The sequence below is a fragment of the Diabrotica virgifera genome, chromosome 4 (assembly GCF_917563875.1).
Source record: "Diabrotica virgifera virgifera chromosome 4, PGI_DIABVI_V3a".
NCBI lineage: Eukaryota > Metazoa > Arthropoda > Insecta > Coleoptera > Chrysomelidae > Diabrotica > Diabrotica virgifera.
The window spans coordinates 39,758,259-40,327,866 of NC_065446.1; the positions used below are offsets into that span (position 1 = coordinate 39,758,259).

At 33.1% G+C, this 569,608-nt stretch overlaps 2 protein-coding genes and 2 long non-coding RNA genes across 5 annotated transcripts; 2 read left to right on the top strand and 2 right to left on the bottom strand.

Annotated features, from left to right (window-relative positions):
- Window positions 1-114,020: 114,020 nt before the first annotated feature.
- Window positions 114,021-123,978, bottom strand: LOC126883009 (uncharacterized). The gene is made up of 2 exons (XR_007697453.1): window positions 123,884-123,978; window positions 114,021-114,237 (listed from the first exon to the last, which is right to left on the bottom strand). It is a non-coding gene; the product is annotated as an uncharacterized LOC126883009 (long non-coding RNA).
- A 5,837-nt stretch (window positions 123,979-129,815) lies between these two features.
- On the bottom strand, window positions 129,816-464,608 carry LOC114335808 (alpha-mannosidase 2). Of its 2 annotated transcripts, none has more exons than XM_050648165.1 (13): window positions 464,443-464,608; window positions 391,177-391,330; window positions 382,519-382,780; window positions 258,968-259,060; window positions 223,713-224,019; window positions 195,602-195,918; window positions 182,164-182,445; window positions 175,775-176,051; window positions 168,833-169,140; window positions 159,121-159,471; window positions 148,495-148,963; window positions 147,307-147,619; window positions 129,816-142,842 (listed from the first exon to the last, which is right to left on the bottom strand). In XM_050648165.1, exons 2-13 carry the CDS (start codon window positions 391,215-391,217, stop codon window positions 142,368-142,370), a joined length of 3,495 nt encoding a protein of 1,164 aa, XP_050504122.1. In that variant the 5' UTR covers window positions 391,218-391,330; window positions 464,443-464,608; the 3' UTR covers window positions 129,816-142,367. The 2 variants fall into 2 exon arrangements, with proteins under 2 accessions (XP_050504122.1, XP_050504123.1); XM_050648166.1 differs by having other exon boundaries at window positions 464,251-464,602.
- On the top strand, window positions 451,264-456,625 carry LOC126883010 (uncharacterized). The gene is made up of 2 exons (XR_007697454.1): window positions 451,264-451,379; window positions 456,067-456,625. It is a non-coding gene; the product is annotated as an uncharacterized LOC126883010 (long non-coding RNA).
- Window positions 464,609-514,904: 50,296 nt separating the features above from the next.
- On the top strand, window positions 514,905-539,973 carry LOC114325517 (uncharacterized). The gene is made up of 5 exons (XM_028273592.2): window positions 514,905-515,030; window positions 521,520-521,714; window positions 526,864-527,046; window positions 534,402-534,605; window positions 538,664-539,973. The coding sequence occupies exons 1-5, from the start codon at window positions 515,015-515,017 to the stop codon at window positions 538,765-538,767; spliced, it is 702 nt and encodes a 233-aa protein (XP_028129393.2). The 5' UTR covers window positions 514,905-515,014; the 3' UTR covers window positions 538,768-539,973.
- Window positions 539,974-569,608: the final 29,635 nt, after the last annotated feature.

Below are 569,608 nucleotides of genomic sequence, written 5' to 3' on the forward strand. Positions count from 1 at the left end.
AAACTCTTATGCAAAAATCAGACTGGTATTATCACCAACTGGGCATTTTAATAAGTTTAACACGAAGAACATGTCAAATGGCAGGAATTATATTTTTGATAAATAGCAATATGATTTTTGCATGAGAGTTTAATGAAACAGTAACAAATCAATTGGAAGTTCTGTTCGAAAAAATACATGGAGCGTTTTCGTAATCTGACGTTCCAAATTTTTAAACTGTTCTACAATTAAAACTTCTCCTATTCTTCTCCTGAAAAAACTTCTCCTGAAAACTTAGTGAAAACAGAGAAAATTTAGTGAATTGCAAATATTTAATTCAAAAGAAACTTTTTATTTATTCTAAGGGACTGTCGGCCCTCGGCAATAACGTTTTCTTTCATTCTGCGTTTAATTTTTTTAAAAATACTTATTAGTTTTCTCAGTATTCGAAAAAAATGAACACATTTAAAACACAGGAAAATTTTGAGAGGCGACATTTTGCGTCTTTCCCCTTAAATTTTTTTGCAACATGAATGAAGCACCCTGTGTATTAAATTAAAAATATACATTCAAGTAAATAAACAATAATATTTTGTTATATCAAAGTTTTCAAACAAATTTTATATAGGGTGTCTGCATAACTAGCAACCATATGGTTTCATATTAATTTTATTAATTATTAATTTTAATTATTATTAATACATTATTAATTTTACGGGAAAAGGGAAAAGGTAATACCCAAGTTAAATACATAATCATAATTCATAGAGTATGTGTTTACTTAAGGGTAATTATCATTAGAGTAAAAGATTCACTTTATAGGAGTAAAACTGCTAAGTTGCGTTATGGGTACTAATTTATGTTTCTAGTCGTCAAGGAGTGTGATTTGATGTTTGATTTTCATATGGCAAGCGTAATTCAATCTATCTACATACTTCAAAGAAAAAAATTAGGAAGGGACAATAAAATGTAATATATTTTAGACGGAGTACGTTCAACATTTCAGGACGGGAATAATAATCATTTTTTCAGTAATAACACAATATTTGATTTTTGAGATTTCTCTAGCTGTTCATGAAATAAATAAAATTGTATATAAAAAATGATTATCTCATTTAAAATAAATATTTCTTATTTACCAATCCTTCGGTTTGGCGCCCATTGGGGTTACGCACGCGTGCGCCGCACGCGTTGCACGCCCGGTTACGGGGCCCTGATATTATTCCAAGTACGCAATAATGAACCACCCGCATCCCTCAAAACGGTATTACTCTCAATACAGTACCGAAATTTCCAAAGGAAAGTTTCAAACGGGCCATACCGCTCCTGAATTTTGCACATGTATATAATATTTTTCGTAGCGCCATCTTATACATAATGGCTACATTAACAGAGCTTAGATTCTTACAGATTCCTATACTGTATTCGTATTATATGTCGAATATTTACGTTTCACATGCCAGTTTCTATTAATTTCAGAAATTTATTTTAAAAGTACACCACGCAAAAAGTACTTTATTAATTCACATTTTTTTAACGTTATATCCTTCCATTACTTCTACTGTAGTGCTAAACGGAATTTTATCATGAAATTCATTTAAATACTTAAGTAATTTAGATATAAACGCTCTTATATTTATTGAGAAAAAAGCAAAACTTTCACATTTTTTTATAAACAATACACAACAGGTAGGATAACAAAAATATGGCTGGAACTAGCGACATATATTGTTAGTAGGTTAAGCATTTTTCGGTATACATATATGCTCTAGATTATGAGTGGTGTACTTTATAAAGGTGATGGGATCGGCTATACTTATAACATTACCAATGGCCGGCCTTAAGGACAGGAAAACAAACACATGGATAAGACAGAAAACCAAAGTCACCGATGTGGTTTAAAAATCACTAAAATTGAAATGGGAATACGCTGGACATGTAGCTAGGAGCGATCTTAACAAATGGCACAGAACAATTCTAACCTGGAGATCATACGAACAAAAAAAGACCCAGAGGCAGACCTCCTATGAGATGGACAGATGATCTGAAACGAACTACCGGGAAGAATTGGCTACAAGTAGCGTACAACAAAACACAATGGAAAGGAAGACTTGAAGAGGCTTATGTTCAGATGTGGACGTGAATGGCTAGACGAAGAAGAAGAAGAATACCAAGAATTTGCGTCGCAAATTTTTACCAATGAGGACGCGGTGCTGTACCAGCGAAAATTTATTTATCGATCGTTGTGCGTACCTGCTCACATTCTGTGACATCCTGTCACCTGTCACGTGTCACCTTGCCAAGGGCAGTGTTTTATATGTATCTCTTTCCTCTACTTAAAGTGGTGGTTTAGTTTATAAATTCGTATACATTGTTTAAATCTCTTTTGGGGTGAGTCTTCCATAATTAGTTATTAATATCCAGAGTCATTCTTATTCGTTTTGAGATAACCTCCATTGTTTTTATACATATCCTCTAAGCTACGTTTCTTTTCAACCTTATTGTATATGTATGTAGAATATTTTATTTAATTTGTTAAAAAGAGCTATAAGCGTGCAGACACTGCCGCAATGAAAATATGAGGAATTGAAAAACAAGAATATAAATATTATAACTAAAAGCACTGATGGGTCAACCCCTCTTTTAAATAAAATATTTAATTTATAAGAATATGATCAACTACTATACTTAAAGGTTTGAAAATTTTAATCAGCTGTTTCTATACAGACACCAGCTACTTTATTTTCTATTGTAATTTTTTACGTTGACTTTCACTCTATAATTGTATTCAAAAATTCAATTTAAAATTCCACTCACGATTGCGATACACTATCAACCTTACTAAGTTATACTTTAAAGCTTCCACGTTAACGCAATCTACTAATTAAAACCCTCAACCAACGTAATTACTTCAAATAAGGTGTTATACATGATTAAAAGAATGTGAAATTTTTTTTATTCATTTTTTTCGAATCCCGAGAAAACTAACAAATATTTTTGAAAAATTCAAACGCAGAATAAAAGATTACATTATACCGCGGGCCGAAAGTCCCTTAGAATAAACAAAAAGTGTCTTTTGAATGAGATATTTGAAATTAAAAATCACACTAAATTTTCTCTTTTTTTTTCACCCCCGTAACTTATTAAAATAAACATTATAGAAGTTTTCAGGGACTTTCTGCCCTCGGTAATAATGTAATGTTTTATTATGCGTTTAAATGTTTCAAAAATACTCATTAGTTTCTCAGGATTCGAAAAAAATGAATGCATCTAAAAATAATTGGAGCCGAAATTTTTCGCCCACCCCCTTAACACGTACACGAATTTATAACACAATTATTATAATACCTCGGGAGAAACGATATTTACTCTTTATTAGCACAGAGCAAAATTCCAATGTGACATTATTCTCGTGATTTCAGTTATCATTTTTGTAAGTAGCTAAAAAAATAAATGTATATTATATTCACAGCGCCAACTCTATTATTGCAATTATGTAACAACGATGACGGTAATGTTAAAAAACAAATAGTAAAGATAAAATAAATTCAGTCTTGGTGTAGGTTACAAAGCACCAATTACATAATAAGAATGACGTTTACTCCAACTATATTATGTGTAATATGAATGAAATCATCAGACCAGTACAATTGGGCCTCTCTCCTTATTTATACGACACATCAAACGATAAATCAGAAATACCCACCATGATGCGACTTGACTTATTCAAATGTTTTGGCTCAGGTACGGACCAAAACCAAAATAAAATTTACAAAAAATGTTATAATATTTATTATATGTTTTATTTATTTACTTAACAATAACAGTTTATTATTCCCAATTACTCTGGAATTAATACAGTAGGTATTTCAGTTTTAATATCGATTGTATGTCCTAAGTTCTAAATTAAATTAAACTGTAATGTGAGTTCATCGTGATATACAGTACAATTTTTGATCCAGTCCTAGAAATAGAGAGGGGCTTTGGATTGAAAATTTTGAAATTTTTTTTTGTTATTGTAATTGAAAGTACATACATAACTTCAAACTCTGCCTGCATGATATTGGTTGTATTGAGCAAATCAGTGTCATTTTGCCGGTCCCAAGCCCGGATGACAAGGGAGAGGTTAGACCCCTGCCTGAAGGAACACATATTTTTGGCTCACAGAACCGACACTGCCTCGGAACCAGGACGGATTAAATTTATGACAAACAACGCAATGACAAAGGATAAACGAAAATTGAAAAAACGATTAAATATAACTAGACTAGCATGCTGGAACATAACATCTTGCCGTCATGCCGTCTATCAGAGACCAAAAAGAAAGGCCAGGGAACAACCCGCTAGGCCCAATACATCTTAATATATTATGTATAGCGGCAAACCTAAACACGACAGAGCACACTCAGGCGTAGGCATCCTACTACATGAGAAATACATAAACAGTATTGAACAAATAGAATACGTTAGTGACAGAATTCTACACGTATCACTAAAGCTTCATCATACCACTAACCTGAACCTAATAAGCACCTACGCTCCGGACATCTCTAAACCCATCGAAGAAACAGAAATGTTTTACAATACACTACACTGACTACACGAAACTATCAGAAAGATTAATGGCAACCAAAAAGTAGTGATTTTCGGCGACCTCAATGCCAGAATACGTAATGATATCCTGCCAGGCGTAAAACAAAAATTCAACGAAGACACCATCAACGAGAACGGAGAATTCCTGATTGATTTTTGTGCCAGAAACGAGATGAGGATTAACAACACGTACTTCCCACATAAAGAACAACACAAATACACGTTTTGCAACACCAGAGGCCAAAAATCAATCATAGACTACATAATTACTAACAGAGCTTTCGCCCCATCACAGATACTAGATGTTAGAGCCCTAACCTCAGCTAACACTGGAACAGATCATAACTTGGTTTTATGTAAAATACAGAGAGAACGACCAATTAAAATCAAAAAACCCCCCACATACATCTAGAGATACAATATAGAATCAATGACCTCAGAGAGCACAAAAAGATTGTATGAAAGCAGGCTGACAAGCAAATTGGAAAACATTAACATGCACAACTGTGAAGTAGAAGAACGCTGGAATGAAATCAAAAACTGCATCCAGCAAGCTGCGGAAGAGTCTATTGGCAAAAGAAAAACAAACACCAGCGCAATAAGAAACAACAAACCATGGTTTTGTCAAGAAGTCAAAGAACTCACAGAACAAAAGAGAAAATGTGTTACAAAAGCACTGGAACGCAGGAACAACGCGCCATCTATATAGAAACAAGAAACAGAATAAATTCGCGAATAAGAGCAATAAAAAGAGAGCATTGGATCAAGTTCACAAGTGACATGGATCACGACATCTACGGCGCACAGAGGAAAGTTTGGAAAATGCTAAAAAACAGAAAAATCAGTATGTAGCTGAATTTGTACAGATAAAGGGGGTACCAACTGAGACATGGGAAAAATATTTCAGAACTCTACAAAGGTGAAGACGCCAATGACGAAGACGATTACAAAACAGAAGACAGGTATATTCCTAAAGAAACTGAAGTAGAATCGAGAATGAAGATCTTAAAGAATAGACGATCGTCAGGTACTGATGGAATACCGAACGAACTGCTGAAATACGGCGGTGAGAAACTCACTAATTGTCTCACAACATTGTTTAACAAAATCTTAGACAGAGAAGAGAAAGGTATCACAAGATTGGCACACCAGTATCACAATACCGATTTTTAAGAAAGGATAAAGATCATGTCCGGACAACTACAGAGGAATAATTCTCTTAAATACGACAATGAAGTTATTCACAGGCATACTCAAGGATAAATTGGAATCATAGAGAAAGGACAGCAAGGATTCAGACAAGACAGGTCGACGACTGACGTAAGATTTGTTATGAAACAAGTGAAAGAGAAGTCGATAGAATATAATAAATCTGCATATATTTGCTTCGTAGAGCTAACGAAAGCATTTGACAGAGTCAGACTTAGCGATATAATAAAGAAAATTAAGCAAAAAAGGATACCGGCAAACATTGTTGAAGTCATGACAAATGAGCAATAACAACACGACAAAAATTAAAACAAATGACACCACTACGGCCAACATACCAACACCAGGAGGAATCAGCCAGGCAGACAGCCTCAGTCCATTTCTATTCAATATGCTAATGGATGAAATAATAGAAGATGTGGAATCGCTTCAACTAGGATACATACTCGGCCATAGTAGAATCCGTATAGTGTGCTATGTGGATGGTGCAGGCCTGATTGCAGAGGACGAGGATGACCTACAAAGACAACTTTATCGATTCTATCAAGCATGTCGACGACTCAACATGAACATATCCACGCAGAAAACAAAATGCATTACCATTGCGAAAGACCCAATTAGATGCAAGTTCGTGATAGAGGGGATACCCATAGAACAGCTAAACAAGTTCAAATATCTAAGTGTAGAGTTGTTAGCATGACCCAGCCAGAGACCTAAGAGGACAAATTAACAAGGCCGCTGTCTTGTTTGGATGTTTGAGAGATGTGGTCTGGAATAACCCATATAAGAGAATGGATAGCAAAGTTAGAATTTATAAAACTTGCATCAGACCTGTCATGACCTAGGCATTGAATCAAGAGAAAACACCAATAAAACTAAAAGCATGCTACGAACATCCGAAATGAAGACACTAAGAGCAATAGCAGGGCAGACAAGAAGAGATAGAATACGAACCAACATCATCAGGGAACAATGTGGCGTGCAAGATGTAGTCAGATGGGGCAGGCAAAGACGAAGAGAATGGTTCAGTCGTGTAAAAAGAACGGAGGAGCACAGACTACCAAGAATTGTGCTAGAAGGAAAACCAGCAGACAAGCGTCCACCGGGGAGACTACCAAAAAGATGGAGAGATAGCTGACAGTCTACCTCTAAAGAAATACTTCAACGTCGGAATTAACAGATCGACAGATCTAAAACAAGTATAAAAAGAAGAAGACATAACTTCAAGAATACTCTCTGAAAATTTCAGATTTATTGGAGCAAAATTACCGGCAATATAGCATGTTGAATATCCCTACCTTCGACTCACTTTACACTAGCTTTGCGCCAGCGCTCTTGAGCGTAACTTTTTTGCAAAGTATGCACTCCGTGATTTACATACATATTCCGGTGTGCATCACTGTACGATATAACAAACAAAAAAGAGATTAAAAATAAAAGTTGTCAAACCTTTAAACGCATTTTTGTCAAAATTGCTTTTTTCAAAGGCGGTGGACATTGTAACCCAAAAACTACTTGACCGATTCACTTGAAATTTTGCATAGATTTTCTTTAGACATTTCGTGAGGTAATGCTGTCGAGATATTTTTTGTTTAAGAATAATAAATGTTTCATTTTTACTCTTTTTACGAAAAATTTCGTTATTTTGACGAGCGATACCAAAAACTCAAAAATCGATCAAACTAAACTCGACAGCGTTACCGATAAACTCATTAGCTAATTCAATTTTTTGTTTCACATGATCCAACGACGAGTTCTGATGTCCACTGTAAAATTCATTTTTTTGGAGGTGTCTGTAAAAATTTGCCACCTTTGGCTAATTTTTTTCAATATTTTGCCTTGATTTTTTTTAATATTCTTAGAATTGTATTGAATACATATGCTTATTTAATCTAAAAATAAAATAATTCTACCATAGTTTCAAAAAAAAATTCACAAAAATGTGTTTGAAATGTTAATTTCGAACTATACCCCCCCCCCCAAATCAGTTCTTGTTTTATTTTCATGTTTCCTTTGGGCACATTCAAAATTTGCAATGAAAATATTATGCTTTCTATCTGCGTATAAATGTTTATACATTGACAAACTTCTTTCACATCAACAGAAGTTATTGGTACATTTTTAAACTTTTTTATGTTGAAAAGCAGGTTAACTCGATAAACTTTTGTAACTTTGTCAAAAATAGAAAATCCGAGCTTTTGTTAACATATCGCAATTTATTTTCTACAGATATGCCTAAGTTTCTTTTCACCATACGAAAACATGATTAATCAACTCGACTGATTCACAAAGAATAAAATTTTGTTTTTTAAGTTTTTTTATGTCCTCGACAAGAAACTTAAAATTTAAGCTTATGTTTGCCGGATTTTGAGATAAATTACGTGATTGGACAAGACGTTTACATTCCTCCAGAGCTGCTGAAGTTAAATTTGTTACACATTATTGACATATTTATCAAAGCATTAACATGTGGAAATTTTCAACTTACTTCTTCCGCTGTAAGATTAAGCCCATTAGCTAGACATGTTGCATGTTCTGTTCTGCCTTTACCATATAGCTTCAATTGTCGATTAACCGCAGAAAAAACTGTTCTGAAGCTATTTTCTTGTGGCATTTTTGCAATTAACTAGTTTTGATGGGAAATAAGCCACAATTTTACTAAAAAAATGATTTTATTAACGTTTCGAAGCCCAAATCGGGTGTCGTTGTCAAAATATTAATATTTTTTGTATTTTGACAACGACACCCGCATTTTTATAATTAAATATTTTGATTGGGGAATGAGCCACAATTAAATTGAAAAACTAATTTTATTAACGTTTCGATGCTCGGTCGGATGTCGTTGTCAAAATATTACTGAAACGTTAATAAAATTAGTTTTTCAATTTAATTGTGGCTTATTTCCCAATCAAAATAGTTAATTATAAAATACTTAATTTTTGAGTTTTTTTCCGATTTCCGAAAAACAGTCTAAAAACGTGTTTTTTTTGTTGTTGAAAAATAAACATTTTCACTCGCAAGTAACTCAAAAAGTATTAATTCAGTTACAAAACTCTATAGAACAAAAGTTGCTTAGAAATAGTCAGTTTATCTATTTCCGGACTTATTTTAAACCTATATTTTTTCACCGCGGAGAAGGGGTAACATCACCCCCAAGCAATAGCAACCAACGGCACAAGTCCAAAAGTGGAGGGTAAGTAGAACCTAAATCCAAATTTTTAGGCAATTCGGTGGTGACTCTGAAAGTTGCACGGTATCACCGTATTTCACGCAGAGACATGTCAAGGGTACACCCGGCATACTCACCAAAAAAGCGTAACGCGGAAACAGCATGGAAACAGTCGATCGGTGGTCTATCTATATCTTTTAACTAGTGATGAGCAAAACAAGAACAAGACCAAGACCAGGCTAGTCTTGGTCTTGTTCTTGCAAGCTTGGTCTTGGTCTTGCAGCTAAAAGGCAGTCTTGGTCGTGGTCTTGCACTAGCCGGTCTTGTTCTTGGTCTTGGTCTTGCTTTTTTGGTAGTAATAATTTGAACCAAACAATTTCGAATAAAATGTACATTGAAATAAATAAAGATGTGAAGAATGAAACTATATTTTTTGCTTTAAAATTTTAACAGAATGTAGAATGTAGTTTCAAACGGATACCAATTTTAACATTATACATTCACCTAATGACCTAATTATTTTTCTCTATATAAAGAGATTAGAGTATATTTTTATAATGGTAATGTTTATCAGTAGTAAAAACCTGCATTTACAACCCTTGTTGCAATTGCCGGCCTTTGGTTGTGTCACGTTGTGTTTTGCATGCTGTCGATACCTGCCGCCTGCCTTCAGACCACGTCTTGAGTCTGGATTATTGTTTATTGCCCCTGTATTTTAATAAAATGTTAAAGAAAAAGCGCTTCTTAAAGGTGCCACAAATGATCGGGTACCTTCAATTCACGGATTTTACGAAAAGGGATAAACGGTTTATAGTTGTTAACAGATAATGATCTGCTCCTTTCACTCGAACACTGTAGTATTTATCCTACGAGGGTCAAATTTAAGAACATAAATTAAATTTTTTTAAGAGAACACAAAAATCAAATATTATTTACTCTATTTATTCATTATTTAATATAATTAACTTTTTGAAGTTATACTTCTTTACCGGCGAGAGAGGGTAAATTTTTATATGGGAAAACCTAGCGACCGGGCGCATGCGCATTATAACTTTGTTCTGATTGGATGTTCAAATGACATGTCAAAAATTATTCAATATGGTGGCTGTGGCACAGCTGTAGTTAGATTATTTATGGTTGTTGCGTTTTAAAATTTGTGTGAAAAGAAACAACAAACAAAAGTTAGTTAATAGTTATACTGCCTTTTTAAATAGTTTTCATATACCTATATTTTTGGACTTTTGGACTATTTTGGACAAGGAAAACTCATTCTAATTTGGTAAGTACCTAGTTTTTATTATAATCATATTGTAATTATACATTTGGATTAGGTTGAAATACATACATTTATTTTCTCAAGAATGCGGATTTTAGAGAGACATCCCAAATTAGGTTCGATTTTTATTTTTAAATTATGATTTTTTGGCGTAGATTTATTTATCTAGTAGGTATGTAATGCTTTGATTTACATACTTAATTTGATTACCAACAAAAGTTCTACCAATCTTCATCTAATATATTGTTTTCTTACTGTTTTGTTATATTTTTATATTTTCTTCCACAAAATTTAAACTACATAATTTTCAAAACAATTGTCAAACAGTAAAACGTTCAGTTACCGTATTTTTCCACATGATAAATAATGTGCTATTGGACGAGTGAGTACGCTTCGATTACGAGTCAAAGCGGCACGAAATTCAAGGGTTCAATTCCCGATGCAAGTTTTATTTTTTTATTCATATTATGATTGTAAGCATATTTGTTATATAATTTTTTTTCAGCAAATGCGTATTTAAAATTTTTGCCAACAATTATTATCGTCAAGAAATCATTTTTTCTTTGTGGCATTTTTCAATGTGTTTGTGTGCGTTTTATTCTTTTATTTTTTTAAATTTTTGGTATAGTCTTAAAAATCACATAATATGTAGTAGAAGTATAACTTCTTACGTGCGTACAAAGTACACACACATTCTTGTTTTATAAACTAACTAAAACATACTTTTTAGTAAATACGTACATATTTACCATGCCTATTTATAGACCTAATAATATAACATAATAACTAAACCTAATGGGGAGTTATAAACGCTTAATTCTGTAATTTGTTATCTTGCAGTTCTTTAACATTGCTCTCGTAACACGAGTTATTCTCACTTTTTATTTTCACACATTTTTGGATTGAATACCCATTATTTAAAAACTTGAAAATATTCGGATGTGGGTAGTAAAAACTAGAATTTAAAACACACTGAAATGATGCGCATGCATTTCAAGTGCGGCACATACTATTTGTACTACTGGCCCTTTCTGGGGAAAACCTAGTTTCTTCCAAATAGTTTTCAACTATGAAATCAGTAAAATTCTTTACACGTTTGTCATCCGGGATTTTCACAAATAATTCAACTTCCAACTTTCGTTGATTGTAAAAAATTAATCCAAAAAATAATTTTAAAAATTTCCCAGTATCGGAAGTTTTGTCATTATATTCAGAAACTGAACCTAAGCTTTGGATTTTGCGATACCAAGCTTGGCACATTACAATCGACAACCAGTTATTTTTTATTCAGGCCACAATGCTTTCACAGCATCGTGAATCCCTTTTCAAAATCTATTATGATATTTTTTGTATTCATTTTAAATTTAACGACCTACATTTTTCCTCGATTATGCGAAAAGAATTGAAATAAGTGTCAGTATTTTTATTAGACAAAAAAGCGAAAACTACTGGTACATAAAAACCGTTTTTAATTGCTTTTTTTTAATGGATTACCATATCTATAATTACATTTTTTTGTCTTACAAGTAATTTCAATTGTCCTTGAACTGTCGCTGTTTGAAAACTTGCCTTCTGGACACTTTGAAGGTTGAGAAAATGCAAACCGTTTGACTTAATCAAAACGACTTAAAAATATAACCAAAATATTATGTATTTTAAAAATTCGATATTGTTTAATGTTTCTTATAATGTCAGTATATATTATTGAACTAAAAAAATAAAGTTAAATAATAAAAACCAATTTTTCTCAAAAAAGTGCAAGAGTCTTGCAGGTTGGTCTTGGTCTTGCAAGGTTCGGTCTTGGTCTTGTTCTTGCAAGCTTGGTCTTGGTCTTGCAACCAAAAGGCGGTCTTGGTCTTGCTGCAAGACCAAGACCAAGACCGCAAGACCAAGACCAGTCTCGCTCATCACTACTTTTAACCAAGAGACCCCGCGCATGTGACCGACAAAGATGGCTAGACCACTGAATCCTATGTCGGCGTTAGGGTTTGTTTACTACGGAGACCAAAGGATGGTATCGCTTAGTATCCTACTCTTAATTTTGGTGAACGCGCGCATTTAAAATAATGCATCTGGCGATCGATAATATGGTACGAGCAGAACGAGGGATACCAGGGAGCGAGGGTCGGCACCTCGTCATGAGCACAACTTTAGACCTCGATGCATTGAGTGGCATATGACTAGCCTAATCTACCGTGTATAATATTATGTTTGATTTCACATCCATTTACTGGGCTATTCGCTCCGTGAGTTACCATGGTGGGGATACCCGAAACGATGCCAGCATCCGTAGCGGCGAAATATGACAATTTTAGAAAGAATTCAAAAGAAGAATTTTGAAGAATTTACTAAGAATTCTTGAAAATAATTCTTAGTGAAATGCTTACGTTTGGAAGGGTGAAGACTAAATTGTTTTTAATATACAGTCTTGATTGATATACAGGCACCGTTCAAGTATTACGTAACGCAGGTGGGGGGGGGGGGGTCAAAAATTGCGTTACGCAATAGTTAAACGCCCATTAGAGTGCGTTACGTAGGGGGGAGGGGGGTCAAAAATCTTAAATCGCGTTACGTAAAACTCTATATAACTCTAATCAAGCCCGTCCTCACTTACGCGTCAGAAACGTGGACGATAACAAAAAGTAATGAAGAACAGGTTAGGCTCTTTTGAACGTAAAATCCTACGACATATCTATAAAGGCGCGGATGAAAACGGATTAAGGCGTAGACGCTACAATTTTGAACTTTACCGCCTTTATAGTGAGCCTAATATTGGTAGATCTATCAAAATAAACAGGCTGCGGTGGCTAGACCACTTAGAAAGAATGAATGAGGCGGAGTCGTCGAAATACATTTATAGCCAGAGACCGGATGGAGTGAGGAGAAGAGGTAGGCCCGGAGCACGATTTAAGAACCAGATGGAAGACGACTTGCGAGTGTTAGGGTAAGAACAGAACAATTGGGTCGCGGTGGAGGTGGAGGTCGCGGTGGAGGTGGAGGTCGCGGTCGATATCCATGTAAAACAAACACATTCTAGTGAATGGAAGAAAACAGAGCAGGTAAGTCGAGGTGGAGGTTTAGCGCGATGCCATCCAGGAGGTTTACATCGATGCTTTTAAAACTAAAATGAGTTTGTTTTACATGGATGTCTACTGCGCGGCCTACAAGGATGCTTCCCTGTGATTGGTCCGTTCGAAGAAAAGTTATCATTACCTGCGATATCTGAGCTGATACTTTTTATATAATCCCTTTTTTGTATTCAGTTTATTTTTGAATTTCTAAAATAATTAAATTCAGTTAATTTTTGAAATATGAAGGAGGATCTGATTATTTACAGCTGACATTTCATCACTATCATCACTTGACTGACACAATAGTCCAGAGATATAAAATTTTTCTCGTGACACATCCCCCTCCAGGCCGAGACCAAATTTTTTGAGTAGTATGGACATCTATATTATTAACCTTTATATTTCCTGCAGCCGATTTTGATGATATACATAGTTATGAACAAATGAAGATCAAAAAACGGTAAATTTTCGCTTTTTCGTCTATTACCAAAAAGTTAGGCACTTTAAACAAATTTGAGAGTAAGAAACTGATAAATCGTATAAAAAACTTCAATATGGCGTTCGTTGAATATGTCCATCCTTATTGGTTGCTTAGAAAATTGCAAAATAAATCATAAATTTTGAGTTTTTATAAATATTCACAACTTATGTAAAAATTAACTTAGAACCTTTTTATTACACGGAATGCTGAGACTTCTTGTACTTAAATTATATTTTAAATTTCAAAGCAATTGGTCAAATAGTTTAAAAGTTATTTAATTTGTTTATCCCAAATTCATTTTTTTGCAACACTATAAGTCAGAAAATTATGAGGTTAGAATAATACTTCGGACAGTTTATGAAAGAAGAACATTTATACTATTACCTTAATTAAAAATAAATGACAAAAAATTATTTTAAACAGTGTAAAATTCACAAACCATACATACTTATAGACGTTTCACGACCACGTTAATCTTTCGGATCGAATTAACGCCATCTCTTGATTGGAATGGGAACTAAATTGACAAATTTTAGTTACGTGAGAATTTAAAATTATAAATTTTGCGGGATTTTTGATGAAATTTCGCAGGAAATTAAAACAACAGAAAGACAATTCAATGTTTTATTCCATATTTTACTGAAAACTTCAAATATTCCAATTTGTTTTCAAAATGCTAAACACTACTATGTGTCACGTGAAAGCACTGATGTGTATGGAGTTGAATGAAAATTTTTGAAAGAATCTTCTACATAGGATGATTGTTTAGATAAATATTACCTTATAATCTTTTACAAACTTCCAAAAATATATAGGTTCGAAATGTTGATGACACACTTGTCTATTGGAATAAACTGTTTCAGGATCTATTATAGTTTTTTTTTAATGTGGAGAAACACAACACGGGATGATCAATGTAAACTAAAAATTCTACTCATAAAAATGGAGAGGAGGTTAATACACTTATTAAAATTGTGATTAAATCTAATTAAAAACGTAACACCACTATAATAAAATAATTAAGCCACAAACTGTAAAATAAATAGTAAATAACAAATTAATTTAATTGTCAACTGTCAGTTGTTAAATATGACAAGAGAATTGACTGACAGCGACATCTCTGGATTGAAATGGTAACTAATTTGCTGTCTTGACCTTGACAATTTACGTGAAACGTCTATGAGTATGTATGGTTTGTGGTAAAATTATTTTGCAAAAACATGTCGATTTTTTGCTTACTTATAAACAATTAGAATAACTTTTTAACCGTTACCCGTATAAAAATAATTTTTTCATATTTAGAAAGACTGAATTTTTATACACATTTAGAAAGAAAAACAACACTCCTAGGACAATTAGGGGCAAAGTTAGCCCCCCCCCATTTTTTTAATTCACATGTTTTTGCAAAATAATTTTGCAATATTTATAATTATTTTTTGTCATTTTTTTTTAATTAAAGTAATACTATAAATTTTCTTCTTTCATAAACTATCTAAAGTATTACTGTAACTTCATCATTTTCCTTACAGTGTTGCAAAAAAAAATTAATTTGGGATAAACAAATTAAATAACTTTTAAACTATTTGACCAATTGCTTTGAAATTTAGGGTATGATTTAAGCACCATAAGTCTCAGCATTCCTTGTAATAAGAAGGTTCTAAGTTAATTTTTACATAAGTTATGAATATTTATAAAAACTCAAAATTTATGATTTATTTTGCAATTTTCTAAGCAACCAATAAGGATAGACATATTCAGCGAACGTCATATTGAAGTTTTTTATACGGTTTATAAGTTTCTTGCTCTCAAATTTGTGTACAATGCCTAATTTTTTAGTAATAGACGAAAAAAGCGAAAATTTACCGTTTTTTGATCTTCATTTGTTTATAACTATGTATATCATCAAAATCGGCTGCAGGAAACATATAGGCTATTATTATAGATGTCCATACTACTCATAAAATTTGGTTTCGGCCTGGAGGGGGTTTGTGTCACCAACAGGATATTTTTTTTCCTTATTTCTCTTAACTATAACATCGCAAAAGCACAGTCTTTTTGTCATTCAAATTTCATTAAACTACATCACTTGATAGTGGTTCTAGCTCGACTGACAGCGCAGGTGACCTCCTTGCTATGTGCTGTCGACATCGACGGCGACTTAACTAGTAGCATCCGCCGTGACCTACACCTCCACCTCGACCTACTTGTTCTGTTCTTACCCTTAGGAGTGCGAAATTGGAAAACCAAGGCGGGGGATAGGAAGGAATGAAAGCTGATTGTGGAACTGGCGAAGACCCACCATGGGTTGTTGTAGTGTAGAGCCAATAATGATGATGATGATCATCAGGTAATGAAAATAACTTTAACGTTTTAATTTCATTAAACAAATCATTGGAGTATATGTCTATCCTTATTACCCTGATCTGTCAGTCGTTCTTCAAGAACAAAACAATCATCATGCAACCTCTTCTGTCCACTGCTGGACATAGGTCTCTCCCACCCTTCGCCACTCTTCACGGTTCTGTACCTCTTGTTGCCATTTATTGGATACTTGGTTAATGTCGTCCATCCAGCGTGTTGCTGGTCGTCCTCTGCTGCGTTTGTCTTCTCTTGGGCGCCAGTTAATTAGTTTTCAGGTCCATCTTGAGTCTTTCAGTCGCGCTATGTGACCTGCCCAATTCCATTTCAGCTTGGCTACGTAAAAGATCTTCTTCTTCTTTAAGTACCGTGCCCAAATTTTTAGGCGTGGGTAGCTTCCATAACAATTTGCCGATATCGTTCTCGATCTTGTGCGGCATGTAACAATTGATCTGCTGATAAGCCAGTCTATTGACGAAGGTTTCGGAGCCATGAATATTTCTTTCGACCAATTCCTCTTTTTCCGTCGATCTTTCCATTGAGTATTAACTGCAGCATCCTGTATCTGCTACCTCTCATTATATGCCCCAGATATTCAAGTTTTCTCTTTTTTATCATCTTCATTAAGTCACCTTCGCCTTGACCTACTCTGTTTAAGACTTCTCTGTTTGAAATGCGTTGAACCCAAGATATTCTGAGCATTCTACGATACGACCACATCTCAAAGGCTTCTAATTTGTTCATCATGTTAACCTTCATGATCCAGGTTTCACATCCATATAGTAATACAGGATACACATAACATTTTAGGAACTTGATTCTTAGTTGTAAGTTCAGCTGAGAGTTGCTCAGAATAGATCTAAGTTTCATAAATGCTCCTCTTGCAATTTCTATACGAGTTTTAATTTCTTCATCCGGATTTAGTGTCTCGTTTATCCAACATCCTAGGTATTTAAAATGGTTAACTTTTGTTATTGATTCATCATTGACAATTAGTTGCATAGGGCCGACGTCTTGTTTACTAACCACAAGTAACTTTGTCTTTGTTGCATTTATGTTAAGTCCGTTATTGGAGCATTCCCTAGTGACTCGATCTATAAGGAATTGAAGATCTTCGATATTTTCAGCCATGATCGCGGTGTCGTCTGCATATCTGATGTTGTTAATAGTTTCTCCCCCGATTCGAACTCCACATTGTCCTTCCAAGGCTTCATTAAAAATTATTTCTGAGTATACGTTAAACAAAGTTGGGGATAACACACAACCCTGTCTGACACCTCTTTGAATGCAAATTTTGTCTGTTTCTTTGCCGTCTACCAGAATAGAAGCTTCTTGATACCAATATAGATGTTGTAAAAGTCTCTGATCTTTATCGTCTATTCCAATCATTTCTAGATATTCAAACAACCTATGATGTTGAACTCTATCAAACGCCTTCTCAAAATCTATAAAGCAGACGTAAATTGGTTTCTGTACTTCCCATGATCGTTGAAGTAATGTTAACATTGAGAACAAAGCTTCCCTTGTTCCCAATCCTTCTCTGAAACCAAATTGTTTGTTTCCCATTGTCTCTTCACATTTCTGCTTGATTCTATTAAGAATTATCTTAAGAAGTAGCTTGAGAGAGTGGCTCATGAGACTAATTAGTTCAAAGTCTTTACATGATGATGTATTAGGCTTTTTTGGGAGTGGAATCAATGAAGACTCTAACCATATCTGTGGCATCATGCCAGTCTCGTATATATGGTTATAAATGTTTGTTAGTTGTGAGACATTGTCGTCATCCAGAAGTTTGAGCCAGTCTGATGGTATTTGGTCAGGGCCTGGAGATTTCCCATTTTTGCTCTGTTTGATGGCTTTCTCTACTTCCGCTTTTAAAATACTAGGACCAGTATTCGCATACTTTGTGGTGTTAAGTGGTGGCCTCCTATCCAGGAAGAGCTCTTTTATATAGTTAGTCCATTCTTCCTTTTTTTCAAAAGGAAACGTAAAAGATCACTGTCACTTAATTTAAATATGTTTCGTGTGATTTATACCTAATCCCATTTAATTTCTCAACTTTTGTTTTAAAATTAATTTTTGTTTTTTGTTGCAATTTTTTTCAATTTTTGACCCTGGGTTTTGGCGCCCGTGTGCACTGCACACTTTGCACATAACATGGTAGCGGGGACACTGCTACGTAATACCGGTGTAGAAACATCGCGTTTTATTGTCAACGTTCGTTTCAATTAAATAATAAAAATTTGAAAGAAGCCGTCCGTCCCTGTCTCTAGGCTTAGGCTGGACATTACAGACAGGCGTTGGCCAATAACTGAATAACTGGGGCAATATCAGAACGCATCGTGTATACCAGTGATATAGGCCATACCACTGGTGTATACACAGTAACATAGAATAGCGGCAATGGCAGTCCTAAGCTACTGCGTCACGTGGAAGAGTGAAAGTCAAGTGCGCTTTTCGGTTTGTCTCTATTACGCCTTCGCAGAATTAATCCGCCTCTCTTGCGCTTACTCTCAACTCCTGCATATTATTTACTCTCTCCTGTACGAGGGGAAAACCAAATTCACTTTCGTTCATTTCATTTATCTTGTTTGTACCAGGAATTTGTACATCTGCACAATATCGATCAGGTAGTGTTTGTAGCAGCAGCGCAACATGTCTACTTCTACGCGGTAGTTGTTGCATGTCATTTTTTTTTTCAAAAATATTTTTGGAATAGACCACACATCGTGAAATAAATTCTTAAGTAAAAGTCGTTTGCAAAACGTCATCTTTAAAAACAAACTATATTACTATGTAGAATGGCTATTCTAATGGTTTCATTTTAACACTAATTGCTATTTGAAGATAAAATTCTTCAGTGCCCTATTAGAGCTCGATTTACATGTCCTTTTAGTCCAGAAAGCCACTGCGCATCCGCTAGGAAAAATATTCTAATTCGGATTTTTTGCACAATCTTACTCAAAAAGGAACTCCTTTTAACAAATTTCCATGTTGCCAGGACCAAAAGGTGGTCAAAATTTTTTTTTTGTTTTTTTCCTAAAATTATTTTTATTGCATGGAAAAAAGTTTTTTAGGTTTTTTGGATCATTCCAAACAGAAAAGGTCTTTAGTGACTTTTTCTAAAAATGATAGTTTTTGACATATAAGCGATTAAAAATTGAAAAATTGCGAAATCGGCCATTTTTAACCCTCAAAGACTATGTGAAAAACTGAAAATTTGAATGTTGCCAAGGTAGGTAGATATTCTTTAAACATCGATTGATGAAATCCCGAAGAGTTTTTTGCAATACAATATTCAAAACTCCTTTGTTTTTTAATTGCGAATCAAGCGTGCGCGACACTATTTTCCACCGACAGTATGGTGCAAATGAAAGGAATAAATTCGTTATTTCGAAAATCGGCGACTTAAGGAAAAATCCCGAAACAGGTCGATTTTTATTTTTAAGTTATGATATTGTGGCATATATGGTATACTAGTGATGTCATCCGTCTGGGCGTGATGACGTAATCGATGATTTTTTTAAATGAGAATAGGGGTCGTGTGGTAGCTCATTTGAAATGTTCTTCAATTCTCTATTCAGTAACATAATTCTCTATTACATAATTATTTATACAGGGTGTCCTTCTACTTTTTTTTGGCAAATAATTTAATTTAATAAAAAATTTTTGGACACCCTGTATAAATAATTATGTAAATGTTTATATTACTGAATAGAGAATTGAAGAACCTTTCAAATGAGCTAGCACACGACCCCTATTCTCATTTAAAAAAAATCATCGATTACGTCATCACGTCCAGATGGATGACGTCACTAGTATACCATATATGCCACAATATCATAACTTAAAAATAAAAATCGACCTGTTTCGGGATTTTTCCTTAAAGTCGCCGGTTTACGAAATAACGAATTTATTCCTTTCATTTGCACCATACTGTCGGTGGAAAATAGTATCGCGCATGCTTGATTAGCAATTAAAAAACAAAGGAGTTTTGAATATCCTATTGCAAAAACTCTTCGGGATTTCATCAATCGATGTTTAAAGAATATCTACCTGCCCTGGCTACATTTAAATTTTCAGTTTTTCACATAGTTTTTGAGGGTTAAAATGGCCGATTTCGCAATTTTTCAATTTTTAATCGCTTATATGTCAAAAACTATCATTTTTAGAGAAAAGTCACTAAAGACCTTTTCTGTTTGGAATGATCCAAAAAACCTAAAAAAACTTTTTTCCATGAAAAAAAAATAATTTTAGGAAAAAAACAAAAAAAAAACGTTTAAAAAATGTTTGACCCACTTTTGGTCCTGGAAACATGCAAATTTGTTATTGTGTGAATTACAATAAATACTCATTCACTAAACTAAATTAGTTAGGAAAGAATTTTACTGCCCGTCTTTCTCAATGCATGATCTTAAGGTCGTCAATTTCAATATTTCTTATAATTGTATTGTAAAAGTATTATTAAACATTTATTTTAATAAAATTGCAATAGATAATATGCCCCGTCAAGCACATGACAAAATATATTTTTGACGGACATGTGCTAGCAAGATTGAAGCACTGCGGAAAAAAACAGGACTGAGATCAGACCATAACAGGCTTCTTTACTAGACAGGCGCTAGTCAGGGGACGACTATATTATACAATGGTACCTTTTGGTGGAAACTAAAGCTGCAAAGTCTATAGAAGAGAACTTGAAACAATCAACCATATCTTGCATGTCCTTCAAAACCTGCATAACCTTCGAAATACGCGCAAACAAAACGAATCCTAAAAATGTTGACTACTTTAATTTCATACTCTTACTAGTACAACGATTAAATTTTCATCTTGATTCGTCAATTTAATGCAGAAGCTGCATTTAACAATGTGTTGAGGATCCTGATTTCTTGTGCACTCATTGAAACGCCTGGCCAACTTTCTGATGAGGTGGTCGACCCTGTTGGGTATCTCATTCTGGGCTACTGCAATTTCGTAGAAAGAGCCGCTAACGTACACACGTGGAGGGTATTACAAATTCAAGAACCTGCGACCTATCATGTCCCAGACATGTACATGTACAACTGGAGACTAAGGTAAGTATAATGCGTAAGGATCTGTTGGTTCTCCTAGAAACTTCACTTACCGATAGACCGACTTCACGCAACCCAACAATGCGACCCCTCTCAAAGTGACAGCTGGAACATCCAATGAATTCTACGCAAACCAGACATTTTGAGCAGTAAAAAAAGGCTTCTCAATCAGCTACACGAAATTTAAAATTTAACTGACACCATAAATTCAAGAAAACTGAATGCTTCTTTACTTTTTTATCACCAAACCATTAACGCAGCCACCACAAAAACTTAACAGATAAACCTGAAAATTTTATCATTTTTTGTTCCTGGCAAGGAAAGTCGATATGTATGTATGCGAAAAATTTATGAATTCTAATAGACATACATAGATGTTTACCTTTTTTGTCACTTTGTATAGTTACACACCGTCCTAAGATTTGATAAAATAAAACATTCTTAGGGAAAATATTTTCCAATAAAACTTTTAAAAAAGAACCAACGAATCTAGATATTATTGGAAATCCCATGACAAATACAACAAGACACGTACTAGAGGGAGTTACGTGACAATTGCCTAATAACGTGTCTAACCCAGTGGCACGCACAATGAGCTCGTGACGTTGATATTTTCCATGAAAATGTACAAAAAAAATCAGAAACAACTGTAAAATGTAATTCTCATTACATTGTCGTTTAATCCCATATAAAATAATATTTAAACTATAACAATTAATTAATTAATTATTAAATTCGTACAGTGTATTAATTTTTAAATTTTCACTTTGCAATGATTGCACTAAGTGCTAAATAACTACTAAAACAATAACAATTATTGTAAATAAAATTTAACATATAATCGAATTGAACATTATCGTATATACCATTTTATTTATGGTAAAATTCATTTATTTATTTTATCCTAGTGTCTAGTATCTATCTCGCTACCAAATTGGAAATAATATAATTGATGAGTTTAATCTTCCAATCCGTAAACGACAGAGTGAGGCAGATATTATAATGTATGTACAGTTTGTCAAAACTAGGAATAACTTCCTTATAACTTTAGGAAAATCCAACATATGGCAGGATCACTTGATGAGCAGCAAAATTTATCCGATTATCGTATAGTAAGATATTTGATCACGTGTTTAATTCTGTCCAATCAGATTAAAATTATACTGCGAATTATCTACTGTAGAAATTTTTATTTCTCTGTTCTGGCCTTGGTTTGGAACTAGAACTAGAACCTTTAGCCACGTAATTGTATAACTTATCACTAAGTCAGGTGTAATGTGTAGTGTGTGTGTGTTGAGTAAGTGTCTTGTTACTTTGCAAAGTCGACATCATTGTCCTTGCAAAGAGACGCTAATTGTATCCGAACGTCTGCGGTCCCTCCGGAGAAAATTACCGATAGAATTTTTTTAAGTAGATTGTTTCTGTTTAATGGCAACCAGTTTCCTAGTTTTGACAACTGTCACATTTAAAAAAATATCCATAATATACGTATTAAAAAATAATCTTACGTATATCACACGACAGTAAGAATAAATAAGAAAATAATGCTTAATTTTTACTCAAATTTGTTGTCATTGGGCAATAGCCACTCGAGCCCTGTGGGCTCTTGTGTCTATTGCCAGACAACAAATTTTTGAAAAACGGTCGCATTATTTTCAATTTATTCTCACTGTCTTGTGATATTATACCCGATTATTTTTTAATGATTTTAACTTCGTATAGTAAGATATTTGATCACGTGTTTAATTCTGTCCAATCAGATTAAAATTATACTGAGAATTATCTACTGTAAAAAATTACCGATAGAAATTTTTTAAGTAGATTGTTTCTGTTTAATGGCAACCAGTTTCCTAGTTTTGACAACTGTCACATTTAAGAAAATATCCATAATATACGTATTAAAAAAAATAATCTTACGAATATCACACAAGAGTAAGAATAAATAAAAAAATAATGCTTCATTTTTACTCAAATTTGTTGTCATTGGGTCTATTGCCAGACAACAAATTTTCGAAAAACTGTTGCATTATTTTCAATTTATTCTCACTCTCTTGTGATATTATACCCGATTATTTCATTTATAGGAGATTCTGACCAATAGAAAGCTACAGAAATCTAAATTAAATCGATTATTTTTTTAATGATTTTAACTTCCAATCGTATAGTAAGATATTTGATCACGTGTTTAATTCTTTCCAATCAGATTAAAATTATACTGAGAATTATCTACTGTAGAAAATTACCGATAGAATTTTTTTAAGTAGATTGTTTCTGTTTAATGGCAACCAGTTTCCTAGTTTTGACAACTGTCACATTTAAGAAAATATCCATAATATACGTATTAAAAAATAATCTTACGAATATCACACGACAGTACGAATAAATAAGAAAATAATGCTTCATTTTTACTCAAATTTGTTGTCATTGGGCCATAGCCACTCGAGCCCTGCGGGCTCTCGTGTCTATTGCCAAACAAAAATTTTTCGAAAAACTGTCGCATTATTTTCAATTTATTCTCACTCTCTTTTGATATTATACCCGATAATTTTTGATAATTTCCCGTCGTCAAGTATATTACGTCAGATGCCCTTCGTTGCTACGAAAAAATACATTCAGTGACATTAATGACAATTAATGTTTTAAAAATTATAAAAGTGATGACTTTCAACCGTCAAATTAATATTTATAACAATTGTTTGTTTAATTGTACTAATTTGTACTTACATAAATAAATTACAATAAAATTTTGGTTTTGAACAGTTTTATTCATGAAATAATCACAACAAATTGCACTCGATCTCTAAAATTAATATAGAATTTTACAGCTCTTGTGCAATTACTACTGATAATTTTTGATAATATTCCGTCGTCAAGTATATTACGTCAGTTGCCCTTCGTTGCTACGAAAAAATACATCCAGTAACATTAATGACAATTAATGTTTTAAAAGTTATAAAAGTGATGACTTTCAACCGTCAAATATTTATAACAACTGTGTGTTTAAGTGTACTAATTTGTACGTACATAAATAAATTACAATAAAATTTTGGTTTTGAACAGTTTTATTCATGAAATAATCACAACAAATTGCACTCGATCTCTAAAATTGTTATCGAATTTTTTCCCTCGTGACACTTTGACATAATTTCACTCCCCTTCGGGTCGTGAAATTAAAACTGTCAAAGTGTCACTCGGGAAAAATTCGATAATTTTAGAGCTCTTGTGCAATTACTACTGATAATTGCATAGTAAAAATCGAAAATTGCACTGTCATGTTTTTAATTGTTGAATTTGACAACCACATACTAACAACAGCTTTGTTTATTTAATAATATGTCAGTTTGGCATTTCATATATTTACAAACATTTTTCTATAAAAATGTCTCGTTTTGGCACTGAATCTGTAGACTCAATTTAAGAATTAAATTATTATTTCTTCATTTGATAGTTTTACTTTCTTCGAGTAATTTTCTTCCTAAATTACACTCGTGCATCCAAATAATCAGATATTTTAGCTTTCAAGTGTATTTGGCTCTCTCCTCCTTCGGAGTCGGGCTCTTTCGCCAAAATATGAAAATGAACTCTAGTAGGTTTTAGGCAATACGCTGTCAAGCAAAATTATCGATAATTTTGATGCACTTGTGTAATTACCCCCGAAAATTATCTTAGTAGGAGAAGTAAACTAGACCTGTAGTATGTTTAAAAATCATGTAGTCGAGTACCGTACCGGCGTTAATCGATCTCTTTCTTTCCGAATACTTTCTTTATCTACTCTCTGGGTTAAGGGACAAAATTTCGAAAATCATTCCTAGTCTTGAAGAGTAATACTGCAGATTGCTTTACTTCAGTTGTGAACCTACTTTGGTCCTTCCAAAACTCACTAAACCACTTGCCCTTCTATCCTTTCCTATTATTGGACCTAGAAAATATCTTCTTCGTGAGTATGTAAGATCCCTTGTGGTACATCGCCGTAAGTATAGATAGGTTATGGTTAGACAGGAAGCAGTTTCAAAAAAATCAGAAAACTAAACTTATTAAGATTTATTATGAAAACGATTTCTGGAGTGAAAATCTAAACGCCCAATCTTTTTAGATAAAAATGTAATTGTCATTACAAACAAATGGTTTATTAGTTTACTGGTTAGCAACAACTCTGGTTAACTCCAAATAAACACAATAAAATAAAATTAAAGTAAAATATTCTATTTTCCGCTTCGGCTCGAAGGAAGTCCCCGTGGCAGTTATCTGCAAAGAAAAATAAAATTGTATTTACTGACTTCAAAATACGGTGATAATGTTAGTACATCCACACACACACACACACACACATATCGACAAACCACCAAGATAAAGATGGGAGTACCTAATCGTTTAATTCACGATTACGGTCGCCGTGAGCGATTCATCAATTCTGAATTGGTCCACGGCTGACTTTGAACCAGTGAGTCTAAGAGTCCGGTTGGCTCCAACTCAGTTCGTTGAAGCCCGGTTGGCCACCAGGAAATTTCTGGTTGCCTGGTTTGAGTTCTTACCAGATCATTTCTCCAGCTTTAACTTACTTTCCTCGATCTCTATTTTATATACTCATGGACAAAAATATTGCATATTTTATCTACAATCGTTATTTGTTTATTTTTTATCTTTGAAATGTTAAGTATTTTTATTTATTTATTTATCTATTTATTTATTTTATTTATTTAGTTTAATTGATTAGAGATAAATAAATGGTTAAACATAGTCTTTATAACTGAACATGCAATAATGTAACAAATTAACAAACATTGCATAGTATGGAAAGTGTGCTTTGGCGACTTGACAATTCTTGTTTTGTTTAATTGTCAGATAGAATATGTCAGTTGTAGAGTTTTATTTTTCGATTCTGCAGTTTTCTTGCTGATATGCCAATTTAAGTGAGGTAGTGTGTGCTAGAATTGTTACTTTAAAGCGCGTGATACACACGCAATCTTTAAGTACGCGGGTTTAAAGATCGCGGACTTACTCGGCTCGCCGTGGGTGATACACGGCAGACTTATAGTACGCGGTTTTAAAGATCGCGGTCGCCGTCGGTAGCAAAAAATTTAGAAACTGTCCTCGTGGTTAAATTTTTTATTTTCTGTGTACCTAATTTTGCTGAAATCTTATGTTTTTTAGTAGAGTTTGATTATTTTTTGATCAGGTTTTGTTAAATAGAAGAATAATTTGATTTTTTATAAGTGTGGTAAGCTGTCAAAATCATGATGTGAAGTATAGCACTTGTTTTTGATCTAGTTTAATATAATACAAGGTAGGCATAAACAAACAAAATATCATAGATAAGATGGTAATATTTTCATCTGGAGGATAAAACAGCCTATAAATAATTAAGTTTACTCAAAAACAAATAATCAAAATAATTTAGTATAGCTTAAAATAGTGTTTTACGGTTTTCTCAAAACATATAAAATGTAACTTGTCTCCTTTCAAAAATAAACGATTGAATTATTTCTAGGCAATTTGCTTAATTAGTGAAAATCAGTGTAACTTTAAACGCAATAACATGATAGCTCGAGGCTTGTGGCTCGTGGCAGTGATACACGTACGGGTTACGAGTAAGATTTCAAACTTGTTGGATCGACGGCGTACTTACTCCGCGGACTTTAAGTACGCGTACTTACGGTGATACACGCGCGAAAAAGGTCGCGAGCCTTAAGTTCGCGTACTTACTCGCGTGTGTATCACCCCTTTAAGAAATGAGGCTTACAGACAAGAAAATATTGCGTGGATAGCGAATATCCATCAGTCGACTGTTTCTCATATAGTAAAACGATACAATGAGACTGGGGAATACAAAATGCGACCTGGTCAAGGAATAAAAAGATGTACAACGCCAAGAGATGAATAATACTTAAGACTTAAATCTTTGTGAAATCGTACACTTACAGTTCTTATCTCCAAAATGAGTTACTGATCACAAGACAAGTTAATGTAAGTGCCAAAACTGTGACTCGAAGACTTAAAGATGTTGATTTGAATCCAAAACGGCCTGCCAGAGTTCCACTTCTACCACGTCATAAAACTCAAAGGTTGCACTTTGCAAGAGCCCACGTTAACTGGAACGAACATCAATGGAGAAGAGTTCTTTTCACAGATGAAACGAGGAAACAATTATGGAAGCCAGATGGACGTGAACGAGTATACAGAAGGTCTGGGGAACGTTTCGCAGAATGTAATCTTGTACAACATGTTAGTGGTGGCGGTTCCATAATGCTATGAGGTGGCATTAGTTGGGAGAGTCGTACGGAGCTTATTGAGGTGAATATTCGAATTATTGCTGACTGGTACATAGGGAACATCCTTGAAGAGCATGCTTTTCCTTATGCCGGCTTCATTGGAAATGATAACTTTGTGCTAATGCATGATAATGCCCGTGCACCTACAGCAGGAACAGTCATACAATATCTTGAGGATGTTGAGAGTTGAGGCTCTAGACTGGCCACCAATGAGCCCTGATGCAAATCCCATAGAACATATATGGGACGTCCTAAAAAGACGTATGCAGAATTAAGAATTGCTGCACAGGAAGAATGGAATCGACTTACGCAAGAAACCATCCAAGATGTTCTGCGGAGCATGCCTAGAAGGATGCATGCAATCATTAGAGCTAGAGGAGGAAATACTAGGTACTAAATTGTTACAATGTTGCCGTAAAAAATGTTCTATTGTCGTTATTGTTTCTTTTTCTAATTAAATGTTATAAGCAAAATCAGACTATTTCATTAATTTCTCTACAAATTAGTTGTGAGTCTGCAATATGCGAGTTACTTGACAATAAATATACGTAGGATAGTTCAGCTCAACTTATTTAGCAATAAAAAGTACAACATTTTTTAAAAGGAAAAAGATTTGATCAGCACCAAGAGCTTTTCCCACCCATTGCAACTGAAGTGAAAATATTAGGTGACTAGCGTCATCTGGCAATTAAAAGATGAAGTTTTCGATCCTAATAGCATTATTAATAATATTTAAAAAATATTAAAATACATATTACTAAAAGATTTTTAAATTGAAAACTTATTGGTCCATTTCCTTGGTAACACCTCCAAGGCTTCTAAAATTTGCAAGCCAAATGGACACTGAAGCGAAGAAGACAAGAGGGAATTCAAAAAACTTACAATTCACGACCCCGTCTGTTCAGCTGGTAAATTCCAAAAGAAAATGGACCTAGTTACTCGAAGGAGTAAAGACCAATATAAAAAAATTTTTTATTGGAATGCGAAGGCAGAACAATCTTACTTTTCAATTAGAATACGGAGCGCAGTCCAGTCCTCTGAATCGCCATTTTCGGCTCTTATTGGGGCCTCATCGGAGAGAACGTAGGCTTGTTCTCCATACTCCAATTGATCAGTACCGAGAGCTTTTCCCACCCATTGCAACTGAAGTGAAAATATTAGGTGACTAGCGTCATCTGGAAATTAAAAGATGAAGGTATTATTAATAATGCTATTAGGATCGAAAACTTCATCTTTTAATTGCCAGATGACGCTAGTCACCTAATATTTTCACTTCAGTTGCAATGGGTGCTGATCAATTGGAGTATGGAGAACAACGTTCTCTCCGATGAGGCTCCAATAAGAGCCGAAAATCGCGATTCAGAGGACTGGACTGCGTTCCGTATTCTAATTGAAAAGTAAGATTGTTTTACCTTCGCATTGCAACTGAATTAAAAATAAAATTTTTATTTTATTTTTATATTGGTCTTTACTCCTTCGAGTAACTAGATCCATTTTCTGTTGGAATTTACCAGCTGAACAGACGGGGTCGTGAATTGTAAGTTTTTTGAATTCCCTCTTGTCTTCTTCGCTTCAGTATCCATTTGGCTTGCAAATTTTAGAAGCCTTGGAGGTGTTACCAAGGAAATGGACCAATAAGTTTTCAATTTAAAAATCTTTTAGTAATATGTATTTTAATATTTTTTAAATATTATTAATAATGCTATTAGGATCGAAAACTTCATCTTTTGAAAAAGATATACTTCAAAAATAAAATATGCAATATTTTTGTCTGTGAGTGATAATTTCGACGGATCACCTCCTAGCATTCGTCGGTAGTGGTGGGAACTCTAGTGGGACGGCGTGTGTCCGATACGCTTTCGGTGTCCGCTGACGAGCCGAATGTGAGAGCTAGAGGCTCTACCGTTACACAGGTATCCTTGGCAATCAGGACAAAAATGCTGGTGATGAGTTTACTTATCTGAAGTGATCAGTTTCCGGATCTCCAAAGGATGCCAGTGACCAGTTTGCTATATCTCGAAGGGTGTAGTCCATGTGGTGAGACCGCTTCCGATCCGATTTTTTTGCAGGTGCGACGCGCTCTATTTCAAATATCTATTATCCTCCTCAGAAAAATATTTTTTCTAGATTCTCTGGGACATTCTAAATAAAACAAGTTTCTTGACATTTTTCTCAAAAGTTAATAGTTTTAAAGTTATAAGCGATTTAAAATCCGAAAATGAGTTTTTTTGGCATTTTTCGGATTTTAAATCGCTTATATAGTCTGTTCGCTAAACTCAGACGCAACTTTCTAGATATTTTAGTCGGTAATTTTTCCAATTTTAGTAAAATTGGCAAAAAATAATTACTAAATAGTTAATAATCACTAAATAGTTAGTAATTTTGCAAATTTTTGCAAAATTGGCAAAAAACAAAAAAATGATCGACTAAAATATCTAGCCAGTTGCGTCTGAGTTTAGCGAACCGACTATAACTTTAAAACTATTAACTTTTGAGAAGAATGTCAACAAACCTATTTTATTTAGAATATCCCAAAGAATCTAGAAAAAATATTTTTCGGAGGAAAATAGGAGATTTTTGAAGGAGAACGCGCGCACCGGCAAAAAAATCGGATAAACACGCATATTTAACAATTAAAAAACAACGGTATAAATTAAGGCTAGGCGCGATCACTCTTCAGAATCTTGAAGCTGAATGTTTAATCTTCAATTTAAGTATCTGGCAGCCTCAAAAATACTAATTTAAATATGAGTTTTTAAGCCTCGAAAATGCGTATTTTCGCATTTTTCTGATTTTAAATCGCCCATAACTCGAAAACTATCAATTATTGAGAAAAATTACAAGATACCTTTCTTGTTTAAAATAGCCCAAAAAACCTAAAAATATATGTTCCAGAGCAAAAAAATTTGATCTTTTGTATTTGTTTAAAAAACTGTTTAAACAATTTCTGACCAAAAATTCCGCCCGGCACCCTTTAGATTTGTTTAAAGGGGACATTTTTGAATAGGAATCCACAAAGAAACCGAATCAGAAATTTTTTCAGACGGGAGCGGTCTCACCACATGGGCTAAATAATATTATAGGGGGCTATTACCGCATTTATACCCAGTCCTCTTGAACAGGGAATTGGGCAGGGAAGTGGGAAGTGGGCAGCGTGAATGTGTAAATAGCTCACTCGCGCTGCTGCTCGTCATGCTACTGCCATTGCACCTACATACCCAATGATTTTAATGCGTGGACAACTTCTTTGACAAACTCTGGTATTTGTTAAGATAAACTGCTTAAAAAATCTACAACTCGATCCTTTTTCATAGTACCGCTTTATTAGCGGTCAGTAAAAATTGTGCCGATCAACCATTAAAGCTTGTAATTTTTATTTGATTTATCACGAAATTTCCACGTCATTTCTTGCCTACAAAGTGCCAACGTTACGAATCGAAAATTGTTTAAATACGCTATTGTGCAATCTTCATGGTTCACGTATAATGGCGTGATTGAAAAAAGTGCAAGTAATCCTTTTAAATTGTACCGAACATGGTGAGCATAATGTTTCTTGCGACTTTCCGTTGTTAAAAATTAGCGGTGTATGTATTTAAAATTCTATGAAGTTAGAATGGTACAGTCATTTTTGCGATCTGATATCGATTGTCGATTTCACCTTTTAAAATTTGTAATACACCGGATGTATTCAAACCATCATTCCCCAAAGTATGTAATCTAACACCTGATATTGATACAGACCGTTTAAATTTTAATTAGATATAAGCGACTGAAGGAAGCAGTAAAATCGGCAACATTGCTGTATATCTACTATAATTAATTAATTGTACCTATTTCAATTTGTTAAAGATGTTCAAAATCTATCCACTGATTCCGATAGTAACAATATGTTAATCACTTTATCGATTTTTCTCTTTTCTCGATTAGTAGTTTTCATTGCATAGTATATAAATTATTGTAATCACTAAATACATAGTTAGTGAAAAAATAATAATATTAATTAAATTAATGAATAACTTAAGCAATTATGCAAGTCAGTGGCGGCTCGTGGCTTTAGGGACAGGGTCGGCAAGGTTTTGTCTCCTCAGATAGGTATGCCATCTAATTAAAAGGCTTCAATTTCATAGGAAATTTTTGGTTTTTGTTTTTTTTTTTATTTTTTTTTGTTTTTTCCTATAAATTTAGAACCTAAACCTGTTTATAAATTAAGTCTATTTAGTCTATGTTGTTTCGAAGTAGCAAAATGGGTTAAAACGTCATTGTAAAATTTATTATTGCTTTGGGGAGATTTTAAAAGTTTTTTTTCTATTGACATTTGAAATTTGAGACAAGTTTGACATTCTCTCTGGTTTCATGGTGTTTCGACAATACGTTTTGACTCTTTTGAGACAACAGAGATCCCGTTCATTTGAGGCAGAATTTGCCCACATTTGAGCACAATAATTTATTAATTTCGGGAACAGTTTGTTGTACCTAATGAATTGCAGTATATAAAATTATACATATTTTGTAACTTATTCCACCTTCCGAAAATATTTGGTACAGAATATAAACCTGTTAATCCATTTTCTTATTTTATGTGATTAAAGAATGATGGATAATTTTTAATGAACTTGTCTAATAGATATTTTGAAAATTATTTGGCGTAACTTTTAAATTTTGAATCGTCAAAGAGGCAATGACTTATAATAGTGAGTAAATAATAGTTTTGCCTGGTGCCATAGTTTTAACTTTTGCCTGGAGACCATACAATTCACCGGACATTATAAATTTGCCTTACCAATTTATTTTTATATCAAAAAATTTTAATATGTCATTTAAAACACCAAAAATATATTCTGTCTTATGGCTTCTACTCACGTCTGAAAACCTAAAAACCTCTTATAAATATTAGACGTAACGCGTATCGAAGAACAATTATTGATACTTGTGAATGACATGTTACCTCTATCAGTAGTTTCGTCTACTTCTACTATACCGAAAAGCATCAAAATGTAACTACTAATTGATTCTTTCATTCTGTGCTGTTTTAGGTACGCCGCTAAATGTCTTCGAGTCAGAAAGTAAATTAGAAAATTTGTTAAACAATTTTATTTGTTCTCAAAAAAATTACAATATCAATCATTAAACGACGTAAAACTACCTACTTACCTATTTCATAATTTTATCCCGGACGCGATAGCAAGGTACGTGGCTGTACGTGCCTTGCTACCGTTTGCAGATCACCGCTCGGCAGATTGGTTTCTGTTCTGCCGTACTTGCCATTCAAATAGTACGGGAAATGTATAATTGGTTGCCTATCGGCTAATATTCCATAGCTTCTCATTACAAGCAAATCTTCAATCTGGGGACGGCTTGCCGAGCCGGGTTTTTTATAATAAGAATTCACACAATCGCAATCGGGTGCATGGCTATAGGATCATTTTTGAAAAGTCTCTTACGCACAGCGCACAGGGATCACTTAACTTATGGGATCGATCGAATTCTTTTAAAAACAATGAATAAAATTTAGTCTGTATTATCTCACACGATATTTTTTTATTTCACAGAAACGAATATCATCAAATCTGAATAAATTAAATATTTAAAAAAAAAATCTATGTGTCCATAAATGTGTGGGTCGGCACTGCCGACCCTGACCAGCCGCCACTGACAAGTAAAGCTTGTCCAAGCATATTCAAAAATTAAACGAAATAACCATCTCTATTTTGATGATGGAAAATGTTTGCCGATGCTGTTGCCGTCGGCAACTACTACAACTTTTACGTCTATCGCGCAGTGTTGTCAGTTAAAGCGTGCATATCTAATTAAAATCTAAACAGTATGTATCAGTTAATCAAGTTTTCAATTAAGTATTTTCTATGGGAAATAAGCCACAATTTTACTAAAAAATGAATTTATTAACGTTTCATTATTTTTCATTATTTCATAATTCAGTATTTTGTATTTTGACAACGAAACCCGATTTGGGCTTCGAAACGTTAATAAATTCATTTTTTAGTAAAACTGTGGCTTATTTCCCATAGAAAATACTTAATTAAAAAAATGTCACAAGGAAATAGCTTCAGAACAACATCAAGTTTTCAATCTGTCTTCATTTAATTTGTTGGTAACCAAGACCAAGTTGGTCTGTGTCCATTGAACTGGCAAGAACCACAAGTTCTTATCGAGCAGTGAATCATGTTGCCCTTTGAGCACTAAATTTATCTTATAACATCAACTTACGAGTCGCTACTAACATCAGATTTTCAACATGTAAATCATATTTCTCGATGTCACCTATTTTATAAGTTTGCTAGTTTCATCTACTAAGCAGAACGTACTGAAGATAATCTGATCTAGATCGAAAACGTTTTGCGAATCCTTTTGGATGACCTTTTAATAGTTTTTCAATAAACTTTTTATACCATTGTACAAACGAAGTTTTTACTTCTGTATGATTTTTTAATTATGGTATACAGCCAGCTACTGGGATTTTCTCATTGATTTTATTAAAATTTAGCTTGTTCTTATGATTTTTAGAAGTTCAGTGGTATTTTCGTCTCTGAAAACTAGACTAAAATATCTAGAATGTGTATTTAAAAGTGGAAATGCAAATACTGCCACAAATAATATGGTAACTTTAAATTGTGAAAAGTAAAAAATTTGGGTATTTAGGAGCGGAATTATAGACCTATTTTGTATTGTGAATAATGTGTTTTGCGACATAAAAATTCAAATTGAGCGTAGAGGTCTATAAGACCGCAGTAGAACCAGGTATGATATTTGACAGTTAAAAAGAAAGAAGAGTGAATGACTAGTGGAAAAATAAAAACTTAGATTTTGATGAGTGGAGTGACAAAAAAGGATAATGTTGAAAAAGCATTTATTAATGAAATTCTAGGGTGACTCCACTTATCCCAAAATGAGACAGCCCAAGAGAGGAATTTATAAAGCTACGAAATTAATGATGCTCGCACCTCAAAGGAAATGATGAATACTACTATTAACGTTTCAGATTATTCCAAACTAGACAATATTCAGAAGAAGAAATTCATAAAAATTCTCTGGAACCGAAAACTCGCGGCATTATTCCAATCCATTTTTAGGGCATAATAAAATGGTAACCAGAGACAGAAGTATAAATGAAATTCGTCTTAAACAAAGAAATTATGTAAGCATCAATCAGGTGATTAAACAGATCGTTCCAACATGTGGGTAATTTGTCCAGTTGTCACTCGACCTTAAAATTCTTCCATTTCAAATTCAAAGCGACGAATAAAAGATTATGTACAACGAAAACCATGAAAAAGATAGCGTTGCCATATATCAAACTTATAAACTACTGAAACTCTACATAAGATGATAGTTCATGTTTTGTAAATATTCTATAATTTTTTAAATAATTTTGATTTTCTAATTTTTTTAGTTTATATCCTCTATTAGCAGAAATAATTAGTGCGTCCCTGCAATTTACTTTGTTATAGTTCAAACTAAACCCTCCTTTAAGTGCGTCATAGTTTACCGATTAATTCTTTCTAACGTTAGAAGTGACAGAAAAAATTATGTGTTCGTTGACGGGTGGTTGCAGATCAAAGCGACTTCTACTTATGGATGTATAATTGGTTAACGTTTAGAATACGCTAAAGAGATCCATGATGCGAATAAAGATAATTTGACGCAAAAATGTTGACGGGTAAAATGACAATTATCATTCTAGGTTAGTATTTTCCTAGACATAGTATAGGGAAAATTTCATTTTATTTTTAATTTATTTATTTTTTACTCAAATATTTTAAATATTAATATTCCCGCAAATTTTTATATAAATATTTATAAAATAAAAATGTATACCATTTTTATTCAGTTGCAATGCGAAGCCAAAACTGTCTTAATTTTTACTTAGATCAGAGAGCGCAACCAGCACTCTTATCGACGATTTCACCACTTTTTAGTGGTTCTTCAGAGAATGGATAGGTTTTTATATAGGCATTTATATAAACATAAATATAATTATTCATAACGAACATAACAATGTTTTATTTTATAATCTTTACCACTACTCGATTAATTGGATGGTATTACCTCTAAAGTTCGAAGAAAAATAAGTTACCTACCGACTATGAGAATTTGCCGACAATGTAAGGACACCATTGTTTCTTAACCTTCCGTGACTAACATTGGGTCTGTGAGACCGACCAGTTAGTGAGTTTTTACCAACTTTATTATGAGCGTAACTCGCTTATTTTTAATGCTAAAAACTTTTATAAACAATTAAAATAAAGCTTTTTATAAACACATGGATTTTTCCCCAAAGGTGCTTAATTTTTCGGTGATTTCACCTTGAAATATTCGATTTGGAATTAGACGAATAAGAACGAATTTTTCATGAGCTACAACTTTGTTTTTACTCGATTGATAGACTTTACTGATACACCATTTTTTTGGTTTTTTCTAAGCTACACTTTTGCTAAGGATATTTTTTTCGATCAAATATTTACTTTTTGAGTTATTTGCGAAAAACCGTCTGATAACGTAGTTTTTTTGTCGAAAAATAAACATTTTCAATCGCAAATAACTCGAAAAGTATTGAGTTACGTAAAAAACTCTATAGAACAAAAGTTGCTTAAAATCAGTCAATTTATCCATTTCCGGTCTTATCTAGAACGTATGTTTTTTCACCCCCGAGAAGGGGTAACTGTCACCCCCAAGTGAAAGCAACCAACGGCACAATTTCAACTTTGAAGTGGAGAGTAAGTAGAACCTAAATCCAAATTTTCATGCAATTCGGAATTGCCCCTGAAAATTAAACGAAATCGCCGTATTTCCTGTTCATTTACTGGGCTATAATAAACATATTAAATAGCCATTGATATTAATTATAGTTCTTATTTATACTCCAAATAATTTTTTACAAAGTGTTCTAATTATTTAAATAAATTAAGGCTCAAATTTAATTTTGCAAGTCTTAAATTAAAGCTTTTCCTTTCAACTTTGCAGAAAAAAAAACACAAAAACCTTCATAAAAACATGAACTACAGCAGCAGTTAAAAAAGTAAATTCTGTGCAAAAATCACATATTTTTCATTATTTAAACAATGATCCCATTATATAAATCGTATACTTTCTTGATCACAGATCACATCGAGTACAATAAACCAGCATATCTATGTTTTATAGACCTGACAAAGGCCTTCGATCGCATCCAAGTCGAAGACGTCTATACCTACTTTATAGAAGAAACATTCCAATCAATATTATACAAACCATCGAAAACATCTACTTCCATACAGGCAAAGATAACTGGAAAACTAACACAGTTTATATCAGTACAAAGCATAGTCAGACAAGGTGACTCGTTAAGCCCACCGTTCTTTAATATAATAATGGACAAAATAATAGAAGCAGCACGTAATCGCTTAGACAGAAGACGATCTCCAAAGATTAACACACATCTTCAATACAACAGCCAAGAAATACAATATAATATCAGCAGAAAAAACCAAATGTATGACAACATCTAAATACCCAGGTACGACGTAAAATCAAAATTGATGGCAAAATAATAAAGCAGGAAGCAAAGTTTAGATTTAGATGTTGAAGAAGAAGTACGACAGCAAAGCTTAAAAGCAAGTAAAGCAGTGGGATCTCTTAATTATACAATCTGGAAGAACAAACACCTAAGACAAGACACAAAAGCAAGAATCTATAAAGCAGCAGTTAGACCTATATTGACATCGGTGGCGCCCAAAATCCCGACAGCCAAAACACCGAAACGCCAGAATCCCGACATACCAGAATCCCGACAGACCAAAATTGCAAAATCCCGACATGCAACAATCCTCGCATAAGTAAAAATTTCGACCACTACATTTTGAATATTTATTGTTTCCTTTTCAAATGGAATACCAAATCATATTATAGATTATAGAGTATTGAAATTGAAAAATTATTACTTACTAATAATAGCCCAATAAATGACCGTTTTGGAGTGTAATTTCCAGGGGCAACTCCGAATTGCATGAAAATTTGGATTTAGGTTCCACTTACTCTCCACTTCAAAGTTGAATTTGTGCCGTTGGTTGCTTTTACTTGGGGGGTGACATTTACCCCTTCTCGGGGGGTGAAAAACGCGTGTTTAAAATAAGGGCGGAAATGGATAAATTGACTTATTTTAAGCACTTTTTGTTCTATAAAGTTTTTTACGTAAGTCAATACTTTTCGAGTTATTCGCGATTTAAAATGTTGATTTTTCGACAAAAAAACTACGTTTTCAAAACGTTTTTCCCAAATAACACAAAAAGTAAATATTTTATCGAAAAAAAAATATTTTTAGCTAAAGTGTAGCCTATAAAAAATCGAAAAAAGGGTGTACCAGTAAAGTCTACAAATTGAGTAGAAGCAAAGTTATAGCTCATGAGAAATACGTTCTTATTCATCTAATTCCAAATCGAATAATTCAACGCGAAATCACGGAAAAGCCTTATTAACATTTTTAAAGTATCAAGAAAAATCTTAATATTTGTTTTTTACAAAAGTTTACAGCATCAAAAGTAAACGAGTCACACTGAAAAAAAAAGTTGGCCCCTTTTTTTTGGTAAAAAAAAAAATCGTGAAAACCTCCCTCTATTTAGCGCCCTAAATGAAATTAATCGTTTGGCTTTACCATCTATTTTAACTGTATGTGTATTGTTTATATGATCTGTAAGTTTGATTGGTTTGAAGTGCTTATTTTTGAAAACATTTGATTTTATAGTAAAAAAAAAATTTTCTAAAAATTTCATGTTTTCAAAATAACTTAAAAAGTATTAGTGATAAGAAAAATCTTAAAGAATAAAAAAATGAAGGTTTTGCTATTATAAATATGCTAGTTTTATTTTGTTTCTCCGTAAAACAAAAATTGGTTAAGATATGGCTGTTCAAAATTTGCATACACTCGTGATTAGTGACCCATTCAAGCTTTCTCAATTATAACCCTTTCAAAAATAAACACTTTAAACCGGTGAGACTGACAGATCATAAAAAAAATAGATAGGTAAGTAAATTGTTTGTAAAGCGGTAGCGATTAATTTCATTTGGGGAGCTAAACACGGCGAGATTTTCATGATTTTTTACAAAAAAAAGAGGGCCAACTTTATTTTGAGCATAACTCGCTTATTTTTAATGCTAAAACTTTTGTTAATAATTAAAATAAAGATTTTTATAAATACTTTAAAAAAGTTTAAATGGGTTTTTCCCGAAAAGTGCTTAATTTTTCGGTGATTTCACCTTGAAATATTCGATTTGAAATTAGACGAATAAGAACGTATTTTTCATGAGCTACAACTTTGTTTTTATTTGATTGATAGACTTTACTGATACACCATTTTTTGGGTTTTTTATAAGCTACACTTTTACTAAGGATATTTTTTTCGATAAAATATTTACTTTTTGAGTTATTTGCGAAGAACCGTCTGAAAACGTAGTTATTTTGTCGAAAAATCAACATTTTCAATGGCAAATAACTCGAAAAGTATTGACTTACGTAAAAAACTCTATAAAACAAAAGGTGCTTAAAATCAGTCAATTTATCCATTGCCGGTCTTATCTTGAACGTACGTTTTTTCACCCCCGAGGAGGGGTGAGTGTCACCCCCCAAGTAAAAGCAACCAACGGCACAATTTCAACTTTGAAGTGGAGGGTAAGTAGAACCTAAATCCAAATTTTCATGCAATTCGGAGTTGCCCCTGAAAATTACACGGTATCGCCGAATTTCCCGTTCATTTACTGGGCTATAAGTACGGCTACTAATTATTATGTATTTTAAAAGAAAAAATTGTTTAAACACTTCATTTTTATTATTCATTTTATATTTATAATATAAAAGCTATACTTACTGGAACAGAATGTTGTAAGTGACATGATAATATCTATTATATGAAAGTAAACTTGAATTCAGGATTTGATTATAATATTATTGGACTATATATTGTCAAAAAAAAAATAATTTTCCGCAAATCGCCAGGAAATTTTGACATTCCTGTCAAAATTTCTTGAAGAAAAAGTCAGGACTTCCTTACTGTAAGGAAATGTCATTTCCTTACTGTAAGGAAATGATATTTCCGTACAGTTGTTAGTGTTCTACATAAATGATAGAAAACACATTGCTTATAAGGAATTAATTTATATTTTGAAAACATCAAGTCATTGCTGAATACATTTTTAAGATCAATTTGTTATATTTACAGTAATTTGACAGTTAGTACAATTATTGAACATTGGAGGAACACTCTTAGAACTATGAGAAACATTTTGGACAACATGCAGGGTGGAAGGGTCATTTTGTTGAATATTTTGTACTGTGAAAATTTTATTTGCCACCTCAACCTTATTGTTAAGCGATTCTTCGATATATCCTTCAGCAACGTTTGATGACTTCCATCCGCCATGCCTCTTTAAACTAGTTATGTCGGCACCAGAGTCAACCAATATTGTTGCAGAAGACCGACGAAAGCAGTGACCAGTATATTCTGTCTGATTTACCAAGGTCAAATAAGTAGCAACTATTTTGGGCATTTTTCTAAATTGATGAATTCCTACCACTTGTCTACAACCCTTTCGGCTTTGATATTTAAAGAAAAATCGGTCACTGTTCATATTTTCTGGTCTTAACGAAACATACTTTCGATAAACATTCAAGTAGATCTGATTAATTACAAATGATCTTGGTTTGTTGGTTTTCGAATCAGGTATGCTGATTAAAAGCTTAGATTCTAAGTCTTCTATATCGTGTACAGTCATTCGGACTAACTCATCCATTCTACAGGCCCCAGAAATACCAAATATTACAGCCACCTAAAAAATAAATAAAGCTATAATCTAAATAGAAATTAAAACCTTGTAAATTACCTTAATCATTAAATTTTCTTTATCTGGAGCTTCCTGGATAAATTTTTCAATTTCTTCCTTCGTTAAAATCTTAGATTTCTTTGCCCTATAACCTTGAGCTTGCCGTTTCAATAAAGAACGAAGTTTTGAGTATGTAGATATATCTACATTGTGTTTAAGTGCAAGGGTTGACTTCAGCATTGAATAATTGGCCCATAATGTTGAAGATTTCATCTTTAAACAAAGGTCTAGGAAGTATGCCATTACAACATTTTCTGAGAAAGAACTCGTATTTTTACTCATGCGATAATCCATAAAACGTCTGTATGCATTTTCGTACTTTTCTCTTGATTTCTTTGGCAATAATTCTAATGAAGCAGTATTCACTGCCTCAACCAGCTCTGGAGGAGTCCCAGGAATGGAAATTTCGTCATCACTTATCATTTTACTTTCGAGAACACCAGCAATTAAATTTATAAGCGTCAAGTTTGACAATTCAACCTCAATACGTTTCCATAGTAACCCAAGTAATTTTATTAGGAATTTCAAAGCACCATTTATTTGGGAATAAAATTATCGCGTTTTTTTTAAATCAATCAATATCTGTCGAATTTTAAACGATTTGCGGAAAAATAGTATGTTTACCTCGTAGGAAAAGCCACATTCCTGGACTCTGTGTTGCTAAGTCTCGGCTTGCGCCTCGACTTAGCAATCTTCACAGTCGTCCAGGAATGTTAAGCTTTTCCTACCTGCTAAACAATGTACTATTAATTCATATACCCATGTTATAAATTTTATTTAGAAAATTAGTTCATATTAAATGGTAAATACTTTTGTTTAGTAACAAAAAATACAAAAAAATGGCCATAAACAAAAAACAAGAAATAAATGTAATCATATGGTAAAAAGAAACTTATTAAACCTGTCGGGATTCTGGCCTGTCGGGATTTTGGCCGTCGGGATTGTGGCTGTCGGGATTTTGGCTGTCGGGATTTTGGGGTAGACCCATTGACATACACGGCGGAGACAAGACGATAGAGACGACTACTAGAAGAGATGAAAATACTTCGACGAATATCAGGGAAAAGTCTGTTGGATAGGGAGAGAAGCGAAAACATAAGAAGATCATGCAATGTAGAAGACATAAATGGTTGGGTGACAAAACGGAAACGGAATAAGTCATCAAATGGACGAAGAAGTATTGGCAGAGCAAGAAAAAGATGGTGCGATAATTTAAACAATTTAGGAGGCTAATATTGAAGAAGAAACAGGCTTTAAAGCCTACATACAAGAAGGAAGAAGAAGAAGAAGATGTAATTTCTTGAAAATATCTTTTGTTTTCGCCTAAACTTTGATATAAAATTTGTTCCAAGCTGTATCGAATTACATTTTTATTTTACTCTATTTGATGAGGCTAACTGGTTTATTGTTCTCATTGAAATAAGTAAAAAAAGAAACACATAATTATGATTTAAACAAAATCCGTCCTCAAAAACAAAAAAATCGTAACATGTGCTACTCAATTATTTCTCGATGTTCGTTACGAGCATGCCGGAAATTGTCGAAGATTAACATAATTATTTTCATAAAGCAACCATTAAAGCCTATCGCTTCATCTAGATTCACACCCGTGACGTCATTTAGCCTGTTGCAAAAATGGGTAATTATTGGTGGAAATTGTTGTAACTACTATCTATTTACCAGCACTTTTTCTACTGTTTTAGGTTTAACCAATAACGATAATAATGCTAATTTGCCACGGTACAGCTTTCACATTTGCATATTTAGTATCTGAAGGATTTCCGAACAAGAGTGATCCTGTATGCCGTAACGAGATAAGATAGGAACAGTATGACGATGACACATCCATTGTACAATTTTAAGATAACAAATTCAATTACATTGTCATAAAATGTGTAATAACAATTCATTCGAGTTTTAATTATACAGGGTGTTTTGCCTAGGCCAAATTAGTTTATCCTGAAGTGTATGTTTTTATATCAGGATAAACTAGTTTACAACTATGCACAACTATACACAATTCATCATCCCATCCTACACAACACAAATTAGCAGCCTACCATAGCATGATACATAGACTGACAGAAATTCCTATGACAAAAAATAACTTCGAGACAGAACTAAATATCATTAGACAAATAGCAGTAAACAATGGCTATAACGAACAAACAGTTAACAACATTTTAAACCAAAAACTCCATAAGAAAGCCTTGAAATTAGTGTATCCACCACCACAGAAAGAACCCAGTACCTTCTGCTCTCTCACATATACTGGCAAAATAACAACAAAAATAGCCAGATACATAAAAAAGAAAGGAATAACACCAGCTTTCAGAACTAACAACAACTTAAACATATTAAAAACAATAAAAGCCGAAAGAAAAAGCAACTACAGAGTGGTGTGTACAAACTAACTTGTGGTGACTGTCCGAAAACTTACATAGGTCAAACTGGCAGAACTTTTGACAAACGGATAGCACAACACAAAAGGGCTTTCAACAATAGAAAAACAGACACTTCTACATACGCACTTCACCTTCTAGATCATAATCATTCTTTCAATGAAGAGTTTCAAATTCTACATATTCAAAATAAAGGCCTTAAGCTATCACTTTTAGAATCAATGGAAATTAATAAATTGAAAAATACAGATATAATTCTGAATGACCAACTCGAGACAAACAGCTCCCCACTCCTCAACCTCTTCAGTTAAAGACTTAAAAAGGCAAACCCATTGTAAAATATATCACTTGAGAAAGGCACTTTGCCGAAACAGCTGTAGTAATAACATAGTTGTAATAAATTTTGTGGAAGTATAGAAAACAAACGTTTTTCAGTGTTTTTATTGTGAGATAAAATGAACTTCCATCAAGTAACGGTCGAATCCATCAATTATTTAAACTAGTTTAGCCTAGTCGAAAGTAATTGATTACAGATTGGTTGCTGATTTAAACGTAAGTTTAGAAGACACTATCAAGAGTTGTAAGACTTTTAAGTATTTATAGGGGAGTGCAATTAGAACGAAAAGATACAATGTTTCGGAAAAAATCAAACAAGGTTATAAAAACTATATTTTAGGTTATATTTTTCTAAAACTTTTTTTGTTAGTTTATAAATATGTTAAAGTAAAAAGTTCTACTCACAAATTTCGCCGCTAATTGTTTATTAATTGTTTAAACAATAACAATTGTTTTGTATAAATAATGTTAAGAATATGGGTGAATTCAACATTTTATTTTGATAAAAAATGTTTTTATTTTAGTTTTGATTATGCTGAACCCGAATCTGACATTACAATTTGCAAATTCAAAATGGCGGATTTTTTCCTAAAAATCCTTAAAAAGTAGTTGTAAAATCCGATTTTTTTTATAAAACGTGTTTGTTTACATATATGTGGATATTTTTAAGAGGTTGCTGAACCTAAATCAAATTTTGATAATTTAAATTATAAAATGGCAGATCCAAAATGGCGGATAACTTAAAAAATAGTTGTAAAATCATAATTTCTTTACAAAATGTATTTATTTCTACATATATTTATTTTTGAGAGCTTTGATAAACCTAACTTAAATGTTAACATTATAAACTATAAAATGGCGGATGCAAAATGCGGATTTTCTAAAAAGAACATAAAAAAGAACATTTTTCTAAAACATTTATTGTCTTTATTTTTAACAGGTTGTTGAATCTGAATTAAAGATTAAAAATTTAAATTTCAAAATGGCGGATCCAAAATGGCGGATATTTAAATGAAAAACAAGTATAATCCAATCAAACAAATATGGAATTTCATTCTTAAAAAAGATAAACAAATAATTTTCACAATAATATTAAAAATTAAAATGTATTAGAAAGAATGTTAAAAAAAAACAAATTTTCGATTGGAAGGATATAATTACATATTGGAACATAGTTTTTAATTCCAAACATTTTTTCTTTATAACAATTTTCGATATTGTGAAATATAAAGGTACTTTACTCTTGAGTGAAATTCATATTTTTGACATACCTCGTACAAAATTAACAAAATTTGATATTTGATGGTTGTATCTTATGTTATATACGATGTAGAGTATTTTATAAAGAATAACTTTTTTTCGTAAAACTGATATTAAAAGAGTTATCAATAGGTTCCAAGTTACGCAGACATACTGTATGAGCTAAAAAAAATTTTTTTTGTTGAACATTTATTATTGTTGAAGCTTATTATTAAATGTATTTTAGGTAAGTTTTACAGAAAAAAGTTTTGATCACTCTGTATATACATTTTTTCAGCTGGTAATTTTCGGTTTTTGCATTACATTTTTGTTATCTTTCTTAGTTTTCTCAAAAAGAAATTATTTATTTCATTTTTAAACTAAAATAATTCAGTGTTTTTTAAAGATTACATCCCAAGCTTTAAAAAAATAGCAAACAAATTGTATTAGATTTATTCAAATTTGAGTAATACCGTTTAAAGTGGTGGGAATTCTGTAAAACTACGAAGTTTTCAAAAATTACATTTTTTGAGACGTCGTATTATTTGAATTAAATTTTTGAGATTTTTTTTGAATGAAACATCGTTTAGTAAGATGATTGAAAGGTAAGTTGTGCAAATTTGAGAGTTTTATAAGTAAGATTGTATTAGTTACACATGTTTAAATCATTTTTAAACAAAATTCATGTAAGGCTCACTTTCCGCCCACACCGTACTTATGTCCATACATTTTATTTATTTTTGTTACAACCATAAGATAGCTTATTTCATCTTATTTCATGTCCAATTTGTAAAATTTCTTTTGATCCATTAGTTAAAGAATTACATTAAAAAAACTCAACCGTACACTTTTTACAACGCTAGTTTACAGTGCGCCAATGTGTGTGAGAAGGGTGACTTTAGCGTTATAAATAAAAAATTACAAAAGCTAGAGATTTAATTTTAGAAAAATCTTTATATAAGGTTTTTTTTTGTAAAGTTTTTTGAATTTTTCAATGGTCAAGTCAGTTTTTTTCTAAAAATTATATTTTCGGAGTTATTTAAAAAAACATCTAACTTCGCTGTTCATTTGTTTAATAAAAAATGAAGCACCCACTTCTCGAGTAGAACTTTTTGATATGTTGTTTATTAAACATTTCTTAATGAAATTACAAAAAGTTTTATCTTGTTTGATTTTTTCCGAAGTGATAATCTAAATGCACTCCCCTATTAGGGTAAATGATAAACCGAGATGGCACTTGTATGAAAGATATAGAAATGAAAATACTACGGGGAAAACAAGCCACGAAAGCACTCCATGGAGTGATATGGAAGAACACTCTAACTAAAGAAAACAAAAAAGGATTTTTCAGGGCATAGTACTGAATATTACTCTACAAGAGCGGAAGAATGGCCAGTGACAACAATAATATGAAATAAAATATTGAATTGGAGTTGAATTGGAGTTTATGAGAAGGTGTCTACAAATCACCAGGTAGGATAGAATAAGAACAGAGGAAATATGAAACAGAATAGAAGTAGAATGCTCAATTACAAAAAAGTTGTGGTAGTAAAAGTAGATCTCGGAAATGGTACGGGCATGTACAACGAATGCCGGAGCACAGGTGGCCGAAAAGATTACTGGACTGGGATCCGCGGGGAGGAAGACCGAGAGGAAGACCTGCTGTGAGATGGAAAACTCACATATGAAATGCTATGATAGATAGAGACCTCAGGTCTCTATCTATGGCGACTGGGAGAATACTGCTATGGAAGACGAAAACTTGGCTCCTTATATTGGTAACAATTTTTTGCTAAAGCACGATAATGCAAGACCTCAATCAAGTTCACGAACTGTAACCGAATATTTACAACAGGTAAATCTTCGCACTTTGAATTGGCCATCGAATAGTCCAGATCTTAACCGGATCGAACATTTGGGGGACATAATTGGCAGAAGATTACGACAGCGTTTGGCACCTCCTATAACCTTACAAGAGGTAGAAACAGGAGCTCTCAAGATTTGGAATAATATTGATCAAGACCAAATAGCATACCTTATTTGTAATATAAAAGTACATATTATCTCATTTATTATCGAACATAAGCGAATGAATCAAAAAACAAAATGTTAAGAAAGCCTGAGGCTACAATTGAGTTTTAATTTAAATATTTTTTATATGTTGAAATATTCCACAGGGTGTTCCGAACTTTAAGAAAAAACACAGTACACCCGGAGATTGTTACACCCGGTATAAAATGACACTTACCTGTATAGCAACAATATTTTTTTTAAATAAGGCTAAATGCCCTGATCGGCCCCTGGGCGAGAAGAGTGTCATCCTTGTGTTAAATCCTTGTACTCTCTTTTAAAAAATTTGTATCCGGCTCTGTGGGTTTTACATTAAGGTGATACAGTAGCGATCAACAGGTAGCCAAAACGCGTTCCAAGATTGCGGCTGTAATTTTGAATATTTTTTCGAGATATTTGGCACACATATTCGTAATATAATAAAGAATGGCGGTACAGAGCCCAATTTGAAAAATATATTAATATGTGGAAATTACTCTGTAATTAAACACAATATTAAAAAAACGAGCCTGTACCGCCATTAAGAAGAACAAAAAAATACACTTTCTTCAAATAAACTTTTTTATCCGATGCCTAGATTTTGTGTCATTTTGGAACTACTAATGAATAAAAAATTTTAGTAGTTCCAAAATAACACAAAATCTAGGCATCGGAAAAAAAAATTATTTGAGGAAAGTGTATTTTTTTGTTCTTCTTAATGGCGGTACAGGCTCCCTTTTGCAATATTTTATTTAGTGATAGAGTAATTTCCACATACTAACATATTTCTAAAATTGGGCTCTGTACCGCCATTCTTTATTATATTACGAATACGTGTACCAAATATCTCGAAAAAATATTCAAAATTACAGCCGCAATCTTGGAACGCGTTTCCCTACCCGTTGATCGCTACTGTTTCCTCTTAAGGCCAAAAAAAAAGGCTAAGTATAACATACTAAAAAAAATCGCTCAAATCGGACAACTGGTTTAGGAAATTCGAGACATCTAACGTGTACAATTCAGCGACTGAGTCGATTTTTTTGCTCTCCAGTGTATTTGATACTTTTTATTCATCTCCTAAATAAGTCCCAATTAAATCACATTTTCGGAATCACATTTCTGAAATCAAGTTCCGGTCTATAGGATGGATTGATTATATCGGATACGAAATTCGTTTTCGATTACACGTGTAGAAACACATCACCCATCGAGATCTGGAAAAGTTTCTCGTGTCGATAGCTATTCTTCGGTAAAATAATGGTGGAAAACCTTGTCAGAATCAACGGGGATTATTTTCACTTAGTGCGGCCGATATGTGTAACAATTGGGGATTTAATGATACAAGCATATAATTTGGACTAGTGATGTAACGAATGTCATTTTTTGAACATTCGCGAATACGAATGCGAACATCTGCTACCGACATTCGCGAATGCGGATGCGAATACGAATATTCAGTTTTTGAAGTTATACTTCTTTACCGGCGATATGAGGGTGAATTTTTATATGTTAAAACCTATGATCCCGGCGCATGCGCATTATAACTTTGTTCTGATTGGATGTTCAAATGACATGTCAAAAATTATTCAATATGGCGGCTGTGGTACAGCTGTAGTTTGATTATTTATGGTTGTTGCGTTTTAAAATTTGTGTGAAAAGAAACAGCAAACAAAAGTTAGTTAATAGTTATACTGCCTTTTTAAATAGTTTTCATATACCTACATTTTTGGACAAGGAAAACTCATTCTAATTTGGTAAGTAATTTTTATTATAATCATATTGTAATTATACATTTGGATTAGGTTGAAATAGAGTAGAGCGCCGATTATCCGAACTAATTGGGGGACATAGGTGTTCGGAAAACCGATTTGTTCGGATAATCGAACTCCAATATATTGATACATATTTATAGTCATACATATTTATCCACAAGTGAATAAAAGCCATATTTATATACCTACATATTTATTTATATCTTGATAATGACAACTAGCAACTAAACAAAAAAGTGCAGTCTTTGCAACAACATAATTATTTTTGGATACAATATTGAAGAAAATTGAAGATATTTTAAGCGTCAATTACTAACGCTTGCTCGGTATTCGAATGCGGGACGCGGGAGTCGATAGTTCGAATAAGCGGTCGTTCGGTTGATCGACGTTCGGATAATCGACGCCCTACTGTACATTTATTTTCTCAAGAATGGGAATTTTAGAGAGAAATCCCAAATTAGGTCCGATTTTTATTTTTAAATTATGATTTTTTGGCGTAGATTTATTTATCTAGTAGGTATGTAATGCTTTGATTTATATACTTAATTTGATTACCAACAAAAGTTCTACCAATCTTCATCTAATATATTGTTTTCTTACTGTTTTGTTATATTTTAATATTTTCTTCCACAAAATTTAAACTACATAATTTAATTATATTCAAAACAACTGTCAAACAGTAAAACGTTCAGTTACCCTATTTTTCCACATGACAAATAATGTGGAATTGGACGAGTGAGTCTAAGCTTCGATTACGAATCAAAGCGCCCCGAAAGTCACGGGTTCGATTCCCGATGCAAGTTTTTATTTTTTTATGCATTTTATGATTGTAAGTATATTTGTTATATAATTTTTTTTTCAGAAAATGCGTATTTAAAATTTTTGCCAACAATTATTATCGTTCAGAAATCATTTTTTCTTTGTGGCATTTTTCAATGTGTTTGTGTGCGTTTTATTCTTTTATTTTTTTAAATTTTTGGTATTGCCTTAAAAATCACATACTATGTAGTAGAAGTATAACTTCTTACGTGCGTACAAAGTACACACACATTCTTTTTTATTATTCATTTTACGAAAAATAGTTGTTCTACATAAAAGGTTCTGCAATACCTAGAATCTATGATTCAACCATCAGATAGTAAATTTTATGGGTAATATACAGGGTATGTCAAAAAATATAAATTTCACTCAAGAGAAAAGTAGCTTTATTTTTACAATATTGAACATTGTTATTATGAAAAGTTAATTGGAATTAGAACTATATTCTAGTATGCAATTACATCCTTCTATTTGAAAAAGAAATTATTATTTTCTGTTATTTCAATTATGGTAACTTTTGTTATTAATTTTACGAAAGAAAAGTTATTCTTTATAGAATGTTCTGCATGATCTAAAATATAACCATCTTATATCAAATTTTATCAATTTTGTATGAAGTATATAAAAAAATGTTTTTATGACCACAAAGAAGTATAACTTCTTACGTGCGTACACAAGTACACACACTCTTTTTTTTAAATTTGTTTCTATTTTGCAATGTTTTCTAATTTTATAACAAGAAGTTAATAGATATTTAGTGCAAATCAATCCGAATCTGACGCTTTATTTTATTACTTCTTCTTTCTCATAATTCTTTGTGCCCTTCAGTGCGTCGGATATAGAGTTCCGCTCCGCTTCTTATCCATTTCTTCCACGCACTTCTATTGGTAGTCAGTTTGTTCATATCTCTTAGTCATGTCTCTCTTTTCACCTATATTATGGATTTGGTCTATCCATGTCTTCCCTTTTTTTGTTACCAATTTTGGCTTAATGTACTTTCTTTGTTAGCCTCTTTTGCTCCATTTGCAAAAGTTTTGTTCCAAACCAGTTCAATTGTTAGTTTTCGATCTTCCATATGTCATTATCGGATTAACTATGTTATCTATTTCTGATTTCCCAAAATTTGTATTATTTAATGAGTAATACACGTTAGTAGCCTTCTTCATTTTATAACTCTTATTGACATGTCCGTTTTTCCATCATCTGTCATTATATTTTCCAAATACATACCTATATGTAAACTTAAAAGCTAATACCAAATATGAAAAAAAGTGAAGGCTGATAATGTGATTATTGAGGTTAACACATTCACGGACACGACTGCATATGAAGTCACTTACTCCATAAGAAGACGTGTCTACATGTGAAGCGTGTCCGTGAATGTGTTAAGTTACCTTTTCTTGATAAAAAAAGACGAGAAGTGATTAGATTTTGATTTTATTAACCAAATATTAACTTCAAATTATTTTTTTTCTGTTATTCATATTCGCAAAATATTCGCACAAACTTCGCGAATGCGAATGCGGATGCGAATATGCAAAAATATGCGAATATTCGCGAATGCGGATACGAATATTCGTTACATCACTAATTTGGACTACATATACTACACATATAAAGGTTCAAAATTAGATATGAGACCATCTCAGATTTTGCCTTTTACAAAAATGGCGGGCATTCAAAATGGCGGCTATACATATGTGTCTAATAGCCATAAATATATTAGGTACATACATTCCATGTCAAATCACTCAGGCAAAAAATTTTGGATCTCCGATTTGTCTGTAAATTGGTATATAGCTTCTGCGGGACGTAAAAATAAGATATTTAAGGTCAAACAATCTTCTTCTTTTTTTCTCAAAATGTTATTTTATGCGATTTTACAGTGATTTGGTGTTTATTTAAACAAATTTGCATTTTCTGTCGTAAAGTATCAATGAAAAACATAATATTTTAATAGAAAGGACTCAAAAATGTCATTATATGGCATTATAACAAGTTATTTTGAATCAAAACAAGTTTTTGATCAAATTTTATAGTGTAAAAAACGTTAAATATCGTTTTTTACATTTTCCTCCATTCCCAAAATACATCATCATCGATTTGGCTGAAAATTTGCCCACATATAGCCAAAAGATAGGACTTTAAGTTGTTAGAAGGATTTGAATTATATTACAATACCAAAAAAGTTACATGTAGTAATATCAGACTCAAAAGTATATATTAGTCCAGTCGGGATAGCATTTGACCTTGAATGCCGAGCTGCCCAAAATTTTATTTTTCTGATCTTTAGGGGAGTCAATAGTAGCCTAAATTTAAAATCACGAATGAATTCCTCCGTTACGTTAGCCGCCATCTTGATTTTAAAGGAGAACCTGTTTTGCTCATTATCTCCGCCATTTTGAACTTTTCGACAAAAATGGTAGGAACTGAAATTGTTCCAAATAAATCGTATTTACAATTATTACAATTTCTTTTTAACAATTTTTGTCGTGAGGTCGATATTTTCGAGTTAATTGTACTTACAGTAGACGCCTATATTTTTGACTATAATATTGCATGTAACTTTTTTGGTATTGTAATATAATTCAAATCCTTCTCACCACTTAAAGTCCTATGTTTTGTCTATCTGTGGGCAAATTTTCAGCCAAATCGATTATGATGTATTTTGGGAATGGAAAAAAATGTAAAAAACGGTATTTTAACATTTTCTACGCCATAAAATTTGATTAAAAGCTTGTTTTGAATCAAAGTAACTTGGCATAACGCCATATAATGACATTTTTGAGTCCTTTCTATTAAAATATTATGTTTTTCATTGGTACTTTACGACAGAAAATGCAAATGTGTTTAAATAAACACCAAATCACTGTAAAATCGCACAAAATAACATTTTGAGAAAAAAGAAGAAGATTTCTTGACCTTAAATATCTTAGTTTTACGTCCCGCAGAAGCTATATACCAATTTTCAGACAAATCGGAGGTCCAAAAATTTTTTTTGCTCCAAAATTGAGTGATTTGAAATGGAATGACCCATTAACAATAGATCAAGCTAGTTATAGGCCGCTCAATGCATCGAGGTGTAACGCCAATATCAAGTAGAGTGGTCTAGCTATCTTTGTCTGTCGTACGAGTGTGAGCGTATCTACCAAGAGGTGGGAGTAATGGAACGACACAGACACAGCGGCCATCATATGCTAGAGAGAGAAAGCTAAGCGCCGGTAGAGAGAGATAGATAGACCACCGACCCGAACTGCTCCGCATTACGCTATTTTTCGTACCTTGCCTAATCTATGTATTACTATATCTATGCTAATAGCACGATAACTTTCGAACTAAAAGTCCGATTTCAACCAAATTTGGTATATAGGTTCCTTTTTGATTTATAAGATCGAGTTCGTGAACCGGAAGAATTAGTTTACCGAAAGGGACCGTTCAAGTATTACGTAACGCAGGTTGGGGACGGAGTGAGTCAAAAATCTTCAAAAATCGCGTTACGTAATACTTGAACGCTCCCAAAGTTCTATTTTTCCTAGTTTTTTATGTAAATATATGTTTTTCTAATTTTTTTTACCCTGTATATATTTTTTCAAAAAGATAAAAGGCCATTGAAAAGAGCGTAAAAAATTTTCATTGGGAAATATTTTAAACTTTTTAAATGCGTCAATTACCATTTCTTTCTACCAATTATTACTATTTCTTATGGACACAATTTAACATTATGTATTTGTTTCTTATAGGCGAAACTTAACATGGCTTCTTAGGGGCATATTTTCTGTAAAATTATGCACTTTAAAGTAAGTCTAAAAAGATCAACGTCACCATGAAGCTGAAAAGCAAACGCAGATGACTTTTGCTAAAGATATCACGTCACTAACTAGTGTAATGCAATATCAAGGATACCCATTCAGCGAAAATGGCACTGATCTACTGGTACCTGCTTGACAGCAGCCGAGTAAATTTCACCTACCAAAAATAGCAAACCTTCTGTTAAAATATCAATCATGACGGTGCTGCAATTGTCAACATGCTGCGATTATGGTTAACAAAAACCTTTGAGGATTATGCTGATAGTGTATTCGTACTTTATATCAAATATCTGCTTCAAATGTAAGAAGAATAGATTGATGTCCCATGGGATGTAGATGTAGACATGCCTGACAGCTTGGTCCAATTCCCAAAAACTGGGAGGAGTTTCTCAGAGTTGACGATAATAAGACAGTATTGTTCACCTATTTGGCCGATATATCCATAGATAACCAGGTAACTACCATAATCAGTAGTGACGTTCTAACCATAAATCGTCAAGATGTTTTGAGACTACTAGCTTGCACACAGGAAAAAGCCAACACTAGAATCATACTGCATTTAAGTAATGCTGTGAAGCAAAAACATACCAACGCATACACATACGCACTTTAGACTCAGATGTTTTAGTTATTGCCATTTTATGAGCACAACGTCTAAACATTGAGGAACTGTGGGTTGCTTTTGGAGGGGCAAAATACTACCGAATCTTCGCTGCATATGACTTAACACGATCTTTGGGTCGTGGTCTCCGTACTGTCTTGCCATTGTTTCACGCTATAACTGAGTATGACACCATATCATATTTGAAGGTATAGGAAAAAAGACTGCATGGGATACCTGGAATGCATATCCAGACATTACTAGAACGTTTTGTGCATTGGCAGACAGACTTTAATCAGCAAACAGATCTGCTGAAACCATTGAAGAGGTTTGTAGTATTGTTATATGAGCGTACTAGCAATCACGAGTTGATTAATGATATACCAAAACACCTGTTTAGTCTGGAATGTAGAGAAATCGGCAATCTTCCTCCGACACAAGATGCTCTCATTCAGCACATGAGAGCAAATTACCAGGCTAGTTACTGCTGAGCCCAAATTAATGATGGTCGAAGCCTAAGTGCTCCCGTCACCAAAGGACTGAAGCTGGAAGAAAAAAGTTGAAGGTGGATGGGAAATATGTTGAACATTACCAGAGGCTTCTTTCTCAAGTATGCAGATAACTAATTCGGTGTGGCTGCACACGACAGTGTCTGTTCAATAAGGCTGTCTTGCAGTGTACCGCACTTTGAGCTTGTGGCGATATTTTTTTCCAATACTATAATATTACTTTGAATTTTATCTTCATATATTCTATCTTTCAGTCCACTTTGTTATAAGTTAGTTATGATTACATTACTTCTTTTAATAACCCTGTCGCAAAAACCTGTGGCTTGACCCTTGACACTAAAACATGAAAATCCTACTTTGAGCAGTTTACGTCTGGGGAAGTTGCCCCAACGACCCCTCCTAGTAATTATTATGGAACCTCCCATCGACCCATAATGATTTATAATTTCGAATACAAAATTTTCTCAACTTAGACTTACTTTCAAATGTGTAGTTTTACAGAACAATATGCTCATAAGAATGCATGTAGTATAAAAAGTTACAATAATACAAGTTATATAAATATTTCCTACCAAATATTTTTACGCTCTTTTCAATGACGGTATTACCTTTTTGAAAAATGTATATGTACAGGGTTATTCACTATATTTTGACCCCCCTGTAAACTGCTTTATTTGCAGAATTAGAAAAAAAATGTTGAATACAAAAGTTATTCGAGTTTTAAATTATGATTTTTTGACATATATATCGTACTAGTGACGTCATCCATTTGGGCGTGATCGACTATTTCTTTAAATGGAAATAGGGGTAGAGCGCTAGCTCATTTGAAAGGTTATTCAATTCCCTATTCAGTAATATAAACATTAACATAATTAATTATACAAAGTGTCCAAAAAAATTTTTTTGAATTATATTAATTGACACAAAAAGAAGAATGTATATAATTTATTTAATTTAAAATACATTTTACTGCTGTTAGAAAACAGAAATAAAAGTTGATAGCACAAATAAACATTGATTTTTGCTTAAACTCAGTGTTCATTGTGTTCAATCTGCCAAGAGGCAGATGGGTGGCAGCTTGAACATTGAATTTAAGTGAAAAGTAATGTTTATTTGTTCAATAAACATTTATTTCTGTTTTCTGACAGTAGTAGAATGTATTTTAAATTAAATAAATTACATACATTCTTCTTTTTGTGGCAATTAATTTAATTAAAAAATTTTTTTTGGACACCCTGTATAATTAATTATGTTAATGTTTATATTACTGAATAGGGAATTGAATAACCTTTCAAATGAGCTAGCACTCGACCCCTATTCCCATTTAAAAAAACAGTCGATCACGTCATCACGCCCAAATGGATGAAGTCACTAGCACGATATATATGTCAAAAAATCATAATTTAAAAATCGAATAACTTTTGTATTTTACATTTTTTCTAATTTTGTAAATAAAGCAGTTTACAGTGGGGTCAAAATATAGTGAATAACCCTGTACAGGGTGACAAAATTGAGAAAAAAACCATATTTTTACATAAAAAAAACATCTGGTAAACCAATTCTTCCAGTTCACGACATCGATCTTACAAATCACAAAAAGAACCTATGTAATGTCGAAGCGAAGATCGGTGGGATATGTGCATTTTATCAATGAAATTCGATATTTTTAAGATATTCCAGAAGCCGCTACAGATAAAATGTTTTAACAACATATTAGTCATTCAGAATTACTCGACGGATATTAGTACAGTTAAAATAATTAAGACGATAACCGGACAATAATGATTTAATGAGTGAAATTTAGTTTTTTTTTTACTTTAATGACAACAAAAAGCAAGCCCATTAGCAGAACCCAATTAAAAATTATTTTGCACATCATACTTGAAACATTATTTGGTTGAAAAATCTCATTTTTGTTAAAAAAAAATAAATTAATTTGTTTGGACTACATTACAGTTGTGCTTATCTTAAAAAGGATATGATACTATCAACTTTCACACAGTGTTGCCAAACTGAATTTTGTTATTTTGGGTGTAAATTTTTTCCACGGATCTCCGAGGGTACAATACCAAATTTGGTTGCAATCGTACTTTTTGTTCGAAACATATCGTGCTTTTAAACACATATGTGTAGTCGCCATTTTGAATGCCCGCCATTTTTGTAAAAGGCAAAATCGGAGATGGCCTTATATCTAAATTTGAACCTTTATATTTGTAGTATACGTGGACCAAATTATATGCTTGTGTCATTAAATGCGCAATTCTTATTGCCGGATTTATACTCAGCTATTCCCACTGCTGCTGCCGCTGACGGAAATATTGCCCGAAATACGATATCGATGCGAGTGAGGTGTTTACATCAGTTCCTCGCCGTTCCTCGCCAATGCCTTCACAACTCATTACCGAATGACTCACAAGAAAGAATGTGATGACAGCATCGTCTTGCTCTCTTACAAACTTGACGCTTTGCCGGCGGCAAGTGAGAGAGAGAGAGTAGTTGAATGTGAATACCCACTCGTCCTCGCGCTGCCTCCCTTTGACTTCCGCCACAGAAAACCGACTCTTGGGGTATGTAGGTGCAATAGCAATAGCATGACGAGCAGCAGCGCGAGTGAGCTATTTACACATTCACGCTGCCCACTACCCTGTCCAATTCCCTGCCGAACAGGGCTGAGTATAAATCCGGTATATAATATTTGCACGAATCTGCCGCACTAACAGTATTTTGACGTTATCGAATTACTCGCTAGGTGGGACAACCCACCGAGTTCAGCACTTTTCGCTCCTTGTTCTAGTTAAGAACTAAAGTAGGTTATATTAAGTGTTAATGGAATGGGTTATTCTAAACGAAATTTCGTGAGTAGTGAGTACAGCAGTCAACTAATGTGGAATTTAGCTTTTAATGAGAACTGTAGATTTGATTGAGATCCAGCGCCATTTCGAATTATTTGATGTGATACGCAGGTATACGTTGCAGAAATATAATAATTTTGTTTTATACCATACTCCATACTCTGTATTAGAGTACAAAAATGATAAAGTTTCAGATGGGTAATCTGAGATGCATTGTTGGAATATTTTCCTAAGCGTCGCCCGTTTGGTATTTTAGTATAGTCGAAACGCAAATCTGTGGGAATGCGCATTTTATCAATGACATTCGATATGTTTAAGACATTCCAGAAGCCGCTAAAGATAAGATGTTTTAACAACCCATTAATCATTCTGAATTAGTCGCCGGATATTAGTAAAGTTAAAATAATTAGACGATAACTGGACGATAATGATTATGCAACAGAAATTTAACGTGTTTTCTACTTTAATGACAAAAAATGCAAGTTCATTAGCGGAAACGAATTGAAAATTATTTTGCACATAATATTTGAAACATTATTTGGTTAAAACATCTCATTTTTGTTGGCAAAAGAATATATTAATTTGTATGGACTATATTACAGTTCTGTTTATCTTAGAAGGGATATGTTAATATCAACATTCACATAATGTTACCAAACTGAATTTTGTTATATTCGGTGTAAATTTTCCAGCCCATTCCCGTGTCCACTATATCTGTCTTGTGTACACTCCCCTTCGGGTCGTGAAATTAAAACTGTCAAAGTGTCAGTCGGGATACAAATCAATAATTTTAGAGCTCTCGTGTAATTACTACTAATAATTTTTTTCAATAATTTCCCGTCGTCAAGTATTACGTCAGGTGCCCTTCTAGACGGAGAGGCAGCGCTGAAAAATCTCTTTGAATTTACTACAGCTAAATTTTTCACAGTTGATTACTGTGATTGTGTAGAGAAACATACTGCGGTCGGTCAAGCGAAACGTAGAACAGGGGTTACTGAGAGGATACCAAAGTTGCTTTACTACGAAGGCAATTAAATCCATTTACTAAGGCTGAAAATCAGTACGCACATTCTAAATTGAATATAAATAAAAGTTATTATAGTCGGTCAGCTATATGACGGGACAGAGCCGGTCGGTCGGCCCCAATGAATGTACAGGGTTATTCACTATATTTTGTCCCCCTTGTAACTGCTTTATTTACAGATTTGGAAAAAAAAATGTAAAATACCCAAGTTATTCGATTTTTTAATTATGATTTCTTGACATATATATCGTACTAGTGACATCATCCATCTGGGCGTAATGACGTAATCGACTATTTTTTTAAATGAGAATAGGGGTCGTGTGCTAGCTCATTTGAAAGGTTATTCAATTCTCTATACAGTACTATAAACATTAAGTTCATTATTTATAGGGTGTCCAAAAAAAGTTTTTAAATTATTAATTAAACAATTTAATTAAAAAAAATTTTTGGACACCCTGTATAATTAATCATGTTAATGTTTATATTACTGAATAGGGAATGAATAACCTTTTAAATGAGCTAGCACTCGACCCCTATTCACATTTAAAAAAAATAGTCGATGTCCCTGTAAGTTGTATCCATATGGAAAACTTTTTTATTATTAATTTTACGAAAAAAACTTATTCTTTATAAAAATTTCTGCATGGTCCAAAAACCAAGATTCAACCATCAGATATTAAATTTTATGAATGTTATACGAGGTATGTCAAAAAGTTTGAATTTCACTCAAGAGTAAAGTAGCTTTATTTTTCACAATATTGAAAATTGCTATTATAAAAAGTTGTTTGGAATTAAAAACTATATTCTAATATGCAATTACATCCTTCTAATTAAAAAAATTTTTTGAAAAATTATGGATAACCAACATTATTTTCAGTAATTTCAATTCTGATTATTAATTTTACGAAAAAAAGTGATTCTTAATAAAAAGTTCTGGATGGTCTAAAACCTAAAATACAACCATCTTATATCAAATTTTATCAATTTTATACGAGGTATGTCAAAAGAGATAAATTTAGATCAAAAGTAAGTACCTTTATAGTTCAGAATATTTTAATTAGAAGGATGTAATTACATACTGAAACATAGTTTTTAATTCTAAATAACTTTTCATAATAAAAATTTTCCATATTGTGAAAAATAAACGTATTTTACTCTTGAGCGAAATTCATATTGTTTGACATACCTCGTATAAAATTGATAAAATTTGACATAAGATGGTTGTATTTTAGGTTTTAGACCATCCAGAACTTCTTATTAAGAATCACTTTTTCGTAAAATTAATAATAAAAGAGTTATCTGAATTGAAATAACTAAAAATAATGTTATCCATAATTTTTCAAAAAAAAAATTTTCAATTAAAAACATGTAATTGCATACTAGAATATAGTTTTTAATTCCAAACAACTTTTCATCGCAGCAATTTTCAATATTGTGAAAAATAAATCTACTTTACTCTTGAGTGAAATTCAAACTTTTTGACATACCTCGTATAATATTCAAAAAATGTGATATTTGATTGTTATATCTTGTTTTGGACCATGCAGAGCTTTTTATGAAGAATAACTTTTTCTGGTAAAATTAATAATAAACAAGCTGAAAATGCGAGCATTATCATAACGAAAACTTTGTTTATATACCTATTTAAATTTATAATATAGAAAATTGCTATTACGAAAAACTGTTTAGAATTAAAAATTTTGTTTTAATGTGCAAGTACATAATTCTAATTTAAATGTTGTGAACTATAAAGATACTTTACTCGAAATTCATATTTTTTTACATACCTCGTATAAAATTAATAAAATTTGATTCATGATCATAAATCTTAGACCAAGAAGAGATTTTTATGAAGAATAACTTTTCTTCGTCAAATTAAGAATACAAGAGTTATAAATGAAAATGATGTTGGTATCCATAATTTGAGAAAATTCGTCAAATATTTTTTTCCATTAGAAGGATGTAATTTCATATATCAGAACATACTTTTTTTATTCCAAACCACATTTTAAATAACAATTTTCCAATATTGTAAAATAAATAATACATACATGATAAAGATACTTTTTACTGATGAACTTTACTTGGATCTACAGACCTAGCGAGTCTCGTAAATTCCACGGCTTTGCGCCACGCTTCACGCAACCGTATTTGCGTACTTGTGTTTTGAGTTGTGTGCGCTGGTCGCTGGTCGAGTGGAGTTTAGATAATTTACCAAATTTAAATATAATCGTTTCTACTGATTCATTATTAATATAGTATAATATGTATTATTGCTTTCAAAATATACTCAAATTGTATTTTTATACATTTATTACACATATTATTTTATATAATAATTAAATTCACTATAAAATGTCATTTATATTTTATTAATAGCTAAATAATTTAAAATATAGTTTGACATTCACGAAGTGTCAAACTCAAATGTAAATAATAACATTTGCTTTGCTTAACAAATTCAGATTAAAAAAGTAGCCTACTTCCTAATCAAAGATTTCAGCTGACGCTTAGTGCCTGGTAGGAGATAACCGGATTGTGACGTCACATTTTAGAGTTTGGGGTCAATTATCTCGAAGACGGTTAGAGATATCGAAATGACGTTTTCAGATTTGGATTCAGAAGACAAAACTACATAAGAATCCATCGATACATCTGCTCTAAGTATTGCAGGAGCGGCAACGCAATAACACACAGACTTTTGCAAATTTATAAACGAAAAGTTTTCGTTGAAAAGTTTTCCATATGAATACAACTTACAGGGACATAATGTATATGTCAAAAAATCATAATTAAAAATCGAATAACTCTTGTATTTTACATTTTTTTCTAATTCTGTAAATAAAGCAGTTTACAATGGGGTAAAAATATAGTGAATAACCCTGTACATTCACTGGGGCCGACCGACCGGCTCTGTCCCGTCATACAGCTGACCGACTATAATAACTTTTATTTATATTTAATTTAGAATGTGTGTACTGATTTTCAGCCTTAGTAAATGGATTTAATTACCTTCGTAGGAAAGCAACTGTGATACCCTCTCAGTAGCCCCTGTTCTACGTTTCGCTTGACCGACCGCAGTATGTTTCTCTACACAATCACAGTAATCAACTGTGAAAAATTTAGCTTTAATAAATTCAAAGAGATTTTTCAGCGCTGCCTCTTGGACTATTCGTTGCTACGCAAAAATACATTTAGTGACATTAATGACGATTAACGTTTTACAACTAAATAGTCACAGAGAACACCAAGAAACAGGTTTAGCAAATATTCAGGCGAAGATATCAATAAAATGTTAGTTAAAATGATATAAAAAGACAGTTTTATTCATGAAATAATCTTACCGAATTACTCTCGAGCTCTTAAAAATTATCGATTTGTTTTGCACTCGTGACACTTTGACATAATTTCACTCCACTTCGGGTCGTGAAATTAAAACTGTCAAAGTGTCATTCGAGATACAAATCGATAATTTCAAAGCTCTCGTGTAATTACTACTGATAATTTCTCACCTTTAGACGTATCGGAGGAGTTTGACAACTGCCACTCTGACAGGAGAATTTTATAAAATAATTCTCCTGCGACAGTTTGACTCCGATACGTCTAAAGGTGGGAAAATATCAATAAAATGTAAATTTATAGGTTTCTATTGATAATGTCCCACCTCTACTTGTTTCATCTCTTTTTATTTTATATCGAACGTATTGTTTCCGTCTTTTACGTGATTTTGCCAATTATTAGCGCACTCATCACTGTATAAAGCTTTATCGTTATGTATAAAAATATTTGACAGTCATTATAAATTGGGCCTTGTTATGCAAAAAGCAACCAACCCACATTTTGAGGAAAACAAGATAATGTCACATATCGATTTAAAAATGTGTATTCTACATTGTGTAAAAAGCAATCAAGTCATTCTAAATATTAAACCATGAAAAATACTACTCCAAATTATTTCTGTTTAATAATAGTTCACTTAAGATTTCGCATAAGGCAACCAACCCACTTGGATTGTTTGTGTGACTGAACATATTATTACATTGCACTGTCGAAAAGTACCAGACAAGTGGGTTGATATTGTTATGCCGATTACGGTTCCTGGAATGTTGCATCTTTTTGTTTTTACGTGTAGGTACTGACCAATATTAGTTAGTGCTTAAATATTAAAATATTTGTTGTGTTATATCTATTATATTATGAAGAAATCTTTGAATTTTTAATGCGAAAAATATGTTTAAATCAAGAACTGTTAAAATAATTAAAGCGGCTCGCGAAATTGCAGAAAATGGTAAGTTTTAGGATTAAGGCTATGTTTATCTTACTTTTTAAATATTATGGTTTGTTGTTTTGAATGATTATCGCATATTTTTTATTTGTAATGATATTATGTTTAATAGTAGAAATTCTACTGTATGGCATTACTGAGTTGACTGAAATTATTCGGTTTTATTCATGGATTTTGTGGGTTGGTTGGATTTTGCAGATTGCATTTTATTAGATATATTTCCAACAGCAAAAAGAAGCCAACCCTCAATATGGCTATTTTTTTGTAAAAATTTATTAGGATAATTTTGATACTACTATGATAAAATTGCTCTAAAATTAAACTATTGATTAGTGAAGTTATCGTTTAAAAAAATACGACGGAAAATTAAATATTTAGAAAACAATAAAAAGTTAATTTTCTCTTAATTTACAAATTGAGGGTTGGTTGCTTTTTGTTTAACATGGCCCAATTGTAAGGTTATGCGGTTCGGTGTATCTCAGTTAAGATATTCATTGCGCCCGTTGTTTCCTCGGCACGTTTTTGGACGTAACGTTTACTCGGGTCATTACTTCTCAGCTTAAGCTCATTAAGAGACGAGAGAGGGGAGTCCAGAAAGGTAATACTGGAAGAGACTATCTACGCCGATGCCTATTTGTTAGATTCTCGCGACATTTAACATGAACTTAATTTAATATAAGCGCAATTCCACAATTAGCGACGTGGAAAAACATCATGACGCGATTTACTATTCTTTTACGTATTAAAGCTTATTGCACTTTTAATAAATTATCCTCTCATGTTATTTATATGCATTAACCATGAAAAGTTAATTAACGGAGGACAATAAGTAACAATAAATAAACAACATGTCTATAGATACAGAAGGGACCAAAATTATCTCTTAAAATAGATGGTCCTAAATATGCCTATTCTGCATTGTAGAAATTTGATGCTTGCAATGTTGAGATTTACAAATTTTCCTGATACAAGGGCGGGTCAATAAGTCAGTTACTTTTTGAATTTCCCTCCTCTTAATTGATATACCAACACTTCTGTCAAATTTGATGTTTGAACAAGCTGCGTCATTATTGCAAGCCGCGTCATTATTACATAAGCAGCCGGTAAAATGCATTTTTTAACGTATACCGATATTGAACTTTGAGATTCCATTTTCTCCAACCTAGTTTTTGATTGGAATTTTAATAATAACGATAGTTTTTATTATTATAATATGTCATGAGCCTTTCAAAGATATGAAAATTTGTGTGGAGAAAGAGGACCGAAATAAAAAGGTGATGGTTCAAAAATTACCATCCTATTGTTTATATCTTCGCCGTGCATGCCGATCAACTTTGACCGGTTGTATCTCAGGAACCACTCATCGCAATTAAACGATTTTTTCTTTTAAAAGAAGCGTCCTGCCGCGTTCTTTCCAATCTATAATTTAATTTAATAGTTACTGAGATATTCTATTAGTTTATAAGCCAAATTTGTTTTATATAATTTTAACATATTCCTGAGGCCGCTTAGATATATACAGTGCATTGATAAAGTGTGGAAACGGTCTATTACCTCATGACTTAATTAATTTCAGAGTTAAAGCTCTGACAGGTCGATTTGGGCGTGATGACGTCATCGATGATTTTTTAAAATAGGAATAGGGGTCGTGTGGTAGATCATTTGAAAGGTGATTCAATTCTCTATTCAGTAATATACAAACATTACCATCATTATTTATACAGGGTGGCCAAAAAATTATTTTTGAATTAAAATAATTGACGCAAAAAGAAGAATGTATGTAATTTATTTAACTCAAAATACATTTTACTGATGCCACATAATATAAAAAAATGTTTATTTCATAAATAAACATTGCTCTTCGCTTAAATTAAATGTCATACAGCCACACACGTTGGAACATTTAATTTAAGCGAAAAGCAATGTTTATTTGTCAAAATAAACATTTTTTCTCTTTTCTGATAGCAGTAAAATGTATTTCTACATTGTAATTTCTACTATTGTAAATTACATATATATTCTTTTTTTGCGGCAATTAATTTAATTCAAAAATTATTTTTTTCGCCAACCGGTATAAATAATGATGTTAATGTTTATATTACTGAATAGAGAATTGAATCACCTTTCAAATGAGCTACCACACGACCCCTATTCCCATTTAAAAAAATCATCGATGACGTCATCATGTCCAAATCGATGACGTCACTATTATGGGATATACGTCAAAAAATCATAATTTAAAAATAAAAATCAACCTGTCAGAGCTTTAAATCTGAAAATAATTAAGTCATGAGATAATAGACCGTTTCTACACTTTATGAATGCACTGTATGTATAATAGTCCAATTTCAATTCTGTAAAGTACATTAAATAGGTGTAGTACCTTTTTATACAAAAATCATATTTTTGCGGTTATGCCCTTAAACTGACTTTTGGGAAATTTAGGCCCCTAACTAATTCCGTAAAAACATTTTTATCAGCCAAATTTCTATCTAATTACCTTTAGGTAAAAAATTGAGTAAATCTGATGATATAAAACCTCTTATAATATAGTATACAGTGCTAGTCAAAAGTCCGTACCCTCCCTCGTATCTTTTGAACGGTTATACCTATAATAGTGAAATTTGGAGATAGGAAATAAACGGACGTAAGCTTCTTAACTAGTCATGACAGGTGACGTAATAGCAGTGTTGCCAATCGGCGGATAATTATCCGATTTGCGTACCTTTTTGAGAGTTGTCGTATCTTTTTCGTACCTTTAAATAAATCGGATATTTGCGGATATTTTTCAGTGTATGTACCATCGACTAAAACTTTCTCATCCATATATTCCCAACACCAACAACACATTAATTTTGTTTGGTTCCACCCAAATTTTTATAAATAGCCTATACTGGATGAATGTTAGTGAGATCCCATACTTTTCATCTTTTGACAAAAGGGTTATGTACCGATTCTTTTGTTTAGAATTTCAATGCACAAGTGCATCCACTTAAGCCATACTAATCCAATTCAAATTTCAAAAACCGTCTGCCGTCCGATGTTATTTATGAGTTTTTAGTTTTTAGTCTTTAAACTTATGAAAGCTAATTCACGCACGATTTAGCTTTATTTTCATTTTATGTAGTGCAGTGCTTAAGTAAACGTCTCGTCTGTTGAAATAAGTTTTGGTTTGTGAAAATACTTTTTTATAATGGATAAATGGATAATAAAAAACGTTAAGGTGGGTAAGGTACTATGCAGAAAAGAACTTTCCGGCACAGAAACGTCACTTTTCTGCACACTACTATCAGTTATTCATATTCTGTGAGAAAATATTGTTTGTTTACATAAAATTGTGCAAAAAAATGCATTTGGAATAGTGGTTGTAGAAAAATCTACTTATTTGAAACTAGTAATATCTAGATATCTACTAATTAACTCAAAAATCCTTCAAATTTTTTGCCTATAAAAATTATTTAGTCGGGCATTAACGTTGAACGCACCACGGGTATTATGGATAATAACTTTGATACCTTAATAACTTCAAGGCTGTCAAATACATTTCTATTGTTTTAGTTGTAATAAATCTTTAATTGTTAAAAGAGCGTAGGCGCAAAATTTCGGACCCATAATCTTTAAACGTATTCATTTTTTTCGAATCCTGAGAAAACTAATAAATATTTTTAAAAAATTTTAACGCTGAATGAAAGATTACATTATTACCGAGGGCTGAAAGTCCCTTAGAATAAACAAAATGTTTCTTTTAAATGAGATATTTGAAATTAAAAATCACACTCAATATTCTCTTTTCCTTTTACCCCTGTAATATATTAGAATAAAAATTATAGAAGTCTTCAGGGACTTTCGGCCCTCGGTAATAATTTTTCATTCTCCGTTTAAATATTTAAATAACACTTATTAGCTTTCTCAGGACTCGAAAAAAATAATGCATTTTAAAAGCATTGACCAGAAATTTTGCGCCTATGCTATTAATGTAGCTGTAGTTTATTTTGTATTGATTTATTTATTATGTATTTTTCCAGTATCTAGTTTTAGGTAGTTATTACGTTTTAATAAAATAATATTTAAAAGTGTTTTTTTACTTAAATAATTATAATAAATTTTTATAACGATCCAAATAATGAAATAATTAGATTTATTTATTTATTTAGAATTTAACACTTACGATAATACAAAATACGAATAATATAATAATAGTAAGTAAATAGTATTTACATACATGAATTAGGTAATAATCAGCTAGGATACGAGATTTTCATCTATAAACGAAAATTTTTAAACTGAAATAGAGAATCCAGTAGATTAAAGGGCCGGTTGTTCGAACGCTAATCAGAAAAGGAATCAACTGATCATTATCAAATATTTATTTACTGTCAATGTCAACTTTGATTGGGTTGGTGAAAACATAATTGATTACAATTATGAGATTAATTGATTAATTAATAAATTATGTTAATACTTGTTACGTTAATTGATAATTAATAATTAATTAATCGATCAATTATGTTAATTATCATAATGATAATTGATTACAATCAACTGATTGGCGTACGAACAACGGATTTTGTTATTTGATGGTTGTTAAGGGGACTAAAAGAATAACATTGGCAACACTGATTTTAATAACAGAATAATTTTTGACCTAGCGTACCTTTTCGTGACAAATCGGATATTTTTCAAGCGATCATCGGATAATCTAGAGAAATGCGATTGGCAACACTGCGTAATAGTGACAGATGACTTTACAGCGCCACTGTGACAGATAATTTTAAATGGGACCTTATGGCAAGTGACACCTCGTTTGAAAGGTATTGAAAATACCTATTCAGTCATACTAATATTGTTTAAGTTTAAGCTAATTTTGACGAATTAATGAAATAAATATAAAATTGTTGTTTCATTTAATTAATTCAAAATTCCGCCTATGATTACTTGTCAAAAAGGTTGACGTTGACGTAAAAACTACTAGAGAATCGAAAAACGTCAACTTTTTTGACAAAAAAACCATAGGCGTACATTTGAATTTTTATTAATTAAATGCGAAGCTACAATATTATATTTATTTAATTTATTCACCAAAATCAAAATCAACTAAAACACAAAAAAATTAGTATGGCTGAGTAGGTATATTGAATACCTTTCAAACGAGGTATCACTTGCCATAAGGTCCCATTTAAAATTATCGGTCACAGTGGCTCTGTAACGTCATCTGTCACTATTACGTCACCTGTCATAACTAGTTAAGAAGCTTACGTCAGTTAATTTCCTCCATCCAAATTTCACTATTATAGGTAAAACCGTTCAAAAGATAAGAGGGGGGTACGGACTTTTGACTAGCACTGTATAATCAATAGTATGTAATCTATAGTTTTCTGATTTTTAGATTACAATTAATACTACAATCCTAAATGAAAAAGAACTATTCTGCGTTAGAAATCATATTGAGGGTCAAGCACGTAGCCAGGAAATGTGCTTGAGGGGGGTCCAATCACAACTCAAATTTTTCGTTCGATTGGGCGGTAAGGTATTGAAAAAATATTCAGAATAAATTTTAGATCCATATGCAAAATTTGAAAAAAAAAAACTATTTTAATCCTAGAATACTAATACTCTTAAAATATACAACGCCGCATTATTTTCTGCGAAATTTCAGAGCAACGGAAAATCCCAAGAACTGGGGTTTCAGAGTAACGTTGTATGTTTCAGAGTAACAAGTACTAGAGTAACGTTGGTGTATACACGTCAGTGTAGAAGTGTGTAAATTATGTAGGTAACCTGTCGTAAATATTATGACGCTTTAGTGTTAACGATAGTAACATAAGCCGTCTATGTACCTTCGATACCGGAGGATTACTTCTTACAAATTTTTATGTGAAGGAATTGACAAAATCGATCCATGGTAGCAACCGTAACATTACCATGGATACTTAGTGTAACCAACTCCAATTTAGTCGAATTCGGGACAAGACTGAAAAAACTACCTAAAATCCGGGACTTTTCAATGGAAATCGGGCCATTTTTTTTTAATATAAAACTTTAATATCATCATTTTATTGATTATTTAAAATTTTTATGATGACAAAAAATTTTTTGATGAAATGGGTTGTAATTATAATGACATTTTTGTTTTTTGACTTTTTTTGTTTTTGACGTTTGGACTTTCAAGCCGGAAATCGTTCTCAAAAACGAAAAATTAGAAAATCAACCAATGTTGGATTTCCATGTAAATTGAACCTTGGGTTAAAATATAGTTATCATTATTTGATATTCATGTTTTTAAATCGTCTTTTCAGAAAACGATAATTAAAATACAGAATCCGGAAAAAGTCCAGAGTTACCTAGAGTTTTCGTAGAACTATAATATAACGATATAAAATGCATGCGTTTTGGATGTGGTATTATTAGTATAACAGTCTAGAAATTGTCGACTTTTTTTCGTCCCACCAATTCAATTTGATGTGAATTCTTAGAAGAATGATGTATTAAAAATTTCGATATGGAATTTTACCAAAACGTTGAAAATTCGGATGGCCCGGAAGCCTTGTCCGGGACACGCCAGGACACGACTTCGTAATTCGGGTCATGTCCCGGATTTTTCGGGCTAGTTGGTCACACTATGGATACTGTGTGTTTTTTAAGGGATAATGAACATACGTACTATCAATCATATGTGATATATTTCCATAATTCGCGCAAAACAAATAGGGAGCCAGTTTTCCACTCTCAGTTTATGTTTGATTTGGACAAAAGCCTTGCATGAGTCATAGATGCGCAAAAGATTAAACATATTAAATTTACGGCGCAATATTCGACAGGACATAAACGAAATTTTAAATATACAATCAGTTTCTCAACCGAATAATCCTATCGGAAAAAACGGTGCTACTTATGCCCTAGCCCTCTAAGAAGAATGACATCAAACTTTTGTGTACAGTGTAAACGAGCAATCTGCGGAGAAATATTTCTAAATTTAAAATATATTAACCATGTAAAACTTACATTTTTAAAATTTTCAAATTACTTTTACTAAGTGCAAAATAAAATGTACGGAATCGGAATGTAGAACAGAATCTATATTTTGTTTTGTTAGTAGTCACTAACATCATCAGGGACGCTAAAATGATATTAGAGCTAATGGTGAAATTAGGTATTAAAAACAACTTACTACGGTAAGATATATCATCTACATATGACGACAATCTCACCCTAGTAAGTTGTTTTTAATACCTAACTTCACCATTGTATCTTTAATATCATTTTAGCGTCCCTGGCGATGTTAGTGACTACTAACGAAATATAATTTATTCCATATATAATTTATTCCATAGAAAAGAGTAGATACACCTGGTCTTCTATAAAAAGTAAAAGGTAAAAGAATTTGAAATGCTGATAGAATACTTTCGTTTTTGGTAAATCTGATGTTTAAATTGCATATAAATTGATCCGTACACTGAATAAAAATAGAAAAATAATCCTAGTAAACAATAATAATTTCGTTCACTTTTCCAAAAAAATAATAATGACTTGGGGATAAACTTGCTGCCTTGGTACCAAAGCCGAGACAGTTTTGGGAGGAGTCCGGACCCCATGAACCCCTCCCTTGGCTACGTACCTGTTGAGGGTTGATATTTGAAGGTTAATAATTCTAACAAATAACATACTTTTTTAACACTCGAAGTCTTTTCAAAACCAATATTTTTCTGAACGAAAAAAAAAACTAGGACGAGGTGTATTCAGTCGAATGCCTGTGTTAATGTTTTTCCGATATAAATTTATTACACACGTGGCAAAAAAGACCCACATTATAATGTAATACCATATGATCACTTGTCACGGGATATATTGTAATATGAATAAACCATAATCAATAATATTTCCGGTATTTATTTTAGTCAAATAAGAATTAATATACGTATGTATTACGAAAACAAAAAATTATACTCACTGTTAAAATACGACCCAGTCCCATTTCAGTTGGCCTACCTTTGGAATTTTGCAGTTTATGATGATTACCATGAACAAGTCATAATATACATGCTTTTTTAAGTTCACATTATTATGGCATTTTTTATTAATATTTATCAAAAACATTACCAATACGGGTTTTTTATTTATTTCCAACAATAAGAAAAAATTCGCTAAATCATGACTTTTTATTCACTCACTTCTTTACTTACTTTTTTTTTAATTTAAAGTTCATTAGACTAAAGAAAAATTACACTAAAGTCGCGATTTTTAATATTCTGTATTACCATCTCTATTTTGAATTACACTTCTCATTCGACTTGGCACTGAATTGATCAAATTCTGAATGTTGTCTTGACGATCATTTTTCCATGAGCGCCAACCAAAGCTGCTCACGGTTTATCGGAGTTGGTCCCAAACATGCTCAATCGGATTCAAATCCGGGTTTTGAGCCGGCCAATTCATTTTTGACACACCGACAGTTTCCAGGTATTGCGTTACCATTCTGGCTATGTGTGGCCGCGCGTTGTCTTGCATGAAAATAAAGTTTTCGCCCACAAACCCAGCAAAAGGCATTACATGCTCGTCTACAATTTCGTTAATGTATCGGTGAGCATTCAACGCTCCTCTATCAATAAACACGAGATCCGTACGGTCTTCGAATGAAATTCCTGTCCAAAACAACACCGAACCTCCTCCAAGACCAACACGTGCTCGTCGAACACAAGCAGCATATTCTTCCCCACGTCTTCTGTATGTTTTGATTTTGATGCGACCATCTGAGCCATAAAGAACCATCCTGGACTCATCACTAAACAAAACTTTTTTCCAGTCTTCCGTGGTCCAATGCTCGTGGTCTCTAGCTAACTGAAGTCGGCGTTCTCGATGTGATGTTGTTAACAAAGGTCCTGTTGCTGGGCAACGGGCCCTTAGACCAAATTCCCTCAACCTTCTTCTCACGGTAGAAGTGCTTAATGTCCATCCGTAAGCATTTTGAAAACGGTTTTGGATTGCTCTAGCACTCTAACCGTAAAGGACCGATTTTGCAAAGAAGTCAAAAAATTAATACATATACTGAGTGACATTAGAAGTGTTACACGCAGAAGGAATAATTTCTTGAACTTATTTTTTTGGCAACAGAATGACTATATTTAAAGTATGCTATGATAACAATATCAATGTTTTATCTTTTATACTTTTTGTAAAAATAAAGCTTTACCTTTAAATCTTATAATAAAATCACTTGTAATCACTTGTATTACTACTTATATTAGATACTGTAATTTATTGTGGCGTATATTGTCCACCACCGGAAACAACAAATAATAAACTGTAAATTACGAGCTTCCCAGAACGCTAATTATAACGAAACTATAACCAGTTGTAAAGCACATTCCAGTGATAGGTTAGATAGATAAACAAAGTCAAAATAGTTATTTTCCTAACTAGTGCGGAAAGTGATACTTTCACGCACGAGACTGCCGTTGACCCGAACGACGCGATAGCGGAGTTCGGGCAAGCAGTCGAGTGCAGGGAAGACACTTTCCGCATGAGTTAGGAACAATATTTTTTCTAGGGCCGTACGTTTAGAAAAAAGCCACAAAAAATAGACTTATATCAATTTTTATTTAGAACTGAAAATACACAAATTAATTCTTTGACAAGGTTGTCAAAACCCAAGTTTCAATATAATGGGTTACCACGACAACGATATTGGTCTCCATGACGACGATTCAAAACCATTGTAATTTTCTACTGATCTGACTTTTAAATATTATGTCAAAATAATTTTATTTCACCGAATTATCGCGCTAATTTCATTAAAACATGAACACAATACGGTAAATTTGAAATAAATTAGTAAATAATATCTAAATATTAGTTTATTGCATGTATTATAATATATTATAATGCCATATTACAAGGTATTTTACTTTCCCGCACGCCGTGCGGGAAAATTTACTTTCACGCACGCCGTGCGCGAAAGTGCAACTTTCGGAAACGAAATGCGTGCGTGAAAGTGGCTCTTTTAGCACGGCTGTAGAAAAATTAAATTTTTAAACATATTTGCAGTAGAATTCTTATATCTGGCGTACAACGCAAACTTATATATAATCTTATACGCCAACGCGTGTAGTTAAACGTTAAAGTAAAACCAATTTTTTAAGGTTAAGCTAAAATAGTTATAGGTAACATTTTTCCAAGAAAGTTTATACTGCGCGTTAGTATAATTCAGCAAATACATACAACATACAACCAAAGAAGCGATATTATTTTTGCTCGATTTCTGTTGGTTTTCAGAGGGGGTTACGGCCATTCTATAAAATAAAACCCATTATTTTAGAGCTTTAATATAATCTTTTGCAAGTACTTATTTTTACGCTCCAAAATCCCCATATTACCACGACAGAAGAACTAATTTCATTCTTTACCATCACCTCCTCATGATATATTCAAATTTCTGTTTTGTATTCTGCATATATGCTCATTCTGTGGCCATTGCAAAGCCCGTATACGAAACGTGACCCCGCATTGTGTGCCACACATAAGGATCTGCATGAAATGAAGCAAAAAAACTTGAACTAAATAAGATCAAAATTGCGTTGTACAAAAATCGATTTAAACAAATAATTTTTATTGTTACTCTACTCACGTGCAATGAAAAATATATTGAGCGAGTAATTATTTTCCAAAAATGAGAAGCCACCGGATATAAGACCACAAATTATTTATTCTTAGTGCAAGACAGTCTTCGCGAGTTTACTATACAGGGTGCTTCATTAAGAATGTCCAATCTCTGAGTTATAGATTCTAGACCTCAAAATATTAAGATATCCCTATAGTTTAATACTATACTATACAGGGTGTTTCATTGGGAAACGGAAATACTTTAATTGTGAATAGAGATCACCGAGGCGGTTGTAGGTATACTACTTTTTGCCCTACCGACTTTTATAACCGAGTTACAGGGTGTTTTATCGATTTTGCCAATTTTTTTCCTAAGCCATAACTTTAGAACCACCCTGTATATTTTTTTGATATTTGGTACACATGTGTTTTATCTAAAACCCAAACGACCGACATACAAATCACAATAAAAATCCAGGTCCGGATTAACAAAAAATTATAAAGTAATTGTGACCTTAAATCAACACCCAGTATATTGAAATTCTGAAAATCTGTTTGCATATTTGAAAAGAGCACAAAAAACTAAGTCTAATCGTTCGCTTCAATTTTTCGGCCAGACAATCTTAAGACTTTAATTTTGAAATCATATTGAATTTTTTAAGAACTCTGACATTAAAAAGCAGGTGTTATTAACTTTTAATTATAAATTGTTAGATAGATAAAAGCTATTAAATAAATACTCATTTTAAAATTAATCAGTACTTATTTACCACATTGGAATGACCCAATTATTAATCACAAAAAAAATTCAGGTACGGATTAACAAAAAACATAAAGTAATTGTGATCTTGAAACAACACTCTGTATATTGAAATTTTCAAAATTTGTTTGCACATTTGAAAAGACCACAAAAATCCGAGTTGATCGGTTTGCTTTAATTCTTTGTAAAGGAAATTTAATGACTTTAATTTTGAAATAATTGATATATTATATTGATACTTTTATGAACACTGAAATTAAAAAGCAGATTTTTACAACTTTTAACAATAAATTATTAAAGTTATTAAATAAATACCCATTTTAAAACTAATCAATAGTTATTTACGGCATTCGAACGACCCACTTACAAATCACAACAAAAATCCAGGTCCGGATTAACAAAACAATAACCTTGTAAAGTAATTGTAACCTTGAAACAACACCCCCTATATTGAAATTTTCAAAATCCGTTTGCACATAGGTACGAAAAGAGCACAAAAAACTAAGTTTAATCATTCGCTTTAATTTTTTGGCCAGACAATGTAGTCTAAGAGCTGGGAGCGGATTTTGTGCGTGGTAAGTAATATGGAAAAACTATAGGGGGATATGTTGAATTAGTTGTGTGCATGACTTTCACCAACAGCCGGAAACCAGAGTTGGGGCCGAGGGTAGTTATAAGTCAATAGTATATAGTCAAAGTCGCGGATTTTATTATTTTTTTATGACGCTCATGATCGAGATAGTGCACCAAAATTTGGGAATAAGTAGATCATGACGTACCTAAGTAAAATCTCTAGGGGCTCAACGCTGCGTGGCCGACAAAGGGGTGGTGGTAGGGGTGAATATAAAAAATATAAGGGGTTTTTCTCGACGTTCGTGATTGAGATAGTGCAAAAAAATTTGGGTATAAGTAGACCATGACATAAATAATTGAAATCCCCAGAGCCGGAAACCAGAGTGGGGAAGGAAGGTAGTTATAAGGGGTCAAAGTTCCGTTTTTTATTATTTTTTTGTGACGCTCATGATCGAGATAGCGCGCCAAAATTTGGGAATAAGTAGGTCATGACATAAGTAAGTAATATTCCCAGAGGCGGAAACCAGAATGGCGGACGAGGGTAGTTATAAGGGGTAAAAGTCGCGGTTTTTATTATTTTTTTTGTGGCGCTCATGATGGAGATCCCAAATTTTGGTGCACTATCACAATCTAGCACGTCGCAAAAAACCCCTTATATTTTTTATATTCACACCTACCCCCACCGCTTTATCGGCCACGCAGTGTTCCACCCCTGGAGATTGTATTTAGTTACCTCATGACCTACTTATTCCCAAATTTTGGTGCACTATCTCGATCATGAGCGTCACAAAAAAAAATAATAAAAACGGCGACTCTGACCCCTTATAACTAACCTCACCCCCAACTCTGGTTTCCGGCTCTGGGGATTTTACTTAGTAATGTCATGATCTACTTATTCCCAAATTTTGGTCCACTATCTCAATCACGAACGTCGCAAAAAACCCTTTATATTTTTTATATTCACCCCTACTCCCACCTCTTTGTCGGCCACGCAGCGTTCCGCCCCTAGAGATTTTACTTAGTTACGTCATGACCTACTTATTCCCAAATTTTGGTGCACTATCTCGATCATGAGCGTCATAAAAAAATTACAAAATCCACGACTTTGACCCCTTATAACTACCCTCTGCCCCAACTCTGGTTTCCGGTAGTTGGTGAAAGTCATGTACACAACTAATTCAACATATCCCCGTATAGTTTTTCCATATTACTTATCACGCACAAAATCCGCTTCTATCTCTCCGACTAATGTAATGAATTTAATTTTGAAATTATGTCGAAATTTTTAACAACTCTGGGAACTCATAGTAAAACTTTCGATATAATTTCAAAAGTAATGTCATTAAATTGTCTGCACAAAAAATTAAAGCTTGACATTAAACTTAGTTTTTCGTGCTCTCTTCAGGTGTGCAAACGTATTTTAAAAATTTCAATATACAGGGTGTTTTTCAAGGTCACAATTACTTTGTATTTTGTTGTTATACGGACCTGGATTTTTCTTGTGATTAGTAATTGAGTCCTTCTAACGCAGTAAATAATAACTGATTATTTTTAAAATTAGTATTTATTCATTAACTTGAATGATTTATTATTAACAGTACTTTAAAACTATCTGACATATCCTTGTCATTATTGGCAGAAGGTGTAGGTACTGTACACCCTACTAAATTATGATACACAGACGTTTCTGGCTACTACCAGAGTCGTATGACAGCGCACAGTGGATGGTTGACCCTTCTCAAATTCTACGCCACTGGCGTAAAATTCTCGTCTTTTGTTAACAATAAAAGAAAAAATTGTGCTTTTCCTAATGGCCTTAAATATCTTAACAAATCTTGTAGCTCAAGCAAAGATATTGCAAATGACCCCGCAGAAACCTTATGGGAAATGGCTCACTGTCAAATGCTCTGAAACTTTGGGTTCTGGTAGTCGTTGATGTGTAGAACAAAAGACTCAATGGGCGCGTAGCTCCAGAAATCATGGTTTTAAGATATAAGCCTCTGAAGTTATAGGTACAGTGAGGAGGTTTGAGTTGGAATAAATTAGGTAATTTCCTCGAGAATGGGCGACTCTGGAGATAAATTACAAATCAGGTCGATTTTTATTTTTAAATTATAATTTTTTGGCATATATATCATACTAGTGACGTCATCCATCTGGGCGTGATGACGCAATCGATGATTTTTTTAAATAAGAATAGGGGACGTGAGCTCATTTGAAAGGTTATTAAATTCTCTATTCAATAATATAAACATTAACAATATTATTTATACAGGGTGCCCAAAAAAATTTTTTGAATTAAATTAATTAAGACAAAAAGAAGAATGTATATAATTTATTTAATTCGAAATACATTTTACTGTTATCCGAAACCAGGAAAAAATGTTTATTTGATAAATAAATATTGTTTTCCGCTTAACGACGTTCTACACCTTCGTTGCGGGGTATGCCTCTCAGAGGAAAGGGGGGGAAACTTATATGCAAGCGAAAGTTGGTAACAATGCATTTATAGCTGAATACTCAAATCATATGTTTCAGTATTGAATACTTTATAAAAATAAATTATAATAAATTACGGAATTAATTATAATAAATAAATTAAAAATAAATGGTACGGTAAACAATCCTCATTTTTTAATATGTTATTCCTTACAAAAAAACCTTTAATTTAAGCACAAATAATTAAAAATCGTAAATTTGGGTCAAAAGTTAACTTATTATAATTAACTTTTTAAGAATTCCCATAAGAGCCCATGTTAAAACTTAACTTTGACCCTTAATAGTAATTAAACGGCACGGTAAATTTTTTTTTTAAATCAAGTCTTAGTTTTTTGAAGTAAACTATAACATACTAAAATTTCATGCAAATCCTTAATTCTTTGCCGAAGGTGTAGAACGTCGTTAAATTGAATATTAAAGCTGCCACCCACCTGCCTCTTAACAGTTTGAACATTTAATTTAAGCGAAAGGGGTCGTGTGATAGCTCATTTGAAAGGTTATTAAATTCTCTATTCAATAATATAAACATTAACAATATTATTTATACAGGGTGCCCAAAAAATTTTATTGAATTAAATTAATTGAGACAAAAGGAAGAATGTATATAATTTATTTAATTCGAAATACATTTTACTGTTGTCCGAAACCAGGAAAAATGTTTATTTAATAAATAAATATTGTTTTTCGCTTAAATTGAATATTAAAGCTAACAACTGAAAATTATATTAGAAAACTAACTCTTGTCAAAGCAGCAATAAAAAATTCAAAATATATCCCTTTTTGCAAATGAAGTTTTTATATTAAATTGATTAATTCAAGAATATGGTCAATCACCATTGATTAGCCCTAAGTTTATACATAATTAGTTTGGTATATACATATATATAGTACATACCAAACTAATTATGTATAAACTTCGGGCTAATCAATGGTGATTGACCATATTCTTGAATTAATCAATTTAATATAAAAACTTCATTTGCAAAAAGGGATATATTTTGAATTTTTTATTGCTGCTTTGACAAGAGTTAGTTTTCTAATAATATTTTCAGTTGTTAGCATCAACCATAGCAACATCCATCATTAAATCAAAGCTTACATTAAAAAGTGTAACAAAATAAATTTTATAAAATGTCTAAACATACCGGCCCCCTTGAAAGGACGCAGTTCTTTCGAAAACGTACAGAACTAACAAATTAACATACAAAACACAAATAAAATTAACAGTCTATTGGCAAAACACATACACGATTGAGTGCTCTTTTTGTTTCATTACCACGCACTCTAACAGTCACAACTCTAGTAACTCCATCTGGACATATTTAATATTCAATTTTGGCTCGAAGGACCAAAATAATTATGTATAAACTTCGGGCTAATCAATGGTGATTGACCATATTCTTGAATTAATCAATTTAATATAAAAACTTCATTTGCAAAAAGGGATATATTTTGAGTTTTTTATTGCTGCTTTGACAAGAGTTAGTTTTCTAATATTATTTTCAGTTGTTAGCATCAACCATAGCAACATCCATCATTAAATCAAAGCTTACATTAAAAAGTGTAACAAAATAAATTTTATAAAATGTCTAAACAGTCACCTACCTGCCTCTTAGCAGTTCAAACATTTAATTTAAGCGAAAGGGGTCGTGTGATAGCTCATTTGAAAGGTTATTTAATTCTCGATTCACTAATATAAACATTAACATAATTATTTATACAGCGTGCCCAAATTCTTTTTGAATTAAATTAATTGAGACAAAAAGTAGAATGTATATAATTTATTTAATTCGAAGTACATTTTACTGCTGTCAGAAAACAGAAAAAATATTAATTTTAAAAATAAACATAGCTTTTCGCTTAAATTAAATGTTCAAACTGCTAAGAGGCAGGTGGGTGGCAGCCACATTGTATTTAAGCGAAAAACAATATTTATTTATCAAATAAACATTTTTTCCTGTTTTCAGACAACAGTAAAATGTATTTCAAATTAAATAAATTATATACATTCTTCTTTTTGTCTCAATTAATTTAATTCAAAAAAATTTTTTGCACCCTGTATAAATAATTATGTTAATGTTTATATTATTGAATATATAATTGAATAACAATTCAAATGAGCTATCACATGACCCTTATTCTTATTTAAAAAAATCATCGATTGTTCCATCACGCCCATATGGATGACGTCACTAGTATACAGGGTGAGGCAAATAAAGGACCTATTAGAAATATCTCGACAACTAAAGGCAACAGAATAATGAAAATTTGAATTAAGGGGTTTTGAAGAGTCATCTATTTAATGAAAATATTTTCATCTATTTGCTACTTCCGGTTATAGCGGAAGTTGCTTATAACTTCGTTTTTTCTAATGGGACACCCTGTATATTTTTAGATTTTTGAATTCTCTTCGATGTCTTCTTTCTTAAAATATGAGGTTTTGTAATGTTATACAGGGTATTTTAAAAGATAATTACGTTTTTTTTATTAATTTCGTAGCAAGCTTCACACCCTGTAGAATTGTAAAGTTTGACATCTAAAACTCTACTTACGTTCAAATGATTTTTAATATAGTATACTATTGTTAAGAATCATTAGTATAGCTAAATTTTTAATTTGAGTATACAGGGTTGGTCGAAACTCGGAATGAGTATTTTCTGAGTTTTCTTAAATGGAACACCCTGTATTTTAGTATGGTAATGAAATGATATTTTATGGTACTTTTTTATTTCTTAAGCATTCCCTATCCTAACTGCTTTAATTTGTGCGTAATTGTTAATCGCACCAACAATCTTAACTACGTAGGTATTTTGATTGCTAAACCATTATTGGTAATTTTAAGGATCAGTCTGGATTAATATGTATTTATTTCTGAAAAATTATTTGTGACTGAATTTTTTCACGGCCAACCTAATAAAATTTTACGTATTTTTTGTTACAATTAATGTTTAGCTTGAATCACCAATAACTCACAAATTAAAGCAATTAGGTATAGGGAATACTTAAACAATAAAAAAGTACCATAAAATATCATTTCACTACAATACTAAAATACAGGGTGTTCCATTTAAGAAAACTCAGAAAATATTAATTCCGAGTTTCGACCAACCCTTTATACTAAAATTTCAAAATTAGCTATACTAATGATTATTAACAATAGTAGACTATATTAAAAATCACCTGAACGTAAGCAGAGTTTTTATGTCAAACTACTACAATCCTACAGGGTGTGAATATTGTTACGAAATTAATAAAAAAACGTAAATATCTTTTAAAATACCCTGTATAATATTACAAAACCTCATATTTTAAGAAATAAGATATTGAGGAGAATCCAAATATGTAAAAATATACAGGGCGTCCCATTTAAAAAACGAAGTTATAAGCAACTTCCGGTATAACCGGAAGTTGAAAAGAGATGGAAATATTTTCATTAAATAGTTCATACCTCAAAACCCCTTTATTCCAATTTTCATGATTCTGTTGCCTTTAGTTCTTGAGATATTTTTATAAGGCCAGTTATCTGCCTCACCCTATATATATGCCAAAAAATTATAATTTAAGAATAAAAATCGACCTGGTTTGTAATTTATCTCCAGAGTCGCCCATTCTCGAGAAAATGAATTTATTCCAACTCAAACGTCCTCATTGTATCTACAACTTCAGAGGCTTATATCTTAAAACCATGATTTTTTGGACCTATGCGCCCATTGAGTCTCTTGTTCTACACATCAAGGACTACCAGAACCCAAAGTTTCAGAGCATTTGACAGAGAGCCATTTCCCATAAGGTTTCTGCGGGGTCCTTTATGTGTTTGCTGATTATTTTTCCACAGTTTATTCTCAGAGCAATCTCAATTTGCCCGATCATGAACTAAGTATCTTCTTCCAATATTCATATCACTAAACATAAAATTTGAATATCAGAAATATACACCCAGTTCTCTTCTCTTGATATTAATAAGGGTCCAGGCATTGACGCCATTGACGGTATACATCCTTTGTTCTTAAAGAAATGCAGTTTTAACCTTTCCAGGCCATTGTATCACATTTAATTGTTCCCTTCAAACTGGTGTTTTTCCAGATTACTGGAAAGAAAGTTTTCTTAAGCCTATATTTAAAGATGGGGATAAATCTATTGTTAATAATTATCGCCCTATTAGCGCCCTTGGTGTGATACCCAAAGTGTTTGAGAGTCTGGTTTGTGACTTTTTAATTCCATTACCCAAGCCGCAACTTATCAATCAACAATTTCCACAGATCTACTGTGGGGAACTCATGTAGAGTTTTTGTTCGACTCCCTGAAGAAAGGGTATCAAGTTGATATAATTTACACAGATTTCTCCAAGGCGTTCGACGAGGTGTCTCATGGTATGTTGGTCTATAAGCTCAGACTGATTGATGTTGATGAACCAATGGTTTCTTGGTTTAGCAGCTACTTGTCTAATCGTAGACAGGCAGTAAAAATTGGTAATTTTCTTTCCAAAACAATTCTTGTTCCTTCAGGAGTTCCTCAAGGCTCACATCTTGGGCCTCTTCTGTTTAACATTTTTATAAACGATATTCACAAATGTTTTTCCTCTTCCCTTTATTTTTTGCTGTTTGCTGATGACTTAAAGTTGAGCTGTCTGATTAAATCTCCCAATGACTGTGATAAACTTCAACATGAGCTAATCAACTTGTTGGATTGGTGTACAAGAAATGGGATGAGTCTCAATTAAATTTGAATACAAGATGGCCAACATTGCCTTGATAATGTACCTTTCATCAAGGATCTAGGTGTCACTTTGGATGCAACTCTAGAGCTTTCCAATCACTTAAATAATGTAGTCAACAATGCATTTCAGATGATTGGCTTTCTCAAAAGAAGCACACAGGACTTTACTGAGATTACTGCCTTAAAAACTCTTTATTGCTCTCTTGTCTGTCCCATCCTGAGTATGCATCCTGTATATGGTACATAAATTTCTAAAACAGATAGTTGATTTCTTATTATATGCCACCCATTTCTAACCGTCATCAGAAGAGAGATCTTATTACTTTTTACAATATTCTGCATGGTAGAGCTGTTGCTTCTTCTTTGCTCAATAAAATTAATATACATGTTTCATCCAGATCTACAGCTAGTTTTCATTACCCTATACATCGCACTAAATATGGATTTAACTACTTCATATCAAGAACTGCCAGACTAGCCAATCAATATGATAACATAGATTTCTTTGCAACCTTCGAATCATTCCTGCATCAGGTTTTGTGTACTCTTGGCTTGAGTAATTACTAGCTTACTTCATTAAGCAATTCAACATCTCAGTGATTTTATAGTCAGATAACCTTTTGTATTGTAACCATAGATATGGATACTGTTATGAATTTATAGTTTAAGAGTAAACAGTAGCGATCAACAGGTAGCAACAAAATATAACTTCGGGAGATAGTATCATAAACTTTGGCAACAGTGGTAATCTTTGACATTATCTAAGATTAATATTTTGACAATATCATAGTCGCGCCAAATGGATGTAATAGAAAACGATTGTATTATTAATAAATAGATATTTATAAAAATAAACCAAAATGGGTGAAAATTTTATGTTAAGATAGGTATTTAGAAAGATATTTGCATGAAATATCTAATAATAAAACAATAATAAATAATCATTTTTTGTTGTGAAGCGAAACAAATTTCGATTTTCGCATAATTTTGGCACGGTTTTTAATGGACTTGTTCTTGGAAGGTTTCACTTTATTTTTCGTTTGATTTACTTTTTCCATTTTGTTAAACTATTGATAATATTTTTAGAATAAAAAAATCCTCCTGAAACTTTATATATACTCGCATTAGAATTCAAAATATTTTTACGTAAAATATACTTACCTACCTACATATAACTAAAACTCACAATTAACAACAATCTATTCTTTCAAAGAGACCAACAACTTATACAACAACAAATATATAATAAATTAACTATCAATGAACACTACTTTCCTATGAAACAACAAAAACGAATTCTTAAATTAACACACTACTGCACTGAACAGATATGGATAAAGATGACATAACAGATTAGAGAAACATAAAATCCTTTAGATTAGAGAAAATCTGACGCAGGTTTGTCAAAATGGCAGTGATAATTTCTCTATGTTGCCTAATTAGTTATTTAGTTATAATATGTTTGATTTCTTGTTAGAAATAAAAAATTTTAGTAGTTCCAAGATTACACAAAATCTAGGCATAGGATAAAAAATTTTATTTGAAGAAAGTTTATTTTTTTTTTTCTTCTTAATGGCGGTACAGGCTCCTTTTTTCAATATTTTATTTAGTCATAGAGTAATTTCTACGTACTAACATATTTCTGAAATTGGGCTCTGTACCGCCATTCTTTATTATATTACGAATATGTGTGCCAAATATCTCGACAAAATATTCAAAATTAGAGCCACAAACTTGGAATGCGTTTGTTGCTACCTGTTGATCGCTACTGTAGCCTCTTAACATTAATAGTAACTGGGCTTGTCCATTGATAAATAAAACAAAAAATAAAAATAAACACAAACATTTCCACCTCTCACTATGAATACCTGAAATAAACTTACTATCGCAGATTTCTTTCATTGAAAAAAACAGAACAATCATGAGTAATGGGAGACTATATTCTTAATTTTCATTAAAAACTTTCTATTTGTAAATACTAATCTATAAACGACTATAATTTCAATAATAAACATTTGTTTTAATTGATGCAGTTTTATTATGTTAATAAACTGCATGTGATTTTTTTTGTTTAAATATCGACTATGAAAACATATGTGATTGACCCGAATTGACCGTGTCATAATTTCCACTGCCACTGCCAATCACTCAAAATACAAATGTAGCAGAAAATAATTACTAAATTTACTAGACAGTTGGGACTGGGGTTAGTGAACAGAGTATAACAGGATTTTCTTTAACAATTTTTTCCACTTAGTGGTTAAACATTAACTAAGTACTTTCTTTATTAAAATGTATATTTATACTAATAAATCTAAAATATAAACAGTAAGTAAAGCCCCAATCAAAAAACATGTTATGAATAAATGTATAATCTTTGTAGAAAACATTTAGATGCATAAATATTTTTATCAAGGGTATAATGTTACAAATATCACAATTATTGTACTTTAATTAGCTAAGCTGTTGTAAAATTATAATATATAAAAAAAGACTAAGTATAATAATATCTAAAATTCATACAAATAATTAGTTTTGAAAACTAATGTTTTAATTTAATTAAATTTCCAATACATTGAAAATTGGTAATTTAATCATAAAATGTTTTTGCTAATATTTAGATGACTGATTATTAAAGTTATTGAACATTTCAAAACATTTATGTCCCTTGCAATATTGTTGACGATTGGTTCAATTTGATATGGATTTTGGCCTCTGGCTGAAAACAAAGATTAAATATAAAATAAAAATAACTAAATGCTAAACTATAAAAATGGAATAGAAAGTGTACAATTAAACAAAATTGGAAAAAAAATTTCAGAGTGGATTGATCCAATAGAAATTATTATTAGCCATACTGCCATACATTGCATTTCTTGCTTATTTCTTGTGCATCTAGAATTGGACACCCACCTCCTTATGACTATTTGGCTAGCCTAGAACTAAAGTGGTCTAAGTAACAAAACCACTTTTTCGAGAAAATTAAAAAAATACATTTTAATGTATAACGCGGTTGGTACAGGAACTAAAACCAAAATTGTTGTACAAAAGTTTAATTACGGTTACCAAAAATCTTACAAACATAAAAAAAATTCTTACTGATAACTGAACTTCATTTTGTTAATTTTTTTTATTTAAAATGTAACATAGACCATTTTAGAATTATTAAAAATAATTTAATTAAACTAATTCATCCAAATCTTCACCTCGAAATGGTGGTAGTATGTCTTCATTATCCTCCCTATCACCTCTGCGATTGTAATGGGGTAAAGAAAGATAAAATGGATGATGCACAGGAGGTACAAATTGTAGCATTTTTTTTATATCTTTCATTTTATTAAAAGTTAAGGGTCTAATATCTGCGGCAACCTCCGGGGAAAAGTTCTTTAATACTTGTGCAAATTCTTGAAAAGAATTCATTTTATTTAGATCTATAGCATTATAAGAATCCGAGTAATCATCATTGAAAAACATTACCGATGTATCTTTGGAGAACTTGATTCTGCGTATTTGAGAAATCATTACGCCAGAACCCCGCAGAGCATGAGGTGACTTAAAATTCTTCAACTTATCGAATGACACAAACTTATCCACCAGGTTTTTTACACGAAATGGGTGGCGCTTTCGACAATTTGAAATTAATTCCATCCATGCTTCAGGAGTGTACATTGGGTTAAATTCTGTGCCCTACTAATAAATGAAAAATCGCCATCGTTGGGTAAATATGTGTGACCGGTAACCAGATAATTTACATAGATATCTTGAATGTTCGGTAAAACGTTAACCATGTACATCAGAAAATGTAACAAATTCCTGTTCCGATTTTGTCCCCCATAAGTCACTAAAGAAAACAAGTTTTGTAGCATGAGGAGGAATGTCGTTTTTAAAATAGTGATATAAACAACTTATCACTTCTTGAGAACCTCTAGCCCCTTTGGTCTCATACGACATGTCCAGAAAAACGTTTTCTTCGCCACTTTCATAAGTATGAATTTCTAAGTTTAACATGTGCATCTGCCTTAAGTAATACACCTCACCGGTATTTATGTGAGATAAGGGAAGTGTTATTTCCAAATCAAATGTAATTAATACACCTGTACTGTCCGGCTTCACACACTCGTTTTTGTAATCTTTCAGAAGTTTCCTAGCCTTTTGAGACAGAGCAATATGCTGGTCCCTTTTTATTTTTACTTCTTCTGATTTTTCTTTATTACTTTCAGCATTTAAACTTATTTGAAATGCATCGCAAAATTTGCAAGTATCTTTTTTAGGTATATAGAAATGAATATTAAATTCGGTTCTAAAGATTTTTTCATAGACACTTTTTTTAAGAACTGGTTTTCCTTCAGTAATTAATTTACATTTAAACAGTTCGTACATTTTGGAAATATTTAAAGAGGGTGCTAAATATTGACGCTTTGAGGTCCTTCCTCCATATAGTGGCTCTTAAATTTAGGAAAACTATTAATATGATCACAAATCCACTTCAATTTCTCCTCGTTTATTTTATTTCCAGGAACTTTTCTTCATCTTTGATCGGGGAGGGGATATCACTATTTTCGGCTTTTTTTACTCTTAGTGCATAATCTAATCGATGATTACTTATTTATAATACTTTAAAAAAAATTTACACACGTTCTGAACATTTAGTTGAAATGTCCGTGAATATTGTTTACGACTCACAGATTCTGGGTGTATTTTTTTTCGGGGACGTTTAGGTGCTTTAGAGTTCTAACTGTACCACACAACAAGCTAGTTTGAGCGTTCCAATCCTATAATTTGTAAAATATGTCATGTACTTCTCTCTGGACATTCTCTGGCACTCTATTACTGCATTTTAGACGACAATTACATTCAATGTAAAAAAACGTTTTAGCGGCCATAACTTTCCCTTTTATACTAGTGTATTCCTCTCCTGAAGCTCTACATCTCTTTCTGACGTATTTCCCCTATAAAGCCTCTTGTTTCATTTTCTTTCTTCCCTTTCTTACTTCAGTTTCGTTGATTAATGTGCTTCATAGACCACTTTAGAATTTAGAATTTTTACTTTGGTACAAATCAATTGGTCTATGATGCATAGTGTTACATAGACCCCTTACGAATTTTAACAAATTTCAATTTCCCCAAAAGTAAAAGTGGTACATTGTTATTTTACGGACTCTGACTGAGATTTAGACATAGACCACTTTAGTACTGATAGATTACTAGCTTTTAAAGTCAAATATAACAAAATCTCAATTTTCATACATTTGCGACATAGACCACTTTAGTTCCAGGCTAGCCATTTATTTCTATCCAATGCTTCCCTTATCCATGTTATTACTGAAGTATTTTTTGGGTTATAGCGTTTTATAGTATTGTATTCCATTATGTTTTATGGTAAGAACACCCACTTTAGTTTTACGCCTTGTTCTGGAATGTCTCTTATTTTTGATTTGTTTCTTATCCAATCGTTCTTTATTCTTGTAAATATATATAGCATCCTTCATTGTTCCATTACATGTTACCTGGCTGAGGTTCAATTATGGCTAGGGATGGTATATGTTTAGGAGCACAGAGCACAATCAAAGTAAGTGGTGACTGATGGTTAAACATTAACAGCAGATAGGTCCCTCAGAGATATTCTCCAAGACCATGTGATATATTTTGATCCATATATTGGAGATAATTTCATTCTAATGCAGAATAACGCACATCCCCACGTCAGCCATTGTCTAAGAAACATTTTATTAAAGCGGGTATAACAACAATGAATTGGCCAGCTGGTTTTCCTCAGACCTTAACCTGATAAAGCAATAGAGCTTGTGTGGGACATGTGAGGCAGAAGAATTAGGCCATGAATTCCTGTTATTCAAAACAAAGAGGAAGTAAAATTGTTCTAAATAGTCTAAATAAGGGATGAAGGGCTGAATCAACAACTGATCGATAGCCTTATAACAGGTAAGTATGTGACTGTAGTTGTAAGGGATCATTAGGGAAGCACATGCTATCAAAACAAAAAAAAATGCATTTAAGTTCAAAATGCACAATAAAGTTATTCTGTCATCAAAATATTGGAGGGGGACATGAAAGGAGCCTCCACGTAGATTGTGATCACTTGTGAATACAATCGGGCGTCCCCTGGAAACGAGTAATGTCGGCTAATCCTTTCAACACCGGTGCACCAACAACACAGATGCAATCAAAATCAAAACGGTCTTTATCAAGGCCATTTTTGATGACGACCTCAATTAATATTGAAGGACTATCAGCAGATAAAGAAGACCTATTGTCTAATATGTGCAGAGAACATGGTGTCGATGTTCTACTGGTTCAAGAAACCCATAGAGGTACTGCAAGCCGCAGACCAAGGATTCGGGGTATGAAGCTCATACTGGAGAGACCACACGACCAATATGGTAGCGCAGTCTTCGTCAGACCAGATATCGACGTAGCATCCACATCTCTAACAGATCAAAATGACATCGAGATCCTCACAGTGGAGATAAACTCCTGTACAGTAACGTCAATGTACAAACCACCAAACGCTGACTTTGCTTTTGAGGAACCGAATAACTTTCAATCACAGCAAATCAAATTCGTACTGGGTGACTTCAACTGTCACAGTGTCGCGTGGGGTTACAACGAAACAGATTCCAATGGCGAAGAACTAGAAAAATGCAGCCTGCGTCGTTCAACAGCGGAAGATGGCGCAGAGGTTACAACCCAGACAATATATTTGTCAGCGACAGAATTGGAGACCAGGTGACAAAAATCGTTGGAAGCGCTCTCCCAAAGACACAGCACAGACCAATAATTTGTCTTTCCAACGCGGCAATCAGATACGAAATTGTTCCTTTCAAGAGAAGGTTCAACTTTACTAAAGCAAAATGGGAAAAATTCTCTGAAACATTGGATCAAGAAGTTTCCCAGCTAGAACCTTGCCCTGATTCATACGATAAATTTGTAGAAATCGTAAAGCAAGTATCACGGAAATTTATCCCTAGAGGTTGTCGAACTGAGTACATAGCGGGGCTCAATGAAGAATCTAAACCCCTACTTAAAAGATACGAACAGCTATATGAAGAAGACCCTTTCTCGGAAGCGACAATACAGGCTGGGGAGGAAATGTTACATGCGATATCCGCCAACAGAACGGAAAGGTGGTGCAAGCTGGTCACGAGTCTGGACATGAAACAAAACAGCAGACGTGCCTGGAAGCTGATTCGGAATCTTGGCAACGATCCCGCTGCTCCGGCAGTCAACATGACAGAAGTCACACCCGATCAGATAGCCCATCATCTTCTAATGAACGGTAAGACGACATCAAGAAAGAACAAGGTGAGAGCTCAACGGAATATCGACGAAGAAAGAGATGTTCTAGGTACCTCTTTTTGTCTAGAGGAGATGAGAGGCGCGATCCATCAAATGAAAGATAATAAAGCGGCTGGCCTGGACGACATACGAACAGAGCAAATAAAGAACTTTGGACTAAAAACCGTAGAGTGGCTCGTAAAAATGATGAATTGCTGCATCCGTACATTACAAATCCCCAAAATCTGGAGAAAAGCTAGAGTGGTAGCCCTCTTAAAACCAGGGAAGGATCCGGCGGATACAAAGAGTTTTAGACCTGTATCTCTCTTGTGCCACCTTTTCAAGGCCTTTGAAAGAATGATACTGAACCGGATCGCAGAATATGTGGAGACTAAAATTATTCCAGAACAAGCAGGATTCAGACCCGGAAAGTGCTGCTGCAGTCAAATTCTTAATCTCACCCAACATATTGAAGATGGTTTTGAACGGAAGGAAATAACAGGAGTAGCGTTCATAGACCTAACTGCCGCCTATGATACAGTTAACCATCAACGGCTACTCGCAAAACTCTACGAAACTACAAAGGACTTCCGACTAACAAGGTTAGTGAAATGTCTCCTCCAGAATAGACGCTTCTACGTAACGCTCCAGTCCAAGAACAGTCGGTGGAGGGACCAAAAAAATGGGCTACCACAGGGAAGTGTCCTCGCGCCGTTTCTATACAACATATACACCAACGACCAACCCATACACCAACAAACAAGGCAATTTATTTACGCTGATGATACAGCGGTGGCAGCTCAGGGAAGAACCTTCAATGAAGTCGAAGTGAAGCTGACAGATGCCCTGGGAGACTTAGCTCTATACTATGATAAAAACCATCTGAAACCCAATCCCACAAAAACCCAGGTATGTGCTTTCCACCTGAGAAACAAGCATGCCCGAAGGTCGCTGGAGGTGGAATGGCGTGGTCAGATGCTGGAACACAACAAGACGCCAAAATACCTTGGCGTCCGTCTGGATAGAACTCTGTCTTACCGATACCACTGTCAAGATGTTAAGAAGAAAGTAAGTGCCAGAAATAATATCATCCGCAAGCTAACTAATACAAAATGGGGAGCACAACCACACACTCTCCGCACTTCTGCCTTGGCATTATGTTTTTCGGCCGCGGAGTTTGGAGCACCAGTATGGGCAAACTCTGCTCACGCAAAGAACGTCGACGTGGCTCTAAATGAAACGGTCCGTATAATATCGGGTTGCCTGAAACCGACACCTATCGAAGAGGTATACCCCATTGCTGGAATTGCTCCACCACCAATCAGGAGAAAGGTCACGTCAGAGGTAGAACGGAAAAAGCAGGAGACGGACCGAAGACACCCCTTATATGACCACCAAACTCAGCCAAGCAGACTAAGATCTCGGAAAAGCTTCCTGAAAACATCAAGATCCATCCCCGAAGCGCCAGAGACGCGCCGAATACACCTATGGCAAGCGTCAACTACTGCGACACATTTTCCTCCCTCGGAAGAAATGGCTGCTGGACACAATTTACCGTATCCGACTTGGAAAGCGCTAAACAGACTAAGAACCGGCGTTTCACGTTGTGCTAGTAACCTGAAAAAATGGGGATACCAGGAGGACGATACCTGCGACTGTGGCGCGGTTCAGACCAGCCGGCATCTACTATCATGCACAGAGATGAGAGAGACCTGCACAGAACAAGACTTAATTATAGCAAATGACAGGGCCATCTATGTGGCCAACCATTGGAAATACAGAATTTAAAGTTGTTGGTGTTCCGGACACGGAAAGTAAGTAAGTATCAAAATATTGATCACAAAATGTATATTGACAAACATGTATAATAAATCTGATATACTAAGGAAGTATACTGGAGTCTAGTGATAAGATTTTACACTTTGGCTGCTACATGGTGGCCAATGGAGTTGATGATAATGCATGCCATATAACATAAATTTGTTTTCTATTTTTTGTGGATTATTTTTACTGTATTATAGAGTTTTTTGCACTATGTTTGTGTTTATTGTATGTACTGTAATATACCTCGTTTTTAAACTAGGAGTAATTCAAATTTACTGTGCTGTAATGCTTGTTTGTAATTGGTCCAACCACAGGAAAGTTTACTCCACTAAATTATGAAATTTTGACACTAATGACATTTAAAATTGATAGGTTAATTAAGTTATATCAGCAATTTTTTCGTTATTCCTTTAATTTCTAGATTCTTAGTCTGCATTTATATAAAAAACAGTTATTTTTAGAACTCTTTAGCGAAGTATTACACCTTGTTTCTTAAATAGGAGAAGTAATTCAAATTTACTGCGCTGTAACGCTTGCTTGTAATTGGTCCACCCACAGACAAGTTTTCTTCCCCAAATTATAAAAATTTTGACACTATTGACATTTATGAAATTTTGACATTATTGGCATTTAAAGTTCATAGGTTAATTAAGTTATATCGGAGATTTTTTGTGTTTTCTGTTATATTCCTTTAATTTTTAAATTTTTACTCTGCATTTATATAAAAAACAGTTGTTTTTAGAACTCTTTAGCGACGTATTAGTATAATATAATATTTATGGATTACCGTCAAAGACCAACATGATCAACCAAATAAGAAGATGAATCTGGATATTTTTCTAGTGACATTATTGGGTGTGAATCTGTCTTTTGAGTTTACTCTTCCTATTTAAAAAATGAACCATAGTATACATATATAATATGGATTACCGTCGAAGACCGACATAATCAACCAAAAAAGAAGATGACTGGTGATTTTTCAGTGACATTATTCAGTGTGAATCTCTCTTTTGAGTTTACTCTTCCTAGTTTAAAAACGTTGTATAGTATTTTAAGAAAATAGTAGTTACAACAGACATTTAGTGCTCAGTTACCAATCATAGTTTAAAATGGATAATACTACATACTACAATGTGTAATATTTGCAACAAAACTTTCAATTTGTGATATAATAGGGAACTTGCATAAAATTTTAAATTCGAAAAAAATGGTATAAATCACAACGGAATATAATTTAGAACCTGTATCAAAGATAAAAAAGTTTTGTTTGTCTTTCGTTTGGCCCCAGACGACTAAAAATTTAACTTATATCAGCTACTCCAAAACGCGTCGTGACATCAAGAGGTTATACGTTTACATTCTACACCAATTGCATATATAATTTTAAATTAGACATTATAAACGTCAGTAGAAAATACAGTTATGTGACGTTAAAAGTGTTTTTGATCGTTTGAACTATTCATAGAAAATTTGTACTTTTACAAAATGGTTTTATTTTCAATAGTAAACCCTCTTTCCTTTCCTTCAAAAACTGTATCAAACTCCAATCTCAACAAACTGGTATATATTATTACAACGACATATGATAAATGTCATTAGAATATAAACTAAAGAATTGGCCTCCACCTATATAGGTGGAGGCCAATAAACTAAAGAAGAAGAAGTATATACGTAAATATAACCATAAACGGAACCACATAGTTAAACTCTGTGACGTCACGGGTCATTTGAACTATTTTAAGATACAGAAGACTTTAAATTTGTACTTCTAAGTTATTATGAGTTTTTGAAGCGTGAAATTTTGGAAATCTCATTTTTATACAAAACTGAACATTATGTAATAAAAAAAAGTGTGCAAGTTCCCTATTTGTACGCCCATATAAAAAAATTTCATCCAGGTAAGATTGATCTCTGTTATATATCGCACCCTCAGTGCAAGACTGCAGTAAGTCAAAATAAGTAAGTTTCGAGATAAAGACGATTTTGTTTATGTTCGTGCTAATATCGGTGAAATAAGACACAACTTTTAAGAAAAATTAACATTTGATTATGATTTTGCCTGCTTCTTAGCCTATATTACATTAACCAAAAATAGAAATTTAAATAAAATAATATTAATGCAAAAAAAATTAGGAATTTCAAAGTTACAACACTTTCGCACGGAAAAAATTGTTAATCGCTACACATTTAGTATTAGAATTTCAAAGTTACAACAGTTTTGCACGGAGAAAATTGTAAAAAGTGTAGACACATTTACTTTTACAGTAAAACCTGTGTTACCGGCCACCTGCCAACATCGGCCACCTGTACTAACGGCCAGTTTAAAAATTCCCCAAACCAATTATGTATATCTATACTACAAAAACTGGCAATACCGGCCCATAGTTCTTTCATTTTTAGTGTCCGTTGCTGACAGGTTTTACCGTAGTTGTTGTCCTCTTCTCGTACATCATCTTGTGCCAAAATATTTTTATAAAAACTATGGTGGGCTTCTGGTATCATACCCGAATGGCTAAGTATACCAAATCTTTCTTTTTGGCCATTTGAATTTTTGGCTGTTCTTTGGCAAGTTTTCTGATAATAGATATTTTTGACCTCTCAGTATTGTCAATATGTACACAAGTTTTAAGATAACTGTTTTTCCTTTCATGAGAAAAAATACTTTTTGGTCGTAAATAATTAGTCTTAATTTATGTGGTTTTAATCCAATCTAACAAATAAATGGTCAAACGACATCGCACACATCTTATGGAAAATAAATATAATATCACACAAAGGACATAAAATTTACATGAATAGATTGGTCTCGAAAATCTTTGTTTATTGTCTCAGCCGTTAATGGACTATGTAGCTGTATATTAAAATTAAACACCACAGATATAGATATTAAAATATAAAATATTTTACTTTTTTCATTGCTTGTTATCGAATCTGTTGCAATGTTCCGTGCAAAACTGTTGTAACTCTGTTACATTAGAGTTACAACAGTTTTGCACGGAACTTATGTTTAAAAACGCAAAATAGTTAAACTGTTGTTGTTGTAATATTTAGCAAATTAAGCATTTGAAAGTTACTAAAGTTTTACAGGGGATAGATATGCATGTTTACAATCGAATTTACTTCATTTTCATAAAATTTTGAGTTCTCTTGCACTGAGGGTGCGATATGTACTAATATGTATTAACTCCTTCATATACACACTCGATTCTGACACAAGCACGCCTGACTGGTAATTTTGTACACACTCGATTGGGACACAGACGACCATTAAATTTTAACTCTTAAATTTTTTAAGCACTTGTGAAGCGGGTTTTTGTGTAGAAACGTGTAAGTACCTAAATGGTGATACTTACATTAAAATCACAATACAGATGCACTAGAAATAAACAAACCAACACCCAAGACACATCAATTGAATGTTAAGAGGAGCACTCTCGAATCATGATTTACATTGTATAAACTTTGTAAATCATGATTTGGGAGAGCTCCTTGTAACATTCAAGGTGTCTTGGTTTGTTTATTTCTAGTGCATCTTTATTGTGATTGTAGTATAAACAACTTTTTTTATTTTCCAGTCAGTGTTTGTAAAATGATATTTCTGTGCTCTGTGCATAAAGAGAGTTTAGTCCTAAAACACTGTTTTGAGATAAACGCGTTTAAATTTTGCAACGTCCCGTGGCGCACTTAATAGCTCATTAGTGTACAGTGTGTTAAGTCCCAAAATTGTAATACTTAGCACACTGACTCTTCCTGTTTCTTAAATATTCATGCGTCTAAGTTCAGGACTTAACACGCTTTACACATATTGTTTTTCATTAATATCTCAGTTTAGAAATGGAATTGGACTTGACAAATTATACACACATGTAGATATCAAATTCTAACATACAGATAGTGTATTTTCTAATTTCGACCATTTTTGGACTTAACTCGCTTTACGTACAGAGCACAGATTTATTTATCTAATAACTAGCAGTCAGAACCATTGACAATTGATAGGAATTGAATTTTGTTTTTATACAAAGTGTTGTGCATTTGATGCAGTTTGAAGTGAATAATGTTTTTTCTTTATTTAACTTATAGAATATTATTTCTTTATAGAATAATAACTTTAACATAACAATGCTTACCACTGTAATTTTAAATAGATTTTTTCAATTTAAATAATGAAATTTAAACGCAACATTTTCACTTTAAGGTACTAGTACACTTTAGAACAGAGGTTCTCAATCTGTGGTACATGTACCACTGGTGGTATATATCATTATTGGCAGTGGTACACAAACACAGAAAAAATTAAAATAGTAGTACTCAGTAAGTATTGATAATACAATTTAAAAATATAGGTGGTACCAAAAATAATAAAAATAACTGTAGGTGGTACATCACTCAAAAAGGTTGAGAACCGCTGCTTTAGAAGACCTAAAATAAGCATTTTTTCAAGATTTTTTTTCTCAGAACCTTTATCAAAAATGAACATAAAACTTTTTATATAGTAATATCCAACTCTTAGAGAATACAAAAAATATATCTTTTTTCATTTATGCACCTACACTAATATGTAGAGGGCGCCAAAGCTGAGGCCTCGAAAAAAAAAATAGTTCCGGTGGCGGGCAGTTAATCTCAGGATTGGTATCCTGAAACAAAAAAAATCGTACGGCATTTGAAAAAGGAAGGTTTCTTACGTGACAATTTACCACTTAGACAAGGCGAAAACGGCGGGTTCGAAGGGAAAAATATTCCCATGAGCTTTTTTTGCATAATCACATTAGTGAGACATCCCAGAATAAGGTTCAAGAAGTCGCCCAAGTGAAAAGTGGGCCAATTTTTTTTTAACAATTTTTTTTAATCAAATTGCAAAAATCAATATTTTTGGCCCGAACAATTTTTTATTTAATTTTTTGGACCATTCTGGACAAAAAAGGTCTCTTATAATTTTTCTCTAAAGTTGATCGTTTTCGACTTATAATCAATTTAAAATTGAAAAAAACGAAAAATGGCGATTTTCAAGGCTTAATTACTCGGTTAAAAGTTATTACTATGAAAGTCAGAAAGTGACTAAATCAAAGTTTAAAGCCTCCCCTACAAGATCCTGAAGAAATTTTTGTCATTATTTCATTACTAAGCTGTTATTTTTAAGTAATAATAATAAGCGCCATGCACGTGTGCGGGGCTGTAAATGCTGAGTGCGAGAGAGAAGCTATTCCAGCAGTCCAATTGCGCATCTTACTCGCACTCACATTTACAGCAGGGTCAATACGATACAACCACTCATTGTTATTAATTAAAAATAACAGCTTAGTAGTAAATTAATGACACAGATTTCTTCAGGATCATGTAACGGAGACTTTAAACTTTGATTTAGTCACTTTCTGACTTTCAAAATAATAATTTTTGACCGAGTTATTAAGCCTTAAAAATGGTTATTTTCGCGTTTTTCAAATTTTAACTTGCTTATAACTCGAAAAAGATCAACTTTACAGAAAAATTATAAGAGACCTTTTTTGTCCAGAATGGTCAAAAAAACTAAAAAAAAAATTAGTCCGGGCCAAAATATTGGCCCACTTTTCTCGTGGGCGACTTCTTGAACCTTATTCTGGGATGTTTCACGAATGTGATTATGCAAAAATATCTCATGGGAATATTTTTCCCAACGAACCCGCCGTTTCCGCCTTGTCTAACTGTTAGTGAAAAATTAGGAAAAAAAAAAGATTTTACGGAAATTTGAAAAATTTTTGTGAGAAAATCGCCCGTTTTTTTTTCAGTTTTTCATGGTTAAAAAATATTTATTTTTTATTTTTTGGTCAAATTGTGGTAGTGTCACGTAAGAAGCCTTCCTTTTTCAAATGCAGTACGATTTTTTTGTTTCAGATGTCCGCCATCATTTTTCGAGGCCTCGACTTTTGCGCCCTCTACAATATTAGTGTACGTGCATAAATGAAAAAAGATATATTTTTTGTACTCTCTAAGAGTTAGATATTAATATGAAAAAAGTTTTATTTTGATTTTTAATAAAAGTTCTGAGAAAAACATTCTTGAAAAAAATTATTATTTTTGGTCTTCTAAAGTGTACTAGTACCTTAAAAAAATTCGATCATTTTTTGAGCAAAACTTCAAAATTAATGTGTACATTAAGGGGTTAATAATACATGTATTACTTAAAATGATATTGATAGATAAATTGTATGTAAATTTGAAGAGTTCGCAACTCTTATAACTTTGACCTCTATACCTTTACAGTTAAACCTCGATATAACGGACTAATTGGGGGACAGGATGTCTGTTAAAGCCGAAAGTCCGTTATATAAAAAAAGGTTTAAAATCAATCAAATTTTTTTTGAAAATATGTACTGTATTTCGATACAGTGTACAAATCTGTAAGTTAAAAAAAGAATCTAGTTTTGTTTGCTACTTTTTTACTTTTCTACTTCATCTAAAAACTTTCTGCAAAATACTCGTTTGGTTGCCAAAATTATTCACTGATCCATGAGTTGAAAAAGCTAAGTATTTTTAGTAAGCTGAAACATACAATTAGAGTTGCCATCTTCTGAATGTCGAATATTTTCAGGGGGATAAGCAGTTTCTTCTCTTGAAATTTTTTCACTGCAGGTACAAATTTCTTTAAAAACCAATTTTTGAAAATATCTGTGGTGAACCATGACTTTTATTTATTTATTTATACTGCACATTTACAGCAATGATGCCAATTATAAATGGACAGTTGGTCAATACAAGGTAATAAGAACATACAATAATTTATACAATACAATAAAATAAATACATGTTAAAACAATAAATAAGGGTATCACAGTTTATGTAGCATAGTACTCTTTTTCATATTATATAGGTCAAGGTCTTCACTCATGATAAAATGGTTCACTGCCATTAAGCAGTTTGCCATGGGGGAGTTTGCATATTCTGGAGTTATTTTAAATAAAGTGTGTCTACATCTAAGTCTTTGGTCTGGTACATTAAAATTTATAAATGAAAGAATCGTAGGAGAATCTATGATTTGATAAAATATATTAAATATGAAAATGATTTGGGCATTTCTACATCTTTCGCTTAATAACACAGTGTCAAAAAGCATTATCTGCAAGTTATAGGAAACCTTAAAAGGATAAATCCCAAATTTCCTCAGATATAAAGACCTCAAAAAAAGAGGGACTCCATATGGTACAACAATATTCGAGTTTTGACCTCACATATGCATTAAAAAGCTTAATTGTAGTGTCACAATAAAATTCTTTACTGGATCTTAGGATAAAGCCTAACTGTCTATAGCAATCATTAGTTAGTTTGAGAATGTGCTCATTAAAGGAGAAGTTGCTAGTGAATAACACCCCTAGATCTCTGATTTTTGTTAACCTTTCAAGTTTTACTTCGTTAATAAAATAATCTGTTCCTATGATTTCTCGTTTCTAGAAAAAGTCAATAGTTTACATTTTGACTCATTTAAGATCAAATCATTATTTTTACAGAATGTGGATATACCTCGAATATCTTGTAAATTAATACAGTCATGTTCGTATTTTTAGGGAAGGATATAATTTTAAATCGTCTGCAAATAGAAGAAACTTGGCAAATTTTATATAATCGGTGATGTCATTTATGAACATAACAAAAAGTAAAGGCCCAAGGATGGAACCTTGCGGTACACCTGACCTGGTTATAAAACTGTCTGAGTAGCAGTTCCCAAATTTGACTACATTAGTACGGTTGGTAAGGTAAGATTCAAAAAATTTTATAAGCTTGTCAGAAAGTGCATAAGACTTATTAGAGCTATAATATGAAAGGGGCAGATGATGTATAATAATATAAATATATCTTTGACAACTCTTGGTTTACGAGATTTGTCAACAATTATAGCAGTCAATCCAAGCGATTTATCGACTTTAGCATAAAGCAGTGCCAAGATCCTGTCATTGCTGATTTTTCTTCCAGAATTCGATTTTTCATATTTTTTGCATTCAAAATTTTTTTATATTTGATCGGATCTTTTGTCCGTTATATTCAAAATCTGTTAAATAGAGGTCCGTTGTATCGAGGTTTTACTGTACGCAATAATTACAATAAACAAGTGTTGATGGATTGAACCTCGATGCAATTGTATGATGGGATGGTAGCTTACCTCACCTATGCAACATAGACGAAATTGATCATGTTGAGTTCTGATGTGGTTTAGTGTGCACCAGGTCTTACATAGTAAGTCAATTATTGTATAATTGCACATATTATTAATTATTCCATTTTCTAGGCTGACGTCTACTACTCTGCCATCTATTTAATTTAAATTTTCCAGGTATTCCACTATTATAACTGGCATCTACATAAATATCATGTTTATAAATGGTTTTTTACTGTTTTGGTACTGTTTTTACTGATTTATGTTACTATTGCTGTTTTTACTGATAATAATAATACTATATGTGTTACTGGTAGAAGTATGTTCTTTATGTTATGTTTAGTTAAAGCTGCAGATTTAGCGCATTTGTCAACTTCTTCATTTCCTAATATTCCAGAGTGTCCTCTTACCCAACAAATAATAATTCAACTGCCTGACGAAGTAATATCATGATGTAAACACTTAATTTCTACCTCAACGTGGTTTACTTTTTTTGTGGCTTGTATAGAAGTGAGTTTGCTTGATTACAATCAGTGAAAATAATAATATAATTGCCCATACCAACAGAGGCAATATATTTTAACACAAGTAATAAAACTGATAGTTCAACAGAATATATCGAAGCTTCATTAGGTAATTGGCATGATGGTAATTGTAATAAGAATTCCAGTGATATATTGAACAAGCAGTTTTATTTTGAATTTTGGAGCAGTCTGTAGTGACATATAGGCCAACTATATTTAATTATTTAGTTAATAATACTGCCTGGTATGTTTGAATGCATGTAATAGGTTTGTATTACCTTGGAAAAAAAGAGTCCCAGGAGGTTGGGTATTGTTATAAAAATCATAAAGTGTGAAAATCTTATAAAATCTTTGGGGATGTTTTCTAGAAATATTGAAAAAGAAGATCTTCAGAATTAAAACAAGTGTTGCAGGCAACAACAATGTGCTTTATGTGGATGAATGCTACATTACATAACAGTAATACAGTTGATATTGAAAGAAATGGTAAGTACAGTGAAAACTCGATATAACAGACTAATTGGGGGGACAGGGTGTCTGTTAAAGCCGAAAGTCCGTTATATAAAAATGGGTTTAAAATAAATCAGACTATTTAGAAATGTGTCCTCATTATGCTATAATATTAAGAGGACGTTTTTAATTTTTTTACATTTGGTTGGATTTTTTGTCTTTTATATCAGAAGTCTGTTAAATAGAGGTTTGTTATATCGAAGTTTTACTGTACTACTAGGACTGAAGATATTTCAGTCTCTTCAGTTAGTATTCACACTGTGTAAGTATAATAATGGTATGTCAATATTATACATTATGCCAGTAGTTTCCAACCTTTTTGTACCTGCGCCCCCCTTAAAAAACAAAAAAATTGTTGCGCCCCCTTAATTTTTCCAACAATCTAATTTCATAAATACTCAACCGACATTATAATTTATTTAATGGGCTACAAAATAGTATACAATATTATGTAAAAATATACGAAAAAAAAACAATAAAATTTACTTTTTAATAGTATTTACCCCATTTTTAAATTCATTTTCAGACATTTTGTTACAATTTCCTAATGGTAACAAACAATTGTAACCGCTGCGTGCCCCCCTTGCAACAGTCTCGCGCCCCCCTAGGGGGGCGCGCCCCACAGGTTGGAAACCGCTGCATTATGCTCACTTAAATAATTATTGATCTAGTGCAGCGTTTCCCAACCGGTGGGTCGCGACCAACTAGTGGGTCACGGGCAGATTTCAGATGGGTCGCGGCGTGGCTCTTACAGTAGCTGAGTGACGTACAGAGTACAGAATAGCGTATCATCATGGGCGAGGGATGGGTCGCGAATATGAAAAACATCAAAAGGTGGGTCGCCAGACATAAAAGGTTGGGAACCACTGATCTAGTGAGTTGTTAATTGAAAAGTTCAACTGAGTGGTCCAAGAATTATCTAAATCCAACTATAAATGAACAAAATACTTCAATAATAAGCTGCTGGTATTTGAAAGGAAGGTTCTCGGATATTTGGTCCTCAAAGAGATAAAGTGACAGGAGAGTGGAGAAGGCGCCATGATGCTGAATTGATGACTGTATGACAGAGTGTTAATGACAGTATTTTTTGAGAGACCAAATGGTAGAAGATAAGTAGGCCATCCCAGAAAAGATGGAGAAAGACTTCATCCCAGAAAGACAACAATGCAAAATGGAAGCGCAAGATCGTAGAAGATGGAGGACTATAGTGGATTCGGTGAAGACTCACCCCGAGTTGTAAAGCCAGTCATGAAGAAGCAGATACTTCACAAATAATGATTTGGTGACTTCTTTAAATACAAAATCATTATACCTAAACTCACAATTCAAAATAAGTTTGTCTCAATCATAGACATTTAATATCTAGACAGTGTGCTGCTATCAAGAAATGGGTGATGAATGCGACAGAGATAAATGAGTCTATTAGGTGGGACCTCTCTTTCTAATTGACGGGATTTATCCAATGATGTTGGCTTTCTTGATTACATCACTTTTCCACTGTCCCTGATTTGATGAACTCCTCCGATTAGGAAGAGACTTTCCACTTAATAGGCTCATTTATCTCTGTCGCAATCGTCACCCATTTTTAGATAGCAACACACTGTCTAGATATTTTATATCTATGGTCTCAATTGTTTTTAATACTTTGACGGACAGTGCGTCAAATGTATAAGCAAGTGTTGTGACAGTATATGAATTCCGCAAGGCAGAATAGGGAAATTGCTGAATTTCTAAACAATAAGTTTTTAATATACAGTAATACCCCACACTTAAGTGATAGGTGGGACCAAGCGATAATCACGTAAGTCAAATTCGCATAAGTCGGGGTGTAATTTCGCATATGTATGTATGCTTCTTTTCATGAGCATTTTTCAGTGCGTCACAAATGATAGAAAAAAAGATATACATTTTAGTGACATGACATTTTAGTTAAATCTGACAGTTGTCACATTTTATTTGCAATTTGGCATAAAATCAAATCAATTGTGTTTATTGCATTTATAAAATGGTATTTTCTGTGATTTGTATAGTCTTATAAATTGTTCAGATTATATTCGTAGATATATTATATAATTCGCAAATTATTTTATTTTCGATTATGGCGCCATCTATTGACAACTAGAATAAATGTTATAAATGTCCCGGACGAAATGTAATCACTGACATGGGTTTTTTTCTGTCACATACAATTTAATGCGTTAGAAAGAAATCGAAAAACTGTGAGCACTGAAAGATCCTCATGAGAAAAAGCATATATATAAATTATTTTTAATTGGGACCGGAAGCTAAGAAAAATAGCATATTATACAAATATTAAATTTTCAATTTAATTTATTTTGATGTATACTACATTCGCTCTCGCGAGATTTTTTTTGAGACATTCGGAATAGGAAACGTACAACACAAAAATTCCTACCTCACACTATTAACTGCTAAAATCAACTTAATCTTTCATTAAAAAAAGAATTATTAGAAATAGTGGGAGTGTCTACTAATCTCATAAAATTTTGTGAAGTTTATTTCTACAAAATATTTTTATTTTGTACAATAAATAATTTTCTCATTTGCTATCAATACATTATAATGGTTTAAATAAATAAATATTGATTGGCGTAAGGTTTATGTTATTTTTATGTCTGTTTACTATTAATAATATTGGATATGAGCAGGTGCGTTGGTTTTGTAGTAATTTCCAGTCACTTCTGACAACTGAATTTTTCAAAAAAGAAATTACTAACGTCAGTGTCAAAAAAAATCTCGCGAGAGCGAATGTAGTATAGAAGGCTGCATAAAATCTAACAAAGAGACAACTCAAAGATTTGTTATCTCCCGCAAAATTTCTTCATAGCAGGCTACTAATTTTTTTATCCCTTGTTTGGTAGAAGAAATGCGATCTTTGTTAGAGTTTATATTTTCTAAAATCTGTAAGCCCTTTTCAATTAAACTGGGACCTTCAGTCAAGTTTCCAACCATTATTTGATTTTCAGTTTAAACTGGATCCAAACAATCAAGCTCTTCAATGTCTTATTCTTCCTCATGCATTTCTATGAGGTCATCAATAGTTAGCTCCTGATTGTGGGAATTTTTCAATGTCATCACTATCAAGGAGTTCTTCAATGGCATCACTATCAACAACTTCTTTAATCGCATTACTAATTTCATAAAAATAACAAACACTCACTTGCACACAAAACTGTAGATAAGAAATACCTAAGATGTACAAAATAAATTCTACTGATGTGCTGATTTCGTGCGAAAAGTCCAAATATATACACTGGATGAGCAGTAATATGTGGGCAGTAATTCTATTTCATCGATAAACGAGCGATTGTGTGGCACTCAAATGACTAATTGACAAGATTTGAAAATCACGTAACTCTGGGTTCACGTAAGTCGAGGTATTACTGTATTTTGTATGTGGACATGAACATGTAGACGATGACCATGGATATCTTGTCGCATTACATAACGCATCTGTAGATGTAATGTGACAAAAAATCTACTGACTTTTTGCTACTACTCGTTATTTTAAAAATGTCGTCTATAGACTTTGTGTCACATTATCAATGGAAATTAGATGTCTATAGACCTTCTCTCCATCAACATGTTGAGTAAGAACATACTTACAGAGGAAATAAACTAGATTGAAATTGATTGAATTTTAAGTGTAAGTAGAAGGGAGATTACCATATTCAAGATCGGTTTTACATTTATATGTATTAAATAATAATTATGTAGTGTATTATTGCAGGTTCATTGCAATTTTTAAATACTTTTTGAATTTACTTGTACTTATTATTTTATTATATCAAATGAAGCCACATATGCACAGCATGACATTTAAAAATTAGTAATTCTAATATAAATACGACAAATTTAGAAATTTGTATAAAATATCTACCTATACATTGTTGATGTCTGCATAAACCTAACCTATATGTAAAAAACGGAGAAGCAGAAATTGTAGGAATCCTTTAAAATACATGTAAACATTTTACATACAAACAATACCCAAGTGGGAAAGTACAATTATCTTACCTGTATAAAAGAAATGCATAATGGGTCGTGTCCAAAATTCCAAAAAGATTTGTGAAGAAGCCAAACACAAACTCAAGGTCTCGTGATATCAAAACATGATTATTGTCATTATAATCACGGCCGAGATATAACACTAAACATCAGTATCTTAACGAAATCGAACACCACACTTAAGATAATGTTTTCATTACATTTTAGGTAAAAACATATAAATATACTATTTTTTAAACACACGTTCAATGAAGGTTGTTTTCAACATGGCCGCCAGAAAAGTCGGCTATTTCAGAAGAATTTGTTGACCCTGGTAATACGAACGTTTCTATTGGTTGCTAGAGCCAAGCTCGATCACTGATTGGTCCAATTCAAGGTTATGGGCAAAACATGGACATGAAAGTGACGTACACCTGTCACTGTAACACCAATTTTTAGAAGAAATGTTCCTATTTACCCCTATTATTTAGTGTAAAACGAAGGATATGTAATTCCTTATTTTCCTTGAATATCTTATGCTATTTTAACGTTAGGAAAATACATATTTTTAAATGTTATTGGAATAATCTACACCAACACTGAATTTTAGCGCCATCTTCTCACCAACAACCAAAACAGTTGTAGACACGAGGCGGTTTATTTAAAATTTAAAATATGATGAACAGGAGAATGTGAATGTTTGTGAAGTAATTTAATAGTTTTACTTACCTTTCATCCTGACAAACGTCGTCCCCAGTCGAAAAATATAAACAAGTAGTATCAAAATAATCCATTATCAGGAATTCATCTCGTCTCCCCCATTACCATGTAAATGAAGATACAAATTGATTAAATTCCCGATTTAAAATACTTGTCATCGATTAATCTAACAACTACCCGAATGTTTACACCTTAGTACGTTTATTTAAAAAGAAACATGACTAAATCTCAACATTTTCTATAAACCAATTGCACAATGAAATTTGTGTTGGAGTAGAATGTAGCCGACATGGAAAGCTCTGATTTTCATGCGCTTAGGTGCTTGACAACAAAGTTGCTAGGCAACCAGACAATCACCAACGCCACCGTGTTATTGGAATTTACCTCACCTTTATTTCACCCTCTGTTTCTACACCATTGATGAGGATGAAAGTGAAATCTTGATTACCTCTTTTGCTTCTAATTATTTGAGGAATACTTAATAATATTTGATAAAATTGAGACCAAAAATTACTTTAGGTAATTTTCTCTTTAAATATTTCGTGGAAAGTAAGAGGGATTTATTGATTTATATCATGTTTAAATTGGAGTAAACATTCTAATACTCCTTGATTTATGAGACAAAATATGAATACAGTTAATTACAAACAAAATATTAACCACTGATGTTATTATAGTTGGTTCGCTAAACTCAGACACAATTGGCTAGTGATTTTATTTAGTAGGTAATTTTTGAAGTTATACTACTTTAGGGGCGTTGGGAGTAAATGTATATGTGTGCGAATTCATCAAAAGTCTTAGCCCTGGGCGCAACTCAAAAGTTATACGTGCTCTGATTGGGTAATTACAATGACCTGTCAACAATTGTTCAATATGTCGGTTATTTTATTAACGTCAATGGTTATGGGTAAACAAATGTTGTGTATAAAAGTTTTTATTGTTGTGAAGACACAGACAAAAGCAAGTTTATAATTGTAGTGACTTTTTAAATAGTTTTTAAAGGCAACAGGTACGTAATTGTAAATGTTTCAGTATTGTAATAAAACATTACATACCTGTTTGGAAAATGTACCTAGCTAGTAGGTACCTAATGCTATGATTTACATAATTTGATTACCAACAAAATTTCTACCAATCTTCATCTAATATATTGTTTTTTTAGTCTGTTTTGTTGTATTTTAATATTTTAATTCCACAAAAATCAAACTAATTTGATTAAAATAAGAGAATAAACAACTGTCAAAAAAAGTTTAAAAACATTCACGTGGGTGCATTTTTCCACATTATTCATATGTCTCCCCATATAGCACACAACGTCCGATGTACGTCCATAAAACGTACATTTAAAGTCCAAACGTCCATGGACCAAAACTGGACGTACTATATACGTACATTACGGGACGTCCATTGGACGTTTGATTTCAACGTACATTGGACATCCATTTGTGGTCCATGGATATTTTACACAAAACGCGACTATTATATTAAGTCCCAATACAAACTAAATGAGAATCTTCTTGACAACGTTGTCGCTCTTCGCGCTATCGGTCGTGAAAGGTAGTATTAGGCAGGTACTTTTAGGGGATTATTGCTGTTAATTGTTGTGGAATACTGAAGGATGGTTTATTTATGATAATTCACAGAATGGCAAACGCGCTTGTAATATACAACAACGGTACTGACTCTAAAAATAGTTTGGAACAGAAACAGAACAGAGATTAAACCTCTTTTAATGTGCATGCTTCCTAGGGCGTCATTATCTGAATCTCGTCTTTATGAAAATACATCCTGTGATATATTTGTGTTTTCTGTTTATCGTGCAAGTGCAGTCGTGCATTAATGAAGTTCCTAGTTCCTATAATAAAGTATATATTATAATGAAGTTATAGTAAAGAGAAATAAAAAAGGTCTTTTGTGTAATATTTTAAGTATAAGTTTAGTATTATAAGGAACTATTTCCTATAAAGGCTTTTTGCTATGTATTCACAAAATTATGGATACTAGATTGCTTTCTGAAAAGTGCCCTACAAATGTCCATAAGACGTACATTGAATGTACATAAGGTGTACACTGAAAGCTCCAATACAACGTACAATGTACGTTTGTAGCGGACGTTCTATGGACGTCCAATTTTGTGAACTCTGGACATTCGTTGGACGTCCATCGGATGTCCATTGTACCTTAGCGGGACGTCCATTGGACGTTCCAATGTACACAGATGTACGTCCATTGGATGTCCATAAAACGTACTTGTGCTATCTGGGTCGGTAGCTAAATTCTCCGTGCGGGGATTTCACAACCTGAGAAACGCAGGTTCAATCCCCGATCCAAGTTTTTATTTTTTTATTTTTTTTATACATTTTATGATTATAAATATATTTATTATATTTTTTTTTTCAGAAAATACGTATAGGTACATATAGTCAAAATTTCTGCCAAAAATTATTGTTCAGAAATAATTTCTTTGTTTCATTTTTTAATGTGTTTGCGTGTGTTTTATTCTTTTATTTTTTTAATTTTTGGTATTGTTTTAATAAAAATTTTTGGAACGTAGTAAGTATTAAAATTAGTTTAATATTTAAATAAAATATAAATAAACTGTTTAAAGTATATTGATTTCGTTGAAATCATATAATACAAGTATAACTTCTTACGTGCGTACAAAAGGCGCGTTCCAAGTGACATGAAAACCGTCCTTCGTACTGCGCTCGTCATGCGCATTATAAAAAAATGCGTTCCAAGCGAACATGAACGATGATTCGTATCGTACATTGTGTTGTTCCAAGCGATCCATGTACCGTTTCGAAATCGGTAGCTGAACGGTCCTTTTGATACATGCCTTCAAGCAGAAACTATTTGTACTGACTTGCGCAGTTTTGACAATGACCCAAATCACTGGAACGGAGTAGCGATATTAGTTGATAAAACCACCCAGAAATTTGTAACTGGCTTCTTACCCATCTCGGATAGAGTTATGATCTTCTTCTTTAAGTTCCATCTTCTATCGAAGGTTGGAAATCATCATGGCAATGCGGACCCTGTTGACTGCCGCTCTAAATATCTCTGCACTACTGCATTCGAACCATTCCCGTAAGTTCTTAAGCCAGGATGTTCTTCGTCTTCCCACATTTCGCTTTCCTCGGATTTATGGTTATGATGGTAACACGGTTATGAGATTTATGGTTATGAGAGTTATGATGGTAACACTCAAAACAGCCCAGTCTAGAGTCAATATAATTCAAGTATATGCTCCCACAGCAGATAAATCGGATGAAGAGCTCGAACAGTTTTATAACGAATTACAACAAGCTTTAGAAGTAACCAAGTATAGAGACGTTACAATAGTAATGGGAGATCTAAATGCAAAAATCGGTAGAGGAAGTCAAGGTGATTTTATTGGAAACTCTGGACTGGGCACTCGTAACGAGAGAGGAGAAAGATTGGCTCAATTCTGCCAAGAGACCGATTTTATTGTCACGAATACTTATTATGATCTGCCGACCAGGAGACTCTATACATGGAAATCACCAGCAGACAACCAACATAACGTCATCAGAAACCAAATTGACTACCTTCTTATCTGCAAACGATACCGAAATTCCATAAAATCAGTAAAATCATACCCTGGAGCTGATGTGAGATCAGATCACAACCCAGTTGTAGGAAGGTTTAGAATTAATCTAAAGAAGCCTGTGGTTAAAGCTAAAGTAGAGACGATACAAGTATCTCGTTTGAGAGATCCATCAACAAAAGAGCAAGTCACACTAAAAATTAAAGAAGAGCTCACCAAAATAGAAATTATTCCTACTGAAGATGCGAACAGGAAATGGCACATGTTAAAAGATGCTCTTATCCGCACATGTGAGACAACACTTACACCTAAACTAATTAAGAATAAAAATGAATGGATGACCGAGGAGATTCTAGATCTCATGGAAGCAAGGCGATCTTATAAAACCAAAGACAAAAACATGTATAATATTATACACACAGAAATAAGGAGACAGATCAGAGAGGCAAAGGAAAGATGGTATAGTGACAGATGCGCAGAGATTGAACAGTTGGTAGAGAAACATGATAACTTAAACCTTCATAAGAAAATTAGAGAAATAACAGGCACTAATATTAAGAAAAAATCAAACATACTGCTGGATAAAAACGGAAAAATAATTATAGACGTCGGTGAAAGGCTTAAAAGATGGCAGGAATATATTCAAGAGCTATTTAAAGACGAACGGACTGAAATAGTACTAGAGCAGGAAAAGTTCGACAACGGCCCAGACATAACAGAAGATGAGGTACTAGAGGCGATAAAGCGAACAAAGAACAACAAGGCAACAGGTCCTGACCAAATACCTGTAGACATAATACGGTTAATAGAGGACCAGCAAATTGGAATATTGCTCGACTTATTTAATACAATATACAGTACAGGAATCATTCCCAGAGATTGGCTGCTGTCAACGTTCATAACACTGCCAAAAAAACCAAATGCAAAAGAATGCAAAGACCACCGGATAATAAGTTTAATGAGTCATGCACTCAAAATATTTTTAAAAATTATACACCGGAGAATACATAACAAACTTGAGCAGGACATAAGCGACACGCAATTTGGATTTAGAAATGCAATGGGAACGAGGGAAGCCCTGTTCGCTGTAAATGTACTTGTGCAAAGGTGCATGGATGTTAATCAGCCAGTATATATGTGTTTCTTGGATTACAACAAAGCCTTCGATAAGGTCAGACATAACCGCCTTATCGAATTACTTGAAAAGAAAAACTTAGATATGAGGGACATCAGGATCATTAGTGCTATCTATTATAATCAGATCGCTGTGGTAAAAGAGAACAACGCCTTTTCAAATGAAATACGAATTGAGAGGGGCGTCAGACAGGGCTGTGTCCTGTCTCCTACTTTGTTCAATTTGTATTCAGAGGAAATAATCCAGGAAGCACTAGAAGACCTAACCACGGGAATAAAAGTAAATGGTCGACCAATCAATAATATACGGTTTGCCGACGACACTATTTTATTAGCCGAATGTCTTGAGGATTTACGACAAATGGTTGACAGAGTGGTAGAAGTCAGCCAAGAAAACGGACTGTCCCTAAACACAAAAAAGACACAATTTATGGTAATCACAAAAGTTCAACAGCGCCAAGAAAGCATAACAATACATGGAGAACAAATTAAAAAGGTTGAAAAATATAAATATTTGCGTACAATAATTAATGAAACTAATGAGTACACAGAAGAGATTAAAGCAAGAATAGGACAGGCAAGAAATGCTTTCAACAAACTAAAAAAAGTACTCTGTAGCAGGGACATTACAATTTCTTTAAAGATAAGACTTCTGAGATGCTACGTGTTCTCCGTATTATTCTATGGGTTGGAGGCTTGGACATTAAAGAAGGATGTTTCGGACAGATTAGAAGCCTTCGAGTTATGGGCCTACAGAAGAATATTAAGAATAAGTTGGGTGGATAGAGTCACGAATATCGAGGTGTTGAGAAGAATGGGAAAAGATAAAGAGGTTTTAAATACAATTAAAGTCAGAAAACTGCAATATCTGGGACATGTTATGAGGGGCGAGCGTTATAACTTGTTACAATTGATAATGCAAGGAAGAATACAGGGTAGAAGGAGTCGCGAAAGAAGACGCATCTCCTGGTTAAACAATTTGAGAGCTTGGTTTAATTGCACTTCTGCTGATCTCTTTAGAGCAGCGGTATCGAAAGTGCGAATTGCCGTGATGGTTGCCAACCTTCTTAGAGGAGATGGCACATGAAGAAGAATAAGCGCAGTTTTAGGATTGTTTTCATTTTTACTGGTCAATGATTCAATAATAGAATAATCCACAATATTAGTACCTGTGAATCTTGATTTTCGTTTAAATAATTATTAATTCTTTTTTTTTCAAATTAATCTTAAAAATATGGATAATTTAATATATTTTTTTTTTCATAGAAGACAGCGATTTTATGTCAGATATCGATTCTGAGGAAGATTTTGAAGTCGAAGTGATGTTTAATGAACATGTTAAAAATGATAATTTCTAACCATCTAGCAAACTATTAGTGGTACTGTGGTACTCGTACTGAAAATGGTTCAGGCGCAACTCGAACTTGAAATGGAACACAAATACGTTCCAAGAGGGAATACACACACATTATTTTTTAGTTTTTTCCAATTTTGCCAAAATTTTCAAAATTACTAAATATTTAGTAATTATTAACTATTTAGTAATTATTTTTTTGCCAATTTTACCAAATTGGCAAAATTACTTACTAAAATCACTAGCCAGTTGTGTCTGAGTTTAGCGAACCGACTATAAATATCTTTTTGACATAATGAAGGATGAAGGTAAAATATGAGGCCCCTAAGCTGTAGGACGATGTAAGAAAGCACATATAGGCTTGGAAAATAATGAACATGTAGACCAATTAGCAAAGGAAAGTATTTTTTGTCTGGTAGAGAAACTTCGTATAAAATCACGGCTTGCGACTTTCTGGCTTCCTTAAAATTAAGATTATACCAAAGGTGGGATAAGGATATTGTTAGCCCAAATAGATACACTTCTCTTCAAACAGATATTCCTAAAACTCCTTGGTATAAGTTTTTTAATGTAGGTACCTAGAAAATATGTTACCACGATCATTAGACTGAGATTTGGACATGCTTGTTATCCCAAACATTTATTTAAACTTAAGGCTTTAGAGAATGATCGATGGGAATTTTGTTCAGAAGAAGGAAACCTAGATCATATATTTTTCAGTGGCCCTAGAAATACTATAATTTCATCCAGATTAATAAATAACTTACATAAACACAATATATTAGCCCCTTGGAACCTTCAGTACTTATTATCACTAAGTTTGGGAGCAGTGTATGAATCCTTAGTTATGTTTTTAAAAGATAGTAAAATAACCATGTAAATAATTATGCATTAATTAATATCGTAACTATATTTCTAACCCAATTGTTAAATTCCTTTCTTACCGCGGCCTAGTGTTGTATGTCTTAAAAAATGCCTTGATGGGTCCCTAGGCGAGAAGAGAGTGACCCTGTTTACCTGTTTATCAGAGTTGGGTCGGATACTGAAAAAAAGTATCCGGATACTTTTTAAAAAAGTACGAATACTTTCATTTAAAAATGTATCCGGATATTTTTTTCGGATACTTCTTAGGATAATTTGAAGGATACTTTTTTTAAGAAGGACATAAATTATTAGTATTAGAACTATGTGATGTGCACGTATTTTTAATGTAATATATAATAATAATAATACAGTAGAGCGTCGATTACCGGAACTAATTGGTACAGGGGTAGTTCGGATTATCAAATTGTTCGGATTATCGAACATATGTTCAAAATACATACCAAGCTCATAAACATAGTACATATTTATGTAAATACGTTTTAGTAACAAGGAATAAAACACCTGCATAATAAACAAATATATTGTATTTATTTCTGCATAAACAAAACAAAGATCCGCGGTCATATTTTGCCCATATTGTCATATTAAACCCAAAAATTCGGTCCGCGATCATATTTTTTAATTATATAATTTTTTCTTGCGTTCGGATTACCAAGGTTCGGATTATCGACGCTCTACTGTACCGGGTGTCCCAATAAGAATGGCTCTCGGCCATATCTTAGGAACCGTTTATACTACAGCTTTGAGAAAAAAAATTTATAACAAAAGTTGCCCCGAGAAAATCCTGGAAATTATTTTCGTAATTGTAAGTCCACCGCTAGAGGGCGTAATTGAATATCAAAAATTAAAAAATCAAAATTTTACAAAATTTGCCTAATGAATGGGCACTGGAAATCCAATCATCGTATTCTTCATATAATTCTGTGCATATTTTATTTCACAAGTTTAAGTCTACCTGTGCAAATAAGAGGTGTGGGTGAGTGGGAACCTTGTTATGAAAAAATCGCTGTAAGTCCGGTTCTGCTTAATCGATTTTTATAAACTTGGTCTTGTTGAAAACAGCTCTTTTTCGTCAATGTAATAGTTATAATTTGGAAACAGCCTTTTACGTAATATGCCGGCTAGAAGGCGCTATTTATTGTTTTTTAGAAATCTAGTTTCCTTTGGAAAATATTAAATACAAGTATGTATGTTTTTTCCTGTATTACAAAATTAGACTAAATTAGCAACAGAATTCCGAAAACCACATGTCGATACCTTTTTTCTATCTCGAGATATCTTAAGAAACGTGTAAATTTTAAAAATAACTGTTGCTGTCATATAAGTGGAAATATATAGAAGCACGTAGTGTGCTATGAAAAAAAAACAAAGGAACATTGTCCAGATGTCACCGTATATAATGAATTAAAACAACAATAAGACAAATAACACTATAAAATATAACAAAAAAAGAGTGTGTGTACTTTGTACGCGAGTAAGAAGTTATACTTCTACTATTATGATTTTAACGAAATAAATATATTTTAAACAGTTTAATTTTATTTTTGTTTAAATATTACACTAATTTTAATACTTAAAATAATACCAAAAAATAGCGTTAATATGTAAATTTTTATGAATTGTTGCCTCCGCTCATTTGCTTTTCTCTCGATGAATCGTAGAAAATATAAAAACGTCAGATTTTCTACACAAATTTTTAATTTTTATTTCATTATATTTTAATATCAATTATCCTATTCCCAACTAAGATAAATACATAACTGTTATTGTCACCGGTAAACTAAGTTAAGGAAGTCAAAGTGGAAACAAGTAGTGTGCTATGGAAAAAATAGAACTATTAGAAGTATTAACTTCAAAAAGTCATCATGTGTCAAATTATGTGTCAAATTAGTAAAACATAAAAATTTGTTCATTGATGGTTTGTTGCGGTTTGTTTCTATTAAAATTTATATAAAATTTATACAGAGTGAAATTCAAGATGATTCTTACAAACTAAGAAGCATTTTACATGATAGCCACATTCTTTGAATGCATAAGAAATGCAACTGTTGCGGCTAGAATATATGCAATGAAATATCCCCAAAGACGTCACCCCAGTAGTAGAGTTTTTCATATTTTGTTTTGATTTATTATATACGGTGACATCTGGAAAATGTTTCTTTGTTTTTTTCCAAAGCACACTACTTGCTTCTATATATTTCCACTTATATACAGCAACAGTTATGTTTAAAATTTACACGTTTCTTAAGGTATCTCGAGATAGAAAAAAGGTATAGACATGCAGTTTTCGATATTTTGTTGCTAGTTTGGTCTAATTTTGTAATACGGGAACAAAAATACATACTTGTATGTAATATTTTCCAAAGAAAACTAGATTTCTAAAAAGAAAATGAATAGCGCCTCCTAACCGGCATATTACGTAATAGGCTGTTTCCAAATTATAACTATTACATTGACGAAAAAGAGCTGTTTTCAACAAGACCAAGTTTGCAAAAATCGATTAAGCAGAACCGGACTTGCAGCGATTTTTTCATAACAATGTTCCCACTCACCCCCACCTCTTATTTGCACAGGTAGACTTAAACTTGTGAAATAAAATATGCGCAGAATTTTATGAAGAATACGATAATCGGATTTCCAGTGTCCTTTCATTAGGCAAATTTTGTAAAATTTCGATTTTTTAATTCTTGATTTTTAATTACGCCCTCTAGCGGTGGACTTACAATTATGAAAATAATTTCCAGGCTTTTCTCGAGGCAAATTTTGTTATAAATTTTTTTTCCCAAAGCTGTACTATAAACGGTTCCTGAGATATGGCCGAGCGCCATTCTTATTGGGACACCCGGTACATTAAATGATGGAGAAAGAAATCAGAAAGTAGGTACTCAAAAAATCGTTTATTGCTTATGAATAATAAAACTAGAACATAAACTTATAAGGAAACATTAAATTAAAATAAAAACGTACTAATACAGAAAGTATTCCAATTGCTGACGAAGTCAGAAGTGAAGTGCCTTTGAATTTGCCTTTGTAAGTACCAATACCTCAAAGTGTTCATCGCTTAAAGCTTTTCTTTTAGGCGTATCAATCTTTTAGGTACACTAAAATAAAATTATAAATATTAAGATGTACTTTATTATAATCCGAAAAATAATTTCTTCTAATTATACAGGGTACAAAAAGGGGTTCTTGAAAAGAGAGATATAGAAAATATAAAAAATAAATGTAAGTAATTAACTAAACAACGTACTTATGAAGATTTATAACTGATTAGGTAAAAACAAAGCTCCATTAGCTATATAATAATATATTATAACGGTGACGAGTACAAAAAATGGGATTTAACATATTAGGCGCATAAAAGTATCCGGATGCCGGATACTTTAAAATTTGGTACGGATACGGATACCGGATACAAAATTTAAAAAGTATCCGGATACAGCTTTCGGATACATAAAAAGTATCCGGATATTGTATCCGGATACAGAATTATCCTGATACTACCCAGCTCTGCTGTTTATTGTTTTGTATATTTATTTTAATATAAACTCAGACAACTGTTTCTACCATGTTGAGTCTGGCTGAATAACTAAAACTCTATGCAAAAAAAAACTTTAGATTTCCTTGTCGACTAATTCATGACTCTGTTTTGCTTTATATTTACATCTTAAAAGGCATCAATCAAAGGACAATAATCCGAATTTTAGTTTTCCGCCTCTTTTAACTTGTCATTCGTAGATGGTGCTAGTTGCATCTTTGGTAATTATTTTATTAATTACCCGGAAAAGATGATTTGATTCCAGTTCAGTGTTTCCACAGAGGTGCTCTGATGAGATTTATTTAAAAACGAAATAGGTAAATACGTATAAGCACATAGTGGAGGCCCTGTGCTGTGCTCTTATAATCAAATCTGAATCATCTTTACTTTTAAAAATTATTTTATTGAGACTTCTTTCACTTGAAATGGTTAGATGATTAGTTCCAATCCTTGAATATCAGTTTTATTTTAGTTATTTTACTACACGTACGATTTGTGTTATTATAACTTAATTAGCGAAAAAAATCAGATATAACAGAAACAATTACGCACTATTTTAATCGGGCTTTTCATCGATTGTCATTTGTTTCGAGCTTCTGTCAAATGTTGTATAATCTGCGTAACAGATTATACGACATAATATGACAGGAGCTCGAAACAAATGACTGTGAATGAAAAGCCCTATAGGGCTTGTTTGTTTCGAGCTTCTGTCAGATGTCATATAATCCGTGAAGATTAATATTATACACAGATTATACAATATATGACAGAAGTTCGAAACAAATGACAATCAATGAAATGCCCTACAATAAACTATTGACCTTTTTGCTGTCTTCTTAAAGTGCCCTCTCCTCAATAGGGCTTTTCATTCACTTATTCACTACAGCTTCATATGACATATGACAGAAGCTCGAAACAAATGACAATCGATGAAAAGCCCTATGGAGGTTGACTACTAGAATTGCAAACTCCTGTCTTCAGCTGTTATTAATGTTTGTTTTTAAACCAAGAGGAGTGATTCAAATTTACCGCGCTGTAATGCTTGTTTGTAATTGGTCCAACCGCAGGCAAGTTTACTCCACTGTTATAAAATTTTGACACTAATGACATTTATCAAATTTTGACACTTTTGACATTTCATAGGTTAATTCAGTTATATCAGCGATTTTTTGTGTTTTCTGTATTATTTCTTTAATTTTTAGATTTTTAGTCTGATTTGATATAAAAAACTGTTGTTTTTAGAACTCTTCAACGATGTATTAATATAATATAATATTTATGGATTACCGTTAAGGGCCGACATGATCAACCAAAAAGGAAGTATTTGGTTATTTTTCTAGTGACTTTCTTGGGTGTGAATCTGTCTTTTTAGTTTACTCCTGGTTAAAAAATAAACCATAGCTGTTCAAAATTTAGCCCTGTTCACAGGGCCACCGAGAGAGATGAGCGGGCCCCGGTAAAAAGTGAAGAGCGGGCCCCCGGCAAAAAGTGAAGAGCGAAAAAATTGTTTAATTTTTATAGAAATACATAAAATTATCAATAATAAATAATAATAAACATTTCAAATATAACTTTTATTAAATTTTGAGTAGGTATATTTTTATAATAGTGAAAATATTTGGAATACATAAAAGTACTGGCTTTTCGATTTTTTTGATTGACAAAGATGTCTATAATTTTCTAAAAATCGCATGATTTTACCAAATCATTCTCAATGCACAAAGTTGCTAGGCCAGTTAACCGATCCTGTTTCATTGTAGATCTCATAGTATTTTTTATGCGAGAAAGAAAACTAAAAGATCTTTTCCCTTTTGCGACTACCACCGGTAATGTGCAAAATATTCTTGACGCTATAACGACGGGACGCCGACGTTAGGAAATAATAATTCCAATTTAGGATGTTTAATTTTCTTAAGTAAATCTAGTGGAGAAAGTTGAGATTCACAAATATTCTCCTTATAGGTATATCGCTCTATCGTCTTTTTTATAAAACTCGCGCAATATATAAATTTTTTTCTTAGTATTCTTAATATTAATCTTAATCTCAATCTTAATATTATCTTCATCTCAGAATGTCCATAAAATGTTAAATAGCGAATGAATTTCAATTGCCGCATTAAATCTTCTGTTTTTGAAGTTATACTTCTTTACCGGCGATATGAGGGTGAATTTTTATATGTTAAAACCTATGATCCCGCCGCATGCGCATTATAACTTTGTTCTGATTGGATGTTCAAATGATATGTCAAAAATTATTCAATATGGCGGCTGTGGCACAGCTGTAGTTTGATTATTTATGGTTGTTGCGTTTTAAAATTTGTGTGAAAAGAAACAACAAACAAAAGTTAGTTAATAGTTATACTGCCTTTTTAAATAGTTTTCATATACCTATATTTTTGGACTATTTTGGACAAGGAAAACTCATTCTAATTTGGTAAGTAGTTTTTATTATAATCATATTGTAATTATACATTTGGATTAGGTTGAAATACAGTAGAGCGTCGATTATCCGAACTAATTGGGGGACATAGGTGTTCGGAAAACCGATTTGTTCGGATAATCGAACTACAATATATTGATACATATTTATAGTCATACATATTTATCCACAAGTGAATAAAAGCCATATTTATATACCTACATATTTATTTATATCTTGATAATGACAACTAGCAACTAAACAAAAAAGTGCAGTCTTTGCAACAACATAATTATTTTTGGATACAATATTGAAGAAAATTGAAGATATTTTAAGCGTCAATTACTAACGCTTGCTCGGTATTCGAGTGCGGGACGCGGGAGTCGATAGTTCGAATAAGCGGTCGTTCGGTTGATCGACGTTCGGATAATCGACGCTCTACTGTACATTTATTTTCTCAAGAATGGGGATTTTAGAGAGAAATCCCAAATTAGGTCCGATTTTTATTTTTAAATTATGATTTTTTGGCGTAGATTTATTTATCTAGTAGGAATGTAATGCTTTGATTTACATACTTAATTTGATTACCAACCAAAGTTCTACCAATCTTCATCTAATATATTGTTTTCTTACTGTTTTGTTATATTTTAATATTTTCTTCCACAAAATTTAAACTGCATAATTTAATTATATTCAAAACAACTGTCAAACAGTAAAACGTTCAGTTACCCTATTTTTCCACATGACAAATAATGTGGAATTGGACGAGTGAGTCTAGGCTTCGATTACGAATCAAAGCGCCCCGAAATTCACGGGTTCGATTTCCGATGCAAGTTTTTATTTTTTTATTTTTTTACGCATTTTATGATTGTAAGTATATTCGTTATATAATTTTTTTTTTTTCAGAAAATGCGTATTTAAAATTTTTACCAACAATTATTATCGTTCAGAAATCATTTTTTCTTTGTGGCATTTTTCAATGTGTTTGTGTGCGTTTTATTCTTTTATTTTTTTAAATTTTTGGTATTGTCTTAAAAATCACATAATAATGTAGTAGAAGTATAACTTCTTACGTGCGTACAGAGTACACACACATTCTTTTTTTTTGAAAAATGGCTTTGGCAGAGCCAATTAGCCAGACTTGTGTCTGATTGATTGCAAATTCATAGTCATAAATTTCTTATAACATAAGTACATTCTACAATTTTATTTTTATAGATACATTGGTACATTGTGTAGCTTTTTTTTATTTTGTTTTTTTTTTAATAATCTTCTGGTTAAGTTGCTTATTATACAATCTATGACAATATTAAATATTTCACAGCGAAATATTGCGTCCGGCTCAAAATTATCAGTCACCTCAATACTAAGCCCTATATTTCAAAATAGAGGTAAAGGTCGTATTATGTATATCTGAGTATTAACTAAACGCATTATGCACATAAAGTGAGGAGCCAAAAAAAAAACGGGAAAAATTACGTCTTTGTTCTGGTCTACGCCGGGTCCCTTACATCGCCGGGCCCCGGTAAAATGTACCGGCTGTACCCCCGTCTCGGCGGGCCTGCCTGTTCATAGGGCTTTTCATTCACAGTCATTTGTTTCGAGCTTCTGTCATATCGATGGCTTAGTGTGAAAACCTCGTATCTCATTAAATTACAATTTTACAGGAGGGGCAAAAAACCGATTTTCTGCATAATATAACCTAAAAACAAAAATTACGTTACGTATTTTTAATTCGAGCACATTGAGACAAATATCTGATATTCGCACAGAGCTAAAAGTGTTAAATGTTGCTATTAAATTGGAAATACAAATATTAACTATGAAAAACACGTAAATATCCTTGCAGAATATAGAGCCTTTGCCCAAGTAACTATGATAACCTCGTATATCTTGATATACGTGTTTTTCATCTCAAATGAGGTTGTGTTTATTATTATTTACGAGGTTTTCATTTTTCATAGCTTATTGCACACCTCCAAATACTAGGTCGATACAATACAAATCTTTTGATTTAAGGTTCATAAAAGATTCCTATATGCCTTACTACCTTTTGTTGTTCCCAAAAAACATTTCTGCAAGTCGAATCTCTCAAACAAACACTCCAAATTAAGTACCAAATTCTTGGTTATAAACGTGGTATTCACACTAAATCAAGAGGGCAATTGATATACGTGGTTTCTTTTTTCGGCTGTAGAAAATAGTCTAAGTCTAGTGTATTTGGAATTTTTCTAACAGTTGTAAATCGTGAGATACAAGGTTTTCAAACTAAAACCACCAAAATGTAATTTTCGAAAAAAAAATGAGATACGAGGTTTTCACACTAAGCCATCGATATGTCGTATAATCCGTGTATATTAATAGTATACACAGATTATACAACATATATGACAGAAGCTCGAAACAAATGACAATCGATGAAAAGCCCCATTGTCGGATGTTTCTTAGTCACGATAGTCTGTACCTTTCTAGTCCTTTTTTTCTCTTGATCTTTCCTTTTACTATCAGTATGTGGCCTAGGTATGATATTTTCCTAACTTTTACTGTTTTGAAAAGTTCTCGTTCCTTGCCTATAGACTAAGAGCCGCTATAGGTGAAATTTCTTAATCATTTTAGGCACGATGGGACCCTATAACTTAAATAGTAGAACCTAAAAGAAAAGGTTTGAACACTGTGCCGTCACTTTTCAGTGGCACATGCGTCGACAGTGGCGCATCAAACTTTCCACTTATGAACGGGATACATAAATTAAAAAATACCTTCCCTCACTACCAGAATTCAATTTTTTTCATTTATTTAAGTTCTATGTGATTGAGACATAAGATTCATCGTAATTTTAACCCACCACCCCCTTCCCCCTGCTCCGACCTTCAAAAACTTTATTTTTCGATTTTATTTTTTTTGGTGGGATGCAATCAATTTTAAAATTTCAAAAAATTCACACGCATAGTTAAGGCTTTCATAAAACACGTCTATTTTTTATAGACCTGTAGGTTGAGTGTACATAACCTCAAAAAATTTTTAAAATGTTTATTTTGGAAAAAAGTATATAACTATTTTTTGGGGATAGCTGCAGATCTAATTTTTTTTAATCTTGTGTAATTTATCGAACAATATATTTCTAATTTTTTCAGATTTTTCTGTAACGCTGGTCACCTTCAAAAATCCAAAAAACTGTTTTTTAAGGGGGTTTTGGTGGGTTTGAACGTGTTTATCCCATTTTTAAATATTGTAAAGGACTTAGTTACTTCAAGTTACATATAACCTATAAAATAGAAATTCATTTGATATATTATGAAGTCTATAAAATAGAGAAAATCCCCCAAAACCCCCCAAAAAGCAGTTTTTCGGATTCTTGAAGGTGGCGAGCCTTACGGAAAAATCTGAAAAAAATTAGAAATATAGTGTTTGATAAAACACACCAGATTAAGAAAAAATTAAATCTGCAACTATTCCCCAAAAAAGTTATACGCTTTTTTCAAAAAAAATTTTTTTTTTAATTTTTTGAGGTTATGTACACTCTACCTACGGGTGTATAAAAATAGACCTGTTTTATTAAAGCCTCAGCTATGCGTGTAAATTTTTTGAAATCTTAAAATTGATTGCATCCCAGCAAAAAAAATAAAAATGAAAAATGAAGTTTTTGATGGCGGGGGCAGGGGGAAGGGGGTGGTGGGTTAAAATTACACTGAATCTTATGTGTTAATTACATAGAACTTAAAAAAATAAAAAAAATTGAATTCTGTTAGTAAGGGAGGGTAACTTTTAATTTATTTATCCCGTCCATAAGTAGAAAGTTTGAAGCGCCACTGTCGACGCATGTGCCACTGAAAAGTGACGGCACAGTGCAGTGGCGTAGCGTAGTGGGGCGGCAGGGGCGGCCCGCCCCGGGCGGCACTTTTTAGAGGGCGGCAAAATTTAACAATAAATAATAAAAATATTTTGTAAATATTGCAACCATTTTATATTTTTATCGCAAACCATTTTTTTTGCATCGAACAAAGTTTTTTAGGTTTTTGGATCATTTCAAACAGAAAAGGTCTTTAGTGACTTTTCTCTAAAGTTGATAGTTTTTGACATATAAGCGATTGAAAATTAAAAAATTGCAAAATCAGCCATTTTTAACCCTCAAAAACTATGTGAAACACCAAAAATTGGAATGATACCAAGGTAAGTAGATATTCTAAGAATATCTATTGATGAAATCCCGAAGAGCTTTTTGCAATACAATATCGAAAACCCCTTTGTTTTTTAATTGCTAAGCAAGCGAGAGCGACAGTATTTTCAACCGTTGCATGTGTATATGTAATCGGAGAACATTTTAAGTTTAAAAAATTGTTTAAAATTTTTTTTGACACATTTTTGACCCTGGCAACATGCAAATTTGTTAATAGGGAACCTTTTTAAGCAAGATGGTGAAAAAAAATTGAATCAGCATATTTTTCCGCACATATTATGTATATTTACGCATATTACATACAATGTTGTATACATGCAACGGTTGAAAATAGTGTCGCTCCCGCTTGATTAGCAATTAAAAAAAACAAAGGGGTTTTCGATATTGTATTATGGCCTATTTTGCAATTTTTAAATTTTCATTCGCTTATATCTCGAAAACGATCACATTTACAGAAAAGTCGCTTGAGATATTTGCTATTTACAATGATCCAAAAAACCTAAAAAAAAATTGTCCGATGCAAAAAAATAGTTTTAGGAAAAAACAAAAAACAAACGTTTAAAAATTTTTTTGACTTTTTGATTCTGGCAACATACAAATTTGTTAAGAGGGGATATTTTCAAGCAAGATGGTGAAAAAAAATTGAATCGAATTATTTTTCCGCACATATATTTACGCATGTTACATATACATGCAACGGTTGCCAATCAAGTGCCCGCTTGATTGGCAATTAAAAAACAAAGGGGTTTTCGATATTGTATTGCAAAAAGCTCTTCGGTATTTCATCAATAGATGTTCAAAGAATATCTTCTTACCTTGGTAACATCGATATTTTCCGTTTTTCACATAGTTTCTAAGGGTTAAAATGGCCGATTTCGCAATTTTTAAATTTTTAATCTCTTATATGTCAAAAACTATCAACTTTAGAGAAAAGTTACTAAAGACCTTTTCTGTTTGAAATGATCCAAAAAACCTAGAAAAAACTTTGTTAGATGCAAAAAAAGTTTAGGAAAAAACAAAAAAAAAACGTTTAAAAAAATTTTTAACCATTTTTGGACCTGGCAACATGCAAAGTCCTTTTTGAGCAAGATTGTGCAAACAATCCGAATCGGAATATTTTTCCTAGCGGATGCGCAGTGGCTTTCTGGACCAAATAGAAAAAACTTTTTCTGCTTTTAATTTGACAGTTTTTGGACAATTATATTTTAAAATAAAGGGGCAATCCAAATCAATCGTTTATAGGTTGGCGCAACTGGACATTAGATAAACTTCTTTATTTAAAATCTAACCTGTATAATGCAAAATAATGATGACTGTTCTCGCCGAAAAGTTCTATACCTATAATTAATGTATGTAATGTGTAGTATACAGTATACATTAAATTAAAATATGTACCTAAATAAGAAGGCAGCAAAATTGTCTTCCGCCCCGGGTGGCAGACACTCACGCTACGCCACTGGCACAGTGCTCAAACCTTTTCATTTAGGTTCTACTATTTAAGTTATAGGGTCCCATCGTGCCTAAAATGATTAAGAAATTTCACCTATAGCGGCTCTTAGTCTACTATTCTATGCAGCACTTCTTCTTGTGAGATATGCGATGTCCATGAAATCATGAGGATTCTCCGGTGGATTCACATTTCAAAGGCCTCCAAATTATTTACGGTTGATATTTTAGTGATCCACGTTTCAACTGCATACAGATCAGACATCAACGAAATATTAGCATTAAACAAATTGCAGAATCATCTCAATGAACTAGAAGACTGGCTTAGATGCTGGAAAATAAACGTCAACACAATCAAATATTGTCAAGTAAATTTCACAAATCGAAGAATTAGATGTCCACAACTACACCTAAATAATTCACCTATACCAATAAAAACAGAAGTAAAGTACCTGGGCCTTCATCTAGAATCTAGGCGAAAAACTTACTTGGAAATCACATATTGTAGCCAAACGACGACACCTCGACCTAAAAGTTAAAAATATGAGCTAGCTAATCAACAGAAGATAGTAACTTTCATTAGAAACAAACTGACCATGTATAAAACAATACTCATACCAGTGTGAACATACGGAATCGAGCTGTGGGGCTGTAGCAAACCATATAACACCAAAATACTACAGATATTCCAGTCAAAGACTATTCGTATGTTAGCTAAAGCCCCATGGTACTTGTCAAACCAAACCCTTCACGCAGACCTCAACATTCCATTTATCAATGATGTGATCGCTGACCACTGTAGAAAATACATGAATCGCAGCACAAACCATCCAAACTAGCTCATAGATGAATTATTCAACCTTCCACTGATTGACAGACGCCTAAAAAGACTTTGGCCAGAAGACCTAGCTGCTAGGTGAATTCCAGAGAGTCATCCGTGGACGACACCTGCCACAAGTCAAAAACTTATATCATATTTACTTATGTACTATGTAGTACTACTTTATTGAAGTAGATTGTAAATTAGCATAATGAATGAATAAATAAAAAACTGCATACAGGAGAGATACTTGAACTTGTTGACCTATCCTAAAATGTTCCCGTCTATTGACTCACTCTCTATATAGTTTTATTAATGTTTATTTTCATAACGAATTGCTCACATACCGAATTGGTCCTCTCGATGAATCGTTATTTTGATAACCATTACTGGTTTCCTGTCAAATTCTTCTTCTTCTTCTCTTCATTTGAATGGCCTTAGCTGCCAGGGCTATCCGGCCAGATGTCAAATTCTTCATTTAATAAACTGTCAAAAAACTTTTTCCAATTTTTTTTTTTTTTCGTGAACTATGGTCTGTTTTTAAACCAAGAGAAGTAATTCAAATTTACCGCGCTGTAATGCTTGTTTGTAATTGGTTCAACCTCAGGCAAGTTTACTCCACTCTTATGAAATTTTGACACTAGTGACATTTATACAATTTTGACACTTTTGGCATTTCATAGGTTAATTAAGTTATATTGGTGATTTTTTGTGTTTTCTGTATTATTTCTTTAATTTTTAGATTTTTAGTCTGCCTTTATATAAAAAACAGTTGTTTTTAGAACTCTTTTGCGACCTATTAATATAATATAATATTTATGGATTACCGTCGAAGGCTGACATGATCAACCAAAAAAGAAGATGTATTTGGTGACTTTTCTAGTGACTTTCTTGGGAGTGAAGCTGTCTTTTTAGTTTACTCCTCTTGGTTTAAAAACAAACCATAGTGTATTTTATTATACATATTTAATGTTGGTATGGTTTTTTCTTCTCTTTTATTTTTTCTTGTACTTCGTCTGACCACCACAGGTAATTAATATTGTAAAACTTTTTTCCTGTGAGCTTTTCAAGTATTTCAATAAAAGTACCTATCTCTATATATTTTAAAGTCTCTAAAGAACATTTTCAGTCTCTCATTGATTATGTGTGTGTAGCATTATTTTGCCGGCATGTGAGATAAGAGATGTATAATATTGTTGATTTATGGAAACTGTCTTATTTATGTATTGTCGTTAATGGGTCGACCATGTTTCCCCAACTGTCATCAATACGACTATAACTTCACGCGTAACTTCAATACAAGAATTATAAAAAAAAGAATGTGTGTGTACTTTGTACGCACATAAGAAGTTATTCTTCTATTATATAATTTCAACGAAGTAAATATACTAAGTAAAACTAAGTAAAAAACAACTAAGTAAAAATAACAGGTTATTTGTATTTTATTTAAATATTAAACTAACTTTCTTATCTACCACTTTCAAAAAAATTTTATTAAAACAACCAAAAATTAAAAAAAATATGAATCGTCCAGGATTGGAACCCGCGACATTCTGATCTCTGATCCAACGCTCCCAACTAAGCCAGGGGGCTTCTTGTAAATGACACGTAAGTTTTGGATATAATTACACAACACGGTGACATAAAAATGTTATACCTACATAATATTTTATTATTTTACTACAGAGGAAGACAAATCCAAAAATTATAATAAATAATACATTTACTAAAAACACTAATATAAATTCTTTTAATGACTTATTTGCGCTGATACAGATACATACATACCTATCTTGAAAGATTAGCAATGAACTACATATTGTCTGTGTGCGCATGCGCGCAGATTTATGAAATTTTACTCTCAATCGCGCCTAAAGAAGAATAACTTCAAAAATATGCATTGAAATCCAGATCCCGTAATTTTTTAAGCGTTATAAAGTGTGTACAAAGACATACATATTTCTTTTTTTGTAATTACAGCTTCAATTTACTGTACACTTCTCGTAGACTGTGCCGCTAAGGTAGAGTCGTGTTGGGGAAATCTGGCGTGCCCGTCGTTAATGTAGATTTTTTCCACTCGTCAGGCCATTGCTTGGAATGCCATATTTTGTTACAGAGCAAGCAAAACAATTTTATTCCGGTCTCTTCTGTGGCTTTGATCATTTCTGCTGTTTTCTTAACTGGATGTATTTTTACCACAAAAGCAAGATTACGTAGGTCAAAATTTCTGACGTAAAAGCACTGTCAAACATTAGAATGTGACTTTTCATCATGGCCACGTTAATTTCATTACTTATTGTCAGATATTTTTCTTTGTTTTTGTTTACTATAAAAATAATATCTATAATTCTTTATTCTAATTAATGATGTCAATCGGATTTCATCAATTGCCGAAATATATTAATCATATTCCAAAATATTTGTTAATGTTAACGAAAATATATTCCATAACATCAACTCTAGAATTGAAATTTGTGTAGCACAGCTAAAATACGACACCAACACGGAACTGCCCGATCTTGTATAAACGTCCACATGGTATTTTAATAAGAAAAACGTAATCGCGATTACATTGAGAATTTTAGAATTATATTAATTAAATAACCAAAAACATTTAAAAAAAATACCAAGTTTCTTGTAAAAACATTTATTATTATCAATAATATAAATTTTCTAAAACAATTATTTAAGTTCAATATTCCAAAAAATAATAATTTTTGTTAAATATTTTAGACATTCGTACACTATCATAGCCACCTTTACTTAACAAGCCATGAAGTTGAAATTTGGCAACATCTATTGGTAGACCGATTAATTCTGACAGTTCTCATTTGTTTTTAAATAATTTTCACTGTATTTACAGAGAAACTGAAATATTTTACAATATTTCGTGCTCCAAATTATAAAGAACATTTAAAAGTATGTTATTAAGATGATTTTAGTTCAATATAATATATTTTTATATAAACTTGCGTGCATATAGAAATCCGTCCACTTAAAAATGTTGTCATTTTTAATGTCTTATATTTCCTAAATCTGTTGGCAGATTTAAGTGATTTTTTAATATGTTATAGCCTAATTCTTTTACAATACCGCTGTAATAAGTAATAATATTGTTGCTAACCAGTTAAATTTTTATGGTGTACCGGGCATTTATAAAATACTGAAATTAAAACCCAACTATAGACTCCGGTTTTCTTAACATTCTGTTTTTTTGATTAATTCGCTTATGTTTAACAACTACAGTCGGAAAAATGAAAGAATACCCATGAACGAACATATAAAACACGCTGTATTTTCCTGTCACCGTGTCACAAAGAAAATTGCCCAGCGCAAGTACATGTAATAATAATTATTACATGTACTTGCGCTGGCCAATTTTTTGTATGACACGGTGACAGGAAAATACAGCGTGTTTTATTGTTCGTTCATGGGTATTCTTTCATTTTTCCTACTGTAGATTTGTTCTTTATTAATTCAGGGTGTTTCTAAATAAGTGCGACAAACTTTAAGTGGAAAGGAACAAAATGTAAAATTTTGACGCTTGTATTTTAAATGTAATCATTTTTTTGGAATCCTGAGAAAACTAATAAGTATTTTTGAAAAATTTAAACGCAGAATGAAAGATTACTTTATTGCCGAGGGCAGAAAGTCCCTTAGAATGAATAAAATGTTTTTTTAATGACATATTTGGAACTAAAAATCACATTAAATTTTCTTAATTTTTCACCCCTGTAACTTATTAAAATAAACATAGAAGTTTTCAGAGACTTTCGGCCCTCGGTCCTAACGTAATCTTTCATTCTGCGTTTAAATTTTTCAAAAATACTTATTAGTTTTCTTAGGATTCGAAAAAAATGAATCCCGTTTATATTCTTGTTATTGCTTTTTTTTGTATAATAAACGTTACTTACAAGGAATTACTTTTAATAGTATTTTGTACAAACTTTTAATTAATAATATTTTCTTATTCGACTCAAAAAATACTATAAATTTTACCAGAATTTGTACTTTAAAATCGTAGTTTCGAAAGCGGTAGTCCGAAAGTCGGACTACGGACGTCATCATGCAATTGCGACGTTGCCTTTTTCTCTTCATGGCTTGTAAAGTAAAGGTGGCTATGACACTATCACAGCATAGAAAACGCTTCGCTAGCTACAACCTAGACATGTTTTGGACCGCCTCCAGTGGGCTCAAGAACACAAACAGCTCCCCCAACAGTTTTGGAATTTTGTGCTTTTTTCAGACGAGACCATAATCTGTTTAAATAGTGATATCCGGCGAATTCGTGTGTGGCGAGAGTCAACAAGAGCTGCACAACTAGCCACACACGAATTCGCCGGTTATCACTATTTAAACAGATTCTGGTCTCGTCTGAAAAAAACGCAAAATTCCAAAATTGTTGGGGGAGCTATATGTGTTCTTGAGCCCACTGGACGCGGTCCAAAACATGTCTAGGTTGTAGCTGAGGAACCCTTATTGGTCGACGACTCCTCAAACCTGAGTCTAAAATTCTTCTTCTTATTGTAGACAACGATACTCTGACTCCTGTAGCATGCCTGAATTCTCTTTGGAGGGCTGGTATAGACATAGAAGAATTTCTACGGATGCAAATTCTGATATATCTATTCTGTCGATCATTGGCAACTCGGGGTCTACCAGACCGAGCTTTATTCCGTATCGAGTTTGTCTCCACGAATCTATTCCATATCCGTGAGACATCACTCTGAGAAACACCCACTCTTTCCTCCACGAACCGCTGTGAAAGGCCTTCTTCAACTAAATCGATAATTCTTATACGGTTTAACTCAGAAATTAAAGTACGATTCATTTTTAATCACGTTTTCAAAAATTTCACCAGAATAAATTTTTCAAATGTTTACACCTTGGCAAAACCAGGTCAATTAAATGGGTAATCAAATAAAATAAAAAACCAAAAAAGGTATATTTTTTATAAAAAAGGCCCATTAAATATGTGATAAAGATACGGATTTATAAAAGCGTAAATATCGTGAATACGAGGGGTGATGCATAACTTTTGAAACTATGTGTAGTATTGTTTATCAGTCTTGCATCTTCGTTTTATTTCTTTGTTGAGGTTTCTTAAACTAACCTTTTCCTTTTCCCACTTTGACAAAGATTTCTTCTATTCTGAATTATTTTAAGAATTGCATCTGCGATCCAGTGTTTCTGTTTCACAGGATTATTTAGTTTTGGGCGATTAATCGGTGTTGTCACACAGTATTTAACCCGACATTGGTCGCTAATATGAGATTTTCTCTCACGATTTCAGAATATTACACACAACTTTTTCCTGGTAAATTACACATGGTGTAGTTACTTCTAGTCTCCTAATTATTCTTCCTCTACAATCGAATAGACTCGTCTACTCAAACGGTGGTTAAGTTGACTAAGTATGGCCCAATTGTTAAGTCAGTGCGCTTCACGTGAGATATTCTCTCATCGCACGATCACCGTGTATAATATTATTTAGCATTATTTTATAGCATTACCGGAGAGAGTAGAAGAAGATAGAAGGCAAAAAAACATCACATCCTATGAACGACGACCTAAAGGAAACTGCGGACTAATCCACCGCGTGAAATGGATTAAAAGAGATCATAGTATTTGAGAGACCTATAATCTAATAAGAGTGAACGGTCCATATATGTATTTTATAGCATTATTTTATATTGTATTATTTTATTTTGTATTTGCAATATGAATTGTGGAAAAATAATTTTAGAACTTGCACTGTTTCAGGACAATAAAATAAAGGTACTACCTAGTACAAATTTAAAATTTATATTGAAATATTAAAATTAATATTATTTCTACATTTTTAGATTAAAATGTACAGGCGTATCAACAATCACATTGTGTAAAGCTAATAAAATAACTAAGTTTAAAATCTATTTTTAAAATTTTATTTCGTAAAAAAAAGGGAAAAATTGGATATGTGAGACAAAAGCTCACGCGCGACCACTCACGTAAAAGCCAACCTGGCGACTAATGCCGGGTTAATAGTCTCTCATATTTTTTGTGATGTACTCTTACGAATAGGGGACATACTTTTTTCGACTTCTTGGAGAAGCTCGTTAATTCTTTCTTAGTCTTATCCTCTTTGTCTCTCTCCATTTGTTGGGTGCTTTAAGTTTGAGCTTTACTGTAGCTATGAGGAGAATAATGATCTGATCAACATAAATTAATTCAGATTGGATACACAATTTAAATAATTAAAAACTGTGTGATTGGTTAATTCCAATAAAAGATTAGAAAAATCAATAAAACTTTATTTGTAAAAATAAAAATAAATTTCACAAAAATCTACACCCAATAGTTTTTAAATTCACAATATAGAGACCAGTTTATCAGTCATAGATCTCTAATGGTACAAATATAACTATTTATTTTTAAATATTTTCTGCTAAAATTAAACATCACAATAAATGTTTCCAATAACATCTTTCAATTTTTTTTCTGTTACAACAAACAAGTCTCTAGATAGATTATACAATTATCAAACATATTTTTCAAATCACTTTGCTAGATAATAACACATATTACTAATTCTTAGCAGGAGGGAAATGTTCATTGCACATATTATAATAACTGACAATTTTACTAAAAACCCTTGTTTTGAAATATTTGTTTATATACAGATAAATCACTAGACTGATTCAAGCTTAGTAAAGACTGCATTAAAAACCTTTCTTGTTAATCTCTTATGGCTTTTTCAAGTGTAGGGTTTTGTATTTTTACTTAGTGTGTCAAAGGCTAAAGATTTATTCGCTCTGAAGGCAAAACAGAATCATAAAAGTTATCAAAAGTGTGTATAAAAATGTGAGGCCATGCCCAAGATCATGACACTTTGGAATGGAAGAAGGAATCAAACAAAAAGATAGTCTGGATCCATTAGTTTTCAATATTTTAATGGGCAGAATAGTCAAAAACAAGGAAACAAACCAGCCAAACTCAGCTGGAAGGGAGGGAAGCCTGTTCTGATACTTAGGTAATTCCTTTTTATTTTCTACAGTACTTCAGAACTGTTACCACATGTCCGTCCAATATATATCTTGTCATGTGATCGGATATATTTTTCCAGTTATGTTGTCTTTGGATTTAGGCTTTTTTGTTATTGCACGATGCTTTTTGGCATTCACACGGCCGGTTTTAGACCGAAGTATTTTCCTTACCTACCGAAGTAGACCTTCTGGCAAGTGCATCACCTCTTTCGTTACCAGATTTTCCACGATGGTCTGGAACTGATATTTCCGTTCCACCTAAAATTCCTAAATCCACCTTAGGGATTATGAGAGGCCCATAGATGCTTGACTATTTGTGCATATATTGTTGCGCTTCAGTTCTAAAGCATTCATGTTCATTTCTTTTGCACACTGAAAGATTGCAAAAATCTTTGCCTGAAATACAGAGATTTATTATCTTAATGGAAGATGTGAAAGGTACCTTAGTACTACGGAAATTGTTTGTCAGCTACCAATTAAAGTTCAAAACTAATAATAGTTAATCTACAATAAACATATTTGGAGCATTCAACTACGGGGTTCAGCGTCGCTCTAGACTGAGGTTTGAGTCTAAAACATTAAAAATGGTACCCAATACACCGTGGTTATGGTTTGTATTATTGCACGTGACTTACAGCTGCCATTTGTTAAGAAAGAAATTAAAAACTTTAGTGTTTTATATAAAGAAGTTTAATAACCATTCAAAAAGACTTTTGTCTAATTTTAGATTAGACTTTTAATATTCACATCTAGACAAGGCAAAACGGCGGGTTCGTTGGAAAAAATATTTCCATGAGATTTTTTTGCATAATCACATTCGCGAGACATCCCAGAATAAGGTTCAAGAAGTCGCCCACGTGAAAAGTAGTCCAAATTTTTTTTAACAATTTTTTTTATGCAAAATGAAAAAATCAATATTTTTGGCGCGGACAGTTTTTATTTGATTTTTTGGACCATTCTGGACAAAAAAGGTTTCTTATAATTTTTCTCTAAAGTTGATCGTTTTCGAGTTATAAGCAATTTAAAATTAAAAAAAAAAAACGAAAAATGTCGATTTTCAAGGCTTAATAACTCGGTTAAAAGCCCCCCTACAAGATCCTGAAAAAATTTTTGTCATTATTTTATTACTAAGCTGTTATTTTTAAGTAATAATAATGAGCGCCATGCACGTATTAGGCGGCTGTCAATGTTGACTGCGAGAGAGATGCCATTCCGGCAGTCCAATTGTGCATCTTACTCGCACTCACATTTACAGCCGCGTCAACACGATATTACCGCTCATTGTTAATAATTAACAATAACAGTTTAGTAATAAATTAATGACACACATTTCTTCAGGATCATGTAGGGGGGCTTTAAACTTTGATTTAGTCAGTTTCTGACTTTCACAATAATAATTTTTAACTTAAGTTATTAAGTCTTAAAAATGGCCATATTCGCGTTTTTCAAATTTTAAATTGTTTATAACTCGAAAAAGATCAACTTTAGAGAATAATTACAACATACCTTTTTTGTCCAGAATGGTCCAAAAATCTAAAAAAAATTTGTCCGGACAGAAAATATTGACTATTACAATTTGATTAAAAAAAATTGTTAAAAAAATTTGGACCACTTTTCGCGTGGGCGACTTCTTGAACCTTATTCTGGGGTGTTTCACGAATGTGATTATGCAAAAAATTCTCATGAGAATATTTTTTCCAACGAACCCGTCGTTTTCGCCTTATCTAATTTAAACGTTTACTTATTTTCTCATGTGACATTATTCGTTTTGAATTAGGATATATTCATTCATAGCTAGTAGTTTAAATACGTTATGTGGTCTAGCTCTAGACAAACTTTTCTGAGATCGAAAGTGCCTCGACAAATTGTAAAATTAAAATATGGGTTTTTAGTAAAATTTTCACATGGAATATAAAAGTAATAAAAGTCACCAATATAAAATCGAGCACATACAAACAACTTCATTAATTTACATCTAATAAACTAGTACATAAAACGCAAAGAACACAACAATGCAGATCTTTCAGAATTATGGAAGGTTTAAGGTTTACACAGCAAGTATTGATTGGGATCTATTTAGATTAATGTAATACACTGCGCGTCCGAGAAAACGGGCCACCAACAAAATGGGTTATTTTTGATGTCTCAAATTTTCTCGATGAATGAATTTTCATACTGTTGTTGGTTCATATTACCCGTATGCACGCCAATGGTGAATATAAAATTCTTAATTGTACGTCAAAAAATGCGCAATAACTACCTCTTAAAACCTACCAAATTTCATTTGCATATTTCAACCGTTCTTAGAGCAATAAATAAATCGTCAGTTGATAAGAAAAAATTCAAAATCCTGTATCTCGGAAAAGAAGCATTTGCGGACATACGTTTATAAATCAAACGGTCATTATTTTTTCATGCAGTATTACCCCTTAAAGTTTGTCGCACTTATTTAGAAACACCCTGTATTGATGAAGACTATGGCTAGTTGTTAAAGTACCTAACTTTTTTATTATCCAACATAAGCGAATGAATCAAAAAACAGAATGTTAAGAAAACTTGAGGCTATAGTTGGGTTTTAATTGCAGTATTTTATAAATGCAAGAATATTCCACAGGCCTTGGTGAACTTTAAGAAAAAAAACACAGTTTGATTAGTACACCTAGTATATAATGGTTATTTCATTCATAGAGACACCAATAGACCAAGAATAAAAATTATTACAACGGTAATTGTTTTCGATAATTTCCCGTCGTCAAGTATTACGTCAGATGCCCTTGCTACGCAAAAATGAACATTCACTGACAATAATGACAATTAATGTTTTAGAACTTGTCAAATAGAACACCATGAACAGGTTTAGCAAATACTCAGGCGAAGATATCAATAAAATATTAACGAAAATTATTTCAAAAACTGTTTTATTCATAAAATAATCTTACCGAATTACATTCGAGCTCTTAAAAATTATCGATTTGTTTTGCCCTCGTGACACTTTGACATAATACTGTCAAATAAAACTGTCAAAGTGTCACTCGGGATACAAATCGATAATTTTAGAGCTCTCGTGTAAGCAATTTACCTGTCTAGCAACAATATTATTACAGCGATATTGTTAGAGAATAAGGCTGTAACATATTTAAAAAAATCACTTAAATCGGACAAGAGGTTTAGGAAATTCGAGACATCAAAAATGACCCATTTTGTGAGTGGCCCGTTTTGTCTGTCACGCAGTGTAAAATCATAACTCTTCGAATATATACCAGTATTCAAAGAGAATTTCTAAAATTATTTTATTATAAAAAATATCCAAAGTACCAATTTTTAAAAGCTTTATAATATAAAAAACTAGCGCTGATATTTTTATTCTACATTGTTTAAATTTCACCGATTAGGTGCTATTTGATTACTATAAAGACATTATGTAGAAAATTTTGCTAAATATAGGTAGATATGATCTTAAGGGCGTAGGCGCAAAATTTCGCGACTTTTTTTTCGAATCCTGAAAAAACTAATAAGTATTTTTGAAAAATTTAAACATAGAAGATTATTATCGAGGGCCGAAAGTCCCTTAGAATAACCAAACAGTTTCATTTGGATGAGATATTTGAAATTAAAAATAACACTAAATTTTCTCTTTTTTTTTCACCCCTGTAACTTATTAAAATAAACATTATAGAAGTTTTCAGGGACTTTTGGCCCTCGGTAATAATGCAATCTTTCATTCTGCGTTTAAATTTTTCGAAAATACATATTAGTTTTCTCAGGATTCGAAAAAAATGAAAATTTTGCGTCTACGCCCTTAATAGTACTCATATTTTACAGTTAACGGTGAAATTTAAGATAAAGGACTTCTAAATGTGTGAAATTGAAAAAGGCCTCTAAAGGTAAGTACCACTAAACTGTAGATCCATTTTCTTTTACTTTAATTCTAAAAAATAAAGTAAAGGTTGTGTCAACATTATTTTACACTTATAATCATACAGCATACTTTTTAGTCATTATAGCAATATTGATTTTGCTAAGTAACAGTTTGTTACGTATATAAACTTGTTAATACAAATTTAAATTTATTATTATTTATCGTTTCAATTTTTAATTATACATACCGAGAAGAATGTAGGTAGTACATAATACACTGTTTAGTTTTAAATTAGAAATAAGGCCTATAAATGGTAGCACTGCCTCCCCGCTGCCAACCCAATTTTCTTAATTCACTGCCGATTCATTCGGTCATTCGTCATTCTACAGTGGCAATGTAACTCCTTCTCATAACCAATGTTGACGATTTTAGCTATTCCTTGAGTCGTTTATACCTAATCTAAAACTAAACGTATTGCATTTTCAATATTTTGATTCCCTACATTCGCTTATATCCACAAAATACGGCAACAGTGTGTGAAAATGATAACGTTAAATTGGATGGCATGCAAGAGATTTACGAGAAAATACCAATACCTCTTTTTTGTCCTATTTTTTTTATTTATAGAGTGATACCAACATTATGGCGGCTTTCCACTAAACGAACAAAACAAAGACAAAACACAAACTCGTGTCGAATAACACAAAACACAAAACTGCAACTTTTCACAAATTTTCTTTGAAGACTGGCGTGTTTTGCAACAGTGGGAGTTTTGTTTTTCGAGTCTCACTCACCCAATTGAAGTTGGCAATTGGATAACACAGGGGGATTCCCAGAGTTTTTTATTGTTCAACCTGATTATGGATGAAATAATAAAAAAAGTAAAAACTAATAAAGGTTGCCAAATAGGAGAAAAACAATTTAAAATAACCTGCTATGCTCCTTCTAAGAGGCATCTTTCAGTGCGTCACAGTTTTTCGATTTCTTTCTAACGCATTAAGTTGTAAGTGACAGAAAAAAGGTACGTCGGTGATTAAAGTAATTTCTATAACATTTATTCTAGTTGTTGATAGATGGCGCTATAATCCAACAAACACTGATTTATGTATTATCTATACAACTATAATCTGTACAATTTATAAGACTATACAAATCAAAGAACGTTCCTTTTTATAAATGAAATAAACACAATTCATTTGTTTTAATACCAAATTACGATTACGATTCTGACAACTGTCAGATTTAACTAAAATGTCATGCTATGATTCTTTAAATTCTTAAAATCATATATTACATCATTAATGACACACATCATTAATAGGTAAATAATGGGTAAATACCTAAATCTCTTTATCCGATTATAGCGCCATCTATCAACAACTGGAATAAATATTATAAATTTGTATGTATCACGGACCTACCTTTTTTTTTGTTGGCGCACTGAAAGATGCCTCTGAGAAGGAGTATATGCAGACGATACAATACTAATCTCTCAAAGTGAAGATGATACAACGTATGCTGCACCAATTTAATATAACCGCCATGAAATTTAACATATTAATTTCCACAAAAAGATAAAAAACATGGTTAAAACAGCAAATTCAATAAGATGTAAATTAAAGCTGAAGGATCAGATAATAGAATAATTGATAGAGTTGAAATATCTAAAGGCATCACACTTTTAGGCATCACACTATCTACATACGGAAAGCTCGAAACAGAAGTGGAAGATCAAGTGAATAGAGCAAACAGAGCCGCAGGTTGCCTTCATCAGACCTATATTGACATCCGCGGCAGAAACATGACCTGACACAGAGAGGACAAAAATATTGCTCGAAACAGGGGAGATGAAACCCTTTGAAAAATCATAAAACCCTATTTTTAAATGTTTAAAAAATGTAAAACATAGTAAACACTATTTTTAACATGGTAAACCTACAAGTTTACAACTAAAGATCTGTGGTATAAAGCAAGCTGTGTTACACATTAATAAGAAAATTAAAAACAACAAAATGTGATACAATAGCAGCTAACAAAAATGTATTATTAAAATTTGATAAAAATATCTATCATCTATAAAAAAGGAAGTCAAACAATAAGAGTTGCACGTAATTTTCCCCTTGTCATATTCTAAATTTGAAAAAATATACATATTATAGGGAACAACCACGTTTTATTGACATGTCATGTCTATTACAGCGAGTATTTCATTGGCTAGAATTAGTGATGAGTTTATATGACGTCATTGTTACATTTGGTGATTTATATGACGTCTGCCATAATATTGGAGGCTATATACAATGTCAAATTATTGTTTTCAAATAATAATCTGGGAAGATGAAATACAGATATATTATTGTTTTAATATACTGCAATTAAAATATCCAACAATTTGAATCAAAATCAAAACGAGAAACTAAAGTAACAGAATTTAGTGTGTAGACTAAACTTTATATCTAAAACAGAAATCTTACATAACCTTCTATAGGACAACATCAGCTTGACATTTTTAGTACAGATAGTTATCTTTGTTTCACACTCTTAAAGACAATGAGAAACAGCATAGCCGGTAGCTGCTGTGGTAAATAAATATATGTTTTTTATTTGGCAACAGCGCTTTCCTGCTAAACTTAACAGTAGCGAAAAAACTAATATATGATGAAAATGTTGTTGAATTTGTTTGCCGTCAGGTTTGTACCATTGGGTTATGACATCATTAAATTTATGACGTGCACGCCTAATTGTTTGACTTGGACTTTATTTATCTATCTATCAAAGGTTATGCTATCTATTTTTATACATAGGTTTCCCCTCTTCTTTTTCACCGCTCTTCTTGTCAATAAAACTAAGAAATTAAAACATGACCCGTTAATCTATGAGATCAACGATATAATAATATAATTGGATAAAATTAATGCAGTATAATGGCTATACGCCTACAAGAACAAGGAAGTCAACTGTCAATTTGGAAAACAATAACCGCCAAACAACTTGGTTATAATAACCAGCACCTTATTTTAAAATAATCTTTTTTGAAAACGATTTGCTGAGTGGAAATCGAAACGTCAAATAAAAATATTAAAATGTAATTTTCATTACAGTAAATTGTGCTTGTGCTTGGCCTAATCCCATATAAACATGATATTTAATGTTTATAAAGTTCAAATAATGGGACAAATAATGAGGACAGAGACATGAAGGTGCAGAATCTAGTAACTCAGAGCAGAAGAGGGGCTACTGCTGGAGAAGGTCTATGTCTTATAATAGACGCATATCCATTTGATAAGGCAAAAAATAATAAGGAATTATTAAAATGTTTTGCATTCTGTTAGCTGTTTACCTTAAGGTACGTATCCATACGTGGGTGTTCCGTGCTCGGTGTAGCAGCTCCACATAGTGGATATGTTGGTGCTCGCCGCTCATCCTCTTCGATTCAACCGGTTTGCGGTTTATATGTAGGGGAGAGCATGCCGTATCCATTTGAGCAGCTACACCGAGCACGGAGCACACACGCGTATGGATACGTACCTTTAGGTAGCTAAATTTAGAAGGGAGAAATCATTGAATAATTTTCTTTTCCGTCGACCGGCCATTTATGATCAATTTTAACACCCTCAAAATCATTGATTAATGACCCCTATTAATGAATGATTTTCTATTAATGAATAATTTCATTATAGGCAACACAACATACATTGCTTGCATAAATTAATTAAACGCTCTGTGATTGGCAGTGACCTGTGGTGTAGGCAACCAAACATATACTTATTTATATTCCCACTAAAAAATTTAAAATCAAGTAGCCGCTGTTAGTACTATCTGTCATTGTATGTCATTATTTACTTTATTGTTTAAAATTCTTTGTATTTGAAAAATCAAAAGATGGATATATCTTTATTTCTGAAAAGTACGGTCGACGGAAAAGTTTTGTAACGAACTCGTGAATTAAAATGGCGATTAACAATCTCGAACATTAACGCGCTCGCCCCGCTCACGCGTTAAAATATCTCAATTATTAATGGCCCTTATTAATACACTTGTTGGTTAAATAACTATTTTGGAATAACCGCTATTAAAAAGTTTTTTTTCTATAATTGTTAATGTGGCAAGATTGACTGATTTATAAATTGCAGCACTAATTATTATATTGACTAATAATTAAACTATTAATAATAAATAAAAAAAATTACAAAACCTACACATCTGATTCAACAAAGTCCCTAGGTATTTACAATTATCTACAAAATATTTTGATATTTTTTGTTTTATTACCCCATTGTTTAAAATATTATCCACTTTAGTACATTAATAGCAGGAGAAATAGTTTCCGAAACTGTTATATTAAAACTAAAAATTGACAAAACACGTGAACATAGCCCGAGTTTTTCTCAACAATCAATATAGAGGAGTAGTCAACATATTTGGTAGAAGCCATTTTGTAAAGTATCGATAAATTATGAAAATTTCTCTAGTGGCAAAAATGTTTCAATATTTATTAGTCATTATTACACTTTGATCTAATAGACCAGTCATCAGCGGTACAAAACTGTAAAACTGTGGAATTTTGAGAATCAACACCGATTTTAATGAAAATTTGGGTTTAAGCTCTGTTGACACTTTTCTTCAAAATCTACCCTATGCCGAACTGCGCTTTTGCTATGGGGTTGAAAACAACCCCATCCAGGGGATGAAAATTTTTTAATCAAAATAACTATGGAAATCGATAGAGTAACCAATTCTGAGTAAATCTTGTTCTATAAAATTTTTTTGAAAAATTTACACATTCCAAGTTATTTGCGATTGAAACTATGCATTTTTCATTGAAAAAAACTCACGTTTTATAACCGTTTTTCATGAATAACTTAAAAAAAATTAATTTTATAGAAAAAATTATTGAGAAGAAAATTGTGGCTAATAAAAAACAAAGAGATTCGCGTCGAAAGACCTAGGTAAACCCAATAACGACTGAGTTATTGCTCTTTAAAGGATGGTTATTTTCGAAGGACCTCGAAATGGAGAACCTTCAATCTCAAATAACTCGAATGTGGTGCAATTTTTTGGGAAAACTTAAGAGACATCTTTTAAAGTTCATTAAAAAATCTTTCAAATAAGCTCTGACAAAAGTTTTTTGCATAAGAACTTAAGAACTGACCGACTTTGACGAAAATAAAGTCGCTTTCTGCTTTTTCTTTTTGAAATGTAAAAATTACCCTAGTCGTTACAATATTAATAGAAATGAATAGCTTCCCATTTGAAATTAACTTTATTTAGGTATAATTGATACGCTCCATGTGATTCGACCGGTTTGGAATGCTTAGTTTAGAAAACATAGTTGATTAAATCGAAAATGACATTATTGTAAAAAAGAGTGCATTTTTCTTAAATAAACCTAAAAGTATTCGTGATACAAAACCAAAAAATAATCAAAGGTTTCAGTAAAAAAAATTCTACAATTAATATTTGAAACATTTTTTCATATTATGAATAGTTTTAGATTTATTTAAGAAAAATGCACTTTTTTTTTAATTTTAAAAACGTCATTTTCGATTTAATCAACTATTTTTTCTAAACTAAGCATTCCAAACCGGTCAAATCAAATTTTAAATTCGAAAAAAATGCTATAAATCACAACAGAACACAATTTAAAACATGTATCAAAGATAAAAAAGTTGTTTTTGTGTTCCGATTGACCCCCGAAGTCGAAAGAAAATTCAAATTATAGCAGCCAGCCAAAAACGCGCCATCACTGGTGGTGACGTCAGATCATTATAACTTGTAATTTATTACGTTTGATATTCGTTAACTTGTTGTAAAATAATTATTTTATGGTGTATCTCAGTTTTATAAATCTTTAGATAGTTGCTGTGAACCATGCATTTTAAAATATTTGAGTGTTTTTAAGACAACTTTTTTAAAATGACCAAAGAGGGTTTTTCTAAAGGGCAGTATAATAACTTACCCATTATGATCATAAAAAATATTTATTATTATGATTAGTTTATTTTAATTTTATAGTAAAAATAGTTCCAGAAACATATTAAGTGTATTTACTTTTTTTTCTCCCAGTACACACACACATACACACAATTCCATACTATCTCTTCAAAAGCTGTATTAAATTCCAATTTAAACAAACTGGTATATATTTTTATATTGTCATAATAGCCAGGGAGGTAGTGTCAAATTTGACCGGAGCATTTTAGCATGGCTGTTTTCTTTTTATTTAGTTAGGTGTTCCAAAGCTTATTAACAAATGATATGTCACCTGGCCCAAAACCGGAGATTTTAGTCAAGAAAAGGTAAAATATGAAACTTGATGGAAATACGCCACACTTATGTCAAATATTTATCACCTTGGCTTACATCTATTAATGGCCTAGAATACTTAGCTCCTAGCTTTCACCCAGGTGACCCGGGTTCAATTCCTGGCGTTGGAAATTTTTTTTTTTTTTTAAATTTTGACATTTTGATTTGAAGATTAATTATTTTTATAATACCACGTTTTTATTATTTATACGAGACAATAATATAAAAAACTCTGTCTTTTACAGAATCTTAAACTATGCATTTGATCATATTATGATTGACTTTAATAAGCAAATTTTTTGTACATGACCCCTGAAGGTTCCTGAGTTGGTGCGACCAATCTAAGTGAAAAGGGGGGTTGGCACCTCCCCCGACATTGTTTTTTAATTTTTTTTGGACAAATTGTTTTTTCTTAATTTTATGATGATGTAGAACCGAAAGATACAACCCTAAATTTTCACTTTTCTATCACAAACTCCCATTTTTTAATAGCAATCTAAATATTTAAATCTAAATACCTAAAAATTACCAGAAAGCCAAAAAATACTAAAAATATTGAGTATACTTTTTTTTATAAACAATATTGTTTTTGTGCTGTCTGCGTAAATAATGATTACTTAGGTTGGTCGTATTGGTCGTTATTTCTTACTCAGAAACCTTACCGGATTCATGTACATCTTTGTTTGAGGTCATCATATGATCAAATGCATAGTTTACGATTCTATAAGGGACATACAGACAAACATTCATTTTTATATATTATAGAGAAGAGGGAAATATTTAGATTGCTATTAAAGAATGCGGGTTGGTGATAGAAAAGTGAAAAATTAGGGTTGTATGTATCTTTTGCTTCTACATCATATAAAATTAAGAAAAAACAGTTTGTCCAAAACAATAAAAAAGAATGTCGGGGTGGCAACCCCCCTTTTCACTAAGATAAGTCGTACTAGCTCAGGAAGCTTCAGGGGTTCATGTAGAGTAACTTTTATACTGTGTCATATAAATAATAAAACGTAGTATTATCAACAAAAAAAATATTTTTCAAATCAAAATGTCAATTTTAAAAACCAAAAAAGATTTCGAACGCCAGGAATTGAACCCGGATTATACACGTAAGTAACGGAAATAAATATTTGACATATAAGTTGTAGCGTTTTTCCATCAAGTTTCATATTTTACCTTTTCTTGCCTAAAATCCCCGGTTTTGGGCCAGCTGACACATAATTTGTTAATAAGCTTTGGAACACCTAACTAAATAAAAAGAAAACAACCATGCTAAAATGCTCCGGTCAAACTTGACACTACCTCCCAGGCTATAATGAAAATTGTCATTATAAATATTATGATATGACGTCACAGATCGTTTGAAATAAATTAAATACACAGAAGATTTTAAATTTGTATTTTTAACTTATTATGAGGTTTTGAGGCGTGAAATTTTGGAAATCTTATTTTGAAAATCATATTGTTCAGTTTTAAACTGAACAATATTGTGTAATAAAACAAAAATGTGCAAGTTCTCTATTGTATTTAACTTTGCCTATTGTATTTTTGTTTATGTCTTTATTTCCTTGTGGATAATATTTTAAACTGACAATTTATATTTAAAAACAAATGCCCAAAAACACCGAAAAAATGAAATTAGCCAAAAGTAACATTAAGCGTCTTTAAAGACAAAGGTTCCAAATAAATTTCACCGAAACTGTGTAAACTGGAAATTGTGTCTAAACCTGTTAACGTCTTCAATTCCATTTCTTTCACACTAGCAAATTCAAAATTTAAGTCTTTCGCAAACTTATCTACATCACAAGTATAATTGCCTCCTACTGCGCAATCGTGGCCTTGCCTGTGTAGGACCATTAAAGCGCTGGAGGAAGGAAACTGGGAGTAAACGGGATCTGGTTGGGTGCGGAGAGTTAATAAGTGCGTATCACAGGGGAATGGTTTGTTTATTAACTTCAGGGAATGGTTCATTGTTGATTGATGACCAGAGTCCACGATGAATATGCTGGCTGGATAGATGAGGGAATTTGAAAGATGGTTGCTGTAGAGAGATGGTCGTGAAAATACGTCTTGTTTTGCGGTATTAGGTGGTTCTGTTGGTAAGTTGAAGGATCTGTAAAATATACGAAATTAATGTTGTCCTGAAGCTATTTTCTTGTGGCATTTTTGTAATTAACTGTTTTTAATGGGAAATAAGCCACAATTTTATTTAAAAAATGATTTTATTAAAATAAAAAATGATTTTATTTACAATAAAATCATTTTTTTTAAGTAAAATTGTGGCTTATTTCCCATTAAAAATAGTTTATTTTCAAATTAGTTAATAAATAAGCTCAGATTATGTTGGATCGGCTTGATGTCAAAATTAGTAAAAAAAAAGAATGTGTGTGTACGCACGTAAGAAGTTATACTTCTATTATAATATAATCCAACTTCATATTATGATTTCAAAGAAAACAATATAACTATCTATGTACTTTAAAAAGTTTTTTTGTATTGTATTTAAATATTAAACTAATTTTAGAAAGACGAAAAATAATACCAAAAATTAAAAAAAAAAGAGGATATGACTTTGTCCGGATTCGAACAGGGGACCTCTCGATTCCTAGGCGAATGCTCTACCGATCAGCTACCACCGCTTTTGTATTCAGTCGATCATTTCTCGGACATATTTACAATCACGGTGACAGATACATTGATTGAAAATAAACATTTTTCAATAATACTTATTAGGAGGAAGACAAATTCACAGACATAAAAATTATAATAAATATATTTACTAAAAACACTAATAATATATTCTTTTCACGCTATTTCCTTATTTGCGCTACATAACTTAAAAGAAGTAGCGACTAATACCTACCATACTGTCGGTGTGCGCATGCGCCAGTGAATGTAAAAATTCACCCTCGTGCCTAAAGAAGTATAACTTCAAAAGTGTTTTATCAAGAAAATAAATGTCACTCTTGACAGTCTTTGATTTTTCACAAATCTTACAATATCACAATCTTCATTAAATTCATTAACCTCGTCGTTTCTCTTGATTCTCCATGTGCCGTCTTCCTCTTGCACATATATTGGCCATATACTGGGCCATATATTTTTTTTCATTATTTTTCTCTGGAATGTCCTGAGTTCGGCTTCATCTTTTTTCGTCATTACCCAGGTTTCACAACCATATGTTACTACGGGTCTAGTCAATGTTCTTTAGATAGTCATTTTGGTTCTTTTGTCTAATAATTTCGATGTCATCAATCTTTTATTAGCATAGTATGTACGATTCCCACTGGAAATACGTGCATTAATTTCGCTACTTACGGAATTTTTCTGATTGATTTCTGTGCCCAGATATGTGAAGGCATCCACACGTTCAATAGTATAGTTGTCTATTGTGATATTATTTTCATTGTCGGGTGTTCTTTTGACAGTCATGTACTTCGTTTTTGCTTCGTTCATTTTAAGCCCCCTTTTTTGTGCTTTAGGATTAATTTCTTTGAACGCTTCGATTAGTCGTGGATTGTTCGTGCTAATGATAGCTAAATCTCTGCATATGCAGTAATATGCATTGTTTTGGTGATTAGGTATATAGCCGGTTACATTAGTTTTTCTGACGACTGCCTCAAGAACTAGGTTGAATAGCATGGTTGATAGAGCGTTTCCCTGTCTCGCTCCCATAGTCCAAGAGGCAGCGCTGAAAAATCTCTTTGAATTTACTAAAGCTAGATTTTTCACAGTTGATTACTGTGATTGTGTAGAGAAACATACTGCGGTCGGTTAAGCGAAACGTAGAACAGGGGTTACTGAGAGGGTATCAAAGTTGCTTTCCTACGAAGGTAATTAAATCCATTTACTAAGGCTGAAAATCAGTACACACATTCTAAATTAAATATAAATAAAAGTTATTATAGTCGGTCAGCTGTATGACGGGACAGAGCCGGTCGGTCGGCCCCAGTGAATGTACAGGGTTATTCACTATATTTTGACCCCCTTGTAAACTTCTTTATTTACAGAATTAGAAAAAAATGTAAAATACAAAAGTTATTCCATTTTTAAATTATGATTTTTTAACATATATATCGTACTAATGACGTCATCCATTTGGGCGTGATGATGTAATCGACTATTTTTTTAAATGGGAATAGGGGTTGAGTGCTAGCTCATTTGAAAAGTTATTCAATTCCCTATTCAGTAATATAAACATTAACATGATTAATTATACAGGGTGTCCAATTTTTTTTTTAATTTTTTGACATTTTTTGACACTCTGTATAAATAATGATCTTAATGTTTATAGTACTGTATAGAGAATTGAATAAACTTTCAAATGAGCTAGCACACAACCCCTATTCTCATTTTAAAAAATAGTCGATTACGTCATCACGCCCAAATGGATGACGTCACTAGTACGATATATATATCAAAAAATCATAATTTAAAAATCGAATAACTTTTGTATTTTACATATTTCTCTAATTCTGTAAATAAAGCAGTTTACAAGGGGGTCAAAATATAGTGAATAACCCTGTACATTCATTGGGGCCGGCCGACCGGCTCTGTCCCGTCATACAGCTGACCGACTTTTATACTAACTTTTATTTATATGTATTCAATTTAGAATGTCTGTACTGATTTTCAGCCTTAGTAAATGGAAATAATTACCTTCGTAGGAAAGCAACTTTGATACCCTCTCAGTAACACCTGTTCTACGTTTCGCTTGACCGACTGCAGTATGTTTCTCTACATACTCACAGTAATCAACTGTGAAAAATCTAGCCTTAGTAAATTCAAAGAGATTTTTCAGCGCTGCCTCTCCGTCTACCATGTTGATGTCAAATAGGGTCAGTTCTCCATCTACTGTGACTGCTACTTTTGAACCCTGCAACGTTATTTTTATGAGGCTGATATATTTCTTAGGTATACCTAGATTACGAAGGTCTTCTAGCATTTTGTCTGTTTTCACACTATCAAAAGCTTGTTTAAAGTCTATATACATATTATAATTTACAAATATTTACAAATATTTTTATTAGGTTGAAAAACTTAGTCTTTTATTTAGCAGATGCCGCTACGCACCTACTACCTTCTCGTCAGTTGCAATGGAGGGATTAATGTGTCGAAAATTTTTACCTGGGCCAGAGAAAGCAACCTATGTAGTCTCTGATGAACCTCTAACAAGAGGTGAAATCGTCGATAAGAGTGCTGGCTGCACTCTCTGATCTAAGTAAAAATTAAGACAGTTTTGGCTTCGCATTGCAACTGAATAAAAATGGTATACATTTTTATTTTTATATTAGTATTACTCCTATAGAGTAACTAGGTCCATTTTCCGTTGGACCTTTACCACGCTGCAGACGGGGGTTGTGAATTGCACAGTGTAGAATTCCTTCCCTTTTGTCTTCACTGCAGCATCCATTTGGCTTGCATATTGTAGAAGCCTTGGAGGTGTCACCAGGAAAATGGGCCAATAAGTTTTTCAATTAAAAATCTTTTAAAAATATTTAATTTACAAATATTTTTATTAGGTTGAAAAACTTAGTCTTTTATTTAGCAGATGCCGCTACGCACCTACTACCTTCTCGTCAGTTGTAATGGGGGGATTAATGTGTCGAAAATTTTTACCTGGGCCAGAGAAAGCAGCCTATGCAGTCTCTGATGAACCTCTAAGAAGAGGTGAAATCGTCGATAAGAGTACTGATTGCACTCTCTGATCTAAGTAAAAATTAAGACAGTCTTGGCTTCGCATTGCAACTGAATAAAAATGGTATACATTTTTATTTTTATATTAGTATTACTCCTACAGAGTAACTAGGTCCATTTTCCGTTGGAACTTTACCATGCTGCAGACGGGGGTTGTGAATTGCATAGTGTAGAATTCCTTCCCTTTTGTCTTCACTGCAGCATCCATTTGGCTTGCATATTGTAGAAGCCTTGGAGGGGTCACCAGGAAAATGGGCCAATAAGTTTTTCAATTAAAAATCTTTTAAAAATATTTAATTTACAAATATTTTTATTAGGTTGAAAAACTTATGTCTTTTATTTAGCAGATGCCGCTACGCACCTACTACCTTCTCGTCAGTTGCAATGGGGGAATTAATGTGTCGAAAATTTTTACCTGGGCCAGAGAAAGCAGCCTATGCAGTCTCTGATGAACCTCTAACAAGAGGTGAAATCATCGATAAGAGTGCTGGCTGTACTCTCTGATCTAAGTAAAAATTAAGACAGTTTTGGCTTCGCATTGCAACTGAATAAAAATGGTATACATTATTATTTTTACATATTATATAGTTCTATGTCGTATTCATAAGCTTTTTCTTGTATCGTTCTTAATATGAATATATTCTGTAGTGGCTCTATTTGGTCTGAATCAATTTTGATAATCACCAATTATATTTTCGGAGTATTCTAACAACCTATTGTAGATTTTACCAGGAAGAATTTTGGATATTACTTTTAGCAATGTAATTGGCCTATAATTCTGGCATTCTCTCTCTTATCTCCTTTTTTATATATTGGCTGTATAAGGCCAATATTGAACAAACCACTAAATAATAATTCTTACTTTTTTTCCAAGACTTACCTAACAACATCTTCCTTTGTATAAGGATCGTCTCCATTATCAAACCTTTTAGGCTGCGGCTTACTATCAGGCTTGACTTGTGATATGTCTTCTACTAATAACCAGTATTTACTAACCGTTTTTCGGTTATCGACTAACCCTTCGCCCATTCCCCTGGAATCATCATATAAAGTTCTTCTGTCAAGCATAACCTCTAGAAAGCCTGGTTGCCAGCTGGAACTGCCCTGAGCATGGTTGACTAAAAGGCTGAGGCGGATGTTGTTGTCTTGAATATAAGCTGTGGTGGTAGTAGGATAGTAGTTGCCTTCTAAACCTAAAGTATTAAAAAATAATATGTTTGTTATTGTGGCAGAAAGAACGAGCATAACTTAAAACAGCATATGCAAATCTTTTGCTGATCGTTGTCCAGTTTAATTCAGATAAATTTTCTATAGCATTTTCATATTTAAAAAAATTATAATAATAATAATAATAGGGCTAAAATAATGCCATTCAGGAGCAGGTTATTCCAACTAGAAATCACCTGAAGTACATTGTCAAAGATCCTCAGGTCCAAAACGACAAATGCCGATATGGATGTCAAGCCCGAAAATCCATCCAACATCTTACCGGGGGCTGCCAGGCGTTTGTCGGAACTGATTATAAAGAACGCCACGACTCAGTAGGAAATATTCTTCACCAAGAACTAGCTAGCAAACTTGGACTTCTTCAGACCGACCACCTCCCTTATTATCAATACGTCCCCGATAGAAAACGACAACTACAAGCTAAATTGGGATCACACTGTGCTCACAGACCAAACAGTGGGACACAATAGACCGGATCTTGAAATACAAATATAAGGACACACTAGAAAATGGAAAATACCCAGACAATACCTATTATTCTTTCTACTACTTCGTCATTCCGAAGAACTTCATAAGAAAACGTCAAAAAGCTGGGTCTAAATGAACATCTTTAAAAGACTATGCAGAAATCTGTGCTACTCTTGACGTCCAGATGCGTGCAAACATTTTTGAGAGATACTACAGCATACCAAGTCACCTAGGGCTCGATAAAACAGAAAGAATCCCACCAGAGCTCAATCCTCTTGATACCCTAGGTATCTGGGATGAATGGGTTTTTCCTCCTAGAGGGAGTGTGAGCCGTATGGATCTGGAAAGCTAAAATAAAGATAAATATACTAACCTATTCTTTCAATCTTCACTCGTCTTTGCATATTAAAACCATTAAGATCCGAGTAATATTCAGGAGGTTCACCATTCTGAACATCAGACATAATCCTCATAAACAATTCTGTTTCTCTATTTTTGGGCGGGTTCTCAAAATCAACGGCATTCTCTATATAAATCCCATTAGATAATGTCGAATTTTCCGCCAAATAGACAGTTACAGTGTGCATCAAGAATGGTCCATAGATCACTGTAATTTCCGTAGAGAGAGGTCCACTCGTTATAATAATACTCTTTTGATCTTTATATTGGGATAGGACGTCCTTCTCGTAGTCTCTTTCGTTGGGATCAGGCATGAACAGGTACGCTCCTGAGTGGAATTGAGCACTACGGTAAGCGGCAAATTGAATTCCACACTGCATTATTTTGGGGTTATGTTTTCTAGTTATAGTCTTCATAAACCCTGTATTTCCATTAAATAATACCTAAAACAAATCAGAGACATATTAAATAGTCGCACGTAATTAGTTAAAGTAATAATTGGGTTGTATTAGGGTATAAGTAATTTGTGCGTTCGAACGACCACAGCGGCTGGACAACTGAGTAAGCGATAGCTGTCAGACGACACTGCTGGAAGTCAGCCGCTGAGAGATTTATTAAGCTTTCCCTATTAGCGCTGGATTAAAACCACTAAGCTGCTTTGCGCTGACAGTCAGCCGCTGTGGTCGTCCGAACCCATCCGATGTTACATCCTAAAATCAAAATATATCTTTGATTTTATACGAATCAAAGCTTTTAATTATGTACATTTTGGTAAATACATAGATACTCATATTACGGCAACTTAGTAGAGAAGTCTATCTTCAACAAACCCTTTTTCCTGTAGTTTATGGATCTCACAAAAGCGGACAGAGTCCAACTAAAAGACAATCCAAATTATAAAGAAGAAAAACGTTAACAAAAAACACCTAGCTAATAATCAGGGAAATTAGCAGTAGCAATAAACGAAGAATAAAAACGAAACATGGACTGAGAAGAACTAAACATGGCAGGAATCAAGCAGGGCTTGATTACATCACGTGAGACATAAAGTAGTGCTCACATTGGTCTGATGTTTAGCGCGTTGTTCGATTTAAATCTACATCCATGAATGAACCTATAACGTTACAAACGTCACACCTTTGCTATTTTATTTTTAAATAAATATTTTACTTTATTTTCTTTAATATTTCATTAATCATTATCTTCTGTATTCGTTTTAACTTGTTTCCCGTTAAAAACTTGTTTGGCGCCCGTTCTAAAGGCAACTCTCTTTTCATCTAACATCTAAGTCACAATACTGAACGTACTTCATATATCCTTACTCTGTAGATATCTGATTTAATACGGAACATGAACATGCCTGCCACCTCCTACGTTGCACTGTCACGACAGTGACACTTCGTCTCTCAATTCTCAAAATGGTGGTGGAAAATTAATTTCGGTATAAAAGCCAAAGAAGCTTCAAAAATAGCTATTTATTTCAAAACTTTGATATTCTCTTGGGGTGAGTTTTTATTCTAGGCCTGTACTAATTTGTTTTAGTCATTTTTTCCTATACCTAACCTTCCATGCCGAAAAACACATGTTTCATATTTCATTTCATCTATTAATATGCTTTTAGTAATTAGATAGTTTACTATTATTAATTCCATTTAATTTATTCTTGTCATCTGCTACTCTTTCGATTATTTCTTAAAAGAATGGCAGATTTGGCACACTTTGGTTTCCCTACTTCTTGATGTTTGATATGTGTCTTATATTCTAGTTTTTGGAAAGGAATCAAATCTTTCTCCCTTCGGGAGTCTCCAGAATAAAGCCTATCGCCAACGATGTACCACTAAAGGCTGACACAATGAAGACCATGTCATCTAGACTGCAACGACTACCATCTCCAGCTGCAGAGGCCTAGGGCCACAACATCTGCCCAGGCCTACAACAAGTCGACAGCTGTACCATTCGACGTTAAGAAGTTACCAGCGAACCAGATACCAAAAGCCATACGTATAATCCAAGAATTGTTAGTTTTTGGCAAGAATTTGAATATATTTGTTAATGCATTTGATAAGTCACATTTTTATTATATCTTTATTGAACAATAAACATGATTAGTTAAAGTATTTGTTTTGTTTGCTTCCATTCTAAATTTTCATAGTTCATACTCTAAGATTAGGACAAGACGAACACACACCCTGAGAGACTGAGTTAAGCTAGGGTGAACGATAGCTATCTTGGATGATTGAAATATTATTTTCGAATGGTATTTCAATTAGCTGGGGTAGTTCATCGATCTCAGGGCCGAACTGGCTCATAAAAAAGGCGCCAACCCAAATCCTAAAAAAGGCGCCAACCTAATCTCTCTAAACAAAGGCGCCAGACCCCCCTCACATTCTTTACATCACACTTTTTTCAAATCCTAACGCATGTAAAGTAATTAAATATTACTTGTGATTTTTTTAAGTTTATTTTAATTTAAATCCATAAAGTAATTTACTATTTTTATTGGAAATAGTATAATTATATTAAGATGCCATAAAAATATAGCTTCAGTTTCCCAGTATCCCTTTTACTCCGTTTCATTTTTTGGTGCTCTCTGGAGACTTAAAAACAAATTTTTGAAAATGTTGAGTAATTTTTTAACCGCTTCTACAGAGGAATCTACTGGTTCAAAAACATTTAACAAAAATCATGATTGGTGTTCAATATAAGCACTTTTTGAATTTTTTCAAATTTTTAGAGCGCTCTAACACTCCATATAATAGAAGAGTAAATCTAGATAAAATATCCGCAACCACACGGTGTCAGGCGATCCGTGCCTGAGTGGTGAATGACCTAGATCAGACGGCCGCAAACGAAGCCCTCGGAGAACTGACGAAACCCTTTGAAATTCAAGCCTTAGCGTGGGTAAGGGCGCACTATCTCTCCGGACAGCATAATTCGCCCGTACTCATGGGAACTATATGGATAAGTATTTAATCACGCAGGAAAAAATAAAATAAAACGAAGGGACAATGGAGCGAGTCGCTGGTGGTGAAGCAAGCTGGAACAAGCTCTGTATGAGATGATAATATGGTATTCATCAGTAGTGAAGGGAACAAAGGGAAAGTACTTAGCGAAGAAGAAAAGAGGAAGGAGACTTCGGAAAAAGGGGATCTGTTGGAAGAAACAAAACGGATCTTCCAGCGGAGGCAACCTTGCAAAGGAGCTCCTCACTTGGGGAGAAAAGATCTAGAGAGAAGAAGTAGAGCTCCGACATAACGGCTATGGTAAGAGCAATGAATAAACTTACCAGAGTTACAAATAATTTAGTGAAACTAATGTCCGACCATAAAAACACGAAAGTCGAAATCAAGAATGAGGTAAGAAGCCTTAAAAGAGTCACCAAATACATCTTCTTCTTTTTGTATAGACATGACTGTCTGTTTTTTCAATGTGCCGCTAGTAAGTTGTCGTTCCATCGTTTTCTTGGTCTTCCCTCTAATCGTCTTCCTATTGGCGAACCGTCTGTCGCTGTCCTTAAACTAACGAAGACCACTGTCCACCGAAGACATGGAGGGCACTTTCAGAGAAGTCGCCCTCAGCAGCATTGAGAACCGAAATAGAATAGTGGAGAAAAGCGGTGAGGAAGGAACGACTAAGAGGCGGCAAGCGTATACACACAAATGGACTTTCCCAGACACACAAAGAGTTCTTTCCCGAATAACTTAGTAAAAGAAAAATATAAATGATCGCAACGGTGCTGAACTCAAGGTAAAGAGGCTTTGAAAAAATTCACATTATAAATTCGAATGGGAAGATCACTTTACTTTACGGTCGTCAAACCGAGAAGAGGAAATAAACCTCCAGGCGACTTTGTAATAGTCTTGGAACCTGGACTTCTAGGTGAGGGGGTCTAGGAAAGGTCCCACGACCTGATCAGGAAAAACCGAAACTGGTAGTATATGCAGTAGGTACAAACAGACCAAGAGAGATACCTCCAATTTAATTATATGATCACAATTACAAGGTAGAGTCAGGAAAAAGAGAACCGGGGAAATCGTCAGACTATTTTCATGATCCCTATAGGGAAAGGGGTGACGGAAATGGAAGGCGACAAGAGACTACTGGCAATTATTTCTAAATTATTGAGGGATGATATGGAGACACTGGCGACCAGAGAGGCGTCCCTAAGAGCATAAGAGGGGCTACAAAGGTAGGAACCTCAGGAAGCTCCCCGAAGTCACCTTTATGGGTATGGACCTCCACCTCGCGCTGGAGGAGTATGAACGTGGTGACCCAGAAGATGATAGTGAAGGGAGGTGGAAACTCCTACGCCGAGTTGCTAAAGCTAAATAAAGGCAGTGCAGACATGAGGAAAAGTCAAATTGGCGTCAAAAGCGCTAAGAAGATTAGGTACAGGGACATAAACCTCGAAGTGGGACGGAAAGAACAGGCCGAGCACCTGAAGAAGATAAGCGTGGCCTGCATGGAGGAAAACGTATTAGAAAACGTCCGGGGCTATCAGGACCAGTTGGACATATTTAATATAGACAGTGATGTCAAAAAGGAAGAAATCCTGAGACAGATTCGGAGGTATAACGGCAGTAAAAAATCTAACACATCAAACTCGTCTCTATAAGGGAAAATATAGAAAGCAACACAAACGTCACAGTCAGACTGACGCGCATCGCAGCCAAGAAAGCACTGGAAAAAGAACATATTATTAAAAGAACATAAAGAACATATAACTCATGCAAAATACGAAAGAGAGACTGCATGTCTAGCGATGCTTCAGATGCCTACAGTTCGGTCATGGTAAAACCGACTGCAAGGGAGAAAACAGAGCGGACTCCTGTTACAGATGTGGCAAGGGAGGCCATCAGGCATGAGAGTCCAGTAGTGAGGCGACTTTTTGCCTCACTTCAGTGCCCGGAGTACCTATAGATGGGATGTAAATGATTAATGGGATGTTAAAATATCGGCAAGCTCTTATTTTTAAAGGAGGCATATCGAATTTCTTAAACATTTATACTAAACATTAAAATGGTTATTTTTTGTGCATTCTGACAAAGTTGCGTTTCTACTACGCCCACGGGCTTCATTATGTAGGATTCTAGGGCGCTACAATCCTATCTGTATAATGTAGTTATGGAGCGCAGAAGACTGCACTCATATATTTTAGGCCAATTGTGAGAGGTAACAATCTTTTATTATAATAGAAAGAGCGGATATTATCCCTACGAAAGGCGCCTGAATCGTAAAATTGGTCTTCAAGGGCGCCGCGCGTCGCATCTAAGCTATTTGATTAGGTATCTAATACCTGATATAAGTTGACAAGTTGTATTTTGTTGTACCCAATGGCTTCATTATTTAGGATTCTGGGGCGCAACAATCTAATACCTTATACATGTTGACAAGTTGTATTTTGTTGTACCCAATGGCTTCATTTTTTAGGGTTGTAGGGCGCAACAATCCTATATGTATAATGTAGTTATGGAACGCAGAAAACTAAACCTGTCTATTATAGGCCAATTGTGGCATGTAACACCGTTTGTATCAAGTATCAGATAAGTATATGGCTTAGATGCGACGCGCAGCTCCCTCGAAGATCATTTTTATAATAGAAACAGCGGAAATTGATACCTACGAAAGGCGCCCAAATCGTAAAAATTATCTTCGAGGGCGCCGCGAGTCGAATCTAAGCTATGTATTATAATAGAGATACAGCGGAAATTTATACCTACGAAAGGCGCCCTAATCGTAAAAATTATTTTAGAGGGCGCCGTGCGTCGTATCTAAGCTATTTACCTATTATACTAGAAACAGCGGATATTGATTCTTACAAAAGGCGCCAGAATCTAAAAATGATCTTCGAGGGCGCCGCGCGTCGTATCTAGGCTATTTATTATAATATAAACAGCGAATATTGATACCTACTAAAGGCGCCCGAATCGTAAAAATTGTCTTCGACTGCGCGGCGCGTCGTATCTGTGCTATTTGATTATCTGATACCTGGTACAAGTTATACTTTGTTGTACCCATTGGCTTCATTATGTAAGTTTCTCTAACAGTTTCTGTTTCTTCATTAAGGCTATGGGTACATAATTCGCAAATATTTTACGTGTATCCCTACTTTTTCTGTCTTTACACGGCAAATTACGTGTAGTAAAATTCACACTGGTGTGGATATGTAAACATTACTAGAATGTCATTCTACTTGAAAATGTCATAATTAATTTAAAGAGATGGCTTTTGAATGTTCTTGGATAACTGTTATTTTTATAATTGCAAATTATTAATTCAGTTAATAAATGTGATAATTTTTTCACTAACTATGTTTTCAGTGATTGTAATAATTTATTTGTACAACAAAAACTAATAATCAATCGAGAAAAGAGGAAAAGTGTTAAAGTGATTTTTTAATAATATATTGTTATTTTGGAACGCTTACAATTTTGAACATCTCTAACAACAAAATACTTGGATCACAGGATATATCTGATGTATTCTCTGCTTGGATCTTCCACAAATAATACACAATAAATAACTTTTTATTAAGTTCACGTCTTAAATCAATTATTTATCAAATACACTATATATCAATAATATTTAATCAATTTCTCAAAATATTCCCGATGCAATGTCAAATATTTAAAATTGTCACTGATTGTCAGTGTCTGACTGACAACATATGCTGACAATATTATATTCGGTTGAGTGCGTTGTAAGACAAAGACAGATTTGGAAAATATTACCACGGCATTGTGTTCATTTTTTTCAAATCCTGAAAAAACCAATAAATATTTTTGAAAAATTTAAACGCAGAATGAAAGACTAAATTATTACCGAGGGCCGAAAGTCCCTTAGAATAAATAAAAAGTTTATTTTGAATGAGATATTTGAAATTAAATATCACACTAAATTTTCTCTTAGTTTTTTCACCCCTGTAACTTATTAAAATAAACATTATAGAAGTTCTCAGGGACTTTCGGCCCTCGCTAATAACGTAATCTTTCATTCTGCGTTTAAATTTTTCAAAAATACTTATTAGTTTTCTCAGGATTTGAAAAAAATGAATCCCCATTTGAATAGCATTGCAGCCGAAAATACGTACCGATCCTCTTAAGTAAAAACAGTTTTTAGGGGAATGGTAGCCGCCTTATCTTTATGTAAAGGTTAAAAAAAAATTTCAGCGTTTAATTTTTTTAATGGATAGATACTAACGAAGGCAAAAGGCGCACCGGCCCGCGGGCCGGTGGGCCGGCGGCCCAGTCCGGGCCTGATCGATCTCCTTTTGTTTCAAACCTACTCCGAAAAAAGAAGAAGAAATAACTGTTCTTGCTTTCATTTGCGCATGTAAAGAATGATTCGGGGAGTTCCAAAATAATAACTCAATATAAGATAAAGAGCGGTTTAGGAGGTATTACCGAATGACAAAAACTTAATTTCGCATTTTCTACGTGATTACAATATTTCCGATTTATACGTTCATGAAACAAAAAATTTATCTAAACATACTCGATGAGTATTTCTTAGCGTCATGTCAGCATGTTCTCAGTTTTTTCAACCATGATGTTCTTCATGGTTGTTCTTCAATGGCGTTATAACTCTTCGTGAGTCTTTGCCGCGTTTACTATTATTGTCTTCCATGTTTGTCGGTCCTATGCCACTATTTTCCATTGTCTCACTCCCATTTTCTCTAGATCTTCTCTGACTGCATCTTTCCACCTTTTTCTAGACAGTCTTACAGTCCCATCTGGACTTTCCCAAAACACATTGTTTATAAGGCGATTGTCATTAGTGCGCATCACATGCCTTACCCATCTGAGTCTATTGGCCTTTATAATATATCTGACTAGATTTGTCTTTCCGGAGAGAGACTTTAACTCGTTATTGTATCTGCTCTATTATGTTCTTCTTCCTGGACCACGTTTTCCAAAAATATTTTTCCCTGCTTGATGGCTTGTAGGAGGGAATATGTGGATTCATCTCGCATAATGTTTCAGAAGTATTGTAACTTTCGAGATTTGATGGTGGTCAAAACCTCTTGGTTCTTCTTAATTCTCCTGAGGACCTCCTCATTTACGACTCGTTAGTCCACGGGATTTTGAGTATTCTCTGATATAGCCACATCTCAAATGCTTCCATATCTTCGTTGAAGGTCCACGATTCAAAACGGGAGAGACTGTGGTTCTTGAAGAAGGCCCCCATCCTGTTGAAGGTGGATCTAGCTTTTCCGATGTGCAATGTTATCTCTTGCTTTTTGGTCCAATCTTCATTTATTATGGTGGCGAAGTAGTTGTAGTGCGTCATTCTTTCGAGAGGAGTTTGGTTGACGTAGATTTGATCTTCTGTTATCTTTTTCTTGATAATAATCATAAGCTTTGTCTTCTTTACGTTTATATTGAGTTCACATTCTCGACTGTAATACGTGTTTTTGTTCATAAGACCCTATAGGTTTTCTAGGTTGTCCGTAAATACTATGGTGTCATCTGCATATCTGATGTTATTTAGCCGGTACCCATTTAGTAGAATTCCTTTTTTCAGTTTCGTACAAAGCTTCGATAAATATTCTTTCACAGTAGAGATTGAAGATTAGAAGAGACAATATTCAACCTTGGATGATTTTCACATATTCGGTGTGTTCAACTCAAAGTCTGAGATTTGCAATCTGATTCCAGTAATACGCCAGTCAATGGGAGCAAGAATAGGATATTACCTCCGAATTCTATCCTACTGCATGGATTTTAATGAAACTTTGGGAACAGCCTCTACTTATCTCCTAATTCAAAGTCTACCCTATGTCGATGTGCGCTTTTATCTTGGGGGTGGTTCCCACCCCTTCTCGGGGGTGGAATATTTTTTGGTTAAACTAACGACGGAATTGGCTAGAGAAGCTAATTCTAAGCAAAAACTGTTCTATAATTTTTTTTTGAAAACTCAATACTTTTTGAGATATTCGTGGTTGAAAATTGGCCATTTTCATTGAAACATAATATTTTAAAAAAAAAACCTTTTCGAACGGTTTTTTGCGAATACCTTAAAAACTATGCATCTAACTAAAAAAACTATATTAAACATTTTTGTAGGTTATAAAAAAACAAAGAGACACTTGCCTTCATAAATCTTCTAGTTATAATAAAAAAAGAGATATTGTAGGTGAAAATAGTTTGTTTTTTGGTACATTCTCAAATTAGTGTATTCAACTTGAAATAACAGAGAAACGGTCGATTTTAGGTATATAATGTTACTAATACCTTTTGTAGTGCTTGAAAAGGCCTTTAAAATGAGCTATATTAAAGTTCCATTATATTAAAACTAAGCGAGATATGCTGCAAACAATATTGGTAACTAATGTATTTTAAGAAAAAATGAGAAGTAATTTTAACCCCATCCACCAAAATGTAAATGCATCGTTTTACTTCTACAATACCTTTTATTATAGTGTTATTTCTATGTTCAAAAAGTTGGACGGGTTGTTTAAAATGAATGGTTTTTGGAAAAAAAACATCAAATTATAGAGCGTATTTTTAAATTTTCTTAAAAATCTTCCTTTTTCTCCATGTAACTTGAAAATGATAAGAGATACAGTAATGAAAACTAAAAAGGAAGTTTTAATCTGAAAAAGCCCTACATTTTTGTATGGTATCTTTTTTTCGTATCTCTTATCTTTTTCGAGTTACATGGAGTTAAAGGAAGATTTTTAAGAAAATTTAAAAATCCGCTCTATAATCTTTTTTTTTCAAAAACCATTCATTTTAATCCAGTCCAACTTTTTGGACATAGAAATAACACTATGATAAAAAGTATTGTAGAACGAAAACGATGTATTTAAATTCTGATGGATGAGGGGTTAAATACACTTTCTCATTTCTTCTTAAGATACATTAGTCACCAACTTTTTTGCAGAATATCTCGCTTAGTTTGAATGTGATCGACATTTAGTATTTCTCGTTTTAAAGGTCTTTTCAAGCACTACAAAAGTGATTAGTATCATTATACACCTAAAATCGACAGTTTCTCTGTTTTTTCAAGTTGAATACACCGATTTGAACATGCAGCAAAAAACAAACTCTTCTTACCTACCATATCCCTCTTTGTATTTTAACTAGAAGATTTATGAAGGAACGAATCTCTTTGTTTTTTTATAACCTACAGAAATATTTTATATAGTTTTTTTGTTAGATGCACAGTTTTTAAGGTATTCGCAAAAATCCGTCCGAAAAGGTGTCATTTTGCAATGAAAATGGCCAATCTTCAACCACGAACAACTCAAAAAGTATTGAGTTTTCGAAAAAAAAAAAATTATAAAACAGTTCTTGCTTAGAATTCGGTTCTCTAGCCTCTTCCATGGCTATTTTAACCAAAAAATTATTCACCCCCGAGAAGGGGTGGGAAAACCCCTATGACAATAGCACACATTGGCATAGGGTAGACTTTGTTTCTTAAGCTATTCCCTAGTTACTGTGAAAATATCAAGTAAATCGATGTAGTAGGATGGAATTCGGAGCCAAATACTCTCATTGACTGCCCTATAAAGGTTTCTAATTATTTTCAGATATTAGTTGAACAAGCTTGCATAAATTCTTATTTAACTATCTCTTTACTAAATAACGATACTTACCTTAAACTTATTATTTTCTAACTGAATATCTCCAGGAGGAATATCCTTAATATTAAATTGTGATTTTAAGGTCTCCGCCTTCACCTCGTTTTCAGTACTAATAATTGTAGTTGACTTTTGACAATTCTTACAATAAATGGTAGTGAGTTTTTCTTTGACAGATGCTTCATACACAATATTAAACGACGTAACAGACAGTTCTGGTAGTTTGGCTATGAATACTAATTCGAATTCATCCGCAGCTATGTACATCTTCGAAAAATCGGTAAGGTCCCACACGGGGTTAATTTGGTAAGCAACATTGAGGCCATCACTGTCAACCACTTTTACGGTGCTGGTATTGACTCTGAGCTAAAAAGGGGCGAAAATATTAACTTTTACAAAATATATCAATCGAAATAAGCTATATAAAACAGCATTACATAGAAAATGTGTGCTTATTTCTCATACAATATGGTGCAAATATATAGAATTTATTTTTAAATTAGCAGTTTTTGGCATATATATCATACTAGTGACGTCATCCATCTGGATATGATAACATAATCGATGATTTTTTTTAAATGGGAACAGGAGTCGTGTGCTATCTCATTTGAAAGGTTATTCAATTCTCTATTCAGTAATATAAATATTAACATAATTATTTATACAGGGTGTCCAAAATATTTATTTTAATTAAATAAATTGACACAAAAAAGAAGCATGAATGCAATTTATTTAATTCAAAATACATTTTACTGCTGTCAGAAAACAAAAAAAAATGTTTATTTGATAAGTAAACATTACTTTTCGCTTAAATTCAATGTCGAGCTGCCACTTACCTGCCTCTAGGCAGTTTGAAGATTTAATTAAAGAAAAAAGCAATGTTTTCTTGCCAAACAAACATTTTTTTCTCTTTCCTAACAGCAATAAAATGTACCTTGTGAAATTTTTTTGGACACCCTGTATTTTATGTTTATATTAATAGATAATTGAATAGATAATTGAATTACCTTTCCAAATGAGTTACAAACGACCACTATTCTTATTTAAAAAAATGTTATGACGCCCACATGGATGACGTAACTAGTATAACATCCATTCCAAAAAATCATAATTTAAAAATAAAAATCGACCTGTTTCGGGATAAGTCCCTGTCTTATGAAATAACGAATTTATTCCAAACATTTGCACCATACTGTATATTTAATTCTTCTGCTCTCACACAACTTATAATTTGAATTTACGATGGCCAATACGATTTTGAGGACTCTTCATGTTCTGCAGGATAGTTTTTGGGTCGAATTTGGGCGACCAAAATGTTCAGCATCATTACGACTGTGATTAAAGTGCCTTTCTTAGACTTGCCTTAGACACTGTGTTTCTGACGGGGGTAAATCCGAATAACATTGTAACGATAATTAGCCCAACGCGGACAAAGATAAGAAGATCATGCCCCACATGTGGAAACAATTTTGTGAAACAGCCAAAAAGTGTTGTTCTGAAGCTATTTTCTTGTGGCATGTTTATAATTACTCGTTTTTATGGGAAATAAGCCACAATTTTACTAAAAAATGATTTTAATAACGTTTCGACGTCCAAATCGGATGCCGTTGTCAAAAAAAATTAAATAATCGTTATAATAAAATTAGTTTAATAAAATCATTTTTGAAGTTATACTTCTTTACGATCGTGGGTGAAATTTTATACTTGCCTGGCGCATGCGCAGACAGACAGTATGTAGTTCGTTGCTAATCTTTCAAATTATGTATGTATCAGCGCAAATAAGTCATTAAAAGAATATATTAGTGTTTTTAGTAAATGTATTATTTATTATAATTTTTGTGTCTTTAGATTTGTCTTCCTCGGGAATAAAATATTTTATAATAATAGTAAGTATATTTACTTTAAATTTTAAAGTATTTTTATACCTCACTTGGTTATTAAATTTGCAGTATGTATGAGAAATCTTGTAAGCTGTCAAAGCAAAGGGGGTTTAGCTCGGTGGTAGCGCGTTCTACCGGAGATCGAGAGGTCCCTGGTTCAATTCCGTGTGTTATCTAACTTTTTTTTTATTTTTAGTATTGTTTTAGTAAAAATTTTTGGAAAGTAGTAAGTAAAAATTAGTTTAATCTTTAAATACAAATAACCTGTTGAAAGTATATTTATTTCGTTGAAATCATATAATAGAAGTATAACTTCTTACGTGCGTACAAAGTACACACACATTCTTTTTTTTATTAAAATTGTGGCTTATTTCCCATCAAAACTAGTTAAACCAAAAAGTGATTTTAGGTGGTAATAAGCTGGTCGTAATACAAGAAGTTAACATAACGAAGAAGTTGTAAATGCCTTGAAATTTAACACAAATGAAAAATGAAAAATCTCCTGGAGACGACGGAATAACAAGAGATGATTACAGCTGGAGGTCAAACTACTTTTGAGGCAGTTAAAATCTTAATGAACAAGTGCTTCTCTGGGGATGCACCAACCTCTTAGCAAAATGCGCCGGTAGTTTTACTAAACAAGAAAGGAGACAAATACAAACTCGAAAATTACAGACCAATAAGCCTGTTATCACATCCATACAAACTGCTTACCAAAATAATTACCAACAGACTATCAAATACATTCGATAGTTACCAGGCTGTTGAACAAGCGGTATTCCGCAAAGGTTATAGTACCATAGAACACCTATACAGACAATAAGGACACTTATCGAAAAGTGTAACGAATAGAATGAACCTCTTCATTTGGCATTTGTGGATTATAATAAGGCATTCGATTCCATAGAAGTCTGGACCTCGATTTTTGACTCTTCGCTTCGTTATCGATCATTCGCTATTTGTACACTAAACAGATACGAAGCGAATACGTTCGATAACGAAGCGAAGGGTCAAAAATCGAGGTCCTGGGCCGTATTAGACGGAATGAATAACGCAAGGATTGATTCTAGGTATAGAATACTCCCAAAATACTTATACGGCAATGCAAATATGCAAATAAATGTAGCAGAAGGCCTAAAAACAATCAAAATGAGAACGGAAAGAGGTGTTAGACAGGGAGACACCATATCTCCTAAATTATTTACTTTTGCATTGGAAGATGTGTTGAAGAAGTTCCATTGGGAACAACGCGGAATTCAAATTGATGGCAGATTTTTAAGTCATATAAGATTTGCCGATGACATACTATACGCTGTGAGCTCGTACGTAGAGGGGATATTTACAAATTCGCGAACGCCAGTAGTGACAAGTTTGTAAACGTTTACCGGAAATTTGACATAAATGTCAAAGTGATTAATTTAAAATTAAAATTAAAAACATTAATTATAAACAATATTAGTTGGTCAAAGCTGTGGTATATATTTTTACCTTAAATATACTTACGTTTTAAATACTGAATTTAAGTTTTTTTAATGTTCCGTAATATCTAATTATAAATAATCTATTATAATCTTAGCGCCATCTACACGATTATTGTCAAAGTATCCGAAGTAAGAAATTGATATTTTATCAATAGAACGTCAAAATGATTAGAAAAATCTTTAAAAAATCGATTACAATTTAATTACTTTTTTGCGTTGTAAATATTAAGCGATAACAATTAAATAATAAATTTAAAAATGACCGGTAAAAGTTGAATTAGTAACCGCTAGGAGCGACACCAGCCAAGCTCAGAGCGTATAAGCAACAATACAAAGGAACGAATCTACATGCTAAAGGAGTTTAAACGAGAATCTGAGAAAATCGGTTTAAAAATGAATTTAAATAAAACAAAAGTGATGACAAATCAAAATAGCACAATCGACTTAGATGGAAGTAAGATCAAGAGTGTCGAAAAGTATAATTATATACCTAGGTCACACGATCAAACCAGGCAAACACGTAGACCAGGGCGCATCTGTAAAAATATTAATACATTTGGACGTTGAGAGGTGACTCAAATTTTTTTGCAGAAATTGCTTGAAAATAAATCAAATAATAATATTTGAGTTATCCTCCCTCTCAAAAAGGTCCGTAACATTGTTTAAATAATCAAAATGTCAAAAAATTAAGGAAAATTTGATTTTTTTCTTCGTTTTTTGATTATAACTTTAAAAGTATTCATTTCCGAGAAAAGTTGTACTGACATAAAAGTTGCGTATATAAATTTCCTACAATATAGAATTGGTTAAAAATTTAAAAAATAGTCACCCTTGTTACAAAATAGCAATGATTGCGAAAAAACCATACAAAAACAAGTATTCGCATTTTACGTTTTTAAACCATTTATGCCAGCGGTTCTCAATCTGTGGTACATGTACCACTGGTGGTACATATCGTTATTTGAGGTGGTACATAAAACGCAAAAACAGCTAAAATCAGCACCACTATTATAGTTAATTAGATCACCTAGCTAGATAGGGATTTTAGTTAGGTGGTACAATAAAAATAATAAAAGTATTTGGTGGTACATGGCCCAAAATGATTGAGAACCGCTGATTTATGCTACACTTAGGACCTTTATATTTCACCCAGAAAAACTTTATGATACAGTAAAATAATACGGTAAATTTCATTAAGATCGGTTCAATAGATTTTGCAAAATAAATTTCGCAATCCAGCTTTTGCAAAAAAAAATCATTTTTTCAAAATATTACAGGACTGAAAATAAAGCAGATAGCAAGTTGAGTTTCTTTTTTGCTTATAGAAATGTACTGTACCTTTCATTTGCAATTTTGCAGAATTAAAATCGATTAACACCACGGCGTCAGGAATTTTTTTAAATAAACATTAATTATTGGTGCTACGCGCAGGACAGCGGATAGTTTGCTCTGATTGGTCATTCCAATGACCTTTGATAATTATTGATACATTTTAATTTTTATTACATTTCGATGTAAATAAATAAATTTGTTTATTGCAAAATAAAAACACATACTCTATCCTTTGAAATAACACTTTTATTAGCAAAAACTTTCTTTGTTCATATATTTTAACTTAGAGAATAAAAGTTTATTATTTTTAAATATATGCAATTGTTTAAACAATATTTCACAAACAATAATAAAATTAGTTTGATTTTTGTGGAATTAAAATATTAAAATACAACAAAATATAGAGTAAGAAAATAATATATTAAGATAAAGATTGGAAGAAATTTTGGTGGAAATCAACTTGTGTGAATCGAACACCGCTGTCCTACGCGTAGCACCAAAAATTAATGTTTACTTAAAAAATTTCCTGACGCCGTCGTAATTAATCGATTTTAATTTTGAAAATTGCAAATGAAAGGTACAGTACACTTTTATAAGCAAAAAAAATTCAACTTGCTATCTGCTTTATTTTCGGTCCTGTAACATTTTGAAAAAATGAATTTTTTTTGCGAAAGCTGGATTGCGAAATTTATTTTGCAAAATCTATTGAACCGACCTTAATGAAATTTACAGTATTGTTTTACTGTATCATAAAGTTTTTCTGGGTGAAATATGAAGGTCCTAAGTGTAGCATAAATGGTTGAAAAACGTAAAATTCCAATACTTGATTTTGTATGTTTTTTTCGCAATTATTGCTATTTTGCAACTAGGGTGACTATTTTTTAAATTTTTAACCAATTCTATATTGTAGGAAATTTAATTACCCAACTTTTATGTTAGTACAACTTTTCTCGGAAATGAATACTTTTAAAGTTATAAAAAAACGAAGAAAAAAATCGAATTTTTCCTTCATTTTTTGACATTTTGATTATTTAAACAATGTTCCGGACCTTTTTGAGAGGGAGGATAACTCAAATATTATTTGATTTATTTTCAAGCAATTTCTGCAAAAAAATTTGAGTCACCTCTCAACGTCCATCTCAAAACAGATGCGCCCTGGACTAACGATCAAACTGGGCAAACAGGATCAAACGGCAGAGATAACTAGAAGAATCTGAATGACTTGGGCAGAAGTAGGAAGACTCAGTGATGTGTTGAAAAACAAAAAGATATCAATAAATCTAAGGAAAAGGGTACTCAACAGTTGTATTCTACCAGTTATGACTTATGGAATTGAAGACCGTGACATTTACAGAGCTGTCAGCCAATAGATTAAGAACAACAAAGAGGGCCATCGAACGAGCTATGTTGGGAGTATGGTAATTGGGGTTGTTACCCCCTATGATGGGGTTGATTAAGTTGAACACTATTTACCAAACATGTATTTATTTGCCAACACTAAATTCGCCAGTAACGAGTTGGTGAACAAAGTCTACATTCGAACTACATGGATGTCTAAATAATGAATGATGAATAAAGAATGATCTCTGCTTTACTTTCTCCGTATCTATAAATAAACTCATTGTTGTTTTGTTATGATTGCCGACACCGAATCGACCATGAAATACTCATAATATCAAAATAGCTGACTAGGGCGTTCTCGAAACGAGTGCCCTACATTGTGAAATCAATGTCACCTATTTATTTTACTATAAACAATAATGTTTGTGTAAGACCTTTAAAAATTAAATCGATATAGATTAATCTTATTTCTTTTGATGCGAATATAAATCCTGTACAGGAGTATCTCTGAGAGAACATATACGAAACGAGGACGTGTGAAGCAGGACGAAGGTGGAAGATGTAATTGGAAGAATTGCGCAAATGAAATGGAACTGGGTAGGACACGTGGCACCGGTGGCACGGCAAAACAGCGACAGGTGGACGAGAAATATTGTACATTGGAGACCAGGCGAACACAGTCGTAGTAGAGGAAAACCACAAAAACGATGGCTAGCTGGCACCTAATAGCACAAGACAGAAGAGTGGAGAACTCATGGGGAGGCGTTTGTCCAGGAGTAGATGCAAACAGGCTGAAGAAGAAGAAAAAAATACCAGAATAATACGAAAACCTCGCTGCACTATTGTGAGTAAATAGTATTGCAGTAAGTAGTGAAGGGTTTAGTGTCTGGAGACTCGGGAGAGCGATACCCCCTAAGCTAAGAGGAAGACAGAGATGATGTCGAAAGCTCGGCCCAGTGACAATGGACGTGGTTCAATATGAAAACCTGGTGACTTTCAATTAATTTTTGTAATAATATTAATCTTAGCTTTCGGTTTAAATTATACACATAGCCCAGTCGGGATAGCATTTGACCTTGCATTACGAGCTGCCCCAAATTTTATTTTTCAAATCTTTAGGGGAGGTTAATAGTAGTATAAATTTAAAATTTCGACTGAATGTACCGTTGCGTTAGTCGCCATCTTGATTTTAAACGAGAACCGTTTTTGCTCAATATCTCCGCCATTTTCATTGCGACAAAAAGTGTAGAAACTGAATAATTTTTGTCGTGCGCTCGATATTTTCCGAGTTATGGGGGAAAATAGTGACAGTTAAAGCATAATTATTGATTTATTGAATTATCTCGTTTACTACTAGCTTTACAACAAATTTGAACCTATACAAAAATGAAGAGAATTAAATTTCTCTTTCACTTTTTTGATAAAATCAATATTTAAGGTAGTACGTATGCGGTAAAGGCGCGAGCGTAAGACCCGATTGATTTTATAGCAATTGTTTTTGTTCAATATCTCCGCCATTTTCAACTTTTCGACAAAAAGTGTAAGGACTGAAATTGTTGCAATTACGATTTACTACAATTTTTCGAGAGGACCAGTGGCGGGTCTACGAGGGGGGAGGTGGGTGGAAAAATTCCCCACAACAGGGTCCAAAATGGTTGAAATATTAAAATATGTTAGCTGACATGAAACTTAATTACAGACAGACAAATTCAACCAATAAAACCCGATAGTTAATAAAATTAAATGAACTTAATGCATATAAGTTATTATTTATGTCTTTTATGTACATACTTAGTTTGGTTGGTGTTTCATTGGAAGTTTCAAAAATTGTATAAAATATAATTCTCTTTATTTCTGTTTATGTATAATGTATAATTATGTCGTAAAGTTAATAATAAATGAATTGAAAAAGACTGTAAGACTTGTACACACTTCTAAGTAGGTAAAAAAAAAAATAAATGAGACAATTCAATAATTATGCTTCCCCTCCTCTTCCACTATTTTCCCCCTTAACTCGGAGAATATTGATCGCATAAAAATTGTGGAAAAAATCGTAGGAAATTGCGTTTCCAACAATTTTAGTTCCTACCGTTTTTGTCGAAAAGTTGAAAATGGCGGAGATATTAAGCAACAACGGTTCTCCTTTAAAATCAATATGGCGGCTAATGCAACCGCGCAATTCAGTCGAGATTTTTAATTTACACTACTATTGATCTCCCCTAAAGGATAGAATTATAAAATTTGGGGCAGCTCGGAAACAAGATTCAATTCAGTAATTATGTTCCCCCCACCACTTTTTACTATTTTCCCACTTAACTCGGAAAATATCAACCGCATGAAAAAACTGGTAAAGAGAAATTGTAGGAAATCATATTTGGAACAATTTTCGTTGAAAATGGCGTAGATATTGAACAAAAACAATTCCTGCAAAATCAATCAGGTCTTACGCTCGCGCCATTATCGCATACGTACTACCTTAAATATTAACTTTACCAAAAAAATAAAAGAGATTAAAATTGTGTAGAATTTAATTCTCTCTATTTTTGTATAGGAACATTTTTGTCGTAAAACTAATAATAAGTGGGATAATTCAATAATTATGCTCTAACTGTCACTATTTTCCGCCATAACTTGGAAAAAATTGTAACAATAGAAATGATAGAAAATCACATTTTCAACAATTTTGGTTGTTATACTTTTTGTCGAAAAGTTGAAAATGACGGAGATATTCAGCAAAAACGGTTCTCATTTAAAATCAAGATGGCGGCTAACGCAACAGCGGAATTCAGTCGAGATTTTAAATTTACACTACTATTGACCCTCCTAAAGATTAGAAAAATAAAATTTGGGGCAGCTCCTAATGCAAGGTTAGGCCTGTTATTGGTCTAACTCGTCTGGACTAACATACAAAGAAAGAATGTGAACAACACAATACAAGTAAAAGTGGACAAGAACAAGTGGACAAAAGTGGAAAGAATTGAAGCCGGCAATGGGATAAGACAGGGGGATTCCTTGAGTCCTTTATTGTTCAACCTGATCATGTACGAAATAATAAAAAAAGTAAGAACTAAAAAAGGATACCAAATGGGAGAAAAACAATTTAAAATAACCTGCTATGCAGACGATGCAATACTAATAATCTCTCAAAGTGAAGATGATTTACAACGTATGCTGCGCCAATTCAACATAATTGCCAGAAAATTTAACATGTTAATTTCCTCACAAAAGGCAAAATGCATGCAAGGTGTATAACATTAATGACTGGGTAAGAAACAGAAGATGGAAGAATAGAATGGAATGACCACGTACGCCGAATGACAGCAAATAGGATAGTCAGGACAGCGAGAGACGGTTCCCCAATAGGAAGACGATCAGTGGGAAGACCAAAAAACGATGGAACGACAACTTACTAGAGGCACATTGAAAAAACAGACAGTCATGTCTATACAAAAAGAAGAAGAAGAAGAAAAAAAGAATGTTGAAGCTTAAACCTGGCTAGAGGTGGATGCACTCGTGTTGTACACGGACGGATGCAAGATTGATGAAAGGGCTTAAGTGGAAGTAACGATACAAAGAGCTTTTACGACCATACTACGATCTAGTATTTATGGAATATCGTCTATTATTTTTTACATACACACTTTAAATACGCACTTTTAAGTATGATCTCGAAAATATATTGAGTTTAACTACCTGTATAACTTGTTCTTGGGGTGAACTTAAAGAATTATAGACAATAATTCTTCTCGACTGATTGACACCTACAGTTCCTATTTGCAATGGTGTTTTTCGAGGAAGCTTTTCAAAGGATTCTCGTTCAATATCACTTAAAACCAGATTTTGGTCAGGCTTAATAGGAATGTCTGGAAATAATAGGCTTTGAAGGGCGTTTTGTTGGATGTTAACAGTATCTCTAATCCCTTCAAACAACTTTAATCCATAATCTCTCATTACAAATGATTTACTGGTACCCGTGATGGCATCATGATGTTGAAACAGTCCTGAAAAATGAAAAAAGTATGATTTAGGTTATATACACTGGGGTGCAAAATTAACCGGAAACCTTCAAAATGAGTCATTTTTGATGTCTCGAATTTCCTAAACATGTTGTCCGATGTAAGTGATTTTTTAGTATGTTATAGCCTTATTCTTTAACAATATCGCTGTAATAATAAAGTTGCTAAACAGGTAAATTTACCTGTTTAACTGTCGGGTCAATACTTTTCGAGTTATTTGCGATTGAAAATGTTTATTTTTCGACAAAAAAACTACGTTTTCAGACGGTTTTTCGCAAATAACTCAAAAAGTAAATATTTTATTGAAAAAAATATTTTTAGCAAAAATGTAGCTTAGAAAGAAACGAAAAGAGCTGTGTATTCGTAAAGTCTATAGATCCAGAAAAAGTAAAGTAGCTCATGAAAAATACGTTTTTATTCGTCTAATTCCAAATAGAATATTTCATCGTGAAATAACTAAAAAATGAAGCACTTTTCGGGAAAAACCCTTTTATACTTTTTTAAAGTGTTAAAAAAAAGCTTTATTTTAATTGTTAATAAAAGTTTCTAGCACTAAAAATAAGCGAGCTACGCTCAAAATAAAATTGGCCCCCTTTTTTTAGTAAAAACAAGCTGAAAATGCGAGCATTATCATAACGAAAACTTTGTTTATTTACGTATTTTAATTCATAATATGGAAAATTGCTATTATGAAAAGTAGTTTAGAATTAATAATTATGTTTTAATGTGCAATTATATCATTCTAAGTTAAATGTTACGAACTATAAAGGTAGTTTACTTTTGATCGAAATTCATATTTTTTATAGACCTCGTATAAAATTAATAAAATTTTACATATGATGGTTGCATCATAAATCTTAGAACATGAAGAGGTTTTTATGAAGAATAACTTTTCTTCGTCAAATTAAAAATAAAAGAGTTATAAATGAAAATGTTGTTGGTATCCATAATTTGAGAAAAATCTTCAAATATTTTTTTCCATTAGAAGGATGTAATTGCACATATCAGACCATAATTTTTTATACCAAACAATATTATTTCATATACTGTCGGTTCGCTAAACTCAAACACAACTGGTTAGTGATTTTAGTAAATAATTTTGCCAATTTAGCAAAAAAGATAATTACTAATTAGTTAATAATTACTAAATAATTAGTAATTTTGTCAATTTTGGCAAAATTCGCAAAAACAAAAAAAATACCTACTAAAATTACTAGCCAGTTGTGTCGAGTTTAGCGAGCCGACTATATTTTAATTTCATAGCAAATGGAACAATCCATTTATCATAAAGGGGAGGCCGTATACCCGTATAAACCTTTTTTTCTACAACCGTGTTAAAAATGCAATTTTTAGCACTCCATGCGTGCGTTAAAAATGCTACTTTAAGGCACTAGTGCTTTAAAATATTTTTAAGGCACTGCAGTTCGTATTGACCGTATAGACAATTTTGATGTAATGTCAAAAAATATAAAAATGGAATGTCAGTCAAGAAGTTCATAAAAGTTTTTGTAGATATTGTCCTGTAATTACGTTTGTAGAAAAAATATTGTATGATATGCGTGTTAAAAATTACATTTTTAAGGCACTCATGTGAATTGCAGAATTCGCTATCGCTCATTCTGCAAACTTTCACATGCGTGCCTTAAACGTGTACTTTTAACACTTATATCATAAATAACTATTAAAGCTGTTAATAAATAATTATTGCTTTTAAAATATACTCAAATTGTATTTTTGAACATCTTATTTATTTTATATAATAATTAAATTCACTATCAAATGTCATTGATGTTTTATTAATACTTAATTTAAAATTTAGTTTGACATTCACGAAGTGTCAAACTCAAATGTAAATAACCTATGCTTTGCTTAACAAATTGAGATTAAAAAACTAGCCTACTTAATAGCAACGATTTCAGCTGGACGTGTAGTGTGTCGGCAGAAAATAAAACCATTGTGACGTCCACATTTTAGACTTTGAAGTCGATTATCTCGAAGACGGTTAGAAATATCGAAATGCCGTTTTCAGATTTGGATTCAGAAGGAAAAACTACATAAGAATCCATCGATAAATCTGATCTGAGTATTGCAGGAGCGGCAACGCAATAACACACACACTTTTGCGAATTTATAAACGAAATGTTTTCGTTGAAAATCATGAAAATCTCCCCGTGTTTAGCTCCCCAAATGAAATTAATCGTTACCGCTTTACAAACAATTTACTTTACTTATCTATTTTTTATAAGATCTGCCAGTTTCACAGGTTTAAAGTGCTTATTTTTGAAAAGGTTATAGTTGAAAGGGCTTGAAGGAGTCACTAAACACCAGTGTATGCAAACTTTGAACAGCTATATATACCAATGTTAGCCAGCTATATACCAATGTTTGTCTTACAGAAAAACAAAATGAAACTATCATATTTATATCTAACAGCAAAATCTACATTTTTTACTCTTTGAGATTTTTCGTATCACTAATACCTTTTAAGTTATTTTGAAAAAAGGAAATTTTTAGAAAATTTATTTTACTATAAAACCAATTTTTTTTTCAAAAATAAGCACTTTATACCTGTCAGACTTACAGACCATATAAACAATATACATACATTTAATAAATGGTAAAACGGTAACGATTAATTTTATTTCGAGTGTTAAATAGAGGGAGATTTTCACGATTTTTTTTACCAAAAAAAAGGAGCCAACTTTTTTTCAGCGTAACTCGTTTCATTTTTGATGCTAGAAACTTTTGTAAGAAATAAAAATAAAGCTTTTCTTAAAAGCTTTAAAAAATGTTAATAAGTTTTTCCCGAAAATTGCTTAATTTTTCGGTGATTTCACGTTGAAATATTCAATTTGGAATTAGAAGAATAAGAACGTATTTGTCATGAGCTACTTCTTTGCCTTTACTTGGTTTATAGACTTTACTGATACACCATATTTTTAGTTTTTTTATAAGCTGCACTTTTACTAAGAATATTTTTTCGATAAAATATTTATGTACTTTTGAGTTATTTGCGAAAAACCGTCTGAAAACGTAGTTTTTTTGTCGAAAAATAAACATTTTCAATCGCAAATAACTCAAAACGAATTGACTTACATAAAAAAATATATAGAACAAAAGTTGCTATCTGTAGTTTGCTTGCTAACAAAAGTTATAATCAGTCAATTTATCCATTTCCGGGCTTATTTTAAACACGCGTTTTTTCACCCTCGAGAAGGTGTGACTGTCACCCCCCAAGTAAAAGCAACCAACGGCATAAATTCAGATGGAGGGTAAGTAAAACCTAAATCCAAATTTTGATGCAATTCGGAGTTGCCCCTGAAAATTGCACTCCAAAACGGTCATTTATTGGGCTATAGAAGGTTACAACGATCTTTATATAGGACTGATTAAAGAAGACAAATTATAAATATTGATACCTTCTTATACGGATCTTTCGAAAAAATACAAATGATCTGTGTTAAAAAACTGTACTATCAATAATTTTTCAACATAGAATAATATTTTAACGTTCTGTTTGGCTATCTGACTTAATTTATTATTTCCATGTGTCCGTTCCATATGAGTTGTGGGGTTATAATTCTATCGGTGATCTTTTGTGATATTCATATCTGTAGTTAAATGTCTTCGTTTGTTCAATGTTCTTTTTATTTGTAAGTAAGATTCTTGCAAATGAATAAAAATATATTGAGCAGTATTCTAAAGTCGCTTAAAAGCGAATTGGTTATAAAATTTTGATATACGTCCATAAAGTAACGCATAAATTCATTATTTCATAAACCAGCGACATTAAGGAAAAATCCCGAAACAGGTCGATTTTTATTTTTAAATTCCGATTTTTTGGCATATATATCATGCCAGTGACGTCATCCATCTGGGCGTGATGACGTAATCGATGATTTTTTTTAAATGAGAATAGGGGTCATGTGATAGCTCATTTGAAAGGGTATTCAATTCTCTATTCACTAATATAAACATTAACATAATTATTTATACAAGGTGTTCAAAAAAACATTTTTTTAATTAAAATAATTGAGAGAAAAAGAAGAATGTATGTAATTTACTTAATTCAAAATACGTTTTACGGTTGTCAGAAAACAGGAAAAAAATGTTTATTTGACAAATAAATATTGTTTTTCGCTTAAATTCAATGTTAAAGCTGCCACCCACCTGTCTCTTGGCAGTTTGAACATTTCTTTTAAGCGAAAATCAATGTTTATTTGTCAAATAATTTTTTTTCTGTTTTCTGACAGTAGTAAAATGTATTTTGAATTAAATAAATTACATATATTCTTCTTTTTGTCTCACTTATTTTAATTAAAAAATGAACACCCTGTATAAATAATTATGTTAATGTTTATATTATTGGCTAGAGAATTGAATACCCTTTCAAATGAGCTATCACATAACCCCTATCCTCATTTAAAAAAATCATCGATTACGTCATCACGCCCAGATGGATGACGTCACTAGTATAATATATGTGCCAAAAAATCGTAATTTAAAAACAAAAATCGACCTGTTTCGGGATTTTTCCTTAAAGGCGCCGGTTTACGAAATAACGAATTTATGCGTTACTTTATGGACGCACTGTATATACATATATATATATATATATATATATATATATATATATATATATATATGTATATTGTTTACTGGACCTAATTGTTTAGTTATTGTATTTTTTTGGGTTGACACACTTTGTCACGGTAGGTACTTTTCATTGAGAATTCATATGATTTGTATTTTTATTTAATAAATGTATAATCAATGTATTTATCGTAATTAAATATTAGTTCATTGCTGAAGGTTATCAGTAACTGGGTCAAAATAAAGTTTTATAAAATGATTAAAAATGTAGACGCTTCATTAATATTTAATAGAGTTTGTCTATAATCATTTTTAATTATATTTCCCTGATACTGAAATAATTTAATATTATTATTACTATATTAAATTTAATATTTCTCATGAATGTTTTAGAAAGTATTTTTCTTTCTTTAAAAGTAAACTCTCTTAAAAGTAATACTTATTTGTAGTTTTATCATGTGTATTACCTAGTGACAAAGGCAATGCAGATTACTTACTTGGAGCCAATTCTTAGATGATAGTAAATACTATCAGCCACTTCTACTCAATCCCACTTCAACATACACCAACAAAATAAATAAATACCGAACTGAAAAAAATCATTGACGAGAAACTAGCCAAATCTATCCATAGTTACTATGGCAATGCTCCCAACTTCTACTCTTTTCCCATAATTCATAAGCTCCAACTGAGTATGCGACCCATATTATCCCCAATAAATGCTCTTAACACGAATGTTGCCTAATTCCTAAAACACATTCTATCGCAAGCATACAATTATTAGAATGACATCGATATTATAGACTCTTTCAAGTTCAGTGATTTCATCAAAAATGAGACTGTGTGTAAGTTTTGACGTGGCATCCTTGTTTTCAAATCTTCCACTTTCCAGCGTGGTCACCTCCCTCCGGAACCATTGGAATACACAACGGCGTAACCAGGATCCTAAGGCGGGGGGGGGGGGGCGGGGTTACAACTTCAAACTGGCTTGATTTGTCAGCAACACATAATGGTGTTAAGCGTATAGAGCTCAAAGTACATTCAAATGGAGAGGGGGTTATAACCCCCAAACCCCCTCCCTGGTTACGCCTATAGGAATACAATCCAACCTCACAGTCCAGTATCGTCGGAAACTTTCTCTCCCGTACTTTCCACAAATTACTAAAAAGCTTACTTAACTCTTGAAAAACCTACCCGTTAAAATAGCCCTAAAAACACCAACACTGTAGGACAGTTGTTTTTGAAGTCCAAAACTCCATTGAGCCCTTTAGAACATATGTACTAATATTACCTATCACATACGCAGAGTGCAAGTCCTGCTGCATTGACCACACCAGCCGCAATCTTCAAGGTAGTTCAAGTTCTCACAAAAGCCATATTAGGATTTTCAAACCCTCTTGTACCCTTACACAACACGCCATTTCAACTCAATATCAAATCGCCTTGACAAACGTCAAAATAGTAGCCAAACATCAAAATTATCATAAGAGATCTCTCCCTGAAATGTGCCATATTAACATCCATCAGCCCTAAACAAAAGAACTGACATCGATAATTTCTCTCATCATACACAATAAATTAGAATAAATAATACCCTATATTCCGAGTTAAACAAATAGTTTAATAGTAGTCCACCATACAAAACCTCCCTTAGAACAAATCGTCAATCCCTTTTGACAATCGCAGAGTTGAATTACGTTCACCTAGTAAAGAAAAAATATCCACTGACAAGTCGCAGTGTCTTTTCGTTCTACTTTGTGTTACAATCAACCTAACGAAATGAAGCCATCGGTGAAATTTGAGTCACCGGACATTTAAATTAATGAACATTACTGCTAGGTTTTTAGATGTTTGCTTTTGTTAAATTATTTCCTCTAAATGTTAAGTAATACTTAATTTTAGAACATAAAACGTACAAATTCTTTTGTAAGTATGAATCATACCATTGTTTGTTTTGCCAAACAAAAATAGAAATTTAATTTGATATCATTTAAAAATTTAATTTATTAAGCTTAAAATCTCTTACCTAAGTATCGTCGTGCCCTAATCAATTTCTCAAAGTCTCTCTCTAGAACTTTCAAATATGACGCCAACTTATTTTGTTTTGCCTTATTAAGAGCAATGGTGTAAAGAATCTCGGCACCTCGAAGGGAACTTTCTAATTCTCTATCTAATAATTTCATAAAGGGCCTGGTTGTAAAATATCCAGACCAATAAGCGGGTCGGCCTTCAGTGAAGATGTCTGAATATACGAAAAAATCTCCTTTTAATGTGGGAAACTGGCTATATCGCTTAACAATTTCCTGAAAAAAAAACACGATTTAAGTTAAATAATATTGTATACACCCTGAATGTATTTAAATATATACAATAGTACAGTCAATGAGGGTGTTTGGCTCCGAATTCCATCCTACTGCATTAATTTATTTCGTATTTTTATAGTAAGAAGGGAATTGGGACCGTGCAAGTTCGGCAAAGCGACACCTATTTCTACGCTCTGCAACTTTATTCGCACTTTTAATTATATTGGCCAATTATATTAGTCCCGGTTACTGGATAATTGTCAAGGCCATAGTCCAAAAAAATAATAAGAAGAAAAAATAAGATTCAGGTTATGTTATTAAAACGTAAACAAATGTATGTAGTAAATAAAATTAGTTATTAAAATGCAGTACTGCAAGCAAAATACAATTAATTAAATTTACCTTTATATAATAATTGTATATCATATCAATATTGTGGAGCAACATATAATTTTTCTTCTTCAATGACAGTAGATATGAAATGTACGTCAATTTGACAATTTCAATTGACAATATGAATTATTTAAGAAAGTTACAATAGGTATATCTCCGCTATTCGCGCACGATTGTTTCTCAATTCCCTTCCAAGTACATACTTGCACACCGCGAATAGCTCAAGAAACAAAGTCTACCCTATGCCGCTTTTATATCGGGGGATTCCCAACTCTTCTCGGGGGGTGAAACATTTTTTGGTCAAAATAACCACTGAAGTGGCTAGAGTTCCCAATTCTAAGCAAAAACTGTTCTATAATTTTTTTTTAAACTCAATAGTTTTCGAGATATTCGTGGTTAAAAATTTACCATTTTCATTGAAAAAGGACAACTTTTTTGACGGTTTTTTGCAAATGCTTTAAAAAGTATGCATCTAAACGAAAAAAACTATATAACATTTTTTTCTAGCTTTTGAAAAAATAAAGAGATTCGATTCTTCGTAAATCTTCTATGTTATAATACTAAAAGAGATATGGTGGGTGAAAAAGATGTTTTTTGGTACATGCTCAAATCGGTGTAACTTGAAATAACAGAGAAATGACGATTTTAGGGGTATAATGCTGTGAATACCTTTTGTAGTATGTACTTGAAAAGACATTTAAAATGAGCATTGTTAAATGTCGATTACATTCAAACTAAGCGAGGTATGGTGCAAACAAATTGATGACTAATGTATTTTAAGAAAAAATGTGAAGTATCTTTAACCCCTCATCCACCAGAATTTAAATGCATCGTTTTCCTTCTACAATACCTTTTACTATAGTGTTATTTCTATGTTGAAAGAGTTGGACTGGTTTAAAATGCATGGTTTTTGAAAAAATAAGATGAAATTATAGAGCGCATATTTAAATTTTCTTAAAAATCTGTCCTATTCTCCATGTAACTCGAAAATAATAAGAGATACGAAAAACATGATACAGTACAAAAATTAAGTGTTTTTTTATCAAAAATTTTGTTTTATTGTTTGATAGTTAATATTACTTCCGCTTAATTTCCTATCCTTCTACGTTTGACATTCTTTGAATCCACAATATTCGTAGAATTCTTCTGTAATACCAAAATTCAAATATGAAATATTGTTCGTAGGATTCTTCTGTAATACCAAAATTCAAAATTCAAATATGAAATATTGTTATTGCCTTATTGTTATGTTATAAGTAGGTTTCGAATGATGTAATTCAATTTAAACGAAATTATTGTAGGTTGATTCGATTACGATTCGCAGACAACATAGTTCTTATAACAGACAACTTAGAAGAGATTAGAACTATGCTTACTGAGTTAGATGCTGCCTGTAAAAAAGTTGGTTTAAACATAAATTTTGGAAAGACACAATACATGACAAACCTGGTACCAAGCGAAAATCCAAAAGTCGACGTCAACGAAATAGCATTGGTCCATAAATATAAATACTGAGGGCATTAAATCCAAATTGCCAGGGACAATCAAACTGCCGAATTACAGGGAATGATCACCTTAGAATTGGTCGCATATGGAGCTCTATCAGACATCTTCAAGTCGGCAACTTGCCGAATTATTTGAAAAAAAAAAAGAAGACGTTCGAAAAATGTGTGCTTCCAGTCATGACTTACGGCGCCGAAACATTATCGTTAACCCAGGCCACAGCAACGAAACTTAGAGTGCCCCAAAGAAGAATGGAACGGTCACTACTTGGACTGACTCTCAGAGATAGGGTCAGAAACAAATAAATCTGAAGAAGGACAGGCGTCACAGATGTCATAGAGCGAGTAGAATGGCTGAAGTGGGATTGGGCGGGCCATGTAGCCAGAATGAAGGACGGGAGGTGGACCCAAAAAATTACAGTGTGGAGACCAAGAGAAGACAGAAGAAGTAGAGGTAGACCACCTACACGATGGAGAGACGACGTCAAAAGGATTGCTGGGAATTGGTTACAGGAAGACCAAGATTTAGGGGAGAAATTAGGGGAGGCCTATGTTCAACTTTTGGATGCAGAAGGCTAGATGATGATGATTGTAGGTTGAACTAAAATGACCTGTGATAATCCATTTATTTATTGATCTAATTCTTTGTCTTAGATAAATATTGTTACTCCTACCAATTTATTGGTTGCATCAGACGCATTTTATGTCTTTAGCATTTACTAGTTTATTTCGTTATTTCTATTATTATTTCTTGCTCTACAGATATTTGATATTATGTGATCATCTACAATTTTATGGTTTGTTTTCATTACTACTTTGTTTTTATTTACAAGTTCTGTAAACTACTTTTGTCAATTTCTTATTATTTCCTTGGTTTATTTAGTAACATCTCTTCATCATTTTTCACATACATATACCTATGCAATATCACTTATATCTCATAGAAAACTCTATTTTTTTGGAATGTTCTTTTATCGCTTTGAGTTGCTTCTCAATGTATGTTCTTTTTTTGTTTCTACATGTTTATAACTGTTTATAATTTGAAGAAGTGAGTTGACGAAAGTCAACTGTCACAGATTTACCAGAATATCAAATTATTAGAGATATTCGGCGTATAATACATGATCCCCACAGAAGAAAAAATTGTCGTGATATTATTAGAATTACCAAAAAAAATTGAAAAAGATTTTTACATTAAAACATTAGAAACGTCGGCGTTGGCATGTAGAATTCTTCGAAAGATACATTTCCGTTGAAGGAGAGCATAGAATAACAGAAAATTGTTGATTGAGAAGACAGAAATACATAAAATTTGCAAAACAGGCTCATTCTTACATTCTTTACCTCGTACTCAGTGGAAATACTTCATCGAAAACTTTCTCTGTGAGAGTCCACGAAAGATAGGAAAGATATAACATCGTAGTAACCTGATTTTTATGGGTATTAATAAATCATGACATTTGAATAACTTAGCCATTTTTTAAAATGCAGATCTTACTTTCTCTATCCTACATTTGATTTCTAGATAATGATCCCAATTTTCATTGACGTTCGTACCATGGTAGGTGTATGTTTTTACTCTTTATATTTGTTAACCGGTCACACTGGTTCGATCAAATTGCTGTTCCTTCTTAGAGATCATCCATACATTTTCATTTCTTAGTATTTAGTGAAAGTCCATACCTCTGACTTGCTTCTGTGATCTATTCATTAACTCCTGGAGGACTTCAGAACTGTCAGCGAATACCACCGTGTCGTCTGCGTATCTTAAGTTATTGATACATTCTCCGTTAATTCGAATTTCGGCTTCAACATAATCTCAAATGAGATTAGGTCTATTTATTAGCATGTAATTATTTCTTACTGTAGCATATTTTAGTATTTTATTTGGAAATACGCTTTAAAATTCCCTATATAAAAATTAATTCTATTAATTGGATCAATACCCAAAACTAAATAATTCTGTTGTACAATAAAAAATGTTTGAAAAGCACTTTTATTAATATGTTTAATGTATCTAGTAAATAATGCACGCCACTGTCAGTTGCCAGACCAATCACCTACCGTAAGATGGGGCTACTTTAATCCCCGGGGGCTACTTTAATTATAACTTCCCGCCTAAAATATATTTCATTTCAATCGAAACTGATCGAATATTTCGCTGTAATTTTTATACGTGGCAACAGTGGAATGTTATTGTTAACCGTATGAGTCGTATTTCACGTGTTCTCTGGCAAATATACAACATGTAAGTATTATTGTAAGAAACAATAATTTGTGCATATTTACTGGTGTGTACTTCTATGGTAAGCTATAGGCATGCTATTTAGGAACAAAATCATTTCGTTATGTTAATATAGGTACTTTCATGATGTAGGTTTAACCTCAAATTTTAACGTACTGTATTTTACCATGTTTTTATTTTTAATATTGTGTCGCGGGGTAACTTTGATCGGAGAGGTGGGGCTTCTTTAATCAGTGATCAAAGTAACCCCAGCGTATAAAATAGTCTAGTAGTGTACATTTTCTTTTTCAGAAATATGGTGCGTACGTACACAAAACGTCTTGGCAGTAGGCCTTACAAAAATTACGATGAAGAAACGGTAGAACGAGCACTTAATGACATCGTTACTGGAAGTCTTACCTTAAGAGGAGCTTCAGCAACGTATAAAATTCCGTTTGGAACACTTCGTAACAAATTCAAAGGGGCACATATTAAAAATCCAGGAGCTCAGCCGGTTTTCAGTCATGTTGAAGAAAAAGCTATTTTAGCAGCAGTGGCTAAGTGTGCAGATTGGGATTTTCCGCAAACTTTACTCGATATAAGAATGATGGCCAAATGTTATTTGGAACGTCAAGGAAGGGTGGTCAATAGGTTTGTCAATAACATGCCGGGAAAAGATTGGGCCCTTAGTCTATTAATACGACACAAAAATTAATTTGGCCAACGTTTATCCACAAACATTAAACAAGTACGAAGTAAAATTTCCAGAGAAACGATTGAGGCTTATTTTGCAAACTTATCAGATACTTTAAAAGATGTACCACCTGAAAACATATTTAATTATGATGAGTCCAATGTATCTGACGACCCAGGAAAAAAATGGGGAGTATACAAACGAGGGGTAAAATACCCCGAAAAAATATGTAATCATTCCAAGACGGCAACTAGTATAATGATTTGTGGTTCTGCTAGTGGAATACTGTTACCTCCTTACATTATCTATAAAAGTACCAATCTTTACGACACGTGGAAAGAAAATGGTCCTGTTGGAGCACCTTGTTGCGATTGACCATGTTGTTCGAGAGGCAGTAGATACAATAGAACACTTAGCGGTTGGATAGATACAGTCACTTTTCGCGACTGGTTTATGACCTCCTTTCTACCGCATGCCAAAAGATTACAAGGCAGAAAAGTACTCTTAGGAGATAACCTTTCTTCACACCTAGATAAGGATGTAATAAAAACATGCAATGAGAACAACATCAGTTTCGTTTGCTTAGTGCCAAATTCGACTCATCTGTGCCAACCCCTAGATGCCCGATTTTTTAGACCCATGAAGAGCGCATGGCGTGCTACACTAACAACTTGGAAACTACAAAATTTACGTCTAACTACTGTGCCTAAAGATCGTTTTCTTATCCTTTTAAGACAGTGTTTAGATCAGATGGATAATTCAAAGTTTCAACCATCCAAACACAGGTCAAGTGAGCCACGTCCAGGCGATAAAGAAGAATCTGCCGTACGGCGAAATTATCAGCAAATATAACAACACTTTTTCTAATAATTTGTTTTTTAATTTTAGGGGTTACAATACAAATATCAGGTAAATTGTATGTGTGATCAAAGTAACCCCACTTGAAGTGTAACTTTGATCAGGCATTTATCTTTTTTTTTTCTATTAAAATATTTTATTTTTTGAGAATATTTTTATATAGTGTAATAGCTAAGTAAAAACCGATTTAAATATATTTTTTTCAAAAACCAAATCATAACTTTATGATTGCTAGGTGCGATGAAAGATTCATTTTGATCAAAGTAACCCCATCTTACGGTACTTTAAATGTGGTTCTTATACAATTGATAGATGCGCCAAAATTATGTCGTCCAAAGTAGCGATACCTATACCTACCAAATTATATTTATATAAAATTAATGACGCACTGAAAAAAGGCTTTGGAATAAACTGTATATTATAGTATGTAAAAATATCTACCTCAAAATACATAGCTGGTGTTCCGAAACTGATATCAGTTTTATAAGTATTTTTATTGGCATTGATATAATCGATCAGTTTCATGTAATTCGTGTATTGCTGATCCCATTCTTCTTTGACATTGTATCTAAAGTCGTCTCCCAAAGGCATCAAAACCGTGTTATGAGGAAACAATGATCCTGTTCGGGCGTATTGCTCTAATAACAATTCCGCTTTTTCCTTAACGTTTTTATCTGTAATTGCTTGAGCTTTTAAGGAGTACTCTGTATATTCGCCCTGCACCTGAAAATAAATAAAACGAATTAGAACATAAGGAAAACTGAAAACTGTTAACTTAAAAAAAATGACAAATTTAATAAACTATTTTGTTTACAAAAAACTATTTTATCGAGTTTACTAATATTTATAGTTTGTTAATTAGTTGATTTAAATGAAACTCATATGACGCACATCCCGTTCTAAACCGTAACAACTCAAAATATTACAATATTACGGGAAATCTAAAACAAAACATTTGCTTTTACTATTTCCTAATACATAATATATTTTTTATTTTAGTTAGTATACAGAGTGGGCAAAAGAAAACAGTCCACCTCGATATTTGGCAGTATTTATTAGATTTTAAGGAAATTACGAAACAGGTCGATTTTTGATCTAAGGGGGATAGTGATGTTGATTATAGGTACTTTCGAGTATTCGTTACAAATCGTTACTTTTGTATAAAGTAATCATTTACAGTATTCGTTACTTTGAATACTATGATTACTTTTGTTACTTTTGTATTTGTGTACCGGTAATCATATCGAGAATTGTATCTCTAGGTACTGTAGGTAGGTATTTTGTATAGGTATTCCGATATAACAACGACATTCACCAATCTGTTTAAGGGATAAAAATGATTTGATTACTATGATTACTTTTGTATTTGAGTACCGGTAATCATATCGAGAATCGTATTTCCCAGTGGGTAGGTATTTTGTATACTTATGTATAGATATAGATCTAGATAAAAATATAGGGTTCTCGCATTCGATCTTTTTTAATGACATACATTACATATTTTACGTATACCATTATACCTCCCTCTATCTTCTCCTCACCCTCACACCCTTAAAACGCTTCATACCGATAACGATATTCGATAACACTCGTAAAATACCAGTCCCGTCCGTTACTCGCTGGGATACGATTGGTAGAAAGTAATCAAGTGTACTGGTTGTAGATACAATAGTCATTACTTGCTCTGATACGATTGGTACGAAGAAACGAAGTAATCAGAGTAATCAAAGTAGATACAATAGTCGTTACTCGCTCTGATACGATTGGTATGAAGTAACGAAGTAATCAGAGATACAATAGTCGTTAAGTCGTTACTCGCTCTGATACGATTGGTAAGTAACGAAGTAATCAGGTAATCAAAGTAACGATTTGCCTCTCTGTATAGTAATCGTTACTTTCGGTATTCGTAAGTAACGAGTACTTTGTAACGAATAGATACTTTTTCAACATCTCTAAAGGGGGACACATTTTTACGGTACATACATTTGTCATTTGTCAACCTCCTCCCTTCCACTTCCCCCACTTCGTGCTTTTAAATAGGGAATAGGGGTCGGGTGCTAGCTCATTTAAAAGGATATTCAATTGTCTATTCAGTAATATAAACATTAACATAATTATTTATACAGGGTGTCCAAGAAAAAAATATTTTAATTAAATTAGTTGACACAAAAAGAAGAATGTATGTAATTTATTTAATTCAAAATACATTATATTGCTGTCACAAAACAGAAAAAAATGTTTTTAACCCATTAACGCCCAGTGATACCAAATGGTATCACAATAGTGCCTTTCAAAAATGGCGTCTAGCGGTTACATCTAGGAAGGGATAAACGTTATTACCGGCGGGAGTGCGGCAGGTGGATCATCTAGTTAGTTGTAGTCAAGCCATTGCGACGAACAGTTTATACGTCTAACGCTTGTGGTCACGTGTTTTATTGGTTCGCATTCGTAAACTGTGGTAAAAATGGACATATGCTTCGAGTAAGTAAGAATATACATTTTTAGGGATCATATTTTCTATATTCACTTTAGTATTCGCTTAGTAAAAGTGTAAATATGTATTAATTGTATAAATCAGATATCTGAATAGATTTGGGGATATACAGGTCTATCAGATTGATGTTTGATACCATATGGTATCACTGGGCGTTTCCACTGCAATGTTTTTTCATTCCTTTCAGGAAAGGCTTTTCGCTATCTCAAGCTCTGGATATGGTTTGGGGAGACAGTAATTTATCAGAACAGGTAGATGAGATTTCTATTGAGCCTCCCGAGCCTAGTGTGGATACGGACTAAGATTCTGCAGACGAAGATGAGGGAGGCATGACACACAATCTTACAGGACGTCAACTACGCGCACCAGCAGAAGTAAAACTCATAAATAATACTCGGATCGTAAGTGAGCCGGATCCTGTAGACGCCGATACTTTCCCAGATACATCAAGTCATGGTCAACCAAGCAAAGCTCAGCCTCCAACAGATTATCAGGATGAATGGATCAACAATCATCTTGGCTGCAAAAAAATGACTATTCATGGATTGAAGGGGATCTGGAACCTGCATCTTGTAAATTCCCTGATCCAGAGTACAATCAGTTTCAAGGAATGTCGTGTGTAGACATGTTTGAATTGTTCGTTGATGCAGACATCATAGAATACATAACAAAGGAAACTCAGAAATATGCTCTCTTCTGTAATCAACCTGAGCCCAATATTACTGCATCCGAGATAAAATGTTTTCTAGGAATATTGATACTACGTGGTTATAATATGTTGCCATCTAAAAGAATGTACTGGGACGTGAAAGATGATGCGAAAAATGTACTCGTTTCTAATGCTATGCGACGAAACCGTTTTTTACAAATACAACGATTTATTCACGTTGCCGACAACACACAAATCGATGCATCAGATAAAGTATGGAAACTACGCCCGCTTATGGATAAAATGCAAAACAAGTTTTCAAAGCATTTTGTACCATCACAGCATCTCGATTTTGACGAATCAATGATCAGATATTAGGTCGTCATGGATGCAAGCAATTCATCCGTGGTAAGCCAATAAGATTCGGATACAAAATGTGGTGTCTGAATTCTTCTGATGGATATTTGATTGACTTTGATCTGTATCAAGGAAAAAATCCACGAGGAAATGAGAAATACGAAATCCTTTTTGGGAAATGTGCCTCGCCTCTGGTGTCTATGCTAGGAGAAATGAGTAATCAGCTTCCATATATAGTACGTGTCGATAACTTATTTACAGGAATGAACCTATTCAGTTACCTTAGATATACTGGTGTTGGTGCAATAGGAACCATACGTGAAAATCGAGTTCCAAAATCTTGTCCGTTGAGTGACAAAAAAAAATTTTCTAAGATGAAACGAGGTACCTTTGAACATGTCTTGGAAAGAAACACAGGCATACTTCTCGTGCGTTGGCTAGACAACTCAGTTGTTACGATAGCTTCTACAAGTGCGGGGGTATATCCAGTTGCACCAGTAAAAAGATACTCTCAGGTCGAAAAGAAACATATTATGGTAGATCGTCCAAATTGTGTGTCTGAATACAATCGTAATATGGGGGGAACTAATCTCATGGATGAGAATATTTCAAACTATAGAATAAATATACGAAGCAAGAAATGGTATTGGTCTATTTTTACTTGGATTATAGATACAGCAGTAAATAATGCCTGGTTTTTGTATAGAAAAATAAATCCTAAAACTTCGAACTTAGAGTTTAGGAGAGAAATAGTCCAAGTATATTTGTCAAAATATGGAGTAGCCCCAAAGAGTCCAGGTCCAGCCAGATCTTCCTATCCTAGATTGATGTTGCCTGAATTACGTTTTGATGGTTTGCATCACTATGTTGCTCCTAATTGTATGTCAAATTTAACAATAAAATACATCATTTAATAATTGATTTCACTTATTTCTATGCGTATTCTCACCCTATCTATTTATTATGAATTTGCATCTTATTAATAAATTAATGTAGTCCAACCGCCCAGTGATACCATATGGTAGCACTCATTATCTCCCACCTTATCAGATATATCTGGTAAAACTAACCTGATGTGATCTGATTATACATAAAATAATACTAAAACAGCTAAACTTCTGGAAAAAAACGGAAAAAAAAAATTCTGGGCGGTAATGGGTTAATAAATAAACATTGTTTTTGGCTTAATTTCAATGTTCAAGCTGCCACCCATCTGCCTCTTGGAAGGTTGAATATTGAATTCAAGCGAAAAACAATATTTATTTGTCAAATAAACATTTTTCTCTGTTTTCTGGCAGTAGTAGAATGTATTTTGAGTCAAATAAATTGCATACATTCTTCTTTTTGTGTCAATTAATTTAATTCAAAATAATTTTTCTTGGACACCCTGTATAAATAATTATGTCAATGTTAATATTACTGAATAGAGAATTGAATAACCTTTTAAATGAGCTAGCACACGGCCCCTATTCCCTATTTAAAAATAAGGGGTGGGGGAAGTGGACGGGAGGGGGTTGACAAATGACAAATGTATGTACCGTAAAAATGTGTCCCCCTTAGATCAAAAATCGACCTGTTTCTTCATTTCCTTAAAATCTAATAAGTACTGGCAAATATCGAGGTGGACTGTTTTCTTTGGCCCACTCTGTATATTTAATTCTTGTATCATTATTTTACCTGTTTCAACTGGGCTAGAGTAATAACATAAAATAACATGAATAACATGCCATGAACATAACATGAATAACACGAAAAACGATATTTTGATTCGAAATAATACAGTTTTCCTCCAAAAATTTGATTTACGACGCTTTTTTGCCGAACGAAACGTTAAAACACATTGGTGTTACATGGTCGGTTTTTAAATTATAATCTTTTTTAATACGTTTTTTTACCGGAACCTAGTGCACCTTCTTGTGATGATACTAGGTATGTTTCTTCAAATCATACTGTTTTTATCGGACCATGAGCTTTAATTTTTAATTGTGACATATTACAATTTTTGAGGAAAAGGATTTTGAGGTTGCGCTATTACATTCTTTGAGGAAAAGATGATGCATAATGCATTTTGTTGGTGAGATAAACACAAAAATAATTTTTTTTGAGTTAATACCCTTTTGAACGGGATATGTGCGATGTAGATGTGCGATGGAATGCTTTGGTTATTATCAGAGCTCCAGCACAGTAAATAATTCATGAAGACTAGATGCGCTGATATGTCTCAATGATCAGTAGAATAGTAAAATTGATGAGAATATAAAAAAGCCACACAAAACCCAAAACTAAAGAGCTACACTACTCTATTCCAACATTGTGGACTATACAAAATGACTTTTGAAATGTGAGTTAAATTCAAAGTATTGAGTGAGTCTTTGAAGTGCACTACAGAGAAGAACTGTTAAGGTCCCCATAGACGTACCGATATACTTGAATATTATAAATGCCCAAATTTATTGCACTTCTAATAGAACATTAAAATTTGTGTTCTGTAATATTTGCGCAAGTATGTTAAATGTTAAATGCTAAATAAAAATTCTAATATTAGAAAGAACAATGGAGCGATAACTAACAAAAGAAGAACTAAAGCAAATAAACAAAAAGAGAAAAAGAAAAAAATGGGAGAATATTAGAAGAGCCGGGATAGGTAAAAGCTAATCATTTTAGGCACCGTAAGAGTTTATAATCTCATTAGTAGTGTAGCATTACAAATTTCCGCTACAATGTTTTGTTAATTGCATTCATTAATTTTATATCCTATCCCAAGAAAAATATCTATTTTTCTAATTTATTGTGCGAGTTTATTATATCATTAAAATTTCCTAAGCCGCTCCTGTTGGAAATATTTCAAAATATTTCGCAACATTGAAAAACGTTAGGAAATTTCCTGTTTATTTGTGTAAACATTCGTTATTCTAGAATGAATCCTTGAAAAGTTCTGGTATATTTCCCTTTCTTTTGAGCGCGAAGCATTTTTGTTATTATTTGCCTGAATTTTGAAAGATCGTTGATTTGTCTCGGACGATTGGCCAACATCTTCGGCCGAAAAATGCTTCGGTTTGACGCGCGAAAGAGGTGATGAAGAATAGTTAGTTCTAAAAGCATGTTTGAAATGTAAACATCGTTTCCCGTAGAGCTCACAGACTCGCAGAGAACCGCACTTACCGGCTTAAAATTGGCTTTTTTCGTTATGGTAAACGAAGTGAAGGACTTGCAATTTGTCCTGTGAATATTATGGAATACTGGTAGAAAATTTCACTCCATTACGTTGGATATATTTATGTGAAAATCGAGTATACAGTATTGTGACGTAGTTAGGCCGGTAAAGAAGTGCGCGATTCTGTCCATTGTGTAGCTGTTATGGTCATGTTATGGTCATGTTCCTGTATTCAATTCCTGATTCACCGATGAGATTTCTGATTTGGTCTCAACTATAGTCCTGTTTCCTGTTTCGTTATGAATTGAATGCCTCCGCCTTCGTCTTAGATGGATGGAAAATTTTGGTTAAGTGCGAAGTGTGACAATTTAAAAAGGTATGAAATAATATTTGTTTTTGATAAAATTCCAAGTGGATATTAATTTGGTAAAGGTTTTAAATATTTCAATACTTTGTTTTCTTTCAATATGGAAAGTTTTATGTAAATTAGATAGAATGGCAGTGACATTTGACAGCCATAAGTCAAATCTTGTTTTGAATACACTGTCCGATAAAATAGAAATTTAAGATATTATACAGGGTGTTTCATTGGGAAACGGAAATACTTTAATGGCGAATACAGGTCACCGAGCCGGTTCTAGATATACTACATTTTTTGCCCTTCCGACTTTTATAACCTAGTTACAGGGTGTTTTATCGATTTTGCCCATTTCTTTCCTAGGCCATAAGTTTAAAACCACCCTGTATATTTTTTTGATATTTGGTACATATATGTCTTATTCAAAACCCAAACGAACGACATACTAACCATACGAAAAATGCAGGTCCGGATTAACAAACAATTATAAAGTAATTGTGACCTTAAAACAACACCCTGTATATTCAAATTTTGAAAATCTGTTTGCATATTTGAAAAGAGCACAAAAAATTAAGTTTAATGGTTCGATTCAATTTTTCGGCCAGACAATTTTATGACTTTAATTTTGAAATTATATTGAATTGTTTAAGAACTCTGACATTAAAAAGCAGAACTTTTAGTTATAAATTATTAAAGTTAATGAATAAATAATTATTTTAAAAATAATCAATATTTATTTACCACATTGGAACAACCCAATTACTAATGACAAGAAAAATCCAGGTCCGGATTAACAAAAAAATATAAAGTAATTGTGACCTTGAAACAACACCCTGTATATTGAAATTTTGAAAATTTGTTTGCGTATTTTAAAAGAGCATCAAAAACTGCGTTAAAAGATGCATGTAAAATTTTTGCGCAGATAATTTAATTACGGCAATTTTGAAATCATATTGATTAATTCTGTGAAGGTCACAAGAAGCTGCCAGAAAAATGAAGAACAATCCCAATGTAATTAGAAAATCGATTCGAAATATTTTAAAATGAGCAACTAAATGCATCGAACAAAATGGCGGACATTTTGAGCAACTATTATAGTTCAAAAATTTTTAATTTATGTTAAATTGTTGAATTGTTTAAACGAATTTTTTTTATTAGATATAGCTGTTTTTTAATTCTTTACTAAATCATTAAAATATCGCAATTCTCGCAATTCTAATTTTTAATGATGTGCATACATCTACAAATCCAGACAACCCATGAAGCCAGCGTAGTAAATAAGTATTAAGTATGTATTTTTAAAATAAGTATTGATTCATTAACATTAAATTATTAAAAGTTAATAATACATACCTGGTTTTTAATCTCAGAGTTCTTTAAAATTTCAATATAATTTTAAAATTGATGTAATTAAATTAACCTTTAATCACAGTTTTTTATGCTCTTTTAAAATGCGCAGACAAATTTTCAAAATTTCAATATACATGGTGTTGGTTCAAGGTCACCATTACTTTATATTTTTTTGTTAATCCGGAGCTGGATTTTTCGTGTCATTAGTATTTTATTTAGCGTATGGCTTAAGTATATCACAGAATATATTTAGATTTATGCATTATACAATGCATCACAAACAGATGTCCAATTTTTTTATATATTCGATTGACCCTTCGGTTGCCATTACAAAGTCTATAGGGTCGCCTGTGTATGCTCTGCGTGGGCAGTCCTGAACAATGTGACTGATCGTCTGTCTTGCAGCGCCGCAGTCACAAGAAGGCGAGGGGAGTTTACCCCATCTGTGGAGGGAGTCGGCGCATCTTCCACAGTTTGTTCGAATTCGATTAAGGGCTGCCCAAATCTTACGGGGACGTTCAAATTCGCCAGGTTTCCCGATGATGTCCGGTAGACTATGGTAATGCGGATCTGTCCTACTTTCCCAATCTTCTCTCCATCGGGTATTTAAGTCAAAGTTGGATTGCTGCAGCGCTTGAGCAGATTGTAGAGGGGGTAACCTGGATCGGAGACGGTTTCCAAGAATATCGGGGATGTCGTTGTGGACTAGAAGCTGGCGACTGTCCATTATTTTGTTATATTCTTTAACCAATGCATGTTCGCGGCGTAGGTTGGGTGGTGCTATATTACTAAGGGTAGGTAGCCACATTGTAGGGGTGGGCTTAATTGTGCCTGTTATCATACGCATAGTACGGTTTAGTTGGGTGTCGACCAGGTGGGTATGCCTGCTATTTAGCCACACTGGAGCACAGTATTCTGCCACCGGATATACCAGGCCAAGAGCAGAGGATCTTAATGTTGATGCTGTGGACCCCCATGTAGTGCCGCAGAGTTTCTGTATTATATTGTTGCGTGTTTTCAATTTTGCTGCTGTTTTCGTCAGGTGTTCTCTGAATGTGAGCGTTCTGTCTAGAGTAACCCCAAGGTATTTCGGGTATTTATTGTGTTTTAACAGCTTGTTATTAAAATACACTCGCAATTCTCTGTTTGCCAAATTGTTGTTTAGATGAAAAGCTGATACTTCAGTTTTTGTAGTACTTGGCTGTAGTCTCCATTTCTTAAGGTATTCGCTGAGGATGGATAAGTCATTCGTGAGAGTGATTTCTGTAGTTTCTAAAGATTGGTGGCTTGTTGCAAGGGTTCAGTCGTCAGCATATCCAAACTTCCGAGATTCGGTTTCAGGCATGTCAGCAATATAGAGGCTGAAAAGTAAAGGGGCAAGGACAGAACCCTGTGGAAGACCATTGTTAAGTTTCATCTGTCTACTCGTCTCCTTTCCCATTATAACCTGGAAGGCTCTGTTGGTCAGCATGTTGTCAATGAGGTTAATTATCTTTCTGCAGGGGATAATGCGGGCCAGTTTATATATTAATCCCTGTCTCCAAACAGTATCATATGCTGCTGTTAGATCTATAAGTACTGTTGCTGTCTTTTGTTTCTTTTGAAAACTAGCTTCTATAAAAGTTGTTAATGACAGCACTTGGTCCGTACAGCTTCGATGAGGGCGGAAGCCAGCTTGTTCAATGGGGACATTTTCTAGTATCCTGTGACTAATTCTGTTGAGGAGAAGCTTTTCTAATAGTTTATATACCATGCTGAGTAGAGCTATGGGGCGGTAGTTTTCTGGCTTATCGTTTGATTTGCCCGGTTTCGGAATTGCAATTATCTTTGTTCGCTTAAGTGAGAAAGGAATGTTACCTGACTGAAGTATATCATTAAAGAACATTGCAAGCCACTGTTTCGTGTATGCACCACTGTGTATCAAGAACTCTGGATGGATACCATCAAAGCCAGGTGCTTTACCTGATTTTATTTCTTTCAGCGCATGTGTGATTTCAGAAATAAGTATTCTTGCTGAATATTCGGAGTTCGTTCTGTTCATTTGTTTTAATGCCCTTAAGTCTCTTTTCACGTTGGTAGTATGTGTTCGATCTCGTGGAGCTCTGGATAGAGATACTATATGGGACGCAACCTTGTTAGGAGACATTTTAGACTCTCTGGATTCCAGCTGGTTAGCTCCTCCAATTTTCCGCAACAAGGACCATGCCTGCCGGCTTGAGTTTTTGAAGTCAAGGTTTTCGACAGTCTTTATCCACAAACCTCTCATAATGTTTGCTGGTTGGAGGGACCCAGCTCAAGGTCCGGTCTAGTTGTTCAGAGAACTTCTTCCAGTTTGCTTTTCTAAGATTCCACCTGGGTCGAGGATATGATCTAATTATTGGAATTGATATTCCGATGGTGATAAGCACCGGACGATGTTGAGTATGTGGGAAGTCTGCAAGGACACTTCTCGCAGTTGTTAGTGGTCTGTCATTGGTATCTTTTGAGACAAAACATAGGTCTGGGTTATATTCTTTTCTCCATGCAGCTGATTTAAATGTTCCTCTGTCTTTGGCATCAAAAACTAGGTATGTGTTTTGCTCTTCGGACCATTCTACTAGTGCCTCCCCATTTTCATCATTCGTGGTGTACTTCCACATTTCGTGGTGGCTGTTGAAGTCGCCGATGTATATAGTAGGATGTGGATGAGTCTTTAGCACTTCTGGGTTCCATGTAGTGGCTGGAGGTTTGTATATGTTAACTACGGTAATATCTCCAATCTTGGTGACTACTTCATGTATATTATTTTCATTGGAAGCAGAAAGTAGGAAACCATTTTCTATATTGCAGCGAATGTAGGTTGCGACGCCGTAATGTTTATCATAGGTGGCTCCCAGTAAATCGTAGCCAGGTATCTTTCCCCTTAAATCAAGCTGGACTTTGTCTTCAGTATGGGTCTCTTGTATGGCAACCAGGTCAATGTCGTTATCGTGTAGGATTTTTTGCAACACTTGGCATTTTGCCTGGCTTATGCCCTCGATGTTAAGGTGACAGACTCGGATACACGGTCCGAGATCTCTAGTCAGTTGGTTCTGAGAAGAACCTTTATTTGTTCCCATCGTATGTTTACGTATAGATAAGATTTCTGTTTGTGATCTGTGATGTTGGCAGGATATTGTTTTTGTTTTTCGTTCGTCTGCCGCCAAATTTTTGCTAGTTCATTTAGCGTTACCCAGGGTGCACCACATGGAGGCGAACTAGCATTACACCCCAGTGTCATTAGTAATTGGGTCGTTCCAATGTGGTAAATAAGTATTGATTATTTTTAAAATGAGTATTTATTCATTAACTTTAACTAAAAGTTAATAATATCTGCTTTTTAATGTCAGAGTTCTTAAAAAATTCAATATAATTTCAAAATTAAAGTCATAAAATTGTCTGGCCGAAAAATTGAAGCGAACCATTAAACTTACTTTTTTGTGCGCTTTTCAAATATGCAAACAGATTTTCAAAATTTGAATATACAGGGTGTTGTTTTAAGGTCACAATTACTTTATAATTTTTTGTTAATCCGGACCTGGATTTTTCTTATGGTTAGTATGCCGGTCGTTTGGGTTTTGAATGAAACATATGTGTACCAAATCTCAAAAAAATATACAGGGTGGTTCGAAAGTTATGGGTCCAGAAAGAAATGGGCAAAATCGATAAAACACCCTGTAACTCGGTTATAAAAGTCGACAGGGCAAAAAATGTAGTATATCTAGAACCGACTCGGTGCCCTCTATTCACCGTTAAAGTATTTCCGTTTCCCAATGAATAAAAATCATGTGAAAGAATCAACTTTGTGTATTTTTGGAAGTAAGAAAATATTGTAAATTCTTTATTGTTTATGGTAAAGTCATGTAAAAGTTATCGTTGTTTTTTATCATTCATTTCCTGTCGAAGTTTTAAAAATGTACCTATTTTATTTTTTGTAACCTTTTTTTTGGAAAATTATTAATCAGATGTTTAATACAAGTGAAATAAGTTTTAGAGTAACACAAAAAAGGAATATGGCATAGAAGCCAAAAAAAGATGGTAAAAAGTAGCCTAGTTTGACCCAACAGAGGAATCTCAGATGAATGTCCCCCATTTGGTATTCGTAAGTACTGTAATGAACCAGAGTAAGTACCCAATATATGTATCGGAGGATTTTTCAAACGGCGTCCAAATTTCTTTAAATAGTAGGAAAGTCTTCCAGTCTGAGTAAGTATCCTTTGTTTATATGGTAGTTAGTCTTCTTTTAAACCCTCTCACCCCCCTAACGATTCCACGACCTGCCACCGCACAACCCATGAGCTGCCGTTCGCAAAGAAGCTTTATGTGTCTGTTCCTTCTACTAGCCCCATTTCAACCCCCAGTATTTTTATAGTTAGTTCTAACCCTGTTCCCATCTGAGCAGACATGTTAAAACGCTTCAGTAGAACCTAAAAGAAAACCTATGAACACTATGCCGTCACTTTTTAGTGACACATGCGTCGACAGTGGCGCATCAAACTTTCCATTTATGGACGGAATAAATAAATTAAAGGGGTGCCCCCCGTTAAGATGGGCAAAATGCCCTCACTATCATAATTCATTTTTTTTACATTCTATGTAATTCAAAAATAAGACTCATCACAATTTTAACCCACCACCACCTCCCTTCCCCCTCCGCCGTCCACCATGAAAAACGTCATTTTTCGTTTTTATTTTTTAGGTATGATCCAATCAATAAAATTTCACAAAATTCACAAAACTAGTTGAGGCTTTTACAAAACATGTTTATTTTTTATATACCCATAGGTTGAGTGTACTAACTGAATGACTGAATAACCTAAAAAAAAATTTGGAAAAAAACGTTAAACTTATTTTGGAGATGGCTACAGGTCTATTTTTTTATTTTGTGTATTTTGTCAAACACTATATTTCTGATTTTTTTCAAATTTTTCCGTAAGGTTAGCCACCTCCAAAAATCCGAAAAACTGTTTTAGGGCGTTTTTGGGGGTATGGACGTGTTTTTCCCATTTCTGAATATTCTAAAGGACTCAGTTACCTCAATTCCTATATAATCTATAAAAATCTGATCTATTTGGAAGTCTATAAAAAAGAAAAATCCCCAAAAAGCGCTTAAAAAACAGTTTTTTGGAATTTTGAAAATGGCGAACCTTAATGAAGAATCTTAAAAAAATTAGAAATATAGCGTCTGACAAAGTACACAAAATAAAAAATATTAGACCTGCGGCCATCTCAAAAAAAAAGTTTTCCGTTTTCATCAAAAAAAATTTTGTTTTTGATGTTATGTACACTTAAAGTACGGGTCTATAAATATAGACATATTTTGTAAATGTCTCACTTGTGTAAATGCGTGTAAATTTTTTGAAATTTAAAATTGATTGCATCCCACCTAAAAAAAAAATAAAATAAAATAAAAAAAAAAACGAAAAACGACGTTTTTTATGTTTGACTTATTTACTTAATTAAAAAACGAAAGGAATTATTTGAACTATATGTATTTACCTTTCTAAAATCAAAATTCAGGCAAATATAAGGATGCGGTCCGCAGCTATGTTTAATAGAATAAATATCGAAAGGTTGGTTATGCGTCAGAATGGATCCATAAGGATCGGCAGGGGTCCAGTTAGGTATCCATCGGAAGTCGCCATACTGTTTCATTGCTAGCCATTGTTTCCAAGCGTAGTGGATTCGTTGAATAACAGTACCCTTTAGACCAGAAGCTGCCAGAAGGTATGGAACAGTGCTGCCATGACCAAAGGGATCTACTGACCAACCTGATTGAGGTTTTATGCCCAAATTGTTAAGTACCCATTGATGACCTGAAACAAAAAGAGAGTTCATTTAAAAATGTCTATCCGCAAACAGTTAAAAAGTTCAAATGAATATTTCAAAAGAGTTTTGGTTTTTAAATAATTTCATTATATCTACAGACGCTAATATCTACCGACTTTGGTTGTGGAACAAATTCAATAGCAACACTTAAGTTACCTTTCTTGTACCGTGCGCCCGAACTTGTGTGGGTAGTTGCGTGTATAAAAATAACTGTCACAAATGGTCTACTGAAGGCACCAGGTGGCACCTTTTTCTCCATTAGTCCCTATACCTACGCTGGGAGCTCTGTAAGTTACGGATTTATTTCTCTCATACTGCTAGGACCAAAATAGACTAAATCAGTAAAAATTAAAAACAGAGAGACTAAAAACTAACAATACTACTTTCAAAAACCCGTGTTGAGCTGCCCCCCCCCCCCCCACTTGCAAAAATTAAAAAACAAATAGCCCTGATTTATGAGCTATTTATGAGCTCTCATATTCCGCAAACTAAAATTTTTGAGCTCGTTCCACTGAGCAGGAATTTGATACTTTAGTGGGGGGGCTGAGTCAGCCCCCCCCACTACTTAAAAATAAGAATATTGAATCGGTTTTTGCGGCAGAATTACGAGCTATTTATGAGCTCTTGAAATTATATAGTTTCGATTTTTGAGCTCATTCCCTTCACCCCCAAACAACCCTTTAATTGATTTAACTTAAGAGAAAAATGCTGAGAAAACTTAAAACATATGGTATTGCGGATATAATTCCTATAGCTTATATACTCTAAGAATAAACTATTAAATCACGTGCATTTCGATTATTGAGCTACAACCCCTTCGCAAGAAAACCACCCTATCTTCCCGGCTTAAGAGAAAGTTGTACTTAAAATGCATTAAACTAATTATTTGGCGACTACATATCATTGAATAATTTATAAGCATCCAAATTACGCGCATTTATATCAGTAAATTGCAATTTATTTTGTATAGTGCAGTCACTGAAGGTAAAAATCAACGATTACCTTCAATTTCGGTAAACCTTCATCGATTTTCACGAAAATTGATCAGTGGTTAGAGGATACGTCAAGAAACAAAGGTGACATGGTGCCACCTTGCGCCTTTACCCTGAGGGTGGATACCGCCCCTTCTCGGGGGTGAAAATTATTTTATTAAAAATAACTGCACAAATCAATAAAAGAACAAATTAAAAGCAAAATTTATTATATAAAGTTAATAAAATAAGTCAATACTTTTTAAGTTATTAAAGATCAAAGATTTTAATTATTAGTGAAAAAAATGCATGTTATGAAGCGGTTTTTCGTAAATCACTGAAAAACTGTAAGTTTTTACAAAAAAGTTAATAGTAGTTTAATTCGTATAGCTTATATTCTAAGAATAAACTCTTAAATCACGCGCCTTTCGATTATAGAGCTACAACCCCTTCGCAAGAAAACCATCCCTTATTCCCGACTTAAGAGAGTTGTACTTAAAATAATTTAAATAAATTATTTGGCGACTAGATATCGTTTAATAATTTATGAGCTCGCAAAATATACGCATCTCAATTATTGAATTGCCATTTTCTTTCTATAGTGCAGTCACTGAAGGTAAAAATCAACTATGACCTTCGATTTCGGTAAATCTCCATTCATTTTCACGAAAATTGGTGAGCGGATTTTGATGCTATCAACTTTTTCTGGAGCTCATTTTTGATAGGTATTTCTAAGTACTTTGACAAGTATTTAGTACCTAAGTGTTATAAAATGCATCTCTTTCCCGTTATTTAAGCTTGAATCCTTAGATTTTAATAGTCGCAGAAACAATATACATTTAATTACCAATAACTTACTTTAAATTAACATTAAAGGGTTTTTCAAGTAAGCAATTTATTATATTTTTTATTAGCTTGAATTTTAGTGATGAACACTTTTTTGTAAAAACTTACAGTTCTTGAGTTATTTATGAAAAATCGCTTTAAAGGCCTGGCTGAAAGACTTCGATCGATGGCCTTTTGGTACATTGTATCAATAAAGTATGTCTCTCTCTCTCTCGCTTTAAAGCATGCATTTTCTTTCACAAAAATTAAAATATTTGATCTTTAATAATTCAAAAAGTATTGATTTATTTTAATCACATTATATAACAAATTTTGCTTACAATTTGTCCCTCTCTCGATTTGTGGGGTTATTTTTAATAAAGTAATTTTCACCCCCGAGAAGGGGTGACACATACCCCAGGTTAAAACCCCAAGTTGTTATTGTTAATTCGTGAAAATGAATGGAGATTTACCGAAATCGAAGGTCATAGTTGATTTTTACCTTCAGTGACTACACTATAGAAAGAAAATGGCAATTCAATAATTGAGATGCTTATATTTTGAAAGCTCATAAATTATTAAACGATATGTAGTCGCCAAATAATTAATTTAAATTATTTTAAGTACAACTCTCTTAAGCCGGGAATATGGGATGGTTTTCTTACGAAGGGGTTGTAGCTCTATAATCGAAAGGCGCGTGATTTAAGAGTTTATTCTTAGAATATAAGCTATACGAATCATAGGCGTAACCAGGGGGGTTTTGGGGGTTGTAACCCCCCCATTGGGATGTGATTTGAGCTCTATACGCTTAACACCATAGCCCTCAAAGACCTTCCAGTAGTTGTAACCCCCCCTTCAGGTAGTTGTAACCCCCCCTTAGGATCATCCTGGTTACGCCTATGATACGAATTAAACTACTATTAACTTTTTTGTAAAAACTTACAGTTTTTCAGTGATTTACGAAAAACCGCTTCATAACATGCATTTTTTTCACGAATAATTAAAATCTTTGATCTTTAATAACTTAAAAAGTATTGACTTATTTTATTAACTTTATATAATAAATTTTGCTTTTAATTTGTTCTTTTATTGATTTGTGCAGTTATTTTTAATAAAATAATTTTCACCCCCGAGAAGGGGCGGTATCCACCCTCAGGGTAAAGGCGCAAGGTGGTACCATGTCACCTTTGTTTCTTGACGTATCCTCTAACCACTGATCAATTTTCGTGAAAATCGATGAAGGTTCACCGAAATTGAAGGTAATCGTTGATTTTTACCTTCAGTGACTGCACTATACAAAATAAATTGCAATTTACTGATCTAAATGCGCGTAATTTGGAAGCTTATAAATTATTCAACGATATGTAGTCGCCAAATAATTAGTTTAATGCATTTTAAGTACAACTTTCTCTTAAGCCGGGAAGATAGGGTGGTTTTCTTGCGAAGGGGTTGTAGCTCAATAATCGAAATGCACGTGATTTAATAGTTTATTCTTAGAGTATATAAGCTATAGGAATTATATCCGCAATACGATATATTTTAAGTTTTTTCAGCATTTTTCTCTTAAGTTAAATCAATTAAAGGGTTGTTTGGGGGTGAAGGGGATGAGCTCAAAAATCGAAACTATATAATTTCAAGAGCTCATAAATAGCTCGTAATTCTGCCGCAAAAACCGATTCAATATTCCTATTTTTAAGTAGTGGGGGGGGGGCTGACTCAGCCCCCCCCCCCCCCACTAAAGTATCAAATTCCTGCTCAGTGGAACTAGCTCAAAAATTTTAGTTTGCGGAATATGAGAGCTCATAAATAGCTCATAAATCAGGGCTATTTGTTTTTTGATTTTTGCAAGTGGGGGGCAGCTCAACACGGGTCTTTCAAAAATCTAGTCTAGCATACCAAGAAAGAGTCAAACCTTGATTACACGTAACGAGTATTGTAGCGAGATAGTGTTCTCGGCTGAGTGCCTGTTTGGTATAAACATACTAACGAGTACTTGTCCGAGAACTCGACCCAGTCATATGGCGAGACAGTCACTCGGATCTTGTTCTATTTACTAGGCCGAGTCTTCGACCTCCCACCCTTCAATGGTATATATTATACCCGCCAATCCACTCGGTATGTGAAAACACTGCAAACAACACTCACTCGCCGTGTAACTGTGCACATTACCACTTCATCAGAGGAGACGACTTGTGTTAATCAATGTGATTTGTGATTCTCAAAAATAGCTAACAAATGGAACTCAGATAGGACAATAAAGTTTAGTTCAGTTGTACCTATAAGTCACACCCGTGCTTATGAAATTTCAAATCTTTGGAGTATAAAAATAAACAAAAACGTGATGCAGCATATGTATCGATTGTAGAAGAAATAAATATTGTTGGTTTTAAAACTCAAGAAGTCAAATAAGATAAAAAATTTAAATTCGACATATAGACAAGAAATAAAAAATCAATGAATCGAAGAAATCGGGAGCAGCGAGATTTGGTCTTCTTAAAATCCATTGTCTATAGTCTATAGTCCAAAGACGCTTATCTCCTTCTCATAATTTATCCGTCAATTCTTGTATTCGCTGTGAGCCGATGAGTAGAGGGGATTTCACAGTTTTCGCCAGCGCTGTTAGTGGCAGTTTTGTGCATTGAATTTAAACAATTTTATCAGAAAAGTACAAGTTTCAAACCGTGAGAGAGCGCTACCGACGAAACTCACAGCCAAAAAAAAAAACAGAGGTAACCTCTAAATTTCACGTAAACTTCTTCTTTTTCTCAATGACCTCTTGCGTAAGCAGTCATCCAGTCGCACGAATTTATATACCTATTAAATATTAAAGTTATAATGAACAAAATGAAAAAACATAATTAATTTTACTATTAATTCTGTGTATTCGTTCAGTAATCAGGTTACAATAATATTTCAGTTCATAATTTGTGTTTTTTTAGATAAATATCTATTTTTCTCGATTTGTATATTTCATATACACCAATTTTATCAGAAAAGTACAAGTTTCAAACCGCGAGAGAGTGCTACCGTCGAAACTTTTTGTCGAAAAGCCGTTTGATATATTTTTAATGTTAGCTTTATGATCCATAAGTACACTACTCCTTGTTTTTGTTAATCAAAACTGAACTGACTCGCCTCCAAATTAAAAAATTGCCAAATACGTATAAACCCGTTACCAGACACCTCGTAACGCGACAATTCGTAACCGGACAGTTGGTAACGGACAATTCGTAACAGCGACAGTTCGTAACGGCGACAGTTCGTAACTATAGAAATTCGTAACGTACAATTCGTAACGTCCAAATTGAATTATTCTGTTTATTTTTGTTAACGTGGAAACTAACTGTTATTACAGTTATAATTGATATTATGTTTATCAATCGAATCAGTACGGGGATAAACATGTTTAACACATTTTATATTTCGTGTTTCAGTGTATATTAAAAGTCTTTAAACACAAACAAATATTTAAATACATACAAACTTTTAACAATATTCTTAAAAGTTTATTCCTCTTATTGTTCCTTAAATTTGCATATGCCTAGACAAAGGTATAATGAAGTACCTCGTAATTCCTGAAATTGGTAATAGCTTAGGGGCATTCAATCAACGGTTATAGTTGATGTATAAGTGTGGCTTGTAATACCTTAATACTTGGTTTAAATACTTTTATTATATTCTGAAACACGAAATATGAAATGCCTTAAAAATGTTTATCCTGATACTGATTCGTTAAACTGATAAACATAATTCCATTTATAACTGTAATAAAAGTTAGTTTCCACGTTAACAACAATGAACAAAATAATTCAATTTGGACGTTACGAATTGTCCGTTACGAATTTGTATAGTTACGAACTGTCGCCGTTACCAAGTGTCGCCGTTACGAACTGTCGCTGTTACGAATTGTCCGTTACCAACTGTCCGGTTACGAACTGTCGCGTTACGAGATGTCATGGAACCGTATAAATCATCTCTCGCCCTCACCACTGTCTCGGCCTAGTAACAGTTTGCTGTCTCGCCACTGTACTCGTTACGTGTAATCAAGCCATCACGGCTTGTGATACCTGTTGGGTATACCTGTTGTGTATTATGCATGATACACATAGGAGTCAAAGTGTTTTAAAAATAAATTTTTTTTATATCTATAATAGATATTTATGTACCACATCTAAATTTGGGTATACGCAATGAACGCGTGACAAAATTTAATTTTAGAAGAACACGTTATCGAATTTCAAATATGGTTAGAATAAATTTACAGTTCACTCCTCTCTAAAAGCCAATAGCTACGAAATCACCGGAAATGGAGAATTAAAATCCGTATATGCAAAACGCACAACATAGAGACTAATTATTAATTACCTTTTAAATTCGCGAACAAACGATCTCAATCAATGGTAATTAAACCATTACCTTGATTAAATGCAGCTCGCTGTGTATTATTTTTAATTCAAATGACCGGAACTTCAAATACGAAAGAAGAATCAACATAAAGCAATAAATGTAATTTCCATTTGATATTTTAATCTTATACATATTATATACAGTGATGAGCGCGCTAATAACCGACAGAATAACGCAAAAGATAGAAAACATATTAAGTTGTGAGATAAAAAGAAATGAAACTAGTGGAGGTGGGAAATTTAGCGATAAAAACCTATAAATTTATATTATATTTATTGTTTTCCACCTTTAGACGTATCGGACGAGTTTGGCAACTGCCACTGTGACAGTGACAGTTTTAGTCGACATACTCCTCTGAAATTTATAGGTCTTTTTCGCTAAATTTCCCACCTCCACTAGTTTCATTTCTTTTTATCTCACAATACGTTTTCCATCTTTTGCATTATTTTGCCGGTTATTAGAGCGATCATCACTGTATACGCAAATAATGTACAGAATATTTTTAAAATATTTTCTCGTCTGAAGTTGACTTTTTATCTTACTTTTAGGTGCATATAGGCGATGTCAGTTAATAATGTATCTTTTAGTATATTTCGTATTACATATATCCAGTTATTACATACTTTCGAAAAACTATCTTCTTTGGGAATTATTTTCTAGAGTATTTATACACAGAATGTTTTATTATTTTTTCGAATACTGAGAAAACTAATAAATATTTTTGAAAAATTTACACGCTGAATGGAAGATTACATTATGACTGAGGGCCGAAAGTCCCTGAAAACCTCTATAAACTTATTTTTTCTACAACCGTGCTAAAAATGCAATTTTTAGCACTCCATACGAGCGTTAAAAATGCTACTTTAAGGCACTAGTGCTTTAAAAAAAATTTAAGGCACTGCTGTTCGTATTGACCGTATAGGCAATTTTGATGTAATGTCAAAAAAAATATAAAAATGGAATGTCAGTCAAGTTCAAGTAAAAGTTTTTGTAGATATTGTCCTGTAATTACGAAATATTGTATGATATGCGTGTTAAAAAGTACATTTTTAAGGCACTCATGTGAATTGCAGAACTCGCTATCGCTCAATCTGTAAACTTTCACATGCGTGCCTTAAACGTGTACTTTTAACACTTATATCATAAATAACTATTAATAAGCTACATGAAAATTGGGTATGATTTTTAATTTCAAATACCTTAGTCAAAGGAAACTTTTTATTTATTCTAAGGGACTTTCGGCCCTCGGTAATTATGTAATCTTTCATTATGCATTTAAATTTTTCAAAAATATTTATTAGTTTTTTCAGGATTCGAAAAAAAAATAATGCATTTAAAAAGCATTGGCTAGAAATTTTGAGCCTACGCTCTTAATAAGTGCAAATATTTTAACTGCATAATTTTCATGTTAGAATAGGACCACTGAATCGAAATTGTTTTGACAAAATGTTGCTCCATCAAGATATGGTAAATAGATGGCTTATTTAAAAATAAGTATAAATTAAAAATTCAAAAAAACCACATCCGCACACCGCTAAATTTTTATCAGTACTACCAAACTTTACAGTTAAAATTTTTAGTGGTTAGCAAATTTAGAAAAAAATGAAATAAAAAACTAAAACCTAAACTGAAATTGTTGAACTTCTAAACATTTATTGTTTTTGCCAAGATAAGCGTGATTACAAAATGTTATTGAAATAAAATAATTTGTAATGGGTAGTCGGATTTTTCCTGAATGGAATGAAATAATTATATAACACTCCTCATGCATAAGAATGAAGATCAAACAGACCTAGAAAACTATAGGTCAATCAGTCTTCACAACCACCTGTATAAATTATTTGCTCGAATAATCACTACCATTTGGTAGGTTTTAAGAGATAGTTATTGCGGATTTTTTTACATAAAGTTAAGAATTTTATATTCACCATTAGCGTGCATAGGGAGCGTTCAAGTATTACGTAACGCGATTTTTGAAGATTTTTGACCCCCTCTCCTTCCCTACGTAACGCACTGTAGTGGGCGTTTAACTATTACGTAACGCAATTTTTGAAGATTTTTGACCCCCCCCCCCACCCCAACCTGCGTTACGTAATACTTGAACGGTCCCATACGGGTAATATACGGGCATAAAAAATTCGCAATAACTACGTCTTAAAGCCCACCAAATTTCATTTGCATATCTCAACTGGTTGTAGAGCAATAAATAAATCGTCAGTTTGTAAGAAAAAATCAATATCCCGTATCTCGGAAAGGAAACATTTGCAAACATACGTTTATAAAGCAAACTGTCATTATTTTTTCAAGCAGAATTTTTTCAACCCTTAAAGTTTGTCGCACTTATTTAGAAACACAGTGTATTGATGAAGCACATGTCTAGTTGTTAAAGTACCTAACTTTTTTGTTATCCAACATAAACGAATGAATAAAAAAACAGAATGTTAAGAAAACATATAGTTTGGCTATAGTTGGGTTTTAATTTCAGTATTTTATAAATGCTAGAATATTCCACAGGGTGATGCAGTGGAAACAACAGTTTTATTGGTAGTTGGTACACCCCGTATACAATGACAATTTACCTATCTAGCAACAATATTATTACAGCGGTATTGATAAAGAATCAGGCTATAACATATTATAAAAATCAATGAAATCGGCCAACGGGTTTAGAAAATACGAGACATCAAAAATGACCAAAAGTGGTAGGATTTCTATGCACGTAAATTTAGTAAAATAAACACCATACGTGGGCAGGGCACCTTACAGCGGGGTCACGGAAGAAGTTATCCATTTCTATTGGCGTTCGCTACTGGTGAAATTATACAATTTTAATACAGTTTTTAAGTACAGTGGAACCTCGATAACTCGGATTAATCGGGACCGCGGCCGATCCGGGTTATCGAAAATCCGGGTTAGCCGGAGAATATAGTAAAAATTAATAAATAACCTCCATTACAATTACAAAAACATGAAACACATATGCACAGTACACATCTAAATTACGTATAGTTGTATAGAGTGTAGAGTTTTGTTCATTTCTTGGTAAAAAACTCAGTCATACTGTAGAGATGTACCGACACCATAATATGGTAGGTCTGGATCCTGCGTACAAAAAAAAATTGATAAATAGCAAGCTGAAAATTTGTTATTAGCTTAAGGGTGTCTAGTCGGACAAACATTAATATATGGGAACACTGGAACAGGGGAAGTTTTAACTGTGGAACAGGTTAAAAATTTGGAACGGTCAGACCACGAAAACGGCACATGTATTTTTTCCGACAGAACAGACTTAAACTCTCCGAACAGAGATTAAACTCTCATGCAAAAATCAGACTGCTATTTATCACCAAATTGGCGTTTTAATGAGTGGAACATGTAGAATATGTCAAATGACAGGAATTATGACAGGTGATAAATAGCAGTCTGATTTTTGCATGAGAGTTTAATCTCTGTTCGGAGAGTTTATGTCTGTTCTGTCGGACAAAACAAATGTGCCATTTTCGTGTTCTGACCGTTCCAAATTTTTGACCTGTTCCACAATTAAAACTGCCCCTGTTCCAGTGTTCTCATATATCAAAGTTTATCCGACTAGACACCCTTAAGCTATTAATAAATTTTTAGCTTGCTATTAATCAACTTTTTTTTCATACGCGGGATCCAGACCTATGGTAGCATAATATCATATTATGATGCTGCAATAAATTTATTTTAAAGATTCGTCTTTATCAATCCTAAATAATGTTTCTAGTTTCTTTTCCATTGTCACTGCAACATTTTTACGTTTTGTTACCATTACGTAGACAAAGCAAACACAATCTGAAGCACGATTACATTACAGAACGGAAGTGATTAATAGGCTGTACTACACACAATACAAGAATTTTTAAATAGTCACGTCTTTTTTAAACAATGCTAAGACAGTTTGACATAAATAAAGAAAAAGGAATACAGACAGGTGTCTGTTCTTTCCGATAAGCTGAGACGGTCGCTCTGGCTGCCGCCGTGTGCATGAATCATTTTTACTATTGTACTTATGTGTTCAAATTACACAAATACACATTATCTCTGAAATATTATTTGGCCTACATACATTTTTATTTGATAAAATTGTTAAATTGTTTATTTGTTAAATTTTTGTCTGATGAAAATCGGTCCGGGTTAGCCGGACTTCCGGGTTATCGGGGGCCGACTTATCGGGGTTCCACTGTATGTATGTATTTAATAAATACTCTCTATTCGCAATGATAGTCATTATTTTTCGATTTCACAATTATTTTTTTCCAATGCGTATTTATCGGGTTCGAGTTTTTGTTATAGGATAGCTATAGGATATCCATTATGTTAGTGAAACTTTGTAATTACTTTTTTAAGGTTTATTAATAACTTAAACAGTTATCTGAAGTTAATACTTTCGCTGGCACTTATATTATGGTCAGTTACTTTAGTGTGGAGCCAATACGAAATTTGAAAACTGTATATAACTTGTATCTCAATTTAATAGAAAAATTAAATTTAGACTAATTTTGTCTTGGAGTAGGGGATAAAATTTAACGCCGAAAAGCTGTGATAATTCTTATATACCAACTGACGCCCAAATGCATCAGAAACCTTGCTGAACTGAACTGAACCTACAAAACTTTCCTAAAAATACCTAAAATAAAAACATAAAAAAACCTAAAATAAAAAAATCTTTATATTTTAACACAAAACAATAGTATATTGTATAATAAGTGGGAAAAAAGACATATTTCTCACGAGCGCAGAAGTTTGTTGAATCAAGCGAGGGAGAAATATGTCATTTTCTCATGTGTTGTACACTGTACTTTTTATATGGATGCGGTTTTCTCAAGAGTTCAAACTTCAAAATTAAATAATTTAGTTGCTTTTACCTATATTATATGCATAAATTGAAATAAAATACATATACATGTAGTTATTTAATATTCTTAAAATTTATATACGTATCTTATTTATTTAAAATTCTAATTAACGGTTATTTTTGAACAGTTTTGAAAGGTAATTCCTGGTAAGTTTTACTGTAACACATTTTGTTTGACAACATTAATTGTGTTTGTATTGTACATGTTACCATGGAAACGGCTATCATATGTACGGAAAAGGCCGAGAACCCGTGAGAAAAATTATTTCTCACTGCAATGGCCCACTTTTCTCACTGCGTGAGAGATGTTTCGTTTTAAATGTATGTAAGTAGTGAGGGAATTGGCACATTATATAGCATCCATAGAAAAATATCCTTACAACATAAATTTAAGTTTTTACTTATAATATGTTATGCAACAGTCTAAACAAAATCCTGGAGTGTTAGGAAATACTTTACAATATACAGTGACGAGCGCGCTAATAACCGGCAAAATAACGCAAAAGATGAAAACAATATTAAGTTGTGATATAAAAAGAAATGAAATTAGCCGAGGTGGGAAACTTAGCGGTAAAAACGTAGAAATTTAGATTCTATTTATTGTTTGCCATCTTTAGACGGATCAGAGGAGTATGTCAACTAAAACTGTCACCGTCACAGTGGCAGTTGACATACACCAGTGGGTGTTTCAATAAAAAAAGTCAACAACGTTTCATTTTCAAAAATCCGCCATTTTTTATTTAAAGGCGATATATAAAATTCAATCTATTTAAACAAAACTATTACTAAAATAAAACATTTCAGCGAAAACCACTTATTTCTATCTTGAGTCGTTTAGAAGTTATAGGCAGTTAAAATAAGGGGAAAATATAAGTGGACACCCGGTATAGTCCAGGCTGTATGATCGCCTCGTTTAGGTAAATTATTCCGATTCGTTTTTTTTTGCACAAAGTTACTCAAAAAGAGATCCTTATAACAAATCCACAGGGTGACAGCAGGTACCGCGGTTGGAAAATTGTTTAAACAATTTAAACAAATTCAAAAATTAAATTTTCTCATTTCGGACAATTTTTTTTTAAATTCTTTTGGTCAATCTCAGCAAAAAAGGTATCTTGTTATTTTTTTCTAAAATTGATTGTTGTCGAGTTATATGCGATTTAAAATTTGAAAAACCGGAAAATCGTCATTTTTAAGGCTTAATAACTCGGTTAAAAATTATTATGAAAGGTCAGAAAGTGACCAAATCAACGTTTAAAGCCCCCCTACAAGATCCTGAAGAAATTTTTGTCATTATATTATTACTAAGCTGTTATTTTTAATAATTAACAATGAGTGCTAAGCGCGTATTTAGGCGGCCGTCATTGTAAGTGCGAGTGAAATTCACCATTGGATGGCTGGAATGGTGCATCTCTTTCGCACTCACCATTGACGGCCGCCTTATACGCGCTTAGCGCTCATTGTTAATAATTAAAAATAACAGTTTATAAAATAATGACAAAAATTTCTTCAGGATCTGTAGGGGGCTTTAAACTTTGATTTGGTCACATCTGACTTTCATAATAATTTTTAATCCTTAAAAAGAATTATTATTAAGCCTTAAAAATGGCAATTTTCGCGTTTTTAAAATTTTAAATCGCCTACAACTTGACAACAATCAATTTTAGAGAAAAATCACAAGAGACCTTTTTTCCTCATAATGACCTGAATCTGAACGAAATTAAAAAAAGTTTCCGAAGTAAAAAAAATTGATTTTTTGAATTTATTTAAAAGAATCGTTTAAACAATTTTCCGACCGCGTTACCTCCTGGCGCCCTGTGGATATGTTATAAGGACCTCTTTTTCGAGAACGTCGGAATGGAGGCCGAGTGAAATAATAAAAATTTAACAGCAAAAGATAAGAACTGAAGACGGGATTCAACGCAACGTGAAATAGCGAACTTTCTATCGAAATTTGTTATTTATGATCATTAAGCTAATACCAAATCTTAATTTATTGCCTCTTTACCCTATTTTTATTGTCTTCAGGAGCGCGGACCATTTTCCGATGAATTGTCGGTAAAATGACACAGTTCAAAGAGATTTAACATAATAATAGTCTCCCGTTTTATACCGCTAACGCAGCTTTGGGATTATAGCCCTGTTATATTTAGGGCCTACGGTATACATGGAAGGTAACAGGGCCAGTGCTAAGCATCAACCTCCTATCATTACCCCTGGTTTTACCCAAGGTACTCATTTTATTTAGGCTGAGTCGACCTAGGGCCTAAAGACATTTTTAAAAACATCTAGCTGTTCTCGCCGGCGCTATGATTTGAACCCCGGCCTATCTACATGGAGGTCAGATATCCTGCCGCCTGAGCTACTCCGGCCACAGAGATTTAACATACAGGTGCTAAAACGTCCCCCTTTCGACAGAACTAGGGAGCTGATACGATCTGTGCCTGGTAATTTTACTATGTAGTGGTGTAACCACATTGTGTCAAGCGTTTTATCATTGTATGAATTACCCAACTGAATAAAAATTCTACCGCCTACTTTGGTGGTGTATTCTCCGTACTCTGAATCCGACCGATTTTATCAAAAAAGTAAATATTTATTAGGTTTAAAACAGACGAACCACTTTGCAGCGCTACTCTGTGGATCCACAAATAGTTCAGAGAAATTAGGAAAAAAAATATTCTGTTTGTGACACAACCCCCTCCAGGTCGAAACCAAATTTTTTGAGTAGTATGGACATCTAAAATAATAACCTATATGTTTCCTGCAACCGATTTTGATGATATACATAATTATAAACAAATGAAGATCAAAAAACGGTAAATTTTCGCTTTTTTCGTCTATTACCAAAAAGTTAAGCATTTTAAACAAATTTGAGAGTAAGAAACTCATAAATCATATAAAAAAACTTCAATATGGCGTTCGCTGAATATGTCTATCCTTATTGGTTGCTTAGAAAATTGCAAATTGAAAATGAAAATGAAAAAGGTCCAATGAAAAATGAAAAAGGTCCTATGTAGCAAAGATTTAACATTAGCTCTTAAAGTACGCCTAACAAAATGTTACGTATATAGTGTACTATACTATGGACTGGAATCATGGACGTTAAATGTAGAGACAATGAGACGACTTAACGCCTTTGAAATGTGGACGTATAGAAGAATTATGAGGGTTTCCTGGGTAGATAGAGTTACGAACAATGAAGTACTGAGAAGAATAGGTAAAGAGAGGGAAGTTGAACTTACAATTAAAGAAAGAAAACTACAGTACCTCGGACATGTGATGCGGGGCGAGAAGTATGGCATCCTGCGACTCATAATGCAGGGAAAGATAGATGGCAGAAGAAGCATCGGCAGAAGACGAATTTCATGGCTGAAGAACCTGAGAGAATGGTTTGGATGCAGCTCAAAACAACTATTTAGAGCTACTGCCTCAAAAATTAAAATAGCTATGATGATTGCCAACCTCCGTAGCGGAGATGGCACCTGAAGAAGAAGAAAATTGCAAAATAAATCATAAATTTTGAGTTTTTATAAATATTCATAACATGTAAAAATTAACTTAGAACCTTCTTATTACACGGAACACTGAGACTTCTGGTGCTTAAACCATACCCTAAATTTCAAAGCAATTGGTCAAATAGTTAAAAGTTATTTAATTTGTTTATCCCAAATTATTTTTTTTGCCACACTATAAGTCAGAAAATGATGAAGTTACAGTAATACTTTGGATAGTTTATGAAAGAAGATTTACACTATTAATTTAATTAAAAAAAAATGACAAAAAATAATTATAAATATTGCAAAATTATTTTGCAAGAACATGTGAATAAAACGGGGGGGGGGGTTGCTAACTTCGTCCCTAAATTGTCCTAGGACAATAATTGTTTTTCTTTCTAAATGTGTATAAAAATTATTCAGTCTTTCTAAATATGAAAAAATAATTTTTCTACGAGCGTGCAAAAATGTCTACTTTCGCGCACGCATTTTAGTTTAGAAAGTTTTACTTTTCCGCACGCGTGTTACTTTTCCGCACGCGGTTTACTTTTCCGCACGCGGTTTTTACTTTTCCGCACGCGTATCCACCGTCATGGAAACCAAGATCGTCGTCATGCTAACTAATTATATTGAAAGTTTGGTTTTGACAACATTGTCAAAGAATTAAGTCAACTTTTTAACAATCTTATTATCAAATACAAAATATGTAATTTTAATTATATTTATTTATTATTTACAATGTTTATATTGAACGTACAACTGAATCCTACGCTTTTTTCTTCAAATATGCTGTTAACTTAAAATAATCGCCTATATTGACATTTTTTTCAATTTTTAATACTGACTTGAGCATGGAATAGCGGGACCACAAAGTATTTGGTTTGCAGATTTTGGATAGACTAATAAAATAAGCCAAAAACACTTCTTTTAAGCTATTTACACTTTTTTCTTTACACCAACTCATAAAAATATTGTATTCTTTCTTGTACCTGTTTGCTGATTCTTCCGGTAACAAATTAAGATAATTGACGAGGATAGATGGAGGTAGTTCTTCGTCACTTGATGCCATCTAAATCACTGAATTATTTTTTAATTCGTAAGTAAAGATAAATTTTAAAGTGTGTGACGTGCTTCTTGACAATAATTGCTTTGTTTGACATCGTTGCTATGCCTTTAAAATATTAAAACCTGTACATAACAGGTATTTAGGCACCGCATTGAATTTAATTCGGTGTTATTAGATCGTCGTCATGCTAACCAATTATATAGAAAGTTTGGTTTTGACAACCTTGTCAAAGATTTAATTTGTGTATGTATTTTTATATTAATTCAATTAATTGATTAAGATTTGGTCATTTTTAAATGCTCGTAGAAAAAATATTGTTCCTAACTCTTGCAGAAAGTCTCTTTTCCGCACTCGACTGCTTGTCGAACTCCGCTTCGCTTCGTTCGGCAAACTGCAATCGCGTGCGGAAAAGTATGACTTTCTGCACTTGTTAGGAAAATAACTATTTTCTACGGTTAACGGTTAAAAAGTTATTCTAATTGTTTATAAGTAAGCAAAAAATCGACATGTTTTTGCAAAATAATTTTACACTGTTTAAAATTAATTTTTGTCATTTTTTTTTAAATTAAGTTAATAGTATGAATGTTCTTCTTTCATACACTGTCCGAAGTATTACTGAAACCTCATAATTTTCTGATTACAATGTTGCAAAAAAATTAATTTGGAATAAACAAATTAAACAACTTTTAAACTATTTGACCAACTGCTTTAAAATTTAAAACATAATTTAAGCACAAGAAATCTCAGCATTCCGTGTAATAAGAAGGTTCTAACTTAACGTTTACATAAGTTATGAACATTTATAAAATCTCAAAATTTATGACTTATTTTGCAATTTTCTAAGCTACAAATAAGGATAGACATATTCAGCGAACGCCATATTGAAGTTTTTGATATGATGTATGAGTTTATTATTCTCAAATTTGTTTAAAATGCTTCACTTTTTAGTATCTAGGTAATAGACGAAAAAAGCGAAAATCTACCGTTTTTTGATCTTCATTTGTTTATAACTATGTATATCATCAAAATCGGCTGCAGGAAACATATAGGTTATTAATATAGATGTCCATACTACTAAAAAATTTGGTTTCGGCCTGGAGGGGGATGTGTCACGAGAAAAATTTTATTTTTCTGGACTAAAAGTGAAACAGGCGATTTTCTAGCACCAATGATTTGCTAGCGCTACAGAGTGGTTCGTCTGTTTAAACCTTAATTTTACAGTACTTTGGAGTGCCAACTGTGTTCTCTTTCCTTTGCACTATTACAGTAGACTCCCTCTATAACGAGAACTGAACTGGCAGACTAATTACCTCGTTATAAGCCGATCTCGTTATATCAGTCAACAATGATATTGTGCATACATGTAGGTATTCTTTAAAGACAATCGTAATAAAAGTCCGTTTGATGTTTAACAGTTTTAATTAATAAAATAGATAGCTAAATTATTGATACTATTAAATTGACGAAATATAGAAGTGATCGTGTAATTGCGACTAAAACTTTACGAGTTCTCACAAAAGAAAGTGTCTTTGAAACATTCGCGTTTATCTACTTAATATATGTCAATATTACGTCCTTACGATTATCCCAAATACAACCTCTTAAGTTCGGGAATCGACTAGATGTATTCGTTCTCGTTCCCTACGCGAAAACAAACCCTCTTAGGCTAATCTCTTTTTTCCTGTGAAAGAACCCAATTAAAATTGGTTCAAAGTATGTACCGACCCGCCGCCGTCTTTTTCCAATAAACTAAAATTATAAAGTTAAAAGTAGTCCGCTACCGTCGCCGTAATCCCCTATTCGTTCTGCACATCTGGGCCAACGTCCATATGTGTGAGACCCTTATCCCGTTCTCGTACTAATAATTAAGAAAAATGATATACAGAGGAATTTAAAATATAAGGTAAACTATTTACAATCCTACATACATATGAATATGTAGTTTTCTAAGACATTATCTTCCTATAGTGAAGCCATTCTGAGCCATATAAGATGCTAAATATTGTTTGAATGACGCTTTTGAAAAAGAGTCGGTGGATTTCCAGGAACAAAATTGACAGGCGGTGGAGTTTATTTTATCACCGGCCTCGATTAGCACACAGATTTTAGACATTTCTGTATACAGGCAGCTGGGGTATTTATTTATAGTATAGCCATCACCGCGCCAAAAAAAAACAGGTAAAAAACATGTTCTTCGATCTTATTTTCCCTCGTTATAACCAAATATGCCTCGTTATAGAGGGTTTTACTTCAATAGGAATTTCATGGGACATCTAATGTACCGCGTTACAAGCGAAACCTCTTAATACCCGTGTTCGTTATAGAGAGAGTATACTGTATATTATACTTTCTATCTCTCTGTGGCGACGTTTAAATTGGTAAACCGCTTAACACCTTCTTCAACGCGTCGTTGCTTGGTGCGAACCTTTATACGTTCTGCCGGAGTGTATTTTTTTAATAAAGAATGAAGGACTTATAAAACTTGAGACTAAAACTTGAAAAAACCAGACTCAAAAATGTATAAATTGAACCTTTAGCAGGTGCCTACAATGCAAGACAAGAAGTAAGTATGCGTAGAACTCACTGAAAAAATAATCTATTTATTTCCACAGTTTGTGGATGCCAGAAAGCCTTCAAGTAAAAGGTTGATTCAAGTAAACAAAACGCCTTTTGGCGACAGGCGGCATTGAAGGTGTTAATGCAGTGTTTCCCAACCTTTTTTGCGCCATGCCCCACCTTTGCTTTTCTAAAACTGTCATGCCCTTCTACGTAACAATAATTTTTAATATAAAAAATTTAATCTAACAATAAAACACTGAAAACGTTTGTTTTATATACTTCCACAAAATTTATTATAACTATGTGACTACAGCTGTTTCGGCAGAGTGCCTTTCTCAAGTGATTTAGTTTACTATGGGTTTATCTTTTTAAAGTCTTTAACTGAACAGGTTGAGGAGTAAGGAGCTGTTTGTCTCGAGTTGGTTATTCAGAATTATATCTGTATTTTTTAATTTAATAATTTCCAGCTTAAGGCCTTTATATTGAATATGCAGAATTTGAAACTCTTCATTAAAAGAATGATTATGATCTAGAACAGCGGTTCTCAACCTTTTTTACTCAGCGACGCACTAACGTACTCCTTACAGATTCGCGACACCCTTATATGTACAAATTTTTGCTAGTGGTAGGTATAAGTACAGATGAATATATTAAGAGCAAACAGTAGCGATCAACAGGTAGCAACAAACGCGTTCCAAGATTGCGGCTCTAATTTTTAATATTTTGTCGATATATTTGGCACACATATTCGTAATATAATAAAGAATGGCGGTACAGAGCCCAATTTCAGAAATAGGTTAGTATGTGGAAATTACTCTATAACTAAAAAATATTGAAAAAAGGAGCCTGTACCGCTATTAAGAAAGACAAAAAAATACACTTTCTTCAAATAAACTTTTTTATCCCGTGCCTAGATTTTGTGTCACATTGGAAGTACTAAAAATCGATTTTTTCTGTAACAAGAAATTGAACGTCACTGACTTGGCAACATTTTGCGCCTATGTGTATAAAAATTATTGTTTTTGATAGTATAAACGTCACTGTCAGTGTCGAATTACCGACGCACTGTTGCCTCACTTTTGAAAGTTCGCAGAACTTTCGCAATCTTGGACCGCGTTTGTTGCTACCTGTTGATCGCTACTGTATGCTCTTAAGCATATTATTTTTTATTTCGTAAGAACATAACAAGCAAAAAACAAAACAGAAAGAACACATAAAATTAGTGTGAAATTTAACTCTGATGACTTTTGTAAAGTATATCTATCCGAGGACGAATTGTAGACAGTCACACTCTCAGCTCGCTGTCCACATCAAGTAGTCGAGACCGGTAGCTAGATTTTATATTTTTCGTAGCAGAAAATGCAGATTCGCATAAGTACGAGGCCGAAAACGGCAGTAAAGGGATACTGCTTTCTTTGCTAATTCTGAGTATTCATTCGTAACTGAAATCCAAAAAAATCCTACTACTAAATCCTACTAGAGCTACTTCTCTAAATAAAAAAAAATGGTTGAATGCATGATTGGTATATTATAACAAGTAAAAAATATAAATAAAAATATCGTATTCGTAAATCTCGCGACACACCTGATAGGTTCTTCCGGCACACCAGTGTGTCGCGACACGGTGGTTGAGAATCGCTGATCTAGAAGGTGAAGTGCGTATGTAGAAGTGTCTGTTTTTCTATTGTTGAAAGCCATTTGGGGTTCTGCTATCCGTTCGTCAAAGGTTCTGCCAGTTTGACCGATGTAAGTTTCCGGACAGTCACCACAAGTTAGTTTGTAGACACCACTACACAGAAAACAACTACAGAGTGGTGTCTACAAACTAACTTGTGGTGACTGTCCGACAACTTACATCGGTCAAACTGGCAGAACCTTTGACAAACAGATAGCAGGAAAGTAATATGTTGTAACGGTTCACGTTACGAAATTAGCTCTTTAATTATTTTTATAATTATTTTCTCATGTTCTCTTAATTATAAACTGGTATCACTGATGGAACGTACTACAGGGTGTCCCAGACTAATTTAGCCACGCTATATCTCTTAAACGAATAGAGATTTTCGAATGGGACAAAAAGTGATATATTCTACTTCTAATACATTTTAATATGGCGTACAAAAAAATCATCCCCTAAATATTCATCCCTTAGTTACAACCCCTAACTTTATTTTTTTAATAGCACCATGTATATTTTTTTATAGTTTTGGATGTGGTCTTTTATCGTCTATTCAACACATTTTTTGGAAATAAAATCGGTTCGTAAATAACCAAGAAACTATCAGTTTATTTTTGTTAATTGTGTGTCCCAGACTAACTTATCCAGCCTATATTTCTTAAACGAATAGAGATTTTCGAATGGGACAAAAACTGATCTATTCCATTTGTACACTTTCATATGGCGTAGAAAAAATTCATCCCCTAAATATTCATCCCTAACTTACAGGGTGCTATTAAAAAAAATAAAGTTAGGGGTTTGTAACTAAGGGATGAATATTTAAGGGATAATTTTTTTTCTAAGCCATATTAAAGTGTATTACAAATGTAATAGATCAGTTTTTGTCCCATTCGAAAATCTCTATACGTTTAAGAAATATAGCCTAGATAAATTAGTCTGGGACACATAATTAACAAAACTAAACTGATATTTTCTTGGTTATTTACGAACCGATTTTATTTTCAAAAAATGTGTTGAATAGACGATAGAAGCCAACATCCAAAACTATAAAAAAATATACAGGGTGCTATTAAAAAAATTAAAGTTAGGGGTTCTAACTAAGGGATGAATATTTAGGGAATGCTTTTTTTGTACGCCATATTAAAGTGTATTACAAGTAGAATATACCACTTTTTGTCCCATTCGAAAATCTCTATTCGTTTAAGAGATATAGCGTGGCTAAATTAGTCATATACGCCACCTAGTGAGAAATATTCTTTCGGGGTTCTGAAAATTTGACAAGGCGGTCGTGCTTGACTTGACTGTGAAAGTGCGCTGGAAGTAGGTCGACGAATTTTTGGTTCCATAATGGCGGAAGGTTTCATTTTTTAAGTAATTTATTTTGAAATACATTTTAATTGTAAGTGTAAATGGTGTCCCATGGGTTTGCTAAATCCATCCAGCGTGTTCGTGAGGAAAACAATAACCAATAAAGGAGATTCCGCCATTTGGGAGAAATATTAAAACCTACCATGTAGATCCTTCAACCACCTGGAAGGCGTCGATTCCAGCCACGGCCACAGTCAAGTCACCATTGGGTTTAGTCACTTGGGAGCAAGTTTATGGGAGGTTCCAGCTCCTGATTTCCTGTACACCTGGACCTACAGGAGGTACAGTTTTGCACCACCATGGTGCTCATTTTCCGGTATGCGGCAGCAACCTTTTCAGAAGTCAGTTGGGTTTGTTTGGGAACAATTAGTGTGGTGATATGAGTAACTATTGTGGTTTATATTGCAGACATTTGGTTGATATATTATGTTAATAATTATTTTTTTCAGATTTAGTTTGCATTTATTTGTTTTTTTAGATACATAAAAGAAGTACGTTCCCAAACTCATGTATAAACCTGCGGTATCGTATGTTGAACTCGACATATTTGCCAAAAAGGTATTAGGTTTTTATATTTTATTGGTAATTTAGTCGATTTCATGTCATTTTGTAAATTTAGGTTGTATTATTTGCTTGTTTCCCAAGTATTTCGTCGTTACTTTATTTCATTGCATTTGCTCGGTTAATTTAAGTCGTTGTATATTTATTTAACTTCATTTCTTTAGCGTTCATTCATCAACTTTGATTAATTCATTGTAGTATTTTCTCGTAGTCAGGCTTATGCCTATTTATTTATATTATTTTCATCTTTGTCGGTTTCAATTTAGTGGTACATACGTAGCAAGCGTACTATAACCATTTGGTAGAAATCTCATGTGAGTTGTACCCTATGTATAAGTAAGAGGTATATCTTTTTGTACATACATATAACAGGGCTGTTGTTATATGATTCATGTTTAACGATAACTTTTGTCATGTTAGAGTCACATTATATGCATTGTTTAACTCAGAGATTGTCAAAAATCTAGTAGTTATTTTTTAATAAATGTTTATTTATTTTGCATATCATTTCTTATTATTCCTTATATTTACATTTACTTACATATTTAATATATTTAATATTTAACAGCTGTGTAAGATACCTGGGAGAGTGATCGAAGATCATTTTCTTGGCGCCCATGATTTGTTAGTGTTATTTAATTTGTTCTTCTTTAGCAATTATTCTCTTTTATTAATTTTCAGAACATTATTCTTATCTTAGTATATTTCTAGTCATTATTATCTACTTTGAGCTACTGTTCTTCGACAGGCATGCAAACGAGCCGTATCCATCCTCGAGTGTCAAGTTGTTCTCTTGCATCTCTTGCTAGCCAACTCTATTCAGTTTGCCTCTGTCTCTTCATACTTCTACTTCTATTCCTTTTAATTCCCCTTTCCTCAACTTCATCTCATCTTATCATTATTTCCCCCTACATAATACTACTGCACAAATAGTATTTCATTACTTCAGCTTTTTCTTAATATTTTTTATTACTTCGGCTTCTCAACGTAGAAGCCACCTCAGGCCACGTAGAAGCCACCTCTTCGGCTTCTCAACGTAGAAGCCTTCTCAGCCACGTAGAAGCCACCTCTCTCTACATTTTGTCTTAATAGCTTACATCTAGTTCCTTTTTCCTTACTTCTGTTGGAGTTTATCGTTCTCTTTACTTTCACTCCAACAGAAGTTTTTTCTTTTTGTTACAATGTCCAGCTGCGGTCATTGAATAGTTTACACCCTTACATCTAATTAGTTGATTTTTTGAAGTTTTACATCGTTTAAATCCACATTTTACGTCAAAGTTACGTTAAATGTCTTCACAGTTTATGAATTCACAATTTATCAATTGACATGCATTGACCAGAGGTGTAACCAGGATGATCCTAGGGGGGGCGGGTTACAACTACTAGATGGTCTCTGGGGGAATAGTAATGGTTTAATCGTAATAGAGCTCAAAGTACAACCAAATGGAGGGTTACAACCCCAAACCCTCCCCCCCGGTTACGCCTATTGACTTTCCATAAGCACATTTGACTCACGTTCAAATATGCAGCAACTTGCCTTAGTGACCAACTTTCTTCGAGTATGACAATTGCTCTTGTCACGTCATGCCTGGTCGCGTCATTCAAATGCATTTTATTAAACTTTTTTTAAACTTTAAAATTTTTTTTTCTTTACCTTGGCTAAGTTCAAAAAATCTGGTTCAATTTATATATTTTTAAAATAATATATAAAATTAATTAATTAAATTAATATATCAAATAGAGAAATTAAATTAATATATCAAATATTGCACACTGCGTAAAATTATACACCAAAGTGGTGTTATTAATCTACCCAATCGCATAGACAAATTAATGATCTCTCAGATCTCTGTAATGTTAACCAACGACCTTGAATAAAATTGATACTTACTACAATAGGATTACGTTAATACCCATATACCTGTATTATTCAATTAAGTAATAAGTAATTAGTACTCACGGTAGACAGTTGAACAGTGTCTACGAGGTCGATTTGATGTAAGACGATCTCTGAAGTTTACCCCAAAAAGACAATCGATAATATTCTAAATGTTGAATTCGGCTGTAGAAATTAGATTAATTCATTCAATTCAAAATGAATCTATATGAATTTTGACTCAACCACGTTGATCTTCGGCTTTTTGGGTGAAATTTATGAATAACCCTAGTTTTTACTAGCGCATAGCGTTTGAAAAATTATTAAAAACGAATAAATAAAAAATATATGACGCACATTACCAGAGAACGGCAGTTCTCGCCAGTGGCGCACACCTACACTCCCTATACGCGACATTACCAGAGAACCGCAGTTCTCGCCAGTGGCGCACACCTACACCCCCTATACGCAACACTTATATACACGAAATTTTCGATTTTCTAAATCTGACTGAATTGAAAATTGGGCCAACTCCAATCTTAAAGTTCAGCAAAAGACTCACCCATTCATATGTCAACCATCCGTTTTGGTCAAAGGGTGTGGATTTTACGGCCCTTCCTATTTAGGGCCTGTTTTTCGTTCTCGCCCCCAAAACTCCCAAAAACTTCGAAAATTTAACTCCGACCTTTGCGGCTTCTAATAGAAGCGATCATTACCTTTCCAACGCATGTCTAATTTTGAAAATCGGTTATACCGTTCAAAAGTTGCCGAGCTCAGAAATATGAGTCAATTTTTATTTAAAAAAGGGAAAATGTTTGTGGATATGTACATATGTATGTATGTATGTGTGTGGAAAAGTTAAACCGATCTGCATTTTTTTTTCTGTGTTTGAAGAGGGGGTGAGGGTCGATTCAGAACCGGTGTAGTTTGTGAGTTTTGACTACCCATAAGCCAGCTATAGGACTTGGTAGGTACGAAACGGCATATTTTTTGGCGGTGTATATCTTCGGTTCAAGAAGAGATAGGAGAACAGTAAATACACCAAATCAATAGCGTTCAGTTAAGCTTTCAAATGGTGTCTAAGCTGTCAGGATCAGACATACACACGGCTCAGTATAGCCGAAAAACTGAAAAACTAAACTTTGAAAATTTTGGTTTTTCGACAATTACTCAAAATTTCAACCTACGCATTACGCCAATAACTGAGCGTTTGTAGAAGGACTCTAGACAAATCTAACGGTGTATACCTTATATCCAGGAAAATTCGAATTTTTAAGTTATAGGCTTCATAAGTATGATCAAATCTATTTCTTATGGGAAAAACGGGTTTTCAAGCTCAATAATTCCTGTAATAGCTTCAGTTATCATACTTGACCTTAGATGCATGAGATACTACTTGTCAATACGTTTCAAACTCATGTTTAGTGAACAAAATCGGTTAAGCCGTTTAGAAGTTATTAAGCTACAAAAGTATAATCCAATTAACGATTATTCCCTAAATGGTTTATGTAGTTGTAATGGTTACGACGCTAATTTGATCTGGCAACGGGCAATCCGAGTTCATTTACCGGCCATCCCAATATTTTTTTCAATCTATTTCTAATAGAAAAAAATATAGTGTACATTCGATGGACACTAGATCATTTGGGAGATAATGCGACAAAGGCGACCATTTATAAAGCTTAACGTGCCATCGAGAAACATTGCATTCAACTTTATACATTTAATTTATAAATAACTTTGAAAAACTCCTGATACAAGAACAAAAAACCGCTAAACGCCGTAAAAATGAGTGCGCATACAATATATTTCAGCTACAAAAGATCTGATATGAATATTACGTGGCGCGAAAATGTATTTTCATTTTGATGCAAAACAAAATTTTAGTTTTATTTTAAAATATTTTTTTCATAATATTTGCTAAATTTGAAGTAAACGCGCCACAAAAGAGTTTCAAAATTCAAACTGTATCAAAGTTACTCTTTTGTGGCGCGTTTTACTTCAAACTGGCAAATATTATGAAAAAATATTTTAAAATAAAACTAGAATTTTGTTTTGCATCAAAATGAAAATACATTTTCGCGCCACGTAATATTCATATCAGATCTTTTGTAGCTGAAATATTGTATGCGCCACTCATTTTTACGGCGTTTAGCGGTTTTTTATTCTTGTTTATACATACTGGGACAGTCCGGAAAAATACTTAGCCTACAAAAGAAAAAAGAATGTGGGTGTACTTTGTACGCACGTAAGAAGTTATACTTCTATTATAATATAATTTCAACGAAATAAATATACCTACTTAACAGTTACAATACAAAAAATTAACAATAATTACCAAAATGAACCAAAACTTAACAATGCCAAATATTAAAAAAAAAAAAAAAGAAAAAAGTATGAATCGTCCGGGATTTGAACCCGCAATCTCACGATTTTTTGATCTCTGGTCCAATGCTCTACCAACAAGGCCATCAAGCCGCATGCTACTTACCTTTCAGATATACACAATTAAAGATCACGGTGACAAGTGAAATATAAAAATCGATGTTTTATTATTTTACGCCCAAGGAAGACAAATCCAAAGACAAAAAATTATAATAAAAAACCTTTTAAAACCACCTTTTTCAAATTGCGCAAGTTGTATTATTAATATTAATGTTAATAAATGAAATATAAATATTTTGACGTTTCACAATTTGACAATTCACTTTTAACTGCAGTGCCTTAAAAATTTTAAAGCACTAGTGCCTTAAAGTAGCATTTTTAACGCTCCATTGGAGTTCTAAAAATTGCATTTTTAACACGTTTGTAGAAAAATATATTTTAAAACACTAATATATTCTTTCCACACCTTTTCTGGACTGATACATACATAAATTAAAACATTTTGAAGTATAACTTCAAAAATATAATATGAAAACTATTTAAAAAGGCAGTATAACTATTAAGTAACCTTTGTTTGTTTCTCTTTCCACAAATTTTAAAACGCAACAACCATACATAACCAAACCGTCAACCGTCCAAACCACAGCTGCGCTACAGCTACCATATTGGATAATTTTTGACATGTTTTGACATTTGAACATCCAATCAGAACAAAGTTATAATGCGCATGTGCCCGGATCGTAGGTTTTAACATATAAAAATTCACCCTCATATCGCGCGTAAAGAAGTATAACTTCAAAAATTAAAATTTTGGAAAGTCGCGATTTACTTCGTTATGCCGCGTCCACACTGGTAAAAATTTGCGTCGAACCAGCTGTTCGTCGCAAATATTTACGTGCTCGAAGTAAATTGTGCTAGTGTGGACGTGTTCGTCGCATAAATCGGACGCAAGAATTTTCGACGCACACAACGCACATGCTTCATCGGTTATCGTTTTCGAACGAAGATCAAATGATTTGAGCACCGTGTCCTAACTGGTAAAAATTTGCGACGAACAATTAGTTCAATACGCACGAAAAATTTACCAATGCCGATGCGCCATAACATAGTGTCCTTTGTGTCGATGCACTTGACCTAGGAATGCCTTAACTTATTTAACCCGCCTAAAAAATACGCTGTCTTGAGGTCTGCAAAGTAGGCTTCTGTGGCAGCGATGACCTTTTTCAAGTTTTTCAAGTTTGGAAACCAAAAGCAGTCGCATGAGGACAAATCTGGAAAATACGCTGGATTGGGCAGCAGTTTGTAGACCGCAATTCGACCAATTTACATGCATGCATGCGTGCATGTTACCATGGAAACGACGATCATGTGTATGAAAAAAACAGTGGCCGACTTTTCTTACAGCAATGGCCGACTTTCAAACTGCGTGAGAAATGTTTCGTTTTGAATGTATGTAAGTAGTGAGAGAAGTGGCCCATTGTATAGCGTCCATAGAAAAAAGTTGTTCTTTAATAAATTTGTTCTGAATTTGCTATAAGAAAAAAAAATATCCTTACAGTAAGGAAATAACATTCCCGTACAATTATTTTTCGTTTCCAGGCAACGGCTAAATATAAGGAAATATCGAACGTTTCTTTCAAAAATGTTGTCAAAAATGTCTAAATTTCTGACCGATTTTCGGAAAAAATATTTTTTTAAATATGTTTACTCACCTTCGATTAGCTGGTCAACCATAGCATACACATGTGAATTGGCTTCGTCCGTCATAACCCATCCACCTGTAGTAATTTCTAATCTTCCGGAATGAACAAAATCTTTTAAAGCCCTTTGTTTACTGGGATGAGCCTCTTCCCACCAAGCGTTCAAAAACGAAATTTCAGACCACATAAAAGTAAGATTTTTGTATTGTTGCAATTTAGCTACCATATTGTTCATTATTTGTCTTGAAGACGAATGGAAGTAGTTCTCGAAGGTCTTCAACCAACCTGGGTCATTGTGCGAATGGGGTACTATTATAACCTGAAAAAGAAAAAAGTTGTGTTAAACAAGTGTGTAGTTTACGTACATTTAAGGTGACACAATTAATTAAATAAAATATTAATCAAAAGGAAATGAGAAAAAAATACTTGAGGTTGAATTTTTTATTTATTTAGCGTATTATTTAGCATATCAGACTTTTACAGTACGATACATACCTAATACCTACATACACTTATATTGTAATATATTATGTAAACATTAAAATAAGAGTGATAGTCCAATCAACAGCCTTTTTCTCGTGGAATTTTGAGAACCAAGGTCGATTTCCTTGAAAATTTGGATTTAGGTAGTAATTATAACCTTTGTCAAAATCTACCCTATGCCGAATTGCGCTTTTGCTCTGGGGCTGAAAACAACCCCATCTAGGGGATGAAAACTTTTTAATGAAAGTAACTACGGAAATCGACAGAGTGACCAATTCTGAGTAAATTTTATTCTATAAATTTTTTTTTGCAAGATTGACACTTTCCACATTATTAACGATTGAAACTATGCATTTTTCATTGAAAAGACTCACGTTTTATATCCGTTTTTCATGAATAACTTAAAAAAATTTAATTTTATAGAAAAAATCATTAAGAATAAAATTGTGGCCAATAAAAAAACAAAGAGATTCGCGTCAGAAAGACCTATGTAAACCCAATAACGACTGTGCTATTGCTCTTTAAAGGATGGTTATTTTCGAAGAACCTCGAAATGGAGAACCTTCAATCACAAATAACTCGAATGTGGTGCAATTTTTTGGGAAAACTTTATATACATATTTTAAAGATCATTAAAAAATATTTCAGATAAACTCTGACAAAAGTTTTTTTTATAAGAACTGACTCATTTATGACGAAAAATAAAGTCGCTCTCTGCTATTTTCTTTTTGAAATGTAAAAATTAAACCCTCTTCGTTACAATCTTAATAGAAATGAATAGCTTCCTACTTGAAATTAACTTTATTGTGGTATAATTGATACGATCCATGTGATTTGACCGGTTTGGAATGCTTAGTTTAGAAAAAATAGTTGATTAAATCGAAAATGGCATTTTTAAAATTTTTAAAACAAGTGCATTTTTCTTGAATAAATCTAAAAGTATTCATAATATGAAAAAATGTTTTAAATATTAATTGTAGATTTTCTTTTACTAAAAATTTTGATTTTTTTTGTTTTTGTATCATGAATACTTGTAGGTTTATTTAAGAAAAATGCACTTTTTATTTAATTATAATAATGTCATTTTCGATTTAATCAACTATTTTTTCTAAACCAAGCATTCCAAACCGGTCGAATCACATGGATCGTATCAATTAGATCTAAATAAAGTTAATTTCAAGTGGAAAGCTATTCATTTCTATTAAGAGTGTATTGACGAGGGTTTAATTGTTACATTTCAAAAAGAAAAAAGCAGAGAGCGACTTTATTTTCGTCATAAGTCAGTCAGTTCTTATGCAAAAGAACTTTTGCCAGGGCTTATTTGAAAGATTTTTTTAATGATCTTGAAAATATGTATCTTAAGTTTTCCTAAAAAATTGCACCAAATTCGAATTATTTGAGATTTAAGGTTCTACATTTCGAGGTTCTTCGAAAATAACCATCCTTTAAAGAGCAATAAGTCAGTCGTTATTGGGTTTACATAGGTCTCTCCGACGGGAATCTCTTTGTTTTTTTATTAGCCATAATTTGGGTTTTAATAATTTTTTCTATAAAATTAAATTTTTTAAAGTTATTTATGAAAAACGGTTATAAAACGTGAGTTTTTTCAATGAAAAATGCATAGTTTCAATCGCTAATAACTTCGAAAGTGTTAATTTTGCAAAAAAAATTTATAAAACAAAATTTACTCAGAATTGGTCACTCTATCGATTTCCATACTTTGATTAAAAAAATTTCATCCCCTAGATGGGGTTGTTTACACCCCCAGTGTAAATGCGCAGTTCGGCATAGGGTAGATTTTTAAGAAGGGGGTCAACAAAGCTTAAACCCAAATTTTCATTAAAATCGGTGTTGAGTGTTGATTCTCAAAATTCCACGGTTTTACAGTTTTTTACCGCTGTGCTGATGAGTGGTCTATGAATGAAACTAGAGCAGGGCATTTAGCACAAAATAAATCGATTTTTAAATACAGCACCTAGAGACTTGCAACTTTTTGCTTTGTGTTGTTTGCTAAGGCAGGTCATCTGGAGTTTCGAGGGTTTTCGGCAATAAATTGATGCAAACAGATTACTAGGGGGGTTTATGGGGTTGCTAAGCAAGAATACGCCATCAGATCCAACCCGGATTCGACCCTGGTGCCCAAAACCCCTTTAAACTCCAGAAAATAACATGCCTTACCAGTGACCTTGGGCACCAAGTGGTCCGGTATCAGTTCTGATGACGTATTTGTATTCAGCGACCTCCAAAACCGCCTAATAATATATTTACATGCATTTACTGCCGAAAATCTTCGAAACTTCAGAAGATGACGTTCCTTAACAGTGACCGTGGGCACCAGGTGCTCCGGGAGTCGGTTCTAATGGCGTATTTGTATTCAGCAACCCCAAAAACTCCCGTGCAGTCTGTTTGCGTCAATTTAGTGCCAAAATCACTCGAAACTTCAGAAGATGACGTGACCCTAGAAACCAGGTGCTCCGGGTGTCGTTCTGATGGCATATATTAGTTTTCAGCAACCCCAAAAACCCCCCCATAAATCTGTTTGCAAGAATTTAATGTCCTAATACTCTCAAAATTCCAGAAGATTACGTGCCTTGGTTCTGATGACGTATTCGTGTTCAGCGACTCCAAGAACCTCCAAGTAATCTGTTTGCATCAATTTAGTGCCTATAATCCTCGAACCTCCAGATGACGTGCCTTAGCAGTGACTCTGGGCACCAAATGTACCGGATGTCGGTTCTGATGGCGTAGCTGTCTTCAGCGACCCCAAAAACCCCCCGAGTAACAAAATCTGGCCCTTAATATGCTTATTTTTACATGTTTATGCACTTTTGGATGCATTTTATGCACTTTAAAATGCAATTATGCATTTCCAACCATTTTTCTATAGTAGACTTTTTTCCTGACATCCTCCTGAACACAATTTAAAAAGTTGCAATCCTCTTTTTATGATCTAAACTAAAAATATTAATATCTAATTTCCATAGCCATTCAATTGCTTCTGGGTAACGTTCCACAAAGTCCTGGAGGTTTCCAGGGTAGGCACGATTTGGGCAGTCTGAAACACAATGGATTATGGTCTGTCTAGCTAGATTCTAGATGATCCGCAATCGCACTGTGGACTTTCCGTACGGCCTTATTTTAACAGCGAATCAGCACATTTACCATGTCCGGTACGTACACGATTAAACCTCGCCCTGGTGGACCGGGGTATATTTGATCCCATGAAAGCTTGAGTTGGAGTAGATATCTGAATATACTCTGATTCTATTGTTGGCATCCATCTTGTTGACCATTGCCAATGTGTATCATAAGAATCACCAATTTTTCGGGCAGATTTGATTGGAGGAGTTCTGGATCTCAGTTGCTGATGCTCTTTTGTGATGTGTGGTATATCTTGATGGGTTGGCAATTGTACATTGGCTACAAATTTCTGGTACTCTCTCACTAATGCTGCTGTGTGGCGTAGATCTGGCGGAGCAATATTACTCAAAGTAGGTAGCCATCTCATTAGGGATCATGTTATTGTTCCAGTAATTATGCTCATGGTTTTATTAAGTTGGACATCGATTTTGTTTGTATGCGCACTATTTAGCCATAGGTACTGGTGCACAATATTCTGCCACTGAAAAAACCAAAGCACACCAAAGTTTCAGAGTTCCAGCACGTTTTGTTATTATATTGTTTCTTGTTCTCCGTTTACCGGCTGCGTTTGTAAGATGACTTTTAAAGGTTAGTGCTCTATCAAGTATGACGCCTAGATATTTGAGCGTCCTTTTCACAGACTGGGATAAATTGCTAAACCCTTGATTAAAATAGGATATACAATTTATTTCAATAAGTTTTATTCCCACTACGAGATGTTACTTAGTGACAGTGGAAAAAATAAATAATAAATTCCTCAGACATTATTATTTTAAAATGAATTTGATGTTTATAGCCCTATATTCTTAAATTGATATTTATAGTTTGAAACAATAATTATTCTAAAGTAGATGCGACAAATCTGCAAAATAATAAAAACTTCTTACATAGTCAAAACGTATCAGTATTATCATTAATAGAAAAAATTTGAAAAATTTTTAGTATAAAGTACACGTTATTGCTTTTAGATATTACAAATATTTTGCGACTACAGATTCCAGTACTCGTTTCCACTTGATAACTAACTTGTCTTAAAGGCTAGTTTCTCAGAAACAGCACACGCAGGAATCCTAAAAATACAGGTTATCTTGCAGTCTTTATAAGCACCGAACGTATAAAATATCATGTTTTATGTATAAATTCCACTTTTATTTTTAAAAACATTAATAATTTGTATTTATTACGAATTAAAGAGCTGCGAATCAAATTAATATTATTTATAAAGGTTCTGAAACTGCTTGTCGAATCTCTAGTTAAATATTCTGTTTATAGGGGATTAAGCCACAATTATTGATTGTAATGATTATTTCATTCATAGGAGATTCTGACCAATAGAAAACTACAGACATGCAAATTAAGGTGATAATTTTTGATAATCTCCCGTCGTTAAGCATATTACGTCAGATGCCCTTCGTTGCTACGAAAAAATACATTCAGTGACATTAATGACAAATGTTTTAAAAATTATAAAAGTGATGACTTTCAACCGTCAAATACATATTTATAACAACTGTGTGTTTAATTTCACTAATTGGTACTTACATATATAAATTACAATAAAATTTTGGTTTTGAAAAGGTTTATTCATGAAATAATCGCAACAAATTGCACTCGAACTCTAAAATTAATATAGAATTTTTGCCCTCGTGACACTTTGACATAATTAAAACTGCCAAAGTGACACTCGGGAAAAATTCAATAATTTTAGAGCTCTTGTGCAATTACTACTGATAATTACATTTTTACTACTGTTTGACATTTCGATTTTAACTTAGGGAAACGTTTACAAAAATTTTTATTTTAGAAATGGTGCGAAAATTAAAACCCACAAATTTAAATGTAAGCGCAAAATCTTGGTCCAATGCTATTTAAATGCATTCATTTTTTTCGAATCCTGAGAAAACTAATAAATATTTTTTGGAAAAATTTAAACGCAGAATGAAAGATTATATTATTATCGAGGGCCTTAGAATAAACAAAAAGTTTCGTTTGAATAAAATATTTGAAATTAAAAATCACACTAAATTTTCTCTTTTTTCCCCTGTAACTTGCAAAATTTCGAAGAAATGTGTTTTAAATGAAATAATTTTTTTCGAATCCTGGAAAAACCAATAAGTTTTTTGAAAAATTTAAACGTAGAATGAAAGATTACATTATTATCGAGGGCCCTCTTATAGAATAACCAAAAAGTTTCATTTGGATGAGATATTTGAAATTAAAAATCACACTAAATGTTGTCTTTTTTTCACTCCTGTAACTTATTAAAATAAACATAGAACTTTTCAGGGACTTTCGGCCTCGGCAATCTTTCATTCTGCGTTTAAATTTATCAAAAATAATAATTAGTTTTCTCAGGATTCTAAAAAAATGAATGTATTTAAATAGCATTGGAACAAGATTTTGCGCCTACCCCCTTAAGCAGATTATACTTTTCAAAAAAGAGGTTGACTTATTTGGCCTCGATCTTAGGCAATAGCCATGCTTTTAGTTGAATCAAGTTAAAAATGCGAGCATTATCATAACGAAAACTTTGTTTATTTACCTATTTAAATTCATAATATGGAAAATTGCTGTTATGGAAAACTGTTAAGAATTAAAAACTATGTTTTAATGTGCAATTATATCCTTCTAATTGAAATGTTGTGAACTATAAAGGCACTTTACTCTTGAGCAAAATTCACATGTTTTGACATACCTCGAATAAAACTGATAAAATTTGATATATCTTAGGAACAACTTTTCTTCGTAAAATTAACAATAAAAGAGTTATAAATGAAAAATATGTTGGGTATCCGTAATTTGAGAAAAACTACCTTTGATTCGCTTTGCAGCAGGTTCGCGCCAGCGCGCTTGATCATGCTGAGAAACGTTTAACAGCTGATCTCATTCTCTTTTGTAAATTACTCCGCGATTCAAAAATATATTCCAGTGTGCATCATTTTACGATTTGACAGACAAAAACAAATTTAACATAAAAGCTTTAAACTTTAAACGCGTTTTTTTTTCAAAGACGGTGAACATTGTAACTCAAAAACTACTTGACCGATCCAATTGAAATTTTGTATATATTTTCTTTAGACATTTTTTGAAGTAACGCTGTTGAGATATTTTTTGTTTCATGCTTATTTTTTGTTTAACAATAATGAATATGTTGATTTTGACACTTTTTTGCAAAAAATTTCGTTGTAATGACTTCGAGTGATACCAAAAAGTCAAAAATCATTAAAACTAAAAAACTCGACAAACTCATAAGCTAATAAAATATTTTTGAATTTTTTGTTTAACATGATCCAATGATAAGTTCTAATGTCCACTGCAAAATCTATTTTTTTCACAAAAATATGGTTGAAATGTTAAAGGTGGGGCCCTATGAACATATTTTAAGAGACAACCCATGCAAGTAATATTTGTCTATTTATGAAATTTAATAAAAAAAAATGTTTCATCCGGAAAGCAGATTGGCGAAGGTCGACCTAAATTCGGATCCCGTGGTAATGGATCTGTGATATGAATTATAATTGAGGGGGTCAGGCGTAAAAGGGTTAAATGCAGTTTTGATAGTTCTGAGATAATCAGCTTCAAAGTTATTGGAGTTTTATAAATTCTAGGAGTCATTAAACTAAAATATGTTAAGTGTACAATGTTCTATAAAATGATAAAAATATACGGGTATATTATTACTCTTACGATATCCTTCCTTTTTTTCAATGATTATTTTTTTCACCTGTCAAATTCTGACGTTTTTGCTTTTTCAGCCAATCACCACGCGTCGTTCTAGCCAATCATTGAGTGTAATACTGATAAAACAGCCTCTTCCTTGATAAAACAGTCTCTTCCCTGATAAAACTTAAGGTACCCTAAATTTCACATAATACGTACATACCTGTGTTTACTAACTTAATTTATGAACAGCCCTGGTACATAGATATTTTAAAAACACTAACCACGATATACTCAAATTTTCTACAGTTTTTATTTTCAAAATATTTTCTAAACTTTTCATAAACGTCAAACAGAACCGATGTAAACCGTACACAGAACACAGAACTAATTCTTCTATTTTGTTGCCGATTTCAACAAACCAGTGTTATCACATAAAAGGATTCGAATATTTACAACGTAATATTTTGGAACAATAGTTACTTTTAAAATACACATTATATTAGTAAAATTAGTAAAATAGTTCTAAAATTACATTCTCCTATTTTATTATTACAAAAACACGGGTGAATAATAATTAAATAAAATGCATTCACCTGGGGGTTAGCCAAAACCAATTACACCACTGCACTGTGGTGAACTCACCCAGCATAGCTGGGTAAGACCACGAAGCAAGTAGGCCGCGCAATTTTGACCGATTTAAATTTTCGCGATTTAACATCGTCATAATTTAATTTAAACAAATGAACGTTAGCGTTAGATTTGGTGACAATAATAATGAACAAATTAAAGATTTGTTAAAAAATAATACGCCTCAAAATACAATTAAGACAAAAAGGTCTGTTTGGACACAATTTGAGCAATTTTGCACAGTAAGGAACTATCAGTTGAATGATAATACAAGTATTCAAGAAATTGCAAAAGTTCTTGAAAATATTTCACAGATGCCCGTATTTACTAATAATACATATTGGTTCACAAAATAATCTTTTCAAATACCACTCGTCCTCTAAATTTTGCTTGATAAATTTTTTCGTTTTCATACTTAAACTTCTTTATTTAGGGTAAAATCACTCAAACAAACCGAAATAGATAAAATCACTCGTCCTTCGCACTCGTGATTTTATCATTCGGTTTGTTTTCGTAATTTTACCAAATAAAGAAGTTTTCGTGAAAACAAAAAAATTTATCGATAAAATTTAGAGGACTCGTGGTATTACCTTTGATTAAAAAAATGTACTTGAATCGGTACATGCATGGTGTTGATAAATGTTACTGGTAAAACGGTTCAAGTGCAGATGTTAACTATTACTAATCATTTTTATCCCAGCTGTTATCCACAGTGTAACTACAACTGGCACGTTGCATAATACTTATAGTCTTCAAAATTCGGCACAAATCTAATGTTTATGAACTTGAAATTAATCCTGTATTAACAGGTGTTTTTGCAGTAATAGTTTTGTGGTAAAACGGTTCAAGGGCACCTAAACCCGTTTGCTACCAGTGCAAACTACAATTGTTTTCATTAAATTAAAAGTAATGGCGATAGATGGCGACTGTATCTATGATTGATGCTTGAATCATTTTACCGCCAAGTTATATTACCATTTAAGTATGCGAATCTGTACTTCGAGCATATTTTTCGAAAAGTGCACTTAAACTCTATTACTTCTAACCCCCTTAAGGACACAGGCGCAAAATGTCGCCTGTCAAAATTTTCAATGTGTTTTAAATGTATTCATTTTTTTTTAATCCTGAAAAAACTAATAACTATTTTTGAAAGATTTAAACGCAGAATGAAAGATTACGTTATTATCGAAGGCCGAAAGTCCCTGAATACTTCTATTCTATAATGTTTATTTTAATAAGTTACAGGGGTGAAAAAAAAAGAGAAAATTTAGTGTGACTTTTAATTTCAAATATCTCATTCAAAATAAACTTTTTGGTTATTCTAAGGGACTTTCGGCCCTCGGTAACAATGCAATCTTTCATTCTGCGTTTAAATTTTTCAAAAATACTCATTAGTTTTCTAGGGATTCGAAAAAAAATTAATACATTTAAAAAACATTGAATATTTTGACAGGCGACATTTTGGGCCTATGCCATTTAGTTGGTTTGCTAATATAATAAAAACCTTGTTTTATTTGGTGCTGGTTTTCATATACGTTCTGTGCAGATCTGTATTTTATCTAAATTACGGAAACAGTTACATCGGTTTGTGCAATGTAAATTGTTTTAAATGAATTGACAGCTGCATTTCAAATTTGTGCATAGCTATTGATCTAATGGATATCTAATCATAGAGTTCCATTAAGCTGTGTTAATTTTCTGATTGAAATCTCTGATAAACCATCAAATGCTAATCCAGTTTGGTTCACATTAATTATAGCTGTTAACAATAAAATTGAAGTCAAAGAACAAGGAATTCAATGTATTTTATGTATAACTCAAATAATTGATGTTTAATTAAATTAAACAAACAGTTGCAGACAAAGCAATATGTTGATTTTGTGAAAAAGAGGACAATTCTCTACATCTGCTCTTAAATTAAATAATGTATATTGGATTTGCCAGATTTTGGGACTTGAGGCAACATAAGCGCGTCATCAATATTTTTGTTTTTCGAAAGTTCTGCGAACTTTCAACAGTGCGTCGGCAGTACGACAGTGACATTATACTATCAAATAAAAATTACACGTTTATAAAAAAGAAACTTTTTACAATTAAACGTTTTCATTATTTATAGGACCCAATATAAAATTATAATCTATTTTGTTGTTTCAATTTTTATGTCATAATAGTTATTTATGAAACAGTTCGTGAAGTATGCTTTTTGCGAACGCACGCGATTTTTAGAGCACGAGCGACAACGGAGCGAGTGCTATACATCGCGTAAGTTCGCAAAAAGTACTTCACGCACAGTTTCATACAAAATTTTATCTACGATAAACAAATAAAAAAACTGTAACTCTTCGTCATTGGAATTCATTTCTATTCTACAATTTTTAGAACTTTGACATTTAAAAATCCTAACTACTTTCATTCAAACCACAAAACTGTCAAAAATGTTGTTGTAAGTCATTGCTCATATTCTCATCACCATGACAACGCGAAAGTTAGGGATATTTGATTATATGAAAGTGTGCCAAAAAACCCATTGAAAGTGTGGCTTCTACGCACTGCTATCTATAGGGCTTTTCATCGATTGTCATTTGTTTCAAGCTTCTGTCATGTGTCACATATTATTAATATATCTACGTCATACGTCTATGGTTTGTATCATTGATATATACCAATAACGTATGACGTAGATATATTAATATTATGTGACACATTACAGAAGCTCGAAACAAATGACTGTGAATGAAAAGCCCTGTAATGACAGTTTTCACATACTAAAAACTTATATTCTTTTTCTCATGATCATCTTTCAGTGCGTCACAGTTTTTCGATTTCTTTCTAACGCATTAAATTGTATGTGACAGAAAGAAAGGCACGTCCGTGATTACAGTTACAGACATTTACAAAATTTAGTCTAGTTATTTTAGTTGTCGATAGATGGCGCCATAATAAAAAAATATTTTTTTTGAAGTTATACTTCTTTACCGGCGATATGAGGGTGAATTTTTATATGTTAAAACCTATGATCCCGGCGCATGCGCATTATAACTTTGTTCTGATTGGATGTTCAAATGACATGTCAAAAATTATTCAATATGGCGGCTGTGGCACAGCTGTACGTAGTTTGATTATTTATGGTTGTTGCGTTTTGAAATTTGTGGGGAAAGAAACAAAGTTAGTTAATAGTTATACTGCCTTTTTAAATAGTTTTCATAATATACCTATATTTTTGGACTTTTGGACTATTTTGGACAAGGAAAACTCATTCTAATTTGGTAAGTAGTTTTTATTATAATCATATTGTAATTATACATTTGGATTAGGTTGGAATACATACATTTATTTTCTCAAGAATGGGGATTTTTAGTTTTAAATTATGATTTTTTGGCGTAGATTTATTTATCTAGTAGGTATGTAATGCTTTGATTTACATACTTAATTTGATTACCAACAAAAGTTCTACCAATCCTCATGTAATGTATTGTTTTCTTACTGTTTTGTTATATTTTAATATTTTCTTCCACAAAATTTAAACTACATAATTTAATTATATTCAAAACAACTGTCAAACAGTAAAACGTTCAGTTACCCTATTTTTCCACATGACAAATAATGTGGAATTGGACGAGTGAGTCTAGGCTTCGCTTACGAATCAAAGCGCCCCGAAATTCACGGGTTCGATTCCCGATGCAAGTTTTTATTTTTTATGCATTTTATGATTGTAAGTATATTTGTTATATAATTTTTTTTTCAGAAAATGCGTATTTAAAATTTTTGCCAACAATTATTATCGTTCAGAAATAATTTTTTCTTTGTGGCATTTTTCAATGTGTTTGTGTGCGTTTTATTCTTTTATTTTTAAAAATTTTTGGTATTGTCTTAAAAATCACATAATATGTAGTAGAAGTATAACTTCTTACGTGCGTACAAAGCACACACATTCTTTTTTTAATTAGATTATAATATTACAAATATAATCTGTATAATTTATAAGACTATACAAATCAAAGAAAATACCATTTTATAAATGCAAGAAACACATTTGATTTGTTTTTATTCCAAATTGAAAATAAAATGTGACAACTGTCAGATTTAACTAAAATGCCATGTTAGAATAAATGTCATAAATGTGTATTATCACGGACTTACCCTTTTTCCTATCATTTGTTACGCACTGAAAAATGCTCATGAAAAGGAGGACAATACATAATATGACATAGAGTAGATAAAATAATTTTGTAATCGACTTTTTTAGAGGCATAATTTCTCTAGCGGATTTAAACTCATTTAAATCAAAGAAAATATTTAAAATTGTATATACAGTGATGAGCGCGCTAATAACCGGAAAAATAGCGCAAAAGATGGAAAACGTATTAAATTATGAGATAAAAAGAAATAAAACTAGTAGATATGTTAACTTTACCGATAGGAGCATATAAACTGACATTATATTGATTGTTTCCCACCTTTAGACGTATCAGACGAGTATTTCAACTAAAATTGTCACTGTGACAGTGGCATTTCTCAAACTCGTCCGATACGTCTAAAGGTGGGAAACAATCAATATAATGTCAATTTATAAGTTACTATCGCTAAATTTAACACCTCTAGTAGGTTCATCTCTTTTTATTTCACAACTTAATATGTTTTCCATCTTTTGCGTTATTTTGCCTGTTATTAGTGTGCTCATCACTGTATAATTTTTATACTTATACAGTGATGAGCGCGCTAATAACCGGCAAAATAGCACAAAAGATGGAAAACGTAATAAGTTGTGAGATAAAAAGATATGAAACTAGTCGAGCTGGGAAATTTAGCGATATTAACTTATACATTTAGATTATATTGATTATGTCCCACCTTCAGACGTATCAGACGAGTTTGGAAACTACCACTGTCACAGTGACAGTTTTAGTTGACATACTCCTCTGATATGTGTAAGGTGGGAAACAATCAATATAATGTAAATTTTAAGGTTAATTTCGCTAAATTTCCCAGCTCGACTAGTTTCTTTCTTTTTATCTCACAACTTAATACGTTTTCCATCTTTTGCGCGATTTTGCCGGTTATTAGGGCGTTCATCACTGTATAATAATTAACTTATAAAATATGGATTTTAATTATATTAACTTTTAGTCATTTATTAAAAAAATTAAAAAAGATACGTAAGAGACGGGTTTAGAACTCAGGACCTCTTAATCTCCAGCCTACCACTCTGCCACTGAGCCACCACGTATCGATTCGTTAACGTACTTTAAGATGGTATTTAAATGTCATTGCATTACTTAGTTACATTTTTAAAATAATTTGAAATTAAAAAAATCGATTTATCCATATTATAGCAATTAAATATTGCATTGTTAGCTAGTTCTGAGCAATTCTGAAAATTTCAGGTGCCTAGGAAACATAGAACTATTTTTAAAATAGATTACAAAATATGTGGAGATAGTGACAAAGACCAAACCAAATATTGTATTTTTATAATTTTGTATTTTTTTATAACATACCGTTCTTTCAGGCAATAATAGATACTATAATTTAAAGTCATAGTAGCATGGAAAAAGCATTTGATTCAATCGAAAGGAACACTATATGGGGGAGCCCGAAAAAGAAACAAGTAAGCGAAGACCTGATAGAAGCAACTAAAAGTATATACAGGGTGGAAACCACTTATGGAATAAAATTATTTCTGTTTTTAAGACTCGTCGATTTTTATATACAGGGTGTTTGGTAAAGAATGGGCCATAGCTTAACCCTATATTGCTAAGGTTAAAATAGGTTGATTTAAGCTAACTTACCTTAGTACAAAAGTTGATAATAACTGAAATACAGGGTGTCAAAGTTAAACTTTTATTTTATTTATTTTTGAATATTTCCTAACAGGCATCGGATAACAACACGAAATTTGGTAAGTGGTGCTGGTACTGTACACCCTACTAAATTATGTTAAACAAATGTTTCTGGCTACTACCAGAGGCGTACGACGGAGGAACGTGAATGTTTGACCCTTCCCAAATTCTATGCCACTGGCGGAATTTCTATTTTAGTGCAATTTTTTGATTCTCCAATACTTTCTATGTAAATAATATACTCTTCTTTTCGTAACGATAAAGCCATTAGTTTTCGAGATATTTGAAGCTAAAAACGAAGGAGCTATAACACATTAATCAAAATAAGTGTGTATATTATTTGAAGAGTATATTATTTGCATAGAAAGTATTGGAGAATCTAAAAATTTGCTAAAATAGCAGTTTCATCGGTGCCGTAGAATTTGGGAAGGGTCAACCATTCACTTTCCCCTGTCGTACGCCTCTGGTATTAACCAGAAACGACTATTTAACATAATTTAGTAGGGTGTACAGTACCTACACTTTCTGTCAAGTATTAAAAGGATATGTCAAATAGTTTTATTGTACCGGGCACACATAGTCCTTAAAGTTTTATATAAAGAATAAATTATTTAAAAAAAGAATACTTTAAAAAAATTTGACATATCCGTGTCATACTTGGCAGAAAGTGTAAGCACTATACACGTACACCCTACTAAATTATGTTAAGTAATCGTTTCTGGCTACTACCAGAGGCGTACGACAGGGGAAAGTGAATGATTTACCCTTCCCGAATTCTACGCCACTGATTAAACTGCTATTTTAGCATAATTTTTAGATTCTCCAATAGTTTCTATGCAAATAATATACTCTTCATTCGTAACGATAAAGTCCTTAATTTTCGAGATATTTGAAGTTAAAAATGAAAAGGCACAATTATTTTGATTAATGTATTATGCTCCTTCGTTTATAGCTTCGAATATCTCGAAAACTAATGGCTTTATCGTTACGAATGAAAAGTATGTTATTTACATAGAAAGTATTGGAGAATAAAAAAAATTGCACCAAAATAGCAATTCCGCCAGTGGCGTAGAATTTGGGAAGCTTTAACCATTCACGTTCCCCCGTCGTACGCCTCTGGTAGTAGCCAGAAACGTTTGTTTAACATAATTTAGTAGGGTGTACAGTACCAGCACCACTTACCCGTGTTGTTGTCTCATGCCTATCAGGAAATATTCAAAAATAAATAAAATAAAAATTTAACTTTGACACCCTGTATTTCGGTTATTATCAACTTTTGTACTAAGGTAAGTTAGCTTAAATCGACCTATTTTAACCTCAGGAATCTAACGTCAAGCTATGGCCCATTCTTTACCAAACACCCTGTATAAATGTCCACTTTTTAAACATAATTTAAATCTACAGGGTGATTAACGCAACCCTGACAGAGTCCATAAGCCTTATTTTTAAAGCAACGTCCTGTATATTTTTATATTTTTAAAAGCTGATTAACAATCCGATCTCAACGATCTATAACATGTAGGGTTTAATAATATGAATATTACAGGGTAAAATTTTTAAATTATACAGTGGAAACCACCTATGGGATATTGTCTGGTTAATGATAAATGAGAAATTTAAAGAGATAGACCAATTGGTGTATTACCACTTTAAATACACCAATTGGTCTATCTCTTTAAATTTATCATTTATCTGTAACCGGCCAATACAGATAAATGAAAAAATTAAAGAGATAGACCAATTGGTGTATTTAAAGTGGTAATACACCAATTGGTCTATCTCTTTAAATTTCTCATTTATCTGTAACCGGGCAATACAATAATTATCTGTGTCCTTATTTTAGAAAATTATAAAAATCAACTTAATTTAAATGTGGGCTTTTTAAATCTAAATTTAAATGTACAGGATGATTCACGCAAGTCTAGCATGGTCCATCACCTTTATTTTTAATGGAACACTTTGTATATGTTTTATGTCCTTAAAACCTCCTTAACAACCCGATCCTAACAAACTAGATTATCTAGGTTTTATTATGAATATTACAGGGTGAAATTTTGAATAACTTTCGTCAAGAAATTAAATACAAAACTAGAAATTAGAAAATTTATGTCAGTAATTAGCTAATATAAAAAATAGCATTATTTAAAATGTGATAAATTATTAATTTCAAAATTATATTATGTATATAAAATATATAGGTTTTCATTAAAAATAAAGATGATGACAAATGCTAGACTTGCGTGAACCACCCTGTACAATTAAATTTATGTTTAAAAAGCGCACATTTAAATTTAAAAGTTGACGTGTCCCAGCGTTTTTTTTATAATTTTCTAAAATAATTTTATTCCATAAGTGGTTTCTACACTGTATAATTTCAAAAGTTCGCCTTGTAATATTCAAAATATACTCTGCCTTACGTGATATACATAGTTCGTTGAGATGGGTCTACCCCAAAATCCCGACAGCCAAAATCACGACAGCCACAATCCCGACGGCCAAAATCCCGACACGCCAGAATCCCGACAGGCCAAAATCCCGACAGGCCAGAATCCCGACAGGTTTGATAAGTTTCTTTTTAACATATAATTACATTTATTTCTTGTTTTTTGTTTATGGCCATCTGTTTTTAATTTTTTGTTACTAAACAAAAGTATTTTGTATTAAAAGTATTAAACAAAAGTCGGAATTTTTACTTATGCGAGGATTGTTGCATGTCGGGATTTTGGCCTGTCGGGATTCTGGCGTGTCGGGATTCTGGCGTGTCGGTGTTTTGGCAGTCGGGATTTTGGCTGTCGGGATTTTGGCTGTCGGGATTTTGGCTGTCGGGATTTTGGCTGTCCGGATTTTGGGCGGCACCGGTTGAGATCAGGTTGTTAAACAGCTTTTAAAAATATAAAAATATACAGGGTGCGCCATCAAAAATAAAGATGATGGACTCTGCTAGGCTTACGTGAGTAACACTGTACATTTAAATTGATAGGTCTGGATCCCGCGTATGAAAAAAAAGTTGATTAATAGCAAGCTGAAAATTTTTTAATAGCTTAACGATGCCTAGTCGGACAAACTTTGATGTATGGGAACACTGGAACAGGGGAAGTTTTAATTGTGGAACAGGTTAAAAATTTGGAACGTCAGACTACGAAAACGTCCCATGTATTTTGTCGGACAGAACTTCCAATTAATTTGTTTTTCATTAAACTGCCCTGCAAAAATCAGACTGCTATTTATAACCAACTGGGCATTTTAATGAGTGGAACACGTAGAACATGTCAAATGACAGGAATTATGACATGTGACAAATAGCAGTCTGATTTTTGCATGAGAGTTTACTGAAGTCTGAAAGGGTAACAAATCAATTGGAAGTTCTGCCCGACAAAATACATGGGAGGTTTTCGTGGTCTGACGTTCCAAATTTTTAAATTGTTCCACAATTAAAACTTCCCCTATTCCAGTGTTCCTATACATCAAAGTTTGTCGGACTAGACACCTGTTGGAAATTCCATAAAATTGATTTGGTTGTGTAAATAGTTCGAAATCATGTCCCTTTTTTCCCTTGTCGACGCCAGTGTTGTTCCTGGCGATCATGTTATCGAAATTCACTGTCGCGAAGAAAGGGACTTTCAACCACTTGAAATCCAAAAACTCTACCCCTACGAGATAAAGATGAGATGCATCGAGAACTCGAATGTGTAAAGACGTGCATTCGTTCGTTTGTTTTGTCGATCCTTGTGTCTCCAGCCAGATGGGGTAAGCTTAACCTGAATTTAATTACCTTTATTATCCTTTATTGTATTTTGAATTTTTTAGCAACAACCTAATTTAAATTAGTGTATTTTGCGCCTATTGAGAAAGTCCACTTTTCTTTCCATATTAGAGCTATCAGAAGGGATAAAAAGATTATAAGCAGGTGTTGTAATTATAGATTGATCGCTTGTTTGGATTTTATTAATTGTTTCGTTCAATACCTGCTAGTAACCATACAACACCCTTAAGCTATTAACAAATTTTCAGCTTGCTATTAATCAACTTTTTTTTCATACGCGGGATTCAGACCTATTAGCTTAAAGTGCATAATATTTATATTTAAAATGTGACGGGTGACGGATCTCAGCGTTCTTTATAACTTTTTAAAACACGGCCAGAAATAATTTTATCCCATAAGTGGTTTCCATCCTATGTATTAACTATTAATACGAATTGCGACTCATTTCCTGCAATTTTATAAAATATAAACTGTTATTAATACTTAAATTACTTTCCGTCAAAGTTAGTAATGACAGGAAATCATATCGCCTTCAAATTTTCGAAATAAAAGATTTGAGAAAAAATTGTGGAGAAAGAATTACTAAAATCATAAAATCACGACTAAAAAGAGATAGCGAATATCGTTTTAAATCTGTGAAATCAATACCGTGCCTGTAATGATCGGTAATTTCTAAAACAAACAAAAAACAACAAATTCGTTCTTCGTTTTAACTTTTTATGGCCTTAATTCTGTAATGATGTCACTTTTTTAAGCGGTGCCTAATGGTTGCGACACAATTACAGATGAATCACGGAAAAAGTAGAGCAATAACTGTACTTTAATTAATCTAAAAGAAGACAATACAAAAAAGTCAAATATATCGTAAAATCCAATTAAATAATAGGCCTTTAAAGAAAATAAACTGCTCCTCATAAGTTAGGGATATAGAAAATTATGCTCATTTTCATAATAGTTGATTTTTTCGTGAACAGATTAACGGATTCCGCTAATTTTGTGCAAAGCAGTTGTGCAAAGGTTTACTCAAACTTCTTTTTTGTGCTTATACCGGGTGAAAGAAAAGAAATGTTTTTCTTATGTTAAGTTTGTGATACCCTGTAGGGAGGACGAGGTAGAAATGTAAAACCCATTTCTTTCAAACATAAGCACTTTCAACCGGTGAAACTTACAGATCATACAAACAATACATGAGTAAAGTAAATTTGGGATGCTAATTAGGGGGTGATTTTTAGTTTTGTTGCTAGAAACTTTTATAAAAAAAACAGGTTTTGACGAGTTATCCCCGAAAAGTGCTTCATTTTTTGGTAATTTCACGTTGAAATACTCTATTTGGAATTTGACGAATAAGAACATACTTTTCATGACCTACAACTCTACAGACTTCATACACATACCATTTTTTTCGTTTTTTTCAAGCCGATTTTCTATTATTGAAAGCCTTTTTGTGTTCTGCTATGGTAAAACTTTCATCGGTCAAACTGGCAGAATCTTTAGCAAACGTATAGCAGAACACCAAAGGGCTTTCAATAATAGAAAAACAGATTCTACGTATGCACTTCACCTTCTTAATAGATCATAATCATTCTTTTAATGAACAGTATCAAATTCTTCATATTCAAAAGCCTTAAGCTATCTTAATTAGAATTTATGGAAATTAATAATTTAAAAAATACAGATATAATTCTGAATGACCACCTTGAGATAAACACCTCCCCACTCCTCAACCTATTCAGTTAGAAACTTAGTGCAGACACAGGGCCGGTGACAGCAGGCCTGCAAGGGATGCACAGCAGGCGGCTGCTGTGCTTTTTAGCAAAAGCAAAATGAGCTTTTTATTCTGCTGGTGATATACAAAATACTTCATCATCATCATCAGTGGCGTTACAGCTCTTTATGAGCCAAAGTCTTCTTCAGAACAATCCTCCTTTCGCCCCCTGTCTCTGGCAACTCTTCTCCATGCTCTAATCCCAATAGATTTTAAATCAGTTTCTATGTTGTCTTGGTACCTAAGTCTCGGTCTTCCTCTTGCTCGTTGTCCTATCGGCCATCTTCGGTTAAAAACTTTTCTGACTATGGCATCTTCCTCTCGCCTGATTACATGACCAGTCCATCTAAGGCGTGCTACCTTAATGAATTGTACAACGTCAGGTTCTCCAAAATTTCTACTTACTTACTTAAGCCGTCCTCTTGTACCTTACGGTGTCGAGGTAAGTGGAGAAATGAGACGTCTCCATGCCTTTCGGTCGGTAGCTAGTCTTTCTGCTTCTCTCCACCCAATATTTCTTTTTCCGCAAGCCTTTCCAATATTTGCATTCCACGTTCTTGCTGGCCTGCCTCTTCTTCGTTTGTTGTCAGATGCCGCTTTCCATACCCTCTTTACAGTTCTACCTTCACTCATTCTCGCCATATGTCCGAACCACGATAACTGTTTCGTTTCAAGTCTGTCTAAGGTCCTTCCAACACCGCACCTTTCACGTATGTCTTCATTTCTTATACGATCACGTCTGGTCACCCCGGATACCGCACGTAAATATCGCATTTCGCATGCTTGGATTTTACTACGGATGTTGTCGTTCACTGTCCACGTTTCACTACCGTAGAGTAGCACCGGCTCGTACACGGTTTGAAATACTTTCATTTTTGTTTTCAGGCTTACTTCTTTCTTCCTAATAAAACTTTTATTTAGTGCATAGTATAATTTTGTTGCACTCATTACCCTGCTGTTTATTTCTGGTTCTATATTTCCTTGCCCATTCATTGTTGATCCTAGATACTTGAAGTCCTCAACTTGTGTAATGGTCTCATTATTCAACTTAACATTTATATTTTCTTGTGTTTTCGATATTACTAAAGCTTCTGTTTTTTCAATATTTATTCTCATCCCAAATTTCTTAAAGGCCTCATTCCAAACATTCACATTCACCTGCAAGTCCTTTTCTGATTTTGCCACAATAACCAGGTCATCGGCATATATCAACTCTGACACGCAAACTTGTTGAAGTTTATACACCCCAACCCTAGTTCTTTTTACCTTACCCCTGCATTCTTTTGCAATTTCGTCCATTAGAGTGATAAATAACAAAGGACTCAGAACACCACCTTGTCTTACACCTGTCCTTGTGTAGAATTCAAGAGATGAGCAATTGTTCGTTCTTACATTATTACGTGTACATTTATATATACTCTTTATTGCTTGGATTAACTTCGGTTTCACATTTCTACGGTTTAATATTTCCCAGATCTTGTTACGTGGCGCCCGATCAAATGCTTTTTCCAAGTCCACAAAACAGAGATACAACTTACTGTTATGCTCTAGGGCTTTTTCTGATAACTGTCTCACCGTGAATATGAGATCGGTTGTACCTCGCCCTGGCCTAAAGCCGCATTGGCTGTCATCCAGTGTGGCCTCGATCTTTTCTCGCAGCTTTTTCTCTAGTATTATTTCGTAGATTTTACTAGCAACTACCAACAATGATATTCCTCTATAGTTAGAACACTTATGTTTATCGCCTGAAAAACAGATTCTACGTATGCACTTCACCTTCTTAATAGATCATAATCATTCTTTTAATGAACAGTATCAAATTCTTCATATTCAAAAGCCTTAAGCTATCTTAATTAGAATTTATGGAAATTAATAATTTAAAAAATACAGATATAATTCTGAATGACCACCTTGAGATAAACACCTCCCCACTCCTCAACCTATTCAGTTAGAAACTTAGTGCAGACACAGGGCCGGTGACAGCAGGCCTGTAAGGGATGCACAGCAGGCGGCTGCTGTGCTTTTTAGCAAAAGCAAAATGAGCTTTTTATTCTGCTGGTGATATACAAAATACTTCATCATCATCATCAGTGGCGTTACAGCTCTTTATGAGCCAAAGCCTTCTTCAGAACAATCCTCCTTTCGCCCCCTGTCTCTGGCAACTCTTCTCCATGCTCTAATCCCAATAGATTTTAAATCAGTTTCTATGTTGTCTTGGTACCTAAGTCTCGGTCTTCCTCTTGCTCGTTGTCCTATCGGCCATCTTCGGTTAAAAACTTTTCTGACTATGGCATCTTCCTCTCGCCTGATTACATGACCAGTCCATCTAAGGCGTGCTACCTTAATGAATTGTACAACGTCAGGTTCTCCAAAATTTCTATACAACTCAAATTTGTAACGCCTGCGCCACAAACCTTGTTCTTTTATGCCACCGTATATTCGTCTTAGGATTTTTCGCTCAAAACGTTTGAGCAGTTCTTGGTCATTCTGAGTAAGTGACCAAGTTTCTGAGCCATATGTTAGCACTGGTCTTATTAGTGTTTTGTAGACAGTCAATTTAATTTTTCTAGGTATTTTTGAGGCCATCAGTCTTCTTAAGCCATAGTAGCACTTATTTGCGAGCACTATTCTTCTTTTATTTTCTTCACTGACATTGTTATCTCTATTTACCAGCGAGCCTAAGTATATGAAGGTGTCGACACCTTCCAGTTCTAGGTCGTCAATTATTATTCTTGTAGGTGTCGGGATGCTTGACCTAGTGCACCATATATTTAGTCTTTTGAACATTTATATTTAGCCCCATTCTCTGTGCAGATGCTCTTAACGACCGAAATGCTTCAGTCAGAAATTCTTTAGATCTACCTTTTTTTTTCATTTTATTAAGTGCAAATTTACAATCTACTCCAATTACAACACAGAGTATTTAGCAAATAGTAGCAAAGTCTTGAATCCTGGCATGCTTTGGGCACCGTCCATCGATGGTTCTCCAATACACCTAATCAGTTAGGTCCTCTGGCCATGTCCTTTTCAGTCTTCTTCCCACAAGTGGCGGCTGGTAGAGTTGTTGAATAGTTTGACTTTCATGGGCGAAATTTCTTTCTTGGGCTTTGGTTGCCTGTAGTCTAATAACATCTTCGATGAATGGTATCCCAAGGTCATTATGGATAGTTATATTGGAGACGTACCATGGTGCATTCGCTATCATGCGCAGCGTCTTTGATTGAAAAGTTTGCAGTATTTTAGTGTTGCTCGGTTTGCTGCAGCCCCATAACTCTATACCATAACTCCATATCGGCTTTAGTATAATTTTGTATAATAATACTTTGTTTTCTAATGATAACTGGGATCTTTTACCTAGCAGCCAATACATTTGTCTGACTTTTAAATTTAGTTGAGCTTTCTTGGTTTTGATATGGTTCTTCCATGTCAGCTTTCGGTCCAAATGGAGTCCCAGGTACTTGACATCTGATTTTAAGGGGATAGGAATGTTGTTAATATGAACCTGTGGACAGTCGATCCTTCTTGTTGTGAACGTAATTTGTGAAGACTTTTCATCGTTTACTTTAATCTTCCATTTTGTTAACCATGTTTGAAGTGAACTTAAATAGTTTTGCAGTTTGTTAGAAGCACTATCTGGGTTAACGTCTGATGTAAGGATTCCTGTATCGTCGGCAAATGTGGCCATAGTAATGTCATCATTAATTCCGTCTACCGAAACAGCTGTAGTCACATAGTTGTAAATAATAAATTTTGTGGAAGTATAGAAAACAAAAGTTTTTCAGTGTTTTATTGTTAGAACAATAGTCTAATTTGTAGTTTATTGTTTTATTTCTGTTAAAATAATACAAGCACATGATTTGTGTAAGATCCGTTGAAACAATCAAAACAAAATTACTAATTTCTTGCATATTATAATATTAAAATATCATTACGTGGTGAAATAACAGACAATGCAACTATCTGCAGAATTTTAATTGTACGACTACATTATTCACGTGTCTAGCCTTCAGGCAGGGCATTAGAAGCAAATATCAGTCTGAGATTAGGATTATGTTTTCAGTGAATCTCAGGTTTGTTATATGTATAGCATTTAGCCATTGATATTTATACCAGGTGTTTCCAACTTATTTAATACTCTGGGCTAATTAGCAAAATTCATGGAAAAGTTATTTACCAGCAATTTTATTGCTGGAATCGAATTATAAGATCCTCCATATTAATAATATAGGTATGCAAAGTCCGCAGATAGTGTGCCACTTTTTTTATAAACAAAATGGCGCCGACAAATCGTATTTTTTTCAATTATTGCTCTATAACTCCGAAGATTTTAACTTTACAACAAAAACACCCAAATAAAAATTCACCGCAATTAAATTCTGCATAGAGATATGTTTTTCACGATTTGCTCCGACGAAAATTTTCCTCGGAAAATGCGGGTTTTCCTAACAAAAACTCTAATTTTCAAATAAAGTTTTAGGTAAGTAATTATTAATTAATAATTAAATAACTTAGTGAGATCAAAGCTTTCTTGGTATAGATTGTAATTCCAGAAGCCGAGCCGGTGAAAATTAAACGAATATTTTAGCAACAATTCAATTGTTAATTAACAATTTATGATCGCAATAAAAACCAAAATAATCATGATACGTTGATCAAACTTATAAAGATTATAAAGATGAGATGCTTATTTAATATTTTATCGACAAAATATAAATTTTTCTTTTTTTTTGCATAATCTTTAAATTTTGAAAAAAAAAATAGTTATAATGCTCTGGTCTAATTAGTAAAGTACAAAGAAAGGTTATTTACCAGCAATTTTATTGCTGGAATCGAATTATAAGATAATATTTATTATTAATATAGGTATGCAAAGTCCGCAGATAGTGTGCTACTTTTTTTATAAACAAAATGGCGCCGACAAATCGTATTTTTTTCAATTATTGCTCTATAACTCCGAAGATTTTAACTTTACACCAAAAACACTCAAATAAAAATTCACCCCAATTTAATTCTGCATAGAGGCATGTTTTTCCCGATTTGCTCCGACGAAAATTTTCCTCGAAAAATGTGGGTTTCCCAACAAAATCTCGAATTTTCAAATAATTTTTTTGGGCCAGTAATTATTTATTAATAATTATATAGCTTAGTGAAATAAAAGCTTTCTTGGTATAGATTATAAATTCAGAAGCCGGTGAAAATGAAACGAATATTTTAGCAACAATTCAATTGTTAATTAACAATTTACAGTCGCAATAACAACCAAAATAATCATGAGACATTGATCAAACTTAGAAAGATTATAAAGGTGTGATGCCTATTTAATATTTTGTCGACAAAATATAAATTTTTCATTTTTTGCATAATCTTTAAATGTTTAAAAAAAATTGTTATAAACAAATTAACATTTCTCAGAAATTGTTTATTATATTCTAATTTTAAAAAATACTTAAAATGCGTATTTCATAGGTCTTGAAAATGAATGCTTTAAAAAAATTTTCCAACCATTTGCAAAAAAGTTATGAAACAGCAAAGTAAATATACGAAAACTCAGTTGTTTATAATTTGTTTTAATTGTTTCAAATCTTAAAAGTGAGTCTATGGTACAATCTAATTGCTCACAAAGAATGTCAAAAATTAGAGCAATGGTTATATTTTAATCAAAGATTAAAAATACGCTTATTAAATACGCTAAATTAAAATTTAGCGCAAAAGTAGGCCTGATACAGAGTCGGAGCTAAAATGTTCACTCGAAGCGACTGACACGCAGCATACATTATTTATTAAAAGTGTACGTCGCGCGGCCGCCGCGCCGGTAGTCACTCCGAGTGAAAATTTTAGCTACAGTACTGTATTATTCTACTTTCGCGCGTGTAAATTACAAAAAAATATATTTATAATATTTAATTAAAATATAACTATTAAACTTATAATCGATATTTTTTTGTAAATAATTAGCTTGTACTTTAAACTCACTTCTACGCTTTGAAAGAATTAAAAAAAATTATAAACACCGTAGTAATCGTATGTTTACTTTGCTGTTTCATAACTTTTTTTTGTTATGGTTGCAAAAAAACCGTATGGTTTGCAACCATAAGCAAAAAAGTTTTAAAGCATTCATTTTCAAGATATTTGAAATGCGCATTTTAGCTATTTTTTAAAATTATAATATAATAAAAACTTTCTGAGAAACGTTAATTTGTTTATAACTATTTTTTTAAAACATTTAAAGATTATGCAAAAAAATTAAAAATTTATATTTTGTCGAGAAAATGTTAAATAGGCATCTCATCTTTATAAGATTTCAAAGTTTGATCAGTGTATCATAATTATTTTGGTTATTATTGCGACCGTAAATTTTTAATTAACAATTGAATTGTTGCTAAAATATTCGTTCAATGTTCACCAGCTTCTGGAACTATAATCTAAACCAAGAAGGCTTTTAAGTCATCAAATTATTAAATTATTGGTAGATAATTACTTATAACTAACTTTTTTTGAAAATTAAAAATTTTGTTGGGAAAACCCGCATTTTCCAAAGAAAATTTTCGTCGGAACAGATCGGGAAAAACACGTCTCTATGCACAATTTAATCACGGTGAATTTTTGTTTGGGTGTTTTTGTTGTAAAGTTAAAATCTTCGGAGTTATAGAGCAATAATTGAAAAAAAAAACACGATTTTCGTGCGCCATTTTGTTTATAAAAAAAGTAGCACACTATCTGAGGACTTTGCATACCTATATTATTAATATATAGGATCTTATAATTCGATTCCAGTAATAAAATTGCTGGTAAATAACTTTTCCCAAAAATGGCCTATTCTCCGATAATCAGCCCAGACTATAATTGATGGATTCGACAGTACTTGATGGAAGATTTTATCTAACAATAAAACACTGAAAACTTTTGTTTTCAATACTTCCACAAAATTTATTAAAACTATGTCACTACAGCTGTTTCGGCAGAGTGCCTTTCTCAAGTGATTTACTTTACTATGTTGTGTCTGCATATTAAAGTCTTTAACTGAATAGGTTGAGGAGTGGGAAGTTGTTTGTCTCAAGTTGGTCATTCAGAATTATATCTGTATTTTTTAATTTATTAATTTCCATAGATTCTAATAAAGGTAGCTTAAGGCCTTTATTTTTAAATGAAGAATTTGAAACTGTTCATTAAAACAATGATTATGATTTATGATCTAGAAGGTGAAGTGCGTATGTAGAATCGGTTGTTCTATTGTAGAAAGCTCATTTGTGTTCTGCTATCCGTTTGCCACAGGTTCGGTCAGTTTGGCCGATGTAAGTTTTTGGACAATCACCACATGTCAGTTTGTAAACACCACTCTGTAATTGCTTTCTCTTTCGGCATGTATCACCATATTAAGCACCACATCACATATCACATATCACATATTAAGCACCAGCTTTCAGAACTAGCAATAACTTAAGTAAATATCTGTTCCTAGCTGCTCGGCGAGAAAAAATCGTACTCGCCTTTGTCAATGACGTAGATGCAGGAGCACAACCAACATTAGAAGTTAAGGATATTTTCTCGAGCTTTGAAGAAGCTGCATTAGATATCGGTCTAAAAATAAATGACGACGAATAAGGCAAAATATTACTGTAAACTATCATAATTTCGAAGTGGTTAAATAATTTAAATATCTAGGAGCAACAATCACCAATGATAAAAGAATAGAACGAGAATAATGGCGGGAAACAGATCTTCCTTTGCAATGAAACATCTAATGAAGTCAAAACTTGTTTCACGAGGTGCAACAATCCAGATATATAAGACCAGTAATCGCGTGACACGAAACATGGACGCTAACAAAAAGAGAAGTAAATAAATTGCTGGTGTGGGAACGTAAAATCCTTGAGTAATATATGGCCCTTGTAGAGACAGCGCGTGACAAACGAATGGGGGCGCAGACACAATAACGAGTTAGAATCTCTCCTCGAAAAGGAAAATCTAGTCAGATATATAAAGCCCAATAGACTAAGATGGACAGGGCATGTGATACGGAATGACGACAATTCCCTTACAACCAATGTGTTTTGGGAAAGACCAGATGGAGAAGGTCTGTAGGACGACTTAGAAAAAGGTGGAAAGACGCAGTAAGAGAAGATCAGGAGGAAATGGGAGTGACACAATGGGGAATAGTGGCACAGGACCGACAAACATGGAAGGCAATAGTACACGCGGCAAAGGCTCACGAAGAGATAACGCCATTGATGATGATGATGAGACTAAGTCTTTGAATTCGCCTTCTTTGTGTGTTGTGTACATTTTATTAAATAATTTTTCTGTCCATTTTATTGTTAATCAAACATTATTCTAAACATTACAAACGTATCTGTTGATATGTTTATTTATGAATCATGCCCAAAATGTTAATATACAATCGAAACTGAATTACGGATTTGAAATGAATTATCGGGAGATTCGATGGTGATGTATTGAAATCGATGAAAATATCATATTTGAAGGATTTGTGTGACATATGCCGTGTCGGCGTGTCGAGCGTTTATGAATTCGTAATCCATCGCGCACAGATTGTATCTCCTACATTATTTTTTAAGTACGGCTATTATTCGCTTTTTATGGTTATTGATGTTTCGTGTTTTACGAATGGATTCATCATACGGACATTTTTGTAATACTGTGGATTATTCAAAAACTAAAGAGTAGATTTGAGTGTTGAATGAAGCCTACCTAGTTGGTTGTGATTGGTTGAAGCATCATCAGTTTTATAAAAGAGAAATACATAATATACTTAAATTCAGGAAATGGAAACTCAATCTTCCCGGTAATTTTGATGTCTACAGTAACCATTTCATAAGGGAGCTATGAGGCTTACACCTTATTTTTTTGCTAATTTATTACATCATCATCATCACGTAGCGCTACAATCCTGGGTGGGTCCTGGCTGAATGTTCGGTCTTCCATCAACCTAGAGTCAAATGGGATGTTCATTTTTCGGAGATCTGCTTGGATGATATCTCTCCATCGCATTCTGGGACGTCCGAGTGGTCTTTTGCCTGTAGGGGAATCTCCTCCCATACCAGTCTTACAAGTCTCGCGTTGTGAAGTCTGTGCACGTGGCCTGCCCATCTTAGTCGCTGTGATTTAATTTCTTGGACAATATCGGTGTCATTATTCTTCTTTAAGTACCGTGCCCAAATTTTTAGGCGTGGGTAGCTTCCATAACAATTTGCCGATATCGTTCTCGATCTTGTGCGGCATGTAACAATTGATCTGCTGATAAGCCAGTCCATTGACGAAGGTTTCGGAGCCATGAATATTTCTTTCGACCAATTCCTCTTTTTCCGTCGATCTTTCCATTGAGTATTAACTGCAGCATCCTGTATCTGCTACCTCTCATTATATGCCCCAGATATTCTTTTTATCATCTTCATTAAGTCACCTTCGCCTTGAACTACTCTGTTTAAGACTTCTCTGTTAGAAATGCGTTGAACCCAAGATATTCTGAGCATTCTACGATATGACCACATCTCAAAGGCTTCTAATTTGTTCATCATGTTAACCTTCATGATCCAGGTTTCACATCCATATAGTAATACAGGATACACATAACATTTTAGGAACTTGATTCTTAGTTGTAAGTTCAGCTGAGAGTTGCTCAGAATAGATCTAAGTTTCATAAATGCTCCTCTTGCAATTTCTATACGAGTTTTAATTTCTTCAGCCGGATTTAGTGTCTCGTTTATCCAACATCCTAGGTATTTAAAATGGTTAACTTTTGTTATTGATTCATCACTGACAATTAGTTGCATAGGGCCGACGTCTTGTTTACTAACCACAAGTAACTTTGTCTTTGTTGCATTTATGTTAAGTCCGTTATTGGAGCATTCTCTAGTGACTCGATCTATAAGGAATTGAAGATCTTCGATGTTTTCAGCCATGATCGCGGTGTCGTCTGCATATCTGATGTTGTTAATAGTTTCACCCCCGATTCGAACTCCACATTGTCCTTCCAAGGCTTCATTAAAAATTATTTCTGAGTATACGTTAAACAAAGTTGGGGATAACACACAACCCTGTCTGACACCTCTTTGAATGCAAATTTTGTCTGTTTCTTTGCCGTCTACCAGAATGGAAGCTTCTTGATTCCAATATAGATGTTGTAAAAGTCTCAGATCTTTATCATCTATTCCAATCATTTCTAGATATTGAAACAACCTATCATGTTGAACTCTATCAAACGCCTTCTCAAAATCTATAAAGCAGACGTAAATTGGTTTCTGTACTTCCCATGATCGTTAAAGTAATGTTAACATTGAGAACAAAGCTTCCCTTGTTCCCAATCCTTCTCTGAAACCGCATTGTTTGTTTCCCATTGTCTCTTCACATTTCTGCTTGATTCTATTAAGAATTATCTTAAGAAGTAGCTTGAGAGAGTGGCTCATGAGACTAATTATCATTGTAGAGCTCTTTTAATTCGAAGTTGGTTCTGATCCTATACTGGTTTGTGTTAATGTTGTGGTGAGGTCCGAAAATGTTTCTAAGTATTTTTCGTTCAAAACGTCTGAGCTTTTCTTCGTTTGATTTGGTCATGGTCCACGTTTCGCAACCATATGTTAGTACAAGTCTGACGATGGATTTATATATTTTGATCTTGGAACTTCTTGTAAGATTTTTTGATTTTATAAGCTTATCCAGTGCGAATAGACAGCGATTTGCTGATTGGATTCTGTCTTTTATTTCTTTAGTAACATCGTTGTCAGCTGTGATTACGGCCCCAGATACTTAAAACGTTGTACACTTTCGAAATTGAAGGTGTTGACCGTCACATTTTGTCCTATCCTGTCTCTTCGTGTCGTTCTATTTATACACATATATTTCGTCTTCTCTTCATTAATCCTCAGCCCTACTTCGCTTGTTGCTCCTTCCACCTTGTTGAAAATGGCTTTTGTGGATAGGATGGAGTCTCCAACGAGATCAATGTCATCTGCATATGCTAGTAATAACTTGGGACCTTAAACCGATAGCAGTTCTGTTTTTATTTCGGCCGACCTCATGGCTTTCTCTAATACAAGGTTAAAAAGTAGTGGAGATAACGCATCACCCTGTTTGAGTCCACTGTTTATTTCGAAGCTGTCAGACAGTTTATTATTTACACGTACTTTTGATATTCCACCCTCCATACAGACTTTAGTCATCCGAATGAGTTTCTTTGGTATTGAGAACTCTGCCATGGCATTCCATACTTGGCTTCTTTCTACGCTGTCATATGCTTGTCGAAAGTCTATGAAGAGATTGTGTATGGGTCTGTTATACTCCCTTCCCTTTTCTAGAAGCTGTCTCAGCGTGAATAGTTGATCTATTGTGGATCTATTTGCCCTAAAACCGGCTTGATATTCTCCTAGGAAATTTTCAGCATAAGGGGTTAGTCTACTAAGAATGATGTTTGAGAGGATTTTATACGCCGTGTTTAAGAGTGAAATTCCTCTGTAATTCGCGCATTTTGTTTTGTCCCCTTTTTTGTGGATGGGCACTATGATGTTTTCCTTCCATCTTGCTGGTATCCTTTCTTCTAACCATATCTGTGTTATTAATTGGTGGATTTGGCGATGTAGTGTTTCTCCACCATATTTCAGAAATTCTGCTGGTATCTCGTCCGTACCCGGCGCTTTTTGATTTTTCAGCTTATTTAAGGCCTTTCGGGTTTCTTCAAAACAGGGATTTTTGACGGGCATGTCTGCTGTTATATACAGGGTGCGCCAAACCTCTGGTCTTCTTTAATTACGGCTAAACTATGAGATATACAAAAAATGTTTATAACAAAACTAATGTGTATCAAAGAGGTCTGTAATTTAAAATTATTTTCAATTATACAGGGTGAGTCCGAATGACGGTATGAACCAAAGTTTTATTTTTTTAAATGGAACACCCTGTATATTAAATCATTTTTGAATATATTATTTAAAAATATGAAAAATTTGTATAAAGTCTTATAGGCCTAAAGTTAATAATTTTCGAAATATTTACATTTTTATTGAGAAAAATGGTAATATTTATAGTTTATAGGGTTGTGGATTATGTTTCCAAGGAAATAAAAATTTAGGTGATAGGTCAAAGTTTTTAAAATATAGTGTTATTTTTAAATAATTTAATATTTTTTACTTTTAGCCATAAAATATACAGTGTGATCACTATTTGCAAATACAAAATTTTCTCATTTTTTTTTAAATGGGACACGTTGTATATTAGTTTTGCGTTTGGTAGTAAATATTACAACCTTTCTTTTGGTATAAGGTTGTATGTACCTAGCATGTTTCGTTTTGTAGATATTTTAAAAAAACTATAGATTTTACGTTTTTGCGGATTTTTTATTTAAAAAATTTTTTGCAAAAAAAATAATTATAATCTGGTTTTAGAAACATACACTAAAATATAAAATATGAAAATAAAAACGTAAATAAAGATTAAAATAAATCGTATGCTAGTACAATTCAATTGAATTTAATAACTTTAAATTATTTTACAAAAAATATTTTACCATATTAATGAATACATAAATTAGTTACTAAATTAAATAAACAACCAAATTTTAAATCAATCGTAGTAATTCTTCTACCGCAGCAACTTTCCTATACCAAATTAATTGTTAGTTATATTGTATTTACGAGTAAAATCAGTTAATAACTTTTTAATTTACCTACATCTTGAGAACGTATAAAGTATGCTTTGAAACAAATGAACGTTATGGAAGTATATTAAGAAGTAAATAGTATCTATTATCTATGTACCTACTCGTGTCACAAAATCTGGTAATAATTTCTAATGGTTTCGCCCAAAACAAATGTCATATCCAAAAATGTTTCGGTTAAAAAATTTAAATTTAAAATAAAAAAAATTGTTACAAAAATTTCAACTACAAAAGTATTCCCAGTTTTTGTGACACCAGTAAATACTATTTATATTAATAAATAATTTGGATGATACATTTAACATTCATTTGTTTCAAAGCATACTTTATAATAATTTTTATATTCTCAAGATGTATGTAAGTAAATTTAAAAGGTAAATTAAAAGTTTAACTGAATACAATTTAACTAACAATTAATTTGGTACAGGAAAGTTGCTGTAGTAGAAAAATTACTACGGTTGATTTAAAATTTGGTTGTTTATTTAATTTAGTAACTAATTTATGCATTCATTAATATGGTAAAATATTTTTTGTAAAATAATTTAAAGTTATTAAATTCAATTGAATTGTACTAGCATACGATTTATTTTAATATTTAATTACGTTTTTATCCTCATATTTTATATTTTAGTGTATGTTTCTAAAACCAGATTATAATAATTTTTTTTGCAAAAAAATTTTTAAATAAAAAATCCGCAAACACGTAAAATCTATAGTTTTTTTTTAAATATCTACAAAACGAAACATGCTAGGTACATACAACCTTATACCAAAAGAAAGGTTGTAATATTTACTACAAAACGCAAAAGTAATATACAGGGTGTCGCATTTAAAAAAAATGAGAAAATTTTGTATTTGCAAATAGTGATCACACTGTATATTTTATGGCTAAAAGTAAAAAATATTAAATTATTTAAAAATAACACTGTATTTTAAAAACTTTGACCTATCACCCAAATTTTTATTTCCTTGGAAACATAATCCACAACCCTATAAATATTACCATTTTTCTCAATAAAAATGTAAATATTTCGAAAATTATTAACTTTAGACCTATAAGACCTTATACAAATTTTTCATATTTTTAAATAATATATTTAAAAATGATTTAATATACAGGGTGTTCTATTTAAAAAAATAAAACTTTGGTTCATACCGTCGTTCTGACTCACCCTGTATAATTGAAAATAATTTTAAATTATAGACCTCTTTGATACACATTAGTTTTGTTATAAACATTTTTTTGTATATCTCATAGTTTAGCCGTAATCAAAGAAGACAAGAGGTTTGGCGCACCCTGTAGATTCCTTCTTTGTGTTGTTCTTCCTGTATGATGTTTAGAAGGTCCCTGAAATACCCTTTCCATTCTTCTGTTAGTTCTTTATCGTCGATTATCATATGGCCTTGATTGTCTCTCAGTGTATGGATATAATTGGTTCTATGTCCTCTTTTCTCAATTTATTAGGCAAATTAAAAATTTATTGCTTCAACCCCGTCACAGAAACAGGTGGTTACTGCAGCTTAATATTAAGCTACAGTACCTCATATTTCAAGAGCGAAAATATAAAGAGGGTCGCTTCCGGCGGCATATTTTATTGCCAATTAATTGCTGAAAGATGGGGTATACAAAGAACTTACAAACTCACCCCTTGAAACCCCTACCGTTATCGTTCCCCGGATTTCACAAAAAGTGAAAATAACCAGTTTAAACACCTAAACCAAGTGGGTATTTTTTTGCTAATTAATTGCTGCAGTTCTACGCCTAAAATGTATTTTTTACTTCATCCCCTCACGAGCAACAATGGCTATTGTTTTTTGTTACTGGGTAGTGTAGCTTAAGTAATAAACCGCAGTACCCATTGTTGCTCGTTAGGGGATGAAGCAAAAAATACCCACTTGGTTTTAGGTCTTTAAACTGGTTATTTTCACTTTTTGTGAGTCTGAAATTGCTTGTATACTAGTATACTCCATCTTTCAGCAATTAATTAGCAATAAAATATATATGCGGCCGGAAGTGACCCCCTATTTACTTTTGTTCCTGAAATAAAAGTGTTGGGTACTGTAGCTTAAGTAATAAACTGCAGTAGCCATTGTTGCTCGTTAGGGGATAAAGCAAAAAATTCATTTTTGGCGTAGACCAGTAGCAATTAATTAGAAAAAAAATACCCACTTGGCTTTAGGTCTGGTTATTTTCACTTTTTGTGAAATCCGGGGGATGAAAATAAAAATAACGGTAGGGGTTCTACTGATAATATCTGCGAATTGCAAGAAATACAAGGTGGGCAGTTAATTTTGCCGGTGAGTGTAGTTTGGTCATCACGAAGGAATTTTATTTTATTTAGCTTATTATGAAGGGTATAAATGCATGTATGACTAATAAAAAGGATGCTATCGACCTAATGAACTATAAATATAATAAAAACAATATAATTTTCAGATACCTTTAAAAGCACTTATTTTAAAAGCATAGTTGGAAATGACGTAAAAATGTAATAGCTAAAAATGTTTTTAAAATTTAACCAGACAGTATAAAATCGAAAAAGCAAATTTAATATTATATTTACATTTAAAAAGTACATATGTTAGAATAGAATAGAATAGAAATATGCTTTATAGACCTGGATCCCGCGTACCAAAAAAATGTATTAATAGCAAGGTGAAAATTTGTTAATAGCTTAACGGTGCCTAGTCGGACAAACTTTGATATATGGGAACACTGGAACAAGGGAAGTTTTAATTGTCCTAATTTCTCAAACCGGAAGTCCTAGGTCAAATTTCTCACCTTTAGTACCATTCTTGGATTATAATCTTTCATTCGACACCTCATTTGTCAATCTACCTGGTATAGTGACGGAGGAGCTATATTCGCGGACGGACGGACAGACAGTCATGAAACCGGAAGTATATATTTGTTCTCGTTTTGCGAAGCCGCGTCGAATAATATATCACTTGTACTATTCCGGTGACTTTAAAACAGTACTTCCGGTTGCATGTCTAAAACCGGAGTCAAATTGGTCAAATTTCTCACAGTTAGTACCATCTTTGGATTATAAGCTTTCATTCGACACCTCATTTGTCATTCTACCTGGTATAATGACGGAGGAGCACAGACAGGCAGACAGACAGAAGGACGGACAGACGTGGATAATTTAACGTTTTCACATTTTTTCAAAATTAGGTGAAAACAAAAGTACGCGAAATTTTGAGAAAATTTAATTTTGTTTTGTAAGTAGCTTTTATGATAATTCAAAATGACAAAGATATTTCATTTATCTTTTACTTTATTTTATTAAATAATAAAAATCACAAATAACTTACTTTAAGATGTGGTCTTTCTGGATCCATCTTTTGTCGTTCATATCTATCTTCGAAAGTTTTGTCCCAATACTCTTTACTCTTCATCCAATATGGCTGAAACAAATGGTAACAGTTAATAAACTAAAAACTTATTAGGACGAGGTATAAAATATATTTTCTAAATATTTAAAAAGTTTAAAATGACATGAAAAACATTTTAATGAAAAAATATGATTTTACATCATAATCATGCATATATTTTTGAACTTGTAATTAACATAAGTACTGGTATAAGACCTCATATGGTATGGTTACGCCACTGATTGTTACCCGATAAATCAAACTAAACTAAGCGAAAGGCCACACGGGCGATAATTTACGCCGCCGTAGTAAGAGCAGTAAAGCCATTGGTTGACTAACTCCTCCACCAATTGTAGATGAAATAGAAGTTTGTTAACCTACGAGGAGATGCCTCGTCAGGTTTACTGCTCTTACGGCGCCGTAAATTATCGCACGTGTGGCCTTAGCCTTAGGCTAACCGATACTTTACGGCGCCGTAAGAGCAGTAAAATTAAGCGCGAAAATGGGTCCACAGTGAGAGTAGTGGATGGCCAGACGAACTGCAAAAAATATCGCGCAGCAACATAGCAACATACGATATGACCCATTTATCGCGCTTCATGTTACTGCTCTTACGGCGCCGTAAATTATCGCTTGTCTGGCCTTAGGCTAAGGCTCCACGGGCGACAAATTTACGCTAGCAGTAGCCGTAAAACTAACTTAAGGTTCCGCGGAACGGAATAGGAATAGCCGAACTGTACCGACTACAGGACTTGTGCGTAGTCGGTTCAGTTCGGCTATTCCTATTCCGTTCCGCGAAACCTTAAGTTCGTTTTACGGCTACTGCTAGCGTAAATTTGCCGCACGTGGAGCCTTAGCCTAAATAATATGAACTATACCGTATTTCAAACACGCTATTCAGTGTACAAGGATAGCCCCATGCAAAATAAATGAGAATTTTCTGACAACGTTGTCACTCTTCATGACAGAGGCCTTGAAAGGTAGTATTAGGCAAGTACTTTTAGAGAATTATCGCTGTTAACTGCTGTGGAATACTAAAGAAGGATTTATTTATAATTCACAGAATGGCAAACCCGCTTGCAATATACAACCACACCAGTGGCGTAGCGTGAGTGTCGGCTGCCCGGGGCGGAAGATAATTTTGCCGCCCTCTTATTTAGGTATTTTAATTTAATGTATACTATACATTACGTATATTAATTATAGAGAACTTTTCGGCGAGAACAGTCTGCATTATTTTGCATTATACAGGTTAGATTTTAAATAAAAAAGTTTATCAAAGTTTTACAATCACGTTTATTAATACAAAAATTCTTTTACTTTAACCAATTAGATACATTGATATAACTTAGGTACCTATCACTTAAGATTAGGTAAGTACACCTTGACGATCGACAAGATTAAATAAAATCAATTTTTAATTAGAACTAGAACGATAGTATAATGATGTATTTTTATTTTTATTGAAAAGTAATATGAGTATTTGTTAGAATTAGAAACAGAACTTCCGTCTTCAATTAAAAATGTATACGTCTTCTTTTTTTAAGAGCAGTCTTTTGTTACACCGTCAATGTCTATCGCATCACACACCTCTTGCTCAATAGACAAAATAGCCAAATTAGTTAGTCTTAGAGTACTCATTGTCGATCTTAAATAATTTTTAATCAATTTCAATTTTGAAATACTTCTCTCGCAGGTGGCATTGCTTATAGCAACTGTGAAAAATATTCGGAACGTTATTAAAATATTTAGCAGAGTATATTTCAGCTTGGATTTAACAATAAATTTAAATAATTCAAGTGAGTCCGCATTAATCAATTTATTTTCTTTATCTGTAGCAGCAACGAAAGTCCGCAGTCGAAGTCTTTCCAGCTTGAAATCCTGCTCGTCAATTTCGTCAGATGCGTAGTCTAAATTACATTTAGTGTTGTCTGGATCTAATAATAGAGCCGGCGTTAGATAAGCAAACTTATCTGTTAAATTCTGTAGCTGTTGAAAAATCTCACGAATTTCTACAATAACTACCTAACGAAGAAAACAGCTTTCGTCCCAACTCATTTTCACAAGACAAGTTAGCAGCTCTAGTTCCGTCATCAAAAATATGTTTTCTTGTTATGCGCCTCCGAGGTTTTATGGAAATTCCAAGTTTTTCACACATAGTTTTTACATAACCTACAGCGCCATTTGCCCATTCCTTTCTTTTCTCTGTCAATATCATCTGCAAAGCATTTACTGTCTCAGCGCACAATCTTATGTCAAGTCCCCTTGTTTGTAAATATGTATGTGGATCATTCACTTCATGTAGCACCTGTTGCCACAGGCCCAAAGAACAAAGAAAGGAAAATGACTGCATCGAAACTAGTAAAGCACCTGCATCTGTCCTAGTCTTAAAGATTTCACCTGCCTGTCAGTTTTTCCAAAGTGACGAGAATGTCTTTGTAATGATGCCATGTCACATTTACGGCATCGCCTCTTGCACTACACCGCGTGTCTTGAACCCTTTTTAACCTTTTGCCTGTAGCTGCTATCAGAACTTCCCAACGATGTGTCGAGAGAAAAAAAAAAGAATAGCAACGTTCTAAAGAGCCAAAAAAAGTTACTCAATCCACCTCAATTGAGGCAGAGAGTAAATAAACTAGGTTTAACGAATGATTTGAGCAAGGTACGAATTCAGCTTCAGGGTTTATTTCTTGAATTCTTTGCTAAACTCCTGAATACTTTTCAGCCATAATAGCAGCATTATCATATGCTTGGCCTCTACAGTTACAGTTGCTTATATTTAGGCCTCTACAGTTGCTTATCAGCTTGAATCTTGTCCAAAATCATCTTTGAAATTCCTCTCAAGTCGCATTGCATTCAGCTGATCTGGCTGTACCTGACTGCAGGGTTGAACAATTTTTTCTTGCAATTCGTATTCAAACAATTAAGTGTTTTCTTTGTTGCACACACTGAATAACGTATAGGGTAGTAAAATAATTGCGGATGTATGTAACATAAGTCATTCTCGCTAATTGTTAGTCATAAACGATGAATTCCCACATGTCAGTATCGACGTTGTTGCCAGTCGCTACAAATTATCATTAAAAGAAAAGTAATTCCCCGAATTCAACACAAAATAAGTAACGAACAATTCCGTTTTTCTTTCAATCGGTCCGAATTTGTAGTTGCGATAAAAATATAAAATTGTTCCAATATTTACAAAATATTCTTATTATTTATTGTTAAATTTTGCCGCCCCCTAAAAAGTGCCGCCCGGGGCGGGCCGCACCTGCCGCCCCCACTACGCTACGCCACTGAACCACACTGATTCTGTTTGAAACGGAGAATCATCATCATTCTCTTTGTCTTACCCCTATGCGGGGTCGGCTTCCCTAATTGCATTTCTCCACACAATTCTATCTTGGGTCATATCAATGTTAATCCCCTTTACCAACATGTCCTGCCTTATCGTCTCCCATCAGGTCTTCCTCTCCTACTCCTTCTAGGAATCTGCACTTCAGTTATTCTTCGTATTGGGTGATTAACGTCTCGATGTTGAACATGACCAAACCATCTTAACCTATGCTCTCTCATTTTGGCATCAATTGGTGCCACACCTAGATTTCCCCTAATAAACTCATTTTTAATTTTATCCTTCTTTGTCACTCCACTCATCCATCTAAGCATTCTCATTTCCGCCACATGCATTCGTTGTTCCTCTTTCTTTTTCACTGTCCAACATTCAGTTCCGTACATCATAGCCGGTTTTATGGCTGTTTTATAGAATTTTCCCTTCAGCTTCATTGGAATTTTTCTGTCACACAACACACCACTCGCTTCTTTCCACTTCATCCATCCAGCCCTAATTTTACTGCATGCATCTCCATCTATTTCTCCATTACTCTGTAATACCGATCCTAGGTACTTAAAACTATTGCTTTTCACAATCATTTCACCATCTAAAGATACCATTTTATTTGAAGTAACTCCATCTTTAAATGAACATTCCAAATACTCTGTTTTTGTCCTATTAAGTTTTAAACCTTTTTCCTCCAGAGCTTGTCTCCACAGTTCCAGTTTTTGTTCTAAGTCTCTTTCACTATTTCCTATTAACACTACATCATCAACACTACATTAGGCACCATGGAATGCTACCCTGCAGTTTCGCTGTTATCTGGTCCAAAACTAATGAGAATAAATAAGGACTAAGCACCGAACCTTGGTGCAATCCTACTTTGATCTGAAATTTATCAGTCTCTCCCACACCTGTCCTAACACTAGTCGTTACTCCCTCATACATATCTCTCACAATCTTTACATATTCGCCAGGGACTCTATCATATGCTTTCTCAAGATCAATGAATACCATATGAGCGTTGGTCTCTTTATTCCTGTATTTTTCCATCAGTTGCCTTACAATGAAAATTGCATCTGTTGTTGATCTGTCCTGCATAAAGCCAAATTGATTATCGGATATTTCGGTTTCTTCATGTATCCTTCTATCAATTACTCTTTCCCATGTTCTCATGGTGTGGCTAAGTTTATAGCCCTGCAGTTTGTACATTGTTGTATGTCTCCCTTGTTTTTGTAGAACTGCTAGACTGCTTCTCCATTCATCTGGCATTTGTACAAATATCGTCCAAACTGGAGAATAGTCATCAATAAAATTTATGGACTGGACACAGAGCAAGGGGTGCCTCTATAGTATGCGTTCTACCGTCGTGTTTACGCAAATGTTTATTACTTCTGAGTAAATATTTTTTCTACAAGAGTTTTCTTGCATTTCATTATTTTGCATAAATCTTTCAGGAATTTTCAGATTGCGATCGGTACATCGCACATTATATTTATATGTACAGGTAGACCGCATCCTCGGGGTAGACCTCATACTATAATAGTAGCACCACATATTCGATGTTGAGGACATTTAAAAGTAGTATTGATATTTCTAAATAATGTAGGCCTAATACGTTCTAAAATCTAAAAAGTCACACTAAATATACGTTTTACTTTAGAAGAAAGTAAAAGTTGCCATATTCTTGGAATCCATTTAAAAACAATTACGTTTTGCTTAACAATAAGCATTTATATAAACGAAACGGTTTAAGGCTTGTTCCAACTCGACACAAAACCGTTCTTGAACCGCCACGCTCATGCGCAATAACGAACAATTACGCGCAGTAACACATTTTTCGTTACTGCGCGGTTCACGAACCGTTCAAGAACGGTTTTGTGTCGAGTTGGAACAAGCCTTTAGTTTTGTCACGTTTAAATACAAAGCACAGTGGAGTAAATTTTGTACTGTTATGTGTTGTAGGAAAGGCGGTTACTAGTATTACCCACCGCACCTTTTACCTACTTACTCTTTGACTCAGAAAAACGATTTGCTCACGAAGCACGCACGAAGCTTATTAAAAAAAGATGGCATAAAAGTATAATGTACACTTCCTAATTTATGTGTAACAATGTTCCTTATAATTTTATGTACCTAATAAATATACAGAGTGGGCCAAAGAAAAGAGTCCACCTCGATATTTGGCAGCATTTATTAGATTTTAAGGAAATGACGAAACAGGTCGATTTTTGATCTAAGGGGGACACATTTTTACGGTACATACATCTGTCATTTGTCAACCCCTCCCTTCCACTTCCCCCACCCCTTATTTTTAAATAGGGGATATGGGTTGTGTGCTAGCTCATTTGAAAGGTTATTCAATTCTCTATTAAGTAATATAAACAATAGCATAATTATTTATACAGGGTGTCGAAGAAAAAAATTTTTAATTAAATTAATTGACACAAAAAGAAGAATGTATGTAATTTATTTAATTCAAAATACATTCTACTGCTGTCACAAAACAGAAAAAATGTTTTTTGATAAATAAACATTGCTTTTTGCTTAATTTCAATGTTCAAGCTGCCACCCATCTGCCTCTTGGTAGGTTGAGAGAGAGAGAGAGAGAGAAAAAATTTATTGTTACTAAAAATGAGTATACATTTATAAAACAGAACGTGGTACAGTACAAACAAAGTACAAGATACATTAAAATACTAACTATAAAATTTCCATAATAAAAAAAATAATAAAAAAGCCATCAATTAGCGCAACTGTCCTCAAAAAATTCCTCGATACTATAATAACATTTAGATAATAAAAACTTCTTGATTGCTCTTCGGAATACAAAAATATTGCTTGAGGATCTTATATTGAGTGGTAGGTGATTAAACACTTTCTTTCCAGTGTAAATAAATGATTTTTTAATTAATGTAGAGGAGGGAATTGGAAGTGGAATAACGTAAGTTAGAGGAGTGTTATAAAGGGAATCTGTCCGAATATCCTCTTTATGTTTTTTAAAAATTAAGCACGCTAATTCAACGATATATATGCAGGGAAGCGTCAAGATACCATGTTTCCGGAACAGAGGCCTGCATGATGTAGCAAACTTGACCTTGCATAAATATCTAAGTGCTCTCTTTTGTAGCATAAAGATTCTACTAAAATGATGAAGAGAACAGCTACCCCAAAAGGCAATACCGTATCTCAAATTAGATTCAATCAGGGCCACATAAACACTTTTTGCAATCTTAAAATCCAAATGGTGTGCAACTGATTTGACACCAAAGCAACCCGATCATACCTTTTTGCTTAAATATACAGTGTGTTGCTCAAACTTAAGTTTATTGTCAATATAGAGACCTAAAAATTTGTTAACAGTGTCAGAACAAATGCCTTCATTACCCAGAGTAATGTTGTTTAGATCATTCTTAAAAGAAATTAATTTGGTTTTTGAAAAATTAAATGTCAAATGATTAGCTTTGCACCACTCTAAGATTTTTAGCATATCACTACTAATAATCTTGTTCAGTACCTTAGAGTCCTTGTTTTGCCATAAAATTGTGGTATCATCTGCAAATATAGTAAACTGGCCATTAATATCGAGGTTAATTATGTCATTAAAATATATCAAGAAAAAGATAGGACCCAAGACAGAGCCTTGAGGTACGCCACAATTAATAAAGATATTACTAGAATAGCGCTCATTGATTGATACAGACTGGCATCTGTCTTCCAAATATGAACTGAACCACTTTAGAGTAGTGCCTCTAAAACCATATCTTTCCAGTTTATTAAGAAGTATTTTGTGATTTCCACAGTCAAAGGCTTTAGATAGATCACAGAAAACTGCAGCAGCAACTATTCGTTATTTAAGTCTAAGTATAGTTTTTCCATGAATTCGAAGATGGCATCATATGTACTTTTTAATGACTGCAAACCGAATTGGCAGGAAGAAAGTAAATCGTGTTTTTGTAAGAAAGTCATCATTCATTCGGATTTTGACCAATTTTTCAACAACCTTTGAAAGCGATGGTAACAAAGAGATAGGACGATAATTAGCAGGTAAATCGTGGTCACCACCTTTATATAAAGGAATAACCTTAGCACATTTTAAACAATCGCTAAAGTGACCTGTTGAAAAAGATGTGTTAATTGCCTCCGCTAAAATTTTCAGAACATTATCAGGAATATGGGATAAAACTTTAGATGGGATACCAGCCTGCAGCCATAGGAGTTTTAATGCTTTGTATAATATTTCTGATTTCAGCCGAATTAGTGGGAAGAAAATAAAAAGAATTTGAAATGTTTACTCCATTTAAAAAATGCATTGGATTAGAAGAAGAATTAATTTTTTCAGCGAGTTCTGGACCTACTGAGCAGTAATATTCATTCAGTTCACTAGGGTCTAAGACTACATCAGTAGTTTGGGGAACTTTATTATTGGGGAAGATTATTAACTATACGCCAAGATTCCTTTTGTTTATTTTTGGCATTTTCCATTCTAGATTTAAAAGATATACATTTTGCTAATTTATTAACCTTCCTATATATGGACCTATATTTATAAAAATATATCAAAAATTCATCATTGCATTTATTTTTTTAATGTACTTTAACGATCTTAAGTTTTTGCAGGAAATTCTAATTCCTTTAGTAACCCAAGTTTTCTTATTTTTCTTTTTAAGAATTCTTTTTTGAAATGTTGAATATTGAATTTAAGCAACAAACAATGTTTATTTATCAAATAAACAATCAGTATGTATTTTGAGTTGAATAAATTACATACATTTTTCTTTTTGTGTAAATTAATTTAATAAAAATAATTTTTCTTGGACAGCCTGTATAAATAATTATGTCAAGGTTAATATTTCTGAATAGAGAATTGAATAATCTTTCAAATGAGCTAGCACACGACCCCTATTCCCTATTTAAAAATAAGGGGTGGGGATGTGGAAAGGAGGGGGTTGACAAATGACAGACACCGTTAAGCTATTAACAAAAATTTTCACTTGCTGTTAATAAACTTTTTTAAAGTTATACTTCTTTAGGCGCGATTGGGAGTGAATTTTTATTATAATGCGTGCATGCACACACAGAGTATGGCTTTAGTTGCTAAATCTTTCATCATCATCATCATCACTCTCTTTGCCTTATCCCTATGCGGGGTCGGCTTCCCTAATTGCATTTCTCCACACAATTCTATCTTGGGCCATATCAATGTTAATCCCCTTTACCAACATGTCCTGCCTTATCGTCTCCCCCCAGGTCTTCTTTGGTCTTCCTCTCCTACTCCTTCCAGGAATCTGCACTTCAGTTATTCTTCGTATTGGGTGATTAACGTCTCGACGTTGAACATGACCAACCCATCTTAACCTATGCTCTCTCATTTTGGCATTAATTGGTGCCACACCTAGACTTCCCCTAATATACTCATTTCTAATTTTATCCTTCTTTGTCACTCCACTCATCCATCTAAGCATTCTCATTTCCGCCACATGCATTCGTTGTTCCTCTTTCTTTTTCACTGCCCAACATTCAGTTCCGTACATCATAGCCGGTCTTATGGCTGTTTTATAGAATTTTCCCTTCAGCTTCATTGGAATTTTTCTGTCACACAACACACCACTCGCTTCTTTCCACTTCATCCATCCAGCGCTAATTCTACTGCATGCATCTCCGTCTATTTCTCCATTACTCTGTAATACCGATCCCAGGTACTTAAAACTATTGCTTTTTACAATCAGTTCACCATCCAAAGATACCATTCTATTTGTAGTAACTCCATCTTTAATGAACACTCCAAATACTCTGTTTTTGTCCTACTAAGTTTTAAACCTTGTTCCTCCAGAGCTTGCCTCCACTGTTACAGTTTTTGTTCTAAGTCTCTTTCACTATTTCCTACTAACACGACATCATCAGCATATATTAAGCACCATGGAATGTTACCCTGTAGTTTCGCTGTTATCTGGTCCAAAACTAATGAGGATAAATACGGACTAAGCACCGAGCCTTGGTGCAATCCTACTTTCACATGCAATTTATCAGTCTCTCCCACACCTGTCCTAAAACTAGTCGTTACTCCCTCATACATATCCCTCACAATCTTTACATATTCACCAGGGACTCCTTTCTTATTGAGTGTCCACCACAGAATCTCTCGAGGAACTCTATCATATGCTTTCACAATATCAATGAATACCATATGAGCGTTTGTTTCTTTACTCCTGTATTTTCCATCAACTGCCATATAATGAAAATTGCATCTGTTGAGGGTTGATCTACCCTTCATAAAGCCAAATTGATTCTCGGATATTTCGGTCTCTTCACGTATCCGTCTATCAAAGACTCTTTCCCATATTTTCATGGTGTGGCAAAGCAGTTTTATAGCCCTGTAGTTTGTACATTGTATATCTCCCTTGTTTTTGTAAACATGTACTAGTATACTGCTTCTCCATTCGTCTGGCATTTGTCCAACTTCCATAATTCTATTAAATAGACCTGCTAGCCACCTTGTTCCTGTCTCTCCCAATGCTCCCCATACTTCCCCAGGAATATCATCTGGTCCTACCGCTTTTCCTTTCTTTATTTTTTGAAGCGCTTGAGCCACTTCCTCGTTGGTTATTTTGGTGACCATTGCTGCTACTGTCTCCGTTGACTCTACAGGCTGTCTGTCAAATTCTTCATTTAATAAGCTGTCAAAGTACTTTCTCCATCTCTTTTTGGCATCCCTTTTGTGAACTAGTATTTTATTATTTTCATCTCGGATACATCTAATCTGACTAAAATCTTTTGCTTTCTTTGCTCTCTGTTTGGCTATTTTATATATCTTCGTTTCGCCTTCCCTGGTATCAAGTTGATCGTATAGGTTTGAATACGCTTCTGCTTTGGCTTTTGCTACTGCTACTTTCGCTTCCTTTTTCGCCACCATATAGTTTTGAAGATCTGTGTCGGATCTGGTTTCTTGCCACTTTTTGTATAATTTTCCCTTCTCTTTTATTTTTTCTTGTACTTCGTTTGACCACCACCAAGTCTCTTTATCCTCAAAATTTTTTCCTAACGTTTTCCCAAGTATTTCAATAGCAATCTCTCTAATACTACTAGCCATTTTTCTCCAAATTGTATTAGGGCTTCCTTTCATGTTCCAACATATTGCTAAATCTTTAAAGTTATGTATGTATTATGTATATATCAGTGCAAAAAATAGGTGTGAAAAAAATATATTAGTATTTTTAGAATATATAATTATTATAATTTTTGTGTCTTTGGATTTGTCTTCTTCGGGAGTAAGATAAGTATTAAAAACATTTTTATATTTTTATTATACTTCACTTCGTCTGTTTGTTTGAGCATTGGTAGAGCATTCGGCTACAGATCAAGAGATCTTGGGTTCAAATCCGGACCATTCCTATTCTTTTTTTTTTTGGAAAGTGGTAAGCATTAAAATCAGTTTAATATTTAAATAAAATAAAAATAAACTGTTTAAAATATATTTATTTCGTTGAGGAGTATAACTTCTTACGTGCGTACAAAGTACACACACATTCTTTTTTTGGTACGCGGGATCCAGGCCTATTTACTAACGAGCTTTCCTTAATAATTCAGTTTCTTTAATCGTAAGTTTCCCTGATTCGGGCTTAATCTTAATTAGGTTGTTTTCAACAAAACTTGTCTAAAGTACAATGACGACAAACTTTTAAATTACAAAGAAACTATTCCAGCAATTCAATTTTGCTCGAACGTCATAAAAATATTTTTCTTTTGAAGTAGGATTATTTGAATAGCAAACCTTCTTTAGAATAACTAAAAGATTCTTTAAAACAGATAAAAATTTAAATAGAACTTAAAATTTAGAGTTGATACTTTGTACACAGGAAAATTTTTGTTTATTTTTTTTTAATACAACAAAGAGCTTCTTTCCAGGGATAAGGCATTAGTTGGCTGTTTCGGTATCAAATTTCCTTCCTGCTTCTCAAGAGACATCCTAATCGTTTTCTTCCTTGTAGTTTGTAATTTATAAACACACCGGCCATTGGCATGGTACGGTTGATTTCGTAATCAGATGTAATGTGTAGTGTGTGTGTTGAGTAAATGTCTTGTGACTTAGTAAAATCACAAGACTTTACATCTTCGGTCCCTCAGTTGAGAACCGATCTCACCAGGATATAAATTATTTTTGTTTATTAATTTTTAGAATTTGTTTTGGTACTTAGATACTGTTAATGTTTGAATAAATATATATGTTGTTAAACTTTTTTCTTTTTCTTCTTTTCTCTTTCTTCTTTTCTTTTTCTTATAGTGCGGCGAGTCGCGGTGTCTTAAAAATCGAGTGAACGGGCATAATTAACAATTAAAAAACTTCTTCTTCTTCCTGCTTCCTTAATAGGCTCCCCTGTTCCATCTTCGGATGCTTCCTCATCAGATATCCATCTTGTCACTGCATCTCTTCCTTGGCCTTCCTATACCCCTTCGGCCATTTGGTGATCTATCTCGTGCTATCTTTAACGGCCTTCCTTCTCCCATTCTGCTTATATGGCTATACCATTCTTTTTTTTTTCTTTTCAGTAAACAACGTTTTCAGTTAAAGTTGACGAACCAATTAAAACACAACGGTATAAATTGAATTAAACCTCTTCAGAATCTTGAGACTGAATGTTTAAACTTCAATTTAGGCACTTGGCAACTTCAAAAATAATAATTTACATAATGTGAATCAAGCCTCAAAAATGCGTATTTTGGCATTTTTCATATTTTAAATCGCTTATAATGGGTGTTTTTTTAGAGGTATAGAAATATACGTTGGCAACACTTTTTTAACTGGCGGTCATTTTGACAGCTGTCAAGTGATTTATATTTAGTTTGGTTTGACATTTCAATATGAATAAACTGACGCCTGAACAACGCTTCCAAATTGTGCAAATTTATTTTGAAAATCATGGTTCTGTTCGAAATACATATCGCGCACTACTTCCATTTTATGGTCTACATAATCGCCCATCAGAGCAATTAATTTGATTAACTGTGGAACGTTTTCGCACTACGTTTTACTCTAAATGATAATACGCATCTACAGAGACGTCTAAGGCACATCAAAGAAACATGAAACGTAAAACATGAAACATAAAACGTGAAACACCTTTCATGAAAATAAAACAATGCTAAACAAATAGAAGTCCGTATACCAATGAAACGAGTGTGATTCATGCGTGTGAAACATTTTTATCTTCCGAAGGCGCACATCAAAGAAACATGAAACGTGAAACACGTTTTATGGAAATAAAACACTGCTAAACAAATAGACGTCCACATATCTATGATGAAACGAGTGTGATTCATGCCCATGAAACATTTTTATCTTCTTGAAACGTATTTCATGAAATAGGACATGTTCTATTTTTCGATATCAGTTTCATGATTTTGAATAATTAATTACGTGCGTAAAATAAATGCCGACCAAGAATTTAATAATGCATTGGTTTCTGTGGTGGAGCAGAACGAAGAGTTGTACAATTATTATAACCTGGAGTGGTACTCGAATAGATAATAACAAGAAAATATCGTTTTTTAAACCAGGACCCACAATAAGACAATGTAAATGTTCGAATACTCATTCTATAAAATTATTGAAATTTAGCAAGATGATTATTTAATTCGTTTGCAACCAAATATCATGTACTATAAAAAAAATACAGGATCCTTTGTATTATTTTCCTCGTGGATTTTTATTATGTACTATGGTTATGATTTTTGGACAGTACCTAATAATAGCTATTTGTATAACAAGGGAGGAAAAGGTAATTTACTCCCATGTTATAGGTACATATGATTTTTCCACCTTCCTCAAATATCAAGTAATTTTTTCATTTTTAAAGAATTTATTTATGTAACTAACTGACAAAATTTATTAGAGCACTAAAACTAAGAAGTAGGTACAGTATAACTGTCAACTGTCAAATATAAGTCAAATTATTAATGTAAACATTGTCAAATCAAAATAACGGACGGGTTCGAGTTCGCTTCCAATGGTAAGAATTTTACCTGAACTAAAAAAGGTAGAGTCCGAATTGGCTCCCATAGACAAAATTTATTTTACCTAAACATGTCGAAAATATCACCCAGCGTTGTCACTTCTTTCAAATTTTCTCTTTTTGTTAGAAACAGGTACCTTCCTAGAAATATCTATGGGAAAGGAGGAAGACCTAACCCTTCGGTCCTAACTTAACTTTCGGGTATTAGAGTGTAGAGCGCAAACCGGCCGATTTCAGGTAAGAGCGCAAAACGGTCGAGCGCATACCGGCCGACACCGATAATTTGTGTTAAAATTGCCACATATGCCAATGTTGAACTAAAACAAACTCTAAAAGTATTTGTCTAAAAGTATAATTTTCCTATAAAAAGTCTATATCACTATGTAAATTTCCTAAGCAGTATAAATATTACACGATTTGGCAACTATGTCTAATGTTTCCGCGATTATATGAGAGCCTACCCGCATTCATGCGGGAGCCAATTCGTACCCTTCTAAAATATACCTGAACGAAGCGGAGCGAACTCGACTTCACCCAAAATAACAATTTATTGTTTTTGCCATTCTGCAAAATACAGGGTGCTCTATAAATAAACGTTAAAATGTATAGATATTTACGTAATAGATAAGAGAATATTGTATAGGGCGGCAATAAGTTATTTCATCAATGACATACCTTGACGTCACTTTTCCTTTGCTCCCTACAATCAGGTCAGGAAAAGTATACTTTCGGTAGAGGTAGATGGAAAAAGAGTTTCCACAACAGCAACAAGCTCGTTGTCATCGCTTTCTATTATTTACTATACAAATTTTATTTTTGTTTCTTTGATTAGGATATTAGTGTAGGCAACAGAGGTTAAACTTCGCAAGCTCGACACAAGTCCTGTTTTACTTTTTTTTCTGGTATATCAAGGAGTGCTTATTATGAGACTAACATTTTCTTAAAAGATTTGCCCCGGAACACCCATTTTCATTCCTTTAAAGGGGGTAGGGAAAATCCTACTCCATTAGTAGGGTTTTTTATAAATATATATTATGGTTATTGCAACATCCCTGCGGAAAGTACCCTTATCCCTGAAAATAAGTTTGGCGAGCATGTTTTTACGATTTGTTCATTACCTATATATTTTTTTGAAACAACGCTTAAAACAGAATTAAAGACCACTATTTGCTCTACAAATAAGGTCCTATGCACTTTTTTCGTATAAACAACCGTTACGGCACAGTGGCGCCGCAAACCTCAGAAATGCTTTGGCGGGCTCCTGATTTTTTTTCGTCACCTATTCATTTTATTAATAACATACTTATGACAAATAAAAGAACACGCTGTCTGCTACATATTATGACCTATACATATTTTACTTTCTTTGCACCCTAAAGCCACAGTGGTGGCCCAGAGTCAATTTTTGCATATTTTCTTTATTCATTTCCTTTTTTATTTTGGTGGTTTCGGGGAAAATATGGGGGTAAATTATACAAATTTGTAAATAACACTTGTACATGGGTAATCGCTGAAAGTTTTTTTACGCTAGCGTAAGCGGTTCAGATGGTATATAAAAAGGGACTTTTTAAAATTTAACACTCTGTAATTAAAAAATGGACAATGCCCTTAAATAAAATCTATACCAAAAAATCAGACATTTATTTGTGATTAATTGCCGCTGGGTTGTTTCTTGATTCCCATTACGGTTAGGGAAAAATAATTTTTTTAAAACATCTTTTTTAAAATCTAGTCAACTTTGGGGCGCCACCTCCGCTAAATGGTGTGTGATAGGATACATATATGCTGTCGCGGAATAAATTGTAGGAAATATGGCTTACAAATTTTATTTTTGTTTCATCGATTAGCATATCACATGAAACGGTTACTTTTTTTACAATTTATTTGTTTCATGTTTCACGTTTCATGGAAATAAAACACTGCTAAACAAATTGACGTCCGGCCATTTATGAAACTCTCCGAAAATAAAAATGTTTTATGAGCATGAATCACACTCGTTTCATTGGTAGGCGGACTTCAAGATTTGTTAACCTGTGTTTTATTTTCATGAAACGTGTTTTACGTTTCATGTTTTACGTTTCATGCTTCTTTGGTGTGCGGCTTGCCTTACAGTGCGTATAGAAGAAGTTGTTGCTACAGTCTATACGCCATCGTGCACAGCAGTGGGATATGGAACATTTTTCGGAAATATTTTGGCTTCCATGATTACAAAATTCAACCCGTGCAAGAATTGAAGCCACACGATCACCTAGCAAGGCGTAGATTCGGTGAATGGGCCCAAAACGAGATTGCAGTTGATCCCGATTTTCAAAAGAGATTTTTTTAGCGACGAAGCTCACTTTTGGTTGAATGGCTACGTCAATAAACAAAATTGCCAAATTTGGAGTGACGACAATCCTCAGGTGTATGTTGAGACACCACTACGTCCAGAAAAATTGACTGTTTGGTGTGCTTTATGGGCCGGTGGGATCATTGTTCCGTACTTCTTCAAAAACGATGCTGGCCAGAAAATTACAGTTAATGGTGACCGATATAGAGCCATGATTACTGACTTTTTTATTCCTCAATTGAACAACTATGATGTACAGGAGCTGTGGTTTCAACAAGACGGCGCAACATGTCACACAGCTCGTGCCACAATTGATTTACTGAAGGAAACGTTTGGTAACCGCATAATTTCACGTTTCGGACCCGTGAATTGGCCTCCAAGATCGTGCGATCTAACACCGCTAGACTATTTTCTGTGGGGATATGTGAATTCACTAGTCTATGGCGATAAGCCTGAAACGATTAACCAATTGGACGACAACATTCGCCGCGTTATTGCCGATATACCGATATACGGCCACAATGTTGGAAAAAGTCGTCGAAAATTGGACTTCTAGATTAGACTACGTCAGAGCCAGCCGTGGCAGTCACATGCCAGAAATCATATTTAAAATATAATTTCAAAAGATTATCTTTTAAATAATAGTTATTTATGAAACAGTTCGTGAAGTAATTGATGGATTTCGACCGTTACTTCCATCAAAAGTTCATTTTATCTAACAATAAAACACTGAAAACGTTTGTTTTCTATACTTCCACAAAATTTATTATAACTATGTGACTACAGCTGTTTCGGCAGAGTGCCTAACTGAATAACCAGAGATATATTAAGAACAATAAGAGCCGAAAGAGAAAGCAATTACAGAGTGGTGTTTACAAACTGACATGTGACTGTCCAAAAACTTACATCGGTCAAACTGGCAGAACCTTTGACAAACGGATAGCAGAACACAAAAGGGCTTTCAACAATAGAAAAACAGACACTTCTACATACGCACTTCACCTTCTAGATCTAGATCATAATCATTCTTTTAATGAAGAGTTTCAAATTCTGCATATTCAAAATAAAGGCCTTAAGCTATCTTTATTAGAATCTACGGAAATTAATAAATAAATTAAAGTTTCGAGACAAACAGCTCCACACTCCTCAACCTCTTCAGTTAAAGACTTTAAAAAGGCAAACCCATAGTAAACTACTTGAGAAAGGCACTCTGCCGAAGCAGCTGTAGTCACATAGTTATAATAAATTTTGTGGAAGTATAGAAAACAAACGTTTTCAGTTTTTTATTGTTAGAGTACGTGGAGTATGCTTTTTGCGAACGCACGCGATGTTTAGAGAACAAGCGACAGCGGAGCGAGTGCTATACATCGCGTAAGTTCGCAAAAAGTACTTCACGCACAGTCTCATACAATATTTTATCTACGATAAACAAATAAAAAAAACTGTAACTCTTCGTCACTGGAATTCATTTCTATTCTACAATTTTTAGAACTTTGACATTTAAAAATTCTAACTTCTTTCAAACCACAAAACTGTCAAAACTTTTGTTGTAATTTATTACTCAAATGTCATCACCATGACAACGCAAGTTAAGGATATTTGATTATAACGACAGAGATAGCTATACACGGCATGTCTATTCTTAATTCAGATATACTTTCCAGTTTACCTCACATTTGCAGTGTACGTCAACTTAACAAGAAAAGTTAGGTTATGTAGAGATGTTGGTGGTGGACATAAATATGCAGCATATTGTTTTATTTTATTTATTATTGTTTTGTTAATTCTTTTTATTTTTGATTTGTTTTTATTTTATTGTTTTGTTAAAGGTTTTGACTGAATTTTTATGTTTTATAATGTTAATCAAAATTAATTGATAAACCAATGATATAAATTCAGATTAAAACAAGACATAGGTAAGTAATTTTTTGCACGGCTAGCTTTGATCTCAATAATTGTGGATCGCTCGTTATGAAAGTGTGCGAAAAAGTAAACCCCATTTAAAATACATTGTTACTTGACGCACACTTTAAATCCTTCACGCACTGGTATCTATAATGACAGTTCTCACAAACTAAAAACTTATACATAATAATATGACATAGAGTAGATAAAAGTGTTTTCCGATATTTATTTAAAAAAATTTGAGGATTTGTTCTTCAGATTTGTTTAAAGGGAACATTTTTAAACAGGAACCCGCAAAGAAACCGAATCAGACAATTTTCCTATGGGAGCGGCCTCACCGCCTGGACTATTCGTAGTTTTCTCATAAAGATTTGCAAGGATTAGACAAACGAGGTCATAGTTTAAGGAAGCCCCATAGCCACCTAGCACCGACTATCCTCGCTCCACCGACGACGACGACATCGATACAATGGAAAATTGCTTTTGTTCAAAGAACCGTGGCAAACAGATATGTCTAATTTGTATGCTGTTCGATATCGGAAAATTTGTTGCTCTAGGATGTACAGTTGCAAATCTTATACTGAAATGGTTTTATTAAAAAACTGCTAGTAGTCCATTCACTCACGGTAAAATATTGCAAAACCTCCAAATTTTAAACAACTTGCATTGACATGAAAGGGCCTAACCGGGTAAGATGATGAAAAATGCCCCCAACTCGATTCGAATTCCATATAGGTCACCGTTTAGCACCTATAGAGAAACTCACTTTCTGAAATTTTTAGCCCCCTAGGTGGTCACGTGACCCACCTAGAGCCTAATTAGGCTTTTTATGGTTTTATTTTTTAACTCAGCAGCATCAAGAGCTAGCGAAAAGCTTTAAATAAAAAAGTTGTAAGTTTCAAAAAGTTCTGTCCGAATTTTTTTTTAATTTTTGGCGGGAAATTTAAATTTTAGGACGATTTTATAATTTTAAATGAGTATAAAAAATAACTAGGACATTCGTTTTCACGAAAAAAATTTATAACGTGTATTTTTGCATAATGTTTCACCCTGAATTTTTTCAGATTTTTAAAATTGGTGAAACGTACTTTTAAAAATTAAAAACCGAATTTTTGCGCATTTGTTTTTTTTTCGCTTTTTGATACAATTTTATACATGGTGTTTAAAAAAAGGTAACACCGTCACTAGGATAGATAAAAAACTGAAAAACAATTGGGGTTTGCTTAATAAAATTTTTTTGTAATGCCATCCATTTTCAAGATACAGGGCTTTGAAGAAAACAAAATTTTACACATTTTTTACGATTTTGCTGAAACTACTGGCAACATCGTAATGGCATTACAAAAAATTTTTATTAAACAAACCCATTTTTTTTCAGTCTTTTATCTATCCTAGTGACGGTGTTACCTTTTTTTAAACACCATGTATAAAATCGTATCAAAAAGCGAAAAAAAAAACAAAAAAATGCGGTGTTTTATTTTTAAATGTACGTTTCACCAATTTTAAAAATCTGAAAAAATTCAGGGTGATACATTATGCAAAAATACACGTTATAAATTTTTAGTGTCTTAGTTATTTTTTTATACTCATTTAAAATTTTAAAATCGTCCTAAAATTTAAATTTCTCGCCAAAAATTAAAAAAAAACATTTTTTTTCGGACAGAACTTTTTGAAATCTACAACTTTTTATTTAAAGTTTTTCGCTAGCTCTCGATGCGGCTGAGATAAAAAATAAAAACATAAAAAGCCTAATTAGGCTCTAGGTGGGTCACGTGACCACCTAGGGGGCTAAAAATTTCAGAAAGTGAGTTTCTCTATATGTGCTAAACGGTGACCTATATAGAATTCGAATCGAGTTGGGGCATTTTTCATTATCTGACCCGGCTAGGCCCTTTGGCATACACATAGCTAACATGTCAAATAAAAAAAGTGATATTGTGCTGATGTGCGCTTTTGTCCTGGGGCTGAGTTTCACCGCTTCTCGGGGTTGAAAAAATATATGTGCAAAATAAGTCCGGAATTGGATGAACTGACTAATTCTAAGCAACTTTTGTTGTATAGAATTTTTTCAGTAAGTCAATTTTTTCGAGTTATTTGCGATGTTCATTTTTCAAATCATTAAACGCATCAAGTATAAGTTAAAAACCACATTTTTAAACGGTTTTTCGCAAATAACTCAAAAATTAAGTATTTTAAAAAAAAATGTTCTAAGCAAAAATATAACTTCTAAAAAAGTGAAAAAAATGGTGTACATGCATGAAGTCTGTTGACCCAGTAGAAGCAGAGTTGTAGCTAATAAAAAGTAGGCTCTTATTCATCAAATTCCAAATCGAATATTTCAACGTGAAATAACCAAAAAATGAAATAGCTTTTCTGTGCTAAAAAATGGTGAAAATCGCCCCCTAATTATTATCATTCCAAATGAAATTATAGAATATATTATAGAATATGCCAATATTATAGAATATTTCGACGTGAAATATCCCAAAAATTAAGCACTTTTTGGGGAAAGCCCATTATAACATTTTTAAAGTGTTTTAAAAAAGCTTTGTTTCTGTTTTTATAAAAAGTTTCTAGGATTAAATTTAAGCAAGTTACGCTCAAAATAAAGTTGGTCCCTTTTGTTTTGGCAAAAAAAAATCGGGAAGACCACCCCCTAATTAGCAACTTAAATGAAATTAATCGTTACCGCTCCACAAATTATTTTACTTATGTTGTGTTTATATGATCTGTAAGTTTCATCGATTCAAAGTGCTTATTTTTGAAAAAAATTGGTTTTAAAGTAAAATTTTTAAATATTTTAAATATTTTTCAAAATATCATAAAAATTGTTAGGAATACCAAAAATCTCGGAAAACAAAAAATTTTCTGCTTTTCTGAGTATCATGTATTTTTTTGTTTTTCTGTTAGACAAAAACTGATTAAGATTTGGTGTTTCTAAAGGACATCGCACACATCTTATGGAAAATATAATGTCACTCAAATTCAATAAAATTTATGCGAATAGATTCGTTTTAAATTAACGGTCAAATCTTATCATTGCGCCAACTCTTAATTATGATTAATTACGGCGCAAATTGCAATTAAAGTTTATCGAAATCACATTTTTTGAGTCAGTAAAAGTGTCAGTTACCATCATTATTGCTCTGGGTGCTATTCAAAAGAGCTTAAACCCCCCGCTGGGCCTAAGCGAATTAGTGAAACTAATCCTCTGATTTATGGAGTACCGACAATTTGGGTGTTTTAAAATATTTTTTCTCTCTCTAACTTATGTACGTATCCATTTGATTTTAGATTTATTTATATCAATTTCTGCTCTTATTATTGAAAATATAGAGTTGGCGCAATGATAAGATTTGACCGTTGATTTAAAACGAATCTATTCGTATAAATTTTATTGAATTTGAGTGACATTATATTTTCCATAAGATGTGTGCGATGTCCTTTGCATACATTCGTGATCAGTGACTCGTTCAACCCCTTTTAACTACATCCCTTTAAAAAATACGGACTTTGAACCGCGGAAACTTACAGATCATATAAACAATACATACGCGAGTCAAGAAACTTGTGAAGTCGTAACGATTAAGTTCATTTGAGATACTAATTAGGGGGTGATTTTCCCGATTTTCTTACCAAAAAAAAAGGGAATAACTTTATTTTTAGCGTAACTTGTTTACTCTTGATGCTAGAAATTTTTTTTATAAAACAAAAATGAAGCTTTTTTAAACACTCTAAATAAGTTGTAATGAGTTTTCCCCGAAATGTGCTTCATTTTTGGTTATTTCACGTTAAAGTATTTCACTTGGAATTTGACGAATATGAACCTATTTTTCATTAGCTATAACTCTCTCTGCTTTTACTAGGTATAGAGACGTGATATATACACCATTTTTTAAATTTTTTACAGGCTATATTTTTGCTAAAAATGTGTTTTCGACAAAATACTTACTATTTGAGTTATTTGCGAAAAACCGTCTAAAAGCGTTATTTTGTTGAAAAAATGAACATATTTACTGGCAAATAACTCGAAAAGTATTGACTTAGTGAAAAAACTCTATAGAACAAAATTTACTTAAAATTAGTCAGTTTATTCATTTCCGGACTTACTTTGGACGAATATTTTTTCACCCCCAAGAGGGGGTGAAAACCACCCCCAGGGCAAAAGCACACACCGGCACATATCACTTTTTTTGTTTGACTTATTAGCTATGTGTATGCCAAATTTCATGTCAATCCAAGCAATTCGTTAAAATTTAGAGGTTTTGCAATATTTTACCGTTAAAGGACGTATAAGCGAATGATTCTAAAAACAGAATGTTAATGTGAACAAGGCGAAAACGGCGGGTTCGTTGGGAAAAATATTCCATGAGATTTTTTTGCATAATTACATTCGTGAGACATCCCAGAATCAGAATAAGGTTCAAGAAGTCGCCCACGTGAAAAGTGGGCCAAATTTTTTTAACAATTCTTTTTTAATCAAATTGCAAAAATCAATATTTTTGGCCCGGACATTTTTTTTTAGGTTTTTTGGACCATTCTGGATAAAAAAAGTTTCTTATAATTTTTCTCTATTGATCGTTTTCGAGTTATAAGCAATTTAAAATTGAAAAAAACGAAAAATGGCGATTTTCAAGGCTTAATAACTCGGTTAAAAGTTATTATTATGAAAGTCAGAAAGTGACCAAATCAAAGTTGAATGCCCCCCTACAAGATCCTGAAGAAATTTTTGTCATTATTTTATTACTAAGCTGTTATTTTTACTTAATAATAATGAGCGCCATGCACGTGGTAGGCGGCCGTAAATGTGAGTGCAAGTAAGATGCTCAATTGGACTGCCGGAGTGGCATCTCTCTCGCACTCAGCATTTACGGCCGGCTACCACGTACTTAAAAATAACAGCTTAGTAATAAAATAATGACAAAAATTCCTTCAGGATCTTGTAGGGGGCATTAAACTTTGATTTAGTCACTTTCTGACTTTCATAATAATAACTTTTAACCGAGTTATTAAGCCTTTAAAATCGGCATTTTTCGTTTTTTTTTCAATTTGAAATTGCTTATAACTCGAAAACGATCAACTTTAGAGAAAAATTATAAGAGACATTTTTAATCCAGAATGGTCCAAAAAACCTACAAAAAAATTGTCCGGGCCAAAACTATTGATTTTTGTAATTTGATTAAAAAAAATTGTTAAAAAAATTTGGCCCACTTTTCACGTGGGCGACTTCTTGAACCTTATTCTGGGATGTCTCACGAATGTAATAATGCAAAAAAATCTCATTAGAATATTTTTCCCAACCAAACCACGTTTTCGCATTGTCTAATGAGGCTATAGTTGGGTTTTAAAAACAGTACTTTATAAATGCTAGAATAGTCCACAGAGTGATGCGAACTTTAAAAAAAAAACACAGTTTGATTCGTACACCCGGTATACAATGACAGTTTACCTGTCTAACAACAATATTATTACAGCAATATTGTTAATGAATAAATAAGGCTATAACATGGTAAAAAAATCACTTAAATCGGACAAAAAATTTAGGAAATTCGAGCATCAAAAATGACCAAATTTTTAAGCGGATCGATTTTTTTTGCGCTCGAGTGTATTTTGAACGTATGTTTTTTACCTCCGAGAAGGGGTGATATTCACCCCCAGGGAAAAGCACACATAAGTATACACAATATCACTTTTTTTATTTGACATGCTAGCTATCTATATGCCAAATTCCATGTCAATTCAAGCGGTTCTTTAAAATACGGAGCAAAACCGTGAGTAAATGGACTTCTATACTATAATTCTAAAAAAACACGTTATGTCGAACATTTATGTTGTGTGTAAAAATTTACGTACATATATATTGGTGGGCCGATTCTTGACTGTTGTTATTGTTTGAGGTAGTTTTTGCCAATTATTGAGGTTTAGGATTATAGGTAGAAGGATTTTTAATGACAAAGCTTCTTTTTCTAACAGGATTTTATAATATAAATTTTTTCTCGGATTTTCGGAATGATATTGTGGGCTGGATAATTAAATTACTCCGTCCGTTAGATTAAATATGTTTATGCCCTCTTAAGGTCGCGTCATATTATAATGCACGTCGCGTTTTCGGCACGTAGCGTTTGCAGACCGGCAATCGGACTGCCCATTCACATTATCATACATAGAACGTTTACGTTGGTTTCAGTTTGGTGCGGTGCAGATGTGTTTATTGTCACAACACATGTTTACATGACAGATTGCCTCGAAAACTACTTTTTAAATTAGACCGAGCAGTATCGTCGCCCCGGCTAGCGAAATTATTCCGATTCGATATTTTTAAACATACTTACTCAAAAAGAAGTCCTTATAACATATCCACAGGGTGCCGGGCGGTACCGTGGTCGAAAAATTGTTTAAACATTTTTTTAAACAAATTCACAAAAATAATTTTTTCATTTCGAGCAATATTTTTTTAGATGCAACTGGGTCATTCTGGGCAAAAAAGGTCTCTTGTCATTTTTCTCTAAAATTGATTGTTGTCGAGTTACATGCGATTAAAAATTTGAAAAATGCGAAAAAGCCATTTTCAAGGCTTAATAACTCGATTAAAAGTATTATTATGAATTTCAATAAGTGACCAAATCAAGTTTCAAACCCCTTCTTCAAGGTCCCAAAGAGATTTTTGTCATTATTTTACTACAAAGCTGTTATTTTTAGTTATTAACAATTAGCGCTATAGTCCAACTGTATCGTCGCCCCCGTTAGCGAAACTATTTCGATTAGATTTTTTTGCACAAACTTACTCAAAAAGAGTCCTTATAACAAACACATCCACAGGGTGCCGGGAGGTGCCCTTGTCAAAAAATTGTTTTAACAATTCTTATTAAACAAATTCACAAAAATAATTTTTTCATTACGAACGATTTTTTTTAGATAATTTGGGTTATTCTTAGCAAAAAACGTATCTTGCAAAAATGCGGAAATTGCCATATAACTCGACAACAATCAATTTTAGAGAAAAATCACAAGAGACCTTTTTTGCCCAGAATAACTAAAATTATTATTAATTTGGGTTTAATTAAATTATTAATAAAAAATTATTTTTTTGAATTTGTTTAACAAAAATTGTTTAAACAATTTTTAGACCACGGCACCGCCCGGAACCTTGTTGATGTGTTATAAGGACCTCTTTTTGAGTAAGTTTGTGCAAAAAAATCTAATTTCGCTAACGAGGGCGACGATACAGTTGGACTATAGCGGTAATTGTTAATAGTTAAAAATAACAGCTTTGTAATAAAATAATGACAAAAATCTCTTCAGGACCTTGAAGAAGTTGTTTGAAACTTGATTTGGTCACTTATTGAAATTCATAATAATAATTTTTAATCGAGTTATTAAGCCTTGAAAATAGCCATTTTCGCAATTTTAGAGAAAAATGACAAGAAACCTTTTTTGCTCAGAATTACCCAAATTATCTAAAAAAAATATTGCTCGAATGAAAAAATATTTTTGTGAATTTGTTTAAAAAAGATTGTTTAAACAATTTTTCGACCACGGCACCGTCTGGCACCCTGTGGATATGTTATAAGAACCTTGAGTAAATTTGTGCAAAAAATCGAATAGGAATAATTTCGCTACCGAGGGCGACGATACTGACCGGTCTAAATACTCTGTATCAAATTCAAAGAAATACCTAAATAAACAACGAGGGGAAAACGACCCGTAGCTGTCAACATCCGAAAAATATTGTTTTCGAATGAACCGAACGCAGACGTAACGTGTCTTATACGCTACGTTACGTGTCTTATACGCACAATATGAATGGTTCAATTTAAAAACCATTAAATTATATTTTTCGCAAACGAAACGCTACGTGCCGAAAACGCGACGTGCATTATAATATGAGGCGACCTTTATTCTTTATTTTTGCCTTTTTTATGACGTGGCAACGTGGTAGTTTTATACCAATATATTCACATATCATCATACGAAAAGGCAGAGTCGCCTACCGGCAGTCGGCAAAGCACATTCGCACAAGAAAAGGTTCGTAAGGGCATACGCGTCAAAACACCACGGCTTGGGCGAAACAATCCCATCTTATCGTGCAAATCTAGTCAAAGTGTCGTGTCGTGTTTTATCAAAACTTTGGACAGTTCAAGTATAACGGACTTATCTTATATTTTACTGTTTAATGTTAGTGCCTTAAAGATAATAAAGTCAATATTCTTCACACGTTGTTATCACTTAACCAGCATCTTTACGAGTTATTTATCGCGTTAACTCAGTCAAATTCATACGGTTTCGATCCGTTTCCAAACTACAACACTTCCTTTGTGTGATATCATTTAGTACTGGTGTTAATTTTTTTTATTTAATTTAACGTGCATGTGACATCTACATATGGCCATTAGCACTAGTTACAGTTTACATGTATACATAAATAATTTTTACATATATAATAAAAATTACAAATATAGTTAAAACAAACATTTAACATTTATATTTTTTAACGGTTGATTTTTCTCGAGAAATTTGATCGCCTTGTTAATTTGGTCTGTGCTGTTTAGCACTCTTTAAAAGGGGTGATACACACGCGAGTAAGTACGCGAACTTATGGCTCGCGGACTTACTCGGCTCGCCGTCGGTGATACACGGCAGACTTAAAGTACGCGGTTTTAAAGATCGCGGTCGCCGTCGGTAGCAAAAAATTTAGAAACTGTCCTCGTGGTTAAATTTTTTATTTTCTGTGTACCTAATTTTGCTGAAATCTTATGTTTTTTATTAGAGTTTGATTATTTTTTTGATCAGGTTTTGTTAAATAGAAGAATAATTTGATTTTTTATAAGTGTGGTAAGCTGTCAAAATCATGATGTGAAGTATAGCACTTGTTTTTGATCTATTTTAATTTAATACAAGGTAGGCATAAACAAACAAAATATCATTGATAAGATGGTAATATTTTTATCAGGAAGATAAAACAGCCTATAAATAATTAGGTTTACTCAAAAACAAATAATCAAAATAATTTAATGTTGTTCTGAAGCTATTTCCTTGTGGCATTTTTATAATTACGTATTTTTTATGGGAAATAAGCCACAATTTTACTAAAAAATGAATTTATTAAGGTTTCGAAGCCCAAATCGGGTTTCGTTGTCAAAATACAAAATACTATTAGAATAAAACAAACATGTTGTTGCTAAGTAAAAAAATTCTTCTAATAATTTATTTAATCTGACTCATTTATATTGGCAATTCAGACGTATATTATACATTTTAAAGTAGAAGACTTTAAAATAATATCGCCAATATTTATGAGTTGCGTTCCTGGGACGACTTTACTAAAAGATAGTTCATTCGATTACATGAAATCAATCCCAACTCAAGAATATCCGTCGCAAAAAAATCATAGCATGTGATCTGTCTTTAAAAAGACAACCAAATGCAACGATGACAGTAAAATTCTCGCGTTAGAGATTCCATAGTAAATCACGAGGGAAAACCAGGAAAAAACCTCGTGATACTATCCCGACATCGTAAGTATTTGGTCTTACATTTAATCTACCTTCAAAAAACTAATACCAAATTCTGACTTTAATATGTTTAAATTATAAATAATATTAATATTCCATAGATATACAATAAGTAATACTAAAATATAAAATTTGTACTAACTCGATATGTTATTGACTTACTAATCGTGGTATTTTCTTTCTATTGACTTCCTCTTTCAGTATGGGTAACCACATCCTACTGCATTCTACCGAGGAATTTGCGACACAATTGGTTTCATTTAGCATAATTAGAGCCGCTTCTTTGATTTTTCTCTTTTTACTATCTGATTCCTTCAGGACTATACTTGAATCTCTCCACTGAACTCTATGTTCATTATCCCATGCGTGTTGACATATCTGAGATCTATCAAATTCTCTGTTTTTAATATAAGACTGATGTTCACTTATTCTAACGTTTAATGGTCTTGATGTTTCACCTAAATAAAATTGTTCGCATTCACAAGGTATTCTATAAATGCAATTCTTTGTTCTTTCTTGTTCATTGTTAGGTTTAGTTTTAGATAGAATAGATCTCAATGTGTTTGTTGTTTTGAATGTTGTTGAAATGTTGAATTTATTTCCTATCGTTTTAAGTTTCTCGGATAGTCCTTTTATATATGGTATTGTTATTTTCCTCGTATTATTTCTTGTGAATGTTGTAGGATCCCGTTCTAAGTTGTTCTGTTCCATTCGATCTAATCTTGTCAATTCCTTATTTATAAACGATAAAGGATAATCATTTTTTAATAAAACAGATGTTAACAATTGTTTTTCTTCTAAAAATTAATTTTCGTTAGAACAAGTAATTTTGGCTCTATCATATAAAGATTTAATGATTCCCTTTTTAACGTTGATGTTGTGATTTGATTTGTAATTGAGATATCTGTTGGTGTGTGTTGGTTTTCTATACACTTCCCATAAAAAATACAAAATAATTTAGTATAGCTTAAAATAGTGTTTTACAGTTTTCTCAAAACTTATAAAATGTAACTTGTCTCTTTCAACAATAAACGATTGAATTATTTCTAGGCAATTTGCTTAATTAGTGAAAATATAAGTGTAACTTTAAACGCAATAACATGATGGCTCGAGGCTCGTGGCAGTGATACACGTACGGGTTACGAGTAAGATTTCAAACTTGTTGGATCGACTGCGTACTTACTCGGCGGACTTAAAGTACGCGTACTTGCTGTGATAAAGGGGTGATACACACAGTGGCGTAGCTATGATGGGTGACACCCGGGGCGGTAATCGATGGTGTCACCCCAAATCCTAAAAATAAAGATTGTGAAAATCAACGAAAATCCGATAAACGTATGTTTTGAATGAAAAAAAAATAAAAGTTGCAGTTAATGAAATTGCTCCGAAGTTATTTAGTCTTGTTTGCGGTATTGTTGCTCGCAAGTAATTCTTGATTAATTTTAGCTTATATACTCAAACTTCTCTCACATGAAGCAACCGATACACAAATGGTCATAAACAATTTTAAAGCAACCGTTAAGTATAGGAGGGATTCCATGAAATTCCATTCCACAATGGATTTTAAAAAGTCTACAGCTAACCATTTAGAGTCTGTAGTATTGGGCGCTTGTAAATGTCTTCTAAACCTTGGTATTTCTAGTAGGAGGTCTGCTTCTGATACTTCTTCATGAAAAAAGTCACAAAATGTTGAAACAGTTAATTTCAACTGTTCACTGTTCGTGAAAAGCAAAGTGTGTGTCTGCACAACCTCGAACAATGAAGCCACACCTAGAATGGACTTTGATCTGGTTTCGAGTTCAACATTGGATAGGTCAAAACATTCCAACAAATCCTTTTGAAGTTCGTCTTGAAGTGTGAGTCCTGCGTCGGTAGCTAACTCACCATCCATTCGTTTTTGACGTCGAATTCGATTTTCGGTGGGAATGTATTCGTCTTCATATCTTTTCGTTGCTTCATCTATAATATGACCACGATTTTCTTCAATATAAAGACGAAGTGCTCCTATTTTGGTCGCTGATTGATCAACGGTTATGCCTTTACTTTGCAATCCAATCTGACAAAAATTGATTTCTCTTAGTACATCATTCCAAAAGAAAAGATAACAAAGAAATGTGAAATTACACACAGCGGGCATAAGGTTATGTGTAACACCTCTGGTGTCTAAATTTTCTTGTTGATGATATAATTTCTCAATTGCAGCAACAAACTTATCAAAATGTTCTGCTAATACTTTAACTGCAGCATAGTGAGCACTCCAACGAGTTGTGGATAGTCGCTTAACAGCTGCTTTGCTGTGTTTAGTAAGCAGTTCCCAGCAGCCAGTGGAAGCAGAAGAAAAATTAAAAATTGCCTCTAGAGTTCTGAAAAATGTACCACAAGATGTATTTTGTGCAAAAGAGTGCTGGCCACATAAATTAATTAAATGATCAATACATCCAACGAAAATAGTCCTTTTGTTTTTTGCTTTAATAATAGCTTGTACTCCTCCATGTATGCTGCTCGTAACAGCTGCATTATCGTATCCCTGTGAACGGTACTTCATAATATTATCTATATCATCAATTTTAAGCTTCTTGACAATTTCGTTACTTAGATCAACAGCTTTTTTGCTTTTAACGTAAAAAATCCAAGACATGCCTCTTTGACCTCGACTTTTCTCGGTTTAGTGTGTTCACAAATAATATCGAATTGTATTTTGATTGTAAAGTGAGTAAAAATACTAATTAACGATTCATTCTTTTGTGATCGGGTCTCTCGGGTGTCACCCCCGAACGGGTGACACTCGGGGCGGACCGCCCCCTCCGCCCCACCCTAGCTACGCCACTGGATACACACGCGAGTAAGTACGCGTACTTGCGGTGATACACGCGCGAAAAAGGTCGCGAGCCATAAGTTCGCGTACTTACTCGCGTGTGTATCACCCCTTTAATACCGAGCTGTTGGCGAATTTTGACATAAAAATGATATATTCGAAAAGTATATGTCTCGATTCAGAGAGTCGTATTAAATTGTTGATATTTTGGTTGTGGAGATAATGTCTTCATTGTTGTGGAGATAATATCCATGGAGATAATATCCATGGTTGTGGAGATAATATCCATGTGTTAGACGGGTATGTCCTATACTCAATCTCCGTATGAGTACCATATTTTTTATGTCATAACAATCATGTCCAGCAGGGCAGATCAACAACAGATGCAATTTTCATTGTAAGGCAACTAATGAAAAAATACAGGAATAAAGAGACCAACGCTCATATGGTATTCATTGATCTTTAGAAAGCATATGATAGAGTTCCTCGAGATATTCTGTGGTGGGCACTCAATAAGAAAGGAGTCCCTGGCGAATAAGTAAAGATTGTGAGAGATAATATGTATGAGGGAGTAACGACTAGTGTTAGGACAGGTGTGGGAGAGACTGTTAAATTTCAGGTGAAAGTAAGATTGCACCAAGGCTCGGTGCTTAGTCCTTATTTATTCTCATTAGTTTCTGGACCAGATAACAGCGAAACTACAGGGTAGCATTCCGCGGTGCCTAATGTATACTGATAATGTACTGTTAGTAGGAAATAGTGAAAGAGGCTTAGAACAACAACTGGAACAGTGGAGACAAGCTCTGGAGGAAAAAGGTTTAAAACTTAGTAGGACAAAAACAGAGTATTTGGAATATTCATTTAAAGATGGAGTTACTACAAATAAAATGGTATCTTCAGATGGTGAAATGATTTTTTAAGTACCTAGGATCGGTATTACAGAGCAATGGAGAAATAGATGGAGATGCATGCAGTAGAATTAGGGCTGGATGGATGAAGTGGAAAGAAGCGAGTGGTGTGTTGTGTGACAGAAAAATTCCAATGAAGCTGAAGGGAAAATTCTATAAAACAGCCGTAAGACCGGCTATGATGCACGGAACTGAATGTTGGACAGTGAAAAAGAAAGAGGAACAACGAATGCATGTGGCGGAAATGAGAATGCTTAGATGGATGAATGAAGTGACAAAGAAGGATAAAATTAGAAATGAGTAGGTATATTAGGGGAAGTCTAGGTGTGGCACCAATTGATACCAAAATGAGAGAGCATAGGTTAAGATGGTTTGAATAGGTATATTAGGGGAAGTCTAGGTGTGGCACCAATTGATGCCAAAATGAGAGAGCATAGGTTAAGATGGTTTGGTCATGTTCAACGTCGAGACGTTAATCACCCAATACGAAGAATAGCTGAAGTGCAGATTCCTGGAAGCAGTAGGAGAGGAAGACCAAAGAAGACCTGGCGGGAGACGATAAGGCAGGGCACGTTGGTAAAGGGGATTAACATTGATATGATCCAAGATAGAATTATGTGGAGAAATGTAATTGGGGAAGCCGACTCCGCATAGGGATAAGGCGAGAATGATAATGAACAATCATGTCCAGCGATTTTATCACACTCTTTATTTTGTATTCTATGTATCATTAGTATCGCATTTTGCGATACTGGATGCAGACAGACCAAATGACAGAGAAATGAAAAAAGAAATCAAGTACACTATCACTATACGATCAACTTTAATCAGGAACTAATGTCACAAATGTTGACAAGACTTTTTTCTGAAATTCCAATGCTATCCAGCATCACAACTCAGAACAACGAAAAATTGCTTTAAACTATAAAGTAGAAGTACAGTAATAGAGGATCCGATATAAGGTCGATCTGCACCGATCTGTTTAATGGATAAAAATTATTTGATATGCAATTTACTGTGTTAACAATTTATAAAAAACAAGGGGTGTCCGATCTAATTTTGTTCCGACTATAATTAATTAATAATTAAAAACGGACTTTTTTATAAATTAAAAAATAAAATGAACTGAAAAGTCTCAGATAGAGTATTAGTGTGACCAACTCCAATTCAGTTGAATCCGGGACAAGGCTGAAAAAATACCTGAAATCCGGGACTTTTCAATGAAAATCGGGCCATTTTTTTTCAGAAGACGATAATTAAAATACAGAAACGAAAAAAAGTCCACCGTTTTAGTTTTCGTAGAACTATAATGCCACGATATAAAATGCATGCGTTTTGAATGTGGTAATGTGGTATTAGTATTACACTCTAGAAATTGTCCACTTTTTTTCGTCCCACCAATTCAATTTGATGTTAATTCTTAGAAGAATAACGTATTCAAAATTTCAAAAAAGAATTTTACCAAAACGTTAAAAATTCGGATGGCCCCGGAAGCCTTGTCCGGGACGCCGAGACACGACTCAGTAATTCGGGCCATGTCCCGGATTTTTCGGGCTAGTTGGTCACACTAAGTATCCACCATTATAATAAAAATTAAAATGGTAAATGGTTATTTAAATCTGAAACTTTTCTTGTTGGAAATTCTTTCTGGTACATCCTTAATCACATAATCACCTAGACATGAGATTTCATGTACACCGTTTGGGCACCTAAAAAAACGGACCTGCGCTTGAAGGAGTGCCACGACGGCAATTTTGAATAAATTTTTTAACAAATACTGAATATGTATATAGTAAAGATAACGGTTTAATTTAATTTAATGTACGAGTCATATTTTGTTAGAAAAAAAATTCGGAAAATCGGCCTGTTTTTTCCCTTGTCATAGTAGACTTCCCCTTCCCCCTTATAGCCCAGTAAATGAACGGGAAATTCGGCGATACCGTGTAATTTTCAGGGGCAACTCCGAATTGCATGAAAATTTGGATTTAGGTTCTACTTATCCTCCACTTCAAAGTTGAAATTGTGCCGTTGGTTGCTTTTACTTGGGGGTGACAGTCACCCCTTCTCGGGGGTGAAAAAACATACGTTCAAGATAAGACTGCAAATGGATAAATTGACTGATTTTAAGCAACTTTTGTTCTATAGAGTTTTTACGTAAGTTAATACTTTTCGAGTTATTTGCCATTGAAAATGTTGATTTTTCGACAAAAAAACTAAGTTTTCAGATGGTTTTTCGCAAATAACTCAAAAAATAAATATTTTATCGAAAAAAATTTCCTTAGTAAAAGTGTAGCATATAAAAACCCAAAAAAATGGTGCATCAGTAAAGTCTCATCAAAAGTTGTAGCTCATGAAAAATACGTTCTTATTCGTCTAATTCCAAATCGAATATTTCAAGGTGAAATCACAGAAAAATTAAGCACTTTTCGGGAAAAACCCATTTAAACTTTTTTAAGTGTTTATAAAAAACTTTGTTTTAATTGTTAACAAAAGTTTTAGCATTAAAAATAAGCAAGTTACGCTCAAAATAAAGTTGGCCCTCTTTTTTTTTGTAAAAAATCATGAAAATCTCACCGTGTTTAGCTCCCCAAATGAAATTAATCGCTAACGCTTTACAAACAATTTACTTCCCTATCTATTTTTTATATGATCTGTCAGTCTCACCGGTTTAAAGTGTTTATATTTGAAAGGGTTATAATTGAGAAAGCTGGAATGAGTCAGTAATCACGAGTCACGAGTGTATGCAAATTTTGAACAGCCATATCTTAACCAATTTTTGTCTTACGGAGAAACAAAATGAAACTAGCATATTGATAATAGCAAAACCTACATTTTTTTACTCTTTAAGATTTTTCTTATCACTAATACTTTTTAAGTTATTTTGAAAAAATGAAATTTTTCAAAAATTTTTAGAAATTTTTTTTTACTATAAAACCAAATGTTTCAAAAATAAGCACTTCAAACCAATCAAACTTACAGTTCATATAAACAATACACATACAATTAAAATAGATGGTAAAGCCAAACGATTAATTTCATTTAGGGTGCTAAATAGAGGGAGGTTTTCACGATTTTTTTTACCAAAAAAAGGGGCCAACTTTTTTTTTCAGTGTAACTCGTTTATTTTTGATGCTGTAAACTTTTGTAAAAAACAAATGATAAGCTTTTTTCGATACTTTAAAAATGTTAATAAGGTTTTCTCGAAAAACGCTTCTTTCTTCGATGATTTCGCGTTGAATTATTCGATTTGGAATTAGACGAATAAGAACGTATTTTTCATGAGCTACAACTTTGCTTCTACTCAATTTGTAGACTTAACTGGTACACCATTTTTTTCATTTTTTGATAGGCTACACTTTTGCTAAAAATATTTTTTCTACGAGCGTGCAAAAATGTCTACTTTCGCGCACGCATTTTAGTTTAGAAAGTTTCACTTTTTCGCACGCGTGTTACTTTTCCGCACGCGTGTTACTTTTCCGCACGCGGTTTTTACTTTTCCGCACGCGTGTTAATTTAGATATGTTAATATTGCCTTAAAGTAATTATAATACATGCAATAAACTAATATTTAGATATTATTTACTAATTTATTCAAACATACCTATCTTATTGTGTTCCTGTTTTAATGAAATTAACGCGACAATTCGATGAAATAAAATTATTTTGACATTATATTCGAAAGTCAAATCGGTAGACAATAACAGTCGTTTTGAATCATCGTCATGGAAACCAAGATCGTCGTCATGCTAACTAATTATATTGAAAGTTTGGTTTTGACAACCTTGTCAAAGAATTAATTTGTGTATGTATTCTCATATTAATTAAATTAATTGATTAGATTTGGTAATTTTTTAAAAACTCTTAGAAAAAATATTGTTCCTAACTCTTGCAGAAAGTCTGTTTTCCGCACTCGACTGCTTGCCGAACTCCCGCTTCGCGTCGTTCGGCAAACTGCAGTCGCGTGCGGAAAAGAATGACTTTCTGCACTTGTTAGGAAAATAACTATTTTTCGATAAAATATTTACTTTTTCAGTTATTTGGGAAAAACGGCCTGAAAACGTCTTTTTTGTCGAAAAATCAACATTTTAAATCGCGAATAACTCGAAAAGTATTTACTTACGTAAAAAACTTTATAGAACAAAAGGTGCTTAAAATAAGTCAATTTATCCATTTCCGGCCTTATTTTAAACACGCGTTTTTCACCCTCCGAGAAGGGGTAAATGTCACCCCCCAAGTAAAAGCAACCAACGGCACAAATTCAACTTTGAAGTGGAGGGTAAGTAGAACCTAAATCCAAATTTTCATGCAATTTGGAGTTGCCCCTGGAAATTACACTCCAAAACGGTCATTTATTGGGCTATTAAATATACTGAGATTTTTTAAGCCATACTCTCAAATGAACTGAAAATCGCATTCGCCGCCATACACACGACAGCTCGAGCAGTCGCGACCGCTTCAAGCTGTCAACAGCACGATGAAATTCCATCGTGGTGTCGTCAGCTTGAGACCGACAACTTAGGCTCGATGTTCACTTGCGTGTTTGGGCGGTTTATCGGCGTCAATACACGCCAGAAATACACAGCTCTGTATCTACGTTGAAATCCATCGCGCGATCAACGTGTTACTGATTGCCAGTGGCGGCTCGTGATTTTTACAATAGGGGAGGCTATACCTAACTGTAAAATATTTAGACAAATTTGCACTAGCAAAAAAATCCGCCAAAAAAATCTAATTTAAGGCCCCATTTTTTAAGGCCATAATTCTACCGCTACTGCTAGCGTCAATTTTGCGCCAGTCGAGCCGTAGCCTTACAGGGCTTTGTCACTCTCAAGCTTTCTGCGTCATTCTGAAATAGCAGGATTAAATCAGAAATATTTTATACACCAACCGGTCTACACAGCAATAACAGATGTAACTACCTTATGTGTTTGATTTATTACTCTGCATAATTTTTTACATCATATTTTACCACTATAAACTAAGAAAACATTTCTCTTCTTCTTCTTCTTCTGGATAGTACCATTTTTGCAGAATAATTTATAATTGTATAATCTAAATTATAATATTAGCAAAAATAATTATGTTCATGTGTTGGTTAATAATATTTGTTGGTGTCTATACCAGCTGCCAGCTGTGCTTACTTCATGAGTCTAAACACATTTCCCTCAGGCAATCATATCTAATAATAGTCGTTTGATTCCCGAGCAGTGCTGTACTGTACTTGCGGTACAATTTAAATACAATTATAATTTAATGAAGGGCATAAAAGCCCGGCAAAACAGATACGGTCTAAATTAAAGATCAAACGTTGTAGCTCATACGAAATTAACTAGCTATGTAGGTTAGGTTGAGTATATGTACGCTGTGGAATAATAATTAAGTATATAGAAACATGTTTAGAAATCCATACCTTTTATTTAGTTTCTCAAAATAAACAGGGCACATTGTTGCTCTTTTTAATCACTCTAGTTGCATTTCAATATGCAGGACAATATTGACAGACAAGAAAATCCATTTGATTGATAACAAGTAATCGATTATTTATTTGAGTGAACTTAAAATTTATTTCAGAATTTTTTATTCAGAAATATTTATTCAGAATAGCAGCAAGCAAAGTTAGGATAGCCATGCTGGTCGCCAACATCCGGAACGGATAGGCACCTTAAGAAGAAGAAGAAAATTTATTTACTTTAATTATTAAAACTATTGTCCAAATGTACGTTATTATTAATCAAATTTATGTGAAAAAGTGAAATTCTGTAGTATTTTGTAATTGTATTCATGAAAAATAAATCAAAAGTTTACTGATTTAGTAATAATTATTCAATATTGATAACTTCGATTAAAAATCGAAAGAGGCCATCATGCAAAACTCATCCGTCATCACTGTCATACGAAATTTTTATTTTATGTTTGTACAATAAAAAGATTAAACAAAATATGACTATTTGTTAATGTTTTTTGTGGTTAGCGATAACATTTTGTATACAACACGTCAGTAAAGACTCTTTATCGAACTCTGTTACTCGCCTCGCTCGCTCTACTCGTACCTAATATCAGACTCTTTCGATAAAGAGTAACTTTACTGACTTGGTACATAAGTAATTATTTGAGCGGCCGTGGGTAACGGCATAAACGCTGGCCTCATACGCCAGTAGACGTGGATTCGATCCCTGCAAAAGACAAACCATTTTCATTTCCAATAATGACACGAGCCGTCTCACCGTGCCTCGGAGAGTACGTTAAGCCGTCGGTCCCCCTGGGCTAGTGTACATCGACACTAGTTACTTGAAACAGGGTTAAAGATGTAATTGGCGCTGGAACTATCCGAAAGGATCTCCCCGGCAAAAATGCCATACGATATTATTATTATTTAGTAATTATTGGTCAAATACACATTTTTTTCTGTTTTCTGACAGTGGTAAAATGTATTTTGAAATAAATAAATTACAAAAATAAAATAAAAATTCCATTTTTATTCAGTTGCAATGCGAAGGCAAAACAATCTTATTTTTCAATTAGAATACGGAGCGCAGTCCAGCCCTCTGAATCGACGATTTTCGACTCTTTTTGGAGTCTCATCGGAGAGAACGTAGGCCTGCTACTCCATACTCCAATTGACCAACACCATAAATTACATAAATTCTTCTTTTTGTCTCAATTAATTTAATTCAAAAATTGGATACACTGGACATCCAAAAAAGTTTTTTTGAACACCTTGTTGAAATAATTATCTTAATGTTTATATTACTGAATAGAGAATTGAATAACCTTTCAAATAAGCTACCACACGGCCTCTACTCTCATTTATAAAAATCATCGATTTCGTCATTACGCCCAGATGGATGACGTCACTAGTATGATATATCTTCTTCTTTTTGTATAGACATGACTCTGCCTGTTTTTTCAATGTGCCTCTAGTAAGTTGTCGTTCCATCGTTTTCGTGGTCTTCCCACTGATCGTCTTCCTATTGGGGAATCGTCTCTCGCTGTCCTGACTACCCGATTTATTATCATTCGGCTTATGTGGTCATTCCATTCTATTCTTCTGTTTCTTACTCCGAAGGGTTTTTATCTCCGCTGTTTCGAGCAATATTTTTGTCCTCTCTGTGTCGGATCCTGTGTTTCTGCCGCGTATGTCATTATTGGTCTGATGACTCTTTTGTAAATTCTGCCTTTCATTTCTTTTCTGATATTTTTATTTCTCCATATTGTGTCATTCAGGCATTGCGGCTCTGTTTGCTCTATTCACTTGATCTTCCACTTCTGTTTCGAGCCTTCCGTAGCTAGATAGTGTGATGCCTAGATATTTAAACTCCATCACTTGTTCTATTATCTGACCTTCCAGCTCCAATTTACATCTTATTGGATCTGCTGTTATAACCATGCATTTTGTCTTTTGTGAGGAAATTAACATGTTAAATTTTCTGGCGATTATGTTGAACTGGTGCAACATACGTTGTAAATCACTGTATATAGAATCTAGTGTAAATATAGACTTCTAACGTAGAATTTTGCAATATTATGTGAGCTGTACTGTACACTTCGTGCAGATCCGACCCTGTCATGCAATTCTGTATGTTAAGATTTCTTTTTTTCGGGCATGCATATTTCCAAGATTCATGAGGTTTTGCACTAACTCTAACTTTTTCATCATCGCTTCAGTTAAAGTGGATTTGCTGTATTATACCGTTTAACAGGATACTAATAATCTTAGCATGTGTATATTTAGGTCTATAATTATTAAAGTTCTTATTAATAACTTAGTGGTAATAATTTAAAGTAATGACTTAATTATTAGTTTTATTATGAATTCCATTACGAAGTCATTATTCTAGTTCTAGTTTATCGTTGGCAATGAGTTGAGCATTGATTTCTTGGTAAAGATAGGAACATTAGTTTTATAAATATTTTATAAATATTGAAACTTTAATGTAAGCATTATGTATAAAAATATACACTTTTTAAACAAGGTATTTAAAAGAATAGAAAAATCGAACAGTATGAATACAGCGGGTAGTTGAAGGGATTAGTTTGAATAATTGCAAACAAGTTAGTCAAAACAGCGAGGTGGGTAGTCCTAATGAGAATTTTATAATAGCACTTAAGCGGTAACTTTAAAAATGTTCATCTAAAGGCAAGCGTCCACAGACCCGCATCGTACGCATCGTACGCAACGGATTTTAGGTTGCCTTGTACAGAAACTTATGTAATCGCGTCCACTGATCCGCATCGTACGGATCGCATTATCGGCACTCATTGTAAGTTGTAAGGCAAACTAAAATCCGTTGCGTACGATGCGGGTCTGTGGACGCTTGGCTTAAAGGAGCGTTTTCCTACAAATTCGCCGGTCGCTGGTAGCAGCGAATTGGTAGCCGCTACCAATTGATTCAGGTATCGTTAATGCGTTTTAAATAGAACTATTCTCCTAGCTACTGCTGAGTCGTCAGTCGCTGCACAGTGGTGAATTTTGCCGAAAACCTGGCCAAAATGCAAAAATTTAAGTTTATATATTCCGAGAAATTTTATATGAATCTTACTCTGTAGGTTTCGGAGGATCATAAACGGCCGTTGAGGGTAGAACAATACAAGCATATCACATATTTATATTAGTGTAAAGTTGGGATTGAACGAAAGCGGACCGAATAAAATTAAAGTGTGTTATACAATAGTCGGAGAGATAGAAGCGGATTTTGTGCGTGATAAGTAATATGGAAAAACTATACGGGGATATGTTGAATTAGTTGTGTACATGACTTTCACCAACGGCCGGAAACCAGAGTTGGGGCCGAGGGTAGTTATAAGGGGTCAAAGTCGCGGATTTTATTATTTTTTTTTATGACGCTCATGATCGAGATAGTGCACCAAAATTTGGAAATAAGTAGGTCATGACGTAACTAAGTAAAACCTCTGGGGGCGGAACGCTGCGTGGCCGACAAAGGGGTGGGGGTAGGGGTGAATATAAAAAATATAAAGGGTTTTTTGCGACGTTCGTGATTGAGATAGTGGACCAAAATTTGGGAATAAGCAGATCATGACATTACTAAGTAAAATCCCCAGAGCCGGAAACCAGAGTTGGGGATGAGGGTAGTTATAAGGGGTCAAAATCGCCGTTTTTATTATTTTTTTTTGTGGCGCTCATGATCGAGAGAGTGCACCAAAATTTGGGAATAAGTAGGTCATGACGTAACTAAGTAAAATCTCCAGGGGTGGCACGCTGCGTGGCCGACAAAGGGGTGGGGCAGGGGTGAATAGAAAAAATATAAGGGGTTTTTTTGCGACGTTTTTGATTGAGGGATTACACCAAAATTTGGGAATAAGTAGACCATGACATAACTAAGTAAAATGCTCAGAGCCGGAAACCAGAGCTGGGCATGATGGTAGTTATAAGGGGTCAAAATCGCCGTTTTTATTATTTTATTTGTGACGCTCATGATCGAGATAGTGCACCAAAATTTGGGAATAAGTAGGTCATGAGGTAAATAAGTACAATCTCCAGGGGTGGAACGCTGCGTGGCCGATAAAGGGGTGGGGGTAGGTGTGAATATAAAAAATATAAGGGGTTTTTTGCAACGTGCTAGATTGAGATAGTGCACCAAAATTTGGAAATAAGTAGACCATGACTTAGCTAAGTAAAAGCCCCAGAGCCGGAAAACAGAGTTGGGGATGAGGGTAGTTTTAAGGGGTCAAAGTCGCAGTGTGTATTATTTTTTTGTGACCCGGCACAACATTTGTCCCCCACGCAGTGTTCCGCCCCTGGAGATTTTACTTAATAATGTCATGATCTACTTATTCCCAAATTTTGGTGCAATATCTCGATCACGAACGGCAAAAAAAACCCCATATATTTTTATACTCAGCCCTGCCTACCACCCCTTTGTACCCCAAGCAGCGTTCCGCCCCTGAAGATTTTACTTAGTTACGTCATAACCTACTTACTCCCAAATTTTGGTGCACTATCTCCATCATGAGCGCCACAAAAAAAATAATAAAAACCGCGACTTTTACCCCTTATAACTACCCTCGTCCGCCACTCTGGTTTCCGTCTCTAGGGATATTACTTAGTTATGTCATGGTCTACTAATTCCCAAATTTTGGTGCACTATCTCAATTACGAACGTCGCAAAAAACCCCTTACATTTTTTTATATTCACCCCTGCCCCACCCCTTTGTCGGCCACGCAGCGTTCCACTCCTGGAGATTTTACTTAGTTACGGCATGACCTACTTATTCCCAAATTTTGGCGCGCTATCTCGATCATGAGCGTCACAAAAAAAAAATAATAAAAAACAGAACTTTGACCCCTTATAACTACCTGCCTTCCCGACTCTGGTTTCCGGCTCTGGGGATTTTAATTATTTATGTCATGGTCTACTTATACCCAAATTTTGGTGCACGACGTCTCAACCACGAACGTCGCAAAAAACCCCTTATATTTTTTATGTTCACCCCTACCCCCACCCCTTTGTCGGACACGCAGCGTTGAGACCCTAGAGATTTTACTTAGGTACGTCATGACCTACTTATTCCCATAATTTGGTGCACTATCTCGATCATGAGCGTCATAAAAAAAATAATAAAATCCGCGACTTTGACCCCTTATAACTACCCTCGGCCCCAACTCTGGTTTCCGGCCGTTGGTGAAAATCACCTACACAACTAATTCAACATATCCCCGTATAGTTTTTCCATATTACTTATCACGCACAAAATCCGCTCCCAGCTCTTAGACTACAATTGAGGCATTGAGGTATTGTTAGGTTTTCGTTTAAAACTATAGACGTGTATTATTTTGTTATTTTATAGTGGATGCTATTTCTTGAGGTAAGTGGAGTATTTCAATATACTTTTTAGATTCTTTTTCGTAAATAAAGTGTAAACTTTATTTACAACATATTTACAAAATGATGTCAAGGATCTTCAATCGTTTTCTGTTTACCAAGTTTTAAAATGGGAAAACTAAAAAAGTCAGCTTTGGTCAGCAAAGATTTTTTACTTAATAAATTATTCAATATGTATATAAATATTCCTTAAGAAATCATCTGCAACAAGTTGCAAACTTAGCGGAATTCTTCATTTTAAAAAACTGTAACATGCTGGAGAATTTCTACATTAAGGGACTTTAATGTTATGGTCAGTTAATAAAGTAAGAACAAAATATGAAGCAGTTGATCCAGAAAATTTAGTTTTTTTACACAAGAACCGCAGTTTTTGTTATTTTTTTTGCTTTCTTCTTCTTTTTTTTAATCTTTAAGTAATTTTACCTTTATGTATAGGTCTATCTTTTTGCTTTCTTATTTTTATATTATTTAATAATTTTGGTCGTGTGGGTCCAAAAATTTTGCCTTTTTTTAAAAATAAAATGTATAAACGATACTTTATATTAAGAAGCCAAAAATAGGTAGGTCAACTCTTAATACATCTTAATTGTTTTGAAAATGGATTCGATTAATTATAATTATTACCTACCAATGTGTGGCTTCTTAACACAAAGTTTCGTTTGTGCATTTCATTTTTAAAAAATTAAAATTTTTGGCTCACACGACCAAAATTATTAAAAAATATAAAAGTAACGAAGCAAAAACAGGATTATACATAAGAGTAAAAGGACTTGAAGATTAAGAAGAAGAAAAAGAAAGCAAAAAAAACAACAAAAAACGGCGGCTCTTGTGTAAAAAACTGTAAATTTGCTGGATCAGATGCTTCATATTTTGTTCTTACTTTTGACCATATAACATTAAAGTCTTTTCATGTACAAATTCTCCAGCATGTTATATTTCTTTAAAATGAAAAATTCGGCGCTAAGGATGCATTTGGCTGCAGATGATTTTTTGAGGATATACATTTTGAACTATTTATTAAACAAAATATCTTTGCTGAGCAAAGTAGACTTTTTTACTTTTCCCTTTTTAAAACTTGGAAAACTTAAAACGATTGAAACCTTGCCAATTTTCAAACATGTTGTAAATAAAGTCTATTTTACGATGAAAAAAGTCTAAAAAGTATATTAAAATACTCCACTTACCTCCAGACATAGCATCCACTATAAACTTACAAAATAATACCCGTCTATAGTTCTAAATGAAAACCAAACAATGCCCCAATATTATTGTATAACATACTTAATTTTTATTTGGTCCGCTGTCGTTCAATCACAACTTTACACTAATATATAAATGTATGATCTCATAGGCGCCCATGTCCATGGGCATGGCCACGGCCCCTCTAGCTTTTCTGTTGCTTTAAACTATAATATATTGTCGTCCAAAGTATACAAAATGTAATGTGCAACATCTTCACGTCTGGCCCCTCCCCTAAAAATTTTTTAGATGGGCACCCATGCATGATCTGCTTGTATTGTTCTACCCTTAACGACCGTTTATGATCATGCCCCGGAATCTCATATGGAAAAATTGGAGAATTTCCCCCACCACTTCCACACCGCTCAGCTAAAGAAAGAGAAACGACAGCCTTTCTCGCTCACGAAGACTTTAACCAATCATTTATGTTAAAACACCATAACACCATACCTGAATGTCACAAATAAAATAATCAAACGAGGCTTAACTCGACGATGTCAAAAGTAATGACAGTTAGTAGTGCAAATACAAATGATTTTCTATTAGTTTACAGTTTTTATTGTATTATCTGTAACGATTTATTCTTAGTAATTTCAATTTCAGTTGGTTCCTTATCCTTCGTTTATAAAGTGTAGTGTGTAGTTTTGTTTTAGTTGCGAAAGAACTTTGGTATTGTGTTAAAAAAAATAAACATGGTTTATTATTGTTGTGTACAAATCATAGAAAAGTTAGAAAATGCATAGGTAAATAGTAATTAGTTTATAACTGTTTTATCTGAAACAACAAATAAATACACGTACCTATATTTAGAAAAAAATTGTCTAACTTTTTTATATCCCTTTTCCTTACTAAATTTGACAGCAAAAATAACATATTTTGCAACTTGAGAATTCCGAATAATTTATGAGTATTACTTAGATATTATTTAAATAAAATACTTTAACAAGCTTAGTAAGTTTTGGTATTTTATTTTAATAATATAGGTGAGATTATTTCTTGTAAAATAACAAGATATTTTAATTAGTAACGAAATTGCCCGCAAGAGGCGCTAAACGGATAAAATTAATGCTTGTCCATTTGAATTTCCCGCCAAATGGTGATTAGTTAACACATCGCTCGCAAATGGCGTAAGGAACCAAATTTTTACAGTGAGTTGCCTATCTATCTGGTAATACTATATATTATTTATCTGGTAATACTATATATTATTTATCTATGGTTTATGATTCTCAAAAGCCTACAGAGCAAGGTTCAAATAAAATTTCTCAGGGTATACCTATAAACTTAGATTTTTACATTTTGGCCAGCTTTTCGGCGAAATTCACCACTGTGCGCCGGTCGCCAGTAGTAGGTCTCGTTAGGAAGCAGACTAGTGTCCCCAGTCGCCACAAATAATAGTGTTTTTGTTTGTTGCATATTTCTTTCAAGACTATGGAAATAGGTTTAACAGATAAATATTTGTCTTTATTGTTTATATTTGGTGTATGTACATGCATACATATTTTTTATAATTGGTAGGTACTACATTAGTTGAAAAAGTCGCCGGTCGCCAGTCGTAGGTCTCGTTCGGAAGCAGACTAGCGTCCACAGTCGCTACTAATAGTAGATAGTGTTTGTATTTTTTGCATATTTATTTAACGACTATAGAAATATATTTAAAAATAAATACAGTGCTAGAATCAAAGTAATATTTTACGCCAGAAATAGTTGGGAATTTGTAAAAGTTTAATATAATTAAAATATTAATAACCCGACTTTGTTATCAAGTTTAAACGAAATAAAATAAATTTTGTTATTGTGGCTAACCGTTTTTTTCTTTTTTTTTTTACTATAGTCAGCAAAATGTTGAACACACAGTTAGGGTTCAGTTGTTTTTAATAATGGAGTATTTTTATTAGTCAGTTATAAACTATGCTCGAAGACGTTTAGATATTGTCCGAATGCAACAGATTGTGAGGTGGGTCAACGAAAAGTGAAGTGGCTCAACGTTTGGGGTTTTTACAAAGTATTGTAAATAGAGCTTGGAATCGTTATAATAATATCACAAATGGTGTAGGCTCATAACGTTCATGGTGGAGGGCGACAACGGAGTATCAGGCCTGTTGATGACCTATATATGCGAATTATTGCTAGATGGAACCCAACATATTATATTGCTCGCATCAACAGAACATTGCGTAACGCCACTAAAAGAATAATTTCAAACCAAACCGTTAGAAGAAGGTTGCATATGAGTGGCTTAAGAGCAAGAATACGTTCATATCATCCAGTAATAATCAGGGAACATCGCGGATTGAGAAGACTATGGGCTGAAGAACACAGCAACTGGACAATCAACGAATGGAGAATCTATTTATTTACAGATGATTATAGATTTGGTATAAACAATTCCGATGTTCGTATTTTGGTTTGGAGGAAACGAGGAGAGAGGTATAATGAACATTATAGGGTGCCTACAACTACTTTTCGGGGAGGCTCTATTTGCGTTTGGGGTGATATTTGCTTTGATGGCCGCACCGACTTAGTGAATCTGACAAATTCTACGATGGTGGCTCAAAAATATAGAGATATGGCTGTAGAACCAACTATTGTACCAGTTGCGGGTGTAATCGGAGGAAGTTTTGTCCTTATTGACCAGTGTCCTGTGTCCAGTATCACGGTATTGACAGAATGAAGTGGCCAGTCCTGTCACTAGATATGAACTGCATAGAACTTGTCTGGTGTGCTATAAATACAACTAGATGTGTTAGATAATAATAAGTTGTAATACGTTAGATGTGAATACGCTTCAACAGTTAAGTGAAGTGAAGCACATATGGACCACTTAAGATCAAAATTTTTTGAATGCATTAATTGAGAGTATGTAATGAAGCAAGAAGTCTAATCTATTCACGAGGAAGTCCAATAAAATATCAGAATTTTTATTAAGTTTTGTAGGCCAATTATCTCGTTATTTTTGATTTTGTAGAACACAATTTTAAGTTCCCTTAATTTAATAAATTGATTTTTTTTAACATATTATTTTGCTTTTGATTATTTATATTTCAAAATACAGGGTTACGCAATTGAACTGTTACCTATTCAAATGACCATAATTTTTGGTGTGAAATTATTTTTTATTGATTCAAATGACAAAAATGTGTGAAAATAATCAAAATTTCAGAATCCACTCATTTTAGCTCGATGTGGCCACCTTTTGCCTTGACTATGGCCTTCAAACGATCAAAAAACAAGTTGCATGCTGCACGAATGTGATCGAATGTGATCTTCCGGTATTTTAGCCCATTCACGTATAATTGCTTTCTTCAGCGCATCCATACTCTCATATTTTTTAGTCCTCACCTTGCTCTCCAAAATGGACCAGATGGAATAGTCCATCGGATTTGCGTCTGGCGAATTCGAAAGCCATTGTGTGGATGAACTGAAGTGTGGAACATGGTTTTTTAACCGTTCTTGGTTCACACTAGCTTTATGAGACGGTGCCGAGTCTTGTTGGAACGTCCATGGTCTACAACCGAAATGTTTGCGTGCCCACGGCTCTAAATCAGCTTCTAAAACATTTTCCCGATAATAAGTTGCATTGACTTTGACACCAGATTCAATAAAAACGATTGGAGAGCGTCCATCGGCGGTTACAGCTGCCCATACCATTACTTGAGATGGGAAATTACGTCGGGTGGCTGTTCGTAGGCTCAAACTTTCGTAGGTGCGTTCGGTCAAGTAAACATGATCATTTTGAGAGTTTATGAACTGCTCAATAGGGAAATTATTCTCATCAGAGAACACTATGTTCGGAAATTCGCCACGTTCGTGCAGGCGTAACAACTCCTTTGCTCTTTCAAGCCGAACTTTTTTTGCTTTGATGTAAGATTGTGTGCTTTTTGGAACTTGTAAGGCTTGACCTTGAGCTCCTTTTTCAATATTCGTTGCATGCTTCGCTGGGATATTTTCAGTTCTTTGGCCATTTGATTACCACTACGACGTGGATTTCGCTCAAGACGAGCCTTCACTTTCCGAACCATTTCAGGTGATGTTGCTGTTTTTTTTCGTCCACCACCATAGCGTTTTGCAATGCTACCAGTATCATTATAACGAGTTACATTTTATTCAATTTGAGGTGTTTGAGCTGACGAACAATAGCTGGTTGTGATTTTCCCGCCAAATATAACGCAATCACACTATTAAATTCCATTGCGAATAACTTTTGTTGTTTGTACAAAAACTTAGATGCAAATGCTTTTGACGGCTTATAAACAATATACTGAAGCGTTATCAGGCCAAATTTGACGTAGCTGTCATTATCGACTTGCCAGATATATCGATGTGAAGATGGTAACAGTTCAATTGCGTAACCCTGTATCTATTGTCTAACTATAACCAACGAAAAAATACTGCAACGTCAACAAACTTTTAAATTATTTTAAATAATAATTATTATTATCCTTATCTATTGTTGAGCAGTGTATTTGTGTTTATTGTTTATATTTGGTGTATGTATTTAACTATTTTATACTACATTAGTTGAAAAAAAGACCCATTAATAAATTTTGGAAAAAACTAATATAGTCTGTTCGCTAAACTCAGACACAACTGGCTAGTGATTTTAGTAGGTATTTTTTTTGTTTTTGGGCAATTTTGGCAAAATTATTAACTATTTAGTAATTATTAACTATTTAGTAATTATTTTTTTGCCCATTTTACCAAATTGGCAAAATGACTTACTAAAATCACTAGCCAATTGTGTCTGAGTCTGAGTTTAGCGAACCGACTATAAGTACATAGTGATTGTTATTATACCTACCGTATATTGTTATTATACCTACCTACCTACAGTATTGTAAGCTTTTACCACAGGATGATGAGCAACTGATTCATGTTGTTAGCAATTATCCTGAATTTTAGGATCCAAAAAATGAATCATATAAGTTGACGGTAAAGAAAGACATTTAATTTCGGTAAAAATTAAATAGAGAAATATTCGCAGCTACCAGGGACTCGGTAGCGGCTACCAAATCGCGGCTACCAGCGACCGGCGAATTTGTAGGAAAACTCCCATTAAGCGAAATTATACACATAGACACCGACTTTGGACGGTCGATTTTAGATTGGCCGTCCAAATTCCAATAGTGAACCACATGTGAGAACGGGACACTGCACCATAGATATAACAAGAATAGACTGGGTAAGGCATGGACCGCTCGCTCTGTGAATAGAGGTGTATCGCCAATATCAAGGATATTGGCCAATATTCACTTAAGTGCTCTAGCCATCTTTGTCTGTCACATGCGCGGGCTCACTCGGTAAAAAGAGATAGATAGACCACCGATCGACTGCCCACGTGTTACACTATTTTGTTCAGTATGTCTTGTCTATTCTTATTATGTCTATGCATTGCTCACAAGCCGACCGCTTATCGGTGCCGGTAAAATATCGGTCCGCAGCCGGCGACTGCCACTGTATCGCCGGCACGACCAGGAAATAGTGGCGTACATGACTCAATAATACAGCATTACATACACATCGATTTTTATCGACAAATTCCAGTCGAAAGATCGGTGAAATTGTAGATAATACGTTTTAATTTTAGTTACAGTAGTGCTTTCTATATAATTATGATTGCAATGGGTGATTTTCTTGATAATGATGTCCATATTTCGTTAGTGAAGGCAACACCTGTTTTGTGGGATAAAACTTTAGATACTTTTAAGGACAGGAATCTTACTAGGGATGCATGGAGAAAAAGTGCTGCGTCCTGAAAAACGATTTTGAGATTATGGAGGATAAAGAAAAATTTTGTTTAGGATTCATCATTATTCAATAATCTCGTGTCACGACAACAAAGTATCAGGCCGCTGGCCATCTAAAATCGATGTGTGTAAATAGTGTAAGGTTTATCATATTTAACGGTTGTTTTATTTATACAGAAGATTCGCAATACAGTCATAAACCGAGAAAGCAGAGAATATTTAAGTATCAATAATTACATTTGCTGGTGACAATAAAACGGGCTTTTTAGGGCTCGACCAACAAAATGATTCCTTGAAAACTTTTTAGAACAAACCTATTAATGCACAATTTTTTTGAAAAAAAAGCCAGCCAAAAAAAAAACAAATTATTTTTAATGTGAAAAGTTATCCTAGTGCGCATGTCAGCCCAATGAGTAGGTACTTGTATTTATCCGAATACTGAAATAATCGTCACGAGTGCTGTTAAGGTGCATTTAAATCAAAGCGAACACGAACGAACGAACGAATTCGTTCGTTAACATTATTGTATTTGTACAGCGAATCGAGCACGATCGAACGAATTCGTTCGCATTCGCACATGTTCCAACCGATGTCCGTAAGTTAGCGAATCATCAAAGTAAATCGTTCAATATGGACAGTTGATAGACAGTAGCGAACGAATTCGTTGAGAAGTACTGATTTAATTTATTTACAAAAATTAGTTTCAAAGGATTGTTTATTGTGCACGTTAAGGGGTAAAAGTCATGTGCAGAGTATTTTTAATAAAATAAGCGAAAATTGGACAATGAATATATAAAGTATGTACCTGATTTTTGACATGTTAGAAGGCAACCAGTACAATAATTATCAATATCAATATTTAAAGGAGCAGTAGCTAAAGTGCACTTAGTGAGAACGTTCTACGGAAACATAATACAAATGGAAGAATATTTTATCTACATGAGTGTAGGTTTGATTTTTAGGTAGTAGTTATCAAATTAATGAATATACATTTTGAAATTGTACCAGAATTATTATAATGTTCACTTTGATACAAAATTCAACATAATATTTTTACTATACAATGTAGGATTATACTTTTTTAACTGTATTTTTTATCTTATTTGTGTTGATTATAAATCAGATAGTATATTTTGTCTTGCCATTTTCAGAACGCAAGAAATGTATCTCTTTCCCAACTCTAGATGAAGGTAGAAATCAATAATAAAGGGTGATTCATTTAGAGGTATTTTTTTTGGTGAGGATTTGTTGGGAGATCGTGCATGAATGGTATCACCTAAAGTTGCTTTCTTATTCAGTATTGTTTGACATTTCATCCTGGAAAGACTTAACTCGGCACAACGTCTAGAAATTTATTTAGCTGTATTACGATAACAGGCGTTCCATGAGGAATGTGTTTCGTGCGCTTAGAGCAAAAAAATTGTTGTCCGATGATGCCCATTTTTGGCTTAATGAGGACATGAACAGACAAAATGCCGGCATTTGGGTTGATGAGCAATTTAAAGAGATTCAAGAGTTGCCATTACATTCAGAAAGAACCACTGTTTGTTGTGGTTTATGGACCGGTGGCATCGTTGTTGGTCCATGTTTTTAAAACAGAGGCCGGTCAGAATGTTACTGTGAATGGAGACCGTTATTGCGCCATGATAACTGACTATTTGGTACCAGAAATTGAAGTTCGTAGTTTACATGACATTTGGCTCCAAAAATATGGCGCCAACTGCCATATATCGGGTGAAAGCATGGCTTTACTGCGAAAAAGATTCGGTGAGCAATTTATTTCACGCTTCGGACCAGTGACTTGGCCGCCTATATCCTGTGATATCACACGTCTAGTCTTTTCCTTTGAGGCTACCTAAAGTCCAAAGTTTACACGAATAAACCGGCTACGATTGAGGCATTGGAGGTCAATATTACTCGAGTCACTGGTCAAATACCAATCAAAAGCTCGAACGCGTCATCGAGAATTAGAACTTCAGAACGGACCATCTTAACCGCAGTCATGGTCAACATTTGAAAGAAATTATCTTTAAGAAGTAATTGTAAAGAATGGTTCTTTTTTATGACAATAAAAATTTTCAAATAAAATTCATATTTTTCATTGTTTTTTATTTTAAAAAAAGTACCTCTAAATGAATCACCCTTTACAATACGAGTATTTTTAATTTTATTGAGTGTTCTGCACGCCACTGTGAAACTAATAAATATTTACTTTTTAACAAATTCACTGGACCACTAGATACACAAATGATGTTTTTTCACACCTTTTCATGCCTTTACACCTTCTTGACCTACTTCTGGATTTTGGTGAAGATTTATTTGTTTAAAGTGACGTCACAAAATACAAATACTTTTATTTATTTATAGAAAACTACAGTTTCAGATACTCAAAAAACTTGACTACTAAGGTGTTTGACTTTTCCGTTAACTGCTAGAAAACAGTTATGCCACATCTTCTTGTGAAATGCCACATTTCGCAAGAAAAAAATAACTCGATGGAATTTTGGAAAAAATACAAATCCACTTTCCCTGAACTTTATTATTTGGCTATAAAATATTTGTCAATACCTGCCACATCAGTACCTTCCGAAAGAGTATTTTCAAAGTCTGGATTGTTAACCAACCTAAGAAGAAATCGTTTATCGCCCAAAAATTTAGATGCCACGTTTTTTTATATCTATCTACTCCTACTCTCTATGTAATCAAATAAATAATATCTACTCATTTCAGAACAATATTTATTGGATTTCATATATTATTTGTTTAACAAGTCAATATAACAACGGATGTAAGTAAAAATATAGCTAGTAATTTTTTTATTAATAATACCGGTTTTAATACCGGTATCCCGATATTTCAAATATCAAATACCGGTAGTCAGATTTTAGTTCGGTATTGTAAGCCCTAATAAAACGGGACACTATTATTATTAAAGTGTAAGTTACCGTCAACAAATCAAAAGATCTATAGTATTTTGTTTTTCTCTATGATCTATTTGTTTCTATATGTGTTTTCTCTCTGTTTCCTAGTTGTGCTCCATTTTGTATTTGTTCTACAATAAATCGTTAGTACCCTTCGTAATAGCTTTTTGAACCAATCGTGTTAAGACATCCCTCTATTACAGGTAATGGCCTCATATTTTTGCTACCAGCAACATATGTTTTATATAGCTCTCTCTCTTTCTCGTTCTCCCCCCCACCCCCTCTCTTTTAGAACGTTCTTCATGTTCGTCCTATTGTTATGTTGTAGATAATTTTATCTCAATAATTATAATATGTAAATCCATCACTATGATTTCGACTTTTTTCAAAAATCTTACAAGGACTTAATCTAACTTTTTATTATCTTTCTTAAAAAGTGCAATATCTTCAATGACTTTCTACATGGATATTTGCCCTTCAGGCCTACAATCGCAGAATTCGTTCAGTTTATGAAAAGAGTGACTGGAATTACTTTAATAAAAGTTTTATTTTACTCTGTCTGAAAACAGCTATTTTATTCTAGTAATTTAAGAATAGTTTCCATAAATGTTCTAAGATTTTAGGGATTTCATTTTGTGTTAGTTGAACAATGAAAATAACAATTTCTCGGAAAGCAGTCGCTTATAATGAGAAAATAACTGTAAGACATAAATTTAAGACCGTAAACTAGGTCTCTGGAAAGTGCTATTTGTAATTTAAACAATGAAGGTTCGTTTAGCATATGAGACAAAATATTTTTATTGTTTATTTATTCACATAAAGTACTTCGACAAATGTGGTAATTGGTACAGGAACACTAACTTTACAGTCCATTTACTCACGGTAAAATATTGCAAAACCTCAGAATTTTAAAGAACCGGTTGCATGGGCATGAAATTTAGCGTACTATCCGTTGCAAGATAATTCGGATGGATAGTAATACATATAGCTAATATGTCAAACAACAACAAAAAAAAATGATATTGTGCTATGAGTTTTTGCCCTGAATGAATATGAAAATGTTAATTTTTTTAATAAAAAACAAGTTTTTAGACAGTTTTTCGCAAATAACTCTAAAAGTAAATATTTTATCGAAAAAAAAACATTCTTAGCAAAAATATAGCTTACGTGAAAAAAATTGTGTATGTATGAAGGCTGTTTCTGCTGAAGAACCAGCAGAAGCAGAGTTGTAGCTAATGAAAAGTAGGTTCTTACTCGTCAAATTACAAACCTAATATTTTAACGTGAAATAACCAAAAAATTAATCGCTTTTAGGGGAAAACTCATCACAACAACTGTTTTAGAGTGTTTAAAAAAAGCTTTTTTTTTAAGTTTCTAGCATCAAAAGTAAACAAGTTACGCTCAAAATAAAGTTGGTCGCTTTTAGCTTTTAGTAAATATTGTACTTTCTATGTTTTTGTACTGTAAATTGAGTGATTAGGGAGCGCCTTGGACAGGTCCAAAGAAGAACAAGGACACGACAAACAAGGTATTTAATAGTTACTTATGATATAAGTGTTAAAAGTACAATTTTAAGGCACGCATGTGAAAGTTTGCAGAATGAGCGAAGCGAATTCTGCAATTCACATGAGTGCCTTAAAAATGTACTTTTTAACACGTATATCATACAATATTTTTTCTACAAACGTCTTATATATCAACAATTATAATTTATTCATTCTCAATTACAGGACAATATCTACAAAAACTTTTACTTGAACTTGACTGACATTCCATTTTTATATTTTTCTTGACATTACATCAAAACTGCCTATACTGTCAATACGTAAATCATAACAACAACTATAGAATAACATCTTACTTTTATTGTTGTATATTCTAACAAATTTTAATAGTTTTTTTCTACAAACGTGTTAAAAATGCAATAATACAGTTTAAATTAAATTTTAAAAAACCTTTTAAACCACCTTTTTCAAATTGCGCAAGTTGTACTATTAATATTAATGTTAATAAATGAAATATAAATATTTTGACGTTTCACAATTTGACAATTCACTTTTAACTGCAGTGCCTTAAAATTCTTAAAGCACTAGTGCTTTAAAGTAGCATTTTTAATGCTCCTATGGAGTGCTAAAAATTGCATTTTTAACACGGCTGTAGAAAAAAAAAATGTAAAACTTTTTTATTTTATAATAATTGGACACTGTTAATTGTAACGTCTGAAAAATGACCATGGTATTTTCTTTTTATTTTCTTTTTTTTTCAATAAATTTGATTCATTTGCAATAATGTTTTGGTTATTAATTATTATCTCATTCCCTTCTCTTGTTCTCTTGATCAACAACTAAGTAAGAAAGAATAAGGTAGGTGATATTTATTTTTATATAAATGTATATATGTATAAAATGTATATTTTTTACTTGGGATATTTTTCTAGTCTTTTATTTGTTTTATCTTCCAATTTCTTGGTAGATGATGGCGTCCAGTATTGTATTTAGTATTTTATTAAGTATTTCTATTGCTATTTTAATACCATCTATTTCTAAGATAATAAGAAAATTTAAGGAAACAACCCCACAAAGAACCACCCCATATCTCCACCGATACTGAGCAATGGAGTCTTCGTTTATTAAATTTTAGCACAATTTCTTCCCTTTCTAACATATTAACATCTTCTGTCAATTCTGTTTCCGTTATCCATCTAGGTGAAATTTGCGTGTAAGAAAGTCACTGTCACGTATATCCTGACTGTAGAGGAGTGGTGATGTGGCAACCTTGGGTTTATGCTACCAGCAAACGATGTGAGAACTTCTAAACACTTGTTGCTTTTATACAAAAGTGGACAATCTTTGACATATTGCAGATCACTTTGTTTGTACACCTGGTTCCAAAAAAAAACTGATACGACTCTTGACGCGTATTTTGTAGAAAATTGAGCAGTGTATTTTGAAGGATAAATACGTAATTTTTACATACTGTCAATGTCACTGCCAAATCTTAAAATTTGTCAGATAGCTTATTCTGTTCCACGGTTATTAGACTTTATTATTAATCTTTATTATTAATATTTTCTCCGCAACTGAGGGTATCTTATCAACTGTATTGTTTTTAAACAATAGATGATAAAATAAAAATATTGACAGTTCAAAAATGTGAACATTATCGCATTGTGTGTGGCCTAAGTTTGGGCTGAAAACTGAAATGTATTACATTTTTACAAAATTTTGGAATATGTTTAATTACGTAGAACAATTTTAACAGTTGTTTTCAATACAGATTTCAATCATCTACAAATAGTTTCTAATGTCTTTTGATGTCAAATAATTAGGGAAGCTGGAATTCAACAGTTTAAAATTTTACATTGTGACGCATAATTGTGACGCATGTCAAAATTCTCAATGTATTTTAATCGTATTCATTTTTTTTCGAATCCTGAGAAAACTAATAAATATTTTTGAAAAATTTAAACTCAGAATGAAAGACTACATTATTACCGAGGGCTGAAAGTCCCTGAAAACTTCTATAATATTTATTTTAATAAGTTACAGGGCTGAAAATAAAAAAAGTGTGATATTTAATTTCAAATATTTCATTCAATAAAAACTGCTTGTTTATTCTAAGGGGCTTTCCGCCCTCGGTAATAATGTAATCTTTCATCCTGCGTTTAAATTTTTCTAAAATACTTATTAGTTTTTTCATGAATCAGTTGTTTGTTGTTTGTTTATTTTATTATTTGTCTGTCATAATCAATATAATGTCAGATCAATCAAATACACTGCTCAACATGATCAAATCTTACTAAGAGTCGTATTAGTCTTTTTAGGAACCGGCTGTACATGTACAGTGTACCTACAGTCAAATCCTTAACGAATCTTTGAGAAAGAGATGTTGCGTGGTTAACGTCTTAATTTTCTCTTAGTGTGTGGGGTGGGTGCTCTGGTGTTTGGTGAGTCTTTTCTGAAACATGTCTTTTAGATACACATAAAACACTGCTGTTCTTTGTATAGTTACAATGTTGGCAATATTGTCATTGGTGGAGTTATACACTCCGCGTCATAGAAAACGGGCACCCCAAAAAATGGGTCATTTTTGATGTCTCGTATCTTCTAAACCTGTTGTCCGATTTCATTATTTTTTTTAATATGTTATAGCCTTGTTCTTTAGCAATATCGCTGTAATAATATTGTTGCTAAACAGGTAAATTTTCATTGTATACCCGGTGTACGAATCAAACTGTGTTTTTTTTCTCAAAGTTCGCAACACCCTGTGGAATATTCTTCTTCTTCTTAAAATGCCTATCCGTCCGGATGTTGGCGATCATCATGGCTATCTTGACTTTGTTTACCGCAGCGCGGAACAAGTCAGTGGTAGTCGTGTTATACCACTTTCGTAAATTTTGAAGCCAGGAAATGCGTCTTCTTCCCGGTCCTCTTTTACCATTTACCTTCCCTTGGAGAATCAGTTGGAGAAAGCCGTAACGTTCTTGATTTCTCATTACATGTCCTAGATATTCTAATTTTTTTGTTTTGATGGTTATGAGAATTTCACACTCTTTCCCCATTCTACGCAGGACTTCCAACAATAGTAATTCGGTCAACCCAGGATATACGTAAGATGCGCCTGTAACACCACATTTCGAAAGCTTCGAGCCGATTCATAGATGCAACAGTTAGTGTCCACGCTTCCATTCCGTAGAGCAGAACTGTGAATATGTAGCATTTCAACAGACGGTATTTTGTTTTTAATGATATGTCTCGACTGTTGAAAATGGGTCTCATATGCTGCTTTCGCTTTTATTATTCGCTGTTTAATTTCTGTTGAGTGGTACCATTGGCTATTTAAATTCGTGCCAAGATATGTATATTGCTCAACTCTTCGATATTCTGTTGGTTGATTGTAAGTTGAGCGTTTAGTATTGGTTTTTTACTAATTGTCATAATTGTGATTAATATGTTATATATAGCCTTGTTCTTTAATAATATCGCTGTAATAATATTGTTGTTAAACAGGTAAATTTTAATTGTATACCGGGTGTACCAATCAAAATGTATTTTTCTCTTAAGGTTCGCATCACCCTGTGGAATATTCTAGCATTTATAAAATACTGAAATTAAAACCCAACTAGAGACCCATGTTTTTTAACATTCTGTTTTTTTATTAATTCGCTTATGTTGGATAATAAAAAAGTTAGGTACTTTAACAACTAGCTATGTTCTTCATCAGTAAAGGGTGTTTCTAAATAAGTGCGACAAACTTTAAGGGGTAATTATGCATTAAAAAATAATGACAGTTTGCTTTATAATGATATGTCCGCAAATGCTTTGTTTCCGAGATACGGGGTGTTGAAATTTCTTCTCACAAACTGACGATTTATTTATTGCTTTAAAACCGGTTGAGATATGCAAATGGAATTTGGTGGGTTTTAAGACGTAGTTATTGCACATTTTTTAACATACAATTAAGAATTTTATATTTACCATTGGCGTGCAAACGGGTAATATGATCGGTCATATTACCCGTTTGCACGCCAATGGTGAATATGAAATTCTTAACTGCATGTCAAAAAATGCGCAATAACTATATCTTAAAACCTACAAAATTTCATTTGCATATCTCAACAGGTTTTAGGGCAATAAATAAATCGTCAGTTTGTAAGAAAAAATTAACATCCCGTATCTCGGAAACGAAGCATTTGCGGACATATGATTATAAAGCAAACTGTCCTTATTTTTTAATGCAGAATTACCCCTTAAAGTTTGTCGCACTTATTTAGAAACACCCTTTACTGATGAAGAACATGGCTAGTTATTAAAGTACCTAACTTTTGTATTATCCAACATAAGCGAATTAATCAAAAAACAGAATGTTAAAAAAACATGAGTCTCTAGTTGGGTTTTAATTTCAGTATTTTATAAATGCTAGACTATTCCACAGGGTGTTGCGAACATTGAGAAAAAAACACAATTTGATTCGTACACTCGGTATACAATGAAAATTTACCTGTTTAACAACAATATTATTACAGCGATATTGTAAAAGAACAAGGCAAATATATTAAAAAAATTAATTAAACGGGACAACAGGTTTAGAAGATACGAGACATCAAAAATGACCCATTTTTGGATGCCCGTTTTTCGTGCCGGTGTTTTAGGTCTGGATCCCGCGTATGAAAAAAAGTTGATTAATAGCAAGCTGAAAATTTGTTAATAGCTTAAGAGTGTCTAGTCGGATAAACTTTGATATATGGGAACACTGGAACAGGGGCAGTTTTAATTGTGGAACAGGTTAAAAATTTGTAACGGTCAGACCAGGAATAGGGCACATTTATTTTGTCCGACAGAATAGGCTTAAACTCTCCGAAGAGAGATTAAACTCTCATGCAAAAATCAGACTGCTATTTATCACCTGTCATAATTCCTGTCATTCGACATGTTCTACATGTTCCACTCATTAAAACGCCCATTTGGTGATAAATAGCAGTCTGATTTTTGCATGAGAGTTTAATCTCTGTTCGGAGAGTTTAAGTCTGTTCTGTCGGACAAAATACATGTGATGTTTTCGTGGTCTGACCGTTCCAAATTTTTAACCTGTTCCACAATTAAAACTTCCCCTGTTCCAGTGTTCCCATATATCAAAGATTGTCCGACTAGACACCCTTAAGCTATTAACAAATTTTCAGCTTGCTATTAATCAACTTTTTTTTCATACGCGGGATCCAGACCTAAGTGTATATTTATTGGTAAATTAAAAATATTTTTAAATAATTTTATATGTTAGAATAATTCGAAGAGTGCTAAAAGTGTTATTTAAAGCTGCTCAATAGCTGTAAATTGAACACCCGATATTTATTCAATTAGGTAAGGATTAAATGTAAAACCTTCGATTCCTGCTTTATCTCTTCACTTTGTTTTTCCGTGAATATTAACTACGAGAAGAACACATTAGCCAAGCATCCAGTCACCCGCTTAGCCTGGCTACGATAAAAAAATCTCTTTGATATCGCTGCAAGTGCCCTAAATTTCCAGACTAGAGGGCTCGAGGGAAATGTTCAACTCACGGTTTTCGCTTTGGTCAGCAGACTTTTTTAATTCCTTTCCGAGTGGTAACTTTAATGGATTTTTCTGTGGCAGACAAGTTCCTGATGAAAATAAGCTTCAACCGAGAGATTTATTTAGACAAGATTAACTTTTCCAGAGGTTTTCTTAAAGGATTTTTAAATAACTAAATTAAAGAGTCATTACAATGAGTACTCACTCTCAAAAATACATTTAGGAATGTTAGTTCTCACGTTAAAATGAAATGCTAGTAATACAAATTTGTGTGCCATTAAATGAAGTAGTTTAGATGCGTTTTCTCACGTAGATGTTTATGAAAATAGTTATTTTCACCTACCTCTACCGAAAGTATAATTTCCTGACCTGATTGTAGGGAGCAAAGTCGTACTTTTTCTCCCTAGGGAGCAAAAATAAAAGTGACGTCATTTATATAACGGTTTATTTATATAACACCCTGTATTTTGCAGAATGGTAAAAAATAGTAAATTGTTATTTTGATTTACCAATGTTTACATTAATAATTTGACTTATATTTGACAGTTGACAGTTACACTGTACATACTTGTTAGTTTTAGTTCTCTAATAAATTTTGTTACTAGTTACATTTACATAAATAAATTATTTAAAAATGAAAAATGACATGTTCTTTGAGAGAGGTGGAAAAATCATATGTTATAACATGGAAGAGGAGTAAAGTGCTTTTTCCTCCCTTGCATGATTACTATCTAGTAAACTTCATTCTACGGAGGAAAAGTAGGTATTTGCTCCCTTGTTAAACAAATAGCTATTTTTCTACGGCCCGGCCGTGCTAAAACAGACATCTTCCCGCACGCATTTTCATTGCGAAAGTTACACTTTCCCGCACTAGTGTGGAAAAGTAGAATACCTACTTTGTAACATGGCTTTATAATAATATTATAATTAAAGACCGGATTATATGTTCCTGTTTTGACTGAAATATGTACATATATATGTCTGAAATATGAGTAAAATATGTTGAAAATATTCCCTAAAAGTTTAAAATATGTTCCAAATATGTGGAATATGTGAAAAACATTGTAAAGTAACAAGAAAATATGCATTAAAAATGTATGAAAGTTTTATTAAATAACGGTAAGTACATATATTGACAAAATTAACCTAAATATACCAATGTATACCTATCTAGTACCTATTACTATTATTTACGTTTCTACATTTTATTCCTTCTTATAAAAACAATTCACATTCAAATGTTTTTCAACATTTTCAATAGTAGAATTATGTCGCCTATCCGTTAGTAGTAATTTGTATGTTGAAAAGCTTCGTTCAACATCAACTGATGTGATTGGTGCAAATTTTAAAACATTAACAATCTCCGCATTTAAATTGGTATTAACATCAAAATCGCCACAAAGAATTTGGTTTGATTCCTGTAATAATTTTAAATCACTATTTTTCTGTAGTAAAGTTTCAATACATTTTTTATTTATTGATTATCCAATTTTTCCAGAAACTTCTTCAGCGTTTTCCTGAAATTTCTGAATTAAATTAAGAGACTCTTGTAGTGGAAGCGATTCAGTTTCAAGATTGAGGATGGTTTTATAAACAAATTCTTAATTCGATTTAATAAAACAAATTTCATTGTGCAGTCATCTGTTTTCTAAAATTGATTTGCATTTTGAAATCGCACCAATATTTGTTTCTTCAAAACTTAAAATTAGTTCTTTTACAGGGAGAAAATGTTCCGCATAAAAACAGGCAGCTTTTAAATATGTTCCCTATCTTGTGATTATAGGCTTCGGTGGCAAAAGAGTATTTGGTAATTTTTCTTTATATATCTGAATCCTTAAAGGCGATTTTAAAAATATTTTCTTCACGTTGCTAATTAAAATATTAACTGTGGGGAATGAATTTCGAATTTCTTCCGCCACTCTATTTAAACCATGGTCCAAACACGTCACATGAATTAAATTGGGATATAAAACTTTTAGTTGTTGGCCAGTCTTGACCATGTATGACGCAGCATCGGAAACCATAATCAAGATTTCGTTGGAACAATGTCGGGAAGGAAAAAGTTCATGAAAGCATCATTTATAAACCTAACCATTGTTACGTGGTTAACTGTGTCAAGCTGTTTATAAGCAATCAAATATGATTTACCAGGGGCGCTCTCATTTAAACAACCTATCAATAAATTTACCATATAGCCGCCACAACCGTCGTTTCATCTACTATAGATATATATAATTGTTATCTATAGTTTGGTGGGTTTTTCCGTAGGTCTGCGACGATTCTTGTGACATCAACAAAAATTTCGCTAAAATTTATTAAAAATATGCCAAAATATGTGAAATGGTCGAAAATATGTTCAAACCATCAAAATATGTTAAAAAAACGAAAATATTCTAAATATGTAAAATTAAATTAGTGTCAAACGCCTTTAATTATCATAATTCGTCCACATCCGGAAGCATTTGATTGTATCTTTGATGGTTATCGATATGCAAAAAACATATAATCCGGTCTTTAATTATAATACATGCAATAAATTCATATTTAGACTATTACTATTATTTACTAATTTATTCCAAATTGATCTTATATATGTTCATGTTTTAATGAAATTAACACGATTATTTCATTCATAGGAGATTCTGACCAATGGAAAGCTACAGAAATAAAAATTAAAGTGATAATTTTTGATTATTTCATTCATAGGAGATTCTGACCAATAGAAAGCTACAGAAATCTAAATTAAGCTGATTATTTTTTGATGATTTTAACTTCCAATCGTATAGTAAGATATTTGATCACGTGTTTAATTCTGTCCAATCAGATTAAAATTATACTGAGAATTATCTACTGTAGAAAATTACCGATATAATTTTTTTAAGTAGATTGTTTCTGTTTAATGGCAACCAGTTTCCTAGTTTTGACAACTGTCACATTTAAGAAAATATGCATAATATACGTATTAAAAAATAATCTTACGAATATCACACGACAGTAAGAATAAATAAGAAAATAATGCTTCATTTTTACTCAAATTTGTTGTCATTGAGCAATAGCCACTCGAGCCCTGCGGGCTCTCGTGTCTATTGCCAGACAACAAATTTTCGAAAAACTGTCGCATTATTTTCAATTTATTCTCACTCTCTTGTGATATTATACCCGATAATTTTTGATAATTTCCCGTCGTCAAGTATATTACGTCAGGTGCCCTTCGTTGCTACAAAAAAATACATTCAGTGACATTAATGACAATTAATGTTTTAAAAATTATAAAAGTGATGACTTTCAACCGTAAAATATTTATTACAACTGGGTGTTTAATTGTACTTATTTGTATTTACATAAATAAACTACAATAAAATTTTGGTTTTGAACAGTTTTATTCATGAAATAATCGCAACAAATTGCACTCGATCTCTAAAATTAATATAGAATTTTAGAGCTCTTGTGCAATTACTACTGATAATATCCCGTCGTCAAGTATATTACGTCAGATGCCCTTCTTTGCTACGAAAAAATACATTCACTGACATTATTGATAATTACTGTTTTAAAAGTTATAAAAGTGATGACTTTCAACCGTCACATATTTATAACAACTGTGTGTTTAACTGTAGTAATTTGTACTTACATAAATAAATTACAATAAAATTTTGGTTTTGAACAGTTTTATTCATAAAATAATCGCAGCAAATTGCACTCATCTCTAAAAGTATTATCGAATTGTTTCCCTCGTGCCACTTTGACATAATTTCACTCCCCTTGGGTCGTGAAATTAAAACTGTCAAAGTGTCACTCGGGAAAAATTCGATAATTTTAGAGCTCTTGTGCAATTACTACTGATTATTTCATTCATAGGAGATTCTGACCAATAGAAAGCTACATAAATCTAAATTAAATCGATAATTTTTGATAATTTCCCGTCGTCAAGTATATTACGTCAGATGCCCTTCGTTGCTACGAAAAAATACATTCAGTGACATTAATGACAATTAATGTTTTAAAAATTATAAAAGTGATGACTTTCAACCGTCAAATATTTATAACAACTGTGTGTTTAACTGTAGTAATTTGTACTTACATAAATAAATTACAATAAAATTTTGGTTTTGAACAGTTTTATTCATAAAATAATCGCAGCAAATTGCACTCATCTCTAAAATTATTATCGAATTGTTTCCCTCGTGCCACTTTGACATAATTTCACTCCCCTTGGGTCGTGAAATTAAAACTGTCAAAGTGTCACTCGGGAAAAATTCGATAATTTTAGAGCTCTTGTGCAATTACTACTGATTATTTCATTCATAGGAGATTCTGACCAATAGAAAGCTACATAAATCTAAATTAAATCGATAATTTTTGAAATTTCCCGTCGTCAAGTATATTACGTCAGATGCCCTTCGTTGCTACGAAAAAATACATTCAGTGACATTAATGACAATTAATGTTTTAAAAATTATAAAAGTGATGACTTTCAACCGTCAAATATTTATAACAACTGTGTGTTTAACTGTAGTAATTTGTACTTACATAAATAAATTACAATAAAATTTTGGTTTTGAACAGTTTTATTCATAAAATAATCGCAGCAAATTGCACTCATCTCTAAAATTATTATCGAATTGTTTCCCTCGTGCCACTTTGACATAATTTCACTCCCCTTGGGTCGTGAAATTAAAACTGTCAAAGTGTCACTCGGGAAAAATTCAATAATTTTAGAGCTCTTGTGCAATTACTACTGATAATTGGTTGAAATAGAATTATTTTGACATAATATTCCAAAGTCAAATCAGTAGACAATAACAATGGTTTTAAATCGTCGTCATGGAAACCAATTTTATTTTATTGAAAATTTGGTTTTGACAACCTTGTCATAGAAAGTATTGAACAATAATTCAAGGTTCAGCTTGCATCAGTGATACATTTGCAAAATGCCACGAATTGTTCGTTTACATTATTTAATATTACCAAGCAATAAGTAAAAAAGACATTCTTGTTTTCCCAAATGATTAAATTTGCATAGATTTTTGTATTACGTACTCTTATATGTTGTATTTACTCGTAAATAAAAATTGATATATCTCTGTTTGTTGTGGTTTGTTTTCCAAACGTACGGCCGTAGATAAAATATTGTCCCTAACTCTTGCCGAAAGTGTCTTTCCCGCACTCGACTGCTTGCCGAACTCCGCTATCGCGTCGTTCGGGTCAACGGCAGTTGCGTGCGGGAAATGTATTTTGCATTAAATAAATTACATACATTCTTCTTTTTGTCTCAAATAAATTAAATTTATGTATGTATAATAATTATGTTTATATTAGTCAATAGAGAATTTAATAACCTTTTGAATGAGCTATCACACGACCCCATCGTATTCTCATTTAAAAAAATCACCGATTGCGTCATCACGCCCAGATGGATGACGTCACTAGTATGATGTATATGCCAAAAAATTATAATTTATAAATAAAAATCGACCTGATTCGGGATTTATCTCCAGATTCGCCCATTCTCGAGAAAATGAATTTATTCCAACTCAAACGTCCTCACTGTACATATAACTTCAGAGGCTTATATCTTAAAACCATGATTTTTTGGAGCTACGCGCCCATTGAGTCTTTTGTTCTACACATCAAGGACTACCAGAACCCAAGTTTCAGAGCACTTGACAGAGAGCTATTTCCCATAAGGTTTCTGCGGGGTCCTTTATTACAAAGTTATGTCACTGTACAACTGTTTCAGCAGAGTGCCTTTCTCAAGTGATCTGATTTTTCTATGCATTTACAGTAGTTGAGGACTGGAGAGCTGTTTGTCCCAAATTGGTCATTTAAAATTATGCTGTATTTTTTAATTTATTAATTTTCATAGATTCTGATAAGAATAACGTAAGGCCTTTATTTTGAATATGGAGAATTTGAAATTGGTCATTAACCTTTTAACTGCCAACGTTCATTTTCTTAAAAAAAAGTAAAAATCACAAAAATTCAATTTTTTGATTCGTTTTACGGTTTTTGTCATCAAGTCAGCAAAAATTATTCTATTGCTATTATTTTTTCAAGCAAGGTAGCCAATTGACTACCTTATGGTAGGGGAGCCCAAGCGGGGATTTTTGCAGTTACTCGAGCGCGTCAGTTTATCATATGGGGAGAAACGTGGTACCCTGCAGATGTACCTCTGCCATATATTGGCTCTTAACACAGGGGAGTTCGTTTAGGGGGGCCCTAAAAAAAAATCTATCCTTAAAAATACTCGAAATTGTCAGATTAAGATAAGGTAAGTTAAGTACATGCAAAACAGTGTATATTTAAAAAATCTGACGATTTGAGAGGGGCGTAAGGGAATTGGTGAGTCACAAAATTTCACAAGGAAAAGGCGAATATTTCGAGAAATGAACGTCAGATCGAAAAACTAAAAACTACACGTTCAATATTTTTCAAAAATCTATTGATAGATACCAAACACGACCCCTCGCAGAGAGGGGTGGGGAATAAATTTTAAATACAAATCCCGCGATATTTAGCAAAATAAACATCAGATCGAAAAACTGCAAAATACACTTATTTAATATTTTTGAAAAATATATCGAATGGTATCAAACGCGACCCCCCCACGGAGGTGGGGTGGGGGTTACTTTAAAATCTTAAATGGGAGCCCCCATTTTTTATTGCAGATTTGAATTCTCTGCATAAAAATAAGCAACTTTTATTCGGAACATTTTTTCGAATTATGGATAGATGGCGCTATATTCGGAAAAAACGATTAATGGAAATGGAAAATAAAATTAAAAAATGGCAAGCGCCCGCTAAAATGGAAAATTTTACTTAACTTTTTTTGGTTTTAGGACCTAATAATCACAACCCAATAGGTCCCCAAAGCGCTCGAGTGACTGCACATTTAGCATACTTTGCTCCCCTACCATTAGTAAATAGTTTATACTGCGCTTGAATTCTTTCATTACTTTTTGAAAAAAATTGTCGGAATTAGCCATGTCCCAAAATGGGAACGTTGGCATCATTGAGTACCTAATATACCCTAATAAATTATAATGTCGTTTCTGTTAGCTCGTAAATTTTCAAGGGCAATAACGATTAGTGCAATCGCCTTTCAAGTGATAATAGGAATTTAGGAATAACAAACAGTCGATAGAGCTGTTCAAGAAGAACACATGTGTACGGGATGCTTTGGAAGGTGTGGAAACCTCATTATCCTCTAACATTGATGTTGTAATACTTCCTCCCATTTCAGGAGACCGAGATATTGATAGTGACGAGGACACTCTTGAGGACCAGATTTTGGACGTGGTTGACATGCCAATAGAGGTTCCTGGAGAGGTAGAAATTCATGATGGTGATGCCGAATCAGATGACGAAGAAGAATCAGTTGGAAGTCAAGCATCACAAAAATGGAGGAAATCTGAAAAAGTGGCAATCCAGCAAGAAGCCCAAGATCCACCAAAGTAGGAGCCGAGCATATGGGTAAAACGGAGGTTGAAATATTCTCTTTGTTTTTTACTTCAAAAATTATTAGTTTTATACGTAATCAAAGCGAAACTTACGCTCGAAGGGATCAAAATTTTCAAAATTTTACAGTTTCTGATGAAGATATTCGTCAGTTTATTGGCTTGCTCCTGATTAGCGGATATCATCATCTACTCGACGAAAATGACTACTGGTCAACGGCGGATGACATGCAGGCTCCAAACTTTGCAAAAACAATGAGCCGTGAAAAATTCAGAATAATAAAAAGATATCTTCACGTTTGTGATAACTCTAATTTAGTTCACTCAAAAGTAGCTAAAGTTTGACAACTTTTCGGAAAATTAATATTCAGCAGTTTGGAGTTTTTCATAAACATGTAAGCATTGATGAATCAATGGTTCCATATCATGGCCATCACTCAGCTAAAATTATGTTAGAAATTCTGCAAAATAAGAACAGTCATGTTGTATATTTCGGTAATTTTTTTACCAGCTACTCCCTTTTGAAATCTTTATCAGAAAACGGTATACGGGCTTGTGGTACAATTCGAGAAAATAGGATCAACAAATGTCCTTTAGTTTCATCCTCAACCATCAAAAAACAAGATCGAGGGACCTATGATTACAAATCAGATCGCGATGTTATTTGTGTCAAATGGAATGACAATTATCCTGTAATAGTCGCAAGTAATCACTTCCTAGTAACCCCTGTTCAAAATTCCACCACAACAGTGAAGTCTGAACATAAAAAGATGTAACTCAACCAAATTTGATAAGACAATATAACATTGGAATGGGTGGGGTTGACCTTTTTGAACGTTTAGCTGCTTCTTATCGTCCCCGACTTGGATCAAAAAAATGGTGGTGGAACTTGATTGCTCATGGATTGAATTTGGCGGTTGTGGCAGCTTTTCGCTTTTTTCAACATGAGAATGCAAATATAACACACCTTGAGTTTCGCAGAAACGTTGCTCTAGCCCTTGTAAAAGCAGGTTCAGGTCACAGAAAAAGTAAAGGCGGTCCATCTGCCCCTGTTCTAAGCGACATAAAATTTGACGGGATGAATCACATTCCCGAAGGCACTAACCAAGGGCGTTGTGTTGTGTACTATAAAAATACTAGACTTTTTTCAAACAGTTAAGTATTTTATTTTTAGAAAATACATAATACCTTACATGCCAACGTTCCCAAAATGGGAACAACATGATAAAGACAAAATACAGCAGCAATATTTTTTTTTACTTCAAAATCTATTAAAATATGTCAAAATCAATAGACCTTTTACATATTATCTGTTTATTTCAAATATTTCGTATAGCCGCCATTAAAAGGTTAAAAGAATGATGATTATGATTTAGAAGGTGAAGTGCGTACGTAGAATCTGTTTTTCTATTGTTGAAAGCCCCTTTATGTTCTGCTAAACGTTTGTTAAAGGCTCTACCAGTTTGACCTATGTAAGTTTAGTTAAGTTCTTGTGAAATTGTGTGATATTTTGTATACGTAAATGGTTAATAAAATATTTACGTATAGGTAAACAATTTATAACGTGACGCTATGCGCACAAACCCACGTGACCTATTGTAGTATGATTTAAGAGCCCACAGTGGATATAACGAAAAGTTCAACTGCGGGACAATTAATTAATGCTGTAGGTATATATTAAAATATGGGTCATAAGTATTGTTTAGTATGTTTGTTGCTTTCACTTGACTTATGGAACTTGTAATTAAATTGAGTAAAAAAACATAATTACATTTATTAAAAGTAATATCTTTATTTTTTTAACGCGCTTAAATTTATTATGAATTATCGAATTTTTTTATCACGTGTCTAATTACATTTAATTAAATAATACATAAGTTTCAAGGATAAAAAAAGAAATTTAATTGGTATACCTTTTAATTATGTTCTAATAATGTACAGTATGTCCCTGTAAGGTTGTATCCATATGGGAAACTTTTTTATTAATAATTTTTCGAAAAAAGTTATTCTTCATAAAAAGCTCTGCATGGTGCAAAACCTAAGATTTAACCATCAAATATCAATTTTTTTGAATATTATACGAGGTATGTCAAAAAGTTTGAATTTCACTCAAGAGTAAAGTAGCTTTATTTTTCACAATATTGAAAATTGCTATTATGAAAAGTGATTTGGAATTAAAAACTATATTCTAATATACAATTACATCCTTCTAAGTAAAAAAATTTTTTTTTGAAAAATTATGGATGTTACATTATTTTCAGTTATTTCAATTCTGATAACTCTTTTATTATTAATTTTACGAAAAAAGTGATTCTTAATAAAAAGTTCTGGATGGTCTAAAACCTAAAATACAATCATCTTATATAAAATTTTATCAATTTTTATACGAGGTATGCCAAAAAAGATAAATTTAGATCAAAAGGAAAGTACCTTTATAGTTCAGAATATTTCAATTAGAAGGATGTAATTACATACTGAAACATAGTTTTTAATTCTAAATAACTTTTCATAATAGGAATTTTCGATATTGTGAAAAATAAAGCTACTAGTGAAAAATAACGATGTTACTATTGAGCGAAATTCATATTTTTTGACATACCTCGTATAAAATTGATAAAATTTGATATAAGATGGTTGTATTTTAGGTTTTAGACCATGCAAAACTTTTTATTAAGAATCACTTTTTTTCGTAAAATTAATAATAAAAGAGTTATCTAAATTGAAATAACTGAAAATAATGTTAGTTATCCATAATTTATCAAAAACAATTTTTTTCAATTAGAAGGATGTAATTGCATATTAAAATATAGTTTTTAATTCCAATCAACTTTTCATAATAGCAATTTTCAATATTGTGAAAAATAAAGCTACTTTACTCTTGAGTCAAATTAAAACTTTTTGACATACCTCGTATAATATTCAAAAAATTTGATATTTGATGGTTAAATCTTAGGTTTTGGACCATGCAGAGCTTTTTATGAAGAATAACTTTTTTTCGTAAAATTAATAATAAAAAAGTTTTCCATATGGATACAACTTACAGGGACATACTGTATATTATGTTTAAATAATCTACAGTATCCACCAAAATAAACAGTACCGAATATAAAAAAAATATATTTGTGAATTAATTTTTATAATACATAGTTCAAAATGTGCACCATGGCGTTGCAAACAAGCTTCATAATAAAGTAAGTTATCAATCGAAGTAGCACAGAAAACGACAATAAATATCGTTCCTATACCACCAGGTTGACAAGAGGTGGAATACTTTCTTTGGCTACAACCTCCCGAGATTTTCAACAATTATAAATCATATATAGGATGCCGAGGAAATTAAGATGAGAGAATTTTAAATAATTCACAACTCATCTGCTCAGCGTGGTAAAAGTTCCAACAAGAAAGATTCCTTAATACTCCTACAAAAGAGTAAATTAATTAAAAATGTATAAACATTTTCAATTTCTTTGCAACACGAATATGCAGCAGCTGCATAATGCTCTGGTTAAAGGAGTTCTAGGAGTATTAAGGAATTAAAAGTAAAATTTAATCAAACATTTTCGGACTGGGACGTTTCGCCGTCGCCGTTTCGCCGTCGCCATTTCGCCGTCGAGCCACTTCGCCGTCGGCCGTTTCGCCGTCGAGCCAGTTCGCCATCGGCCGTTTCGCCGTCGCCATCCCGGCATTGGTTAACGACGTTCTACACCTTCGTTGCGGGGTATGCCTCTCAGAGGAAAGGGGGGAAACTTATATACAAGCGAAACAGTATTTTCACTTTGACTTAATAATGGTACGGTAAACAATCCTTATTTTTTAATATGTTATTCCTTACAAAAAAACCTTTAATTTAAGCACAAGTAATTAAAAATCGTAAATTTGGGTCAAAAGTTATTAACTTTTTAAGAGCGAAACAGTATTTTCGAAACAGTATTTTCACTTTTATTTAATAATGGTACGGTAAACAATCCTCATTTTTTAATATGTTATTCCTTACAAAAAAACCTTTAATTTAAGCACAAATAATTAAAAATCGTAAATTTGGGTCAAAAGTTATTAACTTTTTAAGAATTCCCATAAGAGCTTATGTTAAAACTTAACTTTGAACCTTAATAGTAATTAAACGGCACGGTAAAACAATTTTTAAAAAATCAAGTCTTAGTTTTTTGAAGTAAACTATAACATACTAAAATTTCATGCAAATCCTTAATTCTTTGCCGAAGGTATAGAACGTCGTTAAGTTTACAAGAACGTGATAACATACTAACTTTTTTTATACTAAATGTCGCAATAACGTGATAACATACTAACTTTTTTTATACTAAATGTCCCGGAAAATTCCCGGAAATAAACAATATTGAGAAAAGGGATTTCAATTTCAATTGTTTTTACTGTATCAAAAATAAAAAACTTCATTATGCAAAATTGATAAGTGATAGTATATAATCGTTCGAAAACCATTCAAAACTTATGTAAGTACAAGTAATGATCATCCCGAAATTATAAGTACGAATGCTAACAACGAAATGGCGACGGCGAAATGGCTCGACGGCGAAACGGCGACGGCGAAATGGCTCGACGGCGAAATGGCTCGACGGCGAAACGGCGACGGCGAAATGGCGACGGCGAAATGGCCGCGGCGAAATGGCGACGGCAAAATGTCCTAGACCCAAAAATTTTGGCTTGGTAAAAGGTATATTAGTTAAAAAGCCCCTATAGGGCTACAAACATAGAAACAAAACGTTTTCGCTCTGTAACAAGAGCATCATCAGTGTTACCTAAAATAAGTATAACCATATTAATTAAGCAAAATGTTAAAGTTAAAATGATGACCAAGGTAAAAGCGAAGTTTGGTTAACCTTACAAGAACATGGTGAGCCAACCAAAAAATACAAAGTCAAAGCCTTTCAAAAACAGACTAAAAGTCTTATATAGTTGCTAACATAGCAAAATCCAAAGGATGGATAAAATTCCTATGGCTACGGCCCTAGGGCAACATATGACTCCCACACGTAGTAAGTGGGTCAAAAGGTAACTTTAGGTCATTATGTTACAACAGGTGACAGGCAACTAAGAGATGAGACTTCAAAAGCGAATCTGTCTGATGTCAGGGCAACGATTGTCATTGGAACTTGAAGTTTTATGAAATGTTGGTTACGCAGCCACTAAATTTAAAGTTATTTATGGTACAAGCAATGATAACAGCTAGCATCAGTGTGTTGGAATTATAAAAATACAAGAGTTAGTGAAAATAAATTATCTAAGATGTAAAAAAGGAGGCGAATTTGAAAACCCGCAATCATCAATGAGGTGTACTTGAATTGATGAAGCAAAGATAGGCAAACCAAATTACAGCAGGTATGTTTTGTAGTTTGTATTGGAAATAGATAATTAATATTTGTGACCCAACACAAATTATGGCTGATAAAGCTGGCTGAAATAAAGATGAGACAACTAAATAGGGGTTGTGATATCAAATGCTGAAAATGTTGTAAATGCAAAACTTGTTTGTGAGTTTATAGGATATAGACAGATTCATCAACACAAATTTCAAAGACTGGGTGTTTTAAAAGCTTAGTCCAAATTTCTTTATTCTGTCCTTTTATGTTAAATAACATCTAGGGCAAGGAAAAATTAATGCAATTGGATAAAAGTATTTAAACTATGTCTAAAGTGAGGTCGGATGAAAATAAGTATTGAGTAAAATTGTTGAGTATATGGAAAAAAATTAAAATTGTGTTTATTTAATTAAAGTACAAGGTAAAACAGAATAAAAGAAAGGTGGATAGATAAATGAGTTTGTGGAATAAAATTAAATTTGATATCAGAATTGAGACTTAGTGATAATTATTGAGAGACTGGGAACTCCAAAGGCCCGGCAACCAAACAAGCCCTATAGGGGCTTTTTAAACTAATATACCTTTTACCAAGCCAAAATTTTTTATTAAATTTTACTTGTAATTAATGGTATACAGCCAGCTACAGGAAATTTTTCCTAGTGGATTATTAAGGAATCTTTCTTGTTGGAACTTTTACCACGCTGAGCAGATGAGTTGTGAATTATTTAAAATTCTCTCATCTTAATTTTCTCGGCATCCTGTTTGATTTATAAATTTTGAAAATCTCAGGAGGTGTAACTAAAGAAAATATTCCACCTGTTGTCAATCTGGTGGTATGGGAACGATATTTATTGTCGTTTTATGTCCTACTTTGATTGATAACTTACTTTGTTTTTCGGTAGATGGCTCTAGTTCATCCGTGACATTTCTTTCTTTGCAATAAGGAAAGGCCCAAAGTGTGATGCCTGGAGAAATCGGAGAGAAGATAATATGGGACTACTGATGAGGGGGAAAAGACCTCCGAAACTGGTACAGACTCTTCCTGCACTCTCCGATAAAAACAGAGCATTATGCAGCTGCTGCATTTTCGTGTTGCAAAGAAATTGAAAATGTTTATACATTTTTAAGCTTCATAATGTTTCTGAAAATCATTAAACATATTGAAAAGTAGTTGCTGCAAATTTTGAAAATTAGGTATTATTCTTTGCCGTAGTTCTCCAACAGTTTCTGGTGGATTTTCCGAGTGAAATATGGAATTCTTTACCATACCCCAAATGTAGGCATCAGGTGGTGTTAAATCCGGTGAATGAGGTGGATACTCGAAATCTGTGGTACTCAAATTTATGGAGCTTTCGGCTGAATGGCTGGTTGCGCCATCCTGTTGAAACCATTGCTTACGGATTCTTAAATTACGCGCACGACAAAAGGTCTTTAAATCTCTGACAAAAGGTGTCACAATATTATGTCTGTACCGCTCTTAATTGACAGTAACTAGCTGCCCATTCTTGTTTTCATCAAAATAAGGACCAATTATCCCATGACCAGACACTGCCACCCAAAGGGTTACTCGAGCACTGTGGAGAGATTTTTCTGCAATGGCATCTGGTCGTTCAAACCCAAGGAATCGATTTGTTTGTCGGTTGATGTAACCGTTGAGGTGAATGTGACTTTCTTCAGAAAACCATACGTTTATTAAAAAATCGGGATCTTCATACACTAAGCTCAGCACGCGTCCACAGTAAATTTCTCTTTCACGTTTATCCGCAACATTTAGTCATTGTCCCATTTGATTTCGATATGGAAAGCCGCCAATAGATTTGAACATTCGACGTGTAGAGTGTAGATGTTTGCGCTGTTTCACATTATAAGAATTTCGACCGTGCGATGGTTAAAATCTACATAGTGGCTCGAGAATCTTTCTCCCTTCACCGCTTGAAACATTCGGTGAAGGGAGAAAGATTCCATATGATTGCTCGAGCCACTATGTAGATTTTAACCATCGCACGGTCGAAATTCTTATAATGTGAAACAGCGCAAAGCGCTTATTACGTGCTATTCGTACAAGACTTCTTTGCGGAGAGTGGATGATTTGGTTAAACACGCGCCGTTCATTAGCATTGGCACAAACTGTTCTTCGCCCTGAAGAGCTTTTTGACATAGATACTACCAGTGCGACGAAATTTCTCAACAACCGCTAGCATTACAGCTTTACTAGGGGACGCCTTGTTAAAATGATGTTGATATTTTTCTGGCACTTGTTTTAAACATGGGCTATTTATTACTCCGTCCAACTCCGTATGAGCGGAAATAATGTTCTACTAAAAAACTTTTTCTTCGGTAGAAAGAACCATAAGGACAAAGATTTTAACCGTAACGTAATATCAAGTTGACAACTAATGACAAGTATACCAAATATGATAAAACTTGCGTGTGCAATTTCACAGCCCTCTTAATTTTGGTACTGTTTATTTTGGCGGATACCGTAACTACATGTGACACAAAATTTTTTGACCAGTAAATTTGCGTGCTTCTCCATTTGCTTTTTTTATACAGTGAGCACGTTGGAATAAATTCATTTTCTCGAAAATGAGCGATTTTGGGAAAAAATCCCGAAACAGGTAAATTTTTATTTTTAAATTACGACTTTTTGGCATATATATTATACTAGTGACGTCGCCCATTTGGGCGTGATGACGTCATCAATGATTTTTTTAAATGAGAATAGGGGTCGTGTGATAGCTCATTTGAAAGGTAATTCAATTATCTATTCAGTTATATAAACATTAACATAATTATTTATACAGGGTGTAGAAAAAAAAATTTCAATTTAATTTTTTTGACATAAAAAGAAGAATATGTGTAATTTATTTGAAAAAACAAAAAAAAATGTTTATTTGAAAAAAAAAATCATTGCTTTTCGCTTAAATTAAATGCTCAAATTGTCAAGAGACAGGTGGGTGGCTGCTTTAATACTGAATTTGCAAAAAACAATATTTATTTGTCAAATAAACATTTTTTCCTGTTTTATGATAGCAGTAAAATGTATTTTGAATTAAATCACAGATTCTTCTTTTTATGTCAATAAATTTAATTCAAAAAAAATTTTTTTTGACACCCTATATAAATAATTATGTTAATGTTTAAATTACTGAATAGAGAATTGCATTACCTTTCAAATGAGCTATAACACTACTCCTATTCTCATTTAAAAATATCAAAAAGTCTTAATTTAAAAATAAAAATCGACCTGTTCCTGGATTTTATTCCAAAATTGTCCATTCTCGAGAAAATGAATTTATTCCAACCTTTACGTGCTCTCTGTATAACACGGGAGCAGTCGCGCTCACTTCTGTAACGTGAACAGTCGCGTGTAAGATTTTATATCACAATACGAATTTAAATACGAATTTACAACACATTTTTATTTTATAGTATTTTTATTTATTTGCTATGCTAGAAATATTATTTCTAACAATTATTAAAGCTAATTGGCTCTCCCCAAAGCCATACATTCCACAAAAAGAAGAAGAAAAAAACTTACGCATTACTACACCCTTCTTCGAGTCACTTCGAGTGGAAAGTTATGATGCAAAATTTTTCATCAATCGCGAAAAAGGATAAAATGTTAGATTTTTTCTAACGGCGCGACTGCTCGCGGGATAAAGTGGGAAGATAGTTCAAAATAAAACTGTCCTAAAGTTCAACTTCACAGACTGATGACAAGATGCCTCTGACATTATGCGCATGGCGAGTATTTCAAATATTTTTCAAGGAAGTGAAAAAATAGTACGTCAACGTGTGTAATAGCTATTTGTATAACAAGGGAGGAAAGTGCTACTTTTCCTCCCGAGAATGAAGTTTACTGCCCGACGCGTAGCGGAGGGCAGTAATCATTCAAGGGAGGAAAAGGTACTTTACTCCCATGTTATACATATGGTTTTTCCACCTTCCTCAAATAACAAGTCATTTTTTTCATTTCTACTTAATTTATTTATGTAACTAACCAACAAAATTTATTAGAAATAAAACAAACAAGTAGGTACAATATAACTGTCAACTGTCAAATATAAGTCAATTATTAATGTAAACATTGTTAAATCAGAATAACAATTTACTGTTTTTTACCATTCTGCAAAATACAGAGTGTTTTTAAATAAACGTTAAAATGTATAGATACTTACGTAATAAAAAATAGATATCGTACAGGGCGTCAATAAGTTATATTTCATGAATGAAACACCATGACCTCACTTTTACTTTTCCTCCCTAGGGAGGAAAAATATTTTCCTCCCTAGGGAGGAAAAGTACAACTTTGCTCCCTACAATCAGGTCCGGAAAAGTATACTTTCGGTAGAGGTAGGTGGAAAAAAGTATTTATTTCCTTAGCTAACATAGAACATATTATGCCAACTTTTAACTAGCAGTTTATACGACAGTTATTGTCCACAAATAGTAGCATGGTGTAGAAATGGTAACTCATTGGGCAGATTTTAAAATTGGGGCGGTTAAAGAATTCAAATTCCTAAGAACAACAATTACCAGTGACAACACAGGAGAACGAGAGGTTTAAGTACGAGTACTGGCGGGGAATAAATCTTTCTTTGCCGTTCAACGTCTAATAAGGTCAAAGCTGCTCTCAAGACGTGCCAAAATCCAAATGTACAAAATCATAATACGACCAGTAGTGACATACGGAAGTAAAACATGGACATTGATAAAGAAATTAATAAACTATTAGTATGGGAATGCAAAATTCTGCGAGTTATGTATGTTTCTTGCAGGGACAGTGTGACAAATTAATGGAGGAGCAGATACAAAAAATGAATTAGACTCTCTTCGGGCAGGGAAACATCGTAAGATACATAAAAGCCAATAGACTAAGATGGGCAGGCCACGTGGTACGGAGTAATGACAACAGACTGATTAGCAATGTGTTTTGGGAAAGACCAGACGGTAGAAAACCGGCAGGACGGCCTAGCAAAAAGGTGGAAATATGCAGTCAGAGAAGACCTGGAGAATATAGAAGTGAAACCATGTGAAATAGTAGCACAGGACCTTGTACAGAATTTATATTAGCATCCAAAAATAAGAGTAATCCATATCGATTTAATTTTTAAAGTCTCAAACAATATTATTTACATGTACTGTTTAGATTACGTAAATGGGTGACATTGCTTCTGCAATGTAGGCCACTCGTTTTGAAAACAACGGAGTCAGCAATTATGTTAATACTATTAGTATTTTCATGGTCACATTCAGGTGTAGTCAATCATAACAAATACAATTACGATTTATTTATAGATACGTAGAAAGTAAAGAAAGAGAATATTCATTATTCAGACAGCGACGTGGTTAGATCAGATACGTTGTCCACCAACTAGTTACTGTCTTATTTAGTGTTCTATGTATATAAATATATGTACGTGTTCTAATAATATGAGACTCTAAAACAAGAATCATATTATCATGCCCGCACCGTTCCGGCACGTAGCGTAGTCTCCAAGAAACCTGATTTTACAAAGAGTTGTAAACCATTTAGAACCATTAAAATCAATATTTTTCGGAAACGAAACGCTACGTGCCGGAACGGTGCGGGCATGATAATATTATTCTTGCTTAAAACGATCAATTGTATAATTCTATCAAGTTTGTTGTATTGTGACGACATAGAAATCTCATTGATGACATAAACGGAATTTATAAGAAAAAAGTATATTCCGATTCCGATGTTCCTAGTATGCCTCTTATGCCGTTTATTATTGTTTATCGTTGGCAAGAACAGTATAGTCTATGTACTAAAACATTGGGTAAACGGTTGTACTTTTCTTTGTACACGAGTTCCGGTACTAAACGTTTCCTTACAGTAATGAATCATGGGTGGCAAACCATGAAACAGTAATAACGCTTGTTGAAACAAATCATTTTGGAAAAGTTGAGGAAACAATTAGATAAAGAACTCATAAACTATTCTTACACTTACGAACTAAGTAGACTAATAGCAAAAGGAGATAAAATCGGAGAAGGTAGTTAAATCTGAAATTATAAAATAATAATCTTAAACTACAGTGTATCTATGGAATTTGTAGATACTTCAAGAAAAGTTATGTTTAGCTACCAATAAAAAGTAAAACAAAAAACTAACTTTATTTTTAATCTCCACAGTATATATGTAGATCTGTTGTATACAGTATGACGCAAAAGTATCGAATAAATTCATTATTTCAGAAACAGACGACTTTTAAAAAAATTTTAAAGCACGTCAATTTTTAATTTTTGAACGTTATTTGTTATAATATATGCATTGGACATTACGTAATTAGTGTTGGCGTAATGGCGTAATCGATTATTTTTTTTTAATGCAAACCGAGGTCACGGGACACCTCATTTAAAAGGTCTTCTAATCGGCTTTGCACCAATGTATTATTCAATATTTATGTCTACACTGTTAACCAAAATTATACAGGGTGTCCCGAAAAGATTGGTCATAAATTATACCACACATTCTGCGGTCAAAAATAGTTCGATTGAGCCTAACTTACCTTAGTACAAATGTGCTCATAAAAAGAGTTACAGCCCTTTGAAGTTACAAAATGAAAATGGATTTTTTTCAATATATCGAAAACTAATAGAGATTTTTTATTGAAAATTGACAAGTATTATTCTTATGGCAGTAACATCTTAAAACAAAATTATAGTGAAGTTTGTCCACCCCATAAAAATTTTATGGGGGTTTTGTTCCCTTAAACCCCCCCATAATTTTGTATACGTTCCAATTAATTCATTATTGTGGTATCATTAGTTAAACACAACGTTTTTAAAACTTTTTTGACTCTTAGTATTTCTTTAATAAGCCAGTTTTTATCGAGATGCGGCTTCTTTTTTAATATATTTACATAAAAATTTTATGGGGGTTTTGTTCCTTTAAACCCCCCCAATGTTTGTGTACGTTCCAATTACACTATTATTGTGGTACCATTAGTTAAACACAGTGTTTTTAAAACTTTTTTGCCTCTTAGTCTTTTTTTGACAAATCACCTTTTATCGAGATATGGCTTCTTTTTCAAAATATACCTAAAAATGTAAATTATACATACATTTTCAGATTATTAACAGGTCTCTATAATCGTATTTAACCATATACAAATATGTGGTGGATTCGACAAATATTCAAAATAGGTCGATAAACACTGGCTTATCAAAAAAGTACTAGGAGGCAAAAAAGTTTTAAAAACATTTTGTTTAACTAATGGTGTCACAATAATAATTTAATTGGAACGTACACAAAAGTTTGGGGGGGTTTAAAGGAACAAAACCCCCTTAAAATTTGTATGGGGTGCACAAATTTCATTTTAATTTTTTTTTTAAGATTTTGCTGCCATAATAATACCACATGTCCATTTTCAATGAAAAATCTTGAAGGGTTTTCGATATATGAAAAAAAAATCGATTTTCATTTTGTACCTTCAAAGGGCTGTAACTTTTTTTGTGTGCACTATTGTATATAGGTAAGTGAGGTTCAATCAACATATTTTTGACCCCAGAATCTGTGGTATAATTTATGACCATTCTTTTCGGGACACCCTGTATACTTAGTTAAGTAAAATGGAATTACAATAAATACTTATTCACTAAACTAAATTACGTTAGGAAAGAATTTGTTGCAGCAAAATTTCTATTCTTGAAAAATAAAAACAAACTAGGCAGTAAACCTTTGAAGACGCTAGATGAGGGAAACGAGGCATACAAAAATATAATTTCTGAGATACTTCAGAAATGAAATGTGTAATTTATACATTTCTTTTACAATTCTTATTGGGTGTGTCTAGATAGAAATAGTTTACAATGATATAGAAGAGCTGTGGGAAACGACTGCCGAAATAATAACCAAGACTGCCGACAAGATCTTTGGAAGGAGTAGGCAGAAGAGGGCAAAAACATGGTATGACGAGGAATGTCGGAAACAGCTGGAAAAAAGACAAATCGTAAGGAAGACATGGATACAACTACAAACAGACAAAAGTAAAAAGGAATACGACGACTGCCGAAAAGAAACAAGAAAAATGATACGCACAAAGAAAAGAAACTATGAACAACAAAAATATGAAGCTATGGAGAGAGATTAACCCAAACCAGGCTCCAGAGAATTCTATAAAGCAATTTCCACTGAGAAAAGAGGACATAGAACCAATTCTATCCATAATACACTGAGAGACAATCAAGGTCATATGATAATCGACGATAAAGAACTAACAGAAGAATGGAAAGGGTATTTCAGGGACCTTCTAAACATCATACAGGAAGAACAACACAAAGAAGAGATCTATATCACAGCGGACATGCCCGTCGAAAATCCCTCTTTTAAAGAAACCCAAAAGGCGTTAAATAAGCTGAAAAATCACAAAGCGCCGGGTACGGACGAGATACCAGCAGAACTTCTGAAATATGGTGGAGACGCACTACATCGCCAAATCCACCACTTAATAACACAAATATGGTTAGAAAAAAGGATACCAGCAAGATGGAAGGAAAACATCATAGGGCCCATCTACAAAAAATTGGACAAAACAAAATGCGCGAATTATACATCATTATATTAAACATCATTCTTAGTAGACTAACCCCCTATCCTGAAAATGTCCTAGGAGAATATCAAGCCGGTTTTAGGGCAAACAGATCCACAATAGATCAACTATTCACGCTGAGACAGCTTCTAGAAAAGGGATGGGAGTATAGCAGACCCATACACAATCTCTTCATAGACTTTCGACAGGCATATGATAGCGTAGAAAGAAGCCAAGTATGGAATGCCATGGCGGAGTTCTCAATACCAAAGAAACTCATTCGGATCACTAAAGTATGTATGGAGGGTGGAATATCAAAAGTACGTGTAAATAATAAACTGTCTGACAGCTTTGAAATCAACAGTGGACTCAAACAGGGTGATGCGTTATCTCCACTACTTTTTAACCTTGTATTAGAGAAAGCCATGAGGTCGGCCGAAATAAGGACAGAACTGCTATCGGTTCAAGGTCCCAAGTTATTACTAGCTTACGCAGATGACATTGATCTCGTTGGAGACTCCATCCTATCCACAAAAGCCATTTTTAACAAGGTGGAAGGAGCAACAAGCGAAGTAGGGCTGAGGATTAATGAAGAGAAGACGAAATATATGTGTATACATAGAACGACACGAAGAGACAGGATAGGACAAAATGTGACGGTCAACACCGTCAATTTCGAAAGAGTACAACGTTTTAAGTATCTGGGGGCCGTAATCACAGGTGACAACGATGTTACTGAAGAAATGAAAGACAGAATCCAATCAGCAAATCGCTGTCTATTCGCACTGGATAAGCTCATAAAATCAAAAAATCTTACAAGAAGTTCCAAGATCAAAATTTATAAATCCATCGTCAGACCAGTACTAACATATGGATGCGAAACGTGGACCATGACCAAATCAAACGAATAAAAGCTCAGACGATTTGAACGAAAAATACTTAGAACAATTTTCGGACCTCACCACGACATTAACACAAACCAGTATAGGATCAGAACCAACATCGAATTAAAAGCACTTTACAATGACACCGATATTGTCCAAGAAATTAAATCACAGCGACTAAGATGGGCTGGCCACGTGCACAGACTTCATAACGAAAGACTTGTAAAACTGGCATGGGAGGAGATTCCTACAGGCAAAAGACCACTTGGACGTCCCAGAGTGCGATGGAGAGATAACATCCAAGCAGATCTCCGGAAAATGAACATTCCATTTGACGCTAGGTTGATGGAAGACCGAAGAAATTGGAAGAGAGTTGTACAGTCAGCCAGGACCCACCCAGGGTTGTAGCGCTACGTGATGATGATGATGATGTGTCTAGATCTACTCCAGACGGACAAGCATATTTCCCTGTTGAGAAACATAAGGTCTCAGCTGTTGACTTTAAGACCTGGGGTTTGCACCACACTTGCTCCCTACAAGTTTCCGGAGAAGGTTGTTTCTCGTAGAAACCTTTTGTCTTGTACTTTGACAGCGGAATTTATATGTTACTGACCGGTCTAGTATTACTCCAAGATATTTGGGCTTTTCAGTATGTTCCAAGCGTTGTCCGTGACAAGATACATTCAGTTTTTCACGCGCCAAATGGATGTTGAGATGGAATGCACATACTTGGGTTTTGTTGACATCATGTTTAAAGCCTCTTCCATTGTCGACTCTACTTGTGTGAGTGTTTTCCCTTTTACGGCGATACCGAGGTCGTCAGTGTAAACAAAACTCTCAGTCTGGCGGTGCATTGATTGGTCGTTGGTGTAGATGTTAAATAGGGACGGCGCCAGAACGCTTCCTTAATGTAGGCCATTTTTTTGGTTTTTCCATCTGCTCTTCTTTCCATTTAGCACAACGTAGAAGCGTCTATTACACAACAGTAATCTAATGATATTTACCAGGTCATAGTCAAGCACAGCGTTATAGATCTTAGTTAGCAAGGTTCTGTGGTTTATTGTATCATATGCCGCTTTGAGGTCTATCAAGGCTACTCCCACTATCTCTTTCTGCTCAAATCCCTCCTCTATGTACTCTGTTAGGTTCAGCACTTGGTATGTGCTCATTTTAGCTGGCCTGTTCAGGCAAACTTTCGATGAAAGGCACCAATTATACGGGTTTGACGAACTGCCAGGAACCATCCGACTTAAATCAAGGAAAAGGTTTATGAGAAATGCCAGCGTCGAACCACCCGAACCCTTCCCCCTACATCCAGAACGATATAATGGAACGAACCTGGAGTAGAGAACCTGGCGGACACTCAACCGAATACGCACCGGTGTTACCTATGTAGAACAGAACCTCATTAAATGGGGCATCAACAAAGATATCGAACGACGCACTTTGTGAATATGGGGAAATACAGAACGTGGAGCACCTGAAGACTTTGGGCTTGTCCAATATACAGGCGGTTTGCCAACGTCGACGTCGCGGTTTACCTGTTTCCCCCTGTTTTATTTGGTATTAGGGTGAAAATTCAAAGGCGGCATTAGGGTGAGATCAAGTAAAACAGGTAAACCGCTCTATACCAAGGAAAATAGGGGGAAATCAGGTAAATCGCGGCGTCGACGTTGGCAAACCGCCCACATATAAACAAGCCCTTTGCCCATCACACTGCACCCTCGATGATTTATGGCTCTCCAATATAAAAGGGTGTAGACCTGTAGACCTAGCCCGATACTGGGCAGAAAAACTGTATGTAGTCTGACCCAGACTCGAAAAAGTAAGTTTTACAATTCTATTACTATTGTCTTTTCTAAACTATAATTATTGTAGCTGTTTATCTTAACGATTCGGGGTTTAGGAAAAAAACGTAAAGATTAAAAATATTGATAAAATACAAATGCCACTACATAAAAATTTTACCAACGTAAATTACCATTTTACCAACGTAATTTAGATAAATAGGTACAGGTTCGGGATATAAATCAATAATACTATAATGTGCTTTTAATTTGAAAGTAAATATACAGAATATAATCCGTATCATCTACTAAATTATTCTCCATATAAAATTTTTAGTGTATTGACATGTATAATGTAACGCCAATTTGGATTGTTATAAATAAATGTCAGTAATTTAGTTCTGGCTTTAATGCCAAGGTAAGGCCAACAATTGTACAGAACAATTTTTTCAAGCAATTTCTGCAATTAATACACCCATTACTGATACTAAATACAGAAAATTTTATTAACAGCCAGATGTATAATGATAGTTGGGAAAGCTCAACAATTTTGGTAATTGGTTATATACAATTATTATAACGATGTACATGTTGTAGTGTAGGATGTAATAAACGTCTATCGCCAATAACGAAAATACTATTATTTAAATAGCTGAATTTTTTACACTGATTGCTATAACAGGCCCATATAATAATATATGGGCAAATAGTAGCGGAGGCAAGTATGCTAAATTTGCAGTTACTCGAGCGTTATGGGGACCTATTGGATTGCGATTATTAGGTCCTAAAACCAAAAGAAGTTAAGTTAGGTTTTCCATTTTAGTGGGGACTTTCCATTTTTTTAATTTAATTTTCCATTTCCAACAATCGTTTTTCCCGATTATAGCGACATCTATCAATAATTCGAAAAAATGTCTCGAATAAAATTTACTTATTTTTACGTAAGGAATCCAAATCTGTAATAAAAAATCGGGGTTCATATTTAAGATTTTTAAGTAACCCCCACCTTACCTCCGTGGGTGGTCGTGTTTGATGTCATTCGATAGATTTTTAAAAAATATTAAACACGTATTTTTCAGTTGTTTGATCTAATGTTCATTTCGCGAAATATCGCGGGGCTCCTATTTAAAATTTTAAATTTACCTTCCACCCCTCTCCGTGTTTGGTATCACTTGATAGATGTTTGAAAAATATTGAACACGTATTTTTCAGTTTTTCGATCTGACGTTCATTTCACGAAATATTCGCTGTTTTTTTGTGAACTTTTTTGACTCAGCTATTTTCTTAAGCCCCGCTCAAATCGTCAGATTTTTTATATAATATACACTGTTATGCATGTACTTAACTTACATTATCTTAATCTGACGATTTCGAGTTTTTCTAAGGATAGATTTTTTTTCGAACTCCCCTGTATTAAGAGACCATGTATGGTTGGGTCCATTTACAGGATACACGGTTTCTCCCCATGTGGTTTTCTGACGCGCTCGAGTAACTGCAAAAATCCCCGCTTGGGCTCCCCTACCATAACAGAAAATCACGGGCATTAGAAACGGAAATAATGGAGAAGCTTTTGGTCCCTATGAAGTGATTGTTGAAATACTAAAGTTGATGGGAGAAGATATAATTAAAGCACTGTGGGGTCTCTTTAACAGAATTGATGGAACTGGTATATTACCAACTAATTGGCCAAAGCGGACATTTGTTACAAGGCCAAGAAACATCGTGTAAAACATGCAGTGGTTATCGGACAATAAGTTTGATGCGTTCACGTTTTGAATACATATAGTATAGTATAACTAGACCCAAACCCAGACATCCAAAGTGAAAGTTATTCTCCAACACCAAATTGTTCTATATGGTCCACATAATGTTCAGAAAAAACTCACACCATTTTTAGCGTCGGGTTTGGAGGGAAGAGGGGGAGAAATCGGTAAATTCGTAGTTTTTTACGTTTTTCGTCGATATTTCTAAAACTATACGGTTTAGCATGAACAACCTTCTATACAAAAATGTTATACATTAAATTTGAAATAAAAACGGCTCTATGCATAATCCTTCTAAAATGAACGGTTCCAATGTTACGGAGCTAGTATAGTATAATTGGTCCAAAAAAAGGCCTAACCTAGACATCCAAAGTAAAAGTTTTCCTCCAACACCAAATTGTTCTATATGGTCCACATATTGTTCAGTATAAAGTTACACCATTTTGAGCGTACGGTTTGGGGGGGGGAGATGGGGGAGAAGTCGGTAAATTAGTAGTTTTTCGTCAATATTTCTAAAACTACGCTGTAGCGTAAACAATGTTCTATACAAAAATGTTCTACATAAAATTTAAAACAAAAAAAGAATGTGTGTGTACTTTGTACGCACGTAAGAAGTTATACTTCTATTATAATATAATTTCAACGAAATAAATATACCTACTTAACAGTTACAATACAAAAAATTAACAATAATTACCAACAATGAACCAAAACTTAACAATGCCAAATATTAAAAAAAAAAAAGAAAACAATATGAATCGTCCGGGATTTGAACCCGCAATCTCGCGATTTTTTGATCTCTGGTCCAATGCTCTACCAACAAGGCCATCAAGCCGCATGCTAGTTACCTTTCAGATATACATAATTATACATCACGGTGACAAGTGAAATATAAAAATAGATGTTTTATTATTTTACGCCCAAGGAAGACAAATCCAAAGGCACAAAATTATAATAAAAAACCTTTTAAACCACCTTTTTCAAATTGCGCAAGTTGTATTATTAATATTAATGTTAATTAATAAAATATAAATATTTTGACGTTTCACAATTTGACAATTCACTTTTAACTGCAGTGTCTTAAAAATTTTAAAGCACTAGTGCCTTAAAGTAGCATTTTTAACGCTCCTATGGAGTCCTAAAAATTGCATTTTAACACGTTTGTAGAAAAATATATTTAAAAACACTAATATATTCTTTCCACACCTTTTCTGGACTGATACATACATAAATTAAAACATTTTGAAGTATAACTTCAAAAATATAATATGAAAACTATTTAAAAAGGCAGTATAACTATTAACTAACCTTTGTTGTTTCTCTTCCCACAAATTTTAAAACGCAACAACCATACATAACCAAACCGTCAACCGTCCAAACCACAGCTGCGCTACAGCTGCCATATTGGATAATTTTTGACATGTCATTTGAACATCCAATCAGAACAAAGTTATAATGCGCATGCGCTGGGATCGTAGGTTTTAACATAAAAAAATTCACCCTCATATCGCGCGTAAAGAAGTATAACTTCAAAAAAGTTCTATACATAATTGTTACAAAATCAACGGTTCCAGAGTTACGGAGGGTGAAAAGTGGAGGTTTTCTATACTTTTTATATTTCCTGGGCAATTTATAATATTATTACTGATGAAAGAAATTTTCTTTAACAGGAATATGTTTTGTAAATAAAATTTGCTATTTTAGGGGCAGATGGTATGTTAGTGATAAGCCCTTGAAGAAACGTCAACCTCACCACCCAAAATCATCATCAATTGCCCAAATAATATAAAAAGTATCGAAAACCTCCACTTTTCACCCTCCGTAACTCTGGAACCGTTGATTTTATAACAATTATATATAGGACCCTTTTTGTTTTAAATTTTATGTAGAACATTTTTGTATTGCACATTGTTTACGCTAAAGCATAGTTTTAGAAATATTGACGAAAAACGTAAAAAAAACTACTAATTTACCGACTTCTCCCCCATCTACCCCCCAAACCGGACGCTCAAAATGGTGTAACTTTTTACTGAACAATATGTGGACCATATAGAACAATTTGGTGTTGGAGGAAAACTTTTACTTTGGATGTCTGGGTTCGGCCTTTTTTTGGACCAATCATACTATACTACCTCCGTAACTTTGGAACCGTTCATTTTATAAGGATTATGCATAGTATAGGGCCTTTTTTATTTCAAATTTAATGTAGAACATTTTTGTATAAAAGGTTGTTCATGCTAAACCGCATAGTTTTAGAAATATTGACGAAAAACGTAAAAAACTACTAATTTACCGACTTCTCCCCCACCTTCCCCCCCCCCCAAACCCGACGCTCAACATGGTGTAACTTTTTACTGAACATTATGTGGACCATATAGAACAATTTGGTGTTGGAGGATAACTTTCACTTTGGATGTCTGGGTTATGCCATTATTTGGATCAATTGTATCATACTGATAGCAGAATATAATGCGATATTAGAGGAGAAAATAATTAGTCATGTTAAATTCGGATTTAGGAGTGGCTTAAGTATGAGAGAAGCCTTGTTCAGTATCCAAGTACTAATACAGAGATATAAATCAAAATGTATACATCTGTGCAATCGATTTTGAAAAAGCTTTTGACAAGTTCCGGCATAAAAAAATGATAAAAATATCGAAAACAGTTGGATTTGACGATTAAGATTTATGAATAATTACAAAGCTGTACTGGCATCAAGTGGCAAGAATAAAAGTTGAACAATAACTGCCGGATGAAATAAATATAAAACTAAGAGTGAGACAATGCTGTATTCTATCACCTTTACCCTTTAACTTGTATTTGGAGGATTTAACAAAGCCTTAATAGAGACAACAAAAGATATTGTTGGGAACGGAGTAACCGTGAACAATATTAGATATGCCAACGATACCTTAGTGCTGTCCAATTGCGGAAAAGACCTTCAAAGTCTAATGAACAAAATAAAACAAACATGTGATCAGCATGGATTAAGAGAAAACAGTAGCGATCAACAGGTAGCGAAAACGCGTTCCAAGATTGCGGCTGTAATTTTGAATATTTTTTCGAGATATTTGGCACACGTATTCGTAATATAATAAAGAATGGCGGTACAGAGCCCAATTTGAAAAATATATTAATATATGGAAATTACTCTGTAATTAAATACAATATTAAAAAAACGAGCCTGCACCGCCATTAAGAAGAACAAAAAAATACACTTTCTTCAAATAAACTTTTTTATCCGATGCCTAGATTTTGTGTCATTTTGGAACTACTAAAATTTTTTATTTCATTACTAGTTCCAAAATGACACAAAATCTAAGCATCGGATCAAAAAGTTTATTTGAAGAAAGTGTATTTTTTTGTTCTTCTTAATGGCGGTACAGGCTCGTTTTTTTAATATTGTATTTAATTACAGAGTAATTTCCACATATTAATATATTTTCAAATTGGGCTCTGTACCGCCATTCTTTATTATATTACGAATACGTGTGCCAAATATCTCAAAAAAATATTCCAAATTACAGCCGCAATCTTGGAACGCGTTTTGGCTACCTGTTGATCGCTACTGTATCACCTTAAAACTCAACGTTAAGAAAACTAAATATATGATAGTTACCAAACAAAATTATATACAGGATGACGGTATAAAAGTCGAAAATGACACTTTGGACAGAGTAGAAAAATACATAAAAAAGAAAGGAATAACACCAGCATTCAGAACTAACAACAACTTAAACAAATACATTAACCCATTAACGGCCGAGGCAATAAACAAAGAGAAAGACAATTTATTTATTAGAATGGATTAAAAACACATACCTACATAAATTAAGACTAATTTACAACCAAAAAAAAATTGTTTTTCTCTAGAAAGGAAAAACAGATGGGTGCGTATACGCACCTTTGGCCGAATACGGGTACAATTTTTAATAAAGGAACAACATTGTATCTTAAACGTAAATTAAATTTTAAGATGAATTTTCGAAACATTCGGGGTGTAGATGCACTCTACACTTTTTACATAAATAGTATTACTTTTATATATCCTACATTTTTTTCTTGCGCTATTATCGTCCTTTTTTATAATATGGCCAATATTGTCGAATCTAGTTTCATCTGGTAAAGCAAAGTTAGATGGACGTCCATTTACTGAGTTTGACACTGATGTAGCGGTTTCTTCACTATTCTCTGCATGTCCACTATATTTTAGTAAGTTAAGAACCAATCTCGAAAAAAACTCCACTTGGGAAATTCTAGAATCATTCTCAACTTAAAAAGTTTCTAATTATGTCGGCTCATGCTTTCTCTTATAATGCTCATGCTTCTTTATCCTCATCCTTCGACCAATACATATCAACTTGAGGCAGAGTCAATGGCGGATTCAGAAATTTTGTTTGGGGGGGGTCATGGGTCTTGAGGGTGATTTAATTACCTATCTCTGATGCAAGGTCACTTAGTCTTACCAACCCTAGGATACGTGGGTTTACAATTAGGGGGGGGGAGGGGATAGACCCCGTGACACCCCCCCTGGATCCGCCAGTGGGCAGAGTATGATAACCAGATAATATATATGTATATGCCAATCAATTTTTTTAAAACTATATGATTAATTTCAAAATCCTGACGGTTATTCTGTGATGCATAAATATTTTTTGTAAAATATCGAATGCTCTCAACTGCTTCTCTATAAAAAAAGAGTGAAAAAACTCCAATAGGTGACTTAGGTGTTTAGCTTTTATATTCTCTAAATATCGATCAGACTGATGTTGAATTACTGCTGAGTACGAAGCAATATCTGGTTTTACCCAACTTTGGACAAAGTTGGATTTATTATTTTTGCCTGGTTCTTTCTTTGGACGTTTTGATCTGTGTGTCAGAGGAATATCATAATCAGAATCATCAGAATTCCCCATTCACTTGCATTTCATATGTACCTGCAATATTCGTTTTTATTCCTTCTTCACCAACAATATTATCATCAAATGTCTTCTACATCGGAAATTTCATCTGTTTCTCATGGCACATAAACCACATCAAGTGATTGAGCATTTTTACAATGTCGTCTTCTAATAAAGCCATTAACCCTTTAGTCGTTAGTGCCCTCTTCATTTCATATTTCGCGAATTTACTAAAAGAAACAAAAAAAAAATGCAATACTATACACGCATACACATGATAATAATTTAGCTTACCTCATTTTAATTTATATGGAATGTAAAACAAATAAACACAAGGAAACTGTCAAACTGATTTAAGTTAAAAAGAAAACAAAAATAAAAATGACGTCTAATGAAAAAAAATATAGTATGGTTTCGGGCAAAGGTGCGTACACGCACCCATCCTATAAGCATGCAATTATAGGCCTTATTTTTAAGAATAAGTGAATAAGTTTTGAAATAATAAAAATTTCAACATATATTTATAAATATAGCATACAAAATATGAATTATGTTTATAATTAATTTCAGAAAAAAATTGTGTATGAAGACGTGCATAAATCATTAAGTTGAGTCCGGGAATCTTTACCCGTGCGTCATCATTTAATTAAAGCATACGAAATAAGTCGATGATAAGTCGGAAATTGAAATTTACTAAACGCAACAGCAAGTGACAGTAAGTGACTTGCTGTTGCGTTTAGTAAATTTTAATTTCCGACTTATCATCGACTTATTTCGTATGCTTTAAATAATAACCCACGGGTAAAGATTCCCGGACTCAACTATATATAAAATTATAAAAATCTTAAAATATTGTTCCGTCGACCGTCCATTTATGATCAATTTTAACACCCTCAAAATCATTGATTAATGACCCCTATTAATGAATGATTTTCTATTAATGAACGATTTCATTATAGGCAACACAACATACATTGCTTGCATAAATTAATTAAACGCTCTGTGATTGGCAGTGACCTGTGGTGTAGGCAACCAAACATATACCTATTTATATTCCCACTAAATAATTTAAAATCAAGTAGCCACTGTTAGTACTATTTGTAATTGTATGTCATTATTTACTTTATTGTTTAAAATTCTGTGTATTTGAAAAATCAAAAGATGGATATATCTTTATTTCTGAAAAGTACGGTCGACGGAAAAGTTTTGTAACGAACTCGTGAATTAAAATGGCGATTAACAATCTCGAACATTAACGCCCGCTCCGCTCACGCGTTAAAATATCTCAATTGTTAATCGCCCTTATTAATACACTTGTTGGTTAAATAACTATAAAAAGTCATATTTTTGTTGAAAGAAAAATGATACTATATACCTCAATCTATTGAGATGTTATTTAAACAAAAAGAAAACATTAAAAAAATTATCCTCGGGCCAAAAAAAAATTAACAATAAAGGTTGCGTTACGCACCTTTGGCCATAAATTTGTTAAGAGCAATAAGAGCCAAAAGACAAAGCAGGTACAGAGTGGTGTATATGTCGTAGCTTCTTAAAGAATCAGAACAAACTGACATGTGGTGACTGTCCAAAAACTTACATCGGTCAAACTGGCAGAACCTTTGACAAACGGATAGCAGAACACAAAAGGGCTTTCAACAATAGAAAAACAGACACTTCTACATACGCACTTCACCTTCTAGATCATAATCATTCTTTTAATGAACAATATCAAATTCTTCGCATTAAAAATAAAGGCCTTAAGTTGTCTTTATTAGAATCTATAAAAATTAAACTAAAAAATACCGATATAATTCTGAAAGACCAACTTGAGACAATCAGCTCTCCACTCCTAAACCTATTCAGTTAGAGACTTTAAAGTGTAGACGCATAGTAAAAACACATCACTTCATCACTTGAGAAGAGCCCTCTGCCGAAACAGCTATAGTTACATTAATTTATAATACATTTTGGGGATATGTTAAAACAAAGGTTTTTGGTGTTTTATTGTTAGATAAAGGTGAAATACTTTTATCGCCAGTGTATGATTAATACCACATTGTGCAGATACTGCATGTAAAGAAATGGATGTATATGAATTTCTTCAGGAGTTAGATGTTGCTCCGTTTGCAAAGGTAACAAAAGATAAACATGGAAAAACTTTTGGTGCTTTAAATATTTTTACGTTCAGCAAAATCAAAGTTATACGCAAAAATGTCTGATATCGTCTTGTTATTTTTGTTTTCACTAATTTTGAAAAAATGTGAAAACTTTGAATTATCCACGTCCGTCTGTCCGTCCGTCCGACTGTCCGTAAACACAACTCATCCGTCATTATACCAGATAGAATGACAAATATGGTGTCAAATAAAAGCTTATAATCCATGGATTTTACTAAAGGTGAAAAATTTGACCTAGGCTGTCTGTCCGTCTATCTGTCCGACCGCGAAAATAACTCCTCCGTCACTATAACAGCTAGAATGACAAATGAGGTGTCGAATGAAAGCTTATACATACTCCAGGGATGGTACTAAGAGTGAGACACTTGACCCATGACTTCCGGTTTAGAAATGCTCCAAGAAGTACTGTGTTAAAGTCAACGGAATACTATAAGTGAAATATTATTCGACGCACCTTCGCAAGACGAGAACAAATATATACTTCCGGTTTCATGACTGTCTGTCTGTCCGTCCGCGAATACGACTCTTCCGTTATTAATACAGATAGGATGACAAATGAGGTGTCCAATGAAATCTTATAACCCAAGGATGGTATTAAATATGAGAAATTTGACATCGGACTTCTGGTTTTAGAGTTGCAACCGTAAGTAAAGTCACCTAAATAGTATATTATAAACGATATATCATTCGACGTGCCTTAGCAAGATGAGAACAAATGTAACATTTTGGTTTTTTATCATTACCGGTTAAAAAGTTCTAACCAGTAGTACCATATCTTAGTCGCAGAAATAGTACATGTAACACATCAATCGTAGTGTATTGAAAAGTCGAGTTTGAATCTTTAGTTCCGGTTTTGAAGTCTTATCTGTTTAAACAATGATGACCCAAAGTTTAGTAAAAATGACTCAAAATTAGTAAAATCGTATACAGGGTGTCCCGGAAAATAGTGCGTTCCTTAAAGGTTTAGGTAGAAGGCACCATGTAGAACAAAAAACTCTTTTAACATTTTTTTCTAAATGCAACCGTTTGACCAAAAAATTTAAAATGTATTTTGGTAGGCAAATTTAAATCTGACAACTATGTGCGGTACGCAAATTTAAGCATAGACAGTCCCATGTAAATAAATAGATAGACGATGGATAGTAAACAGATAGTTTTAAAGAATCCTGTTTAGTGTCAATGCCGAAAATGTTTTCGAATAGTGAGTGTATTACCTATTATGTTATTACCTATGAATGGTGTTTGTGACAGGTTACTTGTAACATCTATTCGGTATATTAATTATTTTCAAGTAAGTAGGTACAACTTAGTTATTTCAGTTCACAAGTAAACAAATTACTGAGACATTATCTGGTGTATTTAAGTTCCACTGTAAACTATTTAAACTATGTAATTCAGTTAAAGCCCTCAGCAATACTCAGCATTCAACCCATTTAAACCTTACTAAATACATAATACTAGTTCAGTTAAAAGATGTGTTTTTATGTTAAAAGATGAGTAATTCGTTTAAAATTATGCAATAGGTATTTCAATACATTTCAAAAGAAAATAATTTTAGTAAACAAATAGTAAATACCTAAGTATTACCTACTATTAGGTTGGATTATTTTAAATACTGTTAATCACAATCACAAACGAGTTCTTATTATGTTATTATTCCGTAGTGCGTACGATGTTGCCAGTTTATTAAAATTTCTAAACATTAATATACAGGTATATGGAAAACAATGTTAACTTTTTTTTGGAAACGGTTAACTTTAGAAAAAAATGGTATAGGACTTTTTTGTTCCAAATTGTGTATTCTCTCCATACCTTAAAGGAACGCACTATTTTCCGGGACACCCTGTATCAATCGACGCCAATTACACGTAGAGTTCAAATATCGACTTCCAGTTCTACTTTCGATTACTTTGGGTAAAAACCTAGGACTTACGAAGTCCAATTACTTGTTTAATAATAAATTTGCAATATTTGGGCTTCTAATGGACCAATGCTTACTTTTTCAAAAAATATCTACGAACAATGAACAAAGAAAGAATACTATCAAAAGTCTGCATACAAAGAAACACGATAGCGCGTGTAATTCTAAAATTGTCTACATACTACCTTTTATTATAATTGTTTTTAATTTTTTTTCTTCAGGCAAAGTACAGGCGTGTACATGTAAATGCGGCGTATTATTATAATGGTAGGGGAGCCCAAGCAGGGATTTTTGCAGTTACTCGAGCGCGTCAGATTAGCATATGGGGAGAAACCTGGGGAGTTTAACTAAGGGGAGTTCATTAAGGGGGGCCCGAAAAAAAAATCTATTTAAAAAATCTGACGATTTGCGCCGGGCGTATGGAAATGGGTGAGTCCCAAAGTTTCACAAAAAAAAAGCGAATAATTCGCGAAATGATTGACAGATCGAAAAAGTAAAAAATACGTGCTCAACATTTTTTAAAAATCTATCGAATGATACCAAACACGACTTCCCACGGAGAGGAGTGGGGGTTAAAATTTAATATTTTAAATACGAATCCCGCGATATTTCGCGAAATGAACATCAGATCGAAAAACTGTAAAATAGACTTATTTAACATTTTTGAAAAATCTATCGAATGGCACCAAACACGACCCCCCATGGACGTGGGGTGGGGGGTTACTTTAAAATCTTAAATAGGAGCCCTCATTTTTTATTGCAGATTTGGATTCCTTACGTAAAAATAAGTAACTTTTATTCGAAACATTTTTTCGAATTATGGATAGATGGCGTTATAATCGAAAAAAACGATTGTTGGAAATGGAAAATTAAATCAAAAAATGGCAAGCGCCCACTAAAATGGAAAACTTTACTTAATTTTTTTGGTTTTAGGACCTACTCTTCACAACCCAATAGGTCCCCAAAGCCCTCGAGTGACTGCACATTTAGCATACTTTGCTCCCCTACCAAAACAAGTAGGTATAGTCTATAGTCGGTTAGCTAAACTCGGACACAACTGGCTAGTGATTTTAGTAAGTAATTTTGCCAATTTGGTAAAATTGGCATAAAAATAATTACTTAATAGTTAATAATTACTAAATAGTTAATAATTTTGCCAATTTTGGCAAAATTGGCCAAAAACAAAAAAATTACCTACTAAAATCACTAGCCAGTTGTGTATGAGTTTAGTCAACCGACTATACATGCTAAACATCAATCATGGCTTTTACGGCCGTGGCTAAAGTATCATCAATTGTTATTCCTCTAGCCAACAATGCGTCACATTAACACATATTTATAATGTTGAACCAAGTAATTTATACATCGTTACAATACGTTTGTAGCTTTTTTTTCGCATTTCATTCAGTAGTAACTTTAATTGAACGTGCTAAGCCGTCGTCTCGCAGTCATAACAACCACCGTGTTTGAATAAATGAGCTACATAAATATCTCTTATAATAATAATTGTGAACCTCATGTCTATTAGAGCAAAGCTAAAAACACCTTTGCATTCTTCGTAAGTGTGTCGAGGCGTGTCTTTGAAAACGAAGATGAAACGAAATGGAAAATATTTCTGATGATCGAGATCAAAGCGCCACTTTAATCTATCATATTCTTTGAAAGACACAAGACCTGACTATAGAAATATTGTGTTTGGAAAATTATTTATTATTTATGTACTTAAATATTTTATGTTTTTTCTCTTATTTTATACTTAACATTCTATATTCTTAATATCCAACAATAGCAGTAGAGCGTCATCAATATAACTTCGGGAGAAGTACCTTTTTTCGAAAGTTCTGCGAAACTTTGGCATCAGTGCGTCGGGATTGTTTGACATAACTTGAATATTGTGACATTAACTCGTAGGCGCGCTAAATGGAAGTAGTAGAAAAAAAAGTAAAATCCTGTATAAAAGGTATATTTAAAAACCCTCAAAAGGGCCACATCAAAATCACATAACTAATTTTCGACTGGTTTACCAGTCATCATCAGTGCTTACCTACAATGAATATAACCTGATAAAAAAGGCAAAGATGTTGAAATTTTTTTTACTAGGGTTAAAAAATAGTCGGTTATACTCACGTGCAATGTACATGCTAACCACCAAGATAGTATTATACAAAAATATGTGGGTCAAAGCCCAGTAAAAGTAGTCCGTCAAGGAAACATAGGTATAAAATGCTACCTTAAGCCTGGATGTTTAAAATATTTTCTAATTTGCCCTAGGTAACATCTGAGATGTAGATATCAACATAGATACTAACATAGACATCTACATCTCAGATGTTACCTAGGGCAAATTAGAAAATATTTTAAACATCCAGGCTAAAGTAGCATTTTAAACCAATGTTTTCTTGACGGACTACTTTTACTGGGCTTTGACCCACATATTTTTGTATATACTATCTTGGTGGTTAGCATGTACATTGCACGTGAGTATAACCGACTATTTTTTAATTCTAGTCAAAATTTCAACATCTTTGCCTTTTTTATCAGGTTATATTCATTTTAGGTAAGCACTGATGATGACTGGTAAACCAGTCGAAAACTAGTTATGCTTATGCTTAAGCCCTTTTGAGGGTTTATTAAATATACCTTTTATACAGGATTTTACTGTTTTTTTTTGTATTACATGGTATACAGCCAACTACAGGAAAACTTTTTTTTTGTGGATTTTTTAATAGAAAACAATTTTATTATTAGTTAATAAATATTTATAAAAATATACCAAAATAGTTGAAAAATTTATTTAAAAGCGTGTATTTTGTTTTTTTTTTATTTAAATTTAAAATTTAACTTTTAAGTTATTGATGATATTTCTAGACTAAAAAATCCTAAAACTTTATAATATATTCGCATTAGAATTCGAAATACTTTTACGTAACTTACCTATACTTTTACTTAACTTACCTATAAGTAAAACTCGCAATAATTAACAATAATCTATTTTTTCAAATAGTCCAACAACTTATTTCTATTACAGAAAAAATAAAATAAATTAATTATAATTAAACACTAACGAATTCTTAAAATAATACACTACTGCACTGAACAGATATCGATCGATACAGATAACAGAACAGGTAAGCGAATCGTGCTATTATTATAGATATAATAATACGTAGATTAGGCAAGGTACGAAAAATAGCGTAACGCGGAGCAGTTCGGGTCGGTGGTCTATCTATCTCTCTCTGCTGGCGCTTAGCTTTCTCTCTCTAGCATATGATGGCCGCTGCTGCTGTAACTCTGTGTCTGTGTCGTTCCATTACTCCCACTTCTTGGTAGATACGCTCACACTCGTACGACAGACAAAGATAGCTAGACCACTGTACTTGATATTGGCGTTACACCTCGATGCATTGAGCGGCCTATAACTAGCCTGATCTATTATTAATATATCTATGGCTATTATACTTAGAAATCTAACGCAGGTTTGTCAAAATGACAGTGACTATTTATGTATGTTGCCATTGATTATTAACTACCTCAGTAGTTATTAATACATCTCTTCTCTAATATTTCCCATAATTTATGCCCCAGTGTTTTATTGACCATAATAAAGCCTTTGCTAAGATAAATACCACGTGACAAATTAATGAATATCCTGAAATCAAAGAAGACAAGAACACAATGAGCTCTGGACCATATTAGTACATTCTATTTTTGTCTTAAAAAAAAACACAAAAAAAAATATTTAGAAAAGCAAAACCCCCTTTTATATTCTAAAACAGCGGTTCCCAACCTTTTTTCACTGCCGTACCCCTTGAGATAAATTTATTTCAAATTGTACCCCCAAGAAAAAAAAGTTGCAAGAACATTAATCATGGAAAGTAAATATTTACGCAAGAGTTTTTTTTTATCTTTTATTTGACAATAAAGTTATTGTTCCAAAATTAGGCCTATATATGTTTCTAGTAAACTTAGTAAATTCTAAATACCAACTGTAAAAAATAATAACAAAGTAAATACAATATTTCTTATCACAAAAATATACTAGAATTAGCAAATAAGTTTATTGAAAAAAAAAGAAATCAAAATTATTCTTAAAACAACCCAAAACTGTTTTAGTGTGACCCTTGGGCCTGTTTTGTTGCACATAATATTTTGAAATCAATATCAAAGTTTGATAAATACACTCTTAAGTCAGGACTTGCATTTAGCTTATTCCTATACTTATTCTTAATGAAATCATAGGAAGAGAACGATCTCTCAACTAGTTCTGTGTTTGTAAAAGGAAGTAAAACCAGAAGGGCTTTTGTGGCTAAGGGTCCATATTCATCCCTAATGCTCACCCAGAATTGTCCAAGGGGTTTCTTCTTGAACTCGGATTTCAAGGAGGAGTCACTTAAAAGTTCTAGGAGCTTTTCCATCTCATGAACGGTCAATCTAGCAGTCTTGACGTTTTCTTCATTGAAAGGATCTGCAATCCAGTTCTCTCCGTCACCTCGTTTAGGAAAATACTTTCTAAAAGAGTCCTTCAGGTTTGTCAAATGTGTCACTATTTGATGTTTCACTTTGTCAGATATGGGCAGATTATTGTCACTCAAGAAATCATGAAGCGTGCCAAAAACTTCAGCTTGATTGTTTTGAATACAGGTTTTCCAAAAATCAATTTTCTTCAGCATGGATTCAATTTTGTCAGCAACTTTGAATACTGTAATTGAGCTGTTCTGTAACTCTAAGTTGAGTTTATTGATCTGAGAAAAAATGTCAGCTAAATAAGCAAGCTTTTGAAGCCAGTCACTATCATGAAACTTGGAGGCTAAATAAAAAGGATGCTCTTCAAAAAATACTTGCAGTTCATGTCTGAGCTCAAAAAGTCTTGTAGGAACCTTCCCGCGAGATAGCCACCTTACTTCCTTGTGCAAAAGCAACGTGGAGTGAATGCCACCCATACTTTCACAAAGCACTTTGAACAGTCTGGAGTTTGTTGCATTGGCTTTAACAAAGTTGACTACTTTAACTGCTTCATTGAGAACATCATTCAAAGAAGACGGAAACTTTTTGGCTGCAAGACTCTGTCTGTGGATGCAACAATGGCTCCATGCTACGTGGGGGGCCACTTCTTTTACGCGCCCTTGAAGATCGATATATGCCAGACATTGATTTTCCTCCGTCAGTGCATATACCACACAATTTACCCCAGTCTATTTCTTTTTCACAGAAGTAGCTATAAATCACATTGAACACATCTTCCCCTGTAGTACGCTCAGTTAATGCATGGCACAGCAACAGATTTTCTTCAAACTCCTTGATGGGATTTACATACCTTGCATTAACAAGTAAGATTGTTAGGGCAGCAATGTCCGTACTTTCATCAACTTGGATGGAAAAAAAATCACTGTCTTTTAATTGCTGAACCACTTTTTGTTCAATGTACTTAGAAATGTCTTGAATTCGCCGTGAAACTGTGTTGTTTGACAGCGGGATGGAGTTCACCTTACGAACAAAGTCCTGACCAAACATACACTGAACAGCATCTTTTATACAAGGGGCTATCAAATCCTCACCTATTGTGTGGTTTTTACCACTTTTTGCAATATGGTAGCTAATTTTGAAAGAGGTTTCCACAGCATTTTCATTATCTCTGTTAACTGATGCGAAATAAGAAGAAACCACGCCATCTTTCCCATAATTTTTTGAAAGTCGTTCAAAATAGGTAATTTCTTTATTTTGTGCTGGGCGTGTTTGGATTCAAGGTGGCGCAAAAGTAAGGAAGGTTTCATGCTACCATTACCTAAAACTTCTCCACAAACAACACATAGTGGGTTTTTACTTTCCTCCTCTCCAGTAAACGAAAAGCCATATTTCAAGTACTCATTTGAATATTTTCGTTTCTTTGAGGAAGTTCCAGTACTAGTACTAGATTTCTGAGGTTTACTATCACTGGTACTCACACAAGAAGAATGTTCTGCTGCTGAGTCCCGGGACGTACTAAGCTTGCTAAGCACCTGACTTGCCGTATCAGTCTGATTTGTTTTAAACGATCCAGTTTTTAACCACTTTTACATCTTCTTGATTACAATTAAATCGTTTACAAATCAGTCAAAAACTAACACGCACAATAAGCAAGTAAAAAGTAAACTGAACATAAAATCACGTAATGATTTATCACGTAACGTACGACAAACACATAAAGTCCGCCATTAAGAAATATTTTCGGCGTACCCCCAACCAGGTCGTTGCGTACCCCAAGGGGTACGCGTACCCCAGGTTGGGAACCGCTGGTCTAAAAAATGCTTTTTTCAGAATTTCAAAAAATTTTTTTTTACTTTAAAACCAATTGTTCAAAAAATAGGCGCTTTGAATCTATGGAACTTACAGATAATATAAAAAATACACAAGTTAAGTAAATTGTAAGGCCGTTTCGATTCATTTAATTTCGGATGCTAATTAGGGGGTGCTTTTCACGACTTTTGTACCAAAAATAAAAATAGGGGCCAAATTTATTTTGACCATATCTTGCTTACTTCGATGCTAGAAACTTACAACAAAAATAAAGATAAACTTTTTTTAAACACTAAAATAGTGTTTAAGTCACTACGTGTAATACGTCACTAGTATGATACATATATGCCAAAAAAACCATAATTTAAAAATAAAAATCGACCTGTTTCGGAATTTTTCATTAAAGTCTCCGGCTTCGAAATAACGAATTTATTCCTTTAATTTGCACCATACTGTATTTACAGGGTGTCCCGAAAAGATTGGTCATAAATAATACCACACATTCTGAGGTCAAAAATAGTTCTATTGAACCTAACTTACCTTAGTACAAATGTGCTCATAAAAAAAGTTACAGCCCTTTGAAGTTACAAAATAAAAATCGATTTTTTCAATATATCGAAAACTATTAGAGATTTTTTATTGAAAATGGACATGTATCATTCTTATGGCAGGAACATCTTAAAACAAAATTATAGTGAAATTTGTCCACCTTATAAAAAATTTATGGGGATTTTGTTCCCATAAACCCCCCCCCCCCCAAACTTTTGTGTACGTTCTAATTAATTCATTATTCTGTTACCATTTGTTAAACAGAATGTTTTTAAAACTTTTTTGCCTCCTAGTATTTTTTCGATAAGCCAGTTTTTATCGAGATGCGGCTTCTTTTTCAATATATTTACGTAAAAATTTTAGGGGGGTTTTGTTTCTTTAAACCCCCCAAATGTTTGTGTACGTTCCAATTAAAATATTATTGTGGTACCATTAGTTAAGCACAATGTTTTTAAAACGTTTGCCTCTTAGTCTTTTTTTCATAAGTCACCTTTTATCGAGATGTAGCTTCTTTTTCAAAATATACCTAAAAATGTAAATTATAAATAAATTTTCAGATTATTAACAGGTCTCTATAATCGTAATTAACCATATACAAATATGAGGTGGATTTGACAAATATTCAAAATATCTCGATAAACAATGGCTTTTCGAGAAAGTACTAAGAGGCAAAAAAGTTTTAAAAACAATATGTTTAACTAATGGTAGCACAATAATAATTTAACTCGAACGTACACAAAAGTTTGGGGGGGTTTAAGGGAACAAAACCCCCATAAAATTTTTATGGGGAGAACAAATTTCACTATAATTTTTTTTTAAGATATTCTTGCTATAATAATGTTACATGTCCATTTTCAATAAAAAATCTCTAATAGTTTTCGATATATGGGAAAAAATTGATTTTCATTTTGTAACTTCAAATTATGTGCACATTTGTACTAAGGTAAGTTAGGTTTAATCAACATATTTTTGACCCCAGAATCTGTGGTATGATTTATGACCAATCTTTTCGGGGCACCCTGTATAACAATATACAGTAAAACCTCGATATAACGGACCAATTGCGGGAACTAACGGGGTCCGTTAAAGCCGAAAGTCCGTTATATAAAAATAGGTTTAAAATAAATCAGACTATTTAGAAATGTGTCCTCATTATGCTATAATAAAAAGTTTATTGAAATTCTTTGTAAAATATAGCGTTTGGGATCCACGGGGACATCGTTGTTATGCAATGTATCTTGGTATGGGCAGGGTTAAGTATGTATAATATTAACAGGACGTTTTTAATTTTTTTACATTTCACTGGATTTTTGGTCCGTTATATCCGAAGTCCGTTAAATAGAGGTCCGTTATATCGAGGTTTTACTGTAGTTTTATTCGCAACTGGTCAACGCCAAGATACTAATCCGCCCTTCCTAGAAAATTTCGACAAAGAGAAACAGGGCTACAAATAAAAATCTATTATGCGGGCCATTCATGATCTGATTTGTAGTACCTCTAGTGGTACGACAAGAGAGAGAGAGTGACACTACTTTGTGGTCCCTCTAGTCGTACTACCAGACCATTCACGCCCCAACATTTTATCTTTCTAGCCGCCAACAAAGGTCTTACCTTTCAGCCACCTGTTTTCACGTTGGTGTACACTAAAAAATGTATCGAGTAAAGTCTATGCAAAATATAATTCGGAAGATTTGTGTTTTTAAAAATTGGGTACATGAGTTGAGGTTTCATAATTAAGCATGCCATAAGTTTCGTTTCTCTAGCATTTGTCTAGGGATGATATGAACTAATTAATTTTTACGACTCTTGTAATTTTTACGACTTTTTAAGATGGAGGGTAGTTATATTCTATTTTAGTAAACTAAACTAGAGCTGGGATTTGCATTTAAAAATGAACAAAAGTCGTTTTTTCCTCCTAAAATATTTCATTGTTAAGCTCCAAATCAGGCAAATCTTGAAATTTGCCGTGATTTATACTTCGCCTCATTGTCCTCTGACATCTTTATAAACACATCACCAAATAAATAATTTAACGATGGTAAAGTATAAGCCCGGTTACAGATAAATGAGAAATTTAAAGAGATATACCAATTGGTGTACAAGTGGTATACCAGAGGGTGGTGTAAAATTTTCCATCCTATGAGGGTATACCGAACAAAATATCCATGTGCTTAGATCAAATGACATCTGTTTTAATAGTTCCTCTTTAATATTTTGCCTTGTTACAGGATAGTATTCAGAAAAACGCAAAAATAAGTACTGTAAAATATAATTTCATTAGTTACAATTATAAATAATATATTATATTTAAATAATTATAACTGTTGTTAGGTCTATTTAATCAAAATAATGCTTTTATTTTAATCACAATAATGTTTTTATTTACGCTGCTGCTAAAAGTTGCCGATGTCTCCTTTTTATACCTATCAATGACTCCTCTTACTCGATTGTCGGGTTCTTGTCACAGCTCTGCTGTGTTAAAGGTTTTTACATTTCCACGAAATTCTGAACGACCGATAACAAGACTGATAACGCAACAATTGGCAAATGTTGGAGTAATGACAATGTAAAGTGCAAAGTTAATGTACCAGCTTCCAGGGGCAAACGAATATGCATTTTACATTGTGGAGGGGAAGATGGTTGGGTAACCGATGGCTTACTATTAAATGCAAAAGACATTAAAGACAGCTGTTTGGACTATCATCAAGATATTACGGGTGAACTTTTCGAATCGTGGCTTAAAAATAACTTATTACCAGATTTAGCAGACAACAGTGTTATTGTTTTAGATAATGTATCATATCATTCTAGACAACTTAAAAAAATTCCGAATAAATACTCTAGAAAGGATGAATTGCAAGATTTTTTATTATCACAAGATTTATATTTTGAAGATTGGTACACTAAAGACCAATTAGTAGAGGTACTTAATACAAAATTATTTGTAAAGGAATATATTATTGATGATGCAGCAAGTAAAAATGGACATACAACTTTAAGACTACCACCATATTACTGAGTTTTAAATCCAATAGAGTTGTTATGGTCTCAACTGAAATATAATGTGAGACAAAAAAAAATGTAAGTCCAAAATGTTATAACAATGTCGTGAAACTGATAGATTCTGAATTTAAAAATATCACTGAGGATAACTGGAAGAAAGCAATAGAGCACGTAAAAAATATCGAAAAAATATATCTTAAAAAAATTCCTGTTCTAAATAAAATTATTATCAATGTGGAGAACAGTGATTCAGAGGAAGAAAGTGACAAAGTGTAATACCAAAACAACTTTCTCTCAATACTGAGCTTACCCGGAATATTTTCTTACATAATCAGGTGTAGGGATTATCGACATATGTTCAACCCCAAACTACTGCTTCAATCTTTTAAGAAACACGTGGCCTTATTATGAACACCTCACTTATTGTTGCAATATCTATATCTTTGAAAATCAGTTCTTAAGAGAAAATAAAAATGTAAGTAAGTGTTGACTAGATAGTTTTAATTTTTGCTTCAAGGTTTTATAAATTATTTAAATATATATTTTTTATCTTTCACTACCTACCGTTCGCTCAATTATTAATTAGTTTTTGTATACAAACCAAATATTGTTTGAACATTTTATAGAAAATGCATTGCAGAAATATTATTAAAGTAGTTTAAACTTACACAAAATCATCAAGACACAAAATTAAGCTTAGTTTATAACAATTCAAATTTATAGAATCAAATTCTTATAAAATATACCATATTATGTTTCATGTAGGTCGGTACTATCCTGTTCTTTACCGGTCATAGTGCTGCTTATCCCTTTTTTCTCAAATAAAAAACAAAATGTTCACAAAACATAAGACTACAAACATAAGAAAAGCATTACTTTTCTTCCACCCGGTATAAGTACAAAAAAGAAGTTTAATTAAATATTTGCACAACTGTGTAAATACTAAAGAAATATCTAAGATAATAAAAAGAAAAATTAGCGAAATCCGTTAATCCGTTCACGAAAAAATCAACTATGAAAATGAGCATACATTTTCTACATCCTTAACTTATGACTCTCAGTGTAGTGGAAATTTTTAATCCAACATCCAACATCGGCATTCACGCTCTAACTTTCTTTGTAATACCGCTAGTAGTACCACTAGTGGTACTACTAGTAGTACTACAACCCATTCACGGTCTGATTTTAGATCCAACGTATCACTCTCTCTCTCTTGTCGTACCACTAGAGGTACTACAAATCAGATCGTGAATGGCCCGCTTTAGATCCCTTTTTCTAGAGATAGGGTCCAGGTGTAATTAAATAAGTGGAGGCCATAAAAAGTTGGAAATTACATCCGTCCTATCTGGTATCACGTCGTCGGCGTCACGGCGTCCCCGAAGATCAATAAGGAGAAAGTCATTACGACTTCGTCGATCTAGTCATCGTCTTCACACTCTCGCTTGACAAATTAAATGGTGTTTTCAAACGGAAATAACGATATATTTATCGGGTTCTCGAGAAATATGAGAGGAGCATTGTATTTATGGGCCGTGAAGGGGAAATATGAGTCGGGATAAGTTATGACGTTGATAGTCCATGTTGTGAGGCCACTCCCATCAGAAAAAAATTTCTGATTCTGTTTCTTTGCCGATTTCTGTCCAAAAATGTCCCATTTAAACAAATCTGAAGGGTACCGGGCGATATTTTTGGGCAGAAATTGTGTAAACAATTTCTTTAAACAAATTCAAGATATCGCCTTTTTTGCTACGAAAAATATTTTTTAGGTGTTTTGAAGTTATACCTACTTCTTTATGTCTAAGAGCTAGCAACGTTTTCGAGAAACTATTTTAAGACAGCTGATTCTTTCATGTATTGTTCCCTATGCTTCCGCGAACACCGTACCGGCCATCTGGCTGCTGATACAGGTTGCGTTCATTACTGCGCAGCACACCTGTACAGGTAAATATAAAATCAGGGTGATTGATTAGTGTGATAAAGCTTAGTAGATCCGCTATAGAAATAGATAGCAATAAAAGTTAATAACAAAACTTGTAGCCAACTTTCATCTTCACATTACAAAATTAGTTAGAATGTTACAGGGTGTTCGATATCATAGTGGCAGACCAAACTTATGTTTTTTTAAATGGAACACCCTATATTTTATTTTATATTCGAAATCCTGTTAACTTCTTCATCACAAAAATATAAAGGTTTGTTATGTTATACAGGGTATTTACAAAGTTATAACCAATGTTCTACGAAAATCGTAATAAGTTCAGCTCCCTGTATAAATAAAAATAAGCACAACAGCAATGGTTTATTGGTGCCATATTTTTTTGTTGATTATCAAAATTTATAAAAATGGTTGATATTGCTAATTTTCTTTATATCGAATACAGGATGAGTCAAAACGCAAGTACATTAAATGAAGTAAAAGACAGACGTACTCTCAATCATTTAATTGTGTACTTCCGACGACCGGTTTCGCTCTCTATAGGTTGCAGAGCATCATCAGGTCAACGGTTACAAGTCACTAAATGATTATTATTACATTATATTATATTAGTACATTATTTTCTCAGTAATTTTAAATACAACACCTTAATTAATAACTTGCTCTGAAAAATGAAAATACTCGAAAACTAACAAATTTAGGCATAGGGAATATTATACAAAAATTAAAGTACGGTAATGATACTTTTCGATGGTAATATAAAATACAGGGTGTTCCATTTAAAATTTCTGAGAAAAGAATTTACTTGCGTTTTGACTCACCCTGTATTCGATATAAGGAAAATCAGCAATACCAACCATTTTTATAAATTTTGACAATCAACAAAAAATATAGCACCAATAAACCATTGCTGTTGTGCTTATTTTTATTTATACAGGGAGCTGAACTTGTTACGTATTTCATAAAAAATTGGTTTTAACTTTGTAAAAGCCCTATATAACATAACAAACCTTTATATTTTTGTGATGAGAAAGTTAAGAGAATTTCGAATATAAAATAAAATATAGGGTGTTCCATTTAAGAAAACATAAGTTTGGTTTGCCACTATGTTATCGAACACCCTGTAACATTCTACCTAATTTCGTAATGTAAAGCTGAAAGTTGGCTACAATTTTTGTTATCAACTTTTATTGCTATCTATTACTATAGCGGATCTACTGAGCTTTATCACACTCATCAATCACCCTGTATATTGAATTTAAATTATTTTTTCTACAACCGTGTTAAAAATGCAATTTTTAGCACTCCATACGAGCGTTAAAAATGCTACTTTAAGGCACTAGTGCTTTAAAAAAATGTTTAAGGCACTGCAGTTCGTATTGACCGTATAGGCAATTTTGATGTAATGTCAAAAAAATTTAAAAATGGAATGTCAGTCAAGTTCAAGTAAAAGTTTTTGTAGATATTGTCCTGTAATTACGTTTGTAGAAAAAATATTGTATGATATGCGTGTTAAAAAGTACATTTTTAAGGCACTCATGTGAATTGCAGAACTCGCTATCGCTCATTCTGCAAACTTTCACATGCGTGCCTTAAACGTGTACTTTTAACACTTATATCATAAATAACTATTAGGACGAAACATTTTTTTGTCATTACTTTTTAAACCACAAAAATGTCTGGCAATTATAGTTCATATTTCTAATAATGTTTAAAAAGTAATGACAAAATAATTTTTTGTCTTACAATAATTTTAAATTCGATATGTTTACCTGTACAAATGTGCTGCGCAGTAATGAACGCAACTTGTATCAGCAGCTAGATGGCCGGTACGGTGTTCGAGGAAGCATAGGGAATAATATATTAAAGAACCAGTTGTCTTAAAATAATTTTTTTTTCGACGTTCTAGCTCTTGGTCCATTAGGCGCGAGTGGAAAAATTGTTCAAAGTGAATTTTTATAAAAACGACAGTGTGAACTACGCGCACACGACAGCATGAAGTTAGTTGCTAAATCTGTCAAGTCACATATGTATCAGTGCAAATAAAGTATGAAGAAAATATATTGGTGTTTTAAGTAAATATGTACAGTGCTAGTCAAAAGTCCGTACCCCCCTCGTATCTTTTGAACGGTTCTACCTATAATAGTGAAATTTGGAGGGAGGAAATTAACGGACGTAAGCTTCTTAACTAGTCATGACAGGTGACGTAATAGTGACAGATGACGTTACAGAGCCACTGTGACCGATAATTTTAAATGGGATCATATGGCAAGCGATACCTCGTTTGAAAGATATTCAAAATACCTATTCAGTCATACTAATTTTTTTGGGTTTAAATTGACTTTGATTTTGGTGAATAAATTAAATAAACATAATATCGTAGTTTCGCATTCAATTAATAAAAATTCAAATATCCGCCTATGGTTTTTTTGTAACAAAAGTTGACGTTTTTCAACTCTCTCGTAGTTTTTACGTCAACGTCAATTTTTTTGACAAGTTATCATAGGCGGACTTTTAAATTTTTATTAATTAAATGCGAAACCACAATTTTATATTTATTTCATTTATTCATCAAAATTAGCTTAAACTCAAACAAAATTAATATGACTGAATAGGTATTTTCAATACCTTTCAAATGAGGTATCACTTGCCATAAGGTCCCATTTAAAATTATCTGTCACAGTGGCGCTGTAAAGTCATCTGTCAGTATTACGTCACCTGTCATGACTAGTTAAGAAGCTTACGTCCGTTTATTTCCTCCCTCCAAATTTCACTATTATAGGTATAATCGTTCAAAAGATACGAGGGGGGTACGGACTTTTAACTAGCACTGTATATATATGTATTTATTATCATTTTTGTGTCTTTGGATTTGTGTTTGTCGGGAATAGGATAATAGATATTAAAATATGATGAAAAAAAGGTTATCTTAGTGTTATTTTTGTACAATCTCTTAAAATAATTAATTTTGGTGCTAGACGAATTAACTGTTATGCGAATTTAAGACATATGTTTAAGAAATAGAAGTATACATTACTACTAACCTTTTAGTTATTTTATATTAGGTCGAAATATTTCATAATTTGAATTAGAATACTGGATTATAATGAAATATTGCTCACATTCAGCAACATTGTAAATTTTCTATGTTATACTTTGCCATATTGTTTACGAACTATATATCGACATATGACAGCGACTGTGCAAGAAGTGCGAGGTTGCCAAATTTTGTTTGTTGTAGGTTTCACTACATGTACCTTTGCATAATATGTATGTTGGTTTTTGGGGATTATGATACTGTTTTAAAAAGGGATGACCGACCGCTTGGGAAAACCTCATGTAGCTTTACTTTTTTAAAGTCGGTGTATCGGAAGAACAACAGGTGTTCCGTCCAAAGAGATCTACAATAGACGCTATCTTCATCATGTCGACAAGCCCATGTTTACATGCTTTATAGATCTGAAACAGGCATTCGACAGAGTCCGATTGAAGGACGTGCTCACGCTCCATGGAAAGAAACACATAAGTCAGAAATATACAAACATAATTAAAGAGCTCAATAGATCCAACAAAACAGGAATAAGAACCACAAACGGGCTCACTGAAGAAATCAAAATCAATATCGGCACTAGACGAGATGACAGCCTCAACCCATGCCTATTTAATTTGATAATGGATGATCTTATAGCTACTGTTAACAAAATGAATCAGAGATACAGAATTGGCAACCGAACCATAAGAATACTTTGCTACGAATATGATGATATCTTAATAGCCGAAAACGAAGATGACTTCCAACGCTTACTACAAAAATTTTAAATAATCGCCGAAAAGTATAACCTGAGAATATCAACATACTCTGGGCTAATTAGCAAAATACAAGGAAAAGTTATTTACTAGCAATTTTATTGCTGGAATCGAATCTTACTATTGTATGTATTAATAATATAGATATGCAAAGTCCGCAGATAGTATGCTACTTTTTTTATAAACAAAATGGCGCCCGAAAATCGTGTTTTTTTCAATTTTTGCTCTATAACTCCAAAGATTTTAACTTTAGACCAAAAACACGGAAATAAAAATTCACCGCAATTAAATTCTGCATAGAGACGTGTTCTTTCCGATTTACTTCGACGAAAACTTTCCCCAGAAAAAGCGGGTTTTTCCAACAACATCTTTAATTTTCAACTAAACTTTTAGATAAGTAGTTGTTAATCAATAATTAAATAACTTGGTAAAGTAAAAGCCCTTTCCGTATATATTATCATTCCAGAAGTCTATGGAAATTGAATGAACAGTTTAGCAACAATTGAAATGTTAATTAAAAATTTTCGGTCGCTATAATAACGACAATAATTATGATGCATAAGAATAACTATAATTTTTTCATAAAAAGACACTATACCTATCGAATGTACTTTACAGAATTGAAATTGAACTATTTAAGCGGCCTCAGGAATATTTTAAAATTATAAACAATTTTTTGGTTTATAAACAAATAGAATATCTCGGGAAATATTAAACTAAATTAAATTGTGAAAACGGTATTCAAAAGCCAGCGGCAGGACGCTTCTTTTAAAAGAAAAGACGTTTAATTATGACCAGTGGTCCCTGAGATACAACCGGTCAAAGTTGACCGGAATTTACGGCAAAGATATAAACAATAGAATCATAATTTTCAAACCATCACCTTTTTATTTTTGTCCTCTTTCTCCACACCAATTTTCATATCTTTAAAATCCTCATAACATATATTATTATGATAAAAACTATCGATAATACGTGTGAAAATTGCCAAAAATAGCAAAATTCCAATCAAAAATTAGGTTGAAGAAAATGTAACCCTCAAAGTTCAAAATCGGTAGGTATACGTTAACAAAATGCATTTTCTTGGCTTCCCATGGAGCAATTTCCTTCATTCTTTTTTTGTTCCCTAATAACTCGAGTAGAGCCATCGAACTAACGCATTATTAAATGTCAAACTTGCTTTTGTTTTGTTATAATAGATTAATTTATTTATAAGAACAGAAAATTACATATTTTTTCCAGTTGTAGGCTTTTTTTTAGATAAACTTACTACAAGTGTACCTTTTAAAGTTAAAAACATAAATATTCTCATTTGAAAGCTGTATAATTATTTAAACAATTTTTATTTAAACAAATTAAAATATTGTGTTATAATAAATAAATTAATTTATTATAACAAAAGAAAAGCAAGTTTGACATTTAATAATGCATTAGTTCGATGGGTCTACTCGAGTTACTTGGAAACAAAAAAAGAATGAAGGAAATTGCTCCATGGGAAGCCGAGAAAATGCATTTTTTTAACATATACCGATTTTGAACTTTGAGGGTTACATTTTCTCCAACCTAATTTTTGATTGGAATTTTGCTATTTTTGGCAATTTTCACACGTATTATCGATAGTTTTTATTATAATAATATATGTTATGAGGATTTTAAAGATATGAAAATTGGTGTGGAGAAAGAGGACAAAAATAAAAAGGTGATGTTTTGAAAATTATGATCCTATTGTTTATATCTTTGCCGTAAATTTCGGCCAACTTTGACCGGTTGTATCTCAGGAACTACTTGTCATAATTAAACGTTTTTTCTTTTAAAAGAAGCGTCCTGCCGCTGTCTTTCGAATACCGTTTTCTCAATTTAATTTAGTTTAATATTTCCTGAGATATTCTATTTGTTTATAAGCCAAAAAATTGTTTATAATTTTAAAATATTCCTGAGGCCGCTTAAATAGTCCAATTTCAATTCTGTAAAGTACATTAGATAGGTGTAGTGTCTTTTTATGAAAAAATCATAGTTATTCTTATGCATCATAATTATTGTCGTTATTATAGCGACCGTAAATTTTTAATTTACATTTCAACTGTTGCTAAACTGTTCATTCAGTTTCCATCGGCTTCTGGAATTATAATATATACAGAAAGGGCTTTTACGCTGCCAAGTTATTTAATTATCGATTAACAACTACTTATCTAAAAATTTAGTTGAAAATTAAAGATTTTGTTGGAAAAACCCGCATTTTCCGGGTAAAGTTTTCGTCGAAGTAAACCAGAAAAAACACGTCTCTATGCAGAATTTAATTACGGTGAATTTTTATTCGGGTGTTTTTGGTCTAAAGTTAAAATCTTTGGAGTTATAGAGCAAAAATTGAAAAAAACACGATTTTCGGGCGACATTTTGTTTATAAAAAAAGTAGCACACTATCTGCGGACTTTGCATATCTATATTATTAATATATACAATCATAAGATTCGATTCCAGCAATAAAATTGCTGGTAAATAACTTTTCCCAAAAATGGCCTATTCTCCGATAATCAGCCCAGACTAACAAAAAAAACCCAATCGATGGTAATATCCAAGAACCCAATTAGATGTAAATTTGCAGTGGACGAGCATATAATCGAAAAGGTAATGGATTGTAGATACCTGTGTGTGGAAATATCTAGCGACAGGCATCTGCGGCAAGAAACAAAATAGCAGGAACAGCAGGTAATTTATTCACTCACGGTACTACCATTTGGTACCACGGTACTACCACGGTACACTACTGATTTACCAAGGGCGTTGGATAAAACCAACTGTGTTCTCTTTGCAGATGACACAACCTTATTATGTAGAGGCAAAACTGATTACAGTCAGGAAATATTAGAAAAATCTAAATCCTGGTTTAACTGTAACAAACTTAAGTTAAACGAGCAAAAAACCCAGACAATAGTATTTAGTTGTGATAGATGGGTTAAACCATCTGAACCAGTAAAGTTACTAGGGGTGACTATGGATACAAGGTTGCACTAGTCGCACCATATTGAAGGATTGTGTAAGAAGCTCGCCTCACAAATTTTTTCTATGCGCAAATTGGCTACTTCTGTGAGTCGAGATATTCTTAGGTCAGTTTATTTTGGAATGGTTCATAGTATCCTGACATATTGCATACTTCTTTGGGGAAACTCGTCCTATGCATATAAAGTTTTCACTTTTCAAAAAGCAGCAATCCGAATTATTGACTCAGCGAAATATCGCGCCAGCTGTAAACATTGTTTAAAAAGTATGGCATTCTTCCTTTACCTTCAATATACAGGGTGTTTGGTAAAGAATGGGCCATAGCTTAACCTCAGGTTCCTGAGGTTATAATAGGCCGATTTAAGCTAACTTACCTAAATACAAAGTTTATAATAACCGAGATACAGGGTGTCAAAGTTAAACTTTTTTTTATTTATTATTGAATATTTCCTGACAGGTATGAGATAACAACATGAAATCTGGTATGTGGGGGTTTTTTGGGTCGACAAAACTAAATTCCCTACCAAAAATTATGTATTGCCCAGAGGGCGCCACATACGCCTTTCAGCACTCATTTATTACGTTCAATTATTTTTATCCCTCACTCTGTATAATTTTGACATTAAAATTTTTATTCTGCTATTAGTTTTACTTAAAAAAGGTATACTTCTTTCATCTCCCTAAACTCAACCGTTTTCGAGATAAACGCATTTTAAATCTGCGATACACCATCATTTTTAGCATAATATCATTGTAGTTACACTCGAAAAATAACTTAAAACCATAATAATTGTGCCAGTTCTCAAATTTATGTCATTGCATCGCAAATTCCATTTGAAGAAATTTGCGATACATTTTTGGATAATTTTAAAATCGGCTTATTTGCTTAAATCGGCCTATTTTAACCTCAGGAACCTGAGGTTAAGCTATGGCCCATTCTTTACCAAACACCACCCTGTATATATTTGAAACTTTGTTAACTGTTCGTAATAATATACAAGATGTGAAAACACATACTGATCAACATCAGCACAATACAAGAAACAAAAGTCATATCATACCATATTCCAAATTGTATGTTACACAACTTAATACAATAGATTATAATCTGTATAATTGTTGTTTAAAACTAAACAAAAATATTGATATTAAGGCAATGGATTCTAAACAATTTTATAAATTAGCAAAATACTTCCTGCTTGAACACTGTTTCTATAGTATACAGGAATTTGTTCGTTTGAGCCCCTAATAGTGTGGTCGTTTTTATGAAAACTAAATTACACCTAACTGAATTGTTTTTTTTTTCTATTTCTATATTTCTATTTTTCACTGTATATGTACTTTACACATTGTGTTCTTGTATTATTTCCGTAGTTATTTCCGATGTATACAAAAGTGACTTATTTATATTGTGACATGACATGTAGTATTTACTATGTAAAAATTGTCAATAAACGTATCTATCTATCTACTGTGGTGTCCTTCGACAAAATCGTCGATGGTATCAATTCTGCAGTACTGCAGCGGATAGGCTAGTCTGTCTGCGGTTAAATTATACGATTTCGTTGGATGCACGGACACACGATCAAAATTTTTGCCAATTAGTCGAAATCGACATAATTAAACGACGGCGCAGTATCGTGAGTGGCCGGGTTTAGACCCATACTGACATACGCAACTGATACAAGGGCCAAGACGGACCAAGACAACAAAGACCAAATAAATAATGAGAACAACAGAGATGAAAACCCTAAGATCCATAAAAGGTATCACTCTCAGAGATAAGATACGAAACTAAGATACATTGAGAGAGCTCGGCGTTCAAGACATAGTGAGATGAACAAGGGCACGACTACGCATGTGGGTAGACCACGTAGATAGGATGGATCCTGAACCTATGGCGAAATGGGCGAAGACACAGAAGCCCAACACCAAACGACCCATAGGAAGACCCAAAAATGATGGGACGAGAACGATGGGACAAGAGCTGGAGCTCCGGATCGCAGAAGAGACTGTAACAGAAGAAACAGGACATAGTCCTATTAAAAGAAGAAGAAGATATTCAAAATGCTCCCCTTTATAAATACGCACCATATAGTGTGACGGGAACCGACGGGGCGGCTTAAAAGTCGAGTGGACACGCATAATTAACAATTATTAAAAACAACAGTCAATTGAAATAAAACCCGATTACTCATCATATCTTGAAATTGAATGTTAAACTTTAATTTAGGCATTGGCCACTTTAAAAATTATAATTTACGTATAAGTTTTCAAGCCTCGAAAATGCGTATTTTCGCATTTTTCAGATTTTAAATATCTTAAGCGTCGTTTAAACACAACAACAAGTCACAGCAACTAGTTGTGATGACAAGTTGAAACGCTGTTTAGACGCTGCGATTCAATGCGATACCACCTTCAACCCAACTCCAACTTTGATAAGTTGTGCGATGCACCGTTTACACACAATGATAAGTTGCAACAACTCGATTGACCTTGATAAGTTGTTTGATTTATCATTGTGTGTAAACGGTGCATCGCACAACTTATCAAAGTTGGAGTTGGGTTGAAGGTGGTATCGCATTGAATCGCAGCGTCTAAACAGCGTTTCAACTTGTCATCACAACTAGTTGCTGTGACTTATCGTTGTGTTTAAACGACGCTTAAAGCGTCGTTTAAACACAACGATAAGTCACAGCAACTAGTTGTGATGACAAGTTGAAACGCTGTTTAGACGCTGCGATTCAATGCGATACCACCTTCAACCCAACCCCAACTTTGATAAGTTGTGCGATGGACCGTTTACACACAATGATAAGTTGCAACAACTCGATTGACCTTGATAAGTTGTTTGATTTATCGCTGTGTTTAAACGATCCTTTATATATAACATGGGCGCCCTGAACATCTGGGTTCCAGATGCGCTCTGGACTAAACGCCAATAAAATTACAACACACGCAAATCAAAATGTAATTCGGTACAGTTTGGAACAAATTTGATAAGTATCAAAGTTTAGGTGAAAACAAAAGATATTTTCAAGAAAGTATATAATTTATATAACTGGATCATTGAAGAATGATCACAAACATCATGAAAAATGAGTCATTTTTGTACAAAATTTACTTTTTAAACTGCTGCAGTAATTCATGTTTTTATGAAGGTATTTATGACTTTTTCTGCAAAGTTCCAGGAAAAAGCTTTCATTTAAGACTTGTTAAATTAATATTACGCTTAAGTTATTTAAAGAATTATAAAAAAAAGCCTGAAAAATAAATTTGCAAAAAAATATTATTCATTATAAATAAGCACTATAAAATATTTTATTTTGTAGAGGAAGTTGCGTTATGGTACCAATATAAAGCAAAAAAATTGTTGAAAAATATTTAAGAGTATGTATGTTTTTTCAATTCTAAAAACGTGATTGTTGTCGATAGAGATACAACTTTTGTAATATTTGTAGGTCTGGATCCCGCGTATGAAAAAAAAGTTGATTAATAGCAAGCTGAAAATTTGTTAATAGCTTAAGGGTGTCTAGTCGGATAAACTTTGATATATGGGAACACTGGAACAGAGGCAGTTTTAATTGTGGAACAGATTAAAAATTTGGAACGGTCAGACCACGAAAACGGCACATTTATTTTGTCCGACAGAATAGACTTAAACTCTCCGAACAGAGATTAACCTCTCATGCAAAAATCAGACTGCTATTTATCACCTGTCATAATCCCTGTCATTTGACATATTCTACATGTTCCACTCATTAAAACGCCCATTTAGTGATAAATAGCAGTCTGATTTTTGCATGAGAGTTTAATCTCTGTTCGGAGAGTTTAAGTCTATTCTGTCGGACAAAATAAATGTGCCGTTTTCGTGGTCTGACCGTTCCAAATTTTTAACCTGTTCCACAATTAAAACTACCCCTGTTCCAGTGTTCCCATATATCAAAGTTTGTCCGACTAGACACCCTTAAGCTATTAACAAATTTTCAGCTTGCTATTAATCTACTTTTTTTTCATACGCGGGATCCAGACCTATTATATTTTACATGTAATTTTATAAGTTTTATAACAGGTAGGTACAATGACAATTGTGTAAATACGTATACATTTTTATACTCATATATTATAAAAAAATATGGGTGTCTCAAGCACGGCTTAAAGTGCTCAAAACTTTGTACTGGTTGAAAGCCAAAAAGTTTTCATTTAAGATCGCTACGAAAATCATTATTTTTCAAAATATTCTACAATTTTTACTATATTATGTATAGATGCCATTGTTAAGTAGTACGGGGTGATTGATGTATTCACGCAGTGTTAAATGTTAATCTGTATTGATAAATACAAAATTATGAATTTTTAATGTTGGAAAAGCTATCTCGGCAAAAAACGGTTCAAGGAAAACTTTTTTTTCAGATGTGTGAAAAATTGTCAGGAACACGAATATCGAAACGGCATTTCAAATTTTTAATCCCCGCGACTTTATTAAAAAACAGGTTATAAACAAATTAGAACAATTTTCAAACACAATTTTGGAGGGGAATTTAATAGAAAATTTTGATTTCGCTTATTTTAATTGATCATATGATCGTAAATTTTTATCGATCAGTAGACTAAAATACACTATACAGGGTGTCCCCGAAAATAGTGCGTTCCTTAAAGGTAGGGGAGAAGCTTATACCTTGGGCCAGCTTGTACCATGGGCCACCCCATTTTTCTTTTATTTTGCGCGCGAACTGATTGCTGTTTTTCTTATATCAAGTCATCGTCCGTGGTTAGTTGTTGAACGTGATTAGAAATCATTTGCGGCTATCGTAAAAATATAGTGTTTTATTTCGCGAAAAGTAACTATTTATAGGATAGATAATTTCCTTTTTTAATTTTCGTGTTAACAGATATCGTGAATTATATCGCAGGGTGGGTATTCCTATACTAACAGGTAGATAAACAACACAGTGAGAAATATAACAAAACCGTTTTATTAGGCAGGCCGCACATCAAAGAAACATGAAACGTAAATTACGTTTCATGGAAATAAACCACTGCTAAACAAATATATGTCCGGCCATTTATGAAACTCTCCGAAAATAAAAATGTGTCATGAGCATGAATCACACTCGTTTCATTGGTAGGCGGACTTTGAGATTTGTTTAGCAGTGTTTTCTTTTCATGAAACATGTTTTTCATTTCATGTTTTATGTTTTTCGTTTCATGTTTCTTTGGTGTGCGGCTTGGCTAAGGTTAAATTCACATTTGTTTTCTTTTCTGCCGAGTCTTGTACCTTGGACCGCTATCACGTCTTGTACGTTGGGCCGTACAAAATTAATGGGAAAAAAGAAGACACATTTTTATATTGCGCAAGTAACTGCTGTAAGTCCCTATTTAACGGTCCAGTATCTGAAGAGAATTCTGAACAGCAACAAATTTTCTGGCCCAAGTGATCAACAATTTGACACTGACATTGAAGATGTCTTGCTCAAACTTGAACCATTAAGTCAGGCTGTGTTGTCTGAAAGGCAAAAAGGAGTACATGTGTTTGACTTAGATTTTGAGAGGTTCAATGTTGAATAACACAATTTTTTGTATAATATATTTTTAAAGGTTTACGGGTGGTTCAACGTACAAGACTACGTGGTTCAAGGTACAGGACTGGTTTGTACCTTGGACCAAATTAGCTCTAATAAATAAAATTCAAAAAAATATGTTTGGTTTTGTTTTATTAAAATGACCTTTTAATATAGTACCCTATGGTGTGTAAACTACAAGTTAGTCCCAAAAATTTTTACTTGAAATTTAAAAACTTCAAATAATTGAGCTTTGAAAAAATCCGGTTCAAGGTACAAGCCTCTCCCCTATAGGTAGAAGGCACAATGTAGAGCAAAAAAGGCTTATAACATTTTTTTTCTAAATTCAGCCGTTTGACCAAAAAACGAAAGTACATTTTGATATGCAAATTGAAGTCTGGCAACAACGTGCAATTCAAAAATCTAAAGATAGACAGTCACAATTAAAAATAGTAGGTTTGTAGGTCAGCTGTATCTGGTAGGTAAAATAATGTAAATATCAACCAAACCGATATACACTTCTGCAGGGGTCTAGTGTTTACATTTTTTCACCCCGTCCGTGGTCGTCCCCTCACATCAAACAAACCAAGAATTTGGTTTGTTTGATGTTATTGACATTGGATATAATTGGTTATCTAGTTTTATTCTGTACCAAAAGAACGGGTATTTCTTATTTCTTAACAAGTAAGTATTTTGGGTAACAAACGAATATTATATCCGTTACTTTTAGCCCGATCAAGGAACACAAAACTTTACAAAAACCTCAAAAAAATTAAAGGAAGGATGAAAATTTGGGAATAGGTAGTTACAATTGTCTATTATTGTATAAGAAAAAGTTTACAATTCTACATCCCCTCCATTTTACAAAAATAGGGAAATAAGGGTTGGTTTTTCATTAAAAGTGCTGTATTTTAAAAATAATGAAATAATAAAAAAATGTAACAGTGAAAAATAAAATAGTCATCAGAGTGATTTAACCTTAAAGATTGGTCTTAAAATTTTTTTTAGATCTCGATTATTTTATGAGATATATCCTATTATACCATAACTATAAGGGTTGAAAACGAAAAATTTTTAAAACGGTCTTATTCGGTTAGTGTTGTATCAATTAATCTGAGAATTGGTGAACACACTCTTTACAGATCTATTAAGGGCTTGAGGTTAAGATTTTCCAAAAATTTTCACTAGTAATACCACTAGAGGTCAAATTATTTCCGGAAATTTTCTAAAAATATTCATGATCAAAAAAAAATTTCCGGATATTAATTTGACTTCGCGTGGTATTCGGTAAGAAAATTCCACACCAAATTTGCATTTGAAAATCCAAAGCTGCATGAACAGATTAATAGCGCGCCATAGCTTTGTCAGCAATTATTTAGGCTTTCAAATTCGTAATTTCTACTCATTGTAGTTGCATGGGAATACCATTTCACGATAGAAAATAGTATATTCTTCAATTTTACATAAGTTTTGAGTAACTACAAGTGATAGAAAATTATTTTTTGGCGTTTTATTTTAAATTATGTAAACAAATAAAAACCAGTCTGTCAAAAATGTTCTGTTATTGTAAACGTCAAAAAATTTCCACTATAATTCGCTGTTGGGTACCCCACGAGCAAAAAATTTCCGATAAAATACCTCCGTTGCCATGGTGATCTGTCAAAATAACGTATTTTGATTGGTTCAAAATTACAGGTGTGGAATTTTCAAAAAAATTTACGGCCAGTGGAAAAATTCTGGAAATTTTTTGTTGAATTTTTGTAAAAAGAACTGAAAACTTTGGTTTTTCTTGTAAGTATGTACTTACCTAAACGAATTACATGCGCGTGCACGTATCCTATATTACTTTCTTTTTGAATTAATTTAATAATTTGATAAACTATAATTTTAAAGTACATACTTGTATTTTTAAGTTAATTATTTCAATATAAACATATAAAATGAAAATATATCAAAATTTTTAAAAAATATTTCTTTTACTAAATATTTATTAGGTTTTCTAAAGTTCATTTAAAAATTAAATTAACTTAATTAAAAATAAATGTACTCTATTAAGAGGCTACATCAGCGCGGCAATATTTTTTTTCGATAGTTCTCCGAACTTTCAACAGTGCTGCAACAGTGTGTCGGCAGTAATACAGTGTCAGTGACACTATACACTATACTATCAGAAACAAAGGCACAGTAATGTGATAACAATAATTATTATACTCATAGGCGCGCTAAATGTTGCCATGTCAGTAAAGTTCGATTTAATTTAATTTTAGAGTAATTTCTACATACTAACATGTTTCTTAAATTGGGCTCTGTACCACAATTCTTTACTATATTGCGAATATGTGTGCCAGATATGTCGACAGAATATTCAAAATTAAAGTTGCAATCTTGGAATGCGTTTTTCGCGTGCTGATGTTGCCTCCTAAGTTATAAAGGATTAACCCGCGAGTAGTCGCGCGGTGAGATAGAATCTCAATTTTTATCTTTTTTCGCGATAACTTGATGAAAAATTTTGCAATTTTAAAAAAAATTCGTAAGTGCCTCGAGGAAGGGTGTAGTAATGCGTAGGAATTTTTTTTTCTTCTTCTTTTTGTGGAATTTATGTAGTCGCGCCGTTAGATAGAATCTCACATTTCATCCTTTTTCCTAATACATACAGTAAAATTTGTCAGTAACGGCCACTAAAAATGAAAGAACTATTGGCCGATATAGAAAGGTGGACGGTATTGCCAGTTTTTGTAGTCTACATATAATTGGTTTGGGAAATTTTTAAACTGGCCGTTAGGACAGGTGGCCGTTAACACAGGTTTTTTAAATAAAATTGTTAGAAATATATATTTTCAATATAAAAAGTAGATAAAAATAGTACAAAATAAAAATTTGTTTTAAATTCGTATTTTGAGATAGAATCTCACACGCGACTATCGACGTTACAGAAGTGAGCGCGACTACTCCCGGGTTAAATGAGTATGAAGTACTAAAATGATAAAAGGTGCAATGAAAAATCGTTTATTGTATATCGAACTGGATCGTCACTGTTTACATTTAATTAATTAATCTAAATTATTCAAAGTTTATTTTCATCTTCGTCTGATGTAAAATTTGTGTCTGAATCAACTTCATTTATAATAGAATCAACTGTAAAATCATAATTTTGGGTCTCTTGGCAGCTACCATCTAAACTATTATCATCTTAATCATCAGAAACTATAATGTCTTCCTTTTTATGATTCGTACAATTACCAGTTTGACAACTTCCGCATGCAGCATGAAAAGGTTTCTCGTTTTTTAATACATATTTTTGTCTACATTCTAATTTCATCACAGTCCAAAAGCATTTTGTGTCTATCATCTTTTCTTTCTAAACTTACACTTTTTAATGTTTCAATTCCACGTTTGACAATTACAATTTTTTCGTTATCACATTCTAAATGTTTTTCACAAATAAAACAAGAATTATTATTATTTGTTTCACTGTTCGCACTCATTGTAAATATTTACACAATTATTTTATACCAAACAGATCACTTTTATTGATAATAAGTTATAAATTCAAAAACTTTGACAGCCGAAAACGATAACAAAACATTGCAGCGAGAACATTGCTCCAATTTTTTAGGTTATGTTCGTCTACTGTGTTTAGGAAGCGCGCCGTTTTCTCTTTTAAGCAACTTTTTCACCTGTGTTTACGTGCCCCATATATTTTTACCTTTGCAAGAGGCCTGTTGTATATAAATGTAATATGTTATTCAAGCCTTTTTTAATATGTTCCCATATTTTCATTTACAAAAAGGCTTTCAGAAAAGAATGGCATCGATTTTATTAAAACATGATATTTTTTTGTAGTTGTTTTTAATAAGTGAGCCTTATTTAAAAAGTATTCTATGCATAAGAAAAATAGATACCGCTTTCGAAAGAGTACATTTTCAAGTACCTACAAGCATATTTTTAAAGTTTTTTTATGAATTTTCAACAAAGATATTATTGATTGAAATCTTGAAAATTGACTTAAAATAAAAATCAAAAAAATATCCATTTTTATCGCCATACAAATTTTTATCCTTTAAATTAACGTTGTGCAATTTTAAATCCAAATGTTAATTAGCCATCTTAAAATGTAAATCTAAAAGGAATTTTAATTTAAATGATTATGTAAATTTTTGTGACAAAAAATATGTGTTGCTCTCAAAACTTGTATTAGTATATTTTAAAACATATTTTTCTAAATTAAATAATTTCTAGTTCACAATGAAAATATATTCACGTTAAAATTGATATTTTTCTAAAGGTATTGTGTTTTTTTCGTACATTTTAATGTTTAATAAATGCCCCAAATTATCGATTTAAAAGTTAGTTAGTTTTAAAATGTGACATTTTTGTTGCGCGCGCAATTCAAATAAGCGCCCCTGTTAAGTACTTTAAAAAGGGCTATAGGTTAGAAACGAATCAAGATGCAAACAAAGTTTTTAGTCAAAATTTTAGGATAAAAGTACCTTGATGATTTTTAAATAAAATTTTTTGTTATTATTGCCCTATTTTCCGAAATACAGCAATTTTAATGAAAAACCAACCCTTATTTCCCTATTTTTGTAAAATGGAGGGGGTGTAGAATTGTAAACTTTTTTTATAAAATAATAGACAATTTCAACTACCTGTTCCCAAATTTTCATCCTTCCTTTATTTTTTTTGAAGTCAGATTGTTCGTTGATCGGGCTATTTGTAAAGGATACAGAACGGGTAATGGGTGCAATATTTTGTGAATGACTCAGGACACTAAATGGAGAGACCTATAAATTTCTTGTAAAATGTTTTGCCGGCACTTCTCGAAGTGCCTTTGCAAACACGACGTGACATGTGGTTTCTTCACGAGGAGCCCCAGAGCTGTGAAAAATCTTCTGGATACCACTTATCCTCATCGTTGAATTGGTAGGAATAGACTCATTCTGTGGCCACTAACGAAGTCCCAAATTCATTTCTGATGAATTTTTGATACTGCAGAAACTATCCGACATAATCTAGTTAACTATGGTATTACTAACAACTAATAGATTCGTCGTATCGATGCATGTGTTCGCGCAGGTGGAGTTCACTTTGAACATTTATTATAAAAATTATTATCAATTAAGTACAAACAAATAATTTATTTTTAGATCACAAGTAAACCAACTACTGATAGTCCGAGCATAATGTAAAAAACTAAATTAGAATTATTAAACGTTGTCCGTTTTATTTAACTTCCACTGTAAACTATGTAATTCAGTTAAAACAACTTAAATTCAACACCTTTGTGTTTCTTATTGTAAATAATTGACATTTTATCAATTCGTTTAAAATTATTCCATATTTCAATAGATTTGAGAAAAACGTTATGTACAAATAATTTTTCCTATGTACATTTTAGGAATTAAACCATAGTTATTTAGGTAAAAGTTATAATTTATGTAAAATTTCGAGCCTTAATTATAAAACCTTAATTAATTCAGATAATAGCAAAAATGCCACATTATTTAAGCAAGAAATAATTATTTTGCAGGTAGGTATCTACGGATGTCAACAAACAACCCCAAAAATCACACCTCAAATACTAAATAAACAAGGGGTTTGATTAGGTTAAATTTCCACAGTCACAAACAAGTTCTTCTACGACACGTTGCCATGCAATTTAAATTGATTAAAATAAAAATTCACTTATATGGAGAACAATCTAATTTTTTTCTTGCAAACGGTTAACTTTGAAAAACATGTTATAGGACTTTTTTGTTCTAAATTGTGTATTATATCCATACCTTAAAGGAACACACTATTTTCGGGGACACCCTGTATATGCACACTATAATAGATATGCACAGGTGGACCGCATCCTTGGGGTAGACCACATACTGTCCGTTTTTTTAACTTTCCAAAACTTTATGCTTTTCTAATACATAAAATGAGAACTTTTTAAAACTACTCGCAATAATATTAAGTAACTTACCTGAAACTCAAAGTCTTTATACACTTCTACGGTGTTGACGTCGGCTTCTGCAGCAGTTAACTTTGGACAAACTTCAAAGGACTTGTCCTGACCGTAGCGTTCTGTGTTTCTGATAATGTTTCTAAAGAACCTTTGTGTTTGTCTGCTACCTGAAATTTCAGCCCGTTGACTCTGATCCACCCTCTGATTTACATCTGATGTGTAGCTGGTGTAATACACGCATAGTAGAACTGTTAGGCCTATTGCCGACAAGGCGAAACATCTGAAATACGACAAACCACATATGTATTGACAATGGTACATAATTCATCGCTAAATTCTATACAGTATGTTTAACCCATGCACAACACTACGTATAACGACGAGAATGACGAAATACCAAAAAAATGCTAATAAGACTAATGTAAACGCACAATGGGGAAGACCAATACGTGAAGATCTATGTAGTACAGCGATACTCAACCTTTTTCTGTCCTGGGCCACATAGTAGCTATTGCCACAGCTTGCGGGCCGCAGTCAAGATGAAGTTGTATACAGGGTGTTTCATTGGGAAACGGAAATATTTGAATGGTGAATAGAGGTAAATGAGGCGGTTCTAGACATACTAAATTTATTGCTCCACCGACTTTATAACCGAGTTACAGGGTGTTTTATCGATTTTGCCCATTTCTTTCTGGACCCATAACTTTAGAACCACCTTGTATTTTTTTGATATTTGGTACAGATATGTCACATTTAGATCCCAAACCACCCAACTACTAATCACAAGAAAAAATCAGGTCTGGATTAAACAAAATTATAAATCCATTGACCTTGAAACAACATCCTGTATATCCTGTTTACACATTTGAAAAGAGCTTTAATGTAGCTTCCATTTTTTGCGCAAACAATTCAATGACTTTAATTTTGAAATTATGTAAATTTTTAGGAATTCGTACTTTCAAAACAAAAATTTCGATATAATTATTTCAAAATTAATGTCATTAAATTGTCTACGCAAAAAATTTAAGCGAGCAATTAAATTTAGTTTTTATGCTCTTTTTAAATGTGCAGACGAATTTTGAAAATTTTAATATACAGGGTGTTGTTTCAAGGTCACAATTATTTTATTTTTTTTTTGTTAATCCGGACCTGAATTTTTCGTGTGATAACTAAATGGGTTGTTGCAATGTAGTAAATAAGTATTGATTATTTTTAAAATGAGTATTTGTTCATTAACTTTAATAATTTATTATTAAAAGTTAATACCATGCTTTTTAATCAGAGTTCTAAAAAATTTCAATATAATATTTAAAATTAAAGTCATTAAATTGCCTGCCTCACTCCCAACCACGCCTCAAACAAATCGGCACACTATCAAATAATTAGAAAAAACACGTGAAATTTGACAAATAATTTGATCACAGGGCCCTTTAGTTGGCCTTCGGGCCGCATAAAAAACGCTAGAGGGCCGCAGGTTAAGTATCACTGATGTAGTAGGAAGTGGAAAATAGTGCAGTCAGTGATGTAGTCCTGTCGCCAGTGGGGGTACAACGGCCTCCTTAATTCAGATGGACTTACCCAAGTTTTTTTTATGTATTTTGACCCGTAGAACACGAATTTTTTGGGTAACAGTCGATCCGGATGTCGATAAGATTGTTATAAACAAAGAACTTGAGGAATCACATAACAGCGATTTTTCGCAAAACAAAACATTTTTTTGTATTTTTTGGGTCATTCTAAGCAAACAATGTTTTTACAAGTTTTTTCGTAGATAGTTTTCGACATAAACGCGGTTGAACTTTCAAAAAACCGAAAAAGTGCAATTTTTGAACCCGAATAACTTTTGATTGAAAAATAAAATAGCAATTCTGCTTGCCGCATTTGAAAGTTCAAGTCAAATTCTATCGGTTTTGATTACTTTCATTGCTAAAAATTAATTTTTTTTATTGTTAAACAAAGCTATAAACACATAGTGATTTAATGATGCTTTCAATGCATTTCTCATTTGAAATCGAACGAGTAGGCGCGCATACAGACAATTTCTACGTAGATTGTATATGTATATAAGCTGTACACTCCCGTGGAAGTTATAGCTGTTTTTCACTTTAATGATCCGTTAAGACATGGGCGATCAGTCCACTTTTCTTCTAATCTGTCTCCTCAAAGCTTCTGGTGTGTCTTCGTTTCCGTCACTACTTTTCTCCACTCATTTCGGTTCTCAGTCTTTTTTTTTCCAGTTTCGAATTCCCATAACTCTTAAGTCGTTTTCGACTTGCTGTTTCCTTCTTGCTTTTGGTCTGCCTCGTGCTCTTGTCTCAGGGGGTATCCAGTTGGTAATAACTTTAATGGGATCATCTTCACTTTTTCTACTTGTATGACCATACCACCTTATTCTTCGTGCTTTTGCTTCTTTCACTATGTTTTCTCCTTCCATCCATTGTTCTATTTCGTGGTTCATCCAGGGTCTTCTTTCGTTTTCATTTATTACTTTTGGTCCCAGAATGTTGCGCATTATTTTTCTTTCAAATACTTTCAGCTGTTCTTCTTCTTTTAACGTTGTTGGTTTCTATGGCATACATTACCACTGGCCTTATGGTAGTCTTATATATTTGCATCTTTGTATTTCTGCTTAATTTTTTATCTTTTGTTATTTTTTTATTTTTGTGGTAAGCTCTATTTCCTGCTTGTAGTTTCTGTTTCAGGTCTATTCTTTCATTATCTCTACTAATCATCGTTCCCAAGTATTTGAATGTATCTACTTCCTCAAATCTGTATTATCTATTATCATTTGTGTTAGTCTTGTTTTCTTGAATCTGCTTGCGTTCATGTACTTTGTTTTTTCCATATTTATGTCTAGTCCTCTTCTTTTTGCCCCTTTTTCTATTTCAGAGAATGCCTTAATTAATGATCTTTTGTCCCGGGCTATTATAACGATATCATCTGCATAACCTACTATTTGTACTGCATTTTTATTAATTATTCCGTTATTTGTTGCTTCTTTTATTGCACAATCTAGAGCTGTAATGAATAACTCAGTTGACAGGGCATCCCCTTGTCTGACTCCGTTTTGACCCTTAATCTTCTCTGTTGTCTTTTGACCTAAATCTATTACTGCTTGTGCCTCTTTCATTGTCATTTTTATTAACTGTATTAATTTGCCTTGTATTTTTATGCGTGTTAGATCTTCTATTAGTTCTCCTCTTTTTAGTTTATCGAAGGCCTGTTTAAAATCCACAAAAAGCATATGCAGTTCCATGTTGTGTTCATATGCTTTTTCCGTGATTTGTCTTATTATGTGAATAGCGTCTATCGTCGAATTTTTTTTCTGAATCCATATTGGTAATTTCCTATGATTTTTTCGGTATGCTCTGCTAGTCTGTTCTTTATTATTCCCGTCATGACCTTATATGTCACATTTAGCAAGGTAATTCCTCTATAGTTTTTGCATATTTTTTGGTCTCCATTTTTGGGTATCGTTATAATTATTCCCGTTTTCCAGTCTTCTGGCATTCTTTCCTCTTTCCAAATCGTTACAATTAATTCATGTATTTTTCTAGTTAGAGCTTCTCCACCATATTTGATGAGTTCTCCGTTTATGTTGTCATAACCCGCTGCTTTTCTGTTCTTGATCTTCTTGATACGTATGTAATGTATGTACATGTACGTCATGTACATGTACATGTTTCTGTATGTGTGCCTGCCACTTCTTGATTATAACTTTCTCTTCCAACCTGTGCATTAAAATCCCCTAGGATAATTAGTATATCCTGTTTTGGCACTTGATCACATGTCTCTTCCAATTTCTCGTAAAAGTCTTGTTTGGTTATTTCATCACTATTTTCGGTGGGTGCATAAACGTAAATTATAGATAGTTTTGGCGGCTTATAATCTATTCTTATATATGATATTCTGTCATCGACTGCTTTAAATTCTAAGACTTCCTTTCTTAATTTTCCTCTTATGTAAAATGCTGTCCCTCCTTGCCCTTGTTTATTCTTTCCTGCATACCATATTGTATAATCACTTTTTTCTATTGCGCCTTGCCCTCCCCATCTGACTTCCTGTAATCCAGCAATATCTACTTTGTATCTTTGTAGCTCATTTGCCATTTCCTGCATTTTTCCTGAATCTAGTAGTGTCCTCACGTTCCAAGATCCAATTTTTATTTTTCTTTTATTTATTCTCTTCCGTTTCTTATTGTCTAACTTTATCTTATTCTCTTGTGTGCTCGTTTTCCTTTTTCTTGCGGTTGTTTCCGTATTTTCCAATTCAGTTATTTCAGTTATCAGTTTTTTGGATTTGGACTTGCGCTTGTATGCTCGTTTGGTTCCAATTTCTCTCCCTCATTGCTCCATCTCCACAGTGCTCCATTTATCCACAACTTTTTGTACCCCATCTTTATTCTGTTTCCTTGTTTACTCTCCATGTTAGCCCTGTCACGTACAATTTTCTGTATTTTCCGTTCATTCTTACTTAGGTCTTCGTCTATAAAGATATGTGTTCCTTTCAATTGCCTTTTTTCCCGCAATATTGCTTTTTTGTCCGTACGTACGTAGATTACGTACATTAAAACGCATGCATTGGCACGGGAAACACTATGTGTTTATGGCTTTGTTTAACATATAAAAACTTAATTTTTAGCAATGCAAATAATCAAAACCGATAGAATTTGACTTGAACTTTCAAATGCAGTAAGCAGAATTGCTATTTTATTTTTTAGTCAAAAGTTATTCGGGTTCAAAAATTGCACTTTTTCGATTTTTTGAAAGTTCAACCGCGTTTATCTCGAAAACTATGCATCCTACGAAAAAACTTGTAAGACCATTTTTTTCTGAGAATCGCCCAAAAAATACAAAAAAATGTTTTGTTTTGCGAAAAATCGCTGTTATGTAATTCCTCAAGTTCTTTGTTTATAACAATCTTATCATTCAGATCAACTGTTACCCAAAAAATTCGTGTTCTACGGGTCAAAATACATAAAAAAACTTGGGTAAGTCCATCTGAACTAAGGAAGCCGTTGTACCCCCCTGGCGACAGGACTAATGGTATTTGGTTCCAAATTCCATCCAACCTCATCAATTTACTTGTCATTTTCACTGTAAGTAGTGAATAGTTCAAGAAACAAAGTCTACGCTATATTCTATGGCGCTTTTATCTTGGGGGTGGTTCCTACCCCTTCTCGGGCGTGGAAAATTTTTTGGTCAAAATAACCACGTATAGTCGGTTCGCTAAACTCAGCCACAACTGGCTAGTGATTTTAGTAAGTAATTTTGCCAATTTAGTAAAATTGGCAAAAAAAAGAATTGCTAAATAGTTAATAATTACTAAATAGTTACCAAATTGGCCAAAAACAAAAAAATTACCGACTAAAATCACTAGCCAGTTGTGTCTGAGTTTAGCGAACCGACTATAACTGACCAGAGAACTTAATTCTAAGCAAAAACTGTTCTATATATATTTTTTGAAAAGTCAATGCTTTTTGAGTTATTCGTGGTTGAAAATCTGCCATTCTCATTAAAAATGACACCTTTTCGGACGGTTTTTGGCGAATACCTTAAAAATTTTGCATCTAACGAAAAAAACCATATATTTATAAAACATTTTTGTAGCTTATGAAAAATAAAAGAGAGTCATTTCTTCACAACTCTTCTAGTTATGATACAAAAAGAAAGGTAGGTGAAAAAATATTTTTTTTGGTCCATGCTCAAATCGGTGTATTCAACTTAAAATAACAGAGAAATGGTCGATTTTAGGGGTATAATGCTGCATATACCTTTTGTAATGCTTGAAAAGACCTTAAGAGAGTACTGTTAAATGTCGATTACATTCAAACTAAGCGAGATATGGTGTAAAAAAATAGATGACGAATGCATTTTAAGGAAAAATGAGAATTATATTTAACCCCTCATCCACCAGAATTTGAATGCATCGTTTTCCTTCTATTAATAATAATAGTCTCCCGTTTTATACCGCACGCGGCTTTGGGAGTATAGCAGGGTAGTCTGCTATATCTAGGGCCTACGGTATACAAGGAAGGTAACAGGGCCAGTGCTACGCTTCAACCGCCTATTATTACCCCTGGTTTTACCCAAGGTACTCATTTTATTCAGGCTGAGTCGACCTGGGGCCTATAGACATTTTAAAAATGTCTAGTTGTTCTTGCCGGGGGTAGGATTTGAACTCCGGACCACCGGCATGCGAGGCAAGCACACTACCACCTGCGCTACGCCGGCCCTTCTATTATACAATACCTTTTATTATAGTGTTATTCCTATGTTCAAAAAGTTGGACGGGTTTAAAATGAATGTTTTTTGAAAGAAATAAGATTAAACTATAGAGCGCATTTTTAAATTTTCTTAAAAATCTTCCTTTTTCTCCATGTAATTTGAAAATGATAAGAGATACGACAAAAAGATGCAGTACAAAAATGTAGAGTTTTTTCAGATAACAATTTTGTTTTTTCTTTCATTACTGTATATAATAGTTATTCAGCTTTTATTGTGTTTCCTTCGCGGTTTCATTTCTTTGTTAATAATGTTCAATAACAGATCGAAAATCGTTTTTGTCCATTCCATACTACTTATGTGTCATTTTTCCAATACGTCAACTTTATGCGCGGTCAAAAATTTACTAATGGCAGCATCGCGTTAAGATTTTGTATGCCTAAAAAGGGTTAGACTTTCTACAACTAATAGAGCATTCCAAGACTTTGGCGTTTATGAAACCGCTGAGAGTCAAGCTGCCAAACATTGTATTTGTTTATATTTGTACCACATTGTTTCTTAAGTTTTTTACCATTAACAGTTTTTTAGTTGTATTTTCCGAACATTTTGTTGTAGATTTTGTGTAGCTTTTAGTTGTAGAAGTACTTAAACGAGTTTATTTAGTTTTAAGCAGTGAATAAATAAGCATGAGTGAATATTTGCGAAAGTTGTTGGTAGACAATACATATGTTGCTAGTAGGTACAAGCAAAATATTGGCAAAATAAATAATATAGGTCCACTTTCCTTCAAGGAGTCTGAGTTAAACTACGGCAGAGACAGTTTTCCAAGCGTAGTAACATGGACATAATTAGTTATTTAGTATTTTTATAGGACGTTTTATAGCATTTAACCATTGTTTTTGTCTCTCAGATGATAACTTATTTAGTTGTTTTATGCTTAAAATGTAGCACTGATGGTAACCGATAAAACTGAACTTTATCATGATTACTTCGCATTCCACACTTCAAAACACAACAGAAATGAGGCATATTATCTTTTTAAATTAATTCTTCCAGTGAAAATGCTAAATTAAATCTTGTACAAAACAAAATTACAAAGAAAAGCAACTAAAATGATCTAAAACACATTAAGAACTAACAGAATAACATAAAAGTTTGCCTCCCAGCCGCCATATTGATTTAATTTTGACAGCATGTTGGAATGCCCTATGTGTTTTGTGAGATCGCAGTATTCGCAGCGCGTCAATCGGCAAACGAGGTTACTTATCAGACCACCAGATATTATTATTTATTAATTATTAATAGTGAACCTACAAATATAAACGAAAGATGGTAAGAACTAAAAAGCAAAATATACGAAATATTAAGCAAACTAATACGAAAGAAAAAAAAATAAGAAGAATCAAAGACTAATCTGATCAGTTACTATTTGCTCTTGAGAAGCTTCTAAGAATGAAGGCCTCACGGACTGGAGAAAACTGAATGATCAATAATTATTTACAACAGCACGACTATGTGATATCGCCATTCAAGCAAACCGAATATGATTAATATACAGAGTGGGCCAAAGAAAACAGTCCACCTCGATATTTGGCAGTATTTATTAGATTTTAAGGAAATAACGAAACAGGTCAATGTTTGATCTAAGGGAGACACATTTTTACGGTACATACATCTGTCATTTGTCAACCCCCTCTTTTCCACTTTCCCCATCCCTTATTTTTAAATCGGGAATAGGGGTCGTGTGCTAGCTCATTTGAAAGGTTATTCAATTCTCTATCCAGTAATATAAACATTAACATAATTATTTATACAGGGTGTCCAAGAATTTTTTTTAAATTAAATTAATTGACACAAAAAGAAGAATGTATGTAATTTATTTAATTCAAAATATATTCTGCTGCTGTCACAAAACAGAAAAAAATGTTTTTTGATAAATAGATAAATAAACAATGCTTTTCGCTTAATTTCAATGTTCAAGCTGCCCCATCTGCCTCTTGGTAGGTTGAATATTGAATTTAAGCAACAAACAATGTTTATTTATCAAAAAACATTTGTTTCTGTTTTGTGACAGCAGTAGAATATATTTTGAATTAAATAAATTACATACATTCTTCTTTTTGTGTCAATTAATTCAATTTAAAAAAAAATTCTTGGACACCCTGTATAAATAATTATGTTAATGTTTATATTACTGAATAGAGAATTGAATAACCTTTCAAATGAGCTAGCACACGACCCACATTCCCGATTTAAAAATAAGGTGTGGGGAAAGTGGAAAAGAGGGGGTTGACAAATGACAGATGTATGTACCGTAAAAATGTGTCCCCCTTAGATCAAAAATTGACCTGTTTCGTCATTTCCTTAAAATCTAATAAATACTGCCAAATATCGAGATGGACTGTTTTCTTTGGTCCACTCTGTATATTAATTCACTGCAACCAAAACTCACCTGGGCGACATTCTTCTGCATATTCTGTTCGACATCGTCATGGTGGATTTGCTTTGCTTTTATTTTTAGTGTTTAATTTCTTATCCTCATATCTGCACTTATCTAATTCCGAAAGTAATTATTGTTTTAGAGGATGTTGCATTCATTGGTGAATCTGAAACAGAAAAATTCAAATTAATATTTTTTTGTAAAATATTAAGAGTAAAGGCGTAAATATTTTACGGCTATCCCTACTTTTTCTGTCTTTACACGGCAAATTACGTGTAGTAAAACTCTCACTGGTATGGATATGTAAACATTACTTCTTGACAATGACATTGTCATCAATCACTTAGAGATGGTTTTTGAATGTTCTTGGATAACTGTTACTCGTATAATCACTTAAATTATTAATTCAGTTAATTAATATGATAATTTTTTCACTAACTATGTATTCAGTGATTGTAATAATGTATCTACTGTACAACAAAAACTAATATTCAAACGAGAAAAAAAGAAAAGTTATAAAGTGATTTTTTAATAATATATTGTTACTATGGAACGCTTACAATTTTGAACATCTTTAACAACAAAATACTTGGATCACAGAATATATTATCTTGATGTATTCTCTGCTTGGATCTTCCACAAATAATACACAATATATAACTTTTTATTAAGTTCACGTCTTAAATCAATTATTTATCAAATGCACTATCAATATTATTTAATCTTCTTCTTCTTCTCGTTGTCCTTATGCCCTATAAGAGCGTCGGACTTTGGTATCACCTATCCATCTTTTACCCATTTCCTTCACACCTTCCGGTCTCCTGCCATTTCCTTCATCTGTTGCACTGTTTTCCCTCTCTTTGTACCGATTTCCTCGATCTGCTCCATCTACTCATTTCTAGGTCTGTCCCTTCTTCTTTTCCCCTGTCTTTTGGCATCTGTCACCTTCTTTACTAGTCTGTTCTTGTTCATCCTAGTTATATGTCCAAACCAATTCAGTTTTCTTTATTCAATTTTTTTCTCTATTGGTTCCTAACTTAGCACGTTTCTGATGTTTTCGTTCCTTTCCCTGTCCATCTTCGTCTTTCCAGCTATTTTTCTCAGCTGCTTCATTTCTGCTGCATTTATGGCACTTTCATGTCTTTTATTTGTGACCCATGTCTCGCTTGCATATAGAAGAGTTGGTACTGTGATTGTATTATATACCTAATTTTTGTTTCCTGGCTGATTTCCCGTTTTCCCAGTATCGTATTATTAATCGCATAATATATTTTCGTAGCTTTCTTTGTCCTATTTGGAATTTCTAGGTCTAGCTTTCCGTCATTCGATATTATCGTGCCCAGGTCTCGTAGGCCGTCACCCTCTCCAATTCTTGTCCTTTACAGAACACTCGTGTTTCGCCTTCAGTCTCCTGCTCCTGCTGACCTATTTTCATCGTCTTGCATTTGCTGATGTTTATTTCTAATTTCATTTTCTCTATTTCATCAGTCCATACATCAGTTAGTCGCTGCATTTTTCTCGGGTTGTCTGCTAAGAGAACGACGTCGTCCGCATACAATAATCCTTCTATCATAACTGGTGTTAGGTGCGCGTAGCCTATTATTGGTTTTAAGTGGTTTGTTCTTCTTTTTACATTTTTAAATAATTTATCCATAATTATGACGAATAGGAGTGGGCTTAGGCTATCTCCCTGTTTTATACCCTTGTTCATCCTAAATTCTAGTGATCTGCTACCTCCCATTTGTACTTTTCCCGCCACTCTGCTGTATGTACTTTTAATTATCTCTAATAGTTGCCTCGTTATTCCCAGCTCCTCCATAGTATTCCACAATACTTTCCGGTCTACTGAGTCGAACGCTGCTGTAAGGTCTATGAAGGTCATATATATATATATATATATATATATATATATATATATATATATATATATATATATATATATATATATATATATATATATGTTTGTTCCCCGATAATTATTTTTTTCTATTATATTTCGTAGTATGCTTATGTTGTCTACTGTTTGCCTTTTGGCTCTGAATGCTGTTTGTTCGTCTTCAAGTTTTTCTTCTACCTCTGTTCTTAATCTTCTTTCTATTATTCTCGTATAGAGCTTGAACACTACTGATGAGAGGCATATATCTCTATAGTTTCCACACATGGATTCTTCTCCTTTCTTGTAAATTGGGATCAGTAAGTTTTCTTCCCATTTTCTCGGCATTTTGTTTGTTCTCCATGCTTCTCTCATTATTTCCAGCAACCACTTCTTTCCTTCTTTCCCTATCCATTTTATCATTTCGGGATCAATTTTATCTGCTCCGCTCGCTTTTCCTATTTTTATTCTACTTATCGCTTCTTCCAATTCTTCTGTACTTATTTCTTCCATTTGGTATTCGTCTGCTGCTGTCTGTTCTATGGTTCCCTCTTTCCTCTGTCTCTATTTCTTGACTTTCTTCGCCCATATATTTCTCTTCATAATATTCTCTCCATACTTCTAGTATCTCTGTTGTATTTGTCTTTAGTTTGTTGTGTTTGTCTTTTACGCCTCTGAGTTCTTTTCTTTTCTTTTCTCTTAGGCTCCTTAGTTTATTCCAGAAGCATCTGTTGTTGTCTCTGTAATTTTGGTTTAGTGATTCACCGAACTTCTTCCAACTCTCTTTCTTTCCTTTTCTAACTAGTTCTTTCACTGTGTTTCTGTGTTTTTGGTATTCTTTTTTATCTTGTTCCTCTCTTGTTCTATTGTATTTTTTCCATGCCTTTTTCTTTTTCCTCACTTCTTCCTGTATATCTGCATTCCACCATTCCGTCTTTTTGTTTAATTTTCTGACTGTTAGATTTCCGCATATCTCTTCTGATTTCTTCATTATTATCTCTTTAAATTTTTCCCATTTTTCCTCCATATCCATTTCTATTTTCTTTCCCTACTCCATTTTGAACTCCTTATCAGTTTCTTCTTGATATCTCCTTTTCTTTTGCTCATCTTTTAGCTTTTTTATGGCTATTCTGCTGTATTCTATCTGTTCTTGTTGTACCGGTTTTCGCCATGTCATCTCTGCCATTACCAGTCTGTGATCAGTTCCGATCTCTGCTCTCTGTTCTGTCCAGACTTGTTTTATATTTTGTTTTATTTCTTGCGTGTAGACTACGTAATCTATTATGCTTTTTGCATCTCTGCCTTCTGCTACAAATGTATATTTATCTTGTAGTACTTGCTGTGTAAACGAGTTTCCTATTAATAGGTCATTTGTCTGGCAGAATCTGATCATTTTAATTCCATTTCTGTTTAGTATCTCTTCACCATGTCTTCCCATGCAGCCAAGTCCTTTGTTTTCATCTTTCCCTATCCTTGCGTTCCAATCTCCCATTAACACTACTCTTTCACATTTTTCTCTTATCTCATCTAGGGTATTCTGTAGTTCATTGTAGAAATCTTCCATTTTTTCTTCTTCCGTTCCTTCTGTTGGTACATATATTTGCACTATGTACCATTCCTCTTCCATTTCTATTTTTATATACATTATTCTCGACGTATAGGTTTGAAATCTGATACTCTTTTTTCTATTGTCTCTGTGACTACTATGACTAGTCCTTCTTTCGCTCTAAGTTCTTTGTCTACCCCGGAGTAATACATCGTGTAATTTTCTGATATTTTTTCTTTTCCTCTTCCACATTTCTTTGTTTCGCTAATACCTATTATTTGCATTTTAAATTCTTCCATTTCTTGCTCTAATTCGCATTCCTTTCCTGTAAGTGATGTTAAATTCCATGTTCCAATTTTCAAGTTGTTATTTTCGTTTATTTTAGTTTTTGCGTCTTCATCTCCATCAATCGTGCTAGCTGTTTTTTCAATGTCCTTTTTCCTTTATTCATTTTCTTGTTGATTATCCTTTACTTCTATATGTTTTTCTTTATCCAAATTCCATTCCGTTGTCTTTGCGTTGTCGTCATCGTCTTTACTATCCTCGTTTGTTGTTTCCTTAGTTTCTTGGAACAGATTTCTCTATTTTTTCGTTTACTCTGTTCCATCTCCACTCCTCCACATTTATTGTAACTTTATTGTAACCTATTTTTACTTCTTTTCCCTTTTCTTTTTCGTCTTTAGCTAGTTCTCGGAGCTGTTTTTGTATTTTCCTCTCTTGTTTCGTCATGTCATTGTTTAGGAAGATTTTTTGATTTCTTCTGTTTTTTAGTTTATATTTGTTTTCCATGACTGTTTGCTTGTCTTCACCATTATATAGTTGGATGAGATAGTGGGATTGTCCTATTTTTATTACAGTTCTGATGTGTATTTCTAGCTGTAGATTTGTTTGTAAAAAGTTCTCCGTGGCTATTTTGAGGCCTGCTTGATTTCTTGTATTCAGGCCGCTTAGAACAATATTATTTTTCCTTTTTTCGTTATCGATCCATTTCATATTCTGTTTTATTTGTGTTAATTCTGCTTTTATATCTTCATTTTCTTTTCTGAGTTCCTCGTTCTCTTCTTTTAACTTTTTCATTTCCATTGCATATGATTTTTGGTCTTCTCTTATTAATTTCATCTCATCTTTTATTTCTGCTTTCATCTCTTGCATCAGATATAGTATTTTCTCGAGTTTTTCATCACTTATATTGGTGGGTGTTCGATGCGTTTTCTTACTGTTTTGTAAGATATCGAAGTTTTCCGCCGATCTTTTCTTGTTCTGATCATCTGGATAGTCTTCTGAACTCATGTTTTTCTCGAGAAAATCCCTTGCAGACTTTGGGCAATATTGGGTGTCTCAGGGAAACAGCCGAGAAGCTACTTAGTCCACCCCCCGACCAGTTACCTAAGCTACCCTTCTATATACCCGTCAATCTACTCCCTTCGTTTAGCAGATTTTCTTATCTTTCGTGAAAATATTTGTTTTTATTTCCTTTAAAATTTTCTGATGCCGCCTCTGTCTCCTACAATTAAATTTAAATTTTTCAACTATCAAGAGCTGTGTTGTCTATTTTTTGTTCCTTATCTCCTAATTAAGGTAATTAGCAAAAAGTTTATTGACAATGATGATAGCCAAGCTTTGTTTAGCTTTAAATTTGAGTAATTTATAATAGAAAAGGCATGCAAATGACTTACAGTTTTTGATGCCTTTTCGTCCACTAATGCCCTGCATTTATGTTTACACTATTATAATGTTTCCAAGTTTTAATTTTATAATTGTATTATTAAAACCTATCTTTTGTCCGGAGCTGCTATCACACCGTGTTTGTTACCTTCTTGCCAGGACCGGAATCATTATTTAATCAACAACTCAAAATATTCCCGATGCTATGTCAAGTATTTAAAATTGTCACTGTATGTCACAATATTCTATTCGTCTCAGTGCGTTGTATGACAAAGATAGCGAATGTTAGCGCTGCTACGTGTTCTCGGTCTTACTTTATGGTGTCCAGTCCTGGGGTCCTATTTTCGAATTCATTCGAGCATATTTCGCATACGAAATTAGAAGAATTTCGCTTGAAATCCGGTGTCTTGTATTTTCGAATACTTCGTGTACGAATTTTTTCGTATACGGCGAGTCGAATGGGTATGAACCATTCGAATCGTGATACTCGTATACGAATTATTGTTTCATTTCAAGGTCATTTCAGCTGTCATGATAGTTTTAGCTGAGTGTTAATTGTGTTGTTGTCTACAATATTTTTACATTGAAATTTATTTTCAATGGCTGGTTTAAATAATTCTTTAATAGAAAGAAAGGACATGTTGTACGATTATGTCTTGAAAATATAACCTAACCTAACTTTATGTACGCGTACGCATTTTAGCATTGGATCTAAGCTCCAAACTTGACATATGACACCGTTGCCATATCCTCAATTTTTTCATACTATCACATTACATAAAGGTGCATTTAAAAAATCGCTTTGAAGTAAAGTTTTGAAAAGTAAATAGTAAAGTATCAGTGTAAATACTGGATATAAAAATAATATTAAACAAAATGGCACACTTTCTGCGGACTTTGCAAATTGATATTACTAATACAGTAGAACCCCGATTATCCGGGTGCGGATTATCCGTGCTGCGGATTATTCGTGCTGCGGATTATCCGTGCTGCGGATTATCCGTGCTATGATTTTCTATTACTTAAGTTGCGTTTTTGAGGTTTTATTAAAATAGCGTCATTGTAAATCACTTGACAGAAACTCTATATGACGAAAGAGAGACTCATAATGAAAGATTTATTTTTTTCTGTAATTTTTTATGCTAGGTACATATGTATGTGTATACGTACATATGTATTATACATAAGGAATATATGATCGGATTATCCGTGCTTTTCAATTATCGGTGCCACCCTTCGGTCCCGAGGAGCACGGATAATCGGGGTTCTACTGTATACCTATGCAATCTTAATATTCGATTACACTTAAAATAACTTCTAAACAACTTTTCTCCCAAAAATGGCCCTTTTTTATAATTTGTTCAGACTATAAGTCGTTATATTTATACATTAAACGTTCTTATACAATATTATTATTATACATTATACCCCAGTTAAGACAGTATTGTACATTATACAAGAAATAGACCAAACAAATATGGCAACATTGTGACTCTTCAGATGACAAATAAGTTCAATGTTAGTCGAATTTGCAGTGTTGCCGGTGCAAATTCTGCTCGTATACGTATAACATTTCGAAGGACGTTCAAAAATACACATTCACGTTCGTATACGAAATTTTTCATTCGAGTTAACACGTATGCAAAAATATTCTATTGAATTCGAAAATACGACCCCTGGACTGTGAATAAATCGATCTAAATTACCTTAAGGCTTTCGAAATGTGGTGCTATAAAAGAATTTTAAAAGTTTCCTGGGTGGAGAAGATTCGAAACTCCACAATACTAGAACATCGCAGCAAGACTACTGAGATTATAAAAAGCATCAAGCAGAGAAAGCTGGAGTATTTCGGACATATGTAATGAGAGGTCCCAAACATAGGTTGCTGCAAAATATTATGCAAGGAAAAATAGCAGGCAAACGCATTTCAGGACGAAGAAGAACCTCATGATTGAAGAACTTGCGAGATTGGTATGGTGTTGATACAAGCATGCTATTTAGGGTGGCAGTGAATAAAATTAAGATAGCTATGATGGTAACCAACGTTCTGAAAGGCCATGGTACATGAAGAAGAAGACTAAAAATCTAAAAATCTAAAAATTAATGGAATAACACAAAAAATCGCCGATATAACTTAATTAACCTATGAAATCCCAGTAGTGTCAAAACTTCATAAATGTCATTGGTGTCAAAATTTGAGAACAGTGGAGTAAACCTGCCTGAGTTTGGACCAATTACAAACAAGCATTACGGCCATAGTACTTAATTAGGCCAGGGTAATAAGACAAAAATATACCCTGTTCGTGACACTCGAGCAGCCAGGGTACTGAAGCGTTTTTTCGACAGGTAATACCTATAAGAGCAAATTGTAACTATTTCCTGCGTAGGATCTGGCGGCCATTTTTATTTATAAACACTTAACTGTCAAAAAATGGCATTTTTTCCTTTTTTTTTTCAAATCAATGGAAAACAGTAAAACTTATGATTTTTTTAGTACAAATATTTTTGAGATTATGGAAAAAGCTTTAAAATGACATATTACAAAGTTTGGTATACTCATTTATTGTTAATATAATTGCGAAAAAAGGTCGGAATTGCAAAAAAAATTATTTTCGCAATAACTGCTGTAAAAATTAGTGTACAGGTTTGAAATTTTTGTCAAATGAGGGTTCTTTGGTGCTTAATATGTGATAAAAATTTCAAAGCGATTCATTCAATTGTTTAAATTTTATTCGAATTGTTTATCTCAGTGAGCATTTTTTTTACAATAACATAAGTAAGAAAAAAATGACGTTAGAACCATTCCACAGATGTCAAATGGAAGAGCATGTTTTCAACTTGGTTTAAAAAAAGCGAATAAAAAATGCATTTATTAGTAACAAATAATTGTGCAAAAGTATCGTAAATCTTTCCTTATAAACTTTTTGAATACCTTTTTCCAAAAAAATTAACTTTTTTACCCTGTTTTAAGTGCACAACTACCAAGTAATGTTATTTATATCATAATTGATAAAAAATTGTAATAAATATATATAATTACTTATATAACAAAGTAAAAAGTTTATAAGGAAAGGTTTACGATACTTTTGCATAATTATTTATTACTAATAAATGCATTTTTTATTCGCTTTTTTTAAACCAAGTTGAAAATATAGCTCATGCTCTTTCATTTGACACCTGTGAAATGGTTTTAACGTCATTTTTTTCTGACTTATGTTATTGTAAAAAAAAATGCTCTCTGGGATAAACAATTTGAATAAAATTTAAACAATTGAATGAATCGCTTTGAAATTTTTATCACATATTAAGCACCAAAGAACCCTTATATGACAAAAATTTCAAAGATGTACACTAATTTTTACAATAGATATTGCGAAATTAATTTTTTTTGCAATTCCGACCTTTTTTTCGCAATTATATTAACAATAAATGTGTATATCAAACTTTGTAATACGTCATTTTAAAGCTTTTTCCATAATCTCAAAGTTAATTGTACTAAGAAAACCGAAAGTTTCACTGTTTTCCATTGATTTGAAAAAAAAAAGGGAAAAAATGCCATTTTTTGACACTTAATTGTTTATTAATAAAAATGGCCGCCAGATCCTACGCAGGAAATAGTTACAATTTGCTCTTATAGGTATTACCTGTCGAAAAAACGCTTCAGTACCCTGGCTGTTCAAGTGTCATGGAAAAAACCTTATTACCCTGGACTAAGTAGTCGACACTATTATATTTTTTACCTCCAAAGTGCTCATTTAAGGTTTGACCGAATCGATAAAATTACATCAACGGTATGTAATTTTAACGGCGATTTACCTGCAAAAGTATTTTAGTAATAAATACTTTTGTAGGTAAAGGTTTCTTGTTTTTAGTATAAACTTTATTGGAGAAATTTGTACATCATGGCTTAGAAACCGGAGAAAATGGTTTAATAAATACTCTGCACCCCTTTTCCGAGCTGCCGTCAACACAATTACTATAGCCAATTTAATAGCCAACGCTCGATAATCGAGCACGGCACATGAAGAAGATAGCAAACTGATAGGACGGTAGTTTTTTAGATCTGTTATGTCTCTTTTCTTTTGTATTAAATCTCCTTTCTTGTATCTTTTAATTATACCTCTAGTGTATTCTTATAGACGGAAAGGCAGCGCTGAAAAATCTATTTAAATTTACTAAAGCTAAATTTTTAACAGTTGATTACTGTGATTGTGTAGAGAAACATACTGCGGTCGGTCAAGCGAAACGTAGAACACGGGTTACTGAGAGGGTATCAACGTTGCTTTCCTACGAAGGTAATTAAATCCATTTACTAAGGCTGAAAATCAGTACACACATTCTAAATTGAATATAAATAAAAGTTATTATGGTCGGTCAGCTGTAGGACGGGTAGTGATGTTGATTATAGGTACTTTCGAGTATTCGTTACAAATCGTTACTTTTGTATAAAGTAATCATTTACAGTATTCGTTACTTTGAATACTATGATTACTTTTGTTACTTTTGTATTTGTGTACCGGTAATCATATCGAGAATTGTATCTCTAGGTACTGTAGGTAGGTATTTTGTATAGGTATTCCGATATAACAACGACATTCACCAATCTGTTTAAGGGATAAAAATGATTTGATTACTATGATTACTTTTGTATTTGAGTACCGGTAATCATATCGAGAATCGTATTTCCCAGTGGGTAGGTATTTTGTATACTTATGTATAGATATAGATCTAGATAAAAATATAGGGTTCTCGCATTCGATCTTTTTTAATGACATACATTACATATTTTACGTATACCATTATACCTCCCTCTATCTTCTCCTCACCCTCACACCCTTAAAACGCTTCATACCGATAACGATATTCGATAACACTCGTAAAATACCAGTCCCGTCCGTTACTCGCTGGGATACGATTGGTAGAAAGTAATCAAGTGTACTGGTTGTAGATACAATAGTCATTACTTGCTCTGATACGATTGGTACGAAGAAACGAAGTAATCAGAGTAATCAAAGTAGATACAATAGTCGTTACTCGCTCTGATACGATTGGTATGAAGTAACGAAGTAATCAGAGATACAATAGTCGTTAAGTCGTTACTCGCTCTGATACGATTGGTAAGTAACGAAGTAATCAGGTAATCAAAGTAACGATTTGCCTCTCTGTATAGTAATCGTTACTTTCGGTATTCGTAAGTAACGAGTACTTTGTAACGAATAGATACTTTTTCAACATCTCTAATGACGGGACAGAGTCGGTCGGTCGGCCCCAATGAATGTACAGGGTTATTCACTATATTTTGACCCCCTTGTAAACTGCTTTATTTACAGAATTAGAAAAAAATGTAAAATACAAATGTTATTCGACTTTTAATTATGATTTTTTGACATATATATCGTACTAGTGACGTCATTCATATGGGCGTAACGACGTAATCGACTATTTTTTTTAATGAGAATAGGGGCCGTGTGCTAGCTCATTTGAAAGGTTATTCAATTCTCTATACAGTACTATAAACATTAATATCATTATTTATACAGGGTGTCCAAAAAATGTTTGAATTATTAATTAAACAATTAATTTAATTAAAAAAAATTCTTGGGCATCCTGTATAATTAATCATGTTTATATTACTGAATAGGGAATTGAATAACCTTTAAAATGAGCTAGCACTCCACCTCTATTCCCATTTTAAAAAATAGTCGATTACGTCATCACGCCCAAATGGATGACGTCACTAGAGATATATATGTCAAAAAATCACAATTTAAAAATCGAATACCTTTTGTATTCCACATTTTTTTCTAATTCTGTAAATAAAGCAGTTTACAAGGGGGCAAAATATAGTGAATAACCCTGTACACTCACTGGGGCCGACCGACCGGCTCTGTCCCGTCATACAGCTGACCGACTATAATAACCTTTATTTATATTTAATTTAGAATGTGTGTACTGATTTTCAGCCTTAATAAATGGATTTAATTACCTTCGTAGGAAAGCAACTTTGATACTCTCTCAGGAACTCCTGTTCTATGTTTCGCTTGACCGACCGCAGTATGTTTCTCTACACAATCACAGTAATCAACTGTGAAAAATCTAGCTTTAGTACATTCAAATAGATTTTTCATCGCTGCCTCTTGGACTATTATTAAATAGGTAAGGTGCATATACTGCGAGGTATAAGATATAGAAAAATTATGCCCATTTTCATAATAGTTGATTTTTTCGTGAACAGATTAACGGATACCGATAATTTTTTTTTATTATTTTAGATTTTTCTATAGTATTTACACAGTTGTGCAAAGGTTTACTCATTTTTTTTTTACTTATACCGGGTGGAATAAAAGAAACGTTTTTCTTATGTTAAGTTTGAGACAACCTGTAGGGAGGAAGAGGTACAAATTTAAGTATACATCGGAATCGTATTATAGTCTTATGTTTTGTGACCATTTTGTTTTTTGAATGTCTCTGATATCTTTAGAAACAAAGAAAATATACGGATTTGTGGTTTAACATGTATTTTAACCGAAACAAAAGTTTTAGACACTCTGTAGGGAGGAAAAGATACAAAGGATTGATATGATGTTGTAGTCTCCTATTTTGTGAACATTTTATTTTTTTTAATTGCTCTGATGTCTTTAATAAAAAATAAACTAGACGGTTTTTCTCTTTAGTATGTGTTTTCACTGAAGACATGCGATACGTGAGGAGGCCATATCTTATCATACCACTAGGATTATATTCTTATATATAGTGCGCAAGGAACAGAGTGTTCAAAGAAAAAAATCTATGTAATGTACCTCTCGCTATTTAAAGAGCCTCCACGTAGACACCAAATCCGTACTTACTCTCAAGGAAATTCCACCACAAAGCATCACAAAGCCTCCATTAAACAATCTCGTTTCCCTTATGTTGCGCTGTGCATACTGCTTACCTGGTCGACAAATAACTCTTATGTCGGTAAGAACTGTTTACGTTTGTGTGTTTCTGTTTTTATCGTTTTGTTAGCTGTTATTTTTTATTGTTAATTTAGTTTTGTTTCACTTGAAACCCATGTTAACGAGTAAAACCACATACAGAGTGACTTTGATGTATGGAAACCCTCAATTAAGTCGGAAACAGCTTGCACGATTTATTACATTACAAATTAATTACAGTAATTACATTAAACAATGTAATTTTTGAAATTATGAAGTACGTAAATTTAAGGTCAAGCAATCATCTATCAGCTCCCCATGAGATTTTATTTGGCACGATTTATTCTAAACAATGTTTTTTAATTGTTAATGAAGCTCATATGAGAGGACGGGCGATCAGGCTGCATTAACAACTAACAAACAATGTTTTAAAATGAAACAAACCCAAATTACTTATCGGTAACTGATGAAATAAGGTTTGAACTTGAATTTAGGTACTTTGTAGTTTCAAAAATAATATTTTTTATTTGTGATTTTGAACCTTGAAAATCGTCATTTTTCGTTTTTTTCAGTTTTAAATTGTTTATAACTCGGAAACGATTCACTGTAAAAAAAAATTACATAAAACCTTTTTTGTTCCTAATGATCCAAAGAGTATAAAATAATGTCTGTCCGAGCCAAAAAAATTTATTTTTATAATTTGTTTAATTTTTTTTTAAATAAATGTAGCAATAACTCCGAAATTATGGCATTTAGGTATAGGGAATATAATATGAAAAATAATCAGTATTTTTTAAGGACTTCAAAACGTAAATAAAATACAGGGTATTCCATTTGAAATAAGAAACTTAATTAGATTTCCAGAAAAACAGAAGATCTGACAACAATGTAATTACCACTATAATATCGGCCACATTGGAAAACAATTACCCACCAAAATTTATAAAAATCGTACGCCTTTTCCGACATAATTGAGTGTTTCCATAAATAAAACTCGCTCTGTATTTCCTTTGTTTCTAAAGATATCAGGGACATTCAAAAAACAAAATGGTCGCAAAGCATAAGACTACTGTCACATTTTTGTACCTCGTCCTCCTTACAGGGTGTCTCAAACTTAACATAAGAAAAACATTTCTTTTCTTTCGCCCGGTATAAGTACAAAAAAGAAGTTTGAGTAAACCTTTGCACAATTGTGTAAAGACCAAAGAAAAATCTAAAATAATAAAAAAATTAGCGGAATCCGTTAATCCGTTCACGAAAAAATCAAACATGAAAATGAGTATACTTTTGTATATCCTTAACTTATGCCTCGCAGTGTAGAGCAATTAATGTAAATCCGCAATAACTAACCAGAAGGAAAAACCTCCTAGTAAATTTGGATTTTAGCTTCGTTTATAACTTCTGATGCTATTAATAATTCTCTAAAAGTCAATCCTCATCAGTCGTCACTCAATAAATTATTTTGAAACATTCGAGAGAAGATGATAATTCCCGTAACTATAATTAACGTGTTTGCCTTAGTTAATTGGTACGCGGAATTACTTTAATTAGCGAATTCAGCGGCACTGGACCTTCATCGGCGGCCGATCCGCACATCAAAAACGAAAAAAACCACCGCGACTTGCTGGCTGCACGAGAGCTGCCATCCTAGCGATAAAAAATTGCGTCAAAGTACAGTAAATGTTTTGTCCGCCGGTATTATTTTTGTATTTTGATTTTTAGAATTTTTATCTCATGTATATAAACTGAGCATCCATGAACTACCTGAAAGAAAACATAAAGTTGCTCGGTTTGCTTTAAATTTAAATGTACTTACGCACAATTGCCTACATCTTAATCAAGAGTCTACATCTCAATCAGGATCAAGCCGTACACTTTTGTCATAGATTTCGAAAAGATATCTTCTCTTCTTCTTCTTTTTGTATAGACATGACTCTGTCTGTTTTTTCAATGTGCCTCTAGTAAGTTGTCGTTCCATCTTTTCGTAGTCATCTCTCTGATCGTCTTCCTATTGGGGAACCGTCTCTCGCTGTCCTTACTACTCTATTATAATTTGTTGTCATTATTCGGCTTATGTGGTCCATCCATTCTACTCTTCCGATTCTTACCCAGTTACTAATGCTATTCACCTTGCATCTCCGTCGTGTCTCTGTACGTCTAGCTCTGTCCCATAGAGTTTTAGCATCGATTTTTCGAAGGATTTTCATCTCCGCTGTTTCGAGCAATCTTTTTGTTCTCTCTGTGTCAGGTACAGCTAGCGTTACCAGCTGTCCCGATTTTAAGGGCTCCGGGGACGCGTACCGATTTGTACCTGATCGGGACACTAAATGTCCCGATTTTCACCCACGAAAACCAATTTCAGGAGAACTTACAGTGAATTTTATAACTATGTTATAAAAACAAGGCACTCCAAAAGCGGCAAAATCGAATGAAAAATATAATTTTAATAAAAAAGAAATAATTTACTTAATCAACGATTTTTTGTTGTAATTTCGTCTGATTATTATTATTATGTAGGATTAAATACAGATTATAGAAACACCTTGTAGTGCAGTAATAAACGGGAAATACGGCGATACCGTGTAATTTTCAGGATCAACTCCGAATTGCATGAAAATTTGGACTGCTTGTGCCGTTGGTTGCTTTTACTCGGAGGGTCTCAGTCACCCCTAGTTAAGGGTGAAAAACCGCGCGTATAAAATAAGTCCGGAGATGGATAAATTGACTAATTATAAGCAATTTAAGTTCTATAGAATTTTAACTTAGTTAATACTTTTCGAGTTATTTACGATTGAAAATGTTTATTTTTCGACAAAAAAATCACGTTTTCAAGCGATTTTCACAAATAACTCAAAAAGTATGTATTTGATCGAAAAAAATATTCTTAGCAAAAATGTAGCATAATATAAAAAAATGAAAAAAATTGTGAACTCGTAATGTCTATAGACCCAGCAAAAGCAAAGTTGTAGCTCATGAAAAATACGTTCTTATTCGACAAATTCCAAATCAAATGTTTCAACGTGAAATAACCAAGAAATAAAGCACTTTTCGGGAAAAACCAATTAAAACATTTTTTAATAAAGCTTTATTATGTTTTAAAAAAGTTTCTAGCATCAAAACTAAGCGAGTTATGCTCAAAATCAAGTTGATTCCTTTTTTTGTGGTAAAAAAATCGTAAAAATCTCCCCCTGCTAAGCACCCGAAACAAAATTAATCGTTACCGGTTTACAAACAATTTACTTATGTATTTTTTACACGATTAAGGGCCTGAACGAGTCAATAATCACGAGTGTATGAATCTATCATATTTCTAAAAGCAAAGCCTACCTACTTTTTACTCCTTGAGATTTTTAGTATCCCTAATACTTTTATTTTCCAATATTTTAGGAAAATTTTTTAATATAAAACCATTTTTTTTCAAAACTTCCAACCGGTAAACCTTACAGATCGTATAAACAATACACATATAAGGTAAATGGTAAAGCGGTAACGATTAACTTTATTTACGGTGCTAAATATGGGGAGATTTTCACGATTTGTTTTACCAAAAAAAGGGGCCAACTTTAGTTTGAGCGTAACTCTCTTAGTTTTAATGCTAGAGGCTTTTATATAAAACAAAATTAATAAGATTTTTTTAAACACTTATGAGCTACAACTTTGCTTTTACTGGTTTTATAGACTTTCTGAACATACAATTTTTTTTTGCTTTTTTAAAAGCTACATTTTTACTAAGAATATTTTTTCGATAAAATTACTCGAAAAGTATCGACTTAGATCAAAAATTATATAGAACAAAAGTTTTTTAGAGTTAGTCAGCTGATCCATTTTGGGACTTACTTTAAATGAGCGTCTTTTTACCCGCGAAAAGGGGTAACTGTAACTGCCACCCCCCAAGTAAAAGCAACCAACGGTACAAGTTCAACTTTGAAGTAGACAGTAAGTAGAACCTAAAACCAGATTTTCATGCAATTAGGAGTTGACTAAAAATTACACTCCAAAACGGTCATTTACTGGGCTATTGTTGTTTATTTGCCCCGATCTACAACCCTAAATCCCGATTTGTTTTTGCTCATATACCGATTAAAAACAAATCGGACCTGGCAACACTAGGTACAGCGCTTATACTGTGTTCACTTTTACTGCACCTCTATTGTTCACGATATTGAAAATTATTATTATAAAAAGTTGTTTGGATTAAAAAGTGTGTTCTAATATAAATATGCAATTACATCCTTCTCATGAAAAAAATATTTGAAAAGTTTTCTCAAATTACGGATATCCAACATAATTTTCATTTATAACTCTTTTAGTATTCATTTTACGAAGAAAAGTTATTCTTGGTAAAAAGCATTTTAAACCATGCAGACTTGCATGATCTAAAATTTAATATGCAACCATTACATACATATATCAAATTTTTTTAATTTTATTCGAGGTATGTCAAAAACTATGAATTTCGCTTAAGAGTAGAGTACCTTTATAGTTCACAATATTTAAATTAGAAAAGGATATAATTGCATAATAAAACATAGCTTTTAAGTCTTTTCAAAATAGCAATTTTCCATATAATGGGTTTAAATACGTAAATAAACAAAGTTTTCGTTATGATAATTCTTGCATTTTTAGCTTGTTTTTATTGATCCATTATCTGACGCTCCGTTAAAAGTAGAGTTGCACAAGTTTGACTTGAATGTTTGACTTAATTTCAAGTCAAACTCAAGTCAATCCTTCTGACCAATAATTCAAGTCAAGTCAAACTGGTCAATCGTACAGGTTTGAAAATTCAAACTGTTTGTCAAACTAGTTTGAAAGAGTTTGAAAAATAATAATTTATTTCGTAGATATACTATTTTAACAATCCACGAGGAAAATAAAATTCCTGTAGCTGGCTGTATACCATAAATCACAAAAAATACAGGATCCTTTGTAAAAAGGTATATTTAAAAGACCCTAATAAGGGTTACATCACAAAACAAAACGTTTTCGGATTAAAAAGTAATCCATCATCAGTGTTAAGCCAATAACATGCATGCGTGAGCCACCAAAAAGTTATGGCTAAAAACCCTTTAAAAGGTATAAGATCTTATATTATACTACATATTATGTTTAAAATAGTTGGATGTTGCAAATATTCCTGGATATTACCCAGGGCAACACAGGACTCTATCCCACGTGGATGTGATATGAGAGGGTTGAACCTCACATATTGAAAATTGAGTGTCAACTATACCTTTCAAAGGGTTTTTACCCATAACTTTTTGGTGGCTCACGCATGCATGTTATTGGCTTAACACTGATGATGGATTACTTGTTAATCCGAAAACGTTTTGTTTTGTGATGCAACCATTATTAGGGTCTTTTAAATATACCTTTTACAAAGGATCCTGTATTTTATTTTTTTTTAAATTTTTTTATATACTTTTTTGTTGAGATAGACATGTCAGTTGCCAATTAAGATAAGAAATTTAATAATACATTGACTGCGATATAAATCATCCTTTAGTTCCAATAATTTTAGTATTTGTTTCCCTCTACTCATTTTTAAAAATCATGTACAATAGAACACCGACACTTTCACAGTAAACTATTTTAAGCACGCACAACAAAATTAAATAAAAAAATACTAAATGAACAGTTTTTGGTTTAAATGGGATCTAGCTATTTTTATAATTTTCTGCTTTTATAACCGATAACAATAAACACCGGCACCGTCTTCAACGACAGAACGAAAGTCATAAAAAAAGGTTTAGGAAAGATAAAAAGGAAGAAAACAAAGAATCTCAAAAATCGGTTTTCGTGCCAACCCTTTTTAAGCATGTTAATTCCTTGAAATTTTATGGTCAAATTTGGATTACCCTACATTTTTTCAGTACAAACGCCCCAGAATCTCATAACATGTGGTGTGTACTAAAAGTATAAGTCAAGCTGCGTAAATGAAAGCAGAAGGTACACAGTATAAGTTGACCTGTACCTTACAAAGCAGACTTTTGAAAATAAAAGTTGTACTGTTGGAATAAAATCAATATTTATACATGAAAAACAGGCTATTGATTTATACTCTTACGGCCGGTTTCACAAAGTAAAGTTGACTTGTGGTTAAGAGATAACCAGAGGTTACCCCAAAATATGCGTTTTAGTTTCAGGTCAACGGCGAAGTATGGTCTCACACAATTTTTAACCAGAGGTTGGAGTGGGTTACCCTTATGGGTATACCTAGAAGGGTAACAATTATGAAACTGAAACGCATATTTTGGGGGAATTTTGAGGTTATCTCTCAACCACAAGTTAACTTTACTTTGTGAAACCGGCCGTTAGTACAGAAATTCAAAATTCAAAATATAGAAGAATCCCGAAAGGTACATTTTATGACTTATACTATATTCTTAGTACATAGCACGTTAGACATAATATAAAGATATAGATTATTTGTATTTTTCAATTTAATTATATATAAACACAACATTTTCACTTAAAAAAAATTCCATCATTGTTTGACGGAAACTTCAAAATTAATGTGTACATTAATGGGGACAAAACTGTTATTCTGGCCAAACGCTTAGTTTAGCATAAAAAGACCAAAGTCGGCGCTTAGTCTACAATTGCGAAACTGTTATGAATAGCAGTTATGGATATATGGCAGTTATGAATGGCAGTTATGAATATAGTCTTGTTATGCAAAACTAAAAACCCTTAATAGACAGAATGTCGCTTGGTTTATTTTTGTTTTTCTTAGTAATCGTTAAAGTGACAATAACAGTGATTTTTCCAAGATAGTTTTAGCTATGTGTCACCAGAATCCGCTGTTATCTCGATTTTAAAGAAATGGTGCTTGGTCGAGTTATGCATAACGCTGTCCTTCCTCCTTAAAGAATTAGTTCACTGTTTGTGATTTTATAACGCTGTTCTTTATTGTTACATAATAGAAGTATGTATGCACTTTGCAATTTTCATAGTTTTGAAATCACCTGCCGCAACATCAAATAAATCAGTATATTTATTTTTCTTAATTAATACTACTTCGACTACAGATTGTTTCTCTTAATTTTTGCAGTGGTAATACCTTCAATATCAGACTCAATTTGTTCTGGTACTTATTCTGAACTGAAAAATATCCAAATTCAGATATTATCTCCCAAAGCCACACACTTCAAAACGAACATAATAAACAAGCCAAACATGGACGTCTAAATATGAACTACAAACTAATCTGCGGAGTAGCAGAATACAGATTCAGACCTATCCAAATAAGTCACAACAAACTCCGTACGCTCTCAATTAGAATCGGAAATAAACACGTTGCCAATATGATATTCAAACCTCAAACTGTTTGAAGAAGTTTGATTTCAAGTCAAACCTAAAGATATCGAAATCAAGTCAAGTCAAACTTTTTTACAAAAAAAGTTTGATTTTCAAGTCAAGTCAAGTTTGTTGAATAAAATCAAATTAGTTTGACTTGATGCATCTCTAGTTAAAAGGTTAAAAAACACTAACTTAATATGGAATGCTTGAATGATTTGCAACATGTTTAAAACTCCCGCCTGAGGTCAGTAGAATTAGTTTAATAAATAAAAGTGGCCTATAATAACTAAAGCCCCTATAACTGAAGTTTGGTCACATTCGCTAAACTCATACACAACCGGACTGGTAATTTGATGTGACAGTTTAGGCGAATTGCAATTATATTAAGTATTCATCAACAATCCCATCGCACACTCGGAGATAGTTTAGTTTTGGTATTAGAATGAGCATCTGTGGCATCATGATGACGATTACGGCATTTCCATTTTAATGTTATCGACCGATCAAGAGTGCATGGTAGTAAAAGCTGGATATGAAGTATATTATGTAGAATCTTATAATCTGACTATTAGAGTTTTTATAAAAGGTTATGAAGTTCACCTTAAGATTGTCACTAATCCCTATCTTCTTCTTAAGGTGCCTTGTCCGTTCCGAACGTTGGCAAACAACTTGGCTATTCTAACTTTGTCTACGGCAGACCTGAATTCTGAATAGTTCGGCTGACAATCTGGAGTATCTCCGCCCCCTGGACCCCTTCTGCTGTCTCTTTTCCCTTGGATAATTAGCCGAATGTATTCTATATTTACTGTGCCTCATAACGTGACCCAAGTATTCCAACTTTTTTTTTTATAGATATTCCTACCAGTGGCGGATCCAGAGTTTTTTTGGGGGGTCATGGATCTTGCGGGTGATTTAATTACTTTTCTCTGATGCAAGGTCATTTGGTCCTACTACCACCCCTAGGATAAGTGGGTTTTTAATTATTTTTTTTGTTTTTTGTTTGAAAGTTTTTCTTTTTTTAGGATTATTGAATTGATATTTATTTTCGTTTGGGGGGGTCATGACCCCGTGACCCCCTCTGGAGCCACTGATTGCTACGTCTCTCTCCTTACCTAACCGGCGTAGTACCTCCTCGTTGGTAACGTGCTCGGTCTAGGATATACTTGATATACGTAGGTAGACCATCATTTCAAAGGCCTCTACTTTCTTCATTAATATTGCGGTCATTATCCACGCCTCCATTCCATATAACAAAACCGGAAATACGTAAAATTTGAGAAGTCGGATTATGAGAGATATGTAAAAATTTCTTTCAAGCGAGTGAACGGCGCTCTTGTTTTTTCTGTTATCATTATTATTAAAGGAATTCCTTTATTGAACCGTTTTATATCGCTAACGCGGCTTTGGAATTATAGCAGGGTAGTCTGCTATCACTAAGGCCTACGGTATGCAGGGTAGTCTGCTATCACTAAGGCCTACGGTATGCAAGGAAAGTAACAGGGCCAGTGCTACGCTTCAACCGCCTATTATTACCCCTGATTTTACCAAAGGTACTAATTTTTTTCAGGCTGAGTCGACTTGGGGCCTATAGACAGTTTTAAAAATGTCTAGATGTCCTCGCTGGCGCTGGGATTCGATCCCCGATCTACTTGCGTGGAAGTCAGACATCCTACCGCCTGAGCTATCCTTTATTGAAATTTGGATCCAATAAGAAGTGTGCATCTAAATCTTCAATGCAAAGAAAGTCAGAAGAGTTGAAGAGGAAAGGTGTAATGTAGAAGCGTTAAAAAACTCGTCAATAGCTAAAAAATTTGAGGAAAGTCTGGGAGGTAAGCTAGAGAGCTGTATAGGTGATATAGTTGAAGATGTTAACAACTATTGGAGACAGTATAGAACCATATTGGTAGAAGCAGCAAACTGTCCCAGTATAACAAACTGTCGGAAATAAAAATTCACCGTAATTAAATTCTGCATAGAGACATCTTCTTTCTTGATTTACTTCGACGAAAATTTTCCTCGGAAAATGCGGGTTTTTCCAACAGTCTTTAGTTTTCAACTAAAATTTTAGGTAAGTAATTATTTATCAATATTTAAATAACTTGGTGGTATAAGATATCTTTTGGTATAGACTATATTTCCAGAAGCCGATGGAAATGGAATGAACAGTTTAGCAACAATTTATTGTTAATTAAAAACTTACCGTCGCTATAATAACCACAATAATTATTATTCATAAGAATAACTATGATTTTTGTATAAAAAGGCACTGTACCTATCTAATGTACTTTATAGAATTGAAATTGGACTATTTAAGCGACCTTAGGAATATTTTAAAATTATAAACAATGTTTGTCTTATAAACAAATATAATATCTCGGGAAATATTAAATTAAATGAAATTATGAAAACGGTACTGAAAAGAACACGGCAGGGTGCTTCTTTTAAAATAAAAAGCGTTTTTGCGATGATTGGTTCCTGAGATACAACCGGTCAAAGTTGACCGGAATGTACGGCGAAGATATAAACAATAGGAAAGTAATTTTCGAACCATCACCTTTTTAGTTCGGTTCTCTTTCTCCACACAAATTTTCATATCTTTAAAAGGTTCATAACATATATTATAATAATCAAAACTACCGGTATTACGAGTCAAAAATACCAAAATTTCAATAAAAAATCAGGTTGGAGAAAATGGAATCTCAAAGTTCAAAATCCGTATACGTTAAAAAATGCATTTTCTCGTCTTCCCATGGAGCAATTTTCTTCATTTTTTTTTGTTCCCAAGTAACTCGAGTAGAGCCACCTAACCAATGCATTATGAAGTGTCAAAGTTGCTTTTATTTTTTTTATAATAAATTAATTTATTTAATTTAACAAAACATTTTAATTTGTTTAAACAAAGATTGTTTAAATAATTATACAGCTTTCAAATGAGAATATTTGTATTTTAAATGTTAAAAGATACACTTGTCGTAAGTTTACCTAAAAAAAAAATAATTATAACTTGAAAAATATGTGGTTTTATTTACTTATAAATAAATTAATTTATTATAGCAAAACAAAAGCAACTTTGACACTTAATAATGCGTTAGTTAGGTGGCCATACTCGAGTTACTTGGGAACAAAAAAAAATGATGAAAATTGCTCAATGGGAAGCATTTTCTCCAACCTGATTTTTTATTGAAATTTTGGTATTTTTCACTCATAATACCGAGTTTTTATTATTATAATATATGTTATGAGTCTTTTAAAGATATGATAATTTGTGAGGAGAAAGAGAACCCAACTAAAAAGGTGATGGTTCGAAAATTACGTTCCTATTGTTTATATCTTCACCGTACATGTCGGTTAACTTTGACCGGTTGTATCTCAGGAACCACTAATCGCAATTAAACGCTTTTTATTTTAAAAGAAGCGCCCTGTCGCGTTCTTTCCAGTACCGTTTTCATAATTTCATTTAATTTAATATTTCCCGAGATATTCTATTTGTTTATAAGACAAAAATTTTTATAATTTTAAAATATTCCTGAGGCCGCTAAAATAGTCCAATTTCAATTCTTACCCCAGGCTGTGGGTGAAAAAACGTGATATAATTCAGGAATTTTTGAAACCTATCAGGTGTTGTAAAGGACGATGCCAGGAATAACTTCTACTAAAATGTGACCAAAAATATTGTGAGCTTTTTTTTTATTGCGATTTTCATTTGTTAAATTTGCAATTTTTAAAGATTTTTAATTTTGCAGCTTAGGATATTGATTTTAGAGAAAAACTTTTTAATAGAAAGTTGTAGTAAATTAAAAAAACCTACAATTTGAGCTATAGTAAGTTTAATTTCGTTTATTGGTTATTGCAAAACAACCTGCGAAAGGTCCAAAATGGCCGTGTTTTACAATTGCGTTATTTATTGTACAAATAATTTTCTTTATTTTTTTAAAGCTTTAAAATGAAGGTCTTTCAATTCCAAACATAAAAAAAATTGTAAGGCCGGATTAACGAATTTGTTGCTTAGATATTATAAATTGTTTATCCCAAGAGGTCAAAGGTCGAAGGCTATAACTTTTTGAAAAAAAAATCGTAGAGAGTTGGTGAAACATCCAATCTCCTTCTAAAGAGTTATGTTTTCATATTCTGATGTAAATAAATGCGTAAAACATTTTTAAACTTCTAATTTTTGGGTTTCAAAATAAGGGGGCAAATTTCGTTAAAAAAACTTACGAGCTGAAGCGGCTCTGTACATCCTTTGAGTTTTTAACTTACAGATTATTGTTGCTGAAGATAAAACAAAGATTTATAAAAATATAAAAAATTTCTACGACCAACTGAAGCCGAGCTAAATGTTGGGTTTGAAAATAAGGGGGCATATTTCGTTATAAACATTTAGAGCTGAAGCGGCCCTGTACATCCTATGAGTTTCTAACTTACAGATTATTGTTGCTGAAGATGAAACGAAGATTTATAAAAAATTTAAAAAATTTTACAACCAACTGAAGCCGAGATAATTGTTTCTTTTTCTTAAAGCGTAGTGCCTTTATTTATAACAATTAAGAAATTATTTTACAGTCATTGACTAAAGAAAAACTTATATTATCTTAAAATAAAAATTATTATAAAATATAGTTACATTTAATTATTAAAAATTATTTTTAAAATCGGTGCTATTGCGAGCGGCCGAATTTTGCAAATCGCCCGGCTCGCTTCAAATCCGCGCGCTCGGAAAATTTTTACGTAACTTGTATTAAACTTTGACCGAAAACAATTTAATAATATTATAATATACAGTCTGTTTACCACTGTATTTGTTTTTCTTGATAAACTTTTATATGTGAAATCTCATTTCTGAAGAAATAATATTACAAAAATGATACATATATATGAAATATAAATATAACTATATTTTGAATTTTTTCATTGTTATATAAATATAATAATAATAATGTTACTCTTATTATACAATATAAAACTTTTTCTTCTTGTAGTGACTATCCGTTTTGGATGTTGGCGACCATCATGGCAATCTGTACTTGCACACTATATCGGTATTGCTGCTCTAAAAAGATTTGTAGTTGTTGTGTTGAACGACGCACGTACGTAAATTTTCTAGCAATCCTTCGCCTTCCTGTTTCTCAGTTTCCAAATGGGGTTTGCCAAATTGCCATGATGGTCGCCAACATCCAAAACGGATAGTCACTACAAGAAGAAAAAGTTTTATATTGTATAATAAGAAGTAACATTATTATTATTATATTTATATAACAATGAAAAAATTAAAAATATATTTCATATTTATATGTATCATTTTTGTAATATTATTTCTTCAGAAATTAGATTTCACATATAAAAGTTTATCAAGAAAAACAAATACAGTGGTAAATAGACTGTATATTATAATGGTAATATTATTAAATTGTTTTTGGTCAAAATTTAATACAAGTTACGTAAAAATTTTCCGAGCGCGCGGATTTGAAGCGAGCCGGGCGATTTGCAAAATTCGGCCGCTCGCAAAAGCACCGATTTTAAAAATAATTTTTAATAATTAAATGTAACTATATTTTATAATAATTTTTATTTTAAGATAATATCTTTCTTTAGTCAATGACTGTAAAATAATTTCTTAATTGTTAGAAATAAAGGCACTACGATTTAAGAAATAAGAAACAATTATCTCGGCTTCAGTTGGCTGTAGAAAATTTTTATTTTTTTATAAATCTTCGTTTCGTCTTTAGCAACAATAATCTGTAAGTTAGAAACTCAGGATGTACAGGGCCGCTTCAGCTCTAAATGTTTATAACGAAATTGCCCCCTTATTTTCAAACTCAACATTTAGCTCGGCTTCAGTTGGTCGTAGAAATTTTTTATTTTTTTATAAATCTTCATTTCGTCTTCAGCAACAATAATCTGTAAGTTAAAAACTCATAGGATGTACAGGGCCACTTCAGCTCTAAATGTTTATAACGAAATTGCCCCCTTATTTTCAAACCCCAAAATTAGGGGTTTAAAAATGTTTTACGCATTTATTTACATCAGAATATGAATATATAACTCTTTAGAAGGAGATTGGATGTTTCACCAACTCTCTACGATTTTTTTCAAAAAGTTATAACCTTCGACATTTGACCTCTTGGGATAAACAATTTATAATATCTAAGCAACAAATTCGTTAATCCGGCCTTACAATTTTTTTTTATGTTTGGAATTGAAAGACCTTCATTTTAAAGCTTTAAAAAAATAAAGAAAATTATTTGTACAATAAATAACGCAATTGTAAAACACGGCCATTTTGGACCTTTCGCAGGTTGTTTTGCAATAACCAACAAATGAAATTAAACTTACTATAGCTCAAATTGTAGGTTTTTTTAATTTACTACAACTTTCTATTAAAAAGTTTTTCTCTAGAATCAATATCCTAAGCTGCAAAATTAAAAATCTTTAAAAATTGCAAAGGACATCGCACACATCTTATGGAAAATATAATGTCACTCAAATTCAATAAAATTTATACGATTAGATTTGTTTTAATATAACGATCAATTCTTATCATTGCGCCAACTCTTAATTATGATTAATTACGGCGCAAATTGCAATTAAAGTTTATCGAAATCACATTTTTGGAGTCCATAAAATGTTAGTTTACAATCATTATTGCTCTGAGTGCTATTCATAACAGCTTAAATCCCGCTGGGCCTAAGCGGATTAGTGAAACTAATCCGCTGATTTATGGAGTACCGAAAATCTGGGTATTTTAAAATATTTTTTCTCTTTTTAACTTATGTACCTACCCATTTGATTTCAGATTTATTTATATCAATTTCTGCTCTTATTTTTGAAAATAGAGAGTTGGCGCAATGATAAGATTTGATCGTTAATTTAAAACGAATCTATTGGTATAAATTTTATTGAATTTGAGTGACATTATATTTTCCATAAGATGTGTGCGATGTCCTTTAACAAATGAAAATCGCAATAAAAAAAAAGCTCACAATATTTTTGGTCACATTTTAGTATAAGTTATTCCTGGAATCGTCCTTTACAACACCTGATAGGTTTCAAAAATTCCTGAATTATATCCTGAAATCGACCTATTTTTCACCCACAGCCTGGAGTATCTATAAAGTACATCAGATAGGTACAGTGCCGTTTTATACAAAAATCATATGATGAAAGGGTTGCCAATGCGAGTCCATTATACAATTAGATATAGTAATTGAGTCAACACTCGCAATCTTAAGTTTGTATTTTATTAGTTGTTATATAATCATAAGGCAACCGGTTTCGAGTCTTACAATATATGACTCATCTTCAGGCCCAGTACAAAAGTCTTCACAATACAAACTACAAGATAACAGCTACTGAAACTGTTCAGTTTCAGTACTGTATTAAAATATAAACGAATGTATTAAAATATAGCCGGAGTAGCTCAAGCGTTAGAATGCCTGACTTCCATGCAGGTAGGCCGGGGTTCAAATCCCAGCACCGCTCGCCGGCGAGAACAGCTAGACGTTTTTAAAATGTCTATAGGCACCAGGTTGACTCAGCCTGAATAAAATTAGGTAAAACCAGGGGTAATAATAAGCGGTTGAAGCGTAGCACTGACCCTGTTACCTTCCTTGTATACCGTAGGCTCAAGATATAGCAGACTACCCTGCTATAATCCCAAAGCCTCGTTAGCGGTATAAAACGGGAGATTATTATTATTATTAAAATATAAATTTTGTGTTATAATATTTGACAATAATGAATGTGTGAACAGTTTCAGTCTCTTAATATTACAAAACTTTGCGAATATATCGTCAATAACACCCCTGTAAACCGCCCTGTCACTGTCCCTTATGCGACAGCGTCAATTGGGAGACGTCGACGAGCGAGAATTTGTGCCCATTAAATGGTCTTGATTGCAGTCAGGGTTGCCAGATGAAGTGAAGCAAAAATCGTGAAACTCGACTACTGAAAATCGTGTAAAGTCGGAAAATGCTTAATAAACCGTCCTTGAATGGTTACGAGTCTGCGCAGTAACGAAAACTGTGTTACTGCGCATAATTATTCGCTATCGCGCATGCGCGTAACCATTCAAGAACGGTTGGTGAGTGGCTAATATTTATACCTTCCTAATATTTTCAGGGGATTCCCCTATATTTTACTTTAGTGTAAATGAGTACTTAACTTGAGACTCTTCCAATGATGTTTATGTTATCATTATGGTATGTTATGATTAGGTATGAAAGTATAGATTACAAATATCCGAGGATTTCTCTTTCTTTGCAAAGTAATTTTTAAACAATACAGGGAAGTATTAAGTGAATTTTAATAAAAATGTATTAAAAATACTACTGAAAATTTTTAATGGTAAAAATCGTAAGATTTCGTACTTGATTCGTGTAATCGTGTAAAATAGGAACAAATCGTGTAATTACACGATAATTCGTGTAATATGGCAACCCTGATTGCAGTCAACCAAAGGAATAGGGTTGGTTAAACGTTCCACTTGACTATGTCATGGCTGGACAGCAAATTATCACGGATGAAACTTGTCACCACCGCCTCGCCCATAGCCAACATGATTATCCAATTTTATTTAAATAGTTATTTATGACAGAGATATTCAATATAAGCATCGACGCACACAGAACAGAGTTCGGTTTCTATATCGCGGGTAAATAGAAAAATAAACTAAATACTTGATCGATTTTTTTCGAGGCCAAAGTTCAGGAATTATTGTTATGAAAAAAACGAACTTACTAACGGTGAATTTCTTTAGTTTGATGTAGAAAATGTGATACAGTATGTCTGTGTATTGTAACTTGGAATTATATGGGAAACTTTTTTATTATTAATTTTACGAAAAAAGTTATTCTTCATAAAACACTCAAAATAGTCTAAAATCTAAGATGCAAACATTGAATATCAAATTTTATCAATTTTATACGAGGTATGTCAAAAAATATGAAAATCGCTCAACTGTAAAGTAGTAGGTACGTCTAAATTTTACAATATCGAAAATTGTTAATAAAAACTATACTGTTTTAATATGAAATTATGTACAGGGTTATTCACTATATTTTGACCCCCCTGTAAACTGCATATTTAAAGAATTAGAAAAAAATGTAAAATACAAAAGTTATTCGATTTTTAAAATATTATTTTTTGACATATATATCATACTAGTGACGTCATCCATCTGGGCGTGATGACGTAATAGACTATTTTTTTAAATGAGAATAGGGGTCGAGTGCTAGCTCATATGAAAGGTTATTCAATTCTCTATTCAGTAATATAAACATTAAGATAATTGGAATTTATAGGGATAAAAGGCAGATTTCGAGCATATAGTTTAATCAAATCTTGCCCAAGTATACTTTCGCTAACTTAGCATCATCAGGGGCATTTCGTCAAAACAGGAAGATATCCCAGCAAAATGTAGATAACATTTGTATGTTATAATCTACATTTTGCTGGGATATCTTCCCGTTTTGACGAAATGCCCCTGATGATGCTAAGTTAGCGAAAGTATACGTGGGCAAGATTTGATTAAACTATATGCTCGAAATCTGCCTTTTATCCCTATAAATTCCATATATTCGAGCACTCAACCTACTTCTATTAAGATAATTATTTATACAGTGTCCAAAAAAATATTTTTTTTAAATTAAATTAATTGACACAAAAAGAAGAATGTATGTAATTTATTTAAGTCAAGATATCTTCTACTGCTGTTAGAAAACAGAAATAAAAGTTTATTGCAAAAATAAACATTGCTTTTTGCTTAAATTCAATGGGTGGCAGCTTGAACATTGAATTTAAGTGAAAAGTAATGTTTATTTGTTCAATAAACATTTATTTCTGTTTTCTGACAGCAGTAGAATGTATTTTGAATTAAATAAATTACATACCTACATTCTTCTTTCTGTGTCAATTAATATAATTAAAAAAAAATGGACACCCTGTATAAATAATCATGTTAATAAATTGAAGAGTCTCAGATGCAGAATCCAGTAATTTAATAAAAACTAAAATGGTACATAGTAATTTAAACCTGAGACTTTTCGCGTTGAAAGTTCTTACTGGTACATCCTTAATATGCGACTTTTTCAATTAATAAGGCAGCAGATGACGAATATAGAAAACGAAAGGGAAACGATCACATTCCGCCTTCATCCGTCTAGGAAAAGGACAGCAGAGGAACTTTCAGTACTCAAACCGAGTAAAGGAAATAAAATAATAAATGATAGTTTTGCTTGTTTTCGATTCAGAGGGTTGCACACCAGCTAGACAGGCTGTTTCTACCATTTCAGGCGTCTTCAGTAGCTTTTATTAGCGTGCACACCTCTGAATCGAAAAATAGCTCCACTATCATTTTAAAAGGACTCTGAAAAATAATTCAAACTTCCCATTAGACGCGATACAGCGACATCTCATAACAAATTGAAGAGTCTCAGATGCAGAATCCACCAATTTAATAAAAACTAAAATGGTACATAGTAATTTAAACCTGAGACTTTTCGCGTTGAAAGTTCTTACTGGTACATCCTTAATATGCGACTTTTTCAATTAATAAAGCAGCAGATGACGAATATAGAAAACGAAAGGGAAACGATCACATTCCGCCTTCATTCGTCTAGGAAAAGGACAGCAGAGGAACTTTCAGTACTCAAACCGAGTAAAGGAAATAAAATAATAAATGATAGTTTTGCTTGTTTTCGATTCAGAGGGTTGCACACCAGCTAGACAGGCTGTTTCTACCATTTCAGTATATGCACGCTAATAAAAGCTACTGAAGACGCCTTCAGCCAGCGTGCAGTCCCGGATTGCAACGATTGCTGGGGTTTTGTTTTGGTTGGATCAGGGAGAGCAGCATATGTGCCTCCTGATGAGAGACTAATAAGTTTCGAGGCCGGTGGAGGTGCTTGATGCACTCTCTGATTGGACTAGAATATGGTTCGGCTGTATTTTCGTTTTGCAACGAAATTGAAAATGGTTATTCATTTTTGATTTACATTTACTCTGATTGGAGTACGAAGGGAACCATTCTCGTTGGAACTTTACCGCGCTGAGCAGATGGGACGTGAATTGTAAATTGTAGAATTCCCTCATCTTCCTTAGTCTCAGCATCCGTATGGCTTGAATATTGTAGAAGCTTCGGAGGTGTAACCAGAGAAGGTTCCCATTGTTTTCGTTCTGGTGGGGTGTAGAATAGCATTATGTTGTTTTATATGCCATTAGAGTAAAAACTTAGTCTTTTTGCTAGCAGTTGCCGCTAGGGCATCTATGCCATTTCGTTCGTTGCAATCCGGGACTGCACGCTGGGGTTTTGTTTTGGTTGGATCAGGGAGAGCAGCATATGTGCCTCCTGATGAGAGACTAATAAGTTTCGAGGCCGGTGGAGGTGCTTGATGCACTCTCTAATTGGACTAGAATATCGTTCGGCTGTATTTTCGTTTTGCAACGAAATTGAAAATGGTTATTCATTTTTGATTTTAATTCAGTTGAAAAATGGCAAGCAAAGAAGACACGGTCGTTTCAGTCGGTTTGCTCATAGCTATAAAGTATAAAAAGAAGCGAAAACAAAAAAAACTGGTATAAAGATTAGCTTATAAAAAAATGTCCTATATTGTGATACAAGACTATTAACATAGTTAACTTCAGATCCTTCAGATTACCCTAATTATTTGCGGATGAATGAAGAAACCTACCAAAAACTGTTTTCACTGGTAACTCCTCTAATTTCATTTCGTTTCCGATTTGACATAATCACACATAATATTGTGTCACTAGTTAGCAATTGTATGCAAAACTAAATACGAAACTTACTAAATACGACGACTGACGCCATAAGGAAGTCAAAACCTGCACAGGCGAACCGTAGAGACTCATACACACGTTCCGGGCAACAGGCCTGTGCAGGTAGAAACGATTCTTCTCCGGTCGCCTGCACAGGTAGCTATACCTGTGCAGTTTTGCCTGCAGCGTCTGCTACACACGTTCCGGTTTACCTGCACAGGCAAATCTGTGAAACGTGGATGGCTGCACTTACACCTTACACTAATAGAGTAAACAAATCATTCAACATAATGATCTCTGCCTCTAAAACAAAGTGCATGATAGCGTCAAAGCTATCTCTGAATTGAATTGAGTAGATCAGAGGTTCTCAATCTGTGGTACATCTCCCACTGGTGGTACATATCATTATTGGCGGTGGTACACAAAACACAGAAAAAATTAAAATAGTAGTACTTAGTAAGTATTGATAATACAATTTAAAAATATAGGTGGTACCAAAAATAATAAAAATAACTGTAGGTGGTACATCACTCAAAAAGGTTGAGAACCGCTGGAGTAGATGAATTAATTATTAAGCAAGAAATAAAATTCAAATATTTAGATTTAGAAATATCAAGTTTGATGATGTTGAATGCGGAGGTACAACAAACAATAACAGAAGAAAAATGGAATGATGTCTAAATGATATAACACGGCGAAACATAAACCTTAAGGCTAATTTTCACAGATCCGATATCCGAAATTTTTTGACATTTGGGTAATATGTCAGATTATTCCATGGATTGATATTTGATACAAATGTTTGCTGTTGGATATTGAACAGGTACAGATAGATAGTTTTATTTCGATTTTATTCTTATTATTGTTTGGATCATCATGGATTCGTCAAATTATCTGTTTGAAGAGGATAAAAATGTGAGTTATTGTTAGAAGTACCATCACATCCATTTATAATTAACTGTTTTTAATGGGAAATAAGCCACAATTTTACTAAAAAATAAAATCATTTTTTTATTAAAATTGTGGCTTATTTCTCATTAAAAATAGTTAATTACAAAAATGCCACAAGAAAATAGTTTCAGAACAACATCCATTTATAATTACGATTTTGTTGTTCCATTTCAATATATCAAAATCACAAACACTTCACAAAAGTAAGGTTAAAGTTCAAGACGTTCAAGATAGAATGTCAACCGTGTCAAAATTCATCCGATTTTCGTGCAAAAGTTAAAATAATTTTAACTTCTTCCGATGACTTTTTAATTTCGTACGAAAACCCAACTGTCACTTTTCAGCCAATGAAATTCTCTGAAATTTCTATCGTATGATCGTACCGTCGGACATCGGATCTGTGAAAATCCACCTTTAATGTTGAGGCCAAATCAAGCACAAAACCGCTATAAGACTTATTATGAAACAGTGTATAATGCAAAATTTAGTCCAGAAGCATTAAAAGCCAAGCCACTACTGACAACAACAAAAATGAAAGCACTTCTTAGAAACTTAGATCTGTAAAGATACATATTATTACAGAAAATGAAAAGCGAGCACATAGGATACACACGCTAATGCCTGGATTACACGAAGCTAGTTTTTCAAGCTAGGATAGCACGCTAGCGCTTTTAAACTAGCAAGCTAGTATTACTAGCTTCATGTATACAGAACTAGCTTCGCGTGTAAGCTAGTAAACTAGTGAAAAAGATAGATAGAAAGCCAGTGTCTTAAGCTAGGATAGTTTAATAGCATGGACTTCTAGTTTGTTAAGCTACTTGCGTCCCCCTCTACTGGTTTTACTATCCTGGCTTGTGTACAGGGTTGCCATGTCAGTTTTGATGTCTTCAGTAGTTTTGCTTTCAAAAAATCAGTAGCCATCAGTAGATTTTTTAAGCCATTTATAATACAGTAAAACCTGTGTTAACGGCCACCTCTTAAAATCGGCCACTTCTACTAACGGACAGTTTTTAAATAACGGCCAGTTTAAAATTCTCCAAACTAATTATATTATGTAGATTCCCTTATTTATGGACTGGTATCTACGGTCACCTTTATATTACGGACGGGGCCAAGTAATCTCGTATTTTTAAAGCCTTCACAGAAATTTACATACTATTTATTTATTTGGTCTTTTATATAATATATAGTGAGCGCGTAAAAGTTGGAATAAAATAATTTTTAACATTTATTGCTAATAAACATTTATTGCTTCAAACATTAAGATAATTATTTATACAGTGTACAAAAAAATTATTGAATTAAATTAATTGACACAAAAAGGAGAATGTAGGTATGTAATTTATACTTAATTCAAAATACATTTTACTATTGCCAGAAAACATCAAAAAATATTTATTTGATAAATAAATATTGTTTTCACTTAAATGAAATGTTAAAGCTTCCACTTACCTACCTCTTAGCAGTTTGAACATTTAATTTAAGCGAAAAGCAATGTTTATAGTACAAAGTACTAAAGACAAAAATTACGAATTTCTTTTACCAAAAAAAAGTACCTACCTATTCATCAGATACTCATAAATCACCTCATAAATTATATCCGAGGCCCGAGGCGTCGCAATACCCAATGGTTTGGTTGTATCAGTATTCCTAAATTGGAAACACATGGCACATAATATGGTCTATTGAAAACAAAGCAATTCTCTCTCAACCCAAGAATCCCTTGTTATCTTGCTAGCCACTTGACATCATTATCACAGCATAATAAACGAAACCAGCAAGGACACTCCCTGATGCCGCCTTTGAAGTTGAAAAGTACAGGGTCGCCATTTTTCGCGTAGTACAACTCAGTGGTGATGTGATGTGTTGGTTCATCAGTGTTGCCGATGTCACCAACTTTATTACCCGTAAGAGGATTCTTTTTGAATAATTTCTGGAATTTATGCAAAAGATTAACAATACAATCGCCATTCATCGTCAATATTTTGTGTTATGTCCCAATTATTGACATAATTCCCACAGGCATACGTATAAAATTATGTTAAAAAATATGAATGTCATAAAAGTTAAGTAAATCTGATAATTATGTACAAATCGGCAACACTGTCGATTTTCTACATTGTCTGGTACTACGCACAAAATGGCCGACGATCTGCGCAGTAATAGTGCGCGAACTTTTCCCGCCTACTAGTGTGTCACTGCTGTTGCGTTTTCTATGCTGTGTCATTATTATTACCATGACAAATTCTAAACAACCCATATACCGACTACTTATAGAAATTTAGGTAATAAAGTGAAACCAAAGAAGATTAACACGTTGTTGGATGTTGGGTTTTGAATTTTTTTAGATTTGTCAGTAGAAGTTTTCAGTAGATCGGTAAATTTGAGTTCATGGGTTTTATACAGAGATCAGTAGATCAGTAGATTGGAGTTCAAATCAGTAGTTCTCATCATCATCATCATCCAGCCTCACAAGTCCACTGCTGAACATAGGCCTCCTCCCCTCGTTTCCAACCCCATCTATCCTGCGCCGCCCTCATCCAGTTTTTATTTACCTTTCTTAAGTCGTCAGTCCATCTTGTAGGCGGTCGACCGACGCTTCTCTTGTCTTCTCTTGGCCTCCATTCCAATAACCTCTTCGTCCATCGCCCATCTGTCATTCTGGCTACGTGTCCTGCCCATCTCCACTTCAACCTGGCTATCCTCTCGATGACGTCAGTCACCTTTGTTCTTCTCCTGATTTCTTCGTTTCTGATTTTGTCTCGCAGAGTTATTCCTAACATTGACCGCTCCATTCTTCTCTGCGTGACTCTTAGTTTGGTAGCCGAGGCTTTAGTTAAGGTAAGTGTTTCTGATCCGTACGTCAAGACTGGGAGGACGCACTGATCGAATACCTTTCTCTTTAGACATGTGGGTAACTCACTTTTAAAAGTTTCTCTCAGTTTTCCAAATGCTGCCCACCCAAGACCGATTCTTCTCTTCAGCTCATGAGTCTGGTTATCCCTGCCAATCGTAATTTCATGTCCCAGGTATTTATATCTATCTACGAGTTCTATTTCCTTCCCACCAATACTGATGTTCTGGTTGGGTACCAAATTTGTCATTATTTTTGTTTTTGAGATGTTTATATTTAAACCAACATTTTCTGTAGCTACAACGAGTTCTTGTACCATCTCTCTTGCCATACCTAGATCCTCAGCTACCATGACTATATCATCGGCGAAACGTAAGTTGTTTAGGTATTCTCCATCTATTTTTTTTTTTTTTTTTTTTTTTTTTTTTTTTTCAGTTCTATTTTCAGTTCTACTGAAAAATTATTCAAATTATTAGTTCTACTGAAAAATCAGTAGACCTGGTAACCCTGCTTGTGTAGCACCCTCGTCTGGCCGGCAAAGCTAGTGTTTTCGAACGGCAAGTACGGAGTGTCGACCTGTTTAATTTTTTCGAAGAGATAACCACGTACTTCTAAAACTAATATGCCAAAATTAAGTGCCGAGATAAAGATTGTACAAATGTATCGTGAGGAAGAATGTCTGTGGAACGCCACTATTCCATCATATAAAGATAAGTCTATTCGTGATTCAGCACTACAAAAAATAATTGGCTAATTATTAGAACTCGACATAGAAATGTCTATCTATCAAAGCTTCTGTTAATTCATTCAATGCAATTTGTCACAGTTTCCGAATAACTGTTTCAGTCGAACAATGTTTTTTTTTAGAAATATTTACCATTTTCAGTGGATTTGTTGCTCTACTGATCTCAAAATACATAGTACTAGCTGGGTCTAGGACGTTTCATCGCCGCCGTTTCGATGCCGCCAGTTCGATGCCGATGCCGGCCGATTCATTGCCAGTCAATTAATCGCTATCTGATATATTTCCGAATTTTCGACAGTTACAATTATTAGTTATTTTTAGTATTAATAAGGAATTCTAGGAAATGCGAGATATGAAGGCGATGAAATGGACTGGCGATGAACCGGCGGCATCGAAACGGCCGGCGATGAACCGGCGGCATCGAAACGTCCCATTCCGTACTAGCTACTGGCTGAAAATTTCCTAGCCACATGTAAACCGTTCTAGCATGCGCCAAGCCAGGACAGTAAAACAGGCTAGGATACCGGGATGTCTAGCTTGCTATCCTAGCTTAAAAAACTAGCCTCGTGTAATCCAGGCATAAGTCAAGGATATTATTGGGGGTAAACAAATAGTGTAGTAATAGTCTCTCGAAATAGGTAGAGAGTGAATCTAAGCAAAGAGAAGGCAGATGAATGAAAATAAAACAGAATTTGTCTAAAATCAAAAGTGAATAACAAAAAGAAAAATGGAAAGTGCGGCTTACAAAAAAGTACATGGATTATTTAAAAAAAAACTTGATTTAAAATTCACAAACTTTAATATGACATGGGAATTAACATCAGAGAGCATATTTATAATATGTATATTGATCTGTCGTTCTAGACGATTAACTAGTTTCCAAATGATGTTCTATAAATAAAATCTATCATTGCCTACTTCCTGCATTTTGTCGAGTAATTGATATTACCAATTTAGTATCTGCGGCTTTGGTAGAAAAGACAAAACTTTTTATTAAGCAAACAATGCACCGTTACACATGAATGTACATCAATACGAGTTTGTTTAAATGCAAATTATATATAAACAGAGATACAAAAAAATTGTTGTTTGTTGCATTGTAAAAATCATAAAAAGGTAATTACTCTACAATATAGAGAGTAGTAGAAAAGAAACATCAAATTATTCTTTTTTTCGGGGCGAAATCAAAATACCTACAATGGATCAGAATTACCTCAAATTTTCTTTTGTTGCGTTAAAAATGTTTAGAACAAAACTATCAAAGATCTTTATAATTTAAAATTATTTTCGATTATACAGGGTCAGTCGTAACAACGGAATAAATCTAAGTTGTGTTTTTTAATGGCACATTCTGTATATTAAAGCATTTTTGAATATATTTTTTAAAAATATGAAGACTTTGTACCAATAAGGTGAAAAGTTAACAATTTTCGGGAGTAATTACACAAGTACATCAAAATTATCGATAATTTTGCTTGACAGCGTATTGCCTAAAACCTACTAGAGTTCATTTTCATATTTTGGCGAAAGGGGCTTCATCTTGATTCTAAATTAAACTGGAAACAACACATTTTAAAGAAGAAGAAACAAATTGAGTTGAGAGTGAAAGAAATTAATTGGCTTATAGGTAGAAAATCTCGACTCTCAATTGAGAACAAACTGCTGATTTATAAAACAGTCATCAAACCTATATGGACGTACGGTATAGAACTATGGAGTTGTGCCAGCAAATCAAACACAAAAATTATCCAAAGAACTCAAATGCCCATCGCAAATGCCCCGTGGTACATTTCCAACCGAACCCTTCATACAGACCTAAACATCCCGTTAGTCAGCACAGTAATTCAAGAAAGAGCCAACAGACATCACGAGAAATTGGAAGACCACCCCAACCAATTAATATTACCATTACTGCAGCCACTAAACAACAGAAGATTGCGAAGATTATGGCCCATTGATCTTCGCTGAAACTGAGGTGAAACCGCTGGGTGATGTACCTCATAACGCCATTTTAGTGTACAATAATACATTGATATATGTTATTGTACTTGTTATCAAATTAGCTTATAGAATATGTAATTCTGATTGTTAATAAATGCTTACAAAAAAAAATTAGCTTATAGAATATGTAATTCTGATTGTTAATAAATGCTTACAAAAAAAAATTTTGGCGAAAGAACCCGATTCCGAAGGAGGAGGGCTCTATCATGAGCTTTAAAAGCAAATAGTGTCAAAATTTCATAAATGTCAACAGTGTCAAAATTTCATAATTTAGTGGAGTAAACTTGCCCTACGGTTGCAACTTGGTATCGGACGCAACTTGCTTTGATAAAACACTTGTAATAAAAAAGATACAGAGCAGCAAAATCTAGAAGATTATGTTTCGCAGTAAATTAAAAGGATCTTGGACAAAGAAGAATAAATAAAAACTCAAATAAAAAAAGCGCTCACCGTGGTTCTTAAAATGCTAAGAATCACCGAAGGGAACGCAGACGTTCGGATGCAATAGGCGTCTCTTTGTAAAGACAATGAAGTCGACTTTACTAAGTAACAAGACATTTACTTAACACATACACCACACATTACTCCCCTTAGCTAATAATAAATTATACTTTGATTACGACTGGCTGGAGGATTAATGTCAATGCCATTAAAAAAATTCTAAGAAAAAAGAAGGCACATTATGAAGAATCAGTGCATAATACTCGTTTACCTCAAACAACTGAACCAAACAATGGAAACTAAAAAACATCAGAAAACAGACAAAACAGCAAAACATAGAACTCCTAGAACACCGAAATTGGCGCAAATAAAAGAAGCAAACTGGAAGAAGCTCTAACCAAATTGAAAAATACAATCACCCAGGAGAAAGATGGAATAGCAAACTCGCTCCTTAAAATGGAGAACAAGCAGTTAACAATCATTTAATAAAGTCGTAAGATTATGAACCCAGTGTTTAATAAAGGAGAAAGCAAAAACCTGTAAAGCTTCATTTTGAAGCTCTTAACAAAAATACTAACGAGTAAGATCCAGCGCCCAGGGCACAACTGTTTTAAAACTATAACTTAAAGCTATAGGGCCTAAAACCCAATCATTATTGGGACATCTTGGATTTTAAAGCACCCTAAAATATGTCTGTGTAGATATTGGCATTGAATCCGACCCGGGCCGACCGTCACATGTAACACCGTTGCCGTATCCTCTATTTTTCATACTATCACGTTACAATTTTTGTGATATTATATTTGTGTGTGAAATGTATCATTTTTGTGTATTTTAGGTATGTTCTAATATATTATGTATATATAGGTTTTTACTTGATTATTTTAAATCATTGTGACGTTTAACTTGCTAGAAACCTTGTAATATTGTGTACCTAATATGTTAAAAGTAAGTAGTTTTGAAACACCAATTAAGTAAAGTTTATTATGTTGTTGTTTTCACCAATTTTGAAAAAATGTGAAAACACTGAATTGTCCACGTCCGTCTGTCCGTCCGTCCGTCTTGTCGGTCTGTTTGCAAACTCAACTCCTTCGTCATTATACCAGGTAGAATGACAAATGAGGTGTCAAATGAAAGCTTATCCAAGGATGGTACTAAAGGTGAGAAATTTAACCTAGGCTGTCTGTCCGTCTGTCTGTCCGACCGCGTATATGATTCCTTCGTCACTGTACCAGGTAGAATGACAAATGAGGTGTCAAATGAAAGCTTATAATCCAAGGATGGTACTAAAGATGAGAAGTTTGACATAGGCTGTCTGTCCGCCTGTCCGTCCGACCTGGTATAGTGACGGAGGAGTTATATTCGCGGACAGACAGACAGACAACCTAGGTCTAATTTCTCACCTTTACTACTATTCTTGGATTATAAACTTTCAGTTGACACCTCATTTGTCATTCTACCTGGTATAGTGACGGATGAGTTATACTCGCGGTCGGACGGACAGACGGACAGACAGCCTATGTCAAACTTCTCATCTTTAGTACCATCCTTGTATTATAAGCTTTCATTTGACACCTCATTCGTCATTCCACCTGGTATAGTGACGAAGGAGTTATATTCGCGGTCGGACGGACAGACGGACAGACAGCCTATGTCAAATTTCTCACCTTTAGTACCATCCTTGTATTATAAGCTTTCATTTGACACCTCATTTGTCATTCTACCTGCTATAGTGACGGATGAGTTATATTCGTGGTTGGACGGATAGGCGGACAGACAGCCTATGTCAAATTTCTCACCTTTAGTACCATCCTTGTATTATAAGCTTTCATTTGACACCTCATTTGTCATTCTACCTGGTATAGTAACGGAGGAGTTATATTCGCGGACAGACAGACAGACGGACAGACAACCTAGGTCTAATTTCTTACCTTTAGTACTATCCTTGGATTATAAGTTTTAATTTGACACCTCATTTATCATTATACCTAGTATAATGACGGAGAAGTAAATGTTATTATTCTATTATTCTTGTAGGTATATTTAACATTGATTGAAATTATGAAAGAAATATATAGAAAACAGCATGGCAACACTGTGATGCACAAACATATAAATGCAGCCACATTCAGCTGTGCCAGCTGTGCGTTACATAGGGTGCTTTAAATCCAAGATGTCCCATTATTTTATCTCGGCAGCGTAATAGGCCGGCTACACACAACGTCTTGCCTGAGCCTGAGAGCATGCCTGCAGATACTCGTTTGTGGTTTGTGCAGGTAAGAGCGTGTGTATGGACGGCAAGACTGTATCGCGCGCAGGCCTCCAAGCGCGGACTGTACTCTCGTCGACATGCCGAAGATTTTACCTGTGCAGTTTTAGGTTCTACAGTTTTACTTGAACGTGTGGCCGGCAGTTCAGTCCGTTCTTCAGTTCCGCAAAAGTTTTCGAGGTGGATAGACCAAGACCAGACGAAATGAGCGGCATAAGAAGTGTTTCAAAACAATTCTTAACTGAATTTATAGACTTATACAAATCTTTGCCTGCATTATGGAAGGTGAAGAGTAGAGAATATTCCGACTAGTCCAGGGCGCATCTGTTTTCAGATGGACGTTGAGAGGTTACTCAAATTTTTTTGCAGAAATTGCTTGAAAATAACAAATAATAATATTTGAAAGAAGAAGAGGTGCTTGCAGCACTCTCTGATTGGACTGGAATATGGTTCGGCTGTATTTTCGTTTTGCAACGAAATTGAAAATGGTTATTCATTTTTAATAATATTTGAGTTATCCTCCCACTCAAAATAGTCCGGAACATTGTTTAAATAATCAAAATGTCAAAATATGAAGGAAAAATTCGGTTTTTTTATTGGTTTTTTGATTATAACTTTAAAACTATTCATTTCTGAGAAAAGTTGTACTGACATAAAAGTTGCGTAATTAAATTTCCTACAAAACAGAATTGGTTAAAAATTTTAAAAATAGTCACCCTTGTTGCAAAATAGCAATAATTCCGAAAAAAACATACAAAAACAAGTATTCGCATTTTACGTTTTTTAACCATTTATACTACACTTAGGACCTTCATATTTTACCCACAAAAACTTTATGATATAGTAAAACAACACTGTAAATTTCATTAAGATCGGTTTAATAGATTTTGCAAAATAAATTTTGCAATACAGCTTTCGCAAAAAAAAAAAATTCATTTTTTCAAAATGTTGCACGACTGAAAATAAAGCAGATAGCAAGTTGACATTTTTTTGCATATAGAAGAATACTGTACCTTTCATTTTTAATTCGCAAAATTAAAATCGACTAACTACCATGCCGCCAGAAATTTTTTTAAATAAACATTAATTTTTGGTGCTACGCGCAGGGCAACGGTGTTTGATTCACACAAGTTGATTTCCACCAAAATTTCTTCCAATTTTTATCTAATATATTATTTTCTTACTCTATATTTTGTTGTATTTTAATATTTTTTTCCACAAAAATCAAACTATTTGATTATTGTTTGTGAAATATTGTTTAAACAATTGCATATGTATAAAAATAATAAACTTTTATTCTATAAGTTAAAATATATGAACAAAGAAAGTTTTTGCTAAAAAAAGTGTTATTTCAAAGGATAGAGTGTGTGTTTTTGCTTTGCAATAAACAAATGTATTTATTTACATCGAAATGTACTAAAAATTAAAATTTATCAATCATTATCAAAGGTCATTGGAATGCCCAATCAGAGCAAACGTATCCGCTGTCCTGCGCGTTGCACCAAAAAATAATGTTTATTTAAAAAAGTTCCTGACGGCGTGGTGGTTAACCGATTTTAATTTTGCAAATTGCAAATGAAAAGTACAGTATTGTTCAATATGTAAAAAGAAATTCAACTTGCTGTCTGCTATTTTCAGCCCTGCAACATTTTGAAAAATTAATTTTTTTGCGAAAGCTGGATTGCAAAATTTATTTTGCAAAATCTATTAAACCGATTTTAATGAAATTCACAGTATTGTTTTATTATGTCATCAAGTTTTTCTGGGTAAAACATGAAGGTCTTAAGTTTAGCATAAATGGTTGAAAAACGTAAAATGCGAATACTTGTTTTTTATGTTTTTTTTCGCAATTATTGCTATTTTGCAACAAGGGTGACAATTTTTAAAATATTTAACTAATCCTATATTGTAGAAAATTTAATTACGCAACTTTTATATCAGTGAAACTTTTCTCGGAAATGAATACTTTTAAAGTTATAATCAAAAAACGAAGAAAAAATCGAATTTTTCCATAATTTTTTGACATTTTGATTTAAACAATGTTCCGGACCTTTTTGAATGGGAGGATAACTCAAATATTATTATATGAGTTATTTTCAAGCAATTTCTGCAAAAAAATATGAGTCACCTCCCAACGTCCAAATGTATTAATATTTTTACAGATGCGCCCTGGTCTATAATTGTTTCTAAAGAAGAAATAATTTGTTTTGCATGTCACAAATTAACCACGGTTAAAAATATCGAAAATAAAAATATAAAAACTAGTAAAATGCAGTTTTTGAGATATATGTTCAAACGATTACTATTGAATCAAGTGATTGATATAGACGTAATTAGGAAGTCAGCCTACGGAAACTACAATTGTAATATGCAATACAATCCACTTTTAATTACCTTTTATCAAAAATATTGGGTTTCATTTAACGAGCACGGGTAGGTACTGTTATCGAATAATTGATTAATACAAACTCTACACAGTCTACTACTCATAAAGTAAATACCACCCAATTTATTTTTAAAAAGTATAAAACTAAAATAACAATAAATGAACAATATGTTTTGGATCGAAATGATAAGTATTAACACGTTGATGAACAGTGCGTCAAATGTATATAAAGGCGCGTCCAAACCAAATTAGCGGTTCGCGAACAGCGCGCGAGCTGTTCGCGAACTATTGCGATCTGCTCGCTAACTGTTCCCGAACAAGACGCCTACACCAAAAATTAGAGTAGTTCGCGAACAGTTCTATAGAACAGCACACTGCGGTTCGCATTGGTTGCATTGCTTTGATGTCCTCATCCATTTTAAAACAAGGCTGTTATATGGATATGTACTATAATTATGGATAGACGAATTAGTTGCTTGTGCTGAATTTCTCTATATTAAAATGGTTTACTATTTACTATTAATGAACTATTTACTATTAATTAACTATATTAATTATTAAACTTAACTATATTAACTTATTAATTAACTATATAGTAGTAAACAACAATAAAGAAGCAGCAAGCCACGTTGAAATATTTTAATCTCAAACTAAAGTAAATACGAACATAACCTCTTTTTCGTTTAAGCGAACTTCAATACGTCCAGACCGTTTTGTTTACTAACTGGTTGTTCGCGAACAATCCCTTTGATGTTACCGCTATCCAAGCAAACTTTGAGCGAACAGCGAACTGTTCGCGAACCCATTACGAACTGTCGTCCACACAGCTGTTCGCGAACAGCTCGCTAACGGTTCGTGAACAGCTCGCGAACTTGGTTTGGACGCGCCTTGGTTTGTACGCGGCTTAAGGCGCGTCCAAACCAAATTAGCGCGCGAGCTGTTCGCGAACTATTGCGAGCTGCTCGCTAACTGTTCCCGAACAAGACGTCTACACCAAAAATTAGAGTGGTTCACGAACAGTTCTATAGAACAGTACGCTTCGGTTCGCATTGGAATTATTTTCTTTTTGTATTCTGATTCTTTTTGTATTCGGTAATTTTTAACCGAAATTCTTGTTATCCGAAACGCCCTCCCCCCAATTATTTTTAACGGAGGTTTTATATTTTTATCGAAATTATGTGAGTGAGTAATAAAATTGATAAGGATTGCAATTTGGGTGTTAAAACAACATAAAAGAAAATTACAATGGATGATGATTACAATGGAAATAATGCATATCGCAACATAATATATAAATTAAATACAGATCTGCGTAATTTCGATTTTAATACAATGTTACTGCAATAAATTTACCATAAACGTGATTTGATTATAGTCTGGGCTGATTATCGGAGAATAGGCCATTTTTGGGAAAAGTTATTTACCAGCAATTTTATTGCTGGAATCGAATTATAAGATCCTATATATTAATAATATAGGCATGCAAAGTCCTCAGATAGTGTGCTACTTTTTTTATAAACAAAATGGCGCACGAAAATCGTGTTTTTTTCAATTATTGCTCTATAACTCCGAAGATTTTAACTTAACAACAAAAACACTCAAATAAAAATTCACCGTGATTAAAATCTGCATAGAGACGTGTTTTTCCCGATCCGCTCCGACGAAAATTTTCCTCGGAAAATGCGGGTTTTCCCAACAAAATCTTTAATTTTCAAATAAAGTTTTAGATAAGTAATTATCTACCAATAATTAAATAATTTGGTGACTTAAAAGCCTTCTTCGTTTAGATTATAATTCCAGAAGCTTGTGAAAATTAAACGAATATTTTAGCCACAATTCAATTGTTAATTAATAATTTATGGTCGCAATAATAACCAAAATAATTATGATACACTGATTAAACTTTGAAATCTTATAAAGATGAGATGCCTATTTAACATTTTATCGACAAAATATATATTTTTTATTTTTTTGCATAATCTTTAAATGTTTTAAAAAAATAATTATAAACAAATTAACGTTTCTCAGAAAGTTTTTATTATATTATAATTTTAAAAAATAGCTAAAATGCGCATTTCAAATATCTTGAAAATGAATGCTTCAAAACTTTTTTGCGACCATTTGCAAAAAAGTTATGAAACAGCAAAGTAAACATACGATTACTACGGTGTTTATAATTTTTTTTAATTCTTTCAAAGCGTAGAAGTGAGTTTAAAGTACAAGCTAATTATTTACAAAAAAATATCGATTATAAGTTTAATGGTTATATTTTAATTAAAGATTATAAATATATTTTTTTGTAACTTACACGCGCGAAAGTAGAATAATACAGTACTGTAGCTAAAATTTTCACTCGGAGCGACGACCGCCGGCCGCGCGACGTACACTTTTAATAAATAATGTATGCTGCGTGTCAGTCGTTTCGAGTGAACATTTTAGCTCCGACTCTGTATCAGGCCTACTTTTGCGCTAAAAATTACAAAAAAAAGTATTTTTAATCTTTGATTAAAATATAACCATTGCACTAATTTTTGACATTCTTTGTGAGTAATTAGATTGTACCATAGACTCACTTTTAAGCTTTAAAACAATTAAAACAAATTATAAACAACGGAGAAATCGTATATTTACTTTGCTGTTTCATCACTTTTTTGCAAATGGTTGAAAAAAATTTTTTAAAGCATTCATTTTCAAGAAATATGAAATATGCATTTTAAGTATTTTTAAAATTAGAATATAATAAACAATTTCTGAGAAATGTTAATTTGTTTATAACAATTTTTTTAAACATTTAAAGATTATGCAAAAAAATGAAAAATTTATATTTTGTCGACAAAATATTAAATAGGCATCACACCTTTATAATCTTTCTAAGTTTGATCAATGTCTCATGATTATTTTGGTTGTTATTGCGACTGTAAATTGTTAATTAACAATTGAATTGTTGCTAAAGTATTCGTTTCATTTTCACCGGCTTCTGAATTTATAATCTATACCAAGAAAGCTTTTATTTCACCAAGCTATATAATTATTGATAAATAATTACTGGCCCAAAAAAATTATTTGAAAATTCGAGATTTTGTTGGGAAAACCCACATTTTCCGATGAAAATTTTCTTCGGAGCAAATCGGGAAAAACATGCCTCTATGTAGAATTAAATTTTGGTGAATTTTTATTTGAGTGTTTTTGGTGTAAAGTTAAAATCTTCGGAGTTATAGAGCAATAATTGAAAAAATACGATTTGTCGGCGCCATTTTGTTTATAAAAAAAGTAGCACACTATCTGCGGACTTTGCATACCTATATTAATAATATATAGGATCTTATAATTCGATTCCAGCAATAAAATTGCTGGTAAATAACCTATCTTTGTACTTTACTAATTAGACCAGCGTATTATTAGACCAGCGTTTTTTCTTCAAAATTTAAAGATTATGCAAAAAAAAGAAAAATTTATATTTTGTCGATAAAATATTAAATAAGCATCTCATCTTTATAATCTTTATAAGTTTGATCAATGTATCATGATTATTTTGGTTATTATTGCGATCATAAATTGTTAATTAACAATTGAATTGTTGCTAAAATATTCGTTTAATTTTCACCGGCTTCTGGAATTACAATATATACCAAGAAAGCTTTGATGTCACTAAGTTATTTAATTATTGATTAATAATTACTTACCTAAAACATTATTTGAAAATTAGAGTTTTTGTTAGGAAAACCGCATTTTCCGAGGAAAATTTTCGTCGGAGCAAATCGTGAAAAACATATCTCTATGCAGAATGTAATTGCGGTGAATTTTTATTTGGGTGTTTTTGTTGTAAAGTTAAAGTCTTCGGAGTTATAGAGCAATAATTAAAAAAAATACGATTTGTCGGCGCCATTTTGTTTATAAAAAAAGTTATCTGCGGACTTTGCATACCTATATTATTAATATATAGGATCTTATAATTCGATTCCAGCAATAAAATTGCTGGTAAATAACTTTTCCATGAATTTTGCTAATTAGCCCAGAGTATTATAAAGGTGTCCCAAAAGTAGCGGAACGGTCGAATATTTCGTGAAATGAACATCGGATCGAAAAACTGGAAAATACGTGTTCAATAATTGAATGCTATGCTGGAACAACGTTGTAAACGCCAAATCACATTTTGTTGACAAATTGAAAAAAACACTTTATAATTGATTATGTATGTTGTATTTAAGTTAAATTTCAACTTGCTATCTGCGTTATTTTCAGTCCTGTAACATTTTGAAAAAATGAGTTTTTGTTGCGAAAGCTGAATTGCAAAATTTATTTTGCAAAATCTATTGAACCGATCTTAATGAAATTTACAGTATTGTTTTACTGTATCATAAGGTTTTTCTGGATGAAATATGAAGGTCCTAAGTGTAGCATTAATGGTTGAAAAACGTAAAATGCGAATACTTGTTTTTGTATGTTTTTTTCACAATTATTGCTATTTTGCAACAAGGGTGACTATTTTTTAAATTTTTAACCAATTCTATATTGTAGGAAATTTAATTAAGCAACTTTTATGTCTATACAACTTTTCTCGTAAATGAATACTTTTAAAGTTATAATCAAAAAACCAAGAAAAAAATCGAATTTTTCCTTAATTTTTTGACATTTTGATTATTTAAACAATGTTCCGGACCTTTTTGAGAGGGAGGATAACTCAAATATTATTATTTGAGTTATTTTCAAGCAATTTCTGCAAAAAATTTGAGTCACTCTCAACGTCCAAATGTACTAATATTTTTACAGATGCGCCCTGGTCTAATAAGAATACACTCTGAAACTGAATTTGATCGACCACGAAACAGTCCTGGCCCATTGACTAATAATGGCGGTTCTCTGTATAAGTATCTAATAAAAAATTCACTAATACCTCAAATGATGTATATGTTACAGTTCAAGTTGATTATCCAGTTGGAGTTGACTATTCCTAGTTCGAGTCATAGTCGAGGCATTGAAGCACAAAAAAGGCCTTACTGTCGATTTTTGGCGCAGTAAGGCGGATTTTAATGCAGTTTGGTGCGTTGGATTCGTGAGAATGTCAGGAAATTTTGTGAACTAATATAATGAATAAGAAATCTGAAATTGCATTTGTGCATAAGAAAAATGCATTTCAAAAGTGCATTTTGAAATAGGCAATTATTATAAATTTGAAACTCGGTAAATAGTGGGAAAAATTGACTCAATTTTCTTACTCGCGGGTTTTTGGGGTCGCTAAAAACGAATATGAGGTCGGCGAGAGTGTGCAAACTACCTGGTGCCTGCAGCGAGTGTAATAAACGTCTTCCTCTGGAGTATTGTGGTAATTTATCATATAATTGGCTTAAACCAGTGCTTCCCAAACTGTGCGCCGCGGCGCCCTGGGGCGCCGTTGCTCGACTACAGGAGCGCCGCGAAAGTTTTCTTCCAATATTAAACATAATCACATAATTACCTTCAAGTATTAAACATTAAACTAAAGTTGTTATGACAACTTTTTAACTTTTAAAAATATACCTATATAAAAATGTTTCCCATGATAAACGAGTTCAGTTATTAGTAATTTTATTTGATGCCGACAATATATCCTCGATATTTTAAATTCCACGAAACAATTTTCTTACTACTGTAAATTGACTTCGGACCGACAGGCCATAAATCACTGCCGGTCGGCAAATACAATCGTCTCTTTGCACGTGCACATTTTAAAACTATGAATTTTTACTTATCCAAATTTTAGTTAGTTGAATTTGTAGTTTCATACTGTTCGCATCGTTTCATTTATCAGTGTGAATATAAACAGGGTTGTTTCACCTACTTGTGTACAAAAGTTGCTGTAAAAATGGAAAAGTTTTTGAATTTAAATAAACAAGGTGGTTCTAAAAATAAAGCGGATGCACCACAAACTAGTGGTAGAGTCGTGAAGAAACGAAAATACCGTAAATATGATGACAGCTATTTGGATTTTGGCTTTACATCAACAAACGTCAATGATGAAGAGAGACCACAATGTGTATTGTGCCTGAAACTTTTGGCTCCAGAATGCATGCTTCCAAGTAAGTTAAAACGCCACTTGGAAGCCAATCATCCAAACTTTGCTGACAAACCTCGTAGCTTTTTTACCAGGAAGTTAAATGATTTGAAGCAACAAAAAGGTAACTTTTCCAAGCATTTGTCGATACCTAAAAATGCTTTGCTGGCATCATACAAGGTTGCGTATAAAGTTGCAAAGTGTAAAAAGCCCCACACAATCGCAGAACAATTAATTCTACCGGCTGCTGTAGATTTGGTAAACATTATGATCGGAGAATCTGCGGGAAAACTTCTTTCAGCGGTGCCTTTATCTAACAACACCATCAGTCGCAGAATTCAGCGTATGGCGGAGGATCTTAATGATCAAATAATTGAAAAAATAAAAGAAAGTGAATTTGCGTTACAGTTGGATGAGGCAACAGATTCTAGTAAAGATGCACACTTGATTTGTTACATAAGGTTCTTGGATGATAATACCATTGTGGAGGATCTTCTGTTTTGTAAAAAAATCACTGCAAGTACAAAGGCGCAAGACTTGTTCGAGATCCTGAATAAATTTGTGGTTGAAAACAATTTGGAGTGGACAAAGTGCATTGGTGTTTGCACTGATGCTGGTCGTTCAATGTCTGGCCGTTATGGAGGATTACAGGCGCTTGTTCGAAACAAAGCTCCGGATTCAGTATGGCCCCATTGCATCATTCATAGAGAAGCGCTTGCATCAAAGAATCTGAGTCCTTCACTAAATTTGGTCTTAGAACGTGTGGTAACTGTGGTAAATTATATAAAAACTAGGCCGGTGAAAGCAAGGTTTTTCAAAAAAATGTGTGAGGATATGGGTGCAGAACTCTCGTGGTAATGTTTTGTCTCGTACGTTCCAATTACGGCAAGAAATGTACATTTTTCTCGAAGAAGAAAAACACCAGTATGCCAAGTACTTTGTAGAAACGGATTTTTTGATTCAACTAGCATACTTATGTGATATCTTTGAAAAGTTAAATGCGTTGAATCTCTCCCTGCAAGGCCGCAACACGCACATTTTAAAATTGGCGGAGAAGATTTCAGCTTTCAGAAAAAAATTAGAAGTATGGAAGAGAAAAATTAATGATAATAATATCAATGATTGTTGTCCCTTGTTGCAGGAGTTTATTATCTCCAATGAAGTTAATATCTCTTGCAATATTAAATCTATTTTTGCGGATCACTTATCAGAGATTATCAAATGGTTCGAAAAATACTTTCAAGCTGATAATATCGACCAGTTTGCATGGATTCAAGATCCATTTAGAGCGGAAGCTCCTTCTGAATTTACTTCTTTAGAAGAAGAAAATCTCATTGATTTGGCTTGCGACAATACGTTGAAGACAAAGTTTGGCTGCACGGAACTAACTGATTTTTGGATATCAGTAAAAGATGAATATCCGCTGCTGAGTGGTAAAGCTCTGCGCATCTTAATTCCATTTGCAACATCCTATTTGTGCGAAGCTGGGTTTTCGGCGGTCGCTGTAATAAAAAGTAAATACCGTGCGAAAATTAACATGGAACAAGAAATGAGGGTAGCTGTGTCCAGTTTGATTCCGAGATTTGAAAAGTTGTGTAATGAACAAGAACAAGCTCATTTATCCCATTAATTACTGTAATTATTTTTTCAATAAATTGTTTGTGAATTTAAAGTATGTTTCATTATTATTAAATTAACCTAACCATATCAACTGCAACAGAAACCGTATTAACTACAGTTAAAGTTAGACTTTAAATCAATATTTTGACTCAGGGCGCCGCGGAAAAATTCTAGTTTATTAAGTGCGCCGCGAAATATAAAACTTTGGGAACCACTGGCTTAAACTCATTACTCGGGGGTTTTTGGGGTCACTGAAAATGAATATGAGGTCGGCGAGAGTGTGCAAACTACCTGGTGCCTACAGCAAGTGTAATAAACGTCTTCATCTCGGAAGTAGAAAGGTAGAAAGTTCAATCCTTCAATGCCTCGACTATCAACTCAAACGGCTGGTTTAAGTAAAAGTTGATTATAAATATAAAATGAAGATTTTTAATCAACATTTAATACTAGTAAAAGTAGACTCCAACTAGAACAATTATACTCTTCCCAATGCCATTTGTAAGAGTTAATTCACACAAACAACCGATTCTAGAAAATAAATGTAACTGGATATGTTCAAATCGTGATAAGTAGTTGAAACGGTAAAAACAAAGAGACGCACACTGATCAAAAAAGCACGTGAGGTTATACTCGTATAATCTCCATTTACTGAATCGATCCAGGAATAGTCAACTCAAACTAGTCAAAGTTGATTCTATTTTTCCCGCGATCTACGTTTATTAACAAGGGTTAGGAAGAGTCTACTTCAACTAGTAAAAGTTGAATAAAATTTTTCAAATCAACTCTTACTGCTCGTTGTAGTTTGAGTTGACTCGAACTAGGAATAGTCAACTCTAACTGAGAATCAACTTGAACTGTAACATATAGAGGGTGTCCAGAAACTCTCCCGACAAACGAAGACCGGAGATTCTTCAGATAATTTTAAGACAATTTATCCCAATTTACCTCGTCCGAAAATGCTTCCTAAGGGAGCTAGAGCTCTTTAAAAATGGCGTATTGTAATTAGTTTTTCTTAAGTATCTCCAGAACGCTTCTATTCTATTTATAAATACGAAAACTGGTACCCTTATTTATCTTCCAGAGATAAATTGATTCCATGAATAATTACGAATTTCTAGTCCCGGTCACTTTTCACTAAACACTAAGAAAACCAAATGTATGATGATCTCTAAGAATGAACAGCAATTTGGACGAATCAGTGTGAATGGTCAACAAATAGAAAGAGTAAAAACATACACCTACCTTGGTACGAACGTCAATGAAAATTGGGACCATTCTATAGAAATCAAATGTAGGATAGAGAAAGCAAGATCTGCATTTCAAAAAATGGCAAAGTTGTTCAAATGTCATGATTTGTCGATACCCATAAAAGTCAGATTACTACGATGTTATATATTTCCTATACTGTTGTACGGAGTTGAATCGTGGACTCTCACAGACGCCACCTGCAAGAAAATTGAGGCTTTTGAGATGTGGCTTTATCGTCGAATCCTGAAGATATCTTATACCGACCACATTACTAATGAGGGTGTTTTGCTGAGAATGAAAAAAGAAAAAGAGCTGTTAATCAAAATAAAAACAGCCAAAATCGAATACCTCAGTCACATCATGAGGAACAGTGAGAGATATGGACTGCTGCAACTGGTCTTGCAGGGAAAAGTAGAGGGAAAGCGAGGACCAGGAAGGCGAAGGATTTCCTGGCTGAAAAATCTACGAACGTGGTTCAACACAACCACTACAAATCTTTTCAGAGCAGCAGTGTGCAAAGTGCAGATTGCCATGATGGTCGCTAACATCCGAAACGGATAGGCACTACAAGAAGAAGTCCCGGTCATAGGTGCCCGATTTGGGTAGCGCAACGGTTATTTTATCGCATAACTTTTTGTCTTTAACTTATAAGCATTTTTGACACAGAATTATTAAATTGTGAGGTATTCTAGTACTAAAAAGTGATCTTGCTTTAAGTCGGTAGAATGCATCGTTTTCTAGAAAAATCGATTTTAAAATTTTTGGTTTTTTGAATTTGAAAAAAATAAAAAAAAACGGTGTATTTTACCGACTTAAAGCAAGAGTAACTTTTATTACTAGAATGCCTCATAATTTAATCAAGTGTCAAAAATGCTTAAAAATTAAAGACAAAAATGTTATGCAAAAAAAATAACCGTTGACCTACCCAAAACGGACGCATATGACCGGTACTAGAAAGCCGCAATTGAGGAAATAGATTTATCTCTGGAAGATAAACATACCTACTAGTTTTCGTTTTTCAAAATAGTTTTTTTTTAATTTCTTTTTTCAAATTCAACGAAAAATTTTCAAATCGATTTTTCTAGAAAACGGTACATGCTACCGACTTAAAGTAAGAGTACCTTTTAGTACTATAATACCTCACAATATAATAATCCAGTGTCAGAAATGCCTAGGAGTTAAATACAAAAAAGTTATGTGATAGAATAACCGTTGCCCTACCCAAAACGGACGCCTATGACCGTTACTATAAATTCGTAATAGATGGAATCGATTTACCTCTGGAAGATAAATAAGCATACCAGTTTTCGTTTTTCTAAATAGAACCGTTCTGGAGATACTTAAGAAAAACTAATTACAAGAAGCCATCTTTAAAGAGCTTTAGCAGGAAGCATTTTCGGACTAGATAAATTGGGTTAAATTGTCTTAAAATTATCTGAAGAATCTCTGGTTTTCGTTTTTCGGGAAAGTTTCTGGACACGGACACCCTGTATAAATAAGGTAGTGAAGCAGCATGCAATCAAGCATAAAAAGTTGAACTTTATGATAAAATATTGTTAGGTTTCTGTTAAAAGCTATTAGTAAGTAGGATGGAAATATCATCGCCTAATGATTTCTTTGTGGAATTAAGGTCAATCTGTTGTGGTCATACCGCCTACAAAGACAACAAAATTAACTTTGCATTAAGGAATGTGAAACAGCTAAATCTTCTCGCATGATCAATTTGGCTGCTCATCGGAAGTTTATTTTTTTACAGAAGTCATCTACACACTACAGTATTGTATTGAGAATAATAATATATTATACGAAGTTCAGGTGTTGGACTCTTAAGGGTGTAGGCGCAAAATTTCGCACCAATGTGTTTAAATGCATTCATTATTTTCGACTCCTGAGAAAAGTAATAAGTATTCTTGAAAAATTTAAACCCAAAATGAAAGATTACATTATTACCGAGTACCGAGGGCCAAAGTCCCTTAGAATAACCAAAAGGTTTCTTTTGAATGAGATATTTGAAATTAAAAATCACACTAAATTTTCTCTTCTTTTTCACCCCTGTAACTTATTAAAATAAACATTATATAAGTTTTCAGAGACTTTCGGCCCTCGGTAATAATGCAATCTTTCAATCTGCGTTTAAATTTTTCAAAAATAGTTATTATTAGTTTTCTCAGGATTAAAAAATGAATGCATTTGAAACACATTGGCGCGAAATTTTGCGCCTACGCCCTTAATTTATTATTTTTTCCTAATTACGATAATAATGATAAATAAGTAATATTTTAAACAATAAATAATTACAAAACGTAATTAAATTTTTGGACGTCTTGGATATTAAAGCACCCTAATATGTCTGTGTAGATTTTGGCGTTCGATCCGACCATCACTTGTGACATCGTTGCCGTATCCTCTATTTTTTCATATTATCACGTTACAATTTTTGTGATATTATACACGAGCGTGACACCCTCAAAAAAGCGCTTATATAGTTTTCGAGATACTGACCACAGAGGGATGAATGGCTAATTTTATTCATACTTTATATTTTCGAGGGTGCTGAAAACGAAAATGAAGTTTATTTTGAATTTTATGTGGGGGAACAGTGTCAAAATCGCAATTTTAACCTAAAAATGAAAAAAAAAGAAATCACGTTTTTTGCGTTTACCTCGCTACAACTCTGTTCCATTTTAATATTTTTTTCTGAAATTTTTACACTATATAGCTGTAACATTTCTGAAGACAAAGGTATCTGCCTCAAGTTTTTATTCTTATCATGATAAAGGTTATGAATTTTTCAAAGAAAAAGGTGCGGATTTGTGCATTGCAAAGTTTAATCGCAAAAGTTGTGTGACGAAGTTTAAAATTTAGCTTCTCAATCACGTTTATTTTAAAGTAAAGAGTACAAAGAAGTTTTCTGGTAAGTTTTAGATCAAAATGTTTTATAGAAAAAAAAATAGTGCTACTTTTAATGTCAACATTAGAAATCCCCAATATAACGCTTATTTTTTGAGGGACAGACAATCTAGGTCTAATTTCTCACATTTAGTACTATAGTATTTTTACTAGAAAAGCGATATTACGTAGGTCAAAATTTTTGACGTAAGAGAACTGTCAAAACATTAGAATGTGACTTTTCATTATTGCCATGTTTATAATAAATGTTTTGACAGTTCTCTTACGTCAAAAATTTTGACCTACGTAATATCGCTTTTGTAGTAAAAATACTATATCCTTGGATTATAAGCTTTCATTTGACACCTCATTTGTCATTTTACCTAGTATAATGACGGAGAAGTAAACGTTATTATTCTATTATTCTTGTAGGTACATTTAACATTGATTGAAATTATGAAAGAAATATATAGAAAACAGCATGGCAACACTGCGACCCACAAACATAAAAATTCAGCCACATTCAGCTGTGCGTTACATAGGGTGCTTTAATATCCAAGATGTCCAATTTTTTTATACAACCCATATAACCTAATAATGTTACAAGGATCATCAACATCTGTAAAAATTAGTGACAACTAAATAGTGGGACAATATGAAGTAACAAAAGATGCATAAAGGAACCAAATAACCCCCCAATAAAAAACTACTAACCCAAACTAAGCGTAATCGATTCTTGATATGTATTTTTGTTGAAAACAAAAAAAAGTTGAAAATAGATATTGCAAACACTTTTTCTAGGTAAACTTGACAAAAATAAACACATGTTTCTTCTTGGCATTTTTTTAAAGCTTCGTAACTTTTTAAATTATGAGTGATTAAGGGCGAAGTCAGGACAAAAGTTAGCAATTTCAAAAAATGATATATTTTAACTTGTACTAAAGCAATTTGTAACGTAAAACCTAGCAAAATGTTTGTAAAGGCATAATATACTGTAATCTTAGTTTTTGTATATATAGCCAACTTTTCATTTAGCCGTGAATTTTTACATCAAAGAATCGAAGATAAAGTTACGTGGCAAAAACATTCCTGAATAATGCCATATACAAATAGATCCTCCTCTATCTTTTCTCTTTTTGTAAAAGATGTGGCGTCATGTAATTTGCTTGATTATTTCTGTCTAATTATCTCTCTTCTGTGCGTGTTGTTTTGCTTCGGAGAATGAGTAACCAGTCATGCCCTTTATTTGGTCCGACCATCGTTCTAGTGATTTTCCTCTGGATATTTTGCCCGATACGTCGCGCGTCGCCTTCAACTATCATTCGTTCCATGGCTTCTCTTCTTCTAATAATATGTCCAAAATATCAATTAGTGGAGTCAATGAAGGTTTTCACCTCCGATTTCGTTGAACCTCCATCGATTTTCATGAAAATTGGTAAGTATGTAGAGGATACCTCAAGAAACAAAGGTGACATGGTGCCAACTTGCGCTTTTACCCTGGGGGGGGATGCCACCCCTTCTCGGGGGTGGAAATTATTTTATTAAAAATAATACCACTAATCGATAGAAGGACAAATTATAAGTAAAATTTGTTATATAAAGTTATTTCAATAAATCAATAGTTTTTGAGTTATTAAAGATCAAAAGTTTTGATTTTTCCTGAAAAAAATCCATTTTTTAAAGCAGTTTTTCATAAATAACTCAAAAACCATAAGTTTCTCCAAAAAAGTTGTTATTACCAAAATCGAAGATAATATAAAAATAAATAAGCTCCTTATTCGAAAAATCCTTTATTACATATACAAAGTGAGTTATATGCAATTGAATGTATATTTTTTTCCGCGAGTACTCAAATCTTAGTATTCAAGCTTAAATAACAGGAAAACGATGCACTTTGTTAAATATAGATATTAAACATTTTAATAAAGTACTTAAAGGTAACTATCAAAAAGCTATATAAGAAGTCGATAGCATCAAAATTAAGCAAGTTATGATGGAAATAAGAGGACCCTTTCAGATTTTTTAGGGAAGAATGAAAAATGAAACATACGTCATTTTCACAAAAATTAAAATTTATAGTAACCCATTTAAAACTTTATTTATTTTAACATGAGTAATAACTTCAACAATTTTGACAGGTTTAGAATGCGTATTTTTGAAAAAAAAAATACGATTAAAAAAATTAGAACTTTTCAAATTTTCGTGAATTTCATTTTCTTTTGATAATAACTCCAAAAATACTCGATATACTTAAAAAATGGTAGAGGACAAAATTTTAGTTTTAACTTTATTTAAGCTTTTTCTTTTTTTAATATTTTTTTATGACAAAAAATAACCGAGATAGAAACATTTAAAACCTAAATTTTACTGCGAGAACCATGTAACCGGGGCCCTTTCACCTTGTATTTAAAAAAAATAAAGGATTTAGAAAATTATGTTTAATACAGTGTTATAGAACTTTTACTTAGCTTTGTAATGGTTTTTGGATAAATCTCATATTTCAAAATTTAACGGAGTTATTTAAAAAAAAACAATAACATTTTCTTTGAAAAAATTTTATAGCGGAGATTTTGTATGTATACAGGTTGTGGGAAGTCCAATTAGTCGTTTGTTGTAGGAGATACGAAAAAAGTTTATTTAGGTGAGATTGGGGCATAGATAATATCAGAATTTAAATACATTTCCAAATATACAGGGCCACCCATATTGACAGGGTGAAACAAAATTATCTTTTGTTTAATGGAACACCCTGTATAGTTTTACATTTTTGGATTCTCCTCTATGTTTTATTTCTTAAAATATCACGTTTTGTGATGTTATACGAAGTAGTTTAAAAGATAATTACGTTTTTATTTTCAAATTTCATAGCAATATTCACCCCCTGTATAATTGTAGTGATTTGACATCAGAAAATCAATTTATGTTCAAGTGATTTTTAATATAATCTATTATTGTTAAAAATTATTAATCTAGCAAAACGTTTAATTTTAGCTAATACAGGGTTGGTCGAAACTTAATGAGTGTTTTCTCAAAGTTTGAGAGAATGAGTTTTCTCAAACGGAGCAGCCTGTAATGTCTGTAATGAGTATTGTAATGAAATGCTATTGTATGGCACTTTATTATTTCCCACCCTGCCAGTGAGAACTGAATTTATTTTTGAAATCCCTAACTTTATGTCTTTAATTATTTTAAATATTGTAAACGATTAAAAAACAATCAAATTAAATTGAAATGAATAACCAGTGTATATCTTCCACATTTACTTCATATTTAACGTAGCCTGTACCATAACATTGCACAGATTATTATCTCTGTATAGCAACGATATACCATGAATGTGAATTCATACTTGAGAAATGTCCTATATCCAGTCTCACAAAAAAAGGGATTCCTCAAATATAATATATATGCAGACAAAATCAGCCAAAGTGATTTGCGATATCTAATTAAAGGCCCTACCAAGTTGGTTTTGTTGAATATAGCATGGAAGCACGACGATACTTTAGTGATAAGCGTATTTTTCGTAGTAGCTATAGTATGTTGTTTTATATTATGTATTACCTATATTAAATTAGTTTTAGTATGTTTCGTTTATCTAAAAAAAATGTAAAACAAACAAAAATTCTGTTTTTCTTGTAGTTGTTTTTTCGTATAGATATTGTTTTATATTGTAGTAAATTGAATTTAGTTTTAGTATGTTCCGTTTGTTTGTAGAATTATATTTAATTAGATTTGCTTTAATTACTAAAATAAATAAATTTTCAATTATATTTTATGTATTTGTGAAAAAGGAAACCTAGCATTAGCGGCCACATTTCTATAACGGCCAATTGTTTTCTATTTTTAGTGGCCGTTATTGTCAGGTTTTACTGTACCAATAATATTTTATTAAATTATGAAATATTATTTAAATAAAAAATTTATAAACTTGATAAAAGAAAGTTTGCTTAGAATTTTCTCCTCTATCTAATTATGGGGTTATTTTTAATAAAATAGTGTTCACCCATGAGAAGGGGTAACATCCACCCCCAGGATAAGCGCAAGTTGGTACCACATAATTTTTGTTTCTTGAGGTATCCTCTAACTACTTACCAATTTTCATGAAAATTGATGGAGGTTCAACGAAATCAGGGGTGAAAACCTTCAGTGACTGCCTTTTTGGAAATATAAAAGATTAATTTTTTTCGTGATTGTCGATTTGCTAATTTTCTGATTTTTGGTTGCTATAAGGTTTAAAAAATTAATAAAAATTATAAATCATGCACATAAATGTAAAAAAATATTTATTTTACTTAATTAAACGAGATTGCTTGAGCCAGAATGCTGAAATCTGCATTTCTATCATTAAAAAAAAAGGTGGATTTCACCCCTAAAATGCAGAAAGCGCAACTTGGTGCCATATCACTTTTGTTTTTTGAAGTATCCTCTAACTAATCAACAATTGTCATGAAAATCGATGAAGGTTCAAAGAAATCGTGGGTGAAAACATTCAGTGACTACACTTTCAGAAATATTGAAGAATAAGGTTTTCGTGATTTTCGACTTGTTAATTTTCGAATTTTTGGTTGCTATAAGGTTTGAATAATTTAAAAAAAAAATAATTCATGCACATAAATATAAAAAAAATATTTATTTTTCTTAATTAAACGAGATTACTTGCGCCATAATGCGGAAATCTGCATTTTTTACAATTTAAAAAGTAGGGGTGTATTACACCCCTAAAATGCAAAAGCGCAAGTTGATGCTATATATCTTTTATTGCTTGAGGTATCCTCTAACTACTTACCGATTTTCATGAAAATCGATGAAGGTTCAACAAAATAGAAAGTGAAAACTTACAGTGACTGCACTTTCAGAAATCTAAAAAATAATTTTTAAAAAAGGGGTGTATTTCACCCCTAAAATGCAAAAAAGCGCAAATTGGCACTATGTCACCTTTGTTCCTTGAGGTATCCTTTAACCACTCACCAATTTTTATGAAAATCGATGGAGGTTCAACGAAATCTGAGGTAATAACTCATATCCACCTTCATTGACTCCACTAAATATATTTTGGTTTACAGTTATGATGAGTCTAGCCTAGCTTGTTTAAGTTCTGCCAATATTGAATTATTTGTGCGATGTGCGGTCCATGGTATGCGCCACATTCTACGGTAGACCCACCACATTTCAAATGCTTCATACGCTTAGAATCGGCTTGTTTGATGTTCCAAGTTTCTGAAGCGTAGGTGGCGATAGGAAATATTAATGCTCGAACCTCGAACAAGGCGTAATGTTGTGTTTTTTGTAATGACAGAGAGATAAGAAACCTATAAAATGCCCGATCCAAAATAGATATTGAAAAAATTAAGAAGGAAAACAACAGATTTGTTTATTAACAAATCAGCAATAAAATTTGAAGTTGAGAAACTGTAATTTTTAATGCAAAATATGTTAAATATTGCACTAATTTGACAAGCTCTTGTTTACTGGCAATAACAGATAAGTTATATTTTTAGATGCCAGTTCCATCTTATTATTAAAAAATATAACGATAAATTATCATTTAATGACATAATATTCGACCTCAAAATAAATTTGATATAAAATCGACTCTCACCGTGGGTAAATTATTCGAAATTTTACCTAATCATGAATATATAGTTGTTTAGAACCACTATACAAACAGATGTAGAGTGTATTCAGGACAAAATAGGCCTTATAGTCATGTAAGTTGACTTCAGTTTTTTTTGTCAATCATTTTTTGTCTTTTCCAATTCTTTTCTTTTCTATCTGACATCTTGCATAGTCACTTCACATCACTTTTTTTCTTCGTCTTCCCCATTTTTCTGGTTCCCTCTAGTGGTCTAGTAGTCTAGTGTTTTAATGCTATTCTTTGACTCTAACATTCGCATCCACTGTAGTAGTCTCATCTTAATTATTGTTTTACGTATTCTTGACATCTTCTAAAGATTGAAAACTTGTTGGTTTGTTCGTCACCATCAATATTCTTTTTTACCTAATCATAGTAATCATAAACTCTTCGAAGTACTTTCCTCTCTGATATCTTTAGTTAAACTTGGTCTTATTTGTCCTTGTAGTCCAGAAAGCCACTGCGCATCCGCTAGGAAAAATATTCTAATTCGGATTTTTTGCACAATCTTACTCAAAAATGACTCCTTTTAACAAATTTGCATGTTGCCAGGACCAAAAGGTGGTCAAAAATTTTTGAAACGTTTTTTTTTTGTTTTTTTCCTAAAATTATTTTTTTGCATGGAACAAAGTTTTTTTAGATTTTTTGGATCATTCCAAACAGAAAAGGTCTTTAGTGACTTTTCTCTAAAAATGATAGTTTTTGACATATAAGCGATTAAAAATTGAAAAATTGCGAAACTCTCGCATTGCGAAACATTTTTAACCCTCAAAAACTATGTGAAAAACTGAAAATTTGAATGTTGCCAAGGTAGGTAGATATTCTTTAAACATCAATTAATGAAATCCCGAAGAGTTTTTTGCAATACAATATTCACAACTCCTTTGTTTTTTAATTGCTAATCAAGCGTGCGCGACACTATTTTCCACCGACAGTATGGTGCAAATGAAAGGAATAAATTCGTTATTTCGTAAACCGGCGACTTTAAGGAAAAATCCCGAAACAGGTCGATTTTTATTTTTAAGTTATGATATTGTGGCATATATGGTATACTAGTGACGTCATCCGTCTGGGCGTGATGACGTAATCTATGATTTTTTTAAATGAGAATAGGGGTCGTGTGGTAGCTCATTTGAAAGGTTCTTCAATTCTCTATTCAGTAATGTAAACATTTACATAATTATTTATACAGGGTGTCCTTCTACTTCTTTTTTTGTCAAATAATTTAATTTAATAAAAATTTTTTGGACACCCTGTATAAATAATTATGTAAATATTATTATTGAATAGAGAATTGAAGAACTTTTCAAATGAGCTAGCACACGACCCCTATTCTCATTTAAAAAAATCATCGATTACGTCATCACGTCCAGATGGATGACGTCACTAGTATAACATATATTCCACAATATCATAACTTAAAAATAAAAATCGACCTGTTTCTGGATTTTTCGTTAAAGTCGCCGGTTTACGAGATAACGAATTTATTCCTTTCATTTGCACCATACTGTCGGTGGAAAATAGTGTCGCGCACGCTTGATTAGCAAATAAAAAACAAAGGAGTTGTGAATATTGTATTGCAAAAAACTCTTCGGTATTTCATCAATCGATGTTTAAAGAATATCTACCTACCTTGGCAACATTCAAATTTTCAGTTTTTCACATAGTTTTTGAGGGTTAAAAATGGCCGATTTCGCAATTTTTCAATTTTTAATCGCTTATATGTCAAAAACTATCATTTTTAGAGAAAAGTCACTAAAGACCTTTTCTGTTGGGAACGATCCAAAAAACTTAAAAAAAAACTATTTCCATGCAAAAAAAATAATTTTAGGAAAAAAACAAAAAAAAAAACGTTAAAAAAATTTTTGACCACCGTTTGGTCGTGGCAGCATGCAAATTTGTTAAAAGGATTCCTTTTTGAGTAAGATTGTGCAAAAAATCCGAATCAGAATATTTTTCCTAGCGGATGCGTAATGGCTTTCTGGACTATTGATGCATCTTTCAATTATTCAATTTTTTTGTCAATTAAAGCGCTTAAATATACATAGTTATCGACTTCTTTTAAATATTAGTTGCCTCCAGTTGCTTATTTGGTAATTTTACATATTGCATATGTACATTCTGGGTATTATACCGGGTGGGCCAAAAGTCAGTTAACCGTTTTGTATTTTAATAAAAGCAAAAATTCCTGAAGTAAAAAAACGTTTATTGTTTATTGTAAATAAGTAGGTACAAAGAAGTGCATGCTTTACATTTTATGTTCAAAATGTAAACCACCTTCATGAATACATTTTCGGCAACACTTATATACAGTGAAACAAGTCTTTCTACAGACTTCCAAGTTGGCACGGAGATCTTCAAATTGGCAAAAACTTTATCTTTAAGTACTCCCCACAAGGCAAAATCACAGGGCGTCAAATCTGATGAATGCGAGGGCCATTCAATTGTATCTCTTCTCCATATCCAAATCCAATCACTAAACTGGTTATTTAGAAACTCACGAACTAGCAATCCGTAATGAGGCGGTGAACCGTCTTGCTGAAAATATCGAATAGCTTTAATGGTAGGGGAGCCCAAACGTGGATTTTTGCAGTTACTCGAGCGCGTCAGATTATCATATGGTGAGAAACCTGGTACCCTGCAGATGTATCTCTACCATATTATATTGGCTCTTAATACAGGAAAGTTCGTTAAGGGGGGCCCGAAAAAAAAATCTATCCTTAAAAATACTCGAAATTGTCAGATTAAGATAAGGTAAGTTAAAAATCTGACGATTTCAGCAGGGCGTAAGGAAATGGGTGAGTCAAAAAGTTTCACAAAAAAAGCGAATATTTCGCGAAATGAACTCAGGGGTGGGGGTGGGGGGAAAATTTAAAATTTTAAATACAAACCCCGCGATATTTCGGCAAAATGAACATCAGATCGAAAAACTGCAAAAAACACTTTCAAAATGTTTTTTGAGAAACCTATCGAATGGTACCAAACACGACTCCCCAAAGAGGTGGGGTGGAGGGTTACTTTAAAATCTTAAATGTGACCTCCAAATTTTTATTGCAGATTTGGATTCTTCACGTAAAAATAATCAACTTATATTCGAAACATTTTTTCGAATTATGGATAGATGGCACTATAATCGGAAAAAACTATTGTTGGAAATGGAAAATTAAATTAAAAAATGGAAAGTCCCCGCTAAAATGGAAAATTTTACTTAACTTTTTTTGGTTTTAGGACCTAATAATCACAATCCAATAGGTCCCCATAACGCTTAAGTGACTGCAAATTTAGCATACTTTGCTCCCCTACCATAACTGTGGATTATTTGCAAGGCCCTTCACAGAGGATGATATATTTTCTTGGAGACGCCGCAAACTTGCGCGTGACTTTTTTGTTAGAGTTGACTGACTTTTGGTCCACTCGGTATTATACACTCTTACTTTCGTTGATTTTTATGCACATATTTTTATATCCATATTCACATATCGTGGCGATGTAACCCCATATTAAAATAGCAATTTCTTGAATTGTCGGAACATGTAAAGCCACGATATTATGCCTAATTTTTGCTTTATTTTTCCGCCAACATTGCAGTTTAAAGTTTAATGAAACCAAGCCATAAAAATAATTTATTATCCTTGTATTTAGCGTCTCTTTGCAAAGACAATGAAGTTGACTTTACTAAGTAACAAGACATTTACTCAACACACACTACACCTTAAATCTCATTGCGAAATCAACTGTACCATCCAACGTTACCAATCAAGCGTTTTGACACCGCGATAAATCGCAGCAATTTATCGATATCAATCGAGTTGTTTCAATTTATCGTTGTGTAAACGGTACATCGCAGCGATTTATCGGAATTGGATTTGGATTGGAGTTGGTATCGGATTACATCGATTTATTGTAACGGTTTCAGTTTATAATAAATCGTGACAATATATCGCAGTGTCTAAACAGCTTTAAAAAAATCAATAAATCGTAGCAATTTATCGTCACAATAAATTGCTCGCATTTATTGCGACGTCTAAACGCCACTTTTGTTGTCGAGGAATTTAAGGTACTATAAAAAACAATATTTTATTATTAATGATAGACTTTAATGTATTGTTGATATCGTACTTTAATGCAATAAGCAAGGTTGTGAAGATGAACGTTTTCAATAAATTTTCGTTGTCCGAGCATTTAGTTGTTAGGGATCGTATGGTGATGGTGAGTCGCTTATCTTGAAATAGTTTTCTTTTAAAAGCTGCACTGACTTATAAACAGCTGTCGTAATCCTAATTGTATTTCATTTTATGAAAAATAAAATAATTATTAAAATTTTCAGTTTTATTTATCTAAAAAACTAATCTTATAATCTTCGGAATTTTATCATCCTATCATTATAATATTAAATGTCACTTTCAAGGTACCCCCCGTTGAGATAGACAAAATGCCCTCATTCCTAGAATTAATTTTTTTTCATTTTTTACGTTCTATGTGATTAAAAAATAATACTCGCCCGTATTTTAACTATCTACCCCCTTTCCCCATCACCCAGCAACAAAAACATCATTTTTTCGTTTTTACTTTTGTTTAAGGTGAGATGCAATTAATTTCAAAAAATCCACACGCATAGTTAAGACTTTTACAAAGCATGTTTATTTTTTAATTTTTATTTATTTCTTTTTTTTTTTTAAAACGTTTAACTTTTTATTGGAGATGGCTGTAGGTCTAATTTTTTTGTTTGTCTAATTTTTTTGTTTTATGTATTTTTTTTTCAGATTTTTCCCAGGGGTGCCCCACCTTGAAAAATTGGAAAAACTGGTTTTCTAGTGGTTTTTTGGGGATTTTCTCTATTTTATAATCTTCAAAATAAATCAAATCAGAATTTTTATAGGTTATATAGTAATTTAAAAGTACCTGAGTCCTTTAGGACATTCAAAAATGGGACAAACACATTTAAATCACCAAAAAAGGCCCCCCAAAACCCCCCGTTTTTTAAGTTGTGAATGATTCTAAGAAATATTTTTGAATATCTATGGTTTTTATACATAATTGCATTTAAATGACAAAATTATTTTGATTCCATTTTTTTTTGTTTTCTTTTGATGAAATAAAACAAATCTAATCAAATACAAAACATGAATTGACTGAAAAGAAAAGGTAAGTACATAATATTTTTTATATAACTTCTTTAGGCGCAATTTTGGGAAAAATGTTGAGAGTGATTTTTATAAAAGCGACAGTATGAAGTACGAGCATACCGACAGTACGAAGTTAGTTGCTAAATCTTAAATCTTTCAAGTTATGTATCAATGCAAATAAAGTGTGAAAAAAATATATTGGTGTTTTTATTATAATTTTTGTGTCTTTGGATTTGCCTTCGTTGGGAATAGGATAATTAGGATTGAAATATGATGAAAAGAAAATTGACAAATTGAGTAAAAAATCTGACGTTTTTTTTAGGTTTTCTACGATTCATCAAGGGAAAAGTAATTGCGGGGAGGCAGTGGCGGATTCAGCATCGTTAATAGTGTGGGTCGATTGGCTAAATTTCTATAAAAATAAGTGAAATGTATTTAGAATCTTTATATATAATTTAAAAAAATTAAATCACTTGGTTTGAGAACGGGGGCAGATCGCCCCTCCCTGGATTCGCCACTGCGGGGAGGCCTACAGTCTACAATTCATCAAAAATGATAATACATTAACGTTATTTTTAATTTTTGGTATTATTTTAAGTAGGTATTAAAATTAGTTTAATATTTAATAAATATAGATAATACAATTAAACTGTTTAAAATATTATTTCGTCGAAATCCTAATATAGACCAGGGTAATAAGCTAGAAATAGACCATGTTCGGGACACTCAAAGATCCAGGTATTATCCTTTTCATGATCATTTTTCAGTGCGTAACAAATGATAGGAAAAAGGGTAAGTCCGTGATAATACACATTTATGACATTTATTCTAACATGACATTTTAGTTAAATCTGACAGTTGTCACATTTTATTTTCAATTTGGAATAAAAACAAATCAAATGTGTTTCTTGCATTTATAAAATGGTATTTTCTTTGATTTGTATAGTCTTATAAATTATACAGATTATATTGGTAATATTATTATCTAATTAAAAAAAAAATATTTTTTTATTATGGCGCCATCTATCGACAACTAGAATAACTGGAAAAAATGTTATAAAAATGTCACCGACGAAATGTAATCACCGACGTGCCTTTTTTTCTGTCACATACAATTTAATGCGTTAGAAAGAAATCGACAAACTGTGACGCACTGAAAGATGATCATGAGAAATACTGTAGCTGACTACTTTTTTAGTTATTGTATGGATGAAATACCTACCTGTTTCCTGCCTAGAGTTCGAGTCCGTTTTTTAATTATTAACAATTTAGTGCAAAAATCGCGATTTTTTCGATTTTTTGCACCCCATTCAAAAGCTAAATAGTTGACATAAAATTACAAAATTAAATTTTTTAGAACATTAAAAAAACTTCAAAATGCCGATTTTTGAAAGTTTTTTTTTATTAACCCCACATTTATTACAATCTATCTATACAATCTAAACCTAAATGTTTAGGTAGATAACAGACAATAAGTAATAGGACTGACAATAATTAAGAATGACATGTACGGAGGCATCCAGTGATGCACCCCTTTTTTTTAACTTAGCCTACAACTTATACACATTAAATTTTTTTTAAAGTTAAAAAGTTAATTTGTTGCTACGCAAACTGCAAAATAAGTGAAAATCGTTATTTTTTAATAACTTTTACTAAAACTACCTTAGAACTGCAATAACATAAGACCGAAAATAATGAAGATAGGGCAATTCTGAGTATGCCAAATGAAAGTAGAAAACTGATACTATCAAAACGTACTAAAAAACGATAAAAAATTATCTAATATAGTCAAAAATCCTAATGCCAAATTTGTGAAATTTGGTAGTTTAAAAACATTTAGAATAACTTTAAAAATATTGTCAGTAGAAAAAGTCATTTTACATATTAGAAAAGCTGGTATTTTACACGAATTTTTAAAAATGTAGTTCAATTGGTAACTAGTCGTGGTAAGTGAAGGGGGAGCTGGGAGCCGACAAATGCACGAGTTCAAAAACTAAAAAAAGCTACTAACTTAAGAGGATCGGTACGTATTTTCGGCTGCAATGCTATTCAAATGGCGATTCATTTTTTTCGAATCCTGAGAAAACTAATAAGTATTTTTGAAAAATTTAAACGCAGAATGAAAGATTACGTTATTAGCGAGGGCCGAAAGTCCCTGAAAACTTCTATAATGTTTATTTTAATAAGTTACAGGGGTGAAAAACTAAGAGAAAATTTAGATTTTAAATTTCAAATATATCATTTAAAATAAACTTTTTATTTATTCTAAGGGACTTTCGGCCCTCGGTAATAATTTAGTCTTTCATTCTGCGTTTAAATTTTTCAAAAATATTCATTGCTTTTTTCAGGATTCGAAAAAAATGAACACAATGCCGTGGTAATATTTTCTAAATCTATCTTTGTCTTACAACGCACTCAGCCGAATATAATATTGTCAGCATATATTGTCAGTCAGACACTGACAATCAGTGACAATTTTAAATATTTGACATTGCATCGGGAATATGTTGAGTTATTGATTAAATATTATTGATATATAGTGTATTTGATAAATAATTGATTTAAGACGTGAACTTAATAAAAAGTTATTTATTGTGTATTATTTGTGGAAGATCCAAGCAGAGAATACATCAGGATAATATATTCTGTGATCCCAGTATTTTGTTGTTAAAGATGTTCAAAATTGTAAGCGTTCCATAACAATATATTATTAAAAAATCACTTTAACACTTTTCATCTTTTCTTGATTGAGTATTAGTCTTTGTTGTACAAATAAATTATCACATTTATTAACTGAATTAATAATTTGCAATTATAAAAATAACAGTTATCCAAGAACATTCAAAACCCATCTCTTTAAATTAATGATGACATTTTCAAGTAGAATGATATTCTAGTAATGTTTACATATCCATATATATATAATGTTCTTGAACTCCTAAGTGGAGCATAGAGCTTCAGTGAAAACGCGCCATCGGGTTCTATTTTGCGCTAGGGCCTTCACCTCATTCCAAGACTTTCCTTGACTTCTTATCTCGTCCACGATGGATCTTCTCCAAGTTTGTGCTGGGCGACCTCTTTTTCTTTTTCCTTGGGGATTCCACTTTAGGGCAGTTTTTGCAATACTGGAACTATCTTTTCGGAGTGTATGACCTATCCACCCCCACTTTCTGGATTTTATTTCATTTTCTACCCTATTTTGTTGGGTCAGGTGTAGCAGATCTTCGTTTCTGATGGTGTTTGGCCAGAAAATACGCACAATTCTTCGTAGACATTTGTTAACAAAGACCTGCAATTTGTCTGTAAGGGATTTTGTCACTTTCCAGGTTTCACATCCATAGAGTAGAACAGATATAACATTTGACTGGAATATTCGGATCTTTGTCCTTGTAGTATATTCCCCAGACCTCCAAACAGGGTTAAGCATGCTGAATGCTTGTTGAGCTTTTCGTATCCTCATACGAATATCGTTTTCTTTACCTCCGCTTTCCGTTATGACACTTCCAAGGTAGGTGAAGTTTTCCACATTTTCAATCTGCATGTTGTCAATATTAAATAGCGTGTTGTTCCTTGCGTTTATTCCAATGAACTGTCAATACGGATGGAATGGCCCTGTCCCATTCAAATAGTGAAGCGAGATTGCCACCAACATACAAGAGAGAGGTTCTAGAGAGAGACAGACAAGGTGCTGGAGAATTTGATAGGCCGTGTAATTTGAGTTGCCTATATAAATGGACCCGATTGAATCAGTATTGACAGTTCGTTGAATGGACCTCATATTTTAATTTTCAGGGCTGATTGGTAGTACATATTTCAAAATTTAAATACTTTTTTGTATTTACAGAGTAAATAGAGAACAGAGTACCATACTTGGTGTTTAAATCAGTTTAAATACTTTTCAGAATTGTTATTTGTATTTATCAAAACAAATACCTACTTTCCTAAAGTATTTGGGAGTTAAATAATTTTAAAACTATTTAAATACTAAATTAGTGACTGTTTTATATAAAGTGAAGAAGAAGTAGTCCTTGATTATGTTTTTATGTTACTTTTATATTTCCCCGATTTAAGTTGATATAGGCAACTCAAATTACACGGCCTGTCAAAGTTTCCAGCACCTTGTCTGTCTCTCTCTAGGACCTCTCTCTTGTATCGTGGCTGCATTAATTGTCTTCCTGCCGATTCCATCCGTATTGACAGTTCATTGGTTTATTCTCATGGATTTGGTTTTACTAATCCATTACATATCCATACCAGTGTGAATTTTACTTCACGTAATTTGCCGTGTAAAGACAGAAAAAGTAGGGATACACTTAAAATATTTGCAAATTATGTACCCATAGCCTTAAAACTACTATCATTTTCTATATCTCGGGATCTACTGAATATATTTTGATCGTTCTTTTTTTAATTTGTATGTAATTTTTCTGTACATTACAAATATGTAATTTGTCTATTTGCAATTTGACATTTATTAATTAATTAACAGTCTAATTTGTTTAAACAATTTTTGAAAAAATAATTTTTTCCCAAAAATCAATGTTTTTAATCATACTATCCCTATTAATCATAGAAAAAGTTAAGGTATACTTTAATAAATAAATTATCTTCAATAAATAATTACAGTGGAACCTCGATAAGTCGGATTAATCGGGACCGCGGCCGATCCGGGTTATCGAAAATCCGGGTTAGCCGAAGAATATGGTAAAAATTAATAAAATACATATAAATAATAAACAAATACTAAATACACATTATAATTGCAAAAACATGAAATACATATGCACAGTTCATCAGTTGTATACAGTATTGTTTATTCCTTAGTAAAACACCCAGTCAAAGTAAAAAAATCTTTGTTTTCTCTGATAAAAATCGATCCGGATTAGCCAGACTTCCGGGTTATCGGAGGCCGATTTATAGGGGTTCCACTGTATCTAATAAAAATCATTTATTTATTAAAATGTAAGTACTTTAACTTTTTCTGTCATCATTAATTAATGACACTATGATTAAAAAAATAGATTTTTGTAAAAAAAATATTTTTTCAAGAATTATTTAAACAAATTAGACTGTTTATTAATTAATAAATTTATAAACAAATTGCATATTTGTAATGTACGTAAAAATTACATACCAATTAAAAAAAATGGTGATGACAATATGAGCAGTGACTTACAACAAAAGTTTTGACAGTTTTGTGGTTTGAAAGAAGTTAGAATTTTTAAATGTCAAAGTTCTAAAAATTGTAGAATAGAAATGAATTCCAGTGACGAAGAGTTACAGTTTTTTATTTGTTTATCGTAGATAAAATATTGTATGAAACTGTGCGTGAAGTACTTTTTGCGAACTTAGGCGATGTTCGCTCCGTTGTCGCTCGTGCTCTAAAAATCGCGTGCGTTCGCAAAAAGCATACTTCACGAACTGTTTTATAAATAACTATTTCGGTATTTTAACTCGCTGGATTAGTAGGTTCTCCCTAGTAATCGTTTGCACTACATTTTTGAAAAATCGTAGAGGGTGCTGTGAAGGTATAAGGTTTGTGCAAATTTTTTCAGAAAAAATACAAATCCCATTCTTTAAAATGGCATTAATGAGATTCCTTAATTAGGGACCGTTCAAGTATTACGTAAAGCAGGTTGGGGGGGGGGGGTTAAAAATCTTCAAAAATCGCGTTACGTAATACTTGAACGCTCCCTTATTATAAACAAATTAGCTGTGAATTAAAAAAAACATATGGCTAACTTTGCACCAAATGAGCCCAGGCTAATTTTTTTTATTTGAAAATTCGTGTTAAAATACTATCTTGTCGAATATATAAAAAGATTGTTTCTACGGACAACATTTTTAAAGTTATTCTAAATGTTTATAAACTACAAAATTTTAAAAATCTGGCATTAGGATTTTTGACTAGGTTAATTATTTTTTTACCTTTTTTTAATACATTTTGATACTATCACTCTTCTACTTTCATTTGGCATACTCAGAATTGCTCTATCTTCATTATTTTCTGTCTTATCTTATTGCAAAATAAAGGTATCTGGGATAAACAAATAGAATAACTCTTAAACTAATTAATGGATCGGTGTCAAGTACCCCAAACCCCAATATCCAACTTTGGGTGAAACACTAATTAAATAGTCCTGTCGCCAGGGGGGGTACAACGGCCTCCTGTATTCAGATGGACTTACCCAAGTTTTTATTATGTATTTTGGCCCGTAGAACACGAATTTTTTGGGTAACAGTTGATCCGGATGTCGATAAGACTTATAAACAAAGAAGTTGAGGAATTACATAACAGCGATTTCTGGCAAAACAAAACATGTTTTTGTATTTTTTGGGCCATTCTAACCAAAAAATGTTCCTACAAGTTTTTTCGTAGGATGCATAGTTTTCGAGATAAACGCGGTTGAACTTTCAAAAAATCGAAAAATTAAAATTTTTGAACCCGAATAACTTTTGATTAAAAAATAAAATTGCAATTCTGCTTACCGCATTTGAAAGTTCAAGTCAAATTCTATCGGTTTCGAATATATACATTGCTAAAAATTTATGTGTTTATTGCTAAAAAAAGCTATAAACACATAGTGTTTCCCGTGCCTAATACATGCGTTTACATGCATGCTACGTAGAAATAGCCTCGCTTGCACTTGTATTTACCTACTCTACCTACTCGTTCTATTTTAAATGAGAAATCATTGAAAACATCACTCCAGCACTAGGTGTTTATGCTTTTGTTTAACCATAAAATAATAAATTTTTAGCAATGCAAATAACTAAAACCGATAAAATTTGACTTGAACTTTCAAATGCGGTAAGCAGAATTGCTATTTTATTTTTTAATCAAAAGTTATTCGGGTACAAAAATTGCAATTTTTCGATTTTTTGAAAGTTCCACCGCGTTTATCTCGAAAACTATGCATCCTACGAAAAAATTCGTAGGAACACTTTTTGGTTAGAATGGCCCAAAAATACAAAAACATGTTTTGTTTTGCGAGAAATTGCTGTTATGTAATTCCTCAACTTCTTTATTTATAACAACCTTATCGACATCCGGATCAACTGTTACCCAAAAAATTCGTGTTCTACGGGTCAAAATACATAAAAAAAAACTTGGGTAAGTCCATCTGAATACAGGAGGCCGTTGTACCCCCCCTGGCGACAGGACTAAAAGTTCTAAGGTAGTTTTAGTAAAAGTTATTAACAAATAACGATTTTCACTTATTTTGCAGTTTGCATGGCAACAATAAATTAACTTTTTAACATTAAAAAATCGGCATTTTGAAGGTTTTTTAATGTTCTAAAAAATTAAATTTTGTAATTTTATATCAACTATTTAGCTTTTGAATGGGGTGCAAAAAATCGAAAAAATCGCGATTTTTGCACTAAATTGTTAATAATTAAAAAACGGACGGGAACTCTAGGCAGGAAACAGGTAGGTTTTCTTCCTATACTTAGGTCTACAATAACTAAAAAAGTAGTCAGCTACCTGGATCTTTGAGTGTCCCGAGAAAATCCTTATTAGCGCTGGACTAAAAACATGAATTGACTGAAAAGAAAAGATATCTTACATATTTCATTCATATAATAGTTTTGTACACAAAAGTATCCTCTTTTATATTCCTGTGAGAAACAACGAAGTCGTCATTTTTTAATTGGAATTTCCATCAATAAGTAGTTCAAGTAATTTAGATAATTTATAACCAGTTTATTATAAAATAATGAATAGTAAACCCAGAACCAATTACCAGCTATTTCTCAGAACATAAATTTCAAAAATAACCTGTATTTAAGAAAAGACCTTATTATGGCTGATGTACTTACCAGATATCCTTTAAAAGCAAGATGAACACATACAAAGAAACGCTTTTTACAACAAAATTTTGGTATTATCACAGAATCTTCCAGGTAGGTACCAAATAAAAACAAAATCTAGTTATGCCTTTAAGGCTGAAAGCGAGTGCACTTAAGGATGTCAAAATTATGATAACAGACCATAACCATCTAAATACTTACTTCAAACACAATATTCAAGGATAACATGTTTATTAAAGATCATTCCGAAATTATTTTAATTAAAACCAGTGTGAGCTACCGCGAAATTTATATTTATCGGTTTTGTTTATCAGAAATGTCAAAACACAAACGAACCGGACGCCATCTCACATTTAACTGCACAGCCACAGAACGAGAACAGAAGAGTCGCTAGACGCTAGAACTGGGTGCAATCGTTCCTTCTAATGAATGTTTTTATATTGACTCATTGCGCGTTGTTAGCCTTTTATTCGCGCAATTATTGGCCTATTCGTCACAAAATACACATAGTACGTTCTTTAACGGTAAAATATTGCAAAACCTCTAAATTTTAAAGAACCGCTTGGATTGGCATGCAATTTGGCATACACATAGCTAACAAGTCAAAGAAAAAAGTGATATTGTGCCGATGTGTGCTTTTGCCCTGGGGGTGGTTTTCACCCACCCTTTGGGGGTGAAAAAATATACGACCAAAGTAAGTCCGGAAATGGATAAACTGACTAATTGTAAGTAACTTTTGTTCTATAGAGTTTTTTCATTAAGTCAATATTTTTTCGAGTTATTTGTCAGTGAATATGTTCATTTTTTCAACAAAATAGCCACACTTTTAGACAGTTTTTCGCAAATAACTCAAAAAGTAAGTATTTTGTCGAAAAAAACATTCTTAGCAAAAATATAGCCTGTAAAAAATGGTGTATTAAAATGGTGTATAATATCACGTCCCTATACCAAGTCGAAGCAGAGTTATAGCTAATGAAAAATAGGTTCATATTCGTCAAATTCCTAATGGAATACTTTAACGTGAAATAACCAAAAACGAAGCACATTTCGGGGAAAACTCATTACAACTTATTTAAAGTGTTTAAAAAAACCTTCATTTTTGTTTTATAAAAAAAAATTTTAGCATCAAAAGTAAACAAGTTACGCTCAAAATAAAGTTAGTCCCTTTTTTTGGTAAAAAATGGGGAAAATCATCTCCTAATTAGTATCTCAAATGAACTTTAATAAATCGTTACGACTTCACAAGTTTCTTGACTCGTGTATGTATTGTTTATATGATCTGTAAGTTTCATCGGTTTAAAGTCTTTATTTTTGAAAGGGCTATAGTTAAAAGGTGTTGAAGGAGTCACTGATCACGAATATATGCAAATTTAGAAACACCAAATCTTAATCAATTTTTGTCTTACAGAAAAACAAAAGAATACAGGATATTTAGAAAAGCAATGCTGACTTTTTTTGTTTTTTGAGATTTTTGGTATCTCTAACAATTTTTAAGTTATTTTGAAAAAAAGCAAATTTTTCAAAATTAAAATTTTTGAAAATTTTACTTTGAAACCAAATTTTTTCAAAAGTAAGCACTTTGAATCGATGAAACTTACAGAACATATAAACACAACATAAGTAAAACAATTTGTGGAGCGGTAACGACTAATTTCATTTAAGTTGCTAATTAGGGGGTGGTCTTCCCGATTTTTTTTTGCCAAAACAAAAGGGACCAACTTTATTTTGAGCGTAACTTGCTTAAATTTAATGCTAGAAACTTTTTATAAAAACAGAAATAAAGCTTTTTTAAACACTTTAAAAAAGTTAAAATGGGTTTTCACCAAAAAGTGCTTAATTTTTTGGATATTTCACGTCGAAATATTCTATTTGAAATTTGGCGAATATGAACCTATATTTTATTGGCTATAACTCTGGTTCTACGAGGTCCAGAGATCTCACGCGTACACCATTTTTTTTATTTTTTTACAGGCTATATTTTTGTTAAGAACGTTTTTTCCGGCAAAATACTTACTTTTTGAGTTATTTGCGAAAAACCGTCTAAAAATGTGGTTATTTTGTTGAAAAATATACACATTCACTCGAAAATAACTCAAAACGTGTTGACTTGGCGAAAAAGCTCCATAGAAAAAAGTTACTTAAAATTAGTCAGTTTATCCATTTCCGAACTTATTTTGGACATATATTTTTTCACCCCCAAGAGGTGGTGAAAGTCACCCCCAGGGCAAAAGCACACAACGGCACAATATCACTTTTTTTCTTTGACATGTAAGCTATGCGTATGCCAAATTTCATGTCAATTCAAGCGGTTCTTGTGAAAGAATGTACTAACAGTTTCAAAAGTTATGCATCATCTAAAATTCTGCTTATTTTCATAGTTGATTTTTTCGTGAACAGATTAAGGGATTCCACATTCCACTATTTTTTTTATTATTTTAGATTTTTGTTTGGCATTTACACAGTTGGGCAACGGTTTACTCAAACTTTTGAATTTATACCGGGTGGAAGAAAATATATGTTTTTCTTATGTTTCAATTCACTAAGTCTGAGATGCACTGTAGGGAGGACAATGTGTAAGTATATGGTGGTATATGTAAGTATACAGTGAAATCGTATTATAGTCTTATGTTTTATGAACTTCTTGTTTTTTGAATGTCCCTGATATCTTTAGAAACAAAAAAATAGACGGTTTTATTCTTTAACATGACGTGTTTTAACTGAAACAAAACTAAATTAACAATAAAAAAGAAGGTGTGTGTACTTTGTACGCACGTAAGAAGTTATACTTCTACTACATATTATGTGATTTTTAAGACAATACCAACAGTTTAAAAAAATAAAAGAATAAAACGCACACAAACACATTGAAAAATGCCACAAAGAAAAAATTATTTCTGAACGATAATAATTGTTGGCAAAAATTTTAAATACGCATTTTCTGAAAAAAAAAATTATATAACAAATATACTTACAATCATAAAATGCATAAAAAAATAAAAAAATAAAAACTTGCATCGGGAATCGAACCCGTGAAGTTCGGTGCGCTTTGATTCGTAATCGAAGCCTAGACTCACTCGTCCAATTCCACATTATTTGTCATGTGGAAAAATAGGATAATTGAACGTTTTACTGTTTGACAGTTGTTTTGAATATAATTAAATTATGTAGTTTAAATTTTGTGGAAGAAAATATTAAAATATAACAAAACAGTAAGAAAACAATATATTAGATGAAGATTGGTAGAACTTTTGTTGGTAATCAAATTAAGTATGTAAATCAAAGCATTACATACCTACTAGATAAATAAATCTACGCCAAAAAATCATAATTTAAAAATAAAAATCGGACCTAATTTGGGATTTCTCTCTAAAATCCCCATTCTTGAGAAAATAAATGTACACCTGGTTCCAAAAAAAACTGATACGACTCTTGACGCGTATTTTGTAGAAAATTGAGCAGTGTATTTTGAAGGATAAATACTTAATATTTACATACTGTCAATGTCACTGCCAAATCTTAAAATTTGTCAGATAGCTTATTCTGTTCCACGGTTATTAGACTTTATTATTAATCTTTATTATTAATACTTTCTCCGCAACTGAGGGTATCTTATCAACTGTATTGTTTTTAAACAATAGATGATAAAATAAAAATATTGACAGTTCAAAAATGTGAACATTATTGCATTGTGTGTGGCCTAAGTTTGGGCTGAAAACTGAAATGTATTACATTTTTACAAAATTTTGGAATATGTTTAATTACGTAGACCAATTTTAACAGTTGTTTTCAATACAGATTTGAATCATCTACAAATAGTTTATAATGTCTTTTGATGTCAAATAATTAGGGAAGCTGGAATTCAACAGTTTAGAATTTTACATTGAGTTAATGCAAAATTGTGACACATGTCAAAATTCTCAATGTATTTTAATTGTATTCATTTTTTTTTTCGAATCCTGAGAAAGCTAATAAATATTTTTGAAAAATTTAAACTCAGAATGAAAGACTACATTATTACCGAGGGCTGAAAGTCCCTGAAAACTTCTATAATATTTATTTTAATAAGTTACAGGGCTGAAAATAAAAAAAGTGTGATATTTAATTTCAAATATTTCATTCAATAGAAACTGCTTGTTTATTCTAAGGGGCTTTCCGCCCTCGGTAATAATGTAATCTTTCATCCTGCGTTTAAATTTTTCTAAAATACTTATTAGTTTTTTCATGAATCAGTTGTTTGTTGTTTGTTTATTATTTGTCTGTCATAATAAATATAATGTCAGATCAATCAAATACACTGCTCAACATGATGAAATCTTACTAAGAGTCGTATCAGTTTTTTTAGGAACCGGCTGTACAGTAGAGCGTCGATTATCCGAACGTCGATCAACCGAACGACCGCTTATTCGAACTATCGACTCCCGCGTCCCGCACTCGAATACCGAGCAAGCGTTAGTAATTGACTCTTAAAATATCTTCAATTTTCTTCAATATTGTATCCAAAAATAATTATGTTGTTGCAAAGACTGCACTTTTTTGTTTAGTTGCTAGTTGTCATTATCAAGATATAAATAAATATGTAGGTATATAAATATGGCTTTTATTCACTTGTGGATAAATATGTATGACTATAAATATGTATCAATATATTGTAGTTCGATTATCCGAACAAATCGGCTTTCCGAACACCTATGTCCCCAATTAGTTCGGATAATCGACGCTCTATTGTATTTCAACCTAATCCAAATGTATAATTACAATATGATTATAATAAAAATTACTTACCAAATTAGAATGAGTTTTCCTTGTCCAAAATAGTCCAAAAGTCCAAAAATATAGGTATATGAAAACTATTTAAAAAGGCAGTATAACTATTAACTAACTTTTGTTTGTTGTTTCTTTTCACACAAATTTTAAAACGCAACAACCATAAATAATTAAACTACAGCTGTACCACAGCCGCCATATTGAATAATTTTTGACATGTCATTTGAACATCCAATCAGAACAAAGTTATAATGCGCATGCGCCGGGATCATAGGTTTTAACATATAAAAATTCACCCTCATATCGCCGGTAAAGAAGTATAACTTCAAAAATATCAGTTAATAAACCTTTAAAACAGTATGGCACATAACATTAACAATACTGGTCGACATCTTAAGAGTTTAGTTGTCGACAGTGAGCGGTATGCACAGTGTAACATAAGAGAGACGAGATTGTTTAATGGAGGCTCTGTGATGTTTTGGAGTGAAATTTCCTTGGGAGTAAGTACGGATTTGGTGTCTACGTGGAGGCTCTTTAAAGAGCGAGAGGTACATTGCATAGAGAACTTTCTGTGAACACTTTGTTCCTTTCACAGTATATATAGGAAATAATTTCATCTTAATGTAGGATAAGACATGGCCTCCTCACGTATCGCATGTTGCCAGTTAAAACGCATATTACAGATTAAAACCGTCTAGTTTCTTTGTTATTAAAGATATCAGAGAAACTAAAAAAATAAAATGTTCACAGAATATGACACTATAACATAATTTAAATGTATACCCACCTTTGTACCTTTTCCTCCCTACAGGGATTCTCAAACTTTTGTTTCAATTAAGACACATGTTAAAGAATAAAACCGTCTATTTTATTTGTTTCTAAAGATATCAGGGGTAAAGATATCAGTTAAAAAAAACAAAATGTTCTCAAAACATAAGAGTACATTATAAGAATAATAACGGTATTATAAGGATAATAACGCTTGAGGTCAATGGTGTATAGACCGAGGGCCTTCGGCCCGAGTTATATGGGTTGACCGAAAGCATTATTATTATTATAATACCCGTGGTGCCTTCAACGTTTAATGTCCGACTAAATTATTCTTTATATGCAAAAAATTTGAATGAATTTTGAATAAATAGTTTTCAAATAAGTATCTACATTTACTCACACTTGTACCTTGTCCCTCCCTACAGGGTGTCTCAAACTTAACATAAGAAAAACATTTTTTTCTTCCACCCGGTATAAGTACAAAAAAGGAATTTGAGTAAATATTTGCCCAACTATGTAAATACATACATACATACATAATCGATTGCTTCTTTTACCATTAGATGTCGAGGATATGAAAGTGTCGAGGATACTATGTAAATATGAAAGAAAAATCTAAAATATCAAAAAAAATAGCTGTATCCGTTAATCTGTTCATGAAAAAATCAACTATGAAAATGAGCATAATCTTAGGTGATACATAACTTTTGAAACTGTTTAGTATCAGCATTTTTTCGCACTGTTTGTTGTTAACAAGCATGTTAGGATTATTTTAAATTATTAAATATATATTATGTTGGTATTATTTTTATAATTCTGTTTAATAGTCCAAGTAATGAAGCTTAAAATAGGACAAAACCTCGCAATTTTTACAGAATGGATCTATTTGCTTGAAACTTTGAGAATAGGGCTTCTCATTCACAGTCATTTGTTTCGAGCTTCTGTCATGTGTCACATAATATTAATATATCTATGTCATACGTTATTCGTTATTCGTATATAACAATGGTACAAACCAGAGACGTATGACGTAGATATATTAACAGGGCCAATTTTACCACTAGGCCAGTGAGGCACCTGCCTCGGGCCCGCATTTTAATGGGGCCCGGAAAGATCATCAAAAAATGTTGATTGGAATAAAACAAGATAAATTTTCAAATTTGCCAACTGTGGTCTTAGAACCACATGAGCCACACTTTGAAAATCTTTCTACGTATCATACACAGTAGAATCGGAGATAAATGTGAAGAAGACCAGGATGAAACACAATTTGGCTTCAGAAATGGACTGGGAACCCGGGTCGCACTCTTTGCACTAAATGTATTATTGCAGAAAAACCGAGATCAAAGGAAAGACGTATTTGCTATATTTATTGACTATGAGAAGGCCTTTGATCGAGTACAACATCACAAATTAATTAAAATATTAAAGGATTAAGGAGTAAAAATAATAATATCGTATGGCATTTTTGCCGGGGAGATCCTTTCGGATAGTTCCAGCGCCAATTACATCTTTAACCCTGTTTCAAGTAACTAGTGTCGATGTACACTAGCCCAGGGGGACCGACGGCTTAACGTACTCTCCGAGGCACGGTGAGACGGCTCGTGTCATTATTGGAAATGAAAATGGTTTGTCTTTGGCAGGGATCGAACCCATGTCTACTGGCGTATGAGGCCAGCGTTTATGCCGTTACCCACGGCCGCTCACAGGATTAAGGAGTTGATAGTCAAGATGTACGAATCATAGAAAAATTATACTGGCGTCAAACAGCGACAGCTTGCATAAAAAAAATTAACAGAAATATGCAAAATACAAAGAGGTGTCCGACAGGGTTGTATACTGTCCCCACTGTTATTCAATTTATATTCAGATAGAATATTTAAAGAAGCGCTCCATATTTTGGAATGGGGTGTGAAAGTTAATGGAATTCTGATAAATACAATCAGACATGCAGACGATACAGTTATTTTAAGTGATGATATGAATACATTACAACACCTTTTAAATGCCATTGACACAGTGGGAAGAGAGTTTGGCCTAAACATAAACTGTTCAAAAACAAAATATGTACATGGTATTTAGCCGTTTGGCCCATCAAGATTCACAGTTATATGTTGATGGTCATATAATTCAAAGAGTACCCAGTTTTAAATATGCCGTACTGAACAACTAGATCCAGATAAAGAGATAAAATGTAGAATGGAGATAGCCCGCACGACATTTTAAAAAATGAGGTCATTCTGAGGTGAAGAATATCCGGAAGTGGACAGGAATACAGAAAGCAGAACTATTTAGAATAGCTCGAGACAGAGACAGTTTCGCCATGTTAATCGCCAACGTCAAGAGGACTTGATAGGGCACCTTAAGAAGAAGAAGAAGGTCTTAGAACAATTAAAAAATTTGATATCAATATTAACTAATTAACTTAATTAATATTATTATTAAATTATATTTAGGGGCCCGAAAATTATGTAGTGCCTCGGGCCTGATTTTAAGTAAAATAGGTTCTGTATATTAATATTATGTAACACATGACAGAAGCTCGAAACAAATGACAATCGATGAAAAGCCCTATAAGTAGTGCATAGCCCAAGGATCAAAATCTATATGATGCGGAAAGGCGCTTTGACCATGAGGGTGGTTGCCACCCCATCACGGGGATGGAAATTTTTTATTATTTTTTGACCGCAAAAGTTGGTAAAACATTCATTTTAAGCAAAAACGTTCTATACATTTTTTTCATAAAATTAATAGTTTTCGATTTATTCGCTATCGAAAGTGTTAGTTTTATATCGAAAAAATTAATGTTTTTAATCAGTTTTCTGCTAATAACTCAAAAAGTTTTCGTTTTATCAAAACAACTTTGCTTAACAAAAATGTACCTTTTGAAAAAATAAACAAAACCGTTTTTTTTTAATTTTCTTTAAGACCAATAGTAATCGAGGTATACTTTATTATATGTTAGCTCTTCTTCGTCAAATGCTAAATATTGTAGTTTCAAAGTCAAAAGACGGGAAAACTATGCATTTTTCGAGGATAATTTGTTGAAACTAAGTTAAAGTATTTAAACATATCTATCCACAGAAATAAAAAAAATCTCTAGCTCAAAAATTAAGTGACATAATGAAAAAAATGTCAGTCCTATTTTTTCAGCGAAAAAGTGATCGGAATCAACCCCATATTCACCATTCTAATTAAAATTAGTCATTTACCTTATTTTGTCTTCTTTATTTATGTATTATTAATAGATTTTAGAAGTATGACCGGCTTAGAATTATTAGTTTGAAAAAGAATGGAGTTAAAAGAGAATAACGAATTTTTGTAGTTTGGTAAAAAATTCCCTCTTCTTCCGAATAGAAAGATTAGCATCACAAACACGAAAAAATGTTTCAATATAAAATTTTAGCTTATTTAATTCCCAAGAACTTGGTTTGCAAAAAATTTTTCTACGCCAAAAATTGAGTGAGCTATTGATAACTTATAATAACATGCAAAAACCACCTTTACCAACCCTTTCAAAGTCACCTCTTTTTGCGACTGAGGATATTAAATGGATTTAATATCAATAGCCTTATAGATCTTATAAAAAACCTACAATATTCTTTTTTACCAAACTTTCTAAGATAAAAAATAAAAAAGTTACGGTTAAAAAATCAATATATTTTTTGAACAAAAAAAGGAGAAATCCAATTGGAAGCATAATAATATAAGATAGCGGTGTTTTTAGTCGTTGGCCTTATTCATTCTTCTTTATTTATGTATTATTAATAGATCCTAGAAGTTTGACTGGCTTAGAATGATTAGTTTTTAAAGAACTGGCTTAGAATTATTGTAGTTTGGTAAAAAATGCCATTTTCTTCAGAATAGAAAGATTAGCATCAGAGATACAAAAAATGTTTAAATATTAAATTGTAGGTTATTTAATTCCCAAGAATGAAAAAATTTGGTTTGAAAAATTTTTTCTGCGGTAAAAATTGAGTGAATCGTAAATGAGTAAGTAATTTTTTGAGGTGATTTAGATACATCAAATATACATAAAACGAGTTCCAGAATTCATAGGTTCCTTTTGTGAAGAGCGTCTGTAGATACTCTGTAGATGATTAAGGAAAGGAAAAACAGTATTAATCCCCTTTCCCTCTCTCACTCTCTGTCCATCAGTGAAATACAGTCCGTAAAGTAAGGATCGACCTCTGGAGAAGCAACCCACATGTTGTGTGGGGAGTCCTGTCCTGTATTGCATGATGTTAAATCTAGTATTATTATAAACATCACATTCAATTTAACATAAACACGTAAACTTTCTATAATTGTACAACATTTAAAGGGTTTTCACTCTTACAGTTAAGTGGCTCAAGCATGTTAAAAACCTGTAAGTATAACCAGTTTGTATTTTTCAACCTTACTCTGTACTCACTTCAGGTTAAGAACACTGATGATGAACTTTTTAGTTCGAAAACGTTCTGTGATGTCGCTCTTTAGGGGATTTTAAAATAAATTATCCTTTTTATAAAAGATTTTACTAATTTTGTAAATTATGTACCAATGTATTTCAATTTCTATAAAAGTTTTCACTTCTCTTGTAGTCTCCCAAGTGCAACATATTATTTTTAATTCTGATATCATTAATTTTCGTTAATATCACTGTTCTGGAATGGTTGGGGTTAAACCTGGATTCACGAATAATATTCTAAATATTAGGAACCGGTCGCCTGTGCGGTGTCGCTCCTGTTGAAAAATTCCTGTCGAATCAGTCACCTCTACTAGACTCGAAAGAAAACCTTACCGCACAGAATCGAATTGGGCAAGTATTCACATTCACTCGGCATTCAATTTTTCTTTTATTATTGTTGTCTCATTGGTGCTGGTGCTGGTCCATTTGTTTGATACGGTTAAGGTGCCGATTTATTTTGCAAGAAGAAAGTCACTCTCTTAAAAGCTTTGATTAGATTAATTCAAACAAAATTGGTCAGCTTGGGGACATAAACAGGATCGTATTAGATACAATTTATAAGTTACTTATTCTTGTTCTGAAGCTATTTTCTTGTGGCATTGTAATACAAATCAAATAAATGTACTATTTTGGGAATAAGCCACAATTTTACTTTGAAATTAAGTTTATTTGACGTTTCAATTTCCACTTCGGAAACCGTTATCATAATAGAAAACATTAATAAATTAAACAAATTTTGTTTTTGTTGCTTGATCCTGATCCGAAGATTCTTTTGATAAATTAATTTTATCTAACTCATTCATATTGATAATAATTCAGGCATACTTATTATAAATTACAAATCAAATCACCAATATTAAAAAGGAAATCATTAAATCCTTGTATAAAAGAGCCAAAATTACTTGTTTTGACGAAAATTCGTTATTTACCTATTATTCGTTATTAATTTCTTTATTGCAGAGTGGAATAGAAAACTCAGAAAGGGATCCTATAACATACACAAGATACGATACGGGGAAAATAACAAAACCATGCATAAAAAAAATATCAGTAGTAATTGCACGAGAGCTCTAAAATTATCGATTTGTTGCCCGAGTGACACTTTGACAGTTTTATTATGTCAAAGTGGCATGAGGGCAACAAGTCGATAATAATTTTAGAGATCGAGGGTAATTCGCTGAGATTAGTTCAGGAATAAAACTGTCTTTTAAATCATTTTAAACTCTCTAAGTGGCCTAGCCACCGCAGCTTGTTTATTTTGATAGACCTACCAACACTAGGCTCACTATAAAGGCGGGAAAGCTCAAAATATAGCGTCTACGCCATAATCCGTTTTACTGCACGACTTTATATACAGGGTGGGACAAAGAAAACAGTCCACCTCTATATTTGGCAGTAGTTATTAGATTTTAAAGAAATGCCGAAACAGATTGATTTTTATTTTTAAATTGCAATTTTTTGACATATATTTCATACTAGTGACGTCATCCATCTGAGCGTGATTAAGTAATCGATGATTTTTTTAAATGGGAATAGTGGTCGTGTGGTAGCTCATTTGAAAGGGTGTTCAATTTTCTATTCAGTAATATAGACATTAATATCATTATTTATACAGAGTGACCAAAAAAATAATTTTTGAATTAAATTAATGGACGCAAAAAGAAGAATGTATGTAAATTATTTTAACTCAAAATACATTGCACTGCTGTCAGAAAATAGAAAAAAATGTTTATTTCATAAATAAACATTGAAAAACTCTAACAAGAAGTAAAACCACTTCTATGTAAATTGGTATATTTATTAAAACTTAAAAATCTCAATGGATTGAATAAAATATGTCCAATTCAGAACGTTTTCAGACCTATCGGTCCATCATCAGTGAATCTACAATAAAATAAGTAATCCCACCATTAGAATTGAAAGATGGTTGAAATTTTTTTTAAAAAGCTAAAAATGTGGTTAAATTACTTACGTGCATACTTGCTAAATAGCCCCAGAACCAAACAATGGTTGAATTTAAAATTCGATTTACATTATTTAAAAATAATATTCAACAGGCTAAACGCCGATGTTACAGGATATTGCCTATGGGAACATGGTGAAACACCCTTTCAAATGAGCTGCCACACGATCCCTATTCACATTTAAAAAAATAATCGATTACGTCATCACGCCCAGATGGATGACATCACTAGTATGAAATATATATCAAAAAATTGTAATTTAAAAATAAAAATCGATCTTTTTCGGCATTTCCTTAAAATCTATAATATCTACTGCCAAATATCGAGGTGGACTGTTTTCTTTGTTCCACCCTATATATGTCTGAGGATTTTACGTTCAAAACAGCCTAACCGTTCTTCATCCCTTTTTGTTATCTTCCACGTTTCTGACGTGTAAGGGAGGACGGGCTTGATTAGTAGGATCTGGTTACCATGAGCGCCCATACCCATGGGCGCGGGGGGGCCGTGCCCCACTTCCTTTTCGGGTGCTATAAACTATATATGGATATCCAAAGTATGCAATGTGTAACATCTTCACGTCTAGCCCCCCCCTCATAAAATTTTTATATGGACGCCCGTGCTAGTTACCACTATAAAAAAAAGGAAATCAGTAGAAAGAAAATACCACTATTCGTGGATACCTATACCATTTATGTTTTAAAATAACATATTATATACCTATTATGTACCTATTAATATTGAAAGTAAACTAAATGTAAGACCAAATAGTTACCATGTCGGAATTGTATTATGAGGTTTTTTCCTGGTTTTTTTCTCGTGATTCTATGGGATCACTAATAGGAGAATTTTATTATCATAATTGCATGTTATTTTCTTTTTAAAGAAAATTCACATGCTACGATTTTTCTGACTACTATTCTTGATTTAAATTTGATTTCGTGTACTTGAATGAACTATCTTCCAATAAAGTCATCCCAGGAACGCAACTCAAAAATATTGACAATCTTTTTTAAAGGCATCTACTTCAAAATGTATAATAAATGTCTGAATTTTCAATAAGAATGCGTCAGATAATATTAAATTATTAGAAGACTTTTTCTACTAAGTACCAAAAACAAAATTTGTTTAATGTATACTTTGAAAACGATTTCCGAAGTGGAAATCGAAACGTCAAAATAAACTTATTATAATATAAAAGTAAAATGGTGGCTTATTCAGTGAAAATAGTAAATTAAGTTCCATAAGCATTCCTTTTATAATAGTTAAACTATTGGATTGTTGTAAATAAAAAACTTTGCAAAAAATTATGTTATAATATGTAACTTGTGACCCCCTATAATTTTAATTTTCTACACTAATCAATTTGTAAATAATTCAATGCTCATTGTTATTTATTTTATTGGTATACGCAATCTGTAACATTATTATTACTTTTACATGATATTACATATTATTTTTTTTTTGATTAAATAATATATCAGTTGAAATATAAAGATATTAAAGTCTGACATTTTAAATGCAATACAATGGGAAAATGAAAACTATACATGCCGTTCAATCCGTTATCAGCAACTTTGTAGAAAAATAGTCCGTTCTTTAACGGCAAAATATTGCAAAACCTCTAAATTTTAAAGAACCGCTTGGATTGGCATGAAATTTGGCATACACATAGCTAACAAGTCAAAGAAAAAAAGTGATATTGTGCCGATATGTGCTTTTGCCCTGGGGGTGGTTTTCACCCCTCTTGGGGGTGAAAAAATATTCGTCCAAAGTAAGTCCGGAAATGGATAAACTGACTAATTTTAAGTAACTTTTGTTCTATAGAGTTTTTTCACTAAGTCAATACTTTTCGAGTTATTTACCAGTAAATATGTTCATTTTTTCAACAAAATAACCACGCTTTTAGACGGTTTTTCGCAAATAACTCAAAAAATAAGCACTTTGTCGAAAAAACATTTCTAGCAAAAATATAGCCTGTAAAAAATTTTAAAAAAAATGGTGTATATCACGTCTCTATACCTAGTAGAAGCAGAGTTATAGCTAATGAAAAATAGGTTCATATTCGTCAAATTCCAAATGGAATACTTTAACGTGAAATAACCAAAAATGATGCACATTTCGGGGAAAATTTATTACAACTTATTCAAAGTGTTTAAAAAAAGCTTCATTTTTGTCTCATAAAAAAATTTCTAGCATCAAAAGTAAACCAGTTACGCTCAAAATAAAGTTAGTCCCTTTTTTTTCGTAAAAAAATCGGGAAAATCATCCCCTAATTAGTATCTCAAATGAACTTAATTGTTACTAGTCCAGAAAGCCACTGCGCATCCGCTAGGAAAAATATTCTAATTCGGATTTTTTGCACAATCTTACTCAAAAAGGACTCTTTTTAACAAATTTGCATGTTGCCAGGACCAAAAGGTGGTCAAAAATTTTTTAAACGTTTTTTTTTGTTTTTTCCTAAAATTATTTTTTTTGCATGGAAAAAAGTTTTTTTTAGGTTTTTTGGATCATTCCAAACAGAAAAGGTCTTTAGTGACTTTTCTCTAAAAATGATAGTTTTTGACATATAAGCGATTAAAAATTGAAAAATTGCGAAATCGGCCATTTTTAACCCTCAAAAACTATGTGAAAAACTGAAAATTTGAATATTGCCAAGGTAGGTAGATATTCTTTAAACATCGATTGATGAAATCCCGAAGAGTTTTTTGCAATACAATATTCAAAACTCCTTTGTTTTTTAATTGCTAATCAAGCGTGCGCGACACTATTTTCCACCGACAGTATGGTGCAAATGAAAGGAATAAATTCGTTATTTCGTAAACCGGCGACTTTAAGGAAAAATCCCGAAACAGGTCAATTTTTATTTTTAAGTTATGATATTGTGGCATATATGGTATACTAGTGACGTCATCCATCTGGACGTGATGACGTAATCGATGATTTTTTTAATGAGAATAGGGGTCGTGTGCTAGCTCATTTGAAAGGTTCTTCAATTCTCTATTCAGTAATATAAACATTTACATAATTATTTATACAGGGTGTCTAAAATTTTTTTATTAAATTAAATTATTTGACAAAAAAAGAAGTAGAAGGACACCTTGTATAAATAATTATGTAAATTTTTACATTACTGAATAGAGAATTGAAGAACCTTTCAAATAGGCTACCACACTACCCCTATTCTCATTTAAAAAAATCAGAGATTACGTCATCACGCCCAGACGGATGACGTCACTAGTATACCATATATGCCACAATATCATAACTTAAAAATAAAAATCGACCTGTTTCGGGAGTTTTTTTTAAAGTCGCCGGTTTACGAAATAACGAATTTATTCCTTTCATTTGCACCATACTGTCGGTGGAAAATAGTGTCGCGCACGCTTGATTAGCAATTAAAAAACAAAGGAGTTTTGAATATTGTATTGCAAAAAACTCTTCGAGATTTCATCAATCGATGTTTAAAGAATATCTACCTATCTTGGCAACATTCAAATTTTCAGTTTTTCACATAGTTTTTGAGGGTTAAAAATGGCCGATTTCGCAATTTTTCAATTTTTAATCGCTTATATGTCAAAAACTATCATTTTTAGAGAAAAGTCACTAAAGATCTTTTCTGTTTGGAATGATCCAAAAAAACATAAAAAAACTTTTTTCCATGCAAAAAAAATAATTTTAGGAAAAAAACAAAAAAAAACGTTTAAACTTGCGGTTACGTGGAAGAGCGCATCTTAGCTGGTGTTTCTAGGAACATCATCTAAGAGCGAACGTCGCCTTTTGCTTTATTATAATTATTACTGTTTGTCTAGTTTGTATTTTTTTTTTGAAAAAAAGCAATAAAGTCATTATTATTATTATCCAGATTTAGCCATACGGCTCACACTCCCTCTGAGGGGAAAATTGACTCATCCCAGATACCTACGGTATCAAAAGGATTGAGCTCTGGTGGGACTCTTTCCGTGTTATCGAGCCCTAGGTGACTTGGAATGCAGGTGTATCTCCCAAAAATTTTCTTACACTTCTGGCCGTCGCAAGTAGTACAGCTTTCTGCATGGTCTTATAAATATGTTCATTGAGACCCAGCTTTTTTATGCTTTCGAGGAGGGTCTTCGGAATGACTCCAGTAGTAGACATAACAATAGGTATCGTCTGGGTACTTTGCATTCTCCATTGTCTCCGTATTTGAATTTCCAAATCTCTATACTTGGCGATCTTTTCAGTAAATTTACTACGTAGATTATTGTTGTTAGGTATCGCCACATCAATTAGTGTTGTTTGTCTTGTTAATTTATTAACTAGTACGAGATCTGGTCTATTATGTGCCACTGTTTGGTCTGTGAGCACACTGCGGTCCCAGTATAGCTTGTAGTTGCCATCCTCAAGCATACTCTCAGGGACGTATTGATAATATGGGAGATGGTCCGTTTGGAGAAGTCCCAGCTTGTTAGCTATCTCTTGATGAAGGATTTTTCCCACTGCGTCATGCCGTTCCTTGTATTCAGTTGCAGCAAATGCCTGGCAGCCCCCTGTAATATGTTGGATGGTTTCTTGGGCTTGACATCCATATCGGCATCTGTCGTTTTGAACCTGAGGGTCTTTGACGATATATTTCAGGTAATTTCTGGTTGGTATAACCTGATCCTGAATGGCCAGTAATGAACCCTCCGTTTCAGGGAACATCTTTCCTGATGTCAACCAATAGTTCGACGCTGTATTGTCGACATAGTCTTGGCTAACCTCATTGGGATGTCGCCCGTGCAGAGGTTTCCCCAACCAGGTGCGCAGTTTTTCGTCCATAGTAAGGTGGTTTATGCGCATTTCTGGTTCCCTCAGTTTGATCGGTGTTGTGTCATCTACTGCGCAAATTGCGCGGTGTAGAGTAGATGTCTCAGCCTGCATCTGAAAATAAGTTCTTAAATTAGCAATCTGTTTATCTAATTGCTCACCTATATCCATAAGTCCTCTTCCTCCTAAATACCGGGGTAATGTCGTTCGTTCTACTGCACTTTTAGGGTGGTGTTTTTGTGCCTTTGTGAGGTGTGTTCGTACTTTTCGCTGAAGATTTTCTATATCCGTTTTTGTCCACTTAACAATACCAAATGAATAGCTAAGCGCGGAACAAGCGTAGGTGTTCAGTGCCTTAAACAAATTTTTACTGTTAAGCTGTGAACGAAGCAGTTGTTTTACCCTTCTTATAAACTCAGTTGTTATCTCAGTTTTCATTTGCTTATGGTCAATTTTCCGCGCCTGCTTTACTCCAAGATATTTGTACATATCGTTATCGCCCATGGCCTCGATGTTCTGGCCATTTTGCATATCGAATCCACCGGGCTGTACCTTTCCTCTGACTATATTCAAAACACGGCACTTGTCTAGACCGAACTGCATACTAATATCATTAGAGAATGTTTCTACAGTTTTTAGCATCTCTTCTAGGTGTTCTCGAGTGGAAGCCATTAATTTCAAATCATCCATATACAACAGATGATTGAGCTTCGCTACTACAGTATTATTGCTTTTAATGCTAAAACCTGAATCAGTGGAGTTCAATAGTTGGGAAAGGGGGTTCAAAGCTAAACAGAACCACAGTGGACTCAACGAGTCTCCTTGAAACAGGCCCCGGTTGATTGCGATATTTTCGGTTTCGATATTGTTTTCACCAGGTATTTGGAGGTGAATTTTAGTCTTCCAATCTCTCATTATATGCCTTAGAAAGGTCACTATATTATCATCGACTTTGTATATTTTCAATATATCTATTAGCCATTCATGCGGTACTGAATCAAAGGCCTTTTTATAGTCAATAAAAGCAGTAAAAAGGTTCCTTTTTTTAGTGAATGCCTGGTTAGAAATGACTGAGTCGATGATAAGCTGTTCTTTGCAACCCATGGAACCCTTAGCGCATCCTTTCTGTTGAGGCTCTATGATATTGTTTAGAGCACAGTGTTGGTAGATACGCCGGGTTACACAGGATGTGACCAATTTATACAAAGTTGGAAGACAAGTAATTGGGCGGTACTTGGATGGATCTTGGGTGTTATTTTGATCCTTGGGTATTAAATAAGTAGTTCCCTGAGTTAGAAATGAAGGTAATTCCTGCGGATTAGAAATAACATGATTAATTAATGTTGATAAGCACTCATGAATACTCCAAAACTTTTTAAGCCAAAAGTTCTGAACTCCGTCTGGTCCAGGAGATTTCCAGTTATGAAGCTCTTTGATGACATTTGAGACTTCTTCAGTCGTGAATGGTTCGTAGTTAGCAGTGACGTAGTGGTGACAGTTGTGCGTCGTATCTTCTATCCAGCCAGCATTGTTGTTAAGAGCAGCTGGTGTGGAAAGTTGATTTCCCCAAAACTCATGAATTTCTTCTTGGCTTGGGTAAGACTTGTCGACACTTTCTACGGTGGAATTGAGTTTTCGGTAAAACGCCTTCTCAGAGTTCTCAAAAAGTGCATTGTCACATTTTCGGTTGTTACTAACTTTATACCTTCTTAACCGTCCTGAATAGACGGAGAGTTTTTGTTTTAATGTATCCAGACACTGTTGAGCTGTGTTATTTTCTGGATCGTATCTCGAGTGTCTTGCAGTGCTCCGGATTATTTCTTCAGCTCTCTTAATGACTTTTCTACTTGTTACACCTCTTATATATTCTGTGACTTGACCAATATCCCTACGCAGTAATTCAATTTTTCCGAGAAGTCTTTTTTCCCAGGGTGCAATTCTGTTACCAGTCCTTCCGTTATTAGTACCCCGTCGTGTTCTGATCTTAACGCCCATTACATTGGCAATTGCTGTTGCTGCACAGTAGATTAGCATATGCAGATATTCCAATGTGTGGGCTTCTACGACATAATTGGGTAGGACTTCAGTATTCACAATTTGTAACAGCGCACCTAGTTTCTTACAAGAGTTTATTCGTGGTAGCGGTGGTCTGCTAAGTGGATTTGTTCCATTAAACTCTTGTACGGCACGAGCCATTTCGCTTTCTAGACTATCGCGCAACTCGTTGTTTTCCTGCTGTGTATGGTCAGGTTGAGTTTCTGGTATGGGAATCTCAGGAATCTGCTCATCAAGGATTTCATTAGGGACTTGATCTAAAACTTGCTCTTGGTTATTAATCTCCCGTTCGACTTCGCTTTTGATCGTATTGCGTCTAGTCTCTGGGATAAGGTTGTTTCTTATGATTACCCGGTATTGATCTGATACTCTTTGCTCCGATACTTGAATATCTGGGTACTCCCTGCAAAATTCGGCATACAGCTGTTGTCTGTAGCCGATCGTTTCTTGACCGAGGTTGGTCACCTTATAATAGAAGCGCAAAATGCTTTCGTTGATGGACACAGTCCATTTCATGCGCTGCCTCGGTCGTCCCGCTTGAGTGAGCGCCGGCTGATGTTCCAGCGCAGCACCTTCAGCGAGTGGAGCTCTTGCTGTTGTGTGGCTCGCTTGTGGTTGTTGTTCTTGTTGTTGGGCTGTAGCTGTTTGTGTGACAGGGGCCCGCCTCCTCAACACCCTGCCACCGACGTCCCGCATGCTGTCACGTCCAGCGCCGGCTCCAGACGTGCCCTGGCGATCCCCAGGCAGCGATCCTAAACATAAACCATAATTCTCCATATCAATGGGTGTGCATTTTATACCTACTGCCAGGTGTCAGTTTTTGTTCCACGGCAAGTATCCCTGCTACTCTCTGGGTACTGGCGCTACGAATACCCAGAAAGTATCCCCCATTCGCAGGGGGCCGCGCCTGATAGAAGAACTGACAAAAAACTCCCACAGGTTATTTTATTATTTATTTTATTATTATTATTATTTTATTATTATTATCAGATTTAGCCATACGGCTCACACTCCCTCTGAGGGGAAAATTGACTCATCCCAGATACCTACGGTATCAAAAGGATTGAGCTCTGGTGGGACTCTTTCCGTGTTATCGAGCCCTAGGTGACTTGGAATGCAGGTGTATCTCCCAAAAATTTTCTTACACTTCTGGCCGTCGCAAGTAGTACAGCTTTCTGCATGGTCTTATAAATATGTTCATTGAGACCCAGCTTTTTTATGCTTTCGAGGAGGGTCTTCGGAATGACTCCAGTAGTAGACATAACAATAGGTATCGTCTGGGTACTTTGCATTCTCCATTGTCTCCGTATTTGAATTTCCAGATCTCTATACTTGGCGATCTTTTCAGTAAATTTACTACGTAGATTATTGTTGTTAGGTATCGCCACATCAATTAGTGTTGTTTGTCTTGTTAATTTATTGACTAGTACGAGATCTGGTCTATTATGTGCCACTGTTTGGTCTGTGAGCACACTGCGGTCCCAGTATAGCTTGTAGTTGCCATCCTCAAGCATACTCTCAGGAACGTATTGATAATATGGGAGATGGTCCGTTTGGAGAAGTCCCAGTTTGTTAGCTATCTCTTGATGAAGGATTTTTCCCACTGCGTCATGCCGTTCCTTGTATTCAGTTGCAGCAAATGCCTGGCAGCCCCCTGTAATATGTTGGATGGTTTCTTGGGCTTGACATCCATATCGGCATCTGTCGTTTTGAACCTGAGGGTCTTTGACGATATATTTCAGGTAATTTCTGGTTGGTATAACCTGATCCTGAATGGCCAGTAATGAACCCTCCGTTTCAGGGAACATCTTTCCTGATGTCAACCAATAGTTCGACGCTATATTGTCGACATAGTCTTGGCTAACTTCATTGGGATGTCGCCCGTGCAGAGGTTTACCCATCCAGGTGCGCAGTTTTTCATCCTTAGTAAGGTGGTTTATGCGCATTTCTGGTTCCCTCAGTTTGATCGGTGTTGTGTCATCTACTGCGCAAATTGCGCGGTGTAGAGTAGATGTCTCAGCCTGCATCTGAAAATAAGTTCTTAAATTAGCAATCTGTTTATCTAATTGCTCACCTATATCCATAAGTCCTCTTCCTCCTAAATACCGGGGTAATGTCGTTCGTTCTACTGCACTTTTAGGGTGGTGTTTTTGTGCCTTTGTGAGGTGTGTTCGTACTTTTCGCTGAAGATTTTCTATATCCGTTTTTGTCCACTTAACAATACCAAATGAATAGCTAAGCGCGGAACAAGCGTAGGTGTTCAGTGCCTTAAACAAATTTTTACTGTTAAGCTGTGAACGAAGCAGCTGTTTAACCCTTCTTATAAACTCAGTAGTTATCTCAGTTTTCATTTGCTTATGGTCAATTTTCCGCGCCTGCTTTACTCCAAGATATTTGTACATATCGTTATCGCCCATGGCCTCGATGTTCTGGCCATTTTGCATATCGAATCCACCGGGCTGTACCTTTCCTTTGACTATATTCAAAACACGGCACTTGTCTAGACCGAACTGCATACTAATATCATTAGAGAATGTTTCTACAGTTTTTAGCATCTCTTCTAGGTGTTCTCGAGTGGAAGCCATTAATTTCAAATCATCCATATACAACAGATGATTGAGCTTCGCTACTACAGTATTATTGCTTTTAATGCTAAAACCTGAGTCTGTGGAGTTTAATAGCTGGGAAAGGGGGTTCAAAGCTAAACAGAACCACAGTGGACTCAACGAGTCTCCTTGAAACAGGCCCCGGTTGATTGCGATATTTTCGGTTTCAATATTGTTTTCACCAGGTATTTGGAGGTGAATTTTAGTCTTCCAATCTCTCATTATATGCCTTAAAAAGGTCACTATGTTATCATCGACCTTGTATATTTTCAAAATATCTATTAGCCATTCATGCGGTACTGAATCAAAGGCCTTTTTATAGTCAATAAAAGCAGTAAAAAGATTCCTTTTTTTAGTGAATGCCTGGTTAGAAATGACTGAGTCGATGATAAGCTGTTCTTTGCAGCCCATGGAACCCTTAGCGCATCCTTTCTGTTGAGGCTCTATGATATTGTTTAGAGCACAGTGTTGGTAGATACGCCGGGTTACACAGGATGTGACCAATTTATACAAAGTTGGAAGACAAGTAATTGGGCGGTACTTGGATGGATCTTGGGTGTTATTTTGATCCTTGGGTATTAAATAAGTAGTTCCCTGAGTTAGAAACGATGGTAATTCCTGCGGGTTAGAAATAACATGATTAATTAATGTTGATAAGCACTCATGAATACTCCAAAACTTTTTAAGCCAGAAGTTCTGAACTCCGTCTGGTCCAGGAGATTTCCAGTTATGAAGCTCTTTGATGACATTTGAGACTTCTTCAGTCGTGAATGGTTCGTAGTTAGCAGCGACGTAGTGGTGACAGTTGTGCGTCGTATCTTCTATCCAGCCAGCATTGTTGTTAAAAGCAGCTGGTGTGGAAAGTTGATTTCTCCAAAACTCATGAATTTCTTCTTGGCTTGGGTAAGACTTGTCGACACTTTCTACGGTGGAATTGAGTTTTCGGTAAAACGCCTTCTCAGAGTTCTCAAAAAGTGCATTGTCACATTTTCGGTTGCTACTAACTTTATACCTTCTTAATCGTCCTGAATAGACGGAGAGTTTTTGTTTTAATGTATCCAGACACTGTTGGGCTGTGTTATTTTCTGGATCGTATCTCGAGTGTCTTGCAGTGCTCCGCATTATTTCTTCAGCTCTCTTAATGACTTTTCTACTTGTTACACCTCTTATATATTCTGTGACTTGACCAATATCCCTACGCAGTAATTCAATTTTTCCGAGAAGTCTTTTTTCCCATGGTGCAATTCTGTTACCAGTCCTTCCGTTATTAGTACCCCGTCGTGTTCTGATCTTAACGCCCATTACATTGGCAATTGCTGTTGCTGCACAGTAGATTAGCATATGCAGATATTCCAATGTGTGGGCTTCTACGATATAATTGGGTAGGACTTCAGTGTTCACAATTTGTAACAGCGCACCTAGTTTCTTACAAGAGTTTATTCGTGGTAGCGGTGGTCTGCTAAGTGGATTTGTTCCATTAAACTCTTGTACGGCACGAGCCATTTCGTTTCATTATTATTATTATTATTATTATTATTATTAAATAATTTTTGACCACCTTTTGGTCCTGGCAACATGCAAATTTGTTAAAAGGAGTCCTTTTTGAGTAAGATTGTGCAAAAAATCCGAATTAGAATATTTTTCCTAGCGGATGCGCAGTGGCTTTCTGGACTATACGACTTCACAAGTTTTTTGACTCTCGTATATATTGTTTATATAATCTGTAAGTTTCATCGGTTCAAAGTGATTATTTTTTAAAGAGCTGTAGTTAAAAGGGGTTGAACGAGTCACTGATCACGAATGTATACAAATTTATAAACATCAAATCTTAATCAACTTTTGTCTAACAGAAAAACAAAAAAATACATGATATTCAGAAAAGCAATGCTGACTTTTTTTTGTTTTTCGAGATTTTGGGTATCGCTAACAATTTTAGTTATTTTGAAAAAAAGCGTATTTTTCAAAATTAAAATTTTTAAAAATTTAACTTTAAAACCAAATTTTTTTAAAAATAAGCACTTTGAATCGATGAAACTTACAGATCATATAAACACAACATAAGTAAAATAATTTGTGGAGCGGTAACGATTAATTTCATTTAAATTGCTAATTAGAGGGTGGCATCCCGATTTTTTTTGCCAAAACAAAAAGGACCAACTTTATTTTTGAGCGTAAATTGCTTAAATTTAATGGTAGAAACTTTTTATACAAACAGAAATAAAGCTTTTTTTAAACACTTTAAAAAAGTTGTGAAGGGTTTTCTACAAAAAGTGTATTTGATGATTGTGATGTATGAATGTGAATTTATTTTTCACTTTCTATACCTCTGGTTCTACAAGGTCCAGTGACCTAACGCGTACACCATTTTTTTTACTTTTTTACAGACTATATTTTTGCTAAGAACGTTTTTTTCGACAAAATACTTACTTTTTGAGTTATTTGCGAAAAACCGTCTAAAAATGTGGTTATTTTGTTGAAAAATGAACATATTCACTAGCAAATAACTGGAAAAGTGTTGACTTGGCCAAAAAGCTCTATAGAACAAAAGTTACTTAAAATTAGTCAGTTTATCCATTTCCGAACTTATTTTGGACATATATTTTTTCACTTCCAACAGGGGGTGAAAGTCACCCCCAGGGCAAAAGCACACATCGGCACAGTATCACTTTTTTTATTTGACATGTAAGCTATGCGTATGCCAAATTTTATGTCAATCCAAGCGGTTCTTTAAAATTTAGAGCAAAAACCGTGTTTAAACACTATTGTGTTTAAAGATGTACACTTTTTTCTGAAATTTTCAAATATTTCAAAATCATGAATAGACGTCGTTGTAAATTCACAACAATTTTTACAATGATCTGCCGCTTCAGATTTTTTGAGAGAAACCTATTTTAAAATTTAAATTACGACTTAACTGATTACTAAAGGCGAAATTAAACGGTTCACTTTTGCCATTCAATTTGGATGAAGCAACCAAATTGATCCATTACGGCCAAATTACACGGTTCAACCAAATTGAATCACTTTGGTTGAATGGAGCAGAAATGAAAGCAATGCTATTTACACGGTATCTGCAAAGTGGATTCAACACATATTATTCGAAAGATTTCGACGAATAAAGTCATGAGTTTAGGAGTGTTTTAGAGTTTAGAAGAATGATCGAAAATGCTACCTTTGGTGGGTGCGATCATGGGTATTAAGAAGACATGCCTTAGGAGCCGCTTTTGGTTGATCGTTGTATCTTTATTAACTCGCAAGTATAACGAGTATGCATTCTTTTAATTTTCAATTTTATGTCTTCTTCGGTTATACCACTAATGTTCAAATATTCAATTAACGATTTAAATGCATGTCAATCTCAGTTTTTATAACCCTTCGTTTTATAATTCCATAGATACAGTGGCGTAACAAACTCCGTCGGGTCCCCCCCGCGCAATTGGAAATGGGGCCCCCTTTAAAAAATTACTAAATGCGACATGTGCAACAAATACCTATATGTGTTACGGCCCAGTAAATGAACGTAAAATATGGCAACGCAATACCATGTAATTTCCAGTGTCACCACCGAAGTGGTCAACTCAAGACGTTTCGAGTTATTTATGAGTAAAAATGTTTATTGTTTCGCAAAAAAAAAACACATTTTTAGGCGATTTTTCGCAAATAGTTCAAAAAGTAAGTATTTGATCGAAAAGAACATTGTTAGCAAAAATGTAGCTCCAGTAAGAGAAAAGCTGTAGCTCATGAAAAGTTTTTCTTATTCGTCAAATTTCAAATCAAATATTTCAACGTGAAATAACCAAAAAATAAAATATTTATCGGGGAAAACTCAGAACTTTTTTAAAGTGTTTTTTTAAAGCTTTGTTTTTATTTTTTACAAAAGTTTCTAGCGTCAAAACTAAGCCAGTTACGCTCAAAATACAGTTAATCCCATTGTTTGGTAAAAAAATTGTGAATATCTCCCCTATTGAGCATTCAAAATGAAACTAATCATTATCGCTTTACAAATTTCTTAACTTTTTATATGACTTGTAAGTTTCACCGGTTCAAAGTGCTTATTTTTGAAAAGGTTCTAGTTGAAAGAGCTTGACGAGTCACTAATCACGAATATACGCAAATTTTAAACAGCCATAACCAATTTTTGTCGTACAGAAAAACAAAATAAAGGCAAAATATTTATATAAGCAAAACCTACATTTCTTTACTCATTGAGATTTTTCGTATTACTAATACTTTTTATGTTATTTTGAAAAAAGGCATTTTTCCAAAATAATAAACTTTTTTACTATGAAACCAATTTTTTTCAAAAATAAGAACTTCGAACCGGTCAAACTTACAGATCATATAAACAATAAATATTTAAAGTAAATGGTGCAGCTCTAACGATAAATTTTATTTGGGGTGCGAAATAGGGGGAGTTTTTTACGATTTTTTTTACCAAAAAAGGGGCTAACTTTATTTTTTGCTTAACTCGTATAGTTCTGGCGCTAGAAACTTTTATAAAAAATAAATCTTTTTTTTTTAAACATTTAAACAAAGTTTTTATTAGTTTTTCCCGAAAAGTGCTTCATTTTGGTTATTTAAGGTTGAAATATTCGATTTGGAATTGGACGAATAAGAATAATTTTTCATGAGCTTCAACTATGCTTTTACTGTGTCGATAAACCTCATGAATAAGTACACCTTTTTTGTATCTTGTAAGCTAAATTTTTGCTACAAATATTTTTCGATATCTAATATTTAATTCGATAAAATACTTACTTTAGAGTTATTTTCGAAAAACCCTTCTGAAAACCTGTTTTTTTGTTGAATAATAAACATTTTTATTTGCAAATGACTTGAAAAGTATTAACATAGATAAATAAACTCTATAGAAAAAAAGTTGCTTATAATTAGTCAATTTACACATATCACATATCCTGACTTATTTTAAACGTATGTTTTCACCCCAAGAAGGGATGTCACCCCCTGAAGTAAAAGCAACCAACGGCATAAGTCCAACTTTGAAGTGGAGTGTAACTAGAACCTAAATCCAAATTGTCAAGCAAACATCGTGACGCTGAGAATTTCACTCCAAAACTGTCATTTACTTGGTATAGAGTATAGAATGGCCTACTTGTTGGTATAGAATAAAATAGAACAAAAATTACTAAATGATTACATTAGTATTATTCTATGAGATGAACAACTTTCTTCGTGCACTACTATTAGCGAATATATCTACAATTTTATTAATTCGGATGGGCAACTTCATTTGCAATATTGCACTGTTTAAAAAACGTATGTATGCGAATAATATAACAACACATTTTTACATATTAGACGACAAGATGGGGCCACTGACAATTTGGGGCCCCCGTAAGCTTCATATAGCGACAGTACGACTAGATCATAAGTTCTCAAACCAATTCAAGACCGAGAGAGGTGTTAGACAAGGATGCGTGTTGTCACCTGACTTATTTAACATTTATGGTGAACATGTCATGAGGATGGTTTTATAAGGATGGGCCGGTGGAGTAACAGTAGCTGGTAGGAAAATCTCCAATTTAAGATTTGCTGATGACACTACACTTATAGCAGCAAATGAGCAAGAAATGTTTGATCTCCTGCGAAGAGTTAAGTACGAAGGTCTAAAAATCAATAAAGCTAAGAAAAATAATGGTGGTCGACAGATTCGACACTCTTCAACTGACTAACAGGTTACAAGAATACCAGATATCTTTGACACCTTTGTATACCTCGGGTTTAGTATAACTGAAGATGGTAACTGTGAAGCAGAAGTTCGGAGACGTATTGGCATGGCAAAAAATGCGATGAGTCGCCTAACTAAAGTTTGGAAAGACAGATCTATCTCTCAAAATATCAAGATGAGACTGGTGAATGCCCTTGTATTCTCAATATTTCTATACGGAGCAGAGACTTGGATTCTTCGCGCATGCGAGCGCTAAAAAATTGATGCCTTTATGATGTGGTGCTGGAGAAGAATGCTGCGCATACCTTGGACAGCTCATAGGACAGACGTTTCCATTCTAAACCAACTCAAGATTAAAAAAAGGCTGTCCACAATATGTCTGCAAGGAATACTGCAATTCTTTGGTCACGTGGTTCGCAGAGGTGACGACAGTTTGGAGAGATTAATTGTTTCTGGAAACGTTCCGGGGAGAAGATTAAGAGGACGATCACCAACTAGATGGTCCGACCAAATAAAGGATTCAGCTGGAAACTCATTCTGCGAAGTTCTTAGAGCAGCTGAAGATAGAGACCAATGGAGAAACATTGTTAGGAATATTGGAAGAAATCACGATCCTCAGTAATGGGGACACGACAAGAGAGAGTAAGCTTCATGCTGCGGGGGCTTTTTTTACGCCTCTGGATAATTATATCAAAATTCGTAGGTGAAGATGAAAGAGAAACCCAATTTTTAGATTTAGAAATATTGTTCTAAGATTCGGCAAATTGCAATTCTCAAATCGTTCAATAGTCACGTACAAAGCAGCATAGTTTATTGTCGTCACCATAAAAGTTCAAGAGACCGGAAAGGATTCAGTTTCTAGATATGAGATGACTCTTTTGCTGAATACGCCTATTTAGAAATTTACGTTGTTAAATTTAACCACACAACGTAAAATAATAAATAACCGATTTTTACATAATATCAGACGACAAGATGGGGCCCCTAATCGATTGCCCCCCCCCCCGCAAGCTTCAGGCTGCGGGGGCCACTGTTACGCCCCTGCATAGATACGAATGTTTTTCAAATGTTCCAAGAACAAAGGCGTATGCTCTTCCTTCCATAATGATACGCCGCTGTAAAGTGAATCGTTCAATTCTTGTGTTTACACATTTATTTCTCGTTCAACGCGTTGAAGATTGAACGCTAACAGCTAACAGTGAAAATATTGAGCATGTTCAATTCCCTGAACGACAACATTCAAAGACATGGAGTGATTCATTTTAGTATGTTTACATGGATCAATTTGGTTGCTTCATCCAAATTGAATGGCAAAAGTGAACCGTGTAATTTCGCCTTAACCACAAAAGTGAATCATTCCATGTCATTGAATGTTGTCGTTCGATGGCGTTGAAAGAATTGAACATGCTCAATATTTTCACTTTTAGCGTTCAATCACCAACGCGTTGAACGAGAAATGAATATGTAAACACAAGAATTGAACGATTCACTTTTACAATGTATTATTATGGAAGGAAGAGCACACGCCTCTGTTTTTGGAACATTTGAAAAAGTATTCTTACCTCTATGGAATTATAAAAAGAATAGTTATAAAAACCGAGATTGTCGTGGAAATGCTATTAAATCGCTAATTGAATATTTGAACATTAGTGGTATAGAAATAATATGTAGCCAGCGTGTACCAGACCAGTGGAGGACGAGTATAACAATACCTATACACAAGAGAGGAAACAGCAAAGACCCTAGCAACTACCGTACCATCACCTTGCTGAGCACAACCCTTAAACTCTTAACAAAAATACTTGCCAATAAAATAAATGAAGAATACACAATTAGTAAGGAACAACAAGGTTTTCGGAAAAATAGGTCCACAATAGACGCCATATTCATAGCCAGACAAATTGCTGAGAAAGCACTGGAATATAATAGGTCTGGATCCCGCGTATGAAAAAAAAGTTGATTAATAGCAAGCTGAAAATTTGTTAATAGCTTAAGGGTGTCTAGTAGGACAAACTTTGATATAAGGGAACACTGGAACAGGGGAAGTTTTAATTGTGGAACAAGTTAAAAATTTGGAACGGTCGGACCACGAAAACGGCACATGTATTTTGTCCGACAGAACAGACTTAAACTCTCCGAACAGAGATTAAACTCTCATGCAAATGGGCGTTTTAATGAGTGGAACATGTAGAATATGTCAAATGACAGGAATTATGACAGGTGATAAATAGCAGTCTGATTTTTGCATGAGAGTTTAATCTCTGTTCGGAGAGTTTAAGTCTGTTCTGTCGGACAAAATAAATGTGCCGTTTTCGTGGCCTTACCGTTCCAATTTTTTAACCTGCTCCACAATTAAAACTGCCCTGTTCCAGTGTTCCCATATATCAAAGTTTATCCGACTAGACACCCTTAAGCTATTAACAAATTTTCAGCTTGCTATTAATCAACTTTTTTTCATACGCGGGATCCAGACCTATAATAAACCTGCATTTATGTGCTTCGCTTGTGACTAAGGCCTTCGCTTGTGTAAGATTGGAAGGTGTGCTAAGATTGCTAAAGGAGAAAAATCAGCCCAACAAGATGATAAGGATAATTAAAGACATTAATACGAAGAACAAAACCAGAATAAAAGTCGAGAATGAACTAACATCGGAAGTAGAAATCAACTCGGAAATCAGACAAGGGGATAGCTTGAGCCCATTGCTTTTTAATTTAGTCATGGACAAAATCATAGAAAACATTAAAGGTACTGGAAAATGATATAAGATGGCGGAAAAACAAATAAAAATCCTCTGTTATGCTGACGACGCAATCTTAATCTCCGATAACGAGGATAACCTACAGCGAATGGCACAAACTTTCAATACAGTGGCGAAGAACTACAACATGAAAATATCAACAGCCAAGACAAAATCCCTGGTAGTGTCAAGGGAACCCATAAGATGCAAATTAGTAATTTACAACGAACTAATTGAACAAGTCTCTAGATTCCAATATCTGGGAATCGAAATACGAGTATGTAGTTATGGAGATGTTAAAGAGAGCGTCCGAAAGCAAGCAAATAAAGCCAATTACGTGTCAGGATGTCTGAGGGATGTCATCTGGAGAAACAAAGATATGAGGCTGGAAGGGAAAGTACGCATATACAAATCATCTGTAAGACCGATCATGACGTACGCGATAGAAACAAGATGTGACACAGCAGAAACCAAGAGGATACTGAGAACATCAGAAATGAGAACGCTGGCTGAGGTCAATAACTGGGAAAACACTGAGAGACAGAATACCGAACGACAGAATAAAAGATCTCTGTAATATACAAGAAATAGTACGGTGGGGAAGACAGAGACGACGAGAGTGGAATCAGCATGTGACGAGAATGGACAGCGAGAGAATAGCCCGTATAGCCAGGGATTCGAAGCCAACAGGCAAGAGACCAATTAGAAAGGTCCTTTAAAAGGTGGCGAGATTGCGAGATAGCTGGCAGTCAACATCACAGCTACGAATACAAGCTCAAAATCGGTAAGGAACAGGCCAAGAGGCCTATTATAAGAAGAAGAAGAGAACATTAGTGGTACCTATAACCGAAGAAGATATAATATTGACAAGTAAAAGTATGCCTACTCATTATACTTGTGAGTTAACAAAGATACAACGATCAACAAAAAGCTGCACCTAAAGCTTGTCTTCTTAATACCCTTGATCGCACCCACCAACGATGGCATTTCTTAGCTTCTTTTTCGATAATTCTTTTATACAACTCCTAAACGCATGACTTCATTCGACGACATCTTTAGAAGAATATGTGTTAAACAGTTCACTTTCCAGATACCCTGTAAATAAATGGCATTGCTTTCATTTCTGCTCCATTTAACCAAAATGATTCAATTTGTTTGAACCGTGTAATCTCGCCTTTACCTACCATTTAGTTGATTAAATAAAGACGAAGCAACGAAGCACTAAAAAGCCCAAAACCTAGGAATTTTGTGCAGTAAGATGAATCGTCATGCAACTTTTTGCATTCGATTAGAGAGCGTGTCAGGCAACTTTGTGAACTAAATTCATCTAGGGCAAAAATTTTTGTGCATAAGAAAATGCATTTTAAAAGTGCATCCCGAAGAGGTGAAAATGAAAAATTTAGAACTTGGGAAATATTGATGGAAATGAGTTGAATTTTTATATTCGGGGGTTTTGGGGATCGCTGAGCACGAATTTCATATCGGCGATGGTCTCCAACGTACCTGGTGCTTACGGTGGAACTCGTCGCCTAGAGTTTTATGTTATAATCATTAAAAATCAGTCAATATCCATTAGTCGGGGGGTTTTTGGGGTCGCCGGCCACGAATTTAATGTTGGCGATGGCATCCAAGATACCTGGTGCCCAGGGTGGAACTCGTCGCCTAGAGTTTTTAGTTATAATTATCCAAAATCAGCCAAAAACTATTACCCTGGGAGTTTTGGGGGTCGCTGAGTACGAATTTCATGTCGGCGATAGTCTCCAAGGTACCTGGTGCCCGGTGTGGAACTCGTCGTCTGGAGTTTTATGTTGTAATAATTAAAAATCAGTCAATATCCATTACAAGGCGGTTTTTGGGGTCGCTGACCACGAATTTAATGTCGGCGATGGTCTCGAAGATACCTGGTGCCTAAAGTGGAACTCGTCGCCAGGAGTTTTTAGTTATAATTATTCAAAATTAGTCAAAACTATTACCCTGGTGGTATTGAGGGTCCCTGAGTACGAATTTCATGTCGGCGATGGTACCCAATGTACCTGGTGCCAAGGGTTGGAACTCGTTGCCTAGTGTTTTATGTTATAACCATTCAAAATCAGTCAATAACCATTACTCGGGGGGTTTTTGGAGTCGCTAAGCACAATTTAATGTTGGCGGCTGTCTCCAAGGTACCTGGTTCCCAGGATGCAACTTGTCGCCTAAAGTTTTATGTCATAATTATTCAAAATCAGTGAAAAACCATTATTCTGGGGGTTTTGGAGGTTCGCTTAGTACGACTTTCATGTCGGCGATGGACTCTTTACCTGGTGCCCAGGGTGAAACTCGTCGCCTGGAGTTTTATGTTGTAACCATTCAAAACCAGTCAATAACCATTACTCGGGGGGTTTTTGGGGTCTCTGAGTACGAATTTCATGTCGGCGATGGTCTCCAAAGTACCTGGTGCCTAGGGTGGAACTCGTCGCCTGCAGTTTTATGTTATATTCATTCAAAATCAGTCAATATCCATTACTTCGGTGTTTTGGGGGTCGCTAAATATATTTTTCATTAATAATTTTTCTTAAAACACTTTTAGATTTTATCCTAAAAAATTACCTATTTAAAAATTATTTTAAAATTTTGTCCCTTTTAAAGCAGTTGTCGTTAAATTTTGACATTTATGAAATTTTAACATAATTGGCATTTCAAGGGTAATTAAGTTATATCAACGATTTTTTGTGTTTTCTGCGGCATTATTTAAATTTTTAGATTTCTAGTCTGCGTTTATATAAAAAAAACGGTTGTTTTTATAACTCTTTAGCGACGTATTTGTATAATATAATGTTGATGGATTGCCGTCGAAGGCCGATATGATCAACCAAAAAAGAAGATATATATGGTGATTTTTCTATCGACTTTCTTGGCTGTGAATCTGTCTTTTTTTTACTGCTCCTGGTTTAAAAACAAAGCATAGTAGACATGTGAATACCTCCAAGCTACACTTTTATGTAGTTTTGTTCTTTTAAAAATTTTTAATTAATTATAAAAAAACATCTAAAAAGTGATACCGTATTTAAAGCAAAGTAAGTTTTTAATATTGGTGTTTTGAAAAAGTCATATATTTTATATTTATTAGTTTTGTTAATTACAGAATAAATAATAATATTATAATATCAAGCCGTTTAAGATTGGTATTAAAGGAATTTTCATTATCTAGAGTCTATAGCTGTGCTGTTTTATAATTTTGATTTTCGAAATTGCGGAAGAGAGAAATTTGTGTAACTTCAAGTAAGTAAATATATTTTTTTATTTTACTTTACTTTTTTATTAATTTTTTCATTATATTATACAAATAAATTGATTATGAATACGTGCACTAACATTTAATTTAACACGTATTTTTAGATTATTGTATACCTACCTTGAAGACCATCGCCAACATGAAATTGGTGCCCAGCGATCCCTAAAACCTTCATAGTAATGGTTATTGACTGATTTTGTATGATTATACCATAAAACTCCAGGCGACGAGTTCCACCCTGGGCACCAGGTACCTTGGAGACCATCACCGTCATGAAATTCATGTTCAGCGACCCCCAAAACTCCCCGAGTAATGGTTTTAATGATTTGTAATAATTATAACATAAAACTCCAGACGACGAGTTCCACTTTGGGCACCAGGTACCTTGGAGACCATCGTACACATGAAATTATTGTTCAGCGACCCCCAAAATCCTCAGAGTAATGGTTATTGACTGATTTTGAGTGATTATAACATAAAACTCCAGGCGACGAGTTCCACCCTGGACACCAGGTACACATGAGACCATCGCCGTCATGAAATTCGTGCTCAGAGACCCCCAAAACCCCCGCGTAATGGTTTTAAATGATTTGGAATAATTATAACATAATACTCCAGTTGACGATCTCCACCCTGGGCACCAGGTATCTTGGAGACCATCGACCACATGAAACTCTTGTTCAGCGACCCCCAAAACCCCCAGAGTAATGGTTATTGACTGATTTTGAATTATTATAACATAAAACTCCAGGCGACGAGTTCCACCCCGGGCACCAGGTATTTTAGAACCATCGCCAACACTAAATTCGAGGCCGGCGACCCCAAAAACCCCCCGAGTAATGGATATTGACTGATTTTTAATGATTATAATGTAAAACTCTAGGCGACGAGTTCCACCGTGGGCACCAGGTACCTTGAAGACCATCGCCGATATGAAATTCGTGCTCAGCGATCCCCAAAACCCCCGATTATAAAAATTCAACTCATTTCCATCAATATTGCCCGAGTTCTAAATTTTTCATTTTCACCTCTTCGAGATGCACTTTTAAAATGCATTTTGTTATACACAAAAATGTTTGCCCTAGATGAATTTAGTTCACAAAGTTGCTTGACACTCTCCCTAATCGAATGCAAAAAGTTGCATGACGATTCATCTTACTGCACAAAATTCCTAGGTTTAATGCTTCGTTGCTTCGTCTAATAGTCAAGATACGATAAGGTAGAACTGCACCGATTTGTTTAATGGATAAAAATTAATTGATATTTGTATTTTGGTATGTTAACAATTATAAAAAACAGGGGATGCCCGATATAATTTTGTTCTGACTATAATAATAATTAATTTATACCTAATTAAAAAATGACTTTTTTATAAATTAAAAAATAATTTCGGCCCGAGCAGATTTTATTTTAGATTTTTGGGATCATTCGAAACAAAAAATGCCTTTTGTAGTTTTTTTGTTAAGTTGATAGTTTTCGAGTTATAAACAATTTAAAACTGAGAAAAAAGACGAAAGATGGCGATTTTCAAGGCTCTAAAATAATAAGTAAAAATTATCATTTTTGAAATTACGAAGTATAGGTACCTAAATAGTCCAGAAAGCCACTGCGCATCCGCTAGGAAAAATATTCCGGTTTGGATTTTTTGCACAATCTTACTCAAAAAGGACCCCTTTTAACAAATTTGCATGTTGCCAGGACCAAAAGTGAATCAAAAATTTTTTAAACGTTTTTTTTTGTTTTTTTCCTAAAAATATTTGTTTGCATGGAACAAAGTTTTTTTTTTAGGTTTTTTGGATCATTCCAAACAGAAAAGGTCTTTAGTGACATTTCTGTAAAGTTGATAGTTTTTGACATATAAGCGATTATAAATTGAAAAATTGCGAAATTGGCCATTTTGATCCCTCAAAAACTATGTGAAAAACTGAAAATTTAAATGTTACCAAGGTAGATAGATATTCTTTAAACATCGATTGATGAAATCCCGAAGAGTTTTTTGCAATACAATATTCAAAACTCCTTTGTTTTTTAATTGCTAAGTGCGCGACACTATTTTCCACCGACAGTATGGTGCAAATGAAAGGAATAAATTCGTTATTTCGTAAACCGGCGACTTTAAGGAAAAATCCCGAAACAGGTCGATTTTTATTTTTAAGTTATTATATTGTGGTATATATGGTATACTAGTGATGTGATCCATCTGGGCGTGATGACGTAATCGATGATTTTTATAAATGAGAATAGACGTCGTGTGCTAGCTCATTTGAAAGGCTCTTCAATTCTCTATTTAGTAATATAAACATTTATATAATTATTAATACAGGGTGTCCTTCTACTGAATAGAGAATTGAAGAACCTTTCAAATGAGCTACCACACGACCCCTATTCTATCCCTATCCGTCACGCCCAGACGGATGACGTCATTAGTATACCATATATGCCACAATATCATAACTTAAAAATAAAAATCGACCTGTTTCGGGTTTTTTCCTTAAAGTCGCCGGCTTACGAAATAACGAATTTATTCCTTTCATTTGCACCATACTGTATACACATGCAACGGTGGAAAATAGTGTCGCGCACGCGTGGTTAGAAATTAAAAAACAAAGGAGTTTTGAATGCTGTCTATCAACATTAGAGAAAAATCACTAAAGACCTTTTCTGTTTGGAATGATCCAAAAAACCTAAAAAAACTTTGTTCCATGCAAAAAAAATAATTTTAGGAAAAAAACAAAAAAAACGTTTAAAAAATTTTTGACCCACTTTTGTTCCTGGCAACATGCAAATTTGTTAAAAGGAGTCCTTTTGAGTAAGATTGTGCAAAAAATCCGAATCAGAATATTTTTCCTAGGGGATGCGCAGTGGCTTTCTGGACTAAAATTCAAGTTCAAACAATATTCTATTAGTTCTTGATAAGTATTTTGGACCTACTTCATTTTAAAAGATTGCTTTTTAATTGTTGTTAGCTGTTATTCACCACATATTCACCATAAGTATACAGAATACACCACACCCACTATCCATCTACAGCTTGTTTTTTTGTCGTCTACTTCTTTTAGACGACTTGCCCTTGTGATTACTTCGTAAAAGGTGTTGTCGAAGGCTCATTATATCGAGAAATGTACCCTACATCACGTATTGGTTTTTCAGAACGTACTCCAGTCTCCGTTCGAGAAGGATTCTTTTTCGATATGCATACTATAGGGCTTTTCATCGATTGTCATTTGTTTCGAGCTTCTGTCATGTGTCACATAATATTAATATATCTACGTCATACGTCTTTGGTTTGTATCTTAAGGCTGTATGACACTATACATTTTCTTGTATCATTTCTAATATCGTTTCTGATATGTCAAAAAAAATGCATAGTGTCATACACAGATACAAGAAACGATATCAGAAACGATACAAGAATTTGAGTCAGACACAGATTCTTGTACAAGAACTGCGCCAATTTCTGCGCAAAGAGCAAAAACGTAAAACCTGCTGGTAAAACATCTAAAATGTCATAATATACTTACTCATAATTGCGGCTGAAATGAAAATGGGATAATGTATTGATGAATTTATTTGTGTTTTTGTAGGTATTATTTATAAATCTTTTATTGATACTTAATATACCGTTTGGTATGGACTACTGTTCTACTAATAACCATATATTTAGCTCCTAGTAAAGTTCATACTATAAATTTATGTTTCATGGTGCATAATTTTTTAATAGACGAAAATACAATAGTTCCTAATTTGGATCAAACTGAAGATAATTCCAATGCAAATATTTTAGCACAAATATTAAAACAAAATAAAACACAAATAATCAACCTCAAACAGTCAACGTAAAATTCTGGTTAACATTAAAATGTTAATTAAAAGTTTATAAATTTTATAAAATCTTCAAAATCAGCTGTAGCTGTAGATGCAGTATGCAGTACTACCATAACGTGACACAGGGTGACAAACAAAATTTCGACCAATCACGTGCCGAATTTCATACAATTTTCGATACAAGAACTTGCATAGTGTCATACAGGGCACAAAATGTACGTACAAGAAATGATACAAGAAAATGTATACAAGAAACGATATTAGAAATGATACAAGAAAATGTATAGTGTCATACAGCCTTTAGAGTATGGAAAATTTTTTACCCTCTCCTAAAAAATTTTCCATACTCTAAGGTTTGTATCATGGTGGATACCTTAGGGTATGGAAAATTTTTTACCCTCTAAGGAAAGTGTAAAAAAGAGAGGGTAGAAAATTTTCCATACTCTAAAAAGGTGGATACCAATAACGTATGACGTAGATATATTAATATTATGTGACACATGACAGAAGCTCGAAGCAAATGATTGTGAATGAAAAGCCCTATAGCCCAGTAACTGAACGGAAAATTCGCCGATACCGTGTAATTTTCAGGGTCATCCGAATTGCATGAAAATTTGTTTTTATGTTCTACTTACCCTTCACTTCAAAGTTAAACTTATGCTGTTGGTTGCTGTTACTTGGTGGGTGACAGTCACCTCTTCTCGAGAGTGAAAAAACGCGCGTTTAAAATAAGGCCGGAATGGCTAAATTGACTGATTCTTTTTATATAGAGAACTTTAATTTTATAGTGGTTTAAGTTTTAAGTAAGTCAATATTATGAGAGTTATTTGCGATTGAAAATGTTTATTTTTCGACAAAAACCACGTTTTCTGGCGGCTTTTCGCAAATAACTCAATAAGTAAAAAATTTTCGAAAAATGATATTCTTAGTAAAAATGGTTTATTAATGAAGTCTAAATCCAGTAAAAGCTATATTGTAGCTTATGAAAAATGCGTTCTTATTCGTCAAATTCCAAATCGAATATTTTTCAATGTGAAATAACCAAAAAAATGGAACCGTTTCTGGGAAAACCCCATTAAAACTTTTTTAAGTAAGAAACCTTGATTTTTATTTTTTATAAAAGTTTCTAGCATCAAAACTTAAGCGAGTTACACTCAAAATAAAGTTGATCCCTTTTCTTTTGGTAAAAAAATCGTTTACAAATCGCTTTACAAACAATTTACTTTACATGTATTATTTTATATGACCTGCGTAAGTTTCACTGGTTTAAAGTGCTTATTTAAGTGAAAGGGTTATTAAAGTTAAAATTGAACGAGTCACTAATCACGAGTGTATGAAAACTTTGAACAATCTCATATCTTAACCAATTTTTGCCTTACAGAAAAACAAAATGAAACTATCATATTTATAAAAGCAAAACCTACATTTTTTTACCCTTTGAGATTTCTCGTACAACTAGTACTTTTTAATCTATTTTGAAAAAAATGCATTTTTCCAAAAATAAGCATTTCGAACCGATCTAACTTACAGATCGTATAAACCATACACAAACATATAAAATAAATGGTAAAGCGGTAACGATTAATTTTATTTTGGGTGCTAAAAAGGGGGAGATTTTCACGATTTTTTTGCCAAAAAAGAATTGGTCAAGTTTATATAGGGCTTTTCATCGATTGTCATTTGTTTCGAGCTTCTGTCACATAATATTAATATATCTACGTCATACGTCTTTAGTTTTATACCAATAACGTACGACGTAGATATATTAATATTATGTGACACATGACAGAAGCTCGAAACAAATGACTGTGAATGAAAAGCCCTATCCCTGATACATTGACCCTTCATCCAATTTAACATCTCTAATATGTCATCAGGCAGTTTTTGTAGAGTCTTCAGAAAGGATGACGTCAGACTTATGGATCTCCCATATTTAGCTTTTCCTGTCCATTTTGTCAGGTTTTGGTATAAAATTATCCTTATTGTCCTCCTGCTTTTGGTATTTACTCTAGTCCTTCAGTCCTAAGCTAGCCTGTAGTATTATACATACGTTTTTATACAGAAAGTAATTTCTCTTCTGCAGGGGAACATAGGTTAAAGATGATTCTCTCATTGGTCAGTTGATCAGGATCAGATTATAGTAGTTAAAGTAATGATCAGAAGATCACGTGGCCAAGGTATTGTAGTTTTCGTATCTTCGTGATTTCTTTCATCATCTTTTTCTTCTTGTTGTTCTTCCTCTTTATAAGCAATCCTGTTTACAAAAAATGCCCACTTGTTTCTTGTTTTAGAAATGTTAATAAATCTTGAAGATTTCGGTAATATATGCAGACAAAGATTAAAATATAATAGTATTTTCATGGGCAGCGAATTGGAACTGTTTAAATAAACACTTTCTGCATGGGTGGTAAAAGGAAGCATACTTTATCTAAGTAATATATGTCAAATTAGTGGTTCCCCGTTAATAAATTTTACTATCTACGTAATTAAATTAAAATGGAATAAATTAGGATGTTTTAAAATCTTCTTTTTCTTTTTATGTTATAACATGCAAGTTGTCTGTTTTACCTTTTCACATAAAAGTTTACATTTATACAGGGTGTTTGGTAAAGAATGGGCCATAGCTTAACCTTAGATTCCTGAGGTTAAAATAGGTCGATTTAAGATAACTTACCTTAGTACAAAAGTTGATAATAACCGAAATACAGGGTGTCAAAGTTAAATTATTATTTTATTTATTTTTGAATATTTCCTGACAGGCATGGGATAACAACACGAAATTTGGTAAGTGGTGCTGGTACTGTACACCCTACTAAATTATGTTAATTAAATGTTTCTGGCTACTACCAGGGAGGCGTACGACGGGGGAACGTGAATGGTTGACTCTTCCCAAATTCTAAGCCACTGGCGGAATTGCTATTTTAGTGCAATTTTTTGATTCTCCAATACTTTCTACGTAAATAACATACTCTTTATTCGTAACGATAAAGCCATTAGTTTTTAAGTGTGCCTTTTCATTTTTAACTTTAAATATCTCGAAAACTAATGACTTTATCGTTACGAATGAAGACTATATTATTTGCATAGAAAGTATTGGAGAATCTAAAAATTATGCTAAAATATAAGTTTCATCAGGGGCGTAGAATTTGGGAAGGGTCAACCATTCACTTTCCCCTGTCGTACGCCTCTGGTAGTATCCAGAAACGACTATTTACCATCATTTAGTAGGGTGTACATTGCCTACACTTCCTGCCAAGAATGACACGGATATGTCAAATTATTTTAAAGTCTATTTATATAAATATCTATTTTTATTATATATTTAATAATCTATTTATTTAAAACTTTAAGAACTATATGTGTGCCCGGTACTATAAAACTATTTGACATATCCCTATGATACTTGGCAGAAAATGTTTGTACTGTACGCCCTACTAAATTATGTTAAATAATCGTTTCTGGTTAATACCAGAGGCGTACGACAGGAGAAAGTGAATGGTTGACCGTTCCCAAATTCTACGCCACTGATGAAACTGCTATTTTAGCATTATTTTTAGATTCTCCAATAATTACTATGCAAATAATAAACTGTTATAAAGTATATTATGTAATTTCGTTGAAATCATAATAATAGAAGTATAACTTCTTACGTGCGTACAAAGTACACACATTCTTTTTTTTAACCATATTAAAAATTTTTCTGTGTTTTTTTTATCATTTTCTCTGGGAGTTAATATTGGAGTTAAATCTGAAGAAGCAGTTTCCTTCTTTTCTGTTTATTTCGATGTACCTAACTCGAATAGAGATGTAGACTTTTTTTAGAAAAACTTACCAACTGCTCATTCTTGACGCTATAAATACAAATATTCTCTTCAAATTTTTAATTTAAGTAAAAATTGTTTAAATAATTAGATAGCTTTCAAATGAGAATATTTGTATTTAGAGCGTTAAAAGGTACAGTAACTGTACCAACTGTTAGTAAGTTTTTCTAAAAAAAAGTCTACAGCATTATGTAGGGAAAAATGTGTATAGTAGTTTTGTTGTTTTATTAATAAATAAAATTATTTATAACAAAATTAAAGCATTTCAGGGATTTGGTAATGCGCTATTTAGGTGTCACTATCCGAATTACATAATTTTTTCGTATTGTTTTCATCAATTTTGTTGAAAAGTAGTAAGTATTAAAATTAGTTTATTATTTAATTAAAATACAAATAAAAAATAAACTGTTTAAAATATATTTATTTCTTTGAAATCATATAATAGAAGTATAACTTCTTACGTGCGTACAAAGTACACACACACACTCTTTTTTTTTCTTTTAAAATAAGCGTCTTGCCGAGTCTTTTCCAACGCCCTTTTCTGAATTTAACTTAAGGAGATAGGAGCAAAATTTTGGTCCAATGCTATTACTTTTTTCGAATCTAAGAAAGAATCTAAGAATTTAAGAAATCTAATAAATATTTTGTAAAAATTTAAACGCAGAATGAAAGATTACATTATTATCGAGGGCCGAAAGTCCCTTAGAATAAACAAAAAGTTCCTTTTGAATAAAATATTTGAAATTAAAAATCTAAATTGTCTCTTATTTTTTCACCCCTGTAACTTATTAACATAAACATCGACGTTTTCAGGGACTTTCGGCCCTCGGTAATAATGTAATATTTCATTCTGCGTATAAATTTTTCAAAAATACTTGAATGCATTTAAATAGCATTGGACCTATATTTTGCGCCTACCCTCTTAAACTAATAGTAATAGTTAACGAGATATTCTATATTTATTTATAAGCCAAAAAGTACATTATTGATTATTAAACGAATACTGAAATACGTGTTGCCTATCTACACGTACACACACGTCACGGTAAACGCAGAGACATGTTAACCGTAGACAAGGCATACTGAGCAAAAAAGCATAACGCGGAAACATCATGGAAATGGAAACAGTCGATCGGTGGTCTATCTATCTCTTTTAACCAAACGATCCCGCGCATGTGACTGACAAGGACGGCTAGACCACTCAATCCTATGTCGACGTTACACCCAGCGCCGGTTTAACCAGGGCCCTGATTCTAATTCATTTCGACAGTCGCAATTTCATTTCGACACCGCCATGACAGCCGGAGAGTATAGCGCAGTGATGTGGGAGGGAGGGGATGAGGCATACGGTGAAGTAGATGGGCTCGGTTTCACTCGCAAAAACGCTCCATCCAATATGGCGGAACAACTTTTTGGTAGCATATTCTGCTCTAATAAAAAATATATAATTATAAAATTATGTTACATTATATAAATATATAAATAATTAATAATTTTAATAACTAATTAATAACATATTCCATATATAACGTATAAAAACCTGCCCGTCGCCATATTGGATGTAGCACAAAAGTGTCAAATCAAGTGGTCCCATTTAGTAAATACAAAATCATCCCTTATGTCGTATCCCCTCTCTCCCATATCACTGGTATAGCGATTCTTGGGGATATTAACCTTATCATGTTGAGACTGCTCAGAATTTGGGTTGGCGCTTCGGTTTCTTGGATTTTGTTGATAGTCTGGGAAAATTATCGAAAAAATACCATTTTTGGGAAAAATTATTTACCAGCTATTTTATTGCTAAAATCGAATCTTAAGATTGCATATATTAGTAATATGGGGTATGACAAGTCCGCAGAAAGTGTGTTATTTTATTTATAAACAAATTAGCACTCCTAAATCTTCTTTTTTTTTCAATTAGTGGTCTGTAACTCCTATAATTTTTCCTTTGAGCCAAAAACACTCAAATAAAAATTCACCGTAATTTAGTTCTGCACAAAGTTATTTTTTTTCCGATTTCCTTCAACAAAAATTTTACTCAGAAAATCCGAGTTTTCCCAAAAAATCTGCCATTTTCAATTAAAATTTTAGGGAAGTACCTAATTATTTATCAATAATTAAATAATAGGGCTTTTCATCGACTGTCATTTGTTTCGAGCTTCTGTCATGTGTCACACAATATTAATATATCTACGCCATACGTCTTTGGTTTGTATCATTCCAGATACCAATAACGTATGACGTAGATATAATAATATTATGTGACACATGACCCCCTCATTTAGCCCCTCTGTATAATCTACTATAATAAATATTTCATGTCTTCAATAGGGCTTTTCATCGACTGTCATTCACAGTCATTTGTTTCGAGCTTCTGTCATATGTCACATAATATTAATATATCTACGTCATACGTTATTGGTATATACAATGATACAAACCAAAGACGTATGGCGTAGATATATTAATATTATGTGACACATGACAGAAGCTCGAAACAAATGACAGTCGATGAAAAGCCCTATTGAAGACATGAAATATTTATTATAGTAGATTATACAGAGGGGCTAAATTATGGAATAAATTCATTTCTTTAAAACGGACGATTTTGGAGCAAAATCCCGAAAGAGGTCGATTTTTATTTTTAAATTACAATTTTTTGGCATATATTTCATACTAGTGACGTCATCCATCTGAGCGTGATGACGTAATCGATAATTTTGTTAATGGGAATAGGGGTCGTGTGGTAGGTCATTTGAAAGGGCGTTTAATTCTCTATTCAGTAATATAAACATTAATATCATTAGGTATTTATACAGGGTTGCCAAAAAAAATTTTGAATTAAATTAATTGGCGCAAAAAGAAGAATGTATGTAATTTATTTAACTCAAAATACATTGTACTGCTGTCAGAAAATAGAAAAAAAAGGTTTATTTCACAAATAAACATTTCTTTTCGCTTAAATTAAATCACAAACAGCCTCCCTCCTACCTATTGGCAGTTTGAACTTTTAATTTAAGCTAAAAGCAATGTTTATTTGCAAAATAAACATTTTTTTCTATTTTCTGACAGCAATAGAATGTATTTTGAGTTAAATAAATTACATGCATTCTTCTTCTTGCGTCAATTAATTTAATTCAAAATTTTTTTTGGCCTCCCTGTATAAATAATGATATTAATGTTTATAATACTGAATAGAGCATTGAACGCCTTTGTAAATGAGCTACAACACGAACCCATATTCCTATTTAAAAAAAATAATTACGTCATCACGCTCGGATGGATGACGTCACTAGTTTGAAATATATGCCAAGAAATTTAATTTAAAAATAAAAATCGACCTGTTTCGGGATTTTTCTCTAAAATCGTCCATTTTAGAGAAAATGAATTTATTCCATAATTTAGCCCCTCTCTGTATATCAGGAGACCGGCGACAATCTAACCAATAGTTTAGCAATAATTAAAATGTTAATTAAAAAATTTCGGTCGAAATAATAACCAGAAAGATTATGATACACCAGAATAACTATGATTTTCATATAAAAAAGCACTATACCTATTCAACGTACCTTACAGGATTGAAATTGGACCATTTGAGCGGTCTCAGGAATGTTATAAAGAAACAATTTTTTGGCTTATAAACAAATAGAACCCCTCAGAAAATATTAGATTAAATTAAATTAAGTTAACGCTGTTGAAAAGAGCACGGCTTCTGTGTCCTTTTCGAAGAAAAACAAATTGAATTGCGAGGAGTGATTCCAGGTATAACCGGTCAAATTTGACCGGCATTTGCGACAGAGTTATAAACAACAGGATTTTAATCTTTGAACCATTAGATACCTTTTAATTCCGGTCCTCTTTGTACATACAAATTTTCATATCTTCAAGACACTCATAACAAAAAAGATTTATGTCACTGTCACCAAATTATTTAATTATTGATAAATAATTACTTCCCTCAAATTTTAGTTGAAAATTAAAGATTTTGTTTGGAAAACCCGAATTTTCCGAAGAAAATTTCCGTCGAAGGAAATTGGAATAAATTATCAACGTGCAGAATTAAATTACTGTCAATTTTTATGTGAGTGTTTTGGTTTAAAGTTAAAATTTTCGGAGTTATAGAGCAATAATAAAAAAAAAAGATTTCGGAGTGCTAATTTGTTTATAAACAAAATAGCACACTTTCTGTGGACTTTGCACAGCTATATTACTAATATAGGAAATCTTAAGATTTGATTTCAGCATGTCCAGCAATAAAATAGCTGGTAATTAATTTTCCTTGTTTTTTACTAATTTTCCCAGATTATTACCTCACATCTTTCATTGAGTTGATGATTCATGTTGTGGACATTCTCAATTATTATTAATTTAATACTATTCTATCTAATTCCTCAAAACAAGCAAATTTCAATTAAACCCAGCTATATTATAATACCTTTTGATTTAGTTTTCCTTGCAAGAAATAAACAAAACACATCTAAACTAAACCTAACCTCGCTTTTGGCCATTCATTCATCTCCGTGTCAAATAATTTCGACAGTCGCCATATTGAAAGCGACTTGTTTTTGGTCGAAATTTGATTTAGAATCAGGGCCCAGGGGTCTTTTGGGTGCTGTAGCACCGGGCGGTTGAAGGTTCTAGGGCGGTACGCGCGAAGCGCGTGCTGTTCCGAAATTATATGATTATGGTAAAATAAAATTTGCATACAAATCCATATGATATAATAATAAAAATTTTTCTGGTTTATCATTAACTTGAAAACTTAACAATAATTTATAAATAAATAATTATTATTAACGTCGACGTACCTATATGGTTTATGCACTGTGTTCAGTTTATGTTATCTAAATGTCAGATAACGTACAAACATGCCGCGCGCCGTAAAATTATATCATTTTACAGCGTTTAAGAATATAATTAGACCAGTAAGAATCTGTTTTTAGGTGGATGTGAGAGGTGGCATTCAGATTTTTGCGGATAAAGTTAGGTGATAACTTCGTTAATAATAATTAATTTATGCTCCTTCTCAAGTATGCCCGGAACATTAATAAAAAAATAAAATATTTAAAAATTTCAAAACTTTTTCGTTTTTTTATACTTTTTTTGCTTAAAACTTAAAAACTATTCATTTTAGAACAAAGTTCTATAGGAATAAAACAAAGATAATTCAATTTTCTATCAGATGCGATTTGTTAAAAATGTCTTAATTTATCACCCTTGCTTCAAAATAGCAATAAATATAAAATAAGGGGGCAAAACAAACCTGTCCTTATTCAATTATTTTCCATCACTTAGGTTACATTTGGAACCTTCCTAATTCGCTTAGAAAATTTTTTTAATGTGCTAAGACCGTACACCAAATTTCATTAAAATTAACTTATTAGATTTTGCGTAATAATTTTGCAATCTAAACTTTTTTTAAAAAATTTAAATTTTTTAAAATATTGCACAACAAAAACTAGAACATACAAAGATATGTCAATTTTTTTACATATAAAGAAGTACTCCACCTATCTAATGCACTTTACAGAATTGAAATCGGATTATTTAAGCAGCCTCAGCAATGTTTTAAAGTTATAAACAATTTTTTGGCTTATAAACAAATTAGTGCTGTGTCCAGGAGGGGGTGCTACGGGCTCCTTTATTTAGATGGACTTACCCAAGTTTTTTTATGTATTTTGACCCGTAGAACACGAATTTTTTGGGTAACAGTTGATCCGGATGTCGATAAGATTGTTATAAACAAAGAACTTGAGGAATTACACAAAATCGATTTTTCGCAAAATAAAACATTTTTTTGTATTTCTTGGGTAATTCTAAGCAAAAAATGTTCTTACAAGTTTTTTCGTAGGATGCATAGTCTTCGAGATAAACGCGGTGGAACTTTCAAAAAATCGAGAAATTGCAATTTTTGAACGCGAATAACGTTTGATTAAAAAATAAAATAGCAATTCTGCTGACAGCAATTGAAAGTTTAAGTCAAATTATACCGGTTTTAATTATTAATTGAAATAAAGTTAAGAAATATTTTTGAGCCTGGGCGCGGCATCCGTATCAGCACCGGGCGGCAGACTGTGTTAAAGTGGTGTTAAACCGGCACTGGTTACACCACGATGCATTGAGTGGCATATCCCTAGCAAAGTCTATCCTTTTACATGTCTCTGAACATACACGTCCACAGCCTCCTAAAGCTTACAAGCCGTGAACTAAGAAAGGCAACACCGCAACAGCTGTTTAAGGTAGTCCGATAGTCCCGTTGTTTACAATTTCAGCACAACAGAATAATGAGAGTTATTTATCGCGAAAACAAAGTTAAAAGATCCTTTAAATAAAAATAAACGACATGACTAATAAAAGAGAATTATCGAAAACGTATTTTAACTTTTATTTTGACAAAGGACATTAAGAATATGTATGTATAATATAAAAATAACCTAGAAGATTCTGACCAAGTGACCAGTTGTGAGGGATAAATAAGATCCTAGTTAAAATTAAAATAAGATCAGTGAAAGGAGTAACACGTTAAATTTAATTATTTTGTGATTTGAAGAATACCACAATCATCTTACAACCTAATAATCATTTTATTACATGGCAGAGACACAGAGTCCATAGTATTTGATGGCAATACAATTAGAAATAGCTATTTTAGAAGTTGTTAAATACTTTTGCATGGTATGGGTATATAAAATGAGGAATTTATGGACAATGTATTATTAGGGGAGTGAATATCCAGTCATCAACTACCCAATGACACAATGGCAGAATCCTCAGCCAGCAGTTGAAGTGCTGTATAATTAATAATTGCTTTAAGTATTGTTAGTGAAAGAACATTTTCTATTATTTTGACATGTGGAATCAGATGCAGGTTACCTTTTGTTCAAAAAATAATAAAGGCTAGTTCAGATTTACTAGGCAGAAACTTAATATAGCCTATTCCACGAACATACACCTCTTTTGGATTATTTCGACAACGAATATTTTACTGTGCAAAATAAGAAGAACGAAAGTAAATTGCAAATTACATTGTTGTTTATTGGAGCCAATTATTAGCGCCATTTACTTTCGTACTTCTTATGTTGCACAGTAAAATATTCGTTGTCGAAGTAATCCAAAACAGGCGTATGTTCGTGGAATGGCTCATATATAAAAGTTATTATATAAAAAATGTCAAGGTAGTTAATATAAAAAAATAAAATAAAAATAAATACATTTATTGCCCTAATAATATTTATAATACATTCACTTAATATATTTCATTTCTTCACTGTTGCACGCTCTCCTTTGAACTGCTTCTGTTGTGGATCCCCGAGTCTTCATGTCTTGGTCATCTGGGCCTCTTCTTCTGTTGCAGTAGTTAATAGAGAAAACCTTGAAATACTATCAAATGAAGATGCTATTGATATTGATATAGAACAAACTGTGACAGTACATTTTCAACCAGGAGCAAATCTAGTACAACAAAATTCTGTGTGTGTGCGTGTTTGTTTTAAAATATAATTCACCATAAGGTTAATGTTGATAATTTTTTTTACTGGACTGAAGTTTGTTAATAAGTTTATAAATAAAAAATACATTATATTGGTGTCTGATTTTATTATTCTCAGTGTGTTAATAAATTTATAAACACATACATTGTATTGGCATTTTAAATGACAAAAATAATACTAGGATAATAGAGCTTTTCAACGATTCTCATTTGTTTCAATCTTCCGTCATGTGTCGTATATTTATATTATTATTTATATGGGTTATACGACATATTTATGACAGAAGCATGACATTAACGTCACAATAGATTTGGCTAATTGTTTATCATTGTTGGCAGCAACTCCAGTAATTTGCTGTGAGTGATAAAGAACTCCGGGATTTACATATACATATTTCATCTACAAGTAAATTGACTACTTTTTCTCGATCATTCAAATTTGATGCTACATATGACAAATAATTATTTTCTAATTGATCATCAGGAGATACATGAAAATATGATGTAATCATTTGTAAATATCTTTTAGTGGGCAAATTAAAGTACTAACGAATGATATAGCATGACGTTGCCTGATTATATATGGTAAGAGCAAAAAGAACTGTTGGTAGAGAATATTTGCCTACTTTCTGTTAGTAACAATAACGGATTTTTCACAAAAGCCAAAGTTCCCTTTATTTTATCTATATCAGTATTTTCTATCACTCTGTCAATTTCACTACATATTTTAGTAATTTTAAAATTATTGTCATTGAGGCTTTCAAACAAAAAGAATACCTGGATAGCAGATTTTCTAGTTGTGACCAGCACGATAATATACAGTCGAATGGTAAAATCCATTTTAAATCCTGAGGTTATAGTGGGCTGTCCTTATATATACAGATACAAGTAATTCCTTCCTTTGAATTCGTAATATTAATGTTTGAAATACAGTACAACCTGCCATATCCGGACGGTTCTGCGCCGTCCGGATCTACCGAAATCCACCAAGAACGGCTGTTGTTGGACAACGTACTAACAGAAGGCGAAATAATGTATTATATAATCTATAAAACGTGTCTATTGACGAAAGTTATTGACGGCGTTAATTACTGGAATGTATGAAGGAGAAAACGTTTCAGAGACTGTAAAAGAAGTAGTAGTCTTGATATCCGGATCGGTCTGTCGCCACATTGATCCGGATATGGCAGGTTTTACTGTAACTTACATGCACTCATCACTGCAGTGACTGTCAATATTTAATAATGTATTACAAATCCTTTCTTCTACAACTTTTATCTGTCAGTTTTTTAACTCAATCTTCTCACTAACATGTACAAGTTGATTGAAAGCTATGATAAGGTCTTCATTTTCAAATTCCTTTACAATATTTTCTTCCCAGAGACTTATTTCAGCACGTCTAGTTTCAGGATTTTTTCTTGTTGGTGGTTTTGGGTTAAATAAATATGAAGGTTGATTTTCAAAAATGCTTGGGATTGCATTCTCTTTCAACTTCGGGTATGTCAAATTTCGGTAAAGAAGTTAGTTTCAATATGTTGGTCGAATCAAAATGTTTTTTACATACCACTGAACTAGCAGTTACTCTAAAATTTTCACGGTTAATAGATCTAATCCACTGATTACGAAGGTGATCGTTTTTGGGAAAAGAGAATGTACTTTGGGCCTGTTCATATTTTAAAGTAAGTTGCATAATTTGATTTGTCATTTGGTACACTGCAGTGTCTGGACATCTCTAATTTAATGTGTTATAATAAAGGATATAAAAGAAAAATGACTTAATTGTACCTGTACCAATGAATTAATTAACACTTATCGAGATGGGGTTTGTAGTTACTAAAGCGATGTTGTGGTTGTGAATTTAACAGTTTGTACTATATTATCTTATTATTAGTAATCACACAAATATTACAATACACATAAGAGGCACATACTTTTTCTTTTTTAATCAAATCATTCACCAATAATACACTAAAAATTAACAAAATTAGCATAAACTCCCAATGTAAACAAAGTAAATATGGACTACCATCGGACTAGCTTCAACGTTGCCAATTTTCTCATTTCACGGCTTGTAAGCTTTAGGAGGCTGTGACACGTCAAACATGCGTCAAACTTCAAATCAGCTAAAATTCACGGTTGCCATATTGGGGTATTTTCCCACAATTTTGGGGTAATTTGAAAACGTCTAGGGGAATTTTTCTAATCAGAAATGGTTGGGGGATTTTTTGGGGGAAAAATTATGGAAGATTTAGATTTTAAAGGGTCATGGTAAATTAAATTTGCGAATGTACGTAGAACTGTATATTATACTCTCATATTATCGAAGACATAGGACCTATGAATTATAATTTATTAAAATGCAGCAAAAATTTCAATCTGGGGGATTTGAGCTTCAATTTGAGGAAATTTCAGTTTCTAAGTGGGGGATGTATAAAATCACATCTGGCAACTCTGCTCAAACTTCAAACTATTCAAAAACAAAATACCAAAATATAACCGTTATTTTAATTTTTAAGAAAAAACAAAACTTAAGAAAAATACAAAAATGAATAGAAATAGTTGTAAGTTGCAATATACATTTAAGTATTGTAGATTCATTAATCTTATTAGAATGAAAGTGGTGTAATTACACATTAATTTAGCTTTGGATTACAAAGTGTTTTGTATAACAACTGTAAGAACAAACATTTATTTAGTTTTTTAGTATTTAAAACGTTAAATTGTTTTAAATACTTGTTATACCGTTAGGATTAAGGATACAAAGATATAGAGAGGTTTTGATAAGGTTTTATTATTTTACTATTAACCTTATTTTTATTTTTTTTCAAAAAAGTAAAAGTTAATACTCTGTTCATAACTGAATAAAAAATAATTTGTATATAAAATGGTCTTCCTTAAGATAGTGCCACTTTCATGTAATTTTCTTATTGTATTCTTATTAAGGTAGGTTTCCTTGTATTTTATTTCAAAATATTTTGTTTTGGTAGTTCACTGCATTCTTCACAAATATGTGTTACTTTGAGGTTGTTTGATTTCCTTCTTATAAAACATGTAGGTATATCAATACCATTATTGAGAGGGATATAATTAGGCTTACCACATTTACGAAACTCCAAACCGGGACGGGAGTAAATTGTGTATAGGGTAAAGTAACAAAAAACACCCAGGCTGGTATCAATTTTTTTTATTAACCCTTTGCGGTCGTGCGCGAGGACGAGTAAAGTGTCATTCGTACAAGTCGATGGCATGTATTACATGCCTACTGAACTATGTGTCACTGTTTGACACATGAAAGTGCACTGAGGTCGTCGTAGCCCTTTAATCATTCTAATATTTCCAAAAGCATTAGTTAAAATAGCTCTATCCTATTTTCTATTTGTTCTAAAATATTTATATTTGGTAGAACTGAACAAACTACAAGTTGAATTTAAAATTGAATGATCTGTCCATTATACTCTCATTTGGTTCAAATAAAATTCATGTTTTTATACAATTTATTCTTAAATTTTATTAGCTTATTTTAAAGGCAAACTTAAATTAAATTTAGGTTGAACTTTATTAGTCTAGTTTACATATCCAGTGCGGAGAGACAGGACCTTGTAACTGAAAAATTTGTATAAAATGAGTTACTTCTAAAATGAATTGTTAGTAAATTTATACGAGTTGTAATGGTGTCATGTATATCATGACAACAACCACAAAGGGTTAATTAACCCGGCATTCGACAGGTGAATTTTTTTGCCACTAATAGACAGGTGGGGTGTGATAAACCCCAGCAACTAAAAGAGTTAAGAAATCTCAAAAATCATCTTTACATTTCGTTGTCTGTGATATCTGAAACGTCAACATCTTGAAGCTGTTCAGGATAATCACTATTTACACTAACATTGTCTATTTCTTGACTTACTTCCGAATCACTCTTGTCAATACATTCGTCACTGTCTGCTTCGTCCCATAAGGCCTGAAGGCATGCTTGTTCTCGTTCGTAATTCATTTTAGCTTAAACTCATGAATAGCACTTGCTTGAGCTTGAGTAACTTTTTTCCATGAATAGCACGGTCTTGGTCAAATTATTTAGTTGTCCATGCCCAAACCAAAAATATAATTTCATTGCATATGGATTGTTTTCTTGGGAAAGAAGTATAATTTCTTCGAAGTCTCTTTCTGAACGACCAGTGACCAATACTGAATCTGTGGTTTCTGGTTTGTACAACCGGGACAAAATAACAAACAGCTGGGACGTATGGTAAGCCTAGATATAATCATTTGAGGTTAATTCCACAGTACCAAATGCTTGAATCTGTAGGAACAAATAACCCTCCAGTGAATGTCAGGCCTCACCCATATTAATATGAAAGTACAACATAAACTTGTCTCATTTTTTATTGAATATACACTAGGGTGCAAAATTAATCGGACACTTTAAAAATGGGTCATTTTTGATGTCTCGAATTTCCTAAACCTGTTGTCCGATTTAAGTGATTTTTTAATATGTTATAGCCTTATTCTTTATCAATACCGCTGTAATAATATTGTGGCTAAACAGGTAAATTTTCATTGCATACCGGGTGTACCACTGAAACTGTGTTTTTTTCTTAAACTTCGCATCACCCTGTGGAATATTCTAGCATTTATAAAATACTTAAATTAAAACCCAACAATAGCCTTATGTTTTCTCAACATTCTGTTTTTTTATTCATTCGCTTAAGTAGGACCATACAAAAATTAGGAAATTTAACAACTAGCCATGTTCTTTATCAATACAGGGTGTTTCTAAATAAGTGCGACAAACTTTAAGGGGTAATTCTACATGAAAAAATAATGACAGTTTGCTTTATAAACCTATGTCCACAAATGCTTCATTTCTAAGATAGAGGGTGTTGAAATTTTTTTTACAAACTGACGATTTATTTATTGCTTAAAAACCAGTTGAGATATGCAAATTAAATTTGTTGGGTGTTAAGACGTAGTTATTGTACATTTTTTGACATACCTACAAGTAAGAATTTAATATTTACCATTGGCGCGCATACGGGTAATATATGCCCTCATATTACCCGTATGTGCGCCAATGGTGAATATTAAATTCTTAATTTTATGTCAAAAAATGTGCAATAACTACTTCTTAAAACCCACCAAATTTCATTTGCATACCTCAACCGGTTTTAAAGCAATAAATAAATCGTCAGTTTGTAAGAAAACTTTCAACACTTCCTATCTAGGAAACGAAGTATTTGCAGACATATCGTTGATAAAGCAAACTGTCATTATTTTTTCATGCAGAATTACCCCTTAAAGTTTGCCAAATATTATTTAAAAACACGTTGTATTGATGAAAAACATGCCTAGTTGTTAAAGTACCTAACTTTTTTATTATCCAACATAAACGAATGAATCAAAAAGCAAAATGTTGAGAAAACATGAGGCTATAGTTGGATTTTAATTTCAATATTTTATAAATGATAGAATATTCCACAGGGTGATGCGAACTTTGAGAAAAAAACACAGTTTGATTGATACACCTGGTATACAATGAAAATTTAACTGTTTAGCAACAATACTATTACAGCGATATTGCTAAAGAATTAATACTTACTACTCTCTAAAAAATTTTATTAAAACAAAAATAAAAAAAATAATGTGTCTGTACTTTGTACTCACATAAGAAGTTATACTTCTATTATATGATTTTAACGAAATAAATATACTTTTAACAGTTTATTCGTATTTTGTTTAAATTTTAAACTAATTTTTATACTTACTACTTTCCAAAAATTGTTATTAAAACAATAACAAAAATTTAAAAATAAAAATAAAAAAAGAACAGAGGGCGCCCGGGATTTGCCAGTGGATGCCAAACCAGGATCAAGTTCTGTTGTTTAAGCTAAATTTAGGAAAAATATGTTTTGTGTTATGATTTTCTATTTAAAAATAAATATTCGTTTTATTTTGAAATTTATACCTTAATTTCACCAATTGCGCTAACGATTTATGGAAAATTTTAAATTTTTTGTGAAATATTTATCTTATAATTCCATAAGGTTCCAAGTACAATGCTTATAGTGCAATAAGGTTCCAAGTACACTGCAGACGTCAGTAAATATGTTACAAAATTGCACATTAGAATCTTATTTATGACATTATCTAACACGTGAGGCGGTATCACAATTTACCACACTGTAGTATAAAATAATTTTAAGATTTACAGTCCTTCAAATAACAAAGTTATGTTTAAGTTATGATAGTTTAAAATTAGAAAGTTGTCTCCTGAAAAATTTATGAAATGGCGCTTGGAACCTTATTGTTCTCAGCTCTCGAAATATTAAGTGTGATAGCCATATTGATCTGTAATCACATCGGATGTGAATTTTTAATATTAATTTAATTATTTTTCTTAATTAGTTTTTTCAATGTTCTGTTTTTATTTTTTCATAACATAGGTAATATTGAATGATAATTGAATCGGTTGTTTGAGAAATCCGACATGTCCACAAAAGCAAAGTTGTGGAAAAGTACAAAAAACATCTCATATCTACGGAGTTGTCAGGTTTCTCTCTAGATTCATATAGAATGTTAAACAGAGTCGGGTTTCTCTTAAAATATGTGACTCTATATCTAAGGTTAGTAAAACTTTTAAAACTAGGGGGGGTTATAACTCCCTCATTGGGATGTACTTTGAGCTCCATACGCTTAACACCCCACTTAATTCCATACTAACTCCCAGAGACCCTCCAGTATTTGTAACCCCGCCCCCCTTAGGATCATCCTGGTTACACTGTTGCATGTAGGGTTTCTCAAATGACCAATTCAATTGTCCAAGCAACTAAAAGTTTTCATTGATAAATAGAGAAGTTTACAATCTTAAGTACATACTAAATGCTTGGTTTTGTTATAAACATATTATAAATATACAAGTTGTACATTTTATGTCTCTACTTTTTCTGACTGATGTATTTTTATTACTTATGCCACTTTCATTATAACTCAATTATTACTATTGTGCGTCCAACCTTGACTTTACAGTACAGGTTCTTATGACCAACAGTGATGCCACATTTTATCAGAAACAGTTTTTAAGCAAACATACTTTTTTCTATAGGATAACTAATTATAACTTAGGAATTAATATTATTGACATTTTGTGGCTGTCAGGGGTTCTAAAACATTTTTTTTTCGAAAAATACCTTTATAGGTTTGTTCCAACATGAACTTTTGGACGGTCCAGAAACCGTCACGAAACTACTTGTACCGTTTGTTGTGCGCATGTTCGTAATTGTATCGCCCAGTTATCGTCCCATGACGGTAATCATATATTTGTCATTTTTGTTGGTGACAGTTTGTGTGCTTTTAGTCGATCAAAGGCTCAAAAACTTTAAAGAATTAAATCCTAGTGCGCAAGTCAGTCCAACCAGCACATTATGCATTTGCCCCATTACTGAAATGATCATCACGAAACCGTCACCGAAAGATCACAATTCTTGTTGGAACAGTGGGAAGGACGATCCGATGACGATCATATTTTTGTTGGAACGGATTTTGTTTACTGCGCAGAAGCGTTACCGTTTTGTGACGGTTCTCGGTCGTGTTGGAACAAACCTTATGTGAACAAAATAAAAATAATTTTGTATACAACATTTATATAATAATGTATTTAAGCGCATAAATATGTTAAACCTTAATACGTAGGTGTCTACAGAAATAATTAAAATACATTTAAACTATAATATTGTAACTTCTTTCTATAATCCCGTCTTTCGCACTTTCACTGCCACTGTCGTAGGGTGTAAACATATTAAAATGATATTAATTTCATCTTGGAAATCAGTCATTAAGGTGATACAGTAGCGATCAACAGGTAGCAAAAACGAGTTCCACGATTGCGGCTGTAATTTTGAATATTTTTTCGAGATATTTGGCACACGTATTCGCAATATAATAAAGAATGGCGGTACAGAGCCCAATTTGAAAAATATATTAATATGTGGAAATTACCCTGTAATTAAATACAATATTAAAAAAACGAGCCTGTACCGCCATTAAGAAGAACAAAAAAATACACTTTCTTCAAATAAACTTTTTTATCCGATGCCTAGATTTTGTGTCATTTTGGAACTGCTAATGAAATAAAAAATTTTAGTAGTTCCAAAATGACATAAAATCTAGGCATCGGATAAAAAAGTTTATTTGAAGAAAGTGTATTTTTTTGTTCTTTTTAATGGCGGTACAGGCTCGTTTTTTCAATATTGTATTTAATTACAGAGTAATTTCCACATATTAATATATTTTTCAAATTGGGCTCTGTACCGCCATTCTTTATTATATTACGAATCCGTGTGCCAAATAGCTCGAAAAAATATTCAAAATTACAGCCGCAATCTTGGAACGCGTTTTCGCTACCTGTTGATCGCTACTGTTTCCTCTTAAGAATAACGATAAACTGCAATTAGGATCCAAATTTTCCAAATGAGTTACTCAATACAATGTTATCAGTAATGATTTTAAGCTTATTTAATATTCTTTGTTATAATTTAATTTAGATGAACTGACCATCAACAATTATAATTTATTTATTCTCAACTGTAGGACCTGGTAGGACAATATAAAACTTTAATTAAACTTGACTGACAGTCTATTTTATATTTTTCTTGACATTACTTCAGAACTGTCTATAAGTACTGTAATACATAAATTAACAACCATAGAACAACATCGACTTTTAATGTTGAATATTCTAACATTCTTAACCAAAAAAAGTTATTACGCATATCGATTATAAAATTGCTGATTACTTTTCGAAAATGACTATCACTCACAAAAAAACAATGAAAAATATTGTTTTACTTGACTATAACGGGTTGTAATTTAAAATTTGTCTGATTCCGATTGAAAATTCTTTTGAAGAAAATCGGCATCGCCGCGCTAAAAACTCACATAAGGATTGTATTGCCGTATGTTCGTGTACTGTAAAGTCAAGGTGGGACAGACATTAGATTCTAATTTCAGTTAGATTGTATTACCTTTTTTAAACTCTAGTTATTTTATTATTTTAGGTCTTTTTTCTCGATCCTTTTTTGATCTTTCTACAGCAGCACACCAGGATAGCCCAAACAGTTCATGGAGTAATATATCATGTGACTGGTCAAAGTTTTCACCAGGACAAGAAATCGCATGCAGAGATGAATATGTTGAAAATTGTATAAAAGAAATAATATGTCCAGATATTCCAAATGAGAATGGAGAAACATGTATGTATTATGAAGTCATAAAATATATCAATAGGGAACTTGCACATTTTTTTTTATTAGATAATAATGTTCAGTTTTGTTTAAAAATGAGATTTGCAAAATTTCACGCTTCAAAAACTCGTAATAACTTAGAAATACATATTTAAAGTCTTCTGCGGTATAAAATAGTTCAAACGGCACGTGACGTCACATAGTTTTGCATTAGTTTTTATTATGGTTATATTTCGCTGTGTGTAGGTACACGCTAACGTGTACGCAAATAAAAAAGTTAGGTATTCTTGTTCTCATGATCATTTTTCAGTGCGTCATTAATTATGACGTCATATACTGTATTGGGTGTGTCGAGACTTATTTCATGTAATTATTGACGAATCTGACAGATGCTAGAATCGTACTTAGCCATAGGTGAAAAGCTGGTGGAATTAAACTAATTAGTAATTTAGTATATTTGATTTTTACACAATATGTTAACATGTAGGTATTTTTTATAATGGGGAATAAAATTAAAAAGTAAACAATATTGTTAATTAAATTTATAAATATGGAAACATTAAAAAATGACACAAAACTATCCATTAATTGTGTTTTTATCTCCTCTAGGTGCTGTCTCCGCTTCAAAAGTTGGCAGTCATCAGAGCGATCTTTATTTCTGAAACCGCGGCTCTAAATAATTCATTGTTATTACATCCAAACCAGTTCCTAAGGTTCTTCAGCCATGAGTTACGTCTCCTTACTATAGATCTTTTTCTTGCATAATGACCTGGAGTATTAGATATAGGTACATCTCTCATCACATGTCCCATATATCTCAGTTTTCTTCTTATTTGTTAGTTCTTCTCGTTCCTTATGCGTAAGTCTCATTACCTCCACGTTGGCTATTCTATCTACTCATGAGATATTTAGCACTCTTCGGTACATCTCAAATGTCTCTAGTCTCCTCACGCCAATGACTAACTTTTAACGAACTAAATTCTAAACCAAAACACAAAAAAATGCACAAAGACGTTGTGAAACACAAGGGAAGTCGAATTCGAAATTTAAAAATGACAGGTACACAAAATACTGACCTGAATAATAACCGTCACTTGACTCTTTGACACTTCTAAAAAATGGCCAAAATGAACGAAGTTTTCGTCAAATGTTCGTAATACGTGTATTTGATTGGCTAGAAAAAACGCGCATTCTAAATATCAACGAATCAAACGTTTAGGAATAGACATCTTATGTACCTATATAACCATTGTAATGCTGCATTATTTTTGTGTTTAATCACGGAGCTACCGCTTTTTCCGTCTCATCAAACTTAATGCATTAGAGAGAAATCGAAAAACTGTGACGCACTGAAAAATGATCATGAGAACAAGAATAGACGCGAATTAAACGTCATCAAGCCAGTGACGTCATTATTTAGCTTACGCAGTTACTATTTATTTTGGTACATGCTATTTTGATATGTTTAGTGTTTGTTTGATGGAAACATATTTGTTAAGGGATGGGAAGCAGAACTATTCAGATGTTTCAAACTTAATTGTAATAAATCAATGTGTATATATAAAAGTATATACAGAGAGGGGCTAAATTATGGAATAAATTCATTTTCTCTAAAATGGACTACTTTGGAGCAAAGTCCCGAAACAGGTCGATTTTTATTTTTAAGTTACAATTTTTTGGCATATAGTTCATACTAATGACGTCATCCATCTGAGCGTGATGACGTAATTGATATTTTTTTTAATGGGAATGGGAGTCGTGTGGTAGGTCATTTGAAAGGGCGTTCAATTCTCTATTCACCAATATAAACATTAATATCATTATTTTATACAGGGTTGCCAAAAAATAATTTATGAATTAAATTAATTGGCACAAAAAGAAGAATTTATGTAATTTATTTAACTCAAAATACATTGTACTGCTGTCAGAAAATAGAAGAAAAAAGTTTATTTCACAAATAAACATTTCTTTACGTTTAAATTAAATCACAAACTGCCTCCCTCCTACCTATTGGCAGTTTGAACATTTAATTTAAGCTAAAAGCAATGTTTATTTGCCAAATAAATATTTTTTTCTATTTTCAGACAGCAATGGAATGTATTTTGAGTTAAATAAATTACATACATTCTTCTTTTTGCGTCAATTGATTTAATTCAAAGAATTTTTTTGGCCACAATATATAAATAATGATATTAATGTTTATAATACTGAATAGAGGATTGAACGCCTTTTTAAATGAGAACCCACACGACCCCTGTTCCTATTTAAAAAATAATCGATTACGTCATCACGCTCGGATGGATGACGTCACTAGTTTGAGATATATGCCAAAAAAAAAGAATGTGTGTGTACTTTGTACGCACGTAAGAAGTTATACTTCTATTATATGATTATATGATTATAAACGAAATTAATATACTTTTTATTTATATTTTATTTAAATATTAAATTAATTTATACTTAATACTTCTCAAACATTTTTATTAAAACAGTGCCAAAAATTAAAATAATAAAAAAATAAAACACACACAAACACATTAAAAATGCCACAAATGATTTCTGAACATTAATTGTCGGAAAAATGTTTAACTAAATACGTATTTTCTGAAAATAAAATTATATAATAAATATACTTACAATCATAAAATGTATAAAAAAAAATAAAAAAATAAAAGTTTCTATTGGGATTCGAACCAACTTACCACGCGGCTGGTATTTGCGTTGTATTGGGATTCACCCGCATTAAAACTGCACCACAGAGGCAGCTTGTCATTATGTGCGAAGATCGTCTAACTAAACAGATTAACCTTTTGACATTTTTAACTTATGTAAATCAAATTATTTTGATTTTGAATTGAAATGATTTAGAATTGAAAAAATACAACAAAACATAGGGTAAGAAGACAATATATTAGGTGAATATTGATATAAATTTTGATGGTAATCAAATTATGTCAAAAAAAAGTATTACATACTACTTATGTATTTTGGTAGGTTCAAGGTAGGTATCGGAGCCCGTATAACGACTAATACATTTCGCAATCACTTGCGTCGTGCAAAGTGGCTATGTTCAAATATCATAACAAAATTTGATCAACTATTTATAAAACACTTACCAGTGAAAGATTCTTTAGCTTTGAATAAGCGAGATCTGCGGCACTCATACTAGGCACAGTTTGATGAGCTTTCACATTGGCATGCAACAATCATCTCTTCTATGTAAATAAGTCCAAAAATATAATATGAAAACTATTTAAAAAGGCAGTATAACCATTAACTAACTTTTTGTTTGTTGTTTCTCTTCCTACAAATTTTAAAACGCAACAAGCATACATTATAACCAAACACAGTCCCACAGCTGTGCCACAGCTGCCATATTGGATAATTTTTGTCATGTCATTTGAACATCCAATCAGAACAAAGTTATAATGCGCATGCGCCCGGTCGCTAGGTTTTCCCATATAAAATTTCACCGTCATTACGCCCGTAAAGAAGTATAACTTCAAATAAAATTTAATAAAAAATTTTGGTCTTGGTAAAAGGTATATTATTTTAAAAAGCCCTATATGGCTACAAACATCGAACAGAACGTTTTCGCTCTAAAAAGAGCATCATCAGTGTTGCAAGAACATGGTGAGCCAACCAAAAAATACGAAGGTCAAAGCCTTTCAAAAATGGACTAAAAGTCACATCAAAATGCTAACATAGCAAATTCCAAAGGATGGATATAATCCCTAAGGATATGGCCCTAGGATAACATATGACTCCCACACGTTGTAAAGGAAATTTCCCACAGGAAATTCTTCCTAGTGGATTTTTATAACTTCAAAAATTTTATTTAAAAATAAAAATCGACCTGTCTCGAGATTTTTCTCTAAAATCGTCCATTTTACAGAAAATGAATTTATTCCATAATTTAGCCCCTCACTGTATTTAGGTTAGCAAAATAATTATATGTAAATATGTTAAAATAATTTTTATACATAAGTGAATTATTATAATCAACTATTCTAAATGCAAAATAAGCCACAATTTAACTAAAAGAATATTTTATTAACGTTTAGACGTCCAAATCGGATGTAATTGTTAAAATACAAAAATGAGTCAGATTAAATAAATTATTGGAAAAAATTTTTTACTAAGCAACAACATTTTTGTTTAATTTAATAATATTTTGTATTTTGACAACGACATCCGGTTTAGAAGTCGAAACGTTAATAAAATCAATTTTTTAGTTAAATTGTGGCTTAGTTCCCATTTAGAATAGTTGATTACAAAAATGCCACAAGGATAATAGCTTTAAAACAAGTTAATTATTATTGTGAAAGCTTTAGGTCTTCCTTTTATTTTAATCTTTTACGGTAATACTATTTCATTTATAACTAAAAAAAATATATATTAATTTATAGTCTCTTATCTTTTGCGTACTGTTTTAAAATGTTCTTAAACTCATTAAAAGAACTAAATAATTGTCCGCACTCCGTAGTTAATTTAAAAACAAACACTAAACAAATAAAAAATAAGAAATCACTGACACTCTAACTTTTTTATTCGCTTACACGTTAGCGTATACCTAGACACAACATTATATTTAGGTATATTCTTCTTCTCATTCTTTAGTTTATTGGCCTCCACCTATTTGGGTATTTGGCAAGCTCATCGTCGTGGAATAAGTCAAAAATATTTATATTCTAATGACATTTATCGTATGTCATTGTAATAATATATACCAGTTTGTTAAAATTGTAGTTTTATACTGTTTTTGAAGGAAAGGAACGAAGGTTTACTATTGAAAATAAAACCATTTTGTAAAAGTACAAATTTTCTATGAATAGGTCAAACGATCAAAAACACTTGTAACGTCACATAAATGTATTTTCTACTGACGTTTATAACGTCTAATTTAAAATTCTGTTTACTTTATTGGAAAAATGTAAATGTAAAACCAAGTGACGTCACGATGCGTTTTGGATCACCTGTTTGAATTTGAATTTTTAATCGTCTTTAGGGGCCAAACGAAAGACAAACAAAACTTTTTTATCTTTGATACATGTTTTAAATTATGTTCTGTTGTGATTTATAACATTTTTTTCGAATTTAAAAATTTATGCAAGTTCCCTATTGTTTTACTTAATATAATCATTCTCATATTTTTCAGATCAATTGAAAAATAAACTAAAGGATTTGCACCAGGAATATATACAAGCATTTCAAGAAAATTGTAGTATTGCAACACAACATGAAGCATATGTTAAAGTCCTGAAAAACCTTAAAGAGACGTACACAAAACTAACTTCTCAGTACAAGAATCTTCTAAATACAAAAGATACTTTGAAAAAGGGTCAGTAGCAAACTCCAACAAGGAGTTTGTATTTTTGGTATAATCTTCAATAAAACATTTTTTTTATTATCTCCCTTTATTGACAATCAGATATAAAACAAACATCTATAAGTCAATTTGTTGGTCTTACATTAATTTAATTATTGTAAATGTGGTGACGTGGAGAGGTAAACATCCAGCGATGTTTCCTCAGTTACCTCTTAGGTCGGATGGCCAGCTTCTTCTGAGTCTTCTATTGTGGACAGGTTGCAGTAGTGGATTAGGATGGTCTTCTAGTTTGTTGTGGTGATTTCTGTTGTTTTCTCGGATGACTTCGGCTACATATGGAATTTTTAGACCAGTGTGTAGAGTGTGGTTTGATACATACCATGATGCATTAACTATTGTTCGAATTATCTTGTATTGCGCTCTCTGGATAATCACGGTATTGGATTTGCAAGCACAGCCCCACAGTTCAATGCCATAAGTCCAGATTGGCTTTAACACTGCTTTATATATTGGCAATTTGTTTTCTATAGAAAGGTGGGATTTTCTTCCGATGAGCCAGTAAAGTTCTTTGGTATTTAGGTCAAGATGCAATCTTTTCTTTGTTATATGGTGTTTCCAGTTGAGTTTACTGTCAAAGTGTAGCCCTAGATATTTGACTTGACTACTTTGTGGTATTTTTATTTGATTGATGGTTACCGGTGGGCAGGTTCCAGTCCGGAGAGTGAATGTTATATGGGATGATTTTGTTTCGTTTACCTTAAACTTCCACTTCTTCAGTCATATTTCAAGTGAGTTTAGATGCTCTTGGAGATTTTGTGTTGCTGCAATAGGATCGTCATGCTTGGCAAAAATAGCAGTGTCGTCTGCAAATGTCCTGATGGTTGTTTTATCATTTGTAGGCAAGTCATATGTATATAGTATGTACAATAATGGCCCTAGTATGCTCCCTTGTGGTACGCCAGAATAAAACATATCTGTATTATAAAATTATCCGAACTATTTGTATTAAATAGCTAAAAAAAATTGATAAATACAAAATATTGATAATATTTAATAACTCTAATAGAAATAACAGTTATAAATAAAAATGTACAGTTGCCATCAACTTACTGCAGACAACCTAAAGGGTGGTTATGGTTTGAAATTTTCAATCTTTTGTTAAGTATTTTAAATAAAAGTGCATAACTTCAAAAATACTCTCTGAAAATTTCAGATTGATCGGAGTAAAATTACCAGAGATACAGCATGTTGAATGTTCCTACCTTTGACTCGCTTTGCCGTGGTTTCGCGCCAGCACGCTCGAGCGTAGTGAGAAACGTTCAACAACTGTTCTTCTTCTCTTTTGTAAATTACTCCGCGATTCAAAAATATATTCCGTTGTGTGTATTACTTTACATTTGACAGACAAACAAGAAGACGAAGTTGTCAAAACTTCAAACACGTTTTTCAAAGGCGGTGGACATTGTAACTCAAAAACTACTTGACCAATCCACCTCAAATTTTGCAAAGATTTTCTTCAGACATATCTTTAGGTAACGCTGTCGAGGTATATTTGTTTTTATGCTTATTTTTTGTAACATTAATAAATATGTTGATTTTCACCCTTTTGTTACAAAGAATTTCGTTTTTTTTACTTCCAAGTGATACCAAGAACTAAAAAATCGTTAAAAATAAAGAAAACTCGACAGGGTTATCTCGAGAAACTAGCTAATAAAATATTTTTGAACTTTTTGTTTCACATGATCTAGTGAGTTCTGATGTCTATCGCAAAATCCACTTTTTAAGGTGTCTGTACAAATTTGCCACCGTTGGCTTATTTTTCAATATTTTTCCTTAAAATTTTTTTGAATATTCTTTGAATTGTACTTAATAAGCTCATTTAATTTAAAAATAAATTAAATGTACCATAGTTTAAAAAAATCACAAAAATGTCCCATACCCTCCCCCTCTTAATCGTAAGCTTATTTACAAAGTCATTTGTATTTAAGTGGTGTGGTTAAGTTTCCGGCATATGTAAAAAGTAGTAAAATGTTAATCTATTGTACAGTTAATTAATACATTCTTTCACGGTTTTTGTTGTGAATTTTAAAGAACCGCTTTGATTGACATGATTTTTGGCATACGCATAGCTAACAAGTCAAATAAAAAAGGTGATATGGTGCTGATGTGTGCTTATGCCTTAGGGGTGAGTTTTACCCCATCTCGGGGGTGAAAAAATATATGTCCAAGATAAGTCCCGCAATGGATAAACTGACTAATTATAAGCAACTTTTGTTCAATAGAGTTTTTTTTCAACATTTTTCAACAAAATAACCACGTTTTTAGACGGTTTCTCGCAAATAACTCAAAACGTAGGCATTTTGTCAAAAAAAATATTCTTACCAAAACTATAGCCTATAAAAAAGTGAAAAAAACGGTGTACATATTTGGTCTCTATACCTAGCAGAAGCAGAGTTAGAGCTAATGGAAAATAGGTTCATATTCGAAAAATTCCAAATAGAATAATTCAATGTGAAATATTAAAATAATGAAGCATTCTTGGGGAAAACACATTACAACTTTTTTAAAGTGTTTAAAAAAAGCTTTATTTCTGTTTTTATAAAAAAAATTCTAGCATCAAATGTAACCAAGTTACGCTCAAAATAAAGTTGGTCGCTTTTGTTTTGGCAAAAAAAATCAGGAATATAACCCCCCATTTAGCAACTTAAATGAAATTAATCGTTACCGCTTCACAAGTTACTTTACTTATGCTGTGTTTATATGATCTGTAAATTTCATCGATTCAAAGTGCTTATTTTTGAAAAAATTTAGTTTTAAAGTAAAATTTTTAAAAATTTTAATTTTGAAAAAATGCTTTTTTTCAAAATAACTTAAAAATTGTTAGGGATACCAAAAATCTTAAACAATAAAAAATATCGGCTTTACTTTTCTGAATATTTTGTATTCTTTTGTTTTTTGGTGTTTCTAAATTTGCATACACTGGTGATAAGTGACTCGTTCAAGCCCTTTTAACTACAGCTCTTTCAAAAATAAGGACTTTGAACCGATGAAATTTACAGATCATATGACCAATATATACGCGAGTAAAAAACTTGTGAAGTGGTAACAATTAAGTTCATTTGAAATGCTAATTAGGGGGTGATATTCCCGATTTCTTACAGAAAAAAAGGAACCAACCTTATTTTAATCGTAACTTGTTTACTTTTGATGCTAAAACTTTTTTTTAAAAAACAAAAATAAGCATTTTTTAAACTCTTTAAAAAAGTTAAAATGAATTTTGCCCAAAAAAGTGCTTCGTTTTTGAAGTTATACTTCTTTAGGCGCGATTGAGGGTGAAATTTGGCGCGATTGAGGCAGTATGGAGTTCGTTACTAAATGTTTTAATTTATGTATGTATCAGTCCAGAAAAGGTGTGGAAAGGATATATTAGTGTTTTTAAATATATTTTTCTATAAACGTGTTAAAAATGCAATTTATAGTACTCTATAGGAGCGTTAAAAATGCTACTTTAAAGCACCAGTGCTTTAAAAATTTTAAGGCACTGCAGTTAAAAGTGAATTGTCAAATTGTGAAACGTCAAAATATATCTCTGGTTTGGGAAAAAGGGCTTAAGTCATAAAATCAAAGTTTACAGGGGGAATACTTGAATTTTTCAAAAATTGTTATAAATCGCACATGTTACCTCTAACCAATTTAGTACAATAGTGCCATTCAATGTACCATAATAAAATGATAATTATAACAAGAAGACGATTTTCGTAGATTTTTAATATTTCAAATGCACTTAAGACATATAGATCTTACTATTTACTGACTTAAGACCTACTGACCGCAACTTTTCTATATCTATATTTTTGTGTATCTACCATTGAAAGTGATGTCGGAGAGATAGAAGCGGATTTTGTGCGTGATAAGTAATATGGAAAAACTATACGGGGATATGTAGAATTAGTTGTGTACATGACTTTCCCCAACGAGCGGAAACAGAGTGGGGCACGAGGGTAGTTATAAGGGGTCAAAGTCGCGGTTTTTATTATTCTTTTTGTGATGCTCATGATCGAGATAGTGCACCAAAATTTGGGAATAAGTAGGTCATGACGTAACTAAGTAAAATCTCCAGGGGCGGAAAGCTGCGTGGCCGACAAAGGTGTGGGGGTAGGGGTGATTATAAAAATTATAAGGGGTTTTTCGTGACGTTCGTGATTGAGATAGTGCACCAAAATTTGGGAATAAGTAGACCATGACATAACTAAGTAAAATCTTCAGAGGCGGAAACCAGAGTGGGGGACGAGGGTAGTTATAAGGGGTCAAAGTCGCGGTCTTTATTATTTTTTTTTGTGACGCTCCTGATCGAGATAGTGCACCAAAATTTGGGAATAAGTAGGTTATTACGTAACTAAGTAAAATGTCCAGGGTCGGAAAGCTGCGTGGCCGACAAAGGGGTGGGGGCAGGGGTGAATATAAAAATTATAAGGGATTTTTTGTGACGTTCGTGATCGAGACAGTGAACCAAAATTTGGGAGAAAGTAGATCATGCGAAATCTCTAGGGGCGAAAACCAGAGTAAGGGAGTTATAAGGGGTCAAATTCGCGGTTTTTATTATTTTTTTTTGTGATGCTCATGATTGAGATGGTGCACCAAAATTTGGTAATAAGTAGGTCATGACGCAACTAAGTAAAATCTCCAGGGGCGGAACGCTGCGTGGCCGACAAAGAGGTGGGGGTAGGGGTGAATATAAAAATTATAAGGGGTTTTTCGTGACGTTCGTGATTGAGATAGTGCACCAAAATTTGGGAATAAGTAGACCATGACATAACTAAGTAAAATCTTCAGAGGGGAACCAGAGTGGGGGAAGAGGGTAGTTATAAGGGGTCAAAGTTGCGGTTTTTATTATTTTTTTTGTGATGCTCATGATCGAGATAGTGCACCAAAATTTGGGAACAAGTAGGTCATGACGTAACTAAGTAAAATCTCCAGGGGCGGAACGCTGCGTGGCCGACAAAGGGTGGGGGCAGGGGTGAATATAAAAATTATAAGGAATTTTTTGTGACGTTCGTCAGATGACGTTCGTTCGAGATAGTGAACCAAAATTTGAAAGTAAGTAGATCATGGCGTAGATAAGCAAAATCTCCAGGGACGGAAACCAGAGTTGACGATGAAGGTAGTTTTAAGGGGTCAAAGTCGCAGTTTGTATTACTTTTTTGTGACGCATTACAACATTTGTCCCCCACGCAGCTTTCCGCCACTGGAGATTTTACTTAGTTATGTCATGGTCTACTTACTTTGCCTTATTTTGCCTATACAACTAAAATAAAAAAGTGCTGTGCTAGAAAATAGACAACTATTTAATAAGTAATAAAAATATAACTAATGTCAATATTATTATTTATTAGTAGCCAAAACTTTTATTTTTCGGTGTATACACAATATTTTTATAAAAATATTTACCTATTGATCAAACGACCGAAAATAAATTAAGATCAGCAAGGCTTATGTCAAGACATATGCCTTCTAGATCATAGCAGTTATTCTCCAATATATGGTACAAGAGACGTAAATTGACATAAGTCTTATTGCCATACCATTTTGAACAATCATGTTTGGGACCTTCATATCATCGTGAATAACTTTGAATTATAATGTGGTAGACTTAAACCGTTTGTACCAATAAAAAGAGCTGATTTGTTTGGTCCAGAAGGCATCAAAAATTTTTTTTGCTAAATTCTGACTTAAGCCCTTTTTCCCAAACATCAGATATATATATATATATATTTCATTTATTAACATTAATATTAATAATACAACTTGCGCATTTTGAAAAAGGTGTTTTAAAAGGTTTTTTTAAATTTAATTTAAACTGTATTATTGCATTTTTACCACGTTTGTAGAAAAAAACTATTAAAATTTGTTAGAATATACAAAAATAAAAGTAGATGCTATTCTATAGTTGTTATGATTTACGTATTGACAGTATAGGCAGTTTTGATGTAATGTCAAGAAAAATATAAAAATGGAATGTCAGTCAAGTTCAAGTAAAAGTTTTTGTAGGTATTGTCCTGTAATTGAGAATGAATAAATTATAATTGTTGATATATAAGACGTTTGTAGAAAAAATATTGTATGATATAGGTGTTAAAAAGTACATTTTTAAGGCACTCATGTGAATTGCAGAATGCGCGAAGCGAATCTTTCACATACGTGCCTTAAAATTGTGCTTTTAACATTTATATCATAAATAACTATTATTATAATTTTTGTGTATTTGGACTTGTCTACCTCGGGAATAAGATAATAAGTAATATTTAAAGTATTTTATAATTCACTTCGTATGTTTGTCACTATGTCTGAGAAATCTTGTAGCCCGCATAAACAAAAGGGTATAGCTCAGTGGTAGATCGTTGGGCTGGAGATCAAAAGGTCCCCGGTTCAAATCCTGGTGTTTTCTAATCTTTTTTTTATTTTTGGTATTGTTTTAATAAAAATTTTTGGAAAGTAGTAAGTAAAAATTAATTTAATCTTTAAATAAAATACAAATAAACTGTCCGAAAGTATATTTATTTCATTGAAATCATATTTAGAAGTATAACTTCTTACGTGCGTACAAAGTATACAAACATTCTTTTTTTGGTTATGCCACGTTAAAATATTCGATTTGGAATTTGACGAATATGAACCTATCTTCCATTAGCTATAACTCTGCTTCTAATAAGTATAGTGATCTAATATATACACCATATTTTTCACTTTTTTCCGTGCTCTATTTTCGATAAGAATTTTTTTTCGACCAAATACTTACTTTTTGAGTTATTTGCGAAAAACCGTCTGAAAACGTGGGTATTTTGTAAAAAAATTAACATATTCACTCGCAAATAACTCGAAAAGTATTAACTTGGTGAAAAAACTTTATAGCACAAAAGTTGCTTAGAATTAGTCATTTTATCCATTTCCGGACTTATTTGGAACATATATTTTTTACCCCCAAAAGGGGGTGAAACTCACCCCTAGGACAAAAGCACACACCGGCACAATATCACTTTTTTCTTTGACTTGTTGCTATGTGTATGCCAAATTTCATGTCAATCCAAGCGGTTCTTTAAAATTTAGAGGTTTTGCAATATTTTACATTTAAAGAACGTACTAAATTCTTATACCTGCTATTCAGTATGTTTACCCTCTTGAAACTAAACTAAATACAAATAACTTTGTAATATGGTTAAGATTAATATTTTCTGCAATAACTGATGGCAACTGTACTCAGTATGTGTATATGGTGTGATATTAAGGGCTTATGGTGTAGAAGTCGTAAAATTAACGATAATTTATTCCCAAAATTACAATATGGAATATATTATTTGTTATCTTTTCAGATGAGGAAAAAACACTAGCTGATTATAAGCTGAAAAAAGAGGCATTTAAAAAAGCAACACATATGTATACAACATATTTTGACCTAAATGTATCTATTGAAGATTCTTCAGATGCTGCAATTGTAGCATCTGTCTGTTTTGCTTCTGCAAAAACTATGACACCTGTGAAAATTATTATTGACAGAAAAGAAAGGAAAATAATTGGTGAGTATTGCCAAAAGTAAATAAGAATTATAATGTCTATTATACAGCCAACATTAGAAGTTCATAGTATATACTATGTATTTTTGTCTGTCTTTAATATTTCTGTACTTTTGTATTTCTATACAAATCCCATAAAATAGAGATCAAGATAAATTTGCCATAATAATATATCCGCTGGGGGCGTTAACTATGATTATAGGTCACGTCGTACAATCTGTCGGCGCGGGGGACGATCTTATGTGTATGCTTTATGTGTGATTTACAAAAACAAGAGATTATTTAAAATTTTACTATTAATTTTGCGATAATATATCAACACATCATTACAAATTTGCTATAAATACTCTATATGGTAGAAAATATCTGATATAATACATAATATTGTAGTTTAAATATAGAAAAATATTTGATGGATTCGACCGTTACTTGATGGAAGTTCAGTTTATCTAACAGTAAAACAGTGAAAACATTAGTTTTCTATACTTCCACAAAATTTATTACAACTAAGTGACTACAGCTGTTTCGGCAGAGGCCTTTCTCAAGTGATATAGTTTACAATGTGTTTGCCTTTTTAAGTTTTTAACTGAAGAGGTTGAGGAGTGGGGAGCTGTTTTTCTCGAGTTGGTCATTCAGAATTATATCCATATTTTTCAATTTATTAATTTCCATAGATTCTAAAAAAGGCCTTTATTTTGAATATGCAGAATTTGAAACTCTTCATTGAAAGAATGATTATGATCTAGAAGGTGAAGTGCGTATGTAGGAGTGTCTGTTTTTCTATTGTTGAAAGCCCTTAACTATACACAATTCATCATCCCATCCCACACAGCACAAATTAGCAGCCTACCATAGCATGATACATAGACTGACAGAAATTCCCATGACAAAAAATAACTTCGAGATAGAACTAAACATCATTAAACAAATAGCAGTAAACAATGGCTATAACGAACAAACAGTTAACAAAATTTTAAACCAAAAACTTAATAAGAAGGCCCTGAAATTAGTGTATCCACCACCACAGAAAGAACCCAGTACCTTCTGCTCTCTCACATACATTGTCAAGATAACAACAAAAATAGCCAGATACATAAAAAAGAAAGGAATAACACCAGCTTTCAGAACTAACAACAACTTAAGCAAATATATTAAGAACAATAAAAGCCGAAAGAGAAAGCAACTACAGAGTGGTGTGTACAAACTAACGTATGGTGACTGTCCGAAAACTTACATCGGTCAAACTGGCAGAACCTTTGACAAACGGATAGCAGACCACAAAAGGGCTTTCAACAATAGAAAAACAGACACTTCTACATACGCACTTCATCTTCTAGATCATAATCATTCTTTCAATGAAGAGTTTCAAATTCTGCATATTCAAAATAAAGGCCTTAAGCTATCTTTTTTAGAATCTATGGAAATTAATAAATTGAAAAATATGGATATAATTCTGAATGACCAACTCGAGAAAAACAGCTCCCCACTCCTCAACCTCTTCAGTTAAAGACTTAAAAGGCAAACACATTGTAAACTATATCACTTGAGAAAGGCACTCTGCCGAAACAGCTGTAGTCACTTAGTTGTAATAAATTTTGTGGAAGTATAGAAAACTAACGTTATTGTTAGATAGAAAAATATGACGAGATTTTAATGTTGACAGCCAAGGTGTGACGTCACTACTGTCATATTGTTGTCACTGTGTAAACAAAGGTGGAAGAGCCAGGATTTGCCCAATCTCGGCCTTTTTAATTCCTATAAAGTTGAAATTTTGCTACGTCTGCTGCCTTTTCTGCTTAAGCTTAAGTAAGTTTTTTAAGATAATGCTAAATCCTACCACAATTTGGTCTTAAATTTCTATGAAATATAGCTTTTTAGTGATATTCCCCAAGCAAAGCTTAGGAACTTTTTGTGAACCATTGTATTTTGTATAATAAAAATGGTAATGTGCTTTGCCCCGGATTGTAAACACTATATAGTGATATGTAGATTCTTTGTGTTTCCAAAGGATTTGGTTGAAAAGAAGAGGTGGATTTCATTACTAAGGTAAGAAAATATATTGAAGAAAAAGAACTGAATTTATCGCCCATGGGGGACGGCTTACAAATTATGCCATCATGAGAAGCATTGTCGACATGTCATATCCCCTCCATGTCAACCCACCCAGCGGATATCTATGTGAAGTATGTATATGTGAAAATATCTATTCATTTTATTCAATCAATTTAAACCTACAGTGTACTGTCAATTAACAATATTAGTGGCAATACCATATGAGTTCCATTATACATATTATAAAAGAAGGTCCTAGTGGATAGATGTTTATTAACCTTTCAGTAAAGAAATCAAAATCTATTGAGTTAAACATCTAAACTGATTATAAATTTGGTGTCAACTTTTTTGCTACATGTATATGTATATCAATCTGTTTGAGATGTTTTGAGAAACTGAAATATACTTCATATAGTTCTTCCATTGTAACTTTGCACCCGCATGAAATTATTCACGAATTACTTTTTATACTAGGTCTCTTTTTTACTCACAGAAACTAGCATTGCAAAATTAAGTCGCTTGTTCATAGATACCATAATAAGTTAAACAAGAATAAGCAATACGGCATGTCTTTGATACCTTGTTTACTATGAATTTTGACGTTTATCATTTTCAGTGACAGTGACATTAGGCGCATTTGTTTTTTTATTAGCTTAGTTGCATTTATTGTTCATTTTGTTTTTCAATTTATTTATCTTTTAGTCTTTGGAAAGACAGTGAAGTCGACTTTTCAAAGTAACAAGATATTTACTCAACACACACACTACACATTACTCCTCTGAGCTAGTTATAAGTACCAATATGTAATTACGTGGCTAAAGGTTCAACACCAAGGCCAGAAAACAAAGAAAAGAAAACTTTTAGTCTTTGTATATATTATGTCACCGTAATTTTTATTTTCAAACATAATAATTATGTTAGAACGAATAACATAATTATTAATATTGAATGTAATTTAGTGTTGCTCTCTTAATTTGATTACTTCCGGTAAGTATTTATTTTTTACGATAATGTGAAAAGTAATATTTTTTAACCCACAAATTGTCATTGTCATCATCTAAACTCGAACTGTAGTTCTGTCCAACGGAAACTTATTTGTTTATTTTCGAGATTACTTTTTAACTTTTTGTTTGTTTTTAATTGATTTATTACCGTTCTATATTTACCTTTATATTAGTAATATTAGGTATGATGTTTAAGCTGTTTAATTCAATCATATTCTGTTTAAGCATCAATATCCTTAATAGTGAAAAAAAGATCAAACACTTCAATAAAAAAACTTTATAAAGTACGGCCACCGCGACCTGGATAATAGCCATTTCCTAATTATTACATTGACAGTACATACAGTGCGTAAATCGTTCAGCTGGACATAGGGACATTGTATATATTTAGATACATAAATACGTACATTGTACTATATTAAGATAATTGTGGCAACTTCGCTCTCTCAATGACAATATAGTTGTTAGAATTAAGGGGCATTCACCTCAAAATTGACAATTAATTTCGGGTGACACAAATAAATGTCAAAAATAATTTGGAAATTAATTTTTATATAAAAGATATTTTAAAAATTAAAGTAAAATTATTAATTCATCAGTCATAATCTTTGTTTTTGATTTATTTATGGACTGTCTTGCATTCAAAATCATTCATTCTAATCGTTGTAACAGCTCTATGGCACCAGAAACTCGTATTTGAACAGAAGTTTCAACTAACACAGGTTAGCGCAGTTGCCAGAATGATCTCAATGTATATTCCCTATGTCCAGCAGAACGATTTACGTACTGTATAAATGATATTACGTATCGACATACGTTGCCCTTAATGTCTTGATTTAACTTGTTTGCAAATTAATCATGACGTTTGTGCAAAGGTATAATGGAAGAACTATATCAATCAATTCAAAATCGATTATTGGTTGATTTTATCGCCATTCGATTTGTTGGAACAATTTTTACAAATTTATGATTTGATCTTGTAATTTTGCTCTTTCTTGCTTGCAGATGTTGATTGTAACGGGTTGCTGACTAAAGAAGAATGCAAAGATATAACATTTGGCCCAGAATTTTTGTATTATTTAAGACAACGAGTATTAAATTCTACGTAGCTCTTTATTTATGTTTTGTGATAATTGCTATTTATTACAGTAATACATGTTATAATGTATTCTAATGAAATACAGGGTGTAACAAAAATAGAGGTCATAAATTAAATCACATATTATGGGACCAAAAATAAATCGATTGAACCTAACTTACCTTAGTACAAATGTGTACCTACATAAAAAAGTTACAGCCCTTTGAAGTTACAAAATTAAAAGTTATAGTGAAATATATAGTGAATTTATATTTATAGTGAATTAAGTTATAATGAAATTTGTGCACCCCATAAAAATTTTATGAGGGTTTGGTTCCCTTAAACCCCCCTCCCCCAAACTTTTGTGTACGTTCCAATTAAATTTTGTGGTACCGTTAGTTAAACACAATGTTTCTAAAACTTTTTTGCCTCTTAGCATTTTTTTCCATAAGCCAGTTTTTATCGAGATGCGGCTTCTTTTTTAAATGTTTACATAAAAATTTTATGGGGGTTTTGTTCCTTTAAACCCCCCAAATGTTTGTGTACGTTCCCAATTAAACTTATTGTGGTACCATTGTTCTTAAAACTTTTTTGTCTCTTAGTATTTTTTCTATAAACCATATTTATCGAGATTCTTTTTTAATATACTTCAAAATATACCTAAAAATGCAAATTATAAATAATAAATTTTCATAATTACCAGGTGTCTTTAATCGCACTAAACTAAACCATAATATACACATATGTGGTGGATTTGATAAATATTCAAAATATCTCGATAAAAACTGGCTTATCGAAAAAGTACTAAGAGGCAAAAAAGTTTTAAAAACATTGTGTTTAACTAACGGTACCACAATGATAATTTAATTGGAACGTACACAAAAGTTTGGGGCGGTTTAAGGGAACAAAACCCCCATAAATTTCTTATGGGGTGCACAAATTTCACTATAATTTTTTTGTAAAATATTCCTGCCATAAGAATTCTACATGTCAATTTTTAATAAAAAACCTCTAATAGTTTTCGACATATTGGAAAAAATCGATTTTCGTTATGTAAGTTCAAAGGGCTGTAACTTTTTTTATGTGCACATTTATACTAAGGTCAGTTAGGTTCAATCGATCTATTTTGGTCCCAGAATATGTGGTTCAATTTATGACCTGTATTTTTGTTACACCCTGTATAAAAACTGAAATGAAGGTATTATAGGTAAATAATAAAAAAAGTATTTTTTTCTTATGTGATATCATTAAGTAGAGAGTACCTACTCGTCGGCGTCTTAACACCATAGACATACATAATAAAAATAGACTTGGTAAGGTATGGACCTATAAGCCTTCTTAGTCACCTATACAAACTTCTTAGGCCGATGCCACATTATGCGTTTTGACCGGATGCGGTGAAAACGCATCCGTTTCCAACGCAACCGGACCGACCTGTCACACTATGCGTTTAGTCTGGTGGAGTTTGTAAGCGCGTACCGATGACTCAAAACGCATCCGTTTCCAACGTAACCGGACCGATCTGTCACACTATGCGTTTTCACCGGATGAGGCGGAAACGCATCCGGTCAAAACGCATAATGTGGCATCGGCCTTACAAGAATAGTAACGAATCGTCTTAAGAAAAAACTTTTCTACCAGCCAATAGAGCAAGCGGGATTTCGTACCGGATTTGGAACAAATTATCACCTACAGAGCATTAAAACGGTAATAGAAAAGACTATCGAATACAATCGACCAAACGACCCTCGTTAATTCTTTTTAGCCCAGTAAATGAACGGGAAATTCGGCGATACCGTGTAATTTTCAGGGGCAACTCCGAATTGCATGAAAATTTGGATTTAGGTTCTACTTACCCTCCACTTCAAAGTTGAAATTGTGCCGTTGGTTGCTTTTACTTGGGGGGTGACCGTCACCCCTTCTCGGGGGTTAAAAAACATACGTTAAAGATAGGACCGGAAATGGATAAATTGACTGATTTTAAGCAACTTTTGTTCTATAGAGTTTTTTACGTAATTCAATACTTTTCGAGTTATTTGCCATTGAAAATGTTGATTTTTCGACAAAAAAACTACGTTTTCAGACGGTTTTTCGCAAATAACTCAAAAAGTAAATATTTTATCGAAAAAAATATTCTTAGCAAAAGTGTAGCTTATACAAACCCAAAAAAATAGTGTATCAGTAAAGTCTATCAATCAAATAAAAACAAAGTTGTAGCTCATGAAAAATACGTTCTTATTCGTCTAATTTCAAATCGAATATTTCAAGGTGAAATCACCGAAAAATTAAGCACTTTTCGGGAAAAACCCATTTAAACTTTTTTAAAGTGTTTATAAAAAGCTTTGTTTTAATTGTTTAGCATTAAAAATAAGCGAGTTACGCTCAAAATAAAGTTGGCCCTCTTTTTTTTGTAAAAAATCATGAAAATCTCGCCGTGTTTAGCTCCCCAAATGAAATTAATCGCTACTGCTTTACAAACAATTTACTTACCTATCCATTTTTTATATGATCTGTCAGTCTCACCGGTTTAAAGTGTTTATTTTTGAAAGGGTTATATGTAATTGAGAAAGCTTGAATGGGTCACTAATCACAAGTGTATGCAAATTTTGAACAGCCATATCTTAACCAATTTTTGTCTTACGGAGAAACAAAATGAAACTAGCATATTTATAATAGCAAAACCTACATTTTTTACTCTTCAAGATTTTTCTTATCACTAATACTTTTTAAGTTATTTTGAAAAAAATGAAATTTTTCAAAAAATTTTAGATAATTTTTTTTTACTATAAAACCAAATGTTTCCAAAAATAAGCACTTCAAACCAATCAAACTTACAGATCATATAAACAATACACATACAGTTAAAATAGATGGTAAAGCCAAACGATTAATTTCATTTAGGGTGCTAAATAGAGGGAGGTTTTCACGATTTTTTTTACCAAAAAAAAGAGGCCAACTTTTTTTTTCAGTATAACTCGTTTATTTTTGATGCTGTAAACTTTTGTAAAAAAACAAATAATAACCTTTTTTCTATACTTTAAAAAATGTTAATAAGGTTTTCCCAAAAAACGCTTCTTTCTTCGGTGATTTCGCGTTGAATTATTCAATTTGGAATTAGACGAATAAGAACGTATTTTTCATGAGCTACAACTTTGCTTCTACTCAATTTGTAGACTTTAACGGTACACCATTTTTTTTCGTTTTTTTTATAGGTTACACTTTTGCTAAAAATATTTTTTTCTATAAAATATTAACTTTTTGAGTTATTTGGGAAAAACAGTCTGAAAACGTAGTTTTTTTGTCGAAAAATCAACATTTTAAATCGCGAATAACTCGAAAAGTATTGACTTACGTAAAAAACTTTATAGAGCAAAAGGTGCTTAAAATAAGTCAATTTATCCATTTCCGGCTTTATTTTAAACACGCATTTTTCACCTCCCGAGAAGGGGTAAATGTCACCCCCCAAGTAAAAGCAACCAATGGCACAAATTCAACTTTGAAGTGGAGGGTAAGTAGAACCTAAATCCAAATTTTCATGCAATTCGGAGTTGCCCCTGGAAATTACACTCCAAAACGGTCATTTATTGGGCTATTTGTAGACTTCCATAAAACCTTTGACATGGTAGAATTGGACAAAATCCTGGAAGCACTACAAGCATGCCGCATTGACTACCTATACACAAGGTTATTTTACAATGCATACAAGAACGCAACTATATCGGTGAAACTACATAAAAACACGGATCATATCCTAATCGGCAGAGGAGTCCGACAGGGCGATACCTTATCGCCTAAACTGTTTACCGCAGTACTAGAATATGCTTGTAAAAAACTTAACTGGGAAGAGAGAGGCCTGAACATTGACGGTAGAAGATTAACAAATTTGAAATTCGCAGACGTCATAGTTTTGTTCTCTGACAACCTCAAGGAGATAATATGTACAATACTACATGAACTACAGTTAGTGTGTGTCTGTGTGGGTCTTAAAATAAACATCTCCAAAACATAATTCATGACAAACCTAGTACCTAGCGGAAATATCAATATTGGAGACAACGAAGTAGAGCTGGTGGAAAAATACATATAGGTATGTACCTTGGACACGAAATAAAGATCATAAGAGACAATTAAACATGCGAACTACGAAGAAGAATAAAACTAGCATGGGCAGCCTATGGAAAACTCAAAGACATGTTGCCGAAACATTGACATTAACAGCTATAACTTCTAAAACGCTGCCAATAGCTCAGAGGAAAATGGAAAGGTCAATGAGTATATCACTTCGTGACCGAGTTAGAAATAAAGACTTAAGACGAAGAACAGGAGTTACCGATGTAATTTCCCGAATTGCCACACTGAAAGGGAACTGCGGGCCGGACACGTCGCTCGAATCAGTGATGAAAGGTGGACAACGAGATTACTTGAGTGGAGGCCGAGATTAGACAAAAGAAGTAGAGGAAAACTCCCTACTCGTTGGACTGACGATCTCAAGAAATTGGATGCAAAGTTCTCAAAATAGAGCACAATGGACAAAAATGAGGGAGGCCTATGTCCAGCAGTGGACGCAAAGGGCTGGGTGATGATGAAGGTATGGGCCGCTCTGTGCATCGAGGTGTAACGCCGATATCAAGGACGCCATTGGTCAATATTCATTTTGAGTGGTCTAGCCATCTTTGTCTGTCACATGCGCGGTATCGCTTGGCTAAAAGAGATAGATAGTCCACCGATCGACTACCCGCACGTTACGCTATTTTGCTCAGTATGCTTTGTCTATTCTTATGATATCTGGTTAACAAACGCGATCTACTAGTATTCTTTGTTTTTAACCAGGAGGAGTAAACTAAAAAGAGAGATTCACACCGAAGAAAGTCACTAGAAAAATCACCAAATACCTACATCTTCTTTTTTGGTTGATCATGTCGGTTTCCGAAGGTAATCCATAAATATTATATTATACTAATACGTCGCTAAAAAGTTCTAAAAACAACTGTTTTTTACATTAAAAGTAGACTAAAAATTAAAGGAATAACGCAGAAAACAAAAAATCGCCGATATAACTTAATTAACCTATAAAATGTCAATAGTGTCAAAATTTCATAACAGTGGAGTAAACTTGCCTGAGGTTGGACCAATTACAAACAAGCATTACGACTCGGTAAATTTGAATTACTCCTCCTAGTTTAAAAACAGACCCTAGTCTAGTATGATCCAAAAAAGGCATAACCCAGACATCCAAAGTGAAAGTTTTGTTCTATTCGAGGTGTGCAAGTACTTGGAGGGGATACGAGAAACGATCGTGCGCGAATAGCGGAGAAATATTGCAACTTTCTTAAATAATTCATATTGTCAATTAAAAATGTCAAATTGACGTATATTTCATACCTACTATCATTGAAGAAGAAAAATTATATATTGCTCCAAAATATTGACATGATATGCAATTATTACATAAAGGTAAATTTAAATTATTGTATTTTGCTTGCAGTACTGCATTTTAATAACTAATTTTATTTACTACATACAATTGTTTACGTTTTAATAACATAACCTGAATCTGACTTTTTCTTCTTATTGTTTTTTGGACTATGGCCTTGACAATTATCCAGTAACCAACACTAATATAATTGGCCAATATAATTAAAAGTGCGAAAAATGTTGCTGAGCGTAGAAACCAGGTGTCGCTTTGCCGAACTTGCACGGTCCCAGTATGGCCCACATAACGTTCAGTAAACAGTTACACCATTTTTAGCGTCGGGTTTGGGGGGGGGGGAGGTGGGGGAGAAGTCGAGAAGTCTGTAAATTAGTATAAGTTTGTCATCAGTATTTCTAAAACTATGCGGTTTAGCGTGAGCAGTGTTCTATACAAAAATGTTCTACATTGGATTTTAAACAAAACAGGTCCTATGCTTCTAAAACGAACGGTTAAAAAAGTTATGGAGGTAGTATATTATAATTGGTCCAAAAAAGGCCTAACCCTGTCATCCAAAATAAAAGTTTTCCTCCAACACCAAATTATTCTATATGGTCCAAATATTGTTCAGTAAAAAGTTACACCATTTTGAACGTCGGGTTTGGGGGGGGGGGCAAGTCGGTAAATTAGTAGTTTTTTACTTCTTTCGTCAATATTTCTACACGTAAGCGGTTTAGCGTGAACAATATTCGTTACAAAAATATTCTACAATAAATTTGAAATGAAAAAGGTCCTATGCATAATTGTTCTAAAATCAACGGTTACGGAGGGTGTAAAGTGGAGGTTTTCCATATTTTTCACATTATTTGGGCAAATTATAATATTATTACTGCGAAAACAAATTTTTTTAACAGGGTTGTGTTTTCTAAAAATATAATTTGCTATTTCAATAGCCGGTAGTATGTTACTGATAAGCCCTTGAAGGAACGTCAACCTCACCACCTTCAAGAGGCTTCTACAGGCCTAGGCCATATAAATCTCTGGTACGAAGAAACCCACTCTGAACTTTCTATGGACACTGTTGTATGAATATCTTTGTAACAGTAAAATTTTCGTTTCAAATTTAATGTAGAACATTTTTGTATAGAATATTGTTCACGCTTAACCGTTTAGGTTTAGAAATAATGACGAAAAACGTAAAAAACTACTAATTTGCCGACTTCTCCCCTCCCCGTCCCTCCAAACCCGACGTTCAAAATGGTGTATTACTTTTTACTGAACAATATGTGGACCATATAAAACAATTTGGTGTTCGAGGAAAACTTTTATTTTGGATGACGGGATTAGGCCTTTTTGGACCAATTATACCATACTACCTCCGTTAGGTACTTCAAAACCGTTAATTTTAGGAGGATTATGTATAGGACCTTTTTTATTTAAAATTCAATGTATAACATTTTTGTATAGAACATTGTTCACGCTAAACGGCATATAGGGGAGTGCATATATATTTTCACTGCGGAAAAAATCAAACAAGATAGAACTTTTTGCAATTTCATTAAGAAATGTTTAATAAACAACATATCAAAAAGTTCTACTCAAGAAGTGGGTGCTTCATTGTTTATTAAACAAATGAACAACTACGAATTTAGATGTTTTTTAAATAACTCCGAAAATATAAATTTTAGAGAAAACTGACTTGACCATTGAAAAATTCAGAAAATTTTACAAAAAAAACCTTATATAAAGAATTTTCTAAAATTAAATCTGTATCTTCTATAATTTTTTATTTATAACGCTAAAGTCACCCTTCTCACAAACATTGGCGCACTGTAAACTAACGTACGGCGAAGTGCACGGTCGAGTTATTTTAATGTAATTCTTTAACTAATGGATCAAATGAAATATTACAAATTGAACATGAAAGAAGAATAATTAAACTATCTTAAGGTTATAATAAAAAGAAATAAAATTTATAGGCATAAGTACGGTGTGGGCGGAAAGTGAGCCTTACATGAATTTTGTTTAAAAATGATTAAAAATATGTAACTAATACAATTTTTCTTATAAAACCCTCAATTTTGCACAACTTACCTTTCAAGCATCTTACTAAATAATGATGTTTCATTCAAAAAAATCTCAAAAATTTAATTCAAATGATATGACATCTCAAAAAATGTAATTTTTGAAATGTTCGTAGTTCTATAGAATTACCACCATTTTAAGACGGTATTACTCAAGTTTGAACAGATCTATTCAATATACAGTTTTATAAGTGCTTTTTTAAAGCTTAGGATGTAATCTTTAAAATGCACTAAATTATTTTACTTTAGAAATGAAATAAACTATTTCTTTTTGAGAAAATTAAGAAAGATAACAAAAATGTAATACAAAAACCGAAAATTACCAGCTAAAAAAATGTTTATACAAAGTGATCAAAACTTTTTTCTGTAAAACTTGCCTAAAATACATTTAATAATAAGCTTCAACAATAATAAATGTTCAGCAAAAAAAATTTTTTTTAGCTCTTATACAGTATGTCTGCGTAACTTGGAACCTATTGATAACTTTTTTATTATCAGTTTTACGAAAAAAAGTTATTCTTTATAAAATACTCTGCATCGTATATAATCTAAGATGCAATCATCAAATATCAAATTTAATTAATTTTATACGAGGTATGTCGAAAAATATGAATTTCACTCAAGAGTAAAGTACCGTTATATTTCACAATATCGAAAATTGTTATTAAGAAAAGTTGTTTGGAATTAACAAATTTGTTTTAGTGTTCAATTACATCCTTCTACTTAAAATATTGTGAATAATAAAGGCACTTAACTCAAAAATTCATATTTTTTACATACCTCGTATGAAATTTAAAAAGTTTGATATCTGATGGTTGATATTAGATTTTAGACCAGGGAGAGCATTTTATGAAGACTAACTTTTTTTCGTAAAAGTGATAATAAAATAGATATCATAATTGTAATAAAATGATGAGTATTAGACCTGGATCCCGCGTAGGAAAAAAAAGTTGATTAATAGCAAGCTGAAAATTTGTTAATAGCTTAACGGTGTCTAGTCGGACAAACATTGATGCACGGGAACACTGAAACAGGGGAAGTTTTAACGGTGGAGCATGATAAACGTGTCGCTTTGACAAGTTTATGATGGTGAAAAATAGCAAGTTGTTTTTAAGTTTATTCAATAGCCAACGTTATATAATATATGAAAAAATGTTTGTCCGACAAAAAGGTTGGGCATTTTAACGAGTCCGACACGTAGAACATGTCACATCACAGGAACTATGTTGGTGATGAATAGCAGTCTGATTTTTGCATGAGAGTTTAATGAAAGGTTAAAAAAGCAATTGGAAGTTCTGTCGGACAAAATGAATGGGAAATTTTCCTAGTCGGACATTCTAAACATGTAAGATATAGACAAAAATGTTGGTGATAAATAGCAAGCTAATTTTGATTTGTTTATGTACAAATTATATTTTGTAACGCAAAAAGTTATATGTCGGACAAAAAGTTTAGGCAAATCGAAGGAAATAAATAAAAAACATTTTTTCAGAATGACTTAGTCACATATTGATAAAGCTATTTTAGTTGTATATTATTAATTATATTCACATATTTGCATGTGCATTTATATACATGCACACTCCAAAAACAGTGAGGTAAGTATCAATGCATGTATACATTGCAAAACAATTATTTTCTTGGGTGGAGTTTGTTCTAGATATTCTCAAAATTACAATAAAAAATGTCAAAGAACATGTGAAAGCAATCTCTTAGGGTTTTCTAATTAGGCGTATCAGAAAGTACGGAAAATTTCCTACAAAAAACGTTGTATACATTTTTTTTCATACTCAAATCTTAACCCTGTAAACGACATTGAAAAATGTGAAGAGTCTAAAACTTCGGTGCTTATAAGAATAGATGTAAATATGACACATTATGCTTAGAAGTATGTATTAGAAGGCTGCATTTGTCAGTGTGACACTTTGTGCTATACAAAGTAGTATTTGAAAGTACATGGTCTCTGAGTTTCTGTTTGCCACGTGTGTTGGAAATTAAAATTTATATTAACTATGGAGTGTTTTTGTGTCTATTTTTGAGTGTCAACAGTTTAAATTTTAAGTCGCCAAATCAAAAGTGAAACCATTCAACGGAACATTTTTGAGTAATTTTCGAACATTTTACAAAGTTAGTAAAATACTTGGTCATCAATTCAATGAGGTTCAGTTGCCAGATAATTGTGAAAGTTCTATTGAATATCATTCTTCGTGCTATAATGCTTTGCTTGATTGAAAAAGGGTACCTAAATAAATTATTACTAAAATTGTATAACGTAATTTTTCTCAACTTTCTACAAATGAAATAATAATGTAATTAATATGTCACATGGCAAGAAATAATTTGCTGCCAAAATAAATCGATTAGTTTAAATTTGAAGTTACGATTGCAATTTATTATGAATTATTGTCAAAAGTGACAGTTTTTCTTAAATGGAAATGTATCCATAGACATAAGGGTAGACAGGGAATACAGTGCAAAAAGTCGATAGGTGGTCTATCTATCTCTTTTAACCAAGCGATCCCGCGCATGTGGCAGACAAAGATAGCTAGACCACTCAATCCATAATATAATTTGCCTGATCTACTATAAATGTATTACAGTGAGGTATCTAAATGATGTTGACATAAATCGAAAGATATCGATTGTAATTGATTGCAGGTACTTTTGACATAGAATAATCACCCCTTATTGAAATTTCAAAAATTATTTTTTTAAATTGTCCGACTACAAAATCTACCCCTTATTTTTTTCCGACAACAGTCATTCTTGGTAAGAAATAATTTAGTTAATTAAATTTCGTCTTTGTCGGAAAGCTATTTATCACCAGCATTTTTGTCTATATCTTACCTGTTTAGAATGCCCGACTACGAAAACTTCCCATTAATTTTGTCGGACAGAACTTCCAATTGCTTTTTTAACCTTTCAATGAACTCTCATGCAAAAATCAGACTGCTATTCATCACCAACATAATTCCTGTGATGTGACATGTTCTACGTGTCGGACTCGTTAAAATGCCCAACATTTTTGTCGGACAAACATTTTCGCATATATTACATAACGTTGGCTATCGAATAAACTTAAAAACAACTTGCTATTTTTCACAATCATAAACTTGTCAGGACGACACGTTTATCATGCTCCACAGTTAAAACTTCCCCTGTTCCAGTGTTCCCGTGCATCAAAGTTTGTCCGACTAGACACCGTTAAGCTATTAACAAATTTTCAGCTTGCTATTAATCAACTTTTCTTTCTTACGCGGGATCCAGGTCTATATCTGTAATTTGGGAAAAAATTGAAAAAAAATTTTTTCGATTAGAATGATGTAATTGTATATTTAAACATCGTTTTTAATTTCAAACAACTTTTCATAATAGCCTTTTTTGATATTCTGGAATATAAAGGTACTTTACTCTTTAACGAAATTCATATTTTTGACATAACTCGTATAAAATTGATAAAATGTGATATCTGATGGTTGAGTTTTAGATTTTTGACTATCCATAGCATTTTATGAAGAATAACACTTTTTTCGTAAAAATGATAATAAAAAAGTTTTCCATGCGGTTCCTAGCTATGCAGAGATACTGTATAAGAGCTTCTATATAGAATTTTCAAATTGCAATGCCATATTCGGATTCAGCATAATCAAAAACAAAATAAAAACATATTTGATCAAAGTAAAATGATGAATTTAACGATATTTTTAAAATTATTTATACAAAACAATTGTTATTGCTTAAACAATTAATAAACAATTAGCGGTCAAATCTGCGAGTAGAACTTTTTACTTTCACATGTATATAAACTAACAAAAAAAGTTTTGGAAAAATATAATCTTGTTTGAATTTTTCCGAAAAAATGCATGTTTTCGTTCTAATTGCACTCCCCTAATAGTTTTAGAAAAATTGACGGAAAACGTAAAAACTACGAATTTACCGATTTCTCCCCCAAACCCGACGCTCAAAATGGTGTAACTTTTGACTGAACAATATATGGGCCATATAGGACAATTTGGTGTTAAAGGATAACTTTCACTTTGGATGTCTGGGTTTGGGTCTAGTTATACCATACTATAGGGGTGCTGAAACGAAGTATTCTGAAAAATTATAAAAAATTAATTGCCACGAACGACGCCAGTCTCAATCAAAATAAATTTTCACCTGATTCATATTTGTAAACTAACATAGCCTGTGGAAATGTTGGGGTCCAAAAACAGTGATTAACAAGTAATCGGACTTCGTAAGTCCTAGGTTTTCACCCAAAGTAATCGAAAGTAGAACTGGAAGTCGATATTTGAACGATTCGTGTATCTTTGCGCCAATTGATAAACGATTTTACTAATTTTGAGTCATTTTTACAAAGTTTGGGTCATCATTGTTTAAACAGAAATGACTACAAAATCGAAACTAAAGATTCAAACTCAACTTTTCAATACACTTCGATTGATGTGTTACATGTAATATTTCTGCACTTCTGGTTAGAACTTTTTAATCGGAAATGATATAAAAACCAAAATTTTACATTTGTTCTCATCTTGCTAAGGCACGTCGAATGATATATCGCTTATACTATTTCGGTGACTTTAAAACAGTTCATACGGTTGCAACTCTAAAACCGGAAGTCCGATGTCAAATTTCTCATCTTTAATACCATCCTTGGGTTATAAGCTTTTATTCGACACGTCATCTGTCATTCTATCTGTATTAATAACGGAGGAGATAGACATACGGGCAGACAGTCATGAAACTGGAAGTATATATTTGTTCTCTTCTTGTGAAGTCGCGTCGAATAATATATCACTTGTATTATTCCGGTGACTCTAAAACAGTACTTCTGGTCGCATTTCTAAAACCGGAAGTCCTATGTCAAGTTTCTCCACTTTCTTGTCATTCTGCCTGTTATAGTGGAGGAATTATATTCGCAGTCGGACCGACAGACAGCCTAGATTAAATTTCTCACCTATAGTAGCATCCTTGGATTATAAGCTTTAATTTGACACCTCATTTGAGATTCTACCTGTGGTATAAGGACGGAGAAGTTATATTCGCGATCAGACAGACCGACGGCCAGACAGCCCATTTAAAATTTCTCACCTTTATTACTATCCTTGGATTATAAGCTTTCATTTGACACCTTATTTCTTATTTGTCATTCTACCTGGTACAATGACGTAGGGGTTATATTCGCGGTCGGACAGACAGACGGACAGACAGCCTAAATCAAATGTCTCACCTTTAGTACCATCCTTGGATTATAAGCTTTCATTTGACACCTCATTTGTCATTCTACCTGGTATAAAGACAGAGGAGTTATATTCGCGGTCGGAGAGACCGACGGTCAGACAGCTTAAATAAAATTTCTCACCTTTAGTACCATCCTTGGATTATAAGCTTTTATTTGACACCTCATTTGTCATTGTAGCTGGTATATTGACGGAGGAGTTGTGATCACAGACAGATAGACAGACGGACGTGGGTAATTCAAAGTTTTCACATTTTTTCAAAATTGGATGAAAATAAAAACAGAAAACTAAGTCGATAGTGATATCATCGGAACCAGAAGATCAGAAAATGTAAATTGTTTGTAAACTGCGAAATAACAAGTGGTGGAAACGGAATACTTGGGAATCAAATTTTCGAGCTATGAGAAAGTGGAAGAAGCAAAAATACGTGAATAAGGCAAACGGAGTAGCAGGATACCTAAATAACATAATATGGCGAAACAAATGCCTTACAATGGAAATGAAAACTAGGATATATAAATTAACAATAAGACCAATAATGACGTATACAGCGGATACATCAAATACCAAAAAGATTATTGGAGACAGCAGAAATGAAAATCTTAAGTAAGATAAAAAACCAAAAAGAAGTAGAGTAAGAGGTGAGTAAATAAGAGCGAGATGTGGAATAGAAGAAATACTTGAGCAGTCCGATAAGCACTTAGCCTCACCGCCCGATAGCGCCACTACTTCTTATTACTGCAAATATGTAGCAAATACTGCTGAGAAGTGGTAACACGATCATGTTTTTGGTCAATAGTCAGCAAACACGGCACCTATCGGCAGTACCTATATTTTCTTCATATTCAAAACTTCGTTCAAAATATGACTAGTCCACTTGTCTAATCTTCGGTCTCAGTGGAGGATGATCTTCAGTAATAGAAACACCAATAGAACTTAGATATTTTATTGATAGCGGTAGACACCAGGGTAGTTACCCCGAGAGAACGTTGAGTACTGATATGTGGCTTGTACGCGACTTAGTTGAAGACTCTATGATGCTACCTACATATTGAATGTATGAAGGAATGAAGTTTTTTTTTTATGAGTGAAGTTAAGGAATGAAGTTAAAAAGGCACATCTGGCCTGGCCGAGTTGATTCTAATGAATGAAGTTAAAATGTATTCTCTCTTGTTGGCAACATGAATTGGGTCATAGCCCATATGACAAAAGAACAAAGGTTTTTACTTTGTCAGCTAAATTAATGTCCATTGCCAAAATATTGTTTATAGATTGCTGCAATTAAGGGGGGAAATAGGTTTAGGAGCCCGATTTTCATGTATTTTTGAAATTTTTTTTAGGTAGAAAAACGAAATTTTTTTTTACAACTTTGGGATCATTTTATACATATTCTAAAGTATATGTCCAAATTTTTTAAAGTTATTATATTTAAAAATAGAGCAGTTGTAGGTCGCAACCCGTGGACGTTCGCCGCACGAACATGTCGCTTCCCAAGTAGCAATTTTTCGACGCATTGGTTGTCAGTACAAACAAATGCACTGTATACAACGTTGCCTGAGAGCATTTTCAGTTGTTTCGGCCAACGTCCCCTACCCCGACTGACATTACGATGTTACAACCTATAGTTATACGGGCAACTAATGTATTACCATTGTGTCACAATGATTGTGACAACTACAGTAATCCCTCTTCAACCGCGGGGGTTACGTTCCGAAGAGAAAGGTGTGGTTGGTGAAACCGTGGATGGCGAGGGATCCACGATCCAAAGAAGAATATGACATATTTATAATCCCAATTTGGATAAATACGTATATTAGTATATATGTACATAGAAAGAAATATGATGAAATTGCATATCTGTGAAATAGTATTATCATATCAACAAAAATGAAGACGCTGAGATCATCGTCCACATTCGCCGATATTTTAAACCTTCCGAACTATAAACTAATTGCCGTAGTCTTACTACTAAGAACAAGCGCCAGTGGCGTATCATGAGTAATTTAACGCGACTGGTCAAATTATAAAAAATATATTTTATAAAAATAATAAAATATTCTCAATAAAGATTCGACAGATATCGTAACCGCGGATAAGTGAAACCGCGGTTGATGAGTCCGCGGATAATGAGGGATTAATCACAGTTCAGTGTGGTTCAGTTTTTTCAACAATCACAACGAGTTAAAAATGTAAACTAATTTACGCCCTGGCCGACTCTGTAGTTGTAGTTGAGTAGTTATCTGTCACGTCACGACCCTTGTGTTGTTCTAGAGGTGTGACAAGTTTGCGGCAACTAGGAGAAAAAGAATTTACTTTATAACCTTATTTTTTTCTTATTATTATATATTTTATTTTGATGGAAATTTTCGATTTATTTAACAACCTGTTTATTTGTTTTTTTAATAGCTGGTTTCCATTCCATTGTTTTATCAGTAGATTTGAGATTTGAAAAAAATGAAATTTTTCAAAAAATTTTAGATAATTTTTTTTTACTATAAAACCAAATGTTTCCAAAAATAAGCACTTCAAACCAATCAAACTTACAGATCATATAAACAATACACATACAGTTAAAATAGATGGTAAAGCCAAACGATTAATTTCATTTAGGGTGCTAAATAGAGGGAGGTTTTCACGATTTTTTTTACCAAAAAAAAGAGGCCAACTTTTTTTTTCAGTATAACTCGTTTATTTTTGATGCTGTAAACTTTTGTAAAAAAACAAATAATAACCTTTTTTCTATACTTTAAAAAATGTTAATAAGGTTTTCCCAAAAAACGCTTCTTTCTTCGGTGATTTCGCGTTGAATTATTCAATTTGGAATTAGACGAATAAGAACGTATTTTTCATGAGCTACAACTTTGCTTCTACTCAATTTGTAGACTTTAACGGTACACCATTTTTTTTCGTTTTTTTTATAGGTTACACTTTTGCTAAAAATATTTTTTTCTATAAAATATTAACTTTTTGAGTTATTTGGGAAAAACAGTCTGAAAACGTAGTTTTTTTGTCGAAAAATCAACATTTTAAATCGCGAATAACTCGAAAAGTATTGACTTACGTAAAAAACTTTATAGAGCAAAAGGTGCTTAAAATAAGTCAATTTATCCATTTCCGGCTTTATTTTAAACACGCATTTTTCACCTCCCGAGAAGGGGTAAATGTCACCCCCCAAGTAAAAGCAACCAATGGCACAAATTCAACTTTGAAGTGGAGGGTAAGTAGAACCTAAATCCAAATTTTCATGCAATTCGGAGTTGCCCCTGGAAATTACACTCCAAAACGGTCATTTATTGGGCTATTTGTAGACTTCCATAAAACCTTTGACATGGTAGAATTGGACAAAATCCTGGAAGCACTACAAGCATGCCGCATTGACTACCTATACACAAGGTTATTTTACAATGCATACAAGAACGCAACTATATCGGTGAAACTACATAAAAACACGGATCATATCCTAATCGGCAGAGGAGTCCGACAGGGCGATACCTTATCGCCTAAACTGTTTACCGCAGTACTAGAATATGCTTGTAAAAAACTTAACTGGGAAGAGAGAGGCCTGAACATTGACGGTAGAAGATTAACAAATTTGAAATTCGCAGACGTCATAGTTTTGTTCTCTGACAACCTCAAGGAGATAATATGTACAATACTACATGAACTACAGTTAGTGTGTGTCTGTGTGGGTCTTAAAATAAACATCTCCAAAACATAATTCATGACAAACCTAGTACCTAGCGGAAATATCAATATTGGAGACAACGAAGTAGAGCTGGTGGAAAAATACATATAGGTATGTACCTTGGACACGAAATAAAGATCATAAGAGACAATTAAACATGCGAACTACGAAGAAGAATAAAACTAGCATGGGCAGCCTATGGAAAACTCAAAGACATGTTGCCGAAACATTGACATTAACAGCTATAACTTCTAAAACGCTGCCAATAGCTCAGAGGAAAATGGAAAGGTCAATGAGTATATCACTTCGTGACCGAGTTAGAAATAAAGACTTAAGACGAAGAACAGGAGTTACCGATGTAATTTCCCGAATTGCCACACTGAAAGGGAACTGCGGGCCGGACACGTCGCTCGAATCAGTGATGAAAGGTGGACAACGAGATTACTTGAGTGGAGGCCGAGATTAGACAAAAGAAGTAGAGGAAAACTCCCTACTCGTTGGACTGACGATCTCAAGAAATTGGATGCAAAGTTCTCAAAATAGAGCACAATGGACAAAAATGAGGGAGGCCTATGTCCAGCAGTGGACGCAAAGGGCTGGGTGATGATGAAGGTATGGGCCGCTCTGTGCATCGAGGTGTAACGCCGATATCAAGGACGCCATTGGTCAATATTCATTTTGAGTGGTCTAGCCATCTTTGTCTGTCACATGCGCGGTATCGCTTGGCTAAAAGAGATAGATAGTCCACCGATCGACTACCCGCACGTTACGCTATTTTGCTCAGTATGCTTTGTCTATTCTTATGATATCTGGTTAACAAACGCGATCTACTAGTATTCTTTGTTTTTAACCAGGAGGAGTAAACTAAAAAGAGAGATTCACACCGAAGAAAGTCACTAGAAAAATCACCAAATACCTACATCTTCTTTTTTGGTTGATCATGTCGGTTTCCGAAGGTAATCCATAAATATTATATTATACTAATACGTCGCTAAAAAGTTCTAAAAACAACTGTTTTTTACATTAAAAGTAGACTAAAAATTAAAGGAATAACGCAGAAAACAAAAAATCGCCGATATAACTTAATTAACCTATAAAATGTCAATAGTGTCAAAATTTCATAACAGTGGAGTAAACTTGCCTGAGGTTGGACCAATTACAAACAAGCATTACGACTCGGTAAATTTGAATTACTCCTCCTAGTTTAAAAACAGACCCTAGTCTAGTATGATCCAAAAAAGGCATAACCCAGACATCCAAAGTGAAAGTTTTGTTCTATTCGAGGTGTGCAAGTACTTGGAGGGGATACGAGAAACGATCGTGCGCGAATAGCGGAGAAATATTGCAACTTTCTTAAATAATTCATATTGTCAATTAAAAATGTCAAATTGACGTATATTTCATACCTACTATCATTGAAGAAGAAAAATTATATATTGCTCCAAAATATTGACATGATATGCAATTATTACATAAAGGTAAATTTAAATTATTGTATTTTGCTTGCAGTACTGCATTTTAATAACTAATTTTATTTACTACATACAATTGTTTACGTTTTAATAACATAACCTGAATCTGACTTTTTCTTCTTATTGTTTTTTGGACTATGGCCTTGACAATTATCCAGTAACCAACACTAATATAATTGGCCAATATAATTAAAAGTGCGAAAAATGTTGCTGAGCGTAGAAACCAGGTGTCGCTTTGCCGAACTTGCACGGTCCCAGTATGGCCCACATAACGTTCAGTAAACAGTTACACCATTTTTAGCGTCGGGTTTGGGGGGGGGGGAGGTGGGGGAGAAGTCGAGAAGTCTGTAAATTAGTATAAGTTTGTCATCAGTATTTCTAAAACTATGCGGTTTAGCGTGAGCAGTGTTCTATACAAAAATGTTCTACATTGGATTTTAAACAAAACAGGTCCTATGCTTCTAAAACGAACGGTTAAAAAAGTTATGGAGGTAGTATATTATAATTGGTCCAAAAAAGGCCTAACCCTGTCATCCAAAATAAAAGTTTTCCTCCAACACCAAATTATTCTATATGGTCCAAATATTGTTCAGTAAAAAGTTACACCATTTTGAACGTCGGGTTTGGGGGGGGGGGCAAGTCGGTAAATTAGTAGTTTTTTACTTCTTTCGTCAATATTTCTACACGTAAGCGGTTTAGCGTGAACAATATTCGTTACAAAAATATTCTACAATAAATTTGAAATGAAAAAGGTCCTATGCATAATTGTTCTAAAATCAACGGTTACGGAGGGTGTAAAGTGGAGGTTTTCCATATTTTTCACATTATTTGGGCAAATTATAATATTATTACTGCGAAAACAAATTTTTTTAACAGGGTTGTGTTTTCTAAAAATATAATTTGCTATTTCAATAGCCGGTAGTATGTTACTGATAAGCCCTTGAAGGAACGTCAACCTCACCACCTTCAAGAGGCTTCTACAGGCCTAGGCCATATAAATCTCTGGTACGAAGAAACCCACTCTGAACTTTCTATGGACACTGTTGTATGAATATCTTTGTAACAGTAAAATTTTCGTTTCAAATTTAATGTAGAACATTTTTGTATAGAATATTGTTCACGCTTAACCGTTTAGGTTTAGAAATAATGACGAAAAACGTAAAAAACTACTAATTTGCCGACTTCTCCCCTCCCCGTCCCTCCAAACCCGACGTTCAAAATGGTGTATTACTTTTTACTGAACAATATGTGGACCATATAAAACAATTTGGTGTTCGAGGAAAACTTTTATTTTGGATGACGGGATTAGGCCTTTTTGGACCAATTATACCATACTACCTCCGTTAGGTACTTCAAAACCGTTAATTTTAGGAGGATTATGTATAGGACCTTTTTTATTTAAAATTCAATGTATAACATTTTTGTATAGAACATTGTTCACGCTAAACGGCATATAGGGGAGTGCATATATATTTTCACTGCGGAAAAAATCAAACAAGATAGAACTTTTTGCAATTTCATTAAGAAATGTTTAATAAACAACATATCAAAAAGTTCTACTCAAGAAGTGGGTGCTTCATTGTTTATTAAACAAATGAACAACTACGAATTTAGATGTTTTTTAAATAACTCCGAAAATATAAATTTTAGAGAAAACTGACTTGACCATTGAAAAATTCAGAAAATTTTACAAAAAAAACCTTATATAAAGAATTTTCTAAAATTAAATCTGTATCTTCTATAATTTTTTATTTATAACGCTAAAGTCACCCTTCTCACAAACATTGGCGCACTGTAAACTAACGTACGGCGAAGTGCACGGTCGAGTTATTTTAATGTAATTCTTTAACTAATGGATCAAATGAAATATTACAAATTGAACATGAAAGAAGAATAATTAAACTATCTTAAGGTTATAATAAAAAGAAATAAAATTTATAGGCATAAGTACGGTGTGGGCGGAAAGTGAGCCTTACATGAATTTTGTTTAAAAATGATTAAAAATATGTAACTAATACAATTTTTCTTATAAAACCCTCAATTTTGCACAACTTACCTTTCAAGCATCTTACTAAATAATGATGTTTCATTCAAAAAAATCTCAAAAATTTAATTCAAATGATATGACATCTCAAAAAATGTAATTTTTGAAATGTTCGTAGTTCTATAGAATTACCACCATTTTAAGACGGTATTACTCAAGTTTGAACAGATCTATTCAATATACAGTTTTATAAGTGCTTTTTTAAAGCTTAGGATGTAATCTTTAAAATGCACTAAATTATTTTACTTTAGAAATGAAATAAACTATTTCTTTTTGAGAAAATTAAGAAAGATAACAAAAATGTAATACAAAAACCGAAAATTACCAGCTAAAAAAATGTTTATACAAAGTGATCAAAACTTTTTTCTGTAAAACTTGCCTAAAATACATTTAATAATAAGCTTCAACAATAATAAATGTTCAGCAAAAAAAATTTTTTTTAGCTCTTATACAGTATGTCTGCGTAACTTGGAACCTATTGATAACTTTTTTATTATCAGTTTTACGAAAAAAAGTTATTCTTTATAAAATACTCTGCATCGTATATAATCTAAGATGCAATCATCAAATATCAAATTTAATTAATTTTATACGAGGTATGTCGAAAAATATGAATTTCACTCAAGAGTAAAGTACCGTTATATTTCACAATATCGAAAATTGTTATTAAGAAAAGTTGTTTGGAATTAACAAATTTGTTTTAGTGTTCAATTACATCCTTCTACTTAAAATATTGTGAATAATAAAGGCACTTAACTCAAAAATTCATATTTTTTACATACCTCGTATGAAATTTAAAAAGTTTGATATCTGATGGTTGATATTAGATTTTAGACCAGGGAGAGCATTTTATGAAGACTAACTTTTTTTCGTAAAAGTGATAATAAAATAGATATCATAATTGTAATAAAATGATGAGTATTAGACCTGGATCCCGCGTAGGAAAAAAAAGTTGATTAATAGCAAGCTGAAAATTTGTTAATAGCTTAACGGTGTCTAGTCGGACAAACATTGATGCACGGGAACACTGAAACAGGGGAAGTTTTAACGGTGGAGCATGATAAACGTGTCGCTTTGACAAGTTTATGATGGTGAAAAATAGCAAGTTGTTTTTAAGTTTATTCAATAGCCAACGTTATATAATATATGAAAAAATGTTTGTCCGACAAAAAGGTTGGGCATTTTAACGAGTCCGACACGTAGAACATGTCACATCACAGGAACTATGTTGGTGATGAATAGCAGTCTGATTTTTGCATGAGAGTTTAATGAAAGGTTAAAAAAGCAATTGGAAGTTCTGTCGGACAAAATGAATGGGAAATTTTCCTAGTCGGACATTCTAAACATGTAAGATATAGACAAAAATGTTGGTGATAAATAGCAAGCTAATTTTGATTTGTTTATGTACAAATTATATTTTGTAACGCAAAAAGTTATATGTCGGACAAAAAGTTTAGGCAAATCGAAGGAAATAAATAAAAAACATTTTTTCAGAATGACTTAGTCACATATTGATAAAGCTATTTTAGTTGTATATTATTAATTATATTCACATATTTGCATGTGCATTTATATACATGCACACTCCAAAAACAGTGAGGTAAGTATCAATGCATGTATACATTGCAAAACAATTATTTTCTTGGGTGGAGTTTGTTCTAGATATTCTCAAAATTACAATAAAAAATGTCAAAGAACATGTGAAAGCAATCTCTTAGGGTTTTCTAATTAGGCGTATCAGAAAGTACGGAAAATTTCCTACAAAAAACGTTGTATACATTTTTTTTCATACTCAAATCTTAACCCTGTAAACGACATTGAAAAATGTGAAGAGTCTAAAACTTCGGTGCTTATAAGAATAGATGTAAATATGACACATTATGCTTAGAAGTATGTATTAGAAGGCTGCATTTGTCAGTGTGACACTTTGTGCTATACAAAGTAGTATTTGAAAGTACATGGTCTCTGAGTTTCTGTTTGCCACGTGTGTTGGAAATTAAAATTTATATTAACTATGGAGTGTTTTTGTGTCTATTTTTGAGTGTCAACAGTTTAAATTTTAAGTCGCCAAATCAAAAGTGAAACCATTCAACGGAACATTTTTGAGTAATTTTCGAACATTTTACAAAGTTAGTAAAATACTTGGTCATCAATTCAATGAGGTTCAGTTGCCAGATAATTGTGAAAGTTCTATTGAATATCATTCTTCGTGCTATAATGCTTTGCTTGATTGAAAAAGGGTACCTAAATAAATTATTACTAAAATTGTATAACGTAATTTTTCTCAACTTTCTACAAATGAAATAATAATGTAATTAATATGTCACATGGCAAGAAATAATTTGCTGCCAAAATAAATCGATTAGTTTAAATTTGAAGTTACGATTGCAATTTATTATGAATTATTGTCAAAAGTGACAGTTTTTCTTAAATGGAAATGTATCCATAGACATAAGGGTAGACAGGGAATACAGTGCAAAAAGTCGATAGGTGGTCTATCTATCTCTTTTAACCAAGCGATCCCGCGCATGTGGCAGACAAAGATAGCTAGACCACTCAATCCATAATATAATTTGCCTGATCTACTATAAATGTATTACAGTGAGGTATCTAAATGATGTTGACATAAATCGAAAGATATCGATTGTAATTGATTGCAGGTACTTTTGACATAGAATAATCACCCCTTATTGAAATTTCAAAAATTATTTTTTTAAATTGTCCGACTACAAAATCTACCCCTTATTTTTTTCCGACAACAGTCATTCTTGGTAAGAAATAATTTAGTTAATTAAATTTCGTCTTTGTCGGAAAGCTATTTATCACCAGCATTTTTGTCTATATCTTACCTGTTTAGAATGCCCGACTACGAAAACTTCCCATTAATTTTGTCGGACAGAACTTCCAATTGCTTTTTTAACCTTTCAATGAACTCTCATGCAAAAATCAGACTGCTATTCATCACCAACATAATTCCTGTGATGTGACATGTTCTACGTGTCGGACTCGTTAAAATGCCCAACATTTTTGTCGGACAAACATTTTCGCATATATTACATAACGTTGGCTATCGAATAAACTTAAAAACAACTTGCTATTTTTCACAATCATAAACTTGTCAGGACGACACGTTTATCATGCTCCACAGTTAAAACTTCCCCTGTTCCAGTGTTCCCGTGCATCAAAGTTTGTCCGACTAGACACCGTTAAGCTATTAACAAATTTTCAGCTTGCTATTAATCAACTTTTCTTTCTTACGCGGGATCCAGGTCTATATCTGTAATTTGGGAAAAAATTGAAAAAAAATTTTTTCGATTAGAATGATGTAATTGTATATTTAAACATCGTTTTTAATTTCAAACAACTTTTCATAATAGCCTTTTTTGATATTCTGGAATATAAAGGTACTTTACTCTTTAACGAAATTCATATTTTTGACATAACTCGTATAAAATTGATAAAATGTGATATCTGATGGTTGAGTTTTAGATTTTTGACTATCCATAGCATTTTATGAAGAATAACACTTTTTTCGTAAAAATGATAATAAAAAAGTTTTCCATGCGGTTCCTAGCTATGCAGAGATACTGTATAAGAGCTTCTATATAGAATTTTCAAATTGCAATGCCATATTCGGATTCAGCATAATCAAAAACAAAATAAAAACATATTTGATCAAAGTAAAATGATGAATTTAACGATATTTTTAAAATTATTTATACAAAACAATTGTTATTGCTTAAACAATTAATAAACAATTAGCGGTCAAATCTGCGAGTAGAACTTTTTACTTTCACATGTATATAAACTAACAAAAAAAGTTTTGGAAAAATATAATCTTGTTTGAATTTTTCCGAAAAAATGCATGTTTTCGTTCTAATTGCACTCCCCTAATAGTTTTAGAAAAATTGACGGAAAACGTAAAAACTACGAATTTACCGATTTCTCCCCCAAACCCGACGCTCAAAATGGTGTAACTTTTGACTGAACAATATATGGGCCATATAGGACAATTTGGTGTTAAAGGATAACTTTCACTTTGGATGTCTGGGTTTGGGTCTAGTTATACCATACTATAGGGGTGCTGAAACGAAGTATTCTGAAAAATTATAAAAAATTAATTGCCACGAACGACGCCAGTCTCAATCAAAATAAATTTTCACCTGATTCATATTTGTAAACTAACATAGCCTGTGGAAATGTTGGGGTCCAAAAACAGTGATTAACAAGTAATCGGACTTCGTAAGTCCTAGGTTTTCACCCAAAGTAATCGAAAGTAGAACTGGAAGTCGATATTTGAACGATTCGTGTATCTTTGCGCCAATTGATAAACGATTTTACTAATTTTGAGTCATTTTTACAAAGTTTGGGTCATCATTGTTTAAACAGAAATGACTACAAAATCGAAACTAAAGATTCAAACTCAACTTTTCAATACACTTCGATTGATGTGTTACATGTAATATTTCTGCACTTCTGGTTAGAACTTTTTAATCGGAAATGATATAAAAACCAAAATTTTACATTTGTTCTCATCTTGCTAAGGCACGTCGAATGATATATCGCTTATACTATTTCGGTGACTTTAAAACAGTTCATACGGTTGCAACTCTAAAACCGGAAGTCCGATGTCAAATTTCTCATCTTTAATACCATCCTTGGGTTATAAGCTTTTATTCGACACGTCATCTGTCATTCTATCTGTATTAATAACGGAGGAGATAGACATACGGGCAGACAGTCATGAAACTGGAAGTATATATTTGTTCTCTTCTTGTGAAGTCGCGTCGAATAATATATCACTTGTATTATTCCGGTGACTCTAAAACAGTACTTCTGGTCGCATTTCTAAAACCGGAAGTCCTATGTCAAGTTTCTCCACTTTCTTGTCATTCTGCCTGTTATAGTGGAGGAATTATATTCGCAGTCGGACCGACAGACAGCCTAGATTAAATTTCTCACCTATAGTAGCATCCTTGGATTATAAGCTTTAATTTGACACCTCATTTGAGATTCTACCTGTGGTATAAGGACGGAGAAGTTATATTCGCGATCAGACAGACCGACGGCCAGACAGCCCATTTAAAATTTCTCACCTTTATTACTATCCTTGGATTATAAGCTTTCATTTGACACCTTATTTCTTATTTGTCATTCTACCTGGTACAATGACGTAGGGGTTATATTCGCGGTCGGACAGACAGACGGACAGACAGCCTAAATCAAATGTCTCACCTTTAGTACCATCCTTGGATTATAAGCTTTCATTTGACACCTCATTTGTCATTCTACCTGGTATAAAGACAGAGGAGTTATATTCGCGGTCGGAGAGACCGACGGTCAGACAGCTTAAATAAAATTTCTCACCTTTAGTACCATCCTTGGATTATAAGCTTTTATTTGACACCTCATTTGTCATTGTAGCTGGTATATTGACGGAGGAGTTGTGATCACAGACAGATAGACAGACGGACGTGGGTAATTCAAAGTTTTCACATTTTTTCAAAATTGGATGAAAATAAAAACAGAAAACTAAGTCGATAGTGATATCATCGGAACCAGAAGATCAGAAAATGTAAATTGTTTGTAAACTGCGAAATAACAAGTGGTGGAAACGGAATACTTGGGAATCAAATTTTCGAGCTATGAGAAAGTGGAAGAAGCAAAAATACGTGAATAAGGCAAACGGAGTAGCAGGATACCTAAATAACATAATATGGCGAAACAAATGCCTTACAATGGAAATGAAAACTAGGATATATAAATTAACAATAAGACCAATAATGACGTATACAGCGGATACATCAAATACCAAAAAGATTATTGGAGACAGCAGAAATGAAAATCTTAAGTAAGATAAAAAACCAAAAAGAAGTAGAGTAAGAGGTGAGTAAATAAGAGCGAGATGTGGAATAGAAGAAATACTTGAGCAGTCCGATAAGCACTTAGCCTCACCGCCCGATAGCGCCACTACTTCTTATTACTGCAAATATGTAGCAAATACTGCTGAGAAGTGGTAACACGATCATGTTTTTGGTCAATAGTCAGCAAACACGGCACCTATCGGCAGTACCTATATTTTCTTCATATTCAAAACTTCGTTCAAAATATGACTAGTCCACTTGTCTAATCTTCGGTCTCAGTGGAGGATGATCTTCAGTAATAGAAACACCAATAGAACTTAGATATTTTATTGATAGCGGTAGACACCAGGGTAGTTACCCCGAGAGAACGTTGAGTACTGATATGTGGCTTGTACGCGACTTAGTTGAAGACTCTATGATGCTACCTACATATTGAATGTATGAAGGAATGAAGTTTTTTTTTTATGAGTGAAGTTAAGGAATGAAGTTAAAAAGGCACATCTGGCCTGGCCGAGTTGATTCTAATGAATGAAGTTAAAATGTATTCTCTCTTGTTGGCAACATGAATTGGGTCATAGCCCATATGACAAAAGAACAAAGGTTTTTACTTTGTCAGCTAAATTAATGTCCATTGCCAAAATATTGTTTATAGATTGCTGCAATTAAGGGGGGAAATAGGTTTAGGAGCCCGATTTTCATGTATTTTTGAAATTTTTTTTAGGTAGAAAAACGAAATTTTTTTTTACAACTTTGGGATCATTTTATACATATTCTAAAGTATATGTCCAAATTTTTTAAAGTTATTATATTTAAAAATAGAGCAGTTGTAGGTCGCAACCCGTGGACGTTCGCCGCACGAACATGTCGCTTCCCAAGTAGCAATTTTTCGACGCATTGGTTGTCAGTACAAACAAATGCACTGTATACAACGTTGCCTGAGAGCATTTTCAGTTGTTTCGGCCAACGTCCCCTACCCCGACTGACATTACGATGTTACAACCTATAGTTATACGGGCAACTAATGTATTACCATTGTGTCACAATGATTGTGACAACTACAGTAATCCCTCTTCAACCGCGGGGGTTACGTTCCGAAGAGAAAGGTGTGGTTGGTGAAACCGTGGATGGCGAGGGATCCACGATCCAAAGAAGAATATGACATATTTATAATCCCAATTTGGATAAATACGTATATTAGTATATATGTACATAGAAAGAAATATGATGAAATTGCATATCTGTGAAATAGTATTATCATATCAACAAAAATGAAGACGCTGAGATCATCGTCCACATTCGCCGATATTTTAAACCTTCCGAACTATAAACTAATTGCCGTAGTCTTACTACTAAGAACAAGCGCCAGTGGCGTATCATGAGTAATTTAACGCGACTGGTCAAATTATAAAAAATATATTTTATAAAAATAATAAAATATTCTCAATAAAGATTCGACAGATATCGTAACCGCGGATAAGTGAAACCGCGGTTGATGAGTCCGCGGATAATGAGGGATTAATCACAGTTCAGTGTGGTTCAGTTTTTTCAACAATCACAACGAGTTAAAAATGTAAACTAATTTACGCCCTGGCCGACTCTGTAGTTGTAGTTGAGTAGTTATCTGTCACGTCACGACCCTTGTGTTGTTCTAGAGGTGTGACAAGTTTGCGGCAACTAGGAGAAAAAGAATTTACTTTATAACCTTATTTTTTTCTTATTATTATATATTTTATTTTGATGGAAATTTTCGATTTATTTAACAACCTGTTTATTTGTTTTTTTAATAGCTGGTTTCCATTCCATTGTTTTATCAGTAGATTTGAGATTTGAAAAAAATGAAATTTTTCAAAAAATTTTAGATAATTTTTTTTTACTATAAAACCAAATGTTTCCAAAAATAAGCACTTCAAACCAATCAAACTTACAGATCATATAAACAATACACATACAGTTAAAATAGATGGTAAAGCCAAACGATTAATTTCATTTAGGGTGCTAAATAGAGGGAGGTTTTCACGATTTTTTTTACCAAAAAAAAGAGGCCAACTTTTTTTTTCAGTATAACTCGTTTATTTTTGATGCTGTAAACTTTTGTAAAAAAACAAATAATAACCTTTTTTCTATACTTTAAAAAATGTTAATAAGGTTTTCCCAAAAAACGCTTCTTTCTTCGGTGATTTCGCGTTGAATTATTCAATTTGGAATTAGACGAATAAGAACGTATTTTTCATGAGCTACAACTTTGCTTCTACTCAATTTGTAGACTTTAACGGTACACCATTTTTTTTCGTTTTTTTTATAGGTTACACTTTTGCTAAAAATATTTTTTTCTATAAAATATTAACTTTTTGAGTTATTTGGGAAAAACAGTCTGAAAACGTAGTTTTTTTGTCGAAAAATCAACATTTTAAATCGCGAATAACTCGAAAAGTATTGACTTACGTAAAAAACTTTATAGAGCAAAAGGTGCTTAAAATAAGTCAATTTATCCATTTCCGGCTTTATTTTAAACACGCATTTTTCACCTCCCGAGAAGGGGTAAATGTCACCCCCCAAGTAAAAGCAACCAATGGCACAAATTCAACTTTGAAGTGGAGGGTAAGTAGAACCTAAATCCAAATTTTCATGCAATTCGGAGTTGCCCCTGGAAATTACACTCCAAAACGGTCATTTATTGGGCTATTTGTAGACTTCCATAAAACCTTTGACATGGTAGAATTGGACAAAATCCTGGAAGCACTACAAGCATGCCGCATTGACTACCTATACACAAGGTTATTTTACAATGCATACAAGAACGCAACTATATCGGTGAAACTACATAAAAACACGGATCATATCCTAATCGGCAGAGGAGTCCGACAGGGCGATACCTTATCGCCTAAACTGTTTACCGCAGTACTAGAATATGCTTGTAAAAAACTTAACTGGGAAGAGAGAGGCCTGAACATTGACGGTAGAAGATTAACAAATTTGAAATTCGCAGACGTCATAGTTTTGTTCTCTGACAACCTCAAGGAGATAATATGTACAATACTACATGAACTACAGTTAGTGTGTGTCTGTGTGGGTCTTAAAATAAACATCTCCAAAACATAATTCATGACAAACCTAGTACCTAGCGGAAATATCAATATTGGAGACAACGAAGTAGAGCTGGTGGAAAAATACATATAGGTATGTACCTTGGACACGAAATAAAGATCATAAGAGACAATTAAACATGCGAACTACGAAGAAGAATAAAACTAGCATGGGCAGCCTATGGAAAACTCAAAGACATGTTGCCGAAACATTGACATTAACAGCTATAACTTCTAAAACGCTGCCAATAGCTCAGAGGAAAATGGAAAGGTCAATGAGTATATCACTTCGTGACCGAGTTAGAAATAAAGACTTAAGACGAAGAACAGGAGTTACCGATGTAATTTCCCGAATTGCCACACTGAAAGGGAACTGCGGGCCGGACACGTCGCTCGAATCAGTGATGAAAGGTGGACAACGAGATTACTTGAGTGGAGGCCGAGATTAGACAAAAGAAGTAGAGGAAAACTCCCTACTCGTTGGACTGACGATCTCAAGAAATTGGATGCAAAGTTCTCAAAATAGAGCACAATGGACAAAAATGAGGGAGGCCTATGTCCAGCAGTGGACGCAAAGGGCTGGGTGATGATGAAGGTATGGGCCGCTCTGTGCATCGAGGTGTAACGCCGATATCAAGGACGCCATTGGTCAATATTCATTTTGAGTGGTCTAGCCATCTTTGTCTGTCACATGCGCGGTATCGCTTGGCTAAAAGAGATAGATAGTCCACCGATCGACTACCCGCACGTTACGCTATTTTGCTCAGTATGCTTTGTCTATTCTTATGATATCTGGTTAACAAACGCGATCTACTAGTATTCTTTGTTTTTAACCAGGAGGAGTAAACTAAAAAGAGAGATTCACACCGAAGAAAGTCACTAGAAAAATCACCAAATACCTACATCTTCTTTTTTGGTTGATCATGTCGGTTTCCGAAGGTAATCCATAAATATTATATTATACTAATACGTCGCTAAAAAGTTCTAAAAACAACTGTTTTTTACATTAAAAGTAGACTAAAAATTAAAGGAATAACGCAGAAAACAAAAAATCGCCGATATAACTTAATTAACCTATAAAATGTCAATAGTGTCAAAATTTCATAACAGTGGAGTAAACTTGCCTGAGGTTGGACCAATTACAAACAAGCATTACGACTCGGTAAATTTGAATTACTCCTCCTAGTTTAAAAACAGACCCTAGTCTAGTATGATCCAAAAAAGGCATAACCCAGACATCCAAAGTGAAAGTTTTGTTCTATTCGAGGTGTGCAAGTACTTGGAGGGGATACGAGAAACGATCGTGCGCGAATAGCGGAGAAATATTGCAACTTTCTTAAATAATTCATATTGTCAATTAAAAATGTCAAATTGACGTATATTTCATACCTACTATCATTGAAGAAGAAAAATTATATATTGCTCCAAAATATTGACATGATATGCAATTATTACATAAAGGTAAATTTAAATTATTGTATTTTGCTTGCAGTACTGCATTTTAATAACTAATTTTATTTACTACATACAATTGTTTACGTTTTAATAACATAACCTGAATCTGACTTTTTCTTCTTATTGTTTTTTGGACTATGGCCTTGACAATTATCCAGTAACCAACACTAATATAATTGGCCAATATAATTAAAAGTGCGAAAAATGTTGCTGAGCGTAGAAACCAGGTGTCGCTTTGCCGAACTTGCACGGTCCCAGTATGGCCCACATAACGTTCAGTAAACAGTTACACCATTTTTAGCGTCGGGTTTGGGGGGGGGGGAGGTGGGGGAGAAGTCGAGAAGTCTGTAAATTAGTATAAGTTTGTCATCAGTATTTCTAAAACTATGCGGTTTAGCGTGAGCAGTGTTCTATACAAAAATGTTCTACATTGGATTTTAAACAAAACAGGTCCTATGCTTCTAAAACGAACGGTTAAAAAAGTTATGGAGGTAGTATATTATAATTGGTCCAAAAAAGGCCTAACCCTGTC

Coding starts and splice junctions, on each gene's coding strand:
- LOC114325517 (XM_028273592.2), top strand. Junction 521,715..526,863: donor AAATGAGAATGGAGAAACAT/GTATGTATTATG, acceptor CATATTTTTCAG/ATCAATTGAAAAATAAACTA. Junction 534,606..538,663: donor AAAAGAAAGGAAAATAATTG/GTGAGTATTGCC, acceptor TCTTGCTTGCAG/ATGTTGATTGTAACGGGTTG.
- LOC114335808 (XM_050648165.1), bottom strand. CDS start 391,217: ATGACGATGTCGAACAGAATATGCAGAAGAATGTCGCCCAG. Junction 159,472..168,832: donor CCCAAGAACAAGTTATACAG/GTAGTTAAACTC, acceptor GCCCCTTTTTAG/CTCAGAGTCAATACCAGCAC. Junction 148,964..159,120: donor TAGAAAATAATAAGTTTAAG/GTAAGTATCGTT, acceptor GATTTGTTTTAG/GTATTATTTAATGGAAATAC.